The 576,716-nt window shown below is 44.0% G+C and overlaps 3 protein-coding genes and 1 long non-coding RNA gene across 4 annotated transcripts; 2 read left to right on the top strand and 2 right to left on the bottom strand.

Moving 5' to 3' along the window:
- Positions 1 to 3,200: 3,200 nt before the first annotated feature.
- On the bottom strand, positions 3,201 to 220,811 carry EIF3H (eukaryotic translation initiation factor 3 subunit H). The gene is made up of 8 exons (XM_033934865.1): positions 220,687 to 220,811; positions 161,626 to 161,782; positions 60,702 to 60,869; positions 48,891 to 48,990; positions 33,007 to 33,156; positions 21,258 to 21,378; positions 10,947 to 11,079; positions 3,201 to 3,472 (listed from the first exon to the last, which is right to left on the bottom strand). Exons 1-8 carry the CDS (start codon positions 220,768 to 220,770, stop codon positions 3,375 to 3,377), a joined length of 1,011 nt encoding a protein of 336 aa, XP_033790756.1. The 5' UTR covers positions 220,771 to 220,811; the 3' UTR covers positions 3,201 to 3,374.
- On the top strand, positions 220,805 to 264,069 carry UTP23 (UTP23 small subunit processome component). The gene is made up of 3 exons (XM_033934867.1): positions 220,805 to 221,125; positions 253,909 to 254,083; positions 263,011 to 264,069. Exons 1-3 carry the CDS (start codon positions 220,938 to 220,940, stop codon positions 263,401 to 263,403), a joined length of 756 nt encoding a protein of 251 aa, XP_033790758.1. The 5' UTR covers positions 220,805 to 220,937; the 3' UTR covers positions 263,404 to 264,069.
- A 28,049-nt stretch (positions 264,070 to 292,118) lies between these two features.
- Positions 292,119 to 533,156, bottom strand: RAD21 (RAD21 cohesin complex component). Its single transcript, XM_033933156.1, has 14 exons — positions 533,001 to 533,156; positions 521,563 to 521,736; positions 480,433 to 480,562; positions 470,215 to 470,314; positions 438,147 to 438,253; positions 427,199 to 427,402; positions 426,418 to 426,543; positions 400,002 to 400,124; positions 374,697 to 374,920; positions 370,042 to 370,192; positions 354,878 to 355,032; positions 324,718 to 324,879; positions 306,087 to 306,170; positions 292,119 to 294,493 (listed from the first exon to the last, which is right to left on the bottom strand). Exons 2-14 carry the CDS (start codon positions 521,704 to 521,706, stop codon positions 294,302 to 294,304), a joined length of 1,902 nt encoding a protein of 633 aa, XP_033789047.1. The 5' UTR covers positions 521,707 to 521,736; positions 533,001 to 533,156; the 3' UTR covers positions 292,119 to 294,301.
- A 79-nt stretch (positions 533,157 to 533,235) lies between these two features.
- On the top strand, positions 533,236 to 575,880 carry LOC117355881. The gene is made up of 3 exons (XR_004538468.1): positions 533,236 to 533,622; positions 574,714 to 574,736; positions 575,005 to 575,880. It is a non-coding gene; the product is annotated as an uncharacterized LOC117355881 (long non-coding RNA).
- The last annotated feature ends 836 nt before the right edge of the window (positions 575,881 to 576,716 follow it).

Genomic DNA, 576,716 nt, shown 5'->3' with positions numbered 1-576,716 from the left:
AGTACACACACGTATAATAGCTGGGTGAAATCGTTTTCTAAAAAGTAAGCACGGATGCATTTTAGTTGGCGGAGGTAGTAGAAGGATGAAATACTAAATTTGATACATGGTCTGAGAGCAACAGGTTTGAGTTGATTCACTCCTTTGGCTGTAAGGGTGCCATTTCCCCAGGAAAGAGATGGGCGGGGGTATGCGCAGGAGTCTTTATGTATTCAGAGTAGTTCTGTTTTTGATGCGTTGAGCTGTAGATTATTTGTAGTCATCCAGTTTTTTATTTCTGTTAGGCAGCAGTGCAGTTTTTCCATTTGTACATCTTGGTGTTGACCTAGGGGAAGGTAGAGCTGTATGTCGTCTGCGTACGAGTGTATTTTGATTTGGTGTTTTTCTGCAATGTCGAGTACTGGTTTGACGTATATGTTAAACAGCACCCTGAGGCACTTCGTAGTCGAGAGGTTTTGGCTCCGATAAAGAGGATTCCAATAATACTTTCTGAGACCTTTCGTGTAAGAAGGAGGAGAACCATGTCAGTGTGACATCATGGATTCCAATGGAGTGTAGTCTGGATAGGAGGCGTGAATGATCGATGGTATCATCTACAATATCTAGAAGCACCGTTTCTGTGCTGTTTCCTGATTGGAAGTTGGAGAGGGTGGTGTTTGTTTCCATGAACTCATAGCTGTGCGAGTACAATCTTATCTAGTTTGTTTGAGATGAATGGAAGATTTAAGACTGGCCTATAGCTGCTTGGATTGTCTGGGTCCATGGTGTTTTTTTAGGACTGGTCTTACTATAGCAGATTTCCAGCTCTGTGGTATTATGCCAGATTGTAGGGACTCATTAATTAGAGGTAAGATGGAGTTCAGGAAGGATTCGCTGGAAGCTAGAAGTGTGGTGGATGGGCAAGGGTCCAGGATTGATGTTGTGGGGTGTAGGGAGACTATTGTGATTTTTAGGTCGTCAATGAAAACTGGTATGAAGCTGTCTAGAGAGTCTTTCTTGTGTAGGTTGTTATTTTGTATAGTATTTGGGATGCTTGGCAGAGCTTTGGCTTCTAAGTCTAAGGATTCTCGTATCTTTGATATCTTGTCATGGAAGAAATTTGCGAGAGATTCACTGTCTAAGTTTGATTGTTGGGTGTGGTGTGGTCCTTGGGAGGAGGTAAAAGGTTTTTTTGACAGTGAGAAGATGGCCTTTGATCTGTTGGGGATTTTGGATATTAGGTTTGTGAAATATGCCTTTTGTTTTGAGTGTTACTAGTTTATAATCTTTCAAGAGGCTTATCAAAAATAAAGAAACTTGAAACATCCCCCCATGGTTAACCAACAGTTTTAGACATATCAGTAATTTTGAGTTGTTAGAAGTCAGTGCTAGATTTTGTGTATGCCTGTGATGTTAGGGCATCGGTCAGAGTGCTAGTTAAAATATTAATGACCTCGTTTTAGTACCTTGTTTCCCTGAAAATAAGACCTACCCCCAAAATAAGCCCTAACATGATTTTCGGGTTAGGTCCTAATATAAGCCCTACCCCAAAAATAAGCCCTAGTTAAGATCCCTCCCTCCCATCCCATCATGCACTGGAACATCCCCAACCCTCCATGTTATACCTATCCTTCCCTCCCATCCCTTTGTGTACTGGAACCCCACTGACCCTCCCACCATGTTATACCTATCCCTCCCTCCCATCCCTTTGTGCACCGGACACCATCGACCGCCTTACATACCTCTGAAGGCTCAAAACCAGTGGCAGTGCTCTAAACAGGCTGCTTCACGGCCTTCCTCCTGCTGTATCACTGATGATATCATCAGTGATGTTGGTGGTGTTACGGTGCACAAAGGGATGGGAGGGAGGGATAGGTATAACACGGTGGGAGGGTCGGTGGTGTTTCGGTGCACAAAGGGATAGGAGGGATAGGTATAAAATGGCAAGTGTCAAGGGTAGATACCATGTTTCCTCGAAAATAAAACATTCTCTGAAAATAAACCCTAGTGTGTTTTTTGGAGCACAAATTAATATTAGATCTTGTCTTATTTTGGGGAAACACGGTACTAATGAGCTCGTTTGCATAGCAGAGTCAAAGGCTTCAACGAATGCATGGAAAAGTCCGCAGTGAGCCATTGCACGCATCATTCAGTAAATTACTTCGACACTACAACCAGTACAAACTGGTTTAGCGATGATCATTAAACGCACAGTGGGAGAAAGGCTACCAAAAAGCTAGCTCTGCTGCTGATGCTATTTCCTTAATGAATTCTCGGAATTGCTTTGTTTTATTCCATCCCAGCAAGAAATATTTGCACTGGAACATAATGTCACGGCTACATTCTTTACAGAAAAGAGTGATTAGGCTTACTGATATGTGGTATTCAAGATAAAGATGTTCTCTCTCTCTCTATATATACCCAATCCCAAATTAAAATCCTCCAAAATCCGTACCAGGCAGCCTACATATAACTTGACTCTATATTTTGTCCTGTAGCTGAAAAGCACCATTTAAGTGCGAGTATCTAAGTAGTTTAAATAAAAGAATAGGCAAACAATAATCACAACTAAGTAAAAGGATCATGGGTTTGATATACCAACTTTCTGTGGGTCACACGTGTAATATGCAGGTACTTTCTCTGTGCCAAGTGGGCTCACAAACTAATCTTTCTGCTTGGGTATTGGAGGGTTAAGTGACTTGCCCATAGTCACAAGCAGCTGTAGTAACACTCAAACCCTGTATGCCAGGTTCTAAGTCCCCCGCACTAACCATTAGGCGCCTCCTCCTAATAGGCTGAAATATCTGGACAAACGCACACACTTAAGGACACCAATTTCTTATAGTTTCTTTACCATATATTTGGCTTGCTAAATATACAGTAGCTCTTAAAATTCAGATGTAAAACAGTGGTATGTAGAAAAATAACAGTAGAAACCAGATATTTTATCTGGCTTTTGTGAACCTTTCTCCCCCTCCCCCCCAGTGAATTTAATCACAGAGCGTGCATCACTGTCCATATGTTAAAATAATTATGTTCAAATTCAGTCTAACTTATTTTTTATTATGCCCCTCTTTTAGCGCCGGCAGCGGCTGCAACTACTCATATGAGTTACCGGCGCTAAAACCTGTGCTATGCGTTTGTAAAAGAGTTTGTATGTTTTTTATATGTTCAGACAACACTGAAAACTAAAACACTATTGTTAATAAAGACGGGCATGATACAGGACAAATGATAAAATCCTTTATTTGTTTCTTTTCAGACACAATAATTATTGTAAAAAAAAAAAAAAAAGGTCAAACTACTATTTGAATGCTTTATTTTTATTCATGGCAAAATTATTTTATACACTGGCTCAAGTATTTGAACTTTTAATTCAAAGCCTATGCAAGTCTTCAGATGTTTTGACCTTGGAGAGCTTCTGCCATGAAGAGCTTGCCCAAGTTCTGTGAGGTGAACTCTTTGATATTCTGGCTGTAAGTATTAATTTGACCTGTCAACGAGAAATCAAATTCAGTTGTAAATTATATGGCCTAGGATATAACTTTTAAAGTCAAAGCAATCATCAGTTATTAATAGCACTATATCTGTAAGGCACAATTGCAATAAAATATATGGCTTGTAATTTCAAGAGTTACAGTCAAAAGTTCTTCAAAAAAGTATTACTTATTTTATATTATTATTTATATGTACATGAGATAAACATTTAGCCTGATGTAACGTATTCAGAACGTGTAGTACCTTTTAGTATATATATCATTATCATATTGAATGTCTTCGGTACTTTATATTTAAAGTCATTCAACTGTGGTAGTCACGCTGAACTTTCCAGATATTAATCAAACATTTAAAAACCTTCATTATTTTAACTCTAATGTTTTGAGCTTAAAGTCACAATGGTCCCTGTTTTTGCCAAGTCAAGAGAGTTAGCTGGAATAGTGGTTTCTATCAAGAATCATTCAAAACTCCAGATATTTCCTGGTGCCACCAAGCTCGACACAGTTTCTTCAGCTTAAACCTTGAATTTTGGCTTTGGAGAATGTTTTAAAAAAATAATAATAAATTTCCCTCTAAATGTTTGATTGTTTTTTCAGATACCAACATCTTCTTTGAACCCGACTAGATGGAAAAATTTTTATTAGACAGGGAAGCCACGTAGTTTGATCAGGTGATGTTAGAAAGATCAGGTAGGATTTTTCTTTTTTGGTTATTATTCATATGTATTTTCTTTAATCCTCTTTTCCCCTCTTGAGATGTAGGCTGTTTCTCGAGTATTTTCATTGTATTTGTTAGCATTCCAAAACCCCCAAACCAAAACCAAAAAAACCAAACCAAAAAATTCCATTCGGCTTTCAGGATAGTCCCAAGAAAAATGCACAGAATATGTTTGCATCTAAAAATTCATTGTGGCTGTTCTGCAAACTAGACTAATTGGTTGCACTTTGAAGACCTTGAGATCCACTTAATTAGAACAGTCTAAAAAAAATTGCTAAAAAGTCTTATATTCTTTGTTACTTTTTTATACATGGGGGTCTTTGTAGGAGGCTAAAATTGATCCAAAACACTGCCGTCAGCCTCATATTCGGCCTAAACAAATGGGACCACATCACTCCTTTCTACCATCAACTGCATTGGCTGCCTTTCGAATCCAGATTCTTATTCAAATTCGCCTGCTTCTGCTACAAAACAGCTCTCGGCCTTTTACCTAACTACCTCAATCAGCATTTCACTTTGAATCCCAACAAGAAATCCCGCAGAACTCAGCTGTTCGTCTTCCCGTCCCTAAAATTATGTCATCTCAAAAGATTCATTGACAAAACCTTTGCTTACCAGGCGGCTAAACTGAACCCCTGGCTAGCACAAATGGTACTCGAGGCCCTCTCCTACCTTAGCTTCAGAAAATTACTCAAAACGCACCTTTTCCGAGAATAGGCCCTTTAACCCCTTTCCACCTGCAACTACCCCCTCTCCCTCGGCTCCCTTCGCTCCCCCCCTCCCCCTACATGATCTCTCTCCTATATTTCCTTTACCTTCCTTCCCTTCCTTTATTGCTGCTTGTACTTTTGATAAAACTCTGTTTATCGCTCCCACGCTCCCTTTCTTTACTGCTGTAACTCTGTTAAAATATTGTAAATCCGTGTATCAGCACGGATCTTAATTAATGGATGTGAACCGCCTAGAACTTTTTGGGTGTGGCGGTATACAAGAATAAAATTATTAAAAAAAAAAAATAATAATTATTACTAAAGTGCACTAATGGATTTAGCAGTGCTAAATGCCATGCAGCTCACTGTACTGTATATCTAGGGCTGCATAGCATTTAACGCACACCAATTTTTTGGCGTGCACCTCAGTAAAAGGATCCCACGCTGCCTCCTAGGAACAGGAATAAGTAGGCTGGGTTTCAGCTGGAACCAAAGTTGAAACATCATACTCCCCACCCCCCAAATCCAACAGAGAACAGATCCCTGCAGGCCACTGCTGTTGCCTCCGAGCATCAGTAGACCCTTCCCATGCCTTCCTGAACAAGCTCCTGGTGGTCAAGGCCTGTTCAGGGGCAGGAAAAAAGTCCCTTACTCTGTCCATTGCCAACACCACTGCCACTTTAAAATGTCTGCCGAGACAGCTATAGGAAATTCCAGAAGTCATATTAATATTGGTACCAGAATAAGCAAGAGCAATTGGAGACAGCAATTGGAGCAAGAGCGAATGGAGACTGCTTTGCTTATGCTAGTGACAATCTCAATATGGCTGCCGGGACCTCTGGCGGTAGTCTTGAGAGGCTGTCATGGGAAGTCTCGGTAGCCATTTCAAAGCAGCAGCAGGCAGGGATGAACCCCACTCTTTCCTGTTTGTTAAGGTAGGCCTAGAGAGGACCTACTGATGCTCAGGGGCAGTGAGTGGGAGGGAGGAAGGGGAAGAGTTTCAGTTTCAACTGAAAATGCCCCGACCAAAACCCTAATCTGGATTTCAGGTTGGTTTCAGTGCTGAATCTGAAACTCAGTCAGCCTCTCGTTCAGTGTATCACAAATTGTGTGCCGTGGCAGATTACAGGTGTACCACGAGACACCCGAAGAGAGGCACCGGTTGAATGCTTACAGGATGTGCCTCTCAAGACGAGAAGCATGTTCTACAGGCAGTCAGACTCCTCTTTGCATCTCTCCCTCTCCAGTACCCCTCCCAATGGCGGTACAGGCCCAAGGTCATGGCTGGAGGACATCCATGCATGCGTGTGATGTCATCGCATCGACATCCGCGCACTTCTGGATGCCCTCCATTTGCGACTCCGCGTTTAGTGTGCAGTGGCTTCAAAAAGTCTGCGGCACAGCACTAGTTCTAAGACTTAAACACATTTGTACACAATGAATCCTTTAAATGAACAGAAGTTGACACACTCTTTATACTGTAAAAAGAAACATAACTTTTTTTTTTTTAATTTAATTACTCACTATTTGTGATTTTAGCAGATTGAAAACAATAAAAGCGAATATGGCAGGCGCAATTTAGGACACCCTTGAAGACGATTCATTATGACTCTTACTTTTTAAAACAGTGTATCGCAAACTATGAGCCAACACACTAGCGAGGAGGAGAGTCGTCCACGCCGGCTGACTGCTTATAAGACGTGCCTTTCACCACAAGAGGGACGTCCTGTAGGAAGTCAACCAGCGCAGATCACTCTCCTCCTGGCCAGCATCTCTTCTCCTCTCCCTGCACCTCCTGGATCCCTCCACCGAAATGTGTCGCAGCCAAATGGGCCTCCGCGCATTTCTGGGCACCCACAGTAGGGATTTAGCGTTTGCTAATCTTTTGAACTGCTCTGCTAGTTCCTTCCCCGACCCTGATGAAATTGTGAAACGCGTCTGTGGGGATTGAGGCAGACCCGTTCCAAAAAAGCTAAGTACTCTTTTCATATGCGTACTGACAGCTAAGCTAGTTTACCTAGAAATGAGCATGGGCACTCATTAGAAATATAAATGACAGCACTCATTCATTCACTTTTATATATATAGAAAAACAAAAAAGGCACACTTTAAAAGGTTCCTATGAGGACGGCTACCACACTATCACACAGTGTGGCATTCTGAGGAACATGGTGTGTCCAGAGTAGAATCACAATAGTGGGAACGATTACCATTTTGATTTTCTTCTGCTTTATTTTTGTGCATGTTTATTGAGTTAGATTTAATTAGTCATCTTTCTACAAATGTGAACTCAAGGCAATTTACAAGCAGGTACTTTGCCCAAGGGAACATAAAATCTTTGTTACATGGAAAGACTGAAGTCAAGCTCTAGAGGTCCAACTAAAATCTGATAGAGCTGTCTGTAAATTAGTCATATCTTCAGAACAGAACTCAGACCACTGTAAATGACCCGTTGAAAATGTTAACTTGACACAAGATTAGAACCAGATTCTCTAAGTTCCAACATCACAGTTTAAAAAAAAACCCCCACCATGATGGGAGCAATTTATGTTTTACTGGCAATTCTCAGCACAATAGCATGCTATTTATGTGAAGAATCACCGGTAGAGGGGAGAGGAACTGCGCCTGGCGCTTGCTCAGAAGAGCAATTGCTAGGCGCAGCTCCTCCCTCCTGCTGCTGCTCTCCCTGCTGACTCAGCTGACTGGGGCTCCCCCTGCCGTAATCGGCTCAGCTGTCAGGGAGAACCCCCGATTCCTCTCTTCCATCCGCTCTCGAGGATAGCACCCACCCAACCAGGCTGAGCCCCCCTACTGTTAAATTAAAATCAGCAGGAGGGATGCTCACTCCCTCTTGCAGGCATGCCAGCCACCCCCCCAATGCTGCCACCTTTCACCCCCCGTACTGAAAATTGGCAAGAGGGATGCTCCTGCTGAAAGATTTTCCCACCCTGGTGGTCTAGTGCAGCCCCCCACGCCCCCCCATACCTTGTTAAGAAGGTCAGCAGGAGGGATGCTCAGTTCATCCTGCCAGCAGGCCCACCTCTTCAAAATGGTGGGCCTTCCCCTTCCTGGTGCATACTGGGATGCACTGGGAGGGGTCTAAGGTCCTAATTGGCCCAGGCACTTAAGACCCATCCCCCTAGTGGCCCTGGGATGGCATGCTGTCGCTGAAAAGGAGGAGCAGCCAAGCTGGAAGGAGGATGGTTGAGGTAACTGGGATCCCTGGCTGACCAAAAAGTCTTCTCTCCAACATCAGCTCTGACAGAGGGAAGCCCTTGTGTTGGCTTCAGCGGAGGGAGGCATGCCCAGTTGGATGGCCTTGAAGAGAACAAGTAAGGGAGAGGGAATAGCATGGGACAAAGAGAGAAGGGGGTATGGGGAGGAAAGAGCGCGTTGGGACATGGGAGTGGTATGAATTTGGACCAAAGGTTGGAAGGCAGGCAGGGTTTGGCGATCCTTGCTCTGTATTATTTGTGTTTATAAAATGACACTTGTACAGAATATTGTTTCGTTTTATACTTTAATAAAATAAGTTCAATATCAAATAATAACTATTTGAGGCTTGTGTGGATGGGATCAGACAGTTTGAGAGGACGGTGCGGGGACCGAGTTTGCAGAGACAGGGCGAAGACGGGGACCAATTTTATGCCCATGTCATTATCTAGTGTAGTGGTTAGAGCAACAGCCTCAGCACCCTGAGGTTGTGTGTTCAAATCCCATGCTGCTCCTTGTGACTCTGGGGAAGTCATTTAATCCCCTATTGCCCCACTGGGACAGATAGGGAAAAATGCTTGAGTACCTTTGAATATGGTTGTGTAACTACAAAAAGGTGGTATACAAGTCCCTATCCCTTATCCCCCTTTCCCCCCTAATTTAGCTGCTTGAACTTTACCCAAACAAAAAAAAATAAATACAAGATCTACACCTACACACCTACCTAATTAAGACCCTCGTTTACTAAGCTGCAGTAGAAGTTTCTACTGTGGCCCAGGGCGCTAAATGCTCATAGGAATGTGTGGGGAGGGGGTGTAAAAAAAAGCTATACACTTTGGTTACTGCACAATATTCCAAAAGTACAAACAAAAGACGAAATCACTTAAAAAAATGCTACTAAGTCACTTTCTAGTTGTTCCCAGGTAATCCATGGATTTCTAAAAAGGCAAGCATGTTATCAAAATAGCTATAAATTACATCTCACACTTCTAATCTTACTGGTTTGAGTTGGAAAATGTCACCAATTACATTATCCATACAAACATTCCATGAGGAGCTATTTTTAGCACTGCTGTAAAAGCAATTATCAGAGATTCAAATGATTTACATAGAAGCTGCAAATGTAACATCTTGGCACAAATTTAGCTGGAATAGGGAAAGCATTACTGCATAAACTTGAATATAAATCAAGGTAACCTTTTTCCCTCCAAAAAAGGAGGAAAAAAGGTTGACTCTAATATAAACTTGGGGGTTTATATTCAAGTGCCCTGCTTTGCACCCACCCTCTTTTCCTCTCTCCTTCTTTCCTTCCCTTCCTACCCATCCCCCGATACCCACTACAGACATGCCTGAAGCCCTGGTGGTCCAGCAGTGAGCCAGGCAGGAGCGATTCTTTCTGTGCCCTGTCCCAACTGACTCTAAACCACCCCGCCTCCCTGTAGACCATACCTTAAAAGCCCTGGTGGTCTAGTGGTGCAGGAGCAATCTTCCTACGCTCCTGCCCCGTGAGAGCCGCAATCAAAAATGCCTGCTGCGAATTCCCACTGCAATCTTACAAAACCATGGGAACTCGTGAGACTGCAGCAGGAACTCGTGGCAGGCATTTTTTTATTGCGGCTCTCACAGGGCAGGAGAATAGGAAGACTACTCCTGCTCCACTTCACTGCTAGACCGCCAGGGCTTTAAAGGTATGGTCTACATGGGTCAGGGAAGCAGGAGGGAGGCATGGTGTTTTAGAGTCGGCCGGAACAGGATCACTCCTGTCCCAGCTCACCACTGGACCAAAGGAGGCCTACTACAGGTCCAAGCGGGAATAGCAGGACACAGACCAGAAAACTCAACTATAAACCAAAACCCCCATTTTTGGACCTAAAAATCTCAGTTTATATTCAAGTATATACGGTAAATACTTGCTGCATTTACTTCCTTAACAATAAACACCTTAGACAATATTATTCAATTACAGTATACATTGTGGGAATGTCTCACCAATCTGTATTTTCAGGGGAAAAAAAAAGGTTCATAAGCACTATGGGAAAAGTCACTAGCAGTCAATCTTTTCTTAACATTGTAAAAAGTAAAAGATTCCCTGTGCTGAACAACCAGGTACCTTTGTTATACACTTCCCCCTCAATATTCGTGGGGGTTAGGGGCAGAGCCGGCCCGTGAATATTGAAAAAAATGTGAATAAATTTTAAGACTGATTTTGACCCACCCCTGCCTCCCGGATTTCTCCACGCCTTACCTGGTGGTCTAGCAGTGAAGCGGGGCAGGAGCGATCGTCCTACGCTCCTGCCCCGTGCAGAACCATCAACAAAAATGACTGCTGTGAGTTCCCACTGTAGTCTTGTGAGACCACGGGAACTCAAAGCAGTCATTTTTGTAGACAGCTCTGCTTAGGATGATTGCTCCTGCCCCGCTTCGCCTCTAGACCACCAGATAAAATGTGGAGGCAGGGGTGGTTCCGAGTTTAGAATTTCACGAATAACCTAAATTGTGATTCCTAAACTCGTGAGTCGGGAGGAAGAAGTGTAGTATCATTTAAACATGAATTACTGGAACTTATATTAGAGAAGAAAAATGTCGGCTGCAATTTTAATCATATTTAAATTGTTTACTAATGTACAATGCTATCAGTACATTCATGGTGGTTTTTAATTTTCATTTTTGGAACAATTTTTAAAAAATATTTCTTTGGTTCCTCCGCTCTGTACCAACTTGCATGCATTAGCCTCAATGCCAAGGCTGCAGCTGTATTTAATTTCTTGTTCTCAGAGCCACAAAAACGGATGCAGCACATGAAGAGAAAAGCACAGCATGAAAGATTACCTGCAATAAGCAGCGAGTCCATCCTGGGAGGGGGTTGAGGTGGTTTAAAGAGTTTGGTCATGTCTTCTTCAGGCAGGGGGGGCTCCCCCCGACTCTGGCGCTGTATATTCTCTTGCTGGCGTCTCTGTTGGTACTAAACACAAACAAAAATATTTAAGCCATAAACCTCAGGGAAAAAAAGTAAAAAAAACATCAGGATATTTTTCATTGGAAATACTGCTACTAAATGCTAAATTCTTACACAGACTTTACCCTTTACTGGATAAAAGGGGAAACAAATTGCGTTGGATACAGAAATAGCATTTATGAAGGAATTATGGGTAAACCAAAGGTCAATACAGGTAAAAGGACAAGAAGGTTATTGACAGATGGAGGCAACTTCCAGCCTGTATGGTCACTTGGGTTTATAGGATATCCCTAACAAATATGTACTTGACCACCAATACACAAAGACCAATGGGATTTATCAATTATCTTCAATAGCTCTGGTTAATTTTACAATAATTCAATACAAAAAGAGCTATACCCTTAAACCATTATATATTCTAAATATTTACCATTTATTAAATCATTAAATAAAACATTTTTTATTGCACCATATATTTTAAAATTCAATTAAACAACATCTTTAGGTGCCTACAAAAAAATTCTTAAAAAATTGAGGGTGATTCAGAATACTGCTGTTCGCCTTATCTTTGGTTGAAAAAAATGGGAGCATATTACTCCTTTTTATCAGAGACTTCATTGGTTACCGATAGAATCTAGAATTTTGTTTAAATTCTCTTGTATTTGTTATAAATCAGTTTTTGGTATGTCACCTGGGTATCTTGTTCCTCACTTTTCTTTGAATCACTCTAACAAGAACACCCGCGGAGTGCACCTGTTTACATATCCCCCTATAAAATCTTGTCGTTACAAGTTCTTTGAGAGAACTCTCATTTCAGGCTGCTAAATTAAATATTTGGCTTGGAAAAATTTTGTTAGAGGCTTCTTCCTATTTTGATTTCAGAAAATTGTTAAAGACACAACTATTCGATAGGTTGGTATCTTAATGCATCTTGTTTTAACTTAAGTTATTTTTTTATTTTTACCTAATGTATTTTATCTGTTTGTACTTTTATTTGCATTGTATGTTTTAGCTCTACTTTTTGTGAACCGCCTTGAACTTTCCCGGTATGGTGGTATACAAGAATAAATTATTATTATTATTATCTTTTATACCATTCATTCACACAATAATAATACTCTTGAAGCCCTCCCAATCTACCCTATTTATCCCACAACTTAAAAGTCCATTCACTATATGAAATGCTGCAAGTCTTAAGAGCTTGTCATCACTGTGCCAACTTTCACTTTTCTTGTCTTTTCTTTCCGTTTTTAGCTCTTCACCATATTATATCCAACTTGATCAAACTGAACAGTTAAGCACAACACAGTTCTGCGTTTTGCCTTTCAGGGGCTTTAGATTACTGACAGCTTCATTTCTTCACAACCTCTGATTATTCAGAGTACTTTGTATCTTGACCACACACAAGTATGAGAGCTCCAAGCCAGAACCTTTCCACAGCTCAAACAAAGAAATTTATCATATTTGTCTGACAAGACCTACCTCTAGTGAATTCATGTTGCCTCCAATCATGTAATCCACAAACTTATCATTCTGTTTTAAAAGTGTTTCCATTAATTTGCTTACCACAGAAGTCAGACTTACCGGCCTGTAATTCCCTACTTTTTCCTTATTTCCACTTTTGTGGAGAGGGAGCATATCCGCCCTTCTCCAGTCCTTCGGTACCACTCCCGACTCTAGAGGCTCACTGAAAAGGTCAGTCAGTGGAGAACCAGAACTTCCATAAGTTCCTTCAGCACCCTCGGATGTACATCATCCGGCCCCATCGCTTTGTCTACCTTTATTGGAGACTACACTTCTCCCTCCATATTCATGGGGGATGCAGGCGGGCCATAGGCACAAATATGGAAAAACTGCAAATAACTTTTGTATATGTTTTTCGTGGTTTTGGGCAGGCAGGCAAGCAGCGATTTCAGGGCAGCCAACCAGCGATTTCATGCATGCTGGGAAGAAGCCTTTCTCTCTAGGGATGCTGGGAAGCAGCATTTTTCTCAGTGCATATTGGGAAACATGGAAGCAGTGAATTTATGGGAGAAAGCATGGAAGCAGCGATTTTCAGAGTTACAATACAGTAAAGGTTAAGTGATAAACTTTTTTTACTATAAAGGAAAAATCTTTAGTGATGATGTTTTTTGGGGGATGGAGTCAGCTGCCGAAAAATCGCAAATAAGCAAAACCGCAGGTATGGAAACCGCGAATACTGTGACAAACCTACTGCATTCCCAAGGTTTGCCACAGGGAAATGTAGGAAAGTATACAAACCCCCGGTGCAGAAGGGCTGACCAGGTCAGTGCCCAAGACAGTAAGTTAGCTGACTACCCTGTGAGTAAGGATGAAGAAATGGAAATAGAACAGGAAAGCTTAGACTTACCTGAAGCAGTCCCAAAGCCATGCAGGAAAAATCTGCCTTGCTATTATCCAGGGCCTGTAAGGCAGAAAGCTCACAAGCAGTTTCCCCTCAGAGAAACGGCACAGGCTGAGGAAGGAATTCCCTTCCCCCATCCAAAGCCAAGGGGGAGTGGTTCTTTCCCTCAGCTTAAAGCCAGGCTCATCAGAGAGCAAGGAGAAGGGGGAGGAGAATGAGGCTTGGCAAAACAGCAGGACGAGAGCAGAGGCAAGAAGTGCAGGATGGGGCTGAGCTTGCCTCAGACCCTGCAGGGCAGTTCATCAGCACGGACTGGGAGATGACTGAGGAGCAGACTGGTAATTTGGCTACAGAATTCCTTCCCCCAGAGCTGATGGTGGTGGAAGACAGTAGTGCTGTGGAGGAGACCTGGCCAGAGGAAATGGAGAGCTGAACACACTGGGAAAAGGTCTGTGAAAAGGTTTTTCTTTCTGGCTGTGTTTTTCTGTTTTCTCATTGAGCTAATAACTGTGGGCGTTATCAAGGAGCATAATCCTGTACTACAGTTTTCACATGCTAGTTTGCTGGACTTTGTGAAAGGCACAGTAATCTCCTCTTCAGGAAATGTGCACAGTTAAACCAAATGCTAGGCTGTAATTTTAGCCAGGTTAAACCTGGTTACAGGACTCCGTGCAAGAGCCCAGCCGTAAATTGATTGCCATAGCAACTAGGTAATTAACTTAGCCTGCATGCCTCTTAGGAAAAGGAGATTAATCCTCTCAGCGTAAAGCCTGCTCCGTTTCTGTGTGGAAAGTCCAGACTAGCTGGACAGAGTGAGTACACTATAGGAAAAGCACAGAATGTCTCTTAGGCATGAATATGAATGTCTCCTCTGTAGCTCTACAGTGAAAAGTTATTTTTGCCAACTGTTTCACCTCTAAGCCTTATGAAGAGCTAAATGACTGTATATGATTTGCCAAGCAAGCTCAGAGCTGATTCCTGAGTGATAGTGAATGAAATAAACTTTTTCTTTTTGGTTTTGTATTATATTCATGCTACCAGGGAAACCTGGAGAGGCACAGTGATTCTATGGCCGGTGGCCGAATAAAAGCTTATGTTTTTGCACCAAGGCCATTCTGACAAATGTGTTTTCTTCAAAGCCCTTGGGAGTAAGCTTAGCTAGGCATTTGCCTAGTGGCGGCCAACTTGAAAGGACACCCTAATTCTAAAGGGACCACGCCAGTAGCAAACATCGTGTCACTATCCGACGGCTCAGGGTGTCCACAGAGAGCACGGATGTGACAATATGGAGGGAGAAATGTATTAACAATTTTTCAAATCATATACCCGTATGCAAGTATTTATAAGTTTCTCTAGTCACTTTGATTCGATCCATCAAAATCAAGGCTTTTCTGAATACTGACAATATTCTATTGGTTTTTCCAGCTTCTCCACTTATGATTAATCTTCAACCATTACAAAATTGCCTTACTTCTCTTGCTTCCTGACTTGTGTCCAACAAATTGATACAAAATCCAGACAAGAAAATAACCTGCTAAGCCACCAAGTACTCTTGTCACAAACTGAGGTTAATCCAGTTCTTTTTGATTTTCCCATTATCCTTCTTTCACATTTTCATTACTTGGGGGTATGCATAGGCTCAACTTTTGTTTCAGAAGCAAATTTCTGAAGTGAGCAAATCTGGATTTGCTTCTCTTTGCACTCTCAGTTATATTCGTGATTTTCTCATCATACAATTATACAAACTTTTCTAATATCTTTAGAAGTACTGTAATATAGTGTATTCTCTCAACTTAAACATCTACAACCTCTACAAAATTGTATTGCCAGGCTTTCTGCGGGGTCAACAAGTTTTTTTTTCCATATTTCCCCATTATTTATTTGACTGCATTGGCTTCCTATCAAATTCTGGATACTATTTGAGTGAAGTGGTGTGTTGGCCATTTTAGTCCACATTCTAAGGTAGTATAAAGAAATAAAACAAAAAACAAAGGAAATAAGGTTTATATTTCTATATTTATTACAACTTAATATACCACCCTTCGCAGAGCGGTTTACAATTTTAAACACACACACAAAAGAAATTCCATTAACAAGAAAAAAGATAAAATTCTAAAACAAATTGAACAAATATACCATCCCCTTAAAAATTAGAATCTAAAAACCCACTGAACAAATACACCATCCCCTTAAAAATTTAAGTCTAAAGACCCACAAGGCTTCGGTCTAGAATCCTTCCCTAAATTCTAATCTAGAAGATCTTATAACATTAAGGGCCTACGTGGCAACAGCCCTGAAGCCCTTTAAATCTCTGGGCTTCGGGGCTGTTACGGCGCTGCAGCCGCTAGCACGGCTTTGTAAAACAGGCCCCAAGTATTTTCAAAAGACCTCTAAATTTAGTGTAAGAAAGTTCAGCATGTATTTCCATAGGAAAAGAGTTCCATAAATATGGTATAGAAGAAAAAAAAAAAGCAGATTTCCGTGTTGAAGTTAATCTCACTATGTGAAGTGATGGTAAAGACAACTGCTGAGTGCTAGAAGATTGTAGGTTTTTAATTGGTTTATATGGTACCAAAATCTTTGATAAATAATCAGGTGTGCCTAAATGTAAAGCTTTAAAAGTCAAAGTCAATGTTTTGTGCATCAATCAAAATTTTATAGGCAACCAATAATGCTCCTTCAAGAGTGTAGTCACATGGTCGAATCTACGAACATTGCTTTGAACCCTAATGGTTGTATTTTGTACTGTTTGTAGTTTTGAGGTGACTTTCAGAAGATCAGAATGAATTATATTATAGTAGTCTATGTTTCTATGTCTAGTTTAGAAATGACTATAAAGTGTGAATTAATCTATACAAGGACGAATGGCTCAGATCTGACAAAGCCATGCAAAACAAGATCTGGTCACAGAAGATAATTGTTTACTAAATGATAAGGATACGAGATACGATATCTTTTTTATTGGACTAATTCAATGCATTTTATGTCGAGCTTTCAAAGGTAACCCTTCTTCCTAAGATCAGAAATAAGCAAATGTTGATAATTATCAGTATATATGAGGAAAACGTGAAAGCATTTTAGGGATAGGAAGAGGGGTGGGTGGGTAATTCATCTTCTTGGAGTAGATCTCTTATAATTTTTCTTAGTTTTTCCAGCTCTGGATTGTATGTCACTATCAAGAGGATCCTGTCTGTGGTTTTCTTGTCCTTGTAGTGTAGTGAGTTTTCTCTGGGTTTTCTAAGGGATGATGCAATATTCTTGGAGACTATGTTAGGGTTGTATCCTTTTTCTATGAAGGATTCCATCAGGGTCTTTAGATGTTTATCTCTGTCTTTGAGGACGGAGCAGATGCGGTGGTATCGTGTGGCTTGTGTATGATGCATTTTTTATATGTGAACGACGAAAGCTGGAAGAGTGGAGGTAGCTGCATCTGTGGGTTTCTTGTATTATAGATATTTGTATGTAACCATTGTGGTGTCTAGAAAATTGACTTTTTCTGGGGAATAGACAGAATTTTCTGGGGAATAGACAGTTCAAACCCCACGCTGCTCCTTGTGACCCTGGGCAAGTCACTTAATCCTCCATAGCCCAGGTACGTTAGATAGATTGTGAGCCCACCAGGACAGATAGGGAAAATGCTTGAGTACCTGATTGTAAAAACCGCTTAGATAACCTTGATAGGCGGTATATAAAAAAATCCTAATAATAATAATAATAATAATTGTTTGAGAGTCTGCTCTCCCTCAGTCCAAATCATAAAAATGTCATCAATATACCGGTGGTATTTCAAGGGTTTTATCTGAAATGTATTTAGAAATGTCTCTTCTAGTTCTGCCACAAAGAGGTTTGCATTCTGTGGTGCTATCCTCGTGCCTATGATTTGCAGATAGATATCATTATTAAAGTGGAAATAGTTGTGCGTTAGAATGAATTTGATTAATGCTGTAATAGTTTCTGGCGAACATTGGTGGTCCAGGGTTGATGATTTTAGGAATTTTTCACAAGCACCAATGCCATCTGCATGGGGGATGCTGCTGTATAGCGATTCTACATCCATTCTGACTAGAAGTGTGCCGGGTGGTAACTGCTCGATATTGTTTAATTTGTTCAGGAAGTCTGTGGTGCTAGACAGACTAGCTTATCACAGTATCAGCACACCTAGAAGTTATAACCCCACTGCTACAGTATCACAGACCTGGCGTAAATGTGGGTACCTAAATGCGGCAGGATCACATGTAACTTATATATATATATATTTTTTTAAAATTATAGGTGCAACTGGGAGCCCTACCCGTGTTTTGTCTCTGTGTACATCCCCCTTTCAAATCAGCGCTATGGAAGTGGGTATTTCCAGACTAGTGCTTACTCATATTAGAGAATGACACGGGGAAAAAATCTGTCCCCGTCACTGCACCGTCCCCGGCCCACCATCCTCTGCACCGCCCTGTCACCGCCACTGCCATCCCATTCACCGCCCCGTCACCGTCCCCGTCCCCGTCTAGCACCCATTTTCTTCCCTCCGCTCCCCCATAGTCTGGCATCTGTCTTCTTCCCTTCCAGCGTCTTCTCCCCACTCTGCCTTCCGCATTTCCTTTCAGGGTCTGTTCCTCTCTACCCTCTTTCAATGTCTGTTCTATTCCTTTCCACCACCACCCTTCCCTCCCTCCTTTACCATCTGTTCCTTTCTACCACCCTTCTTTCATATCTTCTATCAGTCCCCCCACCATCACTAGCAGTCTCTCTTCTCCCTTACCATGAGCAAATAGAACTTCTGAAAATTGTATTGCTGAGGCATTATTTCTAGTACGCCTTTTTTTCCAGATGGATAATGACATCAATTTTATAATTCTTACTGTCTGCTCTGATTTCATTCACAATTTGGTTTGTGTTTTGTACCTGAGGATTCCATGAGGCATTTAACCTTTTCCTGTCTCTTCTGTGATTTCAAGTTGATTCCTTCAATAATGGAGTCTCAAGGCAGTAGCAGTTTTCTATTTTGGGCTCTTTTGACATTGTTTAAGGGATTTCTTGTACATTTAGTGCTGGTCTTCTTTGATGAGGTCACTTCAGAATCTATTTCCAAGGAAGAGAAACTTTTTCCCTTTCACCCCCTCCTTCCTTGTGTGAGCCGGAACACGCGGTCCCCGCAAGCAAGTAATTTTATATCATTTTCATTCTATTCATTCATAGAAATTAAAGTCTAGATAATGCCAGTCACATAACAAAACATGATTTTACAAAAATAATTCCCTGCACAGTCAAGCCTGCAAGGATTACTAGATGTCTTTCAGCAGCTCCCCTCCCTCCCTCCCCCTTACCTTTGTGGCCAAGTCAAAATGATCTACCAACAATAAAATTTTAAAAACACAAAGCACGCTGTACGCAGAGAAAATGTTAATTATCATTTATATTCCGCGGGTTTTCAAAGAGGTCAAGGCAGATGACTTTATGCAATGTCACCTCAGTAACAACTATACAAAAATAGACAAATATTCCCCCTCCCTTTTTACTAAACTGCAATAGCGGTTTTTAGCGCAGGGAGCTGCACTGAATGCCCCACGCTGCTCTCGACGCTCATAGGCTCCCTGCGCTAAAAACCGCTATTGCGTTTTAGTAAAAGGGGGCCATAGTGCAAAATATAGACAGCAGATATAAATTCTCAAAACGGACACATTTTGATCACTAAGTTGAAAATAAAATCATTTTTCCTACCTTTTTGTCTGGTGATTTCATGAGTCTCTGGTCCTTCTTCTGATCCTTCTTCTTTCTTCTCCTGCCCCCCCCCCCTCTTTCTTTCTCTCTCCCCCTGGCTCCTCTTTCTTTCTGCCTTTCTTTCTCTCCCTCTTGACCCCCTCTTTATTTCTGCCTTTCTTTCTCTCTCCCCTTGGTCCCCCTCTTTCTTTCTGCCTTTCTTTCTCTCTCCCCCTGACCCCTCTTTATTTCTGCCTTTCTTTCTCTCTCCCCCTGCCCCCCTCTTTATTTTTTCCTTTCTTTCTCTCTCCCCCTAGCCCCCACAAAGCCATCGTGCCAATTTCTCTACTTCCACGATTCTTTCCCTACCCTCACCCCCAAGCCAGCAGCCGATTTCACCCTGCTCCTTCCTCGATGTCCTGATGTCCTGAACTTCATCGGGCAGCAGCAGCATTCACAATTCACTGATGTTGCCCGCTTCAGGCCTTCCTCTCTGTCGGGTCCTGTCTTCATGAAAACAGGAAGTAGGCAGGACCCGGCAGAGAACAAGGCCTGAAGCCGGCAACAGCAGCGAATTGTAAACGCTGCTGATGCCCGAAGAAGGTAATGGAGCACCGAGGCAGACCGCTTCTCCCCCCTCCCAGCCGAATCCCCGCTGACCCTCCTATCTCCCCCCCCCCGTGAACCTTTCCGACCCTCCCAGCGAGAGCAGCAAACCTCCTTCGCGGCTTTCTCCTCCCTCTGCCGCGTCACTGATGACGTCATCAGTGATGCGGCAGAGGGAGGAGAAAGTCGACGCTACTGGAGGGAGGTTTGCTGCTTTCGCTGGGAGGGTCGGAAAGGTTCACTTGGGGGGGGGGAGATAGGAGGGTCAGCGGGGGTTCGGCTGGGAGGGGGGAGAAGCGGTCTGCCTCGGTGCTCCAAGGCCTGACGCCATTACCTTTTTCGCCCCTCCCGCCCCCCCCCCCCCTTGGTATGCTACTGCTCTCCAGCTCTCCTTAGTTTGCCGGTTTTCTTTTTTGGCGACCGGCACGCGCGGCAGCTCAAAGTTCAATCTTCTGCTCTGCTGCAACTTCCTGTTTCCGGTTGGGTCAGAGCAGAAGATTGAATACTGAGCAGCCGCGCGTGCGCGGCTCTTTTGAAAGCGTTCCGGACGCCGAAAAAGAAAGCCGGCAAACTAAGGTGAGGTGGAGAGAGGAAGCTGGTTAAACGATCGAGCCGGCGTGCGGGTGGGCGGATGGGGGTGCGGGGACTGCACGATCCTTTATGCCTCACTGCGGTGACAAGACCATTCACCGCTCCACGGGGCGGTGATGGCCTTGTCCCCGTCCCCGCAGAGGCTGCTAATTTTCATTCCCCGTTTTTGGCGGGTTACCCGCGGCTAAACGCAGTAGCCGCGGGTAAACCGCCACCGTGTCATTCTCTAACTCATATAACTAGCATTCTAGACCAGTGTTTCTCAAGTCAGTCCTGGAGAACCCCCTTGCCAGTCAGATTTTCAGGATATCCACAATGAATATCCATGAAAAAAATCTGCATATAATGCAATCAAGTTTATGCATATTCATTGTGGATATCCTGAAAACCTGACTGGCAACGGGATATTCCAGGACCGACTTGAGAAACAACGTTCTAGACCAGTGGCTCCCAACCGTGTCCTGGAGGACCGCCTGCCAGTCAGGTTTTCAGGATAGCTCTAATGAATATGCATAGAGATGATTTGCATGCCTGTCTCCTCCATTATATGCAAATCTCTCTCATGCATATTCATCAGGGCTATCCCCAAAACCCGACTGTCTGGCAGTCCTCCTGGACAGGGTTGGGAACCACTGTGCAGACATTTATGCAAGGGATGTGTAAATGCAGGTTCCTTGGTTATAGTAAAAACTCAAGGATTACCTATAAAAACATTACAAATTAAAACAAAGCAATTCTATATTTAATGCAGTTGATGGATGGTTCCCACTGGAAGTGGATACATTCAACACCTACCCACGGGAATGTGCTCACCTACAATGCTTGTAGAGAATCAGGAAATTTGAACTCAGTAATATTTTTAGGAAATATTCAATGTGATCACTATAAAATTATTGAAAAAAAATTTACTCCTAGCTCCTCTTTCACCAACCTGGTGTTTCTGCTGTAGCTGCTTGCTCGAGTTCCTCATATAGGTATTGTATTTAATTATGTCTTGGCTCATTTCGTCCACCCGATCCATCAGCAGCTGCAGGCTTTTCTCCAGATGATTACTAGACACAGAACATGAGATTCAGAAACAGAATGATGTATAAAACCTGGAGCTTTTAAAGAGATGAGATTTCCTTTTACTACATTTCATTTTTACAGTTGAATGAAATACATTTCTACAAAACCCCCTCTGTTCACTAAGGGCTCCTTTTACTAAGTCGCGTTAGGGCGCATTGAGCTGGCGTTAGTTCTAGCCACGTAGCGCGTGCTAAAATGTTGCGTGCGCTAAAACCGCTAACGCAGCTTAGTAAAAGGAGCCCTAAATCAGTTAAATAATAAATGAGAAACTAACAGATTAAACTCACTCACTCTTTGGGGCGATGGCTTCAAATATAGAGCATCTGCCCCGACTGTACTACAAAGTCTAACAACTCACCCCAAAGACGGATTTGCTTCTCTTGTTATTGACAAAAAAAGAGTAACAACCTACCCCACACTCTTCATCAATTCTCAATTCTTTATCAACAGTGATAAGTGGATGCTCTGGAAAGGCTAGTTAATGGCCATGGTAAAACACAGAATTTACTGCCTAACCCAGGCTAGAAAATTAGTTTTAGACACAGACACATCTCTTGTAATCTTACTCAGTACACACAAATTCTACTGTGTTAAAACACCTCTATTTTTGTGTTGTGTTCCCCTGCTTTCTCCACTGGGAACATAGGGACCGAGGCAGAAAGCCATGCATCAGAGCTGACCATGCGGCTTCTAAGGCAAGAACAAGTGTGGCATATCATCAAACAGATTCTTCCAATACAATTGGATCTTTCATCTGATATTCTCATTTTTAGAGCACTGGCCATTTAAGACTCTTTAACCAACTGGCAGAAATCCTTACTTAACATTTGGATAGCACTTACTATTCAAATGATTCTAAATTAATAGGAAATCTGCAGATCTATTGAATGTCACGTTCTGGTGGAATACTATCCTCCTGATACACTTACACTTCTCCCTCCGTATTCGCGGTTTCAACATTCGCGGTTTCGATTATTCACTGTTTTTAGCATGCTGGCTCCCCCCCCCAAATTACATCAGCTTGCATAGAGAAATCGCTGATTCCAAGTGTTTACAGAGAAAATCGTTGATTCCCAGAACTTTGTTCACCTGCTTTGCCTCTCCTTCAAGAATAGGCCAGGTCTCCCACCATGTTATTTGCGGTTTCACCATATTCACGATGGTTTTTAATAAAAAAAACAAAAAAACCCAGCAAATAACATATGAAAAAGTTATTCACGGGTTTTCTGTATTTGCGGTTCTGTTAATCCCCTATTACAGCGAATACGGAGGGAGAAGCATATATGAAGTCAAAGCAGCAGAATTCTCCAAAAGACAAAATACAGTTAAGATCTGGGCTCCCATAGTGAACTTTTCTTAATTGCCAATGATATTTCCACTGTACTCTTCCTTGAAATTATAGGCTCCTTTTACTAAGGTGCGCTAGCGGTTTTAGCGCGAGCTAAACCCCACGCTACACAAAAAATACTAACCAAGCTCTATGGAGGCGTTAACGTGTAGCGCGCACAGCAATGTAGCACGTGCTGCTAGCGCACCTTCGTAAAAGGAGCCCTATGTTACACTTTGCTATATTAAGATCTGAAGTCTCTCTACTACCAATATTACAAGGCGTAATACGCCTCTTATACACTCCCCCATCACTACTTAATGAATGAGTAAGGTACTATTTCTCTCCATCCTCTCCAGGATTCCCTTCTGACTCCATTGGCGTTGCAGTGTGTGACTACAGAATTCATATTACTTGAATACCTTATTTGTCCATTTGTATTCTCGCACACTGGAAGCTACCATATATGTTCTGTTCTATTTTACTAAAAATTCAATAAAAATATTTGAAATCAAAAAGATTCTCAGAAAAAAATGACAGCTGCGATATAGTAATCAATAAGCATGCAAATTACCGCCGCATTAGAATTGTGGCTCATTGCAACAGCGGTAGTTGGCTTAAGCACTACTACTGTTACTACTATTAATTATTTCTATAGCGCTACCAGACGTACACAGCACTGTACAAAGTCACAAAGACGACAGTCCCTGCTCGAAAGAGCTTACAATCTAAACAGACAAACAGGTTAGGCATGGATTCCCTTTATTCTATAAAAGCATGCATAAATTGGAGGAACACAGGGAGAGCAACAATTAAAAACACCCAACAGAACAATACATTTTAATATGTTGTGTGCCGATAGCCACTGCACAAGTTAACTTTGGCACAGAAACCTTTGTTGCACCTTTGGGCAGTAACAAGCTCGTTAACTGTTTGCTTCTGCCCATGGTACCCTTTTACATAAGTCTTTCAATGTTCTGCAGATCCCAGAACAACTGGCATAAAATTGATAACTCTCAGTAGCAGTTGGAGAACTACTTTCAAAGTAAAATTTCTAAAAATCTATTCAATCCTACAACTTACCAAGTAGGCAATTTCATATGGCAGAAATGAAGGACTTGGTTCTATTTAGAGAATGACATGAGGTACAAATTTTTCTCCGACCCTGCAGGAACTCATTTTCTCGACCCATCCAGTTCTTTTCCTGCCCCTGTCCCATTCCTGAAAGCTCTGTCCTCATCTGAACAAGCCTCAGACACTTTAAAATCATAAGTGTTCGAGGCTTGTGCAGTTAAGGCAGAGCCTATGGGAATGGAGCAGGGACAGTGACAAAACTGACAAGGGACGGGACAAGGAAATGGAGTGCCTGTGGGGACGGGGAAAAAATTGCCCCCCTATCATTCTCTGTTTCTAATACCTGCTAAGTCTGGCTGTGAGGCAAAAAAAGCTTTCTGTGGCAGTAAGAGTCATTAAAGTACTCTTACTAGCACAGAAAGCTGTGTTCACGATATACAAAAGGTTTCTCCATGTCTGCTACCGGTCGCTGTAGCAGCCACTGAGAACCCTATGCATATGCATCGCTAGGAGCTCATTAGTATTTAAATGAGTCCTCCTAAAGGTGAACAAACTGGTATGCCCCCCTCAGCACTGAATAATCGGAACCAATATTTTCCAGCAGTTGTGCGTGTGTTGTGTGAGCATACAACACAAGCACAACAGCTGAGCCTATTAAAATAAATCAAAAAGTCTTTTGCAGCTGAGCATCCCAGAATGCACTGAGAAGTACATGGCCGCCATTTTGAAGAGGTGAGCCAAGAGGCAGAAGAGAGTAGGCATCCACTCTGCTGATTTCAGCAAAAGGTACGGAAGCTGTCAGGGATTCGGATGACATTCTTTATTTTAATTTTTCAGACGCTATCGGAAGGGGGGAATATTTTTTTGAGGGGTGTCACTCCCTGCTCTCCTGCTGGTTCAGCTGATCATAGCAGAGGAGGCCCCAATCAGCTGAGACAGCCCAGTCCCTCCCCCTTTTACTGGTGCTGCTATTGTGCTGAGCATCACTCAGCAAAAACAAATCTCTTCCACCACAATATTTTTTACAGTGGTATCAAAGCGTTTATGTATCCTGCCTTCTGTCAGTATATAAATGGAAAAAAATGCAGAGTAAGCACAGAGGAACTTATCAAGTATTGAAAAAAAATATTTTAATCCATAGCCTGGGAGTACGCAAGATTTGGCAGAAATTACATTTTAACATGCATACTCAGAGCAGCTATAAAATAAATACTTGGTTCCATTTTGGTCTTCTCACCCAACTATTACTTGCACTTTTTCTCCTGGTCTCACTTGCCACTCTTGTGCCAACTTTGCCTACAGCAGTGTTTCACAGGGCAACAAAAGATGTCTTGCTGATCACAGCGATGGCAAAGTCCTCATGTGGACTTCACTGTCAATGCAATGGACTTTTGGTCTGACCCAGCAATCTAAGTGCAGATCCTTTTTAAAACAGCTGTATTTCTCTCTCTCATATGAAAGTAAATTCTATTAACATATGCTAAACCTGCCTTGCTTTAACATAGCCTGGGTAAAAGGAATTACAATATTTTTCCTTGCAAAGCCCAAGTATTTTTCCTCCCATGCCAGTGGATCCCAGACCTGGTCTAGGAGGTACCCCAGGCAGTCAGGTTTTCAGGATATCCACAATGAATATTTATGCAAGGGATTTGCATACAGTGGAGGGAGTGCATGCAACGCTCTCTCTCATGGATATTCATTAAGGATATCCTGAAAACCTGACTGGTTGGGGTGCCTCCAACCCAGGTTTGGGAATCATTGCTCTATGAATGTGTAAATTACTTTACATATCCATTATTGAAAGTTTGGAATGGTGTCAGATTCATGCGTGTTCAGGATTTATATTCCAGACAGAGCAATTTTAGAAACTGAAACCATGACAAACAAATCACTGCTTATGATAGTACAGCCTGAACAGAGTTTAATATCAGTAACAAACAAAACCAGTTAAAGACAATGGTTTTTTATGCAAGTCTCTCTGGGACTGGGCTTTTTGGCCTAACACACTGCAATAGGGAACCCTTGTTAGAAGTTAAGAGTAATATGATGATTGCTTTTGTTGCCAGGGAAACAAAGAAACGAAAACAAATAACTTATAACAGATGTGAAGTAGCTGATAAGTATGTTCCAATGTGCTGATCCCAGTTTAAGGTACATTTGATATCCATTTCTTCTCCCACCTCTGTGAAAGGCATATCGATTTTTGCAAATCAAAACTGTTTACATAGGTACATATTCATTTATGTAGGCTTGAGTTACCACTTTTCACTTTCTTCAAAAAGTACTTAATTGGTCTTTAAAAATATGTGCATAAAGGGGCAAAAAACACCAGAACATATTAAACAGTAAAAAATATAAACTTTCAAGGGAGATTCACTGCTATAGATGCTCTCCCCAGCCATCTGACCTACGATTCTCAAACTAAATCAGTGGACCCCAACCCTGTCCTGGAGGACCACCAATCAGTCAGGTTTTCAGGATAGCCCTAATGAATATGCATGGGGCAGATTATATGCAAATCTCTCTAATGCATATTCATTAGGGCTATCCTGAAAACCCAACTGGCTGGTGGTCCTTCAGGACAGGGTTGGGGACCACTGAACTAAATCATACAGCCACATTCATCCTCTAATGCAATGGTTCTCAACTCTGTCCTGGAGGACCACCAGCCAGCCGGGTTTTTGAGACAACCCTAATGAATATGCATGAGAGAGATTTGCATATAATGGAGTGTTTTGCAAGACGAGCAAAACATTCGCAAAATCGGCGCCTCGGAAACCGAGCGCGCCTCGATTTGCGAGGCCCCCCCCCCCGCGAACCGGCACCCTCCCCGCCGCCAACGGGCACCCCCCCCACTGCAACCTAAGGTCCCCCAACCCACCCGAACCCTCTTCTTACTTTGGTGTAGTCTCCGCACCGGCACCAGCATGTCCTGTGTGTTGGTGCCGGTGCCCAAAGATCTGCCTCCTGTGCTGAGCCTTGAGCATGTGCGCATGCTCAAGGCCCAGCATAGGAGGCAGATCTTCGGGCACCGGCACCAACGCACAAGACATGCTGGTGCCGGTGCGGAGGCTACACCAAAGTAAGAAGAGGGTTCGGGTGGGTTGGGGGGACCTCAGGTCACGGCAGGGGGGTGCCCGATGGTGGTGAGGGGGATGCCGGATCGCCGGGGGGGGGGGGCTTCGGGGGGAGCAATGCCGGTTCTCGTGGGGGGGGGAGCAGCGCTGCTGGCCTCAGGGGGGGGGAACATATCAAAGCGAGTTTCCATTATTTCCTATGGTGAAACTCGCTTTGATAAATGAGCATTTTGGATTACGAGCATGCTCCTGGAACGGATTATGCTCGTAATCCAAGGTACCACTGTACTATAAAGCACAGTTACTTACCGTAACAGGTGTTATCCAGGGACAGCAGGCAGATATTCTTAATGCATGGGTGACGTCACCGACGGAGCCCCGGTACGGACACTTTTAACTAGAAAGTTCTAGTTGGCCGCACCGCGCACGCGCGAGTGCCTTCCCGCCCGACAGAGGAGTGCGTGGTCCCCAGTTAAGATAAGCCAGCTAAGAAGCCAACCCGGGGAGGAGGGTGGGACGTAAGAATATCTGCCTGCTGTTCCTGGATAACACCTGTTACGGTAAGTAACTGTGCTTTATCCCAGGACAAGCAGGCAGCATATTCTTAACGCATGGGTGACCTCTAAGCTAACAGAGAGGGAGGAGGGATGGTTGGCCATTAGGAAAATAAATTATGTAACACAGATTGGCCGAAGTGTCCATCCCGTCTGGAGAAGGTATCCAGACAGTAGTGAGTAGTGAACGTGTGAACTGAGGACCAAGTGGCAGCCTTGCAGATTTCCTCGATGGGCGTGGAACGGAGGAAAGCCACAGAAGCAGCCATAGCTCTGACCCTGTGAGCCGTGACAGCACCTTCCAGTGAAAGACCGGCCCGAGCATAACAGAACGCAATGCAGGCAGCAAGCCAGTTGGAAAGCGTCCGTTTAGAGACAGGGCGACCTAGACGGTTAGGGTCGAAGGACAAAAAGAGCTGAGGGGACGAGCGGTGAGCCCTGGTACGGTCAAGGTAGTATGCAAGGGCACGTTTACAGTCCAGCGTGTGCAACGCCTGTTCCCCAGGATGAGAATGGGGCTTAGGGAAAAAGACAGGCAACACAATGGATTGGTTGAGGTGGAAGTCCGAGACCATCTTGGGAAGGAATTTAGGATGGGTACGCAGAACCACCTTGTCATGGTGAAAAACAGTGAAAGGTGGGTCGGCAACCAGTGCATGCAGCTCACTAACCCTCCTGGCAGAGGTGATGGCAATGAGGAAAAGCACCTTCCAAGTCAGAAATTTGAGTGGAGTAGGGGCAAGAGGCTCAAACGGAGGTTTCATGAGGGTAGATAAAACCACATTCAGGTCCCAGACGACTGGAGGAGGCTTCAGAGGTGGTTTGACATTGAAGAGGCCTCTCATGAACCGGGAAACCAGGGGATGAGCCGTAAGCGGTTTTCCGAGGATAGGCTCATGAAACGCAGTGATGGCACTGAGGTGGACTCTGATTGAGGTGGACTTGAGGCCAGCATCGGATAGAGAGAGCAAATAGTCCAGTACAGTTTCCACCGCCAATGAGGTGGGATCGTGGTGATGCAGTAGACACCAAGAGGAGAACCTGGTCCACTTCTGATGGTAACATTGGAGGGTGGCCGGTTTCCTGGAGGCATCCAAAATGCGGCAGACAGGCTGAGGCAGATTCTCTGGAGAGGTCAGTCCGAGAGAAACCAAGCTGTCAGGAGGAGCGAGGACAGATTGGGATGTAGTAGAGACTGATGCTGCTGCATAAGTAGAGTAGGAAACACAGGAAGAGGAATGGGCTCCCTGGAGCTGAGCTGGAGCAGGAGGGAGAACCAGTGTTGGCGAGGCCACCGAGGAGCGATGAGAATCATGGTGGCTCTGTCCCTGCGGAGTTTGAATAACGTCCACAACATCAGAGGCAGTGGAGGAAAGGCATAGAGGAACCGATCCGTCCAGTCGAGCAGGAATGCATCCGGGGCCAGACGATGAGGAGAGAAGAGTCTGGAACAGAACTGGGGCAGCTGATGGTTGTGAGGAGCTGCAAAGAGGTCCACCTGAGGAGTGCCCCAGCGAGCAAAGATGGAGCGGAGTATGGGAGGATCCAGGGTCCACTCGTGAGGTTGAAGGATGCGGCTGAGATTGTCGGCCAGGGAGTTCTGTTCGCCCTGGATATAGACAGCCTTGAGGAAGAGACTGGCCCAGGTCCAGATGCGGATGGCCTCCTGACAGAGGAGGGGAGATCCGGTGCCGCCTTGCTTGTTTATGTAGTACATGGCGACTTGGTTGTCTGTGCACAGGAGAAGAACCTGAGGGTAGAGAAGGTGCTGGAAGGCCTTGAGAGCATAGAACATGGCCCTGAGTTCCAGGAAATTGATGTGATGTTGACGCTCCTGATGGGTCCAGAGTCCCTGGGTGCGAAGATCTCCCAGGTGAGCGCCCCATGCATAGGGGGAGGCATCTGTGGTTATGATCGTGGAGTGAGGGGGTAGATGAAAGAGTAGACCCCTGGAAAGATTGGAGGAGTTCAACCACCATTGAAGAGATTGCTGAAGAGACGATGTCACAGAGATGGGATGAGAAAGAGGATCCGTGGTCTGTGACCATTGGTTGGCCAGAGTCCATTGGGGTGTCCTGAGGTGGAGTCGCGCCAGAGGAAGCACATGGACCGTCGAGGCTATGTGTCCCAGGAGGACCATCATTTGCCGAGCTGGAATGGAGCGACGAAGGAGCACCTGACGGCAGAGGTGGAGCAGGGTCCGATGGCGGTGTGAGGGGAGAAACGCCCTCATCAGAGTGGTGTCGAGGAAGGCTCCAATAAACTGAAGTCGCTGTTTGGGAAGCAGATGCGACTTGGGGTAGTTGATCTCGAACCCCAGGAGGTGGAGGAAGGAGATGGTGTGCTGAGTGGCTTGAAGCACAAGAGGAGACGTAGGTGCTTTCACTAACCAATCGTCCAAGTAGGGGAACACCTGGAGGTTGTGGGACCTGAGAAAGGCCGCCACCACAATGAGGCACTTGGTGAACACCCTGGGCGATGATGCGAGGCCAAAGGGTAGCACTTTGTACTGATAGTGACGGTGCTGTACCTGAAATCGAAGGTAGCGACGTGAAGTCAGATGGATTGGAATGTGAGTGTAGGCCTCTTTGAAGTCTAGGGAACATAGCCAGTCGTGTTGAGAGAGAAGAGGGTAAAGCATGGCAAGGGAGAGCATTCTGAACTTTTCCTTGACCAGACACTTGTTGAGGTCCGGGAGATCGAGGATGGGACGGAGGTCTCCTGTCTTCTTGGGAACCAGGAAGTAGCGGGAGTAGAATCCCTGACCCATTTGGTCTGGGGGTACCTCTTCGATGGCATTGAGAAGAAGGAGGGATTGGACCTCCCTCAGGAGGAGAAGGGATTGGGAGGAGTGAGAAACAGACTCTATGGGAGGATTGTCTGGTGGAAGAGTCTGGAAGTTTAGAGAGTAGCCGTGGCGAATGATGTTGAGGACCCACAGGTCTGATGTGATGACCTCCCAACGGCTGAGGAAGAGTTGAAGGCGTCCTCCGATCGGCTGAGGAAGAGGTAATGATGGTGGGAGACTGGCTATGCCCTGGAGAAAAGAGTCAAAAGGGCTGAGATGGTTTTGACGGAGGGAGAGGCTTGGCAGGTTGGTGGGACTGTGAGCGAGCCTGAGTTTGATGCTGTTGACGAGGTCGGCGAGGCTGTTGTTGAGGCGGGTTGAGAGGTCTGGCCGAGAACCTGCGTTGGTAGGAAGACTGCTGTCTGTAGGGGCGAGCAGGTGGAGTCTTCTTCTTAGGTTTGATCAGAGTATCCCACCTGGTCTCGTGTGCCGAGAGTTTCTGGGTGGTTGAGTCTAGGGACTCCCCGAAGAGTTCATCACCAAGACAAGGTGCGTTAGCCAGGCGGTCTTGGTGATTAATGTCGAGGTCAGAAACTCTCAGCCAGGCCAGGCGCCTCATGGCAACAGCCATTGCAGATGCTCGAGAGGTCAACTCAAATGAGTCATAAATGGAGCGCACCATGAATTTCCGAAGTTGGAGTAAACTGGAAATTTGTTGTTGAAAAACAGGAACTTTACGTTCAGGAATGTATTTTGTAAGGAGGAGAGTTGTTGCACCAGATGCTTCATGTAGAAGGAGAAGTGGAAGGTGTAATTATTAGCCCTGTTGGCAAGCATTGAATTTTGATAAAGGCGCTTGCCAAATTTATCCATCGTTTTGCCCTTTCTGCCAGGAGGGGTGGAGGCATAAACATTGGAGCCCTGGGTTTTCTTTAAGGTGGACTCCACTAGAAGAGATTCATGGGGTAGTTGAGGTTTGTCGAACCCCGGGATAGGAATGACCCTGTACAAACTATCCAGTTTTCGAGGGGCTCCCGGTACCGTGAGAGGGTTTTCCCAATTTTTGTAAAAAGTTTCCCTTAAGATGTCGTGGACGGGTAACTTCAAAAATTCTTTGGGGGGGTTGCTCGAAGTCTAAGGCGTCGAGGAAAGCCTGGGACTTCTTAGAGTCGGATTCCAATGGGATAGAAAGAGCCGCCGACATCTCCTGTAGAAATTTGGTGAATGAAGACTGTTCAGGTTTGGAACCGGTATCAACCATCGAGGGTTCCTCGTCCGTTGATGAAGCCTCATCATCGGTACCGGGTGGGGATTCTTCCCATAAGTCCGGGTCCCTGACGTCGGTGTGTGCAGGACGGGACGGTGGTGTGGATGGCTCAGTGTGGCGAGTCTTAGAGAGATTTGCCAGAGCGCATCGAGGCGGTACCGGGGGAGGAAGATCGGTGCCGGTCCCGGTCTCGAGGGGACCGGTGTCGGTCTTGATGTCGGGGAGGGTCGGCATCAGAGCGTGGTTGCATGGGAGGATTGAATGGTTCAGCCGCGAGCACCGGCATGGACGTGTTCAACGGTACCGATGGGGTCGACACCGGTGGTATGGTGCGAGGCTTGGGCCGGTCCGGTACCGGAAGGAGTGGGGCAAACATTGCTAGCAACAGGCGTTGGAGTTGCTGCTGTAGTTGCTCCAGCAATTGGCTTTGGAATATGGCCGCAATGCGGTCATCCAGAGGAGGCACCGGTACCGCTTTTTTCTTTTTCGGTACCATAGGTGCCGCTCCATGCCCCAGCGATGAGGAGGCCGATGACGAGGCACTCACCGAAATCGGGGCGGAGTGTTTGCGGGGTCGGCGTGATGCCGGAAGGACTGGCGTCGCCGCTGTGGCAGGAGGGCGCTCAAGGGAAGTGGAAGGCTTCTTAGCTGGCTTACCTGGTGCTAGCGACCCCGAGGAAGGATCAGGCGTCGTCGTAGTCGGTGCCGACTTTTGCGGTGCCGTCGACGGCGCGGCCGATTCCATGGCAGATCCGGCACCGAAAAGTATATTCTGTTGGATCTGTCTATTTTTTAATGTACGTTTTTTCAGAGTAGCACAGCGGGTGCAGGTGTCAGCCCGATGCTCTGGACCCAGGCACTGTAGGCACCAATTGTGCGGGTCAGTGAGAGAGATCGGGCGTGCACACCGCTGGCACTTCTTAAAGCCCGGCTGAGGGGGCATGAAGGGAAACATGGCCTCCGCAAAATCAAAACCGGAGGCCTGTTTGGTGGCAACAGGCCCCGCTGGGGCAGGCCTGAAAAATAAAGAAAAAAGAAAAAGAAAAGTTTTTTTTTTTTTTGAACGGAAAAGAAACCCGAAGGGAAAAAGAACAAAAAAGCAGAAAATTTTGCAAGCGGGAAGGCAAAAATTAGATTTTTCAACAGCCGTTGAAAACACATGCGTCTTCTTCGCTCCGCGGAAACGAAGAAACTGGGGACCACGCACTCCTCCGTCGGGCGGGAAGGCATTCGCGCATGCGCGGTGCGGCCAACTAGAACTTTCTAGTTAAAAGTGTCCGTACCGGGGCTCCGTCGGTGACGTCACCCATGCGTTAAGAATATGCTGCCTGCTTGTCCTGGGATAATAGAATCTGCTGTGAAATTGCATTTGAAAGCACTGGTGCTGAATAGCTCAGTGTATACTTAGGTGCTGAAGCCGGTCACATTAATTTGGAAAGATAATTAATCAAATCCAAATTTATTTATATGTTGCAACTGGGATAGAAAAATGTTTAAAGGAAGTGTTAAAAGGAAGACCACTTACCTACTAGACAGGCTGAGCAGTTCATGTTTCTCTGCCACTGTTGACTTCTTATCCAACTCCCATATCAAGACATTGATTAGGTGAGAATTCTTAATCACAATTGGCACTTCTTCAAACATGTGCTCAAAAGCAATGCTTGCTTTTTTTAATCTGTGAAGAGAAGAAATATATATATTTTAAAATTCATTGTTATGTAGACAGTCTAACAATGTGATTTCCTTTCACAAGCTTGTTAGTCTTGCAATGACAAGAAGCTGACTGGGTACAGCAAATGTTCATCAGATTATTTTTGATTTATGGGCAGAATGAGAGAATTGCTCTTGCATAAACAGTGATGTGATAATGTTTTTGCACATCTCCCCTCCCCTGACTTCCCCTGGTTTTGCATATATGTCACACTGAATGGTTTCTGATTTTAAATGAAAAGAAATATATGAGAAAGTGAACTAGGAGACTGGGCAGCCAAATGTGAGCAAGTGCAGTGATGCATGTGGGAAAGAAGAACCCAAAGAATAGCTACATGATGAGTCACCACCCAGGAAAATGATCTAGGTGTCATTGTTCATGATGTGTTGAAACTCTCTGCTCAGTGTACAAACAGAAGATTAGGTTCCTACCTTGCTAATCTTCTTTCTGTTATAAGACTTAGGATTCTGTGTCATAGCTGTTGCTTCCCATTAGTCATGAATCTGAAGAAGGGTGTCATTCAAAACTCTGAACTCCTCCCCTTCTGCAGTAGAGAACAGCTCCTTCTTCAGTTAGTACCAAAGCAATCAAACTCCACTGAAACAGAAGAAAAGAGGAGGGGCACAGGGAACGTCCCTGTCCACAAACCATATTCTGGTCTGCTCTGTAACTTATGAGAAAAGAACAATGAACAACAATTAGCAATCAACACTGAATAACAAATTAAGCACATGAGTAGCTAGGAACCAACCTAAATGCAACTAGTAGGAGCCATAACAAACACCCCAAAGGAGAAAGTGAATGGAAGCCCTCATATGTTCCTATAGTGTTGTCTCGGTTAAATCTTAGAAACAGGAGAAGAGGTCCCAGGATGGCCATCGGCAATGTACGAGGCAGAAATCAGGTGAATCAAAGGTCTACACAGGGTGGGACTGTACAGAATCCTATGTCCTATAACAGAAAGAAGATTAGCAAGCTAAGAACCTAATAGGGAGGAGGGTGGGATTACATTACTACTTCAAATAGGAAAAGGTTATTGAAAGAATCTATGTATTTATGTTTTTGTTGACTAGTTATTGGATGGATGGGTGGGCGGGTTTAAGTGCTCATGTATATCTGTAAGATGAATTTGCTTTTCTTGATTTATTATATGTTTATAAACTTTGTATTGCACTGTTGATATATGGAAAATCAATAAAGATAAAAAAAAAGAACCTAATAGGATTCTGTACCCAGTCTAATTTTGGACCAGGGCAGGAGTTTGATGCAGGTGTTTCATTTTTTCTCGCTTGTTTCAAAAGATTCTGGTGGGACTTAATTCCAATGTCTCAGCTCCAGAGGAACTTTTTGTAAAGGAGCTCTGTGAAGCCATGGCAGGAACCCTCTACAATCCAGATAAGTTTTTTCTGATTAACTTTATTTGGACACTTTTGTTTACTTTGGAAACACAGATAAGTTTTTTTGATTATTATTTGGACACTGCTTATTTTGTAAGTTTGAATATCCTGAACTTTTGAATTTTATTAAGTTCTAGGGGGTTGGGTTTTTGAAAGGTCTTTTTTCCTTCTTTTCTCCTCTCAACACTCACACTGAACATTTGTTTCACTGGCAATTTTTTTATTTTTTTTTAATTTTAATTCTTTATTGATATTTTATCCTTTTTGACAAGACGTTTAGTCAAAAACAAAGAAATAATACAATATCAGTTTTGACATCTTTGAAAAAACTACATCAAGTACACAAGATAAACAAATATAACAGGAAACATCCTTTCATAAATTTAAAGATTCAGAAATAAGCCCAGGAATCATATATACCGGTTTGTATAATTAGTCCTTAATACGAGGGGCCACAGCTGTGAATTTAACTGAAAATTTCACTTGTTAATATATACAAAGGAAAATAAATAAGTGGCCGGCTGGGCTCTAAAACTTTACTTCACTGAGCTGATACTGGAGTAGGAGATCTCACGAAGTTACTACACTTTGCTCTTTGGCAGAAATGAACTTTGACAACTGTTGCGGTTAAAAAAACCACATATCGATTCCCTTGATAGACCATCACACATTTACAGGGTATCTTAGAATGAACATCGCACCTAACTGCAAGGCCTGGGGTCTCAAAATTAGAAACTGTTTTCTTCTCTTTTGGATAGATCGTGACACATCTGGATACATTCTCACTATTTTTTACATAAATGGAATATCTTTGTATTTAAAAAACAGCTTAAGCATCCATTCCCTGTCTGAATCAATGGCAAATTGTACAAGCAGTGTAGCAGTTGCCGGTGCCTCATTATCTGATCTCTCCGGGAAATTTGTTAGATCCAAACTATCAGCAGATGAATTCTGCTGGTTTGGATTCTGAGCCTGAACTCTACTTGGCAAATAATAAATTTTTGAGAGACGCGGATAAGAGGACTCAGGAACTTTCAAAACTTCACGCAAATATTTCTTAAATGTATCATGCGCTGGTGTAAGTGGTAATTTTGGAAAATTTGTAATCTGAAGATTACATCTCCTGGTCATGTTCCCACTATCCCTAACCCAAGTTAAGGCCTGGGATTCCACAGTTTTTACTCTGGTTTCATGTCCATCAACTTTGTTTTCCAGGCAAGATAGTCTATTTTTGAAATCCAAATTTTCTGAAACAAGCGTAGTGTAACGTGCTGTAAGTTTCTGCTTTTGAGTCCCCAAAGAGAGTTGCGAATTGGATATTGCTTCCCAGAGTGTTTTCATATTAAAGACCTTGGGTCTTTGCATGGGTACAAGCCCTAATCCAAGACCCTCTGATGAAGATAAAGTACCTGTAACCTCAACAGGAGTTTAAGGAAATCTTTGGGGATTCGCTGTTTCAGTTCCTCCGAGTGCTCCGATGGCTGTTTTGGCTTCTCTACTCCCCCTGAAGAGTCGGCCACCGCATTCAGCTGGTCGGGAAAGAGAACACTCAGGGGCGTTTCCTCCTCCGACTTCTCTTCCAATGCCCCAGGGCGACTCAGAGGACTCCGCTCCTCCAGAGATAGAGATGTATCCTCAAGAGAGAATGCCGACGCGTCAGCTTGCGTGCTTCTTGCAGCCGAGGAATTTAACTCCGGTTCACTTGTTCGAGCACCTCGCTGGACCGCTGCCACCAAAGATGCCTCTGGAAAAACCTGGAGTTTAGGTTTCCATTTCACCATGAAAATGGTAAGAAAGGTTTCTCCCCAGCAAGTCCGTGGCATCTCAGCTCCAGCTACCCCCCACCATCTTAGTTAAGCTCAGCCCCCTATCCCTCATTGGCAATTTTTGATTGTAAATTTGCATTGGACTAGATGATGTACGGGGCAGGCCTTATTTAGGTTATTAACCTGGTGCTGGTCACCTATAAGTTTCCTGCCTGGGGCTTGAAAAGTATTTATTAATTATTTATTCTTTTGCTTTTTGGCCCATATCGATTTGTCCCTTTACTAATTTTTTGGTATCATTGCCATGTTTGTTGTAAGAGGGGACTTGAAGTTTTGCCAAATATTTGTTTTGTTTGATATTATTAGTTTTGGCATATTTTGGTTAGTTTTTGGCCAACTCTATTTTAAAAATAGGAGAGGTGAGGATGATTGTAAAAACAAAATTCTATTTTAGCCATATGGCAGTGAGACAACCAGGTGGCAATGTCAGACAGGCAGGCTGAAACTCTGGTGTGGGTTTCAGTAGAGATATTTGGCGTAGAGGTAGATCTGGGAGTCGCCAGTATAGAGGTGATACTAGAAGCCTTAGGAGGAGATCAGCACTCCAAGTGAGCAAGTATAGATTGAGAAAAGGAGTGGTCCTAGGACAGAGCCTTGAGGTATACCAATCGATAGTGGGAAGGCTGTGGAGAAGGAACCACAATTGCATACACTGAAGGTGCGATGGGAGAGATAGGAAGAAAACCAGGATAAGGCAGAACCCTGGAATCCCAGAAAGGACAGCTTATCAAGGAGTAGGCGGTGATCAACAGTATCAAATGTAGCAGACAGATCGAGAAGGATGAGGACAGAGTAGAAGCCTTTGGTTCTGGCCAAGAACAGGTCATTGGAAACTTTAGTAAGGGTAGTTTCCATGAAATGTAGTGGGAGAAAGCCTGACTGAAGCAGATCCAGAATAGCATGGGATGAGAGGAAGTCCAGGCAATGGTGGTGAGCAGCACATACAAGTAACTTGGATAAGAAGGGGAGGAGGGAGATAGGGAGACAGTTGGAGGGACAGATGGGGTCCAGTGAGGGTGAAGTGATTTACCCTTTCTAGTTAGAAGAAGGGTTTCCTCTATAATGGGGTTCTGAGACTTTTTCTCTTAGCAGTGCCTTTGATCTAGTAGATCATGATATCTTGTTGGGATGTTTAGACACAATGGGGATCTTGGGCAAGGTCTGGAAATGGTTCCAAGGATTCTTGAAAACACGATTCTATCAAGTGATCAGTGATGGAAACTATTCTCACCCTTGGAACAAACCTTGTGGCGTACCCCCAGGGCTCCCCGTTGTCACACACACTGTTTAACATCTATATTTCCCCGCTTGGATATCTATTGCATAGTTTAAATTTGAAATGTTACATATATGCTGATGACATCCCTATTCTGTTTTCCTTTAAACAAGTTTACTGTGGAAGTCATAAATCAGATATCATCCATATTATCTCAGATAGAGCAATGGACTATTAGCTTCAGGCTGAAACTCAATACAGAAAAGCCAGTCCCAATGATAAAATAAAAGAAACATTGCTTTGTCTTAATGGACATGTCTATCCAATAACCAATTCTATAAAAATTCTGGGTATAATGCTTGACTGTCAACTGACTTGGATCAATCATACAAATTTGGTGGTACAAAAATGTTTCTACAAATTGTGGAAATTACGGACCATTAAAAAATATTTTGATCCAGTGTCTTTTAGACTATTGGTACAATCATTGATCCTACCCATTCTGGATTATTGTAACATCATTTATCTGGGATCTTCTCAAAAGATTTTAAGAAGACTGAGAATAATTCAGAATACTGCGGTTCGATTGATACTATCGATTATTGCATTGGCTAGCGTTGGAAGCAAGAATACTGTTTAAGTTTTCTTGTATTTGTTTTAAGCTGATTTCAGGAGAGAGTCTCCAATTTATTTGTTCCCTCACTTTGAATTTTATAGACCATCAAGGATTACAAGAAGTTCCAGCTTATTTACCTATCCCAAGCCAAATGGTGTCAGATATAAGACCTTTTTTGAAAGGACCTTAGCGTTTCAGGCAGGCAAACTACAATGTTGGCTTGGTGAATGTTTTCATCAAGCCATATCGTACTGTTCTTTTCGAAAATTAGTAAAGTCTGCTTTGTTTGACAAATTTATCACTTAATTAGGTCTTTTTAAGATTGTAATTATTTTTTTAACCTTTAATTCTGGTTTTATCCTATGATATGTATGTACTTCGCTGATTGCTCAGTTTCTCATGGTGTAGAACTCTTGGGTAATGGTGGTATAAAAGAATAAATGTATTATTATTATTATATTATTATTACTAATAGCTCTATTTAACTTCTATATTGTTATTTGAACTTAGCTTCCGATTAATGTGACATGCACACAGCATTTTGGAATATAGTTGATAAACAGTGGGGTTCCCTAGAGGTCTGTGCTGGGACCGCTGCTTTCTTAACATATTTACCAATGATCTAGAGATGGGAATAACTAGAGAGATAATAAAATTTGCTGATGTCACATAGCTGTTCAAAGCTGTTTAATCACAAGAGGACGGTGAAAAACTGCAAGAGGACCTTGTGCGACTGGGCATCAAAATGGCAGAAGATGTTTAATATAAGCAATTGCAAAGTGATGTGGGAAAGAGGAACCCGAACTCTAGCTACATGATGCAGAGTTCCATGTTAGAAGTCACTGCCCAGGAAAAGAATCTAGGTGCCATCGTTGAAAATACGTTGGAACCCTCAGCTCAATGTACGGTGGCGACTAAGAAAGCAAACAGAATGTTAGGAATTATCAGGAAAGGAATGGAAAACAAAGATGAAAATGTAATAATGCCCTTGTATTACTCTATGATATGGCCACACCTTGAATATTGTGTGCAATTCTGGTCACGGTATCTCAAAAAAAACCGATACAGTGGAATTAGAAAAGGTACAGAAGAGTGAAAAAAGTGATAAACGGGATGGGACGACTTCCCTATGAGGAAAGTTTATAGCGGCTAGGGCTCTTCAGCTCGGAAAAGAGATGGCTTGGGATTGATATGATAAGAGATCTATAAAATACTGTGGAAAGGAAAGATATAAATTGCTTGCTTACTCTTTCCAAAAATACTAGGACTAGGGGGCACGCGCAGAAGCTACTAAGTAACTGATTTAAAACAAACTGGAATATATTTCTTCACACAACATGTAACTAAACTCTGGAATTCATTGCTGGAGAATGTGGTGAAATCAGTTAGTACGGGCAAGGTTTAAAAAAGGTTTGGTTAATTTCCTAAAAGAGAAGTCCACAAGCCTTTATTGAGATGGCATGGGGAAATCCACTGCTTGTTCCTAGGATAGGCAGCATAAAATCTGTTTTACTACTTGGGATCTAGCTAGGTACTTGGGACCTGGGTTGGCCACTACTGGAAACAGGATACTGGGCTTGATGTCCCAGTATGGCAATTAAGTTCTTATGTACATAAATGAAAATAAGGAAAATAAAAAAAAATTGACCCAAATTACAAAAACTGTTGGAAAAGATAAGTTTTAAGACTTCTGGGTGAAGTATAAGAACTCATCCAAGAAGTAAAAACCATCCAAAGAATTGCAAGGTCTCAGCCAAGGTCAGTGTTCATGACTCCAAAATAAGAAAGAGATTGGGTAGAAATGGGAGAGTACCAAGGCAGAAATTGCTGCTATTCAACAGTAACATCAGTCTTTGTCTCACATTTGCAAAAGAACACCTAGATTACCCCTAAGCCTTTTGGGATAATAAGACTATGGACAGATAAGTTAAAAGTGGAACTCTTTGGACAAAATAGATCCACATCATGTCTGTCTTAAAACAAATACTGTATTCCACAGTAAGATCATCTTACCAACAGTCAAACATGATGGCAGTAGTGTGTTGAGGTAGGGATGCTTTGCTGCCTCAGGAACTGTTAAACTTGCCATTATTGAAGCAATAAATTCTGCACAGTACCAGAAAATTCTTAAGAAGAATGTCTGGTTATTTATCTATGAGCTGAAGCTGAAGTGTAATTGGGTTATGCAAAAAGACAACGATCCAAAACACAAAAGCAAGTCTGCATCTAAATGGCTGAGGAGGAACAAAATTAAAGTTTTGGATTGAACTATTCAAAGTCCTGCCTTGAACTTAATAGAAATGTTGTGGCAGAACCTGAAATTGACATTTCATGCATAAAAACCTATTAATGCGTCTGAATTAAAGCAGTTCTGCAAAGCAGAACAGTTATGTGAAAGACTGATACTTAAATTATAGGAAGTATTTGATTATTGCTGCTAAAGGTGATGCAACAAGTTAAGGGGGCATTTACTTTTTCATATGAATATTGAGCCTTGAATAAACTGTATTATGTATTTACTCAGGTTTCCTTAGTTTAATATTATATTTTAATTTAAAAGTCAGAAATCATTCAAGGTGGCATAGGTATATGCAATAACTAGGACATCAGGAGAGCACAAAAACTTTTTCACATCACTGTATTTTCTCCTAGAAACAGTTGTTTCAAAAGTAGAGTGCCAAGTATGAAATTTATATATAAAAAATGAGACACACATTTAAATAATTACATTACATTAGAGATTTGTATTCTGCCATTACCTTGCAGTTCAAAGCAAATTACAAAAAAGAGTTATAGAAGGTGGGTTACAAAAGAGGATCTCTGGTCATTTCCAGAGAGGGTAAAGAGTAGATCAGATTAATTCGGGGGGTCAGGGAGAAGATGGGAGGAAGGAAGGTACTCTTGGTGTTACGACTTTTTCAGGGATTTCTTGAAGAGTATAGTCTTTATTTCTTTTCTGAACGTCTTATAGTCTGGGGTTATCATCAGTAGATTGGAGATTTGATTGTCTAGTTTTGCTGCTTGAGTGGCTAGGAGGCCGTCATATAGTTTTTTTCCATTTAACTTTTTCGATTGGAGGGTTTGTGAATGGGGTGTGAGTTTCCTATGCCTGGTTGAGGTAGTTTGGATGAGGCGGTTGTTCAGGTAGGTTGGGCTGTCTCCGTTTATAGTTTTGAACAGTAGACAGTAGAATTTGCACGAGACACACATTTAATTAATAAGTGAGACATTTATTTGGGGGCCTATTTCCTAAAATGTGTTGGCTGTTTAACATAAGAATTGCTGCATGTTAACAATTAACAGAGTACTATCACATAACAGAGTATTTCCCCTGTTAAAGAGTTATCATGTAAGAGGACATGGAATGAGCAAAGACCGCAGCTACCAATTAACACAGAGGTAGTAATCACAAAGTTAACAATTAATTCAGCAGACAACATGATAGCTGTACCTCCAGAGGTAGCCTGAACTGTATCTGGCACCAAAATTGTTACCAAAATCTTCTCCAAGCTAATTATACAGCAAAATGCCAGGAATACATCTAACAGTTCATGCTGTGCAATAATTTTGGTACTTATGTATAGGCTTTGAGAAATTTTTTCACACCCTATGAATAGCCCAAAAACATAGAAGCCAGTGGCTGAGACCTTCTCAGTTCTTCTGTCCCCCTCTCCAAGATATGTAGCCGCTTACTAAGGATCTTTCTCCAGTCTTTGTTTATGGGGAAATAGAAGTTTGGTAAATCAGACCCTTAAGGTGCCACTGCAGTGTGATGGCATCCACTTGATAAATGAAGCAAAGAAGCAATTATCTCTTGGATCCTCACAGCCTTGCTTTCAACCCAGTCTCTCTCTCATACACCGCCCCATGTAGTTCCTTTCTTGGTTTCTCATATCCCTCATTCTCCTGCCCCTGGCCACTCACAGGCTTAGTATATCTCCCAGACTCCGTCTTGCCACTTGCTCCACTCACCTTGCCGACTGTAGTTTGCTTATGTTATCACTGAGCAACTGAAATATATTTGGAAGTATGAAATCCCCAATGCATCTGGGATTTGTTGCACTCTGACCGTGCAGTTACTGTCAAATTTAAGCATATTTAACAAAATAAATGTATCAAAATCAGGACTAAGAATTAATGGCCAGAGTTCCATTCTAGCTTTTCTAAAATAATGGTTTCTTTGACGAGAGATTTTCTGAAGCATGAACATTAAATGTTCTATGCTTAGCCACCTGAATTTCTAGCTGCTCCTGGAAAACCACAGCAGTCTCTATGAGAAACGATAAACTTCAACATATGAAAAAAGAAATGACAAACTTAATATGAATCCACCTAACAGAAAAAGAAATTCACTCACTGGTGGTTAGAGAACAGACCAGGTCAATTTAACATCACAAAAATAACTATTTCAATTTTAACATATCACAGAGTCACTGAAACCACAGTGTTTTCAGTATCCATACTTTTTCCCCAATGTAATCTTAGGTTTGGCTTGGGTTCTTGTACAGCAACGCTGCATGCAATGAGAGGATGCCAGTTAAGATACAGTAGAGCAAGCATCAGTGAGCACAAAAAAAGATGACTACTTCAAAGGAATCAGACATAAAAACCAGTTGCTCAGGGTGTCCTGTCTGCTTCTTTATCACTTTGGCAAGTTGAGTTTTACAAAGGTGCGTTAGGGCCTCCTCTTGAGCAGGCGGTAATTTTTCAGCTAGCGCGCGCTAATCCGGTGTGTGCACTAAAAACGCTAGCGCACCTTTGGAAAAGGAGCCCTAAATTACCATACTTCAAACACCAATTCTGACACCCAAGTCTTTCATCCAGTCTCTCAGGCCTGTTCCTACTACCTCCCTCTATATCTGATCCACATGTGTTTAAATTCTGCTAAAAATTAAACTGAATTCTTAGTACCCATTTCTGCACCGTTTTCATCTTCTCAACTTCCTTTCCGAGAGTATGACTTCCAAAACTGAACGCAGTATTTAAGGCAAACCGACTGTCATCTTTCCAAGCAGCTTTACACTATTAACCTTGATGTCATTTGAGATATTTACTCCTAGTTCTTTCTTGTTTGACTTGGCTTATTATGCTCAACATTAACTGCATCTACTATCAAGGCTGCAGTCATTGTCCCCGGCCACGCAAGTTTTGTCGCTGTCCTGGTCCCATTCCTGTAAGTATTGCCTTAACTGCACAAGCCTCGAACACGTGATTTTAAAGTGTTTGAGGCTTGTGTAGATGAGGAAAGAGTTTGCAGGATATATTCTAATCACAAAAATAGCTAAAATATCTTTATCCGGTCTCAAAGCAGGTAATCTGTAAACACTGCTTGTCAAAGAAACCACTAAAGCAGGCCTGCACAACTCCGGTCCTCGAGGGCCGAATCCAGTCGGGTTTTTGGGATTTCCCCAGAGAATTTGCATGAGATCTATTTGCCTGCACTGCTTCCATTGTATGCATATTGATCTCAAGCATATTCATTTGGGAAATCCTGAAAACCTGGCCTGGTGAGGGCTGAAGTTGTGCAGGCCTGCACTAAAGTAAATAGCTATCTTGCTGGACACCTATCTTGCTTAATTCAATCCAAATAAGAAATTTAGCCTTGAGGAAGTGACGTCACGACCCGATATGGCTACATAATTTGAGCGCTGCATGTAGCTGCTCAATAAATTGGCTTTTCAGCAAATTGTAACTCTATCCTTCCCCCCTTTCTCTCCCCCCTTCTACACATAAGTTCATGTAACCCTTTTTCTTCTTCTCTACCCACTATTTTTAAGTTCTTGTAAACCGTGTCGAGCTCCATACTCATGGAGATGATGCGGTATATAAACTTAAGGTTTAGATTAGATTAGATTAGTTTTTGGAGCTCTCATGGCCTCTGTGAGTCGGGAGCGAGCAGTTTGGGTGCGATACTGATTTCGGAGGATGGCAATGTGGAAAAAGCTGGAGAAATTCCGCTTCCCAACGGAGACAGGGGATAAAGTTGATTCGGCGCCTGGGCCTAGTCCGGCTGATAAAAATAAACCGCCGACACCTGCGTTGTCGGGGATGGAAGAAGAAGGACAAGCGGTTGTAGTGTGCAATAGTGCTTTGGCTTCCATATCGACAGCGCCCCCGTGGTTTCAGGAGCTTCATCAGGAGATGTTGGGGGTTCGCCAAGATGTTAAATCGGCACTGGCGGAGATTAAGGCAGAGGTGCGGGAGTTGAGCACCCGAGTGGCGGCCTCCGAGGATCATGTGGCAAAGCTGGCTGTGGAGATGGCATAACAAAAATTGTCTGTGAACTCCCACGATTCTTTACTCAAGGAATTACAAGCACATGTTGAAGATCTGGAAAATAGATCCCGGAGGTGCAATATTAGTTTTAAGGGGATCCCAGAAACGGAGGAGTATCGGGATTGTGTGCCTGTGGTGCGGGATCTTTGAGGTTCGTTATTGGGACTAACTGATGTGGCAGAGAAAGGTTGGATGCATATTCAGAGAGCGCATCGCAGCATGGGAACTCCGAGAGGGGCGAATCTGAGGGACATAATAGCTTGTTTTGGAGATTATGGTGCCAAGGCGCGAGGGTCCTCGGAATGGCGCTGGAAGGGAAGAGTGGGCATTTTTCAGGACTTGGCTTGGGCCACACTTCAGAAGAGAGAAATTTAGCCTTCTTTATTTTCTGTCTACAGTACGTACGAATCATCCTACACCTAGCTTTTGCTTCTATTTTGGCCTCTTTCCTCTACAAACGTTCTGCTCTATGTACTTGTTTTTTCAATAAATACACTCCAGAATGATACCACTTATTATTTTCTCTTAACTTCCTTCCAAATTGTTTTCCAAAGTACAAACTTTTTCATTTCTCCCTCCAATGTTGTATTCCACAACTCTGCCTGTTCCTCTAAAGAGAGATCTGCAAAGTTATCTGAAAAAGCTAAAACCAATGGCGGAATATTCTTAACGTCTACTGTGTTGCATCCATACCTCATCTTCTTGCATCAATCACTATATTTTCTAAATACCATAACCCAAACACCAACAAGATATCCTCCTATCAAAAAGATTTTCAATTATAAAAGGTGCATATAGTCCTGAAAAAATTAAATGTAAACAATGCCCATGTTCATGACTTGATCTATGAATCCACTGTAAAGAAAAATGGGGAGACCCAATGATCCACAGTGAAAACAATCCTCTGATGAAAACAAAAACTAAAAACTGTGGAACTATGAATCCACTGTATCATATCTAATTCATATGGACATTAAAGTCTTTTAAAAAGAGGGTATTAGGTTTTACTAAAGGCAACTCCCAAATAGTTTGCAATAAATTATCCCATTTAGGATTTTTCATTTTTGGGGTGCAATAAATAAAGTTATAAATATTTGAGGACTATCTTCTCTTTGTAATAACAAAAAATCTTTAAATGGAAATCTATCCTAGAACCAGAGGAAATAATGTGCTTTGGGGGTGCTTTTCTTGGCTTGAAGCAATCCAGAGGAAGGCAACAAAAATGGTAAGAGGGTTTGAGCCAAAAGAAGTATGAGAAGAGACTGGAAGACCAAAATATGTATACTTTGGAGGAGAGAAGAGTCAGGGGAGATATAATACAGATGTTTAACTTGAAAGGTATTAATATACTGTACAACCAAATCAAGGGAAAATGGTAAAACTAGAGGGCATAAATTGAGGTTGCAGGTAGGAAAACTTAGGAGTAATGTTAAGAATTTTTTTCGTGGAGAGGGTGGTGGATGCCTGGAATGCCCTCTCAAGGGAAGTGGAGGAGAGGAAAATGGTGACTGAATTCATAATGGCATGGGATAAACACAGAGGATCTCTAATTAGAAAATGAATGGTATACATGAAAGAACTGAGGCCAGTACTGGGCAGACTTGCACGGTCTGTGTTCCATATATGGTGATTCGGTATAGGATGGGAAGGGAAGGGCATCAATGGCTTTACAAAAGGTAAATCGTGCCAAACGAACCTGATTGAATTTTTTGATTGGGTGACCAGAGAGCTGGATCGAGGACATATGCTAGATGTAATTTACTTAGATTTCAGCAAAGCCTTTGATACAGTTCCTCATAGGAGGCTGTTGAGCAAACTTGAAGGGCTGAAGTTAGGACCCAAAGTGGTGAATTGGGTTAGAAACTGGCTGTCGGACAGACACCAGAGGGTGGTGGTTAATGGAAGTCGCTCGGAGGAAGGAAAGGTGAATAGTGGAGTCCCTCAGGGTTAGGTGCTGGAGTCAATCATGTTCAATATGTTTGTGAGTGACATTGCTGAAGGGTTAGAAGGAAAAGTGTGCCTTTTTGCAGATGATACCAAAATTTGTAACAGAGTAGACACCGAAGAGGGAGTGGAAAATATGAAAAAGGATCTGCAAAAGTTAGAGGAATGGTCTAATGCCTGGCAACTAAAATTCAATGCAAAGAAATGTAGAGTAATGCATTTGGGGATTAATAATCAGAAGGAACCGTATATGCTCGGAGGTGAGAAGCTGATATGCACGGATGGGGAGAGGGACCTTGGGGTGATAGTGTCCGAAGATCTAAAGGCGAAAAAACAGTGTGACAAGGCAGTGGCTGCTGCCAGAAGGATGCTGGGCTGTATAAAGAGAGGCGTAGCCAGTAGAAGGAAGAAGGTGTTGATGCCCCTGTACAGGTCATTGGTAAGGCCCCACTTGGAGTATTGTGTTCAGTTTTGGAGACCGTATCTGGCGAAGGACATAAGAAGACTTGAAGCGGTCCAGAGGAGGGTGACAAAAATGATAGGAGGTTTGCGCCAGAATACGTATGAGGAGAGACTGGAAGCCCTGAATATGTATACCCTAGAGGAAAGGAGAGACAGGGGAGATATGATTCAGACGTTCAATTACTTGAAGGGTATTAACGTAGAACAAAATCTTTTCCAGAGAAAGGAAATGGTTAAACCAGAGGACATAATTAGAGGTTGAGAGGTGGTAGATTCAAAGGCAATGTTAGGAAGTTCTACTTTACAGAGAGGGTGGTGGATGCCTGGAATGCGCTCCCGAGAAAGGTGGTGGAGAGTAAAACTATGACTGAGTTCAAAGAAGCATGGGATGAACACAGAGGATCTAGAATCAGAAAATAATATTAAATATTGAACTAAGGCCAGTACTGGGCAGACTTGCACAGTCTGTGTCTGTGTTTGGCCATTTGGTGGGGGATGGGCTGGGGAGGGCTTCAGTGGCTGGGAGGGTGTAGATGGGCTGGAGTAGGTTTTAACTGAGATTTCGGCAGTTGGAACCCAAGCACAGTACCGGGTAGAGCTTTGGATTCTTGCCCAGAAATAGCTAAGAAAAAAATTTAAAAAATTTAAATTGAACCAGGTTGGGCAGACTGGATGGACCATTCGGGTCTTTATCTGCTGTCATCTACTATGTTATTATGTTAATGGGAACTCCAGTAACTTGTAACATGAGGACGTTATTGGCCAGATTTCATGGTAGGTATCCTGCAAATAATGGGATGGTTGGATAGGCTGGAGTGAGCTTGGACGGCAACTCCAGCATTTGGAACCTAGGACAGTACCAGGTAGACTTCACGGTCTATGGCCCCAGGAATATCAAAGAAAATAGACAAGTTAATTTAATCATGAATTTATAATGTGTACAACTAATGGGCAGACTAGATGGATTGTTCAGGTCTTTATCTGCCGTCATTTATTCAGTTACTATCCGTTGACATTTGGACGCATGGCCACTTAGTTAAGGCAAATCCTAGACTTCACATATACATGAAATGGAAATGGAATACTATCAAATAACTCTCCTGTCCAGGAGCCAGCCATGTCTCCGTTAAACATACTAAATCTGGCCATATTTCCTTTAACAAAAAATTCAAATCCTCTAATTTTGATTTTATTGCTTGACAATTTACTAATATGTAATTACTTTTCATATTTATATCTTTCAAATGACATTTCTTCTCAATATCTTGTCCCAAATTTATTGGTAAGATATGTTCCCTACTTCTACCTTGGCTTTTAAATCCATCTCCCACCCTTCTTTCATGCCACCAAACTGGTATTGAACATTCTTGCACTACTGACATCATATTTAGATCGCTAACAAAAATCCCACCTACACAAAATAAACAAACAAAAACAAACTTTATCAAATATACCTGCGGCATTGAAATTGTCCATGACCTTCCCTTTCCACCCCGTCTCTTGCCCCAAGGAGTTCGCCCAAGCAGCATAACCTGCTCCTTGAGCACACTCCTTTGGTGCGTGCCCCTGTGGCACAAACACCACTATGATTTCAAATTTAAAGGGAGATACCTTACGCCAGGTAGTCACATGACCATTAACGTTCCAATGCCCCAGGCAATATTCTTCCTCTAGCACACAGCGATTTCAGGTAAGCATTATCATCAAAGTTTGTCTGTGTGCTCCACTTCCTCCATCAATAAGTTAAGAGGCATTCATCCAAGTAGCCTCTTAACACAGAGGTACTCTTGTTACTTCCTCAAGATGTATACCAGCTCTCGCACCTTCTACTTGTCCTCAGTTGAAATTATCTAACGCTCTGCCGCATAGCCTTTAAAATATTAAATTTTCTTGTAATTCCATTTTCTCTATTTCCTTACAAACAAATACTAAGCAGAAAGATTCATGATCTATAGACTTACCCTTCTGCAGAGAAATCTTTCTCTTTGCAAATTTCCATCAATTTTGGAGTCAGCCTATACGCTTTTAGTGAAAGGGACCCTTGTGCAGTCTTTATGGGATCTAAAAAAGGAAGAGAATCAGACAGGTACTGAGAAGTTATCTATATGGATACATAACCAAATCCACTATAATAAAATCCTAAGCACGCATGTGCACTTTAAACTTCATGATCCCTGCGTCCATGATCCGTAGCTCCATGCCAGTACAATGAGCCTGTGGCGTTTGTGTGTGGCGGTTTTCTGGCTCCTACTGCACATGCAGAGACATGGAGTTTGAAATGGCGACCACCACAGCGGCGACTCCCCCTCCTGCCCTCACTCCACTCCCCCCATCCGCCCTAACACTGTCTAAGAGGACCACTGACGCAAGGAGGCGGAGAACACACCGGTGACTCCCCCCTTCCTGCCCTCACTCAGTCTAACAGGACCACGGATGCAAGGAAGCGGAGAACATGCCGGTGACTCCCCCTTCCTGCCCTCACTCAGTCTAAGAGGACCACAGACGCAAGGACTGAGAGAAGGTAAGGGAAAAGTGGTCCTTCCGCAAATGTCCAGGCCTCAGCATGAGGCCGGACCTGAACAGAAGCAGTCGCGGTTTGGAAGCAGGTATTGATAGACCGGGGGAGCAGGGAAGAGGTGCTGCTGGACAGTGGGGAGGTAAAAGGAAGGGAGAAAGACTGCTGCTGGACAGGGGGAGCAGTGAAGGGGTGCTGCTGGACAGGGGGGAGCAGGCAAGGGGTGGTGGTGGACAGCCGAGGAGAGAGACAGAAAGAAAGAAAGACAGACAGACAGACAGAAAGCGGCCAAGGAGAGAGACAGAAAGAAAGACAGACAGACAGACAGAAAGCAGCCAAGGAGAGAGAGAGAAAGAAAGACAGACAAATACATCTAGTCTAGCACCCGTTAATGTAACGGGCTTAAAGACTAGTAAATAAATAAATACATACTGATATACTGTGGGCAACTTTAAACTTATATAATATTGTGCACTAATTAAGAATAAAACAGATTTCAATTATACTCCTTTATACAATGCATTTTACAAGAGAAGGGGCATTTTTGAAAGGACATCCAAGTCAACCTCCATCACAACATTCTTTCAGGGCCCCCCCCCTCCTCAGACTGGCTAGAAAGGCAAGAGAAGCCAATTTCCTGGAAAAATGTGAGGGTTTTGTGAGATCTAGAAATTGGGATGACGCGTGAGGTGATTACATTTGCAGATGACACTAAACTGGTCAAAGTTGTTAAAATGCATGCAGATTGTGAAAAATTGCAGGCAGACCTTAGGAAATTGGAAGACTGAGCGTCCAAGTGGCAGATGAAATTTAATGTGGACAAATGCAAAGTGATGCGCATTGGGAAGAACCCTAATCACAGTTATCAGATGCTAGAGTCCATCTGGGGGTTAGCACCCAAGAAAAAGATTTGGATGTCATTGTAGACAATATGATGAAACCTTCCACTCAATGTGCAGCGGTAGCCAAAAAAGCAAACAAGATGCTAGGAATTATTAAAAAGGGATAGTTTTAACAAGATTAAGAAGGGTCATTTCATAAATAATGCACACTAATTTTTTTTTCCTTAATCTTTATTGATTTTAAAACCAAAAATAGTGCCAAACAAATAAAGAACAGTAGTATTACATACAATGCACTATTATCTGTACAGGCAACTTATATATTATTCAAGATTTCCAAATATCATATATTAAATAATAACACATTTTAACATAATATGATTTAAATAATTCATAAAGTTACCTAAATATCACCATTAGTATTTATTTATTTCCTTCCCTTCCCCCCCTACCCCCATGGATGTGTATAGGAAATGAATAAAAGAATATCATCATACCTCCATAAATTTAGATAATGGGCTCCAAACTTTATTAAATACACCACTATATCCCCTACATTCCGCGTTTATTCTTTCATATTTATATGTAGTGCATACATTCACCCACCAAAAAGTGTAGCTTATTATGTCATGGTTTTTCCAATTACTCGTGATCAATTGCATGGCTATGCCCGTCATGATCATAAATAGTCGACTTTTATATTTATCTAGAGTGGGTTTCACATGTAATTATCGTTCCACAAATTATAGCCTCATATGATAGTGGAACATTTGAATCCAAAACTAAATTTATTTGTCCCCAAATTGACTTCCAAAATATAAATATAAACGGACAAAAATATAACAGATGATCCAAAGTCCCTATATCAATATGACAATGCCAGCATCTATTAGACTTAGAACTATCTATTTTATTTAATCGAACCGGGGTCCAAAAAATCCTATGTAACAAAAATAACCATGTTTGCCTCATAGATGCTGATGTTGTACATTTCAATCTCCAAGTCCAAATTCGTGGCCGAGACACAGAAATATACTGTTTTATCTTGAAGCTCCAAATGTCTCTTAAGACTGTATTTTGTTTTTTTTTTGTTTAAAAATTCAGAAATCAATTTGTACCACTGGGCAGCCTGATGTCCTACTAGATCTGTTTGGTAGCAAAGGATCTGCAAGCTAAAATAAGTTTTTAAATTTTTCTATTCAGGGAACCCACACTGAATAGCCTGCTTCAACTGCAATCACCTGTATTGTTGAGATTTTAAAATTCCAAATGATTTTTGCAGTTGTAAAAAATCAAGCAGATTTCCATTAGATATAATAACATAATCTAAAGTCCGAATTCCTGCCTGCATCCAGTGTTTCTTTACAATCCTTCAATATAGTCTCCCTACTTTGCAATGACCGAGTACCAAAGTACAGGAAGCTTCAACCAATAATCCATTGATTTTAGGAGATTTTAACATTCATTTCGAAGATTCTAACAACAACTATACAAAAGACATTCTCTCACATCTAAGACTTCTTGACCTATTTCCTCTACTGTCAGTTCCTACACACGTAGCGGGCCATACGATAGACATGATCTTTACCTCTACATCGATAGCTAATAAATTTCAAATCCTATTTCATTCCTCTCAACCTCTTCCATGGTCTGATCACTTTTTATTAACTTTTACGTTCCAAATTACATTAACCAAAACAATAGAAATTTCTCAAACCAAGAAATTTAAAGATTTAAGTAAACTCTCATCTGAATTAATAGCATCAAATTTTAACCTCGATTTTGGAAATCTTAGTTCACCTTTATTAGATGATCTAGTATTAAATTGGCAAAATACTACCCAAGCATTGATGGACAAATTAGCCCCAACCCAAATAAAAAATATCACATTAAGAAAAAAAACCAATCCATGGTTTAATGCAGAGTTAGTCATGATAAAAAAACAACTTCGTTCTTTGGAAAGAATATGGAGGAAAAACAAAAATACATACAACTTAGAAAAATTTAAAGAACAAGCAACATATTACAAAGAAAGAATAATCAAAGCAAAATCATCTTATTATTCAAAAAAAATTATACAATCTAAAAATACATCTACACTATATAACATTTTAAAATCCATCAATCACCAATCCAAAAATCTACCTCATGAATCTAAATCTCTTCCAACAGCTCAAGATTTAGCTGATTGCTTTGTTGAGAAAGTTCAAAATATACGGAAACATTTCAAAACTAGTCAACACATTACTTCTGTTTTAGAACTTGATAAGTTATCATTACTATCCTCAAAATGTTCTCATTTCAATCCACTTAGTCTTAAAGATTTAGAGCTGATTTTTAAATCAGTAAACCTCAAAGGGTCTTATATGGAATCTATTCCACCTACTGTCATTAAAAAATATTTCCCTATTTTTGGGCCTTATATACATACACTAATTAATATTAGCTTACAACAAGGCATTGTTCCTACAGTCTGGAAAAAATCGATCATACGACCAGTCCTTAAGGATTTAAAAATTGGCCCGGATATTAAATCTAACTATAGACCAATAGCCAATATTCCATATTTAGCAAAAATAACGGAAAAAATTGTATACAATCAAATATTAGAATACATAGAAAAAACTAACATACTTCATCCAAATCAAACAGGATTCAGACAAAATCACTCTACTGAATATTCTCTGATAGGATTGACTTCAACAATTTTGTACCACTTAGATCACCATTCTTCCGTTATTTTGATCTCATTAGACTTATCATCTGCCTTCGATACGATCGACCATATTCTTTTGATTCAAAGACTTCAGTCCATTGGCATAACTGACCAAGTTTTAAACTGGTTCAAATCTTATTTCCATAATCGTTCATCAAATGTCATTTTTAATAATAGCACCTCCAATAGTTTTTCAGCACAGTATGGAATACCACAAGGATCAATTCTCTCTCCAATATTATTTAACATTTTTCTTGCTCCTCTTTTGACCTTATGTCAATCTATCGGATTTTCTGTTTACGCCTACGCTGACGATATTCAGTTATTACACCCAATTGACCCTGACAGCTTACAAGATATAACAATAATAAATGAGAAATTGGATCAAATTCACCATTGGTTAGATGTCAATAAGCTATCTTTAAATATTCTTAAAACCAAGGTTATGCTTTTTCCTTGGAAAGACTGTAGTAAACCAATTATCCCGATTTCTATTAATCATACTCCTCTGCTGATTCACCAAAATATTAAGATCCTAGGTATTACATTCGACACGAAATTATCATACCACGATCATATAAGCAATGTGGTCAAATCTACCTTTTTTAGATTACGCCAAATTCGATCTGTTGCAAAATTCTTATGCGAAAAATCTTTAAATATCCTAATACATTCCCTTATCATTTCCAAATTAGATTATTGCAATGCTTTGTTCATGGGCATATCCCAAAAAGAAATTAGACGCCTTCAAATCATACAGAACGCTTCCATAAAAATAATTTATAAAGCTAAGAAATTCGACCACGTCACTCCTTTACTTAAAGAGTCCCACTGGCTTCCCGTGGTACATCGTATTCAATATAAAATTTGTTTGCTTACGTTCAAATCAATAATGTCCCAAACCCCAGCTTTTATTTTTAGAGTCCTAATTCCCTATACAACTTCAAGAACTCTTAGATCTCAGGACCAACATCTATTGGCTATTCCATCATTGAAAGTTATAAACACTAGACGGCTTACTATATTTTCAGTGACCGCACCACAATCCTGGAATAATCTTCCTATTTATATTAGAGAAGAAAAGAACTTAGTTAATTTTAAGACTAAGCTTAAAAGTTTCTTATTCAATGATGCTTTTAATTAATACTCAATGATGTTTTTAATTAATATACAACTTTATAATCTTTCTTATCTTTTACATTTTTATTTATGTTTTTATTCCCTCCCTATTGTTGTAATCCTGAAATATAAAATTTGATACTTAATGTAACCCTTTAAATATCGTTTCCCTAATGTTTCATGATTGTAAGTTTTTGTAATTATGTAATTTTATTTGTCTATGTAATAACTACCCCAAGTTTTTATTTATTCATTATTGATTGTATATCGCCTAGAATGTAGAATAGGCGATTAATCAAATTGCATAATAAACTTGATAAACTTGATTATTCCATCCAAGACACCATTTTTGTTCAGTTGCCGAATGGCTTGGGTAACGGCGGAAGAAAGCTCTTCCAGAGATGCAAAACGATGTCCACGCTTAGGTTGTTTCAACTTTGGAAAAAGGTCAAAGTCTGATGGACTCATGTCTGGACTGTAGGGAGCATGAGATAACACCTCCCAGCTGTATTCACGTAGTTTTTCAATGACGACATTCCCTATGTGCGGGTGAGCATTGTCGTTAAGAATGAGTGGCCCAGCCAAGAGTAACTGAGGTTGGGTTTGCGCATTTTTTTGCGCTTTTTTTTTTCTCCCCCCAAAAATCATGATAATACACTGATGTGACACTTTTTCCACATGGAACTTTGCCTGTGATGATGATGCCTTTATGATCATAAACAAAAATCATTTGTTTGGCTTTTGATTGAGCTTGTTGAAATGTTTTTGGTCATGGGGAAGATGGAGTTCTCCACTCGTTGGACTGTTATTTCAGCTCTGGCTCAACATCTCTGACCCACGTTTCATCAATAGCAACAATGCGATTCAAGAATGCCTGACCTTCAACATTGAATCTTTGTTTCAGCACAGTTGCATTGTCCAGGTGTCTCTGCTGCTGTTTAGCAGTCAAGAAGTGGGGGACTCATCGCACAGAAATTTTTTTCTTTTTTTAAATCATTTGTCAGAATTCGGTATACTGATGTCGGTGGAATCCCTGTGGTTTCAGAAAGTTCCTCGCATGTTGCATAACAATCTTGTTCAAGAGCATCAGCCACGAGTTTCACACATCGTTCATCGGTTATTGATTTCAGCCTTCCTGGTCTTGCATCATCTATGCTCACACGACCACTCTGAAAACAAGTTGCCCACCGAGAAACTGTACTACAGTCCACTGTTAACTCACCACAAACTTCATGTAACACACTGGATTTCTGTCGTGTTTTTGCTACGTAGCGTTTCAATCTTAATATATGACCTCTGACTGTCAACAGACACAGTACCCGAGACACCTGCAGGCTCGTATAATGCCTCTGTATCACTCCATGGTGTGATCTCATCTTGAATAATGCATTCAGTTCTTGTCTTCTTATCTCAAGAAAGATATAGCAGCACTATTTTTATAAATGACCTGGAAGAGGAGACAACATGCAATATAATCAAGTTTGCAGATGATACAAAATTATGTCGGGTGGTGGGCTCTCAAAGGGACTGCGAGGATCTTCAGAAGGATCTGAACCAGCTGGAAAAGTGGGCGATAAAGTGGCAGATGAATTTTAACACAGACAAATGCAAGGTAATGCATCTGGGAAAGAAAAACAAAGAACATGAATATAGGATATTGGGTGTGACATTAGCCAAATGCGAACAAGAAAGGGATTTGGGGGTACTGATAGACAGAACCCTAAAGCCATCGGCTCAATGGGTGGTGGCGGCGAAGAAAGCAAACAGGATGTTGGGCATGATTAAGAAAGGGATCACGAGTAGATCGGAGGACGTCATAATGCCACTTTACAGAGCATTGGTCAGACCACACTTAGAATACTGTGTCCAACACTGGTCTCCATACCTTAAGAAGGATATAACTCTACTAGAGAGGGTGCAGAGGCGAGCCACGAAACTAGTCAAAGGTATGGAGAATTTGAGCTACAAAGAACGCCTCAGAAAACTGGGACTGTTCACCCTCGAAAAGAGAAGACTGCGAGGAGATTTGTTAGAGACTTTTAAAATATTAAAAGGATTTGATAATATTGAACAGGAAACAGCATTACTGACATTTTCAGATGTGACACGGACAAGAGGTCATAGCCTGAAACTGAGCGGCAGCAGGTTCAGGACAAATGTCGGGAAGTTCTGTTTCACACAACGAGTGGTGGGTGCTTGGAATGCTCTCCCAGAGGAGGTTGTGACAAGAGACTACTGTTCTGGGTTTCAAGCGCAAGTTGAATTCATACCTTCTTGCAAATCACATCGGGGGATACGGGAAATCCGGGTCTCCAATAAGGAGCACCTAACAGGGCCTCTGCGTGTGCGGATCGCCGGACTAGATGGACCTGGGTCTGATCCGGCGAAGGTGTTTCTTATGTTCACTAGAAGAGGTTCAAAGAAGAGCGACCAATATGATAAAGGGGATGGAACTCCTCTCGTATGAAGAAAAACAAAAAAGGTTAAGGCTCTTCAGCTTGGAAAAGAGACGGTTGAGGGGAGATAGGATTGAAGTCTACAAAATTCTAAGTGGAGTAGAATGGGTACAAGTGGATCGATTTTCACTCTGTCAAAAATTACAAAAAGACTAGGGGACACGTAATGAAGTTACAGGGAAATACTTTTAAAACCAATAGAAGGAAATATTTTTTCACTCAGAATAAACTCTGGAATGCATTATAAGAGGTTGTGGTAAGAGCGGATAGCTTAGCTGGTTTTTCAAGCATATAAAGATGCTTTTGATCATTAATCTCTTTCTCTAATAATGCTATTAGCCATTTATCCTCTCCTTTTCTTCTCTCCTCTATCTTCTGATGCAGCACAATATATGTTACCCTTTCCGTTCATTCCATCAATGTTATCTTTTCTCAGCTATATTTTAGTTCCTCTTTCTCCCCTCTTGTTCATCTGTTTTTCGTCTTTGTAGTCAGTTGTATGTTTCTGTCTCAGATTTCTGTATTTTCCTGTTTTTTTAGCACTGTATTCTCGCCTAGAATTTACAATAGGCATGTAATCAAATTTGAAATAAACTAAGAAACTAAACTAAACTGAGAGCCTCCTTAATTTATCTATTTAAAAAAATGTATATCCCGCACCCTACCATTCTAAGCAGGTTATAAACGAACATATGAAGTAATAAAACAGATTAAAAACCAAAGACAAACCAATCAAATCAGCATCCAATATATTTTGATAAAAGCCATGGAGATAGAAAGACTGTAAAAAAATAAATAAGACATAAACTGTTTTCTAAATTGAATCACAGAGCTGATTTGTTGAATTTTAGAGGGGACTATGTTGTATAAGAAAACATCTTCTAAATATAAAATTGGAATGATAACAAGAGACTTCACTGTTTCAGAGCCCTGTTTATCTAATACAAAACCTTGAATTTAATATGTCATTGTACTGAAAGCCAGTGTAATTCTTTAAGGCAGGCAGCCTTGTGCGCCGTTCTGCTGCAAGAGAAGAGGAGGCAGCCGCGTCAGCTGACCAGGCAGGCAACCTTGTGCGCCGCTCTACTGCTAGAGAGGCAGCCATGTCTAGTGAGGGAGGGCGTCTGAATTAAAATAAGGTAACCGTGGGTTGGGTATTCGCTCCATAAGACGCACCCTTATTTCCACCTACTTTTTTAGGGGAAAAAAGTGTCTTAAGGAGCGCAAAATACGGTAACTGTCCCTCAAACAGCAGCTTACTTAAAGTCGCCTTGGACGAAGAATCACTTTACTGCTGTTTTATCCACAGCATCCTGTGTGCAGAAATAGAGTAATCCGACAGCTTGCTCACAACTCTGAAAAGATCATACAGAGCATCATCAACGTAATCCACTTCTGTAATCAAAAATGGAAGATCCTGGTCCACAATAGTGTCCAGATTGTGTTGCAACTTAAGAGTGGCAGGTCTTAGTGACTAAGGATGCCGCTGCCACTTTCAAACCAGAGGCCATGAAGTTGAAAAGCCGTTTGAGTCCAAAATATATTCTGTGCTCTTGGGTCTCCTACAACACCATACCACTTTCACTGGAAAGAGAGGTGTGCTTGGTAACCTGTGCCACCAAAAATCCTAATTAGGGGGAACAAAAAGCTGGTTAAATGTAGCAGCCATTGGATAGATCTTAGTCATAGCCTTTGCTATCCGCACCTCCGATTACCATCTGCCAAAAACAGGGCATGAATCCGAAGTATCCTGCCCTGAGAGTCCATCCTACCTGTTTAGAGCACAAACGAGGTGTTTTGAAGCAGAAATAAGCTTTTTAATCTGAAATTGGGAAATCCAAGATGGCCACTGAAGCAAAGATTTTAGAGCTAAAACGGCCTGGGAAAGGTACCTCAAAAAATAAAAATGGTGATTTTAGGATTTTTGAGGTGGGGACTAACCCTGACACCCCCCACCAACAAAATGCAATTTTGGACACCCCCCATCAAAAAAAAAGAAGAAAAGAATTATCTTTCAGGCTGTCAGCCTGTTATTACTCATTGTGCCATGCTGTGTGTTGGGAGCTGCAAGATGGAAGTTGAACAGCTTACAGGGAGATTTGCCTCAACAAGTCTGTAAATTGGACTGCTTGTTTTTTTCTGACTACCTCTCGGGCCCGATGTCCTGGCCAGAGACCTTGAACCCCTCCCAAGCCAGTGTGTGGAAATTGGGGAAGGAATGCAGTAAGCCCAAATCCTGGATAGACTGCCAAGAAGCCCGCGTTCCAACCCACTAGCAGATGAACCTGACATGAGCTATGCTCCCAAGGGAACAGTCCCTGAGCTCCTGATCTATAAATGCAGGTTGTTCAAGGAGTGCAATGCAAAGCAGCCAACCCCTTGAAAGCAGACTCTCTGCCTCAGAGTCTATGGTCTCCCGCAGCCAGAGCTGTCCCTTAAAGAGATTCTCTGCAGCATGCAAATTTGCCGGAGAAAGATTGAATTTAAGCAAAATAAACACAAGAAGTTAAGACAAGATCCTACTATCTTGCTTGTAGCAAGACAACTGAGGAAATGGAGGGCAGTCCAGAGGTAAAAGAGGAGGAGCAAAAGTATGCAAGTGAAGCTTCGTACAACGAGATCTCGCAAGAAGGGATTGACTACCCAACAGTTCAGGAATAAAGTGGGGTTGTACAAGAACTTTTATTTGTATGCGCTTGATATATGATTAATGCATGATTTGCAACTCTCCTGTGTGTAAATAAGAAGAAAAAAATGACTCGCTCCTAAATATATACATGACATATTACAGAAATGTGTTTTCAGCATCCAGAGGTTTTTTTTAGTACTCAACCTATAGGAGTAAAGGTTTCATGTGTCTTAAAAATTTTTTTTTTTAATAATCAAATTGATTCACTATTGTACAGTACAACAGGGTTTCTGTTATAACAGCTACTGTTTTAAATCTTGCTACAACAGGGTTCCATGAATAGACAAAATAATTGTTGGGGCTACAGTATCAACACACTGATATGAAAGAATATAAAAAGTAGTCTAGCGACGTGACATACTGAAAATCATCAATATAAAACATTTGTACATTAACAATATCATATTTCTCCAATTTATTTCACTGCTGCGAAACTGAAAAAAACCCCCACATAAGATCCAATACTCCTGGGGAGTATGCACAAGCTTCAAGTTTTAATGACAGAACATTTGATGTAGTGTGCTATTAGGTATAAGCGCAGGTCACCTGAAATTGAACACAGTATGACTTTTCAAAATAAGTGACAAAATGAAAAAGGCAACACTGACTGGAGTGAGTGGAAAATTCATCTAACCGATGATGTAATGTTTCCAGCCACCATAAGTATACTTCAACAACTTGTTCTTCACTGTAATCCAATTGTTAACATATTGAAACAATTTTAGGGCAGCTCACAAGATTGATTATATTCATTAGTATTTCTTCTGACATATATTCAGAGCGTTACATTTACTCCTCAGCTGGAAACTATATGCAAGACTGCCAGATGTGGCAAACTGAGTGTTTGGGGAGGGGGAGGCTATAAAGCTGTTAAAATTGCCTATGGTTTTGATACAGCGCAGAACATCTGGTCTGGAGAGCTTGAGGAAACACCATTAAACAGGCAGAAAAGAAAAAAGCCTTTGTGCTGAGAAACAGTCCAGGTTTTGTATGTTCCTGTCAGAGGTATTAAATAAAAAAAATAAAAAAAAAATTGGCAAATTGTGTTATGATTGGTCAGTCACGTACAGAGCCAGACACACTAGTATTCGAGCTTTGCTAGACATCTGGTCTAGTTGCACCCGCCTTGAATGAGAGAGAGAAGGGGGGGGGGGGAGTGTTGGAATAAAAATGAAGCAGCTACTCTGGCATTCCACAATGTACACATCAGGGCTCTGATAGCAAGAAAAATAAACAGAAAGAAGGAAACCCTGTCTAGACTGAGCTGCTGCTAAGGCTGCTGCAGACACAGGGTTGGTATTTACTCCAGAAAGACTGCCAGGGCTGCTTTTATAGGCAGAATGGGGAATACAGAAATGGCAATAAGTGAAGGACAAGGGGGTGGGGGAGGGAGGAAAGAAGAAAAAAGAAAAGAAAAGAGGAACATTATACCAACCATAAATGAGAACCACAGATTCTTCAATTGCATGCTGATAGCTAAACTGGGAGTCGAGGAGAGCCCGACTGACAAAGGAGCCGTAGTATGTGGACTGGTACCAGCCAACGTGGAGGTGGTCAATGTTCACATGGCGCAAACTTCTCATCATTTCCATTTGATATTGCACTAGGTGGAAAAATAAAAACAAACACACTTTTAGAATCGTTTGTAACACCAAATGTCAGGTGACATTTTCCAGAACAGACAAGAAAAAGCAAGACCAAAATAGCAGCTGTATGTGGATTTACTCTTGCCTTTAACAACTCTCCCTTCCCCCATGACATGTTACAAAAGTGCACTTTTTTTCTTGCTGTGTTCCAAAATATATATTTTTCCATCTAGCTCCAAACACCAACAACCACCTGTTTTTCTCTATCTACAGGAACACACTGTAAAATATAAAAAATATTTTTGGGTTATGCTACAACCCTAAAAAGCATGCAGGGAGGTAAACTGCACAGAGCAGTAGTAAAAACCATAATCAAAGGCATGGGGAGGGGGGGACCTCAAGTATACCGAGCAACAGTTATAATCTTAATGACATTACTGGGCAGGCTAAATGGACCATACTGGTCTTTATTTACCAATGTATAGAATATCCAATTTCTTCAGAGAAGCAAAGAACATGCCCCTTACATCAGTCCAGCAGGAACTAACACTTTCAATATTCAGCTGTTACCACTCAACAAACAGAAGCATTGGAAGACATCACTCCCAGCCTACAGAGTTGAGGCAGGTTAGGGTAAGCCAACCACAGAATCTGCATCAAAATCCCTTTAAACTTTAAGGATAGAGAGGGGATACGGGAGAAACAATCAAAGACCTCAAAAGGTATAAAGAATGCATGAGTAGGAAACACTTCACAGTAGATATCATTTATTAAAATATTGATATCCTGCCTAATTTGTCCGACACGTTAAAGTGGTTTATAAATAAACAAAAAGATTAAAACAAAGGAATTCCATAAAATAGGAAAACCACATTCATTCCACTAAGTACACAATCAAACTACCTACAATCCAACTGTGACTCCTCTGCTCTCTGCAATATACCCCATCCCCTCAGGGTCAAATTCAGTCTTAAAAAGATAGTTCTTTAGAGGAATGAAATGTAGCATATGAACTTTCTAGTCAGAGATACTAGGGCAGTGAATGCCACAGGACAGGTGCAGGAAAAAAAAAAGCACTTCTTCTGGTATTTTGCTTATGAAGGGTTAAGAAGAAATCTATCATCATTTGATGAACAAAAATGAGTCATTGTCAATACCTTAAACTTGACTCTCGATTCAATCAGGAGCCAACGGAGTGTGAACAAGAGATCAAAGGGATAGCAGGTTCAGGGGTAACTATATCACACATCCACCACCCTTTTTGCCGTTTCCCTTCCCAGAGGAAGTTAAATTCAAGAAAGTGTGATGTAAGTACTGAGTATCCCTAATTGTAAAGAAGTGAAGCCATAGATCAGCTAATGTATTGCAAAAGGAATTAAAACTCAATAGACTAATGGTCTTGTCATCATATTTTACAAGATAAGAACTTAAGAACACAAGAATAATCATATTGGGACGGACCAATGGTCCTTGTAGTCCTGTTTCCACAGAGGCCAATCCAGGTCCCAAGTACTTGGCAGAAATCCAAATAGTAGCAACATTCCATGCTACCAATCCCAGGACAAGCATTGGCTTCCTCCATATCCGTCTCAATAGTTGGGTTAACCATGCTAACGTTTTCTCTGTTCACACCTCTGGCCATAACCACTAGACAAGTTCTTAGACAAAACTTAAATGCATTATGGGGTTATGATTCAGGATGCCTGCCCAATATTTAATGTTCAATACTATGCCAAAGTGAAAGGCAGCTGTGGAAAAAGACAATGAAATTGATTTCTCTAAAGTTTTATTTGACTGAATACAAAACTGTTGAAGGGACAATGGCAGCAACCAGCACAGTGAGGATAAGGCAGGGCCTAGCTATAGAAACTGCTCTGACATTAAAAAAATAAAAAATATATTTATTGCAATATAGTTTAGAGCTGATGAACAAGATTTTCTACATCAGCAGCAGCTTGCTGGAGATGAGGCAGTCAACTGGCGGGCTGGGAGGGTTGAGAGAGAGAAGGGAAGATATGAGGAGGGCTGAGAGAATTCAAGATGAAACTGCTGGAGGTCTTGGTGATAGCAATGGATGAAGTAACAGCACATTAAGGGCTTTAGTTAATAAGCTCCCTGACCAATCGATGCAGAGAGGGAAAACATCTTTAGTAAATCAGGCCTTAACAAATCTGTGGCAGATTTTGAAAAAAGGAATCTAATATTAAGATATACCTTTATCCACTGTTTGTAGTATATATTGGTACTTTCTCACCCCAGGTTTCACTGAGAAGAGGTGGTAGGCTGTTGTAGTCAAACTGCACTCATCCCTACAAATAAAGAAAATTCACTTCTCTACTTTATTAACTCTTATTTTCAAGCCTTATGCCAGTGAGTTGGGGAGAAGCAAATAAATGTTGCAGGAAATAAGTGCAAGATGGACTGCTATACAGGAAGGAAAGTAGAAAGCTAATCTAATCAGGACTTCTTAATCACACTTTTCCAGTACAGGTTCAAGGCGATTTACAGGCTAAGAGGCCCACATAGCAACATGAGGTAAATTTACAACACAGAGAAGTAAGTGAATATTGATCCGGAAGGGAAGATTCAACACAATATAAGAATACAATACAGTTCAAAGGAAGGTTACATTGCTGCAGAAAGGAAGCAGCAAAGTTACAATGAGCCTATCAATCAAGTCCCGACCACTTAGCGACCCGATTCACTAACCTCTGTCCCTATCATCCTCCGATCCACGCATGTAAATATAGACAGGCAGTGATTCACTAAAAAAAAAAATAGGACACCGACTGGGCTGGCCAATCAAAAAGGAGTGACTGCTGGGGACCAGTTGCTCACCTGCTTTCCGACTGTCCTGCTCTCTGCCCCCTTTTGATCTTCTGTTTAGTTTTCACATTTTGTTTCTTTAATGGGATGATCAGTTGGACGTTGTCTGCGTAGATGTAGCATTCCCATCCCAGTTTTCTGATGAGATTCCCCAGTGGTTGGAGGACTCAAGGCAGCCATTCTTCTTGTGGCCGGTGCTCATTCTGTGAGATCTCTGTTACAGGGACTGAATGGGTTCACCCTAATACTGGGAGGCCGTATAAATTACATTCTGTTACTTCATGCACCTCCACTTTTGTAGTTTATGTGATCTCATGACCATGTAAGTTGATATATGTGGGCTGCATGTCTCGGGCCATCAATACAAGATTAACTGAACATCGTAGCTGCCTAAAGACAGTCAAGCAAACAGCTCCTATGGCCTCTCACCATATTCAACATCATCATGGCTCTGCTGACCTTAGATGGTGTTTTTGAACAAGTATCTCCTTGTTTTAATGGTGACAAAATTTCCCACCTCTTGAAGAGAGAAAATTTCTGGATTTTTCACCTTAAAGCTTATTCTCCCCTTTTGGTCTCAATGAAAATGTGAATAAGTGCTTTTCTACTTAATATGGTTGGCTTTTTTTTCTTTTCATTTTTTACAGCTCGGCATTTGATTTGTCGATGTCATCACATCCCTTAATATGTTACTCTCACGGGATTTTCAGGGCGCCTCTAAAAGCCTTGGCCACCATAGTTCTAGTAACAAAGTTTGGTGTCATTTTGCCGGAGGCTGGAGCCCTCATTGATTTTGAACATGTTCTTCCCAAGATATGTTTCTGACAAGTATTTAACTGGATGTTTCAGCTCCTGAGGAAGTTTACGAAACGGAGCTCTGTCGAGCCAAGACTACTACTCGTTGGGATTCAGATAAGTCTATTTCATAGACCGAATGAACTGTGATTTGATGGATCAATGAATTGTGATTTGATTTCTATTGTGATCCTTTTTTGGGGGGACATTGAACTACACTGAAGTATATTGAATTGAATATTTCTGAATGAATTGTGATTTAAACTGGGACAATCACCTGTTGGAATTAAGAAAAAGTTATTCAATGATTGATAAAGTTATTCAATGAATTATCAACTGTGAACTGGGACTTTGTAGCATTGGTATTTACACCTGAATTTTTCCATGGATCAATTTTTGAATGATATATTAATTTTTTATATATACACATATACTTTTTTACATATAGTTTTTTGCACTTTGCATTTTTATGAAGGCACTTTGCACTTTTTCACTAAGGTATCCCATGGGCGGGACTTTTGTGAGCAGCTTTTTTAGTCCTTTATTTCCTCTTAGAATTTTTCAGTGACCATCTGTGCACATTAATTATTTGTGGTAATTGAAACCATATGATGTACGGGGCAGAGCTTATTTAGGTTTAAAACCTGGTGCTGGTCACCCATTAGTTTCTGCCCGGGGCCAAAAAGCCATTCAATATACATCCAGGCCTGTATTGAGGTGTCTCATATTTATTTATTCATTTTTTTATCAACTTATTTATTATTCTTATCTGGTCCATGAATATTCTTTGAGAATCTAATATTAGGCTCTGTCAATGCTTTTTTGCTTCAAAGAATATGGGTGACATTGCTGATCCCTTTAGTACCCCTTTGTCTGTTTCTTTTCAGTTGTTTGTATTCCCCTGGTCTTGAGCATTTCAGATAAAGGATCTTGTACCTGTATTTTAATGTCCTTAGCTAATCTCTTATCTCCTACGAGGTATTCATAATCATGTCTACAACACAAGTGAGACTATAAATTACTTTGATAACCATCCTCAGAGCTGCCTGTACTGTGTATATTTTTTTGGGGAAGTATGGCCACCAGAATTGGGCAAAACTTTAAATGAAACTCTAAAAATAATTTGCACAAACTACTAGTACTCTTTTCTGATTTGCAACCCATATGGTTAAAAACTAAGGCTTCTTTATCAGGACACTTACTCTAACAAGAACAGAATTTAATTCCATTCAGTATGCTAAATTGCTCTTCTATAAGGATCATTATTAATTTATGCTGCACATGACAAATACAATTCTTTTAATTACAAGAAATCAATACAACAGAGTAATCAAAAAATTAAACTGTAAAAATTTAAGATACCAAACTATGCAATCAATAAACACTAATTATTAGTCCACCAATATGATGAAAATTATTCATTACCTGTTAATTTTCTTTTCTTGAGTTCTACTAGATCAGTCTAGACCAGTGACTTGCAAACTTTTTTGAGCCGGGGCACTCTAAACCTAGTGTCCCCAGCTCGAGACACCCCGAAGTGCACTGGCATCGGCATGAAAAGGCCCTTCAAATGGGCCTTGTGCCAAGAGGAGAGAAGGGCCAGCAGAGAAGAGAGAAGAGCCGGCAAGAAGAGTTGCCAGTGTTAAGAACATAAGCAATGCCTCCACTGGGTCAGACCTGAAGTCTATCGTGCCCAGCAGTCCGCTCACGCGGTGGCCCAACAGGTCCAGGACCTGTGCAGTAATCCTCTATCTATACCCCTCTATCTCCTTTTCCAGCAGGAAATTGTCCAATCCTTTCTCGAACCCCAATATCGTACTCTGCCCTATTACGTCCTCTGGAAGCGCATTCCAGGTGTCCACCATATGTTGGGTAAAGAAGAACTTCCTAGCATTCGTTTTGAATCTGTCCCCCCTTTCAACTTTTACGAATGCCCTCTTGTTCTTTTATTTTTCGAAAGTTTGAAGAATCTGTCCCTCTCTACTCTCTCTATGCCCTTCATGATCTTGTAAGTCTCTATCATATCCCCTCTAAGTCTCCTCTTCTCCAGGGAAAAGAGTCCTAATTTCTCCAATCTCTCAGCGTATGAAAGGTTTTCCATACCTTTTATCAGACTTGTCGCTCTCCTCTGAACCCTCTCGAGTAACGCCATATCCTTCTTAAGGTAAGGCGACCAATATTGGATGCAGTACTCCAGATGCGGACGCACCATCGCCCGATACAACGGCAGGATAACTTCTTTCATTCTGGTAGTAATACCCTTCTTGATTATACCTAGCATTCTATTCGCTCTCTTAGCGGCCGCTGCGCACTGTGCCGTTGGCTTCACTGTCATGTCCACCAATACCAAGTCCCTTTCTTGGGTACTCTCATTCAATAACATCCCTCCCATCGTATAGTTGACCTCGGGTTTCTGCTTCCCACATGTAATACTTTACATTTCTCAACGTTGAACTTCATCTGCCATCTTGTCGCCCATTCCCCTAGTTTGTTCAAGTCCCTTTGCAATTCTTCGCAGTCATCTTTAGTCCGAGCTCCACTAAATAGTTTGGTGTCGTCTGCAAATTTTATTATCTCACACTTCATCCCTGTTTCTAGATCATTTATGAATATATTAAATATTTGAGCCCTTACCAAAAGAACTATCATGAAGGTCACTGCCATGGATCCCAAAACATGAAGGTAGTCCCAGACTTGTTGGGTAGAGTGAGCAGAAAAAAGCATACTTTTAAGCCTATATTTTGTGCATCCTATCCTCATTCTTATATTGAACCTCATCGCCCGATACTCCACATTCTTCCGTGTCCTTTATCTCTACCTGCTGGTTGATGGACATGACTAGTGGAGGAGTGTGTGGCGCAGTGGTTGGATCTACAGCCTCAGCACCCTAGGGTTGTGGGTTCAAACCCCGCGCTGCTCCTTGTGACCTTGGGCAAGTCACTTAATCCTCCATAGCCCCAGGTATGTTAGATAGATTGTGAGCCCACCAGGACAGATAGGGAAAATGCTTGAGTACCTGATTGTAAAAAAAAAAACGCTTAGATAACCTTGATAGGCGGTATATAAAATCCTAATAAACCTAAACTTAAACTAACCCGCAAGTTCTGGAACAGTGTAGAGATGATACAGAATAAATATTTTGAACTATGCTGAAAAAAGACTCCTAAATGTACACATTCCAGGACTAAGGATTAAGAGCAGGGATTAGGGAAGCAAATAAAATTAATAAAGCTGCAACTACACATTCAAACTCTGTGTTTTGGTGTCTTGAATAATGTTTCTTGAATTCTGGACTGGCACCTCCTCCATCTGCAAAAACAGAAGGTCACAGCAGCTGCCTGTTGCATGAAGGCAAGATATATCTGACTTTGAATTCATGATTCACACAAATTGCTCTACTGCACATGTGTCAAACACAAGGCCCGCGGGGTGAATCCAGCCCAAATGGCCATTTTATGTGGCTTGCGGCAGTGCTCCTGAACTTCCCCTTCTCACAGTCCAGCATGTCTTCCCTTCCGCACTGGTCCGATGTTATTGTCAAGCTGAAAAATCTGCCCAACTCAGCAGCGATTCAGCAATGTTGTCTATGCCTTCCCTTCCTGCTGTGGTGCACCTGGGCGGAAACAGGAAGTTGCGCATCATTGGAGACGAGCCATGGACAATGTTGCTGAATCACTGCCGAGGCCAGCAGATTTTTCAGCTTGATGGCAACATCGAATCGGCATGGGAGGGAAGACATGCTGGGCTGTGAGGAGAGAGCAACTGGTATGGGAGGGAAGACATACTGGGCTGTGGAGAGAGAGATGAAGGGAGAGGTTGGACCTGAGTTGATGTGGAGGAAGAGGGAAAGTGAAGTGCAATTTCATCTATCTGCGTTTGCATCAATTGCAACTAATATTCCCCATTCATGTGCTATGTTTGCATATTTGCGAACCAGCACTTAAAAAATATATAAACAAATAAACCCATAACTTTTTTGCTTTCACTTTCACCTTGTGGTCAGGCTTTACTTCCAAGGGTCTGGAGAGTGAATTACAAGTACTTCAAATGCTGTCCCATACAGAAACCTATCATTATTTTCCCGATAGGATGCAGTGTTCACTTTCCGTGGTTTTGAGATGCAGTGTGTACTGGTCTGCAACCTAACCTAAATTTTTCCATAAATTCAATGTTTTGATATTCGCAATTTCGAGGTTCATGAATATTTTCATGAACCATACCACCACAAATAGCGAGAATGGATTGTAGCTTTACCGCATGACACCTAGTCCTGGTATTTTTGGAAAGCGAAACAAGTGATTCAACTTCCCCAAGCAGTCTCTTCTCCAGACTTAAGAGCCCTAGCCGTTTTACCCTTTCCTCATAGGGAACTGGTCCCATCCCTTTTATCATTTTCATCAACTTTCTCTGTGCCTTTTCTAATTCCACTATATCTTTTTTGCGATGCGGTGACCAGACTACACACAGTATTTGAGGTGTGTCTGCACCATGGAGCGATACAAGGACATTATAACATTTTCATCTTTATTTTCCATTTGTTTCCTGATAATTCCAAACATTCTGATTGCTTTCTTACCCACTGCTGTACACTAGAAACATAGAAATATGATGGCAGATAAAGGCCAAATGGTGCATCCAGTCTGCCCAACCACAGCATTCACTATCTCTTTCTTTCTCTAAGAGATCTCACGTGCCTGTCCCATGCTTTCTTGAATTCAGACAGTCTTCATCTCCATCACCTCTACCGGGAACCTATTTCATGCATCTATGACCCTTTCTGTAAAAAAAAGTATTTTCATAGATTCCTCCTGAGTCTATCACCTTTTCACTTCATCCTAGGCCCTCCTATTCCAGAGCTTCCTTTCAAATGAAAGAGACTCGCCTCATGCGCATTTTTGCATTGTAGGTATTTAATCATCTCTATCTTATCTCCTCTCTCCTGCCTGTCCTCCATTATATACATTTTGAGATTTTTAAGTCTGTCCCCATATGCCTTATGATGAAGACTACTAACCATTTTAGTAACCTTCCTCTGGACCGACTCCATGCTGTTTATATCTTTTTGAAGGTGCAGACTCCTGAATTGTACTCAATATTCTAAATGAAGTCTCAGATTCTTTACAGGGTCATCAATACCTCCTTTCCCTACTGGTCATACATCTCCCAATGCACCCTAGCATCCTTCTAGCTTTTGCCATCACCTTTTTGACCTGTTTGGCCACCTTAAGATCATCATATATCATCACTCCCAAGTCCCGCTCCTCTTTCATGCACAAAAGATCTTCACCCCTAAACTGTACTGTTCCCTTGGGTATTTTGTAGCCCAAATGCATGACCTTGCATTTCTTAGCATTAAATATTAGCTGCCAAATTTCAGACCATTCTTCGAGCTTCATTAGGGAAAAAGATACTTGAAGGGAGAACTGTTAGGAAGAGAAAGGGAGAAATGGTGGACCTGGGGGGGGGAAGGAGGGTGGCAGACAGTAAGAGATGGGATGTGGGGGCAGTTGGGAAGAAAAAGGGAGAGAAGTTGGATCTGGGGATGGAAGGGAGGGAGAAATGTTAGGCCTGGGGGTGGAAAGGAGAGAGAGATGCAGCATCTCTTTTTTTTTCCCCTTCCATATCATTGTTCAGCATCAAGGGGGAGGGAAGAACAACAGAAAAGAGAGAGCAAAATGTTGGACCAAGGGGAGAAAGGAGGAGAGATGTGGCAATGGGGAGTAGATAGAAAGGAAACAGAAAGCTGGGAAAGGAGTGAGATGGGAAATGGGAGAGCTAGGGACAGAGGAGATGGAGAATTGAGAGGTAGCTGAAAATTTAAAAAGAAGGGTGAGAAAGAGGGCAAGATTTGAGTGGACAGAGGCAAAAAAAGAAGAAAACTTTAAGAAAGCTGAATGGGAAAAATCAATATGTTGGAGACAAGCATAAGGAGGGAATGGAAGAGGGGAGAAAAAAAATGGACAGAAAACACTAGAAAGAAAATTAGTGGAAGATAGACAAAAAGCAGAAAGAGAAACTGGGACCAAGATGATGGGAAAAGCAAATTAATCAGACAACAAAAGATAGAAAAAATAATTTTATTTTCTATTTTGTGATTAAAATATGTCAGATTTGAAATGTATATCCTGTCAGAGCTGGTGTTAGACAGCAAGCATGAACTAGGACCTAAAAGAGAGAGGAAAAGTCTTTTTTATTTATTTTGTTTATACCACAGAGCCTGCGTGGGGGGTTTGGAGAGGTTGTATCCCTATGCTTCTACTAAGAATAAGTATTTTTTCATTTAAAAAAAAAAAAATTCCACCATGACTTAGCCTGTGTTTTAGATTTCGGCCCCTTATGTGATTTAAGTTTGATACCTCTGCTCTACAGAGAGACTTCAAATTTTTTCCTCCCTATGCCTTTTATTTTGCTTTCTGAAAACCAATTCTCAGCATTAGCATTTCCTTAATATAGAACTCAAAGATAGTCACTGATCATGCCTGCATGCTGAATTCACAGGACTAGTTTATTAATTTACTGTGTACCAATCAAGCGTCTAAAAGGCAATATTTATTCACTCATAGAATGCCTCTAGTGAAAGCTGAAGGTATATGATTGACTGATGCTTTCATTGTGATTTATTATGCAGCTTCATCATTTATTTTAATCATTTTTCTTAATAAAAATGTTCACAATTTTCTCTTGGAGACTGCATATTTAATAAAATAAAAAGCATAACCATTATACTAAGCTTAATCACATCTTAATAAACACTACTGCTGGATTAATAAAATGTTCTGTGTATTTTGACATACTATTTATAATACAATGTCCAATTCTTGAAATTTATTTTAATGGTAAAATCACTGGCAGACAGTCTGCAATTTATTTTAACTAAGTAATGTGATGCTATTGAAATTTCCTGCAGGCTTGCTTCATTTTTATATGCTGATGTAACAGCATACTACCTTAGTTAATCAGAACAGAAGCAGCTGCAATGTTTCTTTTAAAATATATTTAACCTGTTTTACTACAGGGTGGGCCACAGAAAAGTAGCCCACCTCTAATACCGGTGCCAGAAAGATAGTGTTCTCCCTGGAATAGCGAATAGAAGGCTATGTGCAAAGCGGATCGATTAAGGAAACACAAGAGGCCTTCACAGAAAAGTTACCATCAAACCGGCTCTGTCACAAACATGAAGAAATCGAGGCCTCCACCATTCCGGACGTCTGAAGTTTTACGTGACATTCAGCAGTGGATTGTAATTAGCCACTGAAAATCAACTCGAAAACCCTCAGCAATCCACATACCCTGGATGAACTCTAGGAAAACATCACGAACACTATCCATAGCATCACTGTTGAAGAGGTTTCCAGCAGTATCAGCCAACATGATCCAACATGCCCAAAGGTACACAGACATAAACGGGGACCACTTTCACTATCTGTTGTAACTTGTGAGTAAGTGAATAAAGCAATCTACTTGCTCGTTCATCTTGTCACGGGAGTCGGGCTACTTTTCCGTGGCTCACTCTGTATAAGCTCTGAGCCACACAGTGCTGCCTGGGGAATGACGAAACTTGCTAATTAGTACCATAATTAAAGGCTTATCTTATGGAAAGGTATATAGACATAAATAGAAATTAATTGGAGATATAAATGTAAAATTTTAACAATTTGATCAAAACCTGACATTTATTAATAACCATGTTACTGTTTTATTTTTTTCCAACCCATTGGAAACTGGAAAGACTTAAAAAAAACAAAAACCCCAAACAAACCAGAATTAAGAATGCTCCTGTGTATTCATCCATCTAGGGGTAAAATAACTCAAACATAACAGGCATGTGGGAAACAGTAAAAACACATTAAATTCCAAAAATGAACCAAATCTGATTGGGGGGAGGGGGGCTGGGGTACCAGAAAAATAATCAAAACTCCCCCACCACCAAAAATGGTCCAATGCATTTCTATTAAAGCATGAGTTCTAGTAGCAGTAGCAAACATATTTACATCCAGTGAAACACAGCAGTTAAACAATTCCTGTTTTTTAACTGCCTCTTCCTGCTTTCTACTATCCCCATCCCTAAAATCCAAGTAGCGCCCCTTTTAACGGCATAACACCCCCACACTGCCCCCAACCCCTCAAAAATACTCCCCTGCAACTAGTCCAGTACCCCACAAACTGCCCCAATAGCCAAGATTGCATGCCCCCCCAAATCTAACCCCCATACAACTGCCTCATCATCCTACAAAAAGCCTCTACCCCTAAAAAAGACCTACTGCTACTATCCTAACAGTCTGCAAGCTGCCCTTAATTCATACATATACATACAAACTCCCATAACCAAGAACCCACAGGAAACATGGACATACATTCACCCAAATACATATTTATTTAAAAAAATTATCAACCGCCTATTCCTAGGCGGCATTACAGAATAACATACACAAAGTAAATAGACAGAACTTATACAAATATCTTATATAGTGGCATTGGAAAGAGTTATGAGTTATGCTCTGAATGCATTCCCCGCTTGTTTTAGTCAATGGTGATGAACATAAAGGTGCTGTATCAGTAAAAGATACCACACATTTTAAGTCCTGATACAGTAGACTCTCAGTTATCCGGCACCCATGGGGATTGGTGGATGCTGGATAACTGTAATTTCTGGCTGCTTGAGAGTTAATGAAATCGTTTTGTCTCCCTTCCCACCTCACTCTATCATCCCCCCCACCCAACTTGTAGGCCCGGCATCTATTCTTCCCTTCTTTCTTGGACACTTTCTCTCCCCCCTTCCCTCTCTCCCATACCAGAAGCAGCAGAGCCGGTCTGACAACGTCCCCCCCCAAATTCCCTGAAGTAGAAGAGCTCTTTGACAGCCCCCCTCCCTCCCTCTGCTCCCCAGAGCAGCAGAACTGGTCTGACAATCTCCCTCCCTCCCCCGAAGCAGTAGCGGCAGCTGGTGAGCAGAAGAAATGCCGGTAAACAGACTGCATCCAGCCAGCCCCGACAGGACCTTCCCTCTGCCGCGGGTCTTTCCTCTGTCGGGGCTGGCTGGAAGTATCCTGTTTACTGATGCTTCCTCTGCTCATCAGCTGAGTGAGTGAGTGAGGGTCGTCAGTCAGACCAGCTCTGCTGCTTTGGCTGAGTGAGTGAGGGTCGTCAGTCAGACCGGCTCTGCTGCTTTGGGGAATGGAGGGAGGGGGAGCTGTCAGGATCGGCTGCCTGTTGCTTCAAGGAATAGAGGGAGGGTGGGACGTGACATTGTCAGAACCAGGTGTCTGCTGCTTCGGGAAGGGAGGGAGATTTCTTAAAACATTCCTTTTCAAAGATGCTTTTCAATTGTAAATGTCCTTTTAAGGATTCTAAATATTTTTTATCTTTTATAAGTCCACTCATATTGGGCTTACTTATTTTTAATCCCTCCCTTTTGTTTATACCTTTATATCTTACTTTTCTTTAATCATTGTAGTTCTCCCCTTTTTTCCACTCGTACCCATTTGTCTAATCGTGTATGCCATTGTTTTGTCTAATCTTGTACGCTTATTTTGTTAAAGTTATTTATGTATAATTGTACTATCTGTTTTTACCCTATTTTAAAATGTATAACCACCTTGAAATAAATGATAAAGTGGCATATCAAATTTTTAATAAACTTGAAAAATTCCAATTGAAAATCAAAACTTTTCTCTTTAAAGATGCCTTCGATACCTGAGGTTTCACTCCTCCCATCAAACATCGACAAACGCATCAACAGAGAACGACAAATACTTCCTAAGAAGCAACTCCCCTCCTACTGTACTTTCCCTTTCTCCCCTCCCTTTCATTTTCTTTATTTTTATTTCAATGTAATTTTATTCCCCCGTGTCCTTCTCCTACTGGACATGTTAGCTGTTAGTCTTCAAATCCCTGCTTTTTATTTTATTGTACCTTATTTTGCTTTTATTTCTTTTTAAGTTTCATTTTATCATAAAACTTATTGTAAACCGTTTAGTTATTGCATGATAGACGGTATATCAAATAACAAATAAACTTGGGAGCTGGAGGGAGAGAGCTTTGTGACTGCAGCTGATGCCTCTGGATATGGAGGGCGGGGTAGTTGTTGGATCAGGAGCATGACTTTGGATGTTGTCTGAGAAGTAAGGGAGACTTTTTTTTTTTTTCCCCCCGGTTGGTTGAGAGTGCTGGTTAGTTGAATACCGGTTAACTGAGATTCTACTGTATTACTTATTCCAAAAACTGTTGCAATTGATCTCTGATGGGAATCTTACTGCTTTCTACACTATAACCTGAGTGTATTAGACAGACTCATGTGCCACGTGTCTAATCATCCCAAGTATTTGTAAAAATGTCAGATTCACTGAAAAGTAAAATTTCAGAAAATAATTTATGTACAACGCACAATTTAGACTCTTGTCAAGTCATTTAACCCTCCACTGCCCCAGATACCTGTATTTGTAAACCACTTTGAATGTAACCACAGAAAGGTGATCTCAAATTCCATCCCCTTTCCTGGCCCTGCCCCAAAGGCTTCCGCTTGAAACTAGAAAGCTGACCTAGTATTTCAAATGTGAAAAACACTTCAAATCCTGACTTACCAGTAATTCAGAATATGCAAAAAGTCTTCCACTGGTTCCAGTAAAGTGAGGAAATCTCTGATGCATATGAAAGGTCACTTGGACACACAAAGTCAGAGGCGTGAAGAAAGTACAAGAAATTTATTATGGTATACTGGACTCTAGTGCAATTAATAGCCTGCCTACTAGAGTGTCAGAAACAGGAAATACACTGACTTTTATGCCCTTTTCGCAAACCAATATATGCAAAAACTACAATTTTCATTTGTTACTTCTATAACTTTCTACAATTATTATTGGTCCTAAGCCAGCACTTATGATAGGTTCAGGGGTACAACTTATAGTCCTATAGGAAACTAGCTCATTTCTCTGCTTATCTAAATCTTACAGGTCTAAATGCTACATGTACAGAAGGGTAAAACACATCATGGCTCAAACTCTTATCTATTCAGCTTACAATGTGGTAAGGTAGGGACATACATTTTAGGCAGATGAAGTGAATAGATTGTACACTTTCTTCAGCTATGTAGACCAGAGCAATATTTTAAACAACAGTTAACCATTTCATGACCCTACACATAGTTACCATAATGAACATAAAACATAAGGAGATCAAACTGAGCAGGCAGCTGTTTTTAAGTTGTTAACCGCCATAAGCAGAGCCATTACTGCTATTTATCATTTCTATAGCACTGAAAGGCATACACAGCGCTGTACTGAGCCCAATATTCAGTGCCAGCCCAGCTGGCTTCTGGCTTTGAATATTCGGATACCTTCAGTCACCTAGAAGTTTAACCCAGCACTGAACAAGCCGATGCTCAGTTAGATAAAATTAGGAAAGCCTTTTGCCATCATCAAACTTTATCCGAATTATTTAGCTAATCAGTGGACTGAATATTGCTGCTAACCACTTAAATAGTGGCTGTGCCCAACCTCTGCCTCCAGATCACTCCTAACCTAGCCAGTTTGCACATAGCTAATATTGGCGGCATTACTAAGTTAAATGTTACTGTAGCCAGCCAACTCAGCAAGGTTTAACTGGGCAGAAGCCTCTCCTACACAGATAAACCCCTTTGAATATTGATCCTAAACTCTGGAATCCTGAGTAAACCTCGGTCTCTCTCCAGCTGATGGAAGAGTATATCCCACTCGTCTTGACTGGCAGGGATGAGATGGCAAAGTAGGTGCTTGAAAAACACAGCACCAACCTTTATGTAAAACAAACATAGGCATTCCCAGGAGCAGAAAACGGGCTAAAAGGGTAATATCATTGCTTATAAATTTGAACAAATAGAATATATTACCCCTCAAGTGCTCTACATGATTTACAGTCAAAATAAAGAACAATTTACTATAACAGTATATATGAACAGCAATATAGAACAAGTAAAAAATTAAGACCAAATTTAAATAACTCAAAGGAACAATAAGTCCTGTTAAATATGTAAGATTTTAAGAGACATCCAAAATGTGGATCACAAAATTGAACATGTCTTATAGTTTTCTACTGCAGGGGTTTGATTCCCATTGCAACTCCTTATGACTCTGGGTAAGTAACTTAAGCCTCCATTGTCCTAGGTACAAAATAATACCTGTATATAATATGTAAACTACTTTGATTGTAACCATGGAAGGGCGGTATATCATTTCCCATTCCTTTTCATTTCCTTAGGATCTGAAGTTCAAGATACTTTGACCATATACCGTATATTTTGCTCCATAAGATGCACTTTTTCCCCCCCAAAAGTGGGTGGAAATAAGGGTGCGTCTTATGGGATGAATACCACACCCCCCCCACCTGTTTTTAATCGTGACGCTTCCCTCGTTAGATGGCTGCGGCAGTGAGCCACCCTCCCCGTGCTTGCTTTTAATGTCGGTGCTTCTCTCCCTGGACGGCTGTGGCAGTGAGACGCTCCGCCCCCCCCCGTGCCTGCTTTTAATCCCAGCGCATCCCTCACAGGATGGCTGTGGCAGTGAGAGGCAGAGCAGTGAACAAGGCAGGCGCACCTGCTTGGTCCCGTGAGCCTGTATGAATGGCTGCAGGCAGTTCTCGCGAGTCGGGAGAGCTGACTGCAGCCATTCAGGCAGGAGCGCTGGACCAGGAAAGTGCGCCTGCCTTGTTCGCCGCTCTGCCTCTCCCTGCCACAGCTATCCAGCGAAGGAAGTGCCGGGATTAAAAACAGGTACAGGAGGGGGAAGCTCACTGCCGGGGGGCTCACTGCTACAGCCGTCCAGCGAGGGAAGCGCCGAGATTAAAAGCAAGCACGGGAGGGAGGGTGGGGGGGCAGACGAGGACTGGCTGGAAGGCAGTGAGGGGAACATAGGAGGGAGGGAAGAAAGGACAATTGTTGGGCCTGAGGATGGAAGGAAGGAAAGAAAGAAAGAAATCACCAGACAACAATGGTAGGAAAAATTATTTTATTTGCAATTTAGTAATCAAAATGTCAGTTTGGAGAATTTATATCTGCTGTCTATATTTTGCCCTATATTTTTCTATAGTTGTTACTGAGGTGACATTGCATATTTTAAAAAGTCATCTGCCTTGACATCTGTGCCCTGTCCCTGCTCGCCCTGTCCCAGCCTACCGCTAGACCACCAGAGGGGGGACAGAGTGCAGAGTCTGGCAATGAGTGTGGGGTTGGGTGCAGAGCCTGGCAGGAAGAATTTGGTTCAGAATGTTTTTTTCTTGTTTTCCTCCTCTAAATTTAGGGTGCATCTTATGGTCAGGTGTGTCTTATGGGGGCGAAAAATACGGTAACCTGTAAAGGAATAAGTCTTCATTATATGCAGGTACTTCCTCTGAACCTAGTGGACTCACAATCTAAGTTTGAATAAAGGCATAAGACTGAGTTGTGGTCTATAAACCATAAATAGCTAGTGATGATCTCATCAAATTAGAGTGAAGTGTGATTTCATCTATCTGTGTTTGCATCAATTGCAACTTGTTTGCATATTTGCGAACCAGCAATTTAAAAATAAATAAACAAAGAAACCCACAACTTTTTTGCTTTCACTTTCACCTTGCAGTCAGGATTTACTTCCAGATATGGAGAGTGAATTACAGGTACTTCAAATGCTGTCTCACACAGAATCCGCTTTGAACTGCAAGGTATTGGTGGAATAGAAATCACTAATGTAATGTAAACCTAACATTATTTTCCCGATAGGATCCACTGTTAACTTTCCGTGGATTTGAGATGCAGTGTATACTGCTGCAATCTAACCTAAATTTTCCCATAGATTCAATGTATTGATATTCGTAATTTTGAGGTTTGTGAATATTTTCGTGAACCATACCACCACAAATAGCGAGAATGGATTGTAGCTTTACTGCATGACACCTAGTCCTGATATTTCTGGAAAGAGAAACAAGTGATTCAACTTCCCCAAGAAGTTTCTTCTCCAGCCTGAAGAACCCTAGCCGTTTTACCCTTTCCTCATAGGGAACTGGTCCCATCCCTTTTATCATTTTCATCACCTTCCTCTGTGCCTTTTCTAATTCCACTATATCTTTTTTGAGATGTGGTGACCAAAACTACACTCAGTATTTGAGGTGTGTCTGCACCATGGAGCGATACAAGGACATTATAACATTTTCATCTTTGTTTTCCATTCGCTTCCAGATAATTCCTAACATTCTATTTGTTTTCTTAGCCACTGCTGTACACTAGAAACAGAAATATGATAGTAGATAAAGGCCAAATGGCGCATCCAGTCTTCCCATCCACAGCATTCACTATTTCTTCCTCTCCATAAGAGATCTCACATGCCTGTCCCATGCCTTCTTGAATTCAGGCACACTCTTCATCTCCACCACCTCTACCGGGAGTCTATTCCATGCATCTACCACCCTTTCTGTAAAAAAAAGTATTTTCTTAGATTCCTCCTGAGTCTATCACCTTTTAACTTCATCCTAGGCCCTCCCATTCCAGAGCTTCCTTTCAAATGAAAGAGCCTCGCCTCATGCGCATTTATGCCATGTTGGTGTTTAATCATCTCTATCTTATCTCCTCTCTCCTGACTGTCCTCCATAATATATATATTGAGATCTTTAAGTCTGTCCCCATATGCCTTATGATGAAGACCACTGACCACTGAGCCTTCCTCTGGACCGACTCCATGCTGTTTGTATTTTTTTGAAGGTGCAGTCTCCTGATTTGTACTCAATATTCTAATGAGGCCTCAGATTCTTTACAGGGTCCTTAATACGTCCTTTTCCCTACTGGCCATACCTATCCCAATGCATCCTAGCACCCTTCTAGCTTTCACCATCACCTTTTTGACCTGTATGGCCACCTTAAGATCATGGAGCAAAAAACAGGAGAACCAAATCCACAAAGAACAAAGACAAAAGATAAAGGGTGGAAATGTCCAATAAAAACCTGGTGAGCTCAATCTTCATAAAAAGTCCTTTATTCATCCAAAAAGTCAATGACCCGACATGTACATGTTTTGGCTCAGATGGCCTGCTTCAGGAGTCTATACACATAAATAAGAAAATCTTTATGTAAACATGAACAAAATTAATGATTAAAAAAAAATAATTAAAAATTAAAAATGACACATAAAGGCAATATATAAAACAATTAAAAACCTAATTCATTTAAGTATTAAGTCTTAGCACCATTTTTAATCTATGAATTATATGTTTTGGGCATTAATGATATTTATGTATGGTGGTGCATTTATGTTAGATATGTTTATTTGTATGAGACGTATTGATTTTATATGATTTTATTTGTGTTGCTATTTAGTATATGGAATGTATTTAAATGGTGTCTTATGATGAATTAGGTTTTTGATTGTTTTATATATTGCCTTTGTGTGTCATTTTTTATTATTATTATTATTATTAATCATTATTTTTGTTCATGTTTACATAAAGATTTTTTTATTTAGGTTTAAAGACTCCTGAAGCAGGCCATTTTCTTATTTATGTGTATAGACCAGTGGTTCTTAACCTTGTTGGAAGTACTGAACCCCACCAATTTCATATGCGTGTTCACCGAACCCTTCTTTATTGGAAAAATAAAATATGATTTTTACAAATTCAAAACATAGGTATACAGTGAGGGAAAAATAATATCAATTTTGAAAACAAAAAAGTTCTCCTATATTTCAAATAATAATAACATAATAATGAAATTTACTGCAAATCAGTGTGACTTCTGCTGTTGCCTCTCAGAGACCAGTTCAGAAATGCGCGGCTTTACCTTGGCAAGTGCCACTCTCATGTCATTTTCACAACAAAGTCTGTTCCTTTTCTTCGTTTTTATGTCCAGCATCCTCGAAAAGGATTGCTCGCAAAGATATGTTGTAACAAACGGTATGAAAATTTCCAGAGCTTTCTTAGCAATAACAGGGTACGTTACCAATTGTTGACACCAAAACGTTGAGAGCGTTGTTGTTCTGAAGAGTTGCTGTTGAACCTGGCTCTGCTGAATTTCAATGATTTCATTGAGGTATTCATCATTGACATCTGTTGTCTCAACACTAAACGTGAATGGCTGTCTCACCCATGCTGGTTATGACTCTCTTGAAGGGAAGTATCTGTCGAGAGACTTTGCAAGCTCATCTAAGTGTGTGGCAATAGTTTGCTTTAGTTCCGCGGGTACAGAAATGTCTCCGATTCCAGATACATCTTCGATCTTACTTACACAGTTGTCTAGCAGGGGAAAGTTTGCGAAGTTATCGTTTTCTGTTCGTCGTTTCCATAATGGTAGCTTTTTTTGAAAAGCTTTCAGGTTTTCTTCCGCTTCGATGATGTTGAGATGATGTAGACTCCACCACCCTGCATCTGCTTATTGAGATGATTGAGAGCTGCAAAGATATCAGCCATGTACGCTAAAATGAGAATGAACTCAGAATTTTTTAAGCAATCTGCATGACACTGTTGCTGCTCTTGCAAAAACAGAGCTACTTCCACACGCATGGCAAAAACACGATTCAGCACCTGTCCCCGGGATAACCACCGAACGTTAGAATGGTACAGAAGTACCTCGAATTCAGATCCCATTTCTTTACACAGCTCCTTGAAGATGCGGTGCTTCAGAGCATTATTTCGCACATAGTTCACGCATTCCACAACAATTTTTAAAACTTCTGCCAGTTTTGGAGGCAAGTTTTTTGTTGCCAACGCATGCCTGTGCAGAATGCAATGCGTAACAATGATGTGTGGTGCATCGGCATTCACTAGCGCACCAAAACCGGACTTTCTTCCGAGCATGGCTGGAGCTCCGTCCGTACAAACTGCAGAAACCATATCCCACAAAAGATTGTTGTCTTTGAAGAAGTCATCCACAAGTTTCTTCACATCAGTTGCCTTAGTTGTTGTTGTAAGAGGCTTACAAAATAAAAAATCTTCCTTTATCACGTCGTCTTTCACATAGCGCACGAATACTGCAAGCTGGCTTAGATTGGAAATGTCTGTGGTCTCGTCGAGTTGAAGGCTGAATTTTGCCGGGCTTGAAATCAGATCTGCAACTACTTGAGCCAAGATGTCTTTGCTCATGTCCTCTATTCTGTTGCTGATGATGTCATTTGAAAGAGGAATTTCAGATAACTGAACTTCAGCCGCTTTTCCCAGCATGATATTCGCCATCTTCAACACAGCTGGTTTTATGAGTGTTTCACCAATGGTGTGTGGTTTGCCCTGCTTTGCGATCAGGTAAGCAACTTCGTACGATGCTGTGAAGATCGGTTTGTTGATGGGTACAAAGCTGAGAACAGGCAGTGTAGCCTTTTCATCGAATCTTGCTCTCTTCACCTTGAATTCAGCGAGCGTTGTGTTCTTGTATTTTCCATCTCCATGCAGCTTAAGGAAGTGTTCCCTTAGTTTTGCCGGAGCTAGACTAGAATTACTCAACTTGGCATTGCAAATCATGCAATTAGGACGCTGACTCCCATCACGTTCCGTTATACATGTGAATCCATATTGTACATATTCGTCCGACCACTTTTGTATTTTGCTCGACATAGTAAGGGATTAAAATATTAAGATAGGTATCACACGACGTACCATCACAACAGTTACAATTCGACTTCTGTGCGCATCAAATCCCCTGCAGCACAGATAGGCCAAGCAATGTTGCGTGATCACCTGCAGCCAATTATGGACAAGCAGGGCGTATCATCACGAATCATAAGCGCTTCGGTCACGTTCAATCATCTATCAGTTAAATCACAAATTTTGATCAGGAATTGATTGATGTATATAAGGCGTTAGTTACAGATTGATAGATCAAGAAACCGAGTACACGATCAGTCTTGATCAAAATCACTGAATAACTGATAGATGATTGAACATGACCGAAGCGCTATACGAGTCAGAGGTGTGTTTTGACCTCCGCCGAACCCGCGAGACTGACTCACCGAACCCCTGGGGTTCGGTCGAACCCAGGTTAAGAACCACTGGTATAGACTCCTGAAGCAGGCCATTTTTTTCTTTACGATAGTCTCTACCATTTTGCCCAGAACTGACATCACTCACTGGTCTATAATTTCCTGGATCACCTCTGGAACCCTTTTCAAAAAATTGGCATTACGTTGGCTACCCTCCAGTCTTCCGGTACCATACTGGATTTTAAAGATAAATTAGAAATGACTGACAATAGCTCTACAAGTTCATTTTTCAATTTTATCAGTACTCTGGGATGTATACCATCTAGTCCAGGCAATTTCTACTGTTCATAGAAACATGACAGCAGATAAAAGCGAAATGGCTCATCTAGTCTGTCCATCTGCAGTAACCATGATCTCTCGCTCTCTCTGAGAGATCCCACCTTCCTATCCCAGGCCCTCTTGAATCCAGACACAGCCTCTGTTTCAACCACCTCTTCTGGGAGACTGTTCCATGCATCTACCACCCTTAATATAAAAAAGTATATCCTCAGATTACTCCGGAGCCTATCACCTCTTAACTTCATCCTATGCCCTCTCATTGCAGAGTTTCCTTTCAAATGAAAAAGACTCGACTCATGCACATTTTATATTATGTAGGTATTTAAATGTCTCTACCATATCACCCTCTACTGCCTTTCCTCAAAAGTATACAGATTGAGATCTTTATGTCTGTCCCCATATGACTTATCACGAAGACCACACACCATTTTAGTAGCCTTCCTCTGGACCAAATCCACCCTTTTTATATTTTTTTGAAGGTGCAGCTTCCAGAATTATACACAAAATTGTCATGAGATCCTTAGGGCCTCTTCTATCAAACTGCGCTAGCAGTTTGTAGCACAGTGAGCCACACTGAATAGCCTGCGCTGCTCCCGACGTTCATAGAGTTCCTATGAGTGTCGGGAGCAGCGCGGGCCATTCAGCGCAGCTCTCTGCGCTAAAAACTGCTATCACAGTTTGACAGAAGAGGCCCTAAGTGGATGAGGGTCACAAATAATCAAGTTGGTTTAATTTTGAACTACCCCCATTCTAGCAATTTTGAGCAAACTACAAGATTAGCAACTGGACAATAATTTTCTACATTATTAGCATCAAACAAAGACTTTTAAAAGTCAGCTTAATCAATTGAAGCATGCTTAAAAACAGCAAGAACACATGCCTCGGTTAGATTAATAGAAGTCAATAAACCTCTAAGCACATTTCCCGAGGTCTTAACCATAAGGAAGGACAAGGATCCAATCCATATTATGAACTAAGAACAGTCAATAAATCAGAGCAATCCACAAGGGCAAACTCTGACCAAAGTGCCTTAAAAGAATAAGACCGTTCTCATCTTCTTAATCTGATGTGATATCACTGATCTGACGACTTGCTCAATTTTATCAGTAAAAAAAAAAGGAGGCATATATATTATGATATAAAGAACAGAATGAAGGAAACATTCTGAGCTGGAGAAGAAATTAAACTTTTCATCGTTGTGAATAAGGATGAGTTACTTTAAGCAAACTCCACTTAGAATTCACAGAAACGTGTGGCTACCTGAACAGAGGAGCATAATAAAAAACAAAAAAACACGTAAGTCCCTTTTTGGCCTAAGGCGCTAGCAGGGCTGTGGAGTTGGAGTTGAGGAGTCAGAGACAATTTTGGGTATCTGGAGTCGGAGTCATGGGTACCAGAAACTGAGGAGTCTGAGTCGAAGGATTTATCTACCGAATCCACTGCCCTGGGCGCTAGGCACTCAAAGTTGGCAGCAGGGAAATGTCCATTCTTGAAAAAACCGTCCAAAATGGCCTACCTGTACATGCAGGCGTTTAATCTCCCACAGTGCCACTCCATATATCTTTAAATATTCCCAACCAAAAATTTGCCCAAGTCCCAAATGCTCAAACCAAGAACTTTTAGGTGTAGGAGAAGCCAGTCCTTCGCCTAACAACATGATTCTCTAATTGGCGTCTGTCATAAGCGCCGGTTAGAGAATCGGAGAATCCATCCTCCCTCCTCCGCGAAGACTACAGCAGGAGGGAAGTCCAATCTCTCTTGCCAGACATCCCTGAAGCCACCTGCAAATCTAAAGCCACCTGCAACGATCGCCAACAAGAGAGATGCCCAATCTCTCCTGCCGGACAGCCCCCTCCCCCTCTGCAGGCAAGTTTGATGACCCTGTGGATGCAATGCATGCTGAACACTCCCAATATTTACTAAGCTACTTTACACGTATACGGACTTTCGCAGTGTTCCCGCTAAGCTGCGCTGGGGTGCGCTGACGCACAAAATATTACCTCGCAGCGCACAAGTTTCTCGTCACAGCGCACACAGTGTAGAGCACAGTTCTTCAACCGCCGGTCCGCAAACAAAATCTTGCCGGTCCGCAAAGGATTCGGTCCCCGCCGCAACGAAAGGCCGGCGTCAGCTGACTTGCAACTTCCTGTTGCAGTCGCTGTGCCGGGACTCCTGCCTTCGCCGGGACTCCTGCCTTCCACCGCGTTTGCCTCCTGCCTTGTCTCCGCATCTCCAGACCAGCAGCGGCAGCTGTGTATGCTTTTAACTTCGGCACAGAGCTGCCCCTAATCAATAGTTTAGCGCGGTTTCATAAGGCAGCCTCGGGGCCTTTGCTAGGCCGGCCCACATCGCATCATCGAAGCGGGCCGGCTATCAAAGGCCCCGAGGCTGCCTCATGAAACCGCGCTAAACTATTGATTAGGGGCAGCTCTGTGCCGAAGTTAAAAGCATACAGAGCTGCCGCTGCTGGTCTGAACTCTTGGGCCGCTGAAGGAGGGCAAAAAGCAGCTGTCCTGGAGGTTTCCCTTCCTCTCGCCTTTACAGGTTCCTTTTTTCCACCTTTTTTTTTTTCCTTCAAACGGCAACGGGCCCCAGCATCGACATCAATCAAGTAAGTTCCACTGTCAATCAAGCGGTTCTGCTCGGCCAAAGCTTCCCCTGTGACATGAGCCACCCTCAGGGGAAAGAAAGTGACCCACAAAGGTGAGGGGAAGGGGGGCAGATGATGGAAGTTGGGGGGGGGGAGAGAGAGAGAGAGAGAGAAGGGGCAGATGATGGAATGGAGGAGATGAGAGAGAGAGAGAAGGGGACAGATGATGGAAGTGAGAAGAAGGGAGAGAGAGCAGAAGGCAGATGGATGTCAGTTGAGAAGGGAGAGCAGATGCTGAATGGAAGTGGGGAAAGAACACATACTGGATGGAAGGAGGAGATAAATAAAGGGGGAAGAAAATAGTAAGATAATGGAGGGGTGAGGGAAAGGGGTGACAAGCTGTGTGTAGACACAGTGAAAAGAGGGAAACGGGACTAAATAGTAAGAAAGAATTTAATTTAGATGGAGGCAGAAAATAGAGAAGGAAGACCAGAGAAGAAAAGGGAAGAGAGAGCAGAGAATGATCAGATCTGAGTGGAGGAAATGAGAAGAGAGATATGCTAAAAACCACAGGGGGGAGGGAAGGATAGAGATGCCAGACCATGAGGGGAACAGAAGGAAGATGATGGATGCTAGACCAAATTGGGGGGAGGGGGGGGGGGGGCAGGAGGAGAGATGGCAGGGAAAGACAGACAGTGAATGGAAGGGGCAGATGCTGGACTGAAGAGACAGAGAAGGTTATCATGCTGCTGTACCGGGCCATGGTACGCCCTCACCTGGAGTACTGCGTCCAGCACTGGTACTTTAAGAAGGACACGGTACTACTCGAAAGGATCCAGAGAAGAGCAACTAAAATGGTTAAGGGGCTGGAGGAGTTGCCGTACAGCGAAAGATTAGAGAAACTGGGCCTCTTCTCCCTTGAGCAGAGGAGATTGAGAGGGGACATGATAGAAACATTCAAGGTACTGAAGGGAATAGACTTAGTAGCTAAGGCAGGGAGAACGAGAGGGCACTCTCTAAAGTTGAAAGGGGATAGATTCCATACAAACGTAAGGAAGTTCTGTGGTAGAAAGCAACATATTTATTTGGCTCATAACTTGCTGGCGCCCGATATTTTTAGCTCACAGTGAAAAAAGTTTGCTCACAACACCCGCCCGCTTAGAGGGAACACTGATACGGAGGAGTCATTTGTATTGTGTTTTATACCTCCAATAATTTTGAAATGTTAGTGCCTATAGTAGCAGTACAAACCGCAGAGTTTGAGATCTGGATTGAAATCTTGACTCAGTTACTGCTGCCTGGCCTAGCAAACATTGGTGCTATACGTAGTAAATGAAATGACAGCAGATAAAGACCTGAACGGTCCATCCAGTCTGCCCATTCATGGCTCACTACTGGGGAAAAAATCCCAGTCACCAATCCACAAAATCACTTAGAACTCTATAAGCCAACTTTCCAGTTGGGAAACATCACAAATTACTCCTTCTTGGAAAAACTAAAGGCATTTGCTCTATATTAGGGGTGCTCAAGCATCCATAGAGCTGGTACCTATGCCTGAATCCTGATTTAAGGGTGCAAGTGTATCTGGTTCTGGAACACCACAATCTGCACACCTCAGTTTAAGAGTTGTAATTTCTGAAAGGGTTGCATGGGAGACAAATGAAACAAAAAGTAGAAGTATGGAAGCTCCAAATAGCTGTCAATGCAAGTCTATTGTGCTTTAACAGCAGAAAGCAAATCATAAGAACATAATAGCCTTACTGGGTCAGACCAATACTCCATCAAACCCAGTAGTCCATTCTCATGGTGGCCAATCTAGGTCACTAGTACCTGGCCAAAACCAAAGGAGTAGCAATATTCCATGCTACTGATACAGGGCAAGCAGTGGCTTCCCCCATGTCTTTCTCAATAACAGACTATGGACTTTTCCTCCAGGAACTTATTCAAACCGTTCTTAAAACCAGCTATGCTATCCGCTCTTACCACATCCTCTGGCAACACGTTCCACTATTCTCTGAGTGAAAAAAAAAATTTCCTCCTATTGATTTTAAGAGTATCAGTAAAACCTTGGATTGCAAGTAACTTGGTTTGCAAGTGTTTTGCAAGACAAGTAAAACATTTGATTAAATTTTAACTTGATATACAAGCAATGTCTTGCAATACAAGTACATACAGTATACATACATCACAACTGAGCCGATGGTTCTTCTCTCTTTCTGACACTGCAAGAGTGTAATGATTGTTCTAAACAAGCAAAGTCTTGCAATACGCGTCACATCATCACAACTGAGTCGATGGTTTTTCTCTCTCTGACGCTGCGGGACTGCAGTGACTGTTCTAAACGAGCAAAGCCTTGCAATATGAGTACGTCACATCATCACAACTGAGCTGATGGTTCTTCTCTTTCTGACGCTGTGGGAGTGTAGTGACTGTTCTAAACGAATACGTATGGTATTTTATATTAAAGTTTTTGGGTTGTGGAATGAATCCATCTGAGTTGGGAAAATTTGTTTTGATATACCAGTGCTTTGAATTACAAACATGCTTCTTGAACGAATTATGCTCGCAAACCAAGGTTTCCCTGTATCTTCATCGAGTGTCCCCTAGTCTTTGTAATTTTTGATGGAGTGAAAAATCAATCTACTTGTACCCGTTCTACTCCACTCAGATTTTTGTAGACTTCAGTCATATCTCCCCTCAGCTATCTCTTTTCCAAGCTGAAGAACCCTAACCATTTTAGTCTTTCCTCATACAAGAGGAGTTCCATCCCCTTTACCATCTTGGTCGCTCTGCTTTGAACCATTTCTAGTGCCACTATATCTTTCTCGAGAAAAGGAGACCAGAATTGAACGCAATACTCCAGATGAGGTCGCACCATGGAGCGATACAGGGGCATTATAACATTCTTAGTCTTGCTAAACATCCCTTTTTTAATAATTCCTAGCATCCAGTTTGCCTTTTTGGCCGCTGCCACACACTGGGCAGAAGGTTTCATCGTATTGTTTACGAAGACACTTTGATCCTTTTCTTGGGCCTGTGAAGTAGCAACCATCAAGAGTTTTCATTTGGATTGTCCTCTGATGATTGCTACTTCACAGGCTATGACCTTGTGTTTCCAATCTCCATGGACTGTTCCCGGTTTGTTGCTATTTTATCAGGATACGGATTATTTTTACAGTTTTCTTGTTTGCTGTTTTATTTGATCCCTTATTGGCCTGGGCCACTGATGAAACTAAACTAAACTAAACCTTAGGTTTGTATACCGCGCCATCTCCGCGAACGTAGGTGTGTTAACCGAAACACGGACCGTGTTGGGTCCCTAGGTTTGTTTTTAAGGTGGTATTATTAACCGCACTCAATTATTTTATACAAATAAATTTAGCCTGCATTATTGTGCGTGTTTCTGCAGTTCTCTTTGTTTTTATTTCGCATCCTTCCCTTTGTTTGTTCTAGACAACTCATAATATTCCTGTGCTATATGGAAAATACTTTAATTAGAGAAAAAAAAGGTGAGATGATATGTGGAATATAAATTGCCTATTGCAGTTTGAATTCTTTTTTGGCTTAACTCTATCATAGTCTGAATATATATTGACCCCTCACACAGGCTGAAACATGAACTTGTGTCAGGTCATCGCTCTGGTGCGTTATTCAGACCTTTGGTTCAATATGAGGTGAGACTCCTCTGCATTGTGTTGCAAGTCCATCGTCCTGCCCCATTTTTTGGTGTTTGTTCCATGGTAACATTTGCCTGTGCTAATTAGCACATCAACACTACTGATTAGCACAGGATTATCATGTAATTTATGCAGTAATTGTTTTTAATGGCAGTACACCTGGCCACTAATGCCAAAAACAAAAAAATTGCCCATTTTACTGCAGCTTTAATGCATGGGGAAATCTGCATAAGGGTAAACTAAGGTCACATTCTATGAGGAGCATTCAATAATTTATCTACCTCAGTAGGAAAGAAAAGTTTTCAAAAAATTTTGTTTATTTTTCAATATATTCTACTGATATCTCCATACATCCACTTTTCCTGCCTTGACTTTAACCCCTCTGAAAAGAATTCTTCTGTTTGACCTTCAAAGCAGAATGTCACAGCTTCCTTGACATCTTAATCACTTGAAAACCGCTGTCCACGGAGAAATTTCTTCAAAACTCAGAACTGGAAATAATCTGAGGGAGCCAGGTCAGGACTTGGATAGCAGCCTGTGATTATTGTGAGATGTGCACCAGTGCATTGTTGTGAAGAAGCACGCCTTCTCTGAGTCTTCCTCATCTTTTCTCCTGCAAAGTGATCATTGCGCTGGCGTAACTCTCCCTGGCTATGGTTGTCTTATGTGGCATGAACTCCAGAAGCAAAAGTCCTTCACCATCCTAGAAGACAGTTGCCATGACTTTGCCTGCAGATTTTTCTGTCTTGAACTTTTTTGGGGTGGGAGATGACTTGTGCTTCCACTGCACTGACTCCATTTTGGTCTCAGGATCTCTGTGATAGACGCCAAGTTCATCTCTATTTACCAAACTATGAAAAAAATTCACTTGGTCTTCATGGAGCATCTCCAAGTTCTCCTGACAGCACTGGAAACTTGTGGCCTCCTGACATGGCATCAGCATTCTTAGAACCCATCTTGCACTAACCTTGGTCATGCCTATCTTTTCATGAATTATTTTCCAAACTGTACCTGCTGAGATGCCCATTTCTTCAGTTATTTGGGAAACCTTAATCCAACTGACAAAATTAAATCCTCGACTTTCTTGCACATTTTTAAGTTGCTTCCACAGGCCGTCTAGTGTGAGGGCCATCTTCAATGGCCTCTCTCCCCCACTTTAAGTACTTGCTCCAAAATTTTACTGTGTAGGATGATGGGACAGACTCACCATAAACTGCAGTCACGTGCTCATGGATCTCCTTTTGGTTTTTCCCTTCTTTTGTGAGAATTTTTATACTGAATGGAGCTTCAAATCTAGTAGTTTCTTACTTGATTCACATGAGGACTCTCCTGACATTCTGTCTCTTCGAATGTTAAACTCGCACTGAGCCACAACTGTGTGTAACTTTGAGATATATTGAAACATGCACAGACTTGTTTCAACACGTTTGCTACTTTCTTTCATACCGAGGTACATTATTGAATGCCCCTTATAAAAAGGCTCCTAAATATTTAACATTTGGACTTCATCAAATTAGAAAAATATCACTTAAAACCAATATATCTGTTCAACAAATGTACCGTATGAATGATCCATTTTATTTTGAATAAGAATTTGGTTTCAACGCATCATCTCCACTGAGCTATATTTTCTGTGTATTTTCTTCTTACTTGCAAATGCATCTAAATAAGCCAATGTAATACTGGAAATTACTCCAAGATAAAAAAAATCTGTAAACAGAAAAACTCTTTCAGATCCATGCTGTCAAATGTTTCCTGCATATAGTGATAAAATGTTGTCTCGTGATGAATTTTAATCTCCTGATCATGGCTAGCAACAGAAAGCAGCAGCACACAAACAGGAGTTAAAAAAAAAAAAAAATTTACTGTGACTCAACTTCGAACTTTTAAGCATACAAGATAGAAACAACAGAAGTCCTGATATGAGAAGGATCAGAGTAATGGTTCTCAGAAATGGTAGCTGCTGCTCAGCACAGCATGAGTACATAAATACTGCTTCATCACTGGTTGAGACAGTCTTATTTGTGCATGCTAATCATTGACCACAATGCTGACAAATGTGATACGATAGCCTTAGTATCTTAATACATGTGCAATACTGTATGATTCTTTTGACTAGAAAATTCATTTATCTATTCTACCAGTTGGCATGTCTAGAAACTGTAATCTGTTTCTCAATAATGTCTTTTGAGCTTACCAATTTTATATCATAAAAATGTCAACATAATTAAAACACCACAAGAGGATCTATTTGCAGTATTAAATGGAAAGACTTTGCCAGAGTTGGAATTTTATAGCTGGTTACTCCATACCATTTATTGTTATGTCCTATATAATTTGCCTTTGTACATGAAATTGCCACTACCCATAGTTTGCCATGCAGAAACTGTATTAAGGACAGGAAACATAAACAATTGTGTAAGTTCAAAAACAGATAAATAATTTAGTGCCATTAAAATTAAGTGCAGATACATTTAGCAAAGTATTTACATGCATTAAATGAAAAAGGAATGAGCTAAAAATATTTTTATAACCACTATACTATTCTGTATATAAGAATTCACAAACTACTAAAAATAAGAAATAAGAATTGCCATACTGGGATAGACCGAAGGACCATCAAGCCCAGTAACAGCAGCCAATCCAGGTCCCAAGTACCTAGCAACATCCCAAATAATAAAACATATTTATTCTGCTTATCCTAAGAATAAGCAGTGGATTTCCCCAAGCCATCTCAATTGTGGTTTATGAACTTCCTTTTTAGGAATTTATCCAAATATTTTTTAAACCCTGCAAAGCTGATTTCACCACATTCTCAGGCAATGAATTCCACAGTTTAATTACAAATTGTGTGAAGAAATATTTTCTCCCTTTTGTTTTAAATCTACTACTTAGTAGCTTAATCGCATGTCCCTAGTCCTACTATTTTTGGAAAGAGTAAACAAGCGATTCACATTTACTCCTTCCACTCCACTCAATATTTTATAAACCTCTTATCATATTACTCCTGAGCCGTCTCTTCTCAAAGCTGAAGAACATTAGCCGCTTTAGCCTTTCCTCATAGGGAAGTCGTCCCATTCCTTTGGTCATCATCATCACCTTTTTCTGTACCTTTTCTAATTCCACTATATCTTTTTTGCGATACGGCGACAGAACTGCACATAGTATTCAAGGTGCAGCCGTACCATAGAGCGATACAAGGGCATTATAACATTTTTATCTTTCTTTTCCATTCCTTTCCTCATAATTCCTAACATTCTATTTGCTTTCTTAGTACCTGCCACACATTGAGCTGAGGGTTTCAACATATCCTCAACAATCACACCTAGAACCTTTTCCTGGGCCGTGACTCCTAACATAGAACCAAGCATCAGTGCACAGACCATCTAATATATGCCAGAGCTTAACTATGTGCTCTCTATCTCTGCCTGCTGGACTTAACCTACTCATCTGGATTCATCTACTGCTGATTGCAAGGAACACCGATTTAGAATATTACAATGCACTGGAATCCTGATGCAGGCAATTCAGCTGAAACACAGCTATGTCAGGTCATGCGTCTCCAGCTGTAAACACTGACCTTGTTGTTAATCATTACCCTGGGATTCCTTGAACTCCATGGTCAGCATGTAGTTCCTTGAACTCCCTCAACCCCCCAGACCTCTCATGAACATGGGGGGGGGGGGGTGGAGACAAAATGCAGCCAACACTATGAGCACCCCAAAGGAACACTATTAATGTCTAAACAGCATGCACTACAGCTCCTGACCAAGTCTAAGGGGTGAACAAACACCAGGGAGCAGACTCTGGGCTCCTCTTATCTTCAGCAGGCTGGCTGAAACAGGTCCCCGAAGGATACACCAACCAGCTGCAGATTTAAAATCCGCTCCTTTCCACGCAGGCAGAGTAGACTATATGAAAAAAAACCATGACTAGAGCAAAAAACAAACCAAACAAACAAAACAACCCGCAAAATAAAAAAAACAACAACTGAGCAGATCAGAAGACATGTTTCGTGCTTGCCTGCAAAAAGAGAAACTGAAAGCGCCAGCAGACTTCTGGGAGAAGGAGGAGGTTTCAAAAGCTGTGATTGACATCTTTCTACAGTATGCTCGCGAGAGCAGACAAGAGTACCGTAAGGTTTAGCATACCATTTCTATTGCACTGGAATAAGCTATTACGCTAAAATTTATAAATGTTGAATTCTGTCTCCATTTTCATCCCCGATATCGCCAGTGAAAGAGCATTCCAAGCATCCAACACCTTTAGTGAAAAACTTGCTTTCTGGTGTTGCTTTTCAGTTTCCACCCCCCCCCCCACATCCCCCTTATGATTTATTGGGACTTTTTACACTGTTTTCTTTGTAGAACAAGTCAAACCAGTGTACAACATAAAAACAATATCCGTCCTCATTCGTGTCCTCTAGCTCTGCAGCCGTCCAATTTTTGGAAAACATATATACATTCATCAATACCTTTCAAAGTTTTTAAATGTCTGCATCATATTTCCCACTATTTGAGAGTTATGTCCATTCACACAATTCTAATTAATAACTAACTGTTTCTGAAAGCATCTACTTCAGTGTTCTTTGCTGCAAGGCCAGGGGCTCAGGGTCACCTTTAGTGTGGGCCTCCCCCCCCCTTTCCCCAGTACATGATCTCCCCTAACTTTTTATCAGACTGCCTAACAAGTATTCTCTTTAATACCTAAACCATGCATCAATCTGAGTTTGTGCTACATGCTGACCAAAATCCTTCTTTATTCTCACAGGACAGAGCACCATGTGGTTCAAATTTACAACAGTATGTGGTGGTATAACAAAACAAAATAGCTGCTTAAAAGGTGGCATTACAAATACGCCTTCAGAGAAAGTACAGGAGATTAAAAACTAGAGGGGAGCAAGATTGAAGGGGGTGGGATGAAGCCACAACAGTAGAAGGTGACAGTGTGTCTGCTGATTTGGTAATGGTCTTAACCCTCACACTGGCCTCCACTTGAAAAATTGCAAAGATTCTGTACTACTTTCAAATGAATACTTTGAGATGATTCAAAAAACAGCATTGTTTATGATGACTAATGATCTTGCTAGAGTGGATACTTTTCCCAGCATCTGTTTTTTTCTAGGGAGTCAGAGGAAGCAAGGATGGCAACGAGTTTCCAACAACATAAAGAACAAACACAGCCTTCTACAGATGCGTTAGGTTAGCACCTGCAATGCCTTCTAATGAAGGCTGCAGTTCTCCAGCCAACAGTAAGAAGCTCTGAGGTCAGAGACATGCATCTTGGGATACATCCTGGCACGGAAGAGACAATGCGAGCAAGACAGTCATGAACATGCTGATCATAAAATACCAAGTAATTAAAGGGAAAAGAACACGGTCCAGCAATTAGAACCCCCCCCAAAAAAAAAAAAAATTGTAGTGTAAAACTGAGTCTAGGAGTACAATATCTAAAAATCCCTTTCAAATCGTAATTATTGAATTGTCAAATTTGTTTTTGAAAATGTTAAATGATAGCAGCTCAATCCAAAACTTTACAAAATTTAAGGGCTCCTTTTACGAAGCCGCGTTAGCGGTTTAACACGCGTAATAGCGCGCGCGCTAAACTGCCGGCCGCGCTAGACGCTAACGTCAGCATTGAACTGGCATTGGTTCTAGCCGCGTAGCGTGGGTTTAACGTGCGCTAAAAAGCCGTGTGCGCTAAAACCGCTAATGCGGCTTCACAAAAGGAGCCCTAAAGTAACTTCAAAAATTTTAAAAACAAAACAGAAATCCCTGCATCTTCCATACAACATCTATCACAATCAGGCACATGACTTTTTCCCTTTAAAATACTAGCAAACATAAAACAAATCTGGCTGGCTATCCTTTTGCATTTTTATATCTTTCTAGAAATATCAAAGTTTGAACTCTTTCTGCTTAGAAACTTCCACTGTTATAAACCTGACTAAAATTAGGGGTTACTCTAATAACCTTTACCAAAAAAACCACATGCATGAATCATATTGATAAATGTATAGTAAAATATTCAATTAAACAAGTGGGGAAAGGATGCAGAGCATAGCTCACAAAGTTCTTTCAGCCCCTTTGCACATGTGTTGGTTTGGAAAGAAAAATAAACCAAGAAAGGGGGGGGGGGAAATTCTATTTACCTGCAAAGAGGAAAAAAAAGTATCATAGATCAGTTCAGCAAAAGTGAGAAAAAAAACCAACTAGGAAACACCAGAAAGCTTAATTAGGGTAATACTAAAAGGGCATTTCGCAAAAAAAACCTCCCAAAACCAGATTAAGGGCTCCGTTTAAAGAATTCAGTACATTTTTGCTCTTACTGCACTGAACAATAAAACAAAGGCATGGAAAGTTTGTACTGTTAAGTGCATGCAGGTTACCACACAAAATGATCTTTACTGTGCGTTAAGATGCGTGGAGAGAGAGAAGAAAGTTGGGGGGGGGGGGGGCACAGAGGAATAAAGATAGATGTTTCCACACTGGAAAGTGGAAAGAAAGTTGAAGATTGCATTCTAATGAGGTGGGTGGGTGGGGTAGGGAAGAGTTTAAACTAAGCTGAGGAGAAAGAGTACAAATTGGGGAGAATGAAACCTGGAAAGTGAAATTGCTGGAGAGGAACAAACCCAAGGGGAGAAAGTTGAGGGAGGAGGGAGCACATTTAGGGGTAAATTCTATATATGGTGCCTAAAAAGTCAGCACCAAAAAGTGCTATTCTATAAGCCGTGTTTATAGCTAGGCATGGTGTAGTGCTTATACCCGGGACCTGCACCTAACCTTAGGCACAGCCATTTGCCCTTATTCTATAACTATGTGTATAATTTAAAGGAAAACCCGTGATCCACCATGACCTGCCCATTTCCATGCCCCCCTTTATTTATTTTTACTTGTGCATAAAATTTAGAAACAAGATGGCAGAAAAAGGCCAAATGGCCCATCCAGTCTGCCCATCCGCAACTTCCACTATCTCCTCCTCTACCTAAGAGATCCCACGTGCCTGTCCATGCTTTCTTGAATTCAGACACAGTCTTTGTCTCCATTACCTCTACCAGGAGAGTAGTCCACACATCTACCATCCTTTCGGTAAAAAAAAAAAAGGATTTCTTTAGATTACTCCTGAGCCTATTACCTCTTAACTTCATCCTATGCCCTCTCATTATGGATCTTCCTTTCAAATTTACTTCATGTAGGTATTTAAACCTCTTTATCATATCTCCCCTCTCCCACCTTTCCTTCAAAGTATACATATTGAGATCTTAAAGACTGTCCCCATACGCCTTATGACAAAAACCACACACAATTTCAGTAGCCTTCCTCTGGACCGACTCCATCCTTTTTATATCTTTTTGAAGGTGCAGTCTCCAGAATTGTACATAATATTCACCAGAGTCTTATACAGCATCATCAATACCTCCTTTTTCCTACTGGCAATACCTCTTCCTATGCAACCTAGCATCCTTCTAACTTTCACAATCACCTTTTTGACCTTATGGCCACCTTAAGATCATCACATACTGTAACACCCAACTTCTGCTCCTCTTTCATGCACAAAAGTTCTTCACCTCTAAACTATATTGTTCCCTTGGTTTTTCAGCCCAAACGCATGATCTTGCATTTCTTAGCATTAAATTTTAGATGTCAAATTTCAAATCATTCTTTAAGCTTCGCTAGGCCCTTCCTCATGTTATTCACACCATTGGGGTGTCTACTTTATTACAGGTTTTGGTATCATCCACAAAGAGGCAAATATTACCCGACAGCCCTTCAGCAATATAATTTACAAAAAAGTTAAAAGGAACAGGCCCAAGAACCTAACCTTGAGGTACACCACTGGCAAAATCCCTTCGTCTGAGCGATCTTCATGGACAACTACCCTCTGTTGCCTTCCACTCAACCAGTTCCTGACCCAGTCCTTCACTTTGAGGCCCATATCAGGGGAACATTTATTAGATGCCAGTGGAACAAGGTCAAAGGCTTTGCTAAAATCTAAACATACCACATCTCGTGCACACCCTCTATCCAGTTCTCTAGTTATCCTGTCAAAGAAATTGATCAGGTTTGTCCGACAAGAGCTCTCTAGCGAATCCATGTTGCCTCGGGTCCTGTAATCCATTGGATTCCAGAAACATCACTATTCTCTGTTTTAAAAGCATCTCTCTTAATTTACTTACCAAATCAAAAATTTACAGTTTGATACCTTTTTATTGGGATTTATTGACAAGTTTGTGACTCTTATTTCCATATATTCAAGTGGACCAAGTCAGCGACCGCAAGTTCTTTGCTAAAGACAAACTGCTAATTCAAGAGGCTTTTAGAAACAAAATATTTATAAAGCCTTTTGATTTTCAGTTGTCCATCCGTCCCCTAGTGAATTCTGGTAAAGCTACAAAAATTCTTCCAAACCAAAAGCTTGTAGCTTACATTTGCAAATGACACAAACCAAGGCTATAATTAGGTTCTGAAGTTGGATAAACACCCAAAAATCTAGCTAACTGGCATTTCCGTAATTGTGGGTTGTTGAAAATTGTTGCCAACAGTGACTGAAAGCAGCTCTGTTAGTATATTGCTTTTCATGGACTGCAAATTGTTTTGTAATAAGTAAAGTTACTTGGCTTCTATTCTAAAATATATACTACAGGTACGCACATCTGAAGGAAAAGCTTTATAAACCATCTACTACCATTATGACAAATGAAAATTGGAGAACTCTGAAAATTTTTCATCCTACAGATGTAAACAGCAGTCATCACAAACAAGCACAGCACCTGAGATTTATAGCAAAATTAATCTGTCGAAATATATTGTTAAAGAAGCCCAACATGCCTTCCTCAAAAATGAACTTTCCTTCATATATAAACTTTAAATTTGGGGCTCCTTTTACTAAGGTGCGCTAGCGTTTTTAGCGAACATAGGATTTTAGCGTGCGCTACACGGCTAGAACTAACACCAACTCAATGCTGGCATTAAGGTCTAGTGCGCACGGCAATTCAATGCACGCTATTCCGCGTGTTAAAGCCCTAACGCAGCTTTGTAAAAGGAGCACTTGGTGTTTATAAGGTTGAGCATCCAATCCAAAAAGCTATAAATGCTCATGCTGGTCATGGGTTGCTGCAAATCGGCAGTAGACAAGTATGGCTTAACAGTGTAGTTGGGCCTCTCACAGCTGCTTTTGGTGCTTCATTTATTATTGCCAAGAAAGATTACAAAAGAAAAACACACATTATTGATACACAAGCCAAGCAAGGCATGTAATGCAGTGAAGAAGCCAGAGATACATGTTAAAAAATGGGGGTGGTTGGCCTGCAGTCTAAAGCTTCAGAAAAAAACATGCAATAAATGGATAGATGGGAGGGAGGGAGAAGAGGGTCATATGCAAATATTTGGATATTAAACTAAGCAAATTATTATTTTATTTTTCTACTTTTCTTGTCAGTGTTGCCTTTCCATTTTTGTTTCTCCTAAGTAATTTTACCTTCGTTCTCTTTATCTTTTGACACTTATCTTTCATTTTTTAATTCCCTGCCTCTAAATCTACTCATATTTATATTATACTCCTCATTCTCCCTTTCGGTTACCATCTAGTCTGCCTGTCTTATTTTCATCTACATGTAGCATGATATGATTAATTTTGCTGGACTTAAAGTATAAATTTATTGCCCGAGCCAAGAAATGATTGAATTTTGAATTTCTATCTTGGCTTCTGAGATTCTGAGCCATCTGCGTTCAGACAGTGTTAAATGTACCTATCAGTGGAGAACAAAAGGATAACAGGGTGTATGCCAGTATCTCTTCACACCGCATAAAAGCAAGGACAGTATAAACTACCCCCAGTCTGCAAGAACAATACTGTACTTGGTATTGAGAATCTAATCAGGCCCTACTCAGACAAAATTTAATCAGATGACATCCACCTGGTAATTGAAAGACTGCTCTGTAGTGCTGCCCAATTCGAATCGGTTCACCGATTCACTTCGGGTGAATCGATTCGAATCGGTTCAAAGCAAAAAAAAAAAAAAAAAAAATTGGCTTCCCGATTTGCCTGACCCTCCCCCCTAAAGCAGGAGCGGCAGCGCTGCTCTTGCTAGCTGACAGCTGCCACACCTGCTTTAGAAACACTCCTTCCTCAGGGGTCCAAAAGAGTATCATGTACTAGTGAAAATTGTGGATAACAACTGGAAACAGCGGTGTAGTGGACAACTTAACAAGCTGTGTGTGAGCTCCTACAGGAACCCAGCTAATCATTACATTACATTCGGGATTTCTATTCCACCATTTAAGGGAGCCGGATAAAAAGCTGCTCAGCGCCGAGCAGGAGCACTAAAGTGTGCTCCTGCTTGGTGCCGCAAAGCGGTTGAAGAAATATGATCTTGCGGCAGCCACCAACGACCAGGTTAGCAGCGAGGCAGGAGTACAGAAAACTCGCTCCTGCCCGCTGCACCTCTGGACCACCAGGGATCAGCAGAGTAGGTATGAAAACAGGGCATGGAGGGGGGACAGTGGGCAGAGCCTGGCGGCGGCCTGCAATAATTTGGGGAGGAGGGCACTGGCTTGAATATAAACTGGGTCCCCATTTTGGGTCAATTTTTGGGCCTAAAAATCCCGGTTTATATTTGAGTATATACGGTAATTTTTTTGAAAGGTTCTGCTAAACAGTAAAGAAAAAAGTGGGTAAGGAACTATACATGTCAACCAGATATAAAACAATTAAGTTTTATTAAAACAAATAAAACAGTTTGTATTTCAGTGTGGAAAATTAAAACGTTGAAACCAATCTATGTAGCAGACCCGGCACGGTCCATGTTTTGGCTTAAAAGCCTGCCTCAGGAGTTACAATTGACATCTAAAGAACAAACATAATAAATATTTGCATCAAACTTAAATAAAGACATAAAAAAGACAACAAAATTAAAAGCATTAGAGTATTTACAAAAGAAGACATATCCAACATACTAGAACCTGAACAAATCTTCAAAGGAGACCAAGCAGAAAAATTAACATCCATGGAAGTAAGCCTTGAAGACGTACATAGGCAGATAGAAAAAATTAAAAACTGACAAATCGCCGGGCCCAGACAGAATCCACCCTAGAGTATTGAAGGAACTAAAGGAGGAAATGGCGGAACTACTACAGCAGGTTTGTAATCTATCCCTAAAAACAGGCGTAATCCCGGAGGATTGGAAGATAGCCAATGTTATGCCCATCTTTAAAAAGGGATCGAGAGGTGACCCGAGGAACTACAGACCGGTGAGTCTGACCTGGGTTCCAGGGAAAATGGCGGAAGCGCTGATAAAAAATAGCATCAAGGAGCATCTAGAGAGGCATAAACTTATGATAACAAGCCAACATGGCTTCTGCAAAGGAAGATCGTGCCTGATAAACTTATTGCAGTTCTTCGAAGGAATTAACAAACGGATGGACATAGGGAACCCCATAGACATCGTATACTTAGACTTCCAAAAAGCCTTTGACAAGGTACCCCATGAACGCCTACTTCGGAAACTAAAGAACCATGGGGTGGAAGGAGACGTACACAGATGGATCAGGAATTGGTTGGCAGGAAGGAAGCAGAGGGTAGGAGTGAAGGGCCACTACTCGGACTAGAGGAAGGTCACGAATTGTGTTCCGCAGGGATTGGTGCTGCTATTCAATGTATTTATAAATGATTTAGAAACAGGGACAGAGCAAAGTAATAAAATTTGCAGATAACACCAAGCTATTTAATGGGGTTAGACTAAAGAGGACTGCGAAGATTTACAAAGGGGACTAGGGGAATGGGCGACGAGATGGCAGATGAAGTTCAATGTAGAGAAATATAAAGTCCTACACGTAGGAAACAGAAACCCAAGGTACAGCTACACGATGGGAGGGCTGTTATTGAGTGAGAGTACCCAAGATAGGGACTTGGGGGTAATAGTTGACATGACAATGAAGCCATCGGCACAATGCGCAGTGGCCACTAAGAAAGTGAATAGAATGCTAGGAATAATCAAGAAGGGTATTACAAGCAGAACGAAAGAAGTTATCCTGCCTTTGTATCGGGCGATGGTGCGCCCGCATCTGGAGTACTGTGTCCAATATTGGTCACCGTATCTAAAGAAGGATATGGCGATACTAGAGAGGGTTCAGAAGAGAGCGATGCGTTTGATAAAAGGTATGGAAAACCTTTCATACGCTGAAAGATTAGAGAGACTGGGGCTTTTTTCGCTGGAGAAGCGGAGACTTAGAAGGGATATGATAGACTTACAAGATCACGAAGGACATAGAGAAAGTGGAGAGGGACAGATTCTTCAAACTTTCGACAACTACAAGAACAAGAGGGCATTTGAAAATATTAAAAGGGGACAGATTCAGAATCAATGCTAGAAAGTTCTTCTTCACCCAATGGGTGGTGGACACCTGGAATGCGTGATAGGGCAGAGGGCATGATAGGGCAGAGTACGGTATTGGAGTTCAAGAAGGAATTGAACAATTTTCTGAAGGAAAAGGGGATAGAAGGGTATAGATAGAGGGCTACTATACAGGTCCTGGACCTGATGGGCCGCCGTGTGAGCGGACTGCTGGGCTTGATGGACCTCAGGCCTGACCCAGCAGAGGCACGGCTTATGTTCTTATGTTGTCTTTTTTAACATAGAAACATAGAAGATGACGGCAGAAAAGGGCTACAGCCCATCAAGTCTGCCCACTCTGCTTACCCACCCCTGTCTATGCCCTAATGACCCAATTTCCTTATCTTGACCCTCGTAGGGATCCCACATGGGATTCCTTTTTATGTCTTTAATTTTCCACACACACAATACAAACTGTTTTATTTGTTGGAATAAATCTTAATTGTTTTATCTTTGGTTGACTTATACAGTTCTTTGACCACTTTTTTTTTTCTTTAGTAGGATTTGTTGCTTTGTTTTTGGTCTGCTCTGCTAAACAGTAACCTTAACATTACATTAAAAATCTTTGCTGAGAAATCTAATATAACTAGGAAACACAATTTGCCATAAAAGCAGAGTGCTAGGAATTTTTAAAGAATGGATAAAAAAAAAAAAGACCAAGAATATTATGTTTCTGTATCATTCCATGGTGCAACCTCTCCTTGAGAATTGTGTTCAGTTCTGGTTGCTATATCTCAAAAAAGATATAGCTGAATTAGAAAAGGTTCAAAGAAGAATGAGCAAAATGATAGAAGGGATGGAACTCTTCTTGAATGAGGCTAAAGAGAATAGGGCTATTTTTTTTTTTAAATTTATTTATAATTTTGAATACTTTACAATATCCAACAATTCAAAAGAAAAAAGGATATCACATAAAATAATACATAATCAAATCATACATACAAAGCTCCTTTCAAGCCCACATTAATGGGGAGTATATCTTGTTATTTCTAATAAAATAAAGTTCAGGAAATATAAAGGATGATGATTCTTGGTTCATATCATGAACCCTGAGTCATTCCTTAATCTAGGATACTATTATATTAATTCTCCTCATATTTCTCAGTAAGGTGAAACAAATCTCATTTCTATTTCTTTTCTCTTGCAATTAAGAATTGTTGTAATTGTATTGGATCCCAAAAAGAATATTCGATATCTAATAGTTTGATCATACATTTACAGGGAAATTTCAGGTAAAAGGATGCATCCAGTGCCAACACTCTATCCTTCAGTTTCAAAACTTCTTTCCTCCTCAACTGTGTGGTTCTGGATACATCCGGAAAGATCCTGACCAAATCCCCACAAAATTTTGTTAACCTATTTTTGAAATAAAGTCTCATTATCAACATTTTGTCCATCTCGCTCATGCATGTTATTACCAGGGTGGACTGAGTCTGATTCACATCCTGTGTGTCTTCTAGAAATTCAGTCAAATTTACCTCTAATGTGGTCAGATGGTCCTCCCCCTGGGCAGATTCAAGTTTTTTAAAAGGAATCTATATAATAAAACCGTAGGCGGAACATGCGCAGTCTTATCAGCGTGCTTCCATGATCCGTATGTCCGTGGCCGCCAAGACTGCAGCATGCCCCGCGCTTACTACGGCCCCACGCGCAGCTCAGTTCGGCACGGCGGTTTCCCCAGATAGGGGAAGCCGAAAAACTCAATCCCGCCTCATGGTCCTGCCGCCGCTCACGAATTCCCCCCCCCAATCCTCCTGCAACAGCCGCTACCGCTCCTGTTCAAAGCGGCCTGCTGAGGTTCGCGGCCGCTGTAACGAACCTCGCAGGCCGCTATCCACATGGTAGCACGTTCCCTCTGACGCAATCGCGTCAGAGGGAACATGCTACCGAGTTGGAGAGCGGCCTGCGAGGTTCGTTACAGCGGCCGCGAACCTCAGCAGGCCGCTTTGAACAGGAGCGGTTGCGGGAGGGGGGGGGGAGTTTTAACAGGAGGAGTCGCCGAAAAAAACCTTCAGCCGCAGCAGGCCAGCACACGGGAAGGGAAGGGGGAGGGGCCGAACGGAGCAAGGCAGCTCAAGGTAAGAAGGGAATGGGGGGTGGGGGGAAAATGTTTCTACTACTCAGCAGGGACCTGGAGGGGAAGGGAAAACCGCTGCTGCTTCTGCAAAGGAAAGTGGTGGTAGGGGAGAGAAGGGAATGGGGGTGGGTGGGGGAAAATGCTGCTACTACTTCTCAGAGATCTGGAGGGGAAGGGAAATATCACAGCTGCTTCTGCAAAATAAAGTGGGGGGGAGAGAAGGGAATGGGGGGTGGGGGAAAATGCTGCTACTGCTTCAGCAAGGACCTGGAGGGAAAGAGAAATACCGCTGCTGCTTCTGCAAAGGAAAGTGGGGGGGGGGAGGGAAGGGAATGGGGGGTGGGTGGGGGGAAATGCTGCTACTACTTCACAGGGATCTGGAGGGGAAGGGAAATAGCACTGCTGCTTCTGCAAAGGAAAGTGGGGGGGGGGGGGGAGACACAGAAAGAAATACAGACAGACAAAGGAGGCTAGGGAGAGAGACAGACAGACAGGGGACCAGAGAGACACAGAAATAAAGACAGACAGGCAAAGGGTGCCAGGGAGAGAGAGAAAAAAATTGCAGGAGGGAGAAAGACAGAAAGAAAGGAAGAAAGAAACAGGAGCAGGGAGAGAGACATAAAGAAAGAAAGACAGACAGCCATATATTCTAGCACCCGTTAATGTAACGGGCTTAAACACTAGTATAATAATAATTATTTATTGGAAAATTCTCTGCATTGGTCAATCCCAGTACTTCCTTAAAGAACTTCCTTAATAAAATCTCAGGTGACAATAAGTGAGTTACTGGAAAATTGACCAAGCGTAGATTTTTCACTCTATTCATATTCTCCATAGATTCAATTTTAGAATGTATTACTGTTGAATCTTTAACAGCTGATATAGAGACCGCTTGCAAATTATTACATTGATTTTCCATCACATTTAGTCGTTTATCCAAACAACCTAAGTTAGCATCCACATTTTCTAATTTAGAGGAAACTGACTGGGAATAATCTCCCATTTGCTTCATCGTTGTCCTGAGAAACCCTTCAACTCTGGATATACCTAATCATAAGTCTTTTAAGGTAATATCCTGTGTTTCTTCTGTTCGTGTGCTTTCATCCACTCCATCAGAAAATATCAAAGGTTTAGGTATTTCAACATATACTAATTTACTTAAATGGGTGGATGAAATCACTTGAGCATCAGATATAGTGGGAGTTATATTCCCACTATCACTGGGTATCGGATGGAGGGGAGGAGTACGATTGAGAGGACTTATTGAGGCTCCTGACAAAGAGGAATCTACATCTGGTGATACCACTGGTGGGTTATCCGAAAGTAATAATAAATGTCTGTCCATTGGACCCGATACCACTGGTGTAGAGCTTTTAATTTTTATCTTTCTTTTTCCCATATTCTTAAAGTCATATAAAAGTTATAGCAAGATTTTATATATTACCAATCCAGCTTCCAGCTCCCGGACTCCTCGTGGCTCCAAAGGGGCTCCCAAGGGGCCTTCGGCCACGTCCTGCGGCTGCAACCGCGGCGGCGGCTTGATTTTAAAGCTGTAGAGACGGACCCGGTGACATCAAGGGGTCCGTCTCTGTAAGTGCCTGCACACTGAAGAAAATTAGCAACGAACCGCTGCTGCGGGGGGCCAGGAACCAGACGATAAACCCCTCAGGTAGTATCCACTCCACACTAGCAAGGCTCCCGAATTCAGCTGCGGCGGCGGCTTGATTTTAAAGCTCTAGAGACGGACCCGGTGACATCAAGGGTCCGTCTCTGTAAGTGCCTGCACACTGAAGAAAATTAGCAACGAACCGCTGCTGCGGGGGGCCAGGAACCAGACGATAAACCCCTCAGGTAGTATCCACTCCACACTAGCAAGGCTCCCGAATTCAGCCGCGGCGGCGGCTTGATTTTAAAGCTGTAGAGACGGACCCGGTGACATCAAGGGGTCCGTCTCTATAAGTGCCTGCACACTGAAGAAAATTAGCAACGAACCGCTGCTGAGAATAGGGCTATTAAGCTTGGAAAAGAGATGGATGGATAGGGTATGATTGAGGTCCACAAAATCCTAAATGGATTGCTTGAGGATGTGGTAACAGAGGTTAATGTAGTTGGGTTTAAAAAATGTTTGGATAAATTCCTGCAGGAAAAGTCCATAGTCTGATATTGAGACAGACATGGGGAAGCTACTGCTTGCCCTGGAATTGGTAGCATTGGATATTGCTACTATTTGTGTACTGCCAGGTACTTGTGACCTAGATTTGCCACTGTTGGATACAGAATACTGGGCTAGATGTACCCTTGGTCTGATCTAATATGACTATTTTTAAGTTCTTATTAGGGTGGGCATTTAGGCCCGGATTCTGTATAGGATGCCCGGGAGGGGCATCCTATACAGAATCAGGCCTACACTAACCCCGATTCTGTAACCGAAGTCCATGTTACAGACACCGGTTACAGAATCGGGTTAGACGCAGCTGCTACACTTATCGTGGCAAGAGATCTCCCTGCCACGACAGGTATAGCGGCCGCCTGTCCCCCACCTCCGACGATCGCCGGCAGGAGGGTGCCCAACCCCTCCTGCCAGAGGATGCCCCAAATGCCTCCCGATCGCTGGGAGGGTGCCCAATCCCTCCTGCTGAATGACGCCCCTCCTCTGGACCCCCCCAAACTCCCTCCCCCACTAACCTTTAATCGTTGGCTGGCCGGGTCTTGCTTCCGTCTGGACAGCAGGCATGCCTCGTTGAAATAAGGTAGGTTCGCCCCTTTACAGCCCATCTCTGCTAAGCCTAAGGCCCGATTGGCCTGAGTAGCAGAAATATTTTGTTGTGTTTCCATGCCCCAGATATCGCTTAAGCTTGTTTTTGGTTTTGTTTTTTTTAAAGATACTCATATATTAATTTGTACCATTTGGAGGCCTGATGACCTTGAAAATCCACTTGGAAACATAAAGCTGGCAGAATATGCTGACTTAAAGTACGCCAATCAAGAAACCCTTTCTGAATGGCTTGTTTTAATTGCATTTTATCATCTGAAATTACATCATCTAATGTTCAAATACCTGCCTGTAACCATTGTTTCCACAACATTTTTGACTTCCCTATCATTATTTTGGGATTCAGCCATAGAGATTGACATTTTGGTTTTTTTATAGGGACTGGCGTTAAAAGATCTAAAAATTTTTAACGTTTTCCAAGAAAAACTCTATGAGCATCGGGAGCAGCGCGGGCCATTCAGCACAGCTCACCGCACTAGAAACTGCTATTGCAGTTTCGTAGAAGATGGGATAAGTTTTGTTTGACACCTTTTTTATTTTTGCAATTTCCCCTTTTAGGCTGGCAGCTTCTTGCTCCTTTGGGATTTTGTTTAAATCAGAACCTGTCTCAACATGGATCAGAGTATCTTCAACATCTATCTGGAATCTCCCTCATCTCGCTATTTTTATTACTTCAACCATATTCTTCTAGAATGAAGTCAAAGCAACAGTCTTTGGTAACTGGCCAGATCACGGCTTCCTCTGGAGCCTAGTGTACCTGCATCTAGATTCCCATCCTTAGGTGTGGCTTCTAATACTGCCCCTCTCCCAGTGCCTGTGAACTCATTCTCTTATGGTATGTCCACTTCTACTGACCGAGTTAGCCAGTTACAGGAATAGAGCCAAGATAAAATGGCAAATATTGTCATTCGACCACCAGGATAATCAAACTGTACCCTTTTTTTAAAGAACTAGTTATACTAAACTTTAATTCTTAACATAAAGCTGCAATGAATTGCAGAAATTTCTATAAAATGACCAAATTGATCTATTTTTAGTCACTTGAAAATTCTTTTACAAACCCAACAGATGGACCAAGATAGTGTAGAACAGGTATCCAAAGACTTCAAAAGTTAGAAAATTTGAACTGGACTATTTTTAAAAATTGATCATTGTTTTGAACATCTACAGGAAAGATGGTCTATAAATCATGCTTGATTGAACTACAAGGGGATGCGGAAAGTTTTCAGTAGAACCAAGAAGGGAAGGACGTGGAGCCTTGAAATTTATAAGTTATTCCACATATTCAACCTTAAGTTCAACACACTTGGCACATCAAGTCTGACGTTTCTGTAACGCTTCCCAAAAAATTCTCCGATGTCTGGACAGTAAAATACTGCTCCGCTGCTACAATTACCTCCAAATCACTCGAAAATCGTCACCCTTTCAAACTCTAAGGTTTGGAAACAGAAAATAATCAGATGGCACTAAAGTGAGGCTTATGTTGCCCCCTTCCAGCAACGTCAATGCAGCACAGACAATCCCAGCATAAAACTGTGTCAGTTATCCAAATTTAACACAAATCTTAACACTGTGGCATCATAAGCCTCACTTTGGTCCCATCTGCCAGGGCGTCTGTTTTCAAAAAAATTTAAAGGTTTGTTCTAGTAGTCTGGAAACTGTCAGCCTCAAGGGTGTCTCCGGTACCTTCCATTAGTCATGGTTTTTAATCTTTCAAGAGAGAATGCAGTTGTAATTTCTTACAGTGTTTCTTTTCAATACATAATACCATGTTACATTTATTCACAGGTTCTTTGGTTCATAAATGTTTGCTGCTCGGTTTTTTGAAGCAGCTTTTGCGAAACATGGCTCATGTCAAAGCTGAGTTTCAGATCAGCAAGGCTAAATGTTTTCAATTTCCCTTTTATTGAAACTTTGAAGTTTTGTTTCTTTTGAAAGATTCAATTCTGTGTGGCATTGTTGCCATTTATATGCGCTAAGTTTGTGTGCTGTGATTACGCTGTGAATTGCACCACTGGTGAATGTTTTCTTTTACCGTATGGCGCCTGCGAATCATTGATTTATAAGCACACAGAAGTTCTAAATTTGGGACTTATAAAGTGATTTGACGTGTTTCTCTGTTCCTGGTGGATTTTGGAGTAAATTTATATCATATTACCCCCAGAAATATATACTCTGCTACACCCCTTGTTTGTTTTGGAATAAGCCTTGTGAGCAGTGGCATTGTTTTGCAAAAAGAGGTCTTTTTCGCAGCTTCCCTCTCCTTTTTTCTTCCAATGCCTCCTTTAAATCAGCACTTCAACTTACAGTAGTATTCTACATTAACTGTTTAGCCCCTTGGAAAATAGTCCGTCATTACAACACCTTCCTGATCCCAAAACATGAGTCTAGTTGGTTGTTGGGGAAGTCCAAAGTGATTAATGATCATGACCTTTCCTGCTGACTTTTGGGTCTTGAATTTCCTTGGCGAACCTGAGTGCCACCATTGTATGGACTGTTGTTTTGTCTCAGGATCATAGTGGTGTAACCATGTTTCATCAACAGTAGCTAGTCATTCTAAAACATTGGCATCAGCTCGCTGAAAATGCTGCAAAATCAGCTTGGAAGTGTCCACTCAACATCATTTCTCATCAGGATTCAAACATTTGGGCACCCACTTAGCTGACAGCTTCTGCATACCCAGCTGCTCGTGGATTATACACCCAACATCTGTAGTGTCTCAGCAATTGTTTTAGCCAATATTCACCAATCTGCCAAAATCAGGTCATGGACATGGTCAACAATTACAGAATTGATACTTTTGAGGCCTCCCAGATCTTGCTGCATCTCAGTCTTGAAATCTCCATGGTGAAAGTTTGCAAACCACTTCTTCACTGTGGAGTATGATTGGCATTTAAAACAAATATTTCATCATACATTCATGGATTTCCTTTGGAATCTTCTTTTGCAGGATTGGAACCTTCACGCTAGCTCGGAGTTCCACACTTGAAAATTCTACAGTTTTCGTTGGCATGTAAAAATACAATTCTGCAAATTGGCTCTTTGCAAAATAAAATAACACTCTTTTTAGCTACAGTAGCATAATAATGCTCAGAATTTAGGAAGTTGGTTGGGCTGAGAACTTTTCAGCACTCCTTCGTATGACAGATAATTAGAAATCTAAAAACTACACTGTGACAACAATATGAAATAGTTAAAACGCAAATAAGCCATCTGCTCATGACTAAACATGAAGAGTTACAAATTGATTAGAAGTATTCCTCGTATCTTAAACAAATTATGCAAAAATAGTGCTGTACATAAGCTTCAGAAAACATGCAAACCCTTTTTTAAATATATGAAAGGCTCAGACAGAAGCAGACACCCATTGAAAAGTCAGGATTAAATGGGTGCAGATTTCTTCTTGGAATAATTTGTTCTATCTCTGTATGAACTACTTCCTGGGGAAGAGACAAAATTCACACATTTTATTTCAATTCCCCCCTCCCTTATCCCCAAAAATGCACTTGAACTGGAGTTACCACTATTGTAGCTATGGTATATGCATTTCCTCAGCATTCGGTTTTGGCTTTAGAAAAAAAAAACATTTCCTTTGACTTTTAGTAAATTAAAGTCTACATCACAAAGATGACAAGAAACCTTAACATGTGAAATGAACAGGTCTTGAAATAACATTTAGATCAAAGTAACAAGCATTTTTATATAAAAACCAAGTGGCATTGGCTTATCATATATGAAATTCATTACTTCAGTTTTACTAATTAATTTCCTGGTATTGAGAAAAAAAATATTAATTTATTCCGCTACGGTTCTCCTTAGTATTATACAGGCTTTTAATAAGAAAACTGACTGCTAAAGAGAGTACAAATCTATTTTTATAATTTTAGATTGCCAATGTTGGTAAAACCCACAGAAGTCACTGTGGCTTCATATAATTTATTTGCTAGCTATGAGATTAGTTGGTTGTTAGGGAAGTCCAGAGTGATTAATGATCATGGAAGCCATAGAATTCATGGTACAAAAATACAATGTACTGGGTGTTCTGACTAGTTTAACTGTATTTTACTCGCATTTCTCAGTTTAGCCTTCAGATACTCTGGTGGTAGTCACCATGCATCTTTATATCAGAAAACATCAAATTTTGATTTCCTTGATCACAGAGAGATGAAATGGTGATAGTAAGAGATGACATGGCGATAGTATTACACATCCCAGAGGAGATGCGTACTACTTAACGTGACCATTTATTTTTTTCATCAAAATGGGACATCTATTAATATTCAGTCCCGCCCTAGCCCCACCCCCAATTTTTTCCATTCATTTTTCTTGTACACACACTATCTTATTATTTCATAATGGTAACCATAAAATTTTTTAAAAACCACAAAGCACCCTATACGCAGAGAAAATGTTAATTATTTATATTTGGGGGTTTTTTCTAACAATGTTACCTCAGTAACTATAGAAAAATAGACAAATATAGGGCAAAATATAGACAGCAGATATAAATTCTTAAAACTGACTCATTTTTATCACTAAATTGAAAATAAAATCATATTTCCTACCTTTGCTGTCTGGTGATTTCATGAGTCTCTGGTTGCGTTTCCTTCTGACTGTGCATCCTTTCATTTCTTTCTTCCTTTCTGCACTCAGGCCCAAGAATTGTCCCTTTCTATTCCCTCCCTCCTTCCTTCCTATGTCCTTAGTGCCCCCAGTGCCTTATTCCCATGTCCCCTCACTGACTTCCAGACTTTTTCCCACCACCACCCCCAAAGCCAGCCTGCCTGCCTACTTACCTGCTTACCTACCTACCTACCTCCCGCGCCAAAGCCAGCCTGCTTGCATGCCTACCTCCTTCCCTCCCTCCAGCGCCTGATTTAAACCCCCCGGTCCACCACCGCTGCTTACCTCCCTGCTGCTTCTATTCGTGGCCCAGAAGCCTTATTCCCAATGTCAATTCTGACGTTGGCCCAGAACCTCCTCTCCGACGTCAGAATTGACGTCAGGAATAAGGTTTCTAGGCCGCGATTAGCAGCAGCAGGGAGGTAAGCAGCGGCGGTGGACCGGGGGGGGGGGGTTTAATTCGGGCGCTGGAAGGAGGCCAGGGCAGGATTAATTCTTTGAGGGCCCCTAGGCACACAAGTACACTTAGCCAAGCAGGCCCTAGTTCTCCCCTATATCCTAGAATTTAATCTTTGCCAGAACCCTCTAGGGCATTGCCTTGTGTGTTATTCCCAGTAGGAGTGAGTAGGCCGAGTGCAGAAGTTTCTATGGGAGGTAATTCATCACAGGCTACACCTTTGTGCCGGCAAGAGAGTTTGGAAACCTCAGTCTATCCATCAGAGATTGCTCTGGAAGCCATTTAAATGTGTCTTCAAAGATCCTGCCTGCAGTCATACAGAGTACTGGATGGATTTGCTGGCAGCAGCACTCCCCACTCTCCCCACGCAGCCAACCTTCCGACTGTGAAATGACTGACATATCTCCCTCAACAGCAGCATCGGCAGTGCTCTAAACAGGCTGCTTTGCAGCCTTCTCCCGCCACCGATTCCCTCTGCCGCATCACTGATGATGTAATCAGCAACACGACACAGGGAAGGCCCCGGCAGGGTCAGCTGCGCGGGGAGAGTGAGAAGTGCTGCTGCCAGCAATTCCAGCGATGGAGTCGGCCGCGAAGGTGAGGGAGATAGGCTAGTTAGGGGGAGAAACGGCCGGACTGCTAGGACCCTTTAATCCTGCCCTGAGGGAGGCTTTTTTTTTTGCGCGGCAGGGAGGGACAGGAAGTGATCACCTGTCCCGTTGTCCCCGCGCACAGCTTCGGGACGCTGTCCCTGAAAACGGAACATTTTTGGCATCCCGAAGCTGTGTGTGGGGACAACAGGACAGGGGATTCCAAAACGGGACAGTCCCATTCAAAACGGGACGTATGGTCACTTTAGTAATACTATCACCATTTCATCTCTTACAGAATTTATTTTATTTTTTTTAAATTTTGCTTGATTACTTGGCAATTGATCATCATGTCAGAGGAAAATAGTAATAAATTGAATTCTGAATTAAATTTCTGAAATTATTCTCTCCTCCGTCAGGCACAATGGTTACACAATCCTAGGCATTATGATTGCCTTTATGGGACGGTATTAAATTACCAGTTATTGACTTTGTTCTTCTTTAGTATTATGAAGAACTTTCATTCTTCTTTTTTTTCTGCAAACAAAAGTATGCATTAAGAGGGCAACAGAACTTTAGGTGGTTTAAGATATAAAGGAAGGAATTTCTGCAAAAAGGGGTCTTTCCTAAAGATAAACCTCTTGGAAAACCTCTCTTTCCAAGGAGGTTGGGGCAAGGGGGAGGAAAGACTTCCTTGCTGTTCCCAGGTACATTTTCATCTGCACAATACCTCAGAAAAAACCTCCCAATGGCACCAATAGCTAGACAACTTTTCCTAATGTAAAAAGACACCAAACTATGGGGAGTTTTCTTATCAAGCTCTACTTGCAAGTCCAAAGTACTAGCAGGCATAAAAGATCTGCTGGCTTACTGAAAATTGCCATCTTAATGCACAATTCTGTTTGCAGAAAAAAATAAAAAAGGAAGGAAGGAAATTCTTCATGATACTAAAGAAGAATAAAGTCAATACTTGGTAATTGAAACAGGTCTCCAAATTATGTTCATGTGGGGAAAATAGATTACAATTAGACTTAAATTGACTAAAGGCTGACTTATAGTAGTTCCCTATGCAATATTTGCTGGAGACAATGTTGATTCAGCCAGTTGGAATGGCCAGGTCAGCCATTTCTATCCAATTATACCAGAATGCCCTGATGCTGTATCAGTTTCTGAACATTTTGCACGTATGCAACGAGAAAAATAATCTAAGCAAAATGGACCATAGCACCTTTAAGCTAAAAAAAAAACAACAAACTAAATCTGACAAAATACAAGCACTGGGACTTTGTTCCCACACTACACACCTGGGGATTGATATTCAAACAAATCCAAAAGAAAGATTGCAGAAATGATGTACAAGATGCAGGAACTTTTTTGGAGTCAATAAACGTTTTCCACAAAATGGTTCACCTTGGTTAGAAACCAGGACCCAACACGGCCCATGTTTCGATTGATGTCTCAAGTACAATGAATCATATGGAGTTAAATTTGAAAAAAGGTTTGAAGATGATGAGCAACAAATATCTCCTACTGACAACAAAAGTAGATTGATATTCCAAACAATTTAAACAACTCGGAGAGGCTTTTGACCATTTAAATCAGTTGTTTGAGACTAATTGGGCATAATCACTTAACTTACTCCATTGGTTGTCGATAGAGTCGAGAATTCTGTTCAAATATTCTTGTATTTGTTATAAATAAGTTTCAGGTTTGCTACCAGGTTATCTTGTGTCTCATTTTTCTTTGAGTCACACCAAAAAGACCACACATAGAGTGCACTTGTTTTCATATCCCTCATTAAAATCCTGTCATTATAAGAAGTTCCTTGAGAGAACCCTCTTATTTCAAGCCACTAAATTGAATGTATGGGCTTTGAAAAATTATGCTAGAGGTCTCTTCCTATCTTGCTTTTAGAAAATTGTTAAAGACTCAACTCTTTGATAGGCTGGTATCTTAATGCATTCTGCTTCATTTTTTCAATCAAGTTCCTTATATTCAACTTGATTTTTTTTATCTGTTTTATGTATTACTTCTTTCCCTGTCATGCCAGTATTTTCTGTCTTTATCTGTTTTTAAGTCCATTATTCTAATTTGTATTTTATCTTTATCCCATATATTAGCTCACCTTGTTGTGAATCGCCTAGAACTTTTTTGGTATGGCGGTGTATAAGAATAAATCAGTGGCACTTAATTTGATAGTGCTAATGAATATGCCTAGTTAGTGCTTAAGCCAAAACCTTGTATTCTGTGGGTGGTCTGGGGGTGGAGTTAGCACTTATGAGGTTATGGGCTGATTTTCATAGTTTAACCACATAAGGAACCATATAAATAGGACCACATAAGACACAGGCCTTTCTTTATGCAGTTCACATTAAATGGTTATGTGCTGAAAACTGCACTAAACCGCATAAATTTGAATCAGTTACATACAGTATGCCTGGATGTTCAATGCCATTTGCCTGGACATGGCACGATATCGAATATCTGGGGATAAAGGCACTAGGGTCCACAAATACACTGGCTGAACAACCAGCCCCTAAATTCTTCACAACTCTGTGAAAGAATTAGTGCTTTTTTTTTTTTTTAACTATTTGTATAGGCAGTCCCCGGGTTAAGAACGAGTTCCATTTTTTAAACCACTTTTAAGTTGAATTTGTATGTAACTTGGATCCCGTATAGTACACAGTCTATAAAAACATTAAACAAACAATCCTCAAAATAAAGTACTGTAGTTTAAATAGAAATAAAAGATAGGAGGCTTGCACTTACTTTTGTTCTTCATCATTTCCATTGTTCCCTCTCCACTACCACATCCAACATTTCTCCCCCTCATCTCTCTCTTCCTCATGAATCTGTACCTCACCACCATGCCACCACCATGTACAATATTTCTCTCCCCCTCCCTATGCCCAATTCAACACTTTCTTCGTTTCTCCATGTGTACCATATATCTTTCCCTCTCATTCAGACTCTGCCCAACAATTCTCTTTTTCTATCCCCTCTCCCAACTCAGCATCTATTTCCCTCACTCCTTCCATCCTATATCCCAACTTCAAGCTCTCTTCCCTCCATTCTATGTTCCAAGTTCATGTTCCCTCCCCTTTCTTCCTTCCTTCCATCCTTTGTCCGAAGTTCATGCTCCCTCCCTTTCTTCCTTCCATCCTTTGTCCGAAGTTTGTGCTGCCTCCCTTCCTTCTGTGTCCCAATGTGACCCTGCTTCTCACTTCCTATGCCAATGCAACCCTCCTCCTCCCTTCCGCGTCCCAACACAACCCTCATGGTCCTTCCCTCTATTCTGCATCCAAATTTGTGCCTCCCTCCCGCTGGTGTTTACCTTCTCTGGCTGGCTCCCTTCTTCCAGAAGCATTTCTCTTTGCAAAGCTGTGGATCATGGCTGACCTGGAAGCCTTCCCTCTGACATTAGAGGGAAGACTTCCGGATCAGCTGTGGACTGTGTGCAGGAGCCGTTGCTCACGACTTTGAAAAGAGAAGTGAGGCTGGGAGGAGGCAATGTCTGGAAAGTAGTATATACTAATGTTCACAAGATTCTGGATCTAGAAGCTGTGATGGAAGAAGATGAGTTGGATATAGTGGCGATCATGGAGAAATGGCTCATGGAGAAATGGCTCACAGAGAACCATGACTAGGATGTAGTTATATTGGGCTATAATCTGTTCAGGAAAGACAGGGTAGGAAGAAAAGGAAGGGGAGTAGCGTTATATGTTAAAGATCATATTAAAGCCACACAATTGCAGGACCTGTAGGGCAAGGAAGAGGCACTGTGGATCAATTTGGAAAGAGGGACTGGTAAATATATTTACATTGGTGTGATATACAGGCTGCCTTCACAGACAGAAGAAGTGGACAGAGATTGACATTCAGAATCTTTCTAAAAAAGGGAAAGTTTTACTAATAGGTGATTTTAAGATGCTGAATTTTGATTGGCGTATCCCTATTGCAGGATCTTCTAGAAATAGGGAGATCCTGGATTCTCTACAAGAATTGTTCCAGCATTTGGTAATGGAACACACACAGGATGGGGTCATGCTGGATCTAGTGTTTACAAACGGTGAAAGTGTTTCTGATGTTAACAGTGGGTGATCATCTGTGATCACTGCATAGTACGGTTTAATATTAAGATGGGTATAGAGAGGACTCATTCAAAATTAAAGGTTTTAGACTTTAAAAAAAAACTGTTTGGATGGGGGATTACGTCAGTCTGGATGGGAATGGCCGGAAGGAGTAGAAATGAAGTGGGCAAAACTAAAAGGAGTTACTGTAAGGGCGACAAACCTTTTTGTGAAGCAAGTAAGTAAAAGTAAGAGGACCGGATAAAAAAGAAGGCCGCTTTGATTGTCAAAAGTAGTAGCTGAAGTGGTAAGGAATAGGAGGTTAGTTTTCATACAAAAGATCTCAGAAGGAGGAAGACAGGGAAAAATATCTGGAAAAGTTAAGAGAGGGTGGTCAAGTAGTCGGAAAGCAAAGATACAAATGGAAGTAAAAGTAGCTGACATGGTAAAACGGGGAGATAAAACTTTTTTAGATATATCAGTGAAAGGAAGAAGTGCAAGAGTGGCATTGTGAGACTCAAAAGTGAAGGGGAGGAATATGTAGAAGCTGATAAATTGCTTAACAAGTATTTCTGTTCTGTGTTTACAGCTGAAGATCTGGGAGCGGGACCACAAGAGACAAATGCGAATAAGGATGGTGGAGTGGCAGACCCTGATTGATTTTCAGAGGGTTCTGTTTGTGAGGAGCTAGCTAAATTAAAGGTAGACAAAGCGATAGGGTTAGATGGTTCACATGCAAGGGTGCTGAAGGAACTTAGAGAAGTTCTGGTGCCTTCGCTGACTGACCTTTTCAATGCTTCTCTAGAGTCAGGAGTGGTACCAGAAGACTGGAGAAGGGTGGATGTGGTCCCTCTACACAAAAGTGGAAGTAAGGAAGAAGTAGGGAATTACAGACCGGAAAGTCTGACTTCTGTGGTAAGTAAATTAATGGAAACACTTTTAGAACAGAGAATGGTGAATGGAATCTAGTGGATTATAGGACCGGAGGCAACATGGATTCACTAGAGGTAATAATAATAATAACTTTATTCTTCTATACCGCCACAATCTTGCGACTTCTAGGCGGTTTACAATCAAGAGTGCTGGACATTCAGCGAAATACAATAAGTAGATATTCAGAGGAAATACAGAGATCAGAGACCTCAGCAGGCAATAGTATAGAAATACAATTTGCTGAGCGAAAATGTAATATGTACATTTTAGTAGGTAATGTCCGACAGGACCTATTGGGGATAAATAGCAACATAGAGTTACGATAAGATGAAGATAACAGATTATATTTATAACAGTGCTGTAAGTTCAGGTGGAATAGGGAGGGGGGAGGGAGAGCGGGTCAATTGTTTAGGTATTTCTGGAACAGGTATGTTTTTAGGCATTTCCTGAATTCCCCGTATGTAGTGGGCGAAAGTAGTTGGTCTAGGTCTTTGCCCCATAGGACTGCTTGGTGAGAGAGAAGGTGTTCGTGGTGTTTTTTCATTTTGCAGCCTCTGACTGGAGGGGAAATGAGTTTTGGGTGTGTGTTTCTCTTGAGTTTGTTATTAGAAAATGCGAAAAGGTCCATTATGTACTTGGGGGTCAGGCCGTATAGTACTTTGAAGCAGAGGCAGGCAAATTTAAACCTTACTCAGGCTTCCGTTGGTAGCCAGTGCAGCTGCCGATAGTAGGGTGTCACGTGGTCGAATTTCTTCAGTCCGAAGATAAGTCTGACCGCAGCATTTTGCATTATTTGGAGACGTCTTCTCAGACAAATCTGATCAATTTCTTTGACTGGGTTACAAAAGAATTGGATAGAGGTAGTGTGCTATATGTGGTATATTTAGATTTTAGCAAAGTCTTTCACAATGTTCCATTGAGTGCCCTCGGAATGGGCCCCAAAGTGATGGGCTTGGTAAGGAACTGGTTGAGTGGAAGACAAGAGAGGGTAGTGGTCAATGGAGATCACTCTAAGGAAGATTTGACTCTTTGCGGAGGCTTTTATTCAAAAATCCAAGATGGCCACCATGGCAGCAATTTTGGCATTAAAAATGGCCCATGGCAGCTACACTGGGGGTCGAAACCAGCAATTTTAAGGGTGGGGGAACCCTGGCTCTTACCCCAGACCCCCCAAATACTGCACTTTTAAAGACCCCTCAATTTTCTTCTATGGGCTGTCAGCCCTATACTCACTGTGCCATGCTTTGTGCTGGGAGCTGCATAGGTTGACACTGCAACCAGCTGAGGGGAAGAACCTCTGTCTCAGGCAAACTGGAAAGCTGTACTGCTTACTTCAGACTGCCTCTCTGTTCCTCTGCTGGGACCGAGACCTCAACCCTACCAAAACTCATGCACATGCCGGGGGAGGAACAGTGTCAGTCCCAATCCTGGAAAACCAACTCAGAGTTGATCAGCTTGCGCTCAAGCCCAGAACCTTAGACAAGTTATGCTTCCAAGGGACCAGTCCCTGAGCTTCTGAATCAATAGTGCAGGCTAGCCAAGTGAGTACCCTTCAATACAGGCAGCCCCTTTGACTATAGAATTCTGACGTGAAAGTCTGTGTTCTCCCACAGCCAGAGATGTCCCAAACAGGAGCCTCTGCAGCATTGAAAAGACCCTCAACCGCATGATAAAAAAAACCAAAAAGATAAAGAAATGAAGTGAACACAAGCAGAACAGTTATTCTCTCTATATACAAGTTGGCAGGAGCCTAACTGAGGAGTACAGGACAGCCCAGGAAGAAGGGAGGTGGAATGCATTAATGCAAATGAGGCTCTCTACACCCCTACCCCCGCCCCCATCCCCACCCCCACAGGTGAAGGTGCATAAACCTAGTGGTTCAAGACTGATGCTCCTATTGAATTAGAATAGCAGTTATGGAAGAAAAAAAAATAACCCCCACCCAACTAAGCATGCTCCTACACAAGCTATGATTTTCTTCTCCTACTTACTCTCCAATACCACTGGATCCAGTCATATTACGCTGTCAGCTGCTTTCCAGACAAGATAACTTCGGAAAGGCAAGAAATTTAGAAAATTACAAATTTTAGCTATTTTATAAATATCATTTTTTTTCTCCAAAGAATGAATATTTGACTATTGTATTTTCTGGAAAAAAACCCCCACAGTTCAACACCACTGAAATGTATTGTGGTGAAGCTGAACTGCTTTTTTTCGATATATATATCTGGAAAGCTTCCATCAGTTTTTTGCTCCCTCTCTTTAATGCTTTAAATTAGTAGTCTAATTGCTGCCTGAAAGTGAAACTAACATTCCTTTAAATCAGTAGTATCTGTCTTAATCCAATTTGTGGCCATCAAGTCTAAAAATGAGCCTTTAGAAGTGCAGGAAGGAGGGTTATTTTTCTTAAGAGGCATTGCATTTCTGTCATGGAATGGCACATGGGGACAATTTCAGGGGAAACAGCTCTCTTCAGTAAACTACAGCTGCTGAGCCTTAAATAGAAAGCCAGTTCCTCAAAGTAATTGCAAAAAATCTGAACTTAAAGCTCAATAGCAGAATTGAAACAAAATATTTCATAGTTAATACAGTGGTACCTCGGTTTACGAGTGCACCGGTTTGCAAGTGTTTTGCAAGACGAGCAAAACATTCGCAAAATCGGCGCCTCGGAAACTGAGCGCACCTCGATTTGCGAGCGCTCCCCCCCCCGCGAACTGGCACCCTCCCCCCCGCGATCCGGCACACCCCCCCCACCGCGACCTGAGGTCCCCCAAATCCACCCGAACCCTCTTCTTACTTTGCTATAGCCTCCGCAGTGGCACCGGCACCAGCATGTCCTGCGCGTTGGTGCCCATGCCTGAAGATCTGCCTCCTGTGCTGGGCCTTGAGCATGTGCGCATGCTCAAGGCCTGAGAGTTCACGTCGAACGGGGGGTGCCGGATCGCGGGGGGGGCCTTCGGGGGGAGCAATGCCGGTTCTCGGGGGGGGGGGGAGAGTAACGCTGCTGGCCTCGGGGGGGGGGGGGTGAAGGGTGGGAACCTATCAAAGCGAGTTTCCATTATTTCCTATGGGGAAACTCGCTTTGATAAACGAGCATTTTGGATTACGAGCATGCTCCTGGAATGGATTATGCTCGTAATCCAAGGTACCACTGTATATAGTTTTTATGTATCGGATCATATATCCAGATAGATACTGTGATAAACTCTAGTAACATATTAAATGATGCCAGATAAAGACCTGAATGGTCCATCCAGTCTACCCATTAATTATACCCATTAAAAATACATGATTAATTCTAGGTTTGGGAAACAGGATTTGGTGGTGCAACTCTTACTACTTTGGAAAAGGTTACAACCATGAAAGAAAAATAAATTTGCAAGGGGAAAAATTGTTGCTTTTAGCATTAGAATATTAAATAATTACTTTGCCATGAGAAGTTTAACTGTCTAAGCAAGCAACACAATGGTGAGGTGTAAGTCACATAAATCCCTCCACTCAGCTGTGACTGCCATCTGGAAGAACAAAATGAGGGGGGTGATCATTTGTGAGAGAAAATTAATCAGTTATAAGGAATCTGAGATCATACTGTCAGTCTCAGAATGTTTTAAAGTATTTCTGTTAAATCCAAAAATAATTCATTTAAACTTTGGGACCTCCACTGGCTACAGAAATTTGGCTTCATTCATAAATATATCGGTTGGGAGGCAAAAACCAGCAGAGAACTGTTTTTCGAGTCATTCCTAGATATTCAGACTTCACTGCCTGCTTCATTTAGCAAATATTTAAAGATGCACCATTTGTGTAGTTTAATTAAATATAGTTCGTCTAGTAGATTTATTGCACACAAATTCTCATCCCGAACACCAGCTTCCTCTATGACTCCCACCAATCCATCTAACCATGCCCACACTCTGCCACTGTACCAGTCTCTACCACCAGGACACTCCAAGCCTTATAACCACTCTCTGATTTCCACAAGACCAACACCCAAGCCCACTTCTAAGCCCTGCAACATTTTTAATAGTGGTCTTAATTAATGTTTAAGCTGGAGTCACTTTGGATTCTAATAAGCTAAAGGAGAGCCGCTAAATATGAGATTTTCCTATGAGGGGGCCACAACACTGCTGACATCCATTTCTACAGCCCACCTTCAGACTTCATTGGGGAGTATTCTCATGGTTCTGACCATTTCCAAATGCATTCTCTCGTCTATTGAGAAATTCCTTGGTCATTCAAGCATGTGCTTTTGCCCCCATTCCTCTTTCTGTCCTGACCCTGGGTAGAGAGGCAGATTAGCAGAATAAAAACAACCAGAAAGGCAATGAGGGCTGTCAAAGAGGTCTCTGGGGGCCACCATTGGTCCCCAGGCCTTGCGTTGAAGAACCTTCCCATGTTCACTGATGGTTATTTCCATGAAATTAAACTAGTCTTCTTGTGAGGCTAATATAGTTTTACCATTCTACTTCTCTCTGGCTTACATTTTTACTTCTTTGGCCTTTTAATGTTCATATTAATTTATAATTGTATTAAAAAAACTTGCACTGTAACTATGGCAAATTGTAACCTGTAAACTGTACACTATGGGGCTCCTTTTACGAAGGCACATTAGGGCCCTAACGCACGGAATATTGTGCGCTAAAATGCCGCGCGCTAGCCGCTATCATCTCCTCTTGAGCAGATGGTAGTTTTTCAGCTACCGCGCGCTATAGTGCACACTAATCTGGTGTGTGCGCTAAAAACGCTAGCGCACCTTTATATATTGGTTTTAGATTCCTCGTATGTGTCAAATTAGGATAAAAACTTGTATTAAAAAAACTTGTACTGTTAACTATGGCAAATTGTAACCTGTGACCTGTTCTGAGCTCTTTGGGGAAAATGGGATAGAAAACAAATTAAATAAATAAAATAAATACACAAATAAATAGTTTTACACCCAATATATTTCATTATCAACAGTGTACAATGATTTTGGAGACATTTTATTTTGTTGTTTTAGCCAGGGAGCAAAATGGATTTGGAATCTAAAATTGTTTTTTTTTTTTTTTTTTTAAACTTTATTTAGTTTTTAATGCCAACAAAAAGTGAAATACAATTTACATACAAATAATAATCAAATAAGCACTTATAAACAATCAGAATCTATATAAAAAAATAAAATTGCATTTTGATAAGACTGAACTTTTCCAGCAAGTGTCTATTCTCTTTTGCTACTTTTTCATGGAGAGGGGGGTTGATACCTGGTAGAGGTGGTAGAGACAAAAACAGTGATGGATTTCAAATACGCATGAGATAGACACAATGGATTCCTAAGTAGAAAGAGAATAGTATATAAAAAAAAGAAACCTCGACAGATCAACAACTATAACTTCATTTATGATGTGCAGGTGTGCTTAAAATGGCAGCTCTAGCAGTGGGGAAGTGAAGCCTATGCTGGATGGGCTTCTATGTCCTATGTCCCCATATATGGCAACCTCAATATATAAGGGATTACAAACCTTATATACTTAAACTTTTTTCAATTGCAAAATCTCTCACATGATCCTCAGCGAGGCCACCTCCCCACTCAATAAATCTTCATAGTAGGTGGCTTTACACCTCCTCTCGTCATCGGATCCTTATATTTTCTTAATTTTCTTAAACTTTTTTTGTGCTTGTATTCTTTATAATTTTTTTATATAATTTAATGTTTAAATACTTAAATAGTTCATAAATAGTGGCTAAAATAAATTTACTTAGCTTTAGATCAGCTCAATTTCTGGTCTCAGTTCATAGAACGGGGGGATAATCGACATGTTTCACCCATGTGTTCTGATACGGTTTTTTCAAGGTTATCTCTCCCAATAAATATCACTCCATTCCGAACAGACCATTCTCCTCTCCAGATTTATTGAGTGGGGAGGTGGCCTCGCTGAGGATCATGGGAGAGATTTTGCAATTGAAAAAGGTTTAAGTATATAAGGTTTGTAATCCCTTATATATTGAAGCTGTGAATTACTATTGCCTTTTTCTTTAAGAAGTTATATGAGTTGGATGCCTTTGAGTCCCATATATGGCAAGACAGATTACGATGGGCTGGAGTAGGTTTTGACAGCATTCAGTAGCTGGCCAGGACAGGGCAGACTTTTTTATGGCAAAAATGGATCAGGAGCAGGTATGTGTATTTTTTTTTTTTTACCACATTCATATCATCTGACTACAGGTCTTCCATATATCGAAGGAGGAGAAGGTATCTTATAATAGAACTTGGTGAATAAAATGTAATATACTGGATTATTGATTCAAGATTGCCTTAATGAATGTGGCTGTTGGGCAGACTAGACAGACCATGCAGGCCTTTTATCTTCCATTATTTGCCCTCATTTACTCTGTTTACTTACTATTTACTCTCACATGGGGAGCTAGGGGAAATATGCTTCAGAAAAGACCATCCTACTTGTTTCTCTTCTCCCCACAAATTGTGGGTTTACAAATTTAATATGTACTCATTAGAAGTTTGATCCTGCACACCTGTAGAACTTTTTTTAATTCTGCTAAAGACCCCCAAGGGAGCATTCCTGTGGGAAGCTTTCCTTCCTACTTACCTAGTTCTACCGCTGCTAACTGCATCTCTGTGACGCTCACAAATATAATCTAGCAGCGCCCATTTGGTGATATCACTTTTGGGTTGCCCAAAATGAAAGCAGACTCGATGACTAGTGGTGGTGTGCTTTAGAAGAGTGCGCAGCCTACTTTTGCAACGTAAATGCATGCGAGTGTGAAGACTTTTGCAAGGAATGTGTTCGCAATTGTACATCAGGTTTTATATAATACAGCCACTGAGTGTTTTTGAGATTTGTTGGAGTTGTATTGTCCAAAAGGGAACTAAGATCTGCACTGGATATGAGATTGCCATGGATGAAAGAGAAATGTGATACATAACAGCCCTCGGGAACTCTCCGTTTTCAATAGTAGGCATGAAATTTTGGAACTCACTGACAGGTCAGTTACGATTATGTAAACCTAGGGATACTTTTCACAAACTTTTGAAGACACAATTATTTGTCAATGTATTTATGTGAACAAATATACAGTATGTATTTCTGTGATATTTAAAAAACTGATGAAGATTTAGTTACCGTATTTCCCCATATATAGGCCACCCCATGTATAGGCCACAGCAAACGGCGATCTAGGTTTTAAAACCGATAGATAAGCCACCCCATGGTATTAGCCATGGCTTATCTTACCGGTGCATTACCTGCTGGACAGTTGCCAGCTGCCTCCTCGAATCTCCAGCGGTGCAGGGCAGTTGCGATCTTTTCGGCATCCTGCCTGGCCCCGCACTGCTTGCTGAATGGCTGCCATCAGTTCTCGCGAGTTCCACCCCCACTGTTACCGCAATCTCCTTCAAAGCTCTGCCAGTTCTCCAATCATAACCACTTAGGATCATATCAAGACCAGCAACATCAGCTCTACCTGTGGCTTTATCCACTGGGTGCTACCTTTCCACTGAACAATATTTTATAGGGCACAAAACACCACAAAAGCTTCATAATCTGAAAACCCTCCAAGCAGTACCATGTCAGAGCTATCAGTAGTCACAATTGGGTGTTGTAAATGCCGATCCATCTAAGACGTAGAATATAGGCCAGGGGTAGGCAATTCCAGTCCTCGAGAGCCGGAGCCAGGTCAGGTTTTCAGGATATCCGCAATGAATATGTATGAGATGGATTTGCATGCACTGCCTCCTTGAGATGCAAACCTATCAAATGCATATTTATTGTGGATATCCTGAAAATCTGACCTGGCTCTGCTCTCGAGGACCGGAATTGCCTACCCCTGGTGTAGGCGATTCAAAAGGCACCTAGGTTCCAACCCTTCCTCTTCCCCTTAAAAAAATAACCCCAAAGTCAAATTATCAAGCAATAAAATAATCATTCTGCACTTACATTGAACAATTTGCCATCTTGCTCTACCGATTTTATTATAATTGAAGTATTTTAGCAGCTATTGCACTATTTATTGCTGGATTGCACATGTCATGATTGACTCATTATAGCTCACTTTGTTGTATCAAGGGAAAGATGAGTAGCCAAATTTTGAGAAATATATAGTTATGAGGTGATCAATCAGGTAAATTTGGCTAGCTTTTAAAGCACAGGATTGTGTTGGAGATCACATGGAGGAAAACTGAGCAGATTCACTCCAGGGTTTTCAAATCTGTAGCTCTATGCTCTAACCTACAACCTAATATACTGCGTATTTTCTCAATGCCTACAGTTAAATGTCCTTGAGAAAAAAAAGTTACTTGTGCATGATGGGCTGAACATCAAGAGCGCATTCTACAGACTGCTGATTATATTTGGTTCATTAGGCAGTTGGCACTTTGCAGACTGCTCTTGCATTCAGTTCACGCTGAACACAAATAATTTGATCAAGCAAATGAAAAGAAGAGAAGTTAATACGAAATATATTATGTCCCATCACTAGGGATTCAATCGTTTGATAACCCTGAATAGATTAACCAATGATCTAAAGACTCTGAACTAGGACATGCAGGGGAAGATACTTCTCCATGCTTTAAGTAGACGAAAGAACAGAAGATCCTGTCCACTGCATAAATTAATTTAGTTTTTCTTGATAATTTATAGCATTACATGGATAAATTTCTTGCACAGCAAATTATTTTTTTGTATTTGGAGAGCAAAAACAAAGGTGAGAAAAAAAAGTTAGCATAAAAAATACTATTATATGATCGGGGGTAGACAAAGTAGACTTAAGTTGTTCAAAATTCTAACAAAACTAAAGACTGCACAGAAGTGACTGCCTCAATCGTAGCTTCCTCCACATCCAACTCACTAGCATCATACTTTACTAATAAGATAGAGAATATATTTAAATTATTTGACAATATGGAAGGCAATTAATAGTGGACAGAACATGGACAGCATTCAACATGTCAACAGGATCTATGCTTATCCCACCTAAACTGAAGAAGTGCTAAATCGGTTAGTCAAAATGATTAGTTCTACACTAGGGCAAGAATGGTCCTCAGAGGAATTCAGAGAAATTCTACTTACACCGATCCCTAAAGGAGCAGATCAAGACCTATCTCAAGCTGCAAGCTACAGACTGGTAGCGGGCATACCATTCATGAAAAAGTTCACAGAGTTTGTAGTCGCTGCCCAGTTCCAAAATGGAACCTACTATTGCCCTCCTAACATGGATTCAGAAATGTATACTGTACAGAAACATGCTTGATTGTTCAATTCAGTTTAGTTTATTTGATATATCACAAATATAAAAATAAAATTTATAATCTATGTGGTTTGCGATAAAAATATGTAGGGGAAGAGACAAGCCAATAAAATCTGATAAAAACAATAAACAAAACTAGACTTAACTGAAACACAAGACAAACTACTGGTTACAACAATATCAAAGGTTCAAGGGGAGAGGGGAAAAACATGAGAGATATCGGGAAAGCTTATTTCTTCTACCTAGGTAGATTCGATCATGAGAATGGAAGGGAAATTATGAATTGAAAGCTTTTGAAAAATAAGCCTTTAGTCGAGTCTAAAATCTTAAGAAGTTTCAGTTCAAAGATAGAAAGGAAGAGAATTCCATAGAATTGGGGCCATAACTGAGAATTAAGAGCTTCTGTGAATATCAAAGAATTGTCTAAAAGAAGGAACAGTCAGCAAATGGTGTTGGGAGGAATAACAGGATCTCTGAGGGGATTATTGATCTGACATCAAGAATTAGATTAGTATTAAGCACAAGTAAACAAATGTTACTACTATAATTCGATGTCTCAGCAGCATCTGACATGGTCAACCACACTCCGCTGCTAAATGGACTAGCTGAAATAGGAATTTCAGGAATGATATTATAATGCTTCCAAGGTTTCCTGAAGAAAAGACACTAGAAAATGTGATAAAGGATGGAAATTTTCTGACTACTGGTCTTTACCATGCAGAGTACCAAAGGATCTCCCACCCCATCACTATTATATATCTTCATGACTATACTGAATTTTATAATCCTCGAAACAGGAGAATGGCTCTTCTCCTATGCAGATTATGTCTTTCTACTAATCTCTGTAAATCTGAACCAAGGAAGCATGATTATCATATTGTCCAGAACGATAACTGAAAGTGCAAGAATGGGTGGGAAGACATCATCTCAAACAAAAAGCAAACGATTATGGGTTAGGAAACACATACACCTAATTCTACCTACCATTACTCTAACAACTGCGACCAACTTCAACATCGAAAAAAAAAAAACCTTTCAAAGTACTGGGAGTCACTTTAGATAGCTCATTAATCCCCTCCTTTACAAAACTGTACTAGCATTTTTAGCACAGGCTGTGGGTAAGAACTCTGACGCTCATAGAATTCCTATGAGCACTGGAGTTCTTACCACCACCGCCGGCACTAAAAATGCTAGCATGGCTTTGTAAAGAAGGACCTCAGTTTTGAAGATCATGTTAACAACTTAGTCCAGAAATCTCTCGCACTACAAAAACTGAAAAGTGTAACACCATACTTCTTCCAACAGCACTACAGGATACTAGTGCAGTCAACAATATTGTCTCTACTAGACTACTGCAATGCTCTACTTTCAGGTATCTCCATGAAACTAATGAAAAAACTCCAACTAATGCAAAACACTTGCAAACTCATATAGTACAAAGGTGGATAAAAATTGAGGATTAAAAAAAAAAACAACACCTTAGATTAAAAAAAACCTTTTACACCCCCCCCTTTTTACAAAACTGTAGCATGGTTTTTAAGCACTGGCCATGGCAGTAACACTTCTGATACTTATAGGAATTCTAGAAGCGTTGAAGCTGTTAATACTGCAGCTGACACTAAAAACTGCGCTACAGTTTTGTAAAAGAGGGGGGGGGGGGAGGGTGAGTATACCAGATCTTTTTTTTTAATAAAATGCTTTTTTTAAGGAAAAATTTATCTAAAGATAGCTTTATATTTAAGATACATTATAGTACAAAAATTATTCATCATGAAATAAAGGATTTGGTTTTTAATTACTCATATGCATAATGAGGTTATAGAACAGCCAGTGCTCGACCCCCGATTAACAGGAGGCAAGACCACCTCAGGGATGGCCCTGAGCTCCAGAAAAACTATGCAAGCTGGCAAACAAGTACCCACTAGGATCGGCTTGTGAGCTACAGACCAAAGTCTGTGAATTCTCAAGGAGACAGAGCTTCAAATTTGCTCCAAGCACTAAATTACCTGAAAAAGGGACAAAATTACATTGAATTACATAACATTAGGGATTTCTATTACGCCATTACCTTGCAGTTAAAGGCGGATTACAAAAGAATTATCAAGGAAGTATTACAACAAGAACTTACAAAATTAAAAAAATAATAATAATTTTGGACATTTTCAAAGAGAGTAATAAATGAGTATGGTTATTTGTTTGGGGTAGTTGGCTTTAGTGAGAGGTGGTGTTTGAAACTTGCAGTGTTATTTCTTTTTTCAGGGCTTTCTTGAATGAGGAGAGCAGAACAAACAGTCCTGCAGGCACGCGTGCAGAAAGTGGAGCTAGAGAACCCAGTGAAGTACAACAGAAGCAGAGTGAAAAAACCGGAGCGGATTCCTTCTGCAGCTGCACACAGCTATAGGGAAATACACCTAATGTCTAGAACAGAGATTTCAAAGTCCCTCCTTGAGGGCTGCAATCCAGTTGGGTTTTCAGGATTTCCCCAATGAATATGCATTGAAAGCAGTGCATGCACATAGATCTCATGCATATTCATTGGGGAAATCCTGAAAACCCGACTGGATTGTGGCCCTCAAAGAAGGACTTTGAGACCCCTGGTCTAGAATGTCTCACCTATTGCACTGGAATATCTATTTTTATTTGGATTATACCTCACAAAAACCAAACTGCACTCTTCTAAAATGTGCTATAAAAAATTCAACATACCTTGATTGTATAATTGTCTAGCAAGTTTATTATTCTTCAATACATGAAAAACTAGATGTAGCACTACCAGATGCATGCAGCACTGTACATTAAACACACAAGTGACGGTCCCCTACTTGAAAGAGCTTACAATCCAATTATGATATTTATATATTTAACTTTTTGACAAACAGATTACCATATTTTCACGCATATAAAGCGTGCGTTATACACGATTTTACAAACCATGCATAACCATGCGTGTTATACGCGTAAGCGCGTTTTACAACTTTTTTTTTTACATAGTTCCCCCCCCCCCGACGTCCGATTCACCCCCCGCAGGACCGCTTGCACCCCCACCCCGAAGGACCGCTCGCACACACTCCCACCCGCACCCCCACCCCGAAGGACCGCTCGCACACACTCCCACCCGCACCCCCACCCCGAAGGACCACTCGCACCCCCACAGCCTCCCGACTGTGAGGAAGCAGCAGGACAACGGTAGGAGCTTCTACATGATGGGGGGGGGGGTCGGGAGGCTGTGGGGGTGCGAGCGGTCCTTCGGGGTTTGGGTGCGGGTGGGAGTGTGTGCGAGCGGTCCTGTGGGGTGGGGGTGCGGGCGCGTGCGAGCGATCCTTCGGGATGGGGGTGCGAGCGGTCCTGCGGGGGGGGGGGTGAATCGGACGTCGGGGGGGGCATCAGGCTTTCAGGGTGGGGACAGGACTTCAATGGGGAGAGGAGAGTCGGGGTGGCCAGAGGAGAGTCGGGGCGGGCGAAAGGAGAGTTGGGGGGTGACGGGAGAGTCGGGGCGGCATGCGCGGTATATGGGTGTGCACGGTATATAAAAATTTATTTACATAAATTACAGTTTCCCGCGCGCTATACCCGTGTGCGCGTTTTACACGGGTGCGCGGTATATGAGTGAAAATACGGTAGTCAAAAAAGAAAACAAATATGCCGGCTTGTATAGTTAGTTCACAATGTAGGAAGCTAAAGCTACAAATTTGACTGAAATATTGCACTGGTAATTATACAAAGGAAAATAAAGATGTGGCCGGATGGAGCCTGAAAATGTCATTGAGCTAATATTAAAGAAGCAGATCTCATGTAGTAACTACACTTTACCCTTTGGCAGAAATAAATTTTGACAACTGCTTAGGTTAAAAAAAATACATATCTATTCCCTTGATAGACCATCACACGTTTACAGGGGTATCTCAGAACGAACGTTGCGCCCAATTGCAGAGTCTGGGGTCTCAAAATAAGAAACTGTTTTCTTCTCCTCTGAGTAGAATGAGACACATCTGGATACATTCTCACTACTTTTGACATAAATGAAATATCCTTATATTTAAAAAAAAAGCTTAAGCTTCAATTCCCTGTCTGAATCAATGGCAAATTGTACAAGCAGCGTAGCAGTAACCGGTGCCTCACTATTGGATCTGTCCAAAAAATTTGTTAAATCCAAACTTTCAGCAGAAAAGTTCTGCTGGCTTGGATTTTAATCCTTAACTCTATTAGGTAAATAGTAAATTTTAGAGAGAGGGAGATAGGAGGATCGGGACCTTTCAAAATTTCAGTTATGTATTTTTTAAACGTATCCTGTGCTGACATAAATTATAACTTTGGAAAATTTATAATCTGAAAATTACATCTCCTAATCACGTTTTCCAACATTTCTACCTTGAAATGGAGATTTCCACTGTCCTTAACCCAAGTTAAGGTCTGAGATTCAACATCTTTTGATCTGGTCTCATGTCTGTCCACCTTATTTTCCAAACTTGATACTCTATTTAGATCCAAATTTTCTGAAACAACCGTCGTGTAACACGATGTAAGTTGCTGCATTTGAGTTCTCAGGGAGAGTTGTAAATTAGATATTGCTTCCCATAATGTTTCCATATTGAAAACTCTGGGTATTTGCATGGGTACAAGCTCTGTCCCAAGGTCCACTGGTTGAATCAAAGTACCTGTAACCTCAGCAGTAGTCACTTTCAATTTGACAAAATCTTCAGGAATATACTGTTTCTTACTCTCCGAGTGCACAGATGTCTCAAAGGCTTCCCTGACCCCTCTCCAGAGTCTACTCCCATACTCTGTTGGGCTTGAAAGAGAACACTCTGGGGCGTTTCCTCCTCAAACTTCCCCTCTAGCATCCCAGGGCAACTTGCAGGACTCTGCTCCTCCAGAGATAGGGTGATGCCCTCAATGGAGAGGACCGACGCTTCAGTCTGCGTGCCTCCCACAGCTGAGGAATTCTACGAATCTCGTGTTCGAGCTCCACACTCGAGAAACACATCCATCAGGCCAACTGGTACAGTAGATTCCTCTGGGAAGACTCGGACTTTACATTTCCTCTTAACCATCAAGAGATGGCAAGAAAAGAAAAAGTTTTTCTAGCAATTATGCGGTGTCTCAGCACAAGCTACCAGCTGCCATCTTAGTTGAGATCCGCCCCTCCATGGCCTCTAGCATGTGTGTTGCATCACAGATTGGTTATTGGCAAATGGACTTAACGTAAGCTAAACTTGAATAAAACTGAAGTGATAAATAAGGCACAATATCTGCCATGATGTTCCTTCTGAATTAATGGGAGGAGCCATAGTAACATAGTAACATAGTAGATGACGGCAGATAAAGACCCGAATGGTCCATCCAGTCTGCCCAACCTGATTCAATTTAAATATTTTTTTTTTTCTTCTTAGCTATTTCTGGGCGAGAATCCAAAGCTTTACCCGGTACTATGCTTGGGTTCCAACTGCCGAAATCTCTGTTAAGACTTACTCCAGCCCATCTACACCCTCCCAGCCATTGAAGCCCTCCCCTGCCCATCCTCCACCAAACGGCCATACACAGACACAGACCGTACAAGTCTGCCCAGTAACTGGCCTAGTTCAATATTTAATATTATTTTCTGATTTTAAATCTTCTGTGTTCAACCCACGCTTCTTTGAACTCAGTCACAGTTTTACTCTCCACCACCTCTCTCAGGAGCGCATTCCAGGCATCCACCACCCTCTCCGTAAAGTAGAATTTCCTAACATTGCCCCTGAATCTACCACCCCTCAACCTCAAATTATGTCCTCTGGTTTTACCATTTTCCTTTCTCTGGAAAAGATTTTGTTCTACGTTAATACCAAAATGTTTTATCTTTTACATCTGAAGTCATATATTTGGGTACTCTTATCAAAAATAAGCTGACTTTTAAAGAAAACAAAAATTATTTAGAATTTTAAGAAAGCTGAAAACTATTCTTGGATTTCAACAATATTAGGACATTTAACATTGCCAGCTAATGCCAGCTTTTTATTTTATGTTTTTGGGCCTCCAGTATGCTAAGTCAAAACTCTTCAAACTATTCAGAATGCCTTTTCACAAACAGGAAGTTATGAACATATTTCACCTGTGTAGTATGCTTAACACTGGCTTTCAAAGGAATGGCAGATTCAGTCTGAAGTAATTATTCAATGTACCAAGAGTTACTAGATTTATTTTCCCTCTATCACTGCTGCTTCAGTTTTATTCTTCAGACCATTTTCCAAGATCTCAGACTCAATACCTATTTTAAATGCAAGTCAGGCGAGATCAAGAAAACAAGCGATTTTATTTGCAGGATTCATACTACAGAATACTATTTCCTTTGGAGATCAGGACCGTAAAGTCATCTGGATTTTAGAAAGAAGGTGAATGCTTATATATATATATATATATATATATATATATATATATATATATATATATATAAGCATTTATGTGTGTGTATGTATGTATATATATGCGTGCGTGTGTATATGTGTATATATATGTGTGTGCGTGTATATGTGTGCGTAAGTGGATATATATATATATATATATATATATATATAAATATACATATATACATATATATATATATATATATATATATATATATATATATATATATATATATATATATAAATACACACACACACATATACATACATACACACACGCACGCCTATATATACATACACACACATATACATACACACATACATATATACAGTGAAACCTTGGTTTACGAGCATAATTCGTTCCAGAAGCATGCTCGTAAACCAAATTGCTCGTATATCAAAGCAAGTTTCCCCATAGGAAGTAAGGGAAACTGCTTTGATTGGTTCCACCTCCTCCCCCCCCTCCACGAGGCTACCGGCGCTGCTCCATTCTCCCCCCCCTTGAGGAATCCGATGCTGTTCCAAACCCCTCCCTGCGATCCAGCTTCCCCCCCACCCACTCGTGCTGTCCCCCCTCCACCGCGATCCTACTTTCCCCCCCTCCCAAGCAGTCAATGACTCCCTTTACCCGACTTGCCGGTGCCCGAAGATCCTCCCTCTTCTGGTGCGGCTGGGCGGTGCGTCGGAGATCCTCCTTCTAATGGGCTGGGCTGGACTGGCTTTGAGCAATTGCGCATGCTCAAAGCCTTCAGGTCTCGCTCTCTCCGAGATTGAGAGCGAGACCAGAAGGCTTTGAGCATGCGCAAATGCTCAAAGCCAGTCCAGCCCAGCCCAGCCCAGAAGAAGGAGGATCTCCAACGCACCGCCTAGCCCAGGCCGCGCCAGAAGAGGGAGGATCTTCGGGCACCGGCACTGGTGCCAAGTCGGGTAAAGGGTGTCATTGACTGCTTGGGGGGGTGGGGGGGGGGAAGTAGGATCGCGGTGGAGGGAGGGCAATGCGAGCCGGGGGGGGGGGATGCCGGATCGCTGGGGGGGGGGGGGCGCTCGTACAGCAAGGCAAGCTCGGTTTATGAGGCACCAAGTTTGCGAATGTTTTGCTCGTCTTGCAAAACACTCGCAAACTGGTGCACTCGTAAACCGAGGTACCACTGTATATATATATATATATATATATATATATATATATATATACACACACTTAAGAATACAAATCTACAAATTGTCCAAAATACTGCCATAAAAATCATTTTCAATGCTCGAAAATATGATCATGTCACTCTTCTGGTTAAAGCTCACAAGCGACCCATTGAACATCGAATTACTTATAAGATTATGTTGTTGGCATTTAAAACTAAAGTAGCAGATCAGCCCGATTTCATTAATAGGCTCTTGATTCCTCACTCTTCTCATCATTCCCTACAATCCTCTAACCAAAATCTGCTTTCTATCTCCTCACTAAAGAACATCAATACCATGAGAACCAATATCTTCTCTGTTACGGCCACCTCGCTTTGGAACTCGGCTCCAAACTATTTAAGAGCGATCACATCCTTAAATAACTTTAAATCCAGTTTAAAAACATTTATTTTTAAAGATGCGTTTGATTCTTGATCGTCCTTTTAAGAATGTTTTAAATTTACGTTAGTCCAGCCACTTTGGCTGAGCTCTTTGTCTTCCCCTCCTTTCGATTTTTACCATTCTTTGGGCTAGATTCACTAAGGGCACAGATTGGATCCAATCCGTGTCCGGGGGGCTGATTCATGAATCTGGGCGATCAGAATGACGCCCCCAAACGACCACCGGGATCGCTCTGTAGAGATCCCAATGCACGCGCAGACCATCTGGAAATGGTCTGCGCATGAGTCTAAAAGCTGCAACTTTTTAAACTTTTACTAGCCCAGCGAGTCTGTGGTTTTAACCCGCGGGTTAAAACCATGGGCTTGCACTGCGGGGGAAGGCCAGGGAAGCGCTTAGGGCAGAGAGTCAGGGGCAAGGAGCAGGAAAGCAGATTCAGGGCTGAGCAGGACGGTAGGAGAAAATCGCGGCAGAGAGTCGGGAGCAGATAGCTGGAAAGTTGGGGTAGATATCAGGCAGAGCAGGCGATGGCAGTCACAAAGCAGTGAACAACTGGTCCCCAGCAATCCCTTGTTTGTGATCGGCCAGCCCAGTCGGTGTTGCAGGGTTTTTGTTTGTGAATCGCTGCCTGCCTACATTTCAATGCCGTTCCTCCTCATTTGCATGCGCGGATCGGAGGATGATCGGGACAGAGGTTAGTGAATCAGGTTTGAGGGAAATTGGGTCGCAAACCGATCGGTACACGATCGGTTTGCTTAGTGAATCTAGTTTGTTCTTTACTATCTGTCTCCTCTCATTCCAGTAAGTCACTGTCTATCTGCTGGTCTTTTGTCTTTCATTTTTGACGTTTTGACAACTTTGTAATACTGCTTTGAATACTAATAAGGCGGTATATCAAATTTTAATAAACTTGAAACTTAACTAATTTTTATCCCGATTTCATCTTGGATGTGATGTGTAATTAAATTATTTCTTATGTTTTGACAATGACCTAGAACAACTAGTGATTAACAGATTATAAATGATTTTAAGTAAGTAATCTACATCACAGTTCTTCAATCGCCGGTCCGCAGAAAATTTCTGCCGGTCCGCGCAGGGCCGGTGAGATCTACGAATTAAATTTCCTGTCGGGCATCTCTTCCCCTTTCCCTTCCAGGGCCAGCGTTAAGATCAGCTGCGGTACTGCTACAAGCGGCCGGCAAAAAGAAAGACAGAAGCCGCGGGACTTTTGCTCTTGCCTGCATCGCTATAGGCTCTGCCGATCTTGATCCCGCCCCCTTCTGAAGTGACTTCCTGTTTTTGAGGGGCAGGATTGAGACCGGCAGAGCTTGTAGCGAATAGCAATTCAGGCAAGAGGAAAGGTCCCGCGGCTTCTGTCTTCATTCTAGCCGTCTGATTTAGCGGGACCATAATTGAAGGTAGGGTAGGTTTTGCTTTGTTATTGCTGCCAAGTTTAGTGGGACCGGGGTCGAAGGCAGGGTTAATAGCAATCGAGTGCTGGAAGAGTGGATCGGGGCCAGCAGCCAAGGGAGGAAATAAGAGATGCTGGATTATGAGGAGAGGGAAAAATGTGATATAGGTGTTGTTGGAAGGGGATGGCAGACCCAGGAGGGGGGGATTGGTGTGACAGAAGGAAGATGGTGGATCCCCATGGGGGAGGATAGTTATTGGAACTAGGTGGAAATTGGAAGAATAGGGACACAAAGATAGATGCTGGACCTTGCAGGGGGCAGAGAGACATGGAAAATGCTGAACAGGAGGGTGGAGTATGAAGACAGAAGTAAGATGTTGGACATGGGTAGAGGGAGAAGGGAGACAGAGGGGATATGCTGGACATGGTGAAGGGGGAATAGGGAGAAAAGGAGAAGATGCTGAATAAGGAATGGAGGGAGTAGGGTGATGGAAGGTATCTGCTGGATTAAGATGGGGAAAAGAGGGGAGGCACTGGGATGGGGAAAGATGGTGGGTTGGCTGGATGGCTCAGCAACGGGAAGAAAAAAAAAACACAGGAAGATGCTGGACATGGAGGTTGTAGGGTGAAGGAAAAAAGCAGACTTGACTGAGTAGGACTTGACGGAGTAGGTGGGAGATGCTGGACGGAGTAGGGTGGATGCAGTAAGAAGAAAAAGGAGGTTCTGGATATTGGAATAATAGGTAGAAGACAGGAAGGGACAGAAGTGGCACATAGATTGAAGACCTTGGAAAGAAATTTAAGAAAAGACAGAAGAAAGCAGAACAAAATGGGCAGATAATAAAGGTAGAAAAAAATAATTTTATTTCTATTTTGTCATTAGAATATATCAGATTTGAACTATATATCCTGCTAGAGACATAACTGGGGACTGCAAAGCCCAGGCAGTGCTTCTTTAGCTTCCAGCACTCCCCTAACACTATTCCTGTCATGTATGACTGCAGTATTCTGTTAGCATGATATTTCTGTGTAGCATTCTGTAATAATTTGGCTTGTTCAGTTTTCTTGATAGTGGAGGGGATATATGTGAAGGGGAGAGGAGGGGAAACAGGGGTTTTGTTGATCCTTGCTCTGTATATTTTTATTTATAAAATGACAATTGTACAGAATATTGTTTCTTTTTATACTTTAATAAAATATGTTCAATATAAAATCATAATTGAGGCTTGTGCGGATGGGATCAGATGGTTTGCGGGGACCGAACTTGCGGAGACGGGGTGAAAATGTTTTTTAAAATTTCAATCTTAGTAGTTTGCCGGTCCACAAAATAATTATTTTATTTCCGCCGGTCCATAGGTGTAAAAAGGTTGAAGAACACTGATCTACATCACACTGAAGTACATCCAGCAAGATCTAACTATCTTAATAAAAGATTTGGCGTGGTAAACTAAATATTGGCTATAAACATATTATACACAAAAACTGAGGTTCCCCAGTAGCATAAAACACTAAAATATAGTTCATAGATAAAAGTGGTCAGTTGTGAGTTACCACTTACTTCCCAATTCCCCAGGGCTTCAGAACAAGATCACGGATGAGTCCAGTGGGACTTCCAGAGAGCAAAGCACACATTAGCCTCTGCATTAAGAACAAAATGGTGGGCTGATATCGAAAAGCATGCAAGGCATTGTATAAGGCTAGTGTAGGGTAAGAATAGCTTTAGTGTACAATTTCATGGATGCAGAGATGCAAACAGGCTTTGTGAAGGAGCTAAGCTTGCATGAAGCCTTGCTTTAGACACCAGTGCACAGCTTAGTTAATCAGTGGTAACGAGGCTATTAGCTATTGTGCACAGATGCAGAGAGATGTGCAGAAGAATGAAAGGCTGACATCTACATTAGGGCTTTAACCCCAAACCTGGAGAGGTTTTAAAAGGTTAGCTTGTTCTTCTACAGTCGGCTGAGTGGAGGTTTCATGCCTGCTTTTCCTCTTTCCTGTCAACATGTACGACCTACAACTTTTTTGGTTATTTTTGGGGGGTTGCGGGGGAATCAGAAAAAAATAACACACTTCTCTCTCCGTATTCGCGGTGGATGCGGACGGCCAATAGGCGTGAATATGAAAAACCGTGAATAACTTTTTATATGTTATTCGCGGTTTTGGGAAAGCGCCGTCGTTTTTACTATTGAAACCACAAATAACTTTTCAACTGTTATTCGCGGTTTTTGAAATAAGCAAGTAGCGATTTCTGGGCAGGCAAGCAAACAGCGATTTCAGGGCAGGCAACCAGCGATTTCATGCATGCTGGGAAGAAGCCTTTCTCTCTAGGGATGCTGGGAAGCAGAGTTTTTTCTCAGTGCAGATTGGGAAGCATGGAAGCAGCAAATTTGTGGGAGAAAGCACGGAAGCAGCGATTTTCAGAATTACAGTACAGTAATGGTAAGTGATAAACTTTTTTATCGGTACTGTACAGTAAAAGGAAAAAACTTTAGTGATGATGGTTTTTTTTGGGGGGGTGGAGTCAGCAGCCGAAAAATCACGAATACGCGAAACCGCGAATAAGGAGGGAGAAGTGTAAGCTAAAAAGAAAGAGAGGAGTATGCAAGAAGAGCTGGATTGTTGAGAGCATGTGTTTCTGAGCTAACAGCTAGGGCTGCATGTAAGTCTGAACCACAGAACTGTACATACATCTGCAGGTGCTAGATTGCTATATGGGTATTGTCATCATATTTCTATGTGAATAGTGTGAATGGGCAGACTGGATGGGCCATTTAGCCTTTATCTGCCATCATATTTCTCTGTTTCTATGCAGAAAAAAAAAGTGTGTCCACAGAATAGCACTCTAGTACATGCACAGTTGTTGTGCGCGCACGGAACTCCAGGTGCCGACAATTTTTCAGTTAAGACATGTACACAACTGTAGCTGCTGTTAGAAACAGAACCATACGTGCATGCATCTGGTGTGATCGCGCAGATTAGCATACAAGTTTGGTGCTGCTTCTATTTTGCATAGTTTGGTTGCAGCAAGCAAAAATTTGGAATTACACCTGTATTATGAATCTATGTGCTAAACTGCCAACACTTGGCTCTAAAGCAAGCTTACTGCATCTACTTCTGTGTAATGTAACATTTTCTTCTGGGAAGGCTGTGCTGAATGGATGGTATGATATCAATGTCAATCTGGTCAATAACAAATTTGAAAACAAATGCTGAATTGCGATGATCAGAATTGAATGGCCCAGGGTAAACATTCATTAGAACTAAGGGATCCTTTAACGAAGCCGCGTTAGCAGCTTTATCGCACGCACATTTAACTACTGCCTGCTCAAGAGAAGGTGGTAGCGGCTAGCGCGGCTGGCAAATTAGCGCGCACTATTACGCGCATTAAACCGCTAACGCGGCTTCGTAAAAGGAGCCCTAAGTTCTTACTCAAAATTATGAAGTAGAACAAAAGTATCTGTTTGTTGGAACTAATGAAGTAAGGAATTTTAAAGGCACATAAAATGCATAAGCTACCTTTTTCAGTTATTTGCCTGGAATACTTGCAGACACAGAATTATGTTCATTGTCCACAATTTCTTCTAACTTACTTGGCCCCATACCACGCCGCTGTTTAGTTCACACGCCAACGAAGCCATCACGTTTGGATGAGAAATCATGCCAAATACATTTTACCTCATGTCTGTAAACCTCACAGTTCTCAGAGTTATACATGTCAGCCTTTTACAAGCTTCTTATGCAACCATTTATAATCTTCCATGGGAAAACAGATGTAATGCAAGCAAATAAAAGCTGAAGAATCTAGCTCAATTAGCAATCCTTCATATGGACCTTTTACATTCCGGTCCTTGAGAGCCGGAGCCAGGTCCGGTTTTCAGAATATCCACAATTAATATGTATGAGATGGATTTGCACGCATTGCCTCCTTGAGATGAAAATCTATCTCATGCATATTTATTCTGGATATCCTGAAAACCTGACTTGGCTCTGGCTCTCGAGGACCGGAATTGCCTACCCCTGGTTTATACTTTTGATAAATCTTCTCTCTCTTAGTTCCTTCCGGACGCCATATGCTAGGTGTTGAATCCCAACCCGCAATCCGGGAGTTACAGATATCCACAAACTTTTCTGAGCACATGCTCCACCCCTTAGCCTGAGAGCTAGCAAACGTATCCAGTGAAGTCTCAAAGCCAAGCAACATACCTGAACAAATCCATGACAAGGGGGTATGGGGGAGGATCCCCAGCAACATAAGTAATTCTTGAACTGGTTTGCCCTGCAAAATATTAACACGCGATAAACAGGCACAAAGGCAACTCAGAAAAACATTGAGGAACAATGTAGAACTAACCTGCTGTGTGCAACGAGCATCCACATGAGACATCTTTCTATTAAGCATGCTCAGAGAAGTGGAAAAACTCCCTACAGGATCTGTCAACTGGTTGGAAAATTTTCAAGCATGCAAGGAGAATAACTGAGGCAGCAAGAAGCAACCTATTCCAAACAACTGCACGTACATAGAGAGGGCGGGTCATGTGGAATCCTACAGGGACTAGCACAACAAAAGAAAGGCAAAGCCGATGTCACAATACAACACAAGGGATTTTATTGAAAGTTCCTATGGGAAGTCCAACTAGGTTTCGGCAGAACACTGCCTTCCTCAGGGGACATACCAAACTGAGGTTTGAGATGAGCTGTGCTGCTTCTTATTCTAGAAGCTGGTTTTCTTCCATAGTTCCATTCTTCCTCTTGAGTGTGGTGGTTCTGTGGCTGCACCGCAATCAGGAGTTATACTTAACCCAATACTACATCTTCAGGAAGCAGGTGAAAGCTTGGCTAGTCTTCAAAGCTTTTAGCACATATGTCAACTGACTAGCCATTCATTCTATATCTGGACTAGCTTGCCACACACCCTGTAAATAAGATCAGCTCCCCATATCTTAAATCAATTGTACTTATATCTATTCATCTCTAGGACTTTGTTTTATCTAACTTGTCCATTTATATATCTGAACTGTGCAGGCCCCCATGGCTGCCTATTAAAATGTTTCATTGTATCATGCCAGGAGCAAACAAAAAAAACTGGAGAAATAACAGAATATATCGCCAAAGGTCACAGTCTTTGGCGACTATTCATAGCAGTCTGTGACCTTTGGCGATATATTCTGTTATTTCTCCAGTTTTTTTTTTGTGACAAAATTTTCTTTTCTTTTTTACCATGGACCCCTGATGAAGGTTGTCCGACACACGGACCGTGTTGGGTCCAACGTTTGGTAAAAAGGTTTTTAGATATATTTTAATTGTCACAATAAATTATTGCCTGCTTCTTGTACACTTTTACAGTTTTGGTTTGTTTGCTCCTGGTTGGTTTTCTCACTGCAGACAAGGTTGGACCCCTGCTTTCCTTTGGCTTCATTGTATCATGCCAACAATATGAGCGTCATAGCTGTTATTTGACTGTTCTAATTATGCCTATTAAGATGCATCATTTCTATTGCACAGACAACAATGCATAGTATCTATGTTATCTGAATGTTCTTTCCACGATGCTTATTATGGTATAATTTGTATCTTGCCGACATACTTCCATTTTCTATTGTTCTGTGGTGCTGTTTAATGTTATATATTTCTGATACTTTATCATGTTATTCTTATTTCATTGATTAAGAACATAAGAACATAAGTAGTCGCCTCCGCCGGGGCAGACCAGAGGTCCATCCTGCCCAGCGGTCCGCTCACGCGGCGGCCCATCAGGCATATTGCCTGAGCAGCGGTCCCTGACTAATTTTATACCTACCTCTACACTTATCTCTAAACCTTCCACTGCTCTTATCTGTACCCCTCAATCCCTTTGTCCTCCAGGAACCTATCCAGGTCTTCCTTGAAACCCTGTACTGTGTTATTTCCTATCACGGCTTCCGGAAGGGTGTTCCATGTGTCCACCACCCTCTGTGTGAAAAAAAATTTCCTTGCGTTTGTTCTAAACCTGTCCCCCTTCAATTTCATCGAGTGTCCCCTTGTTCTTGTGGTTTATGCTGTTAACAAAACTAAGTTTTTGTCAAGCTGTATTCCACTTTGGATGAATCTCTTCATAAAGGTAGTTACAGAAAGCCCAATAAAATACATAGATAAAGACATGCCAACATTTCTCTTTTCATGGTCACCACCTGACGTAAAAATATAAGCGTTACCATACTGGGACAGACGAAAGATCCAACAGTGGTCAACTCAGGTCACACGTACCTGGCAAGATCCCAAAGAGCAAAACAGATTTTATGCTGCTTAGCCTAGAAATAGGCAGTGGATTTCCCCAAGTCCATCTTAATAATGGCTTATGGACTTTTAGCAAAACAGAAGAAGAAAAAAGAAATTTGCCTCACAATACAACAATGCAAACAAACAAAAAGAGGCAAATGAGATCTCATGGATCAACCCAATAGTTACTTTATTAACACAAATAATAAAAAGACATTCTGTGAAAGTCACTAGTCTTAATAATGGACCAATCGTTGTATGAAAGGTCTTCTAAAGTGTCCTGACTAGGATGCCAGTTTCGGCATCGGAGGACGCCTTCTTCAGGGGATAGTGAGATCACTGTTAACGAAACCTGAAATGAACAATCTTGAAAATATAACAGCGGCTCAGCCGGTACGGGACGGCGATTTTTTCCACTGTGGAAGACGGCATCTCATACCGGCTGAGCTGCTGTTATATTTTCAAGATTGTTCATTTCAGGTTTCGCTAACAGTGATCTCACTATCCCCTGAAGAATGCATCCTCTTTTTGTTTGTTTGCATTATGGACTTTTAGGAACTTATCCAAACCTTTTTAAAACCCTATTAAACTACATACTACATACTATCCATATCTATCCATTTCACTCCACTCAGTTATTTTATAGACCTCTATCAAATTTCCCCTAAACCATTTCTCCAGGCTGAAGATCCCTAACTGCTTTAACCTTTTGTCATAGAAAAGTCGTCCCATCCCTTTTATCATTTTCATCATCCTTTCCTAACTTTTTAAATTCTGCTATATCTTTTTTTGAGACATGGTGAACAGAACTGCACACAGTATTTGAGGTACAGCCCACACCATGAAGTGATACAAGGGCATTATAACATTCTTGATCTTTCCTAAAATTCTATTTACTTTCTTAGCCGCCACTGCACACTGAGTCGAGGGTTTCAACATATCCTCAACAATGACACCTAGATCCTTTTCCTCGGTGTTAACTCCTAACATGGAACCCTACATCATTTAGCTATATAGTCTGGGTTCCTCTTTCCCACATGCATCACTTTGCACTTGCTTACATTAAACGTCAGCTGCCATCTTGACACCCAGTCTCCCTAGGTCCTCTTGCAATTTAACAACTTTGAACATTTTTTTTTTTAGCATCAGCACACAGATATGATCCCTCCAAAATCTTTGCTATACAAAATCTTTGCTATGCTCAAGGATCTAACGTATGAAGAAAGACTAAAAAAATTGCAGCTGTACTCACTTGAGGAACGAAGAGAGAGAGGAGACATGATTGAAACGTTTAAGTACATCATGGGTCGCATTGAGTCGGAAGATGATATCTTCTGTCTCGTGGGACCCTCGACCACCAGAGGGCATCCACTGAAAATCAGGGGAGGGAAGTTTCATAGCGATTCCAGAAAGTACTTCTTCACCGAAAGAGTGGTGAATCAGTGGAATAGACTCTCACTGCAGGTGATTGAGGCCAGCAACGTGACGGATTTTAAGAGAAAATGGGATGCTCTCGTGGGATCTTTGAGGGAGTAAATTCAGAGGGGCGGATACTTGGCAGGGGCAGACTCGATGGGCTATGGCCCTTTTCTGCCACCATTTTCTATGTTTCTATGTTTACATATCAGTATCACACTCTCTTGTGCACCGGTTTCTCAGTGATCCTTTAACTTCCCAAGCAAGTCAACTAAAGGACAGATACAGGAGAGGGAAAAAAACTATATTAACCATTGTTCTGCAAAGACCTAACTTATATTTCAAAACAGAAGTAAACAAGTCTTTTTTAATTAACATTTTGCAAGGGAATTAGATTCAGAATGTAAAATGTTTCCACACCACACACTATTTTTAAAGGGAACAAGAGTATAATGAAAAATGCAGCAGGATGAAATGAACCCACACAGCTGTATGCTATTAAGACTAGACCATAGGTTCTCAACCTAGTCCTCTGAAAACATCCAGCCGGTTGGGTTTCATGATATCTACAATGAATACCAGGGCTGTGGAGTCGGTAGATAAATGTTCCGACTCCGACTCCTCAATTTTTTGTACTTCAGACTCCGACTCCAGGTACCCGAAATTTCCTCCAACTCCGACTCCACAGCACTGGTTAATTTTCAGATCAAGTTGAGAGAAATGAGCATTTTCGACACCACCTTCTTTTTGCTTTTAATCAAGGTTCTAAGGCCGCAGAAACTGCTCGCAACATTTGTGCTGTGTATATAGTGGGTGCTATAGCTGAAAGAATCGCTCGTGATTGGTATGCCAAGTTAAAAAATGGAGTCGGTAGATAAATGTTCCGACTCCGACTCCTCAGTTTTTTGTACTTCTGACTCCGACTCCAGGTACCCAAAATTTCCTCCGACTCCGACTCCACGGCCCTGATAGCACAGTTACTTACCGTAACAGGTGTTATCCAGGGACAGCAGGCAGATATTCTTGACTGATGGGTGACGGCACCGACGGAGCCCCGGCACTCTAAGAACTTGGAAAGTTCTAGCAGGCCGCACCGCGCACGCGCGAGTGCCTTCCCGCCCGACAGAGGCGCGCGGTCCCCAGTTAGGATAAGCCAGCTAAGAAGCCAACCCGGGGAGGTGGGTGGGACGCAAGAATATCTGCCTGCTGTCCCTGGATAACACCTGTTACGGTAAGTAACTGTGCTTTATCCCAGGACAAGCAGGCAGCATATTCTTGACTGATGGGTGACCTCTAAGCTAACAAAAAGAGGGATGGAGGGAAGGTTGGCCATTAGGAAAACAAATTTTGCAAAACAGATTGGCCGAAGTGTCCATCCCGTCTGGAGAATGCATCCAGACAATAGTGAGATGTAAAAGTGTGAACTGAGGACCATGTAGCAGCCTTGCAGATTTCCTCAATAGGCGTGGAATGGAGGAAAGCCACAGATGCTGCCATAGCTCTAACTTTATGGGCCTTGACAGAACCTTCCAGTGACAGTCCGGACTGAGCATAACAAAATGAAATGCACGCTGCAAGCCAATTTGACAATGTACGTTTAGTAACAGGACGTCCTAATTTATTCGGATCAAAGGACAGAAAGAGTTGGGGAGATGATCTGTGGGGCTTAGTACGGTCTAAATAGTAAGCTAGAGCCCGCTTATAGTCCAATGTATGCAGAGCCTGTTCTCCAGAATGCGAGTGAGGTTTCGGAAAGAAGACAGGCAGAACAATGGATTGGTTGAGATGGAATTCAGAGACAACCTTAGGGAGAAACTTTGGATGTGTACGCAGAACCACCTTGTCATGATGGAAGACTGTAAAAGGTGGATCTGCAACTAGTGCATGTAGCTCACTGACTCTCCTGGCAGAGGTAAGAGCAATAAGGAAAAGTACCTTCCAAGTGAGAAACTTGAAAGAAGCGGTAGCCAAAGGTTCAAATGGAGGCTTCATTAAGGCGGAAAGAACTACATTGAGATCCCAGATAACAGGAGGGGCTTTAAGAGGTGGTTTCACATTAAAAAGACCCCGCATGAACCTGGAGACCAAGGGATGAGCTGAGAGGAGTTTTCCATGGACTGGCTCATGAAAAGCAGCAATAGCACTGAGGTGGACTCTGATTGAAGTAGACTTGAGGCCAGAGTCAGACAAAGAAAGAAGATAATCCAACAAGGTCTCCACTGCAAGGGAAGTGGGATCATGATGATGAAGAAGACACCAGGAAGAAAACCGTGTCCACTTCTGATGGTAACATTGCAGAGTGGCCGGTTTCCTGGAGGCATCCAGAATGGAACGAACGGGCTGAGACAAAAGAGTATCATGAGAAGTCAGCCCGAGAGAAACCAAGCTGTCAGGTGCAGAGACTGAAGGTTAGGATGCAGAAGGGTCTCCTGATGTTGCGTAAGCAGCGAAGGAAACAATGGAAGAAGAAAAGGTTCCCTGGAACTGAGTTGAAGTAGAAGGGAGAACCAATGTTGCCTGGGCCACCGTGGAGCAATCAGAATCATGGTGGCTCGTTCCCTCTTGAGCTTGAACAAGGTTCTTAACATGAGAGGTAGAGGAGGGAAAGCGTACAGGAACAGATTGGACCAATCGAGGAAAAATGCATCCGCTGCCAGACGGTGAGGAGAGTAGAGTCTGGAGCAGAATAGGGGCAGCTGGTGATTGTGAGGAGCTGCAAAGAGGTCTATCTGAGGAGTGCCCCACTGAGCGAAGATGGACTGCAGAGTTAAAGGATCGAGTGTCCACTTGTGAGGCTGGAGAATTCTGCTGAGCTTGTCCGCCAAGGAATTCTGTTCTCCCTGAATGTAGATAGCTTTCAGGAATAGATGGTGATCTGTGGCCCAAGCCCAAATCTTCTGGGCTTCTTGGCACAAGAGGCGAGAACCTGTCCCACCCTGCTTGTTGATGTAGTACATCGCAACTTGATTGTCTGTGCACAGCAGGAGGACTTGAGGAAAGAGAAGATGTTGGAAGGCCTTGAGGGCATAAAACATTGCTCTGAGTTCCAGGAAATTGATGTGATGCTTCATTTCCTGAGCTGTCCAAAGTCCTTGAGTTTGGAACTCGTTCAAATGAGCCCCCCAGGCATAAGGGGAGGCGTCGGTGGTGATGACAAGTTGATGAGGAGGTAGATGGAACAGAAAACCTCTGGAGAGATTTGAGGATATCAACCACCATTGTAGAGACTGACGAAGAGATGATGTTACAGATATGTGACGTGAGCAAGGATCCATCGCTTGGGACCACTGGGTAGCTAGGGTCCATTGAGGAGTGTGCAGGTGAAGACGTGCAAGTGGTGTGACATGAACCCATGTGGTGTGACATGAGGCCATGTGACCCAAGAGTATCATCATTTGCTTGGCAGAGATGGAACATTGTGGAAGCACCTGCTGACATAGAGATTGAAGCGTTTAAAGACGATTGGACGGTAGGAATGCTCTCATGAGGACTGTGTCCAAGACTGCTCCAATGAATTGAAGTCTCTGCGTGGGGATGAGATGAGATTTGGGTAGATTGATCTCGAACCCCAGCAAACGAAGAAATAGGATGGTCTGGTTGGTGGCCTGAAGTACTGTTTGAGATGAATTGGCCTTTATCAACCAATCGTCCAGGTAAGGAAACACCTGAAGGTGGTGGGAACGCAGAAAAGCAGCCACCACAATCAGACATTTAGTGAACACTCTTGGAGAGGAGGCAAGACCAAAGGGTAGTACCTTGTACTGGTAATGACAACGATTGATCATGAAGCGTAGGTACTGTCTGGAGGCCAGATTGATCGGTATGTGAGTGTATGCTTCTTTGAGATCGAGGGAACATAGCCAGTCGCCTTGATTGAGAAGAGGGTAAAGAGTGGCTAAAGAGAGCATTCTGAATTTCTCTTTGACTAAGCATTTGTTGAGATTGCGAAGATCTAGGATGGGTCTGAGATCTCCTGTTTTTTTGGGGACTAGGAAATAACGGGAGTAGAATACCTGCCCCTTTTGATCTAGAGGAACTTCCTCTATGGCGTTCAGAAGGAGGAGGGATTGAACCTCTTGAAGAAGGAGTGAAACCTGAGGAGTGTTCGAAGCAGACTCTCTTGGCAGACTTTGGGCAGGAAGTGTCTGAAAGTTGAGAGAGTAGCCGTGGCGGATGATGTTGAGGACCCACTGATCCGAGGTGATGGTTTCCCAATGGCTTATGAAAAGAGTAAGGCGTCCTCCTATGGGCTGCGGAAGGAGGGCAGCAGGATGGAGACTGGCTATGTCCTGGAGAACCAAGTCAAAAGGGTTGAGTGGATTTTTGTGAAGGGGGAGGTTTCACTTGTTGTTGCTGCTGTGCCGGTCTAGCAGCTTGTCTCTGTTGTTGCCTCTGACGCCTGGGTTGTTGTGGGGCCTGTGGTAAAGGACGAGCCACATATCTACGCTGGTAGGCCGACTGCTGGCGAAAAGGCCTGGTAGGTGGGGTCTTCTTTTTGGTTTTGAGAAGAGTATCCCACCTGGTCTCATGAGCTGAGAGCTTTTGTGTAGTGGAGTCCATGGATTCTCCAAACAGCTCATCCCCTAGGCAAGGTGCATTAGCCAGTCGATCCTGATGATTGACATCAAGTTCTGAAACTCTGAGCCAGGCCAGGCGACGCATGGCCACCGACATAGCCGTGGCCCGAGAGGTCAGCTCAAAGGTGTCATAGATCGATCTGACCATGAACTTACGGAGTTGTAAGAGCGATGAAGAAGTTTGGCGAAAAGCAGATCTTTTACGGTCAGGGAGGTATTTTTCAAAAGATGACAAATTCTGAATGAGATGCTTTAGGTAGAACGAAAAATGAAAAGCATAGTTCCCAGATCTATTAGCTAGCATCGCATTCTGGTATAACCGCTTGCCAAACTTATCCATGGCCTTACCTTCTCTGCCAGGAGGGACAGAGGCGTATACACTAGCCCCCGTGGATTTTTTTAAAGTAGATTCCACTAGTAAAGACTCATGGGGGAGTTGCGGTTTGTCAAAGCCAGGAATAGGTATGACCTTATACAAGGAGTCCAGTTTGCGAGGAGCTCCTGGAATGGTCAAAGGTGTCTCTAGATTTTTATAGAAAGTCTCTCGCAAAATATCATGGAGAGGCAATTTCAAGAATTCCCTTGGAGGCTCATCAAAGTCCAGTGCATCGAGAAATGCCTTGGATTTTTTGGACTCAGCCTCCAAGGGAATAGAGAGAGAGTCGCACATTTCTTTGAGAAAAGAGGTAAAAGAAGATTCATCAGGCTTAGAGGACGGATCTAATACAGAAGGGTCCTCGTCCCCTGACGAACACTCTCCCTCAGAGAGAAGCGGCTCCTCTGAATCACCCCACAGATCAGGGTCCCTCACCTGAAAACTACGGTCCCGAGACTCCGGTGTGGAGGGTTCTAGGTGTCGTGTTTTGTGAGTCGACTTACCAGACCTCTGTAAAACGGTACCGGGAGATGTTATCGGGCGTGCCGGTGCCGAAGTTTGCACCGCCTGGTGTAAAGACCTCAGTTCCGGCGCAAAAACTGGCATGGATACCGAGGAAACTGTTTGTACCGGTACCGACAAAGTGGATGCCGATAAAAGAGGCTGCTCCACTGCCGGTACCGGTAGCTCAGACCGGACCGGGACTGGAAGGCTCGGTGTCAGAAGAGCAGGCAGGAGCTGCTGCAATTGCTCTTTAAGCTGAACTTGCAGGACGGCGGCAATTCGCTCGTCCAGCGAAGGCACCGGTACCGCTTTTCTCTTCTGCGGTACCTTTGGTGCCGCTCTACACTCCGAAGAGGAACCCGAGGTCGAAGGGCTAACCTCAATCGGAGCGGAGCGCTTCCGTGGGCGCCTCAAGGTCGGCAGGATTGGGCTCGCTGCCACTGAGACCGGAGGGCGCTCCAGCGGGGAAGGCTTCTTAGCCGGCTTACCTGAGGAATGCGACGCCGGTGCGGTATCGCGCGGTGTCGATGAAGTAGGTGCCGACTGCATCAGGGCCAAAGTCGGAGTCGGTGCCGCCGAATCCGACATCTCGGTACCAAACAATAACCACTGTTGAATTTGGCGGTTTTTAAGAGTTCTCTTTTTCAGAGTGGCACAGCGGGTGCATGTGGACGTCTGATGGTCAGGACCGAGGCACTGTAAGCACCAGTTGTGTGGGTCGGTGAGAGAAATCGCGCACCGCTGGCACTTCTTAAAACCGGGTTGGGGGGGCATGAACGTAAAAACGGCTTCTGCCAAATCGAAGGCCGAGGCCTCGATGGTGGCAGCAGGCCCCGCCGGGGCGAACCCGAAAAAATGAGAAAAAAAGAAAAGAAAATTCTTCTCTTTTTTTTTTTAAAAGAAAATAAGTAAAGAAGGGAATAAAATACCGAAAAAGTTTACGCGAGCGGGAAGGCGTTAAAGAAAAAATTTTCAACAGCCGTTGAAAGTGCGTCTTCTTAGCTCCGCGGAAACTAAGAAACTGGGGACCGCGCGCCTCTGTCGGGCGGGAAGGCATTCGCGCGTGCGCGGTGCGGCCTGCTAGAACTTTCCAAGTTCTTAGAGTGCAATCACTCTAAAATTGTCCATACCGGGGCTCCGTCGGTGCCGTCACCCATCAGTCAAGAATATGCTGCCTGCTTGTCCTGGGATAAGAATACGTATGCCATAAAAAGTATGGGCACTACCTCTACTGTGTGCAAATCTATCTCATGCACATTCAGTGTGGGTAACCTGAAAACCCAACTGGCTGGGTGTATCCTGAGGGCCGGGCTGAGAACCCCAGGACAAGACTATTTAAATATCTCCTTTATTAGGAATGTCTTATAAGGGCTACCTGTTCCACCTTGAACAGAAATCAAGTTTAAAAAAAAACAAAAAACCCAAACCCCATTATCTTCAAGGTGTGCCTGAAAGCTGCTGATCCCTCTGTACACCATTTTTGGGATCAGAGAACAGATACTCTTTGAAAACTTGCTTCAATACAACTAAGTCTGCTGCAAAGTAAAATGAATCACTGGCTGCAAAACAAAGTAAACTATTGAAGCTGTATTTAATTTTATTGCACTTTATAATGTATTTTAGGAATCTAGTTGTACAGAACAGTATCTCAACGTTATCAGATAAAAACTGGGGTTTTTTTTTTCTCTCACTAACCTTTTTTCCACATGTCCTGGATTTCATGCTTTGGAAAACAAATTAACTTCTATTCCAATACACTGTGCAACATTGCCCCCTGGTGGAAAACTTTACATTTTTCAAATTTTCTTTGCTACAATTTTGGGCTTAATAAAATAGCCCCCCCCCCCCACCTTCAAAAAAAATCAAACAACCACAGTGATTCTCTTATCTAACTCCAAAGTTACACAATCTTTTGCATAAGAGACTCTACAAAATTAACATTTAGGGAGTCTATGGCATTAATAACATTTTTGGGAGAAATGAAGAAAAACAATAAAAAGGCCCTTCATCGTCTGATATAAATCAAAGAACTATATAGAAAACTAATTTTGTGTGGTTTCCCACAACATAAAACATCCTCTGGTTAAAAGAAATGGTTTCTGTATGCTTGGAAGTCATTTTTGCCTCCCATCTACCTCTCAAGTGTCTGTGCATATCTAACATAAGAACATAAGAACTGCCATCTCCGGATCAGACCTTCGGTCCATCAAGTCTGGCGATCTGCACACGTGGAGGCCCAGCCAGGTGTACACCTGGCGTAATTCTAGTCACCCATATCCCTCTATGCCTCTTGTAAGGAGATGTGCATCTAGTTTGCTTTTGAATCCTAGAACGGTGGATTCCGCAACAACCCTCTCCGGGAGAGCATTCCAGGCATCCACCACCCGCTGCGCGAAGCAGAACTTCCTGATTATCTGTCCTGGACTTGTGCCCCCTCAGCTTCAGTCCATATCCTCTTGTCCGTGTCACATTGGACATTGTAAATAATTTTTTTTCCTGCTCTATTTTGTCGATTCCTTTCAGTATTTTGAAGGTCTCGATCATATCCCCTCGCAGTCTCCTTTTCTCAAGGGAGAACAATCCCAGTCTCTTAAGTCGTTCCTTGTATTCCAAGTTCTCTATACCTTTTATTAGCTTTGTTGCTCGTCTCTGTACCCTCTCCAGCAGATTTATGTCCTTTTTTAAGTTGGGAGACCAATATTGGACACAGTATTCCAAGTGTGGTCTGACCATTGCTCTGTAAAGCGGCATTATAACTTTCTCCGATCTACTCATGATTCCTTTCTTTATCATGCCTAACATTTTATTCACTTTCTTTGCTGCTGCCGCAAATTGTGCCGACGGTTTCAGGGTCCTATCTATCAGTACACCCAGGTCCTTTTCTTGTTCGCTCTTACCCAGAGTTGCATCTGACATTCTATAATCGTGTTCCTTGTTCTTTCTGCCCAAATGCATTACTTTGCACTTTTCCACATTAAACTGCCATTTCTCTGCCCATTTCTCTAACTGACACAAGTCACTCTGGAATTCCTCACTATCCTTCTGCGATCTGATTGCCCGGCATAGCTTTGTGTCGTCTGCAAACTTGATGATCTCACTGGATGTTCCTTCTTCTAGGTCACTGATAAAAATATTAAATAAGATGGGCCCAAGTACCGAGCCCTGGGATACACCGCTAGTCACTTTATCCCAGTCTGAGAGTTTCCCATTTATGCCCACTCTCTGTTTTCTGTTTTCCAGCCATTTGCCTTAGTATATCTCCCTTATTCCATGGCTTTGTAGTTTCCTGAGAAGTCTTTCATGTGGAACCTTGTCGAATGCTTTCTGGAAGTCCACCGGTTTTCCACTATCAATTTGTTTGTTCACGGTCTCAAAAAATTGAAGTAAATTCGTCCCAAACACGATTTCCCTTTCCTGAAGCCATGTTGACTGGCTCTCATCAGGTTGTGTGTATCCAAGCGCCGGACTATGCTATCTTTAATCAGTGCTTCAACCATCTTTCCAGAGACAGAAGTAAGACTCACAGGTCTGTAGTTGCCCAGTTCTCCTCTTGATCCTTTTTTGAAAATTGGCGTGACGTTCACTATCTTCCAGTCGTCCGGTATCTGTCCAGTTCTAATTGACAGGTTTTCAAGTTTTTGCAATAGTTCTCCGATTTCAATCTTCAATTCTTTTAAGACTCTCTGGTGAATTACATCTGGTCCAGGGGATTTGTCACTTTTAAGTTTGTCGATCTGGTAGTATATCTGGTCTAAATCTACTTCTACTGTGGTGAGGCTGTCCTCTATTACTCCTTTGAAAACATTCATTGCTTCTGGTATTGCTGCGTGTCTTCCTTTGTAAAGACAGACGCAAAGAAGAAATTTAGTCTGTTTGCGATTTGTTTGTCTTCCTTGATGTACCCTTTTCTTCCCTGGTCATCCAGCGGTCCCACTGCCTCTTTTGCGGGGTTTTTCCCTTTTACGTATCTAAAGAAGGGCTTGAAATTTTTGGCCTCTTGTGCTATTTTCTTCTCATAGTCCTTTTTGGCATCCCTCACCGCCTTGTGACATTTCTTCTGATCATCTTTGTGTTTGTTCCAAGCTTCGGTTGTTTTCGTGCGTTTCCATTTTTAAAAAGAGTCTTTCTTTTCTTTTATGGCTTCCTTCACCTCTCCAGTAAGCCATGCCGGTTCTCCCTTGCCTTTAGTTGTTCTTTTTTTGGAAATTCACAGAATGTAGAAATTTTGTGCTTCCGTGATAGTATTTTTCAGTAGGAACCATGCCTGATCTACCGTTTTAACTTTGTCTATCTTTTTGTTGAGCCATTGTTTCACCTTGGCTCTCATTCTATCGTATCTTCTCTTTTTAAAGTTTACGGTCGTGGTTAAGGTTTTGGTACGTTTCCCTTTCCCGATGTCAAGTTTAAAGTTGATCATGTTGTGATCGCTCGTCCCCAGCGGGACCGTGACTTCTACTTCTTTCGTCAGTCCCGTAATGCCATTTAGGACCAAGTCCAAGGTGGCGTTTCCTGTCGTCAGCTCTCCCACCATTTGTTCCAGGAAGCAGTCCCCTAGCACTTCCAAGAACTTGTGCTACCCAAATGATGATAGAAATGATAAAAGTGTACTTCAGTTTTTCAATGAATATAATTCACACAGCTAACCACAGTAAACCTTGCCATGCATTGTTTTCTTTTAATTCCAATATTTAGTAGCATTATTTTTTCTGATTCAATCCTAAAATGCACTTTTGTTACTCTATTTCTACTGCCCGAGTCTAACCCTAGCCCAAAGCAATATTAGGTTGTGTATTTGGTTTATAAAGCTCACTCTATAATTTAAAAATATTTTCTTGAAAGCTAAAATGAATTATATTAATACACAACCATTTGAAACCTTTCACTTAACTCTTTCATAGTTTTAGTCTGTATCTCGTTTTCTATGGCCAATTAGTTTCTGCATTAATCTGAGACTAGTATCAATCATTTTATAAGAATCACAAACAATCAAATTCTTCTGTGGCTAGTATAAACTGCCTTAATTAGTATAGCCATCTGTCATAGTACTAAAATATATTAACAGTTACAATAGGCCCAAACTTATTCACTAGAGAAAATGAACTCTTCTTTCCATTGCTCAGATAGAAAGCACAAAGACCAAAAGGACATTTCTAATATGTAGTGAAAGAAATCAAATATGGCAAAAATCAATAACATAGCTGCCTGGTACTTTAATGTGAACAGAAAATGGAAACTAGAACAAATCCACCTATGGGGACAAACACAACAAAATCTACAGCACTTAGTCAACAATCATTCAGTCAAATTATTAGCCAATTTACAATGGTTTGTACGAATGAACCTTTTAGAGCAGTGTATCTCAAACTGTGTGCCTAGTGTACGTCCTGAGATTCCACTGAGGAGGAAGAGAGGCACCTGCCAGGTGATTTCCCTATGCGGTACAGCACCAGAACTGCCCGATTCGCCAAAGGCCTGCATGTTTCCCCCTTCTCTCTAGCGTCCTTCGGCTTCCCCCCTGCCCTCCCGGTCTCACCTTTAAAGCTAATTACAGCAGCCTGCAGAGGATCGCCAGTAGGTAAAATTATTTTATTTTCAATATAGTGATTGAAATGTGTCAGTTTTGAGAATTTATATCTACTCTTTATATTGTATGCATATGGAAAAAAAAATGCATTACAATTAGTAAAGGGGATGGATCTGGGGCAGAGCTTGGGTGGGCCTAGGGAGGTCTGTGGTTGGGGTACTCAGTTGATATTTGTTAGACGTAGGGGGTACTTAGCTTGAAGTAGTTGAGAAACACTGCTGTAGGCAATCAGCTGGCGCCAGTGCCTATCCTTCTCTCTAGCTTTCTTCCCAACTGGCACCCCCTACTGGCATCTCAAGGCCCATCTTGAGGGCCTCTGCACATGCACGGACATCGACGTAATGTCGTCACACATATGCGTGATGTCATCACGGCAACATCCGCACACTTCTGGATGCCTCAAGCCATGGCCACTACCTTTAGTGTGCCCCGGCTCAAGAAAGTTTGAGAGACACTGTTTTAGAGACTGGCCTAGGACACAGCCACATGGCAAAACATGAATTCATGTCAGCATTAAATGTCTCCTGCACTGAGGTAAGAAGGATAGAAACTAATTGCTGCACAGAGCAGAGTTATTCACAGCTGATTCAAAGTGCAGCTGTGCATTTGACGTGATAAAGAATTGAGATAAGGGTCCCAATAGTTAGGAAATGTTTTCTCCGTTTGTAGGTGCCCTTGGCATCCTGGGCCTCCATTCCCAATATCTCATGGATAGCCAGTCTCCAACCCCAATAAGAGGGAGGTCCCTCTGAGGTCCACTATTTCAGAATCGATTTCAAGCCCAAGATACATAATTTCTGGACCTATAATCTAGAGCCCTGCACCCGAACTCCATAGGAGCTCAGCAACCTCAAAAACACCACCTCCAGAGTAGAGGTCTGCATGGGTTATCAGGAATTTATTTTATTTATTTATTTATATAATTTTCTATACTGTTCTCCCAGGAGAGCTCAGAATGGTTTACATGAGTTTATTCAGGTACTCAAGCATTTTCCCTGTCTGACCCGGCGGGCTCACAATCTATCTAATGTACCTGGGTCAATTGGGGGGGGGGGGAATTAAGTGACTTGCCCAGGGTCACAAGGAGCAGTGTGGGTTTGAACCCACAACCCCAGGGTGCTGAAGCTGTAGCTTTAACCACTGCGTCACACTCTCCCAGCGAGGATCCCCCCTAGGTCAACGGGACTCCCACGGGGACCCCTCCCAGGCCCACAGGACTCCCACGGGGACCACTCCAAGGCTGACGGGATCCCACAGGGATGGAACCAGGGTTCCTATCCCGAGGCCTACCTAATTTCCGGTCCGGGTCCGGTGCCAAGCTGAGCTCCCGAGTCACGACGAATCAGAAGCAACAGTCTCTGTCACGTTGGCAGTGAACTCAGCACGTAGGTACACAGACTCTGTGTGCCTACATGCTGAGCTCCATGCCTATGTGATAGAGACTGTTGCCGTTTCGTGGGGAGGTGTCACGTGCAGGCTAGAGCGGGCGGATAGAGTCCTCCTCCTCCTCGGGACAAACTCGAAATGAACTAACTTCACCGGTCACGCACAGTGTGCAGGGCCCAGTTCTGCTGCATGAGCCACGATCTGTGGCTCAGAGATAAGTGGGGATCGGTGGACACCGAGGGCTGCTGAGCTGAAGCTGCAAAAACCCAGCGAGGAGCTGCGACCCGGGATCTTGGATGGCAGCAAGCAAGGATGAAAACTGCTCTGCCGCTACCAGAATGATCCAGCTTTCTCAAGCCCTGTGAGTTTAGATGGTCTGCTCTGTCTACCAAAACTTACCATTTCTTTCCCTCACTCTGACTCTCTTATTCCACTTCTTCTTATTTCCTAGTCTGTCACTAATTAAGAACATAAGAAGTTGCCTCCGCTGAGGCAGACCAGAGGTCCAGCTCGCCGAGCGGTCCGCTCCCGCGGCGGCCCATCAGGCCCATTGCCTGAGCAGTGGTCCCTGACTAGCTCTATAATCTATCTCTACTCCTATCCCTATAACCTACCTCTACTCCTATCCCTGTAACCTACCTCTACTCCTATCCCTATAACCTACCTCTACTCCTATCCCTATAACCTACCTCTACACCTATCTATACCCCTCAATCCCTTTGTCCTCTAGGAACCTATCCAAACCTTCTTTGAAGCCCTGTAATGTGCTTCTGTCTACCACAGCCTCTGGAAGCACATTCCATGTATCCACCACCCTCTGGGTGAAAAAGAAATTCCTAGCGTTTGTTCTAAACCTGTCCCCTTTCAATTTTTCTGAGTGTCCCCTTGTGCTTGTGGCTCCCCTTAATTTGAAAAATCTGTCCCCGTCTACTTTCTCTATGCCTTTCAGGATCTTGAAGGTTTCTACCGTGTTTCCCCGATGATAAGGCAGGGCCATCAAATAAGACAGACCCCCCTTTTTAAAAAAAATTGTAAAATAAGGCACCCCCCCCGCAAATAAGCCACCCCCCCCCCCCGCAAATAAGCCACCCACCGATACCTGCGCTTACCCGAATCGGGTGGTACGGTGGGTGACTCCGTGTGGTCCCTCCGTCTACCGCGGGGGTCGGCAACCCGCGGCTCCAGAGCCGCATGTGGCTCTTTTCCACCTTGTCACGCAGGAATGCAACTTACAAGTCCGGCGTCGCGGCGGGAAATAGCCATGCTGAGAAGTGAGCTCAGCACTACACAGATGAAAGCCTTGCTTGCTGATTGGTCCGGCGGCCGTGCCGCCGGACCAATCAGCAAGCAAGGCTTTCATCTGTGTAGTGCTGAGCTCACTTCTCAGCATGGCTATTTCCCGCCGCGACGCCGGACTTGTAAGATGCACGCCTGAAAAAGAAATCATCCTGGCCGGGGTCGGTGTCATGCTCCGGAGATCTACAGCCTTCCTATCTCCCTCTCCCTTCTACCTGCTTCCGGCCACATCCCCTGCTCCGCGGCTCTCTTCGGCAACTCAGCATCAGCGATCGACACAAGCTTCTGACGTCGGGGCCTACCCTCTGCGAGTCCCGCTTGTTTCAACTTCCTTTTTCCACAAAGGCGGGACTCGTAGAGGGAAGGCCTCGATGTCGGTAGCTTGTCTTGATCACCGCTGCTGACGAGTTGCTGAAGAGAGCCGCGGAGCAGGGGGGTGTTGCCAGGTGCAGGTAGGAGGGAGAGGGCCAGATGCAGGACTCGTGGGTGAGGGAGGAGAAGAGAGAGGGGAGGGAAACAAAAGGAAATATTTCATACTGGGCTGGGCCGGAGTGGAGGGAGGGTGGAAAGACATTGAAAGGGTAAATAAGGCATCCCCCCGAAAATAAGCCCTAGAGCATATTTTGGCCTTCCAAAAAAAATAAGACAGTGTCTTACCATCGGGGAAACACGGTATCATGTCTCCCCTAAGTCTCCGCTTCTCCAGGGAGAACAGTCCTAACTGTTTCAATCTGTCAGTATATGAGATATTTTCCATACCCTTTATCAGCTTAGTTGCTCTTCTCTGGACTCCCTCAAGTACTGCCATGTCCTTCTTGAGGTACGGCGACCAGTGCTGGACACAGTATTCCAGATGCGGCCGCACCATTGCACGATACAGTGGCAGGATGACTTCCTTCGTCCTGGTCGTGATACCCTTTTTAATGATACCCAACATTTTGTTTGCTTTCCTTGAGGCTGTGGCGCACTACGCCGACGCCTTCAGTGTTGTGTCTACCATCACTCCCAGGTCTCTTTCAAGGTTACTTACCCCTAGTAGTGATCCCCCAATTTTGTAAGTGAACATCGGGTTCTTTTTCCCCACATGCATGACCTTGCATTTCCCTATGTTGAAGCTCATTTGCCACTTTTTGGCCCACTCTTTCAGTGTCGTTAGATCCTTTTGGAGATCTTCGCAATCTTCCATGGTTTTAACCCTGCTGTATAGTTTGGTGTCATCCGCAAATTTAATGACCTCACATTTTGTTTCCACCTCTAGGTCGTTTATGTAGATATTGAACAGGAGCGGTCCCAGCACCGACCCCTGCGGAACTCCGCTCGTGACCCATTTCCAGTCTGAGTAATGTCCCTTTATTCCAACCCTCTGCTTCCTGTCCACCAGCCAGTTTTTGATCCATCAGTGGACCTTCCCTTGCACCCCGTGGTTCCATATCTTCTTAAGCAGTCTTTCGTGTGGTACCTTGTCGAAGGCTTTTTGGAAGTCAAGGTAAATGATGTCTATAGATTCCCCTTTATCCACCTGGCTGTTTACCCCCTCAAAGAAGTACAATAAGTTTGTAAGGCATGACCTATCCTTGCAGAAGCCATGCTGATTCGACTCTAGCTGTCCATTGTTTTCAATGTGTTCACAGATGCTGTCCTTAACCAGCGCTTCCATTATCTTTCTCTCCAATAATTCAGCATTTCCCCCTCTCTCTATGCTCCCCTTCTATCCAGCATTTGTCCTTTCTCTCCAGCATCTTCCCTCTCTTCCATTTCCATCCAGCATCTGCCCTCTCTCTTTCTCCTTTCCATCCAACATCTGCCCCTCCCCCTCTTTCCATCTGTCTCCTCTTTCTCCTTTCTGCCCCCCTGTCACCACATCCATCATCCACCCTTATCTCTCCCCCTTCCATTCAGCATCTGTCCATCTTTCTCTCCCCCTTTCAGCCCAGCATCTGCTTCATTTCTCTTTCTCTCCCTTTTATTCAGTGTGTGCCCCATGTTTCTCTTTCCTCTCTTCCATCCGCATCCTCCCCTTCTCCTCCTTTCCTTTCAACGTCTTCCTCCCCTCTCCTTTCTTTACATCCATCAGCTGTCTTTCTCTCTCCCCAGGCATTCCAGCTTGTCTGTTATCTTTCCCCTTTCATCCAGTGTGTCTAATCCCTCCCCCTTTCTATCTAAAGTCTGTCTCCTCTCACCTCCTACATCCAGTATCTACCCCCTTCCACCTGACACCTCAGCCGCTGCCAGACCGACGCGAAGCCTTCCCTCCAACGTCAGCTCTGACTTTGGGGGAAGACTTCCGGGTCGGCTACATATGACGTGCTACAGGCTGCCTCCAACCCCTGCTGTTACCTGGACGTGAATGAAGGGGTGGGAAGGAGTGCATTTTTGGACACAGAAGGCATGAACTGGGGAGAGAGGAAGGGAGGGAAAGAGATGCTGAGGTGGGGGAGGGAATAGAAAGGGAGAATTGGGCATGGGTGTGTCAGTGAGCAGGAAAGAGAGATAGTTGTGTACACACAGGGAAGAAGAAAGAGGAGAATTTTTGGACATAGGGAGGGAGTGAGGTACAGATGATAGGGAAAAGAAAAATGAGAGTGAGAAATGTGGTGGAAAGGGAACAGTGGGACAGACTGAAAGGGATGCAAGAGGGAGGAATGTTGGACATAGTGGTGAAGGGAATGGAGGAAGAGATGTGGCATGGTGCTGGAGAGGGGTGATAGAACAGAAGGAGAAATGTTGAGCATGGGGCTGGTGGGCAGGGGCGAAAAAGGGATAAATGCAGGACCATGATAGGAGGAACCAATGGATAGCAACAGAAGATTTTACAGAAGATGGTAAAGCGGAAAAAAGAAACTGGGACCAACTTGATGGAAAAATAAGTTTCCAGAAACAAAGGTAAAAAACGGAATTTATTGACTAAAATATGTTAGCTTTGGGAAATGTATATAGCAGATGTCTTTGTATTGTGTTCAAAAGAAAAGGAAATGCATTTCTAAACTAAACTAAACCAAACCTTAAGTTTATATACCGCATATCTCCACGGATGTGGAGCTCGGCACGGTTTACAAGAACTTAAAATATAGGAAGAGAAGGAAAAAAAAGGTTTACATGAACTTATATATAGAAAAGAAGAGTAAGGGGGGATAGAATTACATTTTAGTGAAAAGCCAGGTTTTCAGTTGCTTGTGGAATAATTGGAGGGAGCCCAGGTTCCGCAGCGGGGTAGTAAGGTCGTTCCAAAGACCTGTGATTCTGAAGAGAAGGGATTTTCCCAGTTTTTATTTCTGGTTTTATTTCTACAGTGTTGAAGTACTTGATGACTTCAACACTGATGATCCCCAAGCACCACCAGCAGAGGATCTCCTCTGGAGACGGCCAGAACTCCCCTCCACCAAGCGCAGCAGTCGCTGGCAGCATCCATGAGCCACTGAGGTGCCAGCATCTGTGACTTGGACGCTACTGCTGCCTGCCAAGCTTGGCAAAAGGGACCCCCAGCCAACTGCAGAGGAAGTCCTCAGCTGACAGCATGAGGGTCCTCATCAGCTGAGTATTTATATTTTATATTTACATTAGAGGCTCTGGTAGAAACCCATTTACAAAGTATGTATTCTTCTCAATTAATATTTCCAAATTAAAGTGTCTGCTTATTTGTAAATGGGTCTCTACCAGAGCCTTTAATTCAGTAATAAATGAAGTAACTACTTCTGAAGTTTATACAGGGACGGGCGGGGACGGGTTTGATTCCAGCGGGGACGGGTTTAACTCCTAGCGGGGACAGACGGGGACGGGTTTGATTTCTGTCCCCACGCAACTCTCTACTCCGGAGACAAAGCCAGGGTTTGTCCCAAGATTCGTCTGATGTAAGCTCCAGCACGCTTCCAAAAAGATTGAAACGCGGGACAACGCCAACATTTTGAGAGTGGTTCGGGTATTGGGGGAGGGGGATAAATAAGAGTTGGGGTTCCAGTTGTATTTATCTAAAAGATGAAGACTATATTGTCATGACCTTCATAGCACCATGTTGCTCTTTCTGAATTGTTCTTGTGTATTGCCTTGGTCTTCACTTTTGTAATGTATGGTTTATCATCAACAAAATTGTTTGAAAATAAATGTCTCCTGCTACCAACTTCTGCTTATAAAAGATAAGTTATTTTATTATATCAAAAAAGGAATAAAAAAATGCTTAATATCGAAGATTGAAAGAATGAATAACTGAATTGATGACAAATACAAATGTATCTAACTGCTGAATATGCAGAATGGATTAGATATTGAAATATTCTGATGGATCCAACACAAATTATATCACACTGCTGGTTAAGTATAAGAGTGGAAACTTTTAGTGAGGACTATTCCTAAAGAAAGCATATTGCTGAGCTCTATATCAGCTTTAAAACCTTAAACTCAGTAGGAGGAAGAGGAGGAAGAAGAAGTGGTCCAGTGGTTAGAGCAATGGACTGTGAACCAGGAGAAACCAGGGTTCTAATTCCACTTCTGCCAGTGAACTCTCTTGCAATCTTGAATAAGTCACTATCTCCTACTGCCATAGGTACTTAGAATATGAGCTCTTTAGGGATAGAGACTATTGTATCATTGTAAACAAAAAGCAATACATCCAAATAAGAGTTAGGAGGTGCTATTTTTGAAATGTATAAATCTGGATTCTAGCAAAAGGATATGCACATATTTATCTAACAATGCAATTCAGGAAACAGGTCTGTTCTGAATAGAAAGCATGAATTACCTTCATCAAAGTCAGCATCATCTTCTGTGTGTTGAGGGAATGGAAAGCAATTAGTGATTTCAAGTCTGTCATCTACCACAAGTCCTAGTAATACGCCCTGGACAACCTCACTCCCATGTCCTTCCTCCTGGTAATGCTTGATGATCTTTAGCACAACCTACAAGAAAGAAAAATGAGCAGATTAAATTATTATATGTCTTCAATATGAGCAATTTGTAATTCAGATCTTCCATGCTAAATAAATGCTATTTTTTTAAAATTGTGGACTTGTTTTATATTTTGGCTATTTTTATTTTGATGTTTAATATTATTATTTTATATTATTTCAATATGTGTTTATTTCATAAATTTGTCTATAAATCTGCCTAACAGTATATAGGCAAACTAGAAGTTATTTTAAACAAATACCTCTAAAAACAGATATAAAAAATTGCAAGTCTGGCAAAAAGAGGGCGGGGGAGAGGAAAGCATATGCCTAGGAGAAAAAAAAATTAATTTGTGCCTCAAAATAATGAGGCAGCTTTTCCTTGAAAACTAATTATGATATATAAGCTGCAGCTACTGTCCCTAATACTTTGTTGAGAAAACATATCAGAATAAAGCATATGTAAATTTTGAATAAATTTTTCAGGATCAAATTCAGTTGCTATTTGTTAGTCACATCTGAACAGACACTTTAAAACTAGTTACAATAAAAAAATAAAAAGTTTGGAATTATATTTTGTTTGTTTCGCCATCATTGCTATTTTCTTGCTGTTCGGTTCCCCAGGAGGGGCATCCAGGCAATTAAGGTGATCTGCTGGCCTAGTGGATGGAAACCTTTTTTAAGATTTTCAGTACCATTCAAGAGCAAGCAGGTGCTGCCCCTTCTATCCACCACTGGTTTCTTTCTCCCCGAGTCCATCATTTGATAATCCAGGACTTCAACCACAGTTATTAAATAACAACAGTTTAAATAAGAATGAGCTAGTGAAGAGGTGTTAGACAAAAAAGAAAGTTTCCATGAAATCTCAAGTATGTTATTCTATACCTCAAATCACCACAAAACAGGTTTGCATTTAGGGGCAATTAAAAAAGGTGAAGTTTAGTCATACATGCTAATTTCTTTTTCTTGAGTCTGGTTAGATGGAATAAGGAGAAATTATGCCCTTCCTGAAAATTTTCTTTTCTTTAATCAGTGAAACCGTTCTGCGCACAAAAGACCGAGATCTACAGTGCCATCACTGTATAAGCTCTGGAACCCCCTGGAAGAATCCAGTATGCTTCTACCAAAGCAGAAGTCCCTTCTTATGTAATGCATCTGTGTCCCATCAACCACTGCAACCACAATGAGAAGGAGGCGAGCAAGACACTGCATAGTAGCACTCGCCACCCTACACTAACTAGGGAAATGTCAAACAGGCAACAAATCAAAGAACTATTTTGTTGGGGTTTTTTTGAGCAACTGAGAGAATACAGAGCACACCCAGAACTTTGGGCTGAGGTCTTCCAAAGGCAGGATTGCAGAACAGTTTTGCTGACTGAAAAAAAGAAAATTATCAGGTAAGACATAATTTGTCCTTTCTTAGCCTCAGCTCACTGTTCTGCACAAATGGGGTTTACCAAAACAGTTCTAGTGGGTGGTGGAAGACAAAGCCTCCCAAATGATAGCTCTACCAAAATCCAACTAGGCTCTGGCAAGCATGCCCAATCTGTAATGCCTAGCAAAGGAGTAAACCCACTACCCTGCATATCTCCTCACAGGAGATCGCCCAGTTCTCTGTTCAAGACACAGCCTGAACCCTGGTAGAGTGGCCTTCAATTCCTAAGGAACTTGCCTACCTCTATTAATACAAGCAGACTCAACAGCTACCTTAATCCACCTCACAATGGAAGCCTTTGAAGCTGCCTGGCCCTTTCAAGGGCCTTGGAAAATGGACAAAAAGGTGATAAAAAAAGACAAAAATAATTTGTCACCTTCAGATACCGAAGAAGAACCCTCCAAACATTGAGCTTGTGAAATTTCCAATCAGTGACCCTCAAAACCTCCATCACAAATAAAAGCAAACAAATCTCCTGATTCACATGGAAAGGAGAAACCACTTTCAGCAAAAGAGGAACTGTCTGCAAGAATATAGAATCCTCTGAAAAAGACAAATAAGCGTTACAACTGGAGAGAGCCTGTATCTCCGAAATCCTGTGAGCAGAAGTGACCATTACGAAAAACACCACTTTAAGGGTGAGATACCTGAGGAAGGCTAATCACAAGGGCTCAAATGGGAACATGCAAGGAGCTACCGTCAGCGACTTTGTGCAGAGAAACAACTGCAGTGAGGAGGAGGGAGCTGGCCAGAAGGTAAACACCCGGGGACGGAAAATGAACAAAACGCCACATCACCCTCAAGCTGGCTGCCTGCGACCCACGAGTTGGACACCCCTGATGTAGTGTAAGGCGCACAGTCACCACAGGCTACATAAAACAGCCAGGCGGACCAGATTCAGCCTGCGGGTCTTGTGTTGACACATGTGATGTACACCCATATCCTTGGATCTCGGACAGGTACCATCCGTGTAGACGCCGCTGTATTGAAGAAAAATCTACTACTGTAAAAAAAAACCACTGCATTAAGGCTCAATGATCATTGATGCTATGATGCAAGAAGACCTGGAGAAGGTACTGTTGTTTGATATGCTACACTTAGCATGGATCGGTATCGATGTAGATTGATGCATGAAAAGGAGGCACCAACACTATATATCATCAAGTGATATCAAAAGTGCCACAGTCATCGAAGCGCAGATGTCAGAGAAGGCGATGCCCTCTAAAATGACCAACTGTATCAATGTTCATTGATGACGAGGAGGCACCATGACCATATAACTTTAAGTAGTATCGACAGTTCCACAGGCGTCAAAGCGCGAGTGCCTAAAAAGGCAATGAGCTTCAGAAATGACAACCTGAATTGCCCAGAAAGCCATGCATCAAATGGACTCAATGCTTAATTGGCAGGAGAGGAGAGAAAGAGGGAAGAGGATATTCTCTTTATCAGAGGAGACAAGTAGAAGACATATCTTTGGGTAAGTATACATTATTTTGCTCTGAGCTTTGATAGGTTTGGGGAGAAAAGCTCAATTGTAGGTTCCCTTCTATAGATAGTTTAGATCTTAAAAAAGCAAACTTTACTTAGCTAGTCTCCACAGGATAATAGCCTTTTTATAGTTCTACAGTTTTGTAAGCTTGAACCTTCTGCTAGAGATAGCTTCTGGCAGGCAGAGCAGGGTCTGGCTTATTCTCCAGTAATAAATAAATAAATAAATAAAAGTACATTTTAGAACTCGTTGACGTAATAATAGAGTAGACAACCTTTTCCAATAGATTTAAAAGTGAAGTGTTTTACCAGAGGCAGAACCTAAATTGAAACAGAAGATTTAAAGTTAGGAGCAGTGCTCAAACTTTCTGTTTAAAACAAACAAAGTCAGTTTCTGCTGCTGACCTGCATTAGGTGTTAGTTTCTGTGAGCTTCAAAGGGTCTGGGACAGAAATCAAGCTCATCCCCATCGGAAATGAAACTTGTCCCTGCTGGAATCAAATCCATTCTCGCCTGTCCCTGCAAAGAATTGAATCAGTCCCTGCCCATCCCTATAAAAACTTCAGTAGTTATTTCATTTAATTATGCTACTAAATTAAAGGCTCTGGTAGAGTAAAGACACTTATTAATTTGGAAATATTAATTTGCAAGAATAAATACTTTGTAAATGGGTCTCTTCCAGAGCCTCTAAAGCAGGGGTGTCAAAGTCCCTCCTCAAGGGCCGCAATCCAGTCAGGTTTTCAAGATTTCCTTAAATGAATATGCATGAGATCCATTAGCATACAATGAAAGCAGTGCATGCAATTAGATCTCATGCATATTCATTGGGGAAATCTTGAAAACCCGACTGGATTGCGGCCCTCGAGGAGGGACTTTGACATTCTCGCTCTAAAGTAAATATAAAATACTAGTCTTTAAGCCTGCTAGAGTAGATGTCTGTCTGTCTGGTTTTATTTTTTTTCTTTGTCTCTCTCTCCTTGCACGCTGCCTGTCTGTCTGTCATTTTTTCTGTCTGTGTCTCTCCCTATGTCCTTAGTGCCCTCAGTGCATCCTTTCTATGTTCTTAGTGCCCTCAGTGCCTCCTTCCCATGTCCTTAGTACCCCTTCCTACATCCTTAGTACCCCTAGTGCCTCCTTCCCATGTTCATCCTTAGTGCCCCCAGTACCTCTGTACTGTGTCCTTAGTGGCCCAGTGCCAGCGTACTGTGTCCTTAATGCCCCCAGTCCTCCTTCCTATGTCTTTAGTACCCCCAGTGCCTCCTTCCCGTGTACTTAGTGCCCCCAGTGCCTCTGTCCTGCTTAGTGCCCTCAGTGCATCCTATGTCCTTAGTGCCTCTTTCTATGTCCTTAGTGCCCCCAGTGCCTCCTTCCTATGTCCCCATCATTATCTTCCACACTTTGTCCCACCCCCACCCCTGATGCCAGCCTGCCTGCCTCCCATCCCCCTGAGCAGCATGTTTTCATTTAACCCCCCCACCCACCCCCGATGCCAGCCTGAGCAGCATGTTTCAATTTAACCCCCCAATGGCAGCCTGCCTCCCATCCCCCTGAGCATATTTCCATTATAACCTCCCCATCCCCGATGTCAGTCTGCCTTCTTCCCATCCCCCTGAGCAGCATGTTTTAATTTAAACCCCCCGCCCTCCCCCCATGCCAGCCTGCCTGCCTCCCATCCCCTTGAGCAGAATGTATTCCTTTAACCCCCCCCCCTGTGCCGACCCTACCCATTACACACGAAATCCCCCATTGACCCTCCCAGCCAACCCACCGCGAGACGAACAGAAACCTCCCAGCTTCAGCAGCGTCCGAGGCACAGTAAACACGCTGCTTCGCGGTCTTCTATTGGCCTAATTTCCTGCGCCACGTCTCTGCCTACAATCAGGATGCCGTTTATAGAAATTGCCCCTTAATGTGAACAAGTGCAAAATGATGCATGTGGGAAAGAGGAACTCAAACTATAGCTATGCGATGCAAGGTTCCACATTAGGAATTACCAGCCAGAAAAAGGATCTAGGTGTCATTGTTGATGATACATTGAAACCCTCTACTCACTGTGCAGCAGTGGCTTAGAAGGCAAATAGAATGTTAGGAACTATCAGGAAAGGAATGGAAAATAAAAATGAAAATATTCTAATGCTTTAGTATCGATCCTTGGTGCTGCTGGTCACCGCATCTTGAAAAAAAGATATAGTGGAATTAGAAAAGGTTCAGAGACAAGAGACAAAAATAAAAGGATGGAACAATTTTCCCATGCGGAAAGGTTAAAAGCATCTAGGGCTCCTCAACATGGAGAAAAGATGGCTGAAGGGAGATATAATAGAAGTCTAAAAAAGCACTAAGTGGAGCAGGTACATGTAAATTGCTTTGTTTACTCTTTCCAAAAATACTAGAACACGGGGGCATTCAATGAAGTTACTAAATAGTAGATTTAAAACAAACTAGAGAAAATATTTCTTCACTCAACATATAATTAAACTCTGGAATTCATTTCCAGAGAAAGGGTGAAAAGAGGTAGCTCAGCAGGGTTTAAAAAGATTTAGATCATTTCCTAAAAGAAAAGTCCATAAATCATTATTAAGATGGATTTGGGAAAATGCACTTCTTATTCCTAGGATAGCCACCAAAAAATCTGTTTTATTCTTTGGGATCTAGCCAGGTACTTGGGGCCTGGATTGGCTACTGTTGGAAATAGGATAGTGGGTTTGATGGGCCTTAGGTATGTCTCAGTAAAGCAACTCTTATGTTCTTCTTAAAAATATGTATACTCTTAAAATAATTAGCACTGTTTGTAGACAATTACAATGATATTTACAGTATTTTTAAAATAAATACAATTCAAACTACTGCTCCAGGGTGGGTGGGAGGGGGGAGGGTTTTGCATTAGAATTTCATTTGTGGAATATATGGAGGGTTTCCTGTAGGTATGTACTTTTTCTGATTATTTGGGGGGGGGAGAAATAGTTGTACATTAATGTCTATAAGTTTAATGTGCATTTCGTGTTAACTTATGTATTTTGAAATTGTTTGCCCTATGGTAGTTTGGAAATTTAACAAAGATTTACAAAAAAAAAAGAAAAAAAAGATATTAAACAGCAGCACTACAGTGTTGTAGAAGCTGACAGACAGTATATAACACCTTCACCATACACACACTAGACATGCTAAGATTCTTAATTAAATAAATAAATAAAAAAAATATGATGCTAAGTGAAATAGATTTTTATAACTGTGCCAGAGAGAAATGACCATTAAAACCAATGTGTCTACTCAGCTGAATATCTATTAAACAGGTTTCTCAGGAACCTTGGCAGCAAAACAAGGTCAAATTTGTCTCACCTGCTAATTCCTTCCCTTGAATCCTATTAAGCCAGTCCACACGAGTGGGTTTATGCTCCCCAACTAGCAAATGGAAGCAAAGACCATTTAACTTTCAGTGACACAGTATAAAAGAGTGGTGCAGCTCTGAACTTGCCAGTATCCTATTGCCAAAGAAAACCTGAAACTTTATAAATCAGGAATCCCCACAAGAATAAAAGGAAGGGTCCAACACAAATGATGGAAGATAATGAGGAATGATCTGAAGCCAATCTTTCTGGGCAAGTCCTGGACTAATCAAGCAGGAATAAAAAAAAAGTAGGATTAGAAGTTAAGAACCAATTTCACCTTCTTTTACCAGCCCAGGCATGAGGACATACCAAAGCTTGAGCTCCCCGAGTGTAAGTGGAAGAGTCCATGGTCAGAACCTTCTGATGAGGAGCAATACAGAACAAAAATCCTCTGGACAGATTGGAAGAGTTCATTCACCAGTGCAGCAACTGTCAAAGTGAAGGCATGACTATAATGTGTTGAGAGTGGGTTGAGAGCTTGAGACCACTAAGATGCAAGAGTCCAATTGGAGGTATCCTGAGATGAAGTCTTGCAAACAGCAGAACATGCACTATGGAAGCCATGTGAGTTCAACATTATTTAGTGTAGCCCTTCCTATTGTTTTTTCCTTAATTATTCTTTTACTTTGACTATTGTAGTTCTTGTCTTTTTATCTTTTGTTCCTGTTTGTCTTTGTTCTTAAAAGTCTTCGAAAGTTATTAAAAGTTACAGTTTGGCGACGTAATGTCAGCTTTAACTTGTGTTTTATGTTTTTATGAATTTGTACACTGCCTAGAAGGCTGATTAGGCGGTATAAAAAATTTTAAATAAACTTGAAACTTGTCCCAGGAGTACCATCATTTGTCTGGTTGAGATTGATGGCATTTACTATTGCTATTGCATTTGTTTGTTATTTGCTGATTTTGTATGTTTACATTGTTCCCCACCTAGATTTGTAGATAGGCGGGCTACAAATAATTTTAAATAAATAAGATGATAAATCTGAGTGCAAAGCTGAATCAAATTTTCTTGTCTTTGCTGTGGTAGAAACGCCCCGAGATGAACAGAGCTCCTATGAATTGTACAGTCTGAGATGGTTGAAGTTGGGATTTGGGAATATTGATTTTGAAACACAAAAAGAAGAGAATTGTCATGCAAATCGCTACTGTCACCCCTTGCGAGGTAGAATCCTTGATGAGCCAGTCATCTAGGTAAGGAAAGACTTGGAGGCCCTGAGACCGTAATGCTACTGCCACTACAACCAGGCACTTGGTGAATACTCTGGGAGAGGATGCAAGGCCAAAGGGTAGTACAGTGGAACCGCGGTTTGCGAGTGTTTTGCAAGACGAGCAAAACACTCGGCAAACTTTTGTCTTGCAAACCGAGCATTGTCCCGATAAACGAACACTTACTGGGGATTCTTCTTCTGTCCGCCAGTCAGCCTTCTACGCCGGGTGCCTTCCGCATGTTGGAGAGCCTCTATCTGAGCCTAGGCAGCCGAGTGCCGTCCCACTTGCACGTTGTGTATGATCACGCATAATGTCAATCATCGACCTGCGCGATCATACACAACGTGCAGGTGGGATGGCACTCAGCTGCGTGGGCTCCCATAGGCTCTCCAACATGCGGAAGGCACCTGGCGTAAAGGCTGACCGGCAGACAGAAGAGGAATCCCCCTGAAGCGGTGCTGTGTGGGCTCAGGGGTTCTTCAACGGCTGGCGGACAGACGAGGCATCCCCCTGAAGCGGCACTGCAGGGTTCTCCAGTGGCTGGCAGATGGAAGAGGTGTTAAGTAGAGACCTGACACCCGACAGGTACAGACCCCTGGGCCACCCCTCGCCACTTCCTCGGCACCTTTTGGATTCTAGAACGAATTGTCAGCATTGCCATTATGGCCTATGGGGAAAGTTGCTTTGATATACAAGTACTTTGGATTACGAGCATGCTTCTGGAATGAATTATGCTCGTAAACCAAGGTACCACTGTACTTTGTATTGATAATGGTGATGAGCTACTTGAAATCAGAGGAATATCCTAGAGGCCGGATGTACTAGAATGTGAGTGTAGGCTTCTTTCAAATCCAGAAAGCATAGCCAGTTGTTGTGATCTAAGAGGGGATATAAAGTTGCCAGGGATAAAATTCAAAACTTTTCCTTCGCTAAAAACTTGAGACCCCTGAGGTCCAAGATTAGACAAAAATTTCCCGTCTTCTTCAGGATGAGAAAATACCGGGAGTAAAATCCCCGGTTTCTCTGTCCAGAAAGAACCTTTTCGATGGTGTTGAGAAGGAGCTATCTCCTTTTTTTTTTTTTTTTCTTTTTTAGTGCCTCCGCCGGGTCAGACCATAGGTCCATCCTGCCCAGCAGTCCGCTCCCGCGGTGGCCCAAACAGGTCACGACCTGTCTAAATCACCAGAAGGGGCCCCCATGCCACCTCGGTTTCCTAATTGAGTCCTATCTTCCCATCAAAGTCCTAGCCCTCCGGTCTTGCACCTGCACGACCTGGTTGGGTTTCTACATTTATTTTCTGTTTAGCTTTCTCAGTATCCCATGATCCCTTTATCCCTGAAAGAGAAGTTACAGGGAAATACTTTTAAAACCAATAGGAGGAAATTTTTTTTCACTCGGAGAATAGTTAAGCTCTGGAATGCATACCAGATGTTGTGGTAAGAGCAGATAACATAGCTGGTTTTAAGAAAGGTTTGGACAATTTCCTGGAGGAAAAGTCCATAGTTTTGTTATTGAGAAAGACATGGGGGAAGCCACTGCTTGCCCTGGATGGGTAGCATGGAATATTGCTACTCCTTAGGTTTTGGCCAGGTACTAGTGACCTGGATTGGTCACCGTGAGAATGGGCTACTAGGCTTGATGGACCATTGGTCTGACACAGTAAGGCTATTCTTATGTTCTTATGACTTTTGAGGGTTGAAATATGACCCTCTTGGAGGATGATCTGGAGGAATGTCAATAAAGTGAAGAGAGTATCCCTCTCAAATTACTGTTAGTACCCAGAGGTCTGTGGTAATCAGTTCCCAGCGAGGATAATACAGTTGAAGCCATCCTCCAATGGGTTAAGGGAGAGGCTGGAATACAGAACAGTGGCTATGCTCTCGAGAAGCATGCCAAAAAGTCTGAGCAGGCTTTTGGAGAGCTGCTGTCTGAGATTTCTGAGGGTGCTGTTGTTTTTGTTTCTTTTGATGTGGTCTAGGAAGAGCAGCAGGTTTGGAAGAAAAACGCCTCTGATAGGAAGAAAAAGGCTTGAAAGACTTGGAAGTTGAAGGCTTAGGCTTGGATTTGACTAAGGCATCCCAATGTTTCTCATGGTCAGTGAGCTTTTGGGTAGCATTGTCAATCAAATCACTAAATAGCTCATCACCCAAGGCATCCAGTACGGACAGCTTTAAAAGTGCATCGCCACTTTAAGAACTTGAGAAAGTTTGCAAACTATCTGCACCTCACATGCGTGAATACCTTCCCACTCGCAGCCGCTAGCGGCTCCTCAGTTAGTTTTCCGCAGAGCTGTCGTGTTTTTCTTTTTTTAACGTTGTTCAATTTTTGCCTTTGCCTTCCTGCTCATGTGTTTTTTTTCTTTGTATTTATTTTACTTGTTTAGTTTGTTTAAAAAAATCAGCCAGGGACATTTTTTTTCATCGCTGTTTTCACCTCATGTTCTTCGCCCATTGAGACCTCTTCTTTTTCCTCAGCCACTGAATTCAATTTGGCTGAGGCGGATTTTCCGTCAATGTCCTGGCCACTAACCGGTTTTAAAAAGTGTTGCAGGTGCCAATGGCAGATTTCCATCACTAGTCCACAGAGTTGGTGCTTATAATGCCTTGGCCCAGAACATTGCGTTGAATCCTGTGCACGGTGTTCTACCCTGCAAAAACGTATAATTAAGAGTCAAAAGCTCCAACAAGAAAAGTTGTTCAGCACCGGTATGGAGACCCAGAAGACATCGCAACCTTCCACGTCAAAAGCATCTACATCGGCGTCGGCAGATTTCGCTCCATTGGGTAAGCCAACTAAAATGCTGCCAGCTTCCCAACAGGTCTCGCAGGTCAACATTGTATCAAGTCTCTTGATGCTGACCAAACAACGACTGCTCTTGCATCTGGCATCTCCTCCATCGAGGTGTGCATCCTTTTCACGGTCACCCTCACCGAGGCCAGACAAGGCATTGATGGTACTGGCAGAACGCCAAATGGTACTGGTGCTCTTACTGTGAAAAGCTCAAAGCACTTTACCTATTGCTGACTCCATCAGTACCTGCCCAGCCTGAGCATAAGGCCACCAGGTCCTGCAGTACCAATACTGGATCTCCTGTATAACATCGATGTTCCATGTCCAAGCACATTTTATCGCAGAGTCCGTTATCCATCATGCTGTCAATCCAGTTCTTCGAGGCAACACCGCTCTTATTGTTTTGACGATCCAAGTCTGCTCAGCATCTCTCATCTTCAGCTGCTTTGAAGCACAAGCATCGCTCTCCTTCCCGCGCTACAAAGTATAAAAGGAAGTCCCATCATACATCGTCATCTTCATTGGATCGACCCCAGGCTTGATGTCACCATCGAACCCGACACACTTCTTCGCTAAAAGACTTATGACTCGGGCTTACAGTCTGACTTAGTGGATGATGTGCTTTGTGGTGGACTCAGGGACATCTTCTAAATGTCTCCTCAGAAGGCTACACAAAGAGCTAAGTCTCCTACTGAAAGAATCTCTTTTACAAAATTTAATCAGCAGTTATGCAAAGAGCTCCCAGTCAAGTTAGAAGTTGATTCAATACAGTGCTGAATATTTGGAGGCTTTAGACTATGATGAGCCTCCTAAAGAACTTCTTCGCCTAGCATTACATGATATTCTCAAGGAGACTCTTCATAAAAACTGAGAGACCCCCCTGAGTATTACTGTTTACTGTGGCTCCCAGAAAATTGGACTCTTTCTACAAAATCATTTCTTCTCCTGGTTTTGACAAACCACAACTCCAGCATCAGTCCCTGGTGGTAGTCTACTTTGAAAATATCTATTCCATCCAGAGACTATGCCTCAGTGGCATGGCTCAGAGTCTCTGACATGGATATCAATCTCCAGGATAGATTGGCGAACATTCTGTGCTTGGGTGATGAGCTATTTGGTGATTTGATTGAAAATGCTACCCAAAAGCTCACTGACCATGCCTTAGTCAAATCCAAGCCTAAGTCTTCAACTTCCAAGTCTTTCAAGCCTTTTTCTTCCTATCAGAGGCGTTTTTCTTCCAAACCTGCTGCTCTTCCTAGACCACATCAAAAGACACAAAAACAACAGCATGGATGACATCACCCATATGTGAGAATATGCTGCCTGCTTGTCCTGAGATAATTGATTTTATTTTCATTTTTATTTAAAGTATTACATAGTATTTCTTAATTTTTTTTTTTTTTTTGCTGGTTGCTTGAGAGTTCTGGTTAATTGAGTTCAGATTAACAGAGTCTACCATAGTAGTAAAGGGGGGACCCTCCCCCAATTGAAGGCAGAGAGATTGCTATTCTATGGAGAATTGGATCAAATAAAGCCATAGAGAAAAACACAAAACTTCCAAGGCCACAATGAAACAGAGACCTATGCCGCCAGAATTTCACATGTGAATGCAGACCTAGACAGTTCCCAGCTTCCTAATATACATGGCATTCTCAAGATCTTAACAGTTGCTTCTTAGCTCCAAGAAATTTCAACTGAGGATATTAATCTCCATTTTCTGCTTATTGAAATCAAGCCTGTTCTTACATAAATCAGCTCTCAATGCAAAATAAATCCCAAAAGCTGCACACAGTAAACAATATCTCAACTTTAACTCAAGACTTCTTCTAAAAATATGCTATTCATAAACGGGAATAAATTGTGCTGATGATAGAAATAGGAGACAAAATAAAGTCAGAATACCTTTGTTTGTTTGTATCAGGCTTGACAAAGATGTATTCAAAAATTTTTCTGAAGTTTTTCGCCTTAGTTACAGAACAGAACTAAACTATTTCCTGCAGCTACATTCAATGCAAAGTGTAGATTTTTCCATACCAATTATCATATCGTGAAAAGAATACTAGCACTGTGCCACCAGCTACCCTCCATTTTAAGCGCCAATCTGTCTGGCTTCGCCTTACATTTGTAATCCCAGCAGAAACCTCTGCTATTAGTCTATCAAACACACTCAAGGACAGAAGCACACCGTTTTTACATTCTCAGAGATACAATGACATCCATCACTTTTATACTCCCTTTAGAAGTGTCCAGGCTTGTACTTTTATAGCCTGTGCCATTAATCCAGGAAAAGAAGAACTGAATCTGCTTGTTCATTTTGAGACAATGCACACATGAATGCTGCATTTGCTAAAAGAAAACATTTACTCCTTTAATGTCATAATGGTGACAAGCAGTCATGACAAAGAAATTGAAGTATACAAACACTATACGCAATATAAGTCCTCACAGCTAACAGCTCCAAGACCTAGACAAAAAAATGTTTATTGATATTTGATATACCACCTTTCACGTGAAGCAATGAAAGTGGTATATAATAAAATTATTTCCAAAAATGTATTTATTACATTTATATCGCACCTACATCCTAGCTGACAGAAAATAAATTAAAAAAAGAAAAGTAAAGAGGTCAGGACAACAAAACTGAGCCTCAGCTATGTCGTAGAAGTGATATATTAGTTTCAAAAATATTATTTACTTTTGTTTTGATCAAAGAATTTTGGTTTTAGGTTAGTGTCTGGTAAGTCAATCATTTTAGTTTTTATTTTCATTTTTTCACTACTACAGAACTGTCGTTTTTATTTCTTCTTGAAGAATTTGGGTTTTTTTCACTCACAGTTTTTCAACATTATCCAGTGTCTGTTCTTCTGCAGCCAAACATGTATTTCTTACTATTTATCCATTCGGCTTCTGTTTCCAGTTGTGAAGAAACCACAAGATGAAACTATTCTTTCAACATATGCCTGTGAGGCAGGGGCTGAGAGAAAGTCCTCCACCTTATGCGAAGAAGAAATCATTCTTCTGTTCCAGAATTTAAAGGTACCTTCTTTCTGTAAATATACCAGCATCCTAACATCTGCTTCATATGAGTTAATTTGATAGATAACAGCATCGGTGTTTGAGCAAGGAACTGACATACCTCTGGTGTTTTTGAAAGATTCCATGTTTTCTGAAAGAAATTTGAATTTGTTTAGTAGAGGGGGTGCATCTAGTTGCAGCTCCTGCACTGCACTCATTTATTTATTTCATTTTCTATCCCGTCCTCCCCAAAGGGTTACAGGCTAACATATATAATATACAGTTTACAGGCTGCAATTTGTCATAGTTATAGTACAAGGTTTTTCAATCCAAGTTTTTGCCCTAGCTCGACACAAACTAGGAATCTAAAACCAATATACATAAGGGTCATTCCATGTCAAATGGACCAGGAGCCCACGCTCGACCCCCTTGAAATCCAACCAAATTTTACAAGGGTGTTGTCTAGGGTCTCAAATGAAACGCTGCAAAATTTTTGGGAGCTATCTCAATTTGGTCAGGAGCTAGGGGTGGATGAACAAATGCAATGGATCCACTCCCATGCCTCGTGTGACCTAAAATGCCAACTTTGCTTAAGCACTGCAGCAGAAGGAAACTACCTAGGAGTCTGAAATTTTGCAGTTTGGTACAACACCTTGGAGCAAGTTTCTGTGTCAAGTTTGAAATCTTTTATGAATGTGCTTCCATTTCTACAGGTCAGCAAATTAGGCAAAAAAAATTCACAAATGAAAATTTTGGGCACAGTTTGGCTCCATACTGCTGCTGGTAGGTAAGTCAGCTGAGGGTAGAGCGAGTGGGAGGGGATGATGAACAGTGCTGGTAGCCTCGGGGGATGGGGGGCAGGAGGAGGTAGAATGAATCAAAGCGAATTTCCATTCATTCCTATGGGGAAACTCGCTTTGATATACGAGTATCTTGGTTTACGAGCATGCTTCTGGAATGAATTATGCTCGTAAACCAAGGTTCCACTGTACATTTAAAGTGAATCCTAGAAATCACCGGAAGCCAGTGAAGTTTTGACAGAAGCTTTTGACAGATCAAATTTGACAGCTCAAATTTGCTTTTTGCGAAGATCAACCTAGCCGCAGTGTTCTGGATCCGCTGAAGTCTTTGAAGATTTTTCTTGGTTAGACTTAGATAGATGGAATTACAATAGTCCAGTCTGGAAAGAATGATTGATTGTACAAGGACAGAAAAATGTTGTTGGCAAAAGCAGGATCTCACTTTTCTCAGCATGTGAAGACTAAAAAAACCTTTTTTCTTACCAGAGAGTTGAGATGATCATTAAAGGAAAGTGTAGAGTCAATAATGATGCCCAAAACTTTGCTTGAGAATTCGATCTGCAGTGAGGGACCAGAAGATAGTGGAATGAGCGTGGGTAACTGATCTAATTTTGGGCCAAGCCTGAGTAGTTTTGTTTTGGACTCATTCAGCTTCATTTGTACAAGAGAGGGCCCAGGATTGGAGTTTCATTATGCAAACTGTTATATTTTCGGTGATATTGGTGAGGTTCGAATCTATCTCGAGAAGGACAAGGAAGTCATCTGCAAATGTAAACAGAGTTTCAAAGGGAGATTGCGGTGTTGCAGGTCAGGCACTTTCATGGTTTGCTTCTTACTTTACTGAACCAATCAAGCCAGTTTCCCTTACTTCCTATGGGGAAACTCACTTTGATATACGAGTAATTTGGTTTACAAGCATGCTTCTGGAACGAAGTATGCTCGTAAACCAAGGTTCCTCTGTACACAATATAAACCAGTTCACCTTTATCCACATGTTCATTCACCTCTTCAAAGAAATGCTACAGTAGATTGGCGAGGCAAGATTTACCTCGACTAAAACCATATTGGCTTTCTCTCATTAATCCATGCTTGCCTATATGTTCTGTCATTTTGCTCTTCTTAATAGTCTCTACCATTTTGGAGGTTGGAATTTCTTATCTATCACAGGGCAGGAGAAGTGCCCTGTAAACTGGAATGAACTATAAAAACAGAATTTGCAAGAGTCCCTGTCCAAGGAAATGGAGGCTTCTGAGCTCATAGCTGAAGCACAGTACAGTTTATGTGCTACTGCATTTATTCATTTGTTCATTTTTATAGCCTGCCCTCCCCAGAAACTCAGAACGGGTTACAATAAAATAAAATTAGATACACTTCCCCCTCCCCATTCGTGGTATCTGCACTTGCGATGTCACATAATAGCGATTTTTTTTCTAGGGAGGGGGAAAATAAATATTTTTTACCTTCCTGCCACCTTCCCGGCCTTACCTGGTGGTCTAGCGGGCTTTCGGGGCAGGAGCGATCTTCCTACGCTCCTGCCCTGTGCAGATTGCCATGAGGAAATGGCTGTAGGCGGTTTTTCGCCATTCGCGGTCCGGCTCTGCCCGTTTCCCCCGCGAATAACGAGGGAGAAGTGTACTTGGAAATTCCCTAACTGTCCCGAAGGCTCACAATCTAGCTAAAGTACCTGACAAAACAATTATTAATTAGTAAAGATATAACAATTCAAATAATAAAAATAAAAAGAACAACACTAAAGTAAATCAAAACCTCAAAGACCCAATGTAATCAATGCATCTAATGTAACTAAGTCAGTCACTTTATCAAAGAAAGTCGGTTCACCCACAAGACAGCGAGGCTTGACTAGCAACACACTGAACAAGAGGGAGAAGAAAAATACAAACACAGGAGGCTTTTAAAAGACAAGAATCCAGCAACTGAGAAGCCACTGTACTAATTAGGTAGCCATCTAATTATCTGCCGAGGAAAGAAGGAGAATAAACTCAAGATTGTAAGAGACGCCCAACATCCATGTATATCCCATGGTCTGCCACTGAGAACTCAGTAATATGATAGAAACAAATATTCATTAAAAAATAGTAGAGCAGATGAAGAGGAAAGTACCCTCAGAAGCCAATTTAGCAAGGAGAATATGAGATGTGGAGAGCCTTAAATCCAAGTACTTTGAAGGACTACTTATTCTTTTTCCACCACCTTGATTTTGCCCGACATGACTAATTTTTTTTTTGTGTGTGTGTGTGTGGCGGGGGGGGGGGGGCAGTATTATCACAAATATGCTTTCCTTAAAATACTATTTAATCTTTTTGTGTCTTAACTGACTTCACTTTAGACTTTGAACTTTGTCTTCCCCTAGCTTTTCATTTTTACTCTATTTAAAAGCAACATGCATCCATGGTGGCCCTTAACACCCCCCTCCACCCCCCCCTAATGAGAAGCTGGCTACACAAAGAATTCCAAGGAAATTTATTCAATGTTGGCACTGTCAGATTTACATCACTCTTGCATGTAACCAAGGTGAATTGCTTGCCTTCTGAGAAGATAAAGCTGCAAATTTACTGGTTGAAGAGAATGAATTTGGAAATGCCAACCTCCTTGAGGAAATAATCCAAACAGTCCAGAAACACTAACAGTGTGTGAAAGGATAAGATGCAACGAATTCCTGAAGAAAAAACTTTTTGAAACGAGGGTCTCGTTGGATGCGTCATTGATCTCACAGGAGAACTTTTAAGATAAGTGCTACATGTACTTTTGGGCTTTACATATTACCGTAGACTTTATGTAAGAGGGTTTGGAGGAAAAAATACACAGAATTTTTAGGTTTGATATCACATTGCTTTAATTAAGTTCACAGTCCCGCTTTGACATAAAGAGGAGTATGATGATGTGAATATCCAGCGACAGTAAAGTCGTTTTGGCTCAGATTTGTCATTTTTTTTCATCAGCGTCATGGATAACGCTATGATTCACCGATATCTCCTCGCACTAAATTTATAAAAGAGATTAAGTTTTATCTGTTAACTCCTCCTTCCCTTCTTGCATAAGCATCTGTATGAAGAAAGCTGTGGTTGTTTGCAGTTGTTGAAACCTTGAGGATACCTAGTAAATGACAATAGAAACCGAAACGATTGAGTCTGCTGTATAGTCACACACATCATGGTTAAGTTGTCTTTTTTTCTTTAATATTTCTGGGCAATAGACCATAGAAGTCTGCCTGGTAACCTACTACTTGAGTTGTCATCGAAGCTCACTCCAGCCTATCCTAACCATCCTTTCATTGGAGCTTTTATAATCCTAAACCAAATCATCCTATATGAACATAGACAATGCCAGATTGCCCAGTACCAGCTTTATTTTATACCATTCATTTTCTAATTAGAGATCCTCTGTGTTCATCCCATGCATTTTTTTAAATTCTATCACCACTTTCATCTTCACCACCTCCCTCGGGAAGGCATCCACCACCCTTTCTGTGAAAAAAGAATTTCCTAACATTACTCCTAAGTCTGCCGCCCCACAACCTCAATTTGTGCGCTCTAGTTTTACCATTTCCCTTTCAAGTAAACATCTGCATCCTATCTCCCCTGTCCCTCCTCTCTTCTAGATCAGTGTTTCTCAACCCAGTCCTGGAGTATCCCCTTGCCAGTCAGATTTTTCAGGATATCCACAATAAATATGCATTAAAGAAATTTGCATATAATGGAGGCAGTGCATGTAAAGGAAAAATTATGTTCTTACCTGTTAATTTTCTTTCCCTTAGACGCAGCAGATGAATCCAGAGACCAATGGGGATAGCCCACATGTACTAGCAGGCGGAGATAGAGAAACTGATTAACAGGTGGTCCTATTGGCTGCCACTCGTCCTGTTTATCCAGTACAGCTCCTTGCCCAAGCATTCGTAACCAACAATAGGCATAGCATGTAAAAAACTTTCCCATAACAAATCTCAAAATGCAATAATACAGAAAACAACCTGCCATAATAACAAACTGCGAAAGTTGCAAAAGAAAAAACCAAGAGACAATATGCAGAAAGGGTGGGGCTCTGGATTCATCTGCTGCGTTTAAGGGAAAGAAAATTAACAGGTAAGAACATAATTTTTCCTTCCCTAGCAACAGCAGCAGATGAATCCAGAGACCAATGGGATGTAGCAAAGCAATCCTCAATCTGGGTGGGAAGCAAAACGCCGCCTCCCCAACAACCGAAGCACAAAACGCCCCTATCGCATGAGCCCCCAAATCCAAGAAGAAATGCGGAGAGAAAGCACTCTCGGAAGACCAATTAGCCGCGAGACAAATCTCCTCCAAGGAAAAAACCTCTGGGCCGAGCCCAAGAAGTAGCCATCGCTCCAGCGGAATGGTCATGAAGTTCTTTCGCCAACCGCTTCCCTGCCAGCAAGCAAGCATAAAGAATGCCCTCCTGGACCCATTGAGCGATGGAGGCTTTGGACGCTGCCATACGTTTGAGGCGTCCCTTGAAGAATACAAAAAGGAGATATAAACAACTAAAAGTCGTTAGAAACCGAGCTCACGGAGAACGCTACGTACGTATCAAAAAATGTAGTGAATAAAAGCACTGTTCCCAATTTCTCCTCCCAGGAAGAAGGAAGGAAAAACGAGCAGGACATAAAAGAAAGGATGACACCCCCCTAGAAAGAAATAGTGGTACCATCCGAACTGATACCCCATATTTCGGAAATCAGAAATAGGAATCCCCGTTGAACAAGGCCTGCAACATAGAAAACTGCAGAGCTGAAGCCATGGCCACAAGAAACCTCATGTTCAACGGCACAGCCCTTTAAAGTCCCAAAAGACAAGGATGAAATGAAGCCTTCGGTAAACTGAGAAGAAGTACGTGAAGATTGTACTCCAAACCGGGCTTTCTAAGAGGCGCATGAATATACCGCACTCTGTTTAGGAACTGAACTACATGAAGCTGAGAAGTAAGCGAAGAGCAATATACCTAGCCCTTGTAACAAGCCAAGAATGGCACTAGAAGCTGAAGGGAATTGAACGCTAAGCCCTCGGCAATACACCTGTGCCAAAAAGGAACTCTGGAGTGGTTCAAACGTTAAGAAGCACCCAAGAAAGGAAAAACCTCCAAAAGGAAGCAGAAGCCACAGGAGAAGACATCCGTAGCACCTGGATAAGAGAAGAAACAACCTGCTTCGCATAACCCTTACACGTCAGCCAAGATTTTTCAAAAAACTAGGTCATAATACTGAAGTAGTACAAATATCCATGTTGATCGGACCCTAAGTGAGCAAAGCCGGAAATACCAGGAAACTTCTTAGTCCAGCTGTCGAAAGACTCATCAAATCCGCAAAGTAAGGATGGCGCCACCAATCCAGAGATTCTACAAATACTGTGCCCGGAAAGCGAGCTCGAGATGGCAAATCCAAGCCATCATCAGCCAGCAGAAAACACTGAAAAAGAGAAGGCAGAAGCGAGAAAGGAGCCATGCAGCTACCCCCTCTAACTCCCACTCCCTGGGCCCGCCGAAGAAGCTAGGAAGCTTAGAATTGAGAGACGAGGCCATGAGGTCTAGGTCAAGGAGATCTCATGTCCATTAAAAAGAGCTAAAACGCCCGAGCCACAAATCTCAATATCCAGGATGCAGAAGATTACACTATTACTAACATGCACACTTTCCAGAGCGTACACAGCGCTGTACACTGTAACATACAAGAAATGGGCCATGCTCAGATTCCGCGGAGAGAAAGTCTATCCAAACTCTTATCCTGATCCATAAAAGGATCTGCCAACAGAAGACGAAGATGAGAGTCCACCCATTGAAGCAGAACAACTTCACCTGCCAATGAGTACAACACCTACTGCCCAAGCTGTAGAGAAATACCCCCATCCTAATACTGACCAAAAGGACCCTCAGCGGCAATCCGGAAGAATGATCTGAAGCTCCAGAAAGGTAGCCTGACCCTGCTCAAGAGTAGAAGAATGAACAAATACTGAGTCGCTTCTGAAGACCAGACTCCTGGAGCTGAGGATGGAAGCCACCGAGCCCCCCAACCCGACAGCCCGGGATGGTCGGTGGTCATGAGATAGTCCAACAAAGACTGAGGCATGCCTTGAAAAGAGAAATCGCGCTGAGCCACCAAATCATACAGAGCGATGCAGGAGGAGCATACCAAGTAATTGGAGCCCTGAGATACCGGGAACCACCGGAACAAAAGCGACTGCTGTAGCGTAAGAAGGGGAAAGCAAGAAGTCCCCAGTGGAGTCAACAATATGGATCCCAGAAACTGTACAGAATCCCATACTCTTGGTCATGGTAAGCGAAGAAGAATACCAATCTGAGACCGAGACCCCAAGCCCAAGTCTCCGGAAAGAAACACATGTCTCTCCTATATGAATAAAAACATCACCCCGATATACCTATAAATAGTACAGGAGAAAAGAGAGCTGTGCAAATTCGAAGATGCACGTGTAAAGAACTGAGGAAAAGATATCACCCTTTTCGTGTCAGTCAAATGGCCCTACTGGAAGTCATCCGAATCAAACAGGCAGTCAAGAAGAAATTAATGAATAGCCTGATAGCGCCAAAACGGTACCACCGCCCACATCACCTAAAACGTTCGTGAAGTCTTGGGTAGGCGAAATGGCATGTGCCAAAACCGAAAGCGCCGCTCCAAGAGAGGCAGGTAAACCAAGTGCCGATTCGGAGTCCATTAAGAAAATGTAAATATATTCCCAGGTTGTCTGCAGAAATGTGTAACCCCGAGAAACTAATTCAGCAGAATGGAATCCAGCCTGCCCAATGCCCCAGTCTCGGGCACCATGCAGTAAGTGGAACAACGTCCCTTAGTTCCCGAAGAACTACAAGAACTGTCCTGAGGACCAGTAACACTGAAAAGGGAAACACAAAACATAGAGACTCCAAGAACGAACTAGAAACCTGAGGAGGATGCAAAGATGCAAGCATCCTGAAAAATCTTCACAGCCCCCTGACCTGACATTATAGCGTCTTCTCCCTCATGAGAAAGCCTGAAGAGTCATTGGAAAAAGTCAAGATCCCCTCAGAATGAAGTGCAGAAGGTCAGGGAATGGCAGGATGAGACTGTAGGATCTGCAAGAAGATTCTCCTAGGAAAAATCAAGTTTCACAATGTAAAGAGGAATATACTGGAACCATGAAAAGAGTACTAACCCCATGCAACATGAGCGAAATACGTATGTCCTTTAAAGTGAATACATACTAGACTCAATCAAGATGTTGCATCTATCGCCCTGTGGAAAACAACAGCATCCTTACAGGTATCAGACAAAGCTCACATCGCTAATGAGAGCTTCAGGGATGAGGCTAACAGCCACATAGCGCGTGATCCTCTGCGGGTTTGATAGAATAGGTAACTGGCTCCTGGTTAAAAGGAGCTGTACAGCCCTTCCTGTCTGGTCGGGGGGCCCATCTAGCATGTGCCATGAGAAAATGGTGACAGGAGAAACCAGCGTGATAAGCATGGAAATCTGAAGTCCAGGCCCCCTCAGAAATAGAGAAAGAGAGTCCTGGCTGCAGGAAGATGCGCAGTGTCATTATGCCCATAGAGACAGCCCGAACTTGGAAACTGTTTGTACTACCTTTAGGCATATATATCCTGTGCCACTACTAGACACTTGCAGCTCAGCACAGAGGCCTAAATAAGGACAGTTACCAACAGACAAAGGCTCAATCTGCAGGGACCCCAAGAGAGACAATGAGATACCTGTGTGAAATACAGGGCACTATCTTACTGCTGATCTCACCGTGCCATGAGTTGCCGTATGTCGCCCCAGTCAAGAGACAAGCCGAGACTGGGTGACCTAGCACAGGTCAGAGTCTCTCTGGTAAACCCCTTGAGTGCTAACCCCAGAGTCTGATTAAACAAGCAGCTTCCTTCAAGGGAGTACAGCAGGAACACAGACATAGACATATAAAGCTGCCCAAGCTTGTCCCAAAGCTGGTGAAACACATACAACTTGTCTGAACCGGAAAGGAGAGAAGCCCCGGCATACCCTGACCAAAGTCAGCTGGAAATAAACTACCGGAACGCTGCAGCTCTCCCGCCATCGCTGGAGACCCAAGCGCACGCCTGATTCTCACTGACACGTGGCCGCTGCATCAACGCTCCTAGAAACATAGTCGGATTCAAGCCCCGCAAAATTTACCCTGCCGCGGCTTGCATAGAAATAAAATCAGACCAAGAAGAACGGCCCACAGCGCCGGAGAAAACATGTCCCATTTCATGCTGCTATAAACCGGCACCTGCACAATCAGCTGCACATGGCCGTGACAAACACCGATGAAAGACAGCCTCAGAATAAACAGGACTACTATTGCTGCACTGAAACCCAACAATGAGAACAAGTGCGAGCATGATATCGCACCGCTAATGCCTTGCTGTAACCAACAAGGAAACCAAGCACGTGCATGCAAAGGGCGGGATTTCTAGTCATAAAACTCAGCCTCAATAAAATATCCATGCCTTAAACCAGTGATGGCTAACCTTTTTGAGCCCGAGTGCCCAAACTGCCGCACAAAACCAAAAAATTTCCTCAAAGTGCCAGCACGTCAATTAAACCTTAATAACAAGATTTTAGTATCTAAAAACTCTTTATAAAGTTGCCTGAACTATGTAACATCATTTTTAAAGGTTGGAATCTTTGTATTGTCAGAGAATCAATTTGATTCACAATCCTTTGGTTTTCATTTCAATTTATTGACAATTTATAATGTTTTAATGATTTCATTCAATTTAATGAATTTAGGAAGAATTTGATTCAGTTACACAATATATTTTAAATGTATTATTCACATAACATGTCAAATGTATCCTGAGTAAAAAAAAAGATAAAACTTCTTAAAACTGTTAACTGTGTCAAGACTCGGTGTGTATTCCCAAAGAGTCTATACATGTTTTTTTGTAAAATTTACAATCAAATTAGAAAATAGTTAAATCATTACATTTCTAATAATATGATGTAAAGAAAACAAAAGAGCTTTCAATTAAACCAACCGTTTTTATTGGAAATTCCAGATTGGAATACAACAGGGCCATGTAAAGTACCTTTTTTAAATAACATCTTTAAATAATATTTAAATAACTTAGAAAGTGTCTTAACTGCAAACTGAAAACACTGCTTCATGTAAACATATGCATTGGGCATGCTCTGAAAAAAATTAATGTGATTTTTGTTGTTGCATGCATGCTGATAACTTGTCAATCCTTGGCTCATAGTGCGTTAATTTCAGAGCAACACATGTAGCACTCATGTCATCCGTTAATCTGTTTCTAGCATCAGATTTTATATGATTCAAAGCCGAAAACAAGCATAGGATGACCCAAACAAAGTAAGAAGAGCAATCCCAAGTGCTTTCATGGACTTAAAATTGTCTGGCAGAGAATTCCACGCTTTTAGGATTTCATTTTCAGAACTGCTAGCAGTGATTTCATTTGTCACCCTTTCACACTCAATACGTTCAAGAGCCGCACGCAGGTCATTGAATTTACTTTTCCAGATAGAGCTTTCTTGAAATTCCAGTTGCTCCATTTCCAAATTTTGAATATCCAACCACTGTAAGCAGGAAAGATCAAGATCTTCAAATGTGGACTTTTCTGGGGAAGTTATAAATGAAAGGGTTGTCTCCATCTTATGGAACTGAGAAAATCTTTTACTAAAATTCTCCTTTGCTTCGGCTACAATGGTGGAATATGCTTTGTGGATTTCCTGGTGTTTTTTATGACTGTCCACAAATGTTGTAGAATTATCCAAATGTATTTTTAGGTTGGGAAAAGCTGTCCACTCTCAAGGTCTTTTTCAAAAACATGCAATTTTCTCTCAAAAGCTTTGATGTCACTAAACATGCTTTCTGCTGTTTTTCCCATGCCTTGTAATTTTTTGTTTAGTACATTAAAGTGGTTAGTAAAATCTGTAAAGAACATGAGGTTGGTAAGCCAGGCCATGTTGGTGAGTTGAGGATAGTTTTCCCCCTTTTCGTTCATAAATAGCCTAACTTCTTCCAAGCAGGCCACAAATCTCTCTAACACTCGTCCTCTGCTCAGCCACCGGACATTATTGTACATCAGTAAAGTGTTATATTGTGCCTGAACCTCATCAAGAAGGGCTTGAAATTGTCGAAAATTAAGAGCACGCGCCATGATGAAGTTCACCATTTTTGTTACATCTTTGAGGACATCGTCAAGTTTTTTGCTGCTTTCTTTGGCGCAGAGAGCCTCTTGATGTATTATGCAGTGAAATTGAATCAGTGGATGTTTTGCTTCCTTAGCAAAGAAATGAATGAATCCTGATGTTGTCCCCACCATGCTAGGTGCTCCATCGCTAGTAACTGAAACTACTTTTTCTGGACTTATGTCTAGTGATGAAAAAGCCTCCATCACAGCATTGTGGATATCTATCCCTTGTGTTCTTCCAGGCAAAGACAGCAGTTTTACCAGATCTTCTCTCATGATGTCACCAGTAGCATAACGCAAAATGAGCGCTAGTCTTGCATGGTTAGTAATATCTGTACTTTCATCCAAGCACATGGAGTAGAAGGGTGCTTTTTGTAAGTCGCAAGTAAGCTGTTGACTAACATCTATTAATTAATATATATATATATATATATATATATATATATATATATATATATATATATATATATATAACAGCTATTGAATTTGATGAACAGCAGTCCAGAGGGTCAGAAAATGCTTCTTCTGCTTTGAAGAATGATCCCAGGGCTGATGTACAAAGCTCGATGATGGCGGTTGCCCATTTGAAACAGCTAAAGCTCTAGAGACGATACTCATTGATGACTGAGGGAAATAAAATCAAGCCCTTCCTGAACTTTTGTCCTATTTATATATTATATCTATTTCTTTTTACCTTATTTTATTTTATTTATTTTGCTTAGCTTTTCTTTTAATTAATTTTATTTAATTAGTTTCTTTTTATTACTTTATTAACTTGGCTTGTACATTTTTGTTTTTCAATAGTTTAAAATATTGAGAGCTCTAAGTATTCTTGTTAGGATGTTTTGTATCTCATTTCCGCTATCTTTATTTTCTTAATAATATTTACTAATTTTGCTTGTCTTTGGTACTTTAGTTAGATTGTGAGCCTTCGGGACAGTAAGGGAATTTCAAAGTACCCATTCCTTATTTAATTCATCTTAACATCTTTTCTCTGTTTCTTCTCCTCTTTTCAAATGCTCTTGTAAATCTTTCTCCTCTCTCCTCCTATATTTAAGATTTGTAAACCGTGTCGAGCTCCACTTTTGTGGAGATGATGCGGTATATAAACTTAAGGCTTAAATTAAATTAAATGAATTAACATCAGCAGCCATTCGCAGAACCCTATCTTTTGTAGTATTTCTGCTTAGCGGCATCTCAGAGATGCGCTGCACAATTTTATCCTTGTTTTGAAAATCATGGAAGAGTGAATTACTCCCAGCCAAAATTGCCTTTTTGATAAAATCTCCATCAGAGAGGGGCTTACCATGTTTTGCCATGCACAGTGAAATTTGAAAGCTGGCAACTGTAAGATGATTAGTTTTTTGAAAGATAGTTGCTAAAACTAAGAGACTGGGAGTGATATTTCTTTAATTTTCCTACAAGGAACTCTTTTCTTTGAGCTAAACCAAGTTCAGCAACACTGTTATGGTTGGTCTCAAAGTGACGTTTGACACTTGATGTGCAAGACACAACACTTTCATTACACATAATACACAATGCTTTCCCACTGTGTTCAATCACTCCATATGTACTCTGTCCAGGCCTCTTGGAATGGTCTTCCACTATCTGTTTTTGCTGTACTCATTTTCTTTGTTCAAGACTTCAAGTCTACAAAAAGATAAAATTTGTATAATAAAAAAAATCTAATGAAGTGCTGTATACAAATCCGTCCCCATAAAAAAATATGTGATTGGGGAATTTTACTAATTGTAGACATCCGTTTTGGTCAAAAAATATACTGTTCGGGTGAAAACTGGACTTGTGCAACCTGAGTGTATGGGAAAAGGACTTCTATTTTTCATTATTGGAGCCTTTGTTATTTTATTATGATGTTTACAAAAGCACTGTGAAGGGCCACATATACACTTTACTGTTTTTTGCTATATTGAGTTTTCCATAAGGTACAGCGCAGAGGATTAGTGTGTTGGTTGTTCACAGAGAGCCCAGCCCTCCTCTCAGCTTACTGAACTTCTCTATGCAATCATCATAAGCAGCTTTTTTATTTCCTCAAATTTAGCATGTCCCCCATGGAAGATACAGAGGTTTTTACAGAGGAGCACATTATTAGACACATTAACTTCCCCCCATATCCTCACCTCTCTAGCATGGGAGCACTAGGAACTGTTCCTGATTACAGATGTCATATGTGGAGTCACACTACAGCCTCACTGAGTTCCTGTGACAGACTCAGTGTGAAGCTTCTCTTCCTCCCCCCACTTCCCCCTCACACACTGCCTGGCTCATAGGATACTAAGGGGAAGACAGGCAGGCTAAACATCCACTCACAGGACTGCAGCCAGCACAGGAGGATGGGCCGCGGCCCACCGGGACAATGCCCGGTCCTCCCAATGGCCAGTCCGGCCCTGTTGCCAGGTGAGCTGCAAAGCAGACACCGGCACACTCGCCTCCCGCCGCACCGCATATCTTAATTGCGGACTAGAGAGTTGAGCGGGGACAGAAATCCCACCCGTCCCCGCCAAAGTCTCACCCGTCCCCACCCGTCCCCGTGAGGAATCCCACCCATCCCCATGAGGAATCCCTCTGTCCCCAACCGTCCCCGCGAGGAATGTCCTCCGTCCCCGCCCGTCCCCGTGAGGAATCCCCTCCTTCCCCGCCCGTTCCTATAAACTTCAGAAATAGTTATTTCATTTAATTATGCTACTGAATTAAAGGCTCTGGTAGAAACCCATTTACAAATAAGCAAAAAGACTATTAATTTGGAAATATTAATTGGGAAGAATACACACTTTGTAAACGGGTTTCTACCAGAGCCTCTTTTGTTTATAAATTTTTATCAACACAACTAATATACTACTTTATCCTGAAGCAAAAAAAAAAAGAAAAAAAGAAATAGAATTCTTTTCCTACCTTTGTTGCCTTGTTTCTGCTTTCCTCATGTTCTCATTCAGTTCCTTCCATCCACTGTCTCTCTTCCTTCTGCGTCTTCCATTTGCTCTGTTACTGTGCCTCTCCATTTCTCCCCCCTTCCAAATTGGTCTGGCACCCATCTTCTTCCCTCCGCTCCCCCCATAGTCTGGCATCTCTGTCTTCTTCCCTGCCAGTGTCTTCTCCCCACTCTCTTCCCCATTTCCTTTCAGCGTCCTTTTCCCCCACCATTTTCCCCATGTCCTCTCAGCGTCCTTCTCCCCCCTCTGTCTTCCCCATGGCCTTTCAGCATCCTTCTCCACTTCTGCTGTAAGAAGGTAATTTAGATTCGCGGTTAAGGGCAGGGAGGTTTGTCGGACCAGGGCTGTTGTCGGTCGGTCGGGTTAGCGCCACAAACATAAGGGGACCTGGCCAGCTGTGCTGCACACGGGGCGGGGCGGACCGCCCCCCTTCCTTGGAAGCCACTCGAGCCGCGAGGCTACTCCTCCTTACCTACCCTGCCTGCAGCACAGAGCCGAACGGAAGTCTTCCCAACGTCAGCGCAGACGTCTGAGGGAGGGAGGGCTTTGTTTACCGACGTCAGCGCTGACTTCGGGAAGACTTCCGTTCGGCTCTGTGCTGCAAGCAGAGCAGGTAGGGAGAAAAGCCGCGCGACTTAGTACATCCAGCCCCACAGGAACCCCGCGACCCTCGGAGGCGTCCCCATGGGATCCCCGCAACCCGTGCAGCTCTCTATTGCGGACCTTCCCGCGTGCCAGCTGCAAGGCCTTCGCGTGCCATAGGTTCGCCATCGCTGCCTTAAACGTACGTTGACCGAACCCACATTACTAAGACTCCCAAACAGAACCTGAAGTTCAAACAGACATACTCACAAGCTTGTTGTTAGGGCCGGTTGAAGCCAGTTAAATCTGGTTGATCAGCAGTAACCAGGCAGAATGGAGGAACTGTGATCTCTTTTTTTTTTTTTTTTTTTTACAGAGAAGGGAAAGAAGAAAAATATTGAGACCCAATCAGACCCTCTATCACTGGAGGGAGGGTGAGACAGGGACCTGGGGGGGCCCAGGTGTAACCCCTAAAGCCGGCACCGTTCAGCCGGACACCCCTGTCTCACTGAAGAGAAAATCTCAACAGGAGAAATAGTATTGCCAGCTCACTGAAGAGAAACCTCAACAGGAGAAACAGAATGGCAGTCTCACTTAAGAGAAATCTCAACAGGAGAAACAGAATGGCAGTCTCACTGAAGAGAAATCTCAACAGGAGAAACAGAATGGCAGTCTCACTGAAGAGAAACCTCAACAGGAGAAAATAAAGTTCCAGTCACAGCCAGAATTCAGGAGCTAGTTGAATAGCGACCTTTTCCTGCTGGGAGATAGAGAATACTGGATAAACAGGAGGAGTGCCAGCCAATAGGACCACCTGATTGTTTCTCTATCTCCGCCTGCTGGTAGATGTGGGCTATCACCATTGGTCTCTGGATTCATCTGCTGCTGTTGCTAGGGAATCAAGATTATGCATATTCATTGTGGAAATCCTGAAAAACTGACTGGCAATGGGGTACTCCAGGGCCAGGCTGAGAAACACTGCTCTAGAGCAGTGTTTTTCAACCTTTTTACACCTATGGTCCGGCAGAAATAAAAGAATTATTCTGTGGACCGGCATCGGTCCATGGTTGAAGAACACTGGGCTAAGTTGTGGGCTAGACCCTGCCCATCTCTACCCAATCTCCACCCCAGACACTGCCCCCATAATAATACTAATTGCACCTTGCATGTCCCGTGCCTCGTCTGGAAGTCTTCCCTCTGACGTTGCAATGTCAGAGAGAAGGCTTCCGGTTCAGGCGCAGGATGCCCATAGGAGCCACTGCCCGTGTCTTTGTGCACTGAATCAGTTAGGAAGAGGGAACTGGCTCGAAGATAACGCCGCATCGATTGCACCGTGGACCGGCGGTTGAAAAACACTGTTTTGGGCTTGATGCACATACTGGCCCTGTGGACAGGCAGGAAATTTCTGTGGACCGGCACCGGTCCATGGACCGGTGGTTGAAAAACACTGCTCTAGAGTATACATATTCAGGTCTTCCAGTCTCTTCTTGTACTTCTTTTGGTACAAGCCCCATAGCAGGTTGGAAGGCGGATGTCATTGACAGTTTGACACACATTAATCAGCAGTGTTGAGAGCTCACTTTGAAAGAAATTTGGTGGGTCTTTTCCAGCTTATTTGGAACCAAAGTGGCCCCCACTTAAAAAATTAGGGGAAACCACTGGGTTACTAGATTCCATGGCAAACGTTTCAACAGATTCAAACATTTATGGGTAATGGCTACAAATGCTTAACTGAAAAGCAACTGCTGCATGCTTTTTTTTTTTTTTTCCTGTGGTCATTGAAAAATGTGGTACAAAAAAACTAAGTACCCAACAATTCCCTTAATTGGCCAGGAAGTTTTCTAGACCCAGAAGGGTGATAACTTACAACTCACCATGCTCCTTAACGGGCAGCTGTGATAAATCCTTCATACAAGTGAACAGATATAATTGGGTAGACAAGAGAGGTCGATTATTATTTTCAAATGTCTGTGCTAAAGCCTTTTAAACATCAGCTCAAAAAGGATCTAAATCAGGTAAAGGCTGGTCCTTAACCTGAACCTGGAATCACACTCGCAAGCTTGGAAATTAGATTTTCTTTGACAGAAAGCTATTCAAAATAATGAAAAAAGTTTACTCAATTTAAGAAAAAGAAAAAAAAAGGCTTCCAGAAATTAATCTTTTTATACCCTTTGGAGAACAATTGCTTTCCAGCGTCAGTAAAGGAACATTTTTCCTACAAAACAAGTTCAAAACCTGTATTGGATTTTTTGTTCTGCAGTCAGATAAACAACCACATTAAGCCTAGAAATAGTAGCATTTTCAGCAAGGCTAGAAATATATTTAGAAAACTACCGGTAGTTAAACTTTAGAAGCCAGAGAAAAGTTTTCTTTTGTTTTACTATCCCCCCTTTTACAAAACCATAGCGCAGTTTTTAGCGCCAGCCGCTTTATTATTAGTATCACACAAACTTCTTCACATTCTGTCTAAAACAGAGAAACAAACGTGCATTTAAAATAGGAATTTTCTCCAATGCTGTATACTAGTGCTGTCCGATTCACGATTTGAATTGGTTCACCGATTCACTTCGGGTGAATCGATTTGAAAAAAAAAATCAGCCTCCCGGTTCGGTAACTGAACCTCCCCCCTCACCCCCTAAAGCAGGAGTGGCAGCGCTGCCTCTTGATGGCTGGCCGCTGTCGCACCTGCTTTAGAGGGCGAGGGGGGAGGGTCAGTCAGGAAGTGCTGGTGTCCAGCTTCCCCTCTGGCTTCCCGCTGGTGTCCAGCTTCCCCCCTGGCCTCCCGCGCACCATTTACCCAATATCAGCAGCCTTCAGAGAAGATTGCGGTGCTAGCGATCTTTGCAAGCTGATTTCAGAGGCAGGATCGCAGCAGAGGAAACAGCTCTGAAGACCTACGGCAGCTTGCAAAGATAGCTAGCACCGCGATCTTCCCTGCAGGCTGCTGATATTATGTAAATGGTGCGCAGGAGGCCAGGGGAACACGCAGGCCTGGGGGGGTGCGCAGTCCTTCAATGGGGGTGTGGTATAGGCCTTCAGGGATGGGATGGAAGCCCTCAGGGGGGACAGGCCTTCAGAGGGTGGGGTGCAGGCCTTCAAAGGGAGGGGGACAGACCTTCAGGGATGGTGGCACAGGCCTTCAGGGGGGACAGGCAGGCCTTCAGGGGGAGGTGCAGGCCTTCAGGGGGAGACAGACCTTCAGGGGAGGGGGGCCCTGGTTTAGAAGTACACAGAGGGAGAGAAGGGGGGTTCAAAGAGACGTGCGTATGCCAGACTTTGGGGGGAAGAAATAATGGGTCTAAAAACAGAGGAGAGGGAGAGAGATGGTGGACAATGGGGATTTAGGGAGGGAAGGAATAGAAAGGGAAAGAAGTTGGACACAAGGGATGGTGTGGAGGAGGAGATAGAGATACTAAATAGGAGGGTAATTGGAAAAAGAAAAGGAGATATGGTGGACCCTGGGGTGGTGGGGAAGGAGGGAGAGATGCTGAATGAAAGGGTAGTTGAAAAAAGGTGGATCTGTGGATGGAGGAGATTCCTCGTGAGGACGGGTGGGGACGGAGGGGATTCTGGCGGGGACGGATGGGATATCTGTCTCCGTGCAAATCTCTAGTCCGGACCAGCCAATCGCTGCTTGACGTCAAGGGGAAGGCTTGTAGGCCGGCAGCATGCAATTGCTGTATGCGCCTGGTCCTTCCCTTCTTGGAGTTGCAGCAGCAGCCGGGGTGTGTGTGTAATTAAATGGAGCAGCGGTCAGCCCACGTACCCCCAACAGGCGGTCCACATACCCCCTAGGGTACGCGTAATGCTGGTTGAGAAACTCTGATCTAGGTAACCTATGGTTACCATATGGCTCCAGAAAAGGAGGACAAATTAAGACATCCAGGTTTTACTTCCATTGCTTTCAATGGAAGTAAAACCCAGATGTCTCAAAGTATCCTAATTACTTTCATTGCTTTCAATGAAAGTAAAACCTGGATGTCTCAATCCATCCTCCATTTTTCTGAAGCTGTATGGTAACCCTAAGGTAGCCTCTTGATCATTTACTATATGCTACAGAGCAAAGACTCAAAATAAAGCACCCAGGGGCTGAAGAAATAACAGTTTAAAAAGAGTTATGACAGATACTTTTAGCTGTACTTCTAACAGACTGAAAATTTGTCTTTAAAACAAGGGTTGCAATAACCAAACAGACAGCTACAGATTACACTCAGAGAAGATGGAAATCGAAGCACAAGCAGCCCCCCTCTCAAAGCTCATCATGACACACAACTTACTAGCTCTGCCTGGCCTGCAGCAGTTAAAATCAGATTGCTTTCCAGCTGACAACAAATCTGAGTAGAAGTGCTTATTCTTACATATAAATGATATTACTCTCAGTACAAGACAGAAAAGAAACTAGAAAGTGATCAACTGTCTTCTGCTAGTTAGTGAAGGACTGTCTGAATGCCACCTATGACTTTCTTCTGTTTTTTTCTTCCTTGCGACTTGTGAACTTGTCAGGTTATAAACCCAGCTTCCTTCTTTGACACTAACAGAGAAATCATTTAGTGCAGAATGGAAATTCAAACAGATTCATAAGTCTTGAATGAAACAAATTTTATGGCCCACCTGGGAAAAAGCTTTCATTTTCACAACTGCAAAGTCAAGTAATAAAATGGGACTTAAATCAATGCCATAAATAAAGCAGCGAAATAAAAAATAATATGAAGTCCTTGAAAGGATAAAGGTTACAGATATTTCACTCTTGACAAATTGCAGTTAGAATGCTTTAATATGGTTAATCAATACTATTGCTATCATTTTTCAATGTAAAGGGCATTTTTATTTCATCAGTACATAGGCCTAATCATAATGCGCTCTACAGAGTACAGATATTTGCTAAGTCAAATACAGAGCTGAAAAAAAGGGCAGATTTATAGAGTAAATGCCTTTGAGTTTGTGACTAATAGGCATATAAAATGAACTATTATGTTGTTCTGCACCACAAGGTACGTACTCTCAAATTGAAAGACAGATGCTCACTCGCTCATTTTGTATACTGTACTCTCTTCTACAAAGCACCTCTAATCTCTAATGCCTCAGAACCTGCAACCAAGACAGTCTACCCAATTTGTTTTCAGCACAATCAGTGAGCCTCATTGAACAGGCATAGTTTTCAGAATACCTAAAATGCATATACCAAAGATATTTTGCATTACTGTAAGCAACTCACTGATATTTTAAAATAGGTCCGATTTTTCAATAGGCATGAAGAGCAGAAATCTACACTTCTCCCTCCGTATTCGCGGTTTCCGTATCTGCGGATTCGCTTATTCGCGATTTTTTGGAAGCTGACCGCCCCCAAAAATGACATCATCATTAAAGTTCTTTTGTCCTTTTACTGTACTAATAAAAAAGTGTATGCTTACCATTCACTCTGAAAATCGCTGCTACCGTGCTTTCTCCCACAAATTTGCTGCTTCCATGCTTCCCAGTGTGCACTGAGAAAAACGCTGCTTCCCAGCATCCAGAGAGAAAGGCTTCTTCCCAGCATGCCTGCCCAGAAATCGCTGTAGAAAAGTTATTCACGGTTCCAATAATAAAAACAGAAGGCTTTTTCTAAAAACCACGAATAACATTTTAAGTTATTCACGGTTTTTCCGTATTCACGCCTATGGTCCACCCACATCCCCCGCGAATACGGAGGGAGAAGTGTATTCCCTTCTTGCTTCATAAGCGAAGAGCAAAGCAACACAGAAGCAAGGTAATGAGAACTGAAGGAAAAAATGGCATTTTAAGAGGGTACGTACAATACACTTCTCCCTCCCTATTCGCAGTTTCAGCACTCGAAGTTTCGCTTATTCACAATTTTTCACATGCTGACTCCGCTCCAAAAAATTACATCATGATTAAAGTTTCTTTTCTTAATCGTCAAACAGAAAGTCATCCTGTAATCAACTCTGAACCCAAACTACGTTTGAAACCGAGATGCAGGTGATCAACCTTCACGTAAAAGAATCATCCTGTATAATAAATTCACCTCACTGTAGGAAAGTTCCTTCCTAACAAAACGAGGAGTGCTTCTGCCTTTAGCCACTACAATTCATTTCCTCACCCACTAAATATTCACATGCAAAATCTGAGTTACATCACAGAGAGCAATTAGGGCTCACCTGACACCTGTGTGATGGCGAATCTACGAAGCTCTGAGGAGAGCAGCCCCACACAATCCACAGGGCGACAAGTACCGAGCGCTTTGAAAACTGACGCGTCCTTCATGCAGGCCCCCGCCCCCTCTCATTGCGACACGGAGCGGAAGCAGAGCCTGCACGAGGCCCAGCCAGCCCAACCAGCGAGATCGAGAGAGAGAGCTGCTCACATATGTGGCATCCGGCTCACTCCCAGGTACCTTCAGCTGCAGAGTCTCTAGTTATTCGCGGCTTCAATAGCAAAAACGCTGGCTGTTACAAAAAAACGCGAATAACATATAAACAGTTATTTGCAGCTATGTTCTGCCCGCATCCACCGCAAATATGGAGGGAGAAGTGTACACACTTTTGGCTGTACTTGAGAAGTTAAATGCCTCTTTTCAAAACAAGGTTCCAGTAAAAAGAGAAAACTTTTTAGTTGCATTGGAACAAGAAAAGATAACACAAGCATCCATAATAACAACAAACTTTATTCTTGTATACCGCTATACCATTTAGTTCTAGGTGGTTCACATTCAAGAGAGAATAAACAGTTCAGTGACAATACATTCTTAGAGAATAGAGTATAATTGATGTTTAATTTACAAATTTTTCAAGAAGCTCTATCCTCATCTGTATAAGCCTCAAACACTTTAAAAATCATAAAAGGTTGAGCTTTTAGGAATAGGGCAGGGACAGCGACAAAATTTGCAAGGTCGGGGAAACTGAGTTCCTGCAGGGACAGGGCAAAAAATTGTCTCCGCATCATTCTCTATTACATACTATGAACTTAAGAAGTCTTGAATTGAAATTGACACAATGAAAGAACTATATCAAACATTAGCAGTATATTTGGAAGTCAGAGCACACTCTACATACCCTGGGACTTAAGAATGAGATTCATTCATGGTATGTACAAAAATAACCCATTTGGAAACATAGTGCCTCTGGAAGAAGTGTTGATGGGAGAGGTATGGCCAGCAGGAAAAATAAGGTATTGATGCCCCTGTATAAGACTCTGGTGACAAACTCATTTACAATATTGTGTACAATTCTGGAGGCTGCACCCTCAAAAAGATATATAAAGGATGGCATCAGTCTAGAGGAAGGCTACTAAAATGGTGTGTGGTCTTCATCATAAGGCGTATGGGAACAGACTTAAAGATCTCAAAAGTCCTTTGGAGAAAGGCGGGAGAGGAGAGATATGATGGAGACGTTTAAATACCTACATGATGTAAATGCGCATGAGTCAAGTCTCTTTCACTTGAAAGGAAGGTATGGAATGAGAGGGCTTAGGATGAAGTTAAAGGTGATAGGCTCCGGAGTAATCTAAGGAAACATTTTTTTACAGAAAGGGTGGTAGATGCGTGGAACGTCTCCTGGTAGAGGTGGTGGAGACAGAGACAGTCTAATTTCAAGAAAGCCTGGGATAGTCATGTGGGTCTCTTAGAGAGAGGAAGAGATAATGGTTACTGTGGATGGGCAGACTAGATGGGTAATTTGGCCTTTACCTGTCATCATGTTTCTATGAGTGGAAGACCATGCATGAATCCAAAATTCTGAGGCAGGGATCTCTGCATGGCAATGCCTGCGGTTTCCACACTTGTTGGGCTGAGGTAATCACCACTAAAATCACCGTTTGATTGTAAGATCCATCAGAGAAGCTTGCTATTGAGGTACATAGGGTGCTCAATATTCACAACTTTTGCTGGCTTTGGGCCTTCCTTTCTGCCAGGTCCCACCTACTTCCTATTTCCACGAAAGCAGGACCCAGAGGAGAGAAAGGCCCGATGCTGGCAAGAACAGCAAATTGTGAATGCTACTGCCACCGGGAAGAAGTTCTTGACACCGGGCGACTATGATAAAATGAGGAAAATGGTTAAAAAGAAGTCTAAAGGATCAGTTGCAAAGGTTAGGATTGTAAACCAGGTGTGGATGTTATTTAAAAATTCCATCGTGGAAGCCCAGACCATATGTATTCCACGTATTAGCAAAGGTGAAAAGAAGAGGAAGAAATGAGAGCCAGCAAGGTTAAAAGGTGAAGTGAAAGAGGCTATTAGAGCCAAAACAACATCCTTTAAAGAATGAAAAAAGGATCTGAATGAGAAAATAAAAAGAACAACCACTGATAAGTTAGATGCAAAGCATTGATAAAGAAAACTAAGAAGGAATAAGAAGAAAAACTTGCCAAAACAGCAAAAATTCATAACAATTTTTTTTAGGTATATCAGAAGCAGAAAACCTGTGAGGGAATCCGTGGGATGTAGTGTATATAGATTTTCAGAAAGCTTTTGACTAAGTTCCTCATGAGAGGCTACTGAGAAAATTAAAGAGTCATGGGATAGGTGGCAAAGTTCAGTTGTGGATTAGGAATTGGTTATCGGATGGAAAACAGAAGGTAGGGTTAAATGGTCATTTTTCTCAATGGAGGAGAGTAAACAGTGGAGTGCCGCAGGGATCAATACTGGGACCGGTGCTATTTAACTTATTTATAAATGATCTGGAAATAGGAATGACAAGTGAGGTGATTAAATCTGAGATGACACTAAACTGTTCAGACAGAACTTAGGAAATTGGAAGACTGGGCATCCAAGTGGCAGATGAAATTTAATGTGGACAAATGCAAAGTGATGCACATTGGGAAGAACAACCCAAATCAGTTATCAGATGCTAGAAAAGGATCTGTGTGTCATTGCAGACAATATAATGAAACCTTCCGCCCAATGTGTGGCAGCGGCCAAAAAAGCAAACAAGATGCTAGGAATTATTAAAAAAGGGATGCTTAACAAGACTAGGAATGTTAGACTGCCTCTGTATCACACCATGGTGCGACCTCATCTGGACTACTGCATTCAATTCGGGTCTCTTTATCTCAGGAAAGATATAGCGGCACTAGAAAAGGTTCAAAGAAGAGCAACCAAGATGATAAAGGGGATGGAACGCCTCTCGTATGAGGACAGACTAAAAAGGTTAGGGCTCTTCAGCTTGGAAAAGAGAAGGCTGAGGGGCAATATAATTGAAGTCTACAAAATCCAGAGTGGAGTAGAACGGGTACATGTGGATCGATTTTTCACTCCCGTCAAAAATTACAAAGACTAGAGGGACATATGATAAAGTTACAGGGAAATACTTTTTAAAACCAATAGTAGGAAATATTTTTTACTTAGAGAATAGTCAAGCTCTGGAACGCATTGCCAGAGCTTGTGGTAAGAGCGGATAGCGTAGCTGCTTTTAAGAAGGGAGTCTGTTATTAAGAAAGATATGGGGGAAGCCACTGCTTGCCCTGGATCGGTAGCATAGAATGTTGCTACTCTGCGTTTTTGCCAGGTACCAGTGACCTGGATTAGCCACCATGAGAATGAGCTACTGGGCTTGATGGACCATTGGTCTGATCCAGTAAGGTTATTCTTATGCATGCCACTGCCATCAATAATTGTCATACATGCAAGCAACATATTGGCCAGCCTACAGGTTGAAAAGCTGAATAAATTAAGGAGGATTATCAGCTTTAGTGACATCAGCAATGAACATAAGAAATGCCTGCATCGGATCAGACCTTGGGTCCATCTTGTCCAGCGATCCGCACACGCGGAGGCCCAGCCAGGCCTATCCTGGCGAATACCTTAGTTATTCGTATCCCTCAATGTGGCTTTCAAGAAGATGTGCATCCAACTTGCCCTTAAATCCTTGAGTTTCCTCCACAACCTCTTCCGGGAGAACGTTCCAGGTGTTCACCATTCTCTGTGTGAAGCAGAACTTTCTGACATTTGTCCTGGCCCTGTCCCCCCACAGCTTCAGTCCATGACCTCTTGTCCGAGTCACCTTTGACATTGTGAGTAAATTTGTTCCCTGCTCTATTTTGTCGAATCCTTTCAGTATTTTAAAAGTCTCTATCAGATCCCCTCGCAGTCTCCTCTTCTCGAGGGTGAATAATCCTAGTTTTCCGAGGCGATCCTTGTAGCTCAAGTTCTCCATACCTTTTACAAGCTTCGTCGCTCGCCTCTGCACCCTCTCCTGTGGTATTATATCCTTTATTAGGTAGGGAGACCAATGTTGGACACAGTATTCCAAGTGTGGTAAACTACTTTCGGTGGAACAAAGAGCTGGTTAAATTCAGCATGCTTTGGATAGAGCTTTGCCATGGCTTTGGCCGCCTGAAAAGGGCCCCTCTGGGACCTGCCAATGGTCCGTTACCATTTTTATATTGTCTTGATGAGAGGGAAAACAGTTGGTCTATGCTTTTGTGCTGCTCATAAGCAAGCACTATGTAGCAGAGGACTGCAGAGTCTCTATCTTTAATTCCTGGAGGGATTCAGTGATCACCTCCAAAAGTGCTGAGGGCTTAAACAGCCTGCATACAATCAGGTCCTCTGAGATCAAAGGCCCCCCCACCAGGTCTGAATCTGACCTCCCTAGAGATGAAGCATCATATCCTGCTACAGAGGACCCTGGCTGGGACAGTAAAGGCATTGATATAGAGCCCTTTTCATGCCAGTCTTCCTCAGACTGCACCTCCCCATCTTACGCATGGTACTGTTGCTGTGGAATTGCGCTCTTCAGTGAGGAATCCCCCGGCACCAGCATGGCTGCAATCCCCGAAGGTTCCCTGCAGACCTTAATTAATCATGTAAGCTTCAAACATCATATTAATAAATTCAGAGGGAAACCCCTGTCCAAGATGTCCAGACGGCCCTCGTAGACCATCACAAGATCCTTTCTGCAGCAGCACTATCGCTCTTCGCCAGGGATGCACTTGCACTGCTTCTCGGCTTGAACCTCGACTTTTTACTTGGCCCTCGCACCATCTGGATACTAACACCCACCGAGGGACTAGAGGAAGCTAAGCCAGCATAGCACATGGGACACAGACAATTCTCAGACGGCCATCCAGTGCAAATATGACATGAATCCAATGTATCTTGGCCTGAGGAGTTCATCACACCTGTTTGAGCAAAACTGAGGTGTTTTGAGGCAGATAGAGGCTTTTAATTTCAAACTGGGGAATCCAAGATGGCAGCAGCAGGGATTTTAATGCCATAAACGGCCTGGGGGAGCTACACTGGGGTCCAAAAACTAGCGATTTGGGGATTTTAGAGGTGGGGGACCTGGCTCTAATCTTAGAACCTAATACCCCACACCCGATTTTGTTTTTCGAGCTATCAGCCATGCTTTGTGCTGGGAGCTGCTTGTGCTGAAGTTGCAGACATCTTACAGGGAGAACTCCTGCCTCAACAAGCCTGGAATCTGTACTGCATGTCTCTTCGGACTGCCTCTCGGGCCCCAACAAACCGGATGGTGACCTCAACCCCCATCGGAACCTCACACACACAGATGAGGGGGGGGGGGGGAGAAAGCAATTGGCCCTGATCCTGGAAAAACAGTAATGGAGTCACTCAGCCTGCACTCAAGTCCACTGTGGATAGAAATGGGAGCGAGCCTTGCTCCTAAGGGATCAGTCCCTGAGCCTTCAAACAGTGCAGGCTGTCCAAGTGGGTGCACTGCAGAGCAGTCTGCTCCTTGGAAGCAGACTCTCAACCATAAGAGTCTGCGCTCTCACACAGCCAGAGATGTCCTAAGGTTAGGATCCTCTGCAGCAGCGAAAAAGCAAAACCCAAATTTAATTGGAAAAACAAACACAAGCAGAAAAGATAGACTATAGTCTTGCTTGTAGAGAGACAACTGGGGAAATGGAAAACAGCCCAGAGGGATGGGAGGCAGAGCAAAACAATGCTAATGAGGCTCTCTACAAGAATTCTCGCGAGAAGGGGGTTGACTACCCGAAGGTTCAGGAATAATGTCTGTCACACTAGAAGTATTATTGTAACCCACTTAGGTTTAAAGCGGAATATAAGAATCAAATAAAAATGCTAATGTTTATTCTTTTAAAACTAGTTATGATTTATAAGTAATTTCCTCTTGAATTTTGTTCGTTAATTTGTGATTAGTTTCTACATAATGTGAAACTCAGATCCACTTATTTTTCCTATTTAGCCTTTCTTTCTGCAGTATTTGCTGTAACTAACAAATCTTTTATAAAGACATTAAATTATTTGAAGAACCGGTAGACCAGTGTTCTTTAACCTTTTTACACCTATGGACCGGCAGAAATAAAATAATTATTTTGTGGACCTGCATCGGTCCGTGGACCGGCGGTTGAAGAACACTGGGCTAAGTTGTGGGCCAGACCCTGCCCATCTCTACCCAATCTCCACCCCAGACCCCACCTCCATAATAGTACTAATTGTAACACTATTTTTTCCATTCATTTTTCACAGATACACAATATAATCTTATTAACACGTCAGAGCGAAGGCTTCTGGTTCAGGCGCAGGACGTACGTAGGAGCCACTGCCCATGGCTTTGTGAACTGAATCAGTGAGAAAGAGGGAGCTGGCTCGAAGATAACACCACATCGATTGCACCGTGGACCGGCGGTTGAAGAACACTGTTTTGGGCCTGATGCATGTGCTGGCCCTGTGGACCGGCAGGATATTTCTGGGGTCCGGCACTGGTCCAAAGACCAGTGGTTGAAGAACACTGCGGTAGACCATCCACTTGTGATCTTGGAGAGAAGAAGCCTTATAGATAGAACCACAGGTCTGAGATATACACTGCATTCATTTCTGAGAATCAAGTTAAAATACTTACTGTTCTTGTCAGTAAAGCACACCTCTGCTCCAAAAGCATTAAAAGCACCAGGAGATCCTAATCCTACTTAAACCATCAAATATATTCAGCAGTGGGACTTGGATAATTACTACGCAGAAGAATAATAAAATACATTCTCCCTTCATCAACAGGCAAGAATGAAACATAGTTGCATCCAACTCACAAAAATTCAATACTGAACAGTATTTGATTTCTTTTGCAGTAAGCTCTCAAACAGGCATACTTTCAATGAACTAGAATAGGGGAAAGAATCTCAACTAGCCTTAAATTTGATTCAAAGTCTGCAAAGCTACTGAATTAAATTTACTGGTCCTTTAGAATAACTTAGAAAATGGATTATCTATGTTAGTCTGGTATAACGATATTGAGAACGGCTGTGGCACTTTATAACTAACCTTGGGCAAATCACTTAATCCCCTCATTGCCCCAGGTATACTAGATAGAGTTTGAGCCCACCGGGACAGATAGGGAAATATGATAAAGTATCTGAATGTAAACCACTTAGGATATAAGTGGTATATAAATAATTAAATAAATAAAATAAATAATTGAGATATGAGGTTTTGAGGACTAGAGTCCGTCACACGCATGAAGTGAAGTTCAGCACATGAATACATATATAGAAAAAAGTATGAGGGAAAGAGGGATGCAAAAAAAGTTATTGTAAAATGCAGGGCAGGATATGGAAAGGGAGAGAGAGAATGGCTGCATAATTTAGTTCACCAACAGCTGTGGTGGGTGTCCTATACAGGACAAATAGATTAGCCCTTAAAAGGATAAATGGACACAAATCTGATATTAGAAATAGAACATCAAGAACACAGTAAGAACATTTCAACCTTCTAGGACACGCTTTGTGGTCCTAATGCTCAAAAGCTTTCTGTGGCAGTAAGAGTCGTTAGAAATCTGTCCTCTCGATGCACAAAAGGGTTCTCCGTAGCTGCTACTGGTCATCGTAGCAGCCACCGAGAACTCAAAGCAAATGCTTTGCAAGGAGCTCATTAGTATTTGAATGAGCTCTCCTTGTAATGCACTAAATGAAACTTGTCAACTGTTGACAAAAGCTACAAAGTTGTGGGTGGTATAGTAGTTTTTATACACTCTTCAATCCTAACCTGATGAATAGATTTAGTCAAGTTGGGACAACTACATTTGTTGGAACCTCACAGACAACATGTGGATGTGGTAGAAATAGAGTGCCTAAACCGCCTAGAAGTCGCAAGATTGTGGCGGTATAGAAGAATAAAGTTATTATTATTATTATTATAAATCTGTAGATACTTTGCCCTTAGGACAAACATGGCTTTTAAAAGGAGGGTAAAGAGTGGATTGTCCTCTCTCACTCAAAGAGGCACCAGGAGTTGGTCAGGGGAAAGCCAGTGTCGGACGTGACAACATTTACCTACATCAACAGGCAGGGAGGCACTTGCAGTGAGAGTATGGCAGAGGAAGCTTGGCTCGCCCTTTCTATGGGCGGAGCAGAATTTTTCTGGTCATCAGCAGCTGAAGAATCCAGACGAGTGGGCTGTGTCCACCTACCAGCAGGCAGAGATAGAGAGCACAAAGTTGAGCTTTGCCATATATGCGATGGTATGCTCACTGGTGTCAATATTCTCTTATCTCCTCAGGCGGATGAATGATCTCTCTCCTACTTCTGGTGTTATCTGCTGCTCAACAATTTATTTAAAAATGGTGCAAAGGTATAGAATAGAAAGGACAATAGCACAAAACACAGTATAAAAGTAGCATGGGTCTATGTCTAGATCTCCCCCGAAGTAACCCGCTCTACTTTGTAACACTCCTGGAAATGTCCAGATAACCTCTTATGTAATCCACCTTAAACCGCAAGGTAATGGCGGAATAAAAGTCACTAATGTATTAACAATTCTTGGCAGAGGTTCAGTTCCCCAACAACAACAACAAAAAAAAGACAACTGGTATATGTTTGGTTTCCAGCAGTATAGTGAAACAGGACTATTTTCTGGAACTGATTAGTGGCGGCATCATGTCTCTCAGGAGAGGAGTTGGACTGCTTGGAGTAGCTCAAGTGCTAGTTGGGGTCCACCAGCCAGTATTACATGTTTTCTGCTCTGGCGTTGCTGCCATTCTTTGAGTGCCTGTCTGCCCCTGTGAGCTAGCATGTTCTTCTTCCAGCTTGACAAGTCCTTTACTGGTCTTTCTGATGGTATGGCTCTTCTTTGATGGCTTTTGCTTAGATCCTCTTCTCAGTTTCAAAGTCTTCTATAGGGGTATTTAGTGCTTCCTCTGGTGTTTTGGGTCACTGCTCTTGTTGGCATTTCCCAGGGCTGCCTGGCTGGCTGGCCACAGGATTCTGATTTTCCCCTAGTCCACTGGTCTCTATTTTTCTTTTTTTCGCCTGGTAAGCCTAGTAGTCTGACTAGCACCTTACTAGAGACAGGCCAGAGTCTGGCTAGATCTTGAGATTTTCAGGGTGTCCAAAAACCCCCCAGGGAACCAGCAGCCCACATTGCAGGGATGTCAAATGTGACGGCAGATTTTCTCATTTGGAATTCTCTAGATCAGGCAGAATGGGAGCTGTCCCAGTCAGCCTTTTGTCAAGTATCACGAAGGTGGGAACATTTGGGGGTGGATCTGATGGCAACGCAAGGTTCCTCAATTCTACAGCAGGGGAAGAGAGCCCGGATCTGAGGAGTAGACACTCTGGCCAAAGGAGACATTTCTTTATGTGTTCCTACCTTGGCCACTGATAGGCAGGGTCCTCTTCAAAATCAGGTGTCATCCGGGTAAAGTGATCCTCATGGCCCCGGATTGGTCTTGAAGGCCATGGACTGTCAATCTGATGCATCTGATGGTAGATGACCCCTTGAAGTTTCCGAATACACTAGACCTGCTGCATCAGGGTACAGTTCTCATGGAAAATCTGTCCCACTTTGGTCTTATAGCCTGGCTCTTGAGCAGGCAGAGTTAAGAAAGAAGGGTTTTTCCAATTTGGAAATCTCCACTTTACTGAACCTGTAAGCATTCTACGTCAGCAGCTTATTCCAGGATGTGGAGTTTATTCAACACTGGTGCTCCCAGAGGAATTTCACCGCCTAGGTTCTTCTTTACAAGAAATTTTGTCCTTCTTGCAGGATGGTTGCGAGAAAGGGTTGGCAGCTAGTTCTCTGTGGGTACAGGTGATGGCACAGGTGATGGCATCGGCATGTTTTCGGATAGAATATAGAATTCTTCTTTGGCAGTCCATCCAGACATTGTGTAATTCCTGAAGGGGGTGGGTCATTTGAGGCTCCCATTGAGGCGGCCTTGTCCGGAATAGCAGCTTAACCTGCTACTGCGGTCTTGCAGAAAGATCCCTTTGAGCCTCTTCAAAGGGCCATTCTGAAAGACCTCACTTTGAAAATGGTATTTCTTGTGGCTATCGTGTCAGCAGATGTCCAAGCTGCAGGCTCTGTCCTGCCAGGATCCTTTCCTACATTTTTCCCAAGGGCAGCGTCTCCATGCATATGGTCTCTTCGTTTTTGCGTAAGGTAGTTTCTGCCTTTCACGTGAACCAGCCGTTGCTTCTTCTGGCTTTTAGAGAGGAAGACTATCCTGGCCAATTTCAGCAGCTTCATCTTTTGAATGTTCGCAGAATATTGTTGCATTATCTACAAATCATAAATGAATTCCATTGTTCGTACCACTTGTTCCTCCTCTTTGGGGGTCTGGCTATGGATATGAGGGCCTCTAAGACGATGGTTGTGCGATGGCTTCAGGAGGCTATGTATTTGGCCTACATATTGGCCTTCTCCATTGTCCCTCAAGGCTCATTTTACTAGGGCGTAAGCAATGTCCTGGGCTGAGTCTCAGACTTTTTCTTTGAAAGAGATTTGCTGGGCAGCGACTTAGGGTCTGATAAAGGTATGTATAGACAACTATCATGTGGATGAGATGGTGCACTCCGAAGCCTCCTTTGGGGCATTTGTGATTGCTGCAGCATCAGCCCACCCTATCTGAGGATTGCTTTGCTACATCCCATGCGTCCGGATTAGTCTGCTGATAACAGGGAAGGTAAAATTGTATCTTATCTGATAATTTTCTTCCCCTTAGTCACAGCAGACGAATCCAGAGCTCTGCCCTTACGGTGGTGGGTGTCTGTCTCGGCTTGCATTTGCTTTGGTTTCTACAAGGGACAGGCTTCTTGCTGGATGATCACTTTGAACTGTTTGTGGTATTAAGGTACAGTGGTGCCTCGCATAACGGCCGCCTCGCACAGCGAACGCTGCGCACAACGAACTTTATGTCTTGATTCGTACAACGGACTTCGTTTCACACAACGAAGTCACCCGAGCTGCATCCTTCCGGGGTTCCTGCGGGGTTGGATCGCAGCGGGGTTGGTCGAGCCGCGAGGGTAGTCTCCTTCTCCTTACCTGCCCTGTCGCAGCACACAGCCGAACGGAAATCTTCCCGATGTCAGCGCTGACGTCGGAGGGAGGGCTTAAGCAAAGCCCTCCCTTCCTCAGACGTCAGCGCTGACATCAGGAAGACTTCCGGTCGGCTGTGTGCGGCTGCGGCAGGGCAGGTAGGAAGAAGGCAATGGCGAACGAAAGAGGGGGGAGGGGGCGGTCCGCCCCGAAGAATGCGCACAGCTGGTCAGGTCCCCCGATCGACCGACAACAGGCCCGGCCGACAAACCTCCCTGCCCTGTAGCCGCGAATCTAAATTACCTCTTACAGCAGCTTCAATAATCCAGCTGCTGTAAGAAGGTAATTTAGATTCGCGGCTACAGGACAGGGAGATTTGTCCGACCGGGCCTGTTCTGTTGTCGGTCGGGTGCAAAAGCGCCACAAAGGTGGAGGCAGGGAGGGAGGAAAGGTGGAGTGGAGAAGAAAAGACGCTTAAGGGGGGAGAAGGCCGCTGAAAGCACATGTTGGAGCAGGGGATGAGAGGGAGGGAGAGAAGGGGAAATATTGGACAAGGGCAGAAGGGATGCTAAATCATAGGGTGACAGGCAGAGAGAACAACAGGAAAAAGAGTGGAAGCAATCTTGAACCCTGAGGGTGAGGGCAGAGAGAGGTGGTGAGATGATTGATCATGGGGAGAGGGACAAAAGGGAATAGAGATGGGATAGGAAGATAGTGGAAGTAAAAGGACAGGGAGATGTATGTTTTTAGATGTATCTAAATAAAAATAATAACAAAAAATTTATCTTTTTTTATGTCATCTTAGCATATTTTATGCTACAGAACGAATTATTTTTTTTAACATGTATTGTTATGGGAAAACGCGTTTCACATAACGAACTTTTCGCATAACAAACTTGCTCCTGGAACCAATTAAGTTCGTTGTGTGAGGCACCACTGTATATAAAAATAAAATTATTATTTTCTCTCTCGGATGTACTGATGAGGAGGATGTTTGCTCCTTTTGTTTGGGTTTCCTAGAGGAATCAATGAACATACCATCCAAAGAAATGGATCATGCTGGTGGATAGACTTAACCCATGTGTCTGGATTCATCTGCTGTGACTAAGGGAAAGAAAATCATAATAATTTTACCTTTTCTAAAATGGCTTTTACATGTGTAGACCAATCTACATGTGTAAATGCTGCTATTTAAATGTGAGGATGCTTCTAAAACATCTAACTTAATTGCAAATTGAAATAACTTAAAAATCCTGTTGCTGGGTTGGCTTGGAAATTATACTGAAAGTACTTTATGACATTGAAATAGATAACACAGGACAATTATTACACTTTTTTCTGTAAACATATTTGACAACTTACCCTTAAATGATTTTGAAATCGTTTTAATGGCAATAATAAAAATTGTAACAGCTTCAAAATCTGTTTTCCTGCAGCAGTTCAAATTGGCAAGTGGGCGATGATGACATTTGTTTAAATGTGTGAAAATCAATGTTGAAAATTGATTTCTCCTTTGTTCAGAACATTTTCTTAAGGAAAAAAATAGGTTAGAAATCCGTTTTTCCATTATTTTAATATTCTAGTTCTGCTTTAATGATAATCCCTCTATGAAGGTGAAAACATCCGGAGGGGATGTTCTTTCCTTTGTTAGAGAAAGGAGTGGAAAACTGAATCTGAAATATATTCTGTATCGATAAATAGTGAGTGTCTGGGGTGTAGTTATTGGATATTAGAACCAAGCACTGAAAGAACTCCTGGGACAGGAGCATTATGTATCATACCTGATAATGTCTGTTTCTTTAGTCACAGCAGATGAATCCAGACCAGTGGGTTATATCACCTACCAGCAAGCAGAGATAGAGAGCACTAAACTGAGCTCTGTCATATATGTAATGGTATGCTCATTGGTACTTCAGTAGGATCAACTAGACAGGCCTATCGGTACAGATCACCCTCCTCACATCTGTTGAATCCACAGAGGCTGCCCACAGGGCCAATTCCTACAGAGCCAAAGCAAAATAGAAAGAAACATACAGAAACATAAAGGGCAGGACTCAGGATTCATCTGCCTTGACTAAAGGAACAAACATTATCATCAGGCATAATACATAATGTTTCCTTCTTTGTCATCAGCAGCAGATGAATCCAAATGAGCGAGATATAGCACTATAATCCAGAGTTCTTCAACCTTTTGACAGGCGGAAATAAAATAATTATTTTGGGGACTGGCACCGGTCCGGCAGTTGAAGAACACTGGGCTAAGTCGTGGGCCAGACCCCGCCCATCTTCACCCAATTTCCGCCCCAGACCCTGCCCCCATAATAGTACTAATTGTAACTCCATTTTTCCTTATTCATTTTTCATATACACACATAATCGTATTAACACCACATAATGGTTAACCACAAAATTAAAATACACAAAGCACACTGCATGCTTTTCAACATTCATTCCTACCAGAAAACAGATAACCCCATGCAAATGCAGGAGTAAAAATTAAAAGTATTAATATTTACAAACAAACTCTAAGATGCAAGACTCTGCAAGCAGTATAACCCCAGAGGAAAAAACACAAATGCATTTCTTCCTGAACAGACAACAGATGTAAATCAATCATTAATAAAAAAATAAAAGAATTCCCCCTACCGTTGTTGTCTCTCACCCTCCATTCTGTGACTTGCCTTCTGGCCTGCCCCCCATGTTATCTTTGGGCTGGTCCATGGTGCGATCAATGCGGCTTCTTTGGCCGGCTCTCTGAGTGCTACAGTGCACAAAGCTGTGGGCAGCGTCCCGCGCCTCATCCGGAAGCCTTTCCTCCGATGTTGCGACGTCAGAGAGAAGGCTTGCAGCTCAGGCACAGGACGCGTGTAGGAGCCTTTTATCATGGCTTTGTGCACTGCAGCACTCAGGGAGCCGGCCAGAAGACGCCGCGTTGATCGCATCATGGACCAGCAGCTGAAGAACACTGCTCTAGTCTATAGTAGGGTGGAACAAAGATCAGTACAGAGAACTAAGGAAAACAAAAGCATGTAGTCCACCACCCTGCAAGAGTGAAAAATTTTTACCTATTATGCACAAGAGAAATGCAACTAGAGATTGAAATTGAGCCAGAAAGTCTCCCCCCCCCCCTGAAATTTAGAAAGGAAGCACCATCTCAGAGTTTCTAAGGGAACCAAAAGGCGGCAGAGTGGGGAAACAAAAATCCCCTGCACCCAATCAGGACGAAGGCAGAGAGAATTGCTCTATAGCAGTGTCCTGCAAACTTTCTCGATCTGTGGCACAACTAAAGGTAGTGACTGCAGCTCGAGGCACAAGGAAGTGCATGGGCGTTGCCATGACGATGTCACATGCATGTGTGACATCATCATGTTGACATCAAAGAATGCGTGAAAGCCCTTTAGAAGGGCCCCAAGATACCTGTAGGGGTGCCAGCAAGGAGGAGGGCTGGAGAAAAGAGGCGCTGGCTGACTGCCTACAGGACGTGCCTCTCACCGCAAGAGGCATGTCCTGTAGTCAATAAGCCGGTGCCTCTCCTACTCCCTAGTGTGCCGTGGTACACCTGAAATCTCAGGAGACACACTAGCGTGCCACGGCACACAGTTTGAGATACATTGCTCTATGGAGCCATGTCCAACAAACAAAGAGGATGCCCTGCATGGCAAACTGCACAGAGTGTGCCACCAAATCTTACCAGGGATATGTTTGCCTCCAGTGACTGTTGAAACCGGCAGCTCGAACAGAGTTGTACCCCACCTTGGAAGCACATCTATACTTTATCAAAGAAACAATGCAGGAAATCCTGAGATGGAGCTTCACCACAAAGTCAGCCACATGGTCGCTCTATATCAAGCGAGCACCCCGCATCAAGGAGGTAGTCGGTGGGGCACTCTACACTGTAAGATGGAGATGCACTAGGCAGGCATCAAGAGTGGAAATACAAAAACATGATGGTAGATAAAGGCCAAATGGCCCATCCAGTCTGTCCATCTGCAATAACCATTATCTCTTCCTCTCTCTAAGAGATCCCATGTGCCTATCCCAGGCTTTCTTGAATTCAGACACAGTCTCTGTCTCCACCACCTCTTCCAGGAGACGTTCCAAGCATCTACCACCCTTTATGTAAAAAAATATTTCCTTAGATTACTCCTGAGCCTATTACCTCTTAACTTCATCCTATGCCCTCTCATTCTAAAGCTTCCTTTCAAATGAAAGACTCAACTCATGCGCCTTTACATCACGTGGATATTTAAATGTCTCCCATCATATATCCCCCTCTCCCACCTTTCCTCCAAAGTATGCAGATTGAGATCTTTAAGTCTGTCCCCATACTCTCCGAAGGTGGAGTTGTGCTAAGCAAGTGACTAGAGCCACGCTCTACATCGAAACGTAGCGCTGTACCAATTGGACAAGAGGAGTCTCGCTGTACCTCTAAAGATGAAGCTGTGCCAAACAGGCGAGTGGAGCTGCGCTTCACCATCCCAGATGGATCTGTGCCAAACAGCCTAGTGGAGCCGCATTCCACACCAATGGAGAAGTGTCCAAACGTTAAATGGAGCTGCGCTCAATATCCAAAGATGGGACTGTACCAACCAAATGGAGCTGCGCTCAACATCCAAAGATGGGAGTGTACCAAGCAGACAAGAGGGGCTGAGCTCTATATCCAGGGATGGAGCCTAGTCACACATGTAGCTGAATCTGTGCTCTATATCCAGAGATGGAGCAATGCTAATGCCGGAAATCAATGGCAACCCAGTAGAGCAGTGATGGAACTGTGGGACAGATGTAGCCGGAACTGCACTCCGCATTCCAGCAAGAAAGCCTTGGCATTAATGCTATCATGGCTGCATTCTAATTCCAGCAATGGAGCCTAGTTGAACAGGTCAAAGGTAGCCCATTCAGCATATGGAAAGAATGCTGCCCCACTCTCCAAAAGCAGAGACAGAGGAGAATCATGATAGGAACAGTAACAAACCGGCTGAAGGCACCCTGCTTGACATCTAGAAATGGAGGTGAGCCAGAGCTGGAACTATGCTAAAAGGGCAGGAGGATCCTCCTGCAGATTGTGAGGTAGAGCAGCCCGACAAAATGGATTTGCCCCAATTAGGTAGCAGGTGACATGCGCTACCTGAACCAAAGTAACTGGACCCTAAATGGGTTGGCCAGGCAGAAGTGCCACACTCTACATTCCAAAAAAGGACTGAATCAAAGCAGGAGCTGAGCACAAACAGGTAGATGCATAGCTAAATAGGAGCCTAGCCAAACCTCGTGGGGTAGCAAATGAAACCAGGAGCAGGACAAAGACCATCTATCTGCCCACGGAGACAGAGAATACTGAAGTACCAATGAGCATACCATCATATATATGGCCCAGCTCAGTTTTGTGCTCTCTATCTTTGCTTGCTTGTAGGTGGACACAACCCACTCGTCTGGATTCATCTGCTGCTAATGACAAGGAATACTTTCTACCAATGTAAAGCATTGCCCCATTTATCAACTTAATTGGGTGGCATGAGATTATGCAGTTTTTCTTTGGCATTTTAATGCCAGAAACATACTAGTGAGACACACGCTTTTGGTGAAGGCTAGATGAGCATTTCTTATGCATTTAGTTTTTTTTGTTTCGTTTTGGGGGTGGTTTTTTTTTTTTTAAAGATAGGGGTTGACCCTTTTTAAATGAAACACATTAAACAGATAAAAAAAGTTTTTCTTAATTTAGACCTTCAGTGGCGCTCAGATTATCTTGCCCATAAATGAGAAAGGGTTTCTGGTGATGGGATGGAGCCCATATTATTCAGCTATCAAAGAAGAGATACCTGACCCTGCAAGAGCCCTTAGGTCATTCTGATTATGTTGAAGGAAGGATTTCCTCCTTTAGGTTACTTAAGAGTAAGTTAAGAGATCGCTGCCCCTTTGTAAATTCATGTAATCTAAAAGTTTTACAATAATAGAAACAGAGAAAAATGAAGGCAGATAAATACCATATGGTCTATCCAGTTTTCCCATCCATGCTGTCTACTCTCGTAGAGATCCTATGTGCTTGCCCCAAGTTTTCTTGAACTCAGATACAAGTTTTGACTCCACCACCTCCACCGGGAGGCTATTCTATGAATTTACCACCCTTTCTATGAAGAATTATTTATTCAGGTTACTCCTGAGTCTACCAACTTTCACCTTCATCCTATGCCCCCTCATTCCAGAACTTCCTTTTAGTTGAAAAAGACTTGCCTTTCTCCTGCCTTTTTTCCCAGTGTATACATATTGTACTCCTGGAGGAATTCTGCACGACTGCGCAATGCAGAATTTCCACAGAATTGCACAGTCGCACAGAATTCCCTTTTCCTGTATAGAATCCCAACCATGTCAGCATCTTCGGGTTGAGGTATCGACAGCAATTCCCACATGCTGGCTGCCACTAACTCAGAAGTCGGTCTCCGCAGCAGGCCGCACTCGTGGGAGTGAATGATGCAGTGGTTAGAGCTACAGCCTTGGCACCCTAAGGCTGTGGGTTCGAGTCCCGGGTTGAGGTATCGACAGCAATTCCCACATGCTGCCTGCCACTAACTCAGAAGTCGGTCTCCACAGCAGGCCGCACTCGTGGGAGTGAGTGGTGCAGTGGTTAGAACTACAGCCTTGGCACCCTAAGGTTGTGGGTTCGAATCCCGGGTTGAGGTATCGACAGCAATTCCCACATGCTGCCTGCCACTAACTCAGAAGTCGGTCTCCACAGCAGGCCGCACTCATGGGAGTGAGTGGTGCAGTGGTTAGAACTACAGCCTTGGCACCCTAAGGTTGTGGGTTCGAATCCCGGGTTGAGGTATCGACAGCAATTCCCACATGCTGCCTGCCACTAACTCAGAAGTCGGTCTCCGCAGCAGGCCGCACTCGTGGGAGTGAGTGGTGCAGTGGTTAGAGCTACAGCCTTGGCACCCTGAGGTTGTGGGTTCGAATCCCGCACTGCTCCCTGTATCTCTGGGCTAGTCATTTAATCCCCATTGGAACAGGTACAATAGATACGTGGGAGCCCACCGGGACAGTTAGGGAAAAATGCTTGAGTACCTGAACAATTTGTAATCCGCTTAGAATTGTGGATATGCGGAATATAAAATTATTCAACAAAAGCATGTGAGTTGCTGCCGATATTGCAACCTAAAGAAGGAAGTCTTAAGAGTACAGGGGAGGAGAGGAAGGAAAGATGGTGGCACAGGGGGAGGAGATATATATAATGAGGGGAAAGGATGAAACTGCACATAATGGAGGGGAGGAATGGAGAGATGGTGCATGGAGGAGGATAGAGAGATTGTCATAGGGCATAAGGAAGGGAGAGAGAGAGGTGTTGGACATGGAAGAATAGAGGGGGAGGAGGAAGATGGAGTGAAGGAGAGATGCCTGGAAATAGGAGTGAGAGAAGAGTGGGAGAAATGCTGGACCATGGGGGAGAGTGCAACAGGAAAGAGAGATATGCCAGGCTACAAGAGTGTGGATGGAAGGAAGAGAGAGCAGTTGCTGGATTATAAGGATGGAGGAAGAATGCTAGAACCCTGAGAGGGAAGAGAGGGTGGTACGATAACAGATGAGAAGATAGATATATGGTAATGGAGGTACATTAAAGATGAAAGGGAATGGAAGACTGAGGAAGGAATGAGATGGCAAATTGGAGAGAAGATGGAAATTTGATAGGTAGCTGAAAAATGAAAAAGAGAAGGGCAAAAAAGAGCTAATGAATGATCAATATGTCTGAGGCAAGTGCAGTGAAGGAATACACAGGAGAGAGTAGAAAAGACTAATGGATAGAAACCACTTGAAGGAGAATTAGTAGATGACAGGAAAACAGAAAAATTTAACTGGAACCAACATGATGGAAAAATGAAACATCCAGACAACAAAGGTAGAAGAAAAACATTTTATTAAATGTTTTAAATGGAATATGGATAATTAGCAAACATTGTTCAAATTTGCTAATTTTGTGAGCAGAGGTTTGAATTTTTTTTGTGTGCAGAATTCTGACAGGATTAATATTAAGATATTTAAGTCTGTCTCCATACACTTCTATGATAAAGACCACAGACCATTTTAGTAGCCATCCTCTGGACCAACTCCATCCTGTTTTTATCTCTTTGAAGGAGCTGCCTCCAGAGTTGTACATAGTATTCTAATTGAAGTCTCACCAGTCTTATATTGATTGCATCATTATCACCTCCTTTTTCATACTGGCCATTCCTCTTTATGCACCCAAGCATCCTTCTAGCTTTTTCTGTCACCTTTTCCACCTTAAGATCATCACATTGCATTATATCTAATTCCTACTCCTCACTTGTGCACAGAAGTTCTTCCCTCCCCCCCCCCCCCCCCCCGGCAACTTTGCCATTCTTTCAAAAATTTGCAGCTGAAATGCATGACCTGTATTTTTTTTAGCACTAAATCTCAGCTGCCAAATTCTGGACCATTCTTCAAGCTTTGCTAGATCCTTCCTCACATTATCCACACCATCAGGGGAGCCTATTCCATTGCAGATTTTGATATCATCCACAAAGAAGAAAACTCACTAGATAGTCTTTCAGCAGTATTGCTTACAAATATGTTGAAAAGAACTGGCTCAAGAACCAAACCTTGCAGAACATCACTGGTAACATCCTTTTCCTCAGGGTAAGCTCCATTTACTAGTACCTCTGTTGCCTTCTACTCAACCAGTTCTTTACCCAGGGCCTGTACCAAGGGCACTCTAATTTATTAGTCCTTTGGGCAAAACCTTGTCAAGGCTTTATAAAAATCTAAATGCGATCAAAACGTGAAGCTGTGTACATGGTAGAGGATTTGATTTATGCCTTTTGATGTTATTTCATGATGATATGTAGGATTTGTTTTAATAACAATTATGTTGTATTGTCAAATTTTATGTATGTTATTTATATAAATCGTGTCAGATTTGTCTGAGAAGACCTGTCTCTAGTGAAACCATGTTGCCTTGGGTCCTATAATCCATTAGATACCAAAACTTTTACTAATCTAAGCATTTCTGTTAATTTATGTTATGTTATGTTAATCAGGTTTTCTATTTTGCCTTTACCTATTCCGTTCAAGGTCAGATTACATTACAAGAGGTTGGGTCAGTTATTCAGGAAGTTATAATGGACATTTTGACAAGGATATTCAATAGAGTTGCTAGTACAAGTAGATAAGTACAGTTATTAATACAGTTAATTCATAGTTACAATTACATAGTTACAAATTCAAGTAGGTCATTGTTGGCTCATCATTATCTTCCAGGAGTTGCATTATATCAGTGTTCTTCAACCTTTTGACACCTATGGACCCGTCGGAAATAAAATAATTATTTAGTGGACCACACCGGTCCACGGACCAGCAGTTGAAGAACACTGGGCTAAGTCGTGCCCATCTCCACTCAATCTCCGCCCCAGATACTGCCCCCATAATAGTACTAATTGTAACATAATTTTTCCATTCATTTTTCATATATACACACAATATAATTGTATTAACAACACATAATGGTTAACCACAAAATTAATACACACAAAGCACACTGTATGCTTTTTAACAATCATTTCCTACCAGAAAACAGATAACCCCATGCAAATGCAGGACCAAAAACTAAAAGTACTAATATTTACAAACAAACCCTAAGATGCAAAACTCTGCAAGCAGTACAACCCCAGAGGAAAATAAACAAATGCATTTCTTCCTGAACAAATAAATGAAAAAAAAACAAACAGACAAATCAATCACTAAATAAAAAAAATAAAAGCATTTCCCCTACCGCTGTTGTCTCTCTCCCTCCATGTGCCTTGCCTTCTGGCCTGCCCCCCCCCCCCAGTGTTATCTTTGGGTCGGTCAAATGTGCGATCAACGCAGCATCTTCGGGCCGGCTCCCTGAGTGCTGCATTGCACAAAGCTGTGGGCAGCGGCTCCTCACATGCCCACGCCTCATCTGGAAGCCTTCCCTCTGACGTTGCGTAGGAACCTTTTCCCACGGCTTTGTGCACTGCAGCACTCAGGGAGCCGGCCCGAAGACGTGGTAGTTGATTCCAGTGTTTTGCTAATTGATGTTGGATGGATAAGGTAATTTGCATGGTAGTCTTTATAATGTTGCATGCCAAGAATTTTAAGAGAAAAAGATTTATGATGAAATATCTGTTGGAGGCACCCTAGTGTAGGATGGCCAACTCTGTTTGGTAGTCGGGAGCATTCCCTCAGGATCTTAAAGACAGTGATGTTTAATTTAAACTTGATCCTTGCGATTATGGGCAGCCAATTTAGTTTCATATAGTAGGGCTGTATGAGTTCTGATTTCCATAGCCCATATATGGAGTCTTACTGCTAGTTTTTCAACTAGTTGTAGATGTGATAGCAATGTTTTTAGAGCAGAGAACTAGTGTTGCATTACAGTAGTCTAGTCGAGATTTGATTAGGGATTGCACTAAAATTCCTAAAGCCTCTGTTTTGAAGTATTTTCTGATGGATCTTAGCTTTGTCATCACAAGGAAAGATTATTTTATTATTGATTGCATATAGCTCTTCATGGATAGGAGGTTATTAATTTCTACTCCTAAGATTTGAGGATTGCAGTTCTAATGGAAAGTCTGTGTTGCTACTGTAATCCTTGGAATGTAGTGTGGGTCAGTTGAGGATGCTAGCTAAAGGAATTTGGTTTTGTTCTTCTTTAGTTGGGGGGGGGGTAAGTTGAAGTCCAGTTTTCTATGATGTGGACATATTTTTTGACAGTGGTAAGGGTATTGGCTAATGCAGCCATTATAGGGGCAGCATCAACACCGCTTTTCTTCTGCTGGTTACGCCTCTCTCTAACATCCTTCTGGCTACAGCCACCACCTTATCACACTGTTTTATTGCCTTCAGATTCTTACACTATCACTCCAAGGTCCTTCTCCCCGTCCGTGCATATCAGCCTCTTGCCTCCCAACACATCCATCTCCCTTAGAGATTTCTATTCCCCAAATGCGTCACTCTTCAGTCTGCACTTCTTTACATTTAATTTTAGACCATTCTTCCAACTTTTGCAGATCCTTTTTCATGTTTTCCACTCCCTCCTAGGTGTCAACTCTGTTACAAACCTTGCCTTCTAACCCTTCAGCAATGTCACTCATAAACATACTGAATAGAATCAGCCCCAGCACCAATCCTTGAGGCACTCCACTACTCACCTTTCCTTCCTCCTAGCATATTCTATTAACCTCCACCCTCTCACATCTGTCAACCAGTTTCTAATCCAGTTCACTACTTTGGGTCCTAACTTCAGCCCGTCAATTTTGCCAAGAGCCTCCTATGAGGAAACTGTATCAGAGGCTTTGCTAAAATCTAAGTAAATTACATCTAGCACATGTCCTTGATCCAATTCTCTGGTTGCCTAGTCAAAGAATTCAATCAGTTTAGTTTGCTATGATTTACTTTTAGTAAAACCATGTTATCACAGAACTTAAAATTTTGCTGCAAATGAGTAAGAATTGGTTTGCAGAGGTTTATATGGTGATTGCAAGACCAGGTTTAAGTTTGATTTTTATCTACATTTATTTAAGTTTGTGGTTGCTTGTAGTTGCGTTTTCTTACATACGGGCTTTGTTGTGAATATGGAGGGAAAAGAAGGATACCTTGGTTTATATTCAGATCAGTTCATATTTGAGTATATATAGTACATAATGTTCTTAAATAAATACGATTTTCTAGACTTGTCTGTGTGCAACTGTCTGTGTGCAATTATCTGTGGATTTACAAACTTTCTTTGAGAAAAGCTGAAGCAGCTAATCAGCAGTTGAGCATAGTAGAAATTAGTGAGTTTGGTATCTATTATATCAATTTTAGAACCCATTTTGAGTCATAAGGAGGTGTCCGGCAGTAGGAAGGCCTTTGTAGGGATCACTCTTCTACTACCATCTTTCCCCGAAATAAGACAGTGTCATTAATTTTGGGTCCAAAAAACGCATAGGGCTTATTTTTTTCATGTACAATGATCATCTCTCCTTTCCTCTCCTCCACCCCAATTCTTCCTCTTTCCTTTCTTTCCTCCACATGTGCAGCATCTTTCCTCCCCTCTCACCCATCCCCTTATTTTTGGGGTAGGGCTTATATTAAGACCTACCCCAAAATCATGCTAGGGCTTATTTTCAGGGTAGGCCTTATATTCGGGGAAACACGGGGTAGGTATATGCCAGCAGCAAGAAGGGAGGAAGTCAGATGGACTCGCCAGACCTACGAGCAGGCGGGGGAGCAGGCTGGAGCGCCCCCCCCCCAGAGGCAGAAAGGATGGAACCGTGAGGGAAGGGATGATGGGAGCCCCAAGAGAAGTAGGGATGATGGGGAGCTGTGATCATAGGGGGGTTCCTCATGGGATCAAAGTCTTTTACTGCTCCTGCGTAGCAGTAAAAAGTTTTGTTCCTGTACCTGCAGCAAACAGAGCAAATTTTTACCTATTCCTGCTGTTTTTCTGCAGTTGCTGCAGGTTAACTGTAGGAAATGGGCACATGTCATGCTCCAATGTGAACCATCTGTTGCAATGAATCTGTAATTTAAGTAGGACCCTTGGTATTTTCTTTTATATGCAGCTCCCTTTTGTTGGCAGTTTTGGAGTCTTCTGCTGTCTCATCCTTGGGTCTTTCTCCTTTTTCAAAGAAGCTCTCCAGCAATGTTTGTTTTTTACTCATTTTTGCTAGGGTTAATTTGTGGGTTTACCAAATAAAACAAACCTGTGACTGAGATAAGTGCAGGAAAGAGGTGCGGATGGAAGTAGTCACTTTTCAAAATAAAATACCTTGCAAACTAATGAATATAAAATAAATTTTTTTATTCTGTGTGGCCCAGTTTGGCACAGTCTAAAGCCCAGTACCGGTCCATGGCTTGGTGGTTGTGGGCCCTTTATACAGTATTTTAAAAAAGATAAATTCATTATTAATAAATATGTGAACTTTAATGCTATCACATACTTTTGTTATATACATAAACACATCCCATTTGCATTATTTCATCTAAACCAGTGATCAATATTTCTTACAACTATATTCTTCAATGTATGTGGTCTAGGGGCCAGAACTAGCCCCCATCATCATCTCTAAGTATGGACCCCCGACTCTTTTCCCAGTACACAATCTCCCATCATTTCCTCACACTTGCTACCGACACATATCTATAATATTCTGTTTAATATCTGTACCACACAGTTCTTGCTAAGTTTGCTACCCAAAATCCCACTCTATTTTCACATGACCAGAAAGCATATTACAGTTCAAACTTGTAGTGAACGAAGTGGTACTGGAAGAAAACAGAATAGCTGCTCAAAAGGTAGCGAGCCAACTTGAAAGCGATGGGGGGGGGGGGGGGAGGGGGTGTGGAGACAGGATAGTGGAAGCCGATTGTGTTTTTGTCTGGTGAGGATCTGTCTCTCCCCACTTGAAAAATGTCAGGTCTCTCTTATCTTACAGGATACCAAATCGCTTCAGCAAGCGCATCCCAAAGTTTCCTATTCCGACGTGCACCAAACGGCCAAAGCCGCAGCGCTTAAAGAGCAGTAAAGAGGAGACTCCCAAGCGCAAATCATCGCACCAGTCAAGTGTCCAGTCTTTTAACAAACTCTACACGGTTCGAAAGAACGCAGCTGTGAGCGCCTAAGCCGCAGAAGACTGCAGGTCGTAAGCAAAAGTAACAGTCAACCGCCTCTTAATTTAAAAACAGAGAATAAATTTGAAAGGCCGAATCGGGCGTTAAAAAAAGGAGCAGTTGTTCAGCGCGCCTCGGGCACGTCTGCGCTCGTAGCTACGACTAAAAGTCTCCCCCCCCCCCCCAAAGCGTCTGCCCGGCGCGAGCTGCGCGCCAACTCACCAGGCCGTCGATCTGCACCTGCTTGACAGCAGTGTCCGCAGCACCGGCGGGAGCAGTACTGCCGGATTCCTTGCGCGAGGCCATGCTGCCAGAGTAAAGGAGGAAGCGAGACCAAACACCCCCCCGGAAGCAAACGTTTAAAAAAAAAAAAAAAAACAACCAGCGGAAGTCTGTCAAGCCCGGAAGAATTTAAGAAGATCACGCCGTGTGCTACCGAGGCAGCGGAAGTTTTCCTCCAGCGTGCGAACACTATGAAGATCCGGCGACAGAAGCAGGCTAAGAAAACTCTGAGCTTCTATAAGTACAACTTCGGCTTTCGGCCACCGTTGCAGGTGTTGGTGGATGGTACGTTCTGCCAAGCCGCGCTGACCAACAAGATCCAGATCAAGGAACAGCTACCCAAGTACCTGATGGATGACGTGCAACTCTGTACTACCAGGTGACTACGGGGAAGTGAAGGAAATTATAAACTTTTTTTTTTTTTTAAATGAATTTTATAGAAGCTAGCATTCAGCATTTCTCACTGAAGGACATTGCTAACCTACAAAAGCGGGGCCTAAGACCTTACTGAAACACATGCTTCTTTTTTTTTTCCCTCCCTGTTGTTGAGACTAGTTATTTACTATTGCATACCAGAGACGGTCTGTGTTAGGAACTACAAAGACTAGGTGGTGCCAGAGGATACTATTTATTTATTCACTTCTCTATACCGTTCTGCCAGGGGAGTACAGAACGGTTTACATGAATTCAGATACTCAAGCATTTGTCCTGATGGGCTCATAATCTATCTAATGTGCCTGGGGGGGGGGGGGATTAAGTGACTTGGAGTAGGGTTACCATATTTTTCTCCAGGGAACCCCAGACATATGACCCCACCTGTTTGGTCCCATTACACCCCCTAGCCCTGCCCCCATAAAACCTCTTCTCTTCATCCGGACAAGCTCCAGCTGCATCTGGAGGACCTAGAGCAGGCGTGGATGTGTGTGACATCATTCACGCATGCTCAGGGGCTCTCCAGATGCGGCCAGAGCTCATTGGGGCTTTCCAAAACCCACACAAATGCTGAGTTTTGGAAAATCCATTTGGGAGCCTGGCAGTCCTTTAAAAAGAGGACATGTTATGGTTTTTCTGGACACCTGGTAATCCTAACAAAGAGCAGCGTGGGTTTGAACCCACAACCTCAGGGTGCTGAGACTGTTCCCTGAAAATAAGCTAAGAGTCACACTAACATATTTGTCATTTGTACAGTTAGGGGAAATCATGTGATTGTAGCCTACAGAAGTGTATTGTCTAGCAAATGCAAAAGTTTTTGTAAAATAGATGTTTGCAATAGAATAGAGCATGACTACAAGGTCAGCATGTCCTCGGTGAGCATGTTGTTCACTCCCTTCTATTGCTGACAGGTGTGAAACCAATAGCATCTGATAAGTTAAATCATTACTTGTTGCTAAGGAAAAGTACTAATGAAGTATGGTTAACCGGAAACCACATGTCTTGAATAGAACCAATAGAATATTGCTGAAGTATGCAATTTGTAAATGAATTGTAATTGCAAGATGTATCAACCACATATCCTCTATAATAATCCTCTAAGCGCGCATGTGCAATTAAGAGGCTGTGCTACCTGATTCGTGCTGTGTCCCTCTGTGGCCGTATTCGACGGCTTGATGAGGTGCGCAGGGCGGCTTACAACAATGGTGGTGCGCGGAGGCTTGATGCACGTGCGCCGGCTTGGATGGCTGTCGGCGCTGGAGGAATTTGAGTGGCGGTTTAGGAACGGCTGGAGGGTGTTGTGCCGGTACTACAGGTGAAAGGGGCTACTTTGGTGGGAGGGGCATACTGGGGGGCAGACAGCTTTGCTCTGGGGGGGAAGACAGACGGGGGCCATGGAGAGACAGGAAGAAGTAAAATGGGCTGCTTTGGGGGGAGGGGTGTGCTGGGGGCAGACAGCTTTGCTCAAGGGGGGGGAAGACAGAAGGGAGCCCACAGAGAGACAGTCAGGGAAAGGGGGCTGCTTTGGGGGGGGGGGAGGGGTGTTCTGGAGGCAGACAACTTTGCTCTGGGGGGGAGAAGACAGAAGGGGGCCATGGAGAGACAGTCAGGGATGGCACAACAGAAAAATATAGACAGGCAGGGGGCCAGAGATAGAGACAGAGAGACATACAGAAAGAAAGACAAGGGGCCTGGGAGACAGACAGACAGACAGCAGCCAAGGAGAGAGAGGCAAAGAAAAAAAAACCCAGACAGACAGTGGCCAAGGAGAGAGAGAGAGAAAGAATGACAGACAGACAGACAGAAGCCAAGGCGAGAGAAAGAAAGAATGACAGGCAGGGGGGCCAGAGAGAGAGAGAAACAGACAGATAGACAGCCAGCATCCAAGGAGAGAGAAAGAGGAAACCCCCCCAAAAAAAAACAGACGAACAGCGGCTAAGGGAAGAGAGAGAGAGAGAAAGAAAGAAAGAATGACTGACTGCCAAACAGACAGCATCCAAGGAGAGAGAGACAAAGAAAAAAAACCAGACAGACAGACATCTACTCTAGCACCGTTAATGTAACGGGCTTAAACACTAGTGTTTAATAATGAATTAACTGATGATGTCATCCCTATAAAATGACCAGTCACTTGTAATGAGGGGAGATTTTTGTCTGTCATCTTACCAATTTCAGTAAGAGGTCAAAACGCTCTTCAAGGCCTTGAATTGCACTTTTGTGTTAGATTTCTTTTCCTCTGAGATAGAAATAAAGAGCTGAGGGATATGTAGTTTATCCACATTGTTATTTAGACCGAACAGTCAAGTGGGTGTTTCTGCTGAGATGGGCAAACCTCTATTGGACTGAGCTCATAGAGAAGCAGACTTGAGAGCTGGGAACAGGCCCCATGATATAGTGGCTTGCTTTCATCATTATGCTGACAAAGAGCATGTGCTTTGGACCATGTGGCACAATGAAGGCTCTGTCACATAGGAAGAAGCCGAGGTGGAAATCTACCATGGCATTGTCCAGACCACTTTGGGTCACCGCAGGCTTTATAAGCCAACAGGATGCTGGGCATCATAAAGAGGGGCATAACAACCAGGACGCGGGAAGTCATCATGCCATTGTATCGAGCGATGGTGCGTCCACATCTGGAATACTGCGTTCAGTATTGGTCGCCGCACCTCAAGAAGGACATGGCGGTACTTGAGAGAGTCCAAAGGAGAGCAACGAAACTGGTAAAAGGGCTGGAACACTGCCCATATGCCGAGAGGTTGGATAGGCTGGGGCTCTTCTCTCTGGAAAAAAGGAGGCTCAGGGGAGATATGATAGAGACCTTCAAGATCATGAGGGGCATAGAGAGGGTGGATAGGGACAGATTCTTCAGACTGAAGGGGACAACAAGTACGAGGGGGCATTCGGAGAAACTGAAGGGAGATAGGTTCAAAACAAATGCAAGGAAGTTTTTTTTCACCCAAAGGGTCATGGACACTTGGAATGCGCTACTGGAGGAAGTGATCAGGCAGAGTAAGGTACAGGGATTCAAACGGGGATTGGACGGATTCCTGAGGGATAAAGGGATTGTGGGATACTGAGGGAGGAGCTGGGATGTAACACAAGTATAGAAAGCTAACCAGGTAATAAGTATAGAAACCCAACCAGGTCGTGCATTTGCAAGACCGGAGGGTTAGGACTTCGATGGGAAGATAGGACTTCAATGAGAAACCAAGGTGGCAAGGGAGCCCCTTCTGGTGATTCAGACAGGACGTGACCTGTTTGGGCCGCCGCAGGAGCGGACTGCCGAGCAGGATGGACCTATGGTCTGACCCGGCGGAGGCACTGCTTATGTTCTTATAAGACTGGATCCAAGTGTTTTGGAACAAAAAGATTCAATATTGATGGTTCTTTCCTATAGGCCTTGCATTGGGAGAGAAAAAATTCTATTTTTTTTTTTTTTTAAACAACTCACAAGCAGTGTTCCCTCTAAGCGGGCGGGTGTTGTGAGCAAACTTTTTTCATTGTGAGCTAAAAATATCGGGCGCCAGCAAGTTATGAGCCAAATAAATATGTTGCTTTCTACCACAGAACTTCCTTACGTTTGTATGGAATCTATCCCCTTTCAACTTTAGAGAGTGCCCTCTCGTTCTCCCTGCCTTAGCTACTAAGTCTATTCCCTTCAGTACCTTGAATGTTTCTATCATGTCCCCTCTCAATCTCCTCTGCTCAAGGGAGAAGAGGCCCAGTTTCTCTAATCTTTCGCTGTACGGCAACTCCTCCAGCCCCTTAACCATACGTGACAAAAAATCAATTCATGTAGCAAATGCTACATTTATCTTTTGGCATGGCCCATCATGTAGCAAATGCTATAACTGATGGGCCATGCCAAAAGATAAATATATATATACTAAAAAATAAAAATAAATATATACTAGGAGTAAAGGGGCATGCAATAAAGCTTTTAAGTAGTAGATTTAAAACAAACCTGGGAAAATATTTTTCATTCAACATGTAATTAAAAAAAGATTTGGATAATTTCCTTAAAAAATCTGCATGACATTATTAAGATGGACTTAGGAAAGCCCACTGCTTATTCCTAGAATAAACAGCATAAAATCTGTTTTACTCTTTTGCACTGTTGTGCTTTCAGCAAAATGTTTTAAACACAAAAACAGAAAATCACATGCACAGGCATTAGGTCACCCAGGCATCTAGAATTAGCAATCTTGCACAGCCAGCCTATGATTGACAGGAGCTGCCAAATCACATTGAAAAGGATGATAAGGAAGGCAGATAAGAGATGGTGGAAGGAAGACAAAACGAAAAGGCAAGAACAAAACTGAAGTAGAAACGAGCCAAACATACAGTATAGCATACAAAAAATGTATGTTTTCCTTTGGCTTCCAAAAACTGATTGGCATCCAAGTTCCCTAAAGTTTCACACAGTCATTTTCTAATAATGTCACCATATACAGTTGGCTTGCCAGAAATATGTTTAGGATGCCACTGCAACTCTACCAACAGCATATTAACTTAACAGTGTAGCTTCAAAATAACTGCATCTCTATCCTTCCCTCCCCCCTGTGGTTTTTAGCATATCTCTCTTCTCATTTCCTCCACTCAGATCTGATCATTCTCTGCTCTCTCTTCCCTTTTCTTCTCTGGTCTTCCTTCTCTATTTTCTGCCTCCATCTAAATTAAATTCTTTCTTACTATTTAGTCCCGTTTCCCTCTTTTCACTGTGTCTACACACAGCTTGTCACCCCTTTCCCTCACCCCTCCATTATCTTACTATTTTCTTCCCCCTTTATTTATCTCCTCCTTCCATCCAGTATGTGTTCTTTCCCCACTTCCATTCAGCATCTGCTCTCCCTTCTCAACTGACATCCATCTGCCTTCTGCTCTCTCTCCCTTCTTCTCACTTCCATCATCTGTCCCCTTCTCTCTCTCTCTCATCTCCTCCATTCCATCATCTGCCCCTTCTCTCTCTCTCTCTCTCTCCCCCCCCAACTTCCATCATCTGCCCCCCTTCCCCTCACCTTTGTGGGTCACTTTCTTTCCCCTGAGGGTGGCTCATGTCACAGGGGAAGCTTTGGCCGAGCAGAACCGCTTGATTGACAGTGGAACTTACTTGATTGATGTCGATGCTGGGGCCCGTTGCCGTTTGAAGGAAAAAAAAAAAAGGTGGAAAAAAGGAACCTGTAAAGGCGAGAGGAAGGGAAACCTCCAGGACAGCTGCTTTTTGCCCTCCTTCAGCGGCCCAAGAGTTCAGACCAGCAGCGGCAGCTCTGTATGCTTTTAACTTCGGCACAGAGCTGCCCCTAATCAATAGTTTAGCGCGGTTTCATGAGGCAGCCTCGGGGCCTTTGATAGCCGGCCCGCTTCGATGATGCGATGTGGGCCGGCCTAGCAAAGGCCCCGAGGCTGCCTTATGAAACCGCGCTAAACTATTGATTAGGGGCAGCTCTGTGCCGAAGTTAAAAGCATACACAGCTGCCGCTGCTGGTCTGGAGGTGCGGAGACAAGGCAGGAGGCAAACGCGGTGGAAGGCAGGAGTCCCGGCGAAGGCAGGAGTCCCGGCACAGCGACTACAACAGGAAGTTGCAAGTCAGCTGACGCCGGCCTTTCGTTGCGGCGGGGACCGAATCCTTCGCGGACCGGCAAGATTTTGTTTGCGGACCGGCGGTTGAAGAACTGTGCTCTACACTGTGTGCGCTGTGACGAGAAACTTGTGCGCTGCGAGGTAATATTTTGTGCGCCAGCACACCCCAGCGCAGCTTAGCGGGAACACTGCTCACAAGACAAATTCTTGTTACATGAAACTTGGAGACAAATACATTGATTGAGGATAATAATAACCAAATAAAAGGAAAAGGAAAAAACTTTTACTCTTTCTTAGACCTCAATTTACAGGGAGTGAAGAAAAAAAAACCCAGAAAGTAGAATATGAAAGCAGCATCATTAATTTCTTTGTCCCAAAGTCATTCTTTGATCTTCTCTACTTCCAGAAACTTCTTCAAATGTTCTGGAGAGTAAAAGGTATATCTGATTCCTGCGTACCGGACCAAGCATTTACAGGGATATTCCAGAAGGAAGGTAGTTCCCAATTTAACAGTCTCTTGTTTTAATTTAAAAAAAAAAATGTTTTCTCTGTTCTTGTGTGGATCTTGAAACATCTGGGTAAACCCAGATTCTATGGCCCCCCCAAACAAAATTTGAGAGTTCTTGAAATACAATCTTAACACCATATTCATATCCTGCTCAAATACGAACGATACCAAAAGCATTGCTCTCAGTTGTATCAGTTATAGTTAGTTCCAAAAGAGCAGAAATATTATCAACATTTATCTGTATTTCTCTTTCATTTTCTTTTTCACCTTCTTTTTGGGAAATTTTTTATATGGCAAATAATATATTTTATTTACTAGAGGAATAGCATTAGAAGACATTTTTTAATTCTTAGTCAAATATCGCTTGAAAAGGTCTATAGGTAATATTCCTGTGATTAATCGAAAATTCAGCAGAAGGAGCTTTAGTCATCGATTGTAATTCTCCATATGTTCCAATTTTCTATGTATTAAAGTATTATCTTTAATCATAGCTACCTTAAAATGTTGTAAGTGCTGAATATCTTCCTGTGTTTACTTGATCTGGTCAGTGAGATCCATTTTTACCAATTCAACTGTCTAATTTAACAGCTATTGTTGTTACCTTCTCTGTTGATTTCAATACCATAGTATCCAGATGCTGAAGGAGTTGCCAGATGTTAATCAAATACCTCCATTGGGACAGGTTTTACTTCCAGTCCTTTGGCTGACCCTGTGCCCTCACTGGGAGACCCTGAATTGCCACTTTCGGTTTCGCGTGTCTCCTTCCAGAGCCCCGGCAGTTGCTGGCCATGGAAGGCTTATGGCACTGGTCTCAAACTCAAACCATTTGCAGGGCCATATTTTGGATTTGTAGGTACTTGGAGGGCCTCAGAAAAAATAATTAATGTTTTATTAAAGAAATGACAATTTTGCATGAGGTAAAACTCTTTATAGTTTATAAATCTTTCCTTTTGGCGAAGTCTTAATAATAATATTGTCAATAGAGACATATCAAGAAACTGTTTTATTTTACTTTTGTGATTATGATAAACATAACGAGGGCCTCAAAATAGTACCTGGTAAGCCACATGTGACCCCCGGGCCTCAAGTTTAAGACCACTGGCTTATGGGATCTGGAGGTAATAACGATGTTTCACACCCCAAAAGAGGAGATGGTTCTCCAACATCTCTCCGGACAACACCGAAGGTGCAACCACAAAGAAGCAGTCAATGAGGGTACAGCCCTGACCACCCACTTTCGCTTCGCATGTGTCATAATGGGTAGTTAAGAAAAATAAATTTTTGCTGCAAATCTTCCGACCCTCTTCGCAGCTTTCTCACACCGCCACCATCTTGGCCACTCCCTAGACAGTCTTAGAGAAAATATTCTCCATGACCTAAAGGCTAACCACGGCTAAAAACTGCATGAGGCACTGGCTGACAAAAGGTGATGAAGTGAGCTGCATCTGAATAATCTCTTGGAGTAGACTCAGGTGGATTTGGTGATACAGACTTGTATCTTTAGGATTTTGAAGTGTCTTTTGTCTTTTGGACTTGCATTGCAGGTTATGATGATGTGTGGTATGGGAGGGTATGGCGATATATTTTAATTAAGCTTTGTTGTTTTTCCTGGGTAGCATCAGGAGAGGTGGTTCTCTACACTTCCTCTTAGCATTGGCCTTAAGGGTGATAGCTGGCGTCCTTGCAGCAGGCAGGGTTGGGGAGGGTTCTAAGTATTTGGGGGGAGAGTGGGTGGGGGTTTGTTGGGCCTGAGTGGAGTTCGTATGTGTGATTAACTGATTGGAATGTTGAGGACAGTATGGTTGAGGGAAACTTAGGGCTCCTTTTACGAAGCCGCATTAGCGGTTTAACGCGTGTAATAGCACGTGCTAATTTGCCAACCACACTAGCCGCTACCGCCTCCTCTTGAGCAGGCGGTAGTTTTTTGGCTAGTGCGGCAGTTAGCGCACACTAAAAAGATGCATGCGATAAAGCCGCTAACACGGCTTCGTAAAAGGAGCCCTTAAGAGCATGTTGTAGCATTGGATATGGTTAATTTTACTTTTATATCATACAATGAATGTTAAAGATTTAAATTTTCCACAAAAAAGGTGTCTCTTTAAGGAATTGTTGTGCCTTAAAGACTTCAGTGGGGTTCATACAGGAGACACATCTGCAGTCCTGTTTTGAAAAATTGTTGACCCATAAATCATATCCTCGTAGGGTTGGTTTTTTTTTTTTTGTCTTCTAACAAGGTCCATAAGAAAACAAATGGGGTGGGGATATTGATTCATAAAGTTGTATGCTTTCATTTGAAGGAGACTTATTAGGATAAAAAGAGGCAATATATCATGATAGATGGGCACCTGTACAGTAGGGTTGTCCAGAAAAACCTAAAGTTGGAAAAACTGTGCAAATTGAAGTTTTTCCCATGAATTTGATTGAGTGTCATCAGAAAATAATTAAAAAATATATTTTAAAGCACATCTTGGAGTCACTGAAGGCCAATGATTTACATAAAGCTCTTGGGATTTTCCTTAAAATTTACTACTATTTTTGCTTAATGGAGCAAATTTCTCGGTATTATAGCTAACTTTTTTTTTTTTTTTTATGCTTTCACACTCAGCAATGATACATTGATTAAAAACACATTTTTATTCAAACATCTAGCAGTATTTTATTAAATGAACCTTCAATTTTTATTGTGGAAAAATAACAGGAATTTAAGGCTGTGGAATCAAAATTGTGGAGTCTTGAGTCGGAAGCAATTTCTGGGTTACAGGAATCGGTGAAGATGTGCTGAATCTGACTCCTAATAGAGTTAAATTGTATGTCATACAAATATAATGCTTAGGCTCCCTTTTTATCAAGCTGCTTTAGGTTGGTTTTTTTATTGTATACCATTGAGGTTAAAGCTCCGACATAGAAACATGATGACGGATAAAAGCCAAATGGCCCATCCAGTCTGTCCATCCACAGTGTGGAATGTGTGGTACAGTGTTGAGAGCCACAGTCTCGGCACCCTGAGGTTGTAGGTTCAAATCCCATGCTGCTCCTTGTGACCCTGGGCAAGTCACTTAATCCCCCATTGCCCCAGGTACATTAGGTAGTATGAGCCCAACAGGACAGAGAGGGAAGAATGTTTGAGTACCTGAATGTAAACCACTTAGACTTAGGGGTCCTTTTACTGAGGCGCGCTAACCGTTTTAGCGCATGCTAAACGCTAATGTGTGCCAATGCATCCATTATATCCTATGGAAGCGTTGGCACGCGTTAGCATTTAGCGTGCACTAAATCGGCTACCGCGCCTTAGTAAAAGGATTAGTTAGACTGTAGTCCCCTTTGAGGCTCTTTGTGATGAATATGGCCTCAAGAATGTAGATCACTTCCATTGTGCACAATTGCAAGATTTTATGCATATGAATGGATTTCCAGAGTGGAAGGCTGTGGATTAGGATTTCTTGAAAGTCTTTCTTATGAGAGTAGGGCTGTACTAGGGCCTTACTGCATAGCTATTCAATGGCACATACTTATCAACGCAAGTATGTGCATTTAGGATCACAAAAATAGGGACATCTACTATACATGTAGTCTCTTCGAAGTCTCTTTTGCAGCTAACCTCATTGAACAGGGCTATAAATGCTGTTTCAATAGCATTACGCTCCTGTATGAATTAAGCAACAATTTGCGGCTGAGCTCAGAACGGTTTACATGAATTTATTCAGGTACTCAATCATTTTTCCCTGTCTTTCCCACTGGGCTCACAATCTACAGGCCGCTGCTGGCAGGAGTTTGCTCAGGAAGGGACATTTATACATATTTGTTGAGGCTGTAACAAGATCCGGGTATGCTGGTCCATGGTCCAGAACTTATTGGAGACAGTAATGAAAGTTCATGTTCATCTTTTAAATGTTGCACCAGTCGACGGCATGGAAGTCGAGCAGAGATGACTGGTGGCAACTGCAGATAGACTGTTTGGCCTCTTGCTGAAAGTAAATAGAGGTTCCCACAAGACATTGAACTTTTGTATAAGATAGACCATATTTACCTCATGTCTAAATTGACAGCCATCAATAGAGACTCATTGAGATGGTTCTGCCAAGTGTGGCTTCCTTGCAGCACTTGGAGGAGAATTAGTTAGGCAGTTTTTGATGTTGAATTGTTTCCTATCTGACTATGTCATTCTTTATCAGGAGATTATGGGGCTCATAATAGAGTGTGTGGTGCAGAGGTTAAAGCTACAGCCTCAGCACCTTTGGGTTGTGGGTTCAAACCCACGCTGCTCCTTGTGACCCTGGGCAAGTCACTTAACCCACCCCCCTTGCCCCAGGTACATTAGATAGATTGTGAGCCTGCTGGAATAGACAGGGAAAAACTCATGTAAACATTTCTGAGCTCTCCTGGGAGAACGGTATAAACATTTAATAAATAAATGTAAATATGTCTGAAAGCCCGCCCAAATCAGCACTTGGACGATCTAAGTGCCGATAATCAAAACGTCTTTTTAGATGTATCCAAGGACTTTTTAGGCCTCTGAATCCTGCTGTACGCCCAGAGCTGAAAGGGGCGTTTTTGGAGGAGTGGTTAGGGAGGGATGTGGGTCAACATAGACTTGGTCGTCCTGCAGTGATAATCGAATGTTTGATGAGACTGCCTAGATGGAACTTATACTTTGCGAGTTAGACGATGTAAAGACATGTATAACTGTCCAAAAGATATCCAAAGTGAAAAGATGTCCACTGCAGGGACAAAGTAAAGATCCCTAGCCCCCACCCCCCACCCCGTGTTCACTGACCCCATTGCACCCCCACAAAGTTCAGAATAAAAATGTATATACCTACCTCCAGAACATCAACACCTGGCATAGGAAAACCTAGTACAGTGTTTTTTATCACGCGGTACGGTACACAAGCCGCTTGTTGTGGGTGCCAGCACTGGCCACCACCAAGGATATTGCCTGTCCGCCTAAGCTGCCGCCGGGGATCCTTCCTTCCTGTCCACCTCCCTCCTGCCCATCAGAGGAAAACGGGTACGTGTACCACGTGTTGAGAATCATACATCATATCTCTCAAAAGGATGGCAAAATATATTCCTCCCATAGTTGGCTTCATAGGTTTTGTTACTGAACTGATGGTCCTGTGAGCTCTAACTCTGTGTTCTGTGATGGCACCCATTTCCGCTCATTTCCCTGCCCCTTTTGTTGTTTGTTTTTTCCTTTTATTCACTAGATTGTTCACGCATCCCCCTTTATAAAACATGAAAAAGTTAGGAGTAATTCATGCTGGCACAAAACCTTCACTCATGCTACCATAGAAAAGTGAGCTAACTTATTTTCTTCTCCTCACACCACATACTAAAATTTGAGTATTAGAAAACCAGGCAATAAGCCTTTGAGTCTTGTGCTCACTTCTTTGTTTTGTTGCCTCATAGTCATGCCACACTGTCTACTTTGACATTTTGTTGAAAAACAGATTGAAACTCTATCTCTAAAAATGCATAGGGTTATTCATAGAAGTATTGGAAAGGTGACGAGTGTCTGGAGCTTTTGGAGCCAGCAGACTGTGGTGTTCCAAAGCATATCCCCTTTGCTGTGAGACTGTGGATACACCACAGCAGTCTGGCGCGGGAGCTCAGTCTTTCAGTTGCATCAGCTGCTGCTCCAGCAGCAGGACTTGTCAAGCTTCATCAAGCGGACTGTGCACATCCAGCTGGCACTAGTGGTCATAGACGGCAAGAACAATACCCTTGCTTCTCAGAGAAATCATTGTTGCACGTGAATGCAGTTTGTGGAAGTTCGAGTGTTTTTTTTAGCATTTGAAAAGATTAGTTTTCCACACATATAAAAAGTTGGCAGAGCAAGTCTGTGTTTGTATATATAGTTTGATATTATGTACTGAATTCTGTAAGTGCAAATTTTTATAGGCACATCAAAACACTATTCTGTGAACAGTTCTCAGAGTTGGGTGTTGTAAATCCTGTCAAACACTATTTTAGAAACATCAAGTAAAGCCTGGTATAAATTCTTACACCTAAATTAGGTGCAGATCTCTTATTCTATAAAACTGTGTGCAAATTCCAGGAAAATCCCCGATCCACCCATGTCCACGCCCCCTGTGAGATCCACGCAGATCCTGGTGCCTAAGATGCAAATGCATATTATCAATGCTAATTGTCTCATTTGTCAATTAAATTGCACACGCAAATTGGCCCGCACAATTTTTAGCACCATATATAGAATTAGGACATGTATGTGTTTATGCATTTAACAATTGATATTTTATGCTTTATATTTTTTACATGCAGTAAGTACTTGGGTCAGCAGTAGTGTGGCATAACTGCTAATAAAGGATCACTTGTGCAGGGAACGCTCACAGGGCTCATAAGAACATAAGAAATGGCTTCGCCGGATCAGACCCTTGGTCCATCTAGTCCGACGACCCGCACCCGCGGAGGCCAAGCTAGGTGTTCCCTGTTGAGAAACCTTGTTTACTCGTATCCCTCAATGTGATTTGCGAGAAGGTGTGCATCCAACTTGCCCTTGAATCCCGGAATGGTGGTCTCCATCACGACCTCCTCCGGGAGTGCGTTCCAAGCGTCCACCACTCGTTGTGCGAAGCAGAATTTCCTGATATTTGTCCTGGGCCTGGTGCCTCTCAGCTTCAATCCATGACCTCTTGTCCGAGTCACATTGGACAAGGTGAATAACGATGTGTCTTGCTCTATTTTGTCGAATCCTTTTAATATTTTAAAAGTCTCTATCATGTCCCCTCGCAGTCTTCTCTTCTCGAGGGTGAACAACCCCCGTTTTCCAAGGCGTTCTTTGTAGCTCAAGTTCTTGATACCTGTAACTAGCTTCGTGGCTCATCTTTGCACCCTCTCCAGCAGGGTTATATCCTTCTTTAGGTAGGGAGACCAGTGTTGGACACAGTATTCCAAGTGTGGTCTGACCATTGCTCTGTAAAGCGGCACTATGATGATCTCCAATCTACTCGTGATCCCCTTTTTATCATGCCCAACATCCTGTTTGCTTTCTTTGCTGCCGCTGCGCATTGCGCTGATGGCTTCAGGGTCCTGTCTATCAGCACCCCCAGGTCCCTTTCTTGTTCGCTCTTGCCCAATGTTACACCTAACATTTTATATTCATGTTCCTAGTATGATATGTAGGATTTTGTACTATGTCCCTCAGATCTAAGTTCTAACCATGCACAACCCAGTCCTATTAAGCAATGATCCAGGCCGTGTATTATAAAAAATAAATAATTGCTTTTAATTACAGTACAGTTGAGCTTAAATACATACCTGACTCTGAAGTATATGCAGGGTTATACAGCTTGGAAGAATGAAAGGCACATATTCATATCTACCAAGTAGTTAAGGAAACACCCCCCCTTGCTAAGTGTGTAGTACAAAGGTTGGAACTGCAGCCTTAGCACCCTGAGGTTGTGGGTTCTAACATGCGCCTCTCCTTGTGACCTTGGACAGGTCACTTGGTCCCCCAGTACTGCAGGTATATTAGATACCGTAGATTGTGAGCCCACCAGGACAGACAGGGAAAAATGCTTGAATTACATTACATTATATTAGTGATTTCTATTCCGCCTGTGCCTTGCGGTTCTAGGCGGATTACAATTTAGAAGATATCTGGGCATTTACAGTAGAATTGCATAACAGGAAGTGAGTATATTACAGGTTACGGTAGAGAATAATAACACATTCAAATTACAGAAGATGGTTACATAACATTGAAGTAAGAAGTTTTCTTGTTACAGATGATGATTGCTTATTTAGGTTTCTTAATATATGACATAACGTTGAAGGAATAAGTTTTCTAGTTACAGATGGTGTTTGCTTATTTAGGTTTCTTGATATATGTTGGTGATATAGTTTTAAGAGATGATTAGTTTGAAGATTTTTTTTATTTTTTTATTTTTTTATTTATTCAATTTTCTATACCGTTCTCCCAGGGGAGTTCAGAACGGTTTACATGAATTTATTCAGGTACTCAGGCATTTTTCCCTGTCTGTCCCGGTGGGCTCACAATCTACCTAATGTACCTGGGGCAATGGGGGGATTAAGTGACTTGCCCAGGGTCACAAGGAGCAGCGTGGGTTTGAACCCACAACCCCAGGGTGCTGAGGCTGTAGCTTTAACCACTGCGCCACACACTCCCCTGACTAGGTGTTACTATAGGGGTGGTATTCCCGAGGGAATAACCATGAGCTAATAGGTGGTGGTTAGAGTGATGGGAAGTATTTTTTGAATAGAAGTGTTTTTATTTCTTTTTGGAACACTTTAATGTCTGCTGTTTTGATCAGTATTTTGGAGATGGAAGGGTCAATTTTAGCTGCCTGTGTCGCTAGAAGGTTGTCGTATAGTTTCTTGCGTTGAGTACCATTGAGAGGAGGGTAGGTGAAAAGGTTCTGAGTTCTCCTTCTTCTGGGTGGGAGGTAACGGTATAGGCGGAATACCTGAATCAATTCAAGTAAACTGTTATGATCTCCCCTGGGAAGAACGTTATAGATAAATATAGTCCAGTAGTAATAACAGAATGGTTTATCATTTGGAAGCAAGGTCTTCTGGAAAGGTGGGTGGACAGCAGGAGGTAGTCGATTTGTGAGAAACAGGTGATTGCTGAAGATGACATCAAACTTGGAGAACTAGCCCCAGTTGTGATGTACAGCCTTGATTATATGGTGTTGGGAAGGCTTTGTCCCTCCCACTATTTTGCAATACAGTGTTCTGGAAGGTTCAGGAAAGTCTCTGACCTTAGCCCCTCTAAGTTCTGTTACATCCCCTCTGGAGTCAATACGATAGGTATTTTATATCTCAACCCACAATCCGGGTCTTGCAGAAAACCACACACATTTTTTCCTCTGCTCCTTCCACTTAGTTGAGGAACACAGAACTCCCTACAGTTTTTATTTCTGCAAGCGAACTGTATAGAAAGGCTTCTGCTCTGCTTCTTTTTTGGTGATTTCAATACCCCGAGACCCCTTTTGGAGGGGTTCTAATGGCAGGGGAAGAAAGCAGTTTCCACAGAGGTGGACTGTAGCTTCACAGGGCAAACTTTGGGTGGACCTATGGAGCTAGCCTGCTGTATATCGCCACAAGGCTCAGCATTTGTTCCCTTGGGAACAGGCATGCTTCCTGACCTTGTCGGAGGCTTAAGCACAGGCTGTATACACCCTCGGTAAGAGCCCTCAGGGTATCGGGGCACAAACTGTGTTTTCCTACCCCCTGTCATGTGGCAAAGTTCTGAGGTGACAGAGGTTTTGCTCTGAGTCTGTCTGACTGGCAGCCCAAAGATTCTAAAGTTTGGACTGTTTGAAGAAAATTTGAGGCAGAAATTCCTTTCCCTTCACTTCAGCTTTACAGCCCCATTACTTCCTTTGGGAGCATCAAGGAGGGGGGGGGGTCTAAAAACTGAGTTTTTAGAAGTTTCTGGGGGTAGGGTTCAGGTCTCCCATCTCCAAAACCCCTATTTTGACATTCTTTATCTTCTGAATAAGCTCCATAGGCTGTTTTTGGTGTGAATTTGCTGGCAGTGGCCATCTTGAGTTTTTATTGATTTTTTTGCTAGAAATCATCAGGGATAGACTACTCAACTCCTGTTCAAATGAATTCATTAGTTGATTACGCAGGACTATCGGCACACATGAGGAGGGGCAGGAGTTTTGGGCTTTGCCTTTTTTGGGTCCTCTAAGGCTGGGGAGCCAGTGTGAGTTCAGGAAATGGGCAAAAAAATCCCACCCAGTACCAGTTTCTGGTGATGACACAAATCGCAAGCATGCCAAATCCAGGGACCCCTTGCAGGTGTCGTTTGGAGGTATCATTTGGGGTCAGTTGGGAGCCATCTTCGGCCCTGGTATGTGGCTTTTCCCCAGAATTTATTCAGCTCATGTAGAGACCCTACTTTATGGACTCAGCTTATGTGGCACAGCCAGCAGACACACCACAAGCTTCCAAGCCAGTACATTTCCTTTGTGGAGTCACTGCTCTGGTCCCCAGTGTCAAAGTGCCTAAGGAGCCAGAGTACCTTAGTTGGCACACTGATACTATGCTGCTTTTATCATCGATCACTACTTCTACCCTGAATGACACTAATTCCCTTTGCGGAACAGTTATACAAGATGCCTTGGGGAGCCCTGACCTGGGTGATGACCCCTCCATCTGCTGTCTGTTTTTAATCGTCCTCGGTCTACAATTTTATTGCAGACACCATGAAAGAACTGAAGTTGGTGGGTCAGCCTTCCACATTTCATCAAAGTCATAAGCCGTTTCAGTGCTTTGACGTACTATTTTTCAGGCACATCAAGATCTCACGGCTCTGGTTATAGAGCAGTGGGAGACATCAGAGTGTTCTTTCACACTGATTAAAGTGATCTGTAAGCTTTGTCCTATGGAGTCAGAATTTCAGCAGCTGTTTGAGCAACTGAAGATTAATTCAGCGGTGGCTCAGGTTACCAAACACACTGCCCTCCCTAGTGAAGGGGGAGTGATGCTTAAAGAGCCCCAGAACCAGAGGGTGGAAAAGCATTTTGAAGTGGCTTCTTCGAGTTAAGGTAGTGATAGCTGCCTTGTTTGTGGCACATGCCTGTCATACGAGATTGCACTGGGATCCTTTGGAAGAGGATGCCTGCCCCTAGCTGATGCTCGAGGAAGTGGATTATATGGTAGATGCCTTATATCAGCGGCCTCAGGTGCTATTTTACGGTCCACGGTCTTGTACGTGGTCTCGCATTCTGGGCAGGAAGAGAGGCTCCCGCGCCAGCTGACTTACAGCTTCCTGCTGCAGTTTCATATGCCGGGACTCCTGCCTTAGCGTAGGTAAGCAGGAAGTTGCAAGTCAGCTGACACCGGCGCAATCTCACACACTGGGCAGGAAGAGAGGTTCTGGTGCCGCCGTCAGCTGACTTGCAACTTCCTGTTGTCATCGCGTGTGCCAGGACTCCTGCCTTCGTGTATCTACGCTAAGGCAGGAGTCCCGGCATATGCGATGGCAGCAGGAAGTTGCAAGTCAGCTGACGCGGTACCTTTCTTCCTGCCCAGTTTTCAAGATCGCGTACAGACCGCTGCTGCAAAATACAGGTATTGCTGTACAGGGGAGGAAGGAAGGGAGAAGGGGTACTGCTGGACAAAGGGAGCAGGGAAGGAAAAAGGGGTACTGCTGAAAGGGGGAAGTAAAAGGAAGGGAGAAGAGGTGCTACACCCAGGAAGGGAGGGTGAGATGGTGCATGGGGAGACAGCATGTTGGGTTGGGGGGTGGGAAGGAAGGCTGCCACTGAGGGAAGAGGCAAGGACACAGAGAAAGCGTGCAGGAGGCAGAAAGTGTTGGACTCGTGGAGAGGGCGAGATGGATGGGGAAGACAGAAAGGAGGGAAGGAGAAATGTTACACTGGGGAAGGGGGAGAGGGCAGAGAGTGAAAAGTTGGGCTCATGGAGGGGGAGAGAGAGAGATGTTGGTTGAAGGAAGGAGGACCAGAGGAGAAGCATGCAGGGGAAGAGAGAAAAAAATGTTAGACTGGTGGAAAAGAGGGATAAATGTTGGACTGGGAGGGGGGCAAGAAAGGAGGAAAGGAAGGGAGATGGTCTGCAGGGGGCAGAAAGGGAAAGAGAAATGTTACACTGTGGGGGGGGAAGGAGAGAGATGTCAGACCATGGAAATAGAGAGGGAGGGAAGGAGAGAGCGATAGGAAGGGAAGATAAGACATGGAAAAGTAGATTTTGAGAAGAAAGAAAAATTGAATGTTTAAGTTAATATCAAAAATGGATGCAAGGCAGAAAGTGAAGACAGAGAGAAAAACAGTCAATGGACAAGAAGGCCCCAGAAACATAGGGGTCCTTTTATTAAGCTGTGGTAGGGGTTTAACGCACGTAATACCGTGTGTTAAACCGCCTGCTGCACTAGCCGCTAACGCCTGCATTGAACAGGCGTTAGTTTTTAGCCTGCCGCTGGGGTTGAAATGTCCAACGCACTAGCCCTGCTAGTGCGGCTTGATGAAAGGACCCCATAGTTAAAAGCTCTGAAAAATAAAATCACCAGACAACAAAGGTAGGGAAAATGAATTTATTTTCAATATAGTGATTGAAATGTGTCAGTTCCGAGAAAGGAAAGATGTTAAACGTTAACTGTGAGGGCCGCAGAAAAAAATAGTTAATGTCTTATTAAAGAAATGACAATTTAGCATGAGCTAAAACTCTTTATAGTTTATAAATCTTGCCTTTAACAGTTAAAGGAAAGCTTTATAAGCTTTACCTCATACAAAATTGTCATTTCTTTAATAAGACATTAACTATTTTTTCTGCGGCCCTCCAAGTACCTAGAAATCCAAAATGCGGCCCTGCAAAGGGTTTGACTTTGAGACCACTGCCTTAAACGATCTTATAAGGGTTCTGGGCAAAGTCTCGGCTTATGCAGTACACTGTAAGCTCGCAGAACGCTTTGGATCTGCCACTGGACTGGAGATTCGGCTTCTTAAGGCAACACTACCACTAAGCAGACTCCCTTTTAAGGGACAAATGTTTTTTGGCAAGGGGCTTGATGAATTTAAGGCTAGTGTGGTGGACCACCGTCCTAAGTCTCTCTCAAATAGCAAGCCTTGACATATCCCTGAGGGGAGTCGCAGTAATTTTCATCCCTCATGTAGGTTTCACCAAAATTCCATGGGTTCATCTGGCCAGAGATATTCCTTGGGCTACAGACAATGCTATAGCAACCCCAGATACCAACAGGTCTTGAGTTATATACCAGCCCCATCTCCAAGAAGTTCCAATGACAACAGGACTTCAGCTGCACCTCCTCATATTGAAGACTGTACAAAATAAGAACCTTCTTTTTTTTCTCCTTTCTTTCTTTTAATGACAGTACATTCTATATAAAGAACCGCTTCTCTGAAGCGACACCTATGCCTAGTTGTCTTATCCCCTCCCCTCGTGCCTCCTTTTATTTTTGATGATGTAATTATTAATTTTCCTTTCCCCATACTCTTCTTGTATACAGTCACATCAATGTCTTAATCTTTTTATTATACAATTTCTATTTGACCCATTATTCATTTATTTTTATACTTTTAGCATTGTAAACCGGTCAGATACTTGTAGATGGTCGGTATATTGAACTACAAATAAACTTGGACCAGTTGTTGGAGTACCTCTATGAATGGGAATGGATCTCCTCAGATCAATGTGTGCTGGACATCATATGGGAGGGACACAAGATAGACTTCTTTTGTTTCGTTTCCCCCCTCCCCTTGCATTATTTTTGGATTCTCCAGCAGGAAAGCAAGAGAAGGCATTAAAAGTCCAGGCGACACTGCAGCGTCTCTTGGACAGTCAAGCCATAGAACTAGTTCCTGAAAGGAAATCGGAAATTGGGCTCCAGCAGCTACTCCTTATACTTTATCGTGACAAAGAAAGGCTCAGAGAACTGGAGCCTTTCTGCAAATTTCATACGGAGTGATCAGGATAATTGCACACAAGCGTACTTATAGCTATTCTAGGGTTGTAAAATGAAATGACAAAAAATAATGATGCAAAATATTTTAATAAAATCCAAAATCTTATTTTTTATTAGATATCAATATTAGATCATAAGAGTACTCAATTAATTGATTAGCAAATCAATTGAGTATCATTTTGCATCAGAGAATTATTACAGAAGCCAAAAGCTGGCCTTGCTCATAAAAAATTCCAACGTTTTACCAGTTACACGTCCATATATATCCTAAATGACGACATTCCTTCGTTACAATCCATCTGCTGTCTAATTGGTTCACATTATTTATTCCCATATAAGGCTAGCTTCATATAGGCGTGTCACAAATTACATTCTTATATCTAAAAAGTTACATTCTCACATTAAGCTTACATATTTTATAAAAAGAAGAAATACATAAACAAATATTGTAATATACTTACAAAACTCCTCAGCTTTATATCCTTTTCTGTAAATATCAGTGTGTCTTTTCCTGAGATCTTTGTCTCACAAAGACTGAACAAAGAAAAGATGGAAAAGAGCAGGTACCCCTCCCATCAAGATTCTACGTAGAAAAAAAGTTGCTCAAGGTCAGAGGTCAAACACCATCTGTTGCCTTATCAGGATTTCTTCAGGATTTCAGATATATGAAAATCAAAATAACATATATTCCTAATCTATATTTGTTGTTAACATATATTTGTTCATTTATTATCTATAGCTACCTAAATGAATTTCTATTGTGTAATTTTTCCTAACTTTCTGACACTTAATTTTGGATCAATTCATACCATGATACACATGTGGTTTAGATTTGTCCTTAGCAAACTCAAGTCATGGCAAACCTAGGGCCCCCTGGTATGTGGATACCAGGTCAAAAGCCAACTCCTGTCTACCTACATTTCCCTGAGGATTGGCCTAGTTCAGGCTGGTCACTTTTTAACACAAAGAAGCTCTATAAACTTAAGCTTTCCCATCTGCTGGTATGGTGGTTATCAATCACAAAATGTCTTAGCCTGCCTCCCTATATCCGTCAAGCACATGACATATATCAAATCCATATGGTAACTTAAAATCTCTGTTTTTAAACTTTTTGTATTTCTGATCATTTTATTCCAGCTTATCCAATTTTCATTTATAGCTACTAATCCACATTCTCACTTGCTCTTGGATTAGGCCCTATCTATCAACAGTTTTTCTAACTAGTAAATCCTGGTGCAATGTAAGAAAGTGTAATAGCTGAATTTTTTTATTTCATGTTTGCTCACTCGTACCTGTCCAGGTAAACTAAGCTGGCCCGCCTCAGAACTACTTAAGGCATAGGACAAGGTCCTGAGGAGACAGTGCGTTCGGTCATTGTAGCAGTGGTTTTCTTCATCTCCCTATATTCCCAGGACACAAAAAGTATCTGAGATTTCATGTTCTTTTCCAGTTTTGTTTTAGTTTTTTTCCCCCTCACTCAACATGAAGACATTGCATTAAATTTAATGCTTATTAAAGCCTATTCTACCTCAATTATATAATTTTTGAACCAGCGTCTATGAAAGCCAGCCCAGTTTAAGGCAGCAGCTATGTTCTTTGGTCTGGCCCACACTGTGATCAGCAGATTCTTGCTGGTGGTGTTTTTAAATGTGTGTTCAGTTATGTTTTATATATTCTTTTCAACACAAATATCAAAACAATTATTATATCCCACATGTCCTTCTTAAGGTACGGTGACCAATATGCGTCCGCATCTGGAGTACTGCGTCCAATATTGGTCACCGTACCTTAAGAAGGACATGGTGTTACGCAAGAGGATTCAGAGGAGAGCGATGCATCTGATAAAGGGGATGGAAAACCTTTCATACGCTGAGAGATTGGAGAAACTGGGTCTCTTTTCCCTGGAGAAGAGGAGACTTAGAGGGGATATGATAGGGACTTACAAGATCATGAAGGGCATATAGAGAGTAGAGAGGAACAGATTCTTCAAACTTTCGAATAATAAAAGAACAAGAGGGCATTCGGAAAAGTTGAAAGGGGACAGATTCAAAACGAATGCTAGGAAGTTCTTCTTTACCCAACGTGTGGTGGACACCTGGAATGCGCTTCCAGAGAGCGTAATAGGGCAGAGTACGGTACTGGGATTTAAGAGAGGATTGGACATTTTCCTGCTGGAAAAGGGGATAGAGGAGTATAGATAGAGGATTACTGCACTGGTCCTGGACCTGTTGGGCCGCCGCGTGAGCGGACTGCTGGGCACGATGGACCTCAGGTCTGCTTATGTTCTTACTTGTACATTAAATAATTTAATGCAGATAATAATCAGAGAACTAGGCATATATAGGAACTGGAAATTTTCATTTTTGAGCTATTGGCTACAGCTTACATTTTAGTGAAGATATATATTTGAAATAATAACATTTTCAAATGCTTCTGAAAAGCATATAGTTAAAAATCCAATCTAAGTTTCAAAGGTAAGCTAATCCACAGTTTCAGTGCCTGATATGTAAATGTTTGACATTTAAATCTGCATTTGACTTCTTTTCGTTTTGGAAAATGTAATACGATTTGGTTCCTCAAACATACATTACTATTCACAGTTGGAAAAACCAAAAGGTCATTTGTACTTTGGGGATTGACCACATATAATCTTAAATACCATTGAACAAATCTTAAAAATGATATGTGCTTGTATTGGAAGCCAATGTGATCTAATAAACAGAGGTGTCTTTTCAGATATTTAGCGGAATACAGTAATTTTGCTGCGGTATTCTGTAGTGTCTCTTGGTTGTTTTTACATTTTCTTAGGGAACCTACATTGCAATAGACTAATTGAGTTAAAATCAATGCTTATACTACTAACCTGACCGGTTCTAATTCCAAAAAGTTTCTAACTTTTCATGGTTTGTTTGTTTTTTAAAAGAAAACATTAATACATTAAATAATATGGGAAATAAAGGAGAACCTTGAGGTAAACCACAAGCAACATTCCACAAATCCAGTCATATTCGCTGTATACGGTCTAAAAACTAAATCAATACCTTTCCACTAATTCCTGTTTCACCAACTTCAATAGTAGTAACTCATGATCCACTAGACCAGGGGTAGGTAATTCCGATCCTTGAGAGCCGGAGCCAGGTCAGGTTTTCAGGATATCCACAATGAATATGCATGAGATGGATTTGCATCTCAAGGAGGCAGTGCATGCAAATCCATCTCATACATATTCATTGTGGCTATCCTGAAAACCTGACCTGGCTCTAGCTCTCAAGAACCGGCATTGCCTACCCCTGCACTAGAAAGTTCTGAGTTCTTTGGAGAGGATGTGATAGAAAACTAATAATATAGATAAAAAGATCAAATGCAGAAACAAAATCAAAAGCACTACCAATACCTGACTCCCAGTACCTAAAAGAGATCTAGTCTTTGACACCAAGGTCCCCAGTACTGTTTCTAATACAATAGGAACATCATTCTGAAACTGAGGTAGTGACCCTCTGATTGCGAGATCTAGTATAGAGAGCCTCATTAACATTTTTAAGCTTTACCTCCCTTCACTCAGCTGTCCTGGAAATCCCCTGTTTTACTTTATCTATGAGATGGTAGGAGCTAGTGCTGCCCGATTCATGATTCGAATCGGTTCACTGATTCACTTCGGGTGAATTGATTCAAATCGATTTAAAATAAAATAAAAAAATTGGCTTTCCGATTAGGCTGACCCTCCCCTCTCGCCCCCTAAAGCAGAAACGGCAGCGCTGCTCTTGTTGGCCGGCCGCTGACACACCTGCTTTAGAGGGCGAGGTGGGAGGGTCAGTTGCGAAGTGCTGCTGTCCGGTTCCCCCCCCCCTTGGCGTCTGACTTCCCTGCACCCGTTTACCTTTGAAGAGCAGCCTGCACAGAAGATCGCGGTGTTAGCGATGTTTGCAAACAGCTTCTGAGCCGTTTTCTCTGCCGTGGTCCCGCCCCTCCTCTGATGTCAGAGGAGGGGGCGAGACCGCGGCAGAGGAAACATCTCCATAGCTGTTTGCAAACATCGCTAACACCATGATCTTCTGTGCAGGCTGCTCTTCAAAGGTAAACGGTGCGGGAAGGCCAGGGGGGACTCGCAGGCCTTCCCGGGGGGTGGGGGGGGAGTGAGCAGTCTATACCAGATCTCTCAATCAGAGGGTCACTACCTCAGTTTCAGAATGATATTCCTATTGTATTAGAAACAGTACTTGGGACCTTGGTGTCAAAGACTAGATCTCTTTTAGGTACTAGGAGTCAGGTATTGGTAGTGCTTTTGATTTTGTTTCTGCATTTGATCTTTTTATCTATATTATTAGTTTTCTATCACATCCTCTCCAAAGAACTCAGAACTTTCTAGTGCAGTGGTAGGCAATTCCGGTCCTCGAGAGCCGGAGACAGGTCAGGTTTTCAGGATAGCCACAATGAATATGTATGAGATGGATTTGCATGCACTGCCTCCTTGAGATGCAAATCCATCTCATGCATATTCATTGTGGATATCCTGAAAACCTGACCTGGCTCCGGCTCTCGAGGACCGGAATTACCTACCCCTGGTCTAGTGGGCTGGGGGGGGAGACACCTTCAAGGGTGGGGGAGACGCCTTCAAGGGGGTGGACAGGCCTTCAAGGGAGGGGGCCCTGGTGTAGAAGTCCATGGAGGGAGGGAGGGAAGGGGGGGTTCAAAGAGACGTGCATATGCTGGACTTTGGGGGGGGGGAAGAAATAATGGGTCTAAAAATAGAGGAGAAGAAGAGAGATAATGGACAATGGGATTTAGGGAGGGAAGGAACAGAAAGGGAGAGAAGTTGGACACAAGGGATGGTGTGGAGGGGGGATAGAGATACTGGATAGGAAGGTAGTTGAGAAAAGAAAGGGATGGTGGGGAAGGAGGGAGAGATGCTGGATGAAAAGGTAGTTAAGAAAAGGTGGATCTGTGGAGGGAGACGAAAAAAAGGAAAGATGCCAGAGGACAGAGATGGCAGGTGGATGGTTAGCACGGAGAAAGAAAGAGACCCTGGCAAACAAGTTATCAGAAGACAACCAGAGCCTGGGACCAACAAGATTTGAATAATGGCCAGACAACAAAAGGTAGGAAAAACAATTTTATTTTCTGTTTTGTGATTACAATTTGTCAGTTTTGAAATGTGTATTCTGCCAGAGCTGGTGTTAGACCGCAAACGTGAGCTAGGATTTAACAGAGGGAGGAAAAGTCTTTTTTGTTTGTTGATTTTGTTTACACCACAGCGCCAGTGTGGTTAGAAGAAGGCAAAGGGAGTGAAGAGGCTATAAAATAAACCCACCAGGATGTTTGAAAAAAACACCCAATTGGGAAAGAAAATTGAATCGAATCAAAAAACCAATTCAATAGGCTGAATTTAATCGAATCAAAAAATTTTTTCCTGAATCGGGCAGCACTAGTATGAGCCAGTCTGTTCTGCTCCTATTTATTTTTCATTTAATTTGGTGTAATTTTGTCCATTTGTGAGGCTTTTTGGTGCTGCAGAGGCTCCCATTTCATGACATTTTTAAAGGGCTGCAGAGAATACAGACAGTGAGGACAGCAGTCTGCTTTGCAGGGCACCTGCTTGGCCAGCCTGCATTAACAGTGAGGGAGCTTGGGTACTGTTCCCTGGGAGCAAGGTTCGCCCCATGTTTTGTCCACCATGGGCTTGAGTGCAGGCTGAGTAGCCCTATGGCAGTTTTTCCAGGATCAGGTGCTGACTGTTTCCTCCCACAACTTCAAGTCGGCTTCCACAGGGGTTCAGTTCTTAGTCTGGTTGGCTGGACTGCGAGGCATTCTATAGAAACGAGCTATCCAGGTTTCCAGGCTTGTCTCAGGCAGAAGTTCTCTGGCTGTAGTGACAACTTATGAGAAAAATCAGGAGGGTCACTGTCATTCCATGCCAAGTGGTCTAATGGTCCCTACACTTATGTTTTTAAAAGAAAAATGTTTTCAAATGCTTCTAAAAAGCATATACAGTAGTTAAAAATCCAATCTAAGTTTCAAAGGTAAGTTAATTCACAGTTTTAGTGCCTGATATGTAAATGTTTGACATTTAAATCTGTATTTGTCTTTGAATTTTGCTCAAAATTTGCACATAGAAAAGACAGGGTACAGAGAGAATTTTCCTAAGATTTTAGATTCTTAACTGTAATAAGTCACTGAGTTAGACCCGCTTGTCTGGCTGGATGTTGGCAACATTGTGTCCAGTGAAGAATAAAGTGTCATTTTTAGCTGCTTGTAAAATTGAGAATAATTGGTCAAGAGTGCTAATTTTTGATAGTCCAGCATTTTGTGCTAGTTGCAACGATGCTAGTATGTGCATCATGGATACAAAAGCCCTCCTGAAAATTTTGCTCAGTGTTTCGAAAAATTTGTTGCAACAAATTTTTACCAGTTTATCAGATGCTATAGCTACAGAGCAAGAGTAAATACATACTTCTGATTTCTATCACAGATTATCCTTGTAGTAGACACTACAATTTCAAATTTGAAGCAATTTTGCATGAATAGCTGCATCACAATATTTCTTCAAATTTGACATCTTTGACACCTGAGACTGAAATTCATCAATTTTCAGGGTCAATTATTAAAAAAAAAAAAAAGTCTGTCTATATCTTCCTAAAAACAACACCGTTTGAAAAGAAAATTCTACTCTAAGCAGTGTGACATGCAATATTTGCATTTTGCACTTATGTGTGTTTCTAAGTGTTTTATGCTTGTCAAAGATTTCTAAAACTTCTACAGTATTGTTGTAATATGTGTTTTTCTGGTTGTGAGTGAGTTCAGTTGGTTGCTATAATATAACATTTGTGTACTATTCGAATTTTTCAGGTATTAAAAGTTTTACATTCAGAACTGATAGGCTTAAGTAGGCCTTGTTGAACCCATTATTTCCAATCATTTTAGCCATTTGTTTATTGCTTTGGTTCCGTTCACATTTAGTCAGGTATTTTTTTACATTTTTGAACATATTCCAAGCTACCTGATTCAGATTGTGTTCTTTGATTTTTAGTTTATAGATGTCAGACTTTTGAAGAGGATATAAAACTTTGCCTCCCTGTTTAATTGGGAAGGGTACTGGTGCATCAAAGTTCCATGTAAAAAAGGCTGCACTGAAAAAATTAGAGGATTTTACTGATCATGAGCAGAAACTATTGATCAGATGCTCAAAAGCAAAGCTAGATCAAGCGTCCCAAGTTTGCCTTTATCGTGACACTCTTTTCCTCGCTGAATACAGTCTTTACAGAAGAACTGCTGTAATCCCATTGGCAAAATAAACCAATTCAATTCCAATATATTCATCATTCTCTTAATCTGTGCAGTTATTTTCCACCACAATCACAACTGTAGAATTATGACCAAGTTTAAAACTCAATACAGAAAAAACCAAAATTACCGTATTTTTCGCTCCATAAGATGCATCCTAGATTTAGAGGAGGAAAACAAGAAAAAAAACCTTTCTGCCAGGCTTTGCACCCAACTCCACACTCCTTGCCAAGCTCTGCACCCTGTCCCCCCCTCTGGTGGTCTAGTAGTAGGCCGGGACAGGAAAGTTAGGGCTAGATCCATCTGTCTGCACATTTCCCTACCTACTGCAGCACCTGTTTAATTATATTTTACAGAAAAGTAGCCTATACTAAATCATCTCAGATTTTACCTTATTTTTTATGACCAAGGATCCTCTATGCCTAGTCCATCAATGATTAAATGTAATTTTTTGCCTCACTGCCACCTATGTTGTTCATCAAAGGATCCCAAGAAGAGATTGGAGCCTGTGGTCACAATTTCTGGCCAAAAGCACAACTCTACCTCTTTTGTATATTTGCCGGTATACTATTAAATTACCCCCCCCCCCCCCCAGTACTGTTAAATGACACCTTTGGATTCCAATGCCAGTACAGGTGGAGTGATCACTTACATCAGCTCTACAGGTTCTTCCCCCAACAGGATCAGTCCTGTTTCCATGTACAGTGACAATTCCAAAGGCAGTTTTCAGTCCATATGTCAGTCTTTCCCCTCTTACTTCCCCCCTTCCCCCACAGGCTCTGTGACTCAGGCTGTGGGGAATATGTGTCTCCCCCTTCATCTTCCTACATCTTCGTAGGGTCTCCCAGCAGCCTGCAGGTTCCTCAGGCTGTGGGGAGGATGTGTCTCCCCCTTCATCTTCAGAAGGTCTCCCAGCAAGTTGCACTGGACAGTGGGAGCAGGATATTTCCCAGCAAAACATCCAGCAATATCAGCAAACTGAATGGGATGGTGCTGTTGTGTAAAGAGTGCGGTGATGTGGCATCAGGATTCTACTATGGGGTTCATGCATGTGAGGGGTGCAATGGCTTTTTCCGGCGAAGCATTGAGCAAAACACAAAGTACTTTTAGATCATCCCCCCACCAGTTCTTTTAATCACCCTCCCACTCCAATACTTTTAAATCATCCCCCCATACCTGGTGGTCCAGTGTGTATCCCTCCCTCATTAGCAGCACACAGTTCAGGAGCACAGATATCAGGAGCAAGATTCTGCGCTCCCGCTTAGGCCTGTGCCGGTTTCTGAATGGCCAACATCAGTTCTCGCGGGACTGGCGACAGCACCCTGGACAAGAACCAAGGTGATGGCTTTCGTGGCGACTTACATTAAAAAAAATAAAAGTCTCCTGGTTTGCCCTTACTTGAGGTGCTGGAGGACCTGGGCTAGATTGTCAACTTCAAGAAGACCCATCTGATGATCATACAGTCGCTGGAATACCTGGGAGTTCTCTTTGGGTCAGCTGTGAGCCACGTCTATCTATTAGAAGCCCACAGGCAGAACCTGTGTGCCCAGATTTCTCTCCTTCTAGAGTGGCCAGCTCCATTGGTATGGGATTATCTTCAATTTCTGGGATACATGGTTGCCACACTGGATGTGGCTCCTTGGGCGAGGGCGCACAGGCATTCTCTTCTGCATGCTTTGCTCTCTCGCTGGGCTCTGCACAGGGATTCCTTGCAAGCCTATATACCTGGGACTTTGGAAGCCCGAGCAAGAATGAGCTGGTGGCTTCTTCTGCAGTCATGGGACTCCACTCTACTAACGACAACAGATCAAGTACGCAGCCTAGGATTAACCTTAGACGGACACCTATCCCTATCCACCCACATATCCCAAGTAGTCTCTACCTCCTTCTACTACCTCCGCCAACTGAGAAGGATCAAACCCTACAGTTCCACACCTGACCTAGCCCAACTCCTCTACGCATATGTCCTCTCCAGAATGGATTACTGCAACTCCCTATTTAATGGAATAACCAAAAAAGATCAAGCACCTCCAAAGGGTCCAAAATGCATCTATCCGCCTCCTACACAGCCTCAACTACCATGATCCCATCTCCCCAGCACTCCGCGCTGAACACTGGCTCCCAATTAGCCAACGCTGTGCATTCAAGGCCCTGGCAATAGCACACAAAAGAATCTATGCCACTACCCCCTCCTACATAAAATCCAAGCTACCCATCTACAACCCCACCCGCACCCTCCGCTCAGAAACGGAGATACGCCTATGCATTCCCCCCGGAAGGTCCTTCCTCTCAGAAACCGCCCGCAAACGCTCCTACAGCCACTTCATTCCCCAACTCTGGAACCAACTCCCCCCTCAACTCAGACTCCTCTTCAACTAAAGGTCACCCTCAGTCTACACCCAACCCCCTTAAACCCTACCTCTACCCTTCTTTCTCCATTCTAATCTTCTGCCTAAATTTCTGTATAGTCCACTCTCAGCCTATACTCAAATAACTTGTATCTAAACTAAACTACTTATATTTAAACTACTGTTCTTAATTTGCTGTATAGTCCCTATATCTAAACTGCTGCACAGTCTCGTATGTCCAAGTATTTAAATCTACTGTATAATCATTGTGAATGGTTATTTGTAAACCGTTCTGAGCTACTGGGAGGACGGGATAAAAATCTAAATAAATAAATTTTGCAGGGTCGTGCCACTACACATTGCCTTCTGGATCATGGTGATGTCAATGTCAGCCTTTGGGGCTGCAGAGCCCATTGCAATCATTCTACTGATCAGGGGAGTTGGACGCCCTCTCAGTGAAATTGGTCACTCAACCAGTTGGCGCTCGGAGCCATTCAGCTAGCTCTCATGAGATTGCAGAAAACTCTTGAGGGCCAATCAGTCAAGGTCTTCTTCATCAATGTGATGGCAGTAGCCTACGTCAATCACCATGGAGTGTCCAAGAGCACTCCTGGTTCAGGAAGCCCACCTTCTTGGTTTTTTTTAGGCGGAACATTTCCTCCTAGCACTGATGACCAGCGTATGTGGGGAGAGTAGACAATGTTCAGTGGACTTCTTCATCAGACAGATTCTGGATCCGGCAGAATGGGCCTTGTCCACAGCGGCATGCAGAGCACTAATGAAGCACTGGGGTCAGGCCCGCTTCAACGTCCTGGCCATGGTAAGAATCAAGACAGCGGTTCGCTTCTTCAGTCGCAGATCCAAGCCCAGAAGCGAGGGGCTCAACACTCTGGAGCAGCCATAGTCTCAAGAGATTCTCTTCTATGTCTTTCCTCCTTGGCCCAATGTTTGACAGGATCATTCGACGGATTGTGGTGTCTCCAGATTGTCCTTGCAGATCTGATGTGTCTGCACAGGAGTTGCAGTCTTTGGCTAAGCAGCTATCTGAACCTCCTCCCACTGAATCCAGTGTCCTTGGAGATTCTAGGTCCCTTTGCTTTTATGGCATGGCTGTTGAGTGCACAGCCTTAGAGCACTGAGGATATTTTGCTATGGTTGTTGCTACTCGAGTCTAAGAAGTCCATGTTTTTGGGCTTGCACTAAGGCGTGGAAGGCCTTCCAAAGTTGGTGCGCCCAGGACCAGATGAACCCTTATTCAGTTCCGATCTCACTGATTCTCGCCTGCCTTCTGGATAAAGGCTTCTCTGTGGCTTCTCTTCAGGACCAGGTGACTGGGCTCTCTCTTGTTTTAGATCCCAGAAGCGTCGGCCCTTGGTGTCTCTTCCTGCTGTTGCTAGATTTCTACAGGGGTATCTTCATCTCAAACCACCTGTTCAGCAACCTTTCTCTTTCAGGAATCTTTACCTGGTGCTGTCGAGCCTTTCCAGGGCACCTTTTGAACCCCTTCAAGATGCTTCCCTCTTGGACTTGACGCTCAAGTCAGTTTTTCTGGTTGTCATTCCTTCAGTGCAACATGTGTAGGAACTAAAAGCTGTGTCTTGCAGAGAACCATTCCTCTGTATTTCAGAGACTGAGGTTTTCCTTCAGACTGTTTCTTCCTTCCTTCCAAAGATGGTTTCAGCTTTCCATGTTAATCAGGAAGTGTGTTTGCCTGCCTTTCAGCCTACTGTTACTGGTTCCAGGACACATAATAGACTACTGAAAATACTAGATGTGCGCAGAATTCTGCGTTTATCTGGAGGTCACTAACGATTTTTGTCTCTGACAATTTGTTTGTGCTGACTCATTCAGCTAAGTGGGCCGATCCCGTTTCTAAGGCCACGGTTTCCAGATGGATCCATACAGCCATTTCATCAGCCTACTTTCTTTTCTGGGAAATAGTCTCCTGTTTTTGTCTAGGCACATTCTTCCACGAGTGTGGCTTCTTCGTGGGCTACAGCTTGAGCTGTCTCTTGTGAGATTTGCAGGGCAGCAACGTGGCCTTCTCTTCCCATGTTTGTCAAGTCTTAATGGCAGTGACTGTGGTGGCAAGATAGGACTTTGTATTTGGGTCCATGGTATTCAGGATCGGCGCAGCAAGCCTGCCCTAGCTATTCGGGGACTGCTTTTGTACATCCCATCTGTCTAGAACAGGGTTGTCAAAGTCTCTCCTCGAGGGCCGCAATCCAGACGGGTTTTCAGGATTTCCTCAATGAATATACATGAGATCTATTTGCTTGCACTGCTTTCATTGTATGCTAATAGATCTCGTGCATATTCATTGAGGAAATCCTGAAAACCCAACTAGATTGCGGCCCTCGAGGAGAGACCTTGACACTCCTGGTCTAGAATATCTCACCTATTGTACTAGAAAAAGAGATTATGAACTTACCCTGGTAAGCTCTTTTCCAGTAGAAAGGTGAGACATTCCTCCCCCCCTCCCCCCCATTTCTTATTGCGCCTTCCTACTGTTTTAGTCTGTTTATGCTTCTTCAAGATGATTCTTGGATGATCGTCAGCCTTTGGGGGCTGGGAAGAATTTGTATATATATTTCAGTTTTATTTGGGAGCAGTTTATGAACTCCATTTGAAGCCTGTGTTTGCGGATCTCATTTCTGTTAATTCTTGAGTAGAACAGTTGGTGCCTCTACATCACGTGTATTAGGTAGCTCTCAGTGCTTGGGTACTAACTGTAGGTGGAGCTAGAGAACCCAGTAAAGTACAACAGAGGCAAAATGAAAAATGTGGAGTGGATTCCTTCTACAGCACGTGGCTATGGGGATATAACCCCTCTATCTAGAATGTCTCACCTATCTACTGGAAAAGGGTAAGTACATAATCTCTTTTTTTATGCTGGTTATCCTAGAAATAAGCTAGAACATCAATACACCCACTGTAAAACTAAACAAGCCAGATTAATGCGGATCGATCCTATCCTGTCAATGCTAACAGAACCATATCCTTTTCATACACATAGAACACAGATACATCCTTGCCCAGAATGGAATAAGTAATCACAAACTAAAAATAACTATGTAGACAAAAGTTAAACTGAACTGCCAAGAAGCCAGACTCTGTATACCATGCAATACCACAAAAACAGTGACACATGTCCCCTAATACTGTGTAAAATATAATAATAGCAAATGTAAATTTTGAAAAAAAACTGACAAATAATCACTACTTTACAAATTAACAAATAAATGGAAAATAAGAGTGCTAGTCACTGTGCAACTGAAAAGACCTAGAGGAAGATTTAGGGCAAGTTGCTGTAGGGTTCCCACTTCCCAGTCAAGGACTATCACAGTGATAACTAGTCTACCTGAGCTGAAATAAAGGGAAAAAAATCCATGAAGGTGCAAATCAAACTTCATGGTGCCAGATCCCTGCCTGGATTCAGTTTTTGAGCTGGAAGCCCAAGGGAGCAAAAAAAACTTCTAGGTCAAAACTGTGGTATACAGAAAAATGTTTAATCTAGGATCTTTACCTTTCAGTAGCACTTGCATTTAAAGGTTAATATATTTTTTGTGCTTCCTTTCAGATGTGTTTTAAAGGAAATAGAATCACTGGGAAAGGAACTATATGGAGCCAAACTTATAGCACAGCGGTTTCAAGTTCGGAACTGTTCCCATTTGAAAAATCCAGTTGGTGGATCAGTATGCCTTTTATCCATGCTTGGAGAGAGTAATCCTCATCATTATTTTATTGCCACACAGGTACTATTTATAGAAGGCATTATATTTCATTAGTACCGTATACTGTAATATAAACCCATCCAAATATAAACTTTAGGGGGAAAATGGTATCTTAAATATAAACAGAAGGTTTATATTCTACCATTCCTCCCCTACCACCCACCTTCCCTGAACTGAGATTGTCTGTCTTTCGATTATGGACTAAAAAACCTTTTCTGCAAATAGAACCAGCTAGTGGTAGATTAAGGGACTCATTTTCAAAGCACTTAAATACCAAAGTACTATAGCCCTTGGGCATTTTCAATATGATGTCCAAATCTGAGTTTCTGTGTTTTTTGCAGAAGCAGAAAAAAAAAAACCCCAATAGTGATCATGACAATTTTCAAAACTGCAAAATGTCATGTCTTGGTTTTTTGAAAATAGATGCATCTGAAAAATGTCCATTTTTTTGAAAAATCCACATCCAAAAGAAAAACATGCAAAACAAGCCATGGGGATGTAGGAGGGGCTAGCATTCTTAGTAGGCTGACCACATCAACATCCCAGCAAAGCAGTGGAGTACTGCATTATAAAAGGTCTCCGGTACATAACTCACCATAACCCTCATATTGGTGGCCTTTGGAGGGCTCATCATACAAATACAAGTGTTATCTTATTTTGTTAAGTGCCATTTTGCAGAAAGGAAATTCTGTGTTTGACAGTTTCAGATCATTGATTGAACCATTTCCACATCATTCTCTTCTTGGTTGGGCTGAGAACTTTTCAACACCCCCTCGTATATAAGAAGAAACCTAGTCATACTTGGCAGTAAATATGTTATCTCACATGCACCAAATTTTGAACCCTTTGTAATCTGCCTACTGTCTTCTTGTGAAGCCCAATATCCAGCTGCATTCCTGTAGCCCAGTGGTCTCAAATTTGCAGCCCGGGGGCCACATGCGGCCCGCCAGGTACTATTGTGCTGCCCGCTCTTTGCAGTGTCCTCTGGCTTCCCTCCTGGCCTCCCACTCTTACCTTCAGATAATTACTGCAGCCTGCAGAGAGGATTGCCGGTGCAGTAGTGATCGTTGCAGGCTGCCGTCGTCCTCAGCAGCACGTTCCCTCTGCCGCGATCCTGCCCCTGACGTCAGAGGAGGGTCAGGATTGCGGCAGAGGGAACGTGCTGCGGAGGCCGATGGCAGCCTGCAAGGAACGCTACAGCACCAGTGATCGTCTCTGCAGGCTGCGGTAATTAGCTGAAACTAAGACCAGAAGACCAGGGGGAAGATGGAGGATGCTGCAAAGAGAGGGGAACATGCAGGCCTTTGGGGGGGGCGAGAAGTTCATAAACTATAAAGAGCTTTACCTCATGCAAAATTGTCATTTCTTTAATAAGATATTAACTATTTTTTCTGCGGCCCTCCAAGTACCTACAAATCCAAAATGTGGCCCTGCAAAGGGTTTGAGTTTGAGACCACTGTTGTAGCCCATATGGCTCAGGGACCACTCTGCATTACCAACCACTGCCTGATCCAAGTTTAACTAGCAAACACTGTCACCTGGGATTTCAGTGTAAAGCTTTCATATGGACAACTCTTATAGTATTACTTGCGAAGACAATCAGTTATCCCAGGACAAGCAGGCATGATATTCTCACATGTGGGTGACGTCATCTACGGAGCCCCGGCGCGGACAGCTTTTCAAGCAAACTTGATTGAAGTTTCAAGTTTGCACACTGCACCACGCATGTGCATGCCTTCTCGCCCACTAGAGGGCGCATCCCACCTCGTGGTCCTCAGTTCAAATTTTTCCGCGGAGCAAGAAAGCCCTGTGGATCTGAGCTCCAGTGTTTTTTGCCTTCTAGCTGCCGCGTTTAGTTTGTTTTCCCTTCGAATTAGTTCGCGGTGCTGTTTTTCTTTTCGGTTCCTTTCAAAAAAAAAAAAAAAAAGTCTTTCGTTTTTCTTCGGACTCCGGGGGCTCCCGGAATCCGTGGCCGCGGGACGTCGGTACGTTCCCGGCCTTCTTCCTTTTCTTCGTGGACGTCCCGTCCTGTTACGGGATTCAAAAAGTGCAGCCGGTGCGAAAGGTTGCTTTCCATCACCGACCCTCACCGGTGGTGCATTGTCTGTCTTGGGCCCGAACATCCGACAGACTCGTGTGATCGCTGTGCTACCTTCCAAAACAGGGCCCTCCGTCGCCGTAAGGCAAGAATGGCCGAATTGTTCGCCGTCGACGCACCTAAGGCCTCGACGTCGGCCTCGGCTTCGGCCCCGGCCTTGACCTCGGCCTCGGCGTCCTTGGGGGCCTCGGCCTCGCCTCGGCCCTCTTCCTCGAAGGCGTCGTCAGTGAAGCAAGCTTCGGGTAAGTCCTCTGTTCCATCCCCTTCAGCAAAGAAGCCATCCTCGAGTCAGGCCAAGGCGGGTGGGTCGACCCCGGCCCCGCATCGGACCTCGACTCCGCACACCCCGAGGGAATACTCGAGACCGAGGTCGCCCTCCAGGGAGTGTGCCCCGGACTCGGAACTCCCCACCTTCGTGGGGATTCCGGCCTTCCAGGATCTCCTCCGAGCTCTGATCTCATCGGAGCTGTCGGGAGCCCTGGAAGTGTTGCAGCGTGCTGCGGTTCCGGCGGCCTCGACCTCGGCCGGGGCGCCTTCGGTCTCGGAGGCCCCGGCCTCGGCTCCCTCGGGAGCCCCGACCTCGGCGACCTCGGTCTCGGGTACGGTGACCCCGTTCACCTCGGCCTCGGCCCCGCCCCGGACCTCGACCTCGGGGGAACCCCCTGAGCGGAGTGTAAGGCCCAAGGAAAAGTTGCGCAGAGTTCGCCGTCTTTCCTCCTCTTCCTCCGGGTCTTCCAGACACGCCTTGCCCTCGACGCGACCTCGGACGGGGCGTCGATCGAGGAAGTCTAAGCGACCCCGAGGCTCGCCTCGGCGCGACCGCTCCTCGTCGTTCGGGGGCGAGGCGCTGCAGGTGTCGGAGTTGCGCCTCGACAACCCGAGGCTCCTCCGCTCACCTCATGGGAAATCTTCCCGGGCCGCCTCGCCGAGGAAACGGGAGAGTGTCCCACGAACCCCTGGGTCCTCACCCAAGGGCTCTGCGAGGAGGATAACTTCCCCTTCCCCCTCGAGGGCCCTCGAGAGGGGATCCTGGGATTCGGGATCGGTTAGGGATCCTCATTATTCCCATGAGGCCTCCCCCCTCTCCTCGGTGGGGCGGTCGAGAACCCCGTCTCCCCAGGCTAGGCCGTCCTCATTTTCATCCTTCGTTCAGGACATGGCCCAAGCCCTGGGGATTGACCTGATGGTAGGCTCTCGGTATTCCAAAGAATTTTTGGAGGAACAGGACCTCCCCACTCTTCCTAGGGAGGTGCCTAGACTCCCTCTCAACAGTGTCCTTCTGCAAACCTGGCTGAATAACTTGTCAAACCCTCTTACAGTCACGTCCGTGCCTTCAAAAATGGAATCGAAGTATAGGACGATTCCCCCTAAAGGGTTCGATAAGGCGCAGCTCTCACACCAGTCTCTTCTGGTGGAGTCTGCTCTTAAAAAATCACAGCCCTCACGGGTTTCTGCGGCGGTTCCACCAGGCAGGGAGGGGCGGACCCTGGACAAGTTTGGCCGCCGCCTCTATTCAAATTCCCTGATGGCCACCAGGGTTCTAAATTACGCCTTCACCTTTTCCTCCTATTTGCGTGGTATGGTGAAGGACCTTCCTCAATATCGAAACTCGTTACCGGACTCCCAAAGAGCAGGATTCGATAAGTTTATGTCCAACCTGTCTCAATTGCGGTTGTACCTATTCCACGCAGTGTACGACGCCTTTGAGCTGGTTTCGAGGGTGTCGGCCCTCGCGGTGGCCATGCGCCGCTTGGCCTGGCTTCGCACCCTCGACATGGACCCAAACCTGCAGGAACGCCTGGCAGACTTGCCTTGTGTGGGGTCCGAGTTATTCGACGAGTCATTGGATGCGGCGACCAAACGCTTGTCGGAACAGGAGCGCTCTCTAGCATCCCTGGTCCGCCCCAAACCTAGACCCCCGCCGCAGAAACCCTTTCGGCCTCCGCCGCGCCGATACCCTCAGAAGTCGACCCCGGCTTTCTCGAGACCGCCTCCGAGATGTCCGTCTCAGCGAGGCAGAGGGGGACAAACCCAAGCCCAGGCGCAGGGCCCTTCTAAGCCCGCGCCTTCCTTTTGACGGGCTGAGCGGACGGGGCGGGTTCCCCTCCGCACTTTCACAGGAACCCCTTCCTATCGGGGGCCGTCTTCGGTCCTTCCGGGAGGCATGGACCGGGATTACCTCAGACGCTTGGGTGCTCCGGATCGTCTCCGAGGGCTACTCGCTCAACTTTGTGTCCTCGCCGCCGGACAGTCCCCCAAGTTTAGTCCCCTGCAACCGTTCGCAGCTACCGACCCTTATAACCGAAGCCAAAGCCCTCTTGAAGCTTCGGGCGGTCGAGCCGGTCCCCAAGGACCAGTGGGGTACGGGGTTTTACTCCCGCTACTTTTTGGTCCCAAAAAAGACCGGGGACCTGCGCCCCATACTGGACCTCAGGAAGCTCAACAAATTCCTGGCCCGGGAGAAGTTTCGAATGCTATCTCTCCCGGTTTTGTACCCCCTCTTGGGGGAAGGGGACTGGATGTGCTCCCTCGACCTGAAGGAAGCATACACCCATGTTCCGGTGCACCCCGCCTGTCGAAGATTCTTACGATTCCAGGTGGGGGACCTCCACCTCCAGTACAGGGTACTGCCCTTCGGCCTGGCCGCGTCCCCACGAGTATTCACGAAGTGCATGGTGGTGGTTGCAGCAGCCCTCAGGTCACGTGGACTCCATGTGTTCCCTTACCTGGACGATTGGCTCATCAAAGCCCCGACCAGGGAGGGGGTTATCTCAGCGACCCGACAGTCTATTGCCTTCCTGCAAACTCTCGGGTTCGAGATAAACTTTCCAAAGTCTCAGTTGAGGCCGTCGCAGTCTCTTCAATTCATAGGTGCGGTGCTGGACACGGTGCGCCTACGCTCCTACCTGCCGACCCAGCGGTTGGAAACCTTGGTACGGATGAGCCGCCAGGTCTCCCAACTATCGAGGGTGTCGGCCAAGCGCATGATGATGCTGCTGGGCCATATGGCCTCGACGGTACATGTCACGCCGTTTGCGAGGCTACATCTGAGGATCCCTCAGTGGACCCTCGCGTCCCAGTGGCGTCAGGAGTGCGACCCGGTGTCTCGCCTCATTTCGGTAACTCCGCCCTTGCGGAAATCGCTGCGTTGGTGGACAGACTCTTCAAATCTGTCCATGGGGCTATTGTTTCGCACTCCGCCTTTTCGCAAGGTCCTGACCACGGACTCCTCGGAGTACGCGTGGGGAGCCCATCTCGACGGTCTTCGCACGCAGGGCCTGTGGTCGACAGAAGACCGTCAGTGTCATATCAACGTGCTAGAGCTGCGAGCCATCTTCCTAGCACTTCGAGCCTTCGTTCACATATTGCAGGACCAGGTGGTCCTCGTCCGCACGGACAATCAGGTGGCAATGTATTATGTGAACAAGCAGGGAGGAACGGGGTCATGGCCCCTCTGCTCCGAAGCTCTTCGCCTCTGGGAGTGGGCGGCCTCCCGGAACATCTTCCTCCGGGCGGTCTACATCCAAGGAGAACGGAATTGCCTGGCGGACAAACTGAGTCGACTTCTGCAACCGCACGAGTGGACTCTACACTCAGCAGTTCTACGCGAGGTTTTCGCTCGCTGGGGAACGCCACAGGTGGATCTGTTTGCCTCTCCGGAGACACACAAACTACCACTATATTGTTCTCGGATGTACTCGCAGGACCGTCTGGAAGCGGATGCCTTCCTACTCGACTGGGAAGGGAGGTTCCTGTATGCATTCCCTCCGTTCCCTCTGATCATGCGAACGTTGGTACACCTAAAATCGTCCACGGCCACGATGATTCTCATAGCACCTCGGTGGCCGCGTCAGCACTGGTTCTCCCTGCTGCTCCAGCTCAGTGCCAGGGAGCCTCTTCCCCTGCCTGTCTCTCCTTCTCTGCTGTCTCAGAGTCAAGGATCCATGTTACATCCCAATCTGCAGTCATTGCACCTGACAGCCTGGTTTCTTGTTCCCTGACTCCTCCGGACCTGTCTCAATCGGTGAAGGAGGTGTTGGAAGCCTCCCGCAAGATCTCGACGAGGCTTTGCTATGCGCAGAAATGGACCAGGTTTTCCACCTGGTGCTCGTCTTTTCACCTGGATCCGGTATCAGTTCCGGTATCCTCGGTTTTAGAATATTTGTTTCATTTGTCGCGCTCCGGCTTGAAAACCACTTCGGTGCGGGTTCATCTCAGTGCGATTTCTGCTTTCCACCAACCTCTGGAGGGACGCCCTCTGTCACTCCATCCCTTGGTGACACGCTTCATGAAAGGGTTACTCAGGGTTTGTCCCCCTCTTAAGCCTCCGTCTGTCGTGTGGAATTTGAATGTGGTTCTGGCTCAACTGATGAAACCCCCGTTTGAGCCACTCAACAAGTCCCTCTTGAAATTTCTGACTTGGAAGGCGGTGTTTCTAATTGCCCTCACCTCCGCCAGGCGGATTGGGGAGTTGCAAGCCTTGGTTGCGGACCCTCCTTTCACTGTCTTTCATCACGACAAGGTGGTTCTCCGCACCCATCCTAAGTTTTTACCTAAAGTTGTTTCTGACTTCCACCTCAATCAGTCCATTGTCCTTCCTGTGTTCTTCCCGAAGCCCCACTCCCATCCTGGCGAGACGGCGCTTCACACGCTTGACTGTAAGAGGGCGTTGGCATATTATCTTCAACGCACCAGGTCTCATCGGAAGGTTCCTCAATTGTTTTTGTCCTTCGATCCCAATCGATTAGGGCATCCAGTTTCCAAGCGCACTCTGTCTAACTGGTTGGCCGCTTGCATTTCCTTTTGCTACGCTCAGGCTGGCCTTCCTCCCCCGGGTCGAGTCACGGGGCACAAGGTCCGAGCGATGGCAGCTTCGATAGCTTTCCTCCGATCCACTCCAATGGAGGACATATGTAAGGCTGCCACTTGGTCTTCGGTTCATACATTCACCTCTCATTACTGCCTGGACACTTTATCCAGGAGTGACGGCCGGTTTGGCCAGTCAGTTTTGCAAAATCTGTTTTCCTAAATTGCCATCCTCCCACCTGCCCTTTTTTGGTTAGCTTGGAGGTCACCCACATGTGAGAATATCATGCCTGCTTGTCCTGGGATAAAGCACAGTTACTTACCGTAACAGGTGTTATCCAGGGACAGCAGGCATATATTCTCACAACCCGCCCGCCTCCCCGGGGATGGCTTCCTTGCTAGTTATGGAACTGAGGACCACGAGGTGGGTTGCGCCCTCTAGTGGGCGAGAAGGCATGCACATGCGTGGTGCAGTGTGCAAACTTGAAACTTCAATCAAGTTTGCTTGAAAAGCTGTCCGCGCCGGGGCTCCGTAGATGACGTCACCCACATGTGAGAATATATGCCTGCTGTCCCTGGATAACACCTGTTACGGTAAGTAACTGTGCTTTTTCTGAGTGTTTGTTTATGATCAATCCAGTTTTTCAGCTCTTCAAGCTTAAAAAATATTTGCACTACTAATCATCACTTCCTAAAAACAAAATACTTGTGTTCCATATATAAATCGATGTGTGTTTTTTTTTGTTGGTTGATTAAGTCTTATCAGTATGATTTTCTCATTAAAACCATTCAGCTGGATAAGCAAGATTGCTAGCTGATCACCCTCCTCCAATCAAACTTTTCCTAAACTAAATCATCATCCATTCTTACTCCACATTAAGCCTAGAGGATGTTACCAAATTTAACTTACATATCTATTTCCATTCTTTAGAAAAAAAAGTTTAAATATTAAATTACCACCTTCCCTTCCTACTACTAATTGATCAATTATATGCCACTGGGTATGTTCTACCTCATGATTCTTATCTAACCACTGCTGGATCATTTAATTTAGAAAAAGTTTATGAAAGAATAGAGATGAATATATGTTAAATATGGTAACACCGTATGAGCTTAATGCGGAGTTAGAGTGGATGATGTTGATTTAGTTTAAGAAGAGAATGATTGGAGGAGAGTGATCAGCTGGCATGAGGTGTAAAAGGTAAATCAAGTGACCTCAATGTCTTCTTGGTCTGGGGAAGAACAGGAATCAGATGGTATCAATGGTATGTTAATAAGAAGGTAGGTTTATTGCTTGGGAGTTAAGTTAAGTTAGCATGTTCATCATTTCAATAAATAATATAATGCATTTATATTTTAAGGGGATGTCCTCGAAGAAGCATTTATGCAAAACATGTTGGATTACATATCCCTTAACCAAATGGATAACTAGATTTTTAAGCTATCAAATGATAAAAGTAATGCAATTTATATTTGAGATATCGGAAAGGGACCTGTTAAGATTTGACATACAAACCTTAGGGCCATGAAAGTTTTTTGAGCCCTAAGTGGTGGTGCTGAGGTCCTACAGAATTGGTTATTTTAAACATTTAATTAAGCTGATGTATATGTGAGGAGGTGAACATTAATAGTGGATGCCTGTCTTTGATTCATTAATATATAAAAATGTGCCAGCTTGGGCATTCCATTTCAAATCTTGAGCAGAGCTGCCAAACATATGTGCCCAATGGTCCCAGTCATTAACTTTGAGAATGAAATCTTCATAGACTGTCAAACATCCCATTTGTGCCTCCCTGTAGTTTATCTTGCCTAATGAGATATCCTACCTCCATGCACTGCAATCTGCTATGCGCTGGTAGTTAACTCTGCTTGAATGCTTCTTCATTATGACATGGGAATTCTTTTCTGGTAATACGCTGGAGCTGACATCTTTGGTTTTCTTATTGTAGTGTAATTCGTACATTAACTTTTTAAATGAAATGAATTTGTATCTTTTTACAATCAATTTCCATTTTTAACCAGTTCTAATGTTTTGTGTTTGCAGGATCAGGCATTGGCAGGGAAGGTCAAAAAGAAAGCTGGAGTCCCCTTGTTGTTTATCATTCAGAACACTATGGTGCTGGACAAACCTTCTCCCAGATCTGTTGCTTCGGCTCAGACTGTGCAGGAAGGTCAGCTTGTGCCTGTACATCACAGAACTAGTATTGAACATCTGAAAGAAGAGCATGGCTTGACAAAAGATGAGCGAAGGGGGAAAAAGCGAAAACGACCCAGCGGTCCCAATCCCCTCAGCTGTTTAAAGAAAAAGAAAAAACAGGAAATGCCACCACCATCAGCCGCTGAAAAGAAGCGGAAGCGGAAAAGGAAGCGCTGTAGATCTGGAAATACAGGAGCAACAACTCCAGAGTTAGAGATAAAGAGTATGAACATGTCGTAGGTCTCTCTGGTGAGAACCATTACAGCCTACATCTACTTCTGTGCCCAGTTGGGTTTTCAGGATACCAACGCTAAAGGGATATGAGATTAGTTTGCATGTATTAGGTCTCTTCCAGTATATGTGACTTGATCCATCTATAATAATAATGTGGGTATCTTGAAAGTTTGATAGTCTGTGAATCACCACGATATATTTGAGGATCCTTTTTCAAAGAGCTTTTGAAAAATTTTGACCTGGAATTCTGTCTTATAGAAGGACATTTTAGACACGTAGTAAGACAGAAGGGCTAAAAGTAACTCCTCAGATTTTGTGTGCAGAAAGACTAAAGTTGGAAACATTCAGGGCTCTTTTTACAAAGGTGCATTAGGACTTTAACGAATGGAATAGCGTGCGCTAATTTGCCGCATGCGCTAGCCACTACTGCGCGCTAATCCGGTGCATGCATTAAAAACGCTAGCGCACCTTCGTAAAAGGAGCCCTCAGTGTTGGGTTTCAAATTGAACATTTTGTGCTAGAAAGAATGGGTTTAAATACATTTTATTTTTAATTTTCTTTTTTAATTATTGTCGTTATATAGTAAGGGAAGAAAACTATAAAAAGAAGCGTTTGTATGTTAAATGATTAAAACTAAAAAAATTGGAATTAGTAATAAACCCTTTTAAAACATTCAGTGGTTGGTAATAATTAACACAGCCGTGTCCTTTTTTTTTTTTTTTTTTTTTTGTTTTGCCTTCAGAATGAGATAAGTGATTCCCTCTGTTGTAGTTCCTTCCTATTTCTCCTACTGTAAACCGCGTCGAGCTCTACGAACGTGGAGATGATGCGGTATACAAACCTAAGGATTAGATTAGATTAGATTTGGTGAAAACTGCCTCTGTTCATCATTCCTACCATTCTGAATGTGAACGACAAGGGGCAGTACTGCTTTGCATGAAAACTATGGTAAGGCTTGTCACAGAGCCAGAGAGGAATCGCAAAATCTACATTTAGAATTGTTACCAAGCTAGCGTGCCAAATAGCCATTATGGATCCTAGAGTGCTAGCTGCTCCTGGCCATTTCTAACAGAAAAGTCCATAAGCCATTGTTAAGATGGACTTAGGAAATCCACTGCTTAGTCCTAGGATCTTGCCAGGTACTTGTGACCGGGGTTGGCCACTGTTAGAGAGAGAGAGGATACTGGGCTTGAGGGCAACTATGTTCGTACTTTCTATTTTCTATCTTTTTAACCAGGTCTTAATGTACAACAGGACATTACCTCTTATCCCACCATGACTTTCTAATTTCCTCAGAAAAGTCTCTTATGAAATGCCTTTTCAAAATCCAGATACACAATATCAACTAGCTCACCTTTATCCATATGCTTATTCACCTATTTGAAGAAATGTTAGTGAGGCAAGATTTCCCTTGATTAAATCTATGCTTACATTTATGATCTTTAATTTTGTTCTTTATAATAGTGCCTGGCAAAATAGTAGAAATTGACATCATACTCACCAGTCTATATTTTCTCATATCACCTCTGGAACCCTTTTATAAAAATTGGTAGTTTGTTGGTCACCCTCTTTATCCCAGGACAAGCAGGCAGCCTATTCTCACATATGGGTGACGTCATCGACGGAGCCCAGATGCGGACGCCTCACAAGCAGACTTGCTTGAAGAAACTAGAAGTTTCGAGTCGGCCACACCGCGCATGCGTGAGTGCCTTCCTGCCCAGTGTAGGGCGCGTCTCCTCAGTTCTCCGCGGAGCTGAGAAGTCCATTTTTGACTCTCTGCGTTTAACTTCGTTACTTCGTGCCTTCTCTGAACCGCGGTTTGTATTTTTTTCCTCACGAATCGCTGTTCTTATTTTATTTCTTTTATTTCTAGTTGCCCAAGGGCTTCGATCTTGTGGCGGCTATTTTTCCTTCTATGTCCCGGCCTGTCATGGGCTTCAAGAAATGTAGCAAGTGTCAGCGTGCGATTTCTCTCACGGACCCACACCATCGGTGCCTCAAGTGCCTTGGGCCGAAATATCAACCGAAATCGTACCTGCGCTGTGCTACACTTCAACCTCGAACCTTCAACTTTCGTATTTTGGTGGATAAGCTCTTCGGGATGGATTCTTCCTCTGATCCCTCGACTTCGAAGGCGACTTCGACTTCAACCGAGGCTCCTCCTGCTTAGACTGCTTCCACCTCGAGCCTCATCAGACCTTCCTTGTTTGCAGCGGCTCTCTCTTCAACATCTGCTGTATCTTCCCCTGTTTCCTCAGGTCAGATAGCTCATCAGACAGTTCCAGCGATGGTGATTAAAGTGCCTAAGACTTCCAAGTCAAAGCACAATCACACTGCCTCGGTGGTCCGGATCCATCTTTGCCGACTTCTTTCCAGACCATGTTGGAGAAGCAATTCATTCAGTTCCTTACTAATATGGGGCCGAAGCATCTTCCTCTCATCCAGCCTGGGCATTTAGCAGACTCCCGTGAGGTCGAGCTGCTTCCTTTGCCTCAGTCTGAGCTTGCACACTCTTTGCAGCGAACAGAGTCTCTGCGAGTGTCTGGTCTGGCATCCAAGCATGTAAAGCAAGGAGCAGAATCTTTGCAAGTGCCTCGGCAGGAATCCTCACACTCTATACAAAGAGCAGAGTCTTTGGGAGTGCATCGAGGTTCCTCCACCAAGCCTCCGGAGCTTCGATCTACAGCCTCCAGTCCTATCCATTCTTTGATAGCATCGGCTGCTTCCGTCTCTGAGGCGAAGTCTCCTCGATCTTAGAGATCTGCTTCCAGGCATAATTCTCATCAACGATCGAGGCATACTTCCAGGCATGGTTCTTCTTCTAAAGAATGACCTTCTTCAACTAAGCCTGAATCTATTCCTACTTCGACACCGAGGTCTCCAATGCCGAACCTCGAGGATGCAGCGGTTTCGATTGCCTCGTCCAAGTCTCCATATTCTTTTGATGCCTTTTTTCATGCTGAAGCTTCATCTTCGACCCAGGCTGCTTCTACATCCTCGAGTCCTTCTCGAGGCAAAGCATTGGCAGATCAGCTATCTTTCTCATCTTTTCTTCATCAGATGGCTGTGGACTTGGATCTTCAATTAGATACTGGCTTCAAATACTCTAAGGAGTATCTCAAAGTCATGCATCTTCCTCAACCTCTGGCAGAGTCACTTAAGCTTCCTCTTCATAAGCTTTTGAATCAGACTTTTGGTCGATGCCTGGAGACACCTTATACCATACCAGCTATTCTAGGAAAATTGGACTCTAGGTATAAAACTGTGCTTCGCAAAAGGTTTGACAACTCACAGTTATCTCATCAATCCCTGCTTGTCGAGTCCTCCTTGAAGAGGTCCCATCCTTCCAAGGTTTATGCCACCGTTCCTCCTGGAAGGGAAGGGAAAACTATAGACAAATTCGGACATCGCATCTATCAAAATGCCATGATGTCTTCTAAAGTCCTCAATTATAATTTTCATTTTATCACTTATTTTGAGTTCCTCATTTCTCTATTACCAAGTTCTTGACTTATTTGATACTCAAAAGCACTTTGAATTTCAAGAAGTCCTTGCTTCTTTATCTCAACTCCGATTGCATCTTCTCCAGTCATCTTATGATGCCTTCGAGTTGTCTGCCTGAGCAGCTGCTTGCTCTGTAGCTATGCGTCGCCTTTCCTGGCTTCATACCATTGACATGGACCCTAATCTTCAAGACCGCTTAGCTAATATTCCTTGTGAAGGCAATGACCTCTTTGATGAATCTATCGAGGCAGCCACCAAGAAATTGTCTGACCATGAAAAATCCTTTGCTTCTATTGTCAGACCTAAGCCAAAGCCAGTTCCTGCTAAACCTACACGCCCTGCTCCTATCAGCGGCGTTTTGCTCCGAGGACGGCTCCTTATACTCGCCCTCCTCCTTAAGAAACAGCAACCTCAGAAGCAACAAAAACCTCAACCTTCTGCTGCACCTAAGGCTACTCAGCCGTTTTGACTGTTTAAAACAGAGCATAACCTTCACCGTTCTGACTCTGCCTTCTATTCTCCCTATAGGAGGTCATCTCCATCTTTTTTACCATCGATGGATGACAATTACATCTGACCTCTGGGTACTTACCATCATCAGGGAAGAATACTCTCTTCATTTCACTCAGGTTCCTCCAAATCTTCCAGTCCATCCCAGACTGCCCTTCTTCTTCAGGAAGCTGAAGCTCTGATTCGTCTCCATGCTATCGAGTCAGTTCCTTTGGAACAACAGAACAAGGGGTTTTACTCCCGTTACTTCCTTGTCCTGAAGAAGACGGGCGATCTGCGACCCATTCTGGATCTCAGGGCCCTCAATCTATTTTTGGTCAGTGAAAAATTTTGCACGTTGTCCCTGGCATCCCTTTATCCCCTTCTTGAGCAGAACGACTGGTTACGCTCTCTGGATCTCAAGGAGGCCTATACTCATTCTCATTCATCCGGCCTCTCGTTAATACCTCAGATTTCAGGTGTGGAATCTGCATTTCCAATACAGAGTGCTGCCCTTCGGCCTGGCTTCATCTCCCAGGGTGTTCACCAAATGCTTTATAGTGGTAGCAGCAGCTCTGAGGAACTATGGTCTTCAGGTATTTCCCTACCTCCGACGACTGGCTCATCAAAGATTGAACATCTCAGGGGGTTATTGTAGCGACCCAATGGACTATCTGGTTCCTACAAAGTTTGGGATTCGAAATCAATTTTCCCAAATCCCACCATCAGCCCTCTCAGAATCTACAATTCATAGGAGCTGTTCTGGATACTGTTCAACTCAGAGTATTCCTTCCACAACAACGTCTGGAAGCTCTACTTCAACTCTGTCATCCAGTGTCTTCCCGATCTTCCATCTCAGCGAGACACACGATGGTACTCCTAGGTCACATGGCCTCCACAGTACACGCGATTCCTTTTGCCAGACTTCACCTCTGAATTCCTCAGTGGACACTGGCATCTGAATGGACGCAGGTTTGCGACCCGCTTTCTCGACTCATAACAGTCACTCCTTCTTTGAAGCAGTCTCTCTGTTGGTGGATGCTCTCTTCCAATCTCTCCGGAGGCTTGCTTGAAGCCCATCAGAAGGTCCTCACGACAGATTCTTTGACCTACGCTTGGGGAGCTCATCTCGATGGTCTCCGTACTCAAGGCCCTTGGACCAGTGTACGGATTGTCGGTGTCATATCAATCCAGATACACAAATCTCGGAGTGATCCTCAAGGCTCTCCACGCCTTTCAACATCTTCTTCAGGACCAGGTAGTCCTCATTCGGACGGACAACCAAGTCGCCATGTATTATGTCAACAAACAGGGAGGGACAGGATCTGCCTCCCTTTGTCAAGAAGCTCTGAAAGTTTGGAACTGGGCAATCCGTCACAACACCTTCCTCAAAGCTGTTTACAAATTGCTTAGCGGACAACTTGAGTCGTCTTCTGCAACCTCACAAATGGATACTCCATTCCTTGCCTCTTCATCACATTTTTTCACAGTGGGGAACGCCTCAGATAGACCTCTTTGCAGCTCCCCACAACTACAAACTGCCTCGGTTCTGCTCCAGGATATACTCTCCTCATCGCCTCGAGGCAGATGCTTTTCTTCTGGAACGAATCTCTTCCTGTATGCATTCCCTCTCATTCTCAAGACTCTGGTCAAGTTGAAGAACGATCATGCCACCATGATTCTAATTGCTCCTCGGTGGCCGAGACAAACTTGGTATTCCCTTCTACTTCAACTCAGCAGCATGGAGCCATACCTTCTACCAGTTTTTCCTTCTCTGCTTACACAAAGTCAAGGATCTCTTCTTCATCCCAACCTGCAGTCTCTAAACCTGACAGCTTGATACCTCTCAACATAACACTTCTTCAGTTTTCTCAATCTGTAAGAGACATTTTAGAAGCTTCTAGGAAGCCTACCACTAGGCAGTGCTATCACCAAAAATGGACTAGATTTTCTACATGGTGTTTTTCTCATGATAAGGAGCCTCAGCATTCCTCCTTATCTTCGATTTTAGATTACCTTTTGCACTTATCCAATTCTGGTCTCAAGTCTACATCGATCCGAGTCCATCTCAGTGCAATTGCGGCTTTCCATCAGCCCATTGAAGGGAAACCCCTCTCTGCTCATCTGGTGGTTTCTAGATTCATGAAAGGACTTTTCAATGTCAACCCTCCTCTCAAACCGCCTCCTGTGGTTTGGGACCTCAATGTTGTTCTTGCTCAACTGATGAAGCCTCCATTTGAACCAATTGACTTGGAAAGTGGTGTTTCTCATTGCCTTCACTTCTGCTCGAAGAGTCAGTGAGCTTCAAGCTTTAGTTGCTGATCCACCTTTTACTGTCTTCCATCATAACAAGGTGGTCCTCTGTACTCATCCTAAATTCATCCCTAAAGTGGTCTCGGAATTTCATCTCAACCAATCCATTGTACTTTCAGTGTTTTTTCCAAAGCCTCATTCTCACCCTGGAGAATCAGCTTTTCATACTCTGGACTGTAAATGTGCTTTGGCCTTCTATTTGGAACGCACCAAAACACACAGAACTGCTCCTCAACTTTTTGTCTTCTTCGATCCAAACAAGTTGGGACATCCTATTTCTAAGCGTACCATCTCCAACTGGATGGCTGCTTGTATCTCATTCTGCTATGCCCAGGCTGGATTAACCCCTACACATTAGAGTCACAGCCCATAAAGTCAGGGCAATGGCAGCTTCAGTAGCTTTCCTCAGATCTACACCTGTTGAGGAAATTTGCAAGGCTGCTACTTGGTCCTCAGTTCATACTTTCACTTCTCACTATTGTCTGGATGTTTTCTCCAGACGGGATGGACAGTTTGGCCAAACTGTATTGCAAAATTTATTCTCCTAAAACCATCCCATTTTGGTTAGCTTGGAGGTCACCCATATGTGAGAATAGGCTGCCTGCTTGTCCTGGGATAAAGCACAGTTACTTACCGTAACAGGTGTTATCCAGGGACAGCAGGCAGCTATTCTCACAACCTACCCACCTCCCCTGGTTGGCTTCTCTGCTAGCTATCTGAACTGAGGAGATGCGCCCTACGCGGGGCAGGAAGGCACTCACGCATGCGCGGTGTAGGCGACTCAAAACGTCTAGTTTCTTCAAGCAAGTCTGCTTGTGAGGCGTCCGCATCCGGGCTCCGTTGATGACGTCGCCCATATATGAGAATAGCTGCCTGCTGTCCCTGGATAACACCTGTTATGGTAACCATGCTGCTCAAAGCTGTCTCAGGGGTTTTGTAGCACATAAACAGCGCTGCTGCGAATACACCTACTTGCGCAAACTTACCCAAGTCTCAAAATGTATTTGTAGCAGCGCTGTTTATATGTTACAGTTACAAACCCCTTATGCAGCTTTGACCAGTGAAACAGGGACTCCCTGTTGGGTAATTTGGAAGGGGAACTTGAGGCTTGGAACTGGAGGTAAACGGCAGAGATCTTGACACCGTTGGGAGCCTGGGCAAGAAGCTAAGTACCCTTTTCAAATGCAGTGCTGATGTTACATTGTCTTTCTGGGACTAACAGCACAACTTTGAATGAACATAGTCTTCTGCAACCGGACCCGGTGGAGATGGTAATTGTGAACTTGGAGCATCTACAGTTACAGTCTTCGTTGCTGAGTTGTAGCACCCAGTTTGGAGGTTTTTGTTTTGGGTTTTTTTTTTTTTAAGACCCATGAAGCCCTTTAACTGGGGTCTTTTTTTCTCCAAAGTTTATATTTTTTGGTGCTCCTCAGACATTTTAGTATATGTGCTTTTTTATTCTACATGTATACTTCTTGGGTTTTTGGTAACCAGATTGACTAAAGAGTATGTCTACCATATGATTTTTTACATATATGAGTTCATGTCCCATCCCCTCCTTTACTCTAGAACAGTGATTCTCAACCCTGTCCTGGGGACCCCCCAGCCAGTTGGGTTTTCAAGATATCCCTAATGAATATGCATGAGAGAGATTTGCATATAATGGAAGTGACAGGTATGCAAATCTCTCTCATGCATATTCATTAGGGATATCTTAAAATTCATCTGCCTGGGGGGGTCCCCAGGACAGGGTTGAGAACCACTGCTCTAGAGCTCAAAAGCCGTGATAGATATTATCAAGGTAAGAACCTAATCTCATTTTATACAGTTTGTATATAAAAGTATAGTATGTACAGTCTTTTGGTGTAACAAAACTCAAGCAGTTCTATGAATATCTTTATCCTCATGGGAACACGCTATTCATGACCATGAATAAGTGAAAATGGGTTACACTTTATTTTGAGTGAATAAGCAAATCTGTGAAGACAGAACTCACAGACAACAAGAAAGCAATACACTACCAGATAGAATAGAGTGTACTGCACTTCTCTAAATGGCAAGAGCAGGGCATATTAAGAAAATGGCACATGCTCAGTTATAGAATTCCCCTAATTAGCATTTATGTGTACTCTTGTGACCTAAAAATAAGCACATTTTAGAGAATTATTGTCTTGGGAACCAGCAAGAGCAATCAAGAAAAGTAGGATATTCTGAGGGAAGTTTCAGGGCCAGGGACTTTGGTCCCGATAGCCAATCCACTGTTCCTGTGTGGTTTTGGTTTTCTATTTAGAACTGTAAATTGTGGGAATCACCAAATACAGGTGTTTTTTTAGATAGATGCATCTTTTAGTGGCACACTGGTATTTTTGTCTTTTGTTCTTCAAACTTTGACCTTGATTTATGCCTTCCTATATCAGTCAAGACCTTTTTTTTTTAACTATGCCCTGAGGTTTGTGTTTTCATTTTCCTCTCCCCATTTCAATAGCAGCCTCTCAATTTTCTCTCTTTTGTGTCTGACACTGTCAATGCTGGTGAGAGGTTAACTACATGTCCTTATTTCTAAAATACTTTTTTTTAAAATTTTGTACAGAAACAATATAAAAGAAATGTCGAAATGCAAAGAGCTAATTAAAAGGAGGAAAAGAAAAATAAACCAAGTAGTTCTCTGTTAAAAAAAAAAAAACATTTTCAAATTCTTTATCATTTTAACTGCTCTGTTTTTTTATGTACATGTTCCAAATAGATTCTATTTTGAATAAATAAGCATTGCCTGAAATGCACTATATGCAGTTTCTAGAAGTCATTAGCAACAATCTTGACTTATGGTGCAGTCTTTAAGGTTACAATAGTTATTTCCAGTGACTCATTTTATTTCCACATGAAAGGATTCAAAATTATCTGTCAAACTCAATTACCCAAACTGCTTTATTTGGTGATAATATAGGCCCTGCACCTTCCTGTGACATGGCTTTTCAGCCCCTGCTTCATCCCTTCATAACCGATCATATCAGCATTTTTCTAGGAATACAGCTGTTTGTAGTCACAGAAAGTACAGATGTAAATCTTGGATGCAGGGGCTACACAGAAAAATGTTTGTTCTAAGTGGTAGGGGCATGTGTATACCTTCTTTCATTTTGTTTTTATATATAAATTCATGCACATAAATTCTGTATAAACACAGGAGCCAATTTTTGAAAATGGTTGGGGTGTTGAACTGAACAACACAAATTCTGCTCATAGGCAAAGAAAAAGTATGAGAGATTGCAAGTGTAAGAGAGCAGCCCTATCTGCAGGGCAAGTGATATAGTCAGATGTTGTTGCTCAAGACTACTTCTAAAGCTAGGTAGGTACTCAAATTCCCCTTTGTCTGTCTTCTCCATCCCCACCGCCCCTATCTATGCAGCTGATCCACATCATTCTCCATCCCATTCACCCTCCTCAACCCATTCACATCACACTTTTCTGCCAAGCAGTCCTCCAATCTCAGCTCATATACACATCTTTCTCCCTCCAATCAGATATGATATTTATATTCTATTAACTTCCAACCAAGGTTCAAAGCAGATTAAAAATACAACTCTATAGTAAAAAGGAAAAATAAATTATCCTACTATGTTTCCTAAATACATATGTTTTTAATTTTTTGAAAATTTAAATAAGGTAACATTTTCAGCTCATGTGTAATAACACACCAAATCTGGACTGCCTGTTAATTGAAGGATTTTTCCAAAAATCTTAGTGTATTACAGAAGAAAAAAAATAAAAGTAACTTTGATGACTCTGCTCATGAAATATTTGGGTGAAGAGGAAATGAAAACAAATCTATTATTCTGGACAAGTACCATCTTCAAATGTCAAACAACCTAGCTTAAAAGTAAAGTGTGCCTGAAAAGGTAACCAATGCATGTTAATCAAAGAGGGCATTGTCCCATCAAATTTCTTAAGCTGAAAAATCATTTTAGCTACAATGTTTTGAAGTTAACTGAACAGAAATGGAACAGTCCAAATAGAGGTGTAAAAATCTGCAGCAGTGCAGGTATAGAAAGAAAGGAGAGCCCAAGAGTTATCACAATTGAAGACTTTACTGAAAATTCATTTATTATATATTTTGAAAGGAATTGTCAATAAATTCATCAATTTTGATGACTCTTGGGATCCACTTTTTTCCTGTACAATATAATCCATTACAGTAGTTGATAGTTCAAACATTTATTCTGTCCTAAGATGGAAAATTGTTTCTCAGAAAATGATCGCACATTACAAAGTTGTTGAAGCCTGACAAGATTTGTATGAACTACATTCATTTGGGGGTGAGCCAGTCAGAGCCTTAAACCCCTCCCCGTGCAGGCCTACAAGCGGGATGGACTGAGCTTCCCTCCCGCTCCAACTTCTCTAAAAAGGTACAGGGGGTTCAAGAGGGTGGGTATGGATGGGTACGGGGCTTTGGGGGACCTCTGGTGGCAGGAGGAAGTGGGCATCTCTCCTGCCTTTTATTTCAGAGGGAAAGGAAGAAGGTAGGGGATGCTTGGGGGGCGCTTGGGAGTGGAAGTGGGCCTTCAGTGGCAGGAGGAAGTGGGCATCCCTCCTGCCTTTAGGGGGGAGGGGGTGCGAATGGCAGGAAGGAATGGCTATCCCTCCTGCTGATTTTCACTAGCACCGGGTGGGGATTCCCGGTGCTGCGTTCATCAGGTGTCATTGGGGAGGGGGCTTTTTTTAATGGGGCAGATATTGTGCATGTGTAACACAAACTGCATCTGTGCCTATTAAAAAAAAGTAAAAAAAAAAAAAAAAGTTTCCTGTTCCAAAAAGTATGGCAGGAGGCTTTCCCCTGCTGGCTCTGTGCATGTGTGAGAGTTGCTCTTACAGCAATTCATCAGAATGGAGAGTCAGGATTATGGCGAATCATTTGCATGCAAACTTTTTAGTGCATCAATAGCTCTTTCTGAACCGGCCAGCAAATTCCAGCATACCTCTCCCTAGATAGTTTCCTTCTATGCAGGCTTTACTGTTTCCCACAGGCTTTGGGAGGAATTTCACCAAGGGAGGAAGTGGTAATATGAGTAAGGGTGGGCTATGGAGTCAAGTCAGTCAAACCATAGGAGCCAACTTTCAAAATGATTGGGGGTGTTCAACTCGCCACAAATTACATGTAGTCCCCAGGTTAAGAACGAGTTCCATTTTTTAAACTGTTCTTGAATTTGTATGTAACTCAGATCCCGTACAGTACACTCTATAAAAACATTAAAGAAATAGTCCTCAAAATAAAGTAATGTAGTTTAAGGAGAAATAAAAGATAGGAGGTTCTTCATCCTTCTCCACCACCACATCCATTTCTCCCTCATCTCTCCTGCATATATCTGTACCTCACACCTCTCCCACAACCATGTCCAATATTTTGTTCCCTCCCTATGCCCAAGAATTCACTGCTTCATTCCCTCTCACTCAGACACCCACGACCAACAATTTTCCCTTTCTATTTCATCCCCACCTCAGCATTTCTTTCCCTCCCTCCATTCTGTCCCAAGTTTATGCTCCCTCTCTTCCTTCAGTATACCAACGTAACCCTGCTTCTCTCTTCCTGTGCTAATGTGCTCCCTCTTCCTTCTGGTCCCAAAGAGACTCCCCTCCTCCCGTGTCCCAAAGCGCCCCTCATCATCCTTCCCTCCATTCTGCGTTCCAAATTTGTGCCTGCCTCCCTCCAGTGGGTGTTTACCTCTCTGGCCAGCTCCCTCTTCCAGCCACACTTTTCTTCAAAAAGCCATGGCTGCAGTTCCTACACGTGGCCAGCTTCACAGGATGTGAACAGTAGCATTGTCAGAGAACTGAGATAGATTTTGATTGTAACTCCCTTGGATTTCAGCATACCATAGCCACCACCAGGCCATTTCTAATTGTGCAGCTGGTGGAGTTTACATGCTCCCAGCCTTAGCCAGGAGGGGAGCTCTGTTTCCTGTGAGGCACAGAGAAGAAAGGAACGTCAAGAATGAAACTGATATCAGCGGGGTAGGGACTTGCAACCAATAGAACTGAAGTCGGAGTTGAACCAAGGTCAGTCTACAGTTACTACACATGACCACTGAGCAACGGGTCAGACGTGCTCTCTTGACTCATGTAGCAGTATAACACGTAGAAAACAGTAATGCTCTGAAGGGAGAACGATATATACATAGGAATAGAAAACAAGACTTCACATAGGCACATCCTAGCATAAGTATTGGAACAATACCAAATCAGAAAAAAGGAAGTTGAAAAACCTGGCTGATCCTGCTGAAGACACATGAGTGAATCGTCTTATATGGTATTATCCATCTTCAAGGCCTCAGCGGAGAATGTGGATGAAACAGACAGTCAAGTAAAGAAAGGTGAACCACTTTGAAGGCTCTATAGTATAGTCTATACCAATAGTGGATCTCTCCGGTAAATGGAAAAATGTGGGAGGTGATCCTATTTAGCAGTCTCTACACCCAGATTGTATCCTTCCGTCAGAGTACTGGTAATGTAATAAGCAGAATTGTTGAGATGAGTGGATAGATGATCCCATACTAACTCATACACTTTTGATGGCATTAGTATGATGTAGTGAAAAAATGCTTGAGTACCTGAATAAATTCATGTAAACCGTTCTGAGCTCTCCTGGGAGAACGGTATAGAAAACCAAATAAATTAATTAAAAAAAAAAAGAGTTGTGCCATGCTTAATAGGCTCTAAACCACACAATAGGCATAAAACACGCAATTTACCACATTATTATATTTCACAAAAAAAGTGATCCCACTTAACATACTCTACACCCATGGTGGATCCCTCCAATAGTTCTCAGTGGTGCTGTCAATGTGAGTATGCACAGCGGTGAACAATGAGTAAGAGTCCCATTTTGTAAGTGTAGATTATGGAGAAGTCGATGATCTGGCTCAGTAAGATCAGTATCCACTGCTGGAAGTCAGGAAACTCTCAATAGGGTGTGAAGGTCAAAGAGAGTCAAATCTTGTTGGGAGCAATAGTAAGAGAAAAAAGGGGTCTCCCAGCTCTTAAGGAACGCATCCTGAAGGAGAGTACAGAGACAACTTAAGAAGTTCTGTAAGAGGCTCATCGTAATCTAAGGTATCAATAATCTGTGCTCTGGCTTCAGTATCTGCCTCCAATTTGAGAGTCAGAGTTTTTCCTTAGCTGCCTGATATACTTAGGAAAAAAGAGGATATAGTTTCAAAGGGATTCCATATGATTCTAGAACAGATAATGTAGGCTCATAGTTTATTTTATTTATTTATTAAATAAAATAAACTATGTGTCAGTAATGTGTGTGAAGACAAGTCAGAATCCATATCTTCCACCCTTCACAATCGGGATTCAGGAAAAAAAAAAATCACATCACCAAGACAGTGGTCTCAGCACTAATAAGATATGACAAAGACCCTACCCTCTGTTTTCTATCCAATAACCAATTCCTAATCCACAACTGAACTTTGCCACCTATCCCATGACTCCATGAGGAACTTTATCAAAAGCTTTCTGAAAATCTAGATACACTACATCAACGAGTTCAACTTTATCCACGTGTTTACTCACACCTTCAAAGAAGTCAAGCAAATTTAAGAGGCAAGATCTCCCTCGGCTGAACCCATGTCTGTCTCATTAAATCATGTTTGTCTACATGTTCCACAATTTTATTTTTTATAATTGTTTCCACCATTTTGCCCAGCACGGAAGTCAGCTTACTGGTCTGTAATTTCCTGGCTCTCCCCTGGAACCCTTTTTAAAAAATTGGCATAACATTGGCCACCCTCCAATCTTCAGGTACTAGACGATTTTAGCGACAGCAAGTCAGCAATTTCATGTTTGAGTTCTTTTAGTTCATCAAGAGTATATACCACAAAAATACTATAATATCAGAGCAATGTACTCAAATTACAAAATTGGAAAAATTGTACATATTTATTAATTTAAAATTTGCAAAAATATCACAAAATTTTCATAGAATAGCATACACAGAACACCATACATAACAAGCACTATCAAGCCAGGCTGGAAAAGGCCACACAAAAAATCATAGAAAGATATATAAATATAGCTGTATTCAAAAGTTGGGTGTGGCAGCTGTGTACTCAGCTTTGCTCTTTGCATTTGGTTTTGGCTCCCTGCCTGCTGCTTTCTTCCTCTTGACAAAGATTTCATCGAAACACGGCCTGTATTGAGGAAGTGTAAGGAGATGTTAGACGATTGGTTGCCTTTTATGGCATTTCACCTCTGCTTGTGAAGACTTTGAAAATGCTCTCTATCCTCATGGTTTGAGCCTTTTTTGATTATTTAACCTATTATACTGTTTACTGACAGCACGTTTGCACTTGCACCTGCACTTTGTGATATGGAGGTTGGATTTGAATTCTAATCTGTTTGGGATGTTGGTTTTTTTATTTTTTCCTTTCTGGATGGCCAACAATCATCTTGCTTGCTTCATTCCTTGTGGACATTGTTCGAACTTTCAAGCTAAGTGATTTATGAACTTTTGAATACAGCTATATTTATATATCTTTGAGATTTACTTTTGAATCCCGTTGTTTTCATTTTTTGATTTCTTTTAGTACCATCCAGATCCAGGTGATTTATCACTTTTTAACTTGTCGATTTGGCTTAGTACATCTTCCAGATTCAGAGATTTCTTTCAGTTCCTCCGCATCATTACCCTTGAAAATCATTTCTGGTTTGGGTAGATCTCCTACATCTTCTTCTGAAAAGAACGAAGCATAGAATTCATTCAGTCTCCTCGCTATGGCCTTATCCTCCCTGAGTGCCTCTTTTGCTCCTTGATCATCCAATGGTCCCACAGATTCCCTCACAGGTTTTCTGCTTCTGATATACCTAAAAAATTATAAGTTTTTGCCTCTTTTGCAAGTTTCTCTTCATATTCTTTCTTAGCTGTCTTTATCAATGCTTTGCATCTAACTTGCCAGTGCTTGTGTCTCTTCTTATTTTCTTCATTCAGATCCTCTTTCACTTTACCTTTTAACCACACCAGCATTGACCTAGTAGACTTCGATCAAATGTCAGATCTTCAGTGATTTCAGATTCAGCATGCTAATCTTTTCCTGGTTCCAAGGCTTCCTAACCACTCAGCACTATGCTGTACATAAGGATGGTGAACTTTATCAGCTAGCACCCTCCCAAAGGGGTCCCCCAAGGATCCCCACTTTCATCATCAGTGTTCAACTTTCTAATGCAATCCTCGGGAGCCAACCTAGATTTTGTACAAATAAAACATTTCGACTATGCAAACATAATGATCATGCTACCTGTAACAGCTGCATTAGCCAACACTCACCACTGTCAAAAAATGTGTCCACATCATAGAAAACTGGACCTCAAACCACTGCCTCAAACTAAAGAACAAAACCAAATTCCTTTGGTTAGGACCCTCACCTGACCCATGACACTCCAAGGATTACAGTAGAAGAAATAGGCTTTCTATTAGAATTACAATCCCAAATCTTAGGAGTAGAAATTGATAACCCGCTACCAATGAAGAGCCACATACATTCAATAATAAAGAAATATTTTGTTGTGATGAGAAAGCTAAGTCATCAGAAAATACATTTAAACATAGGCTTTCCAAATTTGAGTGCAATCCCTAATCCTATCTAGACTACTGTAATATAACATTAGTTCTTTGCTCTAAAACATTATCATGTCTACAACTAGTTTAAAATGGAGCAGTGAAGACTCATATACGAACTATGGACATTGGAACATCTATACTCCAACTATATAAAACTACATTGGCTGCCCATAACTGCAAGGATCAAGTTTAATTTAGGTATCACTGTCTTTAAGATTCTGAGAGGCAATGCTCCGACTACCTAACAGTTTGCCATCCTATTCCAGGGTGCCTCCAACAGATATTAGAAACATAGAAACATAACAGATAAAGGCCAAATGGCCTATCCAGTCTGCCCATCCACAGTAACCATTATCTCTTCCTCTCTCTGAGATCCCACATGACTATCCCAGGCTTTCTTGAAATCAGACACCATCTCTGTCTCCACAACCTCTACCGGAAATTTCACCAGAAATCTTTTCCACTTAAAATTCCTGCCATGCAACATTATAAAGTCTATCAGGCAAATTACCTTATAGTTCCAATATCAATTACCAAAAATGCTGGAACCAACCTACACCTACACTATGATCTTAAGACTATTCTCAGGTTCAGAAAACTCTTAAAAGCATTTCTGTACTAAGACGGAGCCAACCCTGAAGTAACTGAAATGGTAATTGTAAAAGCCCATTTCTAAACTGTCTAATGCAACTCCTGGGATATTAATGATGAGCCAATGATAACCTAATGAACTTGTAACTATGACCTAACTATATTAATACGAGACTTGATTAAAAAAAATACGGTAAGTGCTACTGCAGAGCACCATCCAACGGAAAAGCAGGGATCTTCAATACGGGAAGCAGCACATCAAACCTTTGAAACAGTATGCGACAAGTTTCAACTTGTTTGGTGCAATCAAGACGGTTGTGAGCTACTGTTGAGAGGTACATTTTAAAGTGTGCCATAAATCATGGATCACTAACATGAAATTTTGTTTCAAACTACAAAAAACTGCTAAAGGAACACAAAATGTTAAAATTAGTTTATGGTGATGCTGCAATGACCATGAAGACGGTTTACGAGTGATTTCATAATGGTTGTGAATTGGTTACAAGAAGAAATTGGGACATTCTTCAACATCAAAAACTGAAGAGAATGTTGAAAGAGTAAGCATATATGATATGATCAAACAAGCAATTGATTATTAGGGAAATTTCTGAGGTTCTGAGCATTTCTTATGGCTCCATTCAAAACATTTAAACAGATTTGAACATGATGCAAATGAGTATGACCTGAAAAAGGGGCAAACAGTTTTATCCTCCATCATAACAATTCTGTGTGTCACACAATGCTTCTGGTATGTTAATTTCTGTCAAATGGAAAGATTAGGTTCTTACCTTGGTAATATTTCTTGTAAACCCTAGGGTAGTAAATTCCATCTCACGAGAGCTCTTATAGAATGCTTCATTTCCATATAGTTTTGCTCCTCCCCTCTTACCTCTAGATTGCCCTCCAACTTCCAGTGTGACAAAGTAGACAATATGCAAACAAAACAGGGGAAAGAAGAATTTGCCTCAAAAATATTGTAGAAATACAGAAACAAGAGGCAAAGGAGATGTCAGAATATCAACCAAGGAAATATTTTATTGGGCTAATAATAAAATACTATAAAAAGAGACAATCTATAGCAGTGATTCCCAAACCTGTCCTGGGGGACCCCCAGCCAGTCAGGTTTTCAAGATGTCCCTAATGAATATGCATGAGAGAGATGTGCATACCTGTCACTTCCATTATATGCAAATCTCTCTCATGCATATTCATTAGGGATATCTTAAAAACCTGACTGGCTGGGGGTCCCCCAGGAACCACCGATCTATAGTATAATGTCCATCTAGATGTGGGTATAACTGAATCTAGGTCATGCCTAGATTGTCCCATAGACACAGTCTATAACAATATGTCCATCTAGATTTAGGTCATGCCTAGATTGTCCCAATTAGGATCCCAGTTTCAGCATCCATAGATGCCTTCATCAGAGGATGAATGGACACTAAATAAATAAAATAAAATAGATGAGCATAACAAAATAGATCATATAAATACGTATAAAACAAATGCATACACAAAATGAAACATACAATGTTCATACATGATTTTAAATACATTCAAAATATGGAACACTTAAAATAACCAAATACAAGCATAAAATGAAGCATATGAACACTTAAAATAACCAATACAAGCATAAAATGAAGCATAGGATGTACATACAATGTACATACATGATTTCTAAAACATGCAAAATGTAAACCATATGAAGCACTTGAAGGTAATCAATTAAAAGTAAGAGTCAAAAACAGTAGCAGGAGAAAACTAAAAGTGTATGTATCATAAGCAAACATATGTGACATAAAAAAAATCATATGAACATGTTAGAACTACACATTAACAGGATTAAAATATATGTAATGTGTTAAAATAAATGTGAACATAAATATATTAAAATTAGCACCATTAGAGAGGGAGTCACCAAGTGGAATAGGACAGACAGATGACAACCAGTCAAAAAAAACTAAAGAAAGCATAGGCATATTACAAATATTAAAACAATGTTGCAGGTCGTATTATTTATATATTAAAAAAATTAATTAAAAGCACCATTATAGAGTAAGCAAAGACATGAATTAACCCCTGGGCAAAGTGAGATAAGCAAAGAAAGAACTAAAAAACAGTGTGTGACTAGCTATGGGACGCCGAATGAAAAGACCAACTTAGGATATACAACAGGGACAGATAATACAGCATGCAAACAAGATTACGAAAGACAAATTGAGAAGCACACCTCTAGATATAATGTGACAACATGAGCAGAGAGAGCATATGAGTAAAAACCGCCAATTGAAATGAATACCTGCTGTGAGTGGGGGATAACAAAAACCGACAGGAAAACTGACAAACCTCCAAGCACTTGGGAAAAAACCAAAGGGGAAAACAAATTTAAGAAGTGCTAAAAACGTTGGTACAAACCTGACTATAACAGCTGAAAAATATTAAAGCAAGCGGACTTACCAGTAGAAGCATCTGTTAGGGCAAAAACGCACCAAAAAAAGTAAACGGATGAGCCTGTGAACATCAGTCTAAAGACGTAAAACCAACAGGATGACATGGGAAAGGGACAGAGTTACAAACAAACCCAATGTCTATGGAGAAACTAAAGATGTTGAGGGTGGGGGGCAGAGTAAACTAAAGCTACAAGTTAAACAAAGTGCAAAGTCTATGAGAAACAAACTAAAGAAAATAACCCCAAAAAGTGTAAATAAACATGTGTACTGAACACAGGGCTCCTTTTACTAAGGTGCGCTAGCATTTTTAGCGCATGCATAAGATTAGTGCGCACTAGCCGAAAAATTACTGCCTGCTTAAAAGGAGGTGGTAACAGCACGCGCATTTTAGCGCACGCTATTCTGCGCGTTAAGGCCCTAATGCACCTTTGTAAAAGGAGCCCACAGTGTATGAACAAACACAAGGGACAAAGAGAAAAGGGAAATAACTGGCAAAGACACATAGTACTGTATAAACATACACATATGTCAATGAAGAAAAACTGGTGTAGAGAAAAATCACAGGAAATAAGACTAAGGGGAGAGAAAACGTATATGAATGTAAAACTATTTCTGTATTAAGGGAATATATGCAAATAAATTATACACAACAAATGTAATTATAAAGTATACCATAGTTCACAGTGAATATAATTATAAAGTATAAAATATGAGTAAGGATACATGACGTTTGTACACATGCTAGAGTGTAAAATTATCTAAGTACAAAATACTATAGAAAGACAGTATAATCAACCTCAGAATTGAGGCCCCTCGGTTGTAATGTGTCAAGGTCGTATAGCACAGTTAATTACCGTAACAGGTGTTATCCAGGGACAGCAGGCAGATATTCTTGACTGATGGGTGACAGCACCGACGGAGCCCCAGTACGGACAATTTTAGAGTGATTGCACTCTAAGAACTTAGAAAGTTCTAGTTAGGCCGCACCGCGCGTGCGCGAGTGCCTTCCCGCCCGACGAAGGCGCGCGGTCCCCAGTTAGGATAAGCCAGCTAAGAAGCCAACCCGGGGAGGTGGGAGGGACGCAAGAATATCTGCCTGCTGTCCCTGGATAACACCTGTTACGGTAATTAACTGTGCTTTATCACAGGACAAGCAGGCAGCATATTCTTGACTGATGGGTGACCTCCAAGCTAACAAAAAGAGGGATGGAGGGAAGGTTGGCCGTTATGAAAATAAATTTTGTAAAACAGATTGGCCGAAGTGTCCATCCCGTCTGGAGAATGCATCCAGACAATAGTGAGATGTAAAAGTATGAACTGAGGACCAAGTAGCAGCCTTGCAGATTTCCTCAATGGAAGTGGAGCGGAGGAAAGCTACAGACGCTGCCATAGCTCTAACTTTGTGGCCCGTGACAGAACCTTCCAGTGTCAGGCCCGACTGAGCATAACAGAATGAAACGCAAGCCGCAAGCCAACTGGATAGAGTGCGTTTAGATACAGGATAACCCAACTTGTTAGGATCAAAGGACAAAAACAGTTGAGGAGATGATCTGTGAGGCTTAGTGCGGTCAAGATAGTAAGCCAGAGCACGTTTACAGTCCAAGGAATGCAAAGCCTGTTCACCTGGATGAGAATGAGGCTTTGGAAAAAAAACAGGTAGGACTATGGACTGATTAAGATGAAAGTCAGACACAACCTTAGGGAGAAACTTTGGATGTGTACGGAGAACCACCTTATCATGGTGAAAAACAGTGAAAGGTGGATCGGCCACTAGTGCGTGAAGCTCACTGACCCTCCTGGCAGAAGTGAGAGCTATAAGAAAGATCACTTTCCAAGTAAGAAATTTGAAACGCGCTGTGGCCAAAGGTTCGAAAGGAGCTTCATTAAAGCAGACAGAACCACATTGAGATCCCAGACCACAGGAGAGGGCTTGAGAGGTGGTTTCACATTAAAAAGTCCCCTCATGAACCTAGAAACTAAAGGATGAACCGAGAGGGGTTTTCCATGAATTGGCTCATGAAAAGCAGCAATGGCACTAAGGTGAACTCTGATAGAAGTAGATTTGAGACCAGAGTCGGACAAGGAAAGAAGATAGTCCAACACCAGTCCCACTGCTAGAGACATGGGATTATGGTGATGTAAGAGGCACCAGGAAGAAAACCGAGACCACTTCTGTTGATAACACTGGAGCGTGGCCGGTTACCTGGAAGCATCAATGATGGAGCGGACAGGCTGAGAAAGGAGTGAGTGAGCCGAAGTCAGCCCGAGAGATACCAAGCTGTCAGGTGCAGAGACTGTAGGTTGGGATGTAGTAGGGTCTGCTGATGCTGAGAAAGCAGAGAAGGAAACAGTGGAAGAATTATAGGTTCCCTGGAACTGAGTTGAAGTAGAAGGGAATACCAATGTTGCCTGGGCCACCGGGGAACGATGAGAATCATGGTGGCTTGTTCCCTCCGGAGCTTGAACAATGTGCGCAGCATGAGCGGTAGAGGAGGAAATGCATATAGGAAGAGATTGGTCCAATCCAGGAGAAATGCATCGGGAGCCAGACGGTGAGGAGAGTAGAGTCTGGAGCAAAACAGGGGCAGCTGATGATTGTGAGGAGCTGCAAAGAGGTCCACCTGAGGAGTGCCCCATTGATCGAAAATGGACTGGAGAGTCAAGGGGTCGAGAGTCCATTCGTGAGGTTGGAGAATTCTGCTGAGATTGTCTGCCAAGGAATTCTGCTCCCCTTGAATGTAGACAGCCTTCAGGAATAAATGACGAGCTGTCGCCCAAGACCAAATCCGTTGGGCTTCCTGACACAACAGGCGAGAGCCCGTCCCTCCCTGTTTGTTGATGTAGTACATTGCAACTTGATTGTCTGTGCAAATGAGAAGTACTTGAGGAAAGAGAAGATGTTGAAAGGCCTTGAGGGCATAAAACATTGCTCAGAGTTCCAGGAAATTGATGTGGTGTTTCTGTTCCTGAGCAGTCCAAAACCCCTGAGTTTGGAATTCGTTCAAGTGAGCTCCCCAGGCATAAGGGGATGCGTCTGTGGTGATGACGAGATGATGAGGAGGTAAATGGAACAGTAGACCTCTGGATAGATTTGAAGATGTCAACCACCAAAGAAGCGACTGTCGAAGAGACGAGGTCACAGATATGTGTTGTGAGCAAGGATCCGTCGCTTGTGACCACTGAGTCGCTAGGGTCCATTGAGGGGTACGCAGGTGGAGACGTGCGAAGGGGGTGACATGTACTCTGGAAGCCATGTGCCCCAAGAGCACCATCATGTGATTTGCAGAGATTGTAATCTGTTGAAACACCTGCTGACAGAGATGAAGGATGGTCTGAAGGCGGTTGGATGGAAGAAACGCCCTCATCAGAACAGTGTCCAGAATGGCTCCAATGAATTGAAGTCGCTGGGTCGGAATGAAATGCGACTTGGGTAGATTGATTTCGAACCCCAACAGTCGAAGGAAGTGAATGGTCTGATTGGTGGCAAGCAGAACCGCCTGAGGTGAATGAGCCTTGATCAGCCAGTCGTCCAGATAAGGGAATACTTGAAAATTGTGAGAGCGGAGATAGGCCGCTACCACAATCAGACACTTGGTGAACACCCTGGGAGAGGAGGCCAGACCGAAGGATAGCACCTTGTACTGATAATGATGTTGATTGTTGAGAAAGCGGAGATATTGCCTGGACGTCAGATGGATAGGAATATGTGTATAAGGCTCTTTGAGATCGAGGGAGCATAGCCAGTCGCCCTGAGTGAGAAGAGGGTAGAGGGTGGCAAGAGAGAGCATTTTGAACTTCTCTTTGACCAAACATTTGTTGAGATCTCTGAGATCTTAGATGGGTCGGAGGTCTCCGATCTTTTTGGGAACTAGAAAGTACCTGGAGTAAAATCCCTGACCTCTCTGATCTGGAGGAACTTCTTCGATGGCATTGAGAAGAAGGAGGGATTGAACCTCTTGAGCGAGGAGGGACTGAGACTTGTTGGAAGCAGACTCTTTTGGCAGGCCTAACGGCGGAGGAGTCTGAAAATTGAGGGAGTAGCCGTGGGCTATGATTGAGAGCACCCACTGGTCGGTGGTGATTACTTCCCATCGAGAGTGAAAAATGTTTAATCGACCTCCTATGGGCTGTGGAAGAGGACAGGAGGGAGGAAGACTGGCAATGCCCTGGAGAAGGGAGTCAAAAGGGCTGAGTCGGCTTAGTCTGAGTGACAGGCTTGATGGCAGGCTGATGTTGCTGACGAGCCTGTTGATGCTGTTGCCGTTGCCTCCGAGGTTGAGGAGGATGAGGCTGAACCGGCTGAGCAGAAAACCGCCTCTGATATGAAGGTTGCTGTCTAAAAGGACGAGGAGGAGGCTTCTTATTTTTCAACAAGGTATCCCACCTCGTCTCATGGGCAGAGAGCTTTTGAGTGGTGGTATCCATAGACTCTCCAAACAGCTCGTCACCCAGGCAGGGAGCATTGGCAAGGCGGTCCTGGTGGTTCACATCAAGGTCTGAGACTCGAAGCCATGCTAAGCATCTCATCGCCACAGACATAGCCATGGCTCGGGATGTGAGTTCAAAAGTATCATAGATGGAACGGACCATAAACTTCCTGAGTTGCAGGAGACTGGAAGTGCATTGTTGAAATGCAGGAAGTTTGCGGTCAGGAAAATACTTTTGAAAAGAGGCCACTTGTTGAATCAGATGTTTCAGGTAAAAAGAGAAGTGAAACGCATAATTACCTGAACGGTTGGCTAACATCGCATTTTGGTAAAGTCTTTTGCCAAATTTATCCATGGCCTTGCCCTCTCTACCAGGAGGGACAGAGGCATACACACTAGAGCCTGCCGATTTTTTGAGGGTTGACTCCACCAGCAGAGATTCATGGGGCAGCTGGGGTTTGTCAAACCCTGGAATAGGAATCACTTTATAAAGTGATTCCAGCTTCCTAGGGGCTCCTGGAACGGTTAGAGGGGTTTCTAAATTTTTGTAAAAAGTTTCCCTCAGGATGTCATGGAGAGGCAACTTTAAAAATTCTTTAGGAGGCTGGTCAAAATCCAAAGTATCAAGAAATGCCTTGGATTTTTTAGAGTCAGACTCTAGGGGGATGGAAAGGGTGTCTGACATCTCCTTTAAGAAACTTGATGAAGGACGAGTGCTCTGGCTTACTAGCAGGATCCTGCACCGATGGATCATCCTCATCCAAGGAATAATCTGCCTCGGTACCGAGAGGGTCATCAGAATCATCCCACAAATCAGGGTCCCGTACCGATGAAAGACGGCCCTGAGAAAGGGGAGTAGAAGGTTCGGCATGCTTGGTCTTGCACACCGATTTACCTGATCGCATGGACACCGTACCGGGTAACTGTACAGCGGTATGGGTGTCAGAGAACGGTACCGGCTCAGAAGTCGAGTAAGCAGTGCGTCGAAGAGACTTCGGTTCCGCCGAGAGAACAGGCATAGAGACAGATTTTTGCGGTGCCGATAACGTCGATGCCGACAGAATAGGCTGTTCGACAATCGGCACCGAAGGCTCAGTAGGTACCGACACTGGAAGGTGTGGAGTTAGTAGAGCCGGGAGCAAGTGTTGTAACTGCTCCTTAAGCTGGACCTGAAGGATGGATGCTATTCTCTCATCCAAAGACGGTCCCGATGGCACCGGTACCGCTTTTTTCTTGCTCGGTACCTGTGGTGCAGCTCGACGCTCGGGAGAAGTCGATGCCGATGAAGAGGCAGTGACTTCAATGGGAGCGGAGCGTTTGCGGGGCCGGCGCGCAGTCTGCAGGACTTGACTCACTGCTTGTTCGACTGGCGGGCCAAGGACAGTAGGGGATGGCTTCTTAGCCGGCTTACCTACAGGGTGCGACACCGAGGATGGATCTTGCGGCGTCAAAGTCACCGGTGCCGATTTGGAGGAAGTTGTCGGTGTCGATGTCGGGGGAACTTCCATGGCAGCACCGAAAAGAATCCACTGTTGAATTTGGCAATTCTTTAGAGTTCTCTTTTGGCGAGAACTGCAGCGGGTGCACGTTTCAGCCCTATGGTCCGGACCCAGACACTGAAGGCACCACTTGTGTGGGTCGGAGAGGGAAATAGGACGTGCACACAGCTGACACTTCTTAAAACCCGGTGAAGGGGGCATGAAGGGAAAAACGGCCGTAGCAAAATCGAAGCCCGAGGCTTCGATGGTGCCAACAGGCCCCACTGGGGCCGACCGGAAAAAAGTCGAAAAAAATTGACTTTTTTTTTTTTTTTTTAGAAAAGAAAGAAAACAATAACGTGAACACTTCACGACAAGAAAAAAAAACAAAACAAAAAAAACGCGCGAGCGGGAAGGCGAGAAAAAATTGAAAAAATTTTCCAACAGCCGTTGGAAACACGCGTCTTCTTAGCTCCGCGGAAACTAAGAAACTGGGGACCGCGCGCCTTCGTCGGGCGGGAAGGCACTCGCGCACGTGCGGTGCGGCCTAACTAGAACTTTCTAAGTTCTTAGAGTGCAATCACTCTAAAATTGTCCGTACCAGGGCTCCGTCGGTGCCGTCACCCATCAGTCAAGAATATGCTGCCTGCTTCTCCTGGGATAAATGGTTCTCTGTTCTATTTGTGATAAGGTGTTATCTATATTGCTAACAGGGTAAGGAAGATGATGAAGTGAGATTAAATGGAATCATCCACAAATACAAATCACCCCATTTCAGAGTGTGATATGTAAGCCAGGAGGATATAGGGTCTCAGAAACTCCCTTGAAACACTATAAATTTATGTGATATTAGAACTAAACGGGTTTACAGCATAATTATTGACCCTTATCACTACCTCCTCCTTAATGAGGAAGGACGATTCAAAATAGCTCCTCTAGAACCCTTGAAAAAGCCTGTGTATGGCGAAACGGGTCCCGTCGGGCTGGCTAGTAATTCTGCATATTAAAGATAAGTTCAAAAATATTGTGATACTGCTTGATTAAATATTTGACTATTGAAGGATTTGGCAACAGCAAAATTTTGGCAACACATTAAGGAGGTGGTGGTGATAAGGGTCAATGTTTAAGCTGTAAACCCGTTTAGTTCTAATATCACAAATTTGTGGGGTTTCAAGGAGTTTTCTGAGACCCTATATCCGCCTGGCTTACATATCACACTCTGAAGTGGGGTTATCTATATTGCCCCCCCTGGGGTTTTCTTTAATTAAATACGAAATCTATTAGCTGGTTGATCTCATGCTTACAATCTTACCAATGTTGTAACAATGGGGCAGAAATGATATTATTCCTGATGTTGCTTCTATGTTCAAAGATACGGGTCTTGATCATCCTTCTTGTCTTCCCAACGTAAAGCATATGACACGGACATACGATAATATAAATCATACAGCTGGTGTTGGAGGAATGACGTAAATTGTAGATATGTTTTGTAACAGGATGGATAAATTGATCAATTTCTAAGCATAGAGGACAAACAGTGCACTTGCAGCATTTCTTGTGTCCAAACGGTGCATTTATGGGATTTCTGCAGATGACTTCTGGTAATCTTGAAGGTAGTTTTTCTGGTGTATGCCACTACTAATTTTTGGTTCTGGAAGCATTGGTGTTCCTCCAAGATATTCCAATATGCTCTGATAATCTTATTGATATCCTTTGAAAGGAAAGTATAGCGCATTGAGCAAACTATATCAGGTAGAGTCTTCTTGGTGGGTTGTAAAGTTTCAGACCTATCTTTCATGCGTGCTTTGTTGACCCCATAGGTAATATGTTGGCGAGGGTATCCTCTACAGTACTTGAAAATCTTTGGGACATTTCACATGTGTTATCCTCAAAATCTGAGTTTCTGGTGCAAATCTGGCGCAAACACAGGAATTGTGAATATGGTAAATTGTTCTTGAGCGATGGGATATGATTGCTTGTGTAGTGAAGAGAAATCATAAGCATTTCTATCAATAGGTTTATGATACAAGATAGTAATAAATTTGTTTGCTTCCTTGCAGATCCATAAATCCAAAAAATTGATTTGATGATGATCAACATTCATTTTGAATTTGAGATGTGTATCTCTTGTGTTGAACCAATCAAAAAAGATGTTTAATGCTGTGGTATCTCCTCTCCATATGATGATAATATCAATATAGCGTTTATAGAACAGAATGTTAAGTTTGAATGGGTGATCTTGCAGATAGATGGATTCATAATTGGCTACATACAAGTTGGCCAAGTCCAGTGCCATGGCTGTGCAGACTACTTGATGCACAGAGGAGGGGCCTAAGGCCCAGTGTAATTGTGAAGAGGAGCAGCAGGTGTTTTCAGTACCTCCTGCTTCCAACTTCAAGGTACAGGACACGGGGGCCTGGAGGGGGGCCTCTGGGGGCAAGAGGGAGTGGGCATCCCTTCTGCCATTTTTTTTTTTGGTGGGGAGGAGCAGGCGCCTTCGTAGCAGGAGGGAGTGGGCATCCCTCCTGCCTTTTTCTTCAAGGGGAAAGGAGGGGGGAGGTCTTTCCAGGCAGGAGGGAGTGGGCATCCCTCCTGCTAGCTTTTGGGGTTGGGAGGGGAGACTTTTTTAATGAGACTGGTGGCGTGCAGAACATATATTCCATTAAAAAAAAGTAGAAGCCCTGGCAGCAGTGACAGGAGGCTGCTTCCACTGCCACTACTGTTAGGGCTCTGCATTGTGTCAATTGCTCACTGAGAGATTGAGTCGGTGGATTTGCATGCAAATGATTTGCACCTCCGTGCAAATCATTTGCTTGCAAACTTGATAGTGAATCAATCGCTATTGGAAAATCGGCCAACCGCGATTGAGTCATTATCTTTAGTGAATCTAGCCCTTAATCTGCAAGGCTGCAATGTGGCCTTCTGTTCACACATTCACATTCCTGTTTGGAGAAGGCATTCAAATATGACAATTTCAGAGGTTTAGATTCCAACGTAATCTCTCCCTAGGGCCTATTTATATTTTTACACATTATCTACAATGTTAAAAAGTTACACCGCCCGCAAATAAAGGGACCATTGCCCAAAACAAGTTTGTTTCTAGTTTGTCAAGACAACCTGTAGCTATGGATTTCCAATTTGTGAGGACAATGACATCCTGATTACTCTTGGAAAAAGAAAACATTTTCCAGGTACTCTCAAAGAATTAGAAGAACGTCAGTTTTCACAAAATCTATCCACCTCCCCTCATTTGTCAACTAGTTGAGCTTTGTATAGTTAACATAGTAGATGACGTCAGATAAAAATTTGAACTGTATATCATATCTGCCTAACAGTCACACTCATTATCAATTCATGATTAAACTAACAATTTTTGTTTCCACTTTCTCACTTGGGAAGGCATTCTAGGTATCAACCACCCTTCTCTGTGATGGCATAGACATGAGAAGTCCCATATACTGTATTTGATTTGCACCACTCTAGAAATATTAGGGGAAAGGGATTGGGACTTATATACTGCTTTTTTAAAGTTTTACAACCACATTTAAAGTGGTTTACATATTAGGTACTTAAAGCATTTTTCCCTATCTGTCCCGGTGGGCTCACAATCTAATGTACCTGGGGCAGTGGAGGATTAAGAGACTTACCCAGGGTCACCAGGAGCAGCCCAGGGTTTAGATTTTTGTCTACAGTTTTCTAATCTGGATTTTGACCGATGACATCATCCACTTCTAAAGACAGAAACACTGTATTCACTGAAAAACATCTGTCATAAGAAACTAACTTCACTCATTCCTTTTTTTTCAAAAGCACATTTTATAAACCAGGACTGGAAAAATGACAATCACAAAGCAGCTTATACCACAACTTTTATTAGAAAAGTTATACATACACAGCATCAACTATTTTCAATACAAATTATTAAATCTGATAAGCAACAGAACTTAAGATAAAAATGTGTAACAAGAAAAGCCATTACCTATAATTAAACATCCATATTATCTACAATGTTTTTGTACAAAAGGAAAACTATGGTTTTACAGGCACATATTGAAAATAAAGTTGTAGAAAACAACTTCCTTTTTACAATTAAACTCATTTATTAAAACATGATCATTACTTAGCTGGGTCTAACAAATTTTAAACACAATTGTACAAAGGCAAGCGTTTACTGAAATTTTAAAGTCCCTAAAAGAAACCTATTAATAAAAGTGCCAACACTAAATCAAGACTGTGTAAATAATTTTTGAATACTAAAACAAAGAGAGAAATTGGACGGCTCCATGAACAGTCAATTTCTGGTGCCATTTTACTGGTCTTGTAAAAACTATTCTTTGTACAGGAAACCAAAAATGGAATTCCTTCATTTGTAAAGCTATTAAAATATTAGGTTCTAAACAAGTGTGTGTATTATCAAAAAAACACAAAAGGATACTGAAATGATAATAAATAATGGGAGGAGTCAGCTACCACTTGTGATGAAATCATTAAATTAAAGCTGTCTTATGCTGCTTAGCAGTTTTACGATCTGGTGGTACAGGTTGTTCAAAGAGTAAAACTATTGCTTTACTATAACTTTTAGGGCTCCTTTTACGAAGGCGCGTTAGGGCCTTAATGCGCGGAATAGCGCATGCTAAAATGCCACGCACACTAGCCTCTACCGCCTCCTCTTGAGCAGGTGGTAGTTTTTCGGTTAGCGTGCGCTAATCCAGTGCGTGCACTAAAAACACTAGCACATCTTCGTAAAAGAAGCCCATAGTGTGCAAGTACTCATTTTCAAAATGGATATGTATGTTCCTATTAAAAAGAAAAAAACCTTTCATATAGAATTGACAATCTAGAATGCAATTTAAATGCTGAATTCCGTCCTCACAATCTAAAATTCTTTTCAAACTTCTAAATGCAATGATTAAAAAGCATAACTTGTATCCTATTAATATAAAAACAAAATATCCTCAGTTGGCCATTATTAGTTATGGATTACTTCAGCAATTTTAGGCCTGAGTGATAACCGGGGAGTGTTAAAAACTTGGTCAAAAAAAGGTATTTTGCTCTATTGAATTTTACATTTGATTTGCTAAACCAAATGTTTCATGGTCAACTAACTGCTTCATGAAATGAATTAAACTACCATTCTAATGGAAAATATTTAAATTATTCTGATTAAAATATGAAGGCAGACATCTCTTCATTATAAATTATGGGTATTAACAGAGTCCATTTTCATAACACATTTAGTAAATTTTCTTCTGACTGTAGCTTCAATTCTCAATTATATAATAAACTGCTCAATATATCAAAACCCCTCATGGACACCCAATGTTCAGGACGTAGCAAATATTGCACATGTTTTAAATTGTTAAAATATTTCAGAAAAAAATTTACTGAATCATGGAGCAGCTTTTCTTCTGTCCCTGCATTAGAGTTTAAACAAATCAAACCTACCTTTTATACATAAAATGTAAATCTTACAATTGTCAGAAGACAAAAATCCCACTCTGTACACTTTGATCTTCTGAAATGGTGTAAGAGAGGCACCTCCTCCTTTTTAAGCTTGTTTAAATAACTGGAACATCCAAAATAATGAATTTAAGTAGTTCTTTCCAGATCAAATGACAAAAAAAAATCCCCTTTAAAAGCAAGGTCTATAAAAAAAAAAAAAACTGGTCCATAACTGTTGGAGATATCAGAAGTTGTGAAAAGCACATCTCTCCTTTGTCTTCTAGCACAAAGCCTGCCAGCAGTGGTGTAGAAAGGAAGATAACCAGTAGTTCACAAGGACCAATATAGCTGCTGGAAAACTACCTGTTGAAATAATTTTTTTTAGGACTTATTCTTTTAAAGGTTGAAGGTATGTGACTTAAGAGGAAATTTCATCCTCTCATTTGTTGAGATGCTTCACCTTGAAAGATATAAAGAAAACAATGAAAACAACAAACAAACAAAAAAAAGAGCCAAACATGAAATGTCTTAGTGCCCTACATACAGGGGCAATACATATCTATTGGTAAAACCAACAGCCAAAACAAATCTGGCCATTCAAATGATGTGGAATCTTGGTCCTGGAGTGGCAATGATGTCACTATATGGTTCTTCCTGTGTCAGCTCAATAGCTTGCTGCTTTTTCAGTACCAGGAAGCTGTAAAACTTTGCTGCTGCTTGTTTTCTGTTCGTGTTTCGGCATAGCTCCAGTAAGCTTATAGACTCTGCACCCGTCTTAGCCAGAGCTCTCTGAAAATACACAAAAGGAAATGGAAGATTAGGTTTCAACCTTCTATAATCTTCTGTTAGTCCCTGGAGGGTTCAGTACACTAGGTATTCAATCCCTTCCCACAATCTGGGAGTTGCAGAAATCCAATCACTTTTCTGAGCACATGCTCCTTCCACCTTAGAGAGAGAGTTTGAGCCTCCTGCAATTCAGTTCCAAAGCCAAGCAACATACCTGAACAAAACCATGACAAGGAAGGGGTCATTGGGGAAGCTCCCCAGCAAAAAACAATTTGTAAACTGATCTGCTCTGCAAAACATGAAGACAAACAATAAACAGGCACAAAGGCAACACAGAACTAACCTGCTGTGTGCAACGAGCACCCATATGAGACAGCCTTTAGTACTGCATACTCAAAGAAGAAAACTTCCCACAGGATCCGTCAACTGGCTGGAAGATCCTTAAGCCTGGAAGGAGAATAAACAAGGCAGAAAGCAGGCGATTCAGAACAAGTGAGAGGGTGGGCTGTACTGAATCCTCCAGAGACTAACAGAAAGAAGATCATCGAAGGTGAAAACCTAATCTTCCATTCTGTTATGTCTCTTCAGGATTCAGTATGCTAGGTGACGTACCAAAGCAAAGGCAGCAACTAGGGAGGGACAGAAGAGCCTGCCCGCAACACCGAGGTCCCAAAAGTGGCATCAGAGTGAGCCGCCACATCTACCCAGAAAAAAGTAGGTAAATGTAGGAAAAGAGGACCAAGGAGCCGCCCTGCAAATTTCATCTGGAGAAAATGTGCAAGACTCTGCTGATGAAGCAGCAACACTTCTAGTGGGCTGGGCCTGAAAGGAAACCGATGGCAGCTTATCACGGGTGACATAAGCTGCGGAAATGGCCATATAAATCCATTGGGCGATCGAGGTCAGACACCAGCTGACTTTGCCAAGGCGGAGCAGTCAGGACAAAGAAGAGATCAGATATCTGAAAATCATTAGTCCTTTTCGAAAAGTGGAGCAAGAATCTCTTGACGTCCAACTTGCATAAGATCTGATCCTTGCGCTCTGAGCCTGTGGAATGAAACACAGGCAAATGAACCTCCTGGATGAGATGGAAAGCAGAAACTACCGTCGGTAGAAAAAAAGTACAGTACAGTACCTCCAGCGTATGTAATACGGAGAAAGGATATCCGCTCGTAAAAGCTGGAAGCTCTGAAATACGCTGTGCTGAAACAAAGGCGACCAGAAAGACAGTCTGAGCATCAGATCCAGAAGAGGAACATCCTTTAGTGGCTCAAATAGGGCTTCCACAAGGCCCTATAGAACAATGGTAGGATTCCACTAAGGGAAAGGATGACACAAGGGAGGATACAAATGAAGCACCCCTCTCAGAAACCTTGTCAGATCTGGATGAGCAGGAAGTGAACTAGAACCCCCTGTGTGCCCTGAAGCACAAAAAGCCTGCTACTTTAAGGGAGGCCATGGTGAAACCCTTATCTACTAAGCTTGCCTGAAGAAAAGCCAGGACCACTGAAATGGAAGCCCACTCAGGCACCACCTGATCTTTAGCACACCACTGTTGGTAGCCTTCCAGGCTGAGGCATAAGAAGTCATAACTTAGGGTTTCCTGGACTTCATAATAATAATAATAATAACACTTTTTATATACCGCAAAGCCATGAAGTTCTATGTGGTTTACATCATTTACAAATACATCGTTTAAAATACAATAGAATTGAAGATAATTAGAAAGTTAAAACCAATGAGTAAAAATCCCTAAAAGATCTGATTGCATAATAAAAATTTTACAAATTAACTACCTAAATATTTCAAAAATAGATGTGTTTTTAAATGTTTTCCAAATTCCCCATAAATTTCATAAGCCCCATGCTGCTGCCTGGTATGAAAGAAGATGCTGATGATGTTTTTTAAGTTTACATCCTTTAATAGGTGGGGGAACAAAATTCAAATGTGAGCTTCTTTTAAGTCTTATTAGTTGTAAAAGAAAAAAGCTCATTTATATATTTGAGAGTCAAATTAAATAGAACCTTAAAACAAAAGCAACCAAGTTTGAATTTCACACATGCCTCCACTAGTAACCAATGCAAAGGGGTGTCACATGGTCATATTTCTTTAACCCAAAAATCAGCTTGACCGCACCTCATCAAGGTTGAGCACTCAAGAGCCATGCCATTTAGATCAACTGAGGAAGTCTGTCTGTACATAGGTCTCCATGGGCACCGGACCCTGACTGAGAAGGTTGTGAGGAAGAGAGAGTTTGAGCTTCCTGTCCTGCTGAAGACGGACAAGATCCGCAAACCACGGACAAGGCCAGCCCGGAGCAACTAGAATCACAAAGCTGGGATGTATTGCTATCTAGCGGATGACTCGACCAGAGGCCAAGGAAGGAACACAAAGGAACTCATGAGCTGGCCAGGGCTGAATCAAAGCATCCAGCCCTAAGCTTCCATGCTCTGTTCTTCAACTGAAGAATCACCTGACCTTCAAATTCTCTACTGAAGCTATCAAGACCATCTGGGGCTGACCCCAGCGCTGTACAATCAGACGGAAATGCTTTCCACGAGAGGGTCAATTCTCCAGGGCCCAGGACTTGTCAACTGAGGAAGTCTGTCTGTACATTGTTGACTCTGGCCACGTGCCACCGAGAGACACAGAAGACAATTCCGCCCAGTGAAACAGCATGCGAGCCTCCTGGCCCAAGGGAGTGCTTCTTCTGCCCCCTTGATGAATTACATACGCCACCACCATGGTGTTGTCTGAAAACACTCGCATCACTTTTCCTTCCAGAGTGGACTGGAGAGAATAATGCCAGGCAAATTGCCTGAAGCTCCAAACGATTGATCGACCAACACCTCTGATGAGTACACTGCTCCTGAATGGACAAGTTCTCACACTGATCACCCCAACCTGACAGGCTGGCATCCATCATTAGAGTTAAACATTCTAAGATCTGAAAAAGTTTGCCCCGAAAGAGGAGCCTCCTCTTAAAGCCACTAGCACAGACTTCTGCACGCTGGTTCCATCCAGGGGAGTGGCATCTGAAAGGGATAAACTTGTGGAGACCGAAAGAGGAGGGACTCAGGGCGCATGTAGAAACCCAGAGGGAATTTTACTCAGGATTCATATAGCATGCGCTTAAACCCTTGGCAGGGTCAGAGGGCAAGTGAACTCCCAGGGGAATGGACCGAGTCTGAAAAGGGTGGCACAAGTAGGCTGGTGCCACAGATCCACCGAAGCTTCTCTATGAAGCAGCAGTCCAGCTCTGTGAGACTGCATCCTTTCTTCCGGCAGAGGACACTAACCAGGATCTCAAGGCATTTAAGCCACCGAAAAAGAAGTACTTTACTTGTAACCCATTCTGAGCTCCCCTGGGAGGACGGGATATAAAACCAAAGAAAAAAAAAAAAAGATGCAGAGCATACCCAAAAGACTTCTGCACGGATTCCTTGCAGTAATTGAAACTGCAGGGGGCTCTAATTCTCTCTCTAATGTAGGATGAGCACGTGCTCAGAAAAGTGTTTGAATTTCTGAAACTCCCAAATTGTGGAAAGAGACTGAATCTGGAAGGGACGTAACAGAAATATGAATAAACATAACCAATGAAAGTAGCACACACACATTATTTACATAGAAATTAAAATTCTAAGCAACATAACACCAGTGTAGTGGTACACAATTCATAATCTTCTAAAGTATGGCCAACTAGAGAACCATTCTTCTGTAGTCCTAGATACATGATATCCGTTTTAGCTGTGACTGACAACTGAAGTAGAGAACCTCAGTACTAGCAGCTGTAGAAGTGGTGCTGCAGTGGAGACATCTCTCACACCAACATCTACTAGGGTTAACTGTGATCACAGAAAGGTAGCATATCCCAGAAGGGAATTGTGTAACTATCCCAGTGGCGTAGCCAAAACGCCAATTTTGGGTAGGCACAATATTTTTTCTGTCTCTGCCCTATCCCCACTCTTCACCCTTCCTCTGACACCCCACAATTCAAATACTTTAACATGAGGATCCCCAAGCTCTGTCATCTGAAGACTTCCTCTAAAGGTAACCAGAATTCCTTTTACCAAGTTTGGCAGGCAACAGCATTATCCCTGACCCACTGATGTTGGCACCCTACACCTGCATAGCTGTCGGTGACTTAAGGGTGGCACTGCATACTGCAGAGCTCGGTAGAAAAAGTCTGTCTGTTTTCGGAGGAGGTCCTCAGCTGGCAATATTTGGAGATCCCCACTAGCTACAGCAAGGATCAGGGATAGTGTTAGTCATGCTGGGGCCTGGGTCAGAAAATAAAGGAAGGGGTCCTCCTGATCCTCTCTCCAATCTCCCCACCAGCCATTACTATAATATCAACAGACTCTCAAATACATAACAAGGGATCCCAAAATTTGAACTGGGAATCCTAAGAGGTTAAACTTGGCATGTACTATGATATGAGAGAAATAATAATAGAAAAGCATTTCCATTACTACTCTACACAATACAAAACACATCTGTCATGCATATTGCCCAAAACTAATGTATTTCATTTAATAAATTCAAAATAAAATGCTTTTTTCTACCTTTGTCTGGACATTTTATTTTTCTATCATATTGGTTCTGCTTTCATGTTTGTCTTCTGCTACCTCCTCTCACCCACTAGCTCTCTCATTCCCCATCTCAATCTCCTTCTCCCAGCCTTTCACTCATCTTTAATCAACTTCCCCATTACCATATTTCTACCCCCTGTAATCACTATCCTTCCCTCATTCATTTCCTTGCAACCTCCCCTTACCTCTCCCACATAGTTACACTATTTCTAGCCAAGATCCTTCTAGCCCAGCACCTACTCTCTTTTTCCTCTCCCCACCCTTGCAGCATGACATCTCCATGTCCCTTCTCTCTTTCCTCCTGCCTCCTCCCCCATGGTCTAGCATCTCTCCCTCACTCCCTTTAGTCCCTGGATCCATCTGCATCTTTCTCTTTCCCCTCTCCAGCCTCATGTCCAACTTGTCTTCCCTCCTCTCTCCTATTCTCCATGTTTCTTTCTTCCCTGCACCCCAGATCAAACATTTCTCTTCCTCCCGCTAACCATGCAGCATCTCTCTTGTCCTTATCTCCACTTCCATCCTCATTTCCAGCATCTTTCCCTTCTACCCCATGTCCAACAATTCTCCCTCTCTTCCTCTACACACCATGCAGGATCTCTCCCTTCTAACTCTGGGGCAATTCTCCCTCTCTTCGCCTACAACCACACACACACATCTCTTTCACACCCCATGTCCAGCAGTTAACCCTCTTTCTTACCTCCCCCTTTACTCCTATGCATTCTATGCCCATCTGTCCTTGACCCCGACCCCTACACCTTCACAAATTTGTCTAGTAAAGGGTTGCTGGCAGCAATACCTACACGCTGCCTGTTGTCAACCCAGAAGTCTCTCCTCTGCTGTGTACCGCCCACACTGATGCAATTTGTTTGAGAGGTACGTGGCAGAGGACAAGCGAGACCCCCAGAACATATCACCCCAGGTAGTGAGGGATCTGCATACCAAGTTTCGTTTAAATCGGTCAAGCTGTTTTTGAATTACTGTGAGAATGGCAGCTTTTTACATTTTTTCCATTGACATGAATGGGTGAAATCTGATTTTCTGTTTGTAGCTCCGCACACGTGTGCAGGTGGGCCACGAGACCCCTAGAACATATCACCCCAGGTAGTGAGGGATCTGCATACCAAGTTTCGTTCAAATCGGTCAAGCCGTTTTTGAATTACTGTGAGAATGGCAGCTTTTTACATTTTTTATATTGACATGAATGGGTGAAATCTGATTTTCTGTTTGTAGCTCCGCCCACGTGTGCAGGTGGGCTGCGAGACCCCCAGAACATATCACACCAGGTAGTGAGGGATCTGCATACCAAGTTTCGTTCAAATCGATCAAGCCGTGTTTGAATTACTGTGAGAATGGCAGCTTTTTACATTTTTTCCATTGACATGAATGGGTGAAATCTGATTTTATGTTTGTAGCTCCGCCCACGTGTGCAGGTGGGCCGCGAGACCCCCAGAACATATCATCCCAGGTAGTGAGGGATCTGCATACCAAGTTTCGTTCAAATTGGTCAAGCCGTTTTTGCGTGATCGCGGCACATACACACACACATACATACCTCCGATTTTATATATATAGATTGTGATTGGATAGAATATGATAGGAGTGGGAGGGTGGGGATTAAATGTGATTATTTTATGTGCATTTTGATAGAAAATCAAGTGATATATATAAGTTCAAATATTAATTTGTGATACACTTGTTGTAAGTTGTAAAATGAATAAAGATTAAAAAAAAAACAAAAAAAAAACTCGGAGGTGAAAATGTGGAATAATTTATAAATTTCATGACTCGTCATTCCCTACATGGTTGGGCAAATAACTTTTCAGCACCCCTTTGTAGAGGTATTTTGGGCCACCAGCTGTACCAACTTAAAAAAAGCCCTGATGACTCCACCTCCTAAGGTTGGCTCTGCATGAGTACCAGCACATTTTTTTCCTACCTTGGTATGAAATAGATAAGTATTCCTTAAAATTAGAGAGAGACAAACTTTAGGCCTATTCAGTCTATGGTATTATGCCAGCAACTGTTGTCTCGTCCTCATTCTTCAAACTTCGTCAGCATTTATTTATTTATTCAATTTTCCATACCGTTCTCCCAGGAGAGTTCAGAATGGTTTACATGAGTTTATTCAGGTACTCAAGCATTTTTCCCTGTTTGTCCTGGTGGGCTCACAATCTATCTAATATACCTGGGGCAATGGGGAATTAAGTGACTTGCCCAGGGTCAGAAGGAGCAGCATGGGTTTGGACCCACAATCCCAGGATGCTGAGTGTGTAGCTTAACCACTGTACTTTGTTCTGTTCAGTCACTCCTAAAATTTGGCTCTTCGGATTCTCTTGCACTCTATGGCCTTTTCTAAGCGCAATTACTGTACTTCTCTTAGTTGGACTTCCCCAATATCAGCTTCATCGCCTTCAGCTTATACAAAACACTGCTCTCCATCTCCTTTATTACCACTCAAAACATGATCACATCACTCCTCTGTTCAAATCTGAAAATATGCTCCCGATAGTTTACAGAATCCCATTCCAGTATAATGTTCTCACCTTTCAGATTCAGTCCTCCGGGCACCCCTAATTTTTGTCCTGTTTTCTGACCCCCTGTTCATCCAATAGGAGCCTTTGTTCCTCTCATCAACACTTGTTATCTGTGCCATCTTTTCAACAGATGTTTCGTGACATTAACCAAGATTCTCGTTTCTCAGTTATAGACCTTTCTATGGTTAACACGAATACTCATCTTTTCTTCCACTCCTCTTTTACCTTTTGTTGTTTCCCTTTATGTTCTTTCCTACAATATATTGTAAACCTTCCCCACCGTTGTTAAACTATTTGTGTCTAGTTTGGTTCCTTATTACATTACATTACAGATTTCTATTCCGCCATTACCTTTCGGTTCAAAGCGGATTACAAAAAGAGTTATGGAAGAAGGGTTACAACGTTAGATCAGAGAAGGTTTCCAAGAGAGGGAAAAGTAGGTGTTAGGGAGGGGATGGTAAGAGGGAGGTTAAGCTTTATCATGGTATTAAGCTTTATTAAGGGATTTCTTGAAGAATATAGTTTTTATTTTCTTTCTGAACAACTTGTAGTCTGGGGTTGTTGTCAACAGGTTGGAGACTTGGTTGTCTATCTTTGCTGCCTGAGTGGCCAGTAGTCCGTTGTATAGTTTTTTCCGTTTTACTTCTTTGATTGGGGGGTAAGTGAATGGGGGGGTGTTTTTCTATGCATGGTAGAGGTGGTTTGGATGAGGCGGTCGTTTAGGTAGGTTGGGCTGTCTCCATTTATAGTTTTAAATAGTATACAGTAGAATTTAAATTGTATTCTTTCCTGGATTGGAAGCCAATGAGAATTGATGAATGCCTCAGTAATGTGATCATGTTTTTTCAATGAATAGACGAGTCTCAGAGCTGTATTCTGAATTGTCTGTAGTTGTTTAATCATTATTGCAGGGCAGGGGAGGTAGAGGATGTTGAAATAGTCTAGGATACTTAGGATTAGAGATTGTACTAGGAGCTGAAATTGTGTTTTTTTCGAAGAATTTTCGGACTTGTCTAAGGTTTCTCATAACTGCGAAAGATTTCTGTATTGTTTTGTTAATTTGTGGTTGCATGGTGCAGCATTTGTCAATAGTCATACCTAGAAGTTTTAGGGTGATTTGCAAAGGGTAGTTGATAGAGTTGATTTCTAAGTTGGTTATGGTTGGGATTTTGTTATTTTCTAGGAGGATGAATTTAGTTTTGTCTGGGTTGAGTTTCAGTTTGTGGTCTTCCATCCAAGTCGTAACTATAGCTAGAGTTCTGTGTAGTGTGTCTGACATTAAGAGCATTGGTTGGTCGAAAGGAATGAGGATGGTGATGTCATCAGCATAGCTATAAGAGGATAGGCCTTGTTTGTTCAGGTAAACGCCAAGAGAGGCCGTATATAGGTTGAAGAGAGTAGGGGACAGTGGGGACCCTTGTGGAACGCCGCAGGGGTTGAAACAAGGTTTGGATTTTTCTTTGTCTGATTTTACTTTGTATGTTCTGGATTTCAAGAAACCTTCAAACCACGAGTATACTTTATCTGAGATGCCTATTGAGTCCAAGATTTGCAGTAGGATGTTATGGTCTACCAGGTCAAATGCCGCCGTCAGGTCCAACTGTATGAGCAGCATTTTTTTTTCCAATGCTGAGGTGTTGTCTTGCTGTGTCGATAAGGGAGCCTAGTAGTGTCTCTGTGCTGAAGTTAGTTCTGAAGCCAGATTGCGTGGGATGGAGTAAGTTATGGTCCTTGAGATAGTTGGTGAGGAATTGGCTACTAATCCTTCTGTTAGTTTGATATATAGAGGTATTGAGGCTATTGGTCTGTAGTTGGATGAGAGGTCTGTTGGTCCTTTTGGGTCTTTTAAGATTGGGGTGATGATGATTTCGCTGAGGTCATTCGGGAAAATGCCATCTGTGAGCATGGTTTGTATCCAGTGTAGGAGTAAGGTACGGAACTTAGTGCTCACTGATGACAGGAGATATGGCGGGCAGTGGTTGAGTTCACATGATGCGTGGCTGTACTTATTGTAGAGTTTGTTGAATTCGGTCCAATGTATCTTAGGGAATTGGGACCAAGATCTGTCTGCAGCACAAGATTCATTTTCTGTGGGGAGTATTGTGACTTCGAGTAGGTGGGTTGGGTTACTAATGAGAGTAGCTCTGGTGTTTGTAATTTTATTCTTGAAGTGTTCAGCTAGGAGAGAGGCTGAAGGGGAGGAGTTATTGTTAGTGGTCAAATAGGGTATGGTGTTAGTTAGATCTTTTAATATTTGGAATAGTTTTTTGGTGTCTTGGGTTTCCGTGCCTATTAGGTTGCTGTAATGTTTTTTTCTCTTTTCTTTTAATAGAAGTTTGTATTGTTTGTTAATTTTTTTCAGGCGGTTTTCGTGTGATCTTGGTTGGTTTTTCTCCATTTTCTTTCCAGACGTCTACATTTTCTCTTGAGTAGGAATAATTCATCGTCGAACCATTGGTCTGATCGTCTGCATGTTCTGGTTTTAGTTCGAAGTGGGGCTTGTTCATCAAGGATGTTGTTGCTCAAATAGCCCCAGTGTGAAATGAAGTCTTTGGGGTTATCTTCTTGGATTGTTTCGTCTACTTTTGATCAGAAAATGGCGGGCTCGATGCATTTGCGTGATGTGTAGGTTACTATTTTGGATATTGGTTTGGATTTGTTTTTGGTCCAGATGATGTTGAAGGTGTAAGTGTAGTGGTCTGACCAGAGGGATGGGGACCAGGTTCCATTAGACGTTTGAATTTCTGAAGTAGATGTTTGATGGGTCATGAAGGCTGCAATGTCCAGTTGGTGTCCTTTCTCATGAGTAGTTTGTGGGTTTAAAATTTGGAAAGATAGGACATTGAGGAAAGAAAGTAGGTTGTCTACTGGCTTGGATGAATGGTCTTCAATATGAAGGTTTAGGTCTCCTAGGATAAGATTGTGTGCTGCTGTAAGTGAGTTTTGGTATATGAAGTTTATATTTTATATAGTTTATATGTTTAGATTATAATGTAAGATAGGCAAGTGCCTTGTTTCATTCTGTTGTTTATGAATATTGTACACTTGATGAAAGATTTTTAAAATGAATAAAGAATTAAAAAAAATAAAATAAATTCGGATCTAACCATGGCCCAGTTTCCCGGTGTTATATAACAGAGCATGCAGTTTAGTGAGTTTTTCAGTGCAGGAAGAGATTTGACATGCTAAAAGGTCCATGTAAGGGGTGGAAGTTTTTTCCAATATGTTTAAGGTTAGGGAGTCTTTGAGTAAGATCGCTAATTCACCTCCTCTTTTTTTCTCTCTGCAGGTCACTGTAATTTTGTATCCTTGAGGGCAGACTTCTGTAATTCTTGGGTCTGTGTCCGATGTTAGCCAGGTTTCTGTGAGGAAGAGGCAGTCTAGGTTTTTATAAGTTCTGTTTTTGGACCTAGGGCTCTGATGTTTAAGTAGGCACAGTTAAGGGTGGTGGTCTCTGGTGGTTGTGAATCGTTTTAGGGTAGATGAGTGAATTTGGGTTATGGTGCGGTTTGGTCTTGGGTTGTGTTGCTCTTCTTCCCCATGCTGGTGTTATGGGGTGTTGAACGCTTGTTTGGTGGTTGGAGTTTCTGTCTATTGGAACTATCCTGTTAGGGTGAAGGGTTTTGATTGAAATTGAGCTAGTGGGAATGTTGGGTAGGTTGTTTGCTTCTACCTTACAGCTGGATATGAGAAGGATTATTAATAGGATAATCTGGGTGTTTGTTTGTGGAATTAGCTTCATTATGGAGGTGGGGCTGCTGGTAGAGACAGTGTAGTTTCCAGTGGTTAGGTTGTTGGCTGTGTTTAGTGTCTTGGTAGGAGAGTGGGTTGTGGAGGGAGGTGTTGAGGTCCGTCGAGAGGTAAAAGAAACTGAAACCGGCAAAAACAAACTTTTAAAAACTGTTGGGGAGATCCCGCTGAGCCTTCCAACTGGCTCAGCGGTGCACCGTCGGGAGGGGAGTGGGCGGAGTTCGCTCCCACGCCCAGAGTGTGCCTTACTCTGCTCCCGCTCTGCCCCGAGTGCTCCCGGTCCGTGGAGGGAGGTGTTGAGTTCTGTCGAGAGGTAAAAGAAACTGAAACAGACAAAAACAAACTTATCTTGGTTTAACTATCTTGTCAGTTTTATTTTTACTGGATTTTATTCCTGTTTTTATTATTGTAAACCGTTTTGGTTTAATTGTGGAATATCCTGGTATTAATTGTGGAATTTCCTGGTATTAATTGTGGAATATCAAATAAAAATAACTGAACAGAAAACACAGAAACTCTATTCATACGCCAACAGTTTTGTTTCCATTCTATGTCCAAAGTTCAACTTTCTGAATATTTAGCCTATACTAAGCCACTAACTTGTTTAACAACTGAAGTAGCTAATATTTAATGTAAAACAATCCAGTCTGGTATAGAGACAATAATTCTGTAATAGAGGAAATGGGAAAGTGTCTCAAGAAACACAGGAAGAAAATGTACCTGAAGACCATGAAGCATCTGTTGTGTTCTCTTGTTCCACCTCCTCTCTTCTTGATCTTGATCACCCCCTGTGATTTCTTCCTCCTTAAATCAACAAAAAACAGTAGTTATAGAAAACAGCTGCAGGCTGAGATTAATATTCAGAACAGCCATTGAACTGTAAAATGAATTTCATATTTTTCAAGATCCCAAGAGCACTTAGTTCGGAAACTACTCATTTATCCATTACTTGGTAAATGGAATCCTGCCTTAGTAGAAGAAAATATTTAGATAAACAAGAACTTTAGGTCACTAGTAAGATCACAGGTGTTGCAGGCTAGTTCTATAGCAAGATGTCACGTGGGACAACATAATGCCACAACATAATGCCTATGCTACATGACTTAGCTTATAGTGCAAGAAGAAATTGATCTCGTAAGTAGCACTCTTCTAATATTAAAAATATATAGAAAAATCAACTTTCTGAAAAGATGAAAATATTCAACTTTGAAAATGAATGAAAAGTATGAAAGTACAGAATGCATTTTTCCTCAAAACAAGCAAAATTTTATATTTATAATCAATATTACAAAATGTAAGCACTAACAAAAACCTGGCTGTTACTTCAAACTGTCCTTCGCTGCTCTGGTGTATGCACAGGTCTGGCCCAAAATAGGGCCAGCCGCCCATGGTTTATTTATTAAACTGCTCATCTTCACTGTCTAAAATCAAAGTCTGGGAGATCACTCACAGCAAGAAGTGGTTTCAAAGAACATAGAAAAGTAGGTACAACATATGTGCCATTTAAACTGTATGAATTTTAATTGACAAATATACAACAAAAAGAAAAAAATTAGGTCCTTACCTGCTAAAGAGAAATTAGGTTCTTACCTGCTAATTTTCTTTCTTTTAGACTCCCCAGACCTGTACAGTTCACTGATGGGTAATAGCCCACCATGACCAGCAGAGTGGAAACTAAGACATAACTTTTTAGCTGTAATACAAGTAACTGTGTTTCCCCTAAAATAACCAGGCTGCCGAATAGTCAAGCAGAACTAAGAAGTGTTAATTATAACAGTAACACTCCGAACAGGAGTAATAGAGCAATACAAAAAGCCCCTTCAGCATAGTAACATAGTAGATGACGGCAGATAAAGACCCGAATGGTCCATCCAGTCTGCCCAACCTGATTCAATTTAAATTTTTTTTTTTTTTCTTCTTAGCTATTTCTGGGCGAGAATCCAAAGCTTTTCCCGGTACTGTGCTTGGGTTCCAACACATCCCCACAGCTCGCCAGCTACGCCATAGCCACTGTTCTTTAAACTCCCCGACCCTAGAAAAATACTAGAATCCACAGAAGAGGGGGGAGGGGGGGACCCCCCCCCAAAAAAAAAAACCACCAACAAAAAAAAAAAACACTTATCACGCAAATCCCGAAATAACAACAGACAGACAGGGTAGGGACTATACCAATCTGGAGAGTCTAACAGAAAGAAAATTAGCAGGTAAGAACCTAATTTCTCCTTCTTTAGCACTCCTCCAGACCGGTGCAGTTCACTGATGGGACATACCAAAGCAGTACCGATCATGGGTGGGACACCCGTAGAGCCGCCATCAGAACACATTCACTGAACATCGTGTCCTGACACGCCTGGACATCTACATAGTAGTGTCGCACAAAGGAATGCAGAGAAGTCCAAACCGCGGCCTTATAGATATCTACTGGAGGCACCAGAGAAGACTCAGCCAAAAAAGCTGCCTGACCCCGAGTGGAATGAGACTTGAAAAAACCTGGAACAGGCTTCTTCTGAAGAAGGTATGCAGAAGTGATAGTCTCCTTGATCAAGTGCACAATGGTAGCCTAGGAAGCGCTATCACCCTTACAAGGACCCGCAAAGATCCGATTTCCGGAACTCCATGGGTCCGCTGAACATAAGAACGAAAAACCTGATAGACATCCAACTTATGCAACTGCCTTTGCTCTAACAAGTCCTTCCAGCTACACAAGACCGGAAGTACCACGGACTGGTAGACATTAAAAGACAAGACTACCTTCGGCAGAAAGGAAGAACAGGCCGCAGCACAACCCGCTCCTTTGAAAACTCCAGGAAGGGAGGCTTACTGAAGAAAGCCTGCAGCTCAGAAACAAGTCTCGCAGAAATAATGGCCACCAGGAAGATCGTGTTAAGAGTAAGGTCCTTCAACGAGTAGGAACCCAGGGGTTCAAAGGGAGAACAAACAAGCACAGACAGGACCAGATTAAAATCATAAGCCACACCAGAGGCCGAAGCAATTTGGCCACCATCAAAAAGCGAACCACGTCTGGAATAGATGTCAAGCGCCTACCCTGCAGCAACCCGTGAAAAGCAGACAAAGCCGCAAGCTGAATCCGGAGAGAAGACCAGACCACACCCCTGTCCAGACCATCCTGCAAGAACTCCAAGACGTGAGGCAAAGAGGCGTGAAAGGAAACCACTCCACATGTGGCACACCACTCCTCAAAAATACACCAAACACATACATAAGCCCAAAAGTGGAAAGCCTCTAGGACCCCGCGTGGTATACCACTCCTCAAAAATACACCAAACACGCACATAAGCCCAAAAAGTGGAAAGCCTCCGGGACCCCAAGAGAGTGGAAATCACTTTATTGGAATAACCTTTCTTACCTAGACGTTCCCATTCAAAAGCCAAGCAGAAAGACAAAAAGGACCCGGATCAAACACTGGAACAGGGCCCTGAGTCAGAAGGTCGGGCGAGAGGGGCAGTGGAAGAGGATCTTCCAAGAGATGACGAACCAGATCCGCATACTACAGGCGTCTGAGCAAGTCTGGATCCACCAGGATCAGTGGCTGTGATGCCAAGCAATGCGAAGGAAGACTCTGCCCACCAACGGCCACGGAGTAAACACGTACAGGAGGCCCACCATGCTCATGCCTGTACCAGAGCATCCAGCCCCTTGGCCTGAACATCCCTGCACTAACTGAAGAATTGGGATACTTTGGCATTGATACTCATGGCCTTCAGGTCCATGACCGGCTGACCCCAAGTCTGAACAACCAACTCGAAGGCTGTGGGACCGAGACACCGCTCTCCAGGATCGAACACATGACTGAGGAAGTACGCCTGGACATTCACCATTCCTGCTATGTGGGAAGCAGAGATGTCCAAAAGATGAGTCTCTGCCCAAACCATGTAGAGCAGCCTCCTGTGCCACCAGACTCCTCCTGGTTTCCCCGACGATTGATGTAAGCCACCGCATTGTCCGAGAGAATCCAAACAGACTTGTCCGTCAACATCAGCCGGATGGCTCTGGACTCCAGAACACTGATCAACCAAGACGCCTCCTTTCGAAATCAGCTGCCCTGAGCCGAGTGACCAAGCCACTGAGCTCCCCAGCCGAGGAGACTGGCATCCATGAGAAGCACTGTCCACTGGGGCTGATCCAGACTCACTCCCTGCACCATACTGAAATAATGTAGGAACCAACAGAGACTGAGATGAACCAACCCCCGAAGAGAAACAGGAGAGTCCATATCGTGCAACTGGGGTGACCACCGCTGAAACAGAGCATACTGAAGTGGGCGCATGTGAACCCGGGCCCACCGAACCACATTCAGGGAAGCCTCCATTGACCCCAAGACCTAGAGAAAATCCTGCGCCTGAAGACAATAGGAAACCATCAGAAGGCGAATCTGTGACTGCAACTTGACCACTCAGGCCTCCCCAAGCTGGTGTTGAACAGAACACCAAGGTACTCCAGGCACCGAGATGGAGCCAACCAGCTTTTGGACAGGTAGACTTCCCAGCGTTTGCAGGAACTCCACCCACCCGAGCCGTAACCCGGGAACTCTCCTGAAAGGACTTTACTTGGATCAACCAATCGTCCAGATAGGGGTTAACCATAATGCCCTCTTTGTACAAGACTGTCGCAACGACCACCATATTCTTGGTGAACGTCCGTGGAGCTGTAGCTAGACCAAAAGGAAGCACATAAAACTAATCGAGCCTAAGATCGCAAAGTGAAGGAACCGCTGATAGGAAGATCAAATCTGAACATGCAAATAAGCCTCCATCAGATCGAGAGAAGTCAGAAATTCCTAAGGCTGAACCGCCAAAATGACAAATTTCAGGGTCTCCATGCGAAAAGACGGAACTCGGAGAGCCCTGTTGACCCCCCTTCAGATCCAAGATGGGCCGAAAAGTCCCCTCTTTCTAGGACACCATGAAATAAACAGAGTACCAGCCGGTGCAACACTCCTGAGGAGTTAATGGAACTACCGCTTTGAGGTCTAGCAACCTTTGAAGCATCTGGCGAAAAGCCCGCTTCTTCCATGCTGCCTGACAAGAAGAAAGAAAGTGATCTGGCAAAGAGTAGGAAAACTCCAGAGCATAACATCCCGAATCACCTCCAGGACCCAATGATTTGTCATGATCTCGGCCCACCCCTGGTAAAAATCCTGTAACCGGGAGCCCACCGGCTCCAGGGGAGGCATCAGCAAGGAGTCATTGGATGGGGCAGGCGGCAGGGGAAACACCCCCCCCCCTCCCGACAGGCCCCCTAAATAGACTACATGCGCTGAAAGAAAGCCCTGTGGAGATCTGGCAGCAGGACCGTTGGTGGCTGGGGGAATCCCTATGTGGGCAGCGAGGGAAGCCTGGACTTCCCTGCTGTCAGCTGCCGGCATATGGCGTAGAAAGCCAGTAGAGTCTGTTCTGAGAGGAAAAAAAAAAATCCTGAGGCAGTGCCAGTCTGAAGGGAGCCTTCAATTGACTGTAATTGATTTTTTGTTGTTAACCAGCACTTTTCTTTCAGCTAGGTCGCATATTTGCGCAATGAGCATTTTTAAGGGTAAAAGTGCTCATTGTGCTCCAGACAAGAGGTCGATGCTGCCAGCCTGTGTTCGTGGTGTGCCAGCTACTACGAAGGGGAATCCTCATCTACTTCGGGTGGTGGCATCCATGGATCCCATTCATGAGTGCCTTGCATGCCGGCAGCTGACAGCGGGGAAGTCCGGGCTTCCCTTGCCGCCCACATAGGGATTCCTCCAGCCACCAACAGTAGCAAGGCTTACAGCTGAGGCACCTCTATAAAAATTTTGGGTTTCCCGTTGCGTCAGAGACCTTTCCGGCAGCCACACGCAACTTTAAGGCTCCAGCTGCTCCTAGAAAGAAAATTTAGAAATCGCCCACCACGAAGGTAAGGGAAAGGGAGAGAGAGAGAGGAAGGAAAGGTGGGGTCCGTCCGATCAGTCACCATATGTCCGGGCATTGCCCTCTCTCCCTACCTTCCCCTTACTTTCGTGGTGGGCAATTTCTTAAATTTTCTTTCTAGGAGCAGCCAGAGCCTTGAAGTTGAATGGGAGCACCTCGTCAAGCCCTAGAGCAGTGTTTTGAAAGCACCCTGGAGTGGGTTTCTCAGCAGAAGCAGCAGCCTAAGAACAAATAGAGCTCTTTTTGTGCTTCCCAAAATAAGTGACTTTATATCAGCACTTATTATGTGTTAATGCCAGTTTTTTCACTCTTTCACAACAAATAAGGGTCACCCAGGGATGTTATTAGGCGGAAGTTTTAAAGTTCCATACAAACGATGGACATAGTAATACTTATACTGCTGAATGCTAATAACTGAGGGTTCCCTTTATTAATTCATTGTGAGTTATTTTGGCAGTGTTAAGTTCTGTGTTTGGATATAGAGTGTTTGTATTTTTATAGCACTTAAAGTTATCCAGTGGGCAGCTCTATGTTGCCACTTGTCAGCTATCTTTTAGCACTGTTCTGGGACTGCCCAAATCAAATCAATAATTTTGGCCTATCACAACTTAAACAGCCAATATTGTGTAAGTGACTGAAATGAATAAAAGAAAAAGTGCTGTTCAGCAGGCACAGCCACTTGCTACACCACAGGTGTCAAAGTCGGTCCTCGAGGGCCAGAATCCAGTCGGGTTTTCAGGATTTCCCCAATGAATCTGCATGAGATCTATTTGCATGCACTGCTTTCAATGCATATTCATTGGGGAAATCCAGAAAACCCGACTGGATTCCGGCCCTCGAGGAGGGACTTTGACACCCCTGGGCTACACAAAGCTTTTGAATATTGACCCCTCCCCCCCCCAATTCAAAGGGTTCTGGCCTTGATCCCTCTTCTCTGTTTCATGGTGTTCACACCGATGTACTGCTCAGGAAGCAACTCTGTAGCAGGGCTCATAGAATCTCTGGGAGGGAACAAGTGATCTGGCATGCACTACTTATGACCATTGCTCTCACTTCATGGACTGGCAAGATCTGGGCAGCCTCTATGCGAGCTCAGATGGATGAGGGCAGTTAGTGTGCAGATCAGTGATTTGGACATTGCAGGTGGACAGAAGTGTCCATCATTTCACATCTGAGCCGGAGCCTTGATGTCACTTGTGGCTGCCAGAAAGGTCTCCTCTGGTTTCCGGTTGTGTCACAGGAGACCTTTCCGGCAGCCACACACGACGTCAAGGCTCTGGCTGCTCCTAAAAAAAGAGAGTGGGGAGAAGACACTGAAGGGAAATGGGGAAGAGAGAGATGCCAGACTATGGGGGGAGCAGAAGGAAGAAGATAGGTGCCAGACCAATGGGGGAAGGGTGGAGGAAAAGATGGAAGGGAGAGAAAGCAGACAGTGGATGGAAGCAATTGAATGAGGAGAAGATGAGGAAAGCAGAAACCAGACAACAAAGGTAGAAAAAAAAATTCTATTTCTTTGCTTTAAGATAAAGTAGTATATTAGTTGTGTTGATCTCGTACTCTGAGATCTACTAATCAAAATCTCCTTTTGATCCCCTCTATTAAACATTTTTACTACACACGGAAAATAAATTTCTCTGTCACTGCTCCAATGCTATGGAACTCGTTACCACAACCTCTTCGCGACGAGCAACAACTAGATAAATTTAAGATAGGCCTAAAGACTTTTCTATTCCGCGATGCATTCATTTCAGTTTAGTATCTACTTTTTCTGTTATTTTCAATCATTTAACCTTCAAAAATTATTTCTAAAAGACTTTTTCCCCACCCAAATGTTTTTTTTTCCCATTCCCTCTTTCTCCCTTTTCTCTTAACAATGTAACTTTACCCTCCCATAAACCTCTTCCCTCACAATCAAGTTTGTCTTGTTTATGTTTTAATATACACTATATGTACCTCTAAATATTGATTAAATTAACTCCTCTTTCTTATCTATATTTTTATTGTAATGTAAACCGGCCAGATATTTATTTGATGATCGGTATATTAAAACCTAATAAACTTGAAACTTGATAAACATTTATAAACAAAACCCTGCCAGCTGAACATCTCTTTCTCTAGTTCAGCAGCCAGAACTTTGATTTATAAAATGATAATTGTATACAATATTGTTTCTTTTTATACTTTAATAAAATAAGTTCAGTATAAAACTATTTCAGGCTTATGTGGATGGGATCAGATGATTTGCGGGGACGGGGCGGTGATGGGGACTGAGCTTGTGGGGACGGGATGGTGACAAGAACTGAGCTCATGGGGACGGGATGGTGACTGGGACTAAACTCGCGGGGACAGGACGGTGACAAGCTTGTGGGGACAGGGCAGAGACAAAGTTTTTCCCCGTATCATGCTATAGTACCTACAAAATTCACTCAAATGTCCCCAGGCAGAACCATCTCGCAAAGCTTGGTGAGGTCAGTCCTCCAGGAACCGAGGTACCCATAGTCACTCAAGACCTGAACCAGCTTATTCAACTCCTCCCCAAAGAGAAAGGAACACCGAAAGGGAAACTTACTGAGCTTAGCCTTAGATGCCACATCCACCGACCAACCCCGAAGCAACAGGGTACGGAGGGTCGCTATACCAAGAGCCATAGATTGGCCAAGGCAAGCAACAGATCATACATGGCATCAGAGAGATAAAAAGCTCCCAGCTCAATCTTAGCTGGGAGCCAGATCCATAAGGACCAGTCAGCCATCTCACGATCAAGTACACTCTCAGGCCACTGGAAACAAGCCCAGGGACCAGATTGCCACAAATCACTGCCTGGACAGCCAGGGCAGCCACATCATAACTTCATTTATGTACAGCCTCCATTTTACAGTCCTGAAGGTCTCTTCCACCGGCGCAGTATGTTTGTGCGCAATAGCCGAGACCACCGCACTGACCATGGGAGACAAAGATTTCTCTATCCCCATCAGGAATAGGGTAGATTCTGGCCATGGACCCTGTCAAATGAAAAGGCGCATCCGGAACTTTTCACTGAGCGTGCACTACATCCCGAATATTCTGATACATAGGAAAAGAGCGGGATGCTGACCGGTGTCAGCATAGGGGACCTGACTATCAAACCTTACAACCGGATCCCTCTATAAGAAGAGGGTCCTCTTCAAAGTATAATACTGAAGACACCTGAAGAATGAGCTCCTGTAATTTTTCCCGATGAAATATGTATACAACTGACGTATCCTTGCAAACCGGCACCTCTGAAAAATCTCCATACAAAACATCAGGCCTCCTTAAAAGATCTGGAAGGTCCTCCCCAAGATCGAAGTCCTCATCCAGAGAAAACAGATCAGTCAGAAAAGAATCCTCGTCCCAAGACACCCATGGCCGCTTGGAAGATGGCTGAAGGGGCTGGATAGATGCAGCCGTAGCAGGAGACTGATTGGGGCGGCCATTGAAGGGGAAAAAACCCCCAGACGACCTAGAGACCCCAGGAACCAAAGCAGGACCCCCAGCCGCCTGTAATTAAGCCTTGCATATGGCTAACAAACTCAGGGCTAAACAACCCTGAAGGCAATCCAGAAGTCATAGCAAGAGCATAAGACACATTTAAGACCTGTTCATGTCTATCTAGGACAGGAGGAAGGTCGCCCGAGGCTGTGGGCAAAATTGACACACTTCCCATCAAAATGGAGGAAAGGGCCGTCGCTAAACCTTCACCTGAAATAATATGCAGCACTGAAGCCAAACTCGACCTCGCCGCTACAGAAACACCAACAGCCCCAGCTGCTGCAATAAGGGAATTTCCAGCCTCTCCAGTGGTCCGCAACACCAAATCTGCCAGACCACCAGCAGATGAAGAAACCCAGATATGGGCGGCAGATGAAGCCCAGGCATCACCATTGCCTCCCACCAATGAGCAGTGCATGCACAAAGGGGAGCCTGACACCCAAAGCCTGGTTCCCCTTGAGTTGGCTGGAACATTTTGTGCACCCGCCAGCCACATCCACCGCTTGACGCTCACATAAAACACACTTGTGCTGCTTTTTTGAAGCGCTCATACTGAATGCAAAACAAACCCATGCACAACAACACTGTACAAAAACAGCGGCCTCAGGACCACTTTATGTTCCTTTTATTTTGTGTCTTTTTTAAAAAATATATAAATCTTCTCACAGCTCACTAGCTATCTAAAGAGAACAGATGTCACAGGCACTCTAAACTGTATTCTGTGCCGAACTAGTAGCCAGGCATATAGATGAGGCTTCTCTAAATTCAGAAAACCTGGGAGGTGGGGGAAATGGGGGAAGAGACATAAGAATATAAGAATTGCCGTTGCTGGGTCAGACCAGTGGTCCATCCTGCCCAGCAGTCCACTCACGCGGCGGCCCTCTGGTTAAAGACCAGTGCCCTGAGACTAGCCCTACCTGCATAGTTTCCGGTTTAGCAGGAACTTGTCTAACTTTGTCTTGAATTCCTGGAGGGTGTTTTCCCCTATGACTGTCTCCAAAAGAGCATTCCAGTTTTCTACCACTCTCTGGGTGAAGAAGAACTTCTTTACGTTTGTACGGAATCTGTCCCCTTTCAATTTTAGAGAATGCCCTCTCGTTCTCCCTATCTTGGAGAGGGTGAACAACCTGTCCTTATCTACTAAGTCTATTCTCTTCAGTACTTTGAATTTTTCGATCATGTCCCCTCTCATCTCCTCTGCTCAAGGGAGAAGAGGCCCAGTTTCTCTAATCTTTCGCTATACAGCAACTCCTCCAGCCCCTTAACCATCTTAGTCGCTCTTCTCTGGACCCTCTCGAGTAGTACCGTGTCCTTCTTCATGTACAGCAACCAGTGCTGGACGCAGTACTCCAGGTGGGGGCGCACCATGGCCCGATACAGCGGCATGATAACCTTCTCTGATCTGTTCGTGATCCCTTTCTTTATTCCTAGCATTCTATTCGCCCTTTTCACCGCCGGCGCACATTGCGTGGACGGCTTCAACAACTTATCAATCAAAACTCCCAAGTCTCTTTCCTGGGAGGTCTCTCCAAGTACCGCCCCAGACATCTTGTATTAGTGCATGAGATTTTTGTTACCGACATGCATCACCTTACACTTATCCACGTTGAACCCTTATCCAAGTTGAACCCTTTTGAGTGTGGCACCTCCGAGATTGGATGGCACCCTTTTGAGTGTGGCACCCAAGAGGATCCCCCAAGCTCTGTCCAGACAGCAAAAGGGACAAGAAAGATCCACTAAATCAGATTCAATAGGCCCAAACAAACCACAGATCATGAATCTTTGCACCAACTCCTTTTTCCACCGACATTAAACCATGAAAAGGATGACTCTACATCATCCCGCCTCACATTATTTGTTTGAGAGCACTCTTCTGCTATGAATGTTGTATTGCTTGTTATTACTCTTCTTTCCCCCCCTAACATAACTATATGAGGTTATAGCAGCCATCCTGAGTGGGCCACAGCCAACTGATTTCAAGTCCCCGAGGATTAGGGAGAGAGGGAAAGCTGAATAATATCACGCCGGCAAAGGAGCAACCCTAAGTGAAATTAGGCAGAAATCCTGCTACCACCAGTCCAAAGCATGAAGAAGATGCTGTATTTGTATTTCTTTATTTATACTCCGCCTTTCCTAAGGCGGATCATAGTAAAGTACATACACAAACAGAATCTAATATAATAAAATGGTAAGCCACGCATGCATACTTCCTATGCGTGCGTCCGTTTTCCGTGAGCTGCAGCTAGGAAGTGCGCATGCGCGGCTTACGGTCTGAAGCCGGGACCGCAGCCAGCCGCCGATCTATGTTCCTCCGGCGGGCGGGCGGGCGAGCAGGGGGGGAGGTGTCTCGGAGGAGAGGGATCGCCGCCGCCGCCGCTCAGCGCCCCCACCGAGGAGCCCAGCAACTTTACGCACCGGCTCTTAAAATGAACTGAGTCCTTTGCCGCCCCCCCTTCCCGCGGGCCCGACTACCTACCCGGCGATTCAAGCAGCGTGTGCAGCAGTCTTCATACGCTGCTTCGGGGACTTCTACTGCCCTGATTTGCTCTACCGCGTCTCTGATGATGGCATCAGGGACGTGCCAGACTAAATCAGGCCAATAGAAGGACCCGAAGCAGCATGTGCAGATTGCTGCACACGCTGCTTGAATCGCTAGGTAGGTAGTCGGGCCCGCGGGAAGGGAAGGGGGGTTAGAGGAAACGCTAATGCTGCTGTACAGGAACTGCTGTGGGGGGTGGGAAATGGAGGGGGAGGGAATGCTGCTTTGGACAGACAGACAGAGGGAGGAAGGGAGACAGAAAGAAAAGAAGAAAGACACAGGGGCAGGTGCACAGGGAACTGGTGTGGGGGGAGGGAATGCTGCTTCGGACAGACAGAGGGAGGAAGGGAGATAGAAAGAAAAGAAGAAAGACACAGAGGCAGGGAGATACACAGAAAGACAAAGGGGACCAGGGACAGAGACAGACAGAAAGAAAGACAGCGGGAGCCGTGTCAGGAGGGGTGCAGGATGCGGCAGAGGGAACTTTTCCAATGGGTGCAACTGGGCAGCTGTCGGGAACCTCTGATCAGGGGAAGAGCAAGGTAAGTGTATCATAGGGATAAGAAGGAGGGGGGAGAAAAAAGAAGGGTCGCCTACTGCTGCACAGGGGGAGAAGGAAAGAGGTGCTGATGGACAAGGGGGGCTGAAGAAAAAGGAAAGGAGGCCTAATGTTGGACAGGTGGAGAAGGAAAGAGGTGCTGCTGGACTGGGGGAGGTAAAACAAAGGGAGAAGGGCTGCTGCAGCATAAGGAGAGCAGTGAAGGGGTGGTGGTGGACACAGGGGAGGTAAAAGGAAGGGAGAATGGACGGGGGAGCAGGCAAGGGGTGGTGATGGACAGCCAAGGAAAAAGAAAGACAGAAAGAAAGAAAGCGGCTAAGGAGAGAGAGAGAAAGAAATAGACAGACACACACACATATTCTAGCACCCGTTAATGTACTGCTGGACAGGGGTAGGTAAACGGAAGAGAAAAGGGCTACTGCTGGATAGGGGGAGCAGGAAAGGTGTGCTGCTGGACAGAGGAAAGGAAGGGTAAAAGGAAAAAGGAAGGGAGAAGGGAGAAGGGCTACTGCTGGACAGGGGGGAGAGACAGAAAGAAAAGACAGAAAGAAAGGGGGCAGGGAGAAATAAAGAAAGACACATACAGAAAGAGAGAAAGAAATGCCTAAGTCTACACATCTATTCTAGCACCCGTTAATGTAACGGGCTAAAAAACTAGTCACATATAATACAAGAAATCAAACATTAATATAACATAATAATAATGTAAAGCCTTCTAAAATTACAAAGAGGCTACCTGCACCTCGCATCAAAAAACTATAAATTAAGTCCCATATTTCATCTTACAGAAGAGATGGACCCAAGGGCCCCTCTTTTTAATCAGGAAGCCCTAGGAATTAATTAGCTGTCAAGTTCTGATTCACCTAGATTGCTGATGGCTATATGGGCACCTTATAAGAATATCATCAGCAATCTTTTTGTCCTCTGCCACCATCTTCTAGAAGGGGGCATAAATCAGGATTGGTCTGACTAGGAAACAAGATAATGGCCACCTATAAAAGTAATGCAATCAAATGGCTTGCTTAATGCCAATGTCTTCTTAACATTGCAACTGTTATTCATGTGTGACAGGTTTGCATGTTACTGTTAAATATGCATTTTTTATAAACCTCACTAATTTGTTTTAATTCATCAACAGTCATGTTCCAGTGAACTGTTTTCCATCAGTTTTTTCTTAGCTAGCAACAGAGAAAAGAGATACTAAGTCAACAATGCAGAATTAGAAAAGCTCTTAGCATAAAGACTACCAACAAAACCAGATATTAAGTCTAATCGTGTTTTTTTTTTTTTTTTAATTTCTTTATTCATTTTTTCATATTACAAGTGTATCAGAAAAATACATATAATCTTATAAACACACACTTGATTTTTTTTCATGAATACTTTAAGTACAATATATCATATTTATATTCATATTTTTATAATGTTTTAGATATTATATAAATCATTTAATATGTATGACAAATATAAATAAAATAACCCCCCCCAAGCCCTCCCTTCGTATTTCAGAAACTCTAACCTAATACTTTAAAATACATTAATTAATTCATACATATTGTAAGGTAAATGAAATAATACCCACCCACATCCTCACTTACCAAATCTCTTATTATGGGAAAATGTTATTAATCATTACAAAAATCTGCTAATGGTCTCCAAATCTTCAAAAATTTACCAAAATAACCTTTCTGTGTTGCTATTGTGCATTCCATTTTATATATATGGCATACCGAATTCCACCAGAAGTTATAACTTAGTCTGTCATAATTTTTCCAGTTACATGTTATTTGTTGAATTGCTACTCCAGTTAATATGAATAAAAGTTTATTATTATGTGACAAAATTTGACTTTTTGCTCTCATTGTTGTACCAAATAGAATAGTATCATAAGTCAAGGCTACTGGATTGTCCATCATCCTATTTATTTGAGGCCAAATTGATTTCCAAAATAATAATATGTATGGACAATAGAATAAAAGATGGTCTAATGTCCCTGTCTCAAGATGACAGTGCCAACATTTATTAGACTTAGAGCTATCTAATTTTTGTAAACGAACAGGGGTCCAAAAAGCTCTATGCAAAAGAAAAAACCATGTTTGTCTCATAGATGCTGAAACTGTACATCTTATCCTCCAAGATCAAAGTCGTGGCCATTGAGATGCATTAATTTGATGCTTAATCTCAATGCTCCAAATGTCTCTAAGACCATGTTTTGGTTTTTTATTTACAAATCCAGATATTAATTTATACCACATTGCGGCCTGGTGACCAGTAGAAGCCACTTGAAAGCATAAGGATTCTAGGCTATGATAATTGTTAAGATTTTTCCATTCAGGGAACCCCGCCTGAATGGCCTGCTTCAATTGCAACCATCTAAAATATTGTGATTTATTTAAACCAAATTTATGCTGCAATTGTGAAAAGTTAAGCAGTTTACCATTAGTTATTACATCCTCTAAAGTACGTATCCCTGCCAACATCCAATGCTTCCAAATGATTTTAAAACCGCCTATTTTGATCTTGGGGTTTAACCAAATTGTTTGAATTGTTGATTTATTTATCGGAATAGGAGTCAGACTACTTATATACCTTAAAGTTTTCCAGGTATCCACAAATATTTTATGATCTTTATATAACCTTGGCATTTTGATACTAACAACGTGACCAAGACGCAATGGCAACATAAGTCTCCACTCTAACCAGAACCAATCTGGAATATCGTCAATGGGCTCTGGGAGGATCCAATACATACCTTGTCGCAGAATATAGGCCTGATGGTACCTATAAAAATTTGGAAAATTTACCCCACCCTCCACAATAGGCCTTTGCAAAGACACTAAAGCAATTCTAGGAATTTTTCCCAGCCAAATAAAATTGGTTAGGATCCTATTTATTTTTTTATAAAAAGATCCCTGAAAAAAAATAGGTATCATACCCATTTGATAACAAACTACAGGTAAAATCATCATTTTAACAGTTTGTACTCTCCCCCACCAAGATAAGTGTAAAGGATTCCATTGCTCACACATTTCTGTTACTTTTTGTAATACATTTTTTTCATTAATTTTCATTGTATCATCCACTGTTTTTGCAATCCAAATTGCAAAGTATTTAATACCATTTTCCTTCCAAATTAAAGAAAATGGATCAAATAAACCTTTTGTACAATGTACATTTAGTGGAAGAACTTCTGATTTATTCCAATTTATCTTGTATCCGGAAAATTTTCCAAATTTTTCAATTAACTCAAGCAAACATGGAATGGTACTTTCTGGATTTCTCAAATAAAGCAAGATGTCATCCACATATGCTGATATTTTATATTCCCTATCTGAACGGGAAATACCTTGTGTATCTCCTTCACCTGCCGAATAGCTAACAGCAAGGGTTCCAAAACAATATCAAAAAGTAAAGGAGATAGTGGACAACCTTGTCTAACTCCTCTCTGTAAATTAAAACGTTCTGAAAATGTATTATTAATATATAATCTAGCAGCAGGGGAGCTATACAACGTTTTAATTATTTGTATAAATCCTGAACCTATACCAAACCAGTCCATTGCCTGATACATGAATGTCCATTCCACTCGATCAAAGGCCTTCTCTGCATCCAAAGAAACAGAAAAAGCCGGATCTTTCATGGCTTTTGTCAAATATAACATATGAAAAGCCAGTCTAGTATTATGAGAAGAAAGTCTTTGAGCAACGAATCCTGTTTGATGCATACCTATAATGAAAGGGAGAGCTTTAGCCAATCTTAAAGCTAATGTCTTAGCTAAAAGTTTTCCATCTACATTAATTAAGGAAATAGGCCTATAATTTGAAACCAAAGTGGGATCTTTATTTGGCTTGGGCAAAACTATGGTTAAAGATTCTGCCATAGTGCCTGTAATACAACCCTTAGTTAGTTGAGTCTGGTACAAATTTAATAAATAAGGTAATAGGGTATTTTGAAAAGATAAAAGTTCATTATAGGTTAAGCAACTACTTTCTTCAATGGTTTCCTAATAGTAAAACAGAAGACTAAAATCTTTTATGTAATAAACTGAAGAAGTTTGATATTTCATTAATACTATATGGTCATCAGGTAAATCTTTAATGGTTTAAAATGAGAAAGGGGATGAGAAAAGGAAAGGGAAAGAAAGGAAAAGAGGAAGAAAAAGGGAAAAGAAGGAGGAAGGAAGGAAAGGGAAAGAGAAAAGAAAAAGGAGGCAGGAGGAAGGAGTAAAGAAAAAGAGGGAAGGGAAGGGAAAGGAAAGGAAAAAGGGGAAGGAGAAAAGAAAGAAGAAGGGAGGAGAGAAAAAGAAAAGAAAAAAAAAAAAAAGGAAATAAAAGATTGCTGATAAGAAAATAATATTTATTAAATATAGGATATATGGCCACTGGAAAGTTTTTACAACATAGTAATAGATCCAGTAATGAAAATTAAATTTATACTCATTTATATTTAATTATATGCTATTATAGATGAAGAACTGCTTTGAACTTTGGATTTGATTAAGATATCTGGTTTAACACAATATAAATTTTAGGAAAGTTTATAAAGATATAGGTACAATATGGATATCTTAATCCTTGTTTTTTTTTTTTTTCATTTGTTATATATTTCTAAGATTAGAGATAACACACGAGGAAAATGATATTACTATGATATTATAATTCTCATTATATATAACTCTGCAGCACAATAATATTACAGAGTAAACAAGATTACATACAAATTGTCTTTATATTTATTTATTATTATTAGAATATTTAAAATTTTAAGGATTCTATTTTTAGGATTATACGATATATAATCATTCAATAAAAGTATATATTTGGATGTCATTTATTATATTTAATTGATAATTTATATGAAATATTAATTGTTTCTGATTTTATAAAAGTCTGCTTTAATGTAAAACGGGAGTAGATCTTTGGGTTTTTTGTAATCAAACTATAAATTGATTAAATTGGGTTTAGATATTTTTATAATTTGATGAATTCAGATAAAATCTTTCCACAACTTATGAGCAATTATATGAATTGGGATTTAGTATATTAAATTAATTGAACTGGTCAATTTAGGATCTATCCTTTTATTTATTATATACATTTTTTCCCTTAATCTATATTATAACAAAGAAATAGGGGTGGATATTTAATTTCTTGATAGACTATATATATAATTTTATTTACATCATATATAAATTTAAAGATAGCTGTTTAAATTTGAGATATTAGCTTGTGAGGAGTTATTTATACCTGATCTTACTTGCGTTTCCAAGTTTTCATATTTAATTGGGGATGGAGGGGAGGGAAAGGGAGGGGGATGGGTAATGAAGGATGGGACATTAAAAGGGGGGTTCATGTAAGTCTTGTTAATTGGGAAATTGACTTATTATTCAATATTCACAGTTTAATTTTTGATAGAACAAGTGATGAGATTATCTAATGGATATTAAGATACTGTCTTTGAATGTTAATGGTCTTAATCATCCGATAAAAAGGAAAAAAAGCTTTGTTATTTTTAAAACAGCAGAATGCGGATATTTGCTGCATACAAGAGACTCACCTGTCCAATATAGAATCTCAAAAGCTGGAGGGAGGGTGGATTAAACATTGTTTTTTCTCATCGGCTGTTGGGAAAAAGGCTGGTGTTGCTATATTGGTGAATAAGAAATGTTCTGCCTCCTTTAAATTTAAGGCATCGGATTCTCATGGAAGATGGATACATCTTGAAATGAGCATGGGAGATACTACCTTGTCGCTTTTTAATATATATGCCCCTAATTCGAATCAGCTAGAATATTTTAAAACTCTACAACAACTGATTCTTCCACTGGCTACATCTAATTTGATAGTAGCTGGGGATTTCAATGCTGTCATGGATCCTCTTTTGGATAAAAATCCTAAAAGATTTATAAAATCTTTAGGATTAGATAATTTTGTACAATCTTGTGATTTGAAAGATATTTGGCGTTTACTTCATTTTGATGGCCGGGAATTTTCTTTCTGTTCTCATGTTCATAAATCTTTTTCTAGAATAGATTACATTTTTGTTTCAAATCAATTAGTACATCAAGTTACGCAGGCTGCCATAGATCCAATTATTTTATCAGACCATGGTGGAGTGTAGATTGAACTTAAAGACGTTGAACAAGATATAAACAGACCTGTGTGGAGATTTGATAATACATTGCTTGCTGAACCAAATTTTTATGAAATTATGTTAGGAAAAATAAAAGATTACTTTCAACTTAATGATACAGATGAGGTCTCTATGGAAACTTTATGGGATGCCTTTAAGGTGACCATGAGAGGTCAACTAATTTCTTATTCGGCTCATCTTAAAAAACAGATTAAGAAACAGTTTTCTGATTTAGAAAAAGAAATTAAAATTTTGGAATCAAAACTAATAGAAAAATGGGATTATTCTACGCAACAAGAACTTTTAAAATTTAAAGGAAAATTTCATGAGATTTCATCTAAATTGATTAGGAAAGATTTATTTTCTCAGCAAGCTTTATATTATGGAAACTCAAATAAGTCGGGAAGAATATTGGCAAATTATTTAAAAGCTAAAAAAAGAAAGACAAAAATAGTTGCCATTAAAGATGAACTTGGAGATATGCACATTCAAAATAAATCTATTTTAAAACAATTTTTACAATTTTATAGATTTCTTTATTCTTCTAAGACTTATTTAGATAAAGAAAAAGATGGTTTAGAGTTTTTGAAAGTATTAGAGGGTCCTAAGGTTCCCGAGCATATAAAAAGAAGTTTAGAAGAGCCAATATCACTAAAAGAATTAGGAATAGTCTAATCATGTTTTAAATCTGGTACTCACCTCCTCTTCTTCTTCTTCCTCCTTTTCCTTCTCTTTCTCCTTTTCTTTTTCCTTCTCTTTTTCTGTCATGAGATCCAATTCAGGTATCAGCTGATTGATATTCTGAGGCTCCTCTGGTGGAAGCTCTATGGGTGGTATTTCCATCTGCTGTTCTGCTTGTTGCTTTATTGAATGAAAAAATAAAAGCAAAAACTTGTCAGCTGTTAAGATTTCAAATTAATGCAATAAATATTAAATAAAATAATGTAAATGCTAAACTCTTTAATTATTTCATGTCCCTAGAGATTAATATCTGACAATTCCAGAGTCTTAAAAGAAAGATTAGGCTCTTACCATAATCTTTATTACAGATGTGTCTAGTGGTCCTGAATACTAGGGTTATACATCTGAACCCGCAAGTTGCATGCAGAATGCTGTCAATCAGCTTTTGAATTCAGCCTCCTTCCGAGACAGATGTTCCTGCCCCCTCAGTTTGTATAAAAGCAATCAAGTAGCACTGTAAGGAAAGACATAATCTGAAGGAGGGAAACAGGGAAAAATCTGACACTACAATTCTGTACTGCTCTGAAACAAATGGAGAAATTTTCTTTATTTTAAACCTTCCAGCTTCACTGATGGGTAATAGCTAACTGTGACCAGCAGGTGGAGACTGAGACCAAACTTTGGTTATAGTATAATAGCTGAAGCTCCCCTTCCTAAAGCTAGTCCGCCAATAGCCAAGCAGAACTGATAAAAACTAAAAGCACAGTTACTTACCGTAACAGGTGTTATCTAGGGACAGCAGGCAGATATTCTCACATATGGATAACGTCAACCATGGAGCCCCGATGCGGACAGATTCACAAGTAGACTTGCTTGAAGAACTTTTAGAAAGTTTGCGATTGCCGCACCACGCATGCGCGAGTGGCTTCCCGCCTGACGTAGGGCGTGCGTCTCCTCAGTTCAGGTAGCTAGCTAAGAAGCCAACCAGGGGAGGTGAGTGGGTTGTGAGAATATCTGCGTGCTATCCCTGGATAACACCTGTTACAGTAAGTAACTGTGCTTTATCCCAGGACAAGCAGGCAGCATATTCTCACATATGGGTGACCTCCAAGCTAACCAGAATGGGATGATGGGAGTGTTGGCAATTCAGGAGATTAAATTTTGTAGAGCTGCCTGGCCAAAGTGGCCAACCTGTCTGGAGAAAGAATCCAAACAATAATAAGAGGTGAATGTATAAACCAAGGACCAAGTGGCAGCTTTGTAGATTTCCACAACAGGAGTAGATCTAAGGATATAGATGCAGCCTTGGCTATAATTTTATGTGCTGTGACTCGATCCTCTAGATGCAGTCCAGCCTGAGCATAGCAGAATGAAATACAAGCAGCCAACCAGTTGGAGATGGATCTCTTGGAAACTGGATGTAATGTAATGTAATTTATTTCTTATATACCGCTAAACTCCGTTAGGATTCTAAGCGGTTTACAGAAAAATAGACAATAGGGTGCATTAAAATTATAAGTAAAATAGGTACTTAGAAATTCCCTTACTGTCCCGAAGGCTCACAATCTAACTAAAGTACCTGGAAAAATGACAATTAGTAGAGTAATGAAGAAATAAAATAGAGAATAGATGAGAAAAATAAGAAAATAAACATTCTAATAAGATTACAATGATCTAAAGGACTTTGAAAGGTTGAAAAAAGAGGGGAGATAAGAATAGATGCAGAGGGAGAACCTTTGAAGCAATAGAATTCTGGAGAAATTTAAATGAAATTTGAATGATAAAATAAAACAAAATTATGCGCATCACCACTGAGAACGCATCATATGCAGCTTGAACCATATGCATGCGAAATTAACCTAGAGTGGAATGCATATGCTGGAACTCTGGCAGGTGATGTTCTGGAAGATACTTGAAGAAAGTAGGCATAGCATTAAACCAATGCTTGAGATATGATGTAAAGACAAAATTGTAGTTTAAAATTCTATTTGTCATAGAATTTTGATACAGCCGATAGCCAAACTTGTCCATGGTCCTTCCCAGGTGGCTGAGAGGGAAGACTCAACGAGTACAGATTGATGGGATAGTTGAGACTTTTCAAAGCCCTTATAGTGGATCATTTTATATCGAGATTCCAGTTTTGCTGGCACAGCAGGAACGGTATCAAGTGGTGTATCAAGATTTCTTTTCAAAGTTTGAGTGAGAATCCCATTCATGGTTAATTTTAATGAATAAGTAAAACAATAAGTGAGATTAAAAAATATATCATAAACTAAAAAGAATTGAAAATAAAATCAAAACAGTCAAAACTGAAGTCCAGCTTGAACGGGCCTCTGAGCCAACCATTGGTCCGATGGCCGGATTGCAGCCCTCCTCCGTTGGCTCTCCCCTGCTGGCATGGGGGAGGAGCGAAGACAGTGTCAGGTGCCCCGCTGGAACGGGCCCCCGAGCCGACCGTTGGTCCGATGGCCGGACTGCAGCCCTCCTCCGTCGGCTCTCCCCTGCTGGAATGGGGGAGGAGCGAAGACAGTGTCAGGTGCCCCGCTGGAATGGGCCCCCGAGATGACCGTTGGTCCGATGGCCGGACTGCAGCCCTCCTCCGTCGGCTCTCCCCTGCTGGAATGGTGTTAGATGGTGTTACAGGGTTTGGTTTTGGTCTTTTACTTTTCCCATCTGTAGCAAATACAGTATCCAATGTAAGTTGTTTTCTTGAAGCCATCTGAAATCACTTTAGTTAAACTGAAGGGATTAAATAGTTATAAAATCTTTAGTGAGAATGTCCAGGGAGAGGAGCTCTGCACTCAAACTGCCATCCTCCTCGCCTCCAAGTTCCAGAATGTCCCAACTTGTTTGGATCGAAGGAGACAAAAAGTTGAGGAGAAGATCTCTGCGGCTTAGTCCTTTGTAAGTAAAAAGCCAAAGCACGTTTGCAGTCCAGAGTATGAAGAGCTGTTTCTCCAGGATGAGAATGAGGCTTTGGAAAAAAACACTGGAAGAACAATGGATTGATTGAGATGAAATTCGGAAACAACTTTTGGTAAGAATTTAGGATGAGTATGGAGGACCACCTTGTCGTGATGGAATACTGTGAAAGGTGGGTCCACTACTAAAGCTTATAGCTCACTGACTCTGTGGCCAGAAGTAAGAGCAATGAGGAAGACCACTTTCCAAGTGAGATATTTCAGATGAGCCAAAGACATTGGTTCAAATGGAGGCTTCATCAACTTAGCAAGAACCACACTGAGATCCCAAACTACTGGAGGCGGTTTGAGGTGGTTTAACATTGAAAAGTCCTTTCTTAAAGCAGGAAACCACAGGCTGAGTAGAGAGAGGTATCCCCTCTAAGGGCTGATGAAAAGCCGCAATTGCACTGAGATGGACTCAAATGGATGTTGATTTGAGGCCTGACTGAGATAAATGAAGAAGGTAATCCAGAACTGAAGAAAAGGAGGTAGACTGAGGCTCCTTGTGATGAAGAGCTCTCCAAGCAGAAAATCTAGTCCATTTCTGGTTGTAACATTGCCTAGTGGTAGGCTTCCTAGAAGCCTCAAAATGTCTTTGACAGATTGAGAGAACTGTAGGTTGGTAGTTACATTGAAAGGTGCCAAGCTGTCAGGTGTAGAGACTGCAGGTTGGAATGAAGTAGAGAACCCTGACTCTGTTAAAAGAAATGGAAAAATTGGTAGAAGTAGTGGCGCTCTGCTGCTAAGTTGAAGTAGAAGGGAGAACCAAGGTTGTCTGGGCCACTGAGGAGCTATGAGAATCATGGTGGCATGTTTGTGTTTGAGCTTGACGAGTGTCTTGAGAATCAGAGGGAATGGAGGAAACGCATACAGGAAGTTGCTCGTCCAGAAGAAATGAATCTGCCTCCAGGCGTAGCACAGTTACTTACCGTAACAGGTGTTATCCAGGGACAGCAGGCATATATTCTCACATGTGGGTGACGTCATCTACGGAGCCCCGGCGCGGACAGCTTTTCAAGCAAACTTGATTGAAGTTTCAAGTTTGCACACTGCACCACGCATGTGCATGCCTTCTCGCCCACTAGAGGGCGCATCCCACCTCGTGGTCCTCAGTTCCATAACTAGCAAGGAAGCCATCCCCGGGGAGGCGGGCGGGTTGTGAGAATATATGCCTGCTGTCCCTGGATAACACCTGTTACGGTAAGTAACTGTGCTTTATCCCAGGACAAGCAGGCATGATATTCTCACATGTGGGTGACCTCCAAGCTAACCAAAAAAGGGCAGGTGGGAGGATGGCAATTTAGGAAAACAGATTTTGCAAAACTGACTGGCCAAACCGGCCGTCACTCCTGGATAAAGTGTCCAGACAGTAATGAGAGGTGAATGTATGAACCGAAGACCAAGTGGCAGCCTTACATATGTCCTCCATCGGAGTGGATCGGAGGAAAGCTATCGAAGCTGCCATCGCTCGGACCTTGTGCCCCGTGACTCGACCCGGGGGAGGAAGGCCAGCCTGAGCGTAGCAAAAGGAAATGCAAGCGGCCAACCAGTTAGACAGAGTGCGCTTGGAAACTGGATGCCCTAATCGATTGGGATCGAAGGACAAAAACAATTGAGGAACCTTCCGATGAGGCCTGGTGCGTTGAAGATAAAATGCCAACGCCCTCTTACAGTCAAGCGTGTGAAGCGCCGTCTCGCCCGGATGGGAGTGGGGCTTCGGGAAGAACACAGGAAGGACAATGGACTGATTGAGGTGGAAGTCAGAAACAACTTTAGGTAAAAACTTAGGATGGGTGCGGAGGACCACCTTGTCGTGATGAAAGACAGTGAAAGGAGGGTCCGCAACCAAGGCTTGCAACTCCCCAATCCGCCTGGCGGAGGTGAGGGCAATTAGAAACACCGCCTTCCAAGTCAGGAATTTCAAGAGGGACTTGTTGAGTGGCTCAAACGGGGGTTTCATCAGTTGAGCCAGAACCACATTCAAATTCCACACGACGGACGGAGGCTTAAGAGGGGGACAAACCCTGAGTAACCCTTTCATGAAGCGTGTCACCAAGGGATGGAGTGACAGAGGGCGTCCCTCCAGAGGTTGGTGGAAAGCAGAAATCGCACTGAGATGAACCCGCACCGAAGTGGTTTTCAAGCCGGAGCGCGACAAATGAAACAAATATTCTAAAACCGAGGATACCGGAACTGATACCGGATCCAGGTGAAAAGACGAGCACCAGGTGGAAAACCTGGTCCATTTCTGCGCATAGCAAAGCCTCGTCGAGATCTTGCGGGAGGCTTCCAACACCTCCTTCACCGATTGAGACAGGTCCGGAGGAGTCAGGGAACAAGAAACCAGGCTGTCAGGTGCAATGACTGCAGATTGGGATGTAACATGGATCCTTGACTCTGAGACAGCAGAGAAGGAGAGACAGGCAGGGGAAGAGGCTCTCTGGCACTGAGCTGGAGCAGCAGGGAGAACCAGTGCTGACGCGGCCATCGAGGTGCTATGAGAATCATCGTGGCCGTGGACGATTTTAGGTGTACCAACGTTCGCATGATCAGAGGGAACGGAGGGAATGCATACAGGAACTTCCCTTCCCAGTCGAGTAGGAAGGCATCCGCTTCCAGACGGTCCTGCGAGTACATCCGAGAACAATATAGTGGTAGTTTGTGTGTCTCCGGAGAGGCAAACAGATCCACCTGTGGCGTTCCCCAGCGAGCGAAAACCTCGCGTAGAACTGCTGAGTGTAGAGTCCACTCGTGCGGTTGCAGAAGTCGACTCAGTTTGTCCGCCAGGCAATTCCGTTCTCCTTGGATGTAGACCGCCCGGAGGAAGATGTTCCGGGAGGCCGCCCACTCCCAGAGGCGAAGAGCTTCGGAGCAGAGGGGCCATGACCCCGTTCCTCCCTGCTTGTTCACATAATACATTGCCACCTGATTGTCCGTGCGGACGAGGACCACCTGGTCCTGCAATATGTGAACGAAGGCTCGAAGTGCTAGGAAGATGGCTCGCAGCTCTAGCACGTTGATGTGACACTGACGGTCTTCTGTCGACCACAGGCCCTGCGTGCGAAGACCGTCGAGATGGGCTCCCCACGCGTACTCCGAGGAGTCCGTGGTCAGGACCTTGCGAAAGGGCGGAGTGAGAAACAATAGCCCCATGGACAGATTTGAAGAGTCTGTCCACCAACGCAGCGATTTCCGCAAGGGCGGAGTTACCGAAATGAGGCGAGACACCGGGTCGCACTCCTGACGCCACTGGGACGCGAGGGTCCACTGAGGGATCCTCAGATGTAGCCTCGCAAACGGCGTGACATGTACCGTCGAGGCATATGGCCCAGCAGCATCATCATGCGCTTGGCCGATACCCTCGATAGTTGAGAGACCTGGCGGCTCATCCGTACCAAGGTTTCCAACCGCTGGGTCGGCAGGTAGGAGCGTAGGCGCACCGTGTCCAGCACCGCACCTATGAATTGAAGAGACTGCGACGGCCTCAACTGAGACTTTGGAAAGTTTATCTCGAACCCGAGAGTTTGCAGGAAGGCAATAGACTGTCGGGTCGCTGAGATAACCCCCTCCCTGGTCGGGGCTTTGATGAGCCAATCGTCCAGGTACGGGAACACATGGAGTCCACGTGACCTGAGGGCTGCTGCAACCACCACCATGCACTTCGTGAATACTCGTGGGGACGCGGCCAGGCCGAAGGGCAGTACCCTGTACTGGAGGTGGAGGTCCCCCACCTGGAATCGTAAGAATCTTCGACAGGCGGGGTGCACCGGAACATGGGTGTATGCTTCCTTCAGGTCGAGGGAGCACATCCAGTCCCCTTCCCCCAAGAGGGGGTACAAAACCGGGAGAGATAGCATTCGAAACTTCTCCCGGGCCAGGAATTTGTTGAGCTTCCTGAGGTCCAGTATGGGGCGCAGGTCCCCGGTCTTTTTTGGGACCAAAAAGTAGCGGGAGTAAAACCCCGTACCCCACTGGTCCTTGGGGACCGGCTCGACCGCCCGAAGCTTCAAGAGAGCTTTGGCTTCGGTTATAAGGGTCGGTAGCTGTGAACGGTTGCAGGGGACTAAACTTGGGGGACTGTCCGGCGGCGAGGACACAAAGTTGAGCGAGTAGCCCTCGGAGACGATCCGGAGTACCCAAGCGTCTGAGGTAATCCCGGTCCATGCCTCCCGGAAGGACCGCAGACGGCCCCCGATAGGAAGGGGTTCCTGTGAAGGTGCGGAGGGGAACCCGCCCCGTCCGCTCAGCCCGTCAAAAGGAAGGCGCGGGCTTAGAAGGGCCCTGCGCCTGGGCTTGGGTTTGTCCCCCTCTGCCTCGCTGAGACGGACGTCTCGGAGGCGGTCTCGAGAAAGCCGGGGTCGACTTCTGAGGGTATCGGCGCGGCGGAGGCCGAAAGGGTTTCTGCGGCGGGGGTCTAGGTTTGGGGCGGACCAGGGATGCTAGAGAGCGCTCCTGTTCCGACAAGCGTTTGGTCGCCGCATCCAATGACTCGTCGAATAACTCGGACCCCACACAAGGCAAGTCGGCCAGGCGTTCCTGCAGGTTTGGGTCCATGTCGAGGGTGCGAAGCCAGGCCAAGCGGCGCATGGCCACCGAGAGGGCCGACACCCTCGAAACCAGCTCAAAGGCGTCGTACACTGCGTGGAATAGGTACAACCGCAATTGAGACAGGTTGGACATAAACTTATCGAATCCTGCTCTTTGGGAGTCCGGTAACGAGTTTCGATATTGAGGAAGATCCTTCACCATACCACGCAAATAGGAGGAAAAGGTGAAGGCGTAATTTAGAACCCTGGTGGCCATCAGGGAATTTGAATAGAGGCGACGGCCAAACTTGTCCAGGGTCCGCCCCTCCCTGCCTGGTGGAACCGCCGCGGAAACCCGTGAGGGCTGTGATTTTTTAAGAGCAGACTCCACCAGGAGAGACTGGTGGGAGAGCTGCGCCTTATCGAACCCTTTAGGGGGAATCGTCCTATACTTCGATTCCATTTTTGAAGGCACAGACGTGACTGTAAGAGGGCTTGACAAGTTATTCAGCCAGGTTTGCAGAAGGACACTGTTGAGGGGGAGTCTAGGCACCTCCCTAGGAAGAGTAGGGAGGTCCTGTTCCTCCAAAAATTCTTTGGAATACCGAGAGCCTACCATGAGGTCAATCCCCAGGGCTTGGGCCATGTCCTGAACGAAGGATGAAAATGAGGACGGCCTAGCCTGGGGGGACGGGGTTCTCGACCGCCCCACCGAGGAGAGGGGGGAGGCTTCATGGGAATAATGAGGATCCCTAACCGATCCCGAATCCCAGGATCCCCTCTCGAGGGCCCTCGAGGGGGAAGGGGAAGTTGTCCTCCTCGCAGAGCCCTTGGGTGAGGACCCCGGGGTTCGTGGGACACTCTCCCGTTTCCTCGGCGAGGCGGCCCGGGAAGACTTCCCATGAGGTGAGCGGAGGAGCCTCGGGTTGTCGAGGCGCAACTCCGACACCTGCAGCGCCTCGCCCCCGAACGACGAGGAACGGTCGCGCCGAGGCGAGCCTCGGGGCCGCTTAGACTTCCTCGATCGACGCCCCGTCCGAGGTCGAGGCGTGTCTGGAAGACCCGGAGGAAGAGGAGGAAAGACGGCGCACTCTGCGCAACTTTTCCTTGGGCCTTACACTCCGCTCAGGGGGTTCCCCCGAGGTCGAGGTCCGGGGCGGGGCCGAGACCGAGGTGAACGGGGCCACCGTACCCGAGACCGAGGTCGCCGAGGTCGGGGCTCCCGAGGGAGCCCAGGCCGGGGCCTCTGAGACCGAAGGCGTCCCGGCCGAGGTCGAGGCCGCCGGAACCGCAGCACGCTGCAACACTTCCAGGGCTCCCGACAGCTCCGATGAGATCAGAGCTCGGAGGAGATCCTGGAAGGCCGGAATCCCCACGAAGGTGGGGAGTTCCGAGTCCGGGGCACACTCCCTGGAGGGCGACCTCGGTTTCGAGTATTCCCTCGGGGTGTGCGGAGTCGAGGTCCGATGCGGGGCCGGGGTCGACCCACCCGCCTTGGCCTGACTCGAGGATGGCTTCTTTGCTGAAGGGGATGGAACAGAGGACTTACCCGAAGCTTGCTTCACTGACGACGCCTTCGAGGAAGAGGGCCGAGGCGAGGCCGAGGCCCCCGAGGACGCCGAGGCCGAGGTCAAGGCCGGGGCCGAAGCCGAGGCCGACGTCGAGGCCTTAGGCGGTGCGTCGACGGCGAACAATTCGGCCATTCTTGCCTTACGGCGACGGAGGGCCCTGTTTTGGAAGGTAGCACAGCGATCACACGAGTCTGTCGGATGTTCGGGCCCAAGACAGACGATGCACCACCGGTGAGGGTCAGTGATGGAAAGCAACCTCTCGCACCGGCTGCACTTTTTGAATCCCGTAACAGGACGGGACATCCACGAAGAAAAAGAAGAAGGCCGGGAACGTACCGACGTCCCGCGGCCACGGATTCCGGGAGCCCCCGGAGTCCGATGAAAAACGAAAGACTTTTTTTTTTTTTTTTTTTTTTTTGAAGGGAAACGAAAAGAAAAAAAAACAGCACCGCGAACTAATTCGAAGGAAAACAAACTAAACGCGGCAGCTAGAAGGCAAAAACACTGGAGCTCAGATCCACAGGGCTTTCTTGCTCCGCGGAAAAATTTGAACTGAGGACCACGAGGTGGGATGCGCCCTCTAGTGGGCGAGAAGGCATGCACATGCGTGGTGCAGTGTGCAAACTTGAAACTTCAATCAAGTTTGCTTGAAAAGCTGTCCGCGCCGGGGCTCCGTAGATGACGTCACCCACATGTGAGAATATCATGCCTGCTTGTCCTGGGATAATGAGTAGATCAAAACTGGGGCAGTTTGTTATTATGGGGAGACACAAAGAGATCTACTTGAGGAGGTCCCCACTGAGAAAAAATGTGATGGAGAGGCGACGAATTGAGTGAGGCTGTAGAAGACGACTCAATTTGTCCACCAGAAAGTTTTTCTCTCCTTAAATGTAGACTGCTTTCAGAAAGACATTGTGAAGAATTGCCCAATGTCAAACCTTCTGAGCTTCCTCGCAAAGAGGGAGGGATCCGGTTTCTCCCTGTTTGTTGACATAGTACATGGCCACTTGATTGTCTGTACGAATGAGGACTACTTGATCGTGAAGATGTTGAAAATCTTTGAGAGCACTGAAAATTGCTCTGAGTTCCAACAGATTTATGTGGTTCCGAAGATCTGTGCTGGACCAATGTCCTTGAGTATGGAGACCATTAAGATGATCCTCCCCCCAAGCATAGTGTGAGGAATCTGTTGCGAGGACCTTCTGATGACGGGGCATTTGAAACAGTAAACCTCTAGAGAGATTGAAGAGAGCATCCACTAGTGGAGAGACTGTCTCAACGAAGGAGTCACTGTAATGTGCCGAGATAGTAGATCGGAAGCCTGTGCCCACTGAAATGCCAGGGTCCACTGAGGAACTCTGAGGTGAAGTCTGGCAAAAGGAGTCACGTGAACTGTAGAGGCCATGTGACCTAGTAGAACAAAGGTGAATGAGAGCATCCTGACGTTGTTGCAGAAGGAATGCTCCGAGTTGCACAGTGTCCAGTAAAGCCCCAATGAACTGTAGGTTTTGTGAAGGCTGTAGCTGGGATTTTGGGAAGTTTATTTCGAACCCCAAATGTTGGAGGAACCAAATAGTCCATTGGGTCGCTATAATAACCCCTTGAGATGAATTTTTGATGAGCCAGTTGTCCAAGTACGGGAAAACCTGGAGACCATGGCTGCACAGAGCTGCTGCCACCACTACTAGGCACTTGGTGAAAACTCTGGGAGATGATGCTAGACCGAAAAGCAGCACTCTGTGTTGAAAATGATGATTTACCACTCGAAATCTGATGAACTTGTGGGAGGCTGGATGAATGGAAATGTGAGTGTAAGCCTCTTTGAGATCCAGAGAGCATAACCAATCGTTGTGATCCAGAAGGGGATACAAGAATGCTAGAGACAGCATCCAAAATTTTTCTCTGACAAGAAATTTGTTGAGAGTTCCGAGATTCAAGATAGGTCGCAGATACCCCGTCTTCTTCGGGACAAGGAAGTAACAGGAATAAAACCCCATGCTCTGCTGTTCCAGAGGAACTTCCTCGATAGCACGGAGGTAATCAGTGGAGTGCCGCAGGGCTCGGTCCTGGGCCCGATCCTATTCAACATCTTTATAAGAGACTTGGCAGAAGGGCTGCGAGGTAAAATAACATTATTCGCCGATGACGCCAAACTAACATGATGCACGACCTACTCCTACTGGAGCGCTGGTCTAGGTCCTGGCAACTCAGCTTCAATGCCAAAAATTGCAAAGTCATGCACCTGCGCAGCCAAAATCCATGCAAGACTTACTCCCTTAATGGCGAGATCCTAACAAGAACTGAAGCAGAACGAGACTTGGGGGTGCTCGTCAGTGAGAACATGAAGACTGCCAATCAAGTGGAGCAAGCTTCATCCAAGGCAAGGCAAATCATAGGTTGCATACGCAGGAGTTTCGTCAGCCGTAAGCCTGAAGTCATTATGCCATTGTATAGATCCATGGTGAGGCCCCACCTGGAATACTGTGGAATTCTGGAGGCCGCATTACCGTAAGGATGTGCTGAGACTGGAGTCGGTCCAGAGAATGGCCACCCGGATGATCTCGGGACTCAAGGATCTCCCGTACGAGGAACGGCTGGATAAGTTGCAGCTGTACTCACTCGAGGAACGCAGAGAAAGGGGTGACATAATCAAGACATTCAAGTATCTCACGGGCCGCATCAAGGTAGAAGAAGATATCTTCTTTTTCAAGGGTCCCGCGGCAACAAGGGGGCATCCGTGGAAAATCAGGGGCAGGAAACTGCACGGGGACACCAGGAAATTCTTTTTCACTGAAAGGGTGGTTGATCGCTGGAATAGTCTTCCACTTCAGGTTATTGAGGCCAGCAGCGTGCCTGATTTTAAGGCCATATGGGATAGACACGTGGGATCTAGTCACAGAGGGGAGGGTCATTGGGGTGGGCAGACTAGATGGGCCGTGGCCCTTATCTGCCGTCTATTTCTATGTTTCTATGGAGGCGAAGCAGAGCTTGAGCTTCCTGAAGAAGGGTGGTCTGCAACGGATTGGAAGGATACTCTATTAGGGGAAGATCTGGTGGAATCTGACCGAAATGAAGAGTATCCTTCCCTGATGACTGTGAGGACTCAGAGGTCAGACGTAATGAGATCCCATCTTTGATAAAAATGATGGAGACGACCCCCTATGGGAAGAAGAGAGAACAGAGGCAGAAAGATTGATGTTATGCTCCGTTTTAGATGGTCAAAAAGGCTGAGCAGACTTGGGCACAGCAGGAGTCTGAGATTTATGCTGCCTGTTTTGTTGTTGCTGCTGTTTCTTAGGAGGCGGCCTTGAATAAGATGTTGCCTTCTGAGGATAACGCCTCCGAGAAGATGGAGGAGGTCTGTAACTCTTAGCAGTGAAAGGCTTCGACTTCTGCTCAAGACAGGCATTTTGTAGCTGCCTCAATCGAGTCATCAAACAACTCATTCCCTTGACATGGAATGTTGGCCAGTCGATCTTGCAGATTGGAATCCATATCTATGATGCGGAGCCAGGCTAAACGGCGCATCACCACTGAGAACACATCATATGCAGCTTGAACCATATGCATGCAAAATTAACCTAGAGTGGAATGCATATGCTGGAACTCTGGCAGGCGATGTTCTGGAAGATACTTGAAGAAAGTAGGCATAGCATTAAACCAATGCTTGAGATATGATGTAAAGACAAAATTGTAGTTTAAAATTCTATTTGTCATAGAATTTTGATACAGCCGATAGCCAAACTTGTCCATGGTCCTTCCCTCTCAGCCAGGTGGCTGAGAGGGAAGACTCAACGAGTAGAGATTGATGGGATAGTTGAGACTTTTCAAAGCCCTTATAGTGGATCATTTTATATCGAGATTCCAGTTTTGCTGGCACAGCAGGAACGGTATCAAGTGGTGTATCATGATTTCTTTTCAAAGTTTGAGTGAGAATCCCATTCATGGTTAATTTTAATGAATCCCTAGGAGGATTAGGTATACCCAGTTCTTCCAAATACTCCTTAGAGCAGGGGTAGGGAACTCTGGTCCTCAAGAGCCTTATTCCAGTCAGGTTTTCAGGATTTCCCCAATGAATATGCAGGAGATCTATTTGCATGCACTGCTTTCAGTGCATATTAATTGGGGAAATCCTGAAAACCCGACTGGAATACGGATCTCGAGGACCAGAGTACCCTACCCCTGCCTTAGAGTATTTTGAATCAGACTTCAAAGTGATGTTAAGATCTTTACTCATTTGGCATAGAAATTTGGTAAAGGTGAATGAGAGCCCCTTGAAGTACCTCGCATAGCCAAGAAAGAAGTTGAAGCCTCTCTGGAATATTGATACCTGAGGTCTGCATCCACAAGCAAAGAAGCCAAGGAAAGATCGCTTCTGGAGTGAGCTGGAGAAGCGGAACTTTTCCATTTGGAAGAACCAGCTGGTGAATAAAACCTCGCAGGAGAAGAACTCGACTGACGAGAATGCTGTGGTTCTGCAGGAGATTTCCTCGACAAGGAAGCTGGTTGCCTCGAGAAACAAGGTCTGTCAAGAAGAAGGCCTGGGCCTCGATGAATGTCTGGAGAGATGGTGTGGAGAAGAGCTGTGCCTCGGAGAACGAGGTGGTGAACTTGAAACCAGCCTCGATGAAGAATGTTGAAGAGTCCACACCCTGTGCCTTGAAGAAGGCAATGCCTTATTTGTGGAGATAAGGCTGGAAGTTGGAGATCGAAGTCGAGACACTGATAAGGACTCAGCTCCTTGTGCAGATGTATCTCGAGGCACTCGCAAAGACAACTCCTTGCATAGAGGGTGTAGATTGATCTTGAGGGACTCTTAAAGACTCGACTCCTTGAACTAGGCCAGTACTGGGCAGACTTGCACGGTCTGTGTCTGTGTCTGGCCGTTTGGTGGAGGATGGGCTGGGGAGGGCTTCAATGGCTGGGAGGGTATAGATGGGCTGAAGTAAGTCTTAACAGAGATTTCGGCAGTTGGAACCCAATCACAGTACCGGGTAAAGCTTTGGATTCTTGCCCAGAAATAGCTAAGAAGAAAAAAAAATTTAAATTGAATCAGGTTGGGCGGACTGGATGGACCATTTGAGTCTTTATCTGCCATCATCTACTATGTTACTATATAGAGTGTGTTACTTTTGCTGGAGGCACTCTCAAGGATTCGACTCCTTGTATTACTGCCGAGTGCTCAAGCTGGCCTGCAGGAAGCAGGGTTGAGGCAAGAGTTAATTTGGCAAGCATGTTATCAAACTCCTGATGCAGAATAACTTCCAACATACTCTGCAAAGCCGGCACCGAGACCACTGGATATGGTACTATTGGTGTGGCTATGGACTCCAAGGAAGATGACCTTAAGGAATTGTGTTGCCTCAATTTTGAGACACGTTTCCTGGATAACCTCGGACTCACTGGTTCTAAGGAGTGGCATGTCCTTAGGGGCTGGCTTAGCTATCTTACCTGATGGAGACACCAAGGATAACAGCGCCTCAGGGGAAGATTTAGCCAATTTCCCAGAAGACGAAGACTTCCCCTATCGAGGAAAGTTTGATCATGGTCAAGGTCGAAGGTTTTGGCTCCATAGATGACTTTGCTGGAGTCGAGGTCAGGCCCGGAATTGGGGTCAAGGCCTTAGGTAAAGGCCGATCCATTGCCCCAAATTTTTTTCAATCGGAACTCGATGATGTTTATGGGCTCGATTTTGAAATGTAGCACAGTGGGTGCATGACTCCGGTCGATGATCAGGACCTAAACACTGTACACACCACTTGTGTGGGTCAGTAAAAGAGATCGCGCGTTAACATCGGCTACACTTCTTGAACCCTGTGACCGGCCGGGACATGGAATGGAACATGGCCGAGGTGAAATCGAAGCCCGCAGACTGAAGCCGCGAAGTAAGCCCTGCCGTGACACGATTAAAAAAACAAATAAAAAACTTTAAAAAAAATTTTTTTTAATCAAACGCACAAATAAACATAGCGACCCTGTAAAGAAAAAACACGAGCCGCAGTGAGAGAAGGCACGAGTAGAACTAACTCTTGTGCAGAGCCTTGAAACAAGGGTTTCTCAGCTCCACGGAAAACTTAGAAATGAGATGCGCGCCCTACTTCGGGCGGGAAGACACTTGCGCATGAGCAGTGCAGCAGTCATGAACTTTCTAAAAATTCTTCAAGCAAGTCTGCTTGCGAGGCTGTCCGCATCGGGGTTCAGTGGATGACATCACTCATATGTTGAGAATATGCTGCCTGCTTGTCCTGGGATAATAACATTCCGAAATGAGATTAAAAAACAAACAAACATATAGAAACGCTGTTGGAAAACGCATAGAACAAAAATCTTGCAGTGACAATGTCCCCACAACTCACCAGCTAAGCCATAGCCGCTGTTCTTTGATCTCCCCAGCCCTAGAAAAATACTATAACCTAAAGAAAAAGCAAAATCTTCCCACAAACACCACCACAAAGCACTGCAGGTAGACAGAAAGGGAGGTGTGCTGTACCGGTCTGGAAGGTTTAAAAGAAAGAAAATTAGCGGTAAGGATCTAATTTCTCCTTTATCAACCTTGCCAGACTTTCACTGATGGGACATATCAAAGCAGTACCCTTCATGGGTGGGACCCCCCGAAGGGCCGACACCAAAACACGCTCACCGAATACCGCGTTCTGACACGCCTGAACCTCCACATGATAGTGTTGCACAAAGGAATGCAGAGAAGACCAAACTGCAGCTTTACACAAATCCACTGGAGGCACAAGCGAAGACTCAGCCCAAGAAGCTGCCTGATCCCAAGTGGAATGAGCCTTGAGGAATTCCAGAACAGGTTTCTTCTGAAGAAGATATGCGGAAGCAATACTCTCCTTAATCCAGCGTGCAATGGCAGCTTTGGAAGCGCCATCCCCCTTACGAAAACCCGCAAGGACAAAGAGATGATCCGACTTCCATAATGCCTGGGTCCGCTGAACATAAGAGCGAAGGACCCGACAGACATCTAACTTGCGCAACTGCCACTTCTCCGAATAGCCCTCCCGACTACCCAAGACCAGAAGGACTACAGATTGATTGACATGAAAAGGCAAAACCACCTTCAGCAGAAAAGAAGGAACAGGCCGCAAAACAACCCGCTTCTTCAAAAATTCCAGGAAAGGAGGCCTACAAGGGAAAGCCTGCAGCTCAGAAACATGTCTCAGAAGTAATAGCCACCAAAAAGACCGCTTTTAAGAGTAAGGTCTTTCAACGAGCAGTCACCCAAAGGCTCAAAGGGAGGATGAATCAGCACAGACAGGACCAGATTAAGATCCCAAGAGGGAACAGCCGGCTGTATGGGAGGCCTGAGCAATTTGGCCACCTGCAAAAAACGAACCACCTCCGGAATAGACGTTAAATGCTGACCCCGTAACAGCCCACAAAAGGCAGACAAGGCCGCAAGCAGAACCCAAAGAGAAAACCAAGCCAGGCCCTTGTCCAGGCCATCCTGCAAGAACTCCAAGATGTTAAGCAGAGAAGCATGAAAAGAAGCCACTCCACGTGCAGCATACCACTCCTCAAAAATACAACAAACGCGTACATAAGCCCAAGAATTGGAAAGTCTCTGGGACCCCAAAAGAATAGAGACCACTTTATCAGAATAACCCTTCTTACCTGGGCATTCCCGTTCAAAAGCCAAGCCGTAAGACAAAAGGGACCCGATCGAATAGAAGATTGGGCGAGAGAGACAGAAGCAGGGGTCTGCCACCAGATGACGAACCAGATCTGCGTACCACGGACGCTTGGGCCAGTCTGGGGCCACCAGGATCACACAGCCAGGATGCCGAGCAATGTGAAGAACTCTGACGATAACGGCCATGGAGGGAAAAAGTACAGAAGGCCCGCCATCAGCCATGGCTGAACTAGAGCATCCAGCCCCTAGGCCTGAACATCCCTGCAATGACTGAAGAAGTGGGGCGTTTTGGCATTGACACTCGTGGCCATTAGGTCCATGAGAAGCTGGCCCCAAGTCTGCACTACTAACTCGAAGACCACAGCACTTAAAGACACCACTCTCCGAGATCTAGCACATGATGAATGAAGAAATCCGCCTGGACTGGAGTGAGCTTTGACAGAGACTTCAGTAGTTGGAACCTATGAACAGTACCGGGCAGAGCTTTGAATTCTTGCCCAGACATAGCTAAGAAGAAGAAAAAAAATAAAACCAACAAATTTTTAGATTGAATCAGGTTGGGCAGACTAGATAGACCATTCGGGTCTTTATCTGCCGTCATCTACTATGTTACTATGTAACATTCTCTACGCCTGCAATGTGAGAAGCCGAGAGGTCCAGAAGATGCAACTCTGCCAGGACCATGAGCAGAGCTGCTTCTTGCACCACTAGACAACTTCTGGTTACCCCCTGATGATTGACATAGGCTACCACCATGGCACTGTCCAAGAGAACCCGAATACACTTGCCCATCAAGAAGGACTGGAACGCTAACAACGCCAGACATTGATCGACCAAGACTTCTCCTCCTGAGACCAGCTGCCTTGAGCAAAGCAACTGAGCACTGAGCTCCCCAACCAAGAAGGACTGGTGTCTGTGAGAAGCACCATCCACTGAGGCTGATCCAAACTCACCCCTTGCACCAAATGGGAAGACTGAAGCAGCAATCCGCTTTTCTTAATTGACCATGTTAGATGAGAGGGCATCTAACACCCCTGAACAGGACAATGGTTTATTTATATTCTGCCCTTACTCAAGGCAGGTTACAATGATTGCAATGGGCTCCCCAGCCCCGAAGGCTGGAATCTGTCATCACCATGATCTAAGAGGCAATGTGTAGCAGTACGACCCAGCGGAGTGATTGCAGGAGAAGCTACCAGTCCATGCATGCTCAAGCTTCCAGAGTCCAAGGAAGACAGGCCTGTAAGGCATCCCTGTGTGGAGCCCAGCGGGAGAGCAAAGCATGCTGAAGAGGACTCATTTGCGCCTTCGCCCAAGGAACAACCTCCAACATAGCAATCGGTGATATCAGAACCTAAAGATAGTCCCATGCCGAAAGAGCCAGTAGCTTCAAAAGGAAAGAAATCTAGGCACATCATTTCCACCTGCGAGTTTCTGGAAGATAGACATGCAGCCGTGTCGAAGAGAATTCCCACATATTCCAGTGACTGCACGAATGTCAGATTGCTCTTTCTGAAATTGACAATTCTGCCCAGGTCTTCCAGCACCTGGAGCACCTGCTCCACCATGCGCCGTCCCTCAATCAACGAAGAAATTCTGATCAGCCAGTCGTCTAAGTAAGGGTGAACCTGGAGACCCATCTTTCGCACGTAAGCCAACATGATCATCATCTTGGTGAAGGTCCGGGGTGCTGTCACCATCCCAAAAGTCAGAGCCGAGAACTGGTAATACCGTGTCAGAACATGAAACCGCACAAATGAGCAAGAAAGACTCTCTCTGAAGGGCCTTTGCGCACTTCCAGGTGCCTTGAACTGCGGCCATGACCTTTAGTGTGCCTCAGCTCGAGAAAGTTTGCAGGACATTGGTTGTCATATGTTAACAAAGAGCTATATTCCACAGGTGGATCTTAAACTTTACCAGAGTTTGTTTGGGTCATGTAAGATTCAGCATACAAAGTTTCATCAAAATCCATGATGGTGAGATGGGGAGCCCTAGACGACTTGACACGGAATGACCCGAGGCTAATCTTGTGAAACTTATCAAGCAAGTACTCAGTGATAGTCTGGAGAAAAAGTGAAGGGGGAGTTGGAGGGGATGGCAACTTGAGTAACATAACATAGTAACATAGTAGATGACAGCAGATAAAGACCCGAATGGTCCATCCAGTCTGCCCAACCTGATTCAATTAAAAATTTTTTTCTTAGCTATTTCTGGGCAAGAATCCAAAGCTCTACCCGGTACTGTGCTTGGGTTCCAACTGCTGAAATCTCTATTAAAACCTACTCCAGCCCATCTACACCCTCCCAGCCACTGAAGTCCTCCCCAGCCCATACCCCACCAAATGGCCATACACTAAACTAAACCTAAGGTTTGTATACCGCATCTTCTCCACGATCGTAGAGCTCAGCACAGTTTACAGGACTAAGATAGAATGGAACTCCAAAGGATGGTTGTGGATTAAGAGTAAGGAGAAATAGAGGGTTTTAGGGTACCAGAGAGGGGGAGGTGTTACATTTTTGAGAAAAGCCAAGTTTTCAGATATTTTCGGAAGAGTTGGAGGGAGCTCGTTTCGGAGAGGGGATGTAAGGTTGTTCCAGAGCTCAGTGATTCTAAAGGGGAGGGATGTTCCTAGTTTTCCAGCATGGGATATACGTTTTATAGAAGGGAAGGATAGTTTTAATTTTTGGGAGGATCTCGTGGAATTAGGATTAGAGGAATTCCAAGATACTGGAATAACGGGAGGAAGAATGCCGTGAAGGATCTTGAAAGTTAGGCAGGCACATTTGAAGTGGACCCTAGAGATTATTGGAAGCCAGTAAAGCTTGGACAGAAGTGGTGAGACGTGATCAAATTTACTTTTTGAAAAAATAAGCTTAGCCGCAGCATTCTGAATCTGCTGGAGTCTGAGGAAGCTTTTCTTAGTTAGGCTTAAGTAGATAGAGTTGCAATAGTCTAATCTGGAGAGGATGATGGATTGTACAAGGACGGCAAAGTGTTTTTGATGGAAACAGGATCTCACTTTCCTCAGCATATGAAGGCTAAAGAAGCATTTTTTTTACCAGGGAGTGGAAGTGGTCATTGAAGGATAGTGAGGAGTCCACGATGATGCCCAGAACTTTGCTTGAGAACTCAAGCTGTAGTGTGGGGCCAGAAGACAGTGGAATGGAGGTGGGTAAATGGTCTAATATTGGACCGAGCCAAAGTAGTTTTGTTTTGGACTCGTTTAGTTTCATTTGAAAAAGTGAGGGCCCAGTTTTGGAGGTTCGATATACATGAGGATATGTTCTCGGAGAGGTTAGTGAGGTTTGAGTCGGTCTCAAGGAGGACAAGAATGTCTTTTTGTCATGATTAAATGCCATTTTTCTATTAATTATACACCACTTAGTGATGAAAGAGGGGAAGGGTTTAATGGGAGGGTTTATGATCTTATAATGAATAATGGGCTTAGAGGGAGGGTGGAGGGAGGGTTGCATTTATATTTATAAGATACAATGATAAGATGTTCAAGTGATCTAATTAATAGTGTTTATTATGATTTCTGTACACTTGATGAAAGTTTAAAAACAAATAAAGAATTTAAAAAAAAAGTGTAAAGTGTTTCAAGGGGGGATAGATGGAGGAGTTTCAGAGAGGACATATAGATATTGAAAAGAATAGGAGATAGAGGTGAACCTTGCGGGACTCCACATGTCGGTTTCCAGGGGGAGGATGAGGTGCCGTTCATGTTAACGGTGTAAGAACGGGAACGTAAGAATTTTGAGAACCAGTCTAAAACTGTGGAGCTGATGCCTATCTCGGAGAGTTGGAAAACTAAAATATCATGATGGACAACGTCAAAAGCAGCAGAAAGGTCAAATTGTAGAAGAACAGTGAACTTATTACGAGAATGAAGTTGTTGAACCTTAGAGATTAGTGAGGCCAATAGGGATTCGGTGCTAAAATTGGGTCTGAATCCATATTGGTAAGGAAGGAGAATAGAGAATCTTTCTAAGTAGGATGAGAGTTGGGAAGATACGATAGACTCTAGCATCTTGCTATTGGACGATAGCTGGTTGGAGTGGAGGGGTCTACATCAGATTTTTTAAGTAGTGGGGTCAAAGCAATGTGTCCCATTTCAGAAGAGAATAGGCCCGATAGAAGGGCAGAGTTTATAAGTTTGGTGAGAGATGCGATGGCCTGTGTGGGAATTTTCTCAAATAGGTAGGAGGGGAATGGGTCCAAGGTACAGTTGCAAGTTTTTAGTTTGAGTCAGAGTTTAGAGACCTGCGATTCGGATACGAGCTCAAAGTAGTCCAAGATCTGTCAGCTGGGATGGGGTTGAAGATAGGTAGTGTAGGGATGGAATCGGAGGGCACCAGGGAGTTGTAGGAGACTATAGGTGGGAAGGAGCATCTTAGAGAAGTAACCTTTTCATAGAAGAATTTTGCTAGAACATCAGCTGACGGAGAAGAGGGGAGCAGGAAGGAGTCGTTTTTGGAGGTTAAGGAGTGCCAGATGGTAAACAATGCAAGACTGCCCAGTAATGGCCTTAGTTCAATATTTAATATTATTTTCTGATTCTAGATCCTCTGTGTTCATCCCACGCTTCTTTGAACTCAGTCATAGTTTTACTCTCCACCACCTCTCTCGGGAGCCCATTCCAGGCATCCACCACCCTCTCCGTAAAGTAGAATTTCCAAACATTGCCTTTGAATCTACCACTCCTCAACCTCAAATTATGTCCTCTGGTTTTACCATTTTCCTTTCTCTGGAAAAGATTTTGTTCTACGTTAATACCCTTCAAGTATTTGAACATCTGAATCATATCTCCCATCTCTCCTTTCCTCTAGGGCAGCGATGGCGAACCTATGGCACGCGTGCCAACTGTGGCACGCAAAGGCCTTGCAGCTGGCACGCGCAGGGCCGCCATCAGGGCAGAACTACCAGGGGGTGCACAGGAGAGAGAGCTGAACGGGGACGATGGGGGACCCGCGGGGTTAAATATAACTCGAGCCGCGAGGCTCGTCTTCTACTCCGACTGCCCTGCCGCTCACACAGCCGATCGGAAATCTTCCCCGACGTCAGCGCTGACGTCGGAGGGAGGGCTTAAGCAAAGCCCGCCCTCCAACGTCAGCGCTGAAGTCGGGGAAGATTTCCAATCGGCTATGTGTGCGCGGTGGGACAGGCAGGAAATAGAAGACAAGCCTACGCGGCTCGAGCTACATTTTGCTGAGAAAGTTGCTAAGATGGGCTGGGAGACAAACGGGGAACACAAAAGGGGGAGGGAGTGCGTTTAGGACACAGAAGGCATGAACTTGGGAGAGAGGAAAGGAGGGAAAGAGATGCTGAGGTGGGGGAGGGAATGGGTTTTTACACACAGAAAGCATGAACTTGGCAGAGAGGAAAGGAGGGAAAGAGATGCTGAGGTGGGGGAGGGAATGGGTTTTTGCACACAGAAAGCATGAACTTGGGAGAGAGGAAAGGAGGAAAAGAGATGCTGAGGTGGGGGAGGGAATGGGTTTTTGCACACAGAAGGCATGAACTTGGGAGAGAGGAAAGGAGGGAAAGAGATGCTGAGGTGGGGGAGGGAATGGGTTTTTGCACACAGAAGGCATGAACTTGGGAGAGAGGAAGGGAGGGAAAGAGATGCTGAGGTGGGGGATGGAATGGGTTTTTGGACACAGAAAGCATGAACTTGGGAGAGAGGAAAGGAGGGAAAGAGATGCTGAGGTGGGGGAGGGAATGGGTTTTTGCACACAGAAGGCATGGACTTGGGAGAGAGGAAGGGAGGGAAAGAGATGCTGAGGTGGGGGAGGGAATGGGTTTTTGGACACAGAAGGCATGGACTTGGGAGAGAGGAAGGGAGGGAAAGAGATGCTGAGGTGGAGGAGGGAATGGGTTTTTGCACACAGAAAGCATGAACTTGGGAGAGAGGAAAGGAGGGAAAGAGATGCTGAGGTGGGGGAGGGAATGGGTTTTTGCACACAGAAGGCATGAACTTGGGAGAGAGGAAAGGAGGGAAAGAGATGCTGAGGTGGGGGAGGGAATGGGTTTTTGCACACAGAAGGCATGGACTTGAGAGAGAGGAAGTGAGGGAAAGAGATGCTGAGGTGGGGGAGGGAATGGGTTTTTGCACACAGAAGGCATGAACTTGGGAGAGAGGAAGGGAGGGAAAGAGATGCTGAGGTGGGGGATGGAATGGGTTTTTGGACACAGAAAGCATGAACTTGGGAGAGAGGAAGGGAGGGAAAGAGATGCTGAGGTGGGGGAGGGAATGGGTTTTTGGACACAAGGCATGGACTTGGGAGAGAGGAAGGGAGGGAAATAGATGCTGAGGTGGGGGAAGGAATGTGTTTTTGGACACAGAAGGCATGGACTTGGGAGAGAGGAAGGGAGGGAAAGAGATGCTGAGGTGGGGGAGGGAATGTGTTTTTGGACACAGAAGGCAAGGACTTGGGAGAGAGGAAGGGAGGGAAAGAGATGGTTGTGTACACGGGGAATAGAAGAAAGGAGAATTTTTGGTCATAGGGAGGGAGTGAGGTACAGACAGTGGCATACCAAGGTAGGGGTGGGGGCGGTCTGCCCCGGTTTTACGCCCCAAGGGGGTGCACAGCTGGCCACCCTCCAGTGTTCTCCCTAGGCTGGCAAACTGCATCTCTTTAGCCACTTGAGTGCCACCGCCGCCATTGGTAACAGGCCGGTGCCAAGTTCTCCCTGCTTTTCCCTGTGGGGCCGACCAACTCTTGCCACCCGAGTCAATTCTGATGTCGGAGAGGACGTTCTGGGCCAGCCAATCGCTGCCTGGCTGGCCCAGAACGTCCTCTCCGATGTTAGAATTGACGTCGAGCGGCGAGAGTTGGTCGGCCCCGTGGGGAAGAGAAGCAGGGCGAACTCGGCGCCGGCCTGTTCCCGATAACGGCAGTGGCCGCCTATTCCCCAGTGGCGGTGGCAGCATTTTCCCAATGGTTGTGGCATAGGGGAGGGCAAGGAGAAAGAAAGAAAGGGGGGGACAGCGAGCCAAAAAAAAAGAAAGAGGGCTGGGTGAAATAAAGAAAAATGGGGCACGGAGAGAGAGAGAAAGACAGACATACAGAATGAAAGGGGGTATGGAGAGAGAGAAAAAGAAAGAAGGGGGCAGGGTGAAACAAAGAAAAAGTTTGGGGAGGGAATGAGGTCTGGAGGAGAGAAAGCATACAGGAGGCTGAAAAAAGGAAAGAAATATTGGATGCACAGTCAGAAGAATAAAGTGCAACCAGAGACTGATGAAATTACCAAAGGTAGGAAAATGATTTTATTTTCAATTTAGTGATCAAAATGTGTCCGTTTTGAGAATTTATATATGCTGTCTATATTTTGCACTATGGCCCCCTTTTACTAAACCGCAATAGCGTTTTTTAGCGCAGGGAGCCTATGAGCTTCAAGAGCTGCGTGGGGCATTCAGCGCAGGTCCCTGCGCTAAAAACCGCTATCACAGTTTAGTAAAAAGGGAGGGGGAATATTTGTCTATTTTTGTATAGTTGTTACTGAGGTGACATTGCATAAAGTCATCTGCCTTGACCTCTTTGAAAACCCGCGGAATATAAATGATAATTAACATTTTCTCTGCATACAGCTAGTGCACTGCGATACTCACTGCTTTGTGTTTTTAAAATTTTATTGTTGGTAGATCATTTTGACTTGGCCACAAAGGTAAGGGGGAGGGAGGGGAGCTGCTGAAAGAGTCTACCTTGACGTGGTTGCAGGCTTACAAATCTTTTGGTCAAAGAGTGTGGCGACAGAGAAAAGTATGTGTGTATTCGGCCCATGAATGAAATCATTAAAACATTATAAATTGCCAATAAATTGAAATGAAAACCAAAGGATTGTGAATCAAATTGATTCTCTGACAATACAAAGATTCCAACCTTTAAAAATGATGTTACATAGTTCAGGAAACTTTATAAAGAGTTTTTAGATACTAAAATCTTGTTATTAAGGTTTAATTGACGTGCTGGCACTTTGAGGAAATTCTTTGGTTTTGTGCGTCAGTTTGGGCACTCGGGCTCAAAAAGGTTAGCCATCACTGCTCTAGGGTATACATATTCAGGGCTTCCAGTCTCTCCTCATACGTCTTCTGGCGCAAGCCTCCTATCATTTTCGCCGCCCTCCTCTGGAACGCTTCAAGTCTTCTTACGTCCTTCGCCAGATACGGTCTCCAAAACTGAACACAATACTCCAAGTGGGGCCTTACCAATGACTTGTACAGGGGCATCAACACCTTCTTCCTTCTACTGGCTACGCCTCTATTTATACAGCCCAGCATCCTTCTGGCAGCAGCCACTGCCTTGACACACTGTTTTTTCACCTTTAGATCTTCGGACACTATCACCCCAAGGTCCCTCTCCCCGTCCATGCATATCAGCTTCTCACCTCCCAGCATATATGGTTCCTTCCGATTATTAATCCCCAAATGCATTACTCTGCATTTCTTTGCATTGAATTTTAGTTGCCAGGCATTAGACCATTCCTCTAACTTTTGCAGATCCTTTTTCATATTTCCCACTCCCTCTTTGGTGTCTACTCTGTTACAAATTTTGGTATCATCTGCAAAAAGGCACACTTTTCCTTCTAACCCTTCAGCAATGTCACTCACAAGCATATTGAACAGGATCGGCCCCAGCACCGAACCCTAAGGGACTCCACTACTCACCTTTCCTTCCTCCGAGCGACTTCCATTAACCACCACCCTCTGGCGTCTGTCCGACAGCCAGTTTCTAACCCAGTTCACCACTTTGGGTCCTAACTTCAGCCCTTCAAGTTTGCTCAACAGCCTCCTATGAGGAACTGTATCAAAGGCTTTGCTGAAATCTAAGTAAATTACATCTAGCATATATCCTCGATCCAGCTCTCTGGTCACCCATTCAAAAAATTAAATCAGGTTCGTTTGGCATGATTTACCTTTTGTAAAGCCATGTTGCCTCGGATCCTGTAACCCATTAGATTCAAGGAAGTACACTATCCTTTCTTTCAGCAACACTTCCATTATTCCATTATTTTTCCAACAACTGAAGTGAGGCTCACCGGCCTGTAGTTTCCTGCTTCATCCCTGTGACCACTTTTGTGAATAGGGACCACATCCGCTCTCCTCCAATCCCCAGGAACCACTCCCATCTCCAGAGATTTGTTGAACAGCATCTTTTAGTTTAGCAATTCCATTTTTCATCTTCCTCCTTTCACTAATATATCTGAAAATTTTGTCTCCCTTTTTTACATTTTTAACCATTTGTTCTTCCGCCTGTGCTTTCGCCAGACGTATATCTCTCTTGGCTTTTTTCAGTTTCACCCTGTAGTCCTTTCTGTACTCCTCTTCTTGGGTTTTTTATATTTAACGAATGCCAACTCTTTCACCTTTATTTTCTCAGCCTCTAGTTTGGAGAACCATATCGGCTTCCTATTTCTCTTGTTTTTATTGATTTTCTTCACATAAAGGTCCGTAGCCATTTTTATCGCTCCTTTCAGCTTAGACCACTGTCTTTCCACATCTCTTATGTCCTCCCATCCTAACAGCTCTTTCTTCAGGTACTCTCCCATTGCATTAAAGTCCGTACGTTTGAAATCTAGGACTTTAAGTATCGTGCGGCTGCTCTCCACTTTAGCAGTTATATCAAACCAAACCGTTTGATGATCACTACTTCCCAGGTGAGCACCCACTCGAACATTAGAGATACTTTCTCCATTTGTGAGGACCAGATCCAATATTGCTTTTTCCCTCGTGGGTTCCATCACCATTTGTCTGAGCAGAGCCTCTTGAAAGGCATCCACAATCTTCCTACTTCTTTCCGATTCTGCAGACGGAACATTCTAGTCCACATCCGGCAGGTTGAAATCTCCCAACAGCAGAATCTTCTCTTTCCTTCTAAACTTTTGGATATCCACAATCAGATCCTTATCAATTTGCTGTGATTGAGTCGGAGGTCTGTAGACTACATCCACACATAGATAGAAGTTCCATCTTCTCTTTTCAGAGCGATCCATATCACTTCTTCCTCTCCCCAGGTCCCTTGCATTTCGGTCACTTGGATATTGATCTTTACATAGAGAGCTTCTCCTCCACCTTTTTGACCATCTCTGTCCTTCCTAAAAAGATTATATCCCGGTATGTTTGCATCCCATCCATGTGATTCACTGAACCATGTCTCTGTGATAGCAACAATATCTAGATCTGCCTCTAACATCAGGGCTTGCAGATAATGAACTTTGTTACTTAGACTGCGAGCATTTGTGGTCATCGCTTTCCAGCTATTTTTCAGTGGTAATCTCTTTTTTCTTATAGATTTTTGTTTCGTTTCACTTTCCGTTGCAATACTAAGAAATGAGTTGCTAATATTGTTTATGTTGCAATCTTTACTACTATCACATCTTTTCTTTTGCCGGGGATGGTCTCTATAATTGTCCTTCATACATACACCCCCCCTCCCCCTTCTAGTTTAAATGCCTTGAAACATATTGTCTAAATTTCTCTGCAAGGTTTCTTTTTCCTGCTGTAGTAATATGTAGCCCATCAGTGCAATATAGCTTCTTGTCCTTCCATGTATTTCCCCATCCTCCTATGTACCTGAAGCCTTCTTGATGACAACAAGCTTTGAGCCATCTATTAAAGTCCTCTGTGTTTTTCACTCTTTGCTCTCCCTTTCCATATGCAGGCAGTATTTCAGAAAAAGCTAAAGTCTTTACAAAAGGTTTCAAGCCCTCACCAAACTCTCGAAAAGCTTTCTGTGCTGCAAGTGTGGAGTTGTTGGGCAGGTCATTTGTTCCCAGATGGATAACAACATCAGTGTTAAAATCCTTAGTTTCTACCTTAATTATAGTCTGTATTTGCCTGGAACTCCTGGTAGCTGAGGATCCTGGAAGACATTTCACTATTTTGGTCTCCTCGCCTTGTGTTCCAAGGTTAATGCCTCTGATGATGGAATCCCCCAATAGTAATAGTTTTCTGTTTTTGGCTTTTTTATTTGTGCTTAGGGTGCGCTTGTTCTCTTGAGTTACCTTCATTGGTTCCAGTCCCACCTCCCTTCTGTTTTCTTGAGTATCGCAGTGCACTAGTGGAACAAAGTAATTCTGTAGAGGTAATATTAGTGAAGTGGATGTTTCTGTGTTACATGTCGCAGTCTTTCTGAGCCTACTGTGACCCATTTATTCCTGGGCTGTTTTATTCTTTGAGGTAGAGGTGGTAAGTTGGTATGATTTTGTGGAGCGATGGAAGCTGCTTTAATTGTATTCAATTCCTGTTTAAGTTTGCAGAGCTCCTCCTTAAAACTAGCAAGTTGAAGACAGATGGGGCAAGCCTTAAGCCTCCAAATAGTATGTCTTGGAATTAAAGCACCACAATGATTGCATAGAATAAAGGTCATCTTGATTGGTTGTGAAGTGACTTGATTATAGTAGTCCTGATTATTTGGGTCTCTATATATGAAAAGTGGTCCCTGGGGTGGGTGGGACTATAAGTCTTACCCTTATTCCTATGAAGGGAAAGAGGAAATAAGATTTAACAGAGGAAATAGAAGGGTTTATTTTTTTGTGTTTTCTTGTTTTTTTAAGTAAGAAACAGGGAGGAGAAGAGAAATTAAGCAGATATAATGCTGAAAAACAGTGAAAAGAGCAGAATATGAAATGCTGAGCAACTTAGCTTTTAGAAGTTCACAGGGCAGCCTTGTTCACAACACTGTCCCAAAGATAATGCAGTTAACCTTAGTAATAAATCAGAACCCCTCCCTTCTACACCTAATCAGCAGAAAACAATGGCTGAAAACTACTAAGTCAGAAATACAGGCTCTATACCAGATCAGTGGCTACCCTAAAACACAGGATTTTAAACAAAAATGCAGGCTCTATACCAAATCAGTGGCTACCCTAAAACACAGGGTTTTAAACAAAAATGCAGGCTCTATACCAAATCAGTGGCTACCCTAAAACACAGGGTTTTAAACAAAAATGCAGGCTCTATACCAAATCAGTGGCTACCCTAAAACACAGGGTTTTAAACAAAAATGCAGGCTCTATACCAAATCAGTGGCTATTCTAAAACACAGGATTTTAAACAATAATGCAGGCTCTATACCACCCCAAAACACAGGATTTTAAACAGAAATGCAGGCTCTATATCACCCTAAAACACAGGATTTTAAACAGAAATGCAAGCTCTATACCAGATCAGTGGCTACACCAAAACATAGGATTTTAAACAGAAATGCAGGTTCTATACCACCCTAAAACAAAGGATTTTAAACAAAAATGCAGGCTCTATACCACTGTAAAACACAGGATTTTAAACAGTAATGCAGGCTCTATACCAAATCAGTGGCTACCCTAAAACACAGGATTTATAACAGGATTTTCCCTACTTTAGTCACCCTGTGCCATAGGCACCAGGATTTAATTAGAGTTAATATAAGTCTTACCCTTATTCCTATGAAAAGGAAGAGGAAATAAGATTTAACAGAGGAAAGAGAAGGGTTTATTTTTTTGTGTTTTTTGTTTTTTAAGTAAGAAACAGGGAGAAGGAGAAGAGAAATTAAGCAGAGTGGCAAGGAGATGGTGAGGGTTGGAGCAAAAAGAGTTAGTCAAATGTGTGTAGTAGTCTTGTTTGGCAAGTGAAAGAGTAGACTGGAAGGAGGTCAGTAGGAATTTGGAATGCAGGTGGTGAGCATGAGTATAGGATTTGAGTCAAAAATTTTTAGCAGATTGGGTACAGGAACGTATATAGCAGATTTTAGAGGTCAGCCAGGGACAGGGTTTAACACACAGAGTGAAATGAAAAGAACAAGGGCATCTAGAGTAGAGAAGAGAATAGTATTATAGGAAGAGAACTTCATTGACTGACTTGCATAACATATTTGTTGAACGGAGGGATGAAAGTGGTGGAGAGTATGAAAGGGTCAATAGCTTGAAGATTCCTAAATGAATTGGAGATTGGCCAGGTCTGGGGGAGGAGGGTGATGAATTATAAGAGTTATCAGATGATAGAGAGGGGAAGAACTGTGATAGAGAAATTGGTGATTGAACAGTTGGAGCTGAAGACAAGATCAAGGTAGTGGCCATTCTGGTGCTTAGGGATAGTGGAGCCTAGCTGAAATTTGAATAAGGATGTTAAAGCAAGAAATCTGAAGGCATTAAGAGTCAGAAGAGTCATTAGCATAAAAACTAAAAATCACCAAAAATGGCTCAAACCTTTATCTTCTACTTCAGTTTCAGCCACATTATAAGCTTTCAGATGGAAAAAATGACAACTAGTTGGGGCTGAATCTGGGGGAATAGCCTCCTATTTTTGGCCTCTACTTGGCTGATTACTTACTGCTGAATAATCCAAAAACATTGCTTTAAACAATTACATGTGTACCTAACAGAGAACTAAGTGACAATTGAATTTTTAAATCAATTACATCCCCCCCTCAATAAAAACTTAATTTTATTGGCACCAAGCAAAATAGAGATGGATAGAGAATCCATACTTACAAGTGGCAATTCCGGTACTGGATCAACTTGCTGAGAATCACTCTTCTGGCCTTGCTCGGGCAATGGTGGTGGCATGACAGACTCAACCAACTGAGTTCTACTACCTTCCATCATGGACTCCTGGAGACGACTTGGCTCTTCCAAAATAGGCTCATCTGCATTTTAAAATTTTTGAGTGAGTGAGTGTGAGAGAGAGTGAGTGTGAGAGAGAGTGAGTGAGAGAGAGAGAATATGAAAATGAATGAATAACTGGATATATTTGATGTTTTGAACATTCCAGTTTTCTAGGAATTAAAGTTATTTTAGATAATTTCAAACCATTTCCAGAAATGCCCACAGGACGAGATAATGGATGTACTGTATTTTTCAAATTGACAGATTAGGTTCTCAGTTCTGTTAAGATACACAGGAGTCCATACTTTAGCTGTTGATTCCCACTTCCCGCAAAATTGCAGAAGGATATCACTTTAAGATCTTGAACTTTTCCTCTTCTGCAGTGCAAGAACAGCTCCCTCCTCAGTAACAAAGCAATCAAACTCCATTGAAACAAAGGAGGAGGAGAGGCACGGGGAACTTCCATGGCAACAAACATTCTGTTCTGAAACTTAGGAAATGGAACAATGATCAATAAACAATTAACAAGCAAATAGTGAACAATAAATCACTCACATGAGTAACTAACAGCCACTCTGCTAAGTGCAACTATCAGGGGCTAGAGAACCCTCCCATAGGGAAAGAGAAAAGGACTCCCCCCCAATCCCTGTAACATCTCTACTTAATCTTAGATACCATATAAGAGGTCCCAAGACATTGGCAAAGTCCAAGGCAGAAATCAGGCAAATTAAAAAAAATATCCACATAGGGAGGGCAGTATGGACTCTCGTGTATCTTAACAGAACCCAGATTATCAAGGTAAGAACTTAATCTGTCATTCTGTTAAATATAAACAGAAGTCCATACTTTAGCTGACATACCAAAGCCGTGACATGTCTAGGGAGGAACAGATGAGCTTGCCTGTGCAGAATCAAGGACCCAAAAGCGGCATCCACTCAAGCAGACATGTCCACTCTGTAGAACTTTGTAAAGGTGTGAAGTAGCCCAAGTAGCTGCTCTACAGATTTCATCAGGCGACAGTCTGGGACTCTGCCCAGGTCATTGCATCTCTTGTGGAATGTGCTGCAAGAGAAATAAGAGGCTGTTTCCTGCAGAAAATGTAGGAAGAAGAAATCGCCATGTGGATCCAACTGGCAATGGAAGCTTTAGAAGCTGGTTGCCCCATCTCGAGTGATTGGTCAGCACAAAGAAATGATCAGAAAGCCTGAAATCATTAGTACTCTCCAGGTAGATAAGCAGGGCCCTGCGCACATCCAGCTTGCGCAAAACTTTGTCCTGTTTGGCCTAAATCATAGACTGAAAAGTGGGCAAAGTTCCTGATTAAACAATACTCAAAACTGGACTTGTATATGTAATATCTATGATAACTACACAATGCTAGTAACTTAGAGCTCTCAGACACCTGCGCTGTTAAATCATGATAGATTGTTCCAACAGCTAATGCAGGTTAAGGGTATCTTTTATCGAGCTCATTGTGTTTTTAAATAAACTTGTGCAAAACTCAAATAAAGTGCTTCATGCTGATAAAACTATTTTAATTGGCACTTATCTTTTAATTTCTTCTGTAGTAGAAAAATCAGTGCAATATATTATGCCCAACGGGACCCGTTTCACCTTACTGTTGGCTTCTTCAGGGGTAGAATAATAGGTTACAACATTGGACAGCTATGCTCACGTTTTAGGTCAGCGCCCTTTTGTTCTAGCAAATGCGAGCAGAGCTGTCCAATGTTGTAGCCTATTATTCGACCCCTGAAGCCAATAGTAAGGCGAAAGGGGTCCCGTTGGGCATAATATATTGCACTGATTTTTCTACAACAGAAGACATTAAAAGATAAGTGCCAATTAAAATAGTTTTATCAGCACGAAGCACTTTATTTGAGTTTTTGCACAAGTTTATTTAAAAACATAATGAGCTCGATGAAAAATATCCTTAACCTGCATTAGCTGTTGGAACAATCTATCATGATTTAACAGCGCAGGTGTCTGAGAGCTCTAAGTTACTAGCATTGTGTAGTTATCATAGATATTACATATACAAGTCCAGTTTTGGGTATTGTTTTATCAACAAGGTGGACTTGTGGCCATTATTAGTTTGACAAAGTTCCTGATTGACATCTAATCTAATATTTGTGTGTCACACACACCTAAACAGGCTCTAGGCAACTTGAGGAAGGAAGGGAAGTAGGGGAGGGAAGATGGAGCGGAAAGGGGACAGGAAACAGAAATCCTAGGCGAATTAAGCAAAGGTCAGGTGCTTATGACGATCTTAGAAGAATTAATTGTCGAATAGTGAAGTTTTCAGTTTCTTCCAGAATAGGGTATGGTTGGTTTCAGTTCTTATAGTCTCTGTGAGATCATTCCAGATTTTGACTCCGAAGAAGGTGAACATGGACTGGAAGATTCTTTTGTACTTGAGATTTTTTGTCGAGGGGGAGGTTCAATTGGATCCTGTTGAGAATTCTGCGTGAGGTGGACCATGCATCAGTTACGAGTTTGATAAGTGGGGGGGCTGAGTTGCCATAGATATTGTGATGCATGATACTGGCAGTTTTGAATTTGAATTGAGCTGTGATGGGTAGCCAGTAGAGTTGTTTGCAGTAGGTTGAGATGGAATTGTATTTTTTCAGACCGAAGAGTCTTATTGCAGTGTTTTGAAATAGCTGTATTTTGTGGGCGAAGGTGGTGTTCATTCCCAAGTAGGTAGAGTTGAATCATCATCTGGACAATGGTGGCAAAATAATGCTGGTAGAAGTATGGCCTGATGAGTCTTAGCTGTTTCATGGTGAAGAGGGCTTTCTTTCGGAGATGGAATACTTGAGGTTCCAAGGATAATGTGGAGTCTGGTATGCAGCTAGAATTTTAGATGTTTTTTCTACAGTAATGACCGATGGAGTGTGATGCTTGTTGGCGCTGTTTGTTGGGCGTTGTGGAAATAGAGGATCTTGGTTTTGATGGCGTTTAGCTTTAGTTTTTGAGTGGTTGCCCATGCTTGAATTTTTTCTATATTATCAGAGATTTTCTTGGGAGTGTCAGCTTGATTTACTGCTGCCGGTATGGGAAGTAAAATGTCATCCGCGTATGAAATTATGCTCTCATCTTCAAGTTGGATTTCTCTGAGTGAGCTCATGAACAGGGTTGAAAAGAATAGTGGAGAGTGGTGAGCCCTGCGGACCTCCACAGAAGGCCCTCCAGTTGTTGAAGTAAGCTCCATCTTTTTTGACGGTGTATTCTTTGTTCATGAGGAAGTCGGTGAACCAGCACAGTTAGTACCGTATCTGTTACCCCTATCTCAGAGAGTTTTGTTAGAAGTAATTGATGATCAACTGAGTCAAAAGCTACGGATATGTCGAATTGAAGGAATATGGCCTGACGGCCTGTACTTAGCAATTGTTTTATTTTGGTTAGTAAGGTTAGGATGAGGAGTTCTGTGCTGTGCTGTTGTCTGAAACCAAATTGTGTCTGATGAAGGCATGAATGTTGCTCTATGTATGCTGTTAGTAGTTTGCTTATGTGGATTTCAAGAAGTTTGGTGAGAATGGGGATGCCAGCGATGGGCCTGCAGTTTGAGAAGTGGTAAGATCTGTATTACATTTAGGAATTGGGGTCAAAGCTATTTTTCCCCATTTCTTCCGGTAGGCATCCTTGGTTTAGGGATTTGTTCAGTAGGGTGTTGATCCAAATGATAATTTTCTTGGGTGCTGATGTGAGGAGGTAGGGGGCAGTTGTCTAAGGGGCTGCATCGGGTGGCCAGTTTGCCTAATAGCTTTTGTGTGTCAGAGATGGATAGGGTAGTGAAGGTGGACCAGATGAGATCAGCCTTACTGGTTTCTGTGGGTTGTTCAGGTGCCATTCTGGGATGTGTTTGTGCTGGTGGTTTGCTGGCTACTTCCGACTGCAGTTTTGATCTTGTTCAAGAAGTAGTCTGCTAATTCTTGGGCTGTAGATGTGTTGAGGTGATCTGTATTGTTTTGTTGGGGGAGGGGGTTAGCTGTTTTATCAGAAGGAATAGTTTTTTTGTTTTTGATGGTTTCGGTACCTATTTTGTTGGCTTAGTAGCATTTCCTGGCTTCTGATATGTTGAACTTATGTTTATTGACTGCTGCTCTTCATAACGCTCTGTGGTTTAGTGTTTTGCTCTTTCACCATCTCCTTTCTAGTCGTCTGCATAGTTGTTTTTCTGCTCTTACTGATTCTGTATACCAGGGGGAGAGTGTGACACAGTGGTTAAAGCTACAGCCTCAGCACCCTGGGGTTGTGGGTTCAAACCCACACTGCTCCTTGTGACCCTGGGCAAGTCACTTAAGCCCCCTATTGCCCCAGGTACTTTAGAAAGATTATGAGCCCACCAGGACAGAAAGGGAAAAATGCTTGAGTACGTGAATAAACTCATATAAGCCGTTCTGAGCTCTCCTGAGAGAACGGTATAGAAAACTGAATAAATAAATAAATATTATTTGGCAGGGGTGTAGGGGGGAGAGAACATCTAAGGTATCGGTTATGGACTTATGACAAAGTTGGACAAGTTCATGCTAAACTGGTGAGCCTGGACTCATTTGGAGCACTGGTCTTGACCTAGGGGCCGCCGCGTGAGCGGACTGCTGGGCAGGATGGACCACTGGTCTGACCCAGCAGCGGCAATTCTTATGGTCTTAGGTACTGTTTGAGAGGGAGATCAGAGAAGTCATTACTTTTCTCCAGAAGAGGTCTGGATTGGATTTTTTTTTTTTTGTATTAGTTTTACTTCTTTTGCAGTTTTTCTGGCATGATTTTCTACTGTGAGGTTCAGGTTGAATCTGAGAATGTAGTGGTCAGACCTGGGGATTAAGGGACCATTTGATATTTGTGGTGAGGTTGGTGGGGGGTAGTAGTGAGCAGGTCAAGGGTCATGAGTTGGGCCTGATAGTGATTTAACAGACTTCAAGTAGGGTCCTCCTGAGTTTAGAGACATCATTAATGTTGGTCAGTTCGAGAGGTAGGTTGACATCTCCAACGATGAGTAGGTTGGTGTGTTGGCATGCCAGGTTTGCTATTATTTCTAACAGTTTGGAGACAATGCTTGAGTGGGAGTTTGGGGGCCTGTAAATCAGAAGAACTCCTATGTTGTTTAGCGTGGAGTTGGGTTTGTATATATATAAATTCAGAGTTACAGTAAAAATAATATTGCTTGGTTAGCAAATATTAAAGTTTTAAAACAGATGTATATTACAGCTGCTTCTTCCTGTCAGATTCCTGTAAGATTGGGAAATAGATGAGTCCTAGTAGGTCATTATGTCCTAAATGAACATGTTGTTACCCCCTCTATTGCTGACAGGGGTGAAACCAATAGCATGTGATAACTAAGTCATTATTGTTGCCAGGGAAAATTACTAATGAAAGGAGGTGCGCTTGGTCACTTACGCCACTTCAGAATCCACCTTCAACTGTAACAGTCACTGGAAGTCCAGAGCCATAGGATAGAGTCTAGTCATAGCTTTGTCCACCTTAAGGGAGCCTTCAGTTGCCTCCCGTTAGTCCGTGAGTAAGGAGGAAAGATCTGGATGATCAGGAAAACGTTTGTCTGCGCATTAGTGCCACATGTGATGGAGCACTACGAAATGGAGGGCTGCTGGAAACAAGCTTCAATATAGATAGGGTGTAAGAAGTAAGTGATCTGAAAAGGTGACACACTGAGGGATCATCACTGTGATCCGCAGCTGACTACTGGACCCCCATAAGGGATCCCATATCATCCACCATCACAGAAGAGCCCTGCGATAATAAAGGCATGGAAAGGGACTTTGTTCACTCAATGATAAAATCTCACAGCATCTTATCAACTTCCAATCATCCCAATCCTGCTCTGAAGGGTCCCCGACACTGGGAGCCAGCATGGTTATGAGGCGGGGCGCCTGCCTGGAAGAATACCCGAAAGCAGCGTAGCACTTCCCAGTCCTGTTAAGTAGACTTTCCATAAGAGGCTAACAAAATTGGAGAAGCCTTGCAATGGGGGACCTGAGACTCCTTGCACAATCCCAGACTGAAGAGGAGATTCATTTGCCACCATACACTTGGCCCCATTGCTGCTCGGTTCATCTGAGCAGGATCTCTCCCCCTTAGATAGGATTTTCTGGAACTTCAGGGGTTTCAAGGCCTTGAAGATTGACTGGGAGCAAAGTCTAAAGCTCCCACCCCCTTCTTCTCGTGTCCCACGGAACACAGCTGCTTCTCAATCAGCAGCTGCAAAAAAGATGCAGGATCCAGGATGAGAAAAGCCTGGGGCATCCATGCAAAGCAGGCTCTAGCAAAAACGAACAGTTTTGAGGCAGAAAAAATGAAGTTAAAAGTAGTTTGCTAAAAATCCAAGATGGCCACTGGCAAGAAAAATGTGCCAAAAACGTGCCATTAGAAGATGATAAAAAAATAAAAAATAGCAATTTTAGGGTTTTGGAGGAGGGGAAACTGAATTCTAAACCCAGAAACCTCTAAAACTTAAATACAAAAAGACCCTATCGATGTTCCCCATATGGAATAATAGGAGTACCTACTGGTGCCTGTTTGCCTGAATTAGCCAATGAAAACAAAAACAAAAACTGTGGATACAGATGTTCTTTGTTGTGCCTGAATCAGCCTGCAGAAAAAGGATTTCTGCTTCAGAAATTGTCAAACCTCATGTCAAAGGAATACTTCTGGATGCCGGTCGGACAGATCATGTGACCACCCACCCTTGAGATCCATCACAAGCAGCCGGCTCCCTGATGTACAGGGGGTTCTTACTCAGAGGCCATACAGCTTGTGCTCAAGCTTCTGATGAAATCAGCAGGTAAGCCGCTGCCAGGGGGCAGACCCCAAGCTCCTGAAGGGACATAAAGTAGGATGGCTCCACAGGTCCTCAATGAGATTGGCTTGGGAGCAGCAGTCCACCCACGTAGGACTGCATCTTTTCACCAGCAGAGTAAGCCCAAGAAGGGGACCCTCCGGGCACTAAAGCCACAAAGAAATTTGAAAAACAGATGGAAAAATACCTGAACAGATCAGAACACCTTCTGAGTTCGCTTGCACAAGGAAAAACTGAGGAGGGAGCTGTTCTCTACTGCAAAAGGGGAAGAGTCCATGATCAAAGCAATAGCAGAAAAGAAAGAAAGAAAATGATGTAAATCCAAAGACAAAAATGGCAAAAACACAATGGAAAAAGTTAATAGAAGATTACAAATTAGCTTCCCAAAGCTAAAAAGGCCTATTATACCTAACTTATATAACAAACCCCAAACAGATCTAGGAAGTTCTTTACACTGACAAAAAACTTGCCGACAGCCTCACAAGGAAATTTTCTAAGACTTACAAACCAGCCTGGACAACTGAAACCCTCTCCCCTTCTTCCAAGAAAAAGAAAAAAGAAAAAACAAACAAACCAATCATATACATTTGAATCTTGATTCCACATTCCAAAATCCACCAAATAACAGAAAAAACCCATCCCCAGATTTAAAAAAAAAAGGTCTTAAATCTTAAGTCACTTTGAGCCAGTTTCTCATGATAACCTCGCTAAAACAATCTGCACGCAACAACCCTCTGGCTCCATCCTTGATCCGTGTCCACAAAAACCTACTGATGTCCACATAGGATGCCTTCACCAAATTAATCCTTCCCTTAATAAACTCCTCCCTTTATGTTCAAATCTGTTTTTATTGTAAGTGAAGACAGAAAACAGAACCAACAGAATTCAGAATAAACAAGTAGTCAACAAGTCACAACTGTGCAAAGAAAATGCTACCCATCCATATCCAACCAAGCACGCCCCAGCAAAGTAAACACCCCCACCCTCACACACTCACTCATGAGATCAGTATGGAAGGTGACCAAAAGGTCTCCAACACACCAGAGGCCCAGTCTCTTATGGCCCCTGGATCATCTAAAAGGTTTGTTTTAAAAAAAAACCAACAAAACACAAAAAACAAAAAACAAAGAGAAAAAGAAATGTGACTGCAGTATCTGGTCCCGAGCCAGAGCTCAGTATCCCACAGTCTTCCTAAGAAATAGTATTCAAAATGAGGCTGCGCCCTCGCAGGGATAAAGAATTTAAATAAGCACCCCAAACGATCATAAAGTGAGTAAGTCTGTGCGGGCAGCCCATCACCTTGCGGGCCTCCCACAAGACTAAATTATACACCAAAGATCTCCATCCTCAAAAGGAGAGTGGTTCGGAGACGGTCCAAGATTGTAAGATACATTTACAAGCAAGGAGATACACCTTATGACACCACAGGGGACTCCCTTTAGGCAATCCTCGGAAAGCTCTTGGGAAATCCAGGACCAATTGCTCCGCTGTACCCGAGAGGGTGCAAGGGAAAAGACATTGGATATAATTCGTTATAGATGCCCAAAAGAAACATGTAATCCAACAATCCCAAAAAGAATAAACAAAAGTATTAGGTTCCCTGCCACACTTCAAACAGAGAGGGGCGGGAACACCCCCAAATATGTAACTGCACTTGGGTATAATAAGCCCTATAAAGCACTTGAGCTTAACACTCCCGAAATACCGCTCTCATTATCAACTTAGGGATCCCGCTCACAGCACCCAAAATGTTTCACCGACTAAAGTCTTTATGTAGCTCCTGTCTCCACTTTGTTGTAGCCTCTGAAAGTCTTTAGGGCATTCAAACTGACATAGGGCATTATGTAACGCCGATACCGATGTACAAGAGCCCTCCACCCCTTTAAAGAAAATCTGAAGACTCTTTCCTATAGGTTGCGCAGTCTTCTCCGGACGAAGAGAAAGAATGTAATGCTTAGCCTGACAAATAGGCAAAAGTATCCCCCCAACAGCAGCCTAACTGATTACCAAACTCAATGAGAGGTTTCAGACGGCCCTCCGGAGTCAGCAAATGTTCTATTGTGTGGATCCTGCGTCGAGCCCAGTCTAAGAAAGTGGGGTTATCGCTCCCCAGGAGAAAGGCCAAATTCCCTCTCAAAGAGATCTGATTAGTCACCCTGAGGTCCCCACCTAACTTGCAGATGAAACTCCCCCACACCGTCCTCATAGATTTTGATAGGACACTCGACCGGAACATAGGTGGGACATCTTTAGTAGGTAAATGTAAAAGACTATGGAAAGAATGAGGGGCATTGACATGGAGGGGTGTGGGTGAGTAATAAATATTAAATCCTATAATGTATAAGAGTATTTAACTGTTTTTGATGTATTGGGAATGGAACTTTTGTAAGGGGAGGGAGGGGTTGGGAGGGTTTTCTAACTTGATATCAATTGTTTAGATACTAGGAATAGTTCATAATATTCAAAATATTATAGAAAAGTTATATTTTTAATGATATATGAAAGTTAATCAAGTGTATTTTTCTTATACACTTGTTGTAATATGTAAAAATGAATAAAGAATTAAAAAAAAAAAAAAAAAAAGCTGATTCAAAATCTAATGGGGTATATTGATCCTCTCCCTGCAGCCAGTCCTTCAGATGGCGCAGCAAACAGGCGTCTTCTAAAGTCTAAAATTGGGGAATCCAAAGCCCCCCATGCATTCAGCCTCCTTCTAAGTAATGATAGCGGACTTTCGGCTTACATTGATTCCAACAAAATCTAGATATTAACTGAGCCAAAGGATTAAGGCCCTTTTTTAGCAAGCAAATGGGGAGCATTTGCATAACATATAACAGGGAAAAATCACCATCCGGACCAAAGTTATGCATCCCAGCAAGGACAAAGGAAGATCCCCCCATATTTCTAGTTGAAGTTTGGTAGCTGCAAGAAGTTTAGAAACATTGATCGAGTAAAGCTGAGTAGTAGAAGCAGGTAAGTACACACCTAGATACTTAAAGGAACCCGAAGTCCAGCGTAATGGAAAGGAAGCCTCCCACTGGGTCTTGAGGTCAAGGGAAGATGGCAAGGCCTCTGGATTTTAAAAGGTTCAGCCAGAAACCAGCAAAATCCCCATATTCCCCAATGGATTCCAACAAGGCCAACAAGGAGCGGCAAGGATCCATAAGATGAGCTAAAAGATTGTCTGCAAACGCGGCAAGTTTAAAACTATGGCCACCTATCTGAACTCTTGTGATGTCCGGGTTAGAATAAACATTTCTAGAGGGAGGGCGGTCCAAGATGGCAGTAGTGTGGTGAAGCGCTCCCGATTATGACTCAGAGTTTTTTTGCTTCTTACTAAAATGCCGCATTCTAAGAGAAAGGGAAGTGTTTGGCCTGAGCTCTTGGCAACCAGAACCCCCTTACCTTCTCAGCGGTCCTTGGAGGAGTTCGGTTTCACTTCAACCCCGCAAGCGATCAGAGGCCAGTCTGCAGTGCCCTCGGTGGGAGGAGACGCCGAGGACCTAGACTTGGGTTTAACATCTCCCTATCTCCTCTGGGTTCTGTGCCTCCTCCTTGTCCTGCTCCCATCGCGGCTCTGATGGGCGAACCCGGTGAGGGAGTCTCGGCTGGGGAAACCCTAATCCAAGGGGCAGTAGCTGCGAGAAGTGAGAAGGAGCAGAGGCAGCTGGGAGTAGTAAGAGAAACTGCTACCCGACTCAGAACATCTAAGGCGATAACGCTGGAGAGCATTTGAAAAGCTCTCCAGACTTTGAATGCTTTAGTTTCCAGATCTTCAAACGAAGTTTCCACATTAGTAAGTACTGTTACTGCTCTGGGGAAGAAACTAGATGGGACTAGGGACAAATTTTCCATATAGATGAAGAATGTTACAGATACAGTTGAAAAATTACAAGATTTAACAACTGAAATTGTAAAAGAAAAAGTAATTCTTAATCGTAAGATTAAACAGCTTGAAAATTATAATCGTAGACTGAATTTGAGACTATTAAATTTTCCTAAGTCTTTGAGTGCGTCCCCTATTGAGTTGCTTAGGAAATACTTGATTGAAAATTTGTGCTTTTCTTCAGAAAATATACCTCCTATAAATCGTATCTACTATCTACCGACGAAAAAAGAAATGGGAGCCACCCCAGAGATTTTGCAAATGAATTTAAATCAATCACCATTAAACATCACAGATATATTGGAATCAACTATTACAGAAAATTCTGAAAGAGCAACCCTATTGGTGTCCTTTGTATTTGAGCAGGATATTAACAATATTTTTAGGTTGTTTTTTCGTAATTCTCAAAAGTTGTACTATGGGGAAAAAATTTGGATATTTCCAGATGTGACTAAACAAACTCACCGTAGGAAATTATTTCTTGCATTGAAATCAGATGTAATTTCTTTGGGAGGTTCGTTCCTCTTATCCTATCCCTGTAAGTGTTTGGTAAAATATTTAGGTGTAAAATATGTTTTCTTCATCCCAGAACAGCTCAAAGCATTTGTAGATATGAAGAGACTGGTAACTTGAAGTGTTTATTATCACAAAACAGATTTCATAAGAATGCGGGATATCCTGTTAAGCCTTTTTGATTAATTATATTCTGAATTGATAATCTCCTTGATATTTTCCTGGAATCTCCTCCTTTGCTCATTTGTTGTGGTCTACAAAAGATGTAATTTCTTTTTCATGTGATAATTTTTCTTCATAATATTTGTTTTCTGTATTTCTGTAACAAGAGTTGTTCTTGTAAAAATTTCTAAATCGTATAAATAAAATAAAATAAAAAAAGAACATCTCTATCTAATGAGTGGATCAAGAGTCATAACAAACAACAGTGGTGACAATGGGCACCCTTGCCTTGTTCCCCTATGAATCTCAAAGAGTGAAGAACTGTAATTATTGACCCATATAGTTGCCTGAGTCGTAGCATAGAGCGCCTTAATAGCTGAAACAAAGCAAAACTGGACGCCATATTTAGACAGAGTGGCGAACAAATTATCCCACTGAACTCGATCGAACGCCTTCTCGGCGTCGAAGCTAATAAGTAAAGAAGGGGATGCCACTAGTATTATATTACAAGGAGGTCAAGATTTTCCTTAAGTTCTTGGCCACAGACTGACCCTTAACAAATCCCACCTGGGTATGCAATTTTTTGTTGAGGATGGGGGGATAGTACGAATGTTAAGGGGCTCAGTATGCCTCGTAAACGCCAATTGTTGAAGGAAGCTAAGCACTTGTGTTTTGATATGTTTTGTTCAAGAAACTCACTTTGTAAAAGAAGGGGAGAAAACTTATTCAGTTTCGGGAATATCCCTTTCGGACTTGGACTTCTAATCAGTTGGAGAAGAAGAATGCTGGGGTGGGGATTCTGTTTTCTAAGCGGTTGAAGGTGGTGTCTGAGTGGGAATGGTGGGATATGGGGGGGAATGGTGGGATATGGGGTGAGATGGTTTATTTGGATGGGGGTAATCAATGGGGAAAAGGTGACGCTGGTTAATTTATATGTGCCCAATACTAAACAGGGCCAGTTCTTTGACACCCTATTATCCAAAATTTTGTCAGTAAAGGTAGGTCACTTGGTGGTTGGAGGAGACTTTAATCTGGTTCTTAATCCTGGTTGGGATTCTACATGCAAGGGCGGGGATAGACTTAAATATGATCGGAAATACCTAAAGAGATTTCTGGAAGTACTCAATGTGGTAGACGGGTGGAGATTGCATCATTGCATTATTACTCCCTGTACATGAAGTATACACTCGTATAGATCTGTTGTGTGTGGATAAGGGATGGGGGGAAATTATTGGATACCAAAATTGATAATATTGTATGGTTAGATCATGCTCCTATCTGGATGGATATGAGCTGGGGAGTCCCGAGGGTGGGAGATACTTACTGGAAGTTAAATGATAGTCTGCTGGGGGATCCCCAGATTGTTCGACAGCTAGAGAGAGGGATCTATGATTTCCTTGTCCACAACAATATTGATCAGTTCTCTTCCATGGCGATCTGGGAGAGTTTAAAGGTGGTGTTAATGGGGGAGCTTATTTCTTTGGCAGCCTATAAGAAAAAGTGGCGGCAGTGGGAAGAACTACAGTTGAGAGATACCCTGCTTAAACTGGTGGAACATAAGAGGGGGCAAGGGGGAGCAAAGCTTAAGATCCAGATTCAGGAAACTCGAATGGCCTTAGGGAAATTGGAAGATGAGGCTATTAAATTTAACCTGGATAGGTTGAGGCTTAAATATTTTGAATCTGGGAATAGGGCTGGTAAATTATTGGCGCATAGAATTAAATTGCAGCAAACTCAAGTTAATATCCTGTCTATTAAGGCTACTGACGGAACCATGTTGTACGAGGAGGCAGGGATTCAAAAACGGTTTAGAATTCTATGAGTTGTATACTCCTGAGCACCGGGGGTCTGCAGTTGATTCAAGCCTATTTGAAGGACTTGGGCTTGAAGACTGTCTCTGAACTTGATGCTCAGGGATTGGATGAGGACATCACAGTGGAGGTGTTGCAAGTTATTCAACAGCTGAAACCAAGAAAATCACCTTGGTTAGATGGGTTTACGGAATTATTTTATAAGAAGTTTTCTCCCTTAATAGCACTGTTGTTGACCAGGTTATTTAATTCCCTAAAAGATGGAGAGCAGTTACATTTTTACATGAGATTGGTGGGGATTACGGTAATATCAAAACCGGGAAAGGATGCTAATTTGTGTGGTAGTTATAGACCTATTTCCCTCCTAAGCATTGACACAAAAATTTTGGCTCACATTTTAGCTGATTGTTTGTCTGCTCGTATGCCAGTGCTTATCCAGCCTGAACAAGTCGGGTTCATTGGGGGGAGGCAGGCGGCGGATGGTATTAGGAGGGTGCTGAATTTGGTTTGGCAAGCGCAGTAATTGGGGTCTCCTTGGGTGGCCGTAGCGGCTTTCATCCACGTGGATTGGAAGTTTATTGAGGCAGTCCTGCATCAGATGGGAATAGGTCAGAGCTTTATCTCCTGGATACTTACTTTATATCATACTCCGATGGCCTGTTTCAAAATTCGAGCTACATAGGGGGACGCGGCAGGAGTGCCCGCTCTCCCCATTGCCGTTTGCTTTGGTGATTGAGCCTTTAGCGCAACAAATATGCCAGTCGTGCCTAGTGTGGGGCCTTCGAATGCAGGGGGAGGACACAAATTATCTTTATTTGCAAATGATATTTTAGCCATAGTAGAGGGATCAGAGCGGTCATTCCTAGCTCTTCAGGACCTTAGGAGGAGGATCTGGAGATCAATTATATGGCCAGTCAGACCCTAACCCTAACTGTACCTCCACCCCAGTGGACCGACGGTCTTGCTCAGGGATGGGTGGAGGTGAAAAGATGCAGCTGCCAAACTGAGACACCGTCAAGTTTTCAACAGATGCAAACAGCCTGCGCTTGAACCTTCTTTTGGCAAAAGGAGAAACACAGGGAACCCAAGCTCCTTTGAAGCAAATGCAGGCTGGCTGATAAGTACCACACCAGGGATTGGCGTGGCAGCTGCAGACCAAAGTATGTGTGATCACAAAGTAGGCAAAGCTGAAAAATCGTTCTGAGCACCAGAAACCCTGTAAAAGTGACAAAAAAACCAAACCAAATAAAATAATAAAATGTGGACAGCAGAACTCCAGCTGGCACAGAAGGGAAAAAAATGTAGGTGAAGCTAAGGAACCCAGTGAAGTACACCAGAGGCACAGAGAAAAAAAAATCTGAAGTAGAATACTGCAGATGGCACGTGGCCATGGGTTCACTACCCTTCTGTCTAGAATGTCTCACCTATTGCACTGGAATAAGTTAGTACAGCCTACCATCAGCTAGAAGTAGAGAAAATACTGAATCTTTCCACTGGGTACCAGCTGGTTAAACCCGTGATATTATTGGTAAAGATCAGACTTTTCTTTACTTCCACCTGGCGGAAGGAGGGGATAACACCACTTGTGCAGAACAGTACAGCCAGATAACTAGGAATTTTAATCACAGAAGCTGTGATCTAAGAAAGCAGGAAAACTTGGCCCTAAACAGACTGTGAACAAACAAAACTTTTCCACAATAAAATTTTTTTCATTTGCCGATAATAGGTTTTATCCAGTTACTAGAAAATGTTTGCAACACAGGAATTGGTCATGAATTGAACTCCATGTTGACTTGCTAGCAAAGATACCCCACAAAATCAGTAGTTTTAAGTTTTGTCAACTAATGAGTAATACTGAACATACCAATGACATCTCTTTGCTGTGGCTGCTCTTCTCTAGGTACCTCTGGATTTTCAAATTCTTTCAGGAACTCATCCAGGTTGTCAGCTTCTCCCCCTTTCCTTCTCTTTCTAAGCTCATCTGGTACAAGAGGTGTAAGACAGCGCGTAAAAAGCTACATGGGCAAATAATCACATGAATATAGATAAGTTATACAACACTTCATTTCCCACACACAATCAGTGTTAAACAGAAATAAAAAAGGTAAGACACAAATACAAAAAAACCAAAATGGAATTGTCCAGATCAGAATGATGTGCACTAAAAAAGTGTCCTCCAACTCATCTGATAATGTGAAGATCTTTATTCCTCCAATGTCACAATGGTACATTCAAACGACTCTATGACTCAATGACTCGACATGTACATGTTTCGGCCAACAGGCCTGCCTCAGGAGTCTTGAGAATCACGAATGATGATATACAAAGAATGTTACCACTCACATAGATTTGACCAAAATTCCAATAAGGAATGTTTTTAATATGTCATTGGGAGTAAAAGCCTTTCACGAGAAGAGGCAAATGAAGATACGATCGAGATCCCCAGTATTAGTATGTCAATTCAACGTTCTCCACCAAAAAAAAAAATAACCCTGTTTCCTTTTTGTACAGTTTCAGAAAGCTTCGAGGAAGTTGTCCTTTTGTTCCAGTATTTATAGATTGCATCACTGCCCCGTCTACCCTTTTCGCAAAGTTGACGCAATCTATAAATTTCGTTTGCCTCTTCTCGTGAAAGGCTTTTACTCCCAATGACATATCAAAAATATTCCTTATTGGAATTTTGGTCAAATCTATGTGAGTGGTAGAATTCTTTGTATATCATCATTCGTGATTCTCAAGACTCCTGAGGCAGGCCTGTTGGCCGAAACATGTACATGTCAAGTCATAGAGTCGTTTGAATGTACCATTGTGACACTGGAGGAATAAAGATCTTCACATTATCAGATGAGTTGGAGGACACTTTTTAGTGCACATCATTCTGATCTGGACAATTCCATTTTAGTTTTTTTGCACTTAATATGGACAACACATCATATGGAAAGATTAGGTTCTTACCTCAATCTTATTTCCAGTAGACTTGACCGATGGGTTCCTTTCTCCCAACTGCAACAATTGCAGAAGGCCATCATCGACATTTTTCAACTCTTGCCTTCTCATATCCTTAGGCAATGCGCCTCCGTTTGTATCAAAGCAATAAATAACCCCAAAAAAGTTAGAAATAACAAGGAGGACATGGGAAATAAAGAATGACAGGGTGACTATTACCCGCAGCTGGCCGCGGGTAACCCGCCAAAACGGGGAGGAAAAAAACTAGTCACCGCAAGTATGGGGACAGGGCCATTCACTGTCCCGTGGAGTGGTGAATGGCCTTGTCTCCACAGCAAAGTATCTGCCGCATTGCTTCCCTTCCTACCCCTCCTAGTCAGCAACCCTCCTTGTGATTACAACACTCGCTCCCTTTCACTGGCAGCAAAAACAAACAAACAAACAAAAAAAACCACAACCCATCCAGGCATCTCTTCCCCTCATCTTGCCACCTCCCTTCCTTCCCCTCACCTTCACAGGCGCTCTTCAGAATTTCTCTTTCCGAGATGTCCGGATATGGTAAATCATTCTCACAAGTCCCGTGCGACTGCCCTAAAGCTTCTCCTCTGATGCTGAGGAGGGAATTAAGCCCTGTGATCTATCCCGTTGTAACTGTACTAGATCTGCGTACCATGGCCAACATGGCAATCTGGTGCCACTAAAATCACTTAGCCAAGATGGGTCACCATTCTTCGAATGATCTGACTTACCATTGGCCATGGGGAAAATACATACAACAGCTCTACTGTTGGCCAAGGCTGGATTAGGGCATTTAAATTGGCGCTTTCTGGCTCAAATTGCCATCTGAAGTACCAAGGTACTTTCTTCTTGTCTGCTGAAGGTATCTAGTCAATTGCCAGCCTTCCCCAGAGCGATACAATTTTGTTAAAAACATTCTAGGACAGCTTCTAGTGGGCTTCTGCCCAACAAAACAACAATTGGGTCTCCAAATGTAACTGAGCACTCATGGTGCCTCCTTGTCTGGTGGTGCTTGCCACCATTGTGGCTTGGCTGAAGACCCTGACCACTTTGCCTTCCAGATTCAGTTTGAAGGCCATAGAAAAAACTGGAAAAGACTTAATTATAGTTTCTGGTGGAACTCTATGTCACATTTATAAAATGGAAAGGACAATAGACACACAGAAGGAGAATTTTAGAAAATTTCAGGAGATTTGGGAGCCATTAACAAAATATTGCAATGACTGAATATTATTTTTCCACTTAAAAATGTATATCCGGAGAGTGGGAAGGGTTATTTGGTTTGATTATTAAATAACGTATGTAGGAATGGGGTTTATGGTAGATTTTATTGAATTTAAAGAATATTATTGATTAGGGGGGAGGGGGGATAATTTCTGATGTGGATTTTAACAGAATATTAAGTGCTGTATTTTGAGTTTAAAATGTTATATATGCTGTTACACTTATTGTAAGTTTTTAAAAAAATGAATAAAGAATTGGGGGGCAAAACAGTATCAAAGGCAGCAGATAGATTGAGAAGGATGAGGATAGCTGAATTAAAGTTTCAAAAATTTGGTTAAAGGGTTTTTGGAGGTGGAGACAATTAAGGAGGCCCCAAATACCCTTAAAACTTTATCTTCAGGACCCTCCCCCCACCTCCCCGATGTCTCCTATAGACAGTAATGTCCAGTGCCTGCATCAGCTCTCACTGCAGCTGGCAAATGGAGATTTCTACCTCAAACAAGCTTCTAGGTCTCTCCAGGGGCTTGTCTCTTCAGGCTGCCCTTCTAGTCAGACCCAGAGTGCCTGAAACCCTTGACCCAACTAGCTCCTCACATATCCTCAGGGATAAAGGGGGGCAGGGGGGCACACAGTCCACTGGGCAACACAGGACCATGCAGCTTGCACTCAAGCACCTGATAAATCAAGAGGCAAGCCAGGCTACAAGGGGAAACAGATCCAGAGCTGTCCAAAAGGCTAGTGCAGGCTGGCTAGTCAGGTTCCTTAGAAGGGCATCACCCCGCTCCCCCCCCCCCCCCAGTTACAGCCCTCCAAACACAGAGGCTATATCTTCTCTCGGGCAAAGCCATTTCAGGATTTCTGGGAACCGCTGTAGCACCCGAAGCCTCAAAGATTGGGAGATAAAGAGCAGAAGACACTTTCTCATCTCACTTGCAAAAGGAGGAACTGAGGCACTGCCCAGGGACACAAGGAGATGAAGTTGAAAATGTAAATGTTGTCTTCTGCAATCTTCATGACTGGGGGAAAGGAACCCAGTAGGTCAAGCCTATTGTACCCTTTGCACTGGAAAAACATTTGAAGAGCGAATTCACAGAATTCTGCACAACACATGGCACACCCCCCCAAAAACACAAAAGGGAGTTTTAGTATAAACAGATATAAGGGGGAAGGGACTCGCATACCACCTTTTGTGGTTACATATTCAAAGTAGTTTACATATATACAGGTATATATTCTGTACTTGTGGCAATAGAGGATTAGGTGACTTGCACAGGGTCACAAAGAGCAGCACTAGGATTTGATCTCACAACCTCCGAGTGCAGAGGCAGCATCTCTACCACTAGACCAGGGGTAGGGAACTCCGGTCCTCGAGAGCCGTATTCCAGTCAGGTTTTCCCCAATGAATATGCATGAGATCTATTTGCATGCACTGCTTTCAATGCATATTTATTTTGGGAAATCATGAAAACCCGACTGGAATATGGCTCTCGAGGACCGGAGTTCCCTACCCCTGCACTAGACCATTCCTTACCCATCAGTCTATTTAGTCGGACAATGCCTATAAGCACAGTGAGCATTCTATGCAAAAAAAAAAAAAAAGCCAAAGGAAATACTGTGCATATTTTAGAACTGTTCACACTGTAATTTTCTTAAGCAGAATTCTCCCATTATAAGGGCTGACTCTTCCCCCAGGCATGAAATCCACCCCTCATCAACTGCAGAACTCTCCCTTTTCAGGTTCCACCTTCATCAGCTCTCTCTCAGATCACTTCCTTCTTCTTACTTGGTAAATTCAGCCCCTAGCTTTCTCCAATATGAATACATTGTGTTTCTCTCTCTGTGTCCATCTGTTCCCTACTCTTCAGCATTCATTGCCGCCACCGCCGCCCCCCCTGTTTTTTCTCTCCCTCTTAGCAAAACTCATTGTCTATCCCCAATGTCTCTCCCTGTCCCCAGGTAAAACCAACTCACTTTTCAATTCCCAAACCCTCATCCAGGACTCCTACACTTTTCTCCAGCCATTTCCTCCAATGGTACAGCAAAATACTGCGTAGGTGCAGTTCTTGCTGCATCCTCCTTTGCCATTATGGGCCAAATTGCTTGTCTGAACAGCGAGGGCCTCTGAGAAGGATGTGGTTTAAAGGCATAAACTGGAACCAAGGTGGCAGAGGAGAACATGGCCAGCTGGTCAAGCCATTACTGCAGCCTATGCAGAATTCTGCAAGTGAAGTGCAGTCACAGTTGTATAGAAATCCCCACGAGTAGCATGTGTACATTTTGCATGGCTAAATGGAAATCTTTCAAAGAAATACATTTATGAAATGGCTTTACTTTCAGTAGTCTACTGTTCCACAAAGGTTGAGCAGGAAGTGAGAACAGCTTTTCTACTCCACCAGTCTCTTTCCACATCATTAGTTTCTTAGTGGGAGGTGCAAGATCCAGAGTAGTGACAATATCAGAATAGTCGCTCAGCTGGGCTCGAATTGTCTTGCTATCCAACTCTTTCACACTGTCTACGATTAGCTTTCTCTTTCGTTTAGCTTTGGTTTCCTTCACTACAGAAAGAAAAAAAAATAAACAAACATAATTCATGAATTATACTGTATTGATATTTTAGATGCCAGCAAGAATATTATTTATGGTCTACTGGCTATAAGCCCCTACAACAGTAAGAACTGACAGGTACTGCCATTCAAGGAGTGAAAGACTAGCTGCATTAGAAAAAAAAAAGAAAATGACAGATTCAAGAGTACACTTCTCCCTCCGTATTCGCGGGGGATACGTTCCAGCTATAGCCGCGAATATGGACAAACCGTGAATAACTATTGTATGTGTTATTCAAGGTTTTTTTGTAAAAGATAGCGGTTTTGTTTGTTTACAAAAATTAGATTGCTCTAAGTCTCATAGATGTTGGCATTGTCATCTCGATGCGGGGACTTTAGATCATCTATTGTTTTATTTCCCATTTATTATGGCTTTTTGGAAGTTGATTTGGGGCCAAATAAATTGCTTGCTAGAGAATCATGTGGCATTATCGTATAACACAGTTTTATTTGGTATGTCAATGAGAGCTAAGAGCCAAATATCTTCAAAAATAATAAACTTTTACTGATTCTGACAGGAGTTGCCATTCAGCAAATAACGTATAATTGGAAAAATTGGAACAGATTGAATTATAGTTTTTGGTGGAGATCAGTGTGTCATATTTATAAAATGGAAAGAGCATTAGTTCAAAAAGGATATTTTAATAAATTTCAGGATGTGTGGGGGCCATTAATAAATTATTGTAATAAATAGATATTATTTTTCCCTGATTAACATAAATGAAAGAATGGGGAGGGGGGTGGGTTTTTGATTTTCATTATTTGTTATGAAGGGAAGGAAAGAATTTATTATATTATATGTATTATTTGATATTAGAATGGTGGGAGGAAAGGGGATAGATCTTATTTAATGAGAAAATTTGTGGAATTTCAAGTGATGTATTAAGTTAAAATGTTGTTACTTTCTGTGCACTTGATGTAAAATATAAAATGAATAAAGAATTTAAAAACAAACAAACCGCAAATAACATACAATAGTTATTCGCAGTTTTGTGAAAGGACTACTACTAAATACTATTAATATTCACAATATTGGTGGAATAACGATACAGTACTGTATTATTGAATACTGTAACAATATTTATTGAATACAAGTAATACTGTAATCTCAGGATAAACAAAAAAGTTCAATACAGTACTGCTTTCTCAAAAAGGAAAAAAAGAAATGTTCAATACTGAAAGTTCAATATTGGAATACCTGCACAGTACAGTAATTATAAATACCAAAAAACTGACTTCACTTGAATGAGCGACCTATCTATGGAGAGTGATCAAAAAATTGTTAATTGCTCAGAGACATGAAACTCTGCAAGGAAGGTTAAAAAAAAAACCCTAGTAGTGGTAAAGAGTTCACTTTCTGTCATTGCAACTGCTTCAAATAATGATCACGCTCCAAGCCAAGGTCTTGAATAAATAAATAAATAAATAAATATCTAAGTCTTTCAAAATACTTATAAAAATTCTAGACTATTTGTCAAGCTTCCCTAGATCTGTTTCTCAGGTTATCCATGCCTACCAGAGTACCTACTCTATTGCAGATTTCGATATTTGCAAAGAGGCAAACCTTACCAAAAAGCCCTTCTGGAAGATAGCTTCATAAATATTTTATTTTTATTTTTTTTAATTCTTTATTCATTTTCAAACTTTCATCAAGTGTAAATATTTTTTTTTTTCATCTTTATTCCTTTTTATTTCTTTCAACAAGTGTACAATATTATTACAAGTAATTCACATCACTCACTTGACATTCTTAACCAATATTATTACACGTTTTAATTCCCTCCACCCACCTCCCATCCCCTCCCATATCAACAAAATATTTTATCCAAACATATACATACTTAGACTCTCCCTCCCCCCCATTTATACAAATTATCCCCTAAGGAAAAAGAATAAACCTTAATCATTACAATATTCAATTAATGGCCTCCACACCTCCTTAAACCTTTTAAAATATCCCCTCTGTACTGCAAGAAATCTTTCCATCTTATACAAATGACAAACTGAGTTCCACCAAAAACTACAATTCAATCTAGAAAGCACAGTTACTTACCGTAACAGGTGTTATCCAGGGACAGCAGGCAGAAATTCTTAACGCATGGGTGACGTCACCGACGGAGCCCCGGTACGGACATTTTTCACTAGAAAGTTCTAGTTGGCCGCACCGCGCATGCGTGAGTGCCTTCCCGCCCAACGGAGGAGTGCGTGGTCCCCAGTTAAGATAAGCCAGCTAAGAAGCCAACCCGGGGAGGAGTGTGGGTCGTAAGAATATCTGCCTGCTGTCCCTGGATAACACCCGTTACAGTAAGTAACTGTGCTTTATCCCAGGACAAGCAGGCAGCATATTCTTAACGCATGGGTGACCTCCAAGCTAACAGAGAGGGAGGAGGGATGGTTGGCCATTAGGAAAATAAATTGTGTAACACAGATTGGCCGAAGTGCCCATCCCGTCTGGAGAAGGTATCCAGACAGTAGTGAGTAGTGAATGTGTGAACTGAGGACCAAGTGGCCGCCTTGCAGATTTCCTCGATGGGCGTGGAATGGAGGAAAGCCACAGAAGCAGCCATAGCTCTGACCCTGTGGGCCGTGACCGCACCTTCCAGTGAGAGACCGGTCCGAGCATAACAGAACACAATGCAGGCAGCAAGCCAGTTGGAAAGCGTCCGTTTGGAGACAGGACGACCTAGACGGTTAGGGTCGAAGGACAAAAGGAGCTGAGGAGATGAGCGGTGAGCCCTGGTACGGTCAAGGTAGTAAGCAAGGGCACGCTTACAGTCCAGCGTGTGCAATGCCTGTTCCCCAGGATGAGAATGGGGCTTAGGGAAAAAGACAGGCAACACAATGGACTGGTTGAGATGAAAGTCCGAGACCACCTTGGGAAGGAATTTAGGATGGGTACGCAGAACCACCTTGTCATGGTGAAAAACAGTGAAAGATGGGTCGGCAACCAGTGCATGCAGCTCACTAACCCTCCTGGCAGAGGTGATGGCAATGAGGAAAAGCACCTTCCATGTAAGAAATTTGAGTGAAGTTGTGGCAAGAGTCTCAAACGGAGGTTTCATGAGTGCTGATAAAATCACATTCAGGTCCCAGACGAATGGAGGAGGCTTCAGAGGTGGTTTGACATTGAAGAGGCCTCTCATGAACCGGGAAACCAGGGGATGAGCCGTAAGAGGTTTTCCGAGGATAGGCTCATGGAACGCAGTGATGGCACTGAGGTGGACTCTGATTGAGGTCGACTTGAGGCCAGCGTCGGAGAGAGAGAGCAAATAGTCCTGTATGGTTACCACCGCCAATGAGGTGGGATCGTGATGATGAAGCAGACACCAAGAGGAGAACCGGGTCCACTTCTGATGGTAACATTGGAGGGTGGCCGGATTCCTGGAGGTATCCAGAATACGACGGACAGGCTGAGATAGATTCTCTGGAGGTCAGCCAGAGAGAAACCAAGCTGTCAGGTGGAGCGAGGACAGATTGGGATGTAGTAGAGACTGATGCTGCTGTGTAAGTAGAGTAGGAAACACAGGAAGAGGAATGGGTTCCCTTGAGCTGAGCTGGAGCAGGAGGGAGAACCAGTGTTGGCGAGGCCACCGAGGGGCGATGAGAATCATGGTGGCTTTGTCCCTGCGGAGTTTGAATAACGTCCGCAACATCAGAGGCAGTGGAGGAAAGGCATAGAGGAATCGATCCGTCCAGTCGAGCAGGAATGCATCCGGGGCCAGACGATGAGGAGAGAAGAGTCTGGAACAGAACTGGGGCAGCTGATGGTTGTGAGGAGCTGCAAAGAGGTCCACCTGAGGGGTGCCCCACCGAGCAAAGATGGAGCGGAGTGTGGGGGGATCCAGAGTCCACTCGTGAGGTTGAAGGATGCGGCTGAGATTGTCGGCCAGGGAGTTCTGTTCGCCCTGGATATAGACAGCCTTGAGGAAGAGACTGCGGGCCGTGGCCCAGGTCCAGATGCGGATGGCCTCCTGACAGAGGAGGGGAGAGCCGGTGCCGCCTTGCTTGTTTATGTAGTACATGGCGACTTGGTTGTCTGTGCACAGGAGAAGAACCTGAGGGTAGAGAAGGTGCTGGAAGGCCTTGAGGGCATAGAACATGGCCCTGAGTTCCAGGAAATTGATGTGATGTTGACGCTCCTGAGGGGTCCAGAGTCCCTGAGTGCGAAGTTCTCACAGGTGAGCTCCCCATGCATAGGGGGAGGCATCTGTGGTTATGATCATGGAGTGAGGGGGTAGATGAAAGAGTAGACCCCTGGAAAGATTGGATGAGTTCAACCACCATTGAAGAGATTGCTGAAGAGACGATGTCACAGAGATGGGATGAGAAAGAGGATCGGTGGTCTGTGACCATTGGTTGGCTAGAGTCCATTGAGGTGTCCTGAGGTGGAGTCGCGCCAGAGGAAGCACATGGACCGTCGAGGCCATGTGGCCCAGGAGGACCATCATCTGCCGAGCTGGAATGGAGTGATGAAGGAGCACCTGGCGGCAGAGGTGGAGCAGGGTCCGTTGGCGGTCGGGGGGGAGAAACGCCCTCATGAGAGTGGTATCGAGAACGGCTCCAATGAACTGAAGTCGCTGTGTGGGAAGCAGATGCGACTTGGGGTAGTTGATCTCGAACCCTAGGAGATGGAGGAAGGAGATGGTGTACTGAGTGGCTTGTAGCACAAGTGGAGACGTAGGTGCTTTTACCAACCAATCGTCCAAGTAGGGGAACACCTGGAGGTTGTGAGACCTGAGAAAGGCCGCCACCACAATAAGGCACTTGGTGAACACCCTGGGCGATGATGCGAGGCCAAAGGGTAGCACCTTGTACTGATAGTGGCGGTGCTGTATCTGAAATCGGAGGTAGCGACGTGAATTCAGATGGATTGGAATGCGAGTGTAGGCCTCTTTGAGGTCCAGGGAACATAGCCAGTCGTGTTGAGAGAGAAGAGGATAAAGCGTGGCCAGGGAGAGCATTCTGAACTTTTCCTTGACCAGACACTTGTTGAAGTCCCGGAGATCGAGGATGGGACGAAGGTCTCCTGTCTTCTTGGGAACCAGGAAGTAGCGGGAGTAGAATCCCTGACCCCTTTGGTCTGTGGGAACCTCTTCGATGGCATTGAGGAGAAGGAGGGATTGGACCTCCCTCAGGAGGAGAAGGGACTGGGAGGAGTGGGATGCAGACTCTATAGGAGGGTTGTCTGGTGGAAGAGTCTGGAAGTTGAGAGAGTAGCCGTGGCGGATGATGTTGAGGACCCACAGGTCTGATGTGATGACCTCCCAACGGTTGAGGAAGAGTTGGAGACGTCCTCCGATTGGCTGAGGAAGAGGTAATGATGGTGGAAGACTGGCTATGCCCTGGAGAAAGGAGTCAAAAGGGCTGAGATGGATTTGACGGAGGAAGAGGCTTGGCAGGTTGGTGAGATTGAGAGCGAGCCTGAGTGTGTTGTTGTTGACAAGGTCTGCGAGGCTGCTGTTGGGGCGGGTTGAGAGGCCTGGCCGAGAACCTGCGCTGGTAAGAGGACTGTGGTCTATAAGGATGAGCAGGTGGAGCCTTCTTTTTAGGTTTTACCAGAGTGTCCCATCTGGTCTCATGTGCTGAGAGCTTCTGGGTGGTTGAATCCAGGGACTCCCCAAAAAGTTCATCCCCAAGACAGGGTGCGTTAGCTAGGCGGTCTTGGTGGTTGATGTCAAGATCAGATACCCTCAACCAGGCCAGACGTCGCATGGCAACAGCTATGGCAGACGCTCGGGAGGTTAGCTCAAATGAATCATAAATAGAGCGCACCATGAATTTCCGCAGTTGAAGGAGGCTGGAAATTTGTTGTTGAAAGAGTGGAACTTTGCGTTCAGGGATGTATTTTTGTAGGGCGGATAGTTGTAGTACGAGATACTTCATATAAAATGAGAAGTGAAATGTGTAATTATTCACCCTGTTGGCTAGCATGGCATTTTGATAAAGGCGTTTGCCAAACTTATCCATCGTTTTGCCTTCTCTGCCAGGAGGGGTAGAGGCATAAACACTGGAGCCCTGAGTTTTCTTTAATGTAGACTCAACTAGGAGAGACTCATGGGGCAATTGAGGTTTGTCAAAACCCGGAATTGGGATGACCCTGTATAGGCTGTCAAGCTTACGAGGAGCTCCGGGGACAGTGAGTGGATTTTCCCAATTTTTATAAAAAGTTTCCCGCAGTATGTCATGGACGGGTAACTTGAGGAACTCTTTGGGAGGTTGTTCAAAGTCTAAGGCATCCAGAAAGGCCTGGGACTTTTTGGAGTCGGACTCTAAAGGAAGAGAAAGAGCCGCCGACATCTCCCTGAGGAATTTGGTGAAAGAGGATTGCTCAGGCTTGGAAGTGGTATCGGTCACTGAGAGTTCCTCGTCTGTGGATGATGCGTCCTCTTCGGTACCGGGTGGGGATTCTTCCCATAAGTCCGGGTCCCTGATATCAGTGTGCGCACGCCAACATGTCGGGGTGGAAGGCTCGGTGTGGCGGGTCTTAGAAAGAGACTTGCCAGAGCGCATGGAGACGGTACCGGGAGAGGAAGACCGGTGCTGATCCCGGTTCCGGGAAGAGCGGTGCCATTCTGGGTCCCGGGGAGACCGGTGCCCTTCCTGGTCCCGAGGAGGATCGACCTCAGAGCGGGTCTGTACCACAGGATGAGAACGGGGTGGTTCAGCCGAGAGGACTGGCATGGAAGTGTTGAGTGGCACCGAAGGGGTGGACACCGGTGGGACGGTGCGAGGCTCGGGCCGGTCTGGTACCGAAAGAAGCGGTGCCAAGAGGGTCAGTAACAGGTGCTGGAGTTTTTGCTGCAGCTGTTCCTGTAATTTGCATGGAGTATGGCCGCGATGCGGTCATCCAGGGGTGGCACCGGGACCGCTTTTTTCTTTTTCGGTTCCATAGGTGCTGCTCCACGCCCCGGCGATGAGGAGGCCGATGACGAGGCACTCACCGAGATCGGGGCGGAGCGTTTGCGGGGTCGGCGTGAGGCCGGGATGACCGCCGTCGCCACTGTGGCAGGCGGGCGCTCAAGGGAGGTGGAAGGCTTCTTAGCCGGCTTACCTGGTGCCAGCGACCCCGAGGAAGGATCGGGCGTCGAAGTGGTCGGTGCCGTCTTTTGCGGTATCATCGACATCGCTGCAGGTTCCATAGCAGATCCGGTACCGAAAAGGATGTTCTGCTGGATCTGCCGATTTTGTAAGGTTTCTTAAGGGTGGCACAGCGGGTGCAGGTGTCAGCCCGATGCTCTGGACCCAAACACTGTAGGCACCAATTGTGTGGATCAGTGAGGGAGATTGGGCGTGCACACCGCTGGCACTTCTTAAAGCCCGGTTGAGGGGGCATGAAGGGAAACACGGCCTCCGCAAAATCAAAACCGGAGGCCTGTATGGTGACAACAGGCCCCGCTGGGGCCGGTTTCAAAAAATAGAGAAAATCGAGAGATTTTTTTTTTTTAAATCGAATAAAAAAGAGAACCCGAAGTGGGGAAAAGAGAAAAAACGAGAAAAAAGCGCAAGAGGGAAGGCAAAAAGGATGTTTTCAACGGCCGTTGAAACCACATGCGTCTTCTTCGCTCCGCGGAAACGAAGAAACTGGGGACCACGCACTCCTCCGTCGGGCGGGAAGGCACTCACGCATGCGCGGTGCGGCCAACTAGAACTTTCTAGTGAAAAATGTCCGTACCGGGGCTCCGTCGGTGACGTCACCCATGCGTTAAGAATATGCTGCCTGCTTGTCCTGGGATAATAGTCTTTCCAATTAGTCGTTATTTGTTGAATTCCCACTCCAGTAAGAATCATCAATAATTTGTTGTTTGCTGCAGATATCTGACTTTTGGCCCTCATACACATTCCAAAAATCACTGTGTCGTAGGATAATGCTACATGATTTTCCATCAATATATTAACTTGATCCCATATTGATATCCAAAATGCCTGAATACATGGACAATAAAATAAAAGATGGTCTAAAGTTCCAATTTCAATTTTACAATGCCAGCATCTATTAGACTTAGAGCAATCTAATTTTTGTAATCTAGTAGGGGTCCAGAATGCTCTATGCAACAAAAAGAATCATGTTTGCCTAATAGATGCCGACATCGTACCTTTAATTCTCCAAGACCAAATACGTGGCCATTGAGATGCATTAATTTGATGCTTAATCTCAATGCTCCAAATATCTCTTAATCCATTTTTTGGTTTCTTATTCAAATAATTAGATATAATTTTATACCACTTTGCGGCCTGGTGTCCCAGAAAATCTGCCTGGAAACATAAGAATTCTAAGCTGTAATGATCATTTAAAGATTTCCATTCAGGGAACCCCACCTGAATAGCCTGCTTCAATTGCAACCACTTATAACTTTGTTTTTTATTCAGACCATATTTATGTTGCAATTGTGAAAAATCAAGCAGCTTACCATTATCAATTACTTCCGTTAAGGATCTTATACCTGCTTTAATCCAATCCTTCCAGACAACCTTAAACCCGCCTATTTGTATCTTGGAGTTTACCCAAATAGTCTGTTGTTTTGATTTTAAAATAGAATCACTAGTTAATTTATCTACAAATCGTAATGTTTTCCAAGTATCCATTAATACTTTATTGTCTTTACGTATTCTAGGCACTTTTATACCAAGCAGAAGATCAAGCCTAAGTGGAAAAATAAGTGATCTCTCCACCCATAACCACTCTGGTAGTTGTTCCAAAAGCTCTGGGAGGACCCAATACATGCCTTGCCCCATGATATAGGCCTGATGATACCTATAAAAATTGGGAAAATTTACCCCACCCTCCTCAATTGGTCTTTGCAAAGACACTAGAGCCACTCTTGCAATTTTACCCAGCCAAATAAACTTAACCAGAATACTATTTAATTTTTTATAAAAAGACCCCTGAAAAAACACTGGTATCATTCCCAATTGATAGCAAACTACAGGCAAAATCATCATTTTAACAGTTTGAACTCTTCCCTACCATGACAAATGTAAAGGATTCCATTGCTCACATAACTCTGTTACTTTTTGTAATAAAAATTTTTCGTTTATTCTCATTGTCTCTTCGAGTGTTTTATTCAACCAAATACCTAAGTATTTTATACCATCCTCTTTCCAAATAAAAGGGAAAGAATCAAGTATACCTTTTGTACAATGCACATTTAAAGGTAAAATTTCTGATTTAGTCCAATTTATTTTGTATCCTGAGAATTTTCCAAATGTATCTATTATCTCCAGTAGACATGGAATTGTTGTTTCCGGATTCCTCAAATGAAGCAATATATCATCTGCATAAGCAGATACTTTATATTCCACTCCAGCACATGGAATACCCTCTATGTCCTTTGCCTGTTGGATAGCTAACAATAAGGGTTCAAGAACTATATCAAAGAGCAAAGGAGATAATGGACAACCCTGTCTAACTCCCCTCTGCAATTTAAAAGCATCTGAAAAATTATTATTTATATATAAATGAGCAGTTGGGGAGCTATACAGTGCTTGAATCATTTGTATAAATCCAGATCCAATACCAAACCATTCCATAGCTTGATATATGAAATTCCATTCTACACGATCAAAAGCCTTCTCAGCATCTAGTGATACTGAAAAAGCCGGATCATTAATTTGTCTTGTTAAATAATACATCTGAAATGCCAGTCTAGTATTATTTGAAGAGTGTCATTGAGCAACAAATCCAGTTTGATTTATTCCTATTATATGCGGAAGAGCTTTAGCCAATCTTAATGCTAAAATTTTAGCTAATATTTTACCATCTAGATTTATTAAAGATATAGGCCTGTAATTTGACACCAATGTTGGATCTTTATTTGGCTTTGGCAAAACAATAGTTAAAGATTCTGCCATAGTGCCTGATATACAACCTTTATTCAGTTGGTCCTGATATAGTTTTAATAAATATGGTAAAAGGGAAATTTGAAATTCTTTATAAAACTCTACTGTAAATCCATCTCCACCTGGAGCGGTCCCAACTCTAAGGGATTTCAATGCCATTTGTAACTCTTTTAATGATATAGGTTTATCTAAACTTCCTTTTATATGATCAGGAACCTTAGGTCCTTCAACTAAACTCAAAAAATCCAACCCATCTTTCTCTTTATCTAAATAAGACTCAGAAGAATACAGTGACTTATAATATTTTAAAAATTGTTTTAATATATTTCCAATTTGAGAATGAGAATTTCCTAATTCATCCTTAATTATGCTTATTTTCTCCTTTCTTTTCTTTTAAATAATTTGCCAATAATCTTCCAGCCTTATTTGCACTACCATAATACATCGTTTGTTGAGCAAAAATATCTTTCCTTACTAACCCAGAGGAAATTTCATTATATTCACTTTTTTTTTAACAATATTTGAAATGTCTCTTGTTCCCATTTATTAACCAATTTTAATTCCAAATTTTTAATTTCTTTTTCCAAATTTGCAAATTGCTTTCTTATCTGTTTCTTTTTATACGCAGAATATGATATAATTTGTCCTCTCATAGTTGCTTTGAAAGCATCGACATTTCCTCTAGATCATTAAGTCTGAAATATTCATTCATTTTTATCTGAAATTCTATGCAAAATTTAGAATCAGCAAGCAAAGTATTATCAAACCTCCATACAGGTTTGGAATTATCTTGATCTATTAAGTTATCTTCTATCCACACACCACCATGATCAGATATTACTATTGGTTCTATGTCAGCTTTTACAACTTGCTGTACCATCTGATCTGAAACAAAAATATAATCAATTCTTGAAAATGATTGATGAACATGTGAACAAAATGTAAATTCCCAATCATTAAAATGAAGAATACGCCATATATATCTTTTAAATTACATGCTTGTACCAAATTATCTAATCCCATTGATTTCATAATTCTACTAGGCTTTTTATCCATTATTGGATCTATTGAAATCCCCAGCCACCACTATATTACTTGTAGCCAGTGGTAAAACTAATTGTTGTAGAGATTTAAAGAATTCACTTTGATTCGAATTAGGGGCATATATATTTAGTAACGCCAATGTAATATTGCCCATGCTCATGTCAACAAGTAACCACCTTCCTTGAGGATCTGCCTTTACCATATTAAATGTTGCTGAACATTTTTTATTAATCAATATTGCTACTCCTGCCTTCTTTTTTATCGCTGGTGCATATAAACATTGTTTTATCCAATTACCTGATAGCTTCATAGACTCTATTCCAGACAAATGTGTCTCTTGTAGAAAACAAATATCTATATTTTGTTGTTTTATATGCCAGTACCTTTTTATTGGGTGATTGAGGCCATTTACGTTCAAAGAAAAAATTTTAAAACCCATTTTACAAATAAAATATAATATATAAACATATCTCTCTCAAACATAAAATATACATATTTTCTTTTTCCTTAAACCAGTATATAAATTTCCCCTCCCTCCCATCTTTCCCCATCCCCCCTTATTCCCCTCCCCCTCCCTCCCCTCATACGACTGAAAACTTCGAAAAGCACATATTAACTGAATAAAGAATATAACTCCCCACAGGCAAAAACATACTCATTTTTTCCTTCTCTCTAATTCTTACCAAACAATCAACTCCAAACTCTCCTGCAGTCAATCCATTCTACAATACCCTAAATACCCATATTTACTCTAATCCCATTTTTATAAACTTTTCCCCTCATTCAAACTTTTAAACATTCTTCCATCCTATATCCTTAATATATTTATAAAAGGATATACCCTATATTTCAGATTCCATTTTTTATAATTATACCCACCCAAGATTAATATTTTTTATTTTTTTCTTCTCTTTCCAAATCTAACAGAATTTTCCCACAACGTCAATGTAACATACATCACTCCACCTTATTTTATTAATTTTTAGATTTAACCTATAAATCAAAAGAAGGATCAACCATTTCAATCAAGCAATTTTCACAGTCTCAAGAACTTTCATTAAGTTCCATTACATTTCCAACTTATTTCAGTCCATTCTCCATTCTTCTCGACTGTAATACTTGTTCATCTTCATCCTGCTACTTCAGTCTCATTTAGATGTGAATCAACAACCAAATTAAGGATCAAGCCAATTCACTTAAGCGATCCTCACAATCCCATCACTTCACACCAATATTCAGTATATCTTGTATTATCCTATATTCTGATTGTCAATATGTCTGTAATGCATCAATTATGCATCACCCTCTTGTTATCTCAGTCAAACTCAGGATATGATTTATAAATTGAATAAAGATCATTCTATATCCTTTAAACAATTCTCCCACTCTCTCCCACTCACTCCAAGATTCCTTACAATTCCATCTTCTTGCAGATTACTATTCCATCCATCTCAAATGAAGTACTTATGCATCATCAGTCTTTTATATCAGTCATGCTCAGATGCAAATTATAAATTTAAGTAAGGATCAAGTCTTATCCAACAATCCATCTTTACAGTCACAACACTTTACATCAAGATTTACTATATTTCCATCCTATTATATTTTAAGATTCCACACTTCTCCAATGTAGCATTTTTGTATCCTCAGTCTGTTATCTCAGTCTTGCTCAGATGTAAATTATAAATTCACATTAAGAATCCATCCAAATCTTATAAATGATCCTTATATTCTCTTCTCTTCATATAAGTTCCACCACATTTTTTTCTTTTCACATCTTCTTTTCTTTCATTCTTATTTTCTCCTTAAAGTTCTTCTTTCAAGTTTCAAGTTTATTAGGATTTTATATACCGCCTATCAAGGATATCTAAGCGGTTTTTACAATCAGGTACTCAAGCATTTTCCCTCTCTGTCCCGGTGGGCTCACAATCTATCTAACGTACCTGGGGCTATGGAGGATTAAGTGACTTGCCCAGGGTCACAAGGAGCAGCGCGGGGTTTGAACCCACAACCCCAGGGTGCTGAGGCTGTAGATCCAACCACTGCGCCACACACTCCTCTTTATCACTTAGATATCCATCACATATCATATATTTTCCCATATTAATGACAATCCAGCCTTACATTACAGTAAGCCTTCCATCTATCCACTCTTCTGATCCTGCTTGAAATATTGATCCTTTTTCAACCATAACTGCAATCATTTTTCTTGAAAATATTTTCGCCTTTTCTTCTTTTTCTTCTTTATAAATATCTTCAAACTTTCACCACAAAAATATAATCCAAAAATCAAACTCAGTATATATTAATTACAGTATCCATTTACTTTCATGAATCCATAGGCAAATCATATTGATCTAGAAATTCCTTTAATTTGACTACTTCTTCAAAATTAAAAGTTTTATTCTCATAAGTTACCCTCATGATATATTAATCATGGTATATTAATCCAAATCTTGCCCCCAATGCTCTAAGTTTAGGTCTTAAATCTAAAAGCTGTTTTCTTCTGTATGCCGTAGCTTTTGCAAAGTCAGGCACTATAAAGATCTTAGAGTCCTGACATTTAAGATCCTTGTTTGCTTTAGCCAGCTTTATAATCTCTACCACTTGCTGATGTCTTAGCAGCTTAAAAATTAGTGGACGGGGACCTTTCTGGCTATTTGATCTTTTCATCGGTATTCGATGTGCTCTTTCTACCTCTAAAGGAAAAGAGCTTTTAAACGGTAAAATCTTTGGGATAAAATTAGTCACAAATTGAATAGGATCATTTTGTTCAATCCCCTCAGGTATCCCAATCAGACGCAGATTATTTCTTCGTTCACGGTTTGACAAATCTTCAAAGTCCTTTTTTAACGCCTCTATTTCTCTATGATCTTTTTTTACACACCAGTGCTTCTGCCTCAGATTTTTCGGCACGCTTTTCTAACTGTTCAATTTTGAAGTCAACTGCCTGCATTCTATTTGTCAAACTCTCTATTTCCTCCTTCACTTCTTTTATATTTTTAGCGTTATCGCTTACTATTTCTTTGATCTTCTGTAGCTCGTTCATCAAATCCCGGTTTTCGATTTCATCTAGAGGTAACGGGACCGCTGTCGGGGATACCGAATCCATTTTTGTTCTTTTTTTTACTTCCCGTCCCTGAAAAACCGATCATTTTTCTAGGTTTCTAAGAAATAACTCTTGTGACATTCTACTAGGTAATAACATCCTTTTCCTAAGAGTGAACTCCATTTGCCACTCGCCTTTGTTGCCTTCCACTCATCTAAATTTCTAACCCAATCACATAAACACCCATAAAGAGGGTGCTCAGTTTATTTCTAAATTGCCCAACTGTGTTAATGTCTTTTCTGAAATCTAAGTATACCACATTTGGCACTTAGTCTCAATTCTACTTTGCGGTCGCCCAGTCAAAATAATGGAAGACTGGGTTCTTACCTTTGGTAATCTTCTTTTATGTTAGTCCCTGACGGAGTCAATATGATAGGTGTTTTATCTCAACCTGCAAACCAGGTCTTGAAGAAAACCATGCGCTTTTTTCCTCTGCTCCTCCCACATGACTGAGGAACACAGAGCCCCCTAAAAGCAAACGAATAACACTGGAACAAAGCACATAACCCCGGTGGGTGGGGGGAGGGCGCACAGGGAACTTCCCTGCTACACAACAACATTCTGCTCTGTAGTATACAAGAAAGTAATTATTAAACAGGTAACATGAAAAACAAACAACATGGAGCCAACTGGCAGCATGCAATAAGCACCAATTGGAACAAAGCCAGCAATAAAGATATGTACTCACATATACAGAACATTACATTACATTAGTGATTTATATTCCGCTTGTGCCTTTAATCTGTAAGCGGATTACAGATTAAAGGTCTGGATATCTCCAGGAGCGTTACAGTACAAAGTATCAAGTTGCAATTATTAGTCTGGTCATTTCCAGGAGAATTGTAAAGTAAAGAGAGATTATATACTAGGTTACTGTGATGAGTAATAGTACGATCGTGATGTTGTAGAGAGTTATGCAATGTTGAAGGTGTTGCTGTGGTGGTAGTGATGGTGTTCATAAGAGCATTTTCTTGTGCTTTAGAGAATATTTTCTTGTGCTACAGTGAGGTTAAGATGATGAGAAGTGTTTTTTGAAAAGATGAGTTTTGATTGCTCCTTGCTGAAACAATCACCATGAGGAAACTGTCTTGACTGTAAAGTCCAGAAGGGACGCATCCTTGTGCAGCTCAAAAGAAGCATCCGCAAGCCCTCTCAGCACATTAAGATTCCCCATACTGTTATAGGGGTAGTCACAAGCAAAGCGCTCCTCCCCCAAAAAATGATAGTCACATTTGGATGAGACGCAAGCTAACTGGTACCACTGTGTGCTCTCAAAAAGGAGAGGCTTGTCATCTGTATCTTGAGGAAGGCCTTTTTCCAGACAGGCCTAAAGGAAAGTGAGGACCATAGGACTAGGAGCATGCAATGGATCAAGCTGGTCTCTGGAACACCACTGCAGGAAAGTCTTCCAAGCCTTGGCATAAGCAGTCATTGTGGAAGGTTTCTTGGACCTCAAAAGAGTGGCAACAACTACGTTGGAGTAGCCCTTCTGAATCAAAGCTCTGCACTCAACAACCATGCTGTCAGACCAAAGCGTTGGGGGTTCTCCATTGGAACCGGCCCCTGAGTGAGCAGATCACAATGAAGAGGTAGCCTGAGCTTCCTGCCCTGCTGAAGACAGTGGTTAAAGCTACAGCCTCAGCACCCTGAGGTTGTGGGTTCAAACCCACGCCATGGGCAAGTCACTTAATCCCCCATTGCCCCAGGTATATTAGGTATATTTTGAGCCCACCAGGACAGACAGGGAAAAAAATGCATGTAAACCATTCTGAGCTCCCCTAGGAGAACAGCATAGAAAAAGCACAGTTACTTACGGTAACAGGTGTTATCCAGGGACAGCAGGCAGATATTCTTTACGCATGGGTGACGTCACCGACGGAGCCCACGGTACGGACCTTTTTACTAGAAAGTTCTAGTTGGCCGCACCGCGCGTGCGCGAGTGCCTTCCCGCCCGACGGAGGAGTGCGTGGTCCCCAGTTAGTATAAGCCAGCTAAGAAGCCAACCCGGGGAGGAGGGTGGGACGTAAGAATATCTGCCTGCTGTCCCTGGATAACACCTGTTACGGTAAGTAACTGTGCTTTATCCCAGGACAAGCAGGCAGCATATTCTTTACGCATGGGTGACCTCCAAGCTAACAAAGAGGGAGGAGGGATGGTTGGCCATTAGGAAAATAAATTCTGAAGTACAGATTGGCCGAAGAGCCCATCCCGTCTGGAGAAAGCATCCAGACAGTAGTGAGAAGTGAATGTGTGAACCGAGGACCAGGTGGCCGCCTTGCAGATTTCCTCAATGGGTGTGGAACGGAGGAAAGCAACAGAAGCGGCCATAGCTCTTACCCTGTGGGCCGTGACAGCACCGTCCAGTGACAGACCGGCCCGAGCATAACAGAACGCGATACAAGCTGCAAGCCAGTTGGATAGCGTCCGTTTAGAGACCGGTCGACCCAAACGATTCGGGTCGAAGGTCAGGAAGAGCTGAGGGGACAAGCGGTGAACCCGGGTACGATCAAGATAGTAAGCCAGGGCACGCTTGCAATCAAGACTGTGCAATGCCTGTTCTCCGGGATGTGAATGAGGCTTCGGGAAAAAAACAGGCAACACAATGGACTGGTTGAGGTGAAAAGCTGAGACCACCTTTGGAAGGAACTTTGGATGGGTGCGCAGAACCACCTTGTCATGGTGAAAAATAGTGAACGGTGGATCGGCAACCAGTGCATGAAGCTCACTAACCCTCCTGGCAGAGGTGATGGCAATGAGGAAAAGCACCTTCCATGTCAGGAATTTGAGCGAAGTTGTGGCAAGTGGCTCAAAGGGAGGTTTCATGAGGGCAGACAAAACCACATTCAGGTCCCAGACGACCGGAGGAGGCTTCAGAGGTGGTTTGATGTTGAAGAGGCCCCTCATGAATCGGGAAACCAGAGGGTGAGCCGTGAGAGGTTTTCCTAGGACAGGTTCATGAAATGCCGTGATGGCACTGAGATGGACTCTGATTGAGGTAGACTTGAGGCCTGCGTTGGACAGGGAGAGTAAGTAGTCCAGAACAGTTTCCACCGCTAAAGAGGTGGGATTGTGATGATGACGGAGGCACCAAGAGGAGAACCTGGTCCACTTCTGATGGTAACATTGAAGGGTGGCCGGTTTCCTGGAGGCGTCCAAAATGAGGCGGACAGGCTGAGACAGATTTCCTGAAGAGGTCAGCCCGAGAGAAACCAAGCTGTCAGGTGGAGCGAAGACAGATTGGGATGTAGTAGAGACTGATGTTGCTGTGTAAGTAGAGTAGGAAACACAGGTAGCGGAATGGGCTCCCTGGAGCTGAGCTGAAGCAGGAGGGAGAACCAGTGTTGACGAGGCCACCGGGGAGCTATGAGGATCATGGTGGCTCCGTCCCTGCGGAGTTTGGATAAAGTCCGCAACATCAGAGGTAGAGGAGGAAAGGCATAGAGGAACCGATCCGTCCAGTCGAGAAGGAATGCATCCGGGGCCAGACGGTGAGGAGAGAAGAGTCTGGAGCAGAACTGGGGCAGCTGATGGTTGTGAGGAGCTGCGAATAGGTCCACCTGCGGAGTGCCCCAGCGAGCAAAGATGGAGTGGAGCGTGGGAGGATCCAAAGTCCACTCGTGAGGTTGAAGGATGCGGCTGAGATTGTCGGCCAGGGAGTTCTGTTCGCCCTGGATGTAGACAGCCTTGAGGAAGAGACTGCGGGCCTGGCCCAGGTCCAAATGCGAAGAGCCTCCTGACAAAGGAGGCGAGATCCGGTGCCGCCTTGTTTGTTTATGTAGTACATGGCAACTTGGTTGTCCGTGCACAGAAGTAGAACCTGAGGACAAAGAAGGTGCTGGAAGGCCTTGAGAGCATAGAACATGGCTCGTAGTTCCAGGAAATTGATGTGATGGAGACGCTCCTGCGGGGTCCAAAGGCCTTGGGTGCGTAGGTCTCCCAGGTGAGCTCCCCATGCATAAGGGGAGGCATCCGTGGTGATGATCATGGAATGCGGGGGCAGATGAAAAAGAAGGCCCCTGGAAAGATTTGAGGAGTTCAACCACCATTGTAGAGATCGCTGAAGAGACGATGTTACAGAGATGGGATGAGAAAGAAGATTCGAGGTCTGTGACCACTGGTTGGCCAGAGTCCATTGAGGTGTCCTGAGGTGGAGTCGTGCCAGGGGAAGCACATGCACCGTCGAGGCCATGTGGCCCAGGAGGACCATCATTTGTCTGGCAGAAATGGAGTGAAAGAAAAAAGCACCCGAAGGTGAAAAAACCGAAAAAAGAACGCGAGCGGGAAGGCAAAAGGAGGATTTCAACGACGTTGAAAAACACACGTCTTCTTCGCTCCGCGGAAACGAAGAAACTGGGGACCACGCACTGCTCCGTCGGGCGGGAAGGCACTCGCGCACGCGCGGTGCGGCCAACTAGAACTTTCTAGTAAAAAGGTCCGTACCGTGGGCTCCGTCGGTGACGTCACCCATGCGTAAAGAATATGCTGCCTGCTTGTCCTGGGATAATTGAATGAATGACTAAATAAGACAGATGGTGAGGCCATTCCAGAGTCATGAGGATCACTATCCTACAGATGACTTGACCCACCAAGAGCCAAGGTGGAAAGATGTAAAGGAGTTCCTGTATTGGTGAGGGTTTTAGCCCTATTCTTCCTTGCTCTCTTCTTCAACTGAAGAAACGCCTGACTTTCGAGTTCTTGGCTGAGGCCATCAAGTCTATCATTGGTCTGCCCCAATGCTGCACAAGGAGGCAAACACTCTCCCAGTCTAGGACTAGGCAACAGTCTCCTGGCACATTTTCCACTCTGGCCATGTGCACTGCTGAGAGTGCTTGAAGGTGTAGCTCCGCCCACTGAAAGAACATCTAAGCCTCCCGACTAAGGGAGCACTCCTGGTGCCTGTCAATTGACAATGTCACTGCCATGGCATTGTCGGAAAACACCCGTACAGCCTTTCCTTTTAGGGTGTTCTGAAGGGCCCATAATGCAAAGCATATGGCACAAAGCTCCAGACAATTGATCGACCAGCCCTTTAAATGGGGATTCCACTGGCCCTGGATGGAGCAGTCTATGCAATAAGCTCTCAGGCCGGAAAAACTGGTGTCTGTCATGAAAATAATCCACCCCCTGACCCGAAGAGGCATGCCTCATGCTAGAGCTTCTCCCTGAATCCACCAGCGCAGTATGCCATCCAGGGGAGTGGCATGTGAAGGAGACGACACCGAGGGGACCACCGAAATAGGAGGGAGTCTTGCAGATGCTACTTATGCACCCTGGCCCAGGGCACAACGTCCAGGGTGACTGCAATGGATCCAAATACTTGGAAAGTAATGCCAAGCACTGGGATTCAGTAGCACTAAGAGAGCCATGATCTGCTTCTGGAGCTTCTGTTTGTGTGGCTCATGAAGAAAATCACATCCCTGAATGGTGTTGAACCTGACTCCCAGATATTCCAGCATCTGAGAAGGTGTAAGCTGGCTCCTCTTGAAACTGACAATCCAATCCAGGCACTACAAAAGAAACCACTGTCTCCACTGCTTGCTTGCACGCCAGGCTGCTTGGAACTCTGATCAGCCAGTTGTCCTGATAGGGATGAACTTGGACTCCCATCCTGCGGAGATAAGTAATCGCCACCACCATCACCTTGGTGAAGGTACGGGGAGCTGTCGCTAGCTCAAAGGGAAGGGCTGAAAACTGGAAATGCTTTATATAACATGAAATCTCAGATATTTCCAGTGCCCTGGGAATATAAGGATATGAAGATAAGGCTCTGTCAGATCCAGAGATGCAAGGAATTCCCCTGGAGCTACTGCTGCAATGGATCTCCAGTCCTCTGAGCCTTTCTTTGGCACAATGAAGTATAAGGAGTATCTGCCAGAGTCCAATTTGCTTTTGGGAACTGGCTCTATGGCTCAAATATTCAAGAGATGCTGCTGTGTCACCTGGACCTTTAATGCCTTATCTCACATGCAAGAATTAATTCCCCGGGGGACAAAAGAAGTCTATCTTGTGTCTCTGCCATATGATATCCACCACCCATTGGTCCGAGAAGATCAGTTTCCATTCCAGGAGGAACTCTGACAACAGGCCTCCAATGCGAGGAGGCACTGGTAAGGACCTGACGTCATTGGGACTTCTGAGGCAGGTCTGGTGCGAGAATTTGAAGCCTGCTGGCATCTAGGGTTGCTATAATGTCTGTAGCTCTGGGAATATCTCTGGGCAGATGAGCCCGTGGAAATCTGGCGAAACCTACGTGAGGGATGAAATTTACAGCGACCACCTCCATGAGCATGCTGCTTGTTATCCAGGAGGGACTAAGGGCGGTGGTCCCTCACACTCGCTATAAAGTCATCCAGCCCCTTTCCAAAAAGCATACGACTCTTAAAAGGGAATCTGCTCAGGGTCACCTCAGATGCCAATTCTCCAGCCCACTTGTGAATCTAGAGTGCTCTGCAAGCTGACACTACATAAGCCAAGACTTTGCCCAGAACCACTATAAGGTCATATAAAGCATCTGCCACATAATCCACCCCCTCATACACTAGCTGGGAGTAGGCATCCTCTTCCACCAATGGATCCTGGTGCAGCTTTATGTGACAAGCAAATACTGCAAAAGAGGCAGCTACTGCTGTTTTAATGCCCAAAGAACCCACCTCAAAGAGCTTCAAGACCATATCCACTCTGCGGTCCAGAGAATCTTTAAGCATCAATCCTCTTTCACTAGAGAGGGGCGTGTGCTAGGTAACCTCAGCCACCGCCAAATCCACCTTTGGCTGCTCAAATAGCTGCTGAAATTCTGGCACCATAGGATAAAGCTTAGACATAGTTTTAATCAATTGAAAGGAACTCTCTGGTGTCTCCCACTGTTCTTTAACCAAAGCTGTGAGATCTGGATGTACTGGAAAAAAGGACACCAGAACACTGAAAAGTGGAGGGCCAAGCTTCCAACTTCAGTTTCTCTATGGTGTCCGCAATAAAATGGTGGACAGATAGAGGGGACATCACCCAAATCAAGGCTTTCCGAGACATCGTGTTTAACTGTCCCAGGATGGAAGCAGCAGCATCCAGCACAGTATCACTGTGCAAGCTAAGGAAGTCTGGGTCCTTATTGGCTGAGGTGCTGGGGACCTGAACAGTGATTTCTGCAAAGGAATGTACTAGCATGGAAGTCTGTGGCATGCCCGCAAGCTGTGCCATGTGAGACAGGTCCTTAAGGTATGCTCTAGAGCAGTGTTTTTCAACCTTTTTTGGGCAAAGGCACACTTGTTTCATGAAAAAAATCACGAGGCACACCACCATTAGAAAATGTTAAAAAATTTAACTCTGTGCCTATATTGACTATATATAAAGTAATTCTCTTGAATAGGAATCAAATAAACACAAAGAAAGTATTTTATAATGCTATCACCGCCAACAACACCGTTGGCGGCGGTGGCACTCAAGTGGCTAAAGAGCCGCAGTTTGCCGGCCTAGGGACAACACTGGAGGGTGGCCAGCTGTGCACCCCCTTGGGACGTAAACCCGGGGTGGGGCAGACCGCCCCCCCCCACCCTGGTATGCCACTATCTGTACCTCACTCCCTCCCTATGACCAAAAATTCTCCTTTCTTCTATTCCCCGTGTACACAACCATCTCTTTCCCTCCCTTCCTCTCTCCAAAGTCCATGCCTTCTGTGTCCAAACACTCATTCCCTCCCTTCCTCTCTCCCAAGTCCATTTCTTCTGTGTCCAAAAACGCATTCCCTCCCCCACCTCAGCATCTCTTTCCCTCCCTTCCTCTCTCCCAAGTCCATTTCTTCTGTGTCCAAAAACACATTCCCTCCCCCACCTCAGCATCTCTTTCCCTCCCTTCCTCTCTCCCAAGTCCATGACTTCTGTGTCCAAAAACCCATTCCCTCCCCCACCTCAGCATCTCTTTCCCTCCCTTCCTCTCTTCCAAGTTCATGCCTTGTGTCCAAAACGCACTCCCTCCCCCCTTTTGTGTTCCGTGTTTGCCTCCCAGCCCATCTTTGCAACTTTCTCAGCAAAACGAAGCTCAAGCCGCAAGGCTTGTCTTCTGCTTCCTGCCTGCCCTGCCGCGCACAAATAGCCGAACGGAAGTATTCTCCGACATCAGCGCTGACGTCAGAGGGCAGGCTTTGCTTAAGCCCTCCCTCCGACGTCAGCGCTGACATCGGGGAACGCTTGCGATCGGCTATATGTTAGCTGCAAGGCAGGCAGGAACAGAAGACGAGCCTCGCGGCTCAAGATGTATTGAACTCCGCGGGTCCCCCGTCCAGCTCTCTCCTGTCCACGTGGGGCGGACCGCCCCTCTCCCTAGACTGGTGGTACTGCCCTGATGGCGGCCCTGACCGTACGGCACACCAGGCAACATCTCGCGGCACACTAGTGTGCCGCGGAACAGCGGTTGAAAAACACTGCTCTAGAGAATGGCACGGGGACAAATTTTTCCCCATCCCCATGGGAACTTATTTTCCCGTCCTTTCCCCACAAGTTCTTTTCCTGTTCCTGCCCATTCCTGCAAGCTCCATCCGCATCTGCACAAGCCTCAAACACTTTAATATTACAAGTGTTCGAGGCTTGTATGTTCAAAATGAAGCTTACAGGAATGGGGCAGGAACAGCGACAGCAACAAAACTCATAGGGACGGGACGGGGAAATTAAGTTTCTGCAGGGATGGGGACAAATATGCCCCTGTGTCATTCTCTAGTATGCTCTCCACATGAGCTGAACAAATTCCATGTAAATGCCACACATCAGAGCAGACAACAGTTCCCTACGGGCCCAAAACAACACCTGCAAAGTGCCCCCAGACTTGGCATGCTTGCATTTGGCTTTGATGCCAAAACCTGACGCTGGGCAGGATTTTATGCCCATTTCCCCTACTCATCCAGCCCTAGAGGACTCTGAGGATGCAAAGTCCAAAACTCCCGCCCCTCCCCTTGCATGCTATGACATATGTATGCTTCTCCACCAGTATTCTGGCACGATCTCCACATAAATTCGATAAATCAGGGGCTGAGAAGGCCATCCCTATTGATTTTAAACAAAATCGAGGGGTTTTGAGGCAGAAAAAAGACTTTGAAAAAAAGATAAATAGATAGATAAAATCCACCAGGAAAATCACACCAAAAACGGCCCGGACAGACAATTTAAACATATTTTAAAAACATGAAACTAGGGGTTTTGGAGGTGAAAGACCTGAAGCCTACCACCAGAAACAGCTAAAATCTTTTGTTTTAAGACCTCCCCAGTTTCTCCCATAGGCTATAATGGAACTGTACTCACAGTTTGACGTGCCATGCCTGTCAGCATTTTTCACAGCAACTGAAGTGAAAGGAAAGGAATTTCTGCCACAAAGTGTCTACAAACCGTCCACTTTTCAGGATCTTTGGGCTGCCAGTGGGATGGACCCCAACCAAGACCTCCAACCCCTTAGAACCTCACCATGCAACTAGGGGCAGGAAAACACAGCCTGCGCCCTGATATCCCGAGAGCTCTTACTCAGGGTGCTTACAGCTACACTCAAGTCTCTGACACAGTCAGAAGGCAAGCTTGCTCCCAGGCAAGCTTGCTTTGCCCAGAACCAGTATAAAACAAGCCCGCTCCCAGGCAAGCTCGCTCCGAGGGGGACCCTGAGCTCTGACGGCAGCATAAAGCAGGCTGGCTCTACAGGTCCACCCAAAGCTTGCCTTTCCCAGGCAGAGAACCCCCAAAGGGGGTCCTAAAGCAACAAATACACCAAGAAAAAAAACTTAAGAAAAAAATAAAAAAAAGTAGCAGAGCAGGTCAGAAGCACTTCTGCATAGTTCACTTGTAGAAATAAAAACTGTAGGGGGCTCTATGTTCCTCAGCCATGTGGGAGAAGCAGAGGTAAAAAGTGTGTGGTTTTCTATAAGACCCGGTTCGCAGGTTGAAATAAAACACCCGTTGTATTGTCTCTGGAGGAGACGTAACATAATAAGATTCATTTGATCAGTCCTACCACTAGTAACACAATGCAATCCTCTGGGTTCTGCTCTCCATTAATTTATTCACCATGGAGGTCAGACTAACCATTCAGAAGTTACCAACTTTCTCCTTATTTCTGTTTTTGTTAGGGGGGGGAAGAGTGCTAGGGACCACACCTACCCTTCCCTATTCCATCCTGCCTCTATCAAGTCAATGAAGTAAACATTTTTTGAGAGGAAAAAATTATAATTTTATACATTTTTTAAAGACAATCCAAAACAATGTGCCCTGAGTGGCTGGACTCTAACTTGATCAAATCTGATACAGTAAATGTTTAAACAGAGGGATATGAATATATGGTTCTCCTATTTCCCTTCCTTCCAGTCCTTTGTCCAGTCTTTCTCAGTTTCTTAAACCTTCTCTCATATGTGCAAGACAATGGTGGTGTCTCACAAGCAATTCAATTTTGGCTACCCAGGTACTGGGAGCTTTCCAGTTCTGACCTATACGTTTACCTTACTTGGCTTCCTCTAATTTCCATATACTCTCCAAATGAGTCCTCCAGAGCAAAACCAGGCTATGCCCTCTTTTTACATTATTTCAGCTATGCACTGCTCTATACCTAACCAATTTTGTCATCTGGTGAGTGATTTTTATGCACTCGCTACTTTCTTCATAATCTTTGGAATAAGAATGGGCCACATTTGTTTTTGGAGGCTCAATTATGAAATGCTCTCTGTATGCTGATCTTCCCCTCTGAACCTCATTTCATTTCTATGTGTTCCACAAGGCTTTTCATCTTAGTACTGCACCAAATTGCTACACTAAGATCTTTGAGGAAGTCTTACTGTAAAAAAAAAAATGGCATACATAAATAAAACTTAAGTCACTTATACTTATATATATATATATATATATATATATATATATATATATATATATATATATATATATATATATATAAAGGTTTTTCCTTTGAATTTCAAATAAATGTTCATGGTTTCTAGGCAGCAAAAACAGGTCAGTTCATCAATGCATAGGATTTATCCCACTCTACTCTCTGCAACTATCCAAATCCTCTAATTTACACACTTACCAGTGATATCAATAGGCTCTAGAGCAAAAGCTTCTTCTTCATTTGGAACCAATGTTGTCTGATCCGTCATAGTTGGTAAAGGCTCAACTGGATCTACTGAGTCAGGACTCTCCGGTCCTCCTACTAAAACAAGGACAAAACCAAAATTAACAGCAAGTTCAAAATGTGAGATATTAGTATAAAAAGCATAGATTTTAAAAACCGGACTACAAGGTCTGCGGATTGTACTTGATCTGTAGTTTCTCTCCCTCTACCATTAGTAGGGTTATTGTTGTTTTTTAACCTAGCATAAAGGAAAAATGTGAATTTTCTTTTTTTTTAATTCTTTATTCATTTTACATCTTTTTTTTTTTTAATCTTTATTCATTTTCAAATTGAACAAGTGCACAAAAATACATTATACAAGTAATTCCAAAATAGCACTATAATATCTAACCCATAAAAATTTAGTAATGTAATAACCCCCATCCAACCACCCACCCTTCATCACATTTTCAACTGAAATAGAAATATACACGTCTTATATAACGTATTATAACATATTTTATAAAATTATTCCCAACTCCACCCTTGAGTGTGCTAAATATAACTAAGAAAGAAAAGAAAAGGAAAAGAAAAGAAATTGATGACTATTCATCACAATATTTTGCCAATGGCCCCCATATCTTTATAAAGTTATTATATGTCCCTTTTTGTACTGCTATTGCTCTTTCCATTTTAAAAATATGGCATAATGAATTCCACCAGAATGTGTAATTAAGATTCTTGTAATTTTTCCAATTATTGGTAATATGTTGAATGGCAACCCTTGTCATGACTAATAAAAGTTTGTTGTTATGTGATGATATTTGACTCTTCTTTCTCACAGCCATACCGAATAGAACAGTATCATAGGAAAGTGCAACATGATTTTCCAATAATGAGTTTATTTGAGACCAGATTGAATTCCAAAATATCTTAATATAGGGACAATAAAAAAGTAGATGATCTAATGTCCCTGGTTCCAGATTACAGTGCCAGCATTTATTGGACTTAGAACTATCTAATTTTTGCAAATAAACAGGGGTCCAAAATACTCTATGTAACAAAAAGAACCAAGTTTGCCTCATAGATACTGACACTGTAGATCTCATCCTTCAAGACCAAATCCGTGGACATTGAGATGCAGAAATCTGATGCTTAATCTCAATGCTCCAAATGTCTCTAAGACCACATTTTGGTTTTTTATTCAAGTATCCAGATAATAATTTATACCACAATGCAGCTTGATGTCCTAGGAAGTCTGCTTGGAAGCATAGGAACTCCAGACTATATTGACTGTTAAAGAGTCTTCCATTCAGGGAACCCCACCTGAATAGCCTGCTTCAACTGCAACCATTTAAAACTTTGTGTTTTACTAAGACCAAATCTATGTTGCAGTTGTGAAAATTCAAGCAGTTTACCATCTGAAATAACATCATTTAGAGTTCGAATGCTTGCTATTATCCAGTACTTCCAGAGGACTTGGTATCCACCGATTTTAATCTTGGATCAGATTGGTTGTATTTGGAATGGCGCCTTTTGTTTCCTTTGAATTTAGTTCATGTTCCAAGTATTAACATGCCTAGGAGATATAGGGAGAATAAAATTTTAATGGATACTTGGAAAACGTTAAGATATACTAGCAACTTAACACCTATTCCAATTAATAAATCAACTAATCAATCCTTATGGATTCATTTTACATCTTTCAACAAGTGTATCATAAAATAACATTTAAACTTATACAATATCACTTGATTCTCTATCAATTTAACTTAAATCATAATATTTAGACCCTCCCTCCCAACCCTACTAATTCATATGTAGAACATATATCATATTCTGTCCTATTATTCTAATCATTTAATATCAAATTAGAAATCCCCCCCCCCACCATACTTTGCGATTATACCTATTAGGGAAAAATGATAATCCAATAAAGCACAGTTACTTACCGTGACAAGTGTTATCCAGGGACAGCAGGTAGCTATTCTCACATATGGATGACGTCATCGACGGAGCCCGGATGCGGACGCCTCACAAGCAGACTTGCTTGAAGAAACTCGAAGTTTCGAGTCGCCCGCACCGCGCATGCGTGAGTGCCTTCCCGCCCAGCACACGGCGCGTCTCCTCAGTTCAGATAGCTAGTAGAGAAGTTGCCTGCTGTCCCTGGATAACACCTGTTACGGTAAGTAACTGTGCTTTATCCCAGGACAAGCAGGCAGGTATTCTCACATATGGGTGACCTCCAAGCTAACCAGAATGGGATGGTGGGAGTGTTGGCAATTTAGGAGAATACATTTTGGCCAAACTGTCCATCCCATCTGGAGAAAGTATCCAGACAATAGTGAGAAGTGAAGGTATGAACCAAGGACCAAGTAGCAGCCTTACAAATTTCCTCAATAGGTGTAGATCTGAGGAAAGCTACTGAAGCTGCCATTGCTCTGACTTTATGGGCTGTGACTTTACTGTGAAAGGGTAATCCTGCCTGGGCATAGCAGAAAGAGATACAAGCCGCCATCCAGTTGGAGATGGTACGCTTAGAAATAGGATGGCCCAACTTATTTGGATCAAAGGAAACAAAAAGTTGAGAAGCAGTTCTGTGTGATTTGTTGTGTTCAAAGTAGAAGGCCAAAGCACGTTTACAGTCCAGAGTATGAAGAGCTGATTCTCCAGGATGAGAATGAGGCTTTGGAAAAAACACTGGAAGTACGATGGATTGGTTGAGATGAAATTCCAAGACCACTTTAGAGAGGAATTTAGGATGAGTACGAAGAACCACCTTGTCATGATGGAACACAGTGAATGGTGGGTCAGTAACTAAAGCTTGCAGTTCACTGACTCTTCGAGCGGAAGTGAGGGCTATGAGAAAGAACACTTTCCAAGTGAGATACTTCAGATGAGCCTTATCAATTGGTTCAAATGGAGGCTTCATGAGTTGAGTAAGGACAACATTGAGGTCCCAAACCACAGGAGGCGGATTGAGAGGAGGTTTAACATTGAAGAGGCCTTTCATGAATTTGGATGAGCAAAGAGGGGTTTCCCTTCAATAGGCTGATGGAAAGCCGCAATTGCACTGAGATGGACTCGGATAGATGTAGACTTGAGGCCAGAATTGGATAAGTGCAACAGGTAGTTCAAAACAGATAAGGAGGAATGCTGAGGCTCCTTATGATGAGAAAAACACCACGTAGAAAATCTAGTCCAATTTTGATGATAGCATTGTCTAGTGGTAGGCTTAACAGAAGCTTCTAAAACACCTCTTACAGATTGAGAAAACTGAAGAGGAGTTACGTTGAAAGGTACCAAGCTGTCAGATATAGAGACTGCAGGTTGGGATGAAGCAGAGAAGGAAAAACTGGTAGAAGGTATGGCTCCCTGGTGCTGAGTTGAAGCAGAAGGGAGTACCAAGGTTGTCTTGGCCACCGAGGAGCGATTAGAATCATGGTGGCATGATCGTTCTTCAACTTGACCAGAGTCTTGAGAATGAGAGGAAAAGGAGGGAATGCGTAGAGGAAGAGATTTGTTCATTCCAGAAGAAAAGCATCTGCCTTGAGGCGGTGAGGAGAGTATATCCTGGAGCAGAACTGAGGCAGTTTGAAGTTGTGGGGAGCCGCAAAGAGGTCTATCTGAGGGGTTCCCCAATGTGAAAAAATGTGATGAAGAGGCGAGGAATGCAGAGTCCATTTGTGAGATTGCAGAAGACGACTCAAGTTGTCTGCCAAACAATTCTTTGCCCCTTGAATGTAGACAGCTTTGAGGAAGGTGTTGTGATAATAATAATAATAATAATAACTTTATTTTTGTATACCGTCATACCCAGAAGAGTTCTAGGCGGTTCACATCAATTAAACAGAGTTACAAGCGGTTTAATACCAAATTGATCAAAGTTGCCAGGGGGGGAGGAGGTAGTAATGGGGAAAGGTTTAGTTAGTTAGGAAGGGGCATTAAGGGTCCTGGTCTTGGAAGAGGCGGGTTTTGAGTAATTTTCTAAAGCCGAGGTAATTGGAGACCTTGAGGACCATTTGGGTTAGCCATGGGTTTAGCTTGGTGGCCTGGAAGGTGAAGGTTTTGTCAAGGAATTTTTTAGAGTGGCATAGTTTTAGAGAGGGGTAGGCGAAAAGTTGAATTCTGCAGGAGTTCTTGATGCTGTGATTCAGGAGGAAGTGAGGGATGATGTAGCTTGGGGATAAACCAAATACTGTTTTATAGCAAAAGTAGGCGAATTTGAATAGGACTCTGGATTCTAATGGTAGCTAGTGGAGTTTGTGGTAGAAAGGGGTGACGTGTTCCCATTTTTTCAGGCCGAATACGAGGCGAACAGCGGTGTTCTGGATCATTTTGAGTCCCCTGAAGGTTTTCTTTGTGGAGCTCAAGTAAATGATATTGCAGTAGTCCAGTATGCTGAGGATGGAGGATTGTACTAGAAGGCGGAATGAAGTGTCATCAAAGTATTTTTTTATGGTGCGGAGTTTCCAGAGCACCGAGATACTTTTTCTGACTGTAATATCAGTGTGTTTCTCAAGGGATAGATGTTTGTCCAGTGTGACTCCCAGTATTTTTAAGGTTTGTTCAAGGGAGAAAACGGATCCTTTTACTTGAATTGTAGTGTCTTTGATTTTGTCTTTGGAGGGTCGCTAGGAAGAATTTAGTTTTGTCAGGGTTTAGTTTTAGTCTGTAGGATAACATCCAGTGTTCAATCTGGTTAAGTATGTTTGAAAGGGAGGTGAGGAGCTCCGGTGTGAAACTGGTTAGCAGGACGACTATAGTAATGCCATCTGCGTAAATAAAAAATTTGAGTTTGAGGCTTTGCAGAAGGTTTCCTAGGGAGGCGAGGTAGACATTGAACAGGGTAGGGGACAGGGGGGGAGCCCTGTGGCACGCCACAGAAGTTATCCCAGCTGTATGAGAATGCGTCGCTCTTAAATACCCTGTATGATCTGTTCCGTAGGAACCCGTGGAATCAGTTGAGGACCTGGCTGGAGATGCCTATGTAGGCGAGGCAGTCTAGGAGAATGTTGTGGTCGACTAGGTCGAATGCACTGCTCAGGTCGAGTTGTAAGATCAAGGCGCTGGAGCCCTGGCTGAAGAGTGTGTGTAGGTGATTTAGGAGAGAGGCTATGATGGTTTCGGTGCTGTGGTTGGAGCGAAAGCCTGACTGATTGTCATTTAGGATATTGAATTTTTCTAGGTATGTGGTAAGTTCAGCGTTTACCACCCCTTCTGCTAGTTTGGTGAATAGCGGGATGCTTGCGATCCGTCTGTAATTGGACGGGGCATTGGGTGGTTCTTTCATGTTTTTTATGATTGGAGTGATCGAGATGTGGCCCTGTTCTGCTGGGAAACTACCGGTGGATAGTAGGAGATTTACCCATGCCAACATATTTGCTTTAAAGTGGATTGGAGCCATTTTCATAACGTTAGGGGGGCAGGTATCTAGTCTACAGAAGGAGTTGGTATATTTGTTGAAGTATTTGTTGAAGGTTTGCCAATTGATAGTTGTGAATTGGTCCCAGCTTAGGTCCGTTCTGGACCCTGGGTCTGGTTTGGACCTGTCCGTGTCTTGAAGAGTTGGAAAGTCCCCGTGGGGGTTTGCTGGGGCAGTTATCAATAATCTTAGTTTCTGTATCTTGGAGTTAAAGAAGTCTGCTAGGGTGTTAGTGGTTAATGTGGGTTCTTCATCGCAGTTGTCAGTGAGTGTCTCAAGGTTGTAGAGGTCGTTGACCAGTTTAAGGAGGTTACTACTGTTAATTGTAATATTTCCAATTTTGTGGGCATAGAAATTTTTTCGTTTATACTTGGTAAGGTTTTTGTAGTTTTTTAGTTTGAATCTCCATGCTACTCGGTGCTCTTGGGTTAACAGATTTAATCCATTGTCTTTCTGATTTTCTGATTTGCCTGTAGTAGCTCTGAATCAAACCATCCCTCCTGGTTTGAAGAACTAATTCTGCGGGTTTTTAAGGGGGCGATTTCGTTTAGAATGTTTGTGCTGTCTTTGATCCAGGAGGTCATGAGTTGGTTCGTTTCTTCGTTTTGTTCTGTGATAGTTTCGTAGTGGGACCAGAATTCGACCGGGTCAATCTTGCCTCTAGTGGTGTGAGTTTTGGTGTTTCTTGTATTTCTGTTTTTGGTGGGTTTTTGTTGGCAGTTAATGGAGAAGCTACATAGTTTGTGGTCAGACCATAGGGAGTCTGTCCAGTTATCTTGTTTCCAGATGAATTTGGGAGTGGTTGGTTCTTTAGCGGAGAATGTCACCAGGTCTAACTGATGACCTCTTTGGTGGGTTACGATGGGTGGGGGTTTGAAGTAGCCTAGCTGTGAGATTAGTGGCTGGTCTGTTTGCTCTAGGTGAATGTTGATGTCTCCGCATAAGAGGTTGTATGGACTTGCTAAAGAGTTAGTTAGTAAAAATTCTGCGAAGTCCTCCCTGGTTAGTGTCCATTTTTTGGGAGGGATATAAAACAGAGTGATTGTTAGGGAGGAGGCAAAGGACTCTGAGGTTAGAGAGACGGCTAATATTTCTGAGTTGTGGGGAAGATTTGGTGTTTAGTGTGGTGCAGTTTAGATGGTCTCTGAAGATTATTGCTAGTCCTCCTCCCCTTCCCCAGGTTCTGGCTAGGGACAGAATCTTGAAGCCTTCTTTGAAGCAGTCTTTGATGATAATATCTGTGTCTGATAGCAGCCAGGTTTCTGCGAGTAGAACAAGTCAGGATTGGTTTCAGTCAGCTAGTCTTTAATCAGGATGGATTTGTTTCTTATCGATCTTATGTTTAGGTAGAAACCTTGAAGGTGATGGATTGCCCAGTCCCAAACCTTCAGAGCTTCTTGACAAAGGAAGGCAGATCCCATCCCTCCCTGTTTGTTGACATAATATATGGCGACTTGGTTGTCCGTCCGAAGAAGGTGTTGAAAAGCGTTGAGAGCCTTGAAAATCGCTTTGAGTTACAACAGATTGATGTGACATTGACGATCCGTACTGGTCCAGTGGTCTTGAGTACGGAGACCATAGAGATGAGCGCCCCAAGCATAGGTCGAAGAGTCTGTCATGAGGACCTTTTGATGAGGGGGCGTTTGAAAAAGTAAGCCTCTGGAAAGATTGGAAGAGAGCATCCACCAACCGAGAGACTTCTTCAAGGAAGGGGTGACTGAAATGTGTCGAGAAGGAGGGTCGCAAACTTGCGTCCATTGAGATGCCAGAGTCCACTGAGGAATTCTGAGGTGAAGTCTGGCAAAAGAAGTCTGGAGGCCATGTGACCCAGAAGTACCATCATGCGTCTCACTGAGTGTAGGCCTCCTTGAGATCCAGAGAGCATAACCAGTCATTCTGCTCGAGAAGGGGATAAAGTGATGCCAGGGACAACATTCGAAACTTTTCTTTGACTAAAAATTTGTTGAGAGCCCTGAGATCCAGAATGGGTCGCAGATCGCCCATCTTCTTCGGAACAAGGAAGTAACGGGAGTAAAAACCCCTGTTCTGCTGTTCCAAGGGAACTGGTTCGATGGCATGGAGAGAAAGCAGAACTTGAACTAACTGAAGAAGAAGGGCGGTCTGGGATGGATTGGAAGGATACTCTCTTGGAGGAAGCTCAGGTGGAACCTGAGTGAAATGAAGAGAATATCCTTCTCTGATGATGGTAAGCACCCAGAGGTTGGATGTAATTATCGTCCATCGGTTGTAAAAAAGATGGAGACGACCTCCTATAGGGGGAAAAGGAGACAGAGACAGAACGGTGGAGGTTGTGCTCTGTTGTAAACAGTCAAAAAGGCTGAGAAGCCTTAGGTGCAGCAGAGGGTTGGGGTTTCTGTTGCTTCTGAGGTTGCTGTTTTTTCAGAGGAGGGCGAATATAAGGAGCCAGCTTCGAAGCAAAACGCCTTTGATAGATAAGAGCAGGGCGTGCAGGCTTGGCAGGAGCTGGCTTTGGCTTAGGTCTGACTATAGAAGCAAATGATTTCTGAAACTCAAAATGCATTTGGTTATCCAAATAATTCAAAAACTTTGGTAGAAGAGAAAGAAGAAATTCAAAATAAGTGATAAAATAAAAATTATAATTGAGGACTTTAGAGGACATCATAGCATTCTGGTAGATGCGACGTCCGAATTTGTCCATAGTTTTTCCCTCCCTTCTAGGAGGAACTGTGGCATAAACCTTGGAAGGATGGGACCTCTTCAAGGAGGATTCAACAAGCAGGGATTGATGAGATAACTGAGTTGTCAAACCCTTTGTGATGCACAGTTTTATACCTAGAGTCCAATTTTCCTGGAACAGCTGGTATGGAAAAAGGTGTTTCCATGCATCGACCAAAAGTCTGATTCAAAAGCTTATGAAGTGGAAGCTTAAGACACTCTGCCGGAGGTTGAGGAAGATGCATGACTTCTAGATACTCCTTAAAATACTTGGAGCCAGTATCCAATTGAATATCCAAGTCTACAGCCATCTGTCGCAGGAAAGACGACAAAGATAGCTGATCTGCCAATGCATTGCCTCGAGAAGGACTCGAGGACGTCGAGGCAGCCTGTGTTGAAGAAGAAGCTTCGGCAGGGAAAAAGGCATCAAAGGAACCTGGTGACTTGGACGAGGCAATCGAGACCGGAACATCCTCGGGGTCCGGCATCAGAGACCTCGAAAGAGGAGTTGGTGGTCTGGTCGAGGTTGGAGTAGATCGAGGCTTCGAGAAAGATGGTCTTGTCATAAGAAGAACCATGCCTGAAAGGATGCCTCAATGAAGGCCTCGAATGTCAGTGAGAACTGTGTCTGGAACCAGATCTCGAGGATCGAGGAGATTTTGCCTCGGAGACGTAGGCAGCCGATGCCGATGTATGAATAGGACTAGAGGCTGTAGATCGAAGCTCCAGAGGCTTGGTGGAGAAACCTCGATGCCCTATCAAAGACTCTGCTCCTTGTTTAGATTGTGAGGATTCTCGTTGAGGCACTCGCAAAGAATCTGCTCCTTGCTTTTCGTGCTTGGATGGCAGACCAGATACTCGCAGAGACTCTGCTCTCTGCAAAGTGTGTAAGTTCAGACTGAGGCAAAGGAAGCGGCTCGACCTCGCGGGAGTCTGCTGAATACCCAGGCTGGATAAGAGGAAGCAGTTGGGTCCCATATTAGTAAGGAACTGAATAAACTGCTCCTCTAACATGGTCTGGAAAGAAGCCGGCAAGGATGGATCCGCGTCTGAAACCGGACCACCTGCTTTGGCTGGAGGTTCCTTCGAGGTAGTGTGAGTGTGTTTCGACTTAGGAGTCTTGGACACTTTAATCACCACCGGCGGAACTGACTGCTGAGCTATCTGACCTGAGGAAACAGGGAAAAATACAGCAGATGACTTCGAAGTAAGAGCCGCTGCAAATGACGAAGGTCTGATGAGGCTCGAGGTGGAAGCAGTAGGCACAGAAGGAGCCTCGGTGGAAGTCGAGGTTGAAGACGGCTTCGAAGTCGAGGGATCAGTAGGAGACTCCATCTTGAAAAGCTTGTCCACCAGAATGCAACAACGCTTAAAAGCACGAGGCTGAAGTGTTTGGCAAGGCAGGCACGACCTAGGATGATGTTTCGGCCCAAGGCACTTGAGGAAGCGTCCGTGAGGGTCCGTAAGAGAGATCGCGCGCTGACACTTGCTACACCTCTTGAAGCCCGTAGCAGGTCGGGACATAGACGGAAAAATAACCGCCGCAAAGTCGAAGCCCTCGGGCTGCGGCCGAGCAGCTTGTCCCGTAAAACGAAAGGAAGAAAAAAAAAATTTTTTAAACTAAAATAAAAGAAATAAAATAAAACAGCAATTCGTGAGAAAAAAAACACAAACCGCGGTTGAGAGAAGGCACAAAGTGAACGAAGTTAAATGCAGAGAGTCAAAGACGGACTTCTCGGCTCCGCGGAAAACTGAGAACTAAGGAGACGCGCCCTGTGCTGGGCAGGAAGGCACTCGCGCATGCGCGGTGCGGGCGACTTGAAACTTTGAGTTTCTTCAAGCAAGTCTGCTTGTGAGGCGTCCGCATCTGGGCTCCGTCGATGACATCACCCATATGTGAGAATACCTGCCTGCTTGTCCTGGCATTACAATATTCTATTAATGGCCTCCAAACCTTCTGAAAGTTATTAAAATTACCTTTCTGCAAGGCTAACATTCTTTCCACCTTGTACATATGCCAATGAATTCCACCAAAAACTATAATTTAATCTATTCCAATTTTTTCAATTAAATGTAATCTGCTGAATGGCAACTCCTGTCATAATAAGTAATAGCTTATTATTCTTTGCAGAAATTTGACTTTTCTTCCTCAATGACATTCCAAATAATATAGTTATCATAGGTTAGAGCCACAGGATTTTCCAAAATCAATTTATTTGGCCCCAAATCAATTTCCAAAAAGCCAAAATGAATGGACAATAGAACAATAAATGATCTAAAGTCCCCGCTTCGAGATGACAATGTCAAAATCTATTAGACTTAGAGCTATCTAATTTTTGTAAATGAACAGGGGTCCAGAAAGCTCGGTGCAACAGAAAAACCAAGTTTGTCTCACAGATGCCAACATTGTACAACTCATCCTCCAAGACCAAATTTGTGGCCATTGAGATGCAGTAATTTGATACTTAATCTCAAAGCTCCAAATGTCTTTAAGACCAGTTTTTGGTTTTTTATTTATAAATTCAGATATCAATTTATACCACTGTGCGGCCTGGTGTCCCAGGAAGTCCACCTGAAAACACAAGAACTCTAGACCAGTGTTCTCCCTAGCGTGTTTTAGCCGGGCGCTACGCCCAGCTAATTTAGGTGAGCGCCCAGCTGTCATCTTGCAACCGCACTACCAGCATCAAAGCCGCGCTCCAATCCTCTTCCTGGTCCTTACTCCAGGGTGTCCCACCTGCGGCCCGACAAGAAGTTTTGTGCGGCCCAGCTTCTCTCTCCCTCCGGCGGGCAGTTTTCTGGCCGGCTCCCTTCTGCAGTCGACTGTGGGTGGCCTCGGCTCCTCGCACGCGATCTGTGGCTGTCAGAAGTGTTCCCTCTGACGTCAAGACATCAGAGAGAAGGCTACTGAATCAGCCATGAATCGCGCACGAGGAGCCGACGCCACCCGCAGCCGATTGCAGAAGGGAGCCAGCCAGAAAACTACCGCTGGAGGGAGAGAGAAGCTGGGCCGCACAAAACTCGTCGGGCCACGGGTTGGACACCCCTGGAGTAGAGACAGGGAAGAGGATTGGTGCGCGGCTTGCAAAAAAAATGTGTCCCAAGAACCAAAGTGGCTGTAGGAGTCCTGAGACTCTGACTGGAGTTTCTGAATTATTAATTGGTGAGTATTTTGGGGTATTTCATATATGCGGTCTTGAATAAACTTAGAACTTTGTATAAGGGATTGAAACCTTCATATACAGTACAAAATGGGAACAGACCAAATTTCTTTTAATTGACCCATTTCTTTAAATTTATTTCTAATTTCTGCACTGGCAGCTATGACTGTTTGAATGACAATCACTCTATCCAAAAGGAAGAAGACTAAAAATTATTCCCAGAGAATAGTTCCTCATGTAGAGGGATAAAAGTTTACTGCACACAGCTGGTGGAAATGCCCAAAACCAGGTGCTCTAGAGCAGTGTTCTTCAACCGCCAGTCCGTGGACCGGTGCCAGTCCGCAGAAATTTTTTGCTGGTTCAAAGGCCATCGGGCCCTAGACAGCGTTCTTCAGCCACCAGTCCACGGTGCGATCAACGCGGCGTCTTTGGGCCAGCTTCCTGAGTGCTGCAGTGCACAAAGCCATGGGAAAAGGCTTCTCCACGCGGCCTGTGCTTGAACCGGAAGCCTTCTCTCTGACATTGCAACGTCAGAGGGAAGGCTTTCAGATGAGGCGCAGGACGTATGCGAGGAGCTGCTGCCCACAGCTTTGTGCAATGCAGCACTCAGGGAGCCGGCCCGAAGATGCTGCATTGATCTCAAAGTAGAACGGCCCAAAGATAACACCGGGGGGCAGGCCAGAAGGCAAGGCACATGGAGGGAGAGAGACAACAATGGTAGGGGAAATGCTTTTATTTTTTTAATGTAGTGATTGATTTGTCTGTTCAGGAAGAAATGCATTTGTTTCTTTTCCTCTGAGGTTGTACTGCTTGCAGAGCCTTGCATTTTAGGGTTTGTAAATATTAGTACTTTTAATTTTTGGTCCTCCATTTGCATAGGGTTATCTGTTTTATGGTAGGAATGAATGTTAAAAAGCATACGGTGTGCTTTGTGTATTTTAATTTTGTGGTTAAGCATTATGTGCTGGTAATACAATTATATTGTGTGTTTATATGAAAAATAAATGGAACAAATGGTGTTACAATTAGTACTATTATGGGTGCGGGGTTTGGGGCAGAGATTGAGTGGAGATGGGCATGACCTATCCAAGTGTTCTTCAACTGCCGGTCCGTGGACTGGTGCCGGTGCCCAAATAATTATTTTATTTCCGCCGGTCCATAGGTGTCAAAAGGTTGAGGAACACTGCTCTAGAGATCCAGATCAATTATAGATACATTTGATAATTCTTCAAAAGCATTCTAGAAATTCTAGTTCATCTTATCTGCATAACCCTGATACCCTGCACAGAATTTATAGCATTGGTGTGGAGAAAGAGGGAAAGAGATATTTGAAGGGAGAACTGTTGGGAAGAGAAAGAAAGAAATGGTGGACCTGAGGAAGGGAGGTAGGCAGGCAGGGGGAGAGATGGGATGGGGTCAGTTGGGAAGAGAAAGGGAGAGAAGTTGGATCTTGGGATGGGAAGGAGGGAAAAATGTTAGGACTGTGAATGGAAGGCAGAGATGCAGCATCTCTCTTTTTTCCCCCTCCATTTCATTGTTCAGCATCAAAGGGGGAGGGAAGAAGAAAACAGAAAAGAGAGGGAGCAAAATGTTGGACCATGGAGATAGAGGAAGAGAGATGGACCCATGGGAGGGCAGGAGGGAAGAGAGCTGGGATAAGAAGATGCTAGGCAGGAGATGGAAAGAAAGGGACAGGGAGTTACAGCCTGACCAGTGGAGAGAGGGAGGGGGATTCTGAAAGTGGTGAGCCATGTGGATGAGGTCAAAAGGGAGATGACAAGATGAGTGAGAGAGGAGTGAGTACAGTGGTAGAAATGTGGTAATGGGGAGTAGATAGAAGGAAATAGGAGGCTGGGAAAGGAGTGAGATAGGAAATGGGAGAGCTAGGGACTGAGAGAAGATGGAGAATTGAGAGGTAGCTGAACATTTATAAAGAAGAAGGGTGAGAAAGAAGGCAAGATTTGAGTGGACAGAGGCAAAAAAGAGAAAAAGTTAAGAAGGCTGAAAGGGAAAAATCAATACATTGGAGACAGGCATAAGGAAAGAATGGAACAGTATTGAGAGGACAAAAACTGGACAGCAAACATTGGAAAGAGAATTGGTAGACGATCGACAAAAAACAGAAAGAGAAACTGGGACCAAGATGATGGAAAAACAAAACATCCAGACAATAAGGTAGAAAAAATTGTTTTATATGAATTTATTAACTGGAATATGTTAGCTTTGGGATATGTGCATCACAATTATTTTTGTATTTAGTGGCTTGGAAGAGGGACTGGAGCCCAAAATTAGTGGAGGGGCACCAAAGTTTCTCCCTGCCTGAGTGCAATTTATAAATACTTGAGCTAGTGGAGATTCCCAAGCCCTGCCAACTGAAGACATCTTCCTCCAGTCTGGCAACTCAAAATCTCCAAGCTTTGCAGCCAAAGGCAATATCCTCAAGCTGCCCCTGCTTTCATGCGTACATGAAAACCAAGGGGGGGGGCAGGGAGGAGGCCCAAAAAAGCAGTAATATTTACCCTGATTAAACGATCCTCCACGTGCGCTGCTGACAGCTGATTCAGCATCCCCGCTCTGATGAGGCTCACCTCTGAAGAGGCTCACCTCTGAAGAGGCTCACCATAGCTGTAATAGAAGTGAATGGGAGAACCAGGAACGCGCATCCCTGCTCATCAGAGTGGGGATGCGGAAGCCTGTGGCTGCTCCCAATGTCAGCGGTGTAGTGGAGGATCACTCAGTCAGGGTAAGAATTACTGCTTTTTTGGGTTCCTCTCCACAGTGTCCCTTTAATGAAGGTTTATTATTAGATACGTACATCTTCTATATTAGTGATTGCAAATTTGGGACCTGCTCAGCATTTTTTTTTGCTCATCAGCTAGTGTTAGTGTTGGTGTTTGTGCGGCCCCAGAAAATTTTTTTGTCCAATGTGGCCCAGGGAAGCCAAAAGGTTGGACACCCCTACCCTACTCCTTCACCGTGAGCAGGGAGGGGTAACTTTCATAGCATTCCAGGTTGTGGGCCAACCCTCTTCCCCACTCCTACTCCTTCACTGTAAGCAGGGATGGTTAATTTGCCAAGCATCAAATTTGCACCAACATATTTCCCCTTCCCGCCCCACCCGGCTATTTTTTCGTGCCACCCAGCTAGAAAAAATTTCTGGGGAGAACACTGTAGACTATATTGATTATTAAAATTTTTCCATTCAATGACAGCTGGAAATACTCCATTGTGTAACATATTCAACATAAGGAGACAGGAATAACATAGATAGCTACTAGGTTCAGGAAACCTTAATCTGTCTGTCTGACAAAATTAAATTCTCAACTTTTTTTGCACATTTCTGTGAAGTTGCTTCCACAGGCCATCCACCGTGAGCGACATCTTCAATGGACTCTCTACATCACAAACTGCTTGTTCCAAAATTTTACTTTGTAGGATGGTGGGGCAGATTCACCATAAACTGCAGTCATGCGTTCAGGGATCTTCTTTGACATTTTCCCTTCTTTTGTGAGAAATTTTATCATTGAACAGTGCTCCAAATCTAGCAGTTTCTTACTTGATTCGCACACTCTCCTGACATTGTCTCTTGGAATGTTAAACTCACACTGAGCCACAACTGTGTATGAGCAGCCATGAGACATGTGACAACATGCGACAACATGCACAGACTTGTTTCAATACACTTGCTTCTTTCATACTCGGGTAGCTACTGTGACCAGGCGTGGCCAACTGGACGCATCCAGGGATCAATACCCTAAGTCACACAAACCTTGACTGAGTGGTAGTGAGGTTAGGGGTAGCTTGGAATGTCTGCAATAATGTTTAGCAAAACTCAGGTGTCACAAAAATAACACGTTTTTTTTATTCCACATCAGAAATGGTGTACCCAAACATGTCAGTAGAAATTTACCCCCCCCCCAAAAAAAAATAAAAATAAAAAATAACCTTCAAATGCAGACAAAACAAGTCTGTTCACAAAACAACACAAAAATCCACTTTGTAACCCCTGTCCAGCTTTTAGCTAACTGCTGGCTCATCTCACGGTCTTTCAGTGGATTTTCTCTGAAGCCCACAGGCCTGCAACTGCCACACTGTGTTAGACCCTTCCAGACCGTACTGCAGCCAACTCAAAACACTTTGCTGCTAATGGCTTCTTGCTAGCCTTTTCACTGAGGATTTCCCCTTGGGGTTTTCTTAAACAAATAGCACCCCCAAGGACTTGGGATCTGTATCCACCCTGAAGATTTTGTATACAAAATCCCATCCAATATCCCAATAGATTTTGGCCTATAATCCATACAGTGACTTCTGACCAGCAATGCCCATTTCCATTCACAGGTTTAATTAGCAAGTCCTTCATGCAATGTACAAACAGAACCAAAAACAGTCCTGCTTGGTTTTATCTGTGCAGTCTTTCTTCAACTATATCCAATTTTTGCAAATCTTTTACTTTTCTATCTGCAAAAATGTGGAATGAGCTTCCTTCGGAGATCAGGTTACTTTCTCATTTAACAACTTTATCTATTTCAAAAATCTCTGGTTGATTCTTCTGTTCCAAGATAATTTTGGAATAGAATCATCTCATTCTCTAGCTGAATTTAGGAAATTTTGTTAACTGAGTTGAGCCATTTTTGTAAGGGATGAATCGGTATATAAAACCAAGGACTGGATTGAAGGTTTAATGCAACAAAAGACAAGAAAAAAACACTTTCAACTTGTAGCTTTAACCATTGCAGCACTGACAGTTTGGATTTTAAACACAAACAGTTCCTTTTATAAACCATCATACCTTTTTCTGTGAGCACTATCTCACCTCCATTTGTTCAGGGTCAGTAGTAACTGCAAAATCCTCATCCATTTCCTCAACACTTTTCTTAACACTTACCGTATTTTCTCGCATATAACACACGCGTTATACGTGGTTTTTACATACCACGCACACCCTTGCGCGTTATACACGTGAGCGCGTTGTACAAAAATTTTTTTTACATAGTTCCCCCCCCCCCCCGACGTCCGATTCACCGCCCCCGCAGGACCGCTCGCACCCCCACCCCGAAGGACCGCTCGCACGCACCCGCACCCCCCCCCCGAAGGACCGCTCGCACGCACTCCCACCCACACCCCCACAGCCTCCCGACCCCCCCCCCCCCCATCATGTAGAAGCTCTTACCGGTGTCCTGCTGCTTCCTCTTGGCGGTCCCGACACCCGACACGATCGGGGCAAGAGGGAGCTCAAGCCCTCTTGCCCCCCCCCCCCCCGACACGATCGGGGCAAAAGGGAGCCCAAGCCCTCTTGCCCCGCCGACTCCCCAACTCCCCAACAATATCGGGCCAGGAGGGAGCCCAAGTCCTCCTGGCCCTGGCGACACCCCCCCCCCCCCGCTAGTTGTTCGGGCCAGGAGAGAGCCCAAACCCTCCTGGCCACGGCGACCCCCTACCCCCACCCCGCACTACATTACAGGCAGGAGGGATCCCAGGCCCTCTTGCCCTCGATGCAAAACCCCTCCCCCCAATGACCGCCCTCCCCAAGAACCTCGGACCACCCCCCCAGCCGACCCGCGACCCCTCTGGCTGACCCCCACGACACCCCCACCCCCCTTCCCCGTACCTTTGTGTAGTTGGCCGGACAGACGGGAGTCAAATTCGCCTGTCCGGCAGGCAGCCAACGACGGAATGAGGCCGGATTGGCCCATCCGTCCCAAAGCTCCGCCTACTGGTGGGGCCTAAGGCGCCTGGGCCAATCAGAATAGGCCCGGGAGCCTTAGGTGAATCGGACGTCGGGGGGGTATCAGGCTTTCAGGGTGGGGACAGGACTTCAAGGGGGAGAGGAGGAGAGTCGGGGCGGGCGAAAGGAGAGTTGGGGTGGCAGGAGGAGAGTCGGGGTGGGCGAAAGGAGAGTCGGGCAGCGACGGGAGAGTCGGGCAGCATGCGCGGTATACTGGTGTGTGCGGTATATAAAAATTTCTGTACATAAATTTGTGTTTTTCGCGCGCTATACCCGGGTGCGCGTTTTACACGGGTGCACGTTATATATGTGAAAATACGGTAATTCATCCTCCATTTCAATTTCATTTTCAACAGTGTATGAAATATCTCCAAAATCCTCCCAATCAAGGGTTCCTACCTGACCCTGCAGAGTGAAAGGTTCTGGAGCTCTTCTGGTTCTTGGCAGAGAAGGCCTGACATCCTTCTCTCTCTTTTGCTATCTTCCCAGTGTGTGGCTGCTTGAAAGTGTGAGCCCCACCCTTTTCTTTCCCTGAGCCCAAATGATGAGCCAAAGTAGCTCTGAGCTGTTGACTACTACATGAATTAAATGAACAACTTTTCCTTGAATTTGAAGCCACTTGGGGGTAGAATCAAACCATTTTTTTGGTCAAGAGTATGTGTGTGACTGAATTAGCCTATCCAGATGAAACAAATCACATTATTAGTTATTAGTCTTTAAGCCCGTTACATTAACGGATGCTAGAACATGTGTGTCTGTCTTTATTTCTTTCTCTCTCTCTCCTTAGCCGCTTTCTTTCTTTCTGCCTTTATTTTTCCTTGGCTGTCCTCTGTTCCTTTTTCTTCACCCCCTCTATCCATCAGCATCTCTTTCCTTCTCCCCCTGTCCAGCAGTAGGCATCCCTTCCTTTTTTATCCCCCCTCCTCCTTCTTATCCTTATGATACTCTTACCTTGCTCTGTCCCTGATCAGAGGTTCCCAACAGCCGCCCAGTTGCACCCATTGGAAAAGTTCCCACTGCCGCATCCCGCACCCCTCCTGACGCGGCTCCCGCTGTCCTTTCTGTCTGTCTGTGTCCCTGGCCCCCTTTGCCTGTCTGTCTTTCTGTGTATCTCCTGCCCCTGTGTCTTTCTTCTTTCTCCCTGTCTGTCTGTCCAAAGCAGCATTCCCTCCTCCTCCATTTCCCTCCCCCCCCCACCAGTTCCCTGTGCAGCAGCATTAGCGTTTCCTCTACTTTCCCCCCCCTTTCCCTTCCCGCGGTCCGGACTACAAACGTGGTGATTACAGCAGCGCTTGCATCAGTCTCCACACGCTGCTTCGGGTCCTTCTACTGCCCTGATTTACTCTGGCACGTCCCTGATGACATCATCTGAGACGCGGCAGAGCAAATCAGGGCAGTAGAAGGGCCCGAAGCAGCGTGTGAAGACTGATGCACACACTGCTGGAATCGCCATTCAGGCCCGCGGGAAGAGAAGGGGGTGGGTGTCAAAAGAGGAACGGAGATCATCGTCTGGCTGCGGTCCGGCTTGTGGAGAGCAGGGAGGCTGTGGGGAAGAGAAGGGAATGGGTGGCAAAGGAGGAACGGAGATCGTCGTCTGGCTGCGGTCGGGCTTGTGGAGAGCAGGGAGGCTGTGACGTATTAAGCGAGCAGGTGGTGACGTAAAACCCGCGCATGCGCACTCGTGTTTTCACAACGGATCAGGGAACACGTTTTTTTAGTGCGCATGCGCGGCCTATCATTTTATTATATTAGATAGGGTAATATAAAATCGATTATTTTGCTTTTGTGGCACAAAAATCCACAATTACAAACAATGAAAATCAGGAATAAAATTATGCTTTCTGTTGCTGCAAATGATTGTCAAAATATGATATATGTACTACATATGAATTAGTAGGGTTGGGAGGGAGGGTCTAAATATTATGATTTAAGTTAAATTGATAGAGAATCAAGTGATATTGTATATGTATAAGTTTAAATGTTATTTTATGATACACTTGTTGTAAGATGTAAAATGAATAAAGAATTTTCAAAATATATATATATTTACAGTTTTTATAGCAATCTTGTATCACTACCAATAAAGCACAGTTACTTACCGTAACAGATATTATCCAGGGACAGCAGGCAGCTATTCTCAACATGTGGGTGACGTCATCCACGGAGCCAGGATGCGGACAGCTTCACAAGCTGATTTGCTTGCATAACTTAAAAAGTTTGCAACTATCACACCATGCATGCACGAGTGCCTTCCTGCCCACGCAAGGGCACGCATCTCCTCATTTCAGATAGCTAGCAGAGAAGCCAACCCGGGGAGGTGGGTGGGTTGTGAGAATAGCTGCCTGCTGTCCCTGGATAACACCTGTTACGGTAAGTAACTGCTTTATCCCAGAACAAGCAGGCAACCTATTCTCAACATGTGTGTGACCTCCAAGCTAACTAGTATGGGATGGAGGGAGAGTTGGCAATTTAGGAGAATAAATTTTTAACACTGCCTGGCCGAAATGGCCATCCCGTCTGGAAAAAGTATGCAGACAATAATGAGAGGTGAATGTATGAACCGAGGACCAAGTGGCAGCTTTGCAGATTTCCTCACTAGGAATAGATCTAAGGAAAGCTACTGATGCGCCATGGCTCTGACTTTGTGGGCTGTGACTCGACTCTGTAGATGCAGTCCAGCCTGAGCATAGCAGAAAGAGATGCAAGCCGCTAACCAGTTGGAGATGGTGCGCTTTGGAAATCGGATGTCCCAACTTGTTTGGATCGAAGGAGACAAAAAGTTGAGGGGCAGATCTGTGTGGCTGAGCGCTTTGCAAGTAGAAAGCCAAAGCACATTTACAATCCAGAGTATGAAGAGCTGTTTCTCCAGGATGAGAATGAGGCTTTGGAAAAAACACTGGAAGTAAAATTGATTGGTTGAGATGAAATTCTGAAACCACTTTAGGTAAGAATTTAGGATGAGTACGGGAGACCACCTTGACATGATGGAATACTGTGAAAGGTGGGTCCGCTAGTAAAGCTTGCAACTCGCTGACCCTGCGAGCAGACGTAAGAGCAATGAGAAAAACCACTTTCCAAGTGATATATTTCAGATGAGCCGAATTCATTGGTTCAAAAGGAGGCATCATCAATTGAGCAAGAACAACATTGAGATTCCAAATAGAGAATGACACAGTGGTTGTTACCAGTGTTCCCGCTAAGCTGCGCTGGCGTGCGCTTGCGCACAAAATATTACCTCGCAGCGCACAAGTTTATCGTCACAGCGCACACAGTGTAGAGCACAGTTCTTCAACCGCCGGTCCGCAAAAAAATCTTGCCGGTCCGTGAAGGATTCGGTCCCCGCCGCAACGAAAGGCCGGCGTCAGCTGACTTGCAACTTCCTGTTGCAGTCGCGGTGCCTGGACTCCTGCCTTCGCCGGGACTCCTGCCTTCCACCGCGTTTGCCTCCTGCCTTGTCTCCGCACCTCCAGACCAGCAGCGGCAGCTCTGTATATTTTTAACTTCGGCACAGAGCTGCCCCTAATCAATAGTTTAGCGCGGTTTCATGAGGCAGCTTCGGGGCCTTTGCTATGCCGGCCCGCTTCGATGATGCGATGTGGGCCGGCCTAGCAAAGGCCCCGAAGCTGCTTCATGAAACCGCGCTAAACTATTGATTAGGGGCAGCTCTGTGCCGAAGTTAAAAATATACAGAGCTGCCGCTGCTGGTCTGGATTCTTGGCCCACTGAAGGAGGGCAAAGAGCAGCTGTCCTGAAGGTTTCCCTTCCTCTCGCCTTTGCAGGTCCCTTTTTTCCACCTTTTTTTTTTTTCTTCTTCAAACGGCAACGGGCCCCAGCATCGACATCAATCAAGTAAGTTCCACTGTTCCTTGCAAGCGGTTCTGCTCGGCCAAAGCTTCCCCTCTGACATGAGCCACCTCAGGGGAAAGAAAGTGACCCGCAAAGGTAAGGGGAAGGGGGCAGATAATGGAAGTTGGAGGGGGGGAGAGAGAAGGAGCAGATGATGGAATGGAGGAGATGAGAGAGAGAAGGGGACAGATGATGGAAGTGAGAAGAAGGGAGAGAGAGCAGAAGGCAGATGGATGTCAGTTGAGAGGGGAGAGCAGATGCTGAATGGAAGTGGGGAAAGAACACATACTGGATGGAAGGAGATAAATAAAGGGGGAAGAAAATAGTAAGATAATGGAGGGGTGAGGGAAAGGGGTGACAAGCTTTCCCCACTCCCTTTGCAGCAAGGGAAGGAATGAGAGAGAGAGAGGAAGACATTGCACATGGGGGGTGGAGTAGAGAGGAAGAAATGCTGTGCAGTGGTGGGGAGAAAAAAAAGAGTGCACTTTGTGTAGTTTAATTTTGTGATTACCATTGTGTATTATTAATAAGATTATATTGTATGTCTATGAAAAATGAATGGAAGAAATGGTGTATACAATTAGTGCTATTATTATGGGGGTGAGGTCAAGGGAGGAGCTTGGACAGGTCTGGGGTAGGGGTCTAAGGTGCAGCTTTTGGGCCTCCCAAACAAAAAAGCGTTCCGCTGCCTATGTATACTGTGTTCTTCAGTGGAGTCTGGCTGGTACTTGACAACAGTTTGGGGCCAGATACTAATCGGGTTAAATAGGGAGGATAGCTCTACCAGCATTGGATCCTTGTATCTAAACAGTTAAGACAGGTTAAATGATTAGTAAAATAGCCCTTCCATCTGCAATGAAACCTACTCATGCTTGAAATAGAATAGTTAATATCACCTGGCCGAAAAGAGACAGGGCTGAAGTTTATGTGGCTGAGAATACATATCAGTTTCATAAGCAAATCCCATGTGTTCTTTATGCCTTAGAGAGTTTCCCTTTGTAAATTTTCCTGTTACACTATACGGACTAGAGTATGTCCCCATGAACCTACAAATCTTAAATTCAGTTCCATAACTGGCCTGGAACTTAAGCTGGCCTGATGCCTTGACAACATATTTATTTGGCTCATAACTTGCTGGCGCCCGATATTTTTAGCTCACAGTGAAAAAAGTTTGCTCACAACACCCGCCCGCTTAGAGGGAACACTGGTTGTTACCCACGAGTAACCTGCCAAAATGGTGACCAAAAAAAAGGTCACCGCGAGATCGGGGACAAGGCCATTCACCACCCCATGGAGTGGTGAATGGTGAGCATGCGCGGTGAACAAACGTGTCGGTCCGGCAGCCCCCTCTCTCCCGCCGGCCGTGCATCTCCATTCATCCCTCCCCCTTACCTTCTCTTGTGCCGAAACTGTATCTTCTCCTCTCCATCCCCCCACCCCCAGCACCCTTCGCAGTCCAGCAGCTCCCTCCCACCAGCCAGCAGTGCATCTCCCTCCCTCCCTTATCTTCTCTTGTGGTGAAACTGGCGATTTCTATAAGGCTTGAAGTCACGTCGCGTTGCCTGCTGGAAAAGTCTCCTCTGACGCAACTTCCTGTTGCATCGGAGGAGACATTTTCAGCAGGAAACGCAACACGACTTCAAGGCTCTGGTAGTAATACAGCGCATAGCCATATAGAAATCGCCAGTTTCACCACAAGAGAAGGAAAGGGAGGGAGATGCACGACTGGCCTGTGGGAAGGAGCTGCTGGACCGCGCAAAAGGTGCTGGGGGTGATGGGATGGATAGGAGAAGATGCTGAAGAGATGTGAGGAGAAGACGCTGGGAAATGGGAAAGAGAGAGTAAGGAGAAGATGCTTGGAAATGGGGAACAGAGAGTGAGGAGAAGACGCTGGAAGGGAAGAAGACAGAGATGCCAGACTATGGGGGAGCGGAGGGAAGAAGATGGGTGCCAGACCAATTGGGGGGGGGGGGGGTTTGAAGGGAGAGGCACAGTAATAGAGCAAATGGAAGGCGCAGAGAGAAGACAGACAGTGGATGGAAGGAATTGAATGAGAAGATGAGGAAAGCAGAAACCAGACAACAAAGGTAGAAAAAAAATTCTATTTATTTTCTTTTTGCTTTAGGATAAAGTAGTATATTAGTTGTGTTGATAAAAATGTATAAACAAAGCCCTGCCAGATGAACATCTCTTTATCCAGTTCAGCAGCCAGAGCTTTGATTTATAAGGAAGGAATCCGTTAAATATTGAAGTAGTGAGGCTTGTATGGATGCTGCGGGGACAGGGCGATGAATGGTATGGCAGTGACGGGGCGGTGAAGGGGATGGCAGATTTTTTCCCCATGTCATTCTCTAATCCCAAACCACTGGAGGAGGTTTGACATTGAAAAGTCCTTTCATAAATCTGAAAACCACAGGATGAACAGAAAGGGGTTTCCCTTCGATAGGCTGATGAAAAGCAGCAATCGCATTGAGGTGGACTCGAATGGATGTGGATTTGAGGCCTGATTGTGATAAGTGGAACAGGTAATCCAAAACTGAAGACCAGGAGGTAGATTGGGGCTCCTTGTGATGTATGGTGCACCAAGAAGAAAATCTAGTCCATTTCTGATTGTAGCATTGTCATGTAGTAATCTTTCTAGAAGCTTCTAAAATGTCCTGTACAGATTGAGAAAACTGTAGAGTGGCAGTTAGGTTGCGAGGTAACAAGCTGTCAGGTGCAGAGACTGCAGGTTGGGATGAAGTAGAGACCCCTGTGTAAGCAGAGAGGGAGAAACTGGTAGAAGTAGTGGCTCCCTGCTGCTGAGTTGAAGGAGAAGGGAGAACCAAGGTTACCTGGACCACCGAGGAGCTATCAGAATCATGGTGGCATGCTCCTGTTTGAGTTTGACAAGAGTCTTGAAAATCAGAGGAAATGGAGGGAATGCATAGAGAAACTGATTTGTCCATTCCAGAAGGAAAGCATCTGCCTCGAGGCGATGAGGAGAGTATATCCTGGAGCAGAACTGAGGCAGTTTGTGGTTGTGGAGAGACACAAAGAGATCTATCTGAGGAGTCCCCCACTGAGAAAAAATGTGATGGAGAGGTGAGGAATTGAGTGTCCATTTGTGCGGTTGCAGAAGACTCAATTTGTCCGCCAGACAGTTTTTCTCTCCTTGAATATAAACTGCTTTCAGGAAGGTGTTGTGATGGATTGCCCAGTGCCACACCTGTTCAGCTTCCTGGCAAAGAGGGAGAGATCCTGTTCCTCTCTGCTTGTTGATGTAGCACATGGCTACTTGGCTGTATATTCGAATGGGGACTACCTGGTCATGAAGAAGATGCTGAAAAGCCTTGAGAGCATTGAAGATTGCTCTGAGTTCCAACAGATTGATATGACACTGACGATCTGTGCTGGATCAATGGCCTTGAGTACGGAGACCGTCGAAATGAGCCCCCCAAGCATAGGTCAAGGAATCTGTCGCGAGGACCTTCTGATGAGGGGGCGTTTGAAACAGTAAACCTCTGGAGAGATTGGAAGAGAGCATCCACCAGTGGAGAGACTTTTATCAATTGTTTCTAGTTTTTTATGTTGGATCTCCAGTTGTTCCAGTCTGACACTCTTCCCGTTTTTTTCCAGATCCTTTCCAATTGTCTTACGAATTGTTTCATTTTTAAAAGTTCAGTGTCAAACCATTTATTATATTTATTTGAGCTGCTTTTACTATTTCATTTAGGGGCAATTTTATCTAAAATGGATGTGCTCGTTTTCATCCAGTGATCCCAGAAATCAACCCCTTCTTATATTTCCGCTCGTAATTTGTATTGTGACCAATATTCCTCTGAATTGATGTGGCCCCTTGTGAGATGCTCTTTTTTTATCCTTGGGTGTGTTTTAGATTTTAAGTGAGTCCAGATTAAATTAAAATAATAAGTAAAATGATCAGACCAGATATCATGAAACCAAGTACCAACAGATAGAGAGATGGAAAGATTTAGGATCTCCTTAGTGAACATAGCTACCACATCTAAAATGATGGCCTTTTTCATGTGTTTGTGTGGGTAAAGGGAGATTAAAATTAAGCAAAGACAGAAAGTTTTTAGTCTTTCGCATCTGGATTGTCCTCTTCATCTAGATGTAAGTTTATGTCTTCTGCAATAATATTATATGAAGGAGTAATTGAGTTATGTAGAACAAATTCGTAGAAGTCCTATCTAGCTTTAGTCCAACTTTTCGGTGGGACATAAAATAGTATGCAAGAAAGGGATTCTTCTAGTTCCTTATTACTGATAAGGACTCAGCTCCTTGTGCAGTGGTATCTCAAGACACTCGCAAAGACTCAAATCCTTGCATAGAGTGTGTAGACTGGTCTCGAGGCACTCTTAAGGACTCAACTCCTTGTATAGAGTGTATTGTTTTTGCTGGAGGCACTCTCAAGGATTCGACTCCTTGTATTACTGCTGAGTGCTCAGGCTGGTCTGCAGGAAGCAGGGTCGAAGCAGTAGTTAATTTGGCAAGCTTATTACCAAACTCCTGATGCAAAATAACTTACAACATACTCTGCAAAGCCAGCACCGAGACCACTGGATTTGGTACAATTAGTGTGGCTATGGACTCCGAGGAAGACAACCTCGAGGAAGAGTGTTGCCTCGATATCGAGACACGTTTCCTGGATATCCTCAGACCCACCAATCCCAAGGGTGGCATGTCCAGAGGGGTTGGCTTAGCTATCCTACCTGATGGAGACAGCGAGGATAACGGCGCTTCAGGGGAAGATTTAGCTGATTTCCCAGAAGACGAAGGCTTCCCCATCAAGGATCGAGGTTGAACATTTTGGCCACATAGAAGAGTGCTGGAGTCGAGATCGAGGTTGGGGCCGGAATCGGGGTCAAGGCCTTAGGTAAGGGCCGATCCATTCCCCCAAATATTTTTTCAACCTGAACTCGACGACGTTTAAGGGTTCGATTTTGAAGTGTAGCACAGCGGGGAAATAACCCTAGAATTTCTCACCTATTGCACAGAAATATATTTTCCATATGTATGTAAAAAAACCCATGAAAGCAGAATACAATTCCTGCCAATGTGGCAGGATATAGTCTCCTCGGGTAGAAAGTTTTTTCTTCATTTCCCTTGCAAATGCATGATACATCTATTATAAAAGATGCATCTTTTGGGGGTTTTGTGAACCTACTCAGTTGCATGTGTTTTTGCAGAATAGACTATGGAAACCTTAATGTGTATGTATGTGTATGTACATTTGATTAGAATTGTTTAGTTTAAGCTCCTGTTAAGACTGTTCCTTTATCTGCTGTAACAGTGAGTTTGCTACTCCCCCCCCCCCCCCGCCCCCGCCCCATATTCTGTTCTCTGGGATATATTTTATCATTTCCCATCTTGTGGTCTAAAATTCCTTTAATTTAATCTTTTTTCAAGATCAAGTTTTTTTCATTTTATTATATAAGAAAGACAGACAAAAAGAAAAAAAGAACTACATGCTAATGAAGAGGCACATTTCACTTTAATGAACTCTTGTCAGCAGTTAGGGAATGAATTACTTACTTGATCCATTATCCTCTTCCATATCGTCATCATGGGCAGGCTGCTCTGGCATCATTACTTCTCCTTCTGTGAGAGCAGGTGGGTCATCAAAAATACCTCCCCCATCATTACTGAGAAGTTTGTCATCTGTAGGATATAATAGAAAAGGAAAAAGCAGCACGAGGTAAATATAGCCAGCAAAACTGGATCAAACCATTTCAATTCCTGTGCAAATTTAAAAGGTTAAGCATTAAACTAGAGAAATAAAATGTGCAGCATGCTATGACAGCCTAAAACAAAAGTGATGTTGAAATCTGAATTCTAACTACCATGTCAATTTCAGTAAATGCATTGAATTAAAAAATAAAATTATATATATAAAATTAATTCATCAATATTTCATCACCCAAGTGTGCACAAAATATGCTCACTTTATATGATTATAATATCAACATTTAATTACTATGACCTCAGCGCCACCACTCATCCCCCAATTATTTATGAAACCAGGAAGAATTACATGGATATTTCCTCACTAGTCATGAAATTATTTAATGATATTAACTTAGTATTGTTTATAGCTGTCTTAAAATTAACACTATTTTTAGCAATTTTAACAATTTTTTTATGGTTCAAAGAACCAGCTGAACTTATCTTAAAACTGTTGTACTGCACGTCTGGAGAGGCTGAACCCGACATGTTTCGCTAACATAGCTTTATCAAGGGTCCTCCAAGAGCCGTTTCATGCCTTCCAACTCGCACAAGTTTAGCAAGTTAAAAGCCGATGCCGTTGTTAACATACCCAGTATTCCACCATCATTTCCTTCCCCAAAATTGTCATCTTTGTACTGATCTTCATACTCCAGATGATTGCTTTTCTCATTCAGATTACTGGTACTCTGCTCAGGCTCCAGCAACAAATTAGAAGCACTGGTGCTTACTAACATATCATCTTCAAATGCACTGCCTTCTCGCATAATTTCACGATCATCCATCCCAAAATCACCTGCAAGAAAGATTAAGTTCAACAATGCACAACTGGATTCTGAGTGAATAAAGTGCTAGCATTTTTAACTATACAGTACTCCCCTGATATTCATGGGGGATCCATTCCAAGAACCCCCGTGAATATTGAAAAACCACGAATATGGTTTTTAATAGGGGAGACAGGAGAGGGCAGTCGGAGCGCCGGTGAGTGAAGGAAATCACCCGCAGTATGCTCCGACTGCCTCTTCCTGTACTAAAGTCAGGCTTCACCAATCAGGAGCTGCTTTGCCACGCAGCTCCTAATTGGTGAGGCCCGACTTTAGTACAGGAAGAGGCAGACGGAGCATACTGTGAGTGATTTCCTTCACTCGCCGGCACTCCGGCTGCCCTCTCCTGCCGCCCTCTCTTGCCCTGTCATTCGCGGTCGGAAAATACCGCAAATGACCAGGACCGTGAATCGTGGACCATGAATTCGCGGGGGAGCACAGTACATTTACAAACCACTAAACCAATCTATTCATCAAGGTCTCAAGTCACCCAAATTTATTGTCAAAAGATATTCACCGATTGTCAAGTAAAACTCTCTTCTTATATAACAGGACATAGCTGGCTCTACATATATTGGATATGACATTTTATGGCAGTTCTGCTTGTAATCATGTAATATATTAGCTTCCTTTCAATATACTTGAACACCATTATCTCTTTTTTTAAAGGAGACTAAAGACCGACAACACTAACATTCAACTGAACAGAGGAAACTACTCTCCAAAAATACTTCAACTGTGATATCTCAGATCTAGAGCAACAAACCAAAGCACTGTTGCTTACCAGTAACAGTTTTCAATTGACAGCATGACTGATAAGGTGCACAAGTGGGTAAAAGCATCCGACGGTGCTGGGACAGAACTGCTCTCCTGAAGCTCAAAAGCTTTAGTGCAGGAGTTTCCAACCTCAGCTCTCACCGGGTCAGGTTTTCAGTACTTCCCAAATGAATATGCATGAGATATAATTGCATAGAATGGAATCTGTGAATGCAAATAGATCTCATGGAAATTCACTAGGGAAAGCTTGAAAACCCGACTGGATTGTGGCCCTTGAGGACCAACATTTAGTATAAAATTCTGAGCATCCTTTTCTCTTCAGCTCCTCAGTTGGTTCTAATGCACAAAACAGTGAGAGGGTATGCCTTATATCAATTCAGTTGGCAAGAGAAAACATTTGTTAAAGGTATCCAAATTTGGTTTTCCCAGCAACAATCTGGATTGAATCTGCAAACAAGTGTGTGAATCCCTAGGTTGGGGCTGCTCAGCAATATTGCTTTAGTCATAAAAATAGACTTGCATTTTGGAAGGACAGATTGGCCAGCACTGTCTTGTCCTAAACAATATGCAGTGAAAATATTGAAACAGAGGAAGCAATAACCTTGCAGAGTGTATTAAGTAAAGCAGACTACAATAGGTCTTTTGCGGCTACAGTATTTCTGATTTACTAAAACATGAATTTTGCAGCAGAGAGAATATCTGTTCATTTATAACAAAATATATTGAAAAAGTCAGCTAATATGATATAGTTCTGCTTGTAAATGGCATACCAGTCCTATTAGGATTGAAAGATTACAAGGTTACAGAGAAGTCCATATGGTGTCTGGTCTCTTCAAGTAGTTGGCTAGAGCCCACAAAAAATATATGTAAAGTATATAAGACTTCTCATCAACCACTGGCTTGAAATTTCACATAGAATATGGAAAAAACAGTTTAAGTGGGAAAAGTATTGAGTTGCCTAAATATAAAAAGTTGAGATGTTCATGGAGGATGACTATGATGTTGGAACCAAGTTTAAGTTCATATCAGTGGTCTCAAAATTCACTAAGTTTTATAGCTGATGTGACTTCAATTAGGAATAGCGCTTCCTAGTTAGGGTTAAGACATAATAGTCCTAGAGATTCAAAAGGGAGCCTCTGAGTAAAGCAAGGATGAGACTGAAGAATAACGTACACAGATCAGTGTTCTCCCCAGGGCCTTTCAGCCGGGCGCTCCGCCCAGCTAATTTAGATGAGCGCCCGGCTGTAATCTCGATCGCAATCCTGCTGCTGCTGCCGCCTTCGGCTCAACATTTTTAAAAAAACCTTCTCACCGGCTTGGAGATTTACCGGGCTGACTCGGCACAGCCTGAATCGCAGGAGCCTGACTTTTTTTTTTTTTTTTTTTAGTTTTTAACGCCAGCAAGCAACTTGAACCCATGCTCCGGGGCTCTAACGTGCATGCCGCTTCCCTCCGAAACCGGAAGTCACGTCCCAAGGGGGGAAGAGAAGGGAAGTCGGCATGCACACCCCCCAGAGCAAGGGTTCCCTATAGGAGACAGGTCAGTTTACATCTTGCTCTTGCTTGCTTTGGGCTTTCCTCGCTGCCGGGTCATGCCTACTTTATATTTCCGTGAAGGCAGGACCCGGCAACGAGGAAGGCCCGAAAAAAGCAAGAGCAGCGAGTTGTAAGCTTCCCTCCGTTGCCGACTTATGGAAGATAGGTCAGCGATGGAAGGAAGCTTACAACTTGCCTTAGTCCAGCCCCGCACAACATGCAGCCCAAAACGGATCTCACTGCCGATATGGCTCTCACTCCGCTCTCCTTTGAAGATCAGCTCAGGAGGCAAGATTTAGCCCGAGATCAGACGAACATTAAAGGGCATTTGAAGGCATCTGAGCAGATTGAGGAGAACATGTCCTGTTTTTCCATGCCTAAAAATACCACCTTGTCTAATGTAATCTCTGATCAGATCCTTAAGAGTGATGCAACTATGTATGCTGGATAGTCTCTTCCAGTAAACAGAGCTTTAAAGCCTGCAGCCATACAGAACCAGATAGTCAAAGGGCTCCGAAGTGCAGTATTGCCAAGGGATTTGTCTCACAAATTTCTGCTGCTGGCAGATGTAAACACAGCACAAGAAATAGAGACTTGTGTGGAAAGCTGATGCATAATGAATTTACTATTACCCATGTAATAGTGCCAAAGCAGTCTGCTGGACCATCTACAGTACAGTGATATGGAGAATGTGAAAGAATTATTCAGTGTTTAAGATCAACATGATCTCCTCACAGAAGAGACGGAGAGAAAGAGAGAGGCCTGGACCAAAGGGGAAAGACAGGAGGCAGATACTGGAGAGGGGGAAGAGAAGGGAAGGAGATAGAGATGTCAGACCATGGGGTGGAGTGGGAAGGAAGGAAGGAAAGGAGAAGAGAGAGATGCCAGAGCATAGGGGAGGGGTGAAGACAAAAAATGGAGAGGGGTTGAAGCTGAAATAAATCATGTACAAAGGAGAGAAAGGGCACAGGATATAGAGTTTATTGAAGGGACATAGAAAGAGGGAAGATACCATATGGAAAAGAGAGAGGGCAGACACTGGATGGAAAAGGCAGAAAGGGTGGACAGTGGATGCAAGGGGCAGAGATAGGGTGGACAGTAGATGAAAGGGGTAGAGAGAGGGTAGAGGCTGGGTGGAAGAGGCAAAGAGAGAGAGGACAGATGTTGCATGGAAGGGAGCGAGGACAAATGCTGAATAGAAAGAAGAGAGTGAAGAGAAGATGACTAAAGCCGAAACGACAAAAGGTAGAAAAAAAATTTTTGTTGCTTTATGTAGAATCAAGCAGTATTGTAACTGTATTGATTAAAATTTATCAATAGAAATGGAAATAAGGCAATTTTGGGGGGGAATAAACCCCTTTCCTCAGGTCAGGACAGGATACCATAACAGCTATATACTGTACTGTCTTGAAGAAAGATTTGGCCTCTGAAAGCTAAATGAAAAATGGATTAGACCAATAAAATTGTATTTTCATATTTCTCATTATTTTATTTCTATTTGTTAATTTGTAAAGTGGTGACTTATGTAGAAGTTTTTTTCAAATTTACATCTACTGTCTTTATATTTTGCACAGTATTAGGGGACATGTGTCACTGTTTCTGTCGTGTTGCATTGTATGCAGAGTCTGGTTTCTTGGTTCAGTTTAACTTTTGTCTACATATTTCTATTTTTAGTTTGAGATTATTCCATATTGGGCGAGGGTGTATCTGTCTGTGTATATAAAAGGGACATGGCTTTCTGTTAGCAATGACTGTACAGGATCAATTGACTGTGTAGGATCTGGTTTGTTTAGTTTTACAATGCGTGTGTTGGTGTTCTAGTGCTCACTGCAGTATTTAAGATGCTGCCTTTTCCTAGATGCACCCTTATTGTGTGACTCATGGATTATTACTAAAAATATCTTTTTTTATATAGAGGAGGGGGTTGTTAAAAAAATGATTAGCACTGGCTGTCATATATACTAGGTACACCACTGGATTTAATGACCCAAATATAACTTTACTGTTGGCGTAAGTGTTGTCCCCCCCAACACACAGACACACACATTATAAAGAATTAAATTAAAGTTGTATTATCATCAAGCATCTTTCAAATGACATTATAAGCAAATAAAAATAAAATATTTTTAAAACATTGCTAATTATTACCTGCATCTTTACCTATACTGTTTGCCGTAGCTCTTACTTTGCACTATAGCAAAATAAAAAAGAAGCAGATAAAGATCAATCACACAGGTGCCCTTCAAGGCCCTCTCCATAAATTATGTGGAAGAGGTCTGGAAGTGGGGATAGCATCTATTTCATATCCTCAGTAAGACCTCAGGAAGGAACCTAGTGATCAAAACATTATTAGAGGTGTTGCACAGCCATTTCTTGTATGACTGGATGAGCTATATTTATCTTTTTTTTTTAGTTGTTTAAATTCATGCAGAAATAAATGGTTAGATTGAACCTAATGACTTCATTAACGCATTTCCCTTTTTTAAACCTCTATACTATTTGAAAGAGGGTGAATATCTAATTATTCACTTCTAGAATTGGATACTTCTTAAATTTAGTAAAAATATTCTGGTACAAGTGTCAAACCTTAAAAAAGGAAGTCATATCGAGCATTGGAAAATAATAATAATTAGCTAATAAAAATAGTATACATTTAATTTTCCCCACTACCAAATTTCCCCATCCCGCCCCACCTGGCTACTTTTTCATGCCACCCACCTGGAAAAAATTTCTGGGGAGAACACTGCAGATGTTCTTGTTGTAGGTTTCCAGAGTGTTTGAATAAAGTAAATTTATGAAACTGGCTACGATTGGGAAGCTGGAGGGCTATTTTCTGCCATGTGATACACCTATATGTAATCTGATAGTAGAGGCTGGAAAGCTAAATGAGTGTGGAGATTGTCTGGCATCGGTGAATCAGACTGTCGACTCCCTGCTGCAGTAGAAAAGCTTATCCCTGAGTAGTATCTGAGAGCACTCCTATGAACGCCAACATTTGAGTCTGATGCGAATGTGATTTTTGGTAGTTGACCCTAGCAGTTCTAAGTGATAAACTCTTGCACTGATGGCATGCTGAGCTAGAAGCACTTATGAAGCCTTGATCAACCAGTTACTAAGAAAGGAACGACATGGAAAGGCACATTGTAGGAGGAGGAGAATGCAGGATGGCGGCAGTCTGGAGTAGGCGTTGGTACCTGGAGTTTCAAAGATGCTACATTCTGAACAAAAGGGTAGTGTCCTTCCTGAACCCACTGCAGTGAGGACATCTACCCCTACACAGAGGTCAATCCTGGATTTTGCAGCCGCCTCCCTTAATTCCCGTGGAGTACTTGGAGGTTTGTTCGAGTCGTCTTCAGTCGGAGGAGTGGCTGGAGATTTGGAGCTGGAGATCTCTCTCTCTCCTCCAGAAGCAGCCCTGCCGCAGCACCCTGTTCATTTTGCGGTCCCGTCAGGCAAACCCTACGCAAAAGTGAATGCCAGGGAAACCCCGATTCAGGGGGCTCGACTTGTGGGAGTTTAAACAGAGCAGGGAGCTCTGAGAGCCGGCTTGGCTGCCGGCCCTGAAACAACAAAACTCGCAGCGATTACACTCAAGAGAATATGGGAGTCTCTCAAGTGTTTGAATGCCTTGGTTGCCAGGTCTGCTCAAGAAATCACCACCTTAGTAAGTACAGTGGATGTTATGGGGAAATCATTGGATAAAACTAAAGAAAATTTTCCAAGGAAATTAAAAGTGTAAAAGACAATGTAATTGGTATCCAGGCTGTAATTAATAGCCTGGTTAATGAAAGGACTATACTAAACAGAAAAATTGAACAGCTGGAAAATTGCAAGTTCTCTGATCATGATTCGAAGTAGAGAATGACACGGTGACAAAATTCATCACCGTTCCCGTGGATAACCGCGGGAAACCATCTTCATATCATTCTTTAAGGAGCAAGGGAAGAATCAGAATATGAATGGCCACAACCACTGACCCTCAAGCTTTGCTTTGAAGAATGCTGATATAGAAGGACTGAAGTTGAAATAGACACTAAAAAATGACATGGGATTATTTCCCGCGGTTATCCGCGGGGACGGGAACGTGATGAATTTTATCACCGTGTCATTCTCTAACGAAGATCCTGCATCACCAGGGTCCTCACTTGGTCAATGACCATCTCATTTCTGGATATTGAGGGCCTACCAGAACATGCTTCACTCTCCACTGATGTGCAGCCATCTCTGAAGCAGTTGTACCACTTCTTTATCTGTGTGATGCCCATTGCTTCGTCCCCAAAGGCCTGTTGAATCTTGTGGATCGTTTCTACTTGGGAATCGCCAAGCTTTACACAAAATTTAATGCAGTAGCGTTGTTCAACTTTTTCTGTCATTTTGTCAAAAACAAAAATCTGATGGCGCTCACTTACACTTCCTCACTCATCGGCGGTCTGCCAGCAACTGACAGTTTCTGTAGACGGGAAAAAATTCAAGCCTGCATACTAGGGTTGTCTATATACATGCACCAAACCATGCCTCCTTAGCGTTATTTGTTTATGCAAGAAAAATTAAGGTCTGATACAGTATATGGTTCTCATATCTCACAATTCTCTTCTGAGATTCATTGGGTTTCACAATAAGATTGATTTCACAATAAGATTGGTTTTGCGAATGATAATTCTCTTGTAAGTGAACTGGTATTGATTATATTGAGAGCTTCATGTAAGACAGTTCACTAGGGAGTGTTCACAACAGGGAGGGGTTAGGGAGATCGATGGTGAGGTAGTTATGCTTAGGGATCCGATGCGTAGATATATAGTAAGTTGTCATATATAAGACGGCAATTTATTCCATATAAGTGGTCCTTGGAACTCGAATGCAGACTCATATGATGTCCTTGTATTTATTTTTAGACTGAAAGCCACCTAGAAGTTCCATACAAATGGGCAGGTTAACAAATCCTAATAAATCTGAAACCTGAACTATGCAAGTTCTGAGCTCTAGCAAAGCAGTTCCATCTATGGGCAACAGGATATCACCCACTTGTGTGCCTGATTCAATACTGCCTATTGATAGAAAACCATTTTACTGATTCTAACATACTAGAGAATGACATGGGGAAAAAATCTGTCCCCGTCACCGCCCCGTCCCCGGCCCACCATCATCTGCACCGCCCCGTCACCGCCCCGTCACCGTCACCGCCATCCCTTTCACGTCACCGCCACTGCCATCCCATTCACCGCCCCGTCACCGTCCCCGCAGCATCCATATAAGCCTTAGTACTCTAATATTTAGCTTATTCCGTTCTTATAAATCAAAGTTCCTGCTGCTGAACTAGAGAAAGAGATGTTCAGCTGGCAGGGCTTTGTTTATAAATTTTTATTAACACAACTAATATACCACCATAATGTTTCCTACAGAGGACAGGTATGCAATAAATGCATTTTGCTGTTTCAATGCCAGTGCTCAGCAGAACAACAGACAGCAATATGGACATTCACCTTATGGACTGGGTGATATACATTTCAAATGTAGTACTTTTTTAATATATAAAAATAGGCAAAATTAGTTGCTGTTTTATCATTATATTTTCTTGCCATTATAGTATTCTTCATTGATCATTTTTCCTTTTAAATTCAAAACAAATTCAACCTATCTTGTGTCCCAGCATGAATTCATGTTTCACTCAATTGGCTGTTTCAAGGGAATTAACCCTCCAACTTCCATTTGCAAAAATATCCAATGTTGTTCCTTCTATGAGCAATATTTAAATTATGAGGAACAACATTGGGTATTTTTGCTGAATTGTGTGACACCATTTGGGCTGAACATGAAGATTGAAAATGCCTGGTTAGCCCTGGACAGATGATTTGAACAGCCAGGAGCCTGTCCTGGCCATTTAAATCATTTTGAATATCTAGTCCAATGATAACAGAATTAGGGTGATTATAGAAACATAGAACTTTGTTGATCACTAAAAACAGAGGAGACTAAGGGTTTATCAAGCCCAGCATCCTGTCTTTGACACTGGCCAGTCTTGGTCTTTGGAACTGCCCATTGTGTCAGAAGCAATAGGGATTAAGTGACTTGCCCAGGGTCACAAGGAGTGTAGTGTAGCTCTAACCACTGGATTTAGAAGTTGGCTTCTTTTGGGATCTTTAACTCATCGTCGCTAGGACTCGAATCTGAGTCCGTGGCACCTAACACAGAATGGAATTAGTATAGCAAAGTAATGAAGAATGGTCCAGCAGCCCCCACCCTCACTCCACCTCACCTTATATTCGTTCCGAGTTTGCCGGCTTCCATTTTACTAGCTGCACGCGTTCACAAAGCCGTGTATTTAGCCAGCTCCCTCCCTCCACCTCACCTTAAATTTCGAGTTTTCCGGCTTCCTTTTTTCTGAGCCGCACGCGTTCAAAAATCCGTGCACGCGCGGCTGCGCGAGTCAATCAAACTTCTCCTCTCCTGCAACTTCCTGTTTCCGGTTGCGTCAGAGGAGAAGATTGATTGACTCGCGCAGCCGCGCGTGCACGGATTTTTGAACGCGTGCGGCTCGGCAAAAAGGAAGCCGGAAAACTCAAAATTTAAGGTGAGGTGGAGGGAGGGAGCTGGCTAAATGCTACGGGCGGGCGGGCAGTGGCTGCGGGGACCGCGCGATCCTTGATACCTCACTGCGGAGACAAGACCATTCATCGCTCCACGGGGCGGCGAATTACCCGCCGCGAATTAACCGGCGGGTTACCCGCAGCTAAAGGCGGTAGCCGCGGGTAAACCGCCACCGTGTCATTCTCTATAACATACCAGCAAGAATCAAATAATTTTGAGCAAATAATTGTGGTTTTATTATATTAATCTACTTACAACTTGTATCTTGACCTTCGTTTCCATAATAAAATCCCATTAACAAAATTTCATTTCTGCTGGAAAACCATCACCATTAAGTGGAAAAATGTTAAGTTTCACAAGTAAAATGAGAAAACCCTCTCAAAATACTTTATACTCTGCCTTAACTTTATACTCTTACTAGTGTTTTAGCCCGTTACATTAACAGGTGCTAAATTAGATGTTTGTCTGTCTGTCTGTTTTGGGGTGTTTTTTTTTTTTTTTGGTCTTTCTCTCCTTGGACACTGTCATTCTTTCTGTCTGCGTCTTTCCCTGGCCCCCTGTCTGTCTATCTTTATTTATAACTCTATCCTCTTCCCTCAATCCTGCATGTGCCCTTTTTTCTTTCTTCTCCCCACTTCCTTCCAACATCTGCTCCCCCTGACCTTCACACTTCCATTCAGTGTCTGTCTCCCTCTCTCTACCCCTTCCATCTACTGTTCACCCTCTGTCTTGCCCCTTCCATTCACTGCCCTCTCTTCTCTTTCCATCCAGTGTCCACCCTCTCTATCTCTGTTCCATATGGCCTCTCTCCATCCAGTGTCCACCCTCTCTATCTCTGTTCCATATGGCCTCTCTCCATCTCCTCCTTCCTTTTCCCTTGGTCTAGCATACCTGCCTCCTTCCCTCCATGCCCTGCCATCTCTTCTTCCCTCCAAGCCATTCTCTCCCCCTCTGCTCCCTTTCTTCCTTGAACTACTTCATCGGGCAGCAGCAGCATTCACAATTCATTGCTGTTGCTGGCTTCAGGTCTTCCTCTCTGGCGGGTCCTGTCTTCATGAAAACAGGAAGTAGGCAGGACCGGCCAGAGAGGAAGGCCTGAAGCCGGCAACAGCAGCCAATTGTAAACGCTGCTGCTGCCTGAAGCACCCGAGAAAGACGCTTCTCTCCCCTCCCAGCCCAACCCCCGCTGACTCTGCGACCCTCCCAGCGAGATGACTTTAATAACAAACCTCCCTCCAGCGTTGGCAGCCGCAGCACGCTAAACAGACTGCTTCGCGGCTTTCTTCTGCCGTTGAGTCCCTCTTTCGCGTCATTGATGAAGTCATCAGTGACACGGCAGAGGGACTCAACTGCAGGAGAAAGCCGCGAAGCAGCCTGTTTAGCGTGCTGCGGCTGCCAACGCTGGAGGGAGGTTTGTGCCGGTATGTGCAGAAGCGGTATGTCCCTCCCCCTCCAGTACCTGTGCAGCACTTTGCGCGGCGCATCCTCCCACGATCCTGAGTCGGCCACAGCGCTCAAGTGTGGGCCCTAACCGCGCATCCGCTCTCCTGCCTGCCACGGACCTAAGGATCACGGAACACGCAGGTAGGAGTGCGCATGCGCGGCTAGCGTTTTATTATATAGGATGGATCTGTTTTGCATTGCAGTTCATCTCAATATTCGGTTTTCATAAAAAACTTTCTGCATTAAATCTATTCTAGGGAGCACTAACAGATACATAAAGCTCAACAATGAGCACCTTAGCCAGGACAGGAGAAAATGGGGATCTGTGTCACAGCAGTACACAACCATTTTACAACAGGTTTATCACGTCATTACCAAAATCATTATCCTGGAGGATATTTATATTTCCCACTTCTTCTCGCATTGTTATCTCCTCAACTCGGCTCTGGTTTAGACTGAACTGTTGTGCCACATCAATGTCACTTAAAAGGAAAAAAAAAAAAAAGCAGCTCAATTTTTACAGCAAAAACTTCAAGAAATGTAAATACTCTATCACAAAAACAATGTTCTTTGTGGGGGGAAGGGTTTTTTTGTTTGATTATTAAAATAAGGTATATAAGAATAGGGTTTATGGTAGTTTTCTTAAATTTAAAGAATGTTATTGATTAGGGGGGAGGGGGGATAAATTCTGATATGGATTTTAACAGTATATTAAGTGTTGTATCTGAGCTTAAAATGTTATATATGCTGTTACACTTATTGTAAGTTGTTAAAAATGAATAAAGAATTGGGTGGGAAAAACCTCAATGTTCTTTAAAACCTCTATCTATACAACATGGGCCAGAAGTAGGTATAAAGAAATTATGTACTTAACCTGGTAAGCTCTTTTCCAGTAGATAGGCGAGACATTCTAAACAGATGGGTAGTGTGCCCATGTGATAGAATTTCTCTGTGCCTCTGCTGTACTTCACTGGGCTCCTTAGCTTCACCTACCAAGCACCACCAAATCAACATGAAGTAGACACACCCATGGCAATAAAGTCCAGCAACAATTGTTCTGCTCAAAAAGTAGCATTAGAACAACAAATGCAAACAGCCAACAAAGGCCTCATAGAAGCTCAGAAACTACTCCCTCAGAAAAAAGTAACATATATACAGTATTCTTCCCAGACCCCAAGGGCTGACAGGCATCCAAGAAACAACTTTGAGAAGCATAAACAGAGTGAAACAATAGGCAGGCACAAGAAGAACAGGGAGGGAGTCTAGAATGTCTCACTTATCTACTGGAAAGCACAGTTACTTACCATTAACAAGTGTTATCCAGAGATAGCAGGCAGATATTCTCACATATGGGTGATGTCATCTATGGAGCCCCAGTACGGACAGCTACAAAAGTGCATCACCATTAAGATTTTTTTTTTTTTAGTTTGTGATTGCCTGCACTGCACATGCACAAGTGCCTTCCCGCCTGACGTAGGCTTGTGGTACCTCAGTTCCTTAAGCAAGCTAAGAAGCCAACCAGGTGAGGTGGATGGGTTGTGAGAATATCTGCCTGCTGTCCCTGGATAACACCTGTTACGGTGAGTAACTGTGCTTTATCCCAGGACAAACAGGCAGAATATTTACACATGTGGGACTCCATAGCTTACTACAATGGGATGGAGGGAGTGCTAGCCATTAAAAAAATAAATTTTGCAATACTGCTTGGCCAAAGTGACCATCCCATCTGGAAAAAGATTCCAGAGAGTAGTGAGATGTAAATGTATGAATTGAGGACCAAGTAGCAGCTTTACAGATTTCATCAATAGGAGTGGAACGAAGGAAACCAACTGAAGCTGCCATACACTTTGTACACTGCGACACTACTCCTCAGTTGCAGCCCAGCCTTAGTATAATAGAAGGTGATACAAGCTGCCAACCAGTTAGCAATAGTTCTCTTAGATAACGGTTGGCCCAACTTGTTAGGGTCAAAAAAGACAAACAACTATTCTGTGAGACTGAGTCCTTTGCAAATAGTAAGTCAAAGCTCGTTTGCAGTCCATAGTATGAAAAGCTGTTTTTCCAGAATGAGAGTGACGCTTGGAAAAGAAAAAAAGAAAATTTAAAAGTACAAAAACTTAAGTAAAAAATTTGCAAAGCAGGAAGGCAGCACAAAATTTAAATAGAGTTAAAAAAAAAAAGCACGATATCTTAGCTCCGCAGAAAACTAAAAACTGATGTACTGTGAGCCTACGTTGGGCGGGAAGGAGCATGCGCAATGCAGGCAATCGCAAACTTTCTAAAAAAATCTTAAAGTGGTGATGCACTTTGAAAGTGTCCGTACCAGGGCTTCATGGATGACATCACCCACATGTAAGAAGGAAAAATTATGTTTTTACCTGTTAATTTTCTTTCCTTTAGACACAGCAGATGAATCCAGAGACTAGTGGGATGGTACACATCTACCAGCAGATGGAGATAGAGAAACTGATTAACAGGTGGTCTTATTGGCTGGCACACCTCCTGTGACTTCATTATTGCTCCTTGCCCAAGCATCCGGAATTAGTAATATGCTTAGCATGTAAAAAACTTATTTCCCATAACCATGTTCAAAGGTAGTAAAACAGAATACAACTACCAAGTATAACAAAACTTCAGAAACTTGCAAAATATAAATCAACAGACAATATCCAGAAAGGGTAGGGCTCTGGATTCATCTGCTGTGTCTAAAGGAAAGAAAATTAACAGGTAAGAACATAATTTTTCCTTCTTTAGCAACAGCAGCAGATGAATCCAGAGACCAGTGGGATATAGCAAAGCAATCCTCAATCTGGGTGGGAAGCGAATTTTGCCTCCGTAATGACCAAAGCACCAAAGGCAGTTTCCGCACGCAGTGCCACATGCAATCTGTAATGCTTAGAAAAGGTATTCTTAGATGATGAAGTAGCCTCACAACAAATCTCCTATAAGGAAAAACCTCTGGAGTCAGCCCAGGAAGTAACCATCGCTCTGGTTGAATGAGCATGAACTTCTTCCGGCAACCGCTTCCCTGCCATCAAGTAAGCAAAAGCAATGGTCTCATTGACCCATCGAGCAATGAAAGCTTTGGTTGCTGCCATACCTTTGTTGTGTCCCATGAATAAGACAAAGAGGTGATGTGAATGTCGAAAGTCATTAGTAACCTGAAGATAGTGTAGAAGAATTCTACGCACATCCAGGAAACACTGTGAAGAGAAGTATGCCCCTCAGTCCTCCTCCTGGAAAGCAGGAAGGAAGAGAGACTGGATGACATTAAAGACTGATACCACCTTAAGAAGAAACGATGGTACTGTCTGCAGTGACCCCCCAGAATCTGTAATATTAAAAAAAAAGGATCTCTGCAGTAGAAGTCCTGCAAGTCAGAAAATCTGCCTTGATGAAGCTATGGGTACAAGAAATAACGTTTTCAATGTCACATCCATTAGCATCTCATTAAATAAAGGTTCACACAGGACCTTCTGTAAACTCCCAAGAACTAAGTTAAGACTCTAGTCCGGACAGAAATTTTAAAACAGGTTGACGAAAATGCTGTACTTCTTTGAGGAATCGAACTACAGCCGACTTATAAGCAAGCAAAGAGTGAGACACCTGGTCCCTGTAACAATCAATGGTTGATACTTGCAGTGAATGGAATTATATACCTGGAGGGGCATAATCAAAGAAAAATGACCCTTACACCTTAGCTGTGATTGGGTTTTGTTTTGTGGAGTTTTTTGGTTGTTGTTTTTTTATTTTATTTAGGTCATAAGACCTAAGTGGGACAAAGTTCCATGATGGACGACCCCTGGGCGAGCAAATCCAGAGGTACTGGGAACTACAACGGCTCACCCACCAACAAACCCTTCAGATCAGTATACCCTAGACCAGTGGTTCCCAATCCTGTCCTGGAGGACCACCAGGCCAATCGGGTTTTCAGGCTAGCCCTAATGAATATGCATGGAGCAGATTTGCATGCCTTTCACTTCCATTATATGCAAAACTCTCTCATGCATATTCATTAGGGCTAGCCTGAAAACCTGACTGGCCTGGTGGTCCTCCAGGACAGGGTTGGGAACCACTGCCCTAGACTGTGCAGCAAATCCAGAGGTACCAGGAACATTTCGCCATTAAAGTGAGCCATGAGATTTAACACACACCCAATCAACGGCCAAGGGGAAACATTTAAAGAAGATGACCCAGGGAAGAAGTGGCGTCGCCAAGAAGATGGCAGCCTAAAACTGAGGCTCCGTCTTACACTACTAGCTGCCTCGATGCCCCTCATGCCGGTGGAGGCTTTTCACTTTTTTAGTGGGTGCTGGTGATGGCTGTACTCTCTGGGCTCACTGATTTTTTTTTAAAAAAGGGATCCGAGTGTCTAAAAAGGGGTTTGAAAAAGGATCGCTCTTGACGGCGCGCAGGCAACGGCTTACTAGCTGTATGGTGCGCGTGTGGCTCCTGAACGTGGGGTAAAAGAGCGGCGGCCTAATAAGTACAGATAAAAGCGTCGACTGTAATACCCTTTAGAGCTGCTCTGCGGATCCGAGCTCAATGGCTCACTAGCTGTATGGTGCATGTGTAGTTCCCAAATATGCATCTTCTCTGTCTGCGTGAGGTGAAAAAGCAGCGGACCCATAAGACCATAATACTCTTTAACGCTGTTCTGCGGATCCAGACGGAGGAGAGTGACAGCTGCTCACGGGAGAGAGTATATATTGCAAACTGTTTGACTGCTGGGTTCGGCACTCCCCCTCAGGTTTGAAAAGTTCAGGTGCTTAGCACAGTGTTGCTGCGAGGTGGCCTAGTGCTCTGTATTTTCATCATTTTGTTTTTTGGTAGCCACTCTATTATGGATGGATACGGAGGGTACAACTTCGTCTTTCTGAGACCCCTGGAGACCAGCAGAGCTTCTGCGGTTTGCGGACCATAGCCCTCATCTGCTTTTTTACAGTGAGTGGCCTTGATTTGTGTGAGACCCCTGGAGAACAGTAGAGCGTCTGTGGTGTGCGGACCCTAGCCCTGACCTGCTTTTCTACCAGTGCGAGGCTTTGACTCGAGTGCGAGATCCCTGGAGACCAGCAGAGCCTCTGTATTCCTGTGTGAGACCCCTAGAGAACAGTAGAGCCTCTGCGGTCCCTAGCTCTGACCTGCGTGGCGGCCTTGGTTGACTTTGCCTGTTGCCGGAGTGCCTCGTTGCTGCTGCGGAGGAGATTCTGACGAGAGAACTGGCGGGTTGAGAAAATCTTGGCCTTATCCGCCTCGATAAAGGCACTCGAGGTCTCCGGATTGTCGTGCTTGGCTGACGGATACGAAGGATGTCTACGAGAAGAAAGTTGGACAGCTATGGGTTTGTAGGAAAGAAGCAGGGGGTTTTGAAAGAACCGGAAACAAGCCCACCGCAGGTGTCAGAGGCTGCTTTTGGGGGAGGAATGGACCTCCAGGATCGGTCAGGTGGTGGTGGACAGAGGAGCACCATAGAGGCCCCGGCTCCTTGAGAGATTTGCTGCTGGAAATTCGTAAAGAAATGCAGTCCTTACGGCATGTTACCACCAAGGTAGTAACAGATTTAAAACAAGACCTGAGGAACCTCATGAAAAGGCAGGATGAGGTGGAAGCACATGATAACACCATGACCGAGGACATTATAGAAGTGCGGCAGGCAGTGGCTGGAGTGCGTACAGAGGGGTTAGCCTTGTTGGACAAGTTGGAAGATCTGGAGAACAGATCCTGGAGGTATAATCTTTGGGTCCGGGGGGTGCCAGAAGAAAGTGCCTACCAGGATGCCCGCAAGACAGCCTTGGACATCTGTGCGGAAATTCTCACTAATGCTCTGGCAGGTGAGGGACGGGTGCCGGAAATAGAGCTAGAACAATCGTTTCGGGCTTTCGGGCATCCTAAATCTAACTTGCCTCGTGACATTGTTTTGTGCCTGGGCAGCTTTCGGGTGAAGAAGGAAATTTTTCATGCAGCACGGAAGCAGAGGGATTAATAAATGGTATAATTTGCGGGTGGACATTTATCAGGATTTGGCGGCTGCAACCTTGAGAAAGTGGAGGGATTTGCAAGTGGTGACCACATATCTACGCAGAGAGGGCCTCCGATATCGATGGCTTTATCCATTCGCCTTGGCGCTGACAGTGGGAAGTGTGACGAGACGAGTTCATACAGTGGTGGGGGCTTGGTTGGTGCTACAAGAACTAGGTGCTCCTAACCTTCCTGAGAGGGGTTCTACTGGAGAAAGAGAAGATAGATGGACCTTACGGATGGCAGACACAGACCAATGAAGTGAAGGAGCGGAGTGCTGTGAGCAGTGAGCCTCTGGGATAACTTATGCGAGAGAGTTGCTGTCTCCACTGGACTAACCTGTTGGACTGGATGGCTTTTGCTATTTGGAGACTGTAGGGTCTTTTATTGGGAGGTGGGTGGTGGGTTTGTGCTGGGTGAGTGTGTTTTGGGAGAGTAGGAGGATTGGTCGGGGAGTTTGTGTGCTGAGGAGATTTTGGAGAAGAGCCAGGTGGGTTTGGGTGGTCTGTTGTTGTTTGGTTGGAGGGTATATTATGGGGGGCTGTGTTATGGGTGTGGGCTGGGTAAATGCTGAAGGGAGGGACAGAGGTTCTGTGGGTGAGGATTGTTTGTGGAGTGTATGACATATATTTGGTGTTCATATTGGGGTGTTGGGGGTGTGCATTGGGGTGGCGGAGTTGCTTCTTCCTCAGGGATCTTGAGATCTGTTTGGATGGTCTCGAGATGCAGTTTTGGATTGGGGATAGGGGGGAGGAGGAGGAGAAAGAGGAGGAAGGTGGGGGAAGGGTTGGGAGCTGGGGTGAGGGGAAGGGGATATGGTACTTTTTGCCCCGCTTTGGTAATGGATGGTTGGCTGATGCTCTGGTGGGACCTGGTCAGGGGCTGGGGTGGCTGGGTCCTGCGGGTACTGATGGTGGAGTATGTGGAGTGGTTAAGGATAATGGATCCTGGTTAACTTTGTAACTTGGAATGTGGGGGGGATAAATTCCCCCATTAAGCGCTCAAAAATTTTAAAACACTTGCAGTGTCATAGGGTGGATTTGGCCTTTCTCCAGGAGACCCATTTGACTGATCTTGAGCATATGAAATTGAAGCAATGGTGGGTGGGGGAGTGTGTTGCGGCTTCTGCAATGGGGAAACAAAGGGGGGTAGCGATTCTGTTCCGTAAGGGTCTTCTAGACAACTTACAAATTTTGGCTAAGGATGGGGAAGGCAAATATGTGCTTTGTGATCGCGCAGCAGGACATGGTATTTTGCTGTGTCTATGCTAATGAAAATGATTCCAATAAATCCTCTACTGCACAACTTTTAAGGTAGTTTAAAGGGAGCTTCAACTATCAAACAATTTCTCCTCCTGATAGTATAGCTTTCTATCAGTCAGCTTGCATCCCTTCACTTTTTAAACCCTTTTTGGAACCTCAGCGCCACCACTCAGAGCTCAATTAGATTTCATAGCTCTAAGCTTTATGTGCCAGCTCCTTTTCTGCTAAATTGACCCGTTTGTTGTTACCTTATGCCCAGGTCTCCCTGATTGTAGGAGGAGACTTTAATGCTGTTTGTGATTCTAGTTTGGATTACATGGGACCAGGAGTTACCCTGCGTCGGAAAGGGGAAAGGGAGTTCCAGAAATTTAGTGGTAACCTGGAATTAATTGACTCTTGGAGGGTATTGCATGGCACCAAGAGGGATTACACTCATATGTCCCAGGCGCATGTCTCGCATAGATTATATATGGGTGACAGAACAGGTGTTGCGGAATCTGGAGTGGGCTGAGATAGGACCCTATACAATCTCTGATCATGCCTGGGTTCAAGTGATTTATCAAGAAGGAGGGGGGCTTCGGGGAAGTGGCGCTGGGTATTTCCGCTTGCATTGTATAGGGATCTGAATTATAAGGAACGGTTGATGAAAACATGGAATGAATACAAACACCATAATGCTCAAGCAGAAGGGGACCCCATCTTATTTTGGGAAGCGGCGAAGGCGGTGTTGAGGGGGGATACCCTTAGTTATAGTAGTCATATTAAGAAAGCTAGAGATAGGGAAATTCTGTGTTTAGAGAAGGATGTTGTTAAGGCCCAGAGGCGGTATGGCCAGACTGGTGATCTCATGCATAAAAAGGAGTTGTTGGAATATCAAGTGGCCCTTAATTCCCTACTACATCAGCGGGCTTGTAAATCTCTTGCTTATTATAAGTATCAGCTTTATAGATATAGGAATAAGGGAGGGAAACTACTGGCCCAACTGGTTTCTAACAGGACAGGTCCACGTAGGGTTCAGGCTCTAAGGAATGAACAGGGGGAGAGAGTTACAACTGAGCCAAAGATCAGAGATATATTTTTTCGCTATTTTAAGAATCTCTATGCTTCCCCGTCGGAGGCGGGTGTAACGGCAGGACCCTATTTGGATGGGATAGCGTTGCCTCGTATCTCTGAGACAGACAGGGAGCGTTTGAATGCACCAATAATGCCGGAGGAAGTGTTTTGGGCAGTAGGGAATAGTCCTTTGTTGAAGACGCCGGGCAAGGAAGGCATGCGCATTGAATTTTATAAGCTCTTAGGTGAGGAGATCATCCAGCCGCTCGCTCGGATATTTACTATCATGGTTGGTGCAGAGGCTTTACCGGAGGGTATGAACACGGCACGCATATTGATGTTGCCTAAACCGAATAAAGACCCTGAAAAAGCAGGCTCCTATCGTTCTATTTCCTTATTGAATATGGAGATTAAACTGTTAGCGAAAATCATGGCCAATCGGATGGCAGCTGTGCTTCCCTCACTTATCCACGAAGCTCAGGTGGGATTTGTGAAAGGACGAACCATAGCTAAAAATGTAAGAAAATTGTTGCTGTCTTTGGAACAGCGGGTGGTGAACAATCTCCCATCTGTGCTGATTAGCTTTGATGCTGAAAAGCCATTCGACAGGGTGAGGTGGGATTTTCTTTATGATACTTTAACGGTCTATGGTTTTGATGGGTTTTTTTGTATCGGCGGTGCGAACATTGTATGCTCTTCCACAGGCTAAAATAGTGTTGAAAGATTTCAAAATGGATCAGTTCACGATTTCTAGGGGGATGAGACAGGGTTGCCCCTTATCGCCGTTGTTGTTTGTGCTTACATTGGATCCCCTAATTCGGGATATATATGCGATGCCATCTATACAAGGAATTGACATCGGAACTACCTCTTTTAAGCTATCGGACTTTGCGGATGATATATTAGTACATCTTACAGATCATGTGCCCTCCTTGATGGCCTTATTGGACTTGATTAAATAATATGGTGAATATGCATGATTTCATGTGGATAAATCGGAAGTGTTAGCATCCTCTGTGGCAGTTCAGGCCCTATGGGGGAATATATTTCCATTGACATGGGCACCTGGGCAGTTTCTGTACTTGGGGACTTTGATGACTATGCAGGTTCCCCGTTTATATCGCCTTAATATGGATAAGCTTCAGCAACAGCTGGAGCACTTGCTGGAAACATAGAGGATATTGCCCCTTTCTCTGATGGGGCGCATTTGTTTGGTTAAGATGTTCATCTTTCCCAAATGGCTGTATGTTTTGCAGACTTTGCCATTATGCTTGCTGAAGAAAGATTTATGCATTCTTTATAAAGGGGTTACTCGTTTTTGTTGGGCTGCCAAGAAACCGAAATTGCAGGTGTCTCAATTACTGGGGAATTGACATGGGAGGGGGGATTTGGATTACCGGATGTGCAGATTTATAATTATGCGTGTTTGCTTCGTCTTTGGGAGTTTGGGTGAATATGACTAGCAATTACACCCCACTTCTGATGGAACGCGAGTTTTTTGCTCCCTATGATGTGTCTGCGTTATTACATAGTCCTCGGAGGGAACTGCCCCCTATCTGTTCCAGTGTATTATTTAGCACATTGCAAGCGGCTTGGTGTTGGCTTGTGCATGTCTTGGGAGAGGATTCAATGGTCACTGATCTCTTGTCCTTATGGGGTAACCCGGCCTTTCCTCCAGGAAGGGAATCAAGAGAATATCTGTCTTGGAGAGTGAAAGGAGTTACAAGTTTAGAACATATTTTAGGGGATGATGGGAAGCTGTTGACAGGTGCAGATTTGCTAGCTAAAGTGGGGGAGACCTGGGGAGCGCAGTTTGCATGTCATCAAGTAAAACATTATGTGGGATCCCTCGACAGAGCACAATTGAGCTTGCATTTGGGGGCCAGGCTGTGGGAGTTATTTGCTCAAAAGGAAGGGGCGTCTCTCACGGTCTCTAGCATTTATGCTAGTTTGCAAGAGTTGCAACCTGCCAGGTACTACCAGAGCATCAAGGGTAAATGGGAAAAGGAATTGCAGATTAATTTAGGACATTGGGACGTAGCCCATATCTTGAGGGCGACGCCTGGGGTGACCCTGTGTGCTTGGTTGCAGGAAACGTATTATAGGGTGACCTTACGTGCCTATTACACTCGTACACAGATATTTTATACTGGAGGTCTCCCTACACCTCTATGGCATGAATGTGGGACGGGGGGGTCATACTTTGGGACATGCCTTTAGGTTCTGTCCCATTATTCAGCGCTTCTGGAGGCAAATAATCTCTTATATGTCAGGGTTAGTTGGGAGAGCCTTGCGCAGTACCCCAGACCACTTTATCTTGGACTTGCCAGAGGCTTTTGGCATGGGCTTTGTGTAGGAAGATGAGTTTACTGGCCAGGAAATGTATTCTTCAGAGCTGGACGGTTCCAGACCCTCCGGAATATTGGCATTGGCGGAACCAATTACATCAGTTGGTCATTTGGGAAGCACGAGATGCCAGAGGAGCTAGGAAGCGAAAGATGTTGTTTTTGAATATCTGGGAGCCTTATTTGCAAGTTTTGCATCCCAAGGGCCGCAGTGCAGTATTAAGATGGATGTCCTAATTTGGGCGCTAAGTTAATTGGGTTGGGAGAGTAATGACATACTGATGGAGCAGGGTGGAGAGTACCATTGGGGGAAGGGGAGGGGGGAGGTTTGAGGAGGAAATTGGAAGTATTGAAAGGTTCTGGCAATTAGTCAAGGATAGGATAAGTAGGCTAAGGTGGGGAGAGGGGGTGGTGTGGCATCTTCGGGGCTCATAAGAGTCCAGGGCCTTGGAGTGTCATTCCGTTCTCATTAATTTTACTCGCCCTATGCAGAGTAGGAGGGGGGGGGAGTTTGGTTGATGTTATTCTTTATTGTACATGCTTGTTTTATTATTATATATGATGCATCATTGTTTGTATTGTGCACCTTTAGGGTGCCCTGGTGTTGCATTTGCTGTTTGCATCAATAAAAATTGTTTGAACCTAAAGAAGACAACCCAGAGGCTAGTAAATAGCCAACGCATCTGCTCCCTCTGACTCCCACTCTCTGCGACTGATGAAGAACTGAGGAAGTTTGTATGTCGAGATTAGGCCAGGAGGCCAAGGAAATCTCAGCTCTACAGTTCCCAATTTTCGGGATGTAGAAGATTTTTACTGAATAATTCAATCTAAACATTTCTCTTGCCTGTAAACGTGAGCCACCGATAGAAGATGAGCTTCTGTTCACTGAAGCAAGACCCTTGCATCTCTCAACAACCGAGGACTTTGTGTACTTCCCTGACTGTTGAGAAATGCCACCGGTGTGACACTGTTAGTAAAGACCCTCATCAGCCAGTCTGGAATAATGGTCTGAAACGCCTAAAGCGCAAGCCTGATCATCTACAACCCCAGAAGATTGAACAAAAACTTAACATCCTCCAGAGACCAGACTTCTTGTGTTGAGGACTGAAGGCACTGAATCCCATAACCCAACAGACTGGCACGCTTGGTGAGTATGAGCCCGTCCAGTGATGACCGTGGCATGACTTTGAACAGATAGAACTCGCTGAGTGATGCCTGAGAAGTCTACTGGAGACTATTATTGCAGCTTTGAAATGCCTTAAAGCACCGGAACAGAAGTGACTACTGCAGCGGTCTCAAATGAAAGCAACCCCAAGACTATCCTTTGGAGTCATCAGCATGGATTCTAGAACTAGTACATAATCCCATACTCTCGGTCTTGGTGAACTGAGGAAGCTTAACAGCCAGATGGAAGTGCCGCAAAATTAGAATCGGTCTGCAAACTTTTGATCCTGTCTTAGGAACGATAAAATAAACAGAGTATCTTTGTACCGACTGTACTGCTTGAATATCCATCAAGCGCTGAACAGAGGCCTGGAGAGAGATCATTGTGTCTGGGCTCCCGATAGAAGACACAAACTAGTCTGACAGAGGCTGGGCAAAACCAGCTTGTAGCCCAACTGAATAAATTCCACGACCCACTGGACTTTAATAATGTGCAGCCAGGCAGGCCGAAACTACAAGAACCGAACCTCCTATCTGCAGAGGGGCCCTCGGCTCCATCATTGGTTTGGTCAGGCAGCGGTAGATAGAGCACGCCTGTCGCCTGGAACCCTGAAAAAAATCTCTGCAAAGAGGATGAAGAATCTTGCCTGTAGTCACAAAAATTTTGTCAGGAGCCATTCAAAGGAGGATACCCAGCACCCTTGGGCCGTACTCTACTATCTGGAAAGATCATCGGATGATGGTCCATTACCAAATTCACAAAGTCAACCAGATCTTTGCCACACAACAACTGCCCCTGAAAAGGTAGCCATGCCAGAGTTGCTTCGGAGGTGGAATCACCAGCCCACTGCCGAACCCAGAGCATTCGGCGGGCTGAAATAGAATCCGTTGACACCTTTTCCAGCACCTTCAAAGGTCATAGAAGCCATTTGCCATGTAGTCCATCCCAGCCCACAAAGATTGAGGAAAAAGTGTTCGTAGATGAGCTAAATAGGTGCTTGCCACAAAGGACATAGGCACCGCAGCTCCAATGGCCAAATTAGCTGGTTCAAAACTTTACAGAGAACCACATCCACATAGCTTTCAACACAACTGTCCCATCACTAGGGAGAGAGTTGTGCCAGGTCTACTAAGCCATCAGGGTATCTCCCTTGGGCTGCCACACAGCTGTGGACACTCCAGCACCCGAGGAAGCAAGCTGGACATAGCACAAGTTTTCCATAAAGAACCCTCCTGAGAGTCAAACTGCTCCGGAACCATCAACTCATATCCGGATGCCAGGAAAAGTCACAGATTGTGAACAAAATCTGCAGAGCCACAGAGAAAAGTTGAAGAAATGAAAAGAGCAGGCTGGGTATCCATGCTCACTCCGGTAAAGAAGCAGCAATGAGATCCGGCAGAGCTTCAAACTTAAACAACGGCCTGACAATCGGATCTTTTCTAGGATCCGGACCCATAAAGTGATCTGTGGATCCAGCAATCAAGTCCAGATTCCCAAATCCGGAAAGTACAGCACTGTCCAAAAAAGGATTAGGGAGGGCCGGAGCAGCCGCTGTGACCCCTGAAGCAGTCTGGAAATGAGGAACAGACAGCGCAGACTCCCCCCTCCCCCCCCCAAGGCCACTCAGCCGCTGAGATGCGTAGCAGGGGGAACAGAAAAGCACCCAGCAGCTGGACCCCTAGAGTAAAATACGGACCAGCAAAATTTCATAAATTCTGAGAAGGTATCTGGACCCTAGGGCAAAGAGTCATCCTTAGATGACTTGTACTTGTGCTTCTTAGGCTGCGGAAAGTCCGTCTTGCGGTGGACAGACAAAGCCGCAGAACCAAGCCCCCCAAAATAATGTGGCTGCCCCAACGGGCTAACTAAGCGTGTAATCACCTGTTTCTGCGAAGGGAAGGCTGAACCAATAGTTAATCTTCCCCCCCAAGTGGTGCAAAACACTCTAAATGTGGCAATTTTTGCACAAATTTGGTATGAATCCACACAAGGAGACACTAAGGACTCCATTCCAGCAATTTTTCTGGCAAAATTTTGAACTTTAAAGAAGCAGGGAAAAGCTGAGAGAAAAAAAAAAAAGAGAGATTGTTAAAAATTAAAAATGGCTGCCAGTCCCAAATTTGCGCCAAAAAACGACATTTCTGAAACTTTAAAAATTAAAAAAACATTATATTTCAGGTAGGGGAACAGAGGAACACTAGGAAACCTTCAAAACCCCTCAAAATTAACTTTTAAAAGTTCAATTTTGGAGCCTGTCAGCTCCTCTTTGTACTCACAGTTACCAGACACAGAGACCCTGCAGCTGCTCCCAGTCTTTTCAATGGCCGGTTTAGAATTCATTGCCACACTGTTGGAAATTCATCCTCCAAGCTGATCTTCGGACTACTAGTCAAACGCCTGACTTTGCCTCCACTCCTGTGGATCACCGGATGCACACCTGGACAGTCAGAGGCACGAAAACGCAGCCAGCGTGCTGTGGAATGCTGCTGAGCCCCCCCATGCGCGCTACAGTCTGCCCTCGATGCCCTGCTTAACAGGCAGTGAGACTAGGTCAGGAAGCTCCAAGGAAGACTGTCAGCTACAAATCGAAGTCGTTGAATTCTCAAGCAGGTAGAGCTTCAAATCCCATTATAAACATGAAAATGCCCATGAAAGGGACGAAACTACGTCAAATTAAATTAATAAAATGTGGAAAGCAGAATACACAGCAGCAGTCATGCTTCCAGAAGATAAGACTGCAAGAGGGCACTAAATTAGCCTGTGAAGTACACTAGAGGCAGAGTGAAAAACCTGAAATCCATTTTTTCTGCAGACCATGCGAGTAGTGGGAAATAACCCTATGGTCTAGAACAGAGGTAGGCAAGTCTGGTCCTCGAGAGCCACAGGCAGGTCAGGTTTTCAGGATATCCATATAAATATGTATGAGACAGATTTGCATCTCAAGGAGGCAGTATATGCAAATCCACCTCATACATATTTATTGTGGCTATCCTGAAAATCTGAGCTGCCTGTGGCTCTCGAGGACCGGCATTGCCTACCACTGGTCTAGAATGTCTCACCTATTGCACTGGAAGATCTATTCCATTAAAGTCTCAGCAATTCTAGAATCCTCTGGGAAAAAATAAGGTTAAAATGCCAATATGCTTGGTTAATTTCATTTGTATTACTTCAGGAAAAATTCAATATTGAGACAATAAGTCAGTAAGGGATACTAACATTTTAGCAAGGGAAAAATTCAAGTTTTTCTAGATTTTTCCAAATAGACAGCTTAAGAGAAATTTGTTGGTTTCATCCATTTTGTAAGCATTTAATTTTTTTTCTTATTTCCAAATTTTATTTTTCAAAGTTTCTTCTTTGCATGCAGATTAAAATGAAAGTAGAAAAACTAAGAGATTTAAACAGTTGAGTGATCTACAACTTAAGAGGCCAGTGCTACCTTAACTTTCAAAAAGCACAGTTACTTACCTTAACAGGTGTTATCCAGTGACAGCAGGCCAATATCTGCCTGCTGTCCCTGGATAACACCTGTTACGGTAAGTAACTGTGCTTTATCCCAGGACAAGCAGGCAGCATATTCTCTACATGTGGGTAACCTCCAAACTAACCAGAATGGGATGGTGGGAGAGTTGGCAATTTAGGAGAACAGATTTTGCAAAACGGACTGGCCAAAATGCCTGTCACATCTAGAAAAAGTATCCAGATAGTAGTGAGAGGTGAATGTATGAACCAAGGACCAAGTGGCAGCCTTGCAGATTTCCTCAATCGAAATTGATCTGAGGAAAGCTACAGATGCCGCCATCGGGGAAGAGTGTGGTGCAGTGGTTAAAGCTACAGCCTCAGCATCCTGAGGTTGTGGGTTCAAACCCACGCTGCTCCTTGTGACACTGGGCAAGTCACTTAATCCCCCCATTGTCCCAGGTACATTAGATAGATTGTGAGCCCATTGGGACAGACAAGGAAAAATGCTTGAGTACCTGAATAAATGCATGTAAACTGTTCTGAGCTCCCCTGGGAGAACAGTATAGAAAATTGGGGGGGGGGGGGGAAATTGCTCTAACCTTATGCCCCGTAACTCGACCCTACGCCTGAGCATAGCAGAAAAAGATACAAGCAGGCAACCAGTTGGAGATGGTTCGCTTAGAAACAAGACACCCCAACCTATCTGGATCAAAAGATATGAAAAGTTGAGGAGCAGTCCTATGAGCTTGAGTGCATGTTAAGTAGAAAGCCAACGCACGCTTACAGTGCAGAGTATGAAGCGCCGCTTCTCCAGGATGAGAATGAGGCTTAGGAAAAAACACTGGAAGAACAATGGATTGGTTGTGGTAGAAATCTGAGACCACTTTAGGCACGAATTTAGGATGTGTACGGAGGACCACCTTATCATGATGGAAAACGGTGAAAGGTGGATCCGCAACCAAAGCTTGCAGCTCACTGACCCTGAGAGCAGATGTGAGGGCAATAAGGAACACCACTTTCCAAGTGAGATACCTCAAATGAGCTCTATCAATCAGCTCAAATGGAGGTTTCATTAACTGAGCAAGGACCACATTGAGATCCCAAATCACCAGAGGAGGTTTGAGTGGAGGATGGACATTGAAAAGACCCTTCATGAACTGGGAAGCCACAGGATGAACCGAGAGAGGTTTGCCGTCAATCAGCTCATGAAAAGCAGCAATGGCATTGAGGTGGACTCAAATAGATGTTGATTTGAGACCATCCCTAGCCAAGTGCAGCAGATAATTCAGCACTGAAGACAAGGAGGCATATTGCAGCTCCTTGCGATGCGTAGCACACCAAGAAGAAAATCTAGTCCACTTTTGATTGTAACACAGCCTAGTGGACCGTTTCCAAGAAGCCTCGAGAACATCCTGTACAGAATGTGAAAACTGGAACAAGGCAATCGAGAGGAACCAAGCTGTTAAGTGTAGAAACTGCAGGTTGGGATGAAACAGAGAACCTTGACTCTGAGTAAGCAGAGAAGGAAAAACAGGTAGAAGCAGAGGCTCTCCGACACTGAGAAGGGAAAACCATGGTTGTCTGGGCCACCAAGGAGCTATCAGAATCATAGTGGCGTGGGCTTACTTGAGCATGCCGAGAGTCTTCAGAATCAGAGGGAACGCATATAGAAATAGGTTCGTCCTATCCAGAAGGAAAGCATCGGCCTCAAGTCGGTGAGGAGAGTAAATCCTGGAGCAGAAACGAGGCAACTTGTGGTTGAGGGGTGAAGCAAACAGATCTATCTGCGGAGTCCCCCACCGAGCAAACACCTGACGCAGAGTCGAGGAATTGAGTGTCCATTCGTGAAGTTGCAGAAGGCGGCTCAATTTGTCTGCCAGACAGTTCTGCTGGCCCTGAATGTAGACTGCTCTGAGAAAGATGTTGTGGTGTTATCACCCAATTCCAAATCTTCAGCGCTTCTTGGCACAGAGACAGGGATCCTGTACCTCCCTGTTTGTTGACATAATACATGGCCACCTGGTTGTCCGTCCGAACCAGGACAACATGGTCGCGAAGCAGATGATGAAAGGCTTTTAGAGCGTTGAAAATGGCTTGAAGCTCCAACAGACTGATGTGACAGCGACGATCCATGCTGGACCAATGGCCTTGGGTACGGAGATCGTCAAGATGAGCCCCCTCCCCATGCATACATGGAAGAATCTGTTGTGAGGACCTTCTGTGGAGGGGGTGCGTGAAACAGAAAACCTCTGGAAAGATTGGAAGAGAACATCCACTAGCGGTGAGCCTGTCTCAACAAAGGAGTCATTGCAATGTGTTGGGAGATGGGATTCCGATCCTGCTGCCACTGCGATGCCAGGGTCCACTGATGAACTCGGAGGTGAAGTCTGGTAAAAGGAGTCACATGGACTGTGGAGGCCATGCGTCCCAGCAGGACCATCATGTGCCTGGCTGAAACTGTCGACAGAAGAGACACCCACTGGCAAAGGCGAATGAGGGCATCCTGACGAGGTCAAGGCAGGAACGAGCGGAGTTGAAGCGTGTCCAGCACCGCTCCGATGAAATGGAGAGATTGAGAAAGACACAATTGGGATTTGGGAATGTTTACCTCGAAGCCCAGACTCTGAAGGAACGTAACAGTCTGTTGGGTCACTGCAATAACCTCCCGCCGAGATAGCGCTTTGATGAGCCAGTCGTCGAGGTATGGAAACACCTGAAGACCCTGCATCTGCAGGGCTGTAGCCACCACAACGAGGCAATTCGTGAAGACCCTCGGGGATGATATGAGTCCGAAAGGGAGAACTCAGTACTGTAGGTGGAGATTTCCCACCCAAAATCTCAGAAATCTGCGAGAGGCTGGATGAATCGGGATGTGAGTGTAAACATCTTTGAGATCCAGCGAGCATAACCAATCCCCCTCGCCAATCAGGGGGTACAACATGGGAAGCGAGAGCATGCAAAACTTTTCTTTGATAAGAAATTTGTTGAGTGCTCTTAGTTCTAGAATAGGACGCAAGTCCCCGGTCTTCTTTGGGACTAGAAAATAACGGGAATAAAACCCCGTGTCCCATTGGCACAAAGGAACCTCCTCGACAGCCTGGAGGCGAAGAAGAGCCTGAGCCTCCCAAAGAAGGGGAAGTTGCGACCTATTGGAAGGACACTCTCTTGGAATCAGGTCTGGAGGTACTTGCAGGAATTGAAGCGAGTACCCCTCCTGGATAGTGAGAACCCAGAGGTCTGAAGTAATCAGCTCCCACTGATGACAAAAAAGACTGAGATGACCTCCTATGGGCAGGAGAGAAGGCTGCTGGACATAAGGGGGCGTTATGCTCTGACCGGGATTGTCAAAAGGACGGCACTGGTTTAGTCGCAGCAGGGGTCTGAGGTTTTTGGGGACTCCTCTGCTGCTGATGATGCCTGGGCGGTGGGCGGGAAAACGCCGGCATAGACTTCTGGGGATAGCGCCGAGGAGGAAGCTTGTACAGCTTAGCAGGAGGAGCCATCGCCTTAGGCCGCACCAGGGAGCTGAAGGACCTCTCATGCTCCAAGAGGTAGCCACCTCGATGGAGTCATCGAACAGCTCGTTGCACAAGCAAGGAAGATTTGCCAGATGATCTTGCAAGTTGGGGTCCATGTCCACTATTCGCGGCCAGGCGACGCATAGCCACCGCAAAGGCTGTAACCCTAGAGGATAATTCAAAAGCATCACACGTGGCCTGGAGCTTAAAGAGACGAATCTGAGAAAGAGTCTCCTGGAGCTGGCGGAACTCCGGCCAAATCATGCCAAATCAGCATGGAAAGGCGGCATGGTCTTAATGCAGTGTTTGAAGTAGGACGTAAAGTTGAAGTTATATAGTTGAGGACCCTATTCGCCATAAGAACATAAGCATCGCCTCTGCCGAGACAGACCACAGGTCCATCATGCCCAGCAGTCCGCACCCGCGGACCTGTAAGTAATCTAATGCTCCAAAGCATTTTGTACTGTATAGTAACCCTCTAATTGTACCCTTCAATCCCCTTTTCCTTCAGGAACTCATCCAATCCCATTATGAAACCCAAAATCGTACTCTGCTCTATCACCTCTTCTGGAAGCGAATTCCAGGTGTCCACCACCCTCTGAGTGAAGAAGAACTTCCTAGCATTTGTTCTGAATCTGTCTCCCTTCAATTTTTTTGAGTGCCCTCTAGTTTTTGTTGCCCCGCCAGTCTGAAGAATCTGTCCCTCTCTACCTTCTCTATACCCGTCATAATCTTGTAAGTTTCTATCATATCCCCTCTAAGTCTCCGCTTTTCCAGGGAAAAGAGCCCCAGCTTCTCCAGCCTCTCAGCATATGGAAGGTTCTCCATGCTCTTTATCATTTTTGTTGCTCTTCTCTGGACCCTCTCGAGTATCACCATATCCTTTTTAAAGTACGGCGACCAGTATTGAACGCAGTACTCCAGATGCGGTCGCACCATTGCCCTATACAGCGGGAGGATAACCTCCTTGGTTCTGGTAGTGATACCTTTTTTGATAATGCCCAACATTCTGTTCGCATTTTTTGAGGCCGCTGCGCATTGTGCTGCTGGTTTCATTGTTTTTTTCCACCAAAACCCCCAAGTCCTTTTCTAGGTTGCCTTCCCCCAATATCATCCTTCCCTCCCCCCCCCCCCTCCCACTGTGTAGTTGTACATCGGGTTTCCTTTCCCTGTGCGCATGACTTTACATTTCTCTACATTGAAGCTCATCTGCCATTTATTTGCCCACTCAGTTTGTTCAGGTCCCTTTGAAGTTCTTTACATTCCTCAACAGATCTAACCGTACCGGAGAGTTTTGTGTCATCCACAAATTTTATAACTTCACACTTCGTCCCTGTTGCCAGGTCATTAATAAATATATTGAACAGCAGTGGTCCCAGCACTGACCCTTGCGGAACGCCACTCGTGACTCCTTTCCAGTCAGAATATTGTCCCTTTACTCCTACCCTCTGTTTCCTGTCCGCCAGCCAGTTTCTGATCCATCTGTGTATGTCCCCTTCATTGTCATGTCCACCATTACCCCCAAGTCCCTTTCTTGGGTACTCTCATTCAATAACATCCCTCGGGTTTCTGATTCCCACATGCAATATTTTACACTTCTCAACATTGAACTTCATCTGCCATCTCTCTGCCCATGCACAGTGCGCAGCGGTCGCTAAGAGAGCAAATAGAATGCTAGGTATAATCAAGAAGGGTATTACAACAAGAACGAAAGAAGTTATCCTGCCGCTGTACCGGGCAATGGTGCGTCCGCATCTTGAGTACTGCGTCCAGTATTGGTCACCATACCTTAAGAAGGATATGGCGTTACTCGAGAGAGTTCAGAGGAGAGCGACACGACTGATTAAGGGGATGGAAAGCCTTTCATACGCTAAGAGATTGGAGAAACTGGGTCTCTTTTCCCTGGAGAAGAGAAGACTTAGAGGGGATATGATAGAGACTTACAAGATCATGAAGGGCATAGAGAGAGTAGAGAGGGACAGATTCTTCAAACTTTCAGAAAATAAAAAAACAAGAGGGCATTCGGAAAAGTTGAAAGGGGACAGATTCAAAACGAATGCTAGGAAGTTCTTCTTTACCCAACGTGTGGTGGACACCTGGAATATAGTAACATAGTAACATAGTAGATGACGGCAGATAAAGACCCGAATGGTCCATCCAGTCTGCCCAACCTGATTCAATTAAAATTTTTTTTTTTTTTTTTCTTCTTAGCTATTTCTGGGCAAGAATCCAAAGCTTTACCTGGTACTATGCTTGGGTTCCAACTGCCAAAATCTCTGTTAAGACTTACTCCAGCCCATCTACACCCTCCCCAGCCATTGAAGCCCTCCCCTGCCCATCCTCCACCAAACGGCCATACACAGACACAGACCGTGCAAGTCTGCCCAGTAACTGGCCTTAGTTCAATATTTAATATTATTTTCTGATTCTAAATCTTCTGTGTTCATCCCACGCTTCTTTGAACTCAGTCACAGTTTTACTCTCCACCACCTCTCTCGCTTCCAGAGGACGTTATAGGGCAGCGAACGGTACTAGGGTTTAAGAAAGGATTGGACAATTTCCTGCTGGAAAAGGGGATAGAGGGGTATAGATAAAGGATTACTTCACAGGTCCTGGACCTGGTGGGCCGCCGCGTGAGCGGACTGCTGGGCGCGATGGACCTCAGGTCTGACCCAGCGGAGGCATTTCTTATGTTCTTAAACGAAGCTCAACACCAGTATATACCCAGATTTAGAAAAGGGTGCAGAAAGAATCGAGCAAAAGACCCAGCATGGTTAACCAATGAAGTTAAGAAGGTGATGTCCAAGTCCCTTTGCAATTTTTTGCAGTCCTCCTTTGTCCGAGCTCCACTAAATAGTTTGGTGTCGTCCGCAAATTTTATTATCTCACTCTTCGTTCCTGTTTCTAGATCATTTATGAATATATTAAATAGCAGCGGCCCGAGCACTGAGCCCTGCGGAACACCACTCGTGACCTTCCTCCATTCTGAGTAGTGGCCCTTCACCCCTACCTTCTGTTTCCTACCCGCTAACCAGTTTCTGATCCATCTGTGCACGTCTCCGTCCACCCCATGGTTCTTCAGTTTCCGGAGTAGACGTTCATGAGGCACCTTGTCAAAGGCTTTCTGGAAATCTAGGTAGCCTTGAGCTGCCTCGAAGGAGAAGACCCCGGAGTCTGAGGAACGGAAAACTGCGGGACAAGCCTCGGAGAGCCCGGGGAGGAAGGAACCCTCTGGAACAGTCTCAAGCAGGGGGTCCCTGACCTCGATTTGCCTCGACTCGGAGACCTAGGAGGCGTGGAAGACTGCTGAGGTAGAAACCCATGCCCAGGCTGCACGGAGGCCTCGACGGACCTCGAGACCTGAGGCACTGGAGACCATCCCCTCCGAGGAGGGGAGTCCTTCGGCCGCTTAGAAGGCAGGTGAATCGAGGACGAGGCAACCTTTGAATGGTGTCTCGATCGAGGCTTAACGGCCGGCGACTCAGGCCTAGAAAGATGATGAGAAGAGTCACTCGAAGACAACCGGCGAGACCGGCGAGGCTTGTCTCAAGGGGCCTCGGTAACATAGAAACATAGAAGATGATGGCAGATAAGGGCCATAGCCCATCAGGTCTGCCCACTCTACTGACCCACCCCCAAGTCTACTATCCTAGGGATCCCACTCCTGGTGACAGGTTCCCTTGGCTTAACCCTCTAAGGGATCCTACATGGGCATCTCATTTGCTCTTAAATTCTTGCACGCTGTTTGCCTTGATCACCTGCACCGGGAGCTCGTTCCAAGGATCAACCACTCTCTCGGTGAAGAAATATTTCCTGGTGTCGCCATGAAATTTCCCACCCCTGAGTTTGAGCGGATGCCCTCTTGTGGCTGAGGGTCCTTTGAGAAAGAGAATCTCTTCTTCCATCTCGATACGGCCGGTAATATACTTAAACATGTCTCCTCTCTCCCTACGTTCCTTGAGTGAGTACAGCCGCAAATGTTTCAGCCTTTCCTCGTACGATAGATCCTTGAGCCCCGAGACCATCCTGGTGGCCATCCGTTGCACCGACTCTACTCTCAGCACATCTTTTCGGTAGTGTGGCCTCCAGAATTGCACACAGTATTCCAAATGAGGCCTCACCATGGTTCTGTATAATGGCATTATGACTTCAGACTTCCGGCTGACGAAACTCCTGCGGATGCAACCTAACAACTGTCTTGCCTTAGATGAAGCCTTCTCCACATGATCAGCAGTTTTCATGTCTGCGCTGATGATCACTCCCAAGTATCGTTCTGTTGAAGTTCTAGCTAAGGTCTCACCATTCAAGGTGTAAGTTCTGCATGGATTTCTGCTGCCGAGGTGCATGATCTTGCATTTTTTAGTGTTGAAGCCCAGCTGCCAAGTCGAGGACCAAAGCTCCAACAAATGTAGGTCCTGTGTCATACTATCGGGTGAATTGCCGTCTCTCACTATATTGCATAGTTTGGCGTCGTCAGCGAATAACGTTACCTTACCTTGAAGCCCCTGAGTTAGGTCCCCTATGAATATATTGAAAAGGAGCAGGCCCAAGACTGAGCCCTGCGGTACTCAACTGGTCACCTCCGATGTTTTAGAGAGGGTACCGTTAACTACCACCCTCTGAAGTCTGCCACTCAGCCAGTCATTGACCCCGTAGTTAGTGTTTCTCCCAGCCCCATTGATTTCATCTTGCTCAACAGCCTGCGATGCGGGACACTATCAAAAGCTTTGCTGAAGTCTAGGTATACGACGTCCACGGATTCTCCCAAGTCTAACTGCTTTTTTACCCAGTCAAAGAAGCTGATGAGACTGGATTGGCAGGACCTACCCTTGGTGAATCCGTGTTGACTGGGATCCCATAGATTCTCCTCATCCAAGATTGCGTCTAATTTATGTTTGATTAGTGTTTCCATGAGTTTGCATACTATTGATGCGAGACTCACTGGTCTGTAGTTTGCAGCCTCTGCCCTGCAACCCTTTTTGTGCAGTGGAACGACGTTAGCTGTTTTCCAGTCTATGGGGATTCTCCCCGAACTTAGGGAGAGATTGAAGAGTTCTGATAGTGGTTCTGCCAGGACATCACGCAGCTCACTGAGCACCTTGGGGTGTAGATTGTCCGGTCCCATGGCTTTATTCACCTTGAGTCTTGCCAGTTCGTAGTAGATGTTGCCAGGTGTGAACTCAAAATTCTGAAACGAGTCTTCCACGCTGCGCCTTGCCTGCAACTGCGGACCGTGCCCCGGTGCCTCGCAGGTGAAGACCGAGCAGAAGTATTCATTCAGTAGTTCTGCTTTATCGGAATCTGATTCTGCGCAGCTCCCATCTGGTTTTCTAAGGCGAACTATCCCATCTGTGTTCTTTTTCTTATTACTAATATACCTGAAGAAGAATTTGTCCCCTTTCTTCATGTTCTTTCCCAGAGTCTCTTCCACTCGAAGTTTGGCCTCCCTGACTGCCGTTTTGACCGCTGCAGACCTCACCCTATGTTCTAGTTTAGCTTCCCTAGTCTCCATTCGTTTGTGGGAAATAAATGCTTTTTTCTTCTCCTTGATGAGGTGCGAGATTTCTGCGGAGTACCATTGGGGTTTGTTGTTTCTCCGCCGTTTGTGTACTGATTTAATGTAGAGGCTTGTCGCTTCATGTATGGTAGATTTCAGGGATGACCACATAGCTTCCACATCATCGGTCGTAGCTTGGTTCTGCAGTGTCCGGTGGATGAAATCTCCCATGCGTTCAAAGTCAGTGCCTCGGAAGTTGAGTACTTTTGTTTTCGTGTTTGATCTAGGGAAACCTTTCCTGAGGTAGAACCACACCATGTTGTGGTCGCTGGAGGCTAGCATATCTCCTACCGAGACCTTCGAGACGCTCTCCCCGTTGGTGAGTACCAGGTCCAGGATCGCCTGGGCCCTAGTGGGTTCCAATACCATTTGTATGAGTCGTGCTCCCTTTATGGATGTTAACAGTCTCCTGCTGCCGCTGGATGCTCAGGCTGGCTCGCAGGGAGCAGGATCGAAGCAGGGGCAAGCTGGGCCAAGATGGATGAAATTTGCATTGTCAGTATGGTCTTTAGCATATCCTCAAACATGGGCACCGAGACCAATGGAGAGGTGCAGCAGTGCGCTCCAATGAGGGCGATCTCGAGGAAGAGTATTCCCTATACTTGGAGGCACGCTTGGAGGGAGGTCTTGTAGAGGCTGGCAGGACTGCACTCACTGCCTGGGTCGACAGAGACTCCGTGGAAGGGTTCTTCGGTAGGGAACCTGAAAAAGGAAGAGGACACTTACCCGAGGACGAGGCCTTAACAGGCACAGCGGACGGGGCATTCGAGGCTGAGGGCTACTTGATCGAGGTCACTGCCAGGGCCGAAGTTCTTGTCTTCCCGCTGCTCCATAGCGCCGAAGAGCTCGAGGATCCGGGCACTTCACCTGTGAAGAGTCCGCGATTAGAGAGTAGCACAGCGCGGGCAGGACTCAGTCCTGTGGTCGGAGCCCAGGCACCAACAATGAGGGTCGGTAATAGAGATCACCCGACCGCACTGCGTGCACTTTTTAAAACCGGTGACAGGCCGGGACATAAGGAAAAAAGGCCCACCAGCCGAACGAGGCCAAAACCTGGGGTCCCCCGGGCCGAACAACGGTGACTAATTAATCAAATCAATAAAGCAAACCGCGGTGCAAGAAGGCACTTAGAAAACACGCAGAGCTGAAAGACAGGGCTTCTTGGCTCCGTGGAAAACTAAGAACTGAGGCCACGCTGAGGAGACGTGCACCCTGACTCGCGCATGCGCAGTGCGGTACTCGCAAACTTTGAAAATCTTCAAGCAAGTTTGCTTGCGAGGCTGTCTGCTACGGGGCTCCGTGGATAATATATTTTAACTCAAATATTTTGCAGTCCATGCTTTCAATAAAGGTTAGGCATATTTCCCAATATACAGATTCAATTTGTCTCAAATAAATAATTATACTAGTACAGTTAATGAGCTGCATTGTTAAATTTGTAGGTCTGAGGACTAATACAAGGGCCAAGTTGAACTGTTATGCCAGCCCCCAATCTCCTGTAGACTAGATCTGCAGAGATCATCTAACATCTTAGTCAGATGGTAACAGTGAAGCAGAATTAAAGATGCTGACCCCACCATGTTTCCAGGACCTCCAAACTGGTAAGCTGGAACTGAGGGGGGGTGCATGTAGAGGACACATCAGATCTTTTATTACTACCAGTAAGGTAAAGATTAACTCCTACAAAACCCAAGTTAACATTCCTATCCTGAAGAGCCACAAACCAATAAAGTTTTTAGCATAAATTCCTAAATAGCACAGTTACTTACCGTAACAGGTGTTATCCAGGGACAGCAGGCATATATTCTCACATGTGGGTGACGTCATCTACGGAGCCCCGGCGCGGACAGCTTTTCAAGCAAACTTGATTAAAGTTTCAAGTTTGCACACTGCACCACGCATGTGCGTGCCTTCTCGCCCACTAGAGGGCGCATCCCACCTCGTGGTCCTCAGTTCCATAACTAGCAAGGAAGCCATCCCCGGGGAGGCGGGCGGGTTGTGAGAATATATGCCTGCTGTCCCTGGATAACACCTGTTACGGTAAGTAACTGTGCTTTATCCCAGGACAAGCAGGCATGATATTCTCACATGTGGGTGACCTCCAAGCTAACCAAAAAAGGGCAGGTGGGAGGATGGCAATTTAGGAAAACAGATTTTGCAAAACTGACTGGCCAAACCGGCCGTCACTCCTGGATAAAGTGTCCAGGCAGTAATGAGAGGTGAATGTATGAACCGAAGACCAAGTGGCAGCCTTGCATATGTCCTCCATCGGAGTGGATCGGAGGAAAGCTATCGAAGCTGCCATCGCTCGGACCTTGTGCCCCGTGACTCGACCCGGGGGAGGAAGGCCGGCCTGAGTGTAGCAAAAGGAAATGCAAGCGGCTAACCAGTTAGACAGAGTGCGCTTGGAAACTGGATGCCCTAATCGATTGGGATCGAAGGACAAAAACAATTGAGGAACCTTCCGATGAGGCCTGGTGCGTTGAAGATAAAATGCCAACGCCCTCTTACAGTCAAGCGTGTGAAGCGCCGTCTCGCCCGGATGGGAGTGGGGCTTCGGGAAGAACACAGGAAGGACAATGGACTGATTGAGGTGGAAGTCAGAAACAACTTTAGGTAAAAACTTAGGATGGGTGCGGAGGACCACCTTGTCGTGATGAAAGACAGTGAAAGGAGGGTCCGCAACCAAGGCTTGCAACTCCCCAATCCGCCTGGCGGAGGTGAGGGCAATCAGAAACACCGCCTTCCAAGTCAGAAATTTCAAGAGGGACTTGTTGAGTGGCTCAAAAGGGGGTTTCATCAGTTGAGCCAGAACTACATTCAAATTCCACACGACAGACGGAGGCTTAAGAGGGGGGCAAACCCTGAGTAACCCCTTCATGAAGCGTGTCACCAAGGGATGGAGTGACAGAGGGCGTCCCTCCAGAGGTTGGTGGAAAGCGGAAATCGCACTGAGATGAACCCGCACCGAAGTGGTTTTCAAGCCGGAGCGCGACAAGTGAAATAAATATTCTAAGACCGAGGATACCGGAACTGATACCGGATCCAGGTGAAAAGACGAGCACCAGGTGGAAAACCTGGTCCATTTCTGCGCATAGCAAAGCCTCGTCGAGATCTTGCGGGAGGCTTCCAACACCTCCTTCACCGATTGAGACAGGTCCGGAGGAGTCAGGGAACAAGAAACCAGGCTGTCAGGTGCAATGACTGCAGATTGGGATGTAACATGGATCCTTGACTCTGAGACAGCAGAGAAGGAGAGACAGGCAGGGGAAGAGGCTCTCTGGCACTGAGCTGGAGCAGCAGGGAGAACCAGTGCTGACGCGGCCATCGAGGTGCTATGAGAATCATCGTGGCCGTGGACGATTTTAGGTGTACCAACGTTCGCATGATCAGAGGGAACGGAGGGAATGCATACAGGAACCTCCCTTCCCAGTCGAGTAGGAAGGCATCCGCTTCCAGACGGTCCTGCGAGTACATCCGAGAACAATATAGTGGTAGTTTGTGTGTCTCCGGAGAGGCAAACAGATCCACCTGTGGCGTTCCCCAGCGAGCGAAAACCTCGCGTAGAACTGCTGAGTGTAGAGTCCACTCGTGCGGTTGCAGAAGTCGACTAAGTTTGTCCGCCAGGCAATTCCGTTCTCCTTGGATGTAGACCGCCCGGAGGAAGATGTTCCGGGAGGCCGCCCACTCCCAGAGGCGAAGAGCTTCGGAGCAGAGGGGCCATGACCCCGTTCCTCCCTGCTTGTTCACATAATACATTGCCACCTGATTGTCCGTGCGGACGAGGACCACCTGGTCCTGCAATATGTGAACGAAGGCTCGAAGTGCTAGGAAGATGGCTCGCAGCTCTAGCACGTTGATGTGACACTGACGGTCTTCTGTCGACCACAGGCCCTGCGTGCGAAGACCGTCGAGATGGGCTCCCCACGCGTACTCCGAGGAGTCCGTGGTCAGGACCTTGCGAAAGGGCGGAGTGCGAAACAATAGCCCCATGGACAGATTTGAAGAGTCTGTCCACCAACGCAGCGATTTCCGTAAGGGCGGAGTTACCGAAATGAGGCGAGACACCGGGTCGCACTCCTGACGCCACTGGGACGCGAGGGTCCACTGAGGGATCCTCAGATGTAGCCTCGCAAACGGTGTGACATGTACCGTTGAGGCCATATGGCCCAGCAGCATCATCATGCGCTTGGCCGACACCTTCGACAGTTGAGAGACCTGGTGGCTCATCCGTACCAGGGCTTCCAACCGCTGGGTCGGCAGGTAGGAGCGTAGGCGCACCGTGTCCAGCACCGCACCTATGAATTGAAGAGACTGCGACGGCCTCAACTGAGACTTTGGAAAGTTTATCTCGAACCCGAGAGTTTGCAGGAAGGCAATAGACTGTCGGGTCGCTGAGATAACCCCCTCCCTGGTCGGGGCTTTGATGAGCCAATCGTCCAGGTAAGGGAACACGTGAAGTCCACGCGACCTGAGGGCTGCTGCAACCACCACCATGCACTTCGTGAATACTCGTGGGGACGCGGCCAGGCCGAAGGGCAGTACCCTGTACTGGAGGTGGAGGTCCCCCACCTGGAATCGTAAGAATCTTCGACAGGCGGGGTGCACCGGAACATGGGTGTATGCTTCCTTCAGGTCGAGGGAGCACATCCAGTCCCCTTCCTCCAAGAGGGGATACAGAACCGGGAGAGACAGCATTCGAAACTTCTCCCGGGCCAGGAATTTGTTGAGCTTCCTGAGGTCCAGTATGGGGCGCAGGTCCCCGGTCTTTTTTGGGACCAAGAAGTAGCGGGAGTAAAACCCCGTGCCCCACTGGTCCTTGGGGACCGGCTCGACCGCCCGAAGCTTCAAGAGGGCTTTGGCTTCGGTTATAAGGGTCGGTAGCTGCGAACGGTTGCAGGGGACTAAACTTGGGGGACTGTCCGGCGGCGAGGACACAAAGTTGAGCGAGTAGCCCTCGGAGACGATCTGGAGCACCCAAGCGTCTGAGGTAATCCCGGTCCATGCCTCCCGGAAGGACCGAAGACGGCCCCCGATAGGAAGGGGTTCTTGTGAAAGTGCGGAGGGGAACCCGCCCCGTCCGCTCAGCCCGTCAAAAGGAAGGCGCTGGCTTAGAAGGGCCCTGCGCCGGGGCTTGGGGTTGTCCCCCTCTGCCTCGCTGAGACGGACGTCTCGGAGGCGGTCTCGAGAAAGCCGGGGTCGACTTCTGAGGGTATCGGCGCGGCGGAGGCCGAAAGGGTTTCTGCGGCGGGGGCCTAGGTTTGGGGCGGACCAGGGATGCTAGAGAGCGCTCCTGTTCCGACAAGCGCTTGGTCGCCGCGTCCAATGACTCGTCGAATAACTCGGACCCCACACAAGGCAAGTCTGCCAGGCGTTCCTGCAGGTTTGGGTCCATGTCGAGGGTGCGAAGCCAGGCCAAGCGGCGCATGGCCACCGCGAGGGCCGACACCCTCGAAACCAGCTCAAAGGCGTCGTACACTGCATGGAATAGGTACAACCGCAATTGAGACAGGTTGGACATAAACTTGTCGAATCCTGCTCTTTGGGAGTCCGGTAACGAGTTTCGATATTGAGGAAGGTCCTTCACCATACCACGCAAAAAGGAGGAAAAGGTGAAGGCGTAATTTAGAACCCTGGTGGCCATCAGGGAATTTGAATAGAGGCGACGGCCAAACTTGTCCAGGGTCCGCCCCTCCCTGCCTGGTGGAACCGCCACAGAAACCCGTGAGGGCTGTGATTTTTTAAGAGCAGACTCCACCAGAAGGGACTGGTGTGAGAGCTGCGCCTTATCGAACCCTTTAGGGGGAATCGTCCTATACTTCGATTCCATTTTTGAAGGCACAGACGTGACTGTAAGAGGGTTTGACAAGTTCTTCAGCCAGGTTTGCAGAAGGACACTGTTGAGAGGGAGTCTAGGCACCTCCCTAGGAAGAGAGGGGAGGTCCTGTTCCTCCAAAAATTCTTTGGAATACCGAGAGCCTACCATCAGGTCAATCCCCAGGGCTTGGGCCATGTCCTGAACGAAGGATGAAAATGAGGACGGCCTAGCCTGGGGAGAGGGGGTTCTCGACCGCCCCACCGAGGAGAGGGGGGAGGCCTCATGGGAATAATGAGGGTCCCTAACCGATCCCGAATCCCAGGATCCCCTCTCGAGGGCCCTCGAGGGGGAAGGGGAAGTTATCCTCCTCGCAGAACCCTTGGGTGAGGACCCCGGGGTTCGTGGGACACTCTCCCGTTTCCTCGGCGAGGCGGCCCGGGAAGACTTCCCATGGGGTGAGCGGAGGAGCCTCGGGTTGTCGAGGCGCAGCTCCGACACCTGCAGCGCCTCGCCCCCGAACGACGAGGAACGGTCGCGCCGAGGCGAGCCTCGGGGCCGCTTGGACTTCCTCGATCGACGCCCCGTCCGAGGTCGCGTCGAGGGCGAGGCGTGTCTGGAAGACCCGGAGGAAGAGGAGGAAAGGCGGCGCACTCTGCGCAACTTTTCTTTGGGCCTTACACTGCGCTCAGGGGGTTCCCCCGAGGTCGAGGTCCGGGGCGGGGCCGAGACCGAGGTGAACGGGGCCACAGTACCCGAGACCGAGGTCGCCGAGGCCGGGGCTCCCGAGGGAGCCGAGGCCGGGGCCTCCGAGACCGAAGGCGCCCAGGCCGAGGTCGAGGCCGCCGGAACCGCAGCACGCTGCAACACTTCCAGGGCTCCCGACAGCTCCGATGAGATCAGAGCTCGGAGGAGATCCTGGAAGGCCGGAATCCCCACGAAGGTGGGGAGTTCCGAGTCCGGGGCACACTCCCTGGAGGGCGACCTCGGTCTCGAGTATTCCCTCGGGGTGTGCGGAGTCGAGGTCCGATGCGGGGCCGGGGTCGACCCACCCGCCTTGGCCTGACTCGAGGATGGCTTCTTTGCTGAAGGGGATGGAACAGAGGACTTACCCGAAGCTTGCTTCACTGACGACGCCTTCGAGGAAGAGGGCCGAGGCGAGGCCGAGGCCCCCGAGGACGCCGAGGCCGAGGTCAAGGCCGGGGCCGAAGCCGAGGCCGACGTCGAGGCCTTAGGCGGCGCGTCGACGGCGAACAATTCGGCCATTCTTGCCTTACGGCGACGGAGGGCCCTGTTTTGGAAGGTAGCACAGCGATCACACGAGTCTGTCGGATGTTCGGGCCCAAGACAGACAATGCACCACCGGTGAGGGTCAGTGATGGAAAGCAACCTCTCACACCGGCTGCACTTTTTGAATCCCGTAACAGGACGGGACATCCACGAAGAAAAAGAAGAAGGCCGGGAACGTACCGACGTCCCGCGGCCACGGCTTCCGGGAGCCCCCGGAGGCCGACGAAAAACGAAAGACTTTTTTTTTTTTTTTTTTTTGAAAAGAAACGAAAGGAAAACAGCACCGCGAACTAATTCGAAGGGAAAAACAAACTAAACGCGGCAGCTAGAAGGCAAAAACACTGGAGCTCAGATCCACAGGGCTTTCTTGCTACGCGGAAAAATTTGAACTGAGGACCACGAGGTGGGATGCGCCCTCTAGTGGGCGAGAAGGCACGCACATGCGTGGTGCAGTGTGCAAACTTGAAACTTTAATCAAGTTTGCTTGAAAAGCTGTCCGCGCCGGGGCTCCGTAGATGACGTCACCCACATGTGAGAATATCATGCCTGCTTGTCCTGGGATAATAATACTTAAAACATGGGTAGGGAACTCCAGTCCTCAAGAGCCGTATTCCAATCGGGTTTTCAGGATTTCCCCAATGAATATGCATTGAAAGCAGTGCATGCAAATAGATCTCATGCATATTCATTGGGGAAATCCTGAAAACCCGACTGGAATACGGCTCTCGAGGACCGGAGTTCCCTACCCCTGACTTATAAGATAGTGGGCAGACAAGTCTATTTTTACTGTACGCAAATACTTTGCATATTTATCATGAAATCTGACTAGTTTGCAGCCCTCAAAACCAGGAATTTAAAAACCAATGGCATGAAAAACATTTTTCTTGCAAATAATGTCACTCTTAAAACTGGCTTATTGAACTGGCAGGAACAGGTTTCCAAGAAATCATCATTAACTTACTCTAGATCAGGCAAAGGTTGATCAAAATCATGGAATTCTTCAGGAAGTGTGATAGCATTGTAAGCAGCTTCTCTGTTTTCTTCAGGTAGATCAACAACACCTTGAAGAAGAAAAAAAAGATATGCAACAATAGTGACTGAAAAATCTCTTACCTGCTAACTTTCTTTCCTTTAGACAAGTGGTTCCCAACCCTCCTGAAGACTACACCAGCCAATCAGGTTTTCAGAATAGCCCTAATGAATATGCAAGGGGCAGATTTACATGTCTGTCAGTCACCTCTACTATATGAAAATCTCTCTCATGCATATTCATTAGGGCTTGTGGTCGTCCAGGACACGGTTGGGAACCACTGGTTTAGCCACAGCAGATAAATCCGGAGATTAGTGGGTTCTATCCATCTACCAGCAAGAAGAAATAGAGAGCATTTAATTGAACTCTGCCATATTAGATGGAATGCCTCATATAATGAAAATGGAAATCCAGCACTCTCCTTTCCCACACAACGAACAGAAATTAAACCAACAGCTGAAAAACTGCAAGTTTGAAACCTAAAGTGATAGCCGAAAGGGGCACTGACAAAATAAAACATTGCAACTTTAGCCAACAGCCTCCTAACTTCAGGTGAGAATTTTTCCTTCCTTAGAGCCAGCAGCAGATGAATTCAGAGACTATTGGGATATAGCAAAGAAGTCCTTAAATAAGGTGGGAAGATGTGACAGGATAAATATTCCAAGAGCCCCAAAAGCCACATTTGACAGTGCTGCCACATCTAGGCTATAACGTTTTGAAAAAATATGCACCAAAGACCAAATTACAGCCCTACAAATATCAAGCAAGAAACAGAAGTCACCAACACTCATACAGAATTGGTCTTAAAAGCAAGTGGAGACTGCTTACCAGAGAGAAAATAAACTGAAACAATAGCCTCCATAATCCATCATGCAATCATAGCTTTGGAGGGGGCATTGCTCTTGTTTTGATCTGAGCTTTAGAAAATTTCACAAAATGTCTGATTAAGATGAAATGCAGACACTACCTTTGATAAAAAAAGATGAAACAGTGCACATGAACATGCCCTGTCTCTGAAAAACGAAGAAATGAATCTATATACGACAATGCTTGCAGAGTTTGAATTGCAGTCAAAGCAACTAGAACTATAGCCTCGATAATGAGATCTTTGATTGTAGCCTTACATAACGGTTCGAAGGGTTTTTTTATCAGCCCCTGTAGCACAAGCTTGAGACTCTATTTCAGACATGGACTCCAGAGATTTACCCCCTTTAAAAATCTTACCACATCAGGTTGAGTGGCCAAAAAAGAATGAGAAATCTGGCCCCTGTAACAGGTGAGTACTGCTACCTGAACCTGCAAGGAACTGCAAGGCAGACAACCCTTTGACAGCCTGTCCTGCAAAAACAACATATCTGTGACAAACGAGCAGAAAGAAGAAACAGGCCCTTGAGCACACCATGCATCAAACACGCACAACATGCGAGCATAAGCAGCTAACATGGACCGCTTTTTCACTTGGAGTAAGGTAGCTATCACCTCCTCTGAGGAGCCTTTTCACCTGGGCTTTGAACTTTCAATAGCCAAGCTGTAAAACCAAAGCGGAAGGAATCCTCCATTAGAACTGGACCCCGACAGAGAAGGTCCCACATCACCAGCAACATCTATCAGCAGCTGAATCAGATCCACATACAATGGCTGCCAGGGCTAATTTGGCACTATCAGAACCACAAGTTCAAAGTGACAGAGCACCCAGTGTAAAACCCTAACTATCATTGGCCAGGGAGGAAAGACTGAGAGAAGAGACGCCTGTGGCCATGGCTAGAGAAGAGTGCCGGATAATTTGCAAACGGATCTGCCCTCCAAAATGGACTGGAAGGTGATAAGAACCTTGCGTTTTGCTTTGAACTCCCAGTTGCTCTACACATTGCAATCCAGACAATGTGCTTCTCACCCCCTCAGCTTTCCATCTGTTATCACCAGCATCCAGTCGGAAGAGGCCAGATGCATACCCCGAAGTAGATTGGAAGACTGAAGCCACCTGTTGCGCTTGAATTATCCAGAAAACATGCCAGTTGTAATCTTGAGACACTGGTGACCATCAACTCAACAGGGACTGCTGAAGAGGTCTCATATGAGAATGTGCCCAAGGCACCACCTCCAAGGTCGCTGCCATCGAGTCCCACACCTGGACATAATCCCATACCCAAGGTTGAGGAGACTGGAGCAGCCATTGAGGAGTAGTGGCTTGTGGCCAGCAGGGGGTGATGTTTATGGGACAGTAATGGAATGGATGTCAGAACATGATAAGTGCAGTATTTTTGTGGAATTTTTCTACAAAAGTGCCTGTTTTTTGTATAATTCTGGGTAATTCTAGTTAGATACAAGCATATATGTTAGTTAAGGACTACACCCAATGGAAGCGTACGAAAAAAGGGTGAATAAAAACCTAAATATGAAGCCAAGGCCAGAAAAACACACCACAGATTAATATAAGGGAAAGAATGGTGTTTTTTTGTGTACTTTGCTGTTGGGCCAGATCATAAAGGAAACCAGAGGACGGAATCCATTTTGTGTTTCCAGGTCTTTGTTCTTAGCAGCGTGATGTTAATTAATACACATGTGCTGGCTTTAGACTAGTTAGTAACGTGTCCCAAACTAAGATATAACAGGAAAAATATAGTTTTGAATGAAAATTATTTATGGATGGAAGCTTGGTTAAGCAAAGTATAAATGAACAAATATGACTGGAGTGTGTGTATGACTGTGTATTTGAACAAAGGAATGAGTTTTGAAAAACATAATTATTTTGCAACCTAAAGAAATCCTATCCCGTCCCTCCCCGTTTGTTGACATAATACATGGCGACTTGGTTGTCCATCCGAATGAGGACTACCTGGTCGTGAAGAAGAAGTTGAAAAGCGTGGAGAGCCTTGAGGATCGCTCCAAATTCCAACAGATTGATATGACACCGACGATACGTACTGGTCCAAGGGCCTTGAGTACAGAGACCATGAAGATGAGCTCCCCAAGCGTAGGTCGAAGAATCTGTCGTGAGGACCTTCTGATGGGGGGGGCATTTGAAAAAGTAAGCCTCTGGAGAGATTGGAAGAGAGCATCCACCAACGGAGAGACTGCTTCAATGAAGGAGTGACTGTTATGTGTCGAGAAAGTGGGTCGCAAACCTGCGTCCATTGAGATGCCAGGGTCCACTGAGGAAGTCTAAGGTGAAGCTTGGCAAAAGGAGTCACGTGTACTGTGGAGGCCATGTGACCTAGGAGTACCATCATGTGTCTCGCTGAGATGGAAGATCGGGAAGACACTGCATGACAGAGTTGAAGTAGAGCTCTGTGTTGAACAGTATCCAGAACAGCTCCGATGAATTGTAGATTCTGAGAGGGCTGGAGGTGGGATTTGGGAAAGTTGATTTCAAATCCCAAACTTTGTAGGAACCAGATAGTCCGTTAGGTCGCTACAATAACCCCCTGAGATGTTGAATCTTTGATGAGCCAGTCGTCGAGGTAGGGAAATACCTGAAGACCATGCTTCCTCAGAGCTGCTGCTACCACTACAAGACATTTGGTCAACACCCTGGGAGATGAAGCCAGACTGAAGGGTAGCACTCTGTATTGGAAAAGCAGATTCCCCATCTGAAATCTGAGATATTGACGGGAGGCCGGATGAATGGGAATATGAGTGTAGGCCTCCTTGAGATCCAGAGAGCATAACCAGTCATTCTGCTCGAGAAGGGGCTAAAGGAATGCCTGGGACAACATGCAAAATTTTTCTTTGACCAAAAATTGGTTGAGGCCCCCAGATCCTGAATGGGCTGCAGATCACCCGTCTTCTTCGGGACAAAGAAGTAACGGGAGTAAAACCTCTTGTTCTGTTGTTCCAAAGGAACTGGCTCAATAGCATGGAGACGAATCAGAGCTTGAGCTTCCTGAAGAAGGGCGATCTGGGATGGACTGGAAGAATACTCTCTTGGAGGAAGGTCTGGAGGAACCTGAGTGAAATGAAGGGAGTATCCTTCCCTGATGATGGTAAGTACCCAGAGGTCAGATGTAATTGTTGTCCATCGATGGTAAAAAAAGATGGAGACGACCTCCTATAGGGGAAAAGAAGGCAGAGTCAGAACAGTGGAGGTTATTCTCTGTTTTAAATAGTCAAAAAGGCTGAGTAGCCTTAGGTGCAGCAGAAGGTTGAGGTTTTTGTTGCTTCTGAGGTTGCTGTTTCTTAAGAGGAGGGCAATTATAAGGAGCCATCCTCGGAGAAAAACGCCGCTGATAGGAGCAGGACATGTAGGTTTGGCAAGAGCTGGCTTCGGCTTAGGTCTGACAATAGAAGCAAAGGATTTTTCATGATCAGACAATTTCTTTGTGGCTGCCTCGACAGATTCATCAAAGAGGTCACTGCCTTAGCTAAACAGTCTTGAAGATTAGGATCAATGTCAATGGTACGAAGCCAGGAAAGGAGACGCATAGCTACAGAGCAAGCAGGTGCTCGGGCAGACAACTTGAAGGCATCATAAGATGATTGGAGAAGATGCAATCGGAGTTGAAATAAAGAAGCAAGGACTTCTTGAAATTCAAAGTGCTTTTGAGTATCCAAATAAGTCAAGAACTTTGGTAATAGAGAAATAAGGAACTCAAAATAAGTAATAAAATGAAAATTATAATTGAGGACTTTAGAGGACATCTTAGCATTTTGATAGATGCGACGTCCTAATTTGTCCATAGTTTTCCCTTCCAGGAGGAACGGTGACATAAACCTTGGAAGGATGGGACCTCTTCAAGGAGGTCTCGACAAGCAGGGATTGATGAGATAACTGTGAGTTGTCAAACCCTTTGCAATACACAGTTTTATACCTAGAGTCCAATTTTTCTGGAACAGCTGGTATGGTAAAAGGTGTCTCCAGGCATCGACCAAAAGTCTGATTCAAAAGCCTATGAAGAGGAAGCTTAAGTGACTCTGCCGGAGGTTGAGGAAGATGCATGACTTCGAGATACTCAGAGTATTTGGAGCTAGTATCGAATTGAAGATCCAAGTCAGCCATCTGACGAAGAAAAGATGAGAAAGATTGCTGATCCGCCAATGCTTTGCCTTGAGAAGGACTCGAGGATGTCGAGGCAGCCTGGGTTGAAGATGAAGCTTCGGCATGAAAAAAAGGTATCAAAAAAATATGGAGACTTAGACGAGGCAACCGAAACCGTTGCATCCTCGAGGTTTGGCATTGGGAGACCTCGATCGAGGAGTCGGTTTCAAAGGAGGAAGAGATTGAGGCATAGTTGAAGAAGGTCGTTCTTTAGAAGAATCATGCCTGGAAGTATGCCTCGATGGCCGCAATCGTCGATGAGAATTGTGCCTGGAAGCAGATCTCGAAGATCGAGGAGACTTCGCCTCAGAGACAGAAGCAGCCGATGCTATCAAAGAATGGATAGGACTGGAGGCTGTAGATCGAAGCTCCGGAGGCTTGATGGAGGAAGCTCGACGTACTCCAAAAGATTCTGCTCCTTGTATAGAGTGTGAGGATTCCTGCCGAGGCACTTGCAAAGATTCTGCTCCTTGTTTTACGTGCTTGGATACCAGACGAGATACTCGCAGAGATTCTGCTCCCTGCAAAGAGTGTGTAAGTTCAGACTAAGGCAAAGGAAGCGGCTCGACCTTGCGGGAGTCTGCTGAATGCCCAGGCTGGATGAGAGGAAGAAGCTTTGGTCCCATATTAGTAAGGAACTGAATGAATTGCTTCTCCAACATGGTCTGGAAGGAAGCCGGCAAGGATGGATCCGTGTTTGAAACCGGGCCACCTGCTCTGGCTGGAGGTTTCACCGAGGTAGTGTGATTGTGCTTCGACTTGGAAGTCTTAGGCACTTTAATCACTACCAGTGGAAGTGGCTGCTGAGCTATCTGATCTGAGGAAACAGGGGAAGATACAGCAGATGTCGTCGAAGAGAGAGCCGCTGCAAACGACGAAGGTCTGATGAGGCTCGAGGTGGAAGCCGTGGCCATCAATTTCACGAGGGGCTGACCCCAAGACTACACTATCAACTGAAAGACCACACAGCTTAGACACCACTCTCCGGGATCTAGCACGTGACGACTGAGGAAGTCCGCTTGAAAATTTTCCACTCCGGCTATGTGGGAGGTGGCGATGTCTAGAAGGTGAGACTGTCCAGACCATAGCAAAGCCACTTGAGTGCTCTTGATGCCCCCCTGACGATTGACACAGGCCACCGTCGTGACATTGTCCGACAGAACCCTGACTGACTTGCCCATCAAGAAGGAGTGGAAGGCTAACAGTGCCAGACGGACGGCTCTGGTCTCCAGAACATTGATCGACCAGGACGCCTCCTCCATGGACCAGGTGCCCTGAGCCGAGTGACCTAGACACTGAGCTCACCATCCGAGAAGACTGGCATCCATGAGAAGCATTGTTCACTGTGATTGATCCAGACTTGTCCCTTGAACAAGTGAGGAGGTCTGGAGCTGCCAACGGAGACTGCAGCGCGTCACACCCTGCAGAGGAACAGGGAGATCCAGGCTATGCCTCTGGGGCGACCACCTCCGAAGCACAGCATACTGAAGAGGACGCATGTGGACCCGCATTTAGGGAGGACGCATGTTCACTAAGGAAGCCGCCATTGACCCCAAAACTTGGAGGAAATCCTGCACCTGAGGACGTCATAAGCAGGCGAATTTGCTTACCCGGGCCTCTGGGAGGAAGACCTTCCCCAAGGAGGTGTCGAATAGAACCCCAAGGTACTCCAGACGCTGAGATGGGGCTAACCGACTTCTGGAAAGTTTAACCACCCACCCCAGCGACTGCAGAAATTCCACCACCCGAGCCGTGATCACGGTGCTCTCCTGAAACGACTTCGCACAAATCAACCATTCGTCCAGGTAAGGGTGAACCAGAATGCACTCTGTCCGCTGCGATGACCACCATAACCTTGGTGAATGTCTGGGGTGCCGTGGCCAGACCAAAAGGAAGCGCAGCGAACTGATAGTGCTGACCCAAGAACGCAAAGCGAAGGAAGCGCTGATGGGAGGCCCAAATTGGAACATGCAAGTAGGCCTCCCTCAGACTGAGAGAAGTCCAATACTCCCCTGGCTGAACCGCCAGAATGATAAACCGCAGCATCTCCATGTGAAAAGAGGGAATTTTGAGAGCTCTGTTGACTCCCTTTAAATTTAAGATGGGCCGAAAGGGCCCCTCCTTCTTGGGCACCACAAAGTAAATTGAGTACCTGCTGGTGCCACACTCCTGAGGGGGGGTACTGGAACAACTGCTTTGAGATCTAGCAAGCGTTGAAGGGTCTGGCGAAAGGATTGCGTCTTCCATGCCGCCTGACACGGAGAAGCTAGAAAAAGTTCCGGCAGAGAGCAGGCAAACTCCAGAGCATATCTGTCTTGCACCACCTCCAGGACCCACTGATTGGATGCGATTGCGGCACATTTGGGGAAAAACTCATGCAACTGGGCATTGGGCAGGATGGGCAGCGGGGGAACCGGCTGAGGGATTCCCAGCTTCCGACGGGCCCTCCGAAAGGAATGAATACACTGATAAAAATGACCCCGGAAAAATCCCGAAGCTGGAAAAGTAGCAGCCCCACACCCAGAGCAGAAGTGGCATACTTCCACAGATGCCCCCGGGTAGTGCCACCCCAAATCGTCTGGCCGGCATGGCCCTCAGGCAGGCGGGGCACTTTAGAGTCATCCAAATCCTCTCCAAATAAAAAAATACCCCTGAAAGGGAAATTTAGTGAGTTGCTTTGGACGCGGCATCCACTGACCAAGCGCAAAGTCACAAGGTACGATGCGCAGCCACTCCAAAAGCCATAGACATGGCCGACGTCCGCACCAAGTCATAAAGGGCATCCGAGAGGAACGAGGCAGCCATCTCAATCTTTGCCACCTTCTGATCCACCAAGAACTAGTCATCACACTCATGATCCAGGACAATCTCGGCCCACTGAAAAACAGCACGAGCCACCAACCCCCCACAAATAACCACCTGGACCTCCAAGGCTGAGACCTCAAAATTCTGTTTAAGAATGGTCTCCAACTCATGCTCCTCAAAGTCCCATAAGGCAGAACCGCCCTGAACAGATACGGTATGCTGTTTATCAATCACTGAGACCACCGCATCCACAACTGGCGACTTCAAGGTAGTCCTATCCCCCTCCGGGATGGGATACAAACGATCCATGGTGCGCGCCAAATGAAACGGCACCTCCAGCATATTCCATTGCACCAGGACGAGATCCCAATTATCCTGATGCATAGGAAAAGAGAGGGAAGCAGCACGGATCTCCCTAAGAGGGTTCCCCACATGCGGGGTCTCCAGTGGTGCCTCTTCGAAACTCAGCACCGAAGAGACTTGCTGAATCAGGTCTGGCAGCTCATCTCTCTGAAATAGATGCACCACGGACGCCTCTTCGTCGGAAAGCAGAAAACCAGATGCCCTGCCACCAGAGGCCATCCCCTTGAGAGGATCCTGGAACTCCTCAAAAGGCTCCAGGTTCTCATCCAGGCAGACATGCTCCTCCGACCACAAATCCTCATCCCAAGACACCCTCAGGCGCTTGTACAAGGGAGAAAGAGGGGACGCCAAAAGCATAGAGGGAAGCAAAAGCCACAGGTGGTGCAGAGGGAACCCCCCTCCCCCGAACTCCCAGCCGCCTGAAAATAGACTCTGCACAAAGCAAAAATTAAATCAGAAGAAAAAAAAACTCTGGGATCCCAAGGGACTCCCTGCCACAGCAGGGGACCCAGCAGAAACCTGCCCCTGTTTTTCCAATACAGGGGAAAGGTCACCTGAGGTTGCAGACAAAATTGAGGGGCCAGACTGTAAAAATGGCCAAGTTCCCACCAAAAACAACCCCTCCAGGGTCTGTAACAGCTGGGAAGCCTGAAGTGTCCCAGCCGCTAAAGCAAGAAAGCCGGCATCAGCTGTTAAAGAAACAGCTGAGAGGGAGTCCCCAGCCAAACGGCGGTAAGGGAATCCTTTTTACTCTCACCGTCGGAGGCTGAGGAAATCCTTCCGTGGGCGGAAAGGAAAGATCGGGCTTCCCCACTGCTCCCTGCTGACTCGCGAGACACTAACAGTGGGGAGCCCTGAACGCCTGCAGCCGCTGCAGACGGAGCTCCACTACCGCACCGGCCTGTACATCGCCTCGCATCTGGAGCAGAATGAGCACTTTTTCCCCTTCAAAGTGCTCGCTGCTCCCCATGCGACCTAGCTAAGAAAAAAGTGTCGGTTAGTTGAAAAATGCAATAAAATACAGCAATTTTAAAGGTAAAGCAATTCTTCAGACCGGTACTACCTCAAGATTTTTTTTTTTTTTTTTACAGAACAGACTTCACTGGCTTTAAAAGCAGTATGCCTTGCTTGAATTAGGGGGCAAGGCTTACTGCTGAGGTACCTCTAAAAAAATGTTGGGGAAGTGGAGGAAAGGGGGGAGGGACCCAGCACAAGACCCGCTAAGTTTGACACCCCTGAGTTCGGACAGACTGCCAAACAGGGCCCACCCAAGCTCAATCCGGCACAAAAACGGGGACCAGGATCCCTAAACAAATTCCAACAGCCCTATCAAGAGAGATGGGTACAGCTCTTCACACCTACTGTGGCTGAAAGAAGACTGATAGGTATAGGGAAGGTACCTATTATGTACTATTCCACAATTTTGTTTCAGTCTCCACCTGCTTGTAAGGTGGATGAGATATATACCTGCTTGTAAGATCCTAAACTGGTCTGGAGAGTGCTAAAGAAGAAAACAGATTATATAAATAAACAAAAGAAATAATAATAATAATAACAACAACTATTTTTGTATACCACAATACCACAAGCAGTTCAGAGCGGTTTACAGAGGAAGAGACTGTACACTCTTGAGGTGTACTTTTAACTGGGCCTTGAACACTGCCAGAGATGGAGTCCACCGTAGGGATCAGGCAGCTTGTTCCAAGCATACAGCACAGCAAGACAGAAGGGACAGAGTTTCTCCTGGCAGAGACATTTGTTCCATTATCCAAGAATGATTAACACAATCTGCTTACTATGTTTTTTATGAAAAGGATTTGGTTTAAATAAATAACTATCTACAACTATATTTGAATTAGTGAGCTTTTTTTGGGGAGGGGTGGAGAACACACTAGGAATTGAAAATTATACTGTCTTGAATAAACACTGATATAATGAGGAAATACCTGGACGAAATGCCATCTTGATCTTAATAAATGCTTCATTACAGTCTGCAAGAAGATACTTGGCTTTCCTGTGATAGATCCTTACTACGCCCAACAAAAGATGTCCAGAGGTCCGAAGGGCCATCTTGACCTAGAAAAGGATATAATATTACTAGTAATTTAAGGTGATAATGGTGATCTAAAACAACCTCTCTTTTGTGGCAACTCAAGTTGAGATTTCTTGTGTATACTAAATAAAACAAACAGTTTTGTCTTTTCCTTATAAGCCAACCTCTATGTTCTGTCACAGTAGCCTAAATATATAAAGCTTGAAAATGATAAAGCTTAAATAGGAATATCTGGACTATTAATATTCCTTTCCATAAGTACTGTAAGACATGTTATGGACTCCTGCTAAGATATGGAGGCAAAGAAAACTCTAGTACACTCTCAAATTCTCAGCATAAGACAGTACACATTTCTTCCTAAAACAAAATCTATTATTTCTCAATCAGTACAATGTCTTCTTGAATTAGAAAAACTTTTAGAAAAGTGTCTATTAGCAATTCAGCACAAATATCTCTCTGGTATAACTCACGTTTTTTGATTGATAAAAAACTGTCATTTCCTTAGCAACAGTAGAAGATGAATCCAGAGACTAGTGGGATAGCCCACATCTACCAGCAGGCGTTGATAGAGAAACTGATTAACAGGTGGTCCTATTGGCTGGCACTCCTCCTGTATCTTCAGTATGCTCTATCTCCCAGCAGGTGATGGTCGCTAATCAACTAGCTCCTGGATTCTAGCTGTGACTGGGCCGTTATTTTCTCCTGTTGAGGTTTCTCTTCAGTGAGATGGCAATTCTATTTCTCCTGTTGAGATTTTCTCTTCAGTGAGATGGGGGTTAGAGGTCTGCACGGGAACGGGGATCGCGGGGATCCCGCGGGTCCCGCGGGGATCCCGCGGGTTCCCCCCCTGGCCCACGGGACTCCCACGGGGACGCCCCCTGGCCCACGGGACTCCCACGGGGATGCCCCCCTGACCCACGGGACTCCCACGGGGACGCCCCCTTGCCCACGGGACTCCCACGGGGATGAAAACAACCTACCTAAATTCTGGCGATGCAAGTCTGGCGATGCAAGTCTGGCGTCGGGTCGGGAAATAGCCATGTTGAGCAGTGAGCTCAGCACGTACACAGATGAAAGCCTTGCTTGCTGATTGGTCCGGCGGCCCCGCCCCACCGTGCCGCCGGACCAATCAGCAAGCAAGGCTTTCATCTGTGTACGTGCTGAGCTCACTGCTCAGCATGGCTATTTCCCGACGCGGGCATTAGGCTGTTTTTTGTCATTTCGGGTGGGGGATGGCAGCGGCAGCGGCAGCAGCAGCCTGAAAAAGAAATCATCCTGGCCGGGTTCGGTGTCATGCTCCGGAGCTTCTACAGCCTTCCTATCTCCCTCTCCCTTCTACCTGCGGCTCTCTTCGGCAACAACGATCGACACAAGCTTCTGGCGTCGGGGCCTACCCTCTGCGAGTCCCGCTTGTTTCAACTTCCTTTTTCCACAAAGGTGGGACTCGTAGAGGGAAGGCCTCGATGTCGGCAGCTTGTCTTGATCACCGCTGCTGACGAGTTGCTTAAGAGAGCCGCGCAGCAGGGGGGTGTTGCCAGGTGCAGGTAGAAGGGAGAGGGCCAGATGCAGGACTCGTGGGTGAGGGAGGAGAAGAGAGAGGGGAGAGAAACAAAAGGAAATATTTCATACTGGGCTGGGCCGGAGTGGAGGGAGGGTGGAAAGATTCTGGCTACAGGGTGCATTAACAATGGAAAAGGGGGGAAAGCTGAAAATGGAGATAGTGACACAAAGAAGAGAAAGGGTAAGCAGGACCTTCTGAATAAGGATAGAGATACAGAGGGGACATGAAGAGGAGGTGAAATAGAGACATAGAAGTAATGCTGAAAAAGTGTGGGGGGGGGGAGATAAAGACATTGAAAGGGCAAATGGTGAATATGGGGTAAAGACAAGGACAGAGACAAATGAAGATTCTGAAAAAGTGGTGAGATACGGATATAGGTGAGATGGACACAAAGAAGGGTGATGCTGGAAAATAGGTGGAATGGTAATTCTGACAGACACAGAAGGGAAATGCTGGATCAAGGAGAGATGGGGCTCAGGCTGGATGGAATGAGGAGAAATGCCTTGTTGGCCCGGAACTTCCTCTCCTACGTCAGAATTGACGTCAGGGAGCGGAATGCTGGTCAGCGCGACGCTTCTGCAGGGAAAGCTTGGGACAGCGGTGGCTTGGGGACTATTCCCCGATGGCGGTGGCAGCAAACCGAGTGGCTTGGGGGAGGGCACGGAGAAAGAAAGAAAGGGGGCAGACAGAGAGACAGAAAGAAGGGGGAACAGGGAGACAGAAAGAAAAAGTTGGGGGAGAGAATGAGGTCTGGAGGAGAGGAAACATACAGGAGGCTGAAAGAAAGGAAGAAAGATTGGATGCACAGTCAGAAGAAGAAAGTGCAACCAGAGACTCATGAAATCACCAAACAGCAAAGATAGGAAAAATGATTTTATTTTCAATTTAGTGATCAAAATGTGTCTGTTTTGAGAATTTATATCTGCTGTCTATATTTTGCACTATGGCTCCCTTTTACTAAACCGCAATATTGTTTTTTAGCGCAGGGAGCCTATGAGCATTGAGAGCAGCGCGAGGCATTCAGCGTAACTCCCTGTGCTAAAACCTACTATTGTGGTTTAGTAAAAAGGGAGGGGGTGTATTTGTCTATTTTTGTATTTTGTTACCGAGGTGACATTGCATAGAGTCATCTGCCTTGGGAAATGTATATGGCAGATATCTTTGTTTTGTGTTCAAAAGAAAAGGAAATGCATTTCTGGTTTTATTTCTACAGTGTTGAAGTACTTGTTGGCCCTTGCTGTGACTGGTGGGGATCCCCAAGCACCGCCAGCAGAGGACCTCCTCTAGAGATGGTCAGAACTCCCCTCCACCAAGCGCAGCAGTTGCTGGCAGCATCCATGAGCCACTGAGGTGCCAGCATCTGTGACTCAGGGACGCTACTGCTGCCTGCCAAGCTTGGCAAAAGGGACCCCAGGCCAACTGCAAAGGAAGTCCTCAGCTGACAGTTTGTGGGTTCTCATCAGCTGAGTATTTATATTTTATATTTACATTAGAGGTTCTGGTAGAAACCCATTTACAAAGTATGTATTCTTCCCAATTAATATTTCCAAATTAATAGTCTCTTTGCTTATTTGTAAATGGGTCTCTACCAGAGCCTTTAATTCAGTAGCATAATTAAATAAAATAACTATTTCTGAAGTTTATAGGGAAGGATGGTGACGGAGGGGATTCCTCGCGGGGACGGGTGGGGACGGAGGGGATTCCTCGCGGGGACGGGTGGGGACGGAGGGGATTCCTCGCGGGGACGGGTGGGGACGGAGGGATTCCTCACGGGGACGGGTGGGGACGGAGGGATTCCTCACGGGGACGGGTGGGGATGGGTGGGATTTTGGCGGGGACGGGTGGGGACGGGTGGGATTTCTGTCCCCGCGCAACTCTCTAATGGGGGTATCCGGTTGAACGGTGCCGGCTTTAGGAGGTTACACCTGGGACCCCCAGGTCCCTGCCTTACCCTCCCCTCCAGTGATAGAGGGTCTGACTTAGTCCCTATTTTTTCTTCTTTCCCTTAAAAAAAAAAAAAAAAAGGACTCCACAGTTACATTTCTGCCCTGCTAGTGCTGAGCAGCCGGCGTTTACCGGCATCTACCGGCACTGATCTCTAGGTTGTGAGTATATGTTTATTTCTACTTGTATTTGAACTTTGTGGTTGTGTGAGAGCTGCGGGTTCGACGTTGAGTGGTTCTTCATTGTGGAACTTTTAGTTTGTTCACCGCTAAGTTTTATTGTGCAGTGGAACTTTAGTTTTTTATGGGGTTGCTTCGGTGAAGGGCCAAACACATGATTAAGTGAGCTGGTGCCTTCCCGCGCATTGGTGGTGCGAGCTTTTTTTCATTCCCTGGCGATAGTCCTGCAGCGTTGGTAGGTCTCTGGGGTGTAGTTTTCTCGGCGTTGCCGCAACTAGTGGGGTGGTGCATAATTGTACGGCACCTGGTGTTGCCTTGGGGAGCTTCGTGATTGCACGGCTTGCGGTAAGGACGGCTCCGGGTGTGTTCTTCAGCGACTGTCCAGGAGCCGGGTCTTTCCAGAGTGCAAGGGGCGCGCGCTTGTTCTCCATTGATTTGAGAACCGAGCACTTTTCCTCCTCAAGGTGTATTTTAATTATGTAGGCTGAGGCTGAGTCGTTATCTTTCGGCTATGGGCTCCGGGTCTGTTTTTTATAGCACTGTTTTGGGAGTCAGCATGTTTTGGCGCAAAACGGACATGCGCTAGAGTATCCTGCACCACTGCGTTCAGAGAGAGTTCTTTTATGCTGCTGACTTTCTCAGCGTGTACCACAGCTGATCCTTTTCGGGGCTGTGTGGTTTTATTTCGGCTATGAGCTCCGGGTCTGTTTGTGGCAGCGCTGTTCTTGGAGCTGGCCTGATTTGGCACGAAACAGACACACGCTTGGGTCTCCTGCCCCGCGGCATTCAGAGAGTTGTTTTATGCAGCTGACATTCTCTGCGTGTACCGCGGCTTCTCCTTCTCGGGGTCAGATACATCGGCCCTGTTAAAACAGCTTTGTCCCATGTTGCGGTGATCATGTTTGATGTGTGAGAATATTCCATGGGCTTCACTTGAAGAGAAGCTGCTAGTTTTTCTTGGGGCTGTCCTGTTATATCTCAAGACACTTACACGAAAGCTTCTGCCCTGTATTTGGCTGCCTGCACTCAATTTTCTATGTAATGGGTTGGCAGACGGCACGGTGAAGTAAGTGACAAGAGAGTGCCCAAGTTTCATTTGGGTGGTTCATTGTCTCACTCAGGGTCCCTTACAAGTGGGGCTGTGTTGGCTGTTTCATTTGTTTTTCTTTCTATGTACAGTGATTCATGTGTCTGGTAGTGCTCTAGACATAATTCTTCACGGTAGTATGAATGATTTTCAAGTTCGGGGATTCTCTTGGGGCCTAATGACATTTCACTTCTTCCTGTGGGCCAGAGTGTCTCCGGGGTCTGCAAATTTTTCCAGGCTGATCGCGTAGAGGTCACCATCATGGCACGTGCTAGACAGCCCTCCAATCTCGCAGAATGGTCTATGAGGCTGCTGATACCTAGGGGCAAGTTACCTCTTCTTCCGAACTCTTAGGGTATCATAAACGATATGCCTGTTGAAATCATCCCCGACGCTCTCTTTTGGAGTGGGAGCATGGTCTGTTATCCGTCAAGGTGCAGATCGTTTTGATGGGGAGGCGAATACTACTTCTGGATTATGCCTAGTTCGTCTTGTCTTCCCTTTACATGCATAAAGTTAATGCTGTTGGCAGAATTTCCTCATGCTCCTTTTTATATCGCAAGACTGGGTTTTTCCAGGTATGCAATTTTGAATCCTCTTTTTCCATTTTAGATTCTATATTGGGGTCCCAGTGTTTTGAGTTTCTGCAGCTTAAGTGTTGCTGGAACTTGGAGCACTAGTTTTAGGTCTTCTGGAACTAACAGAGGTTTTTCCATTTACTTCATTCTGCTCGAACAGGTGAAATTGATCAGATTGGGGCTGGATCTCATACAGTCTTTTCAGAGTTCGGCATTTCCAAAGAGTGAGCTGTGAGTTTATGTCATATTCCATATGGCCGCTGCATCGGCTGAATATCTCCCGCTTGTCTGTCCTTGGGCAGCACTATAAGTTTTGGCTCATACCAGTTGACTTCGCCACAACTCCAGGAACACTTTATAAGTTGAGGCAGTAGTGGCAGCATTTTGTCGCACAGAGGGAATTCAGGGGTATTTTTCTTCCGCGACTGCTTCTTCGGACATCTTACAGACTAATCAATTTGGTAGACACCAACGGGAGCTTCATTTTATTTACAATGACCTCTCTTCTCCTCTGCCATTTATTGGATTCTCTGGGTGTGCTGTTAGTCATGTAGGTGGGCAGTGTGTTTCTTCCCGGTGGCTGGGACGCCAGGTTTCAGTCTCAGGTTCACCTTCTTGTTCAGTCACCAAGACCAACAGTACGCATTTCTGTATAGGTTCTTACATCCATGGTGATGACTTCGCTGTTCCCTTAGGCTTCCTTTTACCTGAGTTTCCTGCAGCAGCCGCTTTTGTTCCAGTGGTTCCCGGTATCTCAAGGCGCTAATAGGCTCCTCACACATCGCTCAGCATGGTTTGGGGTCTCAGCGAGATCAGTATATTCAAAGACCTGTTAGGGTCTTTGCTGGATTGTCTCTTGGTCACAACACTTACCAAGCTGTCGGCTTAGGGGGCTCAGTGCCTTCGATCTTCAGCTCAAGGAGTATGGTCTCAAAAGGAGACTCAGGACTCGTTCACTCTTCAGGAGTGATATACCATCTGGATATCGCTTAAGGAGTTTCAATCTATTCTTCCGCAATAACGATGAGGATCTTTTAGGACAGTGTCATGGCGGTGGTATTTCTCAACAGCCAGGGAGGTACGTTGGCGAGCTAAGTATTGGTTCTATTTCATTGGGCGGAATCTCCTTTTCTGTCGGGGCCTTTTCTGTCGGGGCCAATTCGGCAGGCGAATTGTGAGGTTTGCAGATTATTCCGTGTTTACTCGCCCAGGGACCGATTAACATGGGACTTTGGTCCACTTTGGGGCTCATTTTCCGGAACAGGGATCTAATTTAGACTTCTTTAGCAATAATTAAAAAAAAAAAAAAAAAATCCTCCATCTCTAGGAAATTGGGCACTGTCCGCTCAGGCATTCCAGCTCGTTGTGTAGAGGTGAGATCTCCTAGAACTAGACCTCATGGTCTCGTCTTGCAATGCCTAGCTTCCTAGCATCTTCCATAGATGTGCGGAGTGACAATCGGAGGGAATGAGCAAGTTGATTCTTTATTGCCTCTGCTTTTTCTTTTTAGGTGTTTTCTCTTGGCTGATGATTTCATGGATGTTCCATCTCAGGCTCGCGGTCAGACCCCGGTGATCATGGTATCTCCTGATTTGCTGCTCCGTCTATGATAGGCCGATCTGAGGGGGTCTTTCGGCAGGCGAATTGTGAGGTTTGCAGATTATTCCGCGTTTACTCGCCCAGGGACCGATTAACATGGGACTTTGGTCCACTTTGGTATTCTGACTTCGCTTTTGCAGACTCCTAGCTGAGGTGTAAGAGTTATGCTATGCAGGTTGTTTCGTCTCGTCTTGTCTCTGGGCAATACTGAGGTCTTCTGAGGTCTAGAAGCTTACACTACCTTCTAGAGGGTGTTCCAATTCTTCGGTAGTTCTCGAGGTGCGTCACCCTTTCAAACTTCTATGTCTTACGTTCTTTCTTCTTGATTTAAAGGTGTTACCGTGATTTAAAGGTGTCAGCTTCCCGTGACATTCATAGTTTATTACAAAGGCTCCGCATCTCGCTCTTTATTTGCTTCTCAGCGTGATGTAGTTCAGTCCTAAAAAGGAGGGCAACGTATTTCTTCACCTCTTAAGGAGCTGTCTGCACTTTAGTCTGAAGGTCACATTCGCAGTGACAGAAAGCTCCGTTTCATCTGACTCTAACTGATATGGGATTGACAACGGTGCTTCGTGTGGCCATGGCTCCATCTCAGCGGTTGTCCGAGTTGCAGGCCTTGTACTGCAGGGATTCTTTTTTGAGAATTGGGCATGCTGGAGTATCAGTTTAGTCAGTTCCATAGTTTCTTCCTAGGATGCTATCGTTCTTGCTTCTCATCCGCTCTCACTTTTCCTTCCTGCTTTCCGGGAGGAGGACTGGGTGCTGCGATCTCTTCAATGTGTTTCCTATTTGTATGTAGACTTCTTCTACACTGTCTGAAGGTTTCTAATTCCTTTTGATGTTCAGCTCACCTCTTTGTGTTATTTGCAGGCCGCAATCAATGTATGGCAGCGGCCGACGTTTCCATCGCTCGATGGGTCAATGAGCCCCTTACTTCCACTTCTTTAGCAAAGAAGCAGTTGCCGGAAGGGCCCACTTCTTGGGCTGAGTCCAGAGGTTTTCATTGGAAGACATTTGTCATAGGGCTACTTAGTCTTCTAAGAAAGTCTTTTCTGAGCATTGCTGATTGGTTAGGCAGCGAGTCTGCTTTTGGTGCTTCGGTTATTGTGCAGACAGTGTTTGCTTCCCACTAGAGAATGACACGGTGGCGGTTTACCCACGGCCACCGCATTTTAGCCGCCAGCTCCCTCCCTCCACCTCACCTTAAATTTCGAGTTTTCCGGCTTCCTTTTTTCCGAGCCGCACGTGTTCAAAAATCCGTGCACGCGCGGCTGCGCGAGTCAATCAATCTTCTCCTCTGACGCAACCGGAAACAGGAAGTTGCAGGAGAGGAGAAGTTTGATTGACTCGCGCAGCCGCGCGTGCACGGATTTTTGAACACGTGCGGCTCGGAAAAAAGGAAGCCGGAAAACTCGAAATTTAAGGTGAGGTGGAGGGAGGGAGCTGGCTAAATGCACGGCTTTTTGAACGCGTGCGGCTAGGGAAAAAGGAAGCCGGCAAACTCGGAACGAATATAAGGTGAGGTGGAGGGAGGGTGGGGGCTGCTGGACCATTATTCATTACTTTGCCATACTAATTCCATTCTATGTTAGGTGCCACGGACTCAGATTCGAGTCCTAGCGATGATGAGTTAAAGATCCCAAAAGAAGCCAACTTCTAAATCCAGTGGTTAGAGCTACACTACACTCCTTGTGACCCTGGGCAAGTCACTTAATCCCTATTGCTTCTGACACAATGGGCAGTTCCAAAGACCAAGACTGGCCAGTGTCAAAGACAGGATGCTGAGCTTGATAGACCCTTAGTCTCCACTGTTTTTAGTGATCAACAAAGTTCTATGTTTCTATAATCACCCTAATTCTGTTATCATTGGACTAGATATTCAAAATGATTTAAATGGCCAGGACAGGCTCCTGGCTGTTCAAATCATCTGTCCAGGGCTAACCAGGCATTTTCAATCTTCATGTTCAGCCCAAATGGTGTCACACAATTCAGCAAAAATACCCAATGTTGTTCCTCATAATTTAAATATTGCTCATAGAAGGAACAACATTGGGTATTTTTGCAAATGGAAGTTGGAGGGTTAATTCCCTTGAAACAGCCAATTGAGTGAAACATGAATTCATGCTGGGACACAAGATAGGTTGAATTTGTTTTGAATTTAAAAAGAAAAATGATCAATGAAGAATACTATAATGGCAAGAAAATATAATGATAAAACAGCAACTAATTTTGCCTATTTTTATATATTAAAAAAGTACTATATAAGGTGAATGTCCATATTGCTGTCTGTTGTTCTGCTGAGCACTGGCATTGAAACAGCAAAATGCATTTATTGCATACTTGTCCTCTGTCAGAAACATTATGGTGGTATATTAGTTGTGTTAATAAAAATTTATAAACAAAGCCCTGCCAGCTGAACATCTCTTTCTCTAGTTCAGCAGCAGGAACTTTGATTTATAAGAACGGAATAAGCTAAATATTAGAGTACTAAGGCTTATATGGATGCTGCGGGGACGGTGACGGGGCGGTGAATGGGATGGCAGTGGCGGTGACGGGGCGGTGAAAGGGATGGCAGTGACGGGGCGGTGCAGAGGATGGTGGGCCGGGGACGGGGCGGTGACGGGGACAGATTTTTTCCCCGTGTCATTCTCTACTTCCCACCCAGACTGAGGATTGCTTTGCTACATCCCGCTAGTCTCTGGATTCATCTGCTGTTGCTAAGGAAGGAAAAATTATGTTCTTACCTGTTAATTTTCTTTCCTTTAGACGCAGCAGATGAATCCAGAGCCCCACCCTTGCTGGATATTGTCCGTTGGTTTCTCTTTTGCATGTTTCAGACGTTTGGTATCGTGGGTACTTGTATTCTGTTTGCTTATCGTTGACTTTGATTTGGGAAAGATGTTTTTTACATGCTAAGCATATTGCTGGTTACGGATGCTTGGCCAAGGAGCAATACTGAATATACAGGAGGAGTGCCAGCCAATAGGACCACCTGTTAATCAGTTTCTCTATCTCAGCCTTCTGTTAGATGTAGGCTATCCTACTAGTCTCTAAATTCATCTGCTGCGTCTAAAGGAAAGAAAATTAACAGGTAAGAACATAATTTTTCCATTTTGGCCTAAGTGGGCCCAACTCGGGATATGGTGCTTAGCAGATATCTGCACCTCAACTTTCCAACTCCTGTCCTTTACAGATTTACAGGCTAAATTCACTCTCCCAGCCTCAGCATTTTATTAATGGCTTCAACTTAGTGCCAGTTAGCAATTAAAGTCAATTAAGAGCAATTGAAAGCTTCCCTTCAGACCAGCACTGCCTCAGGATTCCCCCTCCCCACCAATTCAATTCAATTTAATTGAATTGGAACAAACCCCCACATGGCTCTCAAAGCTATATGCCTTACCGGTATCGGTGGTAAGGTTTACAGCTGAGGCACCTCTAACTAAAAAAAGTTGGGGAGGTGGGGGAAATGGGGGGGAGAATTCAACTCGTCAAGTGTGATACCCCTGAGGTCAATAATTCCTTTCCTCTTAACCTCTGTAAACCGTACCGAGCTCTGCGCATGCGGAGATGGTGCGGTATACAAACCTAATGGTTTGGTTTAGTTTAGATGGACCCCCGAAAGGGTTCCCTAAGCTCAATCCAGCACCAGATGGGACGAGAAGGCCTAAACAAAATCCAACGGGCCTCCACTAAACCAGGGAAGACTGAACAACTTTAACAACCTCATCTGCTGGAGACTGCAAGTTTGGTGGGTACTATTCAGGCTTATGTGCCTTTATCAAAATTGAGCTCTGTCCATCATGGCGATTTGTCTGTGCCATCTGTAAGTGAAATGAGACTGAATTCTTCATGTGTGACTGTTTTCCTGGAATGGAATCTTCTACCCTTGTATATCAGAAAACAATGTAATCTTGATGGGCTTAAGAAGTAATTGAAGAGACATTTATTTTGCAATATGAAATATGGGCATTAAGGCATCTGTTTTGGTGAAAGCGCTGGTCGCTTATTTGTGAGTCGCTTTGGGATGTTTGGTGGTTCTATGACAAGTTTTATCCATACATACATACATAAACGAATCCTTTCACATAGTCCATTTCATCTCGGCGCAGTTTTTTAATCTCCGATTGGGGGATTTGGTCAGTGACGTCATGACGTGGTAACTCTAACTCTATAAATTTAATGAAGTCGGCGTTTCTGTGCCATTAAGCAGCAATTTGGAGCATTAAAGAAGTTATTCCTTACAGGTACCCAGCTCTAGCCACTTTCTTTCTTAGTGTTTTTATTTTATTTTGAGTTTGTGCTGTATTGGTGATTGGAAGATTATTTTTATATTCACTTTCACCTTGTTCATTATTGTTTAGATTTTCATCTTATCCTATTGCTGATTGCAAAAGTTGTTCAAGATATAATTTTTTTTGGTTTCCTGATGCATAAAACGAAACGTGTTCACGTCAGAACCAAGGAACCATTATATAGCTAAGTGATTTTTCAAAACTTATTTATTGAATGCCATTTGAAGTTTTAAAGAGGATTTTTCACTTTCAATTGACACAAATATACTGTATTTTCACGCATATAACGCGCGTGTTATACAAGATTTTACAAACCGCGTAATATCCGTGAGCGCGTTATACAATTGTTTTCCGTCTTGCTGGCGCCCTCCTCCATCTTCCTGCAGTGTTCGCTGAAAGCCGCAACAGCGACTTCCATGCGCCTCCTGCGGCTGGGAAGCGTTCCCTCTGACGTCGTGACGTCAGAGGAACACTTCTGGGTCAGCCGCAAGAGGCACATAGGATCCGCTGCCCATGGCTTTCAGCGAACGATGCAGGAAGATGGAAGAGGGCGCCAGCAAGACAGAAAACACCGCATCACAATAGAATAGGCATTACAATAGAAAACCTCGGAAACAAAATTACTTCATTGGTAATTTCCCTGCTGGCGGCATTTGCTGATAGTTAAAATAGCTCAGCTAATATTTCTTGTGAAGTCATTTTGCATACGAAGCAACAGTTAGATAAATAGGACTTAAACGCTGGCATGGATTATGAAAGTTCAATGAGGAGCATGCGCGGTATACGTGTGGGCACACTATACCAAAATTTTCTTACATAAATTCCTTGTTCCCACGCGCTATACCCGTGTGCGCGTTGTACCCGTGTGCGCATTATATGCGTGAAAATACGGTATATAGTATACATACAAATAAAAGCTAAAAAGTGAGGACTAAGCAATGATTGGGTGGCGAGGTGGTGAGGGATTCGTTCCCTGTTATGACCCCTCCGTGTCTCTGAGCTAATCCTACCATATGTAATAGCTTCATCTTAATGAGCATGCATAATATTTAATGGGAAGTGTTTTTGGTTGACATATACATAAGAACAATGCCAGAAATGTGGATTCATATTTATGCTTTTTAGATATCAATGCAAAACTTATAAATCATTTCTTAAGTGGTAAATATCTAATTGTTGCCGATTTGTACTGCAATGAATTTTGAGCCCTATGATGGATCAGGCATTTTTAAAGTATGGTAGATTTAAGGCACAAATGACAGTTATTCAGGGAAACCTTTAAGCATAAAGGATAAAAAGAGAAGTTGACCTGCTTACCCTGCTAAATAGTTATTTTATCAGAATAAACTGGCTTAGCTGGAAATTACCAATTGTTCAATTTTAGCTTGGCTTTGAGAAGTCATTTCTAAGGGAATATTTAAGTAAAGGGAGGAAAACTGCTTATGTAGATTACATTTTCTTAAAAGTACAGTAGCAGTGTTCTTTGTCCACTGACAAATAGTACTGGTAACGTAAAGGCTGCTGTATGTCTTTTGCACTACAAGTTTGGTACCCTTTCTCTGTTCATGTGCACAATACATACAGTTCTGTGTATTCTTATAAAATGTTTGTAAGAACAAGATGGTTGCAGCTAGACTTGTCCGAGCTGCACGCTCAGAAGTATTATCCACTTACTTATTTAGCCGCTCAACTGCAATGCCAAAGCGGAGAGGGAAGAGCTCTGCTGGGGCCTCATGTAGCCCTTTCTTGGCCGGCTATGGTGACATGGAGGGTCTTTTGCTGCGTATGCAGGTCACCCCTTCAACTTCATCAGAGACACTCCTGCTGGAGACACTCCAGGAAAGTGGAATGAAGGTGGTCTCCTTGGGACTAGACACTACTCTGAGTCCTGATGTTAGGGCTCCGCCCCCACACCCTCAGAGCGCCAGCTCCCCGCGTATGGAGCAGTGCCAAGGAATACAGGCGCTGCAAGTCCCTGAGGCTGGAGAAATCATAAACAGTGGAGCTGTGCCGGACTTGTCTCTTCAGAGGGAAGTCCGAGTTTGGATCCTGAAGCGATGATTCAGCGTGGAGACGGATGTTCCCAGGAGGGTGTACAACGTGGGACAGAAGCAACTGAACAGGACTCTTCAGGGATATTTTCTTTCCCTCAAGTCCAGAAATCCCAAGAGATAACTCTAGACTCCATTTGGGACCTTGTGGCAAATCTGCCTGCATTAATAAATCCTCAATTTCAACATATGGATAATCAATTAAAGGCTCAAGCAATTGACATTAAAAATTTACAGTCTGGAATGCTTGAATCTAAAAATTCTGTGGATAATGTGAAATCAGGAATTGACTTTGGCTAAAAAGATTCAAGAAACTTTGATAAAAGATAATCTTAATCTTAGGAGGAAATTAGAATCCTTGGATAATCTGTCACAGTCCAATAACATTAGATTAACTGTGTATTCTCCTAGGGAAATGTTAAAAAGATTTATGATGGAAGTTTTGGAGATTACCGAGGAACAATTGCCTCCTTTATCCCAGGTTTACTATTTACCAGCAAAACCACAAAATCAGCAGCAAGGAATTGCTCCTGATTTAAATGTAACAGAATTGCTTGAGCTGTCTGATAGTGAAACTGTTACACCTGCTACATTGTTACTGACAGTAGCAATGGCACCAGATAAAAATTGGCTTATGAAAAGTTTTTTAAGCACAAGCAGAAGCCTTTTTTAGGTTTAAAAGTACAAATCTATCCGGATTTGGCCAGGGATGCCCAAAAACGCAGGAAAGAATTTTTGTTGTTGAAACCGGGGGTTCTTGCCTTAGGGGCAACATTTTACTTACGTCATCCTTGTAAATGTGTGGTGCAGATATTCTTCACAAAAGTATGTATTTTTTGAACCTGCTCAATTGACAACTTTCCTATCATTGTCGCGACTGGAGAAGGAAAAAGATAAGATCTAAGGAAAAATTATGTTCTTACCTGTTAATTTGCTTTCCTTTAGATGCAGCAGATGAATCCAGAAACCAATGGGATAGCACACATCTACCAGCAGGCGGAGATAGAGAAACTGATTAACAGGTGGTCCTATTGGCTGGCACGCCTCCTGCATCTCCAGTATTGCTCCTAGCCCAAGCATCTGTAACCATCAATATGTGTAGCATGTAAAAAACTTCTTTCCCATAACAAATATCAAAAGGCAATAATACAAAATACAACTAGCAACAACAACAGACGCCGAATGTTGCAAAAGAAAAAACCGACAGCCAAAATCTAGAAAGGGTGGGGCTCTGGATTCATCTGCTGCGTCTAAAGGAAAGAAAATTAACAGCAACAGATGAATCCAGAGACCAATGGGATGTAGCAAAGCTATCCACAAACTGGGTGGGAAGCAAACACCGCCTCCGCAACAACCGAAGCACCAAACGCTGCCTCTGCATGCGCCCCCATATCCAACCGGTAATGCCGAGATAAAGTAGATAAGGACAGGTTGTTCACCTTCTCCAAGGAAGGGAGAACGAGAGGTCACTCTCTAAAGTTGAAAGGGGATAGATTCTGTACAAACGTAAGGAAGTTCTTCTTCACCCAGAGAGTGGTAGAAAGCTGGAACGCTTTTCCAGAGACTGTTATAGGGGAAAACACCCTCCAAGGATTCAAGACAAAGTTAGACAAGTTTCTGCTGAACAAGAACGTGCGCTGGTAGGGCTAGTCTCAGTTAGGGTGCTGGTCTTAGACCAGAGGGCCGCCGCGTGAGCGGACTGCTGGGCATGATGGTCCACTGGTCTGACTCAGCAGTGGTATTTCTTATGTTCTAAGCTTGGAAGACCAAGTAGCCGCATGACAAAACTCCTCCAAGGAAAAAACCTGAGGACTATGTCCAAGTAGCCGCCAATGCTCAGGCTGAATGGTCATCAAGTTCTTCCGCCAAGGAAGCGTAAAGAATGCCCTCCTGGACCCGTCGAGCGATGGAGGCTTTGGACGCTGCCATACGTTTGTTGCATCCCTTGAAAAAGAGGTGATCTAAATGACTAAAAGTCGTTATAAACCTACAGATGGCAGAGAATGCTATGCACTTTTTTTTTTTTTTTTTTTTAAATGCAGATGAAAAGCTCGCCGCCCCATTCCGCCTCCCAGGAAGAAGAAAGGAAAAGTGAGAGCAGCATAAAAGAAAGGATGACACCACCTTAGAAAGAAATAATAGTACTGTCCTAACTGACACCCCAGAATTTGTAAATCAGAAATAAGAATCCCTGCGGTACAAGGCCTGCAACTCAGAAAACCGTCGAGCAGAAGCCATGGCCACAAGAAACACCGTGCTCAACGGCACCGCCTTTTAAAGTCTCAAAAGATAAGGTTGAAACTAAGCCTACTAGAAACTGCGAAGAAGCACCTGAAGACTGCACTCTGGTAGGGCTCCTTAAGAGGCGTACGAAGATACTGTACTCCTGATAGGAACTGAACTACATGAAGCCGAAAAGTAAGCGAAGAGCGAGATACCATGCCCTTGTAACAAGCTAGTATTACCACTTGAAGCTGAAGGGAATTGAACGCGAAGCCCTTGGCAATACGCTTGTGCCAAAAAAGAAAGAATATAAAGCAGAGAACTCAGGAAGAGTGCCAATGTTGAGAAGTACCCAAGAAAGGAAAAAAGTCTCCAAACGGAAGCATAAACCACAGGTGAAGACATCTGCATCACCTGGAGAAGAGAAGAAACAACCTGCTTCGCATAACCCTTACACGTCAGCCATGACTTCTCAAAAGCTAGGCCGTAATACCAAAATAGGACGAATATCCATGTTGAACGGACCCTAGATGAGTAAATCCGGCAATACCAAGAATCTCAACAGTTCGGCCTTCGAAAGACGCACCAGATCCACATAGCAAGGACGGCGCAGCCAAGCCGGAGGTTCTCTAATTACTGCGCCCTGAAAGCGAGCTTGAGATGTCAAATCCATCCAACATCTAAAAAGAGAAACCAGAGGATAGAAAGAAGCAACACTGCTACCCCCTCTGACTGTCACTCCCTGCGACTGCTGAAGAAGCTAGGAAGCTCTTAATTTCGAGACGAGGCCATTAGGTCTAGCTCCAGGAGATCTCACCTTTATACAAAGAGCTGGAATGCCTGAGCAGATAGTCCCCAATTTCCAGGATGTAGAAGATTTTACTACTACTATTTAGTTATTTCCAAAGCGCTGAAAGGCATACAAAGCGCTGTTCATTTGAACCTACAATAGACGGTCCATGTGCAGAGTTTGTGGAGAGAAAGTCTAACTAAACCCGTTTCCTGTCCTGTAACATGACGCACTGACAGCAGAGGAAGATGAGATTCCATCCATGGAAGTAGCACCATTACTCCAGTCATAACATTGGCCCAAAACACCTTTATCGTCATTCCATGAAGAATGGTCCGAAACTCCTGAAATGGTAACCTGATCGAACTACAGTTCAGAAGAATGAACGAGTACTGACTCCTTGCGCTGAGGAGCGAAGGCACGGAGCCCCCCAACCCGACAGCCTGGGATGTTTGGCGACTTTGATCCTGTCCAACAAAGACCGAGGAACGCCTTTGAAAAGAGTAATCTCACTGAGCCACCCAATTATATGGGACAATGCTTGAGGAGCCTATTAGATACTTCAACTGGAGCCTTGAGATACCGGGAACCACTGGAACAAAAGCGACTGCTGCAGCGGTCTCATGTGAAAGCAAGACGAAGTTCCCAGTGGAGTCACCCCCATAAATCCTAGAACATGTACAGGATCCCATACTCTTTATACCTGGTGACTGAAGAAAGCAAATCTGAGACTGCAACCTGTCGCCCCAGTCACTAGGAAAAATCACAGTCCTCTCTCCCGTATGCAACATCCCCTGATATTCCAATACAGAGTATAGGAGAAAAGAGCTCTTTGGAAATCAGAAGAGTCACATCCAAAGAAGTGAAGAAAAGAAGTTCAGATAAAAGAAACTACCCATTGTCACACAAATTGACCTGGCTAGAATACATAGAACATGACGGCAGAAAAAAGGGCCACAGCCCATCTAGTCTGTCCACACTAATGGCCCACCCCCTAACTACCTCCATGAAGAGATCCCACATGCCAATCCCATCTTTTCTTAAAATCTGGCACGCTGCATGCCTCAATTACCTGTTGTGGAAGATTATTCCAGCGATCAACCACCCATTCGGTGAACAAATATTTTCTGGTGTCGCCATGAAATTTCCCACCCCTGATTTTCAACGGATGCCCTCTTGTTGCCGTGGGTCCTTTAAGGAAAAAGAGATCCGTCTCCACCTTGATACGGCCTGTGACATATTTGAACGTCTCGATCATGTCTCCCCTCTCTCTGCGTTCCTCAAGTGAGTACAGCTGCAACTTACCCAGTCATTCCTCATACAGGAGATCCTTGAGTCCTGAGATCATCCTGGTGGCCATTCGCTGAACCGACTCAACTCTCATAGTAACATAGTAGATGACGGCAGATAAAGACCCGAATGGTCCATCCAGTCTGCCTAACCTGATTCAATTCAAATTTTTTAATTTTTTCTTCATAGCTATTTCTGGGTAAGAACCCAAAGCTCCACCCTGCACCATGCCCGGGTTCCAACTGCCGAAATCTCCGCCAAGACCCACTCCAGCCCATCTACACCCCCCCAGCCACCGAAGCCCTACAAAGCCCATCCTCCACCAAACGGCCACATACAGACACAGACCGTGCAAGTCTGCCCAGTACTGGCCTTAGTTCAATATTTAATATTATTTTCTGATTCTAAATCCTCTGTGTTCATCCCACGCTTCTTTGAACTCAGTCAGTTTTACTCTCCACCACCTCTCTCGGGAGCGCATTCCAGGCATCCACTACCCTCTCCGTAAAGTAGAATTTCCTAACATTGCCCCTGAATCTACCACCCCTCAACCTCAAATTATGTCCTCTGGTTTTACCATTTTCCTTTCTCTGGAAAAGATTTTGTTCTACATTAATACCCTTCATGTATTTGAACGTCTGAATCATATCTCCCCTGTCTCTCCTTTCCTCTAGGGTATACATATTCAGGGCTTCCAGTCTCTCCTCATACGTCTTCTGGCGCAAGCCTCCTATCATTTTTGTTGCCCGCCTCAAGTCTTCTTATGTCCTTCGCCAGATACGGTCTCCAAAATTGAACACAATACTCCATGTGGGGCCTCACCAATGACCTGTACAGGGGCATCAACACTTTCTTCCTTCTACCGACTACGCCTCTCTTTATACAGCCCAGCATCCTTCTGACAGCAGCCACTGCCTTGTAACATTGTTTTTTCGCCTTTAAATCTTCAGACACTATCACCCCAAGGTCCCTCTCCCCGTCCGTGCATATAGCACAGTTACTTACCGTAACAGGTGTTATCCAGGGACAGCAGGCATATATTCTCACATGTGGGTGACGTCATCTACGGAGCCCCGATGCGGAAGCATTTTCAAGCAAACTTGATTGAAGATTTAAGTTTGCTCTGCTGCTCCACGCATGCGTGCCTTCCTGCTCCACTAGGAGGTGCATCCCCTCGTGGTCTCCAGTTCACTTAACTAGCCAAGAAGCCAACCTCGGGGAGGTGGGCGGGTTGTGAGAATATATGCCTGCTGTCCCTGGATAACACCTGTTACGGTAAGTAACTGTGCTTTATCCCAGGACAAGCAGGCATGATATTCTCACATGTGGGTGACCTCCAAGCTTACTGAAGAGGGATGGAGGGAAGTTGGCAATTTAAGCAAATAGATTTCGCAATACCGATTGGCCGAACCGGCCATCGCTTCTGGATAGGGAGTCCAGACAGTAGTGGGAGGTGAAGGTGTGAACCGAAGACCATGTGGCAGCCTTGCAGATTTCCTCAATAGGTGTGGACCTGAGGAACGCTACGGAGGCTGCCATCGCTCGGACTTTGTGTCCCGTTACTCGACCATGCAGTGCGAAACCAGTCTGAGCGTAGCAAAAGGAGATGCAATCGGCCAACCAGTTGGACAAGGTGCGTTTGGAAACTGGGTGGCCTAACCGGTTTGGGTCGAAGGACAGAAACAGTTGTGGGACTTTCCGGTGTGTCTGGGTGCGTTGGAGGTAAAAGGCCAACGCTCTTTTGCAGTCAAGAGTGTGGAGCGCCACTTCTCCGGGGTGAGAGTGGGGCTTGGGGAAAAACACGGGTAAGACGATGGACTGATTGAGATGGAAATCAGACACTACTTTAGGTAGGAACTTTGGATGGGTGCGGAGTACCACCTTGTCGTGATGGAATACTGTGAAGGGTGGGTCCGCTACCAGCGCTTGTAGCTCACTAACCCGCCGTGCGGAGGTGAGCGCGAGTAAGAAAATTACCTTCCAAGTGAGGAATTTTGGATGGCATTTGTCTAGTGGCTCAAATGGGGGTTTCATTAATTGAGCCAGAACCACGTTAAGGTCCCAAACCACCGTTGGAGGTTTGAGAGGGGGGTGGACGTTCAGCAGGCCCTTCATGAAGCGAGTGACTAAGGGATGGAGCGAGAGGGCTTTCCCTTCCAGGGGCTGATGAAAGGCCGCAATCGCACTGAGGTGTACTCGAATGGAGTTGGTCTTTAGGCCGGAATGAGATAGTTGAAGTAGATAGTCAAGGACCAGGGGGACGGGGACCGACACCGGGTCCTGGCTGTGGGAGGAGCACCAGGTTGAGAATCTGGTCCACTTTTGGGAGTAGCAGGTTCTCGTCGAGGTTTTTCTGGAGGCCTCCAATATCTCCTTGACTGATTGAGACACGGGGAGAGCAGTCAGGGGGAGAGAAACCAAGCATTCAGATGAAGAGACTGAAGATTGGGATGTAACAGTGAACCCTGACCCTGTGACAGTAGAGAGGGAAACAGAAGCAGAGGCAGTGGATCTCTGACACTGAGTTGAAGTAGCAGGGAAAACCACGGCTGGCGTGGCTAGCGAGGGGCAATCAGGATCAGGGTGGCTTGTACTGTTTTCAGGTGGACAAGCGTCCGCAGTATCAGAGGAAACGGCGGGAACGCGTATAGGAACCTTCCTTCCCAGTCGAGGAGGAAGGCGTCGGCCTCGAGTCGGTCCGGGGAGTATATCCGGGAGCAGAAGAGAGGCAGCTTGTGATTGTGAGGGGACGCGAACAGGTCTATTTGACGTGTCCCCCACCGTTCGAACACTCCTCGCAGGATCTGAGAGTGTAGTGACCACTCGTGTGGCTGGAGGAGACGGCTGAGTCTGTCCGCCAGGCAGTTTTGTTCTCCTTGTATGTACACCGCTCGGAGGAAGGTGTTGTTGGAGATTGCCCATTTCCAGAGGCGCAGGGCTTCCCGACAAAGGGGCCAAGACCCTGTCCCCCCCTGTTTGTTTACGTAGTACATCGCTACCTGGTTGTCGGTTCGGATGAGAACCACTCGGTCGTGGAGCAGATGTTGGAAGGCTACAGCTGCGAGATAGATGGCCCGAAGTTCTAGCACGTTGATGTGGCAGCGACGGTCTTATGCTGACCACATTCCTTGGGTGCGTAGGCCGTCCAGATGGGCTCCCCAAGCGTACTCCGACGAGTCCGTGGTGAGTACCTTGCTGTGGGGTGGGGTGAGGAAGAGCAAACCTTTGGAAAGATTTGAAGAGTCGGCCCACCAGCGGAGCGATCGTTGCAATGAAGGAGTCACTGTCACTGAGTGGTCGATCGGGTCCCGGTCTTGCCGCCATTGAGACGCCAGGGTCCATTGCGGGATTCTCAGATGGAGGCGGGCGAAGGGTGTGACATGGACGGTGGAGGCCATGTGGCCCAGAAGAGTCATCATCTGTCGAGCTGATACTGAGGTCAGCAGGGAGATCCTTCGGCTCAGACTTACTAACGCCTCCAGGCGCGGAGGGGGGAGGAAGGAACGGAGGCGAACCGTGTCCAGCGTGGCCCCGATGAACTGTAGGGACTGCGAGGGGCGTAGTTGAGATTTTGGGAAGTTTATTTCGAACCCCAGACTTTGTAGGTAGGTAATAGTCTGTTGGGTCGCTGAGATAACCCCTTCCCTGGACGGGGCTTTGATTAGCCAGTCGTCCAGGTAGGGGAATACCTGGAGGCCCTGGGAACGTAAGGTTGCTGCTACCACCACGAGGCACTTGGTGAAGACCCGAGGTGATGATGCTAGTCCGAAGGGGAGGACTCGGTATTGTAGGTGCCAGTCCCCTACTTGGAAGCGCAAGAACTTGCGGTGAGCGGGGTGCACTGGGACATGTGTGTACGCCTCCTTGAGATCGAGGGGGCAGAAACAGTCGCCCTCGTCGATCAGGGGGTAAAGTGTTGGTAGTGAGAGCATCCGAAACTTTTCCCGTACCAGGAATTTGTTGAGGCGTCTCAAGTCTAGTATTGGGCGTAGGTCTCCCGTTTTTTTCGGTACCAGGAAGTAGCGGGAGTAGAAGCCCTTCCCCCGTTGGTCGGGGGGAACCTTCTCCACTGCTCTCAGGCGAAGCAGGTCTCGAGCTTCGGAGAGGAGTAGGGGTAGCTGAGTCCGGTTGGGAGGGCAATTCCTTGGGGGGTTGTCCGGAGGAATGGCCCGAAAGTTGAGAGAGTATCCTGATGAGATCACGCCAAGGACCCATGCGTCCGACGTGATTTGTTCCCAGTGAGGGTAAAAAGCTCTGAGTCGGCCCCCGATGGGAAGGCGGCCTGGGACTATAGCGGAGGGGGCCCGCCCCCTTCCGCGTGTCCCGTCAAAAGGACGGGGATGGTTTGGTGGTCGCGGGCGGTTGGGACTTGGGCATGGCCCTGTGGTGGGCTTGCGGACGTCTGGGTGGGGGCCGCGAAAAAGCAGGGGTGGACTTTTGTGGGTAGCGGCGCGGAGGGGCCCTGTATGGCCTGGACGCTGGCGGTTTGGGCTTTTGCCGGACAAGGGAGGCAAACGAGCGTTCATGTTCGGAGAGGCGTTTTGTCGCCGCCTCGATAGTGTCATCGAACAATTCCTTTCCCACGCAGGGGAGGTTAGCCAACCGGTCCTGTAAGTTGGGGTCCATGTCGACCAGGCGCAGCCAGGCTAGTCAGCGCATGGCGACAGCGAAGGCTGCTTCTCTGGAGGAGAGTTCGAAGCCATCGTAGGCCGCGTGGAATAGATGAAGGCGCAGGTTGGAGAGGGACTCTAAAAGCAGGCCGAACGTTCCTTGCCGGGAGGCCGGTAGGTCAGTCTCAAAGGCTCTCAATAGTCCAATGAGGTGTTTGAGGTATGATGTGAAGGTGAAAGTGTAGCTTTGCACCCTAGAGGCCATCATTGCGTTTTGGTATAGTCTCCTGCCGAACTTATCCAGGGTTCGGCCTTCTCGGCCTGGGGGGACCGCTGCTGAGACCCGGGACGGGTGAGCCTTTTTCAAGGAGGATTCTACTAGCAGCGATTGGTGGGAGAGCTGTGGTTGCTCGAATCCCGGGTATGGTACTGTGCGGTACTTGGCCTCCATTTTGGAGGGTACGGCCGTGACCATGTAGGGGGTCTCCAGGTTCCTGAAGAAGGCCTGTTGGAGTACCGGGTTGGGTGGTAAGCGAAGGGACTCTCTGGGCAGTGATGGCATATCCAGCTCCGCCAGGTACTCCTTCGAGTATCTGGAGTCGGACTGGAGGTCTAAGTCCAATGCGTGGCCCATGTCTTGGACAAAGCGAGTGAAGGATGGGCGAGATGTCCCCGGGGCCCCGTGCGGGGTCGGGGAACGAGACCTTTGTCGGGTGGAGAAGGATAGGGAGGCTTCCCTCGAGTATCGAGGTTCATGCTCTGATCCATGCTCCGAGACTGGGGAAGCACTGTGAGAGTGTTCCGGGGTTGTCGATCTTCGGCGTCTTGAGGAGCCCCTCGGAGACGATGCCGGAGTTAGGGGTACCGATCGGTGTCGGATCGGTGACCTCGATCCAGACTCCCTTGGAGAATACGTCCGAGGGGGAGTTCGGAGGATGTGCGGGTTGGAGAGTGATAACTCAGCCACCCTTAGTGGTCCCGTACGAGGTGTGGGAGAACGGCCTCGTAGAGTTGGTGAACCTCGGGCCTTCTTGGAGGTACGGCGGTTCGAGGTTTCTGTCGTTCTAGCCCGACGTTTTGCCCCTCGGCGGTCTGCGGAGGGGGAACGTCTCGGGTGCCTCGGCGAGGAGTCCGAGGAGGATGGGATGCGGCGAGGATTGCGCACCCTTCCTCGAGGTTGTTCGGTGCGAGGCTCAGGCTGGTCTTGCACATTCGAGGTCGAGGCCGATTGAAACTGGGCCATTGCAGCGGACAGCTCCGACGTGATCATCGCTCGGAGTAGGTCCTGGAAGACGGGCACGGACAGCATCGAAGGCATGTCCACTGCCTCGGTGCGCTCCACCGGGGGCGACCTCGTATCAGAGTATTCCCGTGTGGTGGAGGCACGGCCCGAAGGCTTGGAGGGCTTAGACGGGGCTGTAAGCATGGGGCTTCCGCCATGCGTCGCCATTGTCCCCGAGGCTGGCTTCTTCGCTGTTACAGAACCTGAAGAGGGAAGAGGGGACTTACCCGGGGCCGAGGCTTTCTGTTGTCCCGAGGGCTTCGGGGTCGAGTCTCGAGGCGATGCCGAGGTATCCGGGGCCGAGGTCAAGGCCGGGGCCGAGGCCGGGGCCGACCTCGAGGCCGAGGTGGAGGGTTGGTCCGGGGTGAAGAGGTCCGCCATGCGGGCTTTTCTTCGGCGGAGGGCCCTGTTTTGGAAAATAGCGCACTGGGGGCAGGAGTCGGTTGGATGAGCCGCCCCCAGACAGAGGATGCACCGGCGACGCGGATCTGTGAGAGAGAGAAGCCGCTCGCACCGGGTGCACTTTTTAAAGCCGGTCAGAGGCCGGGACATTAAATCGAAAGTAGCCGCGGCTCGGTTAGCCACGCGGCCACGGGGACCCGGAAGCCTCCGGGTCGTTGAAAACGAAGCAGGAATCAAGTAAGAAGTAAAGAATTCGCGCACAGCGACTTAATCGTGAAAAAACAAGAAAAAATTGCGGTGCTAGAAGGCAGTTGGGGCAGAGCCTGAAAAACACGGCTTCTAGGCTCGCGGAAAAATTTGAACTGGAGACCACGAGGGGATGCACCCCCTAGTGGAGCAGGAAGGCACGCATGCGTGGAGCAGCAGAGCAAACTTAAATCTTCAATCAAGTTTGCTTGAAAATGCTTCCGTATCGGGGCTCCGTAGATGACGTCACCCACATGTGAGAATATCATGCCTGCTTGTCCTGGGATAACAGCTTCTTTCCTCACAATATATACGGTTCCTTCTTATTATTAATTCCCAAATGCATTACTCTACATTTCTTTGCATTGAATTTTAGTTGCCAGGCATTAGACCATTTCTCTAACTTTTGCAGATCCTTTTTCATATTTTCCACTCCCTCTTCGGTGTCTACTCTTTTACAAATCTTGGTATCATCTGCAAAAAGGCACACTTTTCCTTCTAACCCTTCAGCAATGTCACTCACAAACATATTGAACAGGATTGGCCCCAGCACCGATCCCTAAGGGACTCCACTACTCACCTTTCCTTCCTTCGAGCGACTTCCATTAACCACCACCCTCTGGCGTCTGTCCGACAGCCAGTTTCTGACCCAGTTCACCACTTTGGGTCCTAACTTCAGCCCTTCAACTTTGTTCAACAGCCTCCTATGAGAAACTGTATCAAAAGCTTTGCTGAAATCCAAGTAAATGACATCTAGCATATGTCCTCAATCCAGCTCTCTGGTCACCCAATCAAAAAATTCAATCAGGTTCATTTGGCACTTTACCTTTTGTAAAGCCATGTTGCCTCGGATCCTATAAACATCTTTTTGATAATGCGGCCTCCAGAATTGTACACAGTATTCCATTTGGGGTCTCACCATGGATCTGTACAACGGCATTATGACCTCGGGCTTACGGCTGACGAAACTTCTACGGATACATCCCATGATTTGTCTAGCCCTGGATGAAGATTTCTCCACTTGATTGGCAGTCTTCATGTCTTCGCTAATGATCACCCCCAAGTCACGTTCTGCTACAGTCCTTGCTAGGATCTCACCATTTAGGGCGTAAGTCCTGCATGGATTTTTGCTGCCAAGGTGCATGACCTTGCATTTTTTGGCATTGAAACTTAGTTGCCAAGTCTTTGACCAATGCTCCAGCAGGAGTAGGTCCTGCGTCATACTGTCGGGCATTGAGCTTTTCTCGAGCACTGTGCTTTCATCTGTTATGCGGTTGCCTACTATGTTGCACAGTTTGGCATCATCGGCGAATAATATAATTTTACCTCGAACCCTCAGCCAAGTCTCTTACGAAGATGTTAAATAGGATCGGGCCCAAGACCGAGCCCTGCGGCACCCCACTGATCACCTCCGTCGTATCGGAGAGGGTACCGTTTACCACTACCCTCTGAAGTCTACCTCTAAGCCAGTCCCTAACCCATGTGGTTAATGTTTCACCCAGTCCCATCGAACCCATCTTGCTCAATAACATACGGTGTGGGATGCTATCAAACGCTTTGCTGAAGTCCAAGTACACGACGTCCAGGGACTCCCCTATATCCAGCTTTCTTGTTACCCAGTCAAAGAAGCTGATCAGATTTGATTGGCAGGACCTTCCCTTCGTAAAACCATGTTGATGGGGATCTCATAGATTCTCCTCATTCAGGATCGTATCCAATTGGTGGTTGATTAGTGTTCCCAAGCAGTTGTCTAAGAAAGAAAGTATCTGAATCTCTCGTTTGCGCCAAAACGCTACTACTGCCCTCATGTTCTAAAAAGGTCATGGAGCCGAGGCTAGGCCAAATGGCCTCTGCCAAAACTGATAGCGCTGCTCGAAGAGAGCTAAGCGAAGAAAGTGCCAATGCCGTGTCCATAGGGAAATTGTAAATATTCTTACCGTTTTTCTCTCGAAATGTCTAACTCTGAGAAACTAAGTGACCAGAACGAGATCCAGTCCCCGTCTGACCAATTCCCCCCCCCCCACCTTAGGCACCCTGAAGTAAATGGAATGACCGCCCTTAGATCCGGAAAAACTAAAATTACTGCCCCAAGTATCAGTAACACTGATAAAGGGGTCTCACACGACCGTAACCTTTGTAAGATCAATACCCGGTGACACAAAGAAAAAATCTGAAGTGGAATAAGATGATTCAAAAATGCAAACCTGGAAAACCACCATCTTGCGATGTAAAAGGGAGCATGAGGACACTCGGCAATCCGCCTTAACTTCATGCATGCAAAGGGAAGACAATTCTCACTAGGCGCAATCCAGAAGCAGCATTCGCCTCTCCATAGAAACGATCTGTACCTTGCCGGAAAACAGACCATGTTTCCATTCCAAAAGAGAGCTTAAGGGATGATTTCAATAGGCATACAGCGCATGCTACCCTACAAATTCATAAGAAGAGGTATCCGCCCCTAGGTATCAGCAGCCTCCTAGACCATTCTACTAGATTGGAGGGCTGTCTAGCATGCACCATGATGGCGACCACTACGCGATAAGCTTGAAAAATCGGCCAACCCTGGAGACACTCTGGCCCACCGTTAGAAGAAAAGTGCCATCAGGCCTTAAGAGAGAGTCCCCCAACTCGGAATTCCTTCATACTACTGTGAAGAAATATGCCTAGATCACTACAAGATGCACGCAGCACTGTACATAGGCAGAAAGACTAATGAAACCTCCAACACAGCCTCACGTTACAGGAACCCCGAGTGAGGCAATGAACCACCCGAATGAAACACAGGCACACCCTTGTCACCTACTTCACCATGCCGTCTGCCAACCCATTACGTAGTACAACTGAGCGCAGGCGGCCAAACCTAGGGCAGTGTAAGTGCCTAGGGCCATAATCGGACAGTCCCAAGAACAACTAGCTGCTTCTCGTCAAGTGAAGCCCATGGAATACCCACACACAGCAAACTTGATCACCGCAATATGGGTCATAGGAAAGGCGCTCAGCTCTCAACAGCAGTAGAGAACAAGCACACGCCACTCGTGCTCCAGAAAGACCCGGCTCCAGTCCAGGCACTGCATAACACGCCCGGAGCCTTCCTCACATCCCCGAAGCCACACCGTGAGCTACACAAATTTGCACCTCCCCATGGGCCGCGGCAGCGCCGAGAAAACTACACCCTAGAAACTACCAACACCACAGCACTAGCGCCAAGAAGCTCTCCGTACTTATGTGCGGGAAGGCAGTGGCTCCCTCAATCGAGTGGTAGGCCCTTCACCAAAGAAACCCCATACAAAACCAAATTTCCATCGCACAACAAAACTGCCATAGTCAAGAATCCGCAGCTCTCACACAACCATAAAGTTCAAAGACAAGTAGAATTAAACACATACTCGCAATCTATTGAACAGTGCCGGTAGATGCCGGGAAACGCCGGCTGCTCAGCACTAGCAGGGCAAAAATGCAGCTGTGGAGTCCCTTTTTTTTTTGAAAAGGAAAGAAGAAAAAAATATGGACTAAGGCAGACCCTCTATCATCGGAGGGAGGGTGAGGCAGGGACATGGGGGGGCCCAAGTGTAACTTCTAAAGTCGGCACCATTCAGCCGGACACCCCTGTCTCACTGAAGAGAAGATCTCAACAGGAGAAATAGAATTGCAGCTCACTGAAGAGAAAGCCTCAACAGGAGAAAATAAAGGCCCAGTCACAGCCAGATTCCAGGAGCTAGTTGAATAGCGACCATCACCTGCTGGGAAATGCAGGAGGCGTGCCAGCCAATAGGACCACCTGTTAATCAGTTTCTCTATCTCTGCCTGCTGGTAGATGTGTGCTATCCCATTGGCCTCTGGATTCATCTGCTGCTGTTGCTAAGGAAAAGCCCAATATAGAGATAGTAATGAGGTGAATATGTCAACTTGATCTCAGCCAAGTCAGCCATTGGAGTTCTTTATTAATTTTTCTTGATTCCGTTAAGTTTAATCTTGGAACTTATTGAGGACTAGAGCTAGATTAATCATTTACTGTTCCTTCATATATTATTTTTGTTTAAAGTATACTTTATGCTTAAAGCTTTCTATACAAGTTTATGCTTGACTAGTGTTTAAGCCCGTTAGAATAACGGGTGCTAGAATAGATGGGCAGACTTAAGAGTAAAAAAAATTTACTGAAAACTTACCGTGAGAGCTTTATTATCCATTGTACGTTTGATTGAAGTTTTTCTATTTTTCTTATTGTTGGATGTTGTGGCTTAAAAGATTGGTTGCTTTCACATTTTTCCAGCAGATCTGTGTGCCACTGGGGCATATAGTTGCAATTTAAAAATCCAAAGTGTCTGAGAAATATCTTCTTTTTGCGAGATCCTTCTCTAATGGAACACTATAAATGGCAGTATTTTATTGCCAACTGCTCCCCCCTCCCCAACTAACTATGCATACAAATATGAAAACCAAAGCCTCAGTTACCTCAAACCTCTGCCAACTGAACATAACACACATACTTTACAGACAACATAAGAAATAGAGAATGACACGGTGGCGGTTTACCCGTGGCCACCGCATTTAGCCGCAGGTGACCCGCCGAAACGGGGAACGAAAACTAACAGTCGCTGCGGCGACGGGACCAAGGCCATTCACCGCCCCGTGGGGCGGTGAATGGTGTTGTCCCCGCAGTGAGGCATGAAGGATCGCGTGGTCCCCACAGCCCACACCCGCCTGCCCAATCGATCCTAGTGTTTAACCAGCTCTCTCCCTTCTCCTCACCTTAGTTTGTAGGTTTTCTTTTTCGGCGACCCACACGCTATCAGAGAGCCGCGCACCCGCTGCTGCTCAGTTTCGATCTTCTGCTCTGACGCAACCAGAAACAGGAAGTTGCAGCAGAGCAGAAGATTGAACACTGAGCAGCCGCGCGTGCGCGGCTCTTTGGGAAAGCATGCAAGTCGCCGAAAAAGAAAGTCTGCAAACTAAGGTGAGGAGAAGGGAGAGAGCTGGCTAAACACTAGGATCGATTGGGCAGGCGGGTGGGGGCTGTGAGGACCGTGCGATCGCCCGTGTTCCCGGCTCAAACTGGAAGGAGGGAGTGAAAGGGAAAAGGCTTTTGGGCCAAGGGGATGAAAACGGAAAGAAAAACCCACAGCAGGAAAGAAAGGGAAGGACAGGCAGGTGAGCCAGATGCTAGAAGCAAGGGGGGGGGGAAGAAAGAGGGGAAAAAAGCTAGATGGGGTTGAAAAGAAGAGACACACTGGTATGGAAGAGGAAGATAGGGGAAATCTGGACACAGGAAGGTAACAGAAAGAGGGGAAATTATGTGCATGGGGCATAGGGACAGAGACATAAAGGGGACATGCCATGGGGATGGTTTATGGACACAGGGGGGAGGGGCAATGGCAGATACATAGAGGAGATATTAGAAATGGGGAAAATAGGAGCACAGAAGCGAGATGATTTGTGGGGATGGGACAGGGACCGAGCTCGCAGGCTCCAGTGGCTTGCACAAATTACATTGTAATGTTCCATGAAAATAAGAGGGAGGAAGGTAGATAGATAGGCCATGCGAGAGGAGCTGAAGGGTAGTAGAAAGGAACAGATGGTAAAGGAGGGAGGGAAGGGTGGTGGTGGAAAGGAATAGGACAGACATTGAAGGAGGGTGGAGAGGAACAGACCCCGAAGGGAAATGTTGAAGACAGAGTGGGAAGAAGACAGATGCCAGACTATGGGGGAGCGGAGGGAAGAAGATGGGTGCTAGACCAATGGGGGGGGGGGGGGTGAAGGGAGAAGCACAGTAACAGCAAATGGAAGACGCAGAGAGAAGACACACAGTGGATGGAAGGAATTGAATGAGAAGATGTGGAAAGCAGAAACCAGACAACAAAGGTAGAAAAAAAAATTATATTTATTTATTTATTTTTTGCTTTAGGATAAAATAGTATATTAGTTGTGTTGATAAAAATTTATAAACAAAGCCCTGCCAGCTGAACATCTCTTTCTCTAGTTCAGCAGCATGAACTTTGATTTATAAGAAAGGAATAAGCTAAATATTACAGTACTAAGGCTTATATGGATGCTGCGGGGAAGGTGACGGGGTGGTGAATGGGATGGCAGTGGCGGTGACGGGGAGGTGAAAGGGATGGCGGTGATGGTGACGGGGCGGTGAAGGGAACGGCGGTGACGGGGCGGTGCAGAGGATGGTGGACCGGGGACAGGGACAGATTTTTTCCCCGTGTCATTCTCTAATAAGAAACCCTGATTAATGCAAGGGTGTAAAGGAATGCTTGGTGCTAAGATTTTTTTGTGTGTGGTGGTTTTATTATATTGTGCATGTGCAGGCATGGACTTTAAAAGTGTGCATGTGCAGGAAAGGGTTTTATTATTATTGTTATTAAGATTATTTAAAGAAATTTTTGTTGTTGTGTTTTGTAATGTTGTATATCTATAAAATGTCCTTATAGACAATATTCCTTGTGAAGATTCTTTTTGAGTTTGGTAATAGTTTTCCTTGGTTAGGGCCGTCTACAACTGTCATCAGAATGTTTGAAAAAGTTCTAACTCTAGAAAAAGCTACATATAAATGGCCATGGCTGAATACTGGTTCTGGCAAGTAAATGCCCACTTTTTCTAAAGTTTGCCCCTGAGCTTTATTGATTGTCATAGCAAAGGCTAATGTGACTGGAAATTGTTGCCTTCGTAATGTAAAGGGCAAGTCAGTGGATGTTGGAGCCAAATCAATACGTGGAATAAAAACTAATTCTCCTTCTGCTGAACCGGTTATTACTTGAGCAATGATGAGGTTGTTCTTTAAGTCATTAATGATGAGGCGGGTACCATTGCACAATCCTCTTTTAGTATTTAGATTTCTAAGCAGCATAATGATGGCTCCTTTTTTAAGGTTGAGTTTATGTTTTGGCATACCTGTTGGAGTTAGTTCATTGAGGAACTCTATGGATAGTTTTGTATGTCTTCCTGAGTGGAGTCATCAATTGAGGTGGAGCTCAGATATGTTACAGTTTGGCCTTCCAAAATGTTGAGTACCTGTTCATTTATGGTGTTTACATCAGAGTTTTTTGGGCAAAGTATAGTTGTTGTTTTTTTAATTTTGGAATATCTGCAATAGTAATATTTTCTCCAAAAAAGTATTTTACGATATTTTCTGTGGTTAAAATTTGGGAAGGGATTTCAATGATGTCATCAGGCAAGCCGTCAATGTGTGGCGTATCACCATTACCAACTTTGATGAGCCAAATGCTGAAATCAGTGTCTATTGATCGAATATTGTTTTTAAGGGTGAGGACTTTGAATATGGGCCACAGGTTGTTATTCTTTATACATGCGTCTACAATTTTTGTCCGGTCAGCATGAGGTACCATAGGAAGTGTTTGACGGAAATCGCCACCAAGTAAGAGAACTTTTCCTCCAAAGGGTTTGTTGTTTACCATTATTTCTTGTAGTAGTTTGTCAACCACTGTAAGAGCTATAGAGGGGGCCATAGTACATTCGTCCCAAATGATTAGTTTAGCGGATCGTAAATTGTTAGCATCAGTAGAATTTAGACGCATATTTGATATTGAGTTCTCAAGTATAGGCACAGGTAATTTGAATTGGGAGTGGTATGTTCTCCCACCCTTAAGAAGATTTGCTGCTATACCTGTGGAGGCTACAGGGAGTGCAATGTTACCTTGTGCACGAAATGTACAGAGAAGTGTTGTGTAAAGGTAGGTTTTACCACTACCTCCTGGGCCATCCAAGAAGAAACAATGGTGGGAGAGGTTGTTATTTTGGGTTGCTGACAATATTTATTGTAAAGCTGTTTTTTGATCAACGTTTAAGGTTGTCATCATTTGTTCAGCTATTTGTTTTTCTAAGTTTTGGTCGTAGGTATTTGTTAGTAGGTTAGTATTTGTTATTATGTATGGTAATGCAAAATCTTCACACTTTTTTCCATGGAGTAGTAAAACATTGGATATGTCTTTGAGTGCTATGTTACGACATAGAGTGCAATCATTATTGTGAGTGATATGTGTTTTAACTAAATCTTCAATAAGATATTCTTCATATTTTAGGAAAAGGTCATTCATATTTTGTAGGGAGGCAAATATGCAGATGTACGCAAATAAGTCCCTTAGTTGTTTAGGCATGCTGTATTGCACTGCATCGTGCAGAGTGTTGTCCCATACTTTATCATCATTAATGAGGCCTCTTTGTTTTGCAGCTTCTTGGAAAGTGGGGTAGATATTTCCATTTACAGTTCTTAGATGTTGAAAGGATTGTACACCAGAAACATTTAGCAATAGGAGGCGCAGAGAGTAGCGTTCTAGATCAGATAGTAAGTTCACAGAATACATGCGTCCAATAACTTTTTCAGCACCCCGTTGACGTAATTTCCAATGGTCAGAGTCAAACACATAGTGTAAAGGAATGTCTGGGTATAATATACTCCTTGCTTCTTCATGGTCTTGATTTAGTTTGAACCAAGCTGTCAAATGAATATTGCGTTGAGAAGCTATGTGTGCTGCAGTGGAAATGTTATTTGGGTTGAAAAATACAGTTTGTTCGTCAGGTAGATGTACTGCTAATCTGTGTATGGTATGTGATTGATAATGCATTTCAAATCCATTCAAACGCCATGCTGCTTCTGGAGCGCTCACATATCTTGAATTCAGAAAAGTTTTAATTTCATCATGATTTAAAGTACCCTGTTCTTGAATGACAACATTTGCACAATCATGACCTTTGTATACATATTTAAAAAGGTATTTCACGCTTTTCACAGAAACACAGACTTCAACATTAATGTGGCAATTGTACTTGAGGGCTAGATATGGATTATATGGTACAACCCAAGTGTTATCAATTGTCTTGCCATTAAAATTTGAAATTTGGCCTGTGTTTTGTCTTCTGTATTTAGGATAACCATTAATATTTGCAATAGTTTGTTGTTGAAATGGCTTTGGGTAATCCTTAGTGCATTTGCCATTTGTCATACATGGAGAATTTAGATTGTGAACTCCACATGGTCCATGAATCATATGTTTTCTTACAATTTCATATAAGCGAGGAATGGTGGTTATATTTGGAATTTCTGCAGATACAATTTTATCTATTAGTTCTTCTGTTTTTGGTTTACTATCATCTTTAAGAATGAGTAGTATGTGAGCATGTAGTAAACCCCTCTTTTGAAATTCAATTACGTATACAATGGCTTTTGTTAGTCCAAAAATATGATTTTAACAGATATCATTGATTAGAGCTTTTAGTTTTATGTGAAATACTCTTGCAACTAAATCTGGGCGTGCATCAGCATTTTGACCATGTTGTAGGTTATTAATCTCTTCCCATTTGGGGTTGCATGTCATTGTAATGAAAAGATCAGGTTTGCCATATTTTCTGACAATTGCCATTGCATCTTGATAATTTTGTAGCATGTTTCTGGGGCTACCTGTAAATGAGGAAGGCAAAAAGCACAGTTACTTACCGTAACAGGTGTTATCCAGGGACAGCAGGCATATATTCTCACATGTGGGTGACGTCATCTACGGAGCCCCAGCGCGGACAGTTTTTCAAGCAAACTTGATTGAAGTTTCAAGTTTGCTATGCTGCACCACGCATGTGCATGCCTTCTTGCCCACTAGAGGGCGCATCCCCACCTCATGGTCCTCAGTTCCATAGCCAGCAAAGAAGCCATCCCCGGGGAGGAGGGCGGGTTGTGAGAATATATGCCTGCTGTCCCTGGATAACACCTGTTACGGTAAGTAACTGTGCTTTATCCCAGGACAAGCAGGCATGATATTCTCACATGTGGGTGACCTCCAAGCCAACCAAAAAAGGGCAGGTGGGAGGATGGCAATTTAGGAAAACAGATTACGCAAAACTGACTGGCCAAACCGGCCGTCACTCCTGGATAACATATCCAGGCAGTAGTGGGAGGTGAAAGTATGAACCGAAGACCAAGTGGCAGCCTTGCAGATATCCTCCACCGGAGTAGACCGGAGGAACGCCACAGAAGCTGCCATCGCTCGGACCTTATGTCCCGTGACTCGACCATGAAGCGCGAGACCAGCCTGAGCGTAGCAAAAAGAAATACAAGCAGCCAACCAGTTGGACAAGGTGCGCTTGGAAACAGGACGTCCCAACCGATTAGGATCAAAGGACAAAAATAATTGAGGAACCTTCCGATGAGACTTGGTGCGTTGAAGATAAAAGGCCAACGCTCTCTTACAGTCAAGCGTGTGAAGCGCCGCCTCCCCAGGATGAGAGTGGGGCTTCGGAAAAAACACCGGAAGAACAATGGACTGATTGAGTTGGAAATCAGACACAACCTTAGGTAAAAATTTAGGATGGGTGCGAAGAACCACCTTGTCATGATGGAACACAGTAAAGGGCAGGTCCGCAACCACCTTGTCCCGAGGCCGCACGCTCCGCTCAGGCTGGTCAACCGAGGTCGAGGGCAAGGTCGGGGCCGAGGCCGAAGCCCCCCCGGGGGCCGAAATCGAGGGTACTGAGACCGAGGCAGCCGACGCCGGGGCAGCCGAAGGCGGCTGGAGGTGCGCGAGGGCACCAGACAGCTCCGAGGTAATGAGCGCACGGAGTAAGTCCTGAAAGGCGGGAACCCCCATCATAGTCGGCAGATCCGGGGCCGGTGGGTGCTCCCTCGAGGGCGACCTCGGTCTCGAGTATTCCCACGGGGCACCCGACTTCGACGCTCGGGGCCGAGGATGACCCACCCGCCCCCGTCGATGAGCCCGAGGATGGCTTCTTCGAGGCTGGAACAGAAGAAGGAAGTGAGGACTTACCCGTCGTCGACTTCGGTGTCGAGGACACAGGCTTCGACGAAGTAGGCTGTCGGGGCGAGGTCGAGGGAGTCGAGGCCGAGGTCAAGGCCGGGGCCGAAGCCGAGACCGACGTCGAGGCCTTCCCCGCCATGGGGTCCACAGCAAAGAGCTCTGCGATACGAGCGCGACGGCGGCGGAGGGCCCTTTGCTGAAAAGTAGAGCACCGAGTGCAGGAGTCGGTCGGGTGCTCAGGACCCAGACAAAGTAAGCACCACCGGTGGTGATCGGTGATCGAAAGGAGTCGATCGCACCGGGTACACTTTTTAAAGCCCGTCAAGGGACGGGACATGGACACAAAAAACGGCCGGGAACGAACGAGGTCCCGCGGCCGCGGCTACCGGGAGCCCCCGGAGCCGAACGAAAAATCTTTTTTTTTTTCGACGAAAACCTAAACACAAACAAATAAAAAAACAAAGTAAGCACAGCGACCGAGAAAGAAACACTCAGCCGCGGTGTCAGAAGGCAAAATAGAAGAGCACAAATTCCACAGGGCTTCTGGCTCCGCGGAAAAGACTGAACTGAGGACCACGAGGTGGGGATGTACCCTCTAGTGGGCAAGAAGGCATGCACATGCGTGGTGCAGCATAGCAAACTTGAAACTTCAATCAAGTTTGCTTGAAAAGCTGTCCGCGCTGGGGCTCCGTAGATGACGTCACCCACATGTGAGAATATCATGCCTGCTTGTCCTGGGATAATATAAGTTTTTCCAGGAATTAGGCCTGCATCATTGGCTTCATTAATTAAATAGTCTATTAATCCTGAGTATTTTTCTACTCTTAATTTTGGCTGATTTTGACGTGTGTAATTTAGTCTGTTGGCTTCAGTTTTAACATATGCATCTACAATATATTGTTGTGTAAGCCGGCCAGCATGTAAGAAGGGATTAAATACATCTCTAATGGAAAGACGGTACCCATAATATTGCATCTGTGTTACTCTAACTCTAGTTTTTCGTGACTGATTTGTTAAGCCTACTAAGGCTTGTGGTCTCTGTTGTAAAGGTATGTCAATTTCCCAGCTTTGATCCCCATATGGGAAGAGCAATGGGTAAACCATAGGTTCCAGATTAGGATCAAGGACACTAATTTTTTATGTTATCCTTTGTGTTGGATTGTCTGCACTTGGTTTGCAGTGTATAAGAAAATCTCGTTCCAGTAGTGGTTCTCCGTCATTATTTTGAAAAATAAATGCAACTTCATTATGTGTTGGTGCGTTATATTGCCTTTGGTCATTTTTACGATCTTGCACTATTGTCAGTTACCTCCTTAGTAACATTGCCTGTTTTGATGGCATCATCTTCATATTCCTTTTCAACCTGTTGCAACATTTTGCAGGCCTCAGCAAATGGGTTGTACTGTGCCATAAGTGTGCTCAGTGTTTGCATAAGTTCTGGATTTATTCCTGAGTTAGGTGAAATGAGCATTCTTTGTTCTGCAGCTTCAGAGGGATCTAAAATATATAATTGTGCATACTGTCTGTTTTCTCCCTGTTGTGGGTGCAGTGTGCCTACGCTATGACAAATTGATCCATGGATGCGGAAACAGTATGGGCCATGGCCAGGAGGTGGAGCAATGTTTGCTCCCATGGAGGCAAATGCTAGGGCACTATTTATGGATCGTATATTATCGAAGAAATTTTTGCTGTAGTAATGTTGACCGGTCATGAGTTGTTGGATGAAAGGATTTGTAGTAATTGGGGGGAAGATGTACTTTTCCTTTTGAGCAACATTGTGAAAATTTAGAATCTGAAGGTATTTTTGCTTCAAAATGTTTAGCATTACAAAAGTTGCAGATATGATCTAAATATCCGCATGTGTGTGTTTTAATGTTGTCCTCATGAATATTCAGGATGTCATTCATAACTGCCATTGGTCGTATTTTGGTCCTCGACTGTTGGGAATGGATTTTTTTCTTCTGTGACAGAGGTGTTATAATGGGTTGGTATAGGTTGGTGTGTTGCTGAGATTCTGATTGTTGTTCTTCTGTTATCACAGTTGCAATTTTAGATTTTTGGTGTTTTGAATATTTTGTACTTTGTTCAATAGTTCTATTTGCTCGTCTTTGTTTTTCTCTTTTTGCATGTTTCTGACACAGTGATTGCTGTTCTTCCGGAGTCAGAGTTGCTATTTTAGTTCTTTTTTGTTCTAATATTTTTTTACGTTGGTTTTCCTTTTCTTGAATAGACATATTTGCTCGTCTTTGTTGTTCTGTTTTGGCGTGTTTCTGACGCAGTGATTGTTGTTCTTCCAGAGTCAGAGTTTCTATGTTAGTTCGTTTTTGTTGTTTGTTTTTTTGACGTTGATTTTCCTTTTCTTGAATAGTCATACTTCCTCGTCTTTGCTGTTGTGTTTTGGCATGTTTCTGACGCAGTGATTGTTTTTCTTCTGGAGTCAGAGTTGCTATTTGTATTCGTTTTTGTTCTGCATTTATTTTAAGTTGATATTCCTGTTCTTCAACAGATCTATGTTTTCGTCTTTGGTTTTCTCTTTCAGCCTTTTTTCTCTTCAACTCTACCTGCTGAGGTGACTGTAGTTCTTGTAGATGTCTTTTAGTAGCCATGGTGTTGTTTTTAATTTGTGTGAATTTTCCTTTAAGTGTGTTTGTTGAATGTTATGGTTAGAGTAGCTTGCTGTTGGCACTGTGTAGTGTAAAACAGTGAGTACTGACACTGTGGAGGCTATTTAGGCACACTTACTGGTGAGACACAGTGAGTGCTCTCACATTTTTTTTTTTTTTAGTCAGAATGAGTGATGGGTTTGTTTTTTTTGGTACACTCACTACTCTCACTGCAACCAAGCACAACCCTTCCCTCAAAGAAAAGTAAGATCACTCCTTAAACCCCAACCAACCAAACCTGTTCCCACAAAGCAAAGCAATATCACTGCCTGACCCCAAGCAAGCACACCCCCTTTACCCAAACCAATGCAAGATCACTTCCTGCCCACCTCCCCAGCACATTCCTCTCCCAAAGTAAATTAAGATTGTTCCTTGCCCCCTACTAACCACGCCCCTCCCCTCAAAGCACAGCAAGATCACTCCCTGATTTCAACCAATCACACCCCCTACACTCAAACCAATGCAAGATCACTCCACGGCCCCCTCCCCAGTACACCTCTCGCCCTTGGCTTATCCGAGAATCTCCCTGTTTCTAAAGCAGCTCTGGCAGGGTATGATGCAGGCGTCTTGTAGCAATAGGGAAACTGCTGCTGGAGGAAACAGGCACTCACAAATCTCCGCAGTTGCTAGAATAGATGTGTAGAGATAGGCATTTATTTAGTTTTTTATTTCTGTATGTATGTCTTTCTTTTTCTCTCCCTGGCCCTTTTCTTTCTATCTCTCTCCCTTGACCACGGTCTGTCTTTTTTTTTTTTTGTTTGTTTCTCTCTTTCTTTTCTTGGCTTCTGGCTGGCTGGCTGTCTTTATTTCATTTTCTCTCTCTCCTTGGCCGCTGGCCGTCTGTATGTATTTTTTTCTCTCTCTCTCTCCTTGGCCACTGTCTGTCTCGCTGTATTTTTTTTCTTTCTCTCTCTCTCTCCTTGGCTGCTGGCTGTCTGGTTTTCTGTCCGTCTGTCTTTCTGGCACCCTGTCTGTCTGGCATTGTTTCATTCTCTCTCTCTCCTTGGCCGCTGTCTGGATGGCTGTCTGTCTTTCTTTCTATGTGTCGCTCTGGCCCCTTGTCTGTTTGTCTTTCCTTCTGTCTGTCTTTCTCCCTTTCTGTCTGTCGCTCTGGCCCTCTGTCTGTCTGTCAATCTTTCTTTCTCTCTGTCTCCTTGGCCGCTGTCTATCTATCTGGTTTTTTTCTTTCTCTCTCTGTCCTTGGCTGCTGGCTGGCTGGCTGTCTTTCTGGCCCATTATCTGTCATTCTTTCTTTCTTTCTCTCTCTTTTTCCTTGGCCGCTGTGTGGAAGGCTGTCTTTCTGTCTGTCTGTCTTTCTGCCTGGCCCCCTGTTTATCTTTCAGGCTGTCTCTCTGCATGGCCCCCTGTCTCTCTCCCTGGCCCCCAGTTTTTGTTTGTCTGTCTCTCTGTCTTTCTGCCTGGCTCCCTATTTTTCTTTCTCTCCGTCTCTCTGCCTGGCCCCCTGTTTTTCTTTCTCTCTGTCTTTCTGCCTGACCCCTGCCTTTATTTCTGTCTCTCTCTCTTTCCTTGTATGGATGGCTGTCTTTCTTTCTGCCTGGCCCCCTGTCTCTGTCCTTGGCCCCCTGCCTGTATTTCTCTGTCTCTTCTGGCCTCCTTCTCTCTGTCGGCCTCCCAACACACCCCTCCCTCCAAAGTAGCTCCCTTTCCCTCTTCCCCATCACTTCCTTGAGCCGTTTAGTGTTTTTTTGTTGGGTTTTTTTAAATCTTGTAACAGCGGCTGCACACGGAACCGACACTCTCCACTAACAGGAGAGAAAATGCCGGCGCTGCCGCTCTGTAACCGCCACAGCCACTCTCCTCCCGGTCGACAAACCGCCAAATGCGGCCAAAGATGACCGCGCTAAATGACGCTCCACAGTCGCGCGCCTTCTGCCCCCGCATGCGCCGTGAGGTTAGAATGTTGCCACAGAAGCACACCTCACGGCGCCACACCGCATGAATTTGAGAGCGCATGCGCGCTCTAGCGTTTTATTATTATTGATTGTTTTAATATGAAAATGATAAATAAATAAAATGTGTGTAAATCATGATTCCTCAAACACCAACCTGAACCTGTACGTCTAGGCATGGGCTACTTTTTATAAGAGTCCATTATCTTTTACCTATCTTTTAACTGCCCTAAGACTTATTTTGAAAGAATATGGATGTTTCAAAATTCCCAAATGGATATCCATGTGCTTGAAACATCCATATCCCAGTTTTGCAAAGGTAAAAAAGGGATATCTAACTAGCAATGGGGACATGTTATGGGCGGGATTAGGGAGGACTCAGTATCAGGATGTCCAAGAGCGATCGAACATGTAGAAATGTTCCAAGTCTAAAAAAGTACATCCAGAATTTAAGCCTGTTTTCAGTTACATCCAGGGTAGCAAAAGTTGTTCTGATTGAGCAGCTGACCACTGGAGGGATTAATTTGTAAAGTGGTGATTGTTATGTATCAGTTTTTTCAAATTTACATCTACTGTCTTTATATTTGCACAGTATAGTAACATAGTAGATGACGGCAGATAAAGACCCAAATGGTCCATCCAGTCTGCCCAACTTGATTCAATTTAAATTTTTTTAAATTTTTCCTTCTTAGCTATTTCTGGGCAAGAATCCAAAGCTCTACCCGACACTGTTCTTGGGTTCCAACTGCCGAAATCTCCATCAAAACTGACTCCAACCCATCTACATCACTGCTCCTATGGTGTTGCAGAGTCTGGTTTCTTTTTGTCTACATATTTCTATTTTTAGTTTGTGATTATTACATATTGGGCGAGGGTATTTCTGTGTGTATGAAAAAGACATGGTTTTCTGTTAGCATTGCCTGTACAAGATCAATTGACTATGCAGGATCTGGTTTGTTTAGTTTTACAATGCATGTGTTGGTGTTCTAGTGTTCACTGCAGTGTTTAAGATGCTGCCTTTTCCTAGGTGCACCCTTGTTGTGTGATTCATGGATTATTACTAAAAATAACTTTTTTTTATATAGAGGAGGAGGGTTTGTTAAAAAATGATGAGCACTGGCTGTCATATATACTAGGTACACCACTGATTTAATGACCTTATTCTAACCACTAAATTTCCCTGTCCTGCCTCACCCAGCTACTTTATCATGCCACCCGGCTGGAAAAAAATTTCTGGGGAGAACACTGAACTCCAATAGTTGGAACAGAAGGACAGTGCCGGGAAGACTTCTATATCCCAGAAATGCCAAAGAAAAGTCCATGATCAAGTATTTTATATCACATTCACTGTTGGTTTAATCATGAGCTGACAATGAGTATGACTCCTGGGTAGACTGGATAGACCATTCAGGTCCTAATCTGCTACCATTTACTACGTTAGTATGTTTCACAGATCTGGTACGTGGAAGTGACACTATTTTGTTCCTATGAAGAAGAGGCATCAGTTAACTTTATCAACATGAAAACAATCAAAATTCAACTAAAATAGATACCTTTGGTGAAATTATACTCTCCACGCTGCTCTCCAAATTGCATTCAAACACATGGGCTTTAGTTAGCTTCTTATCCCAATGGGCCGCTAGCCAGATTTTGGCCAGCGGCCCTCTCTTGCTCAGAACAAAGTGTGCATAGAACATGTTTCAGTCGCCTACAAAACAGGGTGATATCTGTTAAAAAAAAAATTAAGTCAGTAACCAAATTTTGAAGAATGCCACCATGCATAAATTCACATCAACATGTTAATTCAAATTAAGCATTGAGAATGAAGCTTACTTTATTAATGTACATTAAATTAATCCATACTAATGTATGTTAGTAAATGAAGCTCTTGCCTCACTGTACAAATTCAGATGTTGGCAATTACCCTACAGTTTACAATTAATTTCCTATAAAGTACTAAATAGTTTAAGAAAAATAAAAATAAAAAGGTTAGAGACGTTTTCAAGAGACGAAGCCTTTTCTGCATCTTTGATTAGGTGGCTTTTGTTCTACTTTGAGGCTGTCTGCTTCTTGCAGATGCCTGGCACCTAGCATAAGACACCAACCTCAACACACACCTCCCAAGTATTCCCAGGAAGAGCTACTGCAGCCTCCTTTCAAGTTTTCATTGACAGAACAAACAACCAATTTCCAGATACTTCCAACCATCCAGTTATCACTAATTTTATTTTCATCAAAAATGTATATACTACACAACACCGCCACCAGTCAAATCAGTGTTTTACAATTTAAAAAAATTCAAAATCCATTTAATATCCGAGATACTGCTGAGAAAATGAAGTTTACTTCCCCACAGCATATTCTAATATCATACCTACTAGGAAATTGCATTCAAACTTGGAAAAAGGTAGACTTGAGGCTAAATAAGCAGAGTAACAAAAAGCAACAATGAAATTGTCCATTTAGCTAAGTCAGCTTAGAGATGTATCTTTAAAATCTCTGGGCTACATGCACAAAACATGGTCGTTAAGACCGTGTGAGTCGCTGTTGGCCGACTCTGGAACAGCGATTGATGTTCCAAGAAGTTTGCATGCAAATTATATTAGATGTTCGATCAGTCACTATGAGAGCGACCAACACATGCAAAGAGCCTTTGTGAAGTCTTTGAGTGGGAGGGGAAGCCCCAAAGCAGCCTCTTGCCACTCAGCTGTTGGGGCATAGATGTTGTGCATGTTACACACACACACACACTATCTGCCCCATTAAAACAATGCTGTGCCACCCCGCCACCCCTCCCCCCTCGACAAACCAGAATGGAGGCAGGAGGGATGCCCACTCCATCCAGATGCCCCCCATGCCAGGACCCCCCCAACAACAACAACAACAAAAAAAACCCCACCTCTTCCTTAAAAAGAAACCCCACGACAGGAGGGAAGCTCCACTTCCTCCAGCCATCGGATGCAAAGTTTCTCAACACATGGTACATGGCACTGTGCCGGTCTCCCACCTCCTTCTTCAATCGCCGCTTCTGCCCTCCCTCTTTTCTGCCTGCTCCTCTCTGCCAAAGCGTCACCGGCAGGGATCCAATGCCCTTCTTCCTGCATTCCTCCCTCCCCTAAGCCGATACGAAAAGGATTCCCTGGAAGGTGGCGAATGTTACGCCGATCTTCAAAAAAGGTTCGAGGGGAGATCCGTGAAACTACAGATCGGTGAGTCTGACTTCAGTACTGGGAAAAATGGTAGAGGCGCTGATAAAGGACCGCATCATTGGTCACCTTGACGGACACAATCTGATGAGGACCAGTCAGCGCAGGTTCAGCAAAGGACGATCTTGCTGCACTTCTTCGAGGGGGTAAACAGGCAGATAGACAAGGGTGACCCGGTCGACATTGTACATCTGGATTTTCAGAAGGCGTTCGACAAGGTTCCGCATGAACGACTACTTCAAAAAATTGAGACCCATGAAGAGAGGGTGAAATACTCACGTGGATTAAAAACTGGCTAGTGCATAGGAAACAGAGAGTGGGGGTAAATGGACAATACTCTGACTGGAAGAACGTCACCAGTGGGGTGCTGCAGGGCTCGGTACTTGGACCCGTGCTCTTCAACATATTCATAAACGATTTGGAAATGGGTACGATGAATGAGGTGATTAAATTTGCAGACGATACAAAGTTATTCAGAGTAGTGAAGACGCAGGGGGATTGTGAAGACCTGCAACACGATATAACCACTCTCGAGAAATGGGCAGCGACATGGCAAATGAGGTTCAATGTGGATAAGTGTAAGGTAATGCATGTCAGTATCAAAAATCCCATACACGAATACAAGATGTCCGGGGCGATACTTGGAGAGACTGCCCAGGAAAGAGACCTGGGAGTACTGGTTGACAAGTCAATGAAGCCGTCTGCGCAAAGCGCAGCGGCGGCGAAAAGGGCGAACAGAATGCTAGGAATGATTAAGAAGGGGATCACAAACAGATTGGAGAAGGTTATCATGCCACTGTACCGGGCTATGGTACGCCCCCACCTAGAATACTGCGTCCAGCACTGGTCGCCATACATGAAGAAGGACACAGTACTACTCGAAAGGGTCCAGAGAAGAGCGACTAAAATGGTTAAGGGGTTGGAGGAATTGCCCTACAGTGAGAGATTAAGGAAGCTGGGCCTGTTCTCTCTTGAAAAGAGGAGACTGAGAGGAGACATGATTGAAACATTCAAGATAATGAAGGGAATAGACTTAGTAGATAAAGACAGGTTGTTCACCCTCTCCAAGGTAGAGAGAACGAGAGGGCACTCTCTGAAGTTAAAAGGGGATAGATTCCGTACAAACGTAAGGAAGTTCTTCTTCACCCAGAGAATGGTGGAGAACTGGAATGCTCTTCCGGAGTCTGTTATAAGGAAAAACATGTTCCGGGGATTCAAGACAAGGTTGGACAAGTTCCTGCTGAACCGGAATGAACGCAGGTAGGGCCGGTCTCGGTTAGGGCACAGGTCTTTGACCTGGGGGTCGCTGCGTGAGCGGATTGCTGGGCGCGATGGACCACTGGTCTGACCCAGCAGTGGCAATTCTTATGTTCTTATGATGTCAGAGGTGACATCAGAGGGAAGCCTTCCAGGTCAGCGGGCGGAGATCCCAGTTACCTCCTTCAGGCCTGCTCCTTCCAGCTTTCAGCCACATAAGGACGCGTTGTGGGCAGCCGCTTTTGCACGTTGCATGTGGCGACCCAGAAGCCTTCTCTCAGATGTCAGAGCCGATGTCAGAGGGAAGGCTTGTGAGTTAGCCAAGTGCAGTGTGTAAGAGCCTCTTTTTTTAGCTTAGCTAAGTTTTTAGTCTTTTTTTAATTTTTACTACATATTATTGTAAACCGTTTAGATACCTGTATGATAAATGGTATATCAAAAATAAAGAAAACTTGAAACACTACCCGTCATGCGCTCTGCGTGACTGAAGTCAGGAAGGAGCAACCAAGCTGGTCAGCACTGAAGAGAGTGAGCACATTGTAGCAAGTAAGGGAGAAGGAAAAATTATGTTCTCACCTGTTAATTTTCTTTCCTTTAGACGCAGCAGATGAATCCAGAGACCAATAGGATAGCACACATCTAATAGCAGGCGGACAGAGAAACTGATTAACAGGTGGTCCTATTAACGGGCTCTCCTCCTGTATCTTCAGTATAGCTCCTTGCCCAAGCATCCGTAACCATCAATAGGAATAGCATGTAAAAAACTTCTTTCCCATAACAAATCTTAAAAGGCAATAATATAGAATACAACCATCAATAACAAACTTTGAAAGTTGCAAAAGAAAAAACCAACAGACAATATCCAAAAAGGGTGGGGCTCTGGATTCATCTGCTGCGTCTAAAGGAAAGAAAATTAACAGGTAAGAACATAATTTTTCCTTCCTTAGCAACAACAGCAGATGAATCCAGAAACCAATGGGATGTAGCAAAGCAATCCTCAATCTGAGTGGGAAGCAAACGCCGCCTCCACAACAACCGAAGCACTAAACGCATCCACCGCATGCGCCCCCACATCCAACTGGTAATGCAGAGATAAAGCACTTTCGGAAGACCAAGTAGCCGCGAGACAAAACTCCTCCAAGGGAAAAAATCTCTGGACCGAGTCCAAGAAATAGCCATCACTCTGGCGGAATGGTCATGAATTTCTTTCACCAACCGCTTCCCTGCCATCAAGCAAGCGTAAAGAATGTCCTCCTGGACCCATTGAGCGATGGAGGCTTTGGATGCTGCCATACGCTTGTGGCGTCCCTTGAAGAATACAAAAAAGGTGATCTAAACAACTAAAAGTACGCAATTTCAAAAAAATGCAGTGAATAAAAGCACGTCTCCCCATTTCTCCTCCCAGGAAGGAGGATGGAAAAGTGAGAGTATCAAAAAAGAAAGGATGACACCTCCTTAGAAAGAAATTGTGGTACCGTCCGAACTGAAATCAGAAATAGGAAACCCGCCGAACAAGGCCTGCAACTCAGAAAACCGCCGAGCTGAAGTCATGGGCACAAGAAACCCCATGTTCAACGGCACAGCCCTTTAGAGTCTCAAAAGACAAGGATGAAATGAAGCCTTCGGTAAACTGCGAAGAAGTACCCTAAGACTGTACTCCGGACAGGGCTTTCTAAGAGGTGTACAAATACACCATACTCTGCTTAGGAACTAAACTACATGAAGCTGAGAAGTAAGCGAAGAGCAATATACCTAGCCCTTGTAACAAACTAAGAATGGCACTTGAAGCTGAAGAGAATTGAATGCTAAGCCCTTGGCAATACACTTGTGCCAAAAAAGAACTCTGGAAGGGTGCAAATGTTGAGAAGTACCCAAGAAAGGAAAAACCTCCAAGAGGAAGCAGAAGCCACAGGTGAAGACGTCTGTATCGCCTGGATAAGAGAAGAAACAACCTGCTTCGCATAACTCTTGCACATCAGCCATGACTTTTCAAAAGCTAGGTCGTAATACCAAAGTAGTACGAATATCCATATTGGTGAGTAAATCCGGAGATGCCAGGAAACTCAACTGTCCGGCTATCGAAAGACTCATCAGATCCGCATAGCAAGGATGGCGCAGCCAATCCAGAGATTCTACAAATACTGTGCCCTGAAAGCGAGCTTGAGATGGCAAATCCAAGCCATCATCAACCAGGGGAAAACACTGAAAAAAGAGAAACCAAAGGCAAGAAATAAGCCACGCTGCTACCCCCTCTGACTCCCACTCCCTGTGCCCGCCGAAGAAGCTAGGAAGCTTAGTATTTTGAGACGAGGCCATGAGGTCTAGTTCCAGGAGATCTCACTTCCATAAAAAGAGCTGGAACGCCTGAGCCAAAATTCTCAATATCCAGGATGTAGAAGATTTCACTATTACTAACATTTACACTTTCTAGAGCGTACACTGTAACATACAATAAATGGGCCATGCTCAGATTTCGTGGAGAGAAAGTATATCCAAACTCTTCCTGACCCATAAAATGATCTGCCAAAAGAAGAGGAAGATGAGGGTCCACCCATTGAAGTAGAACCACAACTTTACCCGCCAATTGAGTACATCACCTACTGCCCAGGCTGTAGAGAAATACCCCCATCATAATGCTGACTGAAAAGACCTTTAGCGTCATTCTGGAAGAATGGTCTGAAGCTCCAGAAACGGTAGCCTGACCATACTCCAGAGTAGAAGAATGAACAAGTACTGAGTCGCCTCTTAAGACCAGACTCCTGGAGCTGAGGATGGAAGGCCCCCCAACCCGACAACCCGGGATGTTTGGTGACCATGAACTAGTCCAGCAAAGACTGAGGCATGCTTTTGAAAAGAGAAATCTCGCTGAACCACCAAATAATACAGAGTGATGCTTGAGGAGCCTACCAAATAATTGGAACCCTGAGATACTGGGAACCACCGGAACAAAAGCGACTGCTGTAGCGTTATAATGGGAAAGCAAGCCGAAGTTCCCAGTGGAGTCATAAACATGGATCCTAGAACCTGTACAGAATCCCATACTCTTGGTCATGGTGACCGAAGAAGAATGCAAACCTGAGACTGTGACCCATCGCCCTAGTCTCTGGGAAGAAACACATTTCTCTCCTATATGAATAAAAACATCTCCCCGATATACCTATAAATAGTACAGGAGAAAAGAGCGCTGTGCAAATTCGAAGATTCACATCCAAAGAACTGAGGAAAAGAAACCACCCTTTTCGTGTCAGTCAAATGGCACGACTGGAAGCAGTCAGTCAAGAAGAAAGTAGGTGAATCGCCTGGAAGCGCCAAAACGGTAACACTGCCCACATTTTCTAAAATGTTCATGAAGCCTTGAGTAGGCAAAATGGCATGTGTCAAAACCGAAAACGCTGCTCCAAAAGAGGCAAGCAAACCTAGTGCCGATTTGGAGTCCATAGTGAAAATGTAAATATTCTCCCAGTTTTTCTGCAGAAATGTGTAACCCTGAGAAACTAATTCAGCAGAATGGGATCCAGCCTGCCCAATGCCCCCGTCTTGGGCACCATGCAGTAAGTGGATCAATGTCCCTTAGTTCCTGAAGAACTACAAGAACTGCCCTGAGGACCAGAAACACTTAAAAGGGAAACACAAAACATAGAGACTCCAAGAACGAACCGGAAACCTGAGAAGGATACAAAGTTGCAAGCATCCTGAAAAATGTTCACAGTCCCCTGACCTGACATTATAGCGTCTCCTCCCTCATGAGAAAGCCTGAAGAGTCATTGGAAGAAGTCAAGATCCCCTCAGAATGAGGGAATGGCAGGATGGCAGGATGAGAACTGTAGGATCTGTAAGAAGAAAGAAATTCTAGGAAAAATCAGGTTTCACAATGTAAAGAGGAATATACTGGAACCATGAAAACAGTACTAACTCCATGCAACGTGAGCGAAATACATATGTCCTTTAAAGTGAATACGTACTAGATGCAATCAAGATGCTGCATCTACCGCCCCATGGAAAACAACAGCATCCTAACAGGTATCAGGCAAAGCTCACATCACTAATGAGAGCTTCAGGGATGAGGCTAACAGCCTATAGCACGCGCTCCTCCGCGGGTTTGATAGAATAGGTAACTGGCTCCTGGTTAGAAGGAGCTGCACAGCCCTTCCTGTCTGGTCGGGGGGATCCGTCTAGCATGTGCCATGAGAAGATGGCAACAGGAGAAACCAGCGTGACAAGCATGGAAGTCCAGGCCCTCTCATAAATAGGGAAAGAGAGAGAGGAAGATGCAAAGTGTCATTATGCCCATAGAGACAGCACGAACTTGGAAACTGAGTACTACCTTTAGGCATATATATCCTATGCCACTACTAGACACATGCAGCGCAGCACAGAGGCCCAAATAAGAAGGACAGTTACCAACAGACAAAGGCTCAATTTGCAGGGACCCCAAGAGAGACAATGAGATACCTGTGCCGTGAGTTGCCATATGTCGGCCCAGTCCGGAGACAAACCGAGACTTGGTGACCTAGTGCTAACCCCAGAGTCCGATTAAATTAGCAGCTTCCTTCAAGGCAACACAGACATAGACATATACATATGCCCAAGCTTGTCCCAAAGCTGGTGAAACACATACAACTTGTCTGAACTGGAAAGGAGAGAAGTCACAGCGTACCCTGACCAAACTCAGCTAGAAATAAACTACTGAAACGCTGTAGCTCTCCCGCCATCGCCAGAGACCCAAGCTCGCGCCTGATTCTTGCTGACAGATGGCCACTGCATCAACGCTCCTAGAAACATAGTCAGATTGGGCAGACTGGGTGGACCATTTGGGTCTTTATCTGCCATCATCTACTATGTTACTATGTTATTATGGATGGTGGGAAAGGGCAGACTGGATGGGCTACTAGGCCTTTATCTGCCATCATGTTTCTATGTTTCTAAGGTACAATTTTTCATTTTGGACATATGGTAATCTACCCACGGGTACTTTTCTATCAAAGAAAAAAGCCAAGGAAAAACCCCTTACAATTGCACAAAAATATACATGCGCTCATACTAAGTAAAAATGTGAAGAAATCAGCAAACTAAAAGCTTGATAAACTCTTTCCTCAGTTTAAGAATGGAGTGAGAAAGGCTTAGAGAATCAGGCTTCAGAGTGGAGATATATCCTAACAGAGCTAGAAACTGAGAACCAAGGAACCAAGGTTCAAATTCTATTGATGCTCTTTTCAATCTTGGACCAATCGCTTAACTCTCCTTTGCCTCATGTACAATCTTGGGCTCCATGCAATAGCTACTCCTGACAGAATTCTGAGCAAGTGTGCAATGCAGAATTTGCACATAATTCTTCAGAAACACAGAATATCTGCTGCGATAGATATTCAAAAGATAGAAAGTTTATTTTATTCTTATTCTGAAGTTATTGAAATATGTTAGCTTCCAGAAATTTTTTCAACATAAAGGCAAAGTGAAGCACTGTACTATGAAAATAAGCCAACCAAACTTCACTAATCCGACTCCCTCCCCCCCCCCGCCGCTTCTTACCCTCATCTGGGCACTCTTGAAGATCGGCCCTCGTCTGCTGGGCCTTGAGCATCTGAGCATGCTCAAGGCCTGCGAGTTCAAGGCCCAGCAGACGAGGAGTCCGATATTCTAGAGTGCCCAGATGAGGGTAAGAAGCGGCGGGGGGGTGCCCAATTGTGTCGGGGGGGATGTCGGATCGTGTCGGGGGGGTGCCCAATCGTGTCGGAGGGGGTGCCGATTCGAGGCAGGGGGGGCTTCGAGGGGAGCAATGCCGTTTCTCGGGGGGGGGGGAACGTATCAAAGCGAGTTTCCATTATTTCCTATGGGGAAACTCGCTTTGATAAACGAGCATTTTGGATTACGAGCATGCTCCTGGAACGGATTATGCTCGTAATCCAAGGTACCACTGTACCTAACAAGGTAACTGAAGATGGTGCCAGAAGCATTAGCAAGTGGGCATCAGTCCTACCTTACAAACTTTAGATTTAGGTGGAGGTGGACCATTAAGGATTTTTTATGGTGTTTGGGAAGCCACCAGGGTAATCTTTCTGGGGTCATTGTCCAGGGGGCCCACTGGGCCATTATGGAAATCTTTAGGGTGGGAGAACCAGATAGGATTACTACTACTATTTATTATTTCTATAATGCTACCAGATACAGCAGCGCTGTATAGGCAATCCCCAGGTTAAGTACGAGTTTTGGTTCTTAAGTTTAATTTGTATGTAACTCGGACTCTGTACAGTACAGAGTCTATAAAAATATTTAAGCATTAAAGAAACAGTCCTCATCTCTCTCCCCCCATGCATCTGTACCTCATACATCTCCCACCATCATATCCAATATTTCTTTCTCCTTTCCTATGCCCAACAATTCACCTGCTTTCTTCATTTCCCCATGTGCACTCTTTCCTCTTACTCAGACACCCATGCCCAACAGTTCTCCCTTTCTATTCTCTCCCTCTTCAGCATCTCTTTCCCTCACTTTCTCCAATCTTCCATTCTATGGCCCAAGTTCATGTTCCCCTCCCTCACTCTATTCTGGGTCCCATGTCCATACTCCCTCCCTTCCTTCTGTGTCCCAACGCAACCCTGCTTCTCCCTTCCTATGATAACACAGTCCCTCTTCCTCCCTTCCATGTCCCAATGTGCCCCCTCGTCATTCCCCTCCGTTCCACGTCCCAAATTTGTGCCTCCCGCGTTCCTCACAGCTGCACTTATCTTAGCAAAGCCGCAAACAGTGGCTTTTGCACATGGTCTGCTGGTCTTCACAAAGCCGTAATCGGTGGCTCCTTTATGCAGTCCACTGACCCGGAAGCCTTCCCTCCAACATCTGCATCAGAGGAAAGGCTTCCAGGTCAGCAGGCCATCGATTGCAACTTTGCAAAGACCAAAGATCATGTGCAGGAGCCACTGCTTGCGGCTTTGCCAAGAGAAGCATGGCTGCTGGAAGGAGGGAGCCAGCCAGAGGAGGTAAACGCGGGAGGCACAAATTTAGGATGTGGAACTATGAGGGGCATGTTGGGACATGGAAGGGAGGAGGAGGATCACGTTAGGTCAGGAAGGGAGAAAGAAGTGGCACACTGACACAGGAAGTGAGAGGCAGTATCCCAGTTCATAAGTACGAGTTCGACATAACTCGAGTATTCTTAAACTGGGGACTGCCTGTACATTAAACACATAAGATATGGTCCCTGCTTGAAAGATCTTACAATCTAATTTGGGATTAAAGAATCTGGAATCCAAAAACTTGGGTTTGTTTGTTTTTTAGATCTCCTTTCCTGTCAGTACACAAATCAGTCCCCACTGGGATATATTTTACTTTCAATACAGTAAATGACTATGTATTATGGTAGCAGTAAGTGCTGTGTTTTCCTGACAGTACACACTTTTTTAATGTAGAGGTAGTTAATGCTAGTTTATTACATCAGGAATATGTTTTTTTGTTATTGGTTTTGACATGTTAAAAAAACAAACAAACAAACCTAGTCTAGGGGTAGGCAATTCCGGTCTAGGAGAGCCACAGGCAGGTAAGGTTTTCAGGATAGCCACAATAAATATGCATGAGATAGATTTGCATTTCAAGGAGGCAGTGCATGCAAATCCATTTCATACATATTCATTGTGGATATCCTGAAAATCAAACCTGACCTACCTGTGACTCTTGAGGACCGGAATTGCCTACCCCTGCACTAGTCTAAACACAGTGTTTTAAACTGTTTTGAGGCCTTATAATTTAAACCCTCATCAGACACTAAAATAAAATGACTACTTCATCTTGAGCTACTATTGAAAAAGGCATTAGCTAAAATTCCAATCCCCTTAAGTCTTCACAAAAAATAATATTTTCTTCACTACAGAGCACTTGGGCCATAGCCCCTAAACATCTGAAATTCTGAGTGAACTAGACACAAACAATCGTTTTAAGCCACATATTTTGAGCAGCTAAACCCACAGAAGTTTCAAACACTGGAAGTACAATTCGGGACAAAGCAGCAGGATTCAGCAATGCAACATACGAAAACATTAGATAAAACATTATGAAACGTCTGCCCAAACCCCTTCCCGATCAACCTCAAACCTACAGAGCCCAGCCAAGCAGCTGCATCCCAGTAAAGAGAAAACCAATTCGCAAACAAGTTTAAGGCAGGTCTATCGCTTCTATCAACTAACTCCCCGAGATAAAGCAGCCACACTGTTATTACTTCCCATTTCACTCTCCGTGTATAGAACCCTTAACACCACCGGCTTCTGTCACCTCAAGTCACGGCAGGACAACTGCAAGCCCGCATGAAACAAGGAGGAAAAGCTAGCAATGCCAATTTCAGTAGGAGCACCTCGGGAAGAAACCGCACACGCATTCACATAGGGGTCCTGCCTCTCTCCCCACATCGGAATAAGAACTCAGGATAACCCATATAAGAACATTTCCAACTGCAGGCCCAGGCAAGTCACCAGGCCTACTGCTGCTGCAGCTACACCGCCGCCCTGCACTGACTGACAGAGCTCCAGCCCGGTGCTTACCGTCAGAGCGGCCGCTTCCCAGCGAGAAGCGGCCTACTGAAAGCAGTAGCGTCGCTCCGACCCCTTCGCTCCTCGGTAAGAGCAGGCGCTCTTCCGCTTCTCTCCGACTCACTACAACAAGCAAGATGGCGGCTGCGACGTTTCCTGCCGCCCAAACTCCCCGTTCAAATCTGCAGGATGTTTACTGTTAAAGGGTCGCGGGACTTCCGGCGAGGGGCGGGGACTCAGCCTCCAGTAACTGCTACATCAGCGCGCGGTCCAGGTTCGTTGCTCCTCGCTGGGACTTATCCTTTCGGACCTAATTCTCACATAAACAAAGTAGGATATACTAAATTAAATCAGCGACTGGGTGATGTTCCCTGACACGTCTGTTTGAGAAGCTGCTCAAGATTTCTAAATAAAGGCTATCAGGACGAGAGGACTGAAAAATATATACATACGGCGCTGAGAAATCCCATCCTCGCTTTCGTATCCTCTTGAAGGCACATTTACTGTGGCTTTTTCTTTCGTGCTGTTTACCTTGAGTGATCGTTGCGGCCTGCTCCGCCTCTAACAGTGTTCAAAGTTCAAGCTAAAAGCCCACTTTTTCGAGGCTTCTTTCAACTCCAAACTCCCACTCACTGTAAGATACCTATGTCCATCCTATTATCCTCTCTGCAAGAAACTCTCCAACCCCTATCCCATTTGTTCTGTCTGTCTGACCTAATTAGATTGTAAGCTCTTTTGAGAAGGGACAGTTTATTATATATAAAAATGTACAGTGCTCTGTGTTTGCCTTTCAGCCCTATAGAAATGATAAATAGTAGTATCCAGAGGGTCTACTCCTTACCCCCTACCTTATTGTTTCCCCTTTTCCTCTGTTCTATTGAAGAAAATTGTAGTTATTTTCCTGTTCCTACTTCAGATGGCCATGATGTATGTTGCTTTGATGTGTTTTGAAGGAGGAGATATCAAATTCAAAGGAACACACATGGGGCTCCTTTTATCAAGCCGCACTAGCGGGGTTAACGCTCGTGACATTTCATCATGCGTTAACCCCCGCGCTGGCCTAAAAACTAACGCATGCTCAAGGGAGGCGTTAGCAGCTAGCGGTTTAGTGCACGGTATTACAGGCGTTAAACCGCTAGCGCAGCTTGATAAAAGGAGCCCATAGTTATAGGCTTACCCTTTCCCTCTGGTATAATTGCTTTTTGTTATAACTTTTGGACTTTGGATCATTTTTATGATTTATGTATGTAAGTGGAAATGTGTCATATATCTGTATCACAATGCATTGAGGTACAAAGGTTTTGGGTTTGATCAATCAATGTATTTGGATTTAACTCATGCCTTTTCTTAATAGTGGTGAGTTACATTCAGGTACAGTTAATACAGTAGTTTAGTGTTTCTGGTGAGCTTAAGTAAAATACAAATCTAATATAATAAAGAGCTAGCCGCGCATGCGCACTCCTATTTGCGTGTTCCGTGCGCATGTAGGTCTGTGGCGCTAATACGTCACCACCCGATCGCCTCCACAAGCCGGACCGCAGCCAGACGACGATCTCCGTTCCTCCTGCCGCCGCCGATCTCCGTTCCTCCTGCCGCCGCCCACCCCCTTCTCTTCCCGCGGGCCCAAATGGCGATTCCAGCAGCTTGTGCATCAGTCTTCACACGCTGCTTCGGCCCCTTCTACTGCCCTGATTTGCTCTGCCGCGTCTCTGATGATGTCATCAGGGACGTGCCAGAGTAAATCAGGGCAGTAGAAGGACCCGAAGCAGCGTGTGGAGACTGATGCAAGCGCTACTGGAATCACCACGTTTGTAGTCCGGACCGCGGGAAGGGAAAAGGGGGAGGTAGAGGAAACGCTAATGCTGCTGCACAGGTAACTGGTGGGAGGGAGGGAAATGGAGGGGGAGGGAATGCTGCTTTGGACAGACAGACAGAGAGAGGAAGGGAAACACAAAATAAGAAAGACACAGGGGCAGGTGCACAGGGAACTGGTGTGGGGGGAGGGAAATGGAGGGGGATGGAATGCTGCTTTGGACAGACAGACAGAGGGAGGAAGGGAGACAGAAAGAAAAGAAGAAAGACCCAGGGCAGGGAGATACACAGAAAGACAGACAGGCAAAGGGGGACAGAGACAGACAGAAAGGACAGCGGGAGCCACGTCAGGAGGGGTGCGGGATGCGGCAGCACTTGGGAACTTTTCCAATGGGTGCAACTGGGCGGCTGTCAGGAACCTCTGATCAGGGGCAGAGCAAGGTAAGAGTATCATAGGGATAAGAAGGAGGAGGGGGATAAAAAAGGAAGGGATGCCTACTGCTGGACAGGGAGAGAAGGAAAGAGGTGCTGATGGACAGGGGGGGTGAAGAAAAAGGAACGGAGGACTAATGTTGGACAGGGGGAGAAGGAGAGAGGTGCTGCCAAAGGGAGAAGGGCTGCTACTGCATAAGGAGAGCAGTGAAGGGGTGGTGGTGGTGGACACAGGGGAGGTAAAAGGAAGGGAAAATGGACAGGGGGAGCAGGCAAGGGGTGGTGATGGACAGCCAAGGAAAAAGAAAGGCAGAAAGAAAGAAAGTGGCTAAGGAGAGAGAGAGAAAGAAATAAAGACAGACACACACACATATGTTCTAGCACCCGTTAATGTAACGGGCTTAAAGACTAGTTTATAATAATTTTTAAAGGGGGAAAGTCATTGATGTTTTTCGGAAGGAACTAAATGCCTTTTTGTTTGGGGTGCCCCAAGTTCCAGCCTGACCTTCTCCCCAGCTTCATTCCCAAGATAATTGGTATTAGTAAATAGATTCTGCTGCATAAAATGGGACCTGCAGTAATTTTTAAAAAAGCACAATAATGCTTCATAGCACACAGTAACTTAACATCTTTAGAGGACCTAATAGCATCCAAGTGGCAGATGAAATTTAATGTGGACAAATGCAAAGTGATGCATATTAGGAAGAATAACTGAAATCATAGTTACCAGATGCTAGGGTTCACCTTGGGGATTAGCGCCCAAGAAAAAGGTCTGGGTGTCATTGTAGACAATAAGATGAAACTTTCTGCCCAATGTGCGGCAGCATGTAGACAATAAGATGAAACTTTCTGCCCAATGTGCGGCAGCAGCCAGAAAAGCAAACAAGATGCTAGGAATTATATTTAAAAGGGATGGTTAACAGATTAAGAATGTTATAATACCACTGTATCGCTCCATGGTGTGACCTTACCTGGAGTATTGCGTTCATTTCTGGTTGCCTTATCTCAAGAAAAGGTTCAAAGAAAAGCGACTAAGATGATAAAGGGGATGGAATTCCTCTTGTATTCTTATATGAGGAAAGACTGAAAGGGTTAGGGCACTTCAGCTTGGAAAAGACGCTGCTGAGGGGAGATATGATTGAAATCTACAAAATTCCGAGTACAAGTGGATCAGTTTTTTTACTCTGCCAAAAATTACAAAGACTAGGGGACACTCGATGAAGTTAGAGGAAAATACTTTAAAACCAATAGGAGGAAATATTTTTTCACTGAGAGAATAATAGTTAAGTGCTAGAACTCATTGCCAGAGATTGTGGTAAGAGTGAATAGCCTAGCTTTTAAGAAAGGCTTGGAGGAATAGTCTGTTATTGAGACAGACATGGGGGAAGCCACTGCTTGCCTTGGATCGGTAGTATGGAATGTTGCTACTCTTTGGGGTTTTGCCAGGTACTAGTGATCTGGTGTGGCTGCTGGGTTCATCTTTATGTCTCATATTCCGGATAGATTTCAACAGAAAAGATCTATAACTTTAAGAAAGAAAATTAACCCAGACCATTTTTGGTCTCAGTTCTTAAATTCGCTACCTTCTTCTAGAGCAGTGTTCTTCAACCTTTTTACACCTATGGACCGGCGGAAATAAAAGAATTATTTTGTGGACAGGCAAACTACTAAGACTGAAATAAAAAAAACCCTTCCCTAGCAACAGCAGCAGATGAATCCAGAGACCAATGGGATAGACAAACATCTACCAGCAGGTGGAGATAGAGAAACTGATTAACAGGTGGTCCTATTGGCTGGCACTCCTCCTGTATCTCCAGTATTCTCTATCTCCCAGCAGGAAATGGTCGCTATTCATCTAGCTCCTGAATTCTGGCTGTGATTGGAACTTTATTTTCTCCTGTTGAGGTTTCTCTTCAGCAAGACTGCCATTTTGTTTCTCCTGTTGAGGTTTCTCTTCAGTGAGCTGGCAATGCTATTTCTCCTGTTGAGATTTTCTCTTCAGTGAGACAGGGGTGTCCGGCTGAACGGTGTCGGCTTTAGGGATTACACCTGGGCCCCCCCAGGTCCCTGCCTCACCCTCCCTCCATTGCTAGAGGGTCTGACTGGGTCTCAATTTTTATTTTTATTTTTTTGGTGTTTTCTCCTACCTGATGATGGCTTGGATTTGCCATCTCAAGCTTGCTTTCAGGGCACAGTATTTGTAGAATCTATGGATTGGCTGCGCCATCCTTGCTATGCGGTTCTGTTGAGTCTTTTGACAGCCGGACTGTTGAATTTCCTGGTATCTCAGGATTTGCTCATCTAGGGTCCAATCAACATGGATATTCGTACTACTTTGGTATTGCGACCTAGCTTTTGAAAAGTCATGGCTGACGTGTAAGGGTTATGCAAAGCAGGTTGCTTCTTCTCTTGTCCAAGCGATGCAGATGTCTTCACCAGTGGCTTCTGCTTCCTTTTGGAGGTTTTTCCTTTCTTGGGTACTTCTCCACATTTGCACCCTTACAGAGTTCTTTTTTGACACAAGTGTATTGCCGAGGGCTTAGCGTTCAATTCCCTTCAGCTTCAAGTGCCATTCTTAGCTTGTTACAAGGGCTAGGTATATTGCTCTTCACTTCCTTCTCAGCTTCATGTAGTTCAGTTCCTAAACGGAGTACGGTATATTCGTATACCTCTTAGAAAGCCCGGTCCGGAGTACAGTCTTAAGGTACTTCTTCGCAGTTTACCGAAGGCTTCATTTCATCCTTGTCTTTTGATACTCTAAAAGGCTGTGCCATTGAAGTCGGGGTTTCTTGTGGCCATGGCTTCAGCTCGGCGGTATTCTGGAGTTGCAGGCTTTGTTTGGCAGGGATTCCTATTTCTGATTTACAAAATCTGGGGTGTCAGTTCGGACGGTCCACAATTTCTTTCTAAGGAGGTGGCATCCTTTCTTTTATGTCACTCTCACTTTTCCTTCATCCTGGGAGGAGAAATGGGGAGACGCGCTTTTATTCACTGCATTTTTTGAAAGTGTGTAGCGTTCTCAGCGAGCTAGGTTTCTAATGACTTTTAGTTGTTTAGATCACCTTTTTGTATTCTTCACGAGACACCTCAAACGTATGGCGGCATCCAAAGCCTCCATCGCTCGATGGGTCCAGGAGAACATTCTTTACGCTTGCTTGATGGCAGGGAAGCGGTTGGCGAAAGAATTTCATGACCACTATTAATTTCGATCCAGAGGTTTTTTTCCTTGGAGGAGTTTTGTCTCGCAGCTACTTAGTCTTCCGAGAATGCTTTCTCTCAGCATTACTGGTTGGATGTGGGGGTGCATGCGGTAGATGCGTTTAGTGCTTTGGTTGTTGCGGAGGCGGCGTTTGCTTCCCACCCAGATTGAGGATTGCTTTGCTACATCCCATTGGTCTCTGGATTCATCTGCTGCTGTTGCTAGGGAAGGAAAAATTATGTTCTTACCTGTTAATTTTCTTTCCCTTAGACGCAGCAGATGAATCCAGAGCCCCACCCTTTCTGGATATTGTCTGTCGGTTTTTTCTTTTCCAACTTTTGAAGTTTGTTTTTATTGAGGGTTGTATTCTGTATTATTGCCTTTTGAGATTTGTTATGGGAAATAAGTTTTTTACCTGCTATGCCTATTGATGGCTATGGATGCTTGGGCAAGGAGCTATACTGGAGATACAGGAGGAGTGCCAGCCAATAGGTCCACCTGTTAATCAGTTTCTCTATCTCCGCCTGCTGGTAGATGTGTGCTATCCCATTGGTCTCTGGATTCATCTGCTGCATCTAAGGGAAAGAAAATTAACAGGTAAGAACATAATTTTTCCATCTCTGCCCCTTCCCCCAAGCTCGGTCCTTTAAACCATCTGATCCCATCTGCACAAGCCTCAAATAGTTATGATTTTATATTGAATGTATTTTATTAAAGTATAAAAAGAAGCAATATTCTGTACAATTGTAATTTTATAAATACAAATAATACAGGACAAGGATCAACAAAACCCCTGTGTCCCCTTCACATATATCCCCTTTACTATCAATAAAATTGAATAAGCCAAATTATTACAGAAATATCATGCTAACAGAATACCGCAGTCACATATGACAGGGCACACATGAATAGTGTTAGGGGAGTTCAACTAGGGCAACTGCCCCCTGGACAGAGAGAGCCCTAAGCCAGCTGGAAGCTAAAGAGGCACTGTCTGGGCTTTGTACTCCCAAGTTATGTCAAACACTAGCTCTAGCAGGATACATATTTCAAATCTGATATATTCTAATCACAAGATAGAAATAAAATTATTTTATTTCTACCTTTTGTCATCTCTGGTTTCTGCTTTCATTGTCTTTTCACTCTCTTCCATCCAGTGTCTGCTCTCTGTTTCTTCAATCCAGCATCTGCCCCTTCCAGCCACTGTCTGCCCTCTCCCCCTTCCATAAGATATCTGCCTTCTTTCTATGCCCCTCTCCCCTTTCCATCTAGCCTGTGTCCCTCTCTCCTTTTTACATGATTCATTCTGCTCTCTTCATTTTTATCTCTCCTACACCAGATCTAGCAACTTTGTTCCTCTCTCCTTATTTATCATCTGACCCCTTCCCAACATCAATCTCTCTCTACTTTCTCATTCCTCTGTCTCTCCCTTTTCCCTCATCTGATCTCTCTATTCCATCCTAACACCTTCCCCTCCTCTAATCTCCCTGCCAGATGTTTTCTTCCTATTTTCCTTCCTCCCCTGTCCAGCAGTACCCCTTCTCCCTTTCCTCCTCCCCTTATCCAAAAGTAACTCCCTTCCCTTTCCTTCCTCCCCTGTCCAGCAGTACTCCTCCCTTTCCTCCTCCCTTTATCCAACAGTAACTCCCTTCCCTTTCCCTCCTCCCCTGTCCAGCATTTCCCCTTCCCCTCTGTCCTCCCCTGTCCAGAAGTACTCCTCCTTTCCCTCCCCTCCTTCCCTCTCCAGCAAATGTTTCCTCTCTTTAGCCTAGCGGCAGCTCTGTACCAAAGTACTTTTAACTTCGAACAATAGTTTAGCCACGGTTTCATGAGGCATTCTCGGGACCTTTGCTAGGCCGACCAACATCATATCATCGAAGCGGGCCGGCCTAGCAAAGGCCCCGAGGCTGTCTCTTGAAACCTCGGTTAAACTACTGCTTAGGGGCAACTGTGTGCCGAAGTTAAAAGCACACACAGCTGCTGGTCTGGGGGTGCGGAGACATATGCAGCGAAGGCAGGAGGCATATGCGGTGGAAGGCATACGCGGCAGGAGGCAAGAGACCCAGCAGAAGGCAGGAGTCCCGGCATACACGACGGCAACAGGAAGTTGCAAGTCAGTTGACGCCAGCACCACAACCTCTCTTCCTGCCTTATGTGCAGTTTGTAGAGAAGACCCGAATCCTTCACGGACCGGCAAGACATTTTTGCGGACCGGCGGTTGAAGAACACTGTTCTAGAGAACATCCCTTAGACAATGGTTGGAAAACTGTCTCTGAGCGCATTTATCTAAATCTTGCCCCCCTTATCACTAAATCTATCTCACATGCTAGGAATTCTCCATGATTTACATCATATTACAGAGAACTCAAACAAGCTTGTAGGAAACTTGAGTGAAAATAGAAGAAATAAAATTCCGATTCAGACAAGCTTGCTTGGAGACTCATTATTAGAAAATATAATCTTGAACTAAGGAAAGCGAGAATGAACTATTATAGTGGGAAAATAAATTCCAACAACCAAAGCAGTAATCTGTTTAGACTTTGGCTATCTTTGACGAGTCCTGATTCAAGATCCTCCCTTGCATTTTTCTCCTACTGCAGATTCTTTTGCTTCTTTCTTTCAAGATAAAATCTCTACTATTAGGAACTCTTTTCCTATAGTGAATCTTGACCTTTTTTTAAGGGATTTCAAGGACAGCTCAGTGGAAATCCCTTCAGATCATTTTTGGTGTACTTTTGACCCTGTATCTGAGTTTCAAGTTTCTAATAAGTGCAACAAACTGATGAAATGTAAATGTATTCTTGACTCCTTCCCCTCCTATTTATTTGTGAATATTCCATCTCAAGCCATTAATTGGTTGTCTGTACTGCTGAATTATGCCTTAGAAAACGGATACTTTTCATATGATATGGGTTCAATAAGTCTTACTCCCCTCTTGAAAAAATCAGGCCTTGATCATGCTGTCTCCTCATTATAGACCGATTGCCAATATACCCCTTCTAACCAAATTTTTGGAATCAATTGTTGCTTCCCAACTCTCAAATTACTTGGAGAAATTTTCTATCCTCCAACATTTCCACGATTTCTGCTCAAATTTTAGTATAGAAACATTCCTAGTCTCCCTGTTCTCAAAGATTCAAAAATTGCAATTATGTAAGAAACACACTATTCTGCTTCAATTTGACTTATCTGCCGCTTTTGATGTCGTTAATCATGACATCTTGCATTTCTTGCTCTCAGAAATTGGTCTCAATCAGACTGTCCTGGAATGGTTTTCTAAATTTCTATCGTATTGTTCCTACTTACTTAATGTGTAGGGATCTACTTCAGAATCCTGGAGGGCCCCTTGTGGTGTGCCCAGGGCTCAACACTGTCTCCGATCTTATTGAACATTTATATGAGTACATTGAAATACTATGATCTGAATATTTGTAAAACCCTATTGACGTATGCTGATGACATTTTTATATTATTCGAGGTAGATACAGACCTAGTTAGTTTATCATCCAATATTAATCACTGTATTGCAAAATTACAGGCCTGGGCACTGATGGTCCTGATGAAATTAAACGCTGCTAAGACAAAACTTCTTTGACTGGGCCCTAAGTTAGATTCTCTTCCTTCTGCTGTGAACTTAAATTTGGGAGAATCTTTGAAAATCGAGTTCTCCTCATTAGTATTAGGTGTTCTCATCAATTATTCACTCACATTTAAGGATCAAATTAACTCTCTTGCAAAAATGTGTCTTTTTAGCCTTCATGTTTTGAGGAAAGTTAGACAATTCTACCAACAGCATTTTTCTGTCTTGGTTCAATCAATCATTCTGGCACATTTGACTATTGCAATTCACTGTACATGGGCTTATCTAAGGCTAGCCTTCAGAGACACCAGCTAATACAGAATACTGCTGCCAGATTCAATTTTGGTAAGCGCAAGTTTGACCATGTGTTCCCTCTCCTTAGAGAACTACATTGGCTACCAGTCCATTTGAAAATTAAATTTAAATGCATTTGTATTGCATTCAAGATCTTATTTGGCCTCTATCACTCTTGTCCCTTTGGACTGGAATGTGTGCAGATCTCATCTGGCTAGGAGCTCTCAGAGATTAAAACTTTCCTTCCCTTAAGGGCAAAATCAAATCTATCAGAAAACTTAGCCAGTCTTTCTCCTACAAACTAACCGAGCTTTGGAATAACTTGCCACTCTCACTAAGAAGCTTAGGCCCCTTCTTATCTTTCTATATTCCCTCCCTCCCTCCTTCCTATTGTACTGCAACCTAACTCCCTTATGCCCCTGGATCCATTTCCTTTTCTCCCCTCCACAGCATATATTTTTCTCTCCACCCCATTGCCCAGCATTTCTCCCTCTGTCATCCCTAAACCCTTCATGCAGCATCTCTTGCCCCTTCCCACCAGATCCATACCTAACATTTCTCCTATCGCGCCTCTCTGGTCCCATGCTGCCTTTCTCCCTTCCTTCCACCACCATGTCCAACATTTCTTCCTTTCACATCCCTTTCCTTCCCCATGCGGAATCTGTTCCATCCCTCTCCTCTTCACCACCATATCTAACATTTCTCCCTCTTTCAGCTCTCTCCCTATGCATCTCTACCCCCTCCTCTCCAGCATTATGTCCAGCAATTCTCCCTCTCCTGCCACTGTACAACATCTCTTTTTCTATTTTCCCTGCCTCTCACCTCCATGACCAACAATTTTCCCTCTTTCTTTCTTTCTTTCTTCACATGTACCATCTCTCCCTCCCATCCATAAGAACATAATAGCCTTACTGGATCAGACCAATGGTCCATCAAGCCCAGTAGCCCTTTCCCTAGTACCTGGCCAAAACCCAAGGTGTAGCAACATTCCATGCTATCGATCCAGGGCAAGCAGTGGCTTCCCCCATGTCTTTCTCGATAACAGACTGGACTTTTCCCCCAGGAAAATGTCCAAACCTTTCTTAAAACCAGCTATGCTATCCGCTCTTACCACAACCTCTATTCAATATTCCAACAGTCTTCCTCTCTCCTTACCTTCTGTAATGCCAAGTTCGTTAGGTAGTCAGCACTTCACAGCATACAAAGAGATACACACACACAAGATAAGGCTAATTATGCTACTTTATTGGTTACATAAATTGCAGAGCAGTATAATATACTAAGTACAGCTAATATAGACACAAATTGCGGAGTAGTATATACAAAGCTCAAATAATACGGAACCACTTCACCATGATTGATTGTGACATCACTGCCCCTCACTGATTGGAAATCCTCTTTTCAGACAGAAGATGGACGGGGTATCAAATCATGGGACTATCCCTTTACAGCAATTGCCTGTTATATAATGTTTTCACACTACCTCTTACATGACTTAAGTCTCCTGTCTCACGCTCTGCTGTTTCTGCAGTAAACAACAGATGCTGACTGCTGTTTGACCTCCAAATCTTATCACAGTAACATGAGATTCACTGCTCAGTACTATCCTTCTCACACACACCGAATTCAGCTTCTGGAAATGACTGCACACCCTCCCACCCCATCCATGCAGCATTCTCACTCCCTCTCTCCTTTCCTTATCAGGCAAATGTCTAAAAAAGGCTGTGGGCAGGGGTTCCTACATGCTGCCGGGAGCTGACCCAGAGGTCTTCCTTCTGACACACTTGCCTCCAGAACCAATGCAGTCCATCATCTCTCTCCCTTGCCCCCTTTGTAGACCTCCCCCATGCAAGTCTAAAAACATAAGAATAGCCATACTGGGTCAGACCGATGATCCATCTAGCCCAGTATCCTCTTTCCAACAGTGGCCAATCCATGTCATAAACACCTGGCAGAATCTTAATAGCAGCAATATTCCATACTATTGACCCCACAGCAAACAATAGCTTTCCCCATGTCTGTCTCAAATCAGACTATAGACTATCCAGACCTTTTTTAAACCCAGATGTGCTTCAGTAATTGCTGTAACCACATTCTCAGACAATGTGTTCCAGAGTACAGTATAACTATTTTTGAGTGAAAAAAATATTCCCTCTTATTTGTTTTAAATGAAATGGGTGTGGTGGCCGTGTTAATCCACTTTCCAAGGTAATATAAATAAATTAAAAAACAAAGGAAATAAGGAGATACCTCTTTTTATTTGACTAACTCAATGCATTTTATTTGTTTTAGAAGCATTACCATGTAACTTCATTGAATGTACCCTAGTCTTTGTACTTTTTGAGTATAAAAAAAAAGATTCACTTTTACCCATTCTATCTATATCACTCAGGATTTTGTAGACCTTTACCTTGTTTCTTTCATATGAACTGACAAGCTGAAAGCATTCAGGATGCCAGGTGGAAATGAACAAATGAAGCCATATGTGTGCTGAACTATGAATACAAGAACAGTTATAAAACAGGTTCTTATAATATACACGACTTAGATCCATCTCAACAATGGGGCTTTTCACATAGGTGCTGAAAACTGATCACTTAATTAGGAAAACAATATTTTATAACTTGCAATTACTGGGTGCTTATAAATTATATTTTGAAAAATATGTGTTGGGGGGAGGGGGTCAGGAGAATTGCCTGCTAATGGGATCTAAAGTAGAGAATGACAAATTTTTCCCCATCCCCGCAGGAACTCAATTTCCCTGACCCATCCCCGCAAGTTTTGTCCCTGCCCCATTCCTGCAAGCTCTGCCTTAACTGCACAAGCCTTGAACACTTATGATTTTAAAGTGTTTGAGGTTTGTGCAGATGAGGACAGAGCTTGCAGGAATGGGACAAGGACAGAAAAAGAACTCACCGGACCAAAAATTAGTTCCCGCGGGGATGGGGAAAAATTTCTCCCCATGTAATTCTGTAATCTAAAGCTCAACTATTCCCCACTTTAACTAAATGGAAGATCTGTTCCATGCTAGTATACAGAACTTTTTAACACCAAAGTTTAATTTATTTAAAGGCCTTAAATCTGCATGCATCTACTTAACCCTTCATTTTCTGCATTTACTCTTCATTTTTGGTATCTGTAAAATGACAGCAATAATATGCATAATAGAGATTATAGGAGCTCATTTTCAAAGCACTTAGACTTACAAAGTTTCATGGGCTACTATGGAACTTTGTAAGTCTAAGGCCCTCTTCTATCAAACTGCAATAGCAGTTTTTAGCGCAGGGAGCTGCGCTGAATGGCCCGTGCTGTTCCCGATGCTCATAGGAACTCAGTGAACATCGGGAGCAGCGCAGGCCATTCAGTGCGGTTCCCCGCGCTAAAAACTGTTATCGCAGTTTGATAGAAGAGGGCTTAAGATTTTTTTTTTTAATATGCCTTTAATGGATATTTGAACTAGGAAAGGTATTAAGTACATTAATTTTATGTTACTATCTTCAGGACAAAAACTAATAAAGTCCCCTCTGGATCCATGTGAATCAATCTTACAAAATATCTGAGGGTACAAACAATGGGGCTCATTTTTAAAAAAAAAAAAACAGATGTCCAAAAGACATCATAAACCAGCAAGCACTTGGACGTCTTACTAGTCAAAATGTCCAAGTGGGCATTCTCAAAACAGATTTCTGGATGTCTTTCTGGTTGTTTGTTTTTGGTTTTTTTAATATATATAAATTTTAATTGTAATATGATAATATGTATTAGAAATATTAATTATTTTCTTCTTTTTCTTTTCTATTTTTAATGGAGTTCATTTCACAAATTTGATTGAGTTGTGATGTAAACAGCTTTGATCCTTTTTAATGAATAAAGGTCTGATACTTTTTGAACAGCCCTTATATAATCGAGACAGGACAGAGATGACATAATTTACAATATATGTAGACTGAGGCACTAATATGGTGAGATATATTAGAATGAAGAAAGTATCAAATGAACCGATCTCAACTGTAAGATGTTACCTCACAGCTTTGCTAAACTTCATTCAACAACAGTTTATTTAAAGCTTTATGTTCACTGGTCCTCAGCGGGCCACCACGCACTCAAACTCTCTCATTGTGCTGGGCTTTACGCTCCCACTCGTCAGCACTGCACCTCCTAATTACCTGGCCAGATCCGCGTTGAACATTTGACAAGTTGTCTCTGAGGGAGTGGGAACCTTGATAAAGCCCATCGAATTACACGGGCGAAACATGTTGGTGCATGGTGAAATAACCCCCCTGAACAGCGTCTTACTAAAAGCTAAGTACTTTTAGTATTTACACTAAGTTATTTATTTAAAAAATTAAAATAGTGCATACTGGATCCAATGACGAGTGGGAGCGTAAAGCCCAGCACAATGAGAGAGTTTGAGTGCGTGGTGGCCCGCTGAGGACCAGTGAACATAAAGCTTTAAATAAACTGTTGTTGAATGAAGTTTATCAAAGCTGTGAGGTAACATCTTACAGTTGAGAGCGGATAATTTACAATATAGACATGACAATAAAACATATACATTAAGCAACATCTGGTGAGAGTAGGTAGCGTAGGTATGTTGACTCTGAATGGCATTTTTGGGTGCATGTCCTTAAGGCACTGGGTGGGCTGATGGAATGACATGTTCGAAGTGAATCTGAGAACTGACCTGAAACGATGCAAAAAAATCTTACGCTGATAGCTGAAGACACACAGCATAGGTAAAACTGATAAAAACAATAAAGAGGTTAGATAGACCGCATAAAACAACATGAAAGGCAACAGCTAAAAGTACTGCTGATAAACTTACTGCCGCCAAGCAATCCAAAGGCGTAGCTAGCCTCCTATGTTGAAAAAACATAGGCATACGCACAGAAAGTGAACTTAAACCATCTGCGTAATCACATTGTTGAAGGGTTGGAAGGGTTGCCTTTATATGGATGATAAGATTTGTAACAGAGTAGATACCCTGGAGGGAGTGAAAAACATGATCTGCAAATTTAGAAGAGTGGTCTAATGTTTGGCATTTAAAATTCAATGCGAAGAAGTGTAGAGTGATGCATTTGAGGAACCGTAAGTGCTGAGAGATGAGAGGCTGATATGCATGGATGGAGAGAGGAACCTTGGGGTGATAGTGTCTGAGGATCTGAGGGCAGTGAATCAGTGCGACAAAGCAGTGGCTGTAGCCAGAAGGGAGCAGGGCTGCATAGAAAGAGGCATAACCAGCAAAGGAAAGGAGGTGTTGATGCCTCTATACAGGTCATTGTGGAGGCATTACCTGGAGTACTGTGTTCAGTTTTGGAGGCTGTATCTGGCTAAGGATGTAAAAAGACTTGAAGTGGTCCAGAACAAAGTGACGAAAATGGTATGGAACTTGTGCCAAAAGATGTACAAGACAAGATTGGAAGACCTGAATATGTATACTCTAGAGGAGAGGAGGGACAGGGGAGATAGGATACAGGTGTTTAAATACTTGAAAGGTATTAATATAGAAACAAATCTTTTCCAGAGAAAGGAAACTGGTAAAACTAGAGAGCATGAATTGAGGTTGTGGGATGGCAGAATTAAGAGTAATGTTAAGAAATTATTTTTCATAGAGATGGTAGGTAGGTACCTTGAATGCCCTCCCAAAGGAGGTGGTGGAGATGAAAATGGTGATGGAATTCAAAAAAGCATGGGAGGAACACAGAGGATCTCTAACTAGAAACTGAATAGTATCAAACTAAGGCCAGTATTGGGCATCCCGTATATGCTTTAGGGTGAGCTGAAGAGGGCTTTGATAGAAGCTCCAATGATAGCATGGTTAGGGTAGGCTGGAGTGGGCTTCAATGGCAAATCCAGCGGTAGGAACCTAAAGACAGTACTGTGTGGACTTCTATGGTCTATTGCCCAGAAATATTCAAGAAAAGACAATTTCAACATGAATGTATAATGAGTGTGACAGCTGGGATGACATCTGCTGTCATTTGCTATGCTACTATGCTGGAGAATTGTTTGAGAGTTTGTGGTCAGCCAATGTTCTTCTTCCTAAGTTTTTGTCCTTTGCCTTTTCTTACTCTCCTTTTCTATTCCCATAATATTTTTCTCCTTTTCTCTCTAGTTCTCTTTTCCCTTTCCTTCTCTCCCTGCTATTTTTTAAAGGCAGAGCTTCCCAAACTATGAGTTGGGACCACAAATGGGGTCACAAAATCTGCTCTTGGGTCACAACCTAGGTAAGCTCTCACACAACTACTTTATGCCCTTGTTCTATCCATAATGGATTACTGCAACTCATTATTCATACGACTGTCACAAAGGAATCTATTATGATTACAATATGTGCAAAATGCAACGGTTCGCCTACTCAAAAATCTGAACATCTGCAATCCCATCATTCCAGCGCTGGCCACTGTACACTGGCTACTCATTCAAAATTGCTGTATCTTTAAGGCCCTGACACTGGCCTTCAAATTCTTTGATAATATGGTACTAGCCTACATGCCTCTAAGATCACAAGCTGAAAGAAGACTTTCTATTCTGTTAACATGAACCCTCCAACTAGAAAACGCCCGCAAGCGTGTTTACTCTCACTTCTTGCCCAGACTAGAGAGTTGTGCGGGGACAGAAATCCCACCCATCCCCGCCAGACCCTCCTCTGTCCCCATTAGGATCCCCTCCGTCCCCGCCCGTCCCCATAAAGAGCAGCAATTACTTCTGACAGGATCATCAATTCCACAGTTTCTTTAGTGTTTGCGCTGCTGTTTTCCTTGTGGAATCTCTTTGGTGGAACCCTTTTTTTGTTTTCTGTTCAGTTAATTAACTTATAAACCCCCTCTTTTACTAAGGCGCGCTAGCCAATTTAGTGCATTCTAAATTTTAACGTGTCCATTATATTCTCTGGATACATTAGCATTTAGCGTGCACTAAATCGGCTAGCGCGCCTTAGTAAAAGAGGGGGTTTATAAGTTAATTACCTGAACAGAAAACAAAAAAGGGTTCCACCAAAGAGATTCCACAAGGAAAACAGCAGCGCAAACACTAAAGAAACTGTGGAATTGATGATCCTGATGAAATCTTTTTGCTGTGTTTTATATTTTCATATTGTGTTTTATTTTTGAATTCATCTGCACCTTTTTCAAATAAAGATTTCATCAGGATCATCAGTTCCACAGTTTCTTTTATGTTTGAATGTTAGCAATCCTCTTTTTTTTTTGGGGGGGGGGCTGGTTTTCCCCCCCATCCATCAGGCGCTACAAAACCGAGCAGTAACAGATAACGTAGAAGAACTGTGGTCAACTCTGAAAGCTACCATTCAGGAGGCAACCAACCGCTATATAAAATCAATGAGTAAACGGCGCAGGAACAATAAGCCACAATGGTTCTCTGTGGAGATCTCGAACCTCATAAAAGAGAAGAAAAGAGCGTTCATCTCTTACAAACAATCAGGGACTCAGGACTCTAGAGAAGACTATTTGGCCAAGGCGAGAGCCGTCAAAACAGCAGTTAGAGAGGCCAAATTCCGAATGGAGGAAACTTTAGCAAAGAACATCAAGAAGGGCGATAAATCCTTATTCAGGTATATTAGCGACAGAAACCGAAACACAGGCGGGATAGTACGCCTTAGGAAACCAGACGGGAACTATGTGGAAGCTGACTCGGAAAAAGCTAAATTGTTAAACGAATACTTCTGTTCGGTCTTCACCCGCGAGGCGCCAGGATCCGGCCCTCAGCTACAGAAAAAGGATGGCTCAGTAGACCCGTTTAGTAATTTCACGTTTACGGAAAGCAGTGTCTACTGTGAACTGTCTAACCTCAAGGTTAACAAAGCAATGGGGCTAGACAACCTACACCCCAGGGTGCTCAGGGAGATAAGGGACGTCCTGGCGGAACAACTATCCACGCTCTTCAATCTCTCCCTTAGTACAGGTAGAGTCCCATTGGACTGGAAAATAGCTTACGTCATTCCTCTCCACAAAAAAGGTTGCAGGATGGAGGCTGCGAACTACAGACCAGTGAGCCTCACATCAATAGTGAGCAAACTAATGGAAACTCTAATCAAACGCCAATTGGACATGATCCTGGACATGGAGAACCTACGGGATCCCCATCAACATGGATTTACCAAGGGGAGATCCTGCCAATCCAACCTGATCAGCTTCTTTGACTGGGTGACGGGGAAGCTCGATGTTGGAGAGTCCATGGACATCGTATACTTGGACTTCAGCAAAGCATTCGATAGTGTACCACACCGCAGGTTGTTGAGCAAAAATGAGTTCTATAGGATTAGGTGACATATTGACAAAATGGGTTGGAGACTGGCTTGGAGGTAGGCTTCAGAGGGTGGTGGTGAACGGCACCCCCTCCGAAACGACGGAGGTGATCAGTGGAGTGCCGCAGGGCTCGGTCTTGTGCCCGATTCTTTTTAACATCTTTATAAGGAACTTGGCTGAGGGGCTTTGAGGTAAAATAACGTTATTCGCCGATGACGCCAAACTATGTAATATAGTAGGCAAGAGCACGACGGACAATATGATACACGACCTACTCCTATTGGAGCACTGGTCTAGGACCTGGCAACTGAGTTTCAATGCCAAAAAATGCAAAGTCATGCACCTTGGCAGCCAAAATCCATGCAAGACTTACACCCTTAATGGCAAGATCCTAGCAAGGACTGTAGCAGAACGGGACTTAGGGGTAATCATCAGTGAAGACATGAAGACTGCCAATCAAGTGGAGCAGGCTTCATCTAAGGCTAGACAGATCATAGGGTGTATACGTAGGAGTTTCGTCAGCCGTAAGCCTGAAGTCTTTATGCCATTATATAGATCCATGGTGAGACCCCATCTGCAATACTGTGTACAATTCTGGAGGTCTCATTACCGCAAGGATGTGCTGAGTCAGTCCAGTGAATGGCCACCTGGATGGTCTCAGGACTCAAGGATCTCCCGTACGAGGAACAGCTGGATAAATTGTGGCTATACTCATTCGAGAAACGCAGAGAGAGGGGAGACATGATCGAGACGTTCAAATATCTCACGGGCCGTATCAAGGTAGAAGAAGATATCTTCCTTCTCAAAGGTCCAACGACAACAAGAGGACATCCATGGAAAATCAGGGGCGGGAAATTGCACGGTGACACCAGGAAATACTTTTTCACCGAAAGAGTGGTTGATCGCTGGAATAATCTTCCACTTCAGGTGATCAAGGCAAGCAGCGTGCCTGATTTTAAGAAGAAATGGGATCATCACGTGGGATCTCTTCACAGAGTTAAGTGGGGGAGGGTCATTAGGGTGGGCAAACTGGATGGGCCGTGGCCCTTATCTGCCGTCTATTTCTATGTTTCTATGATAGCAGATGCTGGCAAATAAGGACCTCTGCAAGCTGTCCAGTCTGCCCGTCCAAGAATGTTGTCAAGTACCCCAGAGGGAGAGGCACGAGGAGAAGCATACTGGGGTGTATCTGGGGCAATGAAGGATTAAGTGATTTGCCAGAGTCACAAGGAGCTGCAGTGGAAATTGAACCCTGTTCCCTTGGGGGAGCCCAGCTGCAACGTGAAGCCCTTATCAATGCTGGAAGTTGTGTGAAGGGAAGAAGCCATAGGCAGTAGTCGGAGTAGGGGTGGGCTGGCCCGTGATTCCTCACTCCAACTAACTGTGCTGGAGGCCATGTGTACAGGGGGGACCAGATGGAAACTGTACCAGGGTTGCAGTTCTGGTATGTACTCTCTCCCCTGATGGCCACAAAGAGCCAGTGGCCAGCCATACACAGAAAGCAACTGGGCCAGCAACCTCCGGGAGGATAGCTTACTTACCAGTGCCATGGATATGCCACCAGCACCATGTGCAGCAACAAGAGATCATGGGTGACTGGAATGGCTGCTGCAATGTTGAAATTGGATTGTCGATGTCTGCAAGGGTGGGCGGGGTCCAAAAGTCTGACACCAGTGAGGATGATAGCAAGGCCTGAAAGGCGCTCCATAGGGGGAAGGGACCTCAGGGCAGCATCAGAATGGCTGTGCAAGTCTACATGGGTCCAAATGGTGCTGCACGCGGCCAGACCCTCCCCCCCTGTCCGTTGCGCCTTCTAGAAGTCAGTATTGTGGTGCAGCCAGGTCTCTGCTAGGTTTTCTTCCCCTAGAATGGGACAGACTGTGCTTTCGCTGGCAAAGTGGTAAGCCAGCACGATGATGCAATCAAGCCCCCCCCACACACACACACACAAGTGTCCTCCACCCAGAACAGGACCAAATTTGGGTTCCCAGTGGCTGAGCGATGAGCCAGTGCCATGATGCAGTCCGGCCTACTGAGGCATCTCCTACTGAGAACGGAACCAACTCTGCATTCCTGACCTTTGTGTGGGGGAGGTCTGGTGCCCCAGAGAAAGGGCCCTGGTGGCATCAAGGATTGACAACATAAAAAGTAGTTCTGGTTGCAGTTGGCATTGCTGAGGCCTCCATGCTGCTTGGTGTAAGAAGATCATGTCCTGGAGTGCTTTTGCCTGTGCATGAGGGTGAGGAGACATGCATCCATAGAGCAAACAGCACATACACAGCTGAGAACCTTGCTTGCTGTTCCCGTGCCGCCAGACCAATCAGCAAGCAAGGCTTTCAGCTGTGTAAATGCTGAGCTCACTGCTCAGCATGGCTGTTTCCACCGCGGCGCCGGACTTGTCTCTCAGCTGCATTGCAGGAATTTAGGTAGGCCTCAGTAAGTCGAATCCTGTTTCCATCCCCGTGGGAGTCCCTTGGGCCAGGGGGGTGTCTCCGCAGGATTCCCGCAATCCCCGTTCCTGTGCAGAACTCTAGTCCAGACTATGGAATGGAATCCCACATACTATCATATCTCTAGCAGGAATACTCAACTTCAGGAAGATGGTAAAAACCAATCTTTTTATCTAGAACCATTCTCAAAGACTCCTATCCATAAATCAAAACTAACCCAGACTCTCCAGATGGCGAGAAATTACCATAACAGTTCTGTACTGTAAATAGTTCTAATACCTATGTTTTGTGAGTAATTGTTAAAAATGCCATACTACTTTTAATATCCCAAACACCAGTATTAGATTTGTCCTTCTGTGTATGAAACTGTTCTACTACTATAAAAAATTCTGTACTTACTCCATTGTCACTATTAGATGTTTCTACGCCATCTTTCTTTCACTGCATGTTTCTATAATTCACTCCCCAGACCCTTCTTATCGCCAACTGTTATGTATGTAAACTTGTAGCCCATTCTGGGCTCTTCTGAGAGGATGGGCTAGAAAATCAAATAAATAAATAAATATGTACATCATTATTCTGCATCTCCAGGGGGTCATACAGGTTTGTTTGGCTGCACAAAAAGATTAGGAAACATTGTCTCGAGGTCTATCTCTCTTGTACTCTGAATTTCTTCCTATTTCTATGTATAATAATAATAACTTTATTTTTCTATACTGCCACAATCTTACGACTTCTAGACGGTTTACACTGAAGAGAACTGGACAATCAGCGAAATACAAAATACAACATATTTCTGAAAAATAATCAGTATAGAATTATTAATTTTAAAATGATTTTGGATTAGGAGATAAATCTGTCAAACAATGCAGTCTTAATTTCTTTCTGAAATGTGCCATAAGTCAACCTGGCTCTATGGATGTTTGGAAGGTCCATGAAAGCCAGTTTGCAACAGTGGCCAACCCAGGTCACACGTACCCGACAAAAGCAGTGGATTTGAAGCCTATGAATTCTCTTTTAGGAAGTTACCCGATCCTTTTTGAAACCCTGCTAATTGCACCTTGTGTGAAGAAACGCCTTCCTACTACTTAGTGCCAGTATTTTGGGAAAGCAACTCCCCTCATTATTTTATAGCCCCAGCTGAAGAGCCCTTCTCTAATTCTGAGCAAAACAAAGCAGATGAACGGGGGGAGGGGGGGAGAGAGGAGGGGGAATGGGCTCCTGGGGCCACTGCAGCATCTCGGCCTGTGGGGGGGCTTTCAGAGAAAGGCGTTTTTGTGGAAGAGCGCGCGCGCAAAGGGCTTTGAATTTATCTGTCTCACTCCAAATGGGTTATATAAATGTAGAAGATATCGTACTACATCTACCAAAGTACTCGCCATTTGCCTTCTCAGACTTGTGGTAACTACCTAATAAGTTCTGCCAGTGAGTCATTATGACCACAAAAAGCACATGCCTGAGAAGGCAAATTGTAAGTACTTTGCTTCCTTTTATTTGTTTTGGCAGCACAACACACTCCAGTACAGTAGGATGCTAGAGGAGGAGCCGATGCTCTACTGGCCTGGGATTGGTCAGCCTTCGGCAATCAGAGGATTCTGTGGCTGTAGTGAATCCCTGACTGCACAACGCTGAAGGCTGCCTAGGCAGACATGGAGGAGGAGCCGGGAGCAAGCAGCCTGTAGCCTAGATAGAAGGAGATAGGAGCAAGCAACATGCAGTGGTACAGAGTAGAGAATGACATAGGGACAAATTTGTCCTCATCACCACAGGAACTCAATTTCCCCATCCCATCCCCATGAGTTTTGTCGTCGTCCCTGCCCCATTCCTATAAGCTGTGCCTTAACCGCACACACCTCAAACACTTATGATTTTAAAATGTTTGAGGCTTGTGCAGATGAGGACAGAGCTTGCAGGAATGGGCAGGGACAGGAAAAGAACTTGACAGGATAGGACAGGAAAATTAGTTCCCGTGGAGATGGGGAAAATTTGTCCTATGTCATTCTCTAGTAAGGAGGAATCAGGATCGAGCAGCTGGCACTGGTATTGACTTTGACTCTAGCTTCAAAATAAAATCGTGCATTATAATATTTGGTAAATTTATCATTATATATATATACTAGTCTTTAAGCCCGTTACATTAACGAGTGCTAGAATAGATGTGTCTGTCTGTGTTTCTTTATCTCTCTCTCCTTGGCCGCTGTCTGTATCCTTCTGTCTCCCCCTCCCCTCTGAGCAAAGCTGTCTGTCTCCAGCACACCTCCCCCCAAAGCAGCCCCCTTTCCTATCTCTCCATGGCCCCTTCTGTCTCCCCCAGCACACCCCTCCCCCCAAAGCAGCCCCCTATCACTCTCCCTGTCTCTCCATGGCCCCTTCTGTCTTCCCCCCCAGAGCAAAGCTGTTTGCCCCAAGCACACCCCTCCCCCCCAAAGCAGCCTCCTTTCCTTCTCCCGCTGACTCTCTGGCCCCCTTTCTCTGTCTGTCTTTCTGTCCCTCTCCCTGCTCCTGTGTCTTTCTTTCTTTCTTTCTTTCTGTCTCCCTCCCTCCCGCTGTCTATCTGTCATTTTTCCCCATTTCCCTGTGCAGCAGCATTTCCCTATCCCACTTCCCTATGCAGCAGCAACAGCATTTCCCTCCTATCCCCCCCCCCTTTCCTGTGTAGAAGCAGTAGCAGCATTTTCCTCCACTCCCCCTTTACCTTCTCTTACCTGCTCCGTTCGGCCCCTCCTCCTTCTTTTACTGCCGTTATCGATCCGGCCTGCTCCTGACCCTCCCACCGCCGACAAACCTCAGTGCTCCAGCTGCGTAGGCAGCACTTTAAAACACGCTGCTTCGCGGCCTTTACTGGCGATTTCCTCTGCCGCGTCTGTCTCCGATGATGTCATCAGAGATGCGGCAGAGGAAATCGGCAGAGAAGGGCGCGAAGCAGCATGTTTATAGTGCTGCCTATGCTGCTGGAGCCGGGAGGCGACGGAGAGGGCAGGGGGTGCTAGCGGCCGGCAGCCGCCGCTCCGCAGGTGGAGAGCAGGGAAGGGTGCGCATGTGCACTTGTCTTGCCTTGCGTGAGGCCAGACCGTAAGCCGCGCATGCGCACTTTCTATGGGTCGCTACAGCTCATGGAAAACGGACGCACGCATAGGAAGGGCGCATGCGCGGCTTACCGTTTTATTATATTAGATTTGTCCTAGACAAAAATATAATTTATATTCACAAGTAGAAAAAAGCCTAATTTCAGTAGGAGTCAAAGACAGATAGTAGAAAAATAGAGGAGTCTAAGCTGGAGTCAGGTTTGGTGTACAGTCCCGGGAAGGGGTAAAACGCGGACCTCGCGGACCTGACGGACCTCGCGGATCTAAACCCTCACGTCCTTAAAAATCTGAGGTCCGTGCCGCCTGTAGTTAGTTTATGGCTCTGACAGACCTCGGTGACAATTTAGTGCTGACGGATCCGTCTCAGCATAGGGAGGGGAAAGTATTAGGATCCGTCAGCGTTAAAATGTCACCGAGGTCTGTCAGAGCCAGAGACTAGTGCTAGTGCTGGAGTGGCTCCAAAACGAATCATTTAAACTGGTTTCCTGCAGTCCCAGTAAATCGGCTCTGACAGACCTCAGTGACATTGTAGCGCTGACGGATCCTAATACTTTCCCCTCCCTATGCTGAGACGGATCCGTCAGCACTAAATTGTCACCGAGGTCTGTCAGAGCCGATTTACTGGGACTGCAGGAAACCAGTTTAAATGATTCGTTTTGGAGCCACTCCAGCACTAGCACTAGTCTCCCTCCCAAAAACTGAAACTATCATTCCCCTCTACAAAAGGTATATCCCACGCAGGAAAACTAGGAATATCCCTCCCCTTTAGAATCACAGAACTCTGAAACAACCTCACATCCCCGCTCAGAAATTCAAGCTCCCTCCAATCCTTCCGCAAACACCTGAAAACTTGGCTCTTTTCAAAAATCTAACACCTCCCGCTCTATAGTACCCTTGTCCCTCTCTATCCTCTTAGTTCCTTTCCTATAACCCTTCATTGTAGTTCCTTTCTATTCTAACTCTGTAAACCGTGCCGAGCTCTATGTTAGCGGAGATGGCGCGGTATACAAACCTAAGATTTAGTTTAGTTTAGAGAAGAGCAGGAAAAGCCAAGTGCATTTTTTTTTAATCTCCTTTTAATTCTGCAGTTTGTTTGTTTGATAAGCAGAGTGGAGCTCCCCAGGAGGGGGAGGGGCGTGGCTGAGTACATAAAAACATTAGAATTGCTGCTGCTGGGTCAGACCAGTGGTCCATCTTGCCCAGCAGTCCGCTCCCGCAGCGGCCTCTAGGTCAGAGACCAGTACCCTAACTGAGACCAGCCCTATCTGTGTACACTCTGGTTCAGCAGGAACTTATCTAACTTTGTCTTGAATCCCTGGAGGGTGTTTTCCCCTATAACAGCCTCCAGAAGAGCGTTCCAGTTTTCCACCACTCTCTGGGTGAAGAAGAACTTCCTTATGTTTGTATGGAATCTATTCACTTTTAACTTTAGAGAGTGCCCTTTCGTTCTCCCTACCTTGGAGAGAGTGAACAACCTGCCTTTATCTACTAAGTCTAGTCCCTTCAGTATCTTGAATGTTTCTACCATGTTCCCTCTCAGTCTCCTCTTTTCAAGGGAGAAGGGGCCCAGCTTCTCTAATCTCTCACTGTACGGCAACTCCTCCAGCCTCTTAACCATTTTAGTCGCTCTTCTCTGGACCCTTTCGAGCAGTACCATGTCCTTCTTCATGTACAGTGACCAGTGCTGGATGCAGTATTCCAGATGAGGGCGTACCCTGGCCCGGTACAGCGGCATGATAACCTTCTTCAATCTGTTCATGATCCCCTTCTTAATCATTCCCAGCATTCTGTTTGCCCTTTTTGCCCCCGCCGCACATTGCGCGGATGGCTTCATCGACTTGTCAACCAGTACTTCCAAGTCTTTTTCCTGGGGGATCTCTCCAAGTACCACTCCGGACATCCTGTATTCATGTATAAGATTTTGTTACCGACATGCATCACCTTACAGTTATCCACGCTGAACCTCATTTGCCGTGTCGCAGCCTATTTCTCGAGCGTGTTTATGTCATGTTGCAGATCTTCACACTCCTCCCGCATCTTCACTACTCTGAATAACTTTATATCTTAAGAACATAAGTAATGCCTCTGCTGGGTCAGACCAGAGGTCCATCATGCCCAGCAGTCCGTTCACGCGGCGGCCCATCAGGTCCAGGACCTGTATAGTAATCCTCTATCTATACCCTTCTATCCCCTTTTCCTTCAGGAAATCATCCAATCCCTTCTTGAACTCCCAAACCATACTCTGTCCTATCACGCCCTCTGGAAGTGCATTCCAGGTGTCCACCACCCTCTGGGTGAAGAAGAACTTCCTAGCATTGGTTCTGAATTTGTCCCCTTTTAATTCCACAAATTTAATCACCTCACTCGTCGTACCAATTTCCAGATTATTTATAAATATGTTGAAGAGCACGGGTCCAAGCACCGAACCCTGTGGCACTCCACTGGTGAAGCTTTTCCAGTCCGAGTATTGTCCATTTACCCCCACTCTCTGTTTCCTATTCGCCAGCCAGTTTTAATCAAATAAATCTAATTAACTTTTTACACTTTACACTTAAGCATCAAATGTCTAGCACGCGTTACATGTTTTATACATTTGGTGTAGTTTTCTCTGACAAACTTCATCTCTAAGATAGGATATGCAGTTTATAGCAGCGGCACGTCCGATTTCAGACCTCAATTTGGATTAGATCTTAGACTCACTGTGAATTAAGGATGTGGTGAATTTCATGTTTAAGTTTCCCGCGGCATCTGTCAGTATTACGGGCGCCATTATTCAAGTCTGACACAGATCATTCATGCTCTTTGGAAAGCCACATTCATGGCTCAGTCAGTAAATAATACACAATCTTTTGATGTTTTTTTTTATTTTAGACAGTTTAGAACACTTGCTATTTTTGTATGATTTATGTTCAGTGTTTGATTCCTTTAGTCAGGCCACACAGTTAGGACTATGTGTGAGCCTGTAGAAAACGCACAGTAATGTTGTTTCCTGCTAGACTTTGTAGAAGCATTTCACTGATAAGCTGATGCCTTTGAGTTTTAGATTAGCACTCGATAGATTTTTTGTTTTAGCTGAGTATAAGATGGGTTGTCAGGATTTCAATAGTTAGCAGGTAGAGGGATATCAACGATTGATACAATGTTCCTTATATGCTGGTTTTTAGGCATTATGACTTTTCCAACTGATTCTCTGAAGAAGTACTAACGAAACGGATCCGTCAGTCAGTTACCATGGCCACTAAGATAAGTGGGGTTTCTATGAATTTCTATGAACTTTTGGACAATTCTTATGAAATTTTGCAATAGCATTGATTTCATTCACCTAGATTAATGGTTTTTCTCTGAGTTTTTGTGAGTCCCATAAACAGAGTCAGTTTCAGTGACCATATGAATTCTGAAAATTGCTATTTTGCACAGAATTTTTATATGACCTTATACAACTTTATCATGAACTTTTGACAACCATATCAACTTTATTTATTATAAAATCATAAAATTCATTGATTATAAAAATTTATTTATATTAATTATTGCATTTAATTAATTATTGCACTTATATCAAAGGGATGGAGGCGGATCAATGATTGAAGCCACAACATTGCATTTGTCAAATGGCCATTGGCTGTTATGAGACGTAGCAATACAGTCTGAGGTTTCGCCTTCTTCCATAAACGATCTATCAGTGCAATTGAATTGATAAATTCAATTTTAGTCTCATTCCACTTTCCACTAGCATGGGAGACATTGGATGAAGCCAGCTGCTATGAACTAGTGACTATACCTGACAGGTTATTCCCCCAGGTCACTGTGGCTTACAAGGGCCCCATTCACAGGATACCTTTTATAGAATCACACATAGTGTCTGTTTATAACATAGTAACATAATAGATGATGGCAGATAAAGACCCGAATGGTCCATCCAGTCTGCCCAACCTGATTCAATTTAAATTTTTTCTTCTTAGCTATTTCTGGGCAAGAATACAAAGCTCTACCCGGTACTTTGCTTGGGTTCCAACTGCCAAAATCTCCATCAAATCCTACTCCAGCCCATCTATAACCTCCCAGCCATTGAAGCCCTCTCCAGCCCATCCTCCCCCAAACAGCCATATACAGACACACAGACCGTGCAAGTCTGCCCAGTACTGGCCTTAGTTCAATATTTAATATTGTTTTCTGATTTTAGATCCTCTGTGTTCATCCCACGCTTCTTTGAACTCAGTCACCGTTTTCCTCTCCACCACCTCTCTCGGGAGCGCATTCCAGGCATCCACCACCCTCTCCATAAAGTAGAATTTCCTAACATTGCTCTTGAATCTACCACCCCTCAACATCAAATTATGTCCTCTGGTTTTACCATTTTATTTCTCTGGAAAAGATTTTGTTCTATGTTAATACCCTTCAAGTATTTGAACGTCTGAATCATATCTCCCCTGTCCCTCCTTTCTTCTAGGGTATACATATTCAGGGCTTCCAGTGTCTCCTCAAACGTCTTCTGGTCACCCTCCTCTGGATCACTTCAAGTCTTCTTACGTCCTTTGCCAGATACGGTCTCCAAAACTGAACACAATACTCCAAGTGGGGCCTCACCAATGACCTGTAAAGGAGCATCAACACCTTCTTCCTTCTACTGGCTACTCCTCTCTTTATACAGCCCAGCATCCTTCTGGCAGCAGCTACCGCCTTGTCACACTGTTTTTCGCCTTTAGATCTTCAGACACTATGACCCCAAGGTCCCTCTCCCCGTCCGTGCATATCAGCTTCTCATCTTTTAGCACAGGGGTGCCCAATACGTCGATCGCGATCGACCGGTAGCTCAGGAAGGCAACGTGAGTCGATTGCGAAGCCCATCCTGGGCTCCGTGATAGACTCGTGTTGCCATCCTGATCTACCGGGCCGATCAGCCTTCCTCTCCAATGTTCTCCCTAGGGCCTATTAGCTGGGTGGTCCACCCAGCTGTCATCTGCTGCCGCTGAACATTTAAAAAAAAAAAACCCGGCTTGGAGATTTCAGCCCGCAGCGAACTTATGCTCCGGGCTCTAATGTGTGCGTGCCGGCTTCTCTTCTCTTCCCTCCGAAACCGGAAGTTATGTCCGGGGGGGGGGGGAGAGAAGGGAAGCGGCACGCACATGTTGAGAACCCTGAAGCAAGCGTTCGCTACGGGCTAAGGTGGGAGACAGGTTAGTGAGGCATTTGTTCTTCTTGCTGCCGGGTCCTGCCTACTTTCTGTTTCCGCGAAGGCAGGTCCCGGCAGCATTTCCCCCAACAGGTTGATTGCGACATTGGGCCGATCAGCCTACCTCTCCCCGACGGCAGAATTGAAGTCGGGGAGAGGAGTGCTGGTCGGCCGAAGCAGGGAGAGCTTGGGGTGGTGTCGGCTTTCGAGCCTGTTATTGGTGGTGGTTTGGGGCCTGTTATTGGTGGCGGTTTGGGTCCTGGTCCCCAGTGGCAGTGGCTTGGGGGAGGGCAGGGAGAAAGAAAGAAAAAGGGCAGGCAGGGAGACAGAAGGAAAGAAGAGAAACAGAAAAAAAAGAAAGGGAGGCAGAGAGAAAGAAAGGGCAGGGAGAGAGGAAGGAAAATGAGGGAATGGGGGAGGGAATGAGGTCTGGAGGAGAGGAAGCATACAGGCTAAAAGAAGGTAAGAAAGATTGGATGCACAGTCAGAAGAAGAAAGTGTAACCAGAGACTCATGAAATCACCAGACAAGGTAGGAAAAATGATTTTATTTTAAATTTAGTGATCAAAATGTGTCTGAATTTATATCTGCTGCCTATATTTTACATTAAGGTCCCCTTTTACTAAACCGCAATAGAGGTTTTTAGCGCAGGGAGCCTATGAGCGTCGAGAGCAGCGCTGGGCATTCAGTGCAGCTCCCTGTGCTAAAAACTGTTATTGTGGTTTAGTAAAAAGGGAGGGGGGTGGGTATTTGTCTATTTTTGTACGGTTGTTACTGAGGTGACAGTGCATAGAGTCATCTGCTTTGACCTCTTTGAAAAAACCCCGGAATAGGAATGATAATTAACAATTCTATGCATACAGTGTGCTTTGTGTTTTTTTAAAATTTTATTGTTGGTAGATCATTTTGACTTGGTCATTTTAAAAGTAGCTCGCAAGCCCAAAAAGTGTGGGCACCCCTGTTTTAGCATATACGGTTGCTTCCGATTATTAATCCCCAAATGCATTACTCTACATTTCTTTGCATTGAATTTTAGTTGCCAAGCATTAGACCATTCCTCTAACTTTTGCAGATACTTTTTCATATTTTCCACTCCCTCTTCAGTGTTTACTCTGTTACTAATCTTGGTATCATCTGCAAAAAGGCACACTTTTCCTTCTAACCCTTCAGCAATGTCACTCACAAACATATTGAACAGGATTGGCCCCAGCACCGAACCCTGAGGGACTCCACTACTCACCTTTCCTTCCTCCGAGCGACTTCCATTAACCACCACCCTCTGGCGTCTGTCCGACAGCCAGTTTCTAACCCAGTTAACCACTTTGGGGCCTAACTTCAGCCCTTCAAGTTTGTTCAACAGCCTCCTATGAGGATCTGTATCAAAGGCTTTGCTGTCACTTAACTTAGGTGTAGCCATTTAGGCCAGCTAAAACTAGACCTAAATGCCTGTGCCTAAGTAGCACACATTAGATGCATTTTATAACAATGTGGCTAACTTTTAGGAATGCCCATGATCTGCTCCTGGCCACTCCCCTTTTCAAATTCATACATGGCAATTGGTATATACTTTTTATAGAATTATGCTTTCTGAGTTGTGCCAATTAGCATCAATTACAAGGAGTTGGCAATTATCTGCGTCATTAGACTAATTCAATAATTGTGCATACACATCGGCATGCACACTGGTGTGCACGCACAACCTTAGGCACCATATACAGAAGTTGTTCATTATGAATAGACAGACCATAGTATGCCCCTATTGCTATTCTATTCCTCTTCATACATAGAATTTCTATCCATAAAGTTTCCCAGTTCCTAATGAATATCAATGAAAGAGATTTGTATGCTTACTACCTCCATTGTATGCAAATCTTTCTTATGCATTTTCATTGGAGGCATCTTGAAATCCTTACCTGTTGACAGCCCTTGAAGAAGGGATGTAAAGACCAAGAACTTGGAGCTTTGTTTCTATTTCGCCATCTGTTGGATGTTGACACTTTGTGAGGACTTATATCTTGCTGTCCTTGGAGAAGGTCTATTACAGATAAGCAACTTATAGAAGTTAGTTTGCCAGTCTTCTCTGTAGCCAGTTGCCGATAGACATGCATTATTGTTAACTGTCATGTAGTTTATGTTATGCAATAAATTGTTAGTGCTCTAATATATTGATGAATCTGCTACACAACACAGAAACATTGAAAATGACAACAGAAACGATGAAAGCAAACAAAAATGATATTTGATGCTTTCAGAATCAAATTGAAATGCATGATTGGGTTTACTCAATATTTTCAGGTCATTTTCATACAAGAATAAATCCAAAGAATAGCAAAACTGAAAGAATAGAAGAAAATATATGTGCATTATATAACCAAAATCAGTTCCTTAGTGCCAAACAGCAGAAGTTATTAGTCATATTTGTTTATTAAGGCCAAGTATCATAAAAGAGTATTGGAAAAGAAAGAAGATTGTTGTCTGACAAGTAGATCAATTGTGTTTAGGCAATTGTTCCCTGTAGTTGAAAAGTTAAATTCAGTTTAAATTGCAGGGCCACAAATAAATAGTGAAGAAAGTCCATATCTATGGTGGTGGTGTTTCTCCCTCTAGCTAACAAATCTGAATCTGAAAGTGCATTTGTGGTCAACTCCGATTGCTTGTTTTCTCCAAAGTATCTGAAGACTACACTGGCTGTTAAAGAGAAATGGGGCAGTAGAGAGGAAAATGTCTCCAGATAACACCGGCAGCTCTGCCTCCTGCTTCCGTTTCTCGTGGGTATTACATTTGTGGGCATGGTTCTGCTGATCTTTCCTGATTGTTTACCGTTACTCTTCCTTTGTATAATCTTGTACTATGGCTTTTGTTTCTTGTCGTGGTTTTGGTTGCTTTATCAATAAAAATTATTTTTTTAAAAAAAGAGAGGAAAATTAACCTTTACATCATAACTGTTGCCCCATCCATTTGAATAGTTTTTCTCATGTTTCTAACCAAGCCTTGCATTATATTTCCTCTTGAGAAAAAGATAAAATTCAGCAGCTATAACAAACTAAAGGGTCTTTGTACAAAAATGCAGTAAAAATTAGCAGTTGGTGTATGTTAGTTGCAAAAATGAATTTATATTAACTCCTTTCCCTGCCCCCCTCCCTCCCCCCCTGTTTGCAAAACCATAGCGTGGTTTGTAGTGCCAGCCGTGGTGGTAACAGCTCCAACGCTTATAGGAACATAGTCTTACTGGGTCAGACCAATGGTCCATCAAGCCCAGTAGCCCGTTTTCATGGTGGCCAATCCAGGTCCCTAGTGGCTTCCCTCCTGTCTATCTCAATAACAGACTATGGACTTTTCCTCCAGGAACTTGTCCAAACCTTTCTTAAAACCAGCTATGCTATCTGCTCTTACCACATCCTCTATGAGCGTCAGAGCTGTTACTGCCACAGCTGGTACTAAAAAAACATGCTATGATTGTGCAAACGGGGAGGGGGGTGGAGAGGATATGTAGTTAATTTGAATTTGTTTTTGCAATTCTGTATTGACTGGGTTCCCCTAGCATCTTTCCATACAGTTGATATAGAGAAAAATCATATTTTGCGTTTAGGTGGTCCTAAACAATCTGTGTTCTCTGCTGTGGTAATGTGCAGAAAGCTTAGTGCTTCCTTCCAGGAGCCATCTTGTACCTGCCAGTCCATGTTGAGATGACCATGAACCTGGCTTTTCTATCAACAGGCATTTTTCAAACACCTGGGAGATGCTGCCTTATGCTGCATATCATATTTCCTGGACAGTTTTCTGAGAAGGGATACCCAATATATCACATTCCTCATTTGGGAGCCTGAACAATAGCGGACCATGACTGAATTCTATGAGGTGGCAGATTTTCCATTGATCCTAGGCAGTGCACTATAGACTGTACATCAGTATTGTATAGTAACTAAGTAAATTTAACTAATCACTGTACTTAAGTAAAATTTTGCTACTTTTACTTGTAAAGAAGTACAGGATAACAGCAGAACACACAAACTTACTGGTACAAAAATGCCTTTTTACATTGTGGAAATTAAGAACAATTAAAAAAATATTTTGATCCTTTATCGTTCAGACTATTGGTGCAGGCATTAATTTTATCTATTTTAGACTATTGTAACATCTATTTAGGAGCACCCAAAAAAATTATAAGGAAATTAAGGATAATTCAGAATACAGGTGTTCAATTGATTTTTGGTTTAAAAAAGAACAACCATATTAGTCCATATTATCGTTTACTTCATTGGCTGCCTTTGGAGGCAAGAGTATTATTCAAATTTTCCTGTATCTGCTTTAAGCTGATATCGGGATCGTCTCCAGCTTACCTTTTTCCTCATTTTGTGTTGCAGAGACCATCAAGAGAAACTAGAAACTTCTACTTATTTGCTTATCCAAAAATTAATGGGTGTAGATATAAGACCTTCTTAGATAGGACCCTAGCATTTCAAGCTGGTAGGCAACAATCTTGGTTAGGTAAATGTATTCAGCAAGCTATGTTATTCTATTGCAATTTTCAGAAATTAATTAAGACCACTTTGTTCAATAAGTTTATTACTTAGTCAGTTTTATTATTGAAATTCTATTTTACAAATATTTGTATTTTTTACTGTATTATTGTATTTCACTGATTGTCCAGCTCTTTTTAGTGTAAACCGCCTAGAACTTTTGGTTATGGCGGTATAAAAGAATAAAGTTGTTATTATTATTATTTGTTACTTTTACCAAAGTAATAATTTTACCAATTTGCATTACTTTTACCTAGCTACATCTGACGCTTGCAGTAAAATTAAAAAATAAAAGCAGAAACAAACTCCCTCCCTCTCTTAATTGCCCTTCATTTCAGGATTATCTACCCCACACTCTCTCAACCCCCCTCCCCCCATGTCTGGGTGGGTCAAATTCCCCACCCACCTCACCTCAGGTCAGGTATCCCTCTCAGAAGTTCTTCCTCTTCATCCCCGGCAGCTCCCCTGTGTTTTTTCACATTTTCTCTCTACCCTGGCAGTGTTTTAAATGAAGTTGCCTGGACAGGCTCTGGCACCTCTCCTCTACCAGCAGGAAGTTATATTAAAGAGAATGCAGCCAGCAGAAAAGAGATGCCTAAATGTGCCTAGTGAGCTTTATTTAAAACACTGCCGGGGCAGAGAGAAAACTTGAAAAGATACATGGGGGAGCTGTCACTGTGTGGAGTGTGTTTGCTAGATTTGGAGACAAAGAGAGGAGAGATGCTGGGGGTGGGTGTCAGCATTACATTATTGTATGTTGGCTGTCAGCTTTGGTGCTGGCATAATCAGAGTGTCAGCAAAGGCCTATGCAGTGGCGTACTAAGGGGAGGGGTGGCCCACCCCAGGTGCAGCCTTAGGGGAGGGTGCACGGCCCGGAAAATTCTACCGGGCCGATCTGCCTTCCTCTCTCCTACATCAATTCTGCGTCACCCTGTCGTCTCGTTCCCTCTCTTCCTCCATCCGCCACGCCAACATCCGCACGTGCTGTCATGAGCCTCACTTTTGCAGCACGCTGCTCCGCCTCCAATCCTCTGGCACCGCCCCTACCCGCGCGCTGTTCATTCACAGGCTTCGGTTTCATTATGTAGTTTGTTTGGGGTGGTTCTGTCCGTTGATTGGCTGTGAGGCGCCTACGTGTCTCCGCCCCCTTCCCCCTACCCGTGGCTCACGCGCCGCGAAGGCTGCTGCTCCCTCCCCCGAGCCAGTCTCCTCAGTGTCTCTCTCCGGCGCTTTAGAGAACGGAGTAGCCTCCAACGCCATCCCCCACCGGATACCGGTTGAAGAGGACGGAGTGATGCATTGAGAGGTGGAGGGGTTAAGAGAGAGAACGAGACCCTCACCTGGGGTTGGGAGGGTACCAGAGAGAAGGGGTGGAAAGAAAGACCTTAATTGGGGGAAGGGAGGGAGACCTGAATACCAGAGTAGAAACATAGAAAGATGACGGCAGAAAAGGGCCAAGGCCCATCAAGTCTGCCCACTATAGACCCTCCCCTTAAGATTAGCTAGTGTTTTGCCCTGACCCTCTTAGGGATCCCACATGGGCGTCCCATTTATTCTTAAAATCTGGCACGCTGCTGGCCTCGATCACCTGCACTGGAAGCCCGTTCCACCGATCAATCACTCGCTCCGTGAAGAAATAGTTCCTGGTGTCGCCGTGAAATTTTCCGCCCCTGAGTTTGAGCGGGTGCCCTCTTGTGGTTGAGGGGCCTCTAAGAAGGAAGATGTCATCTTCCACTTCTATACGTCCGGTGACGTATTTAAACGTCTCAATCATGTCTCCCCTCTCCCTGCGCTCCTCTAGAGTGTAGAGCTGCAAATTGTCTAGTCTTGCTTCGTACGGGAGACCTTTAAGCCCTGAGACCATTCTGGTGGCCATTCTTTGGACCGACTCGACCCTCTGCACGTCTTTGCGGTAGTAGCCCTATCTAATCCCCTCCCCCTCCCAATCAGAGACTTGATGGGCTGCTAGATAGAGAACAACTAAAATTGCTGTCTCTGGGTCAGAGGGAGGGCTAACCCACCTCACCCTCCAATAGACATTCAGATAGAGTGAGGCAGAGACCACCCCTGCCAGAAACAAAGGCCTCTCTACCTAGGGAACCGGTCTCAAGAGAACAAATCCCTGGCTTGGGGAAGGACTATGGAGAAACAGATTCCCCCACCTCTTGGCCACCCTGTTACTGTATGAAGAGACCCTGCTTACATTGAGCCCTAGAACTAGAGAGATGCAAGTCTACTACATAGTGGGGGAATGGGAGACCCTGCATCAGAGGAAAAGAAAAACCAACTAAACCGGCCAGCCATCCTACTAGAGAAGGAGCAAGGGCCATAACTTCTTAACACCAGTATGATCACACACTCCAATAGAAAGACTCCAGGGCAAGGAGAAAAAGTGCACTAAGAAGAATGGGTGCTGCAGGGCAGGACTGAGGTGCATCGGCAAGAGCCCGGTGGTAGAGTTGCTGCAGGGCAAGATCGAAGTGCATGGATAGAGCTATGTGTATGGATCTAAGTACTGAAATAGAGGTTGATACAGGGCAAGTTTGAGGTGTGTTTATTAACAGGATGCTTGCTTTGCTTTCGATTCTTCTGAGCCTCTCCTGCTTTCAGCTTCTAATGTTCAATCTCGACAGATCATTGTTGGAGTCATCCTTGTTTGCATTTCACAGGTTAACAGACAAATAAAAAAATTTTTTTTTGCATTTTTAAAGTGAGAACATTATGATGGAATCTCCAACGATGATCCCTGTCTTCTTTATTCGGGGGTTCTTAAGGGTCTCAAGTCTGTATCCATGGTGTAGGACCCGTCTTCTCTCTTCTGTGGTGCATCGAGCCGACCAGCATTCCTCTTCCCGACGTCAATTCTGCCGTCGGAGAGGAAGTTTGGGCCAGCCAATCGCTGCCTAGCTGGACGGAACTTCTTCTCCGATGGCAAAATTGACGTCGGAGAGAGGAATGCTGGTCGGCCCGATGCAGGGAAGACGCAGGGAAGGAGAGCTTGAGGCGGCAGCGGCTTTGGGGCATGTTACCCGATGGCAGTGACTTGGGGGGCTGTTCCCCGATGGCGGCGGCAATGGCTTGGAGGAGGGCAGGGAGAAAGAAAGAAAGGGGGCAGGGAGACAGAAGGAAGAAGGGAAACAAAAAGAAAGGGGGCATGAAGAGAGAAAAAAAGAAAGGGAGGCAGGGAGAAATAAAGGGCAGGGAGAGAGGAAGAAAAAGTTGGGGGAGGGAATGAGGTCTGAAGGAGATGAATCATACAGGCTGAAAGAAGGGAAGAAAGATTGGATGCACAGTCAGAAAAAGAAAGTGCAACCAGAGACTCAGACAACAAGGTAGAAAAAATGATTTTATTTTAAATTTAGTGATCAAAATGTGTCTGAATTTATATCTGCTGTCTATATTTTGCACTATGACCCCCCTTTTACTAAACCACAATAGCGGTTTTTAGCGAAGGGACCTATGAGCGTCGAGAGCAGCCCTGGGCATTCAGCGCAGCTCCCTGCGCTAAAAACTGCTATTGTGCTTTAGTAAAAAGGGAGGGGTGTATTTGTCTATTTTTGTATGGTTGTTACTGAGGTGACAGTGCATAGAGTCATCTGCCTTAACCTCTTTAAAAAAAACCCAGAATAGGAATGATAATTAACATTTTCTCAGCATACAGTGTGCTTTGTGTTTTTTTTTAAATTTTATTGTTGATAGATCATTTTGACTTGGTCATTTTAAAAGTAGCTCACAAGCCCAAAAAGTAAGGGCACTCCTGAGCTAGAGCGTTGAAGCTGCGTGTGGCTGCCGTAAAGGTCTTCTCTGACGCAACTGGAAGTTGCCATATGCAACTACAACGCTCCGGCTGCTGTAAGAAGGCAGTTTAGACATCGCCGGCCACAGGGCAGGGAGGTTTGTTGGACCGGGCCTTTTGTCTGGGCCGGGGGGGGGGGGAGAAAGCGCCATGAAGGTAAGGGGCAGGGAGGGAGAAAGGTGGGGTGGAGAGGAAAACAAGGTAAAACAGATGGGGGAGAAGGATGCTGAAAGCACATGGGGAAGACAGAGGGGGGAGAAGGATGCTAAAAGCACATGGGGAAGACAGAGTGGGAAGAAGATGCTGAAAGGAAATGGAGAACAGAGAGTGGGGAGAAGATGCTGCAGGAAAATAGGGAAGAGAGAGTTGCGAGAAGACGCTGAAGGGAAATGGGGAAGAGAGAATTGGGAGAAGACGCTGGCAGGGAAGAAGACAGAGATGCCAGACTATGGGAGGAGCGGAGGGAAGAAGATGGGTGCCAGACCAATTTGGAAGGAGAGAGAAAGGGAGAGGCACAGTAACAGAGCAAATGGAAGATGCAGAGAGAAGAGAGACAGTGGATGGAAGGAAGAGAGTAACAAGAAGATGAGGAAAGCAGAAACCAGAGAAGACAAAGGTAGAACAAAAATTTTCTATTTATTTATTGCTTTAGGAGACATGTGTCACTGTTTCTGTGGTGCATTGTATGTAGAGTCCAGCTTCTTGCTGGTTCAATTTAACCTTTGTCTATGTATTTCTATTTTATCCCCCCTTTTACAAAACTATGGAACATTTTTTAGCACCAGCCGTGGTGGTAGCAGCTCTGATGCTCAGAATTCTATGAGCGTCAGAGCTGTTACCACCGTGGCTAAAATCTACACTACAGTTTTGTAAAAGGGGGAGGGGTTACTTTGTGATGACATATTCCATATTAGGCGAAGGTGTTTTCTGTGTTCTGTGTGTTCGAAAGACATGGTTTTCTGTTAGGATTGACGGTGTAGGATTGATCTGTACTAGTCTGGCTTGTTTAGTTTTACAATGGGTGTATTGATGTTGTACTGCTCACTGCAGTATGTAAGATGCTGCCTTTTCCTAGGTACTCATGTGTGACATGTGGCTTGTTACTAAAAATCATGTTTTTCATACAGATGGGGGGGTGCCAAAAAATGATGGGCCCCGGGTGTCACATATGCTAGGTACGCCACTGGGCCTATGGGATATTATACTCAAAGGAATGTTAATAGGAATGATAGTGCAGAAAGACGGAATGGGCCCCTGCCCATAATCTACATATACTGAGCCAGAATGGGAGTATCCAGCCAGCCTGGACTTTTCAAAAGATATGTTAATAACTGATACTTGAATAGAACAAAAGAAGCCAGACAAACTGTTTCCATCTATCAGAGTCACACCTTTATCAATTAAGGGTCATTGTCTCAAACAGATACCAAATTATAGTAGAACAGATACTGAAAGATACTATTTTTTTTTTAGAACAAACTCTAATCTATAAACACAGGCTGCAGCACCTTGATCTTTCTCTTGCTCTCTCTTTGCCTCGCTTCCTCCTTCAGCCCCTACACACCTCCACAGACACGCGGGACATCTATTCATACAAACTGTCATTTCTCTCTCATTTACCAAAAGCAAAGAAGGAGTTGGGACTTGTATACTGTCTTTTTTTTTGTAGTTTTACAACTACACTCAAAAGTGGTTTACATATAGGTACTTCAAGTATTTTCCCTATCTGTCCTGGTAGGCTCACAATCTGTCTAATAAACCTGGGGCAGTGGAGGATTATGTGAACTGCGCAGGGTCACAAGGAGCAGAATGGGGTTTGAACCCCACTACCTCAGGGTGTTGAGGCTGTAGCTCTAACCATTACACCACACTCTCATCCCTGTAGCACATCTCTCTAAGCATTGTATTATTCTAATATTAAGCTTATTTCTATACAAAATATACTTTTTTTTGCACCACCTGGCTGTTTCATAATTCCACTTTCCACTACTTCTTTGAGGGTTGAACCCAGGAACTTAAATAGACAATACAAAAGCACAAAACAAATAATTACAGTGGGGAGCTTTGAGTTGACCACTGCAAGGAACCAAGTGAGGCAATCTTTTGGCACCCTGTGCCTATGCTCATCTGGTCCATGCCTTGAGCCAGCCCTGCAAATTGTATGGTAGCTAAGTACAATTGTCCCTTTCAATTATTTATTGCAAGCCCTGATTAAAACAAACACTTTGTCGAAACTTATGCATATCTCAGAGGAGATGCAAAAAGCAATTGGGAGCTTTTTCAAAATATAAGTGTATTTCCATTATAAAATGGGAAATACATGAATTTTTTTTGTTAGGATTTATATGTCACCTTTTTGAAGAGACTAATTCAAGGTGTTGAACAGCAAGAATAATCTGAACATAAGCAATAGAAAATTGCAACAGAAGAACTAACAGTACACATGATTAAGGCATAGAATGCTACTTACAATGTCAACACAATATGAGGTTCTTAATTGAAATGGAAATATGTCTAAAAACCCTCCTAAATCAGCACTTGGACGATCAAAAAGACAGGTTGTCCAAGTGCTGATAATCGAAACGGGTTTTAAATGTATCTAAAAACAACTTAGGCCTTTTCACTGCTGCTGTGTGCCCAGAGTGAAAAGGGGTATTTTAGGAGGAGTGGTGAGGATGGGATTTGGGTGGGTCTTGGGCTGACCTAGACTTAGTCGTACTGCAAGTATAACTGAAAGATTAACGAGACTGCCTAGACGGAACTTATACGTTGTGATTTAGGCAATCTAAAAACAGGTCTAAGTGCCCAGAAGGTATCCAAAGTGACCAGATAACCACTGCAGGGCAAAGTACAGACCCCCACACACTCCCCCAGTGATCACTGACCCCCCCCCACCACCATAAATATCGGAATAAAAACATACCTACCTACCTCCAGAACATCAGCATAGGAAAGCTTAGTAGAGCTGCACAGAGGTAGTTTAAGTAGTCTGGGGGATGGGCTAGTGAACCATAGAAAGGAGAACCCAGGCCCATAAGCCACTCTAACCACTGCATTCATGGTGGAATATGTGCACTCCCCAACCCCCCCCCCCTCCAACCCTACTGTACTGCCATATAGGTGCCACCTGCAGCCATAAGGGCTATTAGGGTGTTAGACAGGTGGGTGGAGCAGGTTTTGGGGGACTCACCATGACCTGCAAGGGAGTATAAAAGCAACTCCTATTACAGTATGTGCAGTTGGTGTTAGTCCTTGCAGATGTGTCACTAGCTGGTTAGTTGCTTCTTCGATTAAACGCTTAAGAGAAGATCCAAGCTTTCACCTGCTTCCTGAAGTAGAAATGGTCTGTGTTGAGCAAAGCTTTTCAGGGTATATTCTACAGTGAGAAGGCTCTCTGGTAGGTTTTACATTGTGTGATATCCTTTAGAGAGAGTTTGTTTATGGATATTCATTGGGAAGATCTTAGCGACCTTGGAGGAGCATAGATGGGACTCCTGTTCTTCAAGTTCTCTTTCCCATTTTATCAGACATTGAGTTTTAAATTTAGCCCTACGTTGTACTAGTAGCAAGTGAAATTTTTGCAGAAATTGTCTGATGTGATCATGTTGCTTAGTACCAGGAAGTTCTTCTTTACCCAACATGTGGTGGACACCTGGAATGTGCTTCCAGAGGACGTAATAGGGCAGAGTACAGTACTGGGGTTTAAGAAAGGATTGGACAATTTCCTGCTGGAGAAGGGGATAGAAGGGTATAGATAGAGGATTACTGCACAGGTCCTGAACCTTTTGGGCCACAGCGTGAGCGGGCTGCTGGGCGCGATGGACCACAGGTCTGACCCAGCGGAGGCATAGCTTATGTTCTTATTTTCTTATGTTAACCGTCTATCAGTCATATTGGAGCATTCTGAATCAGATTCTGGCCTATCCAAAACCATACCCAAGAAGTGTATCCTTTGAATTTAGGTATTCCAAGGCATCTGCATGTATAAATAGCAGAATTCTAAGATTACCATTATATGTTGCAATCTACATCTGAAAATGCTTCTAATTAAACATCTACAGGTCACACTGGGCTTCTAAAATTACCTTTTATGATATTGGCTTATTTAGGGTTGGTGGTCTTGACACCTGAGCACCAGATCAGAATGGGCTTCTGAGCTTCATCTTGTCTTTGGTTTGTCTTCTTGAATATGAAGAAATCAAATTTACAATGAACAGTAGTAGTGGCATAGCGAGAGTAGGAGGTACCTGGGGCGGTGGTGCCCCATGCCCTCCTTTCTGCCCCCACTCCTTCCTTGCTCTCTTCTTCTGCACCCCCGCTCCTTCCCCACTCCCTACACCACACTCGCATCCTCCCTTCCCCTGTACCTCTTTAAATCTTCGCCAGTGCAAGCAGTTTCTCCATCCTGCTGCTCGTGCCAATGTTGGCTTTCCCTCTGACATCACTTCCTGGCCCCGTGACCTGGAAGTGATTTCAGAGTGGAGCCAGGCTGGCACAAGCAGCAGGCTGGATAAGTTGCTCGTGCTGGCAAAGATTGAGAGGTAGAGGTGGGGGAGGGGAAGGGAGGGTGAAAGTGTGGCATGGGGGGAGCAGAGAAGTGCCAGAGCCCATACCAAGATGGTGCCCAGGACCGTCCACCCCCCGGTCCCCCCCTTACTATATCACTGAACAATGGAAGTGTATTCTGCAGATCTGTTTTAATGCACTTTGAAGGATCCATATAACTCATTTTAACACCTATCCTTTAATTTAATGGAAAGTTTTATTTCAAATCTTATTTTTATTCATATTTTATTCACAAGTAGTTTTAAACGCCCACTGTGAAAAATGGAATTATGGAAAATAACAGAAAACATTTTCTATCCTATTCCCCTATGAGCATCGGAGCAGCGTAGAAACCTCTACTGCAACTTACTAAAAGAGGGCCATATGCTGTTAAACTGGACTGTCAAATTCGTATATTATTTGTATTTCTAATAAAGCAACATTGTTTGAAGAGAAAGCAAGTTTATTCCACTATTATTATAGTCTTTTTTTATCCTTTTTCTTTGATTCTTAAGTCTCTTTGTTTCTTTGTCTCTGCTCCGGTGAATCTCAAACAACTTCCACTGGGAACCTACAGAGAAGATTGGACAAAATCATAGTGTGAGTCATATAAGCCCACTTCAAAATCCTTATGACAGTGTGTTATCTGTATCTGCAAAGTGCTTAGCATTGAATTCCACACTGTTTCGTCTTGTGACCCACCTGTTGGTCTTCTCTGGCTCATGACTGGGTTCAGACCTGGATTTTAAAAACCATTAACTTTTCTGTCATACCTTGCAGTAATTCACTAAAATTCAGTGCAACATACAGTACATTACAGGATGCTGTTTACAGATATTTCATGCCCATTTCTCTTGGTTATCTGCAGGTGGAAATGCGCTCCCGGGACAGTCAGTATGCCAAAATTTTGCTGGACTTAAACAAAGAAATACAGCTACTGAGAAATGAAAATGAGCTGTCCGCAGCTTTAGAATTCAAAGCACAAAAGACTGCTATGAGCTTGGAATACAAATAAAAACATTATTTTAAGGTTGAATATCCCAGCAGATGAAATGCCAAATCTGTAACTGTTTCTGACAGAGCTGCAGGGTCTGCTGCATTTTCTATCTGGAAGACATCTTAATTGTACAGTCATGACAGAAAGGTTTAAGCAACCCAACAAGTCGGTGCTTTGTCTTTTCATTTGACTGTTGATGGGGGGGAGGGGTCAAAGATGAGGACCATATAAGGTTTGTAATGCCATCAAGGCACACTGGGAAATAGAATTCAGGTTCTCTTCATCCCTCAGGCACTGAGATATCGCCAATTTCATAGTGGAAGGCTGTGTTGGACTCAGAGATTCTGTTTGATTACACATCAGCTCTATGTTTTCATTACCCAAATATTTTCGCACTTTGAGTGTGAAAATGTCCTTGCAAAAAATATTTTTGTTTTCTGTTAAGAGCACCTCAGAACTGGAGAGCAGTAGGATGCCACAAGAAACCACTTGTATTATTTTTCAGACAACTGTAAGAAAGCACTACTCAGACATGTTGTTTAAAGAATAGCTGTAAAGAGGAGCACAAACTGCACTGTAGCGTGTTTATTAGGGATGGGATGTTGGTTTTAAATAAAGATTGGCAGCTGGTAAGCGTGCGTGCTTACGGACTAGATTATGTATATGGTGCTCAAAGATGGATGCATGCTAAGATAGGATTCTGTAAAGGGCACTCTGCGTGGAACATTCTTTACAGAATTACAGCTTAGGGCTCCTTTTACTAAGCTGCGTTAGCATTTTTAGCGCACGCTAATCCTGCGCTATGTGGCTAGAACTATGCTGGCATTAGCATCTAGCGCACGGCAATTTAGCGTGTGCTATTCCGTGCATTAATGCCCTAACGCGGCTTAGTAAAAGGAGCCCTTAGTGCGCATTTCACACCTAACTTTGGGTGTGAGCATTTACACTTGTCAAAGGCTGGTATAAATGCTCACATCCAATTGATGGCAAAAAGACCTGTGGAGAGTTGATGTCCAAGATAAAGGCTTTATTAGAACAAATAAATAATCTACATAAAAATGTCTAGGGCCTGAACCATTGGAAATTTATGAATCCAACACAGTCCGTGTTTCGACACTATTGTCTCTCTCAGGGGTCCCTATAGATCCTATAAACAGGCTTGTGGATTAAATAACCTCTCTGCTGGTGAGATGTACTCGATATTTGTTCTAATAAAGCCTTCATCTTGGACATCAACTCTCCACAAGTTTTTTTTTTCTTTTGGTTGTGTTTCCTTTTGCGGAGGAATCAGGGTCAACTCTTGTTGTGTCACATCCTGGCAATGCCCCTGAACTACCTATGCCCCTCCTGTGGCCATGTGTCCATTTGGAGTGGCAAACGAGAGAAGTTAGGCCCTCAGTTTACAGAATAGGGGTATAAGTTACTGTACAACTGCTTAATGCCAATTAGTGCTTGGTAAGGCCAAGTATTGGTACTTATCTCTAATTAAGTGCTAATTTAATAGCAATTAGTCAATTATGGTATGCGTGTAGCTGACCCTATTCTATAAGTTGATGTGCCCAACTGTAAGTACCATTTCTATA

Source organism: Geotrypetes seraphini, chromosome 2 (genome assembly GCF_902459505.1).
Source record: "Geotrypetes seraphini chromosome 2, aGeoSer1.1, whole genome shotgun sequence".
Lineage (NCBI taxonomy): Eukaryota > Metazoa > Chordata > Amphibia > Gymnophiona > Dermophiidae > Geotrypetes > Geotrypetes seraphini.
This window is presented reverse-complemented; position numbering and strand designations above follow the sequence as displayed.

Excerpts from the sequence above, each read along its gene's own strand:
- EIF3H (XM_033934865.1), bottom strand. The coding sequence starts at position 220,770 with ATGGCCTCGCGCAAGGAATCCGGCAGTACTGCTCCCGCCGGTGCTGCG. Across the intron at positions 21,379-33,006 it reads CTGCTCAGCCTGTCTAGTAG|TAATCATCTGGAGAAAAGCC; the intron begins GTAAGTGGTCTT and ends TTCTGTGTCTAG. Across the intron at positions 3,473-10,946 it reads GGACTCGCTGCTTATTGCAG|GTCAAATTAATACTTACAGC; the intron begins GTAATCTTTCAT and ends TCTCGTTGACAG.
- UTP23 (XM_033934867.1), top strand. The coding sequence starts at position 220,938 with ATGAAGATCCGGCGACAGAAGCAGGCTAAGAAAACTCTGAGCTTCTAT. Across the intron at positions 221,126-253,908 it reads GTGCAACTCTGTACTACCAG|ATGTGTTTTAAAGGAAATAG; the intron begins GTGACTACGGGG and ends GCTTCCTTTCAG. Across the intron at positions 254,084-263,010 it reads ATTATTTTATTGCCACACAG|GATCAGGCATTGGCAGGGAA; the intron begins GTACTATTTATA and ends TTGTGTTTGCAG.
- RAD21 (XM_033933156.1), bottom strand. The coding sequence starts at position 521,706 with ATGTTCTATGCACACTTTGTTCTGAGCAAGAGAGGGCCGCTGGCCAAA. Across the intron at positions 426,544-427,198 it reads AAATGATGGTGGAATACTGG|ATGACAAACTTCTCAGTAAT; the intron begins GTATGTTAACAA and ends TATATCCTACAG. Across the intron at positions 400,125-426,417 it reads GGAAGAGGATAATGGATCAA|TAGGAGGACCGGAGAGTCCT; the intron begins GTAAGTAATTCA and ends TCCTTGTTTTAG.